Here is a 576,716-nt window from a genome sequence, read left to right as displayed (position 1 = left end):
GCTTGAATAGGAGAATTATCAAGTTAAGAATTATGGAGTCCTTTTACCTTTTTTGATTTGATCAGTATCATAGCAAAATTATTTATTTTTAGCTTTATTTAATTTCCTTGTCATAGGCTAATCTGCGACTAAACAAATGTCCTGTTATTTCTTTTTAAAAAGTGCATATATCTTCATATATCTATATTGTTTCCCATTTCATTTTACTGGGAAAAGGTAGGGTCAATGTGGAAAAATATTCCAGAAACTTTCCATGGTTTCCATGCTTGGACAGTTTTCACGTTTTAAATGACGTTTCTTTTATTGATCAGTTCTTTAAGTTGACAAAACATTGGGGACTATAGTAAACGTGCAGTAAATTATCTGTGGATGTGATCAAGTACTCCTGTTTTTGAGGTTTTTTTTTTTTAACAAGGATGCCTGTATTTAACTTTTATACCCATAGATAGGTTTGAACCTTTTCCAGCGAGGGCCGCATATGGAAAAGTGAACATATCGGTTGGCCATTTTGATGTTTTTTTTTTTTCCATTTTGGCTATTAGAAAATATATGTTAATATGTATATATATATATATATATAAATATATGTTATAGGTGACAAAGTGTATTATTAATTATTAGTGTCAGCAATCTTTTACGCCTTCCATGACACCTTTTTGCTATTTTTTCATTGTTCCTGCTTTAAAACAAACATAAAATTCTTGAATTTATGCAATGTGCAAGGAAAAGAAGACGCAGGCCGCAAATGACCCCCCAGGCCTCACTTTGGACACAATTGTGAGCATTTTCCACATATTTCTACCTCATTCATTGTGGAATATTTCTGATTTAGTACTGTGTCTCACACTTGATACGCTGTGTTTCTAACATTTTGTTTTTCTCATGTAGCGACATGTAAGTCAAAATATTAGAAACAGTACAGTATGATGTAATTTGTTTGTACACCACTGCAAACTACAACCACGTACTACAACATATTGTGAATTGAATACCTCCTCCAAAATAAGGCAGGATTTGATCAACACAGAGGAAGATACATAAGGTATTTGAAAGCATGACTTACAGTATATATGCATACATACTGTATGTACGAGAGCTGCTTTACCCAAGTTTTCGATATTTAAATAATGAGGTTCAGGCAAGCGTGTGAAGGTTATTCAATCTTAATGTCTTCCTATTTCTGACAGCCCCCCCCCCCCCCCCACACTCTGATAAAGGAGCGCATTCACCTTTGATCAGGCCCGCCGACATGTGTCGACAGAAGCTGCTCGCTGGTTAAAATAAATTCTTAATTTGAACTTGGGGTGGGGGGGCGTCAAGGGGGTGGTGGCATCATAGGATCATGATCTCTGGGAAGTGATGGGGAAATAAGGAGGCGCTTGAGCGGGTAATTATGTTTTCCAACGTGTGCACAAAGGCTTGAAAGACCTTATGGAGCTTTGCTTTGTGGAGACCTCGGTGAACTGATTCATGTTGTGTTTTGGGGCATCATTTGAATGAGACAAGACATGTTGTCGTATCTGTTAGCGAGTTAGCCATTAGTTACTATCAACTGTCATTTGTCTGTTTTCACTTGATCGACCATGTGAACAAATAGCAATACATTAAAAAATATTATTATTGCTTTCTCACTGAATGCTGTGAATAGTTGTGTCTTGCTAACAGAGCAGAATAATGCAGGTAGCTCAACTGGATGACTGAATCGACAGTGATTTGTACACCTGTTTGTACACAGGTCATCAACAATGCGCAGAAATTATATTATAAAAAATATTATTTTTTTTCATCACTACTGTTAGGATTTTCTTATTATTCTCACATGCTCCCTCCTTTTTCACCACCTGTCTCAGTGTGGGCCAGCCACTGTGGGTGGCAGGAGCTTGGGGGGAGGGGAGGGGGGTTGGCTGTGTGGGCGCTCCCCTGCTAGGGACCACAGGTCCCTTGTGGAGCTAATGGAGCGCAGAGGAGAATATCAGTTAAAGGCTTATAAATATTTAAGAGCTGAAATATTCAATAATATGAGGTGGGAGGGGGGGGGAGTCCAGGGGAGTCATCAGCAGAGCAGCAAGAGGAAAGTTGTGGCGTGATAAATGTCACCAGATGCCAACGGTGTCTCTATGATGGATAGGCACAAGACTAGGGCATGTTTATGAGAGTTTAACTCATTCATTTGGCACAGTGGGGCGCACTACTTGGCTGCGACCAGCAGAGGTGCTGTCGGGCTACATCCATGAAATAGAGTACAAACTCCTCAGTAGAACCCGTGTGTAGAAACAGGAGCGCAGAACATTCAGATTAGTCAAATACCCATCTTCTCTCACCCTAAATAATAAAATATCATCTTCATGCTATTAGCTTTCTCATGAATAATTTCTCAGTCAGAGCGACGATCGTCTTACTTTGACCTTATCAGAATATGGATGAGCGGTCAATATGGCTTCCCTCTCGTCCTTATCATCTCCAACGGCTGATTGAGCAAATTAACTCGGCAGCATGATATAAAACTCTCCATATAATATGAAGCCACACATCTTATATGGTCCGTGCATGTGATTGCACATGCTGTTATTGATCTGCTGTCCAGTCTTGCAGAGGCTGTGAGGAGATGTCCTGATCTGATAGATTACCGCATAAGGCCCACGGGCACTGGAACCTCCAAGTATTGACGTGGCTCTTTAATCCCAGGGTTGGACGTGACCTTGCAGTGTCAAGTATATACTCCCAACACCCTCCCACTTGTCCTCACCCGCCATGTTGTTGCAGTTTTTTTCCATTTGCTAACACACTCCAATGACTTGCTTAGCACAATATCAAGTGACACACAGAGACCAAACTTCTACACACATTTTCTGCTTCATACACATTTTGAAATGTACAGTTACACTTTTTAAATGCACTGAACATAGTTCTCTATGAGACACAACATCTTTCCAAAAAGTTACACTTTTGTATCATCACAGAGTATTTTCCCAAAGGTTTTGCGGATAATCAAGATGTTTTCTGGCAACATTGTTCCGCAGTGGTTTTCGTCTTGGAAGTGGACATTTTTGCCCAATGTCTTTCTTATGGTGGAGTCATGAACACTGACTATAACTGACTAAATGAGGCCTAAACCTCTTTGGATGAGTCTTTTCTAACCTCTTAGATCGGTCGTCATTGTGCTCTTGGAACCACTGTTCCATGTATTCACCATTTGTGGATAATGGCTCTCATTGTGGTTTGCTGGAGTCCCAAAGCTTAATAAATGGTTTTATAACCTTTTCCAAACTGATAGGTCTTAATTAAGCCCAATTATGTTTTAACAAGGGGGGGGTCATCACTTTTTCACACAGGGCTATGTAGGTTTGGATTTTTTTCCTCCCGTAATAATAAACTGTTTTTGTGTTTAGTTGTTATTTAAATTTGTTTGATGATCTGAAACTAAGTGTGACAAACATAAGAACGAAAATAAGAAATCAGGAAGGAGGCAAGCACTTTTTCACACCAGTGTATGTACCACCTGGATAAAAACCTCAATGCTCAATGAAAAGACCACAGGTGGGAGATGCATGTGATGGGATTGACATGGGTGCCATTCAGGGATTATTTAACTCCATGTCTGGCAAGGGAAGATATTTCCTGTGATGTGATCGAGGCCTTGTGGTCAGACCCAGCTGTGTGGCAGGATGCTGCCCAATTATTATGTTTTCTTTACATATTTTCTGCATTTTTGAACCTATTCTAAACATATTCTAGTTTACTCCAAAATAATTATATCTGTTTTGCATATCTTGCACTTGTTTGGTGAAAACCAAAAATTTCTAAAGCATTTGTGTGGATCTGCAAATATATCTGTCCATGTGAGCGTTTGAAGAATTTTCTGCAATTGGGACTATTTAGTATTATGACGATTCATGCTAAAGATGAGAGTACTTTTCATTATGCACATCAGTGTGTTTGTGGTTATACAACATCTGGTAGATTTTTCAAAGTTGGATTTTTGTGGGACATTTCTTCCATAGAACAACAATATGAACTGAGTCATTTTTTCTTAGTCATCTGGTCCCTTTGTGTTGGTGGGTGGAGGCGGGGCTGCTAGCATACACAGAGTGCAGAAGAGTATAGTCTTGTGAGGAACAATACAAGGTAATGTAGTAAAAATAAATTACTAGATTGCAATATAGTTTTGTTTTTTTTAATATCTCTGTTATTGCCTGAGCATCCATGGATTATCTGTACTGGAGTGTTCTGTAATGTTGGTGGACACCTCTTACACTAGCATTGTCGCTAAGGTTACCACATGATCAGACGCTGATGCTATTTTACAGACGATGTATCACATACACTATATCGTCCATTTGTCAGGACATAGCTGTATTGTCCAAGATATTAATGATTCCAAATGCCACAGGGTAGACTAAATGAAAAAAAAAAACGCCTTGATGGACACAATCCACTTTCTGGTTGCTATTGTCATTCTGTGTCTGCCTAGATGAGGTCTATATTGTGTGGCATTTGGCCCCCAGAGCAACAAAGGCCTGCATCTGTGAGGATTGGGTTGGGATTTTCATTTTCATGAAACACCTTCAGCGCTCTTCTGCATGCTCCCACCGGGGACCACCTGGTTGATATTTTTAGAGGGCATGCTCAGTCTCCAGGAGGGAAGGACAATGGAGGGTGTGATGTGGCATCAATACTGTGCTGCAAGTATGGGGGGCAAAAGAAAGGGGGAGAAAAAAAGCGTGGGTGGCCATTGTTTTATGGACAATATTTTCTCAAGAGACTTCCTAGTTTAAGGAGGAATATTTTGTGGCCCATTCTAATAGACGCCGTGTCTCAATTAATAGCTGGCTGTGTCATCCACTTGAAAGATAAACAGGAAAACAAACAGTAACAGTAACTGTGATTACCTTAGCTCATAGACGTCATTGTTCTCCACTTATTAGCCTAGCAGAACATTTTTGTGAACCAACAGGGCTCAACAATAACGATGTACCGATGGCCCGGGGCAAGTTAAAACAAATTTCGGGCAAGTAAATCCAATCAGTGATATTCCCGTCGGGCAAGTGCACTTAGGCATGCCATACTGCCAAGAGTTTGTTTTTTTTAAAGCGGTTCTTGTTGGGTGTTGGTAAAACACAGACTGCGTAATTCCGGTGGTAATTTGCAAACCAATCCTTGCAAATCTTGAAATGGACCAATCAGAATCGTTTATTTAGACCGCGGTCCGCGTTTTAGCCACACCCGTTCTTGTTCTCGATCAACCAATCAGCGATCGTTTGACTAGGAAAACATCTATCATGGCGTCGCTGCCAACATTGTCTAATTCTTCAACACCAAAAAGTGATGAACCAGTGCCTCCTAAACAAGTATTTTATTAGCGGCAGTAAATCAAAAGATGGCACAGGTGAGTGAATCACATTGCTGTGACAATTTGAAGTGGTCACAATGAAACACCACCGATTAGCTCCAATACCAAGTGCTGATTTTGCACAAGCTACAAAATCTAGCGCTTCCATTTCTCTGTGGATTTTTCTCACCTTTGCTTCACAAATTATTGTTTGACCATTGAGCATTTTTTTCTAGATTAAAAACACTTTACTAGTACACAAATGTGTCTATTCAATAATGTTTCATTGTGGTGCACAACTTATAAAAGGCAAAGTGCCTAGAAGTCTCTTGACAATCCAGATTTCCATGCAATGTCATGATCTATGTAGGAAAACAACCACAAGAAATGATAATAATTTAATAGTTATTTGAGATTCTGATGTGAAGTTCGGTCAAGTAGTTAATACCTTAAGGATTCTCCATGGGCAAGTCATTTTTGTTTTTAATGACCAAAACAGCAGAACCTAAACATAGATGAATCAACACTCTTAACACAGAATACAGTGTAGCCTATACTATATGGGTTAAAGTAGTGGTAGTGTATGTGTGTGGTGTCAGACTTGAGAGTGGGCCTCATGGTTCACAATTTTGGTTTGACTTCATCCCAAGGGTTTTTCATAGTAAACTCACCCAAGTCTTTGCTTTGTGCACTGGGAACAGAAAAGTGCCTTCCCCAAGATTTTGGACCAAGGATACTGTTGTCCAAAGCATCAGGCTGTCCTAAGAAGGTTCAAAATGTCCGCCAGTGAAGTACGCAAGCTCCTTTCCCCCCACAGAGTTTCAGCCAAGGTGGCGATGATTGTAATTGGGGCTTTTTAATCAGCTTCATTGTCAAGTGCATTGCGGGCGGTTGCCGGCCTCACTGCCTGTTCATAACCCGCAGTTCCATGTTCACCTTTGCACGGTGTTGTTGTGCACATCAAGTTGTGATTAAAAGCTTGAAAAAAGAATATTCGTCTGTGGTCTTTTCCCTGGATGCTACTTGCCGTACAAAGCCAACAAGAGACAAAAACTGCAGATGGATTGAAGAATATTGATGTGCGCGACCCGCGGCTGCCTGCGAGCGAGGCTGAATAATTTAGGCAAGTGTGTCGTGACGACAGCGAAACACACACCAATCTCGATTTTTTTTATTTTTTATTTTATTTTTTGTGCGTCTGCCAGACATGCACGGCAGTGGCCTCGGAATGTCTGGTTAATATGTTCTGTCTCCTGACTCAGGCTGTCCACCACGAATGGCTGGTAGAATTGTGTTTTCTTTTTCCTTACGCCGGTCCGGCCAAAGCTGCAGTCCAAGATTTATTAACTACACTTATTCCCATCAGTCTGCTTTCATATACTGAAGTTTTGCTTGGGTGAAGCACGGCAAACACCACGTAAAACCATTTCTAATAACACAGGTGTGTGTGTGTATATCTTTCACCTACACTGGCCCAACACGTTTGCAATGGCATGACTGCTTGGCCCAAATTGAACCTGCATTTTTTATTACAGTTTTTATTATTGTTTTTATTAAATCCAAGCTTTGGAAAGCTAGTTTATTGCCGCCCAGAGGAACATGAGCCTTGTGGTGCCGGGTCACCCTTTCTGACTTTGTCATTTCCTGTGGCTCCAACAGATCCAGAGTGTGCCCCCGAGAGGGCGTCGGAGGATACGGTGAGCGGGCGTCTGAGGAAGAAGAGGCTGCTCTCTCCCGAGGAAGGCGAGGAGGGAGAGGAGGAGGACGAGGAGCCCGCGCTGCACAGCTGCGACAGCTGCCAGCAGGTGTTCGAGTCGCTGAGCGATCTCACCGAACACAAGATTAATCAATGCCAGCTGACAGGTAAACAACACTCAGTCCGCCGAGCCTTCCTTCCACTCTGCCACTCACTTGGTCTCCCACTCCCACACTTGCTCCATGCCAGCCGCCGGAGAATATGATGCGCTATGCGTGTTAGCATACAGCGCCAAGGGGAACGCCACACCAGACTGCCACTTTGGCTTGGCCTTGCTCACATTATTCATGTTTGCTGCACATCAATACCTACAGATGTCATGTACAAATAGACTAAAGAGTGCACAACAGGTACTTAGGATGCTTTCACACGTATTGTTGACCCACTCTAGTCCCGGTCTATATGTTTCTATTTTCCCTCTAGTGTGCTTTCTGTTCAGACGGTAAAAATTCTAAGCATCCTCAAATGCGTCACAGCAGGCAATGTGACCATCTCTCTCTTCTCCGATTGGTTAGAGCAGAAAAGTTGGAAATGGTGTTAATGAAATTGTCATTTAATGTACATAATTTCAGAGATTCTTCTTCACATCGCCAAAAAGATGTGCTGCTTCCGGATGAATGAAAACATGCCTACTGCTTATAAGCTAAAACAAAGATGCATTAGCAAACTAACTGCACCAAACCGCACCCTCAAATTTCAGTTTAGTACTAAGCAAAACTGACCAAATATACACGCATGTTTGTACTTGTGGTCCAGAATGCTTGGATTGTTAATTTAGTCACGCGCTACAAGGTCTCCATACTAACAAGGCCAGAAAATGGCCTGAGAGAGTCATTCCAGCTTTCCCCAATGCTAGCTAGCTCGCTGTGGCTGGAAGTAGAAAAGAAGGGTGCCATTGGCAGTGTATGTCATTGACCTGTTGATGGATGAATGCTGCTATAAATACCCTGACAGGGTGGTAGAGAGAACTAATGATGTGATTTGAAGGTTTTTTGTGTCTGTGACTGTGTCTCCCCCTGACTCGATGTCCTCTTTTGCACATCCGGGGTCTAAAATTCAGGTTTAAAAACCTTTCATTTAATATCATGTTCACTCTTAGTTCAGGGCAATTTGGTGTGGTGTTATTAACAATATGTATTTTATATTTAATTCAGGTGTAAACAAACAATTCCACAATTTCTAGTTTGAATAACCCGACATATCATCCATATAACACAGATCATAAACCAATACCAAAGATATGTGTAAACGCATATGCCATTTTTTCTTTGGCTCTGTGAATTCTGCCTAGCAACAAAGGACTGGGTTATTATACCCCTCATTTATTGAGAGTAATTGGTTCCAGACCCAACCGCGATCAGTGAATTTATAAAGAATATTTTTCATAGAAAACTTGTTTATGACTTTGAAAATACAGTTTCAACCATTATTAGAGACCAGTAGACATGAAATAACAACCCTATAGTCACTTTTGCACTCATATTATTCTTAGTTTACGACACATTGTTCAGGCTACGGGTTCACCACAGGGACACAAAACTAATAATTTAAAACAGACCGTTTTCCAAAGAACTGCTGGAATAGGAGCAGATTCTGGAAGATCTAGAAAGCTTTCTGTGTTGGTTATCATTTGTAGCTGCTCTATAGAAGTCCACAACTCAATACAAAGGTCCCCTTTTAAAAAATATATCATTTTATTTACTGACTGGCTCTCTTAATGTTCGGAACTCCTGTGTCACACGTGTATGTTTATGGTAGGTGTAACTGTGCGAGCATGCATGTTCCTCAGGTTTAGGCGAAATCAAAGCACGGTTCTCTTTTATTGCCATCCAACACAGTATTGTAGAGGTGCTGAACAACTTTTCACACTCCTCCAATTCACATGTATCCAACTCCTCACTTGTCTGTTTGGTTACATCAAGACACAAAGGGCATTATTTAAGAGGCGGTTGGGGGCATGTTAGTAAATTCTCTTTGTAATTAGGCTTATTTTGTGGTGTAATAGTCAGGAAATAGTCGGCAGCGTTATGAGAGTTCGATATTTGATTCACAGACCTTTTATGTTGAGCGCTGTTGGTGCTTTGTGGTCACGACTGACTCAGCCATATATTTCTCCTATAATGAAGCTGGGCTTTTATGAATGTCAATCTTACGGACAAATAACTCTTAATTGCTCAATGCTGGAAAAAAAAAGGGAAAAAAAAACTCGGCGCAGTTTAGATAAGAGCCCCCGTGGAAAGCAAACAAAAGAATCTAATTGCCATTAGGGCATTGTGATTGTGCAGAAACACTCTATTAGTATTCAAACACAGTGGGAGAAAAGAAACTTGGAGATGGCATACTAAGTACTTTGTCTGGATGTTTGTGTGTACACTTGGAAATATGGGAGGAGATTTCCTTTGTGGCATTATGTAGACATCCATGACCAATTAATCTGCCTTACATCCAGCCTCAACTCACAGATGGATGCTTTGTTAGGGAGGCATCTTCCAATCAGGCAGCCGCACCTGCTAAAAAGCTACAAATGGTCTCTTTTTAAGTGACAACTGTTTGTAGCACATTTTTCAGCGGCAATAAAAACCTGTTTTATAGGCAAGTATTTCTCAAAAGCCACAAATGACTGTTATTAGACAGTTTTACAAACAAGTGTTCAGAGTGCCTTGTTGCTTAAGCACAGTAAACATTGGCGTCCGTCCTGATGTTGCAGTAAGTTACATTTTGGATCTATGGTTATCATCACACAGTTTTTGGTGGTGGCATCATAAAAACATTTTTAGAAAATGGCACTATGTGATATGTGTTTTGAAAGACAATTCTTGTAGAGTTACTGGTCAAAAACATGTAGAGAAGTGGACTTCGGTTTAAGTAGACCGTAGCTGTAGCCTCGTTAAAAGTAGCCATATCTGTATGTGGACCACACCCATGATGGACGGTAAGAAAGAAAAAGATGTTGCATGTCACCACGATCAATGGCGACCATTGTCTAGCCCCCCCCCCCCCGATCCCCCACCAAGTCTGACGGAGGTATAACACCTTTCCATGCACTTAAGCCATGACCACTGCAGTGCGCTAAGGGAGCGCATGGGTATGGATTGCCTCGTGTCCCAGATGCAATCGGTGCTATCGATCGCACTAATGCTGGGCTGCGGAGGAAGGCGAGAGCCGGCGAGGGGAGGGCAGGGAGTGAGGAAAGGGAGTAAGAGAGCGAGTGCTGTAGGAATGCATCCCCAGGGAGCTTGCGCTGGGCCAGGGCAGGGCTTCAGGAATGCTCCCCTGGAGATTCCAAGTGAAGGCTATAGGGCAGGGCTGCAAAAATACTCCTCCAGAGAGTTGAGGCCGGCTGGGGTAGGGCTACAGGAATGTTCACCCCCTCCCAGAGCACCCCTTCAGACTCTAGGGCTCCGAGGGGGACTTGTGTGAGGGTGGGGGTTTTGAGAGTCCTTCTGGCTCCAGGATGGCTGCGTATCAGGTTTCCATGTGGGGATCCTGCCGCTGAGGGGAGACTGGAGGCCACTGCTTTTCCACAAGCCTCTCCAAAAAAACACTTCACTTCACTGCTTTGTCAGAGGAGAAACTGCGTTGGTTCGCTTTTCGCTCACTAAAAAGTTTCATTCTAAAGATTGCCTTTAGAAGGCACACACACACTCACACACACAGAGGCTGCTGTATTGGCCATTCTTTCGTTATGTCTCTAGCTCCCTCGAGCAACACCTTTCCTTGTGTCCTTCGCCCCCCGCTCCCTCCCCCCTGTGCCCCGAGAGATCAGTGCCCAGCTATTTTAACCCTCTGCGAGATGACCTTTTTAATAAGTGTCTTTCTCTGTTTTCCTGCTGGCCACTGCACGAGCAAACAGAGCATGTCTTCTGCTTCCCCCAGATAAAGGAATCAATCAGGGAAGGGTGCGACGGAGAGATAACTGGGCCATGTATGGATTTATATTATGTAAATCTCCCCCCCCCCCACTCCCTTTCCCTGTAGACGTTGCACTCGGCTTCAATAAAACACATCTTGGATTTATGAGAGAACGCAATGCTCCAAACAATAATATCTCAGCTGTAATGTGATGGAAATAGTTTCGACAAATTTGTAATATGCAATGGTGGATGCAACGAAGGATCCGATGAGCGTTCCTGAAAGCTGTGATACATATTTTCCTCCTCTCATTGCGAAAAGTGTTTGAATTCATTTACATCAAGTGTTTGGGTCAGCCACATGGAAACATTTAGTAACATCCCCCGACTATGAGCAGGCTGCTGGCTGCCAGGCTGTGTTTTTTAACACTTTCCAACAGGATCCTATTAGCTGTACTCGATGCTAACTTTCTTTCTGCATTGATCCAACATCTACTACACCGGTGCCAAGAAGACGGTGCCAGGACTATATTTGCTTCAAAATGGCTCACATAAAAGGGGAATAGTGACACAAGCTAGACCTGATTAGTCCAACTGAACCCCCGCTGCAGAAATTTCCGCTGTGTTTTGACGGTAGCGTCTTGCAGCATCCTGGTAAAAAAAAAAAAAAAAAAAGCTGCATTATTATTAGGCTTTGATGGGACGAGAGGCGGTCGGGGTGGGTAGAATCCTGACTTCTAGCATGCTGGAGCGCTGTGGTCTTGTCTTGACTGTGCGTGTGGGGTGCATGCCACATGTGAGGCGGAATATGTTGGCAGACAGGAAAAAAAAAAAAAAAAAAGGGAAGAGGAGCTTGAAAGTCAGCGCGGTGGCTTTGGCTCTCAGTGCGCCTGTGCCAGTAACATTAACAGGAGTGTCATTAGGAATTCAAAGCATATGCCCTCATGAGGATGCCCCTCTTTCTCTTTCCCTTGTGCTCCACACTGCACACATTATGCACTGTATAAAGTATTTATTGGGCCTTTGTCAGATGAGGGCTGCGTTTCCTGCAGGAAAACAATCACAATAAGAACGGAGAGCCTGGAGAGTCTCTGCTGTATGCTAGACAAGACGATGGACAGCAAGGCAACCCTTAACTATCGCCATTAGCCATACTTTTATCTGCTTGCTCAATCAGCCATTCGCTTACACACTTGCTCTGTTGTAGCGTCTGTGTGTTTTTATTTTGCATTATTCTCCATCCCCTGCTCTTGACCTATTATTGGTCATTTTCAGTGTTTTGTATTGAGTTGTGGACTCCTATAGAGCAGCTCTACACACGATAACCTGCACAAGAAAGCGTTGTTGCTCTACCAGATTCAGCACTTCTTTCTGCAGTGTGTCCATGGACTTCCTGTTTCTGTTTAATTTGCTCCACAACTGGCCCACTCCGTAAAAGTTTGGATCGCATTGACGTCAGTAGAACTCGGTTTAGAAAAAAAACGACTGCGCAAACCTCAACATCTGGCGCTTTGGCATCGTTTAACACAAGAATACAACATTGCAACAACATGTATCACATAGAAAACCGGAATAAACCATAACGGGTCCCTTTCAAGGCAGGGATAACATGCGCATAATTTCATGAAGTTTCTTGCAGTGGGATTTTATTCGAAAAGTAATGCCCAGTTCTTTAGTATAAAGACTGAAAAACCCATGACGGGATCAGGGGGCAGTTAGAACCTGCCAAAATGTATGGATTTGTTGTACACAGCATGCAATTTGATTCTTGAATATGCGTGTTTGCTACACAGCTCTCCATTTTGTTGCACTTATGCTTCAGTAAAGATAAATAAATACCTATCGATTTCTTAATAGCATCGCAAATCCGGGGTGCAAAAAACATTTTCTCCAGTGGGGGCATCAGAGAAAATCTGAGGACATGTTAATGCCTGTCTGAGAAAATTGTATAAAGTTTATGGTGTAGGGTTTTACAGCGTTAAAACATATAATGATGGTAAACAAGTTCAATTGGCTACTTAGCGGATTTGACTTATTTGACCTATTCTGGGAACCTATCCCCTGCAATAAATGAGGGAACACTATATAGCCCCAGAACACAATATTCTGTGTGCTTTGAAAAATCTGTCAAAATTGAGAAGGATGCTGTTTCAAAAACATTGAATTGAATGAGTTAAAAGTGCTAAAAAAAAAAAAAAAAAAGCCTTCACACATCAATATAAAGCTTGACCCGTTTAAACTTAATATTTTATTTTCTAATATTGATGCAATTGATTCATTGCTGAAGTTGGATCAGCTTTCTCGCCCGCCATGGCCCTTGTCATTGGCTCTGACTTCTCTTTGTTCGTTGGCTCCCCCAGCCTTCGTTTTCAGTGGCACAAGCAGAATAATGGTACATTAAATCTTAATAGGACTGCGTCTGGCTGTCGTTGACTTGCAGAGTGTGTTAAGCCGGAGCGCTTTCCTCCTCCCCTCGGCACACGCTGGTGAAAATGGAAAAAACAATTGCATAAAAGACGCTGCTCTCACCAAGTGTACAAGAGCACAAGTCACTTTTGGCTTTAGCTTTGAGACCGAAAGACTCTCCAGCTTGCGTATGGCTTAAGCCTCGAATAGAGAAACTGAAACGTTAATTGCATTTGCCTTTCCTCCAATAGCCTTGACGTTGGTGCTCACCACCCACATGTTGCATGTTTGTCTCACTAGCATTGGCAATGAATACAACTGGGAAACAACTGCATGAAAAGTTACCATGGCTGGTGAGAAGCCAAAGAAGCAATGCATCTACTATATGTGATGCCAATGGCTGTTTTGTGAGACAGTCAAAAGGTGGTGATTAGCCAGTGATGAGATGACCGGTTCTAGGTGAGGCTGCGGTAGCTAGATAAGCCAGGCATTGGTCTTATCTCCATGAAGGATGCACAACAAGCAGCAGATTTTCATTAACAAGCATCATTAATGCCAGGCAGGTTATGTGTTGGGAGAAGACAGAAAGTGTTTACAAAGCTGATGGGGAAGTACAGAAGGTAGGAGGTAGCCCATGCTGGTGCCAAGTCAGTTTGGCTATCACCTTTTGGGTTTTTTCCAACCCCAAATTCAAATGATCTTTTCTCCTTCTCTCTCTTTCTCTGATAAAGCCAGAATTTTGGCAAATGGCATGAGTAGGATATGTATAGATGTCAAAATATATTTATTTTGTGTTAAAATTGGGGTTGTCAAACGACATCCAACTCACAAGAGACTGGATTTGAACAAAAGTACAATGAAAAAATATGACAAACTTTTTAATCTAACAAAGTCACACAACAATGCAGGTGTGTTTTGAAATGTTTATAGTCCCACAAATTATTATTATTATTATTATTATTATTATTATTATTATTATTATTATTATTATTATTAATAGCAAGGAGACCAGGGTTCAATTCCACCCTCGGCCATCTCTGTGTGGAGTTTGCATGTTCTCCCTGTGCATGCGTGGGTTTTCCCCGGGTACTCCGGTCCAAAAACATGCTAGGTTAATTGGCGACTCCAAATTGTCCATAGGTATGAATGTGAGTGTGAATGGTTGTTTGTCTATATGTGCCCTGTGATTGGCTGGCAACCAGTCCAGGGTGTACCCCGCCTCTCGCCCGAAGATGGCTGGGATAGGCTCCAGCACCCCCGCGACCCTCGTGAGGAAAAGCGGTAGAGAATGAATGAATTATTATTATTATTATTATTATTATTATTATTATTATTATTATTATTATTATTATTATTATTATTATTATTGCCAGCTGTCCGTGATAGTTTCAATTAAATGAAAAAGACAATTTGTTTTAATAATGTCATATGTTTTAATACAAATCTTTGTGTGTGTGTTTTTTTTTGTTGTTGTCAGTATCAACATTTGATATTTTTTAGTCTGAGGTGTCTTTTGAATCAGGTGATCTCCGGTGCTTTAAAGTTGATTCATAGCCAAATGCAATAGAACCGCTTGATGATTTATGGTGCAGCCCAGTCCAAACATCTATGTGGTTTAATCGGACAAAACTTAAATAAAATTGATCAAATGTAGCGTTACTCCAGCTTCAGCTTGGACATCAACAAGTAGCAAGCAGCTGTTTTGGCAGGTACTGTATGTACTGTATTCTTCCAGAAAATATGTATTTAATTTAGCTCTGAATCCACACTGATTCCGTCAATCATAGCCCTTCCTTATGCAGTTAAGAATTGATTAAGCCTTGGTGGAGGTCTTTGAACAGGCCCTTTTGAATCCTGACAAAACTCCCTAACAGTTCATATGAGTTTGCATGGAAATGTACTGCACATTGATCCCAATGGAGTTGTTTTCCCTTTTGATGGTGTATGCCAAACCAAATTGGGAGGAAAGGAAAGAGGGAAATGGAGGGCAGTGGAAAGAGTGACCACTTGGACAGCTTTATATCTCCTTGCGGACTTGGCGTTGTGCAAAGCCAGCTGTGACGACATCCAGCGAAGCCACTGTGGTACTTCTGGAGAACTTTTGGTGCCTATAAGCTATTGTCGACTCAACATTTCCCTTCTACGTCTCCCTGGGGTAGATGTTTTTGTTGGCAGGGGTGTAGTGTTTGGGTGGACCACTCCTGGATTTCAGAATTTGTGAGTTGAGCCACCCACAAGGACAGGGATTCTCAAATATCTCAGTGCTAATTGCCATTTTTAGACTGGAAGGTACATTCATAAATTGACTTTTATGGGCAGGATGGGTGTCGTTTAGAATCTCCAAGGCCTGCAGCTGGACTTTGTCTTAGCTGTGGGAACAGACTCTGTAATGTTTGACTGTAGAAGCCAAACAGCAGTTATCCTCTTAATGTTAAGAGCAGTGCATAGTCGTGGGCACTAAGAATGGAAAGGTCATCTAATCTACTCCCCCTGCAATCTGCCTGGTCTGAGTTGATCGATTGATTAGGAAGCCTCTCTGAGGAGTGGCAGGGACTTGGTAAAGCTACACAAAGTAAGCTTGGCGCATGTGGTTTGGATAAACCCAGACATTAAGACAAAATTGTCAGGTACACTAGTATTTTGATAAAGCAGCAGTTGGCTATAGTTCTTACTCATGTTCAGCGATACAGGAGGCACATATAAAAGAAGCATTTGTCTGCCTATTTACATAAACACATACAGTCAATCAAACGTCAGTCTGAGAAGGAAAAACAATGCAGCACCAACCTCAGAAACCTCATAGTTGACTATGGGCGTGATCGACAGGGATTCTTCAACATGTATTGAAGATATTTTCAATATTTTTTCTTAAATTAGGGCCAGAACTCCTTCTACGTCGATGACAATGCATCTTATTTCCCTTTTTGAAATTTTGCACCAGCCAAAATGCTGTACTGTTAATGGCCGTCCCCGTCCCAGCGCCCTAAACTATATAGGAAAAACATACAAACATAATATAAAAATATATTATCATATATATAATATAATATTATAATAATATTTGCTTTAAATATATATTTTTTACATAATTGGCCTAAATTAACCAATAACTAAATTAATTAAATAAGCAGTTTTTGCGTTGTCCATCATAATGTTATAAAAACTGACATAAAAAATAACATACATTGCTAATGACATAGACAGACCAAAACAGATATGAATGTATGATATCAAACATGATTCAAAAAGCCAATAAAATGAATGTCTGCTTGATGATCAGTTGGCAAATTGACTCCTGCCCATTTAATCTCCTTCCCTTCAGTTTGGGGCCCCTCCTCTTATAATCCACTATTTTATATTATAGACAATTTATAACATTAGACTGGTTTTATATACAATGCATGTGGACAAAAATCAGATCAACTAAGTCTTGCGGGACAGTCAGGACAGGATGTGGCGGAGTAAACAAAGTGATGATCTCAATATTAGGACCTCCACTGAAGCCATCTCACATCTTCTCATCATCAACTTAGTTTGTTGAACATATCCCACAAATAAAGTCAACAGACAAAAACCGCCGTGTGATTGTATTTTAATCCAATTGCCTGATTATTCCAGCCTCCCATTGGCCATTCATTACTCTCACATGGTGCCTGTGTGGGTTGTTATCACCCAATCAGGCTCACGACTGTATTCTGGAGAGCATGCTTTCGTTTGCATCCTTTAAACCCTCCGAGCCTTCCCTCTCTGCGGGGCCTGCCAACGGAATACCTAATTCCAAAGTAAACTGATTGCTCTCTCCAACAAGATTACGCTGTGATGATGTTAGCCAAATGAGCTCGCTATTCGGATGCAAGCAGGGAAGGCAAGGATGCTTACTGCAAGATGACTGATCAGCATGTTAAAGGAAACAAGGTTGTGGGGCGGGGAGGGGATAAAAATCGAAAAGAGTGCAAGAGAGTTGTGTGTATGCGCGTGGGGTTGAGCAGGAATGTAATTTGCTTCTCACCTCAGGCGACTGGGCTCTGAGGCCAGTAAATATGCAAACAAGCTGAGCCTGGCCATCAATATGAAGACCCTGGATGATTACTAATCTCCACTAGTAGTAGTCGGTATGCATCTTAGGCCGACTTATGAGTATATTGCACCTGCACTTTATAAAGTCAAATAGTAGTCATGCGGCATACAAATTGGTGCTGTAGTCACACTAATACTAGTACTAATAACAAAAATATGGATGTTCTCTGCGTGCATTTCAGATGCCGCAACATGGGGCACGCTTGCATGATCTGAAAAAATAGTCTTTCCAAAAATTACCGACCAGCATGACTGCAAGTAATGCGAATCAAAACCAAACTTTATTGCCATTGTTATTATTTTGTGCATTTAAACGACCCATAACATCAAGCATTATAAGCATATGTAATATAAATGATACATATTTTTATTTTGTAAAGCAAAATGTACAGATGTGAAAAAACAACTAAATTGATATTTCATGAAAAAAACATGGTTGCATAAAATATATAAAAAAAAAATTATTTACTTCTTGGTATTTAATTTGAAAAATGAATATAAAATCAATAAATATAATAAAATATAATGTATGAAGGGCTGCACGACGTGGTCAGCGCAGGCCACACAGCTTGTAGACCTGAGTTCGAGTCCACCCTCGGCCATCTCTGTGTGGAGTTTACATGTTCTCCCCGTGCATGCGTGGGTTTTGTCCCGGGTACTCCGGTTTCCTCCCACATTCCAAAAACATGCTAGGCTAATTGGTGACTCCAAATTGTCCATAGGTATGAATGCGAGTGTGAATGGTTGTTTGTCTATATGTGCCCTGTGATTGGCTGGCGACCAGTCCAGGGTGTACCCCGCCTCTTGCCCTAAGACTGCTGGGATAGGCTCCAGCACGCCCGTGACCCTTGTGAGGATACGCGGTAGAAAATGAATGAATGAAAATATTAAAAACACGATTGAAACATACAGTATATTATCCAGATAACAAACCAACTAACATTTTGATTGACACCTTCAGACGTGTCAGCAGTGTCAACATACAATGTTAAACTAAATACAAAGTATAAGAACCACCAAGGTAATATAATAATTGTATTGGTTCTTATTAGATATTGCATGTGTACCCAATGTATTGATATTAATTAATTGAGCATGAGTCAGACAGCGGTGCAGTAACTTTGAATCTGACCCCATCCTTGTCATCACAGAGAACCGGTTGTCACATAGACGCTTTAAACGCGAGGTGGAGCCATTCAGCATCCTATTGTCATTCCTTATTCGTGATCCAGGAAAGAGAAGCCTTTTGGGATGCGGACCAGGCTTGGCGTCCGTCATTAGGTGTGTGTGTGCGTGGCTTAGCCAGACAGCCTGATAAACCAGATGCCTCGAGATTGCCAGGGGTCAACTCCCTGAGAGAACACGCTGTGCATGTCCTTTTTTTTTCTCCCCACCATTTCTCCTTCTTTTTCTTCTTGCACACTTATGTACCATCCCTCCATCTGCCCGTCTTCATTCTCGCTCTTCCTTCACTTGATGCCGCATGCAGTCATCACAAACATCGAAGTCCACGTTGGAGCTTAACAGTCGAAGACCCTGTCAGCTAAAAGGAAGGAGGAAAGACAGATAGGGGAGTTGTCTGTGGCCCTAGGTGGAATGCCTGAGGGTGAACTACGTGTGGAGGATAGTTAGTGCGGGAGTGAATCTTCTCATTTTGGGAGACTTTTAGTGTATTTGCATTATCACCTTGAGGCAACACGATGAAGAAAGAACCTTGACATGGAAATGCAGCCAAGTTACGTCTTTCTTAATGTTTTATTTCTGAGTGTAGCAGGTGGTCTATTCGGGAGTATTATACAGATATTTTCACATTTCATGTTTGCGGCACCCCCTATAGGCTGTGCTCAAAATGCTTTGGAAGACATGGTACCATATCGTTAATACAGACACAAATATATTTTTTACAGACAGTTATATTTGTCAGAAATATAATCGACCAAACAGCAGACGTGTATGACAAATTTGTACCATTTTCCGTGGTTGGTATATACACTCAAGGATGACCAAGATGGTAATGCTAAGTGATCAAGTCATTAGGGATGTGGCCTGTGACAGAAGAACCTCAGGTTTGATTCCTTGAGTTACTCCTGGGTTGCATTTTAACAGTCCTTTCAGGGACGTGATGAAATTGGATTCCATTTCAAAACAACTGTGTGCTATGGGAAGTAATGAAACGGTAAATAGTCTGTTCCAGGGTCAAACAGTGGCCATCATGAAGCCTTTAACTGTTCAGGGAATTTTTAATCATTCTTTTATACATAAAAGTTTAATAATACATTAAATCGGGTGAATTTATTTGCTTTGTTTGTGTCTTTATTTGAGGATTTGGCCATTTTTCTTGCAGGGTTAGTGGATCATGAGGAAGTGGAGTGTACAGGGAGCATGATTAGGATGTGGAAGGTCAGCCAGTGCATCACTTGAGCTAGCTGTCTCTCCGCTCTTTACAATCTAGCAGCTATGGATGTGCGCTGTTGGCTAACTGGGCTCTCTGTCCGACTGAAGCATCCATCTACTGGGCCATCAATCTTCCGTCCCTCAGTTCGCTTCCTCGCCATTTATCCATCCTCACCTGTGGCCAAATGGGCCACGGTGTCTTTTGTGGCCCTGATAATCTCCACCAATTTCCTCTGCCATTTATATCCCAGCCACTTCAAGGTGGAGCCAGTCATCCCAGCAAGACACTTGGTACCAGTCATCCTCCTTTCACCCAACTGATCACTCTTTAGTCTCAGAAGCTTCCGAGCTTGTCTCCATCTTTGTTTTGCATTATCCCATTCTTCCTTCTCTGCATTGTCTCTCCCTCCCTCCGTCTTGACAGGCTCCTCAGTATTCCGCTGCTGTCTTGTGTGGAGTGATTTTGCCCAGACACGTCTGGCTCCGGGTAAAGTGCGGTCCCAAGAGAGCGTGCGCCGCAGCCCCTTAGGTCGCCAGCACCATGAATACATTATGATCCCCCATTTCCATCCTGTTGCCACGGCAGCACTTTTGGAAGCCGCAGGGCGATTAAAAACGAGTGCTGTCGATGGCCTGATAGGAGTTGGGTGATCGAGCCAGCGCCCTGTTTTTAGAGATATTTATCGGTGGACACGCTCACCTCCGTTGTGCAGCTTCCTTCCTACTGCCGAGCATTTCCTGCCTCACTCAGCTAAAGCAAGCATTGTGCACCAAGCAACTCTTACCTTTTTATTGTTTTTCATCCCCTTCTTCAGGGAAGGAGGGAGGGTGGATGATGTATAAAACATGGTGCCTCAGGTAGAGGATGCTGGGTAGGAAGCCATGTCCCCCCCTAAATGGCCGGCCGTGTGCATGCGCCTAACACTTCACTGAGCAATCTGTCAACATGTCAGCAACACATGTTTTGTAAAAAGCCTCTGGTGGGAGCCAGGGGAAGAAGAGGAGGGAGGAGGGGAAAAAGCACTCCTGCCAGACCAGAGAGGAAATGCTTTTTTCTCCTGTGTGCAGTGGATTTTCTATTGCTGGTGTCCGTGGGGACACGCCTCCACCCTCACCATCCACACACACACACACATACATGTTGTCTGTACTTCAGAAATTTGAACTGGGGGGTATCCTCCAGGGGTTTTTTCACAGGAAAGTGGGGGGGAGCGCCCACAAAACCACCATACTTTTTCTTTTTTTTAGCACATATAAAATGGTGAAGGTATATTGTGGCAGGTCCCTAAGCGGTCTTTTCTAATACCTGAGTTTCTGCCAAAGCTGGAAGCTGGAAATTACCAGCGCCCCCGCCCCCCTAGGGAGGGCTTTATCCGCACCAGGAAAGGCGAGCTGATCTCAGTGGGGAGGTGACTTAATGCATGGCTGAAATAAAAGATTTTCCCTTTTTAACTTCCTTCCCCTCACTCCCTTGTAGTGCAGTTTACTCCTCTTGACGGGGTCTAGTTTGATAAACTTTCAGAGGAACCTGCTGGTGCCGACAGCCCGACAAATACCCCCGTGTGTTCCCTTTTGTCGGAGATTCAGCCTTTTTGTTACTGTATGTGTGTGCGCGCAAATGTGATTTCTCCCTCTGTCTCCGCTGCCCTCTCTCTGCATTTTGTCTTCATCCCCGCCCAACCTCTCTCCGCTCCTTGCTAGCTGTCTCCCACTTCAACACACACACATACACACACATACACACACATTGCAAATGTGCACACAAAGTCAAACTCTGTCACATGTGGTTGAGCTTATTGTTTGGTCTGTCTCTTCCCCCCTCGACCAGCCCCCTGATGTATTCCCTTTTGTTTTCTGCATGTTTTGTTGGATTGTGCAGAGATGCAGATAGAATGTAAACAGTTTGTCTCGAGTTAACCCTTTGTGAGACTTCCTTTGAAATACTAATTCATCACAACTAATTGGCAGGCCTGGGTTACTAAACATTCATTCATTTCATTTAAATGTACATTGGGTGGAAGAAACATAAAGCTTACTGAATAGATGCAAAAAGTACACACATTTGAAGAGGCCACATGCAGACAATGTCGCCGATGGCTCATTGACCATCTTAATTACACAGACTCAAATTAGTAGGAATACAGTGGAACCATAGTCATGAATTCTTTCCAGAAAGTGATATGACTCTAAACAAAACCAACGCTAACCAAATGCATTTTTTCCATAAGAAATAATGTACATTCAATTAATGATCCCATTTCTTAATTTTTTTAAATCACTGAAAACTCTTGTGTTCTTATAATGCTCCATCTTGGCAGTCAAATTAATTACATTTACTGTAACACTGTAACAATGGGATCACTGCTTTTTTGGAATTTTTTGGAGTGACATGTGTTCATGTCTCTCATAAGGATTGGGCAAAATTCTAAAAAAGTACAGTTACAGTTTTCCTTTAAAGGGTTTCAGACAGAGTAGGGAAGAGGGACAAAGGAAGAAAACAAATCCTTACCACTTCCACACTTAATGGGAAGATAACTTTTTGTCAATCAACCACAAAACAGGGGTCATTAATTAAATTATATATTTTTGGAAAACGTGAGTGAGTGGTGTTGGAACCACAATGTAGCGAAGGATGACTTATGTAACTCTTTTGTGAACTTTTAAAATATTTTAGTCATTTGTTGCTTAACTCTCATAACATCATAATGGAAAGAACAGAGAAAAATAAATATATTTTTATTAGGGCTGTCAAATGATGGAACACTTTAACACTTAAACACATTAAATTAATAACACGATTAATAATTTTAATCAGATTAATCATGATTAATCGCTGCACGCTGTTATGTCTGAAATACGCCCAATTTAATTGCATTTTATTAACAGAAAGATAAATGATTAAGACTGAAGACTGAAGAATGATTACTTTATTTTTTCAGTTTATTTAGAGCACACATACACTCATATAAAGATGATGTTTTGATGGTTATAATAAAAAAATCATAGTATTTGTCATATGACAGCCATGAAAGACACATATTTTAAAATGCATTTTATAGAATATTAATATTTGTTCATTTATAATTTTTTCTAATTTTATATGACTAAATATATAGTATATTTTTCAGCAGGACCGACTATTTCAGAATATAATATAGTCTCTGAACGTAACGTTGTTATACTGAAGCTAACCAATAATAACTAATAGGCTTCTTGCCATTAATGTGACTTCTCATCTTTCTTTTCGCCATCTTCTTCATCAAAAGGGTTTGCTCTGCAGAATTATGTAGCTGACCGTTTGATTAAGGGAGAACATTTACTTCTCGACCTCTCAATGACCCTTGGCAGGCTACCGCATTATCCAATAATAATCATGTTTTGTTGTCTAACTGAGAAAATATTGTGAGGACAGCTGGCATTGGCTCTAGCCACCTGCATTGCGGTAGAAAATGGCTGGATGGATTAAAATTCATGAGAATGTTTTAGATTTCCAACATTTTTGTTTAACACTGTCATTTCTGTACAATTTTACTTTAAAATATCAGAAGATTCAAACGGTACAAACACTGTGCCTTGAAGGGAACCGCCTCATTGGCAAGCATTTTTTCTTATGGTGTAAGCGTATCACATATGGTTCCTTGTTACTGAGAACCGTAAACCCACATAGGGACTTGAGGCGAAGACCTGTTCATCTGCATTGCAATTTTTGCATTAAGTTTATGGCTCATTTTGCTCTTTTCTGTGCTCCCTCTCTTCAATGATGATAAATCCTCATTTATAAACAAACAAAATCAAACTTCACCTGTATACCAAACACTTCACTCTTCCTCCTCCCCTCCCCTCTCTATTGTTGTTAAATAATTGAATCTTTTTCTTGTTCCAAGTGCAGGCCTTAATAGGGACTAGTAGTTGTAGTTGTGGGGGTAAACAAGGCAGCATAGGCTCAGCAGTGAAACAGAGGGATTTTGGCTGCAAGAGGGCAGAGTCGCTGCCTTCAAAAAGGCTAACATTAATTAGACCCTATAGGATAAAGGTTAGCTGAGGCCGGGTGAGGCTGAAGATGAGGGTGGAGGTTGTGTGTGGTGCATCTTAAGCGAGGCCTCTGAGAAATATACAGTATACAATAACACGTCCGTCTTATTTTTACCATTTGAGCCAATGCCTGTTTGTTTTATTTGATTGCATTAAGAAACTTTAACATACACATACAGTTAAACTCATGATTAATGCATCAATGGATATATTATATAAAAAGTGGCATAGGACTGTTGATGTTCTTGTTTGTTTTCCATACATATGTATGTCCTTTACAAGTTTTGGACCATTCTAAATGATCCTAGCAACTTGTAGCATCATCTGGGTTAGATCGGCAGCTATCTAATATTTTAGTAATCAAGTATTCTACTTGGCGGCATGGCGGTCAAGTGGTTAGCGCGCAGGACCAGGGTTCGATTCCACCCTTGGCCATCTCTGTGTGGAGTTTGCATGTTCTCTCTGTGCATGCGTGGGTTTTCTCCGGGTACTCCGGTTTCCTCCCACATTCCAAAAACATGCTAGGTTAATTGGCGACTCCAAATTGTCCATAGGTATGAATGTGAGTGTGAATGGTTGTTTGTCTATATGTGCCCTGTGATTGGCTGGCGACCAGTCCAGGGTGTACCTCTCGCCTCCCCCGCGACCCTCATGAGGAAAAAGCAGTAGAAAATGAATGAATGAATGAATGAATGAAGTATTCTACTGAAAAGTCCTTTGATTCATCCATCCATCCATTTTCTATACTGCTTATCCTCACGAGGGTCGTGGCTGTGCTGGAGCCTATCCCAGCTGTCTTTGGGCGAGACGCAGGGTACACCCTGGACTGGTTGCCAGCCAATCACAGGGCACATATAGACAAACACCACACTCACATTCTCGATTTTAAATATATGAGAGAAAATAAGACATTTCACTTAATATGACCAATAGTTGCCAGGGTTTGTAATTAGTGCCATATAAAAAAAGCATTGTAATGTAATTGTAATGTAATGCATATGTGCTATAAAACCATAAGTATTGCTTTCATGTATATTTGTGTATATGCACTGGCCATGGTACTAATATCCCCATTGTCTCCCTCCAGACAGTCCCACATGAAAGCCGTGTGCGGAAAAATGCAAATAAAGAAAGGCTGCACATGTATGACCAACTGAGTAAACTGCTAAGAATCCAATGTTGGCTTTAGGACTCTCCCTTGCTGATTCATCACCTTATTTGCACACCAAATTTAATTAAAGGTCACCCTAGTCGCAATATTCTCTTGGTAATTCGTATAACAACTTGAACGGTGATACCACTTTTATTACCTCCTCAATGTGTATTCCAATTATAGCCGTACAGAAGCTATATACATTAGTACCTATATTAGCACGGCACATCCTGTCTGCAGCCACCCGATTAAAAAAGGTAATTATCTGATATGGGTGTTGCTGTCAGTGACAGATGATATTGGGAGGTGATTATACGTTATAGTCAGCCCCCAACCCACCCCATGCAATGGGTCCATCACTGTAAGATGCAGAGTCTGATATGTACTGGATGGAAAGTTCAATCAGAGTTAGATGAGGATAATTTTACAATTTTTGCAAAACGACTGTACTTTCATATCCTTAAAAAGTTTTAATGGCTCGTATTTCATTCCTGATTTTTAATATAGCGGGACTACACGTGAGCTACTGTCAAGAAAGGATGGGACTCGTACAGTTGAACCTCTAAAGTCGTACAGTCATTTGAGGAAAATATGCCTCTAAAGTCACATAAAAGTCACAAAAAAGTCTCAACTGGGGCTGTCCACTTAATCGATGACATCATATAAAAATTGGACTTTTTACTTTTAATGAGGAGCAAGAAATTGAGTCACTAAATAAAAAAAAGTAGCAACATTTTATGAATACAAGCCAGTAAGGTCAGTGAAACGCTAAACTAATATTCATTTATTCATTTTCTAACGCTTATCCTCATGAGGGTCGCAGAGGGTGCTGGAGCCTATCCCAGCGGGGTACACCCTGGACTGGTCACCAGCCAATCACAGGGCACATATAGACAAACAACCATTCATACTCACATTCATACCTATGGACAATTTGGAGTCCAATGGGTTGACAAGCTGGGTACGAATTTTTTCATAGTTCATGAGCTGCCTGGTCCTCATTGACTCAATTGCGCTGACATGCGTGGGCATGTTGTTTCCTCTAAATTTAGTATGTTATACACCGGAATTTACGGTACATAACTGAGAAGTGACTGACTTTTTGCAAGTGAGGTGCTATTAAGATGACCCCACTGACCCCAGCAAGTTAGCAACTTGGCAAAAACAATCCAAATGATTTTTTTTTTCTGTTGAAAAATAGATAAAGAGGAATAAATCAATTTGCAGTGATGGATGAATAAAGTAAAAATGCCCTGCAGTCATTTGTCTGCATGTATTCAGGCCTCGTATTCCCACCCTCTTCTACCAAATGAAGATGCAAGTCAGGACCAGAGAAGAAATTGCTTCACACAGTCAGGCGTGTGCATGCATGAGTGTGCACACATGTTTCAATAGTACTTATTAGTATTACGATATGACATTAAGCAGCTAGGATACAATAGAAGGAGGGAGGGGCAGGGTTACGGGGGAAAAATAAAGCAAACCCTGAAATCTGTCGGCCATTTGTGCACACATACTGTACACACATGTCGGGAGTCTTCTGGCATGCTTTACTGGGCCAAGGAAGTGCTGGTCTAGGGCCTGCTCTGTCCTCCAGGGAGCATCCGCCTCCCCCCAAACCACCGCCCGCCTCCTAGCCCCCTTCCCCCTCCTCTGCAGTCTGTGGACACAGTTTGAAGCGACAAGGTTGCAAAAAAAAAAAAAAAACCAAACCCTCCGAAACAAGAAACAAGCCCATCCATAGGAGTCTACCCCAAGATGAGGAAAATAATCACAGTGGTAATTGTGTCGAGTGAGAGATCTGAAGAATTATTGGAAGAAGCAGACAATCTCACCGCGGCTTTTGTTACTTTGCCGTTTTTTCCGACATTGATCCACCCTTCCATCTGTCTTCTTCTTCTTCTTCTTCTCTCACTCTCTTTCCTGGATTCAAGAGTGGAGAGGAGCCTTCTGGCTTGAACAGAGAGGGGATGAAGATGTTTATTCATCTGGAGGGTATTAGAGCCATGATTAAGGAGAGGAGGGAGCGGTGGGGCTGATGCGACGTCTGAATTGCTTGTTCGTCGGCCGCCGCCGTGATTCGAGCCAGCAAAATAGGGGAATAGAAGCGAAAAAAAAAAAAAAAAAAAACGAAATTTGACGTTCTCAGGAAAAGACAGATTTTTTTTTTATTTTCCTTTTACAATTCAGTCTCCCTGCTTGTCCTCACAGCCAAGCTAATTATTAATAAATACAGCTTCTCTTGAACCTTGGAGAGGTGTCAACACCGCAGTCACCAAGGGTTAAGAAATCTTGACATTTAAGACAGGGATGCATGAAAATACATCGTCTTGCTTGAGTAGATGCTTGTTTTTTTTCTTCTTATTCGTAGCCCCCGCTCTCTCCTCTCTGATGTTTTTGTCTCCCTCCTGGGCTGTCTCCTGTTGTTTTACTACTGACAAGCATGGACGCCTTGGAGGAGATATCAAATGGAGACTCTGTGTATGAATCAGGGAAAACAAAGGTCAAGACACAGCCTTTTTTTGGCTGAATGCTGATGCTAAAGCTTACACTCTGTTTGTCCTCATAAGAAGAAGTTTGATAATAAAATTATCAATAAGACCAGAACTTTAGTCCAGGTTTTTTTTTTTATCAGCAGTGGTGATCGTGAATAATAACTGGCAAGAGGATCAATGTCATCTGTAATATGCATGAGTCCTGGCATGAGCATGGACTTTGTGGATTATTTAATGTATTTTTATTCATTTCTATAATGCAGAGTGGAAATCCTTTATATTTAATCGATAATGCAAGGTGATTGTTACCAATAATAATTGGCAGGAGGACTGTATATCAAGTCGAAATTACTTGTATGCATGTGTTTGTACAAGAACACATGAACACATAGCATAGTCATAGTACTTTGGTGTGATGTAAAAACATTTGTTGGACATTGCTTTCTACACATTAGACTGCAGAAGTGTACAGAGTGATACTTCACACCCTGGTACAATCTTTCAAGGCATTCACCAATCACACAGGCGCCAACCCAGGTCTTACCTTCAAAGTTTAAATATTTTCAGGAAGACTCATTCTGTCCATGACGTTCATGTAGAATAGCTACCCGGGGGAGGAAGAAATGTAGAAAAATGCCAATTTTCAACAGGCTACTCAATCATTTTCTAAAACGTTTTAATGAGTCGACCTTACAATAAGTCAGTTTCTATCTTTTGAGTAAAATTTACCAGAAGAAAGATTAGGAGTACAAACAGCAACGGAATGGATTGCTGGATCCTGCACCTGATCTGCCGCAGTGTTGAAGGAACAGCACATAAACACAACAAACGCCCTTCTGTCCAATCACGCCTCGCCTCGTGCTCCCTTAGAGCCAGTGCAGTGAGGCGGGCGACGGAGGGGCATGCTGGGGGACAGATTGTCATGCTCCTCTCTCCCCCTGTGAGGCTCACTGCGACCACTGGTCGAGCCAAGACCTGCACAACAGCCTTCTTCCTGTTTGCGTCTGGCCTATAGACCTCTTCTTCCTCTCTCTACCCCAACAAATGACATCTTAACAAGATATTTTGGACCATGCTATGCTTATAACTTTGTGGGAACAATTTAGGCAAAGACTATTTTTCTGGTTCATAATTGCTTAGTTGGATGAGTTTGGTGTGGAAGAAGCACATAAAACACCTTTGGGATGAAGTGGAACAGACATGGTGAGGTCAACACACGAAAAAATGCTAACGTTATCATCTCCATACTTGTGCAAATGAAATCAGTATATCAGGGCCACATGTCGGCCGTACGTAATCCATTTTTCATGCAGTCTTGCTATCACAGGCCAAGTAAATGATGACTGGCCGCCCTACTTTTCCTCCTCTGGCCTTACATTTGTCTAACTTTCCCGGGGAGCCACCAGGGTGCTGTGATTTCTGGGACAGTGACCAAGTGTGTCTGTCTGAGCGGGGGGACGTGGGTAATGTGGACAAAGTAGTTGACAGTTTGCCTGTTCCCCCCGTGGATGAGAGGCGGAGCCTGGAGAGTGGGAGTAATGGCGATGCTCGATGCTCATGTCAGGTCAGAGGATGAAACACCAGGAAGTGAATCCTTATTTCATCTCCTGACTTCCTGTCCCTCAGCATGAAGAATGCTTGATCACTACACACACACACACACACACACACACACTCTACTCCCCTCTATTCTTGAAATACTGATTGATCTCTTGCAAAGAGGAAAGGGATCTGATTTGTCAGCAACGTGTGAAGACATATTGTGTTTTCACAGTTGGAAAAAAAGGAGGAAATAAGAATGAGACAAATATATACTGTTAAAATCTAATTATCTTTTAATTCCATTGCCTTTATGTGATGATTTTCTGTCTGAAATGTAACTTTTTCTCATTTCGTTCTTTTTGCACATTGAGCCCTGTGAGTACTTTCATGTTGTGTATTTGTGAAATAAATAACAACACAGGCTACACAGTAGGGGGTTACACATTTTTACCACATTTTCATCCAAATTTTTTCCCAGGTCCATATTATTCACGGTACCTTTTCAAAAATCAACCGATAAATATTCAACAATTTATTTAGAAAGTCTTCAAGAAAGTACATATTAGCAAAACATGTTTTTATTCAGCATTAGGCAAGCATTTACCCTAGCATGCCATATAAGGAAGTCACTAGCTGTGACTTCACAGTGAGCCGGTGTTATAAAACACTCTGAAATCGAGCGTTCGTAGCCATCCCAAACTTCTTTCAGGGCTCACTTCTAAATGCACAAACCTCATTATATGAAACTTTAAAATCATTTAACGTGATAATACAACATTCTAACTACATGTAAAGGTCAGAAAAGTGGAAAAAGCATAAAAGTTCCCCTTTTAAATTATAACACAGGACCTTGTGTGTGTCGCTAATGCTATCAGCTAACAGCAGCATAATCACCAAGCACCATTACATTAACCTATGCCAGCGTTGAGTGGCGGGTAGGCTGTTTAGGTTGTTTAGAAATGATTTAAAGAGACTCTACTTTGAGTCAGAGATAATGCGGAAATTCATTTTGCCGCCTCCTCCATTAGATCTTAAGTGATTGTGTCACAAAGCGTGCTGTACATGATGAGCGCATTGTTCAGACACACATTGCTATTTGGGCATCAGAAAAGGTAAAGTGCTGAGATGACACATGCGTTGTCTCGCGGGGGAACGCTCACTATTTCTTCAGGAATTTAAAAAAAAAAAGAAGAATATGAAGGGAGGTCACGGTGTTACAAGTTGGACAAGTTGTCAGCTTTTTGTTTATTCAATGAGTCCCAAATTCCCCCGTGTGCCAATAAATATACAAACATATCTCTTATGACAAGCAGCACGCACACAAAGACATTTTTTTTACTTTGCTATAAGCGGTACATGGATGATTTGTGGAAGTAGCTTTAATATAATCCTCCTCACTTATAGCTATAAATGTGTTGGCCACCATATGTGTTATATTCCAAAGGGCGACTATGTAATCAGGAAAATTAATGACACACTCTCTTAAAATACACTCATGTATTTTGCTAAGACCCCAATATATTAATAGCAGGCATAAATCAAAACATATCCTCAGGGTTTTGGGAGGCTATGGCATTGAGTACAAAAAAAATGGCAGACTACCTGTTCCCGGAATTTATTTGAACAGGCATATTTACACTGCATGGGAAAGGTTACTAAGAATGAACGGAGCACAAAGACGACTTCAGTCTGCTTCAGGAAATGGGGAATTTTTGGTTATTACTTGTGCAAATAGAGGAGATTTTTATGGAGTTCCTGCAAGTGTGGAGTCTTATTAAGATTTATGAGCGAAACGTTTGTGATTTCTTTACATCTAAGTTGAAAGGTGCCACAGTAGTTTGGTACACATTGGAGTAAAAATGTGGCTTGTTTTCGACTGTATTTGCACTCAAAAGAACCAATAAACCTCCAATTACCCCCAGAACGCAAATGGCGCAGGCGTCAATGCGTCAACAAGTCAACAGTATTTTGATTGCATTGTACAATCACAGGGCGGCACGGCGGTCTATTGGTTAGCGCGCAGACCTCACAGCTAGGAGACCAGGGTTCAATTCCGCCCTCGGCCATCTCTGTGTGGAGTTTGCATGTTCTCCCCGTGCATGCGTGGGTTTTCTCCGGGTACTCCGGTTTCCTCCCACATTCCAAAAACATGCTAGGTTAATTGGCGACTCCAAATTGTCCATAGGTATGAATGTGAGTGTGAATGGTTGTTTGTCTATATGTGCCCTGTGATTGGCTGGCCACCAGTCCAGGGTGTACCCTGCCTCTTGCCCAAAGACAGCTGGGATAAGCTCCAGCACCCCCGCGACCCTTGTGCGGAAAAGTGGTAGAAAATGAATGAATGAATGTACAATCACAGTTTTCCTTAAAAAAAATTCACAATATATATAAACTTTCAGAGGCTCATATTTACAGGTCTACTACCGGTTGGGTTCTGAATTGTATGACGTCAGGGTCGTTTGACTTCAGAGGCGTAATTTTCCTCTAAACTTGATGACCTCATCTGTGTTGGACTTTGGATGCCTATTTTTTCAGAATATTTTGGTTGAATTCAGATTTTTTTTCTCATATTTTTGCCCTCATTTGAATTTTATGACCTCAATGGTCAAAAATTCCAAATGTTACAACCTTCAACTACACTGAGAATTTTTATCTAGCTTTCTAAATTTTGCTAGATTTTGTACATCTTGTGGTGATCTAGTCACATTTTTGTTCCACTATTATACTATTAATACTTTTAATATACTGTTAATACTATTATAATACTATTATTCTTTAACCTCAGACACCCTAAATTAGCTTTCATAACTTATTTCATAACTCTTCTTGGCAAAGGGCCATCATATCCTTACTCTAATATTAGCCCGTTTACTACATTGTTTTTGTTGTTGTTGTTTTGTACTTCTCTTTGCCAGGATTTTTTTTTATTGTATATACAGACCGCACTCTTTGTACTCGGCTGAGGTCTGTGCATCACTGAGTGCCTTTCTAGCTTGTTATGCCGCATTCCCTGTATCATCCCGACCTGCGACTTGGCTTGTTTTGTTCCATATAGGATATGTTTAAAGGAGATGGAGGGAGGTGGTGGGGGGTAGACTCCCAAAGAGGGACAGGCCTTAAGATGGAGGTCTTCCTCCCAGGATGTGACAGGCTGTTGGCTGGAGGATGCTCAGGAAGGCCTTGGCAGACCAACAAAGACAGCCCTTCAGCTGCAGGGTGTAGTTTTTCAGGCCCCAGCATCCCCTTTGGCAGCAGCACAGAGAGCGCTGGCGTGCACAGGCCCCCGGCCCGAGAGACTGGGAAGTAAGGTCCCGTTCTTTTATTTACTCAGGCTGCTGCTGAGGTTTGGGCATTTCTTGTCAGGGTGAAGAAGGAGAAAAAAACAAGTCCGTCTCTCTCTTTTCCTCTTTGCGTCTCCTGAGAAGGATTGTGCTTTCATCCACGGTTGTTCACATACTTGTTTTTGGCCATTGGACTGTTTTCTGTGTATGTGTGGGAGACAACGAGAGAATGAATCTGCACCAAAAAAATAAAACAGTCTCTTGTTTTCATTGCCCCCAACACTAAAAGAACTTTGCTACTGTGTCTTTACAGCAGCAGGACCTCTCGGCCTCCAGGGATATGCCAGTAATCAATCATACACCGTGCTAGTGGTCCATCATATACAGGTTTAATTGCCATGCTGGACAAACCGTCCATTTAGAAAAAAAAATGAAGTAAAAAAAACATGCACATAGGTCCAATTCCTCAGTCTACACCCCAAAAAGTGTTAGACTTTAGAACCATACTTTTCTAATATAATGTTGTTGAATTCCAAAGAATTGTGAGACCTTAAAGATGTTCATCCTTAGAGGTATAATTTGGATCATATTGGTTGAATTGCAAATTGCATGAAAAAAATAAAATATAAAAAAAATAAAGAAAAAAATCGATATTATTTTTGCATAAAGTATGCAACCTAAGATGCTTTCAACTAAGGTACAAGATGTATTTCTGGAAAAATGTCACAGAAAATTTTGGCGTAAGTCCACATTACACAAAAAATTGTACAACCTATGTGGCGATTCATATTTTTTCTTTAAAAACGTTGGTAACATTCTGGGCTGAGGTGGATGAGTAGTTAGCAGACCACACAGCTAGGAGACCCGGGTTCGATTCACTGCTCGGGCATCTCTGTGTGGATTTTGCATGTTCTGTTCGTGCGTGGTACTCCGGTTTCCTCCCACATTCCAAGAACATGCTCGGTTAATTGCCCACTCCAAATTGTCCATAGGTATGAATGTGAGTGTGAATGGTTGTTTGTCTATATGTGCCCTGTGATTGACTGGCAACCAGTCCAGGGTGTACCCCGCCTCTCATGACGATAAGCGGTAGAAAATGGATGGATTTGAATCATAGCATTGAATTATATTCTACTTCTGAAGCATATTTTTCTTCCAGTACATTTACTACAATTCTGAATTGCATGACTTCAAGGGGGTTCGAATTTAGAGGTATATTTTTCCACTTAAAGGTTGGTACATTGTGACTTGTACTACCTTAGCGGCAATCAACTATTTAATAGTAACCATTAGTAACCAACTAGACGCTGCTTTCATAAGCCTTTGCTTTTCATGAAGACAAGATCATTTTGTTTAATGTTCTCCCAAAGATTTATGTTCATGTGTTACTGTAGTAACTGCACTAAATAAATAATTGACAACCGGCAAATACGCAAAGAATGGAAAGACAGCCTGATGGTGTCCCAAGGCAAATTTATCCTCATTTAGGACTGTGGAATTTCATTTAACCTTGTATACTTGCCCATTTGTTTGTGTGTTTGATAGTGTTGTGTCAGCGCCGATATGTTTGACCGTAAGGCATTGGCCGGGGTCATTCTTCATACACCGTCTTCCCTATACCCTGTGAGGCTGTGGAAGAGAGGGCAGATCCGCCCCCTCTTTGGAGGAGGGCATCACACTGAGTCACCCACCCCCCCCTCACTCATGTATGGAAGCTTGTATGGAAACCAAGTGAGGTTTGCTCCATGAGAGAGATGTGTAGAGTGGGCGCCTCGCCAGCGGTAGGAGGTTTTTGGTAGAGTTGCGATGTGGAGGTGGGTTCTCAATGTGCCGCTTTCAGCAGTTTATTTTGCAAGGAGGGGAGGGGAGGTGGACAAGGGAATGGCCTCCTTCAACTGCATCTGTTTCCTGAAGATAGGCCCTGATGGGGGGCAAGTGAGAGAGGGCATGATATCCTGACAAAAGGGCAGCTCTCACCGTAAAAACAACAGCAACGGGAAGAGAGAGGAGAGACTTGGATTTGTCAGCTGAAGAAGACCAAACTTTTCCTTCAACCCCCCCCCCCCACCACCACCACCGTCCTCCACCTCGCCTCATAAATCTTTGCAGTTTCCTCTTGTTTTTCCATTTCTACGTTTTGGCCCTTTGACATAACTTCTTCTGAAAGGGACGGGTGTGGGGATTACAGTGTTTTATTTAGGTAAGGAAGTAGAGTGCACTAAGAATTCGACAGCAGGAAGAAGTGGCCCGCGACCTTTTCAACTTGTGGAAGTGGTGTTGTGTGTTTTCCAGTGGTGTTACTGTACAATGCAACAGTGCACTGGAATGTCAGCACATTTGAGTATCAGGAGACTGTAAGGTATTTGTAACACATATGGGAGCCTTATTGTTGCTTGACTGCTGTTCCCCCGGCGATTCTCTGCACCTGCTTGCCCTTGAATGAGTTAGCCTACGCACACAGGGATTTGGAAGAAGTCATTTTTCCCCTACTCTGTCCACATGGAAAAACGACATTTGCAGGGTGGCTTGCATGCCAAAGCAACAGGTGGCGCTCTAACCCATGAATGAAAAACATACTTTTTTTTTTTTTGCAACATGCTCATTACACTGTAATACAGCCAGATTTTGTAGTTCTATTTAGGGCTGCTGTAATCTCCATTGTGTGCAAGATACTAACTACACTATCAATTTAGAGTTCAATAAGAAATTCTGGGGAAATAAGCCTTGCATCCTGCAAGAATTCATCTCATAGCATCACAGTATTAGTGAGCATGTTTCTTTTTCTTTAGCTTTATTATGCTTTCTTTATTCCAACAATACCTTTAAAATGCCAGTAGTTGACTATTCTCGACTACAAACACGTTCCTATTCCTTCTCTACAGTGTATCTGTCATGCATCTTTTTTGGTGGTGAGCCTTCTTACTTTAGTTAAGTTTTATTTAGTTGTATTATATAGAGGTTAATGTCTCTTTAGACCAGGGGTCTCAAACACACGGCCCGCGGGCCAAATGTGGCCCGCAGGACACTAGTTTGAGGCCCCCGCCTTGATATGAAAGTTTAAAGTTAGTGCGGCCCGCGCAAGTTTGATATGGATGCTGTATGGTATCATGTACCCAGAAAAAAGTATTACGTTTGATTAATGTTCATGTTAAAGGTTCAATAACTGTTAATAGTTAACTATCAGTGTGGAAGTGGTAAGTTTAAGTTTAAAGGAAATAACTTGAAGGCTACCGTTTAGGTCGCTAGCTCTCTAGTTTGCGAGCATGTTAGCATGTGTCTCAAGACCCTGCAGTTGCGCAATATGTTGTAAATAAAAAAAGTATAAATGTGACTATAGTCGTGTTTTGTCATGTCGACAGGGCTCTAATAATGCTTTGTTCATTTTAATCTGAAAAAAATAATTTGTCTATCCACCAACTATATGTGGTTTCTTAAGTTTTTATTATATGCCGTTTATTTATTATTAGTATTATATTTATTTATTTATTACTGATGCCGCTTATACTCACTAGGGGGTACGCTGGAGCCTATCCCAGCTGACTTTGGGTGAGAGGCGGGGTACACCAGCCTGGAAAAATATGTTTTATGTGAAAATTATTTTCAACATTAGAACAACTTAGAAGTCAAACAGCATCATAGAGTGGATTGTGTTTGACTTTGAATGCCCCACTGTGGTGCTATTAGTACTATTAAAGGGACTTCTCTGAGACAGCTTTTGTGTGTGCATGCACTATGGACATGTACGTACGATATGAGACAGCCGTGAGTCACAGCCATGACCACCAGCCCAAATGAAAGTGCCTGACAATTTTACAATTTAATTTCTATTTGTGAAAAATATAGACATTTATTTGTTCAAATGTTCATTTAAACCCCTGTCGGTAACATGCCAGCTGGTGGTGTTATTCAGCCAGTTAAGCAGTCCCTTTGGTGTACTGTCTTTCATTGTCATTAACATACTTTTGTTGTGATGCTGTCAGTAGTAACACAATGACAGTCAAATTTTTTATGTTTATGCATTGTAACTCCTGAATGTTAATTTAACAGCATTTTTTTTCTTTTGCCTTTGTACACATTATTGGTGTATCTCTATCCTGTATTGTGTCTTTAGAAAGTCGATTCCATAGTGACCTCAAATCAACTTTGATTGTGAAAAAGAGGCTGAAATAAAAAAAAAAAATCTGTGTTTGCATCAACACAGTTTCAAGCATTGTGATTTTCCTCATAGCTTTGAATGCTGATAAATGATAATAATGCTCATTCTTTAATGGCATATGTACTGAGCGATGTTCTGAATGCTCAACATTTCATGAAAATGATTTGTCTTACGACAGAGGCTTCCTAAAGGCTGTATCGCTGCGGTCAAAATTGAACGCTTAATCACACACACACACACACACACACACACCATGATTTTTTTTGTCCTTGTACGTTTAGTCTTTCTTTAAAGTCATTTCAAGGGCCCCCTAACACTCCCTCCCCCCACCCCACGCCCCAAATAAGAAAGCTGTTCAGAAATAATAGAAATGTTCTAATTTACCTCATGCCAGGCTTACATCCTCAAGTACACCCACTGTCTTGCTTTGGCTTTAAATGTCAGAGAGATTGTGTTATGACTCACAGTGGGCTAAGCCATTACATGGCCACATACAAGGTTAATTGTAGTCAAAGTATTTCTCCTTATTATCTCATCTCATTGTACTTTAGATTGTGTGTTTTAATGTAACTTTTAAGATAACACACACTGAGCTGCATTTTCAATGTTATTTAAAATGCAAGAAATTTCAAATTCATATGTCACTAACTCATAATTAACGGACTGACCGCAAATGGATTGCTAATATGTCCGTTTTGTTTTTGCCTCTTCTTTTTCACCAGACAGATCCTTCATAAACCTTTTTTTCTGTTTGTTTTCCTTCTTTTTTCTACAGATGGTGCAGACATCGAAGATGACCCATCGTGTTCTTGGCCAGCATCATCTCCCTCCAGCAAGGATCAGACGTCTCCGGGACATTGTGAGGACTATGATTTCGGTGAGGACGAAGGTGGCCCTGGCCTGCCCTACCCGTGTCAGTTCTGTGACAAGACTTTCAGCCGCCTGAGCTTCCTCAAACGTCACGAGCAAAGCCACGGCGACAAACTCCCGTTCAGCTGCACCTTTTGCAGCCGTTTGTTCAAGCACAAGCGCAGTCGCGACCGACACGTCAAGCTGCACACGGGCGATAAGAAGTACCACTGTGGTGAATGTGATTCGGCTTTCTCCCGTAGTGATCACCTCAAAATCCACATGAAAACCCACGCCTCCAACAAACCCCACAAGTGCCCCGTGTGCCGCCGAGGCTTCCTCTCGTCTAGCTCGCTGCACGGCCACATGCAAGTGCACGAAAGGGGCAAAGAGGGTGGCAGCTCAGGCCTCTGTAGAGTCGATGAATGGAAGCTGAAAGAAACCCGTAAATGCAGCCGTTGTGAGGAAGGCTTCGATGTCCCAGAAGATCTCCAGAGGCACATTGCCGAGTGCCACCCTGAGTGCTCCCCATCAGAAGATGGGGGCCTGGGTGCTACACTTCAGTGCATCTACTGCCACGAGCCCTTCAGCGATGACGGAGCCCTGCTGACCCACATCGACCAGGCCCACAGCCGGGACCGCAAGAGCCACTCGTGTGCGATCTGCTCTGAGCACTTTTTGTCTGTCGAAGACCTCTATGCTCACATGGACATCCACCAGCTCCCCGAGTCCAGTAACCATAGTAACAGCCCTTCTTTACTGACCGTGGGCTATACCTCTGTCTCAAGCACCACTCCTGACTCTAACCTCTCTGTCGACAGCTCCACAATGGTGGAAACAGCGCCGCCTGTCCCCAAGACGAGAGGCAGGAGGAAGAGGGCTGCCCAGAACGTATCAGACATAGGAGGTCGCGCTGCCAAACAGCCTAAAGTTTCCTATAGTTGCATTTACTGCAACAAGCAAGTATTCTCCAGTTTGGCTGTGCTTCAAATCCACCTACGGACCATGCATCTGGACAAGCCAGAGCAGGCTCACACGTGCCAATTTTGCTTGGAGGTCCTGCCCTCATTATTAAATCTAAATGAACATCTAAAGCAGGTCCACAATGCTGAAGGCCATGCAGCCCTGTTAGCGAGCTTGCCCGACGCACTCCTTCAGTGCAACTTCTGTCCGGAGATCTTGAGTGATCTCAATGCCCTGCAGGAACATATTCGCTGTTCCCACGGCTTCCCGAGCCCTGTGGCCAAGGAGAGCAACGCCTTCTTTTGCCCGCAGTGCTTCATGGGTTTCTTGACAGAGGCGACCTTGGAAGAGCATGTTCGTCAGACTCACTGCGACAGCGGCAGCCTGCGTTTCGACTCCCCTCTGGCTGTCACTCCCAAGGAGCCTATCGTAGAGGTGTACTCCTGCTCCTACTGCACCAATTCACCAATATTCAACAGTGTTCTGAAGCTCAACAAGCACATCAAGGAGAATCACAAGAACATTCCGCTGGCGCTCAACTACATCAACAATGGGAAGAAGACGTTGCACGCTCTCAGCCCCTCATCACCAATATCGGTGGAACAAGCGTCCATGCTAAAGCAAGGCAACTCGGCCACACGCTCCTCCAGTGAGTTCATATGTAATCAGTGCGGGGCCAAGTACACCAGCTTAGATCTTTTCCAGACTCACCTGAAGACTCACCTGGATGGACTGCAGCCACAACTCACCTGCCCGCAGTGCAACAAAGAGTTCCCAAACCAGGAGTCCCTGCTGAAGCATGTCACCATTCACTTCACCATCACCTCTACGTATTACATCTGTGAGAGCTGTGACAAGCAGTTCACGTCTGTGGATGACCTGCAGAAGCACTTGCTGGACATGCACACCTTTGTGTTCTTTCGCTGCACTCTCTGTCAGGAGGTGTTTGACTCAAAGGTGTCCACCCAGCTCCACTTGGCTGTGAAGCACAGCAACGAGAAGAAAGTGTACCGCTGCACCTCCTGCAATTGGGACTTCAGGCATGAGACGGATCTGCAATTACATGTCAAACACAGCCACCTGGAGAACCAAGGTCGGGCCCATCGTTGCATCTTTTGCGGGGAGTCCTTTGGGACGGAGGTGGAGCTGCAGTGTCACATCACCACCCATAGCAAGAAGTACAACTGTCGCTTCTGCAGCAAGGCCTTCCACGCTATTGTGCTTTTGGAGAAACATCTGAGGGAGAAACACTGCGTGTTTGAGGGAAAGGCACAGAACTGCGGTGCTAACGGATCCACCGTGAGCAGTGCAGACGGCCAGCCGAAAGATGAGGCGGAGTTGCACGGTCTCCTTACCAACAGCCATGGCACAGGGACCACAGTTGGATCTGTCGTGGAGTCTCAGAATAGCCATGACGGAAGTGAGGAGGAGGTGGACACTGCAGAGCCCATGTATGGATGTGACATTTGTGGAGCCTCTTACACGATGGAGTCTCTCCTCACAAACCACCAGCTGAGGGACCACAACATCCGCCCTGGTGAGAGTGCCATGATGAAAAGGAAAGCCGAAATGATCAAAGGAAACCACAAGTGCAATGTATGTTCTCGCACCTTCTTCTCTGAGGCCGGTCTAAGGGAGCATATGCAGACCCACCTTGGGCCGGTCAAGCATTACATGTGCCCCATCTGTGGGGAACGTTTCCCGTCTTTGCTCACACTGACCGAACACAAGGTCACTCATAGCAAAAGTCTCGATACCGGCAGCTGCCGCATTTGCAAGATGCCGCTACAGAGTGAGGAGGACTTCCTGGAGCACTGTCAGATGCACCCTGACCTGAGAAACTCCCTGACAGGCTTCCGGTGCGTGGTGTGCATGCAGACAGTGACCTCCACGTTGGAGCTCAAGATCCACGGTACCTTTCACATGCAAAAAACGGGAACCATGACCTCCAACCAACCTGTGGGCCGCACCAACACCATCTGTCAGAACCAGCAACAACACCATCTCCAAAAACCTTTCAAGTGTGCCTCTTGCTTGAAAGATTTCCGCTCCAAGCAGGACCTGGTGAAACTAGATATCAACGGCCTGCCATATGGACTTTGTGCATCTTGTGTAGCTAACGCTAGTTCCAAGAGCTCCAGCCCAACAATGAACGGAGGAAGACAGCAGCAGCAGGGCGGTGCCACCACTCCAGCGCCCAACACTGCTCAATGGATCCAAGGAGAATGCATTAGCCCTGGGGAGGGGAAAGGCAAAGTGGTCTCCTCTTCGTCATCGTCCTCCTCGACATCCTCAACATCAGCCGCAAAGACACGATGTTCGAGTTGCAATGTGAAATTCGAGTCCGAGGCGGAGTTGCACAACCACGTCCAGACAGTGCACCGCGACCAAGGAGGGGACAGTAACAGCGGACAGATCAAGACCCCACAGATGTCCCCCATGCCTAGATCAAGTCCATCCCAAACTGAAGAGGTAAAATATGCATAGACCTGTGATTTCTGTTCTTCTCAGTTGAGTAATTTAGTTTTCTTTCTTTTTTTTGAAACAGAAGAAGACCTACCAGTGTATCAAATGTCAAATGGTCTTCTACAGTGAATGGGACATCCAAGTTCATGTGGCCAACCATATGCTGGGTAGGACATAACTCCTATTTATATGTGTGCTTGTATAAAAATGAAATACCTTCATTGGGTAACATTCAAAGGTACTTTGATATAAAACATTTAATGGGAGTTTTTTTTTTAACACAATCGGGAACAAGTTTGATGATTAATACCATCAATTTTAAAAAGCTCAAATGAGTGAAAAAAAAGATGGATCACATGGTAATGGAGATTTGTTGACCCTGTCTCATTTAGGCTCACAAGTATCTGGATCACATCACCAACTAGGTGGAATTACTTTAATATTTTAACTGCATCCCCACAGTGTTGTTGTGCATCCATTAGCATCATCTTAATTTCCCAATGCATGTGATTGATGGCATATGTTGTGCTGCACGTTTGTGGAGATTACTGAAATATTTCACTGGCATTTATTCTTAAGTGGGATAAAATCTGAATCTCCACATTTTTTTGTTTGTTTATGGTGCATCCTCACGTCATATGATCACATCACTAATGATTTTAAGGTGTTGTCACATAATGCAGCTGCAAAATACAAAACTGCAGATTCTCTGTCAGTGTAACATCCACATTTTCCCCACAAAAATAATTTGGCTGCCTTTGTTCGTCATCTGTATGCGGGCAGAATCATTTGTAAAGAAGAGACACAATTGGAAAACATTTTTTCCCCCCTGGCCTGCAGTAAGTAGGCATCAGAATTCCGGTCTCACGTTCCTTTATTCATTCATTTATTCAGCTCGTTTGGCGGCTCTTTCATTACACTGCATTATCTGTTGTCTTCAGTGGGAGAGAGACTCATTGATCTGGAACCAAACCGCCTCTCTGTTTGGGACACGCTTCTAGGCGCAGGTGAATTTAAACACGGTGGGCAATTCTATCAGGACCGCTAGGCAATTCTATCAGGGTCCCACTGTTTGTGCATAAACAATCAGAAGCATGTGATTTGTGATTTTGATGCTGCAGTGTATTTGCAAAAGAGGAGAGACGAGCCCAGGGTGTAGGTGTGTGTTTTGTATTCATCTTTGCAATCTGCTCACCCACTATTCTACTGGGGGTGCCTAATACAGTACCATGCCAGCATTAGTCCTTTCTTTTGCAAAAGCAGGCAAGGAGCACACTGGGAGGGTAGAAAACAAACCCCCCTACTGGTTACTTTATGTCTTTCAGTCGCACAAGCACACAGCTCTCCGATAATAGTGGAATTCGAGCAGCTTAAGATAACAGGAGGATAGGTGATTGGGTTATTGTCTGATGTCGTACTCCTCTGATATGCCATCACTTTGTATTCGGCATCATCGTGCGTCCTATCAGACGCCTCACAAGTGTGTCTGCTGGATGTGTTAACTTGGCGATTCGTCAAATGTGGAGAAAACTTTGCATGTGATGACACTTTGTCCTGAAGTGACGGACAGAAAAATCTAATAATAAAGACAGCACTCCAATTAAGAGATCCAATTTAAGCATGATAGGAAAAAATACTCACTTTTGATATTAATTTAATATAGTTATTACAATATAGTTATGAATTTCTTTTATTATTGTTGTTATATTGTGCTGTGTTGTACAATTACACTAATTCATTAAAAACAAATAATAATGCGAAAACCAAGCCACGTTGAATGCATCAGTCAGAATGAGACATATTCAGGAATCAACAATTTGTGTTTGATATTCTGTACATAATACATACAGGCTCTGTTTACAACATTCTGTCTTACAGTGTTTCATGGTTACAAATGCGCTTTTATACTCTAATTAAAAACTTAATTTTGAATGGTAAACACGAGACTCACTCGAGTACCAGTTACAACATGCCCTGGCGTACGTACCATATGCAGCACAACAATGCAGTGTGTGCCTCATGCCCTGGTGGAAGAATACAGTAACAATAACTTAACATATTAACTTAACTTATGAGTGGGGGTGGCATGAGACATCCAACTCATGAGACAAGACAATGCACAAGATTGGGTCCACAAGAAGGAGACAACATTAACATTATTTTGAAGTCCAATGAGAAAATATGACTGGATGAACAAACTTTATATTTAACCAAGTCACAAACAATACAGGTGTGTTTTTAAATGTTTATTGTCCCACAAATTCACATTCAATTATATTATTGTGAACATGTTTTGAGACCAAAACACACTTGATAATTATAATAATTCATTCATTCATTCATTTTCTACCGCTTTTCCTCACGAGGGTTGCGTGGGGTGCTGGAGCCTATCCCAGTTGTCTTTGGGCGAGAGACGGGGTACACCCTGGACTGGTCGCCAGCCAATCACAGGGCACAAATAGACAAACAACCATTCACACTCACATTCATACCTATGGACAATTTGGAGTCGCCAATTAACCTAGCATGTTTTTGGAATGTGGGAGGAAACCGGAGTCATTATAATAATAAATAATAGAGTATATCTTAATAGTGCAATATTTCTTTTAATATGTAATCTTTCACTTTGTAATCTTGCAGACTATTTTCTCGCAAGCAATTTGTACTTTCTGTGAAACATTTTCAGCATTTCTTGAAATGCTCCCTTTTCAATAGGAGTGTCAGCTTGTAGTTGAACAATTCCAGTTCACTGTTTTTGTCTTAACATCTTGGCTTTCTTGCCGGTCAAGGGTTAGATTGCATTGTCAATGTTTTTTACAGCTTTCAGACCTGCACTGCATGGTATCCTTCTCACCTGCGCGGCCGGTACTTCACCTTTGTTGACGGCTTGTGCTTAATTGCAGAATAAATGCATGACGTAAGCAACACGTCCTGTCTTTCACTGTTAATGCGTACCCCTACTCGCTAAATGTAGTGACCATGGCCCTAAATAATTAACACAGATCTCATCTATGTATAAGGTGTTATGAAACAGAATGGGTCACTACTGTATCATTGTTAATGATCATTGTCATCATTGTTAACACCCATTTAACGCTTTATCTTCTAATTCTTTGTCACCGATGCTTTAATTTTTGCTACTAACTTAGAGCATTAGTACCTAACTTTGGTGGTTGTGAGGTTGGTGCTCAGCCAAATGTAAAAAGCGTAAATAGAACGGTTCAGTGATTAAAGATCCAGACAACTCCGAACGTCTATGTGATTTGATCTGACAAAGTAAGTAACTTTGATGAAATGTAGAATTACTACACCTTCTGCTTGACCATAAACATGGCGGCAGCTGTTCAACTCGGATGGAACAAAACAGCCATATGTCTTTTGCTGATGCTGGGAACACCGACGTACATTGGATTTCAAGGTGTGCCTAAAGCACGTAATATGCCACTTCCATATTACGGTATTATTATACATAGTCGGGATGCCATAGTTCACAGTCTGATTGGCTTTGTGCTGCCTTGTTCTCACAAGACTCATTTTCCAAATGGGAAATCACGTCACGTTGACACCAGGTCTTGTGACAATTTTTTGGACTTCATTATGTCTCCAAATCAGTGGTGCGCCAAAGAAAAGAAAAGCCATTACAATGCATCCATCCATTTTCTATGCCACTTTTCCTCAGTAGGGTGGTGGGGTTATGCTGGAGCCTATCCCAGCTGACTTCAGTTCTGAGGCAAGGTACAGCCATCACTATGGAACTGAAAACATGATAAAAAGCTCAGCGAGAGCAGACACGCCCACCGATTTGGCTACTCATTTGGTCCCAACTGATTGACTATCGCGGCCATCATGAGGTATAAAAATCATTGAGTGCTAATGAATGCTAGAGATGTCATGGATTCCATGTGCTGTTACTTGACTTAAATCACAGTCTGGGAACAGACCAAGGACCCGTGTGTAATTGTTGGCATAAGGCTGTCAGGGCAAGAAGCAAGTTTTAGTCAACAGGAGAATGAGGGCAGCCACTGTAAAGTGGAGAATGTGGAGTATATACTGCATAAAAAGTAATACTGCATTTTCTGTATTTGCTTCTGTGCAGTGAAAAACTACTGCAAACTCCAACCACCATAGTAAATCTAATGTTCAATGAATACTTGTCTAACCGTGTCATCCATACTGCATATGGTAGCATTAAACAGTTGGAGACATGTTATGGTTGTATGCAACCATGCAACTTTTTCATTGGGTCTCATTTGATTGTGCGGGTGAACCTAATAGTCAACAAAAGCATTGCTGCATCGGTGCAGCACAAATGTAACTGACTCCATCGCTTAAAACGTAGACTTGTGTTGAATCCAATCCAGTCTGTAATCACTGCAAAAGCAATCTGGGCCAAAAACGCGGGGGAAAAAATAATTTAAAAAAACTAATTTGGAAAAGCTCTAAATACCTTCTCTGGTGGAAAAAAAGGACACTTTCTCTCTTTAATGGCCATCTGCACGGGAGAGGGGAAAATGGGGGGCTGGGGTCATCTCCGCTCAGCTGTCAGCGTTATTAGCGTAGGTAATGGAGCAGACGCTGGATTCATAGGGGTGTTGTTTTCATCCGTGGCCCGCTCCTCTGTGGTGTCACTTCACACTGATAACTCTATATATAGTCATGTGACCCTCACATAACCATAGCGCCAAGTGTATGGAACAACAGAACCCGAGCTTGTGCATATGAGCTGTCTCGGTAATACAATCATCTCCTTAAACCCTGACATCGCATTTTGATGCATTGATATTACACTCGGATGTTGACTGACTTATGAAGTGACCAGCTACTTGACAAAAGCGGTATAAAAACAGCAAAAAGGGCAAAGAATTGGCGGTGCACGGCGGCATCTTAAGATGGAGGTCGCAGCCCGCCTGGGCCCAGATGGATCAGCGCACATTTCCCGTACAGCTGGCCGCTCTGCTTGGGGACCTGGTGGGATACTCCTTTGGAGGAAGAAAAAATGATATCGCCACCATCCAAGGAGCAATTTAATAGCAGGCCAGAAGACAGCTGGCCACTCTTTAGTTTAGAGTTTTTTTGGCATGGCACACTCGCAGAATCGAGGGTGTCCAATTTTTCTCCAGAGACACACACATTTACACAGCTTTCAGCTGCTGCAGGCGCTATATAATCTTTTATATTTATTTATAGTTCACGTTGGATACATTAGCGTATGTCCAGGAGAAAATACACAGAGTTGACCTCACCCTGAATGAAAGATTTTGGGGGAAAAAATTAAGACAAAGTCAAAAACTGGAGAATCTTTTTGGTGAAATAACATCACAGTCAACTTCAGTGGTCATCATTGGCTTACAATGACATCATACCTGTTCTTCTATAGCCTTTTTCCAGCGAGCCTGCATATCACCATTCGTGTATATGAGTGACTGACTCTCTTTAGCGCCACCTGATGTATAACTCAACCCCAAATATTTTTTTCGTTTTTCGAGGGAAAAATATAGTCGTACATTGATGTCAATGTGGTTATTGAAGTCAATCACACAGTCGATACGCCAAGGTTGAATTCCCAAAGGTCTTACAATTTTGGACATGAATGGAAAAATATGCTTGAAAACTTTAAACCATCATTATCACTTGTGACAGCAAAATATCCTGTGAGACTTCACCTTTGTGAGCATCAGAGGTGTCCAAAGTCCGTCCTGGGGTCTGTTTGTGGCCCACAGCAGATTTCACACGAATACTATTCCTACCGCTTATCCTCACGAGGGTCGCAGTAGTGCTGGAGCCTATCCCAGCTGTCTTCGGGCGAGAGGCGGGGTACACCATGGACTGGTCGCCAGCCAATCACAGGGCACATATAGACAAACAACCATTCACACTCACATTCATACCTATGGACAATTTGGAGTCGCCAATTAACCTAGCATGTTTTTGGAATGTGGGAGGAAACCGGAGTACCCAAAGAAAACCCACGCATGCACAGGGAGAACATGCAAACTCCACATAGAGATGACCGAGAGTGGGATTGAACTCAGGTCTCCTAGCTGTGAGGTATGCATGCTAACCACTCGACTGCTGTGCAGCCTCACACAAATACTAATTAATTAATTGTGACTTGTAGTATCTAATTACAGACGTCCCTCACTGCAGTGCGGTTCCAATATCGCTCCCGCACTCTTTTGTGGTTTTTCAAAAATAAATTAATTTGTAAATAATTGATTAACAGATGGATGACCTTAGCACTTCCATTCCATGTGAAAGTGGTAAGTTTTGGGCTTCTTACTTTGGCCTTCTTCTCCACTTCATCTGAAGCACTTTAAGTAACTACATTAGAGATACTAACTAGTTAGCTCGATAGCTTGTAGCCTGTGGTGTAATAATAATATGAGTGTAAAAGTGACTATAGGGGTGCTATTTCATATGTACAGGGCTCTAATGATGTTTAAAAAAAACTAACTATATTTACAAACTCATAGAAGTAATCAGTTTAATCGTACCTAGAAATTGTTGAGAAAAGCCCTCACATTAAGGTATTTGCATTTAAATTTATTAGATTATTGTATGGGGTTAAAACGATTTGTCAACTAATTCGAGTACCATAATTTCAAAAAATATATATTTTTTCTGCCTTAAGGAATAACTTACATCACCGCTTAAATCACCCACACAGAGTAAGATGGCGGAAACAGATGTTTGGTTCAAGGAGCGGGAAGATTGAAGAGGCGAGAGAAAACGACAAGGCACTGAAAGCAGAAGGAGAACGACATTTTTGTGGAAGCACTTCAGACTAAACACTTATCCACTGTAACGCGGCACTTACATACCACCACAGCACATCTTCAATATTGTTCCTCAGACTCCTCGGACGTGCAAAAGGTATGAGACAAGGTCAAATTAGCATAGCGCTAATTGATGAGATTTACATGAATGCACCTTACTAACATATAACATTGGCTGTGTAGAGGGCTAGGTTTCTCTGAATTATGATTATTGTTGATTGTGTGGCTGGTTTATAACGATGGTTTCTGGTCAGCTGGGCTATGTTTCGGGTTCACAAAGGCCCAGCAAACAATGTAATGTAAAATGTAATTTAGTAATGTCAATTAACTAACTATAATGTCTAAGTCTGAAGTCATAATGACTGTTTTTAGTGCATAATCATTCTGAAAATTTGTGTTGAACTCTAAATTGTATGCCTTTTCAGAGGAGGTTCAAGTACACTTTGTTGTGGTGATTTAAGAGGACGTTTGGAGGTCTATCAATGACACAAAAGCCTGCTTGGGTTTTACCAGCATGCCACCATGAAGCCCCACTGCTTCACTTTGACCCCACTGCAAACTATGACATTTGGAGACACACAGGGATGGGGCACTTGTGCTCCATTTGTTGTACTGTTTCAAACACCCCTCTGCGGATTTAAGCGAGTGTCGCCCTCTTAAAAGGTGAAAAAAGCTTTTCTTTTAATTTCTCTTGTCCGTTCCAAATGTCCTGAAGGACAACAAAACAAACCCAAAGTTTTTCTGGCGGGAGGGTGGGGTGGGAGAGGGTGTCACCTTGGGAGTGTTGGGTTGGTGACAGCAATGAGCTCCAAGCCAAAGCAGGGAGGAGCTTTCTTCCCTCACGGAGAGGAGCCTGTGGCCCGGTCAGCTCAGGCAGAGGGTGGGTGCACCGGAGGGGTGGAGAGGGAAAGGCATATTTGCTGTACAGCTGGCCGCTCAGTGTGAAGCAGGCACTGTGGGCTGATACGGAGCTGGAAAGGGGAGAGGACCTCAGCTCTGGCTCCTTTTGCTTGGGTTTTATTAGCTGGAGCTCACTTTGACTGTATTAACCAACCTCCAGCCTCCTGAAACATTGCGTGCTGATGATTCTTAGACAACACTAATTTGGTCCCTGTGCAGGCTGGCCAACGTATTTTGATTTTCACAGCCTTCACTGTGATCACTACTCCATTATGCTTCAAATACTTGAAAATGCTCCAATTTTTATAGTTGGATTAAGAAGCATTTCAACGGTGGACATTTAAAGTGCTTTCAATATTACGTTTTATTTTGCAACAAATAGCTATCTTACTGAATAGTTTGCATGTTAGAACCAAAACAGATGACTGCAAAACCTAATTGAAAAAAATTAAAATATTGACTATGTAGGTGTGACTACTCGCAGAAGATCAAGTTATCTTGGAGCATAATTGTGGTTATAACGCATACACCCATTTTCTATGCCGCTTATCCTCACGAGGGTCACGGGGGTGCTGGAGCCTATCCCAGCTGTCTTTGCGGGAGAGGCGGGGTATACCCTGGACTGGTCGTCAGCCAATCACAGGGCACATATATGTACACAAACAACCATTCACACTCACATTCATACCTATGGACAATTTGGAGTCGCCAATTAACCTAGCATGTTTTTGGAATGTCCAGGGTGTACCCCGGCTCTCTCCTCATGCTTATCTCAGCTGGGATAGGTTCCAGCACCTCCCACAACCCTCGTGAGGATAAGCGGTAGAAAATGAATGGTTTACTGCATTAATGGAAAAGCTATAGGGTGCTGGATGAGTTTAAAAATAATTTAAATTGAACTCAGTCTCTCTTGAATTTAATTTAAATTTCATTAGAAAGGTGTATTAATGCTACAGATGAGTTTGTTAGGCCTGATGATGGTTTAAGTTTTTGTTTTTCCCTACTCATTTCATTATGGGTCCAGTGAATGTCGGAATAAAATACATGCCTCAAGTGTAGCGTGGAGTCAATGTTAGAAATAAAATAAATAAGGAGAATGGTGTTGGACCACTGAGCGGAAGCAAAGGAAGCCGTGCGTGCGACACAGCAAGTGTGATATCTGCCTGCTTTTATTAATTGGTGATTAATAACGCCTCTACATTCGTTACCACAGTCACCTCCCGTGCAGTCAAGTGTGCCGCTGCTAATATGCAATTATGTGCACCTTAGTGCTTGTGACATTACACCGTTAGCTGAATAATGTGGCATCCATGAGGAGAATGGGACGGGGGGGGGGGACGTTGTCAATAGAATTCTCACATTCCTTTTGTGTTACCTACCAAGACAAAAGAAAGTTTCCTACAAATTCTTCAATGCGTGAAAAAGTTTTGCAGCGTTGCAGAGACACTTTATTTGGTGGTTTTGTTGTAAAGCAGAGATAATTGACATCACCGCGGGGATGGTTTCTCACTAGGCCAGACATGCCCAGGTCTGATGTGGTCCTTATCTATTGATTTTTCCCTGACATTTCCGCACACCTCACAGACTGGGCCAACATGTGAGAAAATATCGGATTCTCTCAGTTCATACGGCATGTTTGTACAAACGTGCCGGCTGCTGCTTGCTGCATTGTAATTGGTGACTGGGTGTCGCCATGGTGATTTGGAGGGAACATTCATTCTATTGTGTTTAGGACAAATAATATTTTTTAGTTGTAGCCTAATGAATGGTTCACCTTCCCCAGCCTGCATAACGGTAAGCTCCTCCTGTGCTTATGTTTTATTGATATACAGGAGGGATGTCTTTTTTAGAGTGTTAATGCCAACCCTTGTTCTGAAGTGAAGCCCATAAATACTGCATGATCAGAATTAACCTCTGAATTACTCCGCCTCCCAGCCGGTCTCTGGGGTGTCACCCTTGGATGTGCACCCCTGGTCTGATGGGGTTGCTTAGCAGTCTGCCCAGAGGTGGGGCGGGGGCTTATGGGAGAAGTGCAAACAGACAGTCCTGCCTTAGTAAAGGTCAGTGCTGCAACCTACACCTCTCAAATCCCCAGGCCAGGCCCTGATGGGACCAGGACTCGGAGCATACCTCGGTGATGCTTTTGTGTTAAAGGCACTGCTGTTGAACCGTGGTGCTTTTAGAGGTTGTCGGCACTAATAGCGCTGTGACAGATGTGATTTACTTTGTGCCGTGGCTCTTACTTAAGCTGAGCACAAGAAGGAGTGTTGTTTTTTTTTTTTTTAATTGCAACTCACTAAATTGCATAGGCTTTCACATTATACACTGTAAAGTACAGTATTGTTAGACACTGTTTACGCTGTACATTGTTGTTCATATTTGATGTAATCTATTTATTCTCCACATTATTATTTATTTTTTATTATTACACGGGAGCCAGGCAACGACATTTCGTTGGCAATTTCACTGCTGTGTTATTGTGCAATGACAATAAAGAAAGTCTATGTCGATGTCTACACGGTAAGGACATATGTGGCTCCCTTTATGTGTTGTGCTCAAAATGTTTTGGAGGACATGCAGGCATACATGTAACATCATAGGCAGCCATGTTTTACAACTTATGTTGCTCAAATTTGACAGACACCTTTTAGGTGTTTATACCAAATTTCATGGTGATTCAGCTAAACACCCTAAAATCACGGTGGGTGTTTTGTAGAGCAAATTGAGAAAATCGATGCGATGTGTGGATTTTAATAACAGCTCCGATATGTGCTTTGTCAGAAAGATAATACTACAGGCAACAGTATAGAGGTACATGTATTGCCATATTGCCACCCTTTTCTATCTTGCGGTTAAGGAGTAGTAGAGGATGTTATATTATAAAGTTTTATGGTTGTATTACATAGTTATGAGTAAATAGTTCAAATAACTGTAACTTGTGGAACTTGCTCGAATTTGCTACTGAGGATCAAAGTTTAGGCTTTAGAATGTGAAAGAAGTGTTCACTCTCAATAGAGATTGGTGGTGGTTGTCCAAAAAAAGCTATGACTATTCTCATCTAACTTTTACGTTGCCAATGGCAGACAGGGGAAGAGAATGAGAAGGGGTGGGAGCGTGCAGGGTTCTGAAAGGCCCCCCAGCGTCAAAGCCTTAATAATCATGTGACCAGCGCTGGACTTCATTACCCTCCTGTTCGACAGGCCGAGTGCCAGCCAGGATTGCTGGCTGGCTGTGGCAAGGTCAACGGCGGAGGAAAAACCAGTTAGTGTGTTACTCTGGAGCGGAATGGAGAGGGGGCGGCCATCTGTCAGCTCGGTCTTGCCATACCCGCGGAGCAAATGGACACGGGCGACCAGAGGAGAGGCCACAGACACCCATAGAGCTAAACCTAGTGAGCATAACACTGAGGTGTGGATTCAGCCAAAGAGATGGGCCTTGGTACCACTAAAACACATACATATATACACACAAAGCAGACCGTGGAAGACTCCAAGAAATTTGGCAGCCGCGTTTGCGTGTTTATGCTTGTTTGTTTTCAGTGTCAGCACACTACTGGGCCCTACTGTTTTAAGTCCAGATGGCCAACCATGTGATTAAAAAAAAGTTGATAAAAACTTTAGCGTGGCTTGCCAATAGTAAATGTTTTCATCATCGTGTTCCTTTGTAAGGAGCACATATTGTATTGTACATATTGGCACCAAAAGGTGGTGGTGGGAGGGGGGGGGGGGGGGAGGTGGCAGTGGGTCCACAAACAAACATTTGCTTCCATATCTACTTGAGTGATTCCCCTTGTTGTTGGTAGTGTGTGTGTTACTCTGCGAGGACCTTTATGATGTCCTCTGGCTAAAGTGGAGGAACCCTGTGGAATGTTCCAGAGATCTCTAATAGGTTTCAGGTGCTATGGGCCACCAGCCAGCCACTCACCCCTCCCGACCACCCATTATAACCCCCACCAAAACCTAAAATCTTGAGTGCCTTGTGCCACAGGACATAGGGGCAAAGCTAAGATATGGTTTGGCCTTCTGTCAACTTTTAAAGCAACACTAAGTAGTCATGTGTCATCTTTGAAGCAATATTAATGGTACACTGATTTCTAATTAGGAGACTAGAATAGTGACCCTCAATCACCAATTGTAGAGGTTTTTTGTAGTGTAGTAGTTGTGGACCAGCCAAGATATTTTTCATGCTGTTTTGGCACATCAGTGCTGACATTAGTCTTCACAGTAGTTTGCATCGTATAGTTCCCTTCAATTTGTATTTAAAGCTACCAGGGTTTCCTCTAAATGTAATTTATTATGGCGGCCCGCCACTACAAAATAAAATCTGCCACACCTTCAAAATTTACATGAAATCAATGTTAAGTAATATAGTGTATGGCTGTATATGCTGCACCTGCTATAGAGATGCATATATAGCTTATTATTTACTCACATATTGATCACAATCACTTTGAAAATAATTTAAAATATGTCGAGTGTCGAGTTCACTGTGTCCTTTATTGTTGTAGAAATTAAAAAAAATGTGGAGTCAATTGACAACAGCTTGTCACGTGCAAAGCGTATCTATGCCAGCTCACGTTTCATTCTCATTCGACTTTCTGGTGTCTTCTACCCATTTGAACTGCCTCTAGATCACATTCATGTTAACTTACTTTTTAGAGGGGAATTTACTATAAAAATGTAAACAAATTTTAAAAATAATAAATTTAGGCTTGTGCCAAATGCTACAAAATGCTATACTTTTGCAGTAATAGTCTATTGTACTATTGGACTAAAAATGCATCTGCTGTATGTCATTACCATGGTGACCCCACATTTATACATCATTGCTGGACCAGCCAGGACACCTCACATGCTGTATTAGCATAAGAGCAATACTAACTTTACTTTTGAAAGGTGTTTGAACAGTCGCAGTGATATAATAATGAGAATAGCATCTTTGTTGTTGCCATAGGGAGATGTTATCATGCCCTTTTATAGTTGACAATGTAAGTAGACCGCTCAGGATACCTGTTCGCATGCTGTGTTAGCAGGAACATCAATGCTGACTGAACTATTCAGACGTGTTTGAACAGTGGCAGTGTGATAAGGAACATCACTCTCGTTGCCATGGCAACTTTGCATAAGATGCTTTGGTGACATCATTGGTGGGCCAGCCGGTACAACTCTTATCTTTGCCCAAGCATCAGTGCTCAGAGCTCAGATGTGTGCCGTGCTTGTTTACCGTAAACTTTGGCCTACACCAAAATCATCAGACGTTGTATTTTGTATTTTAAAGCAAGCACGTGAGCTAGCACATGAAGAATTTGTATCTTAAATTATTCATTCATTCATTCATTCATTTTGTACCACTTATCCTCACGAGGGTCACGGGCCTGCTGGAGCCTATCCCAGCTGTCTTCGGGCAAGAGGCGAGGTACACCCTGGACTGGTCGCCAACCAATCACAGGGCACATATAAACAAACAACCATTCACACTCACATTCATACCTATGGACAATTTGGAGTCGCCAATTAACACACTAACTATCATAAATGATCAACCTCTAAATGAACGCTTGGAGAACTTGGGGGAGGGCAGAGCGCTTATCTGCTTACAGACACACCCATATAAGGAAGTCAGCCACTCTGTGACATCACAAAAGGGCAGTTTTACCACACCTTTTGAAACCAAGCATTCTCAGCCATCCGAAACTTCTTTCAGGACTTTCTTCCAAATGTGCAAAACTCATTATCTGAAACTTTGGCATCGTTAAACATGAGAATACAACATTCAGACTACATTTATAGGTCAGAAAAGTGGAGGAAGCATAATAGGTCCCCTTTAAGGCATCCGTTAATGGGGTTGACAAATGCACTTTCATACCCCCACTGGTTGGCTTTTTTTACACATGCACAATTTACTTGTTGATGTTTGTGCATTCTGTATTAACATGTAAAATTAAGAACAATTACAACTTTTGAAAGTACACAAGTTATGATGTGTTGCAGCTCCAGAAAATGTTTCTTGAGTGGGAAAGGGGGTGAAATCCGTCTTTGGTATTAAAGGTTGCCGACACATGCCCAAGCTTTTGCTTCAACCAGAAATAGTTCAAGAAGTTATTCGACTCAAAAGGAATTTTTAGCAAAAGAAGATTTACAATATTGACTCAAATTTAATATGCATTTTGGTGCGAGGCAAAGGCTCTCTTTAAAAGTATGTTTTCGAAAGCTGAAGCTGAGCTGATAGAAATAGCAAAATATAACAATAACCAACATATTCAACTCAGGAGATGGCAGTTTGGTTTGGAATATTTGAGTTAGTAACCCAGGCACAATTGTGCAATGTGGATGCTGAGTTTCACATTGGGAGTGACCAGGATGGATAGGATCAGGAACACGTACATCAGAGGGAGATTACATGTTAGAGGCCTTGGAAATAAAGTCAGAGAGGCCAGACTGAGATGGTTGGGACATGTCCAGAGGAGAGATAGTGAATATATTGGTAGAAGGATGTTGCGTTTAGAGCTGCCAGGTTGGAGGTGCAGGGGAAGACCAAAGAGGAGGTTTATGGATATAGTGAAGGAGGACATAAGGGTAGTTGGTGTGACTATTTTTTAATTTCCTTAGTCACCCATGAAAGCAGACCTATTATCTTTGTGTTTCATCCAAAACAAAACAGTCTTTTATTCAGGATAGTGTTACATTCAAGTCAATATGGCAATTGGATTATATTTCAGAATGGTACTGTTAATAAACAGCGCCATTATGCCATACATAAGTCATGTATATACAGAATGTTAGCCATATAATATTCATGTATTTATTTATTAAAAATATCTTTCTTGTCATACAATCTCCATACCACTTTGTGAAGCCGTGTATTAGCAGTGGTACTCGTACTACAGATTTAAAATCAGTGCTTTAATACATGTTTTTTTTTACACATGATTTCATTCTCACTCATCATTCTTTTGCCTTGTTCCATTTCCACTGAGCCGACGTGGCCTCTTTTGTCTCCACATTTGTCTCGCCGTCTGGAGACACCAACCTTAAGCCACTCACTGACTGATTAATCTTTAACATTTATAATTACTAATTAAGTTAGTAAGAGACTTTTAATGTAGTCTTCCTTGAGTGGGGGTGCAGAGAGGACAACAGATCATTAGCTTCAATAATGAACGCGGATGAGACACATAATGGCCTATGATAGGTGAATGCTGACAGTTACGTTAAATGAGGCGCGTGTATGGTGAAAAAAGGTGGCAAAGTGCTCGAGTGGATCTAGAAATGGCCTTGGAGCATTAGGAAATCCATCTTCGGGTATGTACTAATTAAAACATATATAATCAGGTCCATATTTATATGCAAAGTAATGAACATCTGCAGTGTGTAACTGTCGTCCCCACTTTTAAATACAGATATTATTTATTCATTCACCCAGCTTTTGGTCTCCCTCATGTCTTTGCTATATCTCATTATCACATTATTACATTAGCATCTGCATCATCACTGTGGCTGTAAGTTGCTGCCCATTAAGAGTCATTCCATCTCTTGTTTTGTGTTGTTGTTTTTTTTTTTATCTTAACGGCAATGCTACTTGATGGCACATTTCCGTGAACCGTCCCGCATCAGGGGAGGAAGGTGCTTATGCCATAATGATTATTATCATTAAGAAGATATTAATGTGCTTAGTGTTTGTGACCCAGCTGCTCATCATGCACCCAAGCTCCACACCGCTGAGGGGAAGAGAGCAGCTGCCAAAAAACGGACAGTGTGCGTAGGCCATCACCCACCTGTCCGGAGATTTCAGGGTCACTAAAAGTGGCGCCTGCTGAGGTCCCTGGAAGTGGAAGCCATCGAATCATCAGTATAATTCAGTTTCCTTTGAAAACTTATTTATAGTATGAAAACACTTGAATTATCCACAATATCAGGTACACCATGTGATCCAGTGTGTGGGCTGGGGTTAATGACAGTCGATACTACAACACCAGAGTGGCCACCCCTATCTACCTCGACTCCAGGCTCTGAAAAAGCTGTTCTACTGTATCCTATTAGATTTGACCTAATGATGGTGCCTTATCTTTCAATAGAGCTCTTGCATTGGAGCTTATTCTAATGTTGTAGCTAGTAAATGTACATCTTAGGCTAGTCTGGTGTAAAGGGAAAATCCTATTTCTAATGGTAATATTGGCTCAATTTTGGGCTATTTAGCAAAAGCGGACTAACCCCAGTTTGTTTTGTTATTCATCAAAATACCTTTACTTTCTTCTACTATGTAGTTAAAGAGTGGTGCTCCAAATTCAGCCTGGCTGTGCATCCTCACGTCTTTTCATTTCATTAGGATTCAGGATAAACAAAATCCATGCTTACATTTAATCAAGTGAATCGGTATGCAAGACCCTCATAATCAATCAAAAACCTGATGCAGCCAATATGCTCCACTCTGCAACTAGCAAGCAGTCAATTATGGCCCCTCTGTCTGCTCCTTGGCTATTCTGCACTTGTTTTCATTATGCAAACCACGCTATGAACATCTCACTTCAAGCAACCTCCTGCTATTTGTTTTTTGTACTATTTATTTTATGATGAATGGAGTAGGAGTGAGGCTGATGCTCCAGATATTAAGTATTTATGCGTGTGCTGCAGGATATGTCCATAATGCTACATTCTCATTCCACATCGAATGACATTGATGCAGATGCCCCTTACAAACAATGCAAACTGCTCAATCTATCTGTCATCGCTTTTCCTCCTCCTGTGTGTTCCTATGTGACACAGTCATCATGCACCAAAAGAGAGGGGAGCATACAGGCGCACACAAGGTAACAGCCAGCACGGTGGGGGCCGTGGCAGCAGCAGCTCCCGCACGCGGTCCCACAGTGGCTCCTGGGGCTCGACTGCCAGTTGTTTGCCAGCGTCTCCGTGTGGAATTCATTCAAATTAAAGCGGCGGAATGAGGCCCGAGTCCCAGAATGCCTCGTCCCTCTCCTTCATCAGCATTCCGCCGATGAGAGTAATTAAAGCAGAAATTAATTCTGCTGTAAGCAGAGGAGCCACGGAATAACTGATATTAGAGGCTGAATGATGAATGCTTGGCATCAAGGGAGGTCTCGAGGGGAAGAAGAGGGGGGGATCACAGATCTTTCTTTCTCTTTTTTCTTTCTGTCTTTCTCTTTCCTGCTATTTAGCCATCTTCTTCTCATATTCTACGTTTGCATGATGCATGTCTGCCTGACTGAAGACATTGGCACAAAACCCCCCTCCTCTGTTCACTAACACCGTTTCCCATTCTGTAAGCACTATAGTTCTCTCATGTCCAACCAAGCGACCTGCTCATGTCCTTGGCTGGATTGTAAACACATTGACTCGAAGGATGACAATTGCACATCATACGCACAACTGCCAAGAAAATATATTTATTGTGTGTTAATTATTGTATATTGTGGATTTCCTAATACTCTCCAGTGATGTTGATATTCTTTGTTTCGACACCGCTTGCATCCCCAGATGCTTTTATTTTTGGAATAGCATATCTTTAGCAAGAACAGTCACAAGGCCGACAAGACAAACAAAAACGAACCGGTGACTCACCAAGACTGTTTCCTCTCTTTAAACCAAATAGAACTGAACAAAGGTTAGATCTTTTGGGCGTTATGCTAATGCAATATACAGTGTAGTGTGGAATTTGCTGTGGCGTGTCTTTGCAGTGGAATCTGACTCAGATAAAGGATTGGATGGTAATTTTAATGACCTCTTCCCCTCCCTCTCTTATTCTGCCCTGTGGGTAAAAAAAAAGCCTGAGGAGATGATAAACAATAGATAGATTTGTCTTGTTTGTATTTCACCTGCCTCGCTCCTCTAATGGCACCAGGGATTGGCCTCTATTTCGTAAATAACGCACACCCAAGATCTGCAGGTAGATGTGTTGCATTTTTAATTGGTTTTGTGCTAAAGAATATCTCAATAAGATGTTAATGAATGGAAGCTCAGCCTGAGAGTTGCTGACTGTTATTAAGAATTTAGCAGGCTGGCTTGGAGTCAGAGCAAAATGAATTATTAGGAGCCCTAAAGGGCGCCAATGCAGAGGAGATACTAACTGGAGCCAACAGGAAGCCGAGATGGTGGCGAGACCTACCGCAAACTCACTTGATGAGGTCAGCTAGGGTGCCTGAAAGGAAGGAGGATGAAACTCAAGTCGTTTGCTTCAGAAGTCCTCCCCGAGTCCTCCACCAGATACTGTACACACAACTCGATAGAGTTATATTAAAGTTGTATTCTATACACACAGTACTTTGTATTTACATTATACAATTGTGTATATTAGCACAGTCAGAAGATGGATGGGTGGATGGATGGTAGAGAAACTGGTGGTGGATGGACTGAGAAGATGCTGACAATTGTATGGATGGATGGAAAGGAGAACACATTGACTAGGATGGATTGAAATGCACGGATGAGTAAAGGGATGCATGGACTGAGGTGAGACTGAAATTAATGTAAAGTTAAATGAATTGATAGACAGTATTAATGGGAAAATAAATCCATAGACTATAATTTATGGGTGATTGATTGACTGAGATTAATGTATGGATGGACAGATGAGACTAATAGCAAGACTGATATGTAGACTGATATACATTGTATAGCTAATTGATTGACGGATGACAGGACATGTGGATGGAATGATAGGTACCTGTAAGGATGACTGCTATTCTTTTGCATATGGTGACATGAACATGAACAGTGTTGTGTTCCAAACAGCAATAAGAATCCAAAATGAAAACAACTGCGTAGTGCTGACCTTATAGATGCAATGACACCGGCTTATAGCATGGCCCAATAGTCCAGAACTCCCCAAAGAGGCCTTATAGCAAGTCTGGGAGGAACCAAATGAGAGAGAAATCGATGACTTTCCTCTCTCCACTGTCTCTGTCCTGGCTGAATTACTGAAACAAGATGCTGCACTTAGAGGAGTCTTTGGAGAGACAGAGGGGAGTAGAAGAGAGAGAGAAAGAGAGAACGAGAAAGACAAACACTTTTTGGGACATGGGTGCCATTTAGACCCGGAGAATCCACTAAAAGCAATGAATGATCCTGTTCCTGTCCCGGGTGGGTGGTGGTTATCCTCCTTTGGTTGAGTCAACAGACTCTCAGGTTTGAGGTGAAAGTAAATTTCTAAAAAAAAAAAAACTGGTACACAAGTATAAAAACAGCATTTCTATACATTGCCTCAGTTATATTGCAGACACCCTAATGTCAAATTGTGCTGTTTAACATCCGCACCAGGTTTTATCATCTGAACTATGAAAGATGAAAATGAATCCCGCTCGTTTGGTAGACAGAACAGGGTGCTTAAGGGACGCAATCCCTGTAAGTGCCATTAAGTGGAAATTGCCGTTCACATATTCCAGTGGTTTGATTAATTACGCTCTCTCATGTGCTTTCATAAAGGCCCAATGAAATATGGGGAGCAAATTGCATTGTGTTCCTGTAGCCTGTTATGTAAAAGCAGTTTAATTATTGACACATGTTTTGCCACCTGGCAGGGGAGAGGATGCTTGGACATGAATAGAAATCATGTGCTACATATTATGAGCAGGCAGAGCTAACACGCTTTTGTGTTTCAGTGACTCATCTGTGACCTCTCAGGTTCTCCGGAATCAAAGAACATGTGCGATAAGCTGGTTGGCTCGCCATCATAAGGCAAGCATTTTACTGAGGTGACTGGGCTTTAAAAAGGTGTTTAACATAGCGTGGCGTGGTTCGCTTTTCAGACTCTTTTGATTAATATGTAGTTAAGGAGATATTTTGTCAAGGTTTGCACACAAACTCTCGAGGGAATAGTAAGATCCCTGCCGGCTTTGTGTGATATCCTAAGATAGCGCTTTTGATCAGAGTAGAGGCTGAGATGCTGCTTAGTTACTGATGTGCTGCTACTTTGAACTCAAGGAAGGTGGTATAAGATGACAACAACTGCATTAAACAGAAATGGCTTCATTCCATGGCCTGTTTCTCTGCGCTTATGCTCCCTCTAGTGTCATGGAAACTAAACAACAACAGGATGCACTTTTGCTTTCGACAGCAGTATTTATACCTAAACTCAAAGAAACTGCATAAAAGCAACTAGACACTCCCAAATATGTTTATTCTGAAACATGTGTCTGTACACTACATTTTCAGCAGCGCCCCCTATTGCCATGGCTACTAAATAATCATCCCATCTGCTGTAGCCAGGAGTATTTAGGCCCTAACTCTATTCTGTATTCTGCAGTGTATATGGAGGCATTAGCTCATAAAACCCTCCTACTGTCATATGATCCCGCCGCCATTCCCGGAGCTCAATAAGAACAGCAGGCTTCTGGTACTTAGTCCCAAGCTGTTCCTGTTTGCCCAAAACGACCAGACTTGGCCTCGTGCTCACTACCTGATCTCGTTGACTGTGCTGTGTAAGTTAGGTAGGCAGTCCTTGTCTCCTAATTCCCCCCTTTCTATGGCTCTCCCCCTCTCCCCTTAAAAAATGTGCTTGGACCCAGGCTCAGGCTGCACCTTTTGGGTTCCACTGGGACCATGGGGGCCAGATGGAGGAATTTGATTAACCAGCAGTGGAGGACCAAATGTTCAATTGGATACAGAACCAGTTGGAAAGCGAGAGGGAGCGAGGGATGTGGCAGGGTAGAGGGAGGAATCTAAAATGGCCGGTCATGTGTGCTGGCCAACACTTTCCAAAGGGGAGCCCAAACAGACACGGAGGTGTAGTAATGCACAAGCTCTTTTCCAAGTACCAGCTGGGCCTTTTAGGAGCTTCTATCCCCACAGCAGACACTCGGCAGCCTCCGAGCAGCTTGACTTTACCATATGTGGAACTTTTTTTTTATGCTCCACCTGGTTTCCTCGGGGGAGCTGTGCCGCTGGGATGCCGGAGGCAGGTGAATTGCTCTTAATGCAAGGCACTGAATCACTGGGCCAACAACATGGGGGAAGGGAGGGAGCCTGGGGAGAGAAAATGGATTGGAGGAATGACTGGCATGGACTGGCGCGACCTTGGAGGGAGCCAGTGCCCGTTGTGGAGCGGAGTACATAGATGTGTCATTGTGTGTCTCTGCTAATAATATACACAGTAGTCTGTAGTCATTTATTTCCTCTGTAGCTGTTTCACTGCTCATCTGCTAGTACAGATTACTCAGTATTTGAATAGGTAATAGAGGATGACTTTAGTGTGCTATAAAGCACAATTTGCATTAAGGTAACATTTTCCAGTTGAACTGAATTATTCAGCATAAGTAGACAACTACATTCATTACAAATCTCTGCAAGAGTAAGAGTAACACCATCTCGTGCCACACAGACTAAACAAAGCAGAAGCACCTCATACAAAGAAACTTGCAATAATCTGTGCTTGCTTTTCACACAGAACACCGATACATGGCGGGTACAATGGCCTGCCATTAGGACGCTGTAGCAGTCTTGATACTTGAATCTTACTTGCGTACATCCCGGGCCTTTTTAACCCAGGAAAACTGGTTAGCGCACAGACCACACAGCTAGGAGACCTGGGTTCGATTCCCCCTTCGGGCATCTATGTGTGGCTTTTGCATGTTCTCCCCGTGTGTGTGGGTTTTCTCCGGGTACTGAATGTGATATATGAATGTGAGTGTGAATGGTTATTTGTTTATATGTGATTGGCTGGTGACCAGTCCAGGGTGTACCCCGCCTCTCTCCCGAAGACAGCTGGTATAGGCTCCAGCATGCCCGTGACCCTTGTGAGGATAAGCGGTATAGAAAATGGATGGATGGAAAACCTATGCAATAAGCCATCCAAGACTTTCTAAAGTCATGGTAGGGTCTGGAGCGTGAGAAAGATTTAGCTACTTGTTAAAAGCATAATTTATCAATTTTTAGTTGTGACTACAAGAGAGAGCAGAAAACATAAAGAAATTTGCCCTAGCTTTGTCCCACCTATGTTGCTACATTCACAGGTAGAATAGTGCCTGAAGAACTTGGTCCAACGATGCCATTTATACAGGAATAGTGACCCAAAAAAGGGTGGAAAAAAACTGTAAATCAGCTGTAGTAACAGTAAATGATTTGGTTTCAGAGTCCAGACCATTAGGACAGTTATAGGTCAAATGTGCGGGATATTTTGTCTTTTTGGCCTGAAAACTCCTGCCTCGTCGGGTCTGTTTCACACAGCCAAAGGTCAGGGGTCACCACAGGGGGGCTGACAAGGTCAAAAGGTTTATCACTCTCTGAGGGGTCTTGGAGCCATCACTCAGGCCCCGCAGTACAGTCCACTTTTTTTCCCCCCGCATTTTTTTTTTATTTTTCTAATCCTTCCAAATGGCTCAGGCCGAGTGTCTGACAGCAGCAAGAGAAACAAACTGTGGGGTGTGGAGCTCTAAGCCATCAGCTGGAGATTTCACTTTGAAAAGATTCTGTTCTATTCACTTCCCTTTTTTTCCTCCACCATTTCCGAGGGCCCGCCAGAGTGCAGGCACCCACAGTAGCTGCCCCGCCTGACCTTGCCAGTGGTGGCTGCTTTATTTGTTTGGGCATTTTTGGAAAGGATGGTTCTGACAGGTCGGGCAGGCAGCTGGGCTTGGATGAAGTCATATAGGCAAAGTCAAATTAGGCCATACTAATGTTTTGCACAGTCAGTCATATGAGGGTGGTCATCTTCATCCAGACATGTGGAAAATGGTCCATTTTGGCTCCATGAGGAAACGGGGACCATTCATGCAAAGTCAATTTCATCAAGCAGGCAGAAATTTCTTGATATTCGTGTTTGTACAGCTGTGCCCATCTATTGAATGACACCACATCTTTCCCTCTCCTTCTGCTCCTTCCAAGAACCTCTATATTGGACCTCCAAAAAATATAGAATACTTTGGAACATGAGTGCTTTGTAGTTGGGGGGTTGCGTGGTTTTTATCAGAACAGAACTCTGTTTTGTGTTAATAATCCAGCCATGAATCCACCACTTTCTATAGAATAAGAAAAGGTGCAGCAACACTTTAGGAGTATGTTAAAGACATTTATCATTTTTTAGTTGGCATTGGATTCAACTGGAGCCATAAGAGTAGATCCGGCAGTTTTATACATCTTACTCTTAATGATTTAGCTACATATTAAAGACAACACTCAACAATGTTTAGTTGGTACCGTTGGAGATGAGGTAGCTATCAGAAAATAATGAGAGGCCGTGCTGGCACACAGTAGGTCCGGCATTTACCCACCTTTGCTTTGTACACAGAATACAATATGGCTGTGCTTTGATACTGTTAATGGCATGCCATTATTAGATCATTAGGTGCATGATGAAGTATAATATATTTGTCGACCAACAACAGGAAGTGAGACACCTTACCTCAGAGGGTGGAAAATTGTTGGAATTGACACAAAAAGGCATAAAAATGCAAGCAGTGTCAATAAATAATATACATATGATGAAAGGATGTAAAGGTAATGCTAATGTGCTTCCACACAGGCATGATTCATTGGTAATTGGGGCATAGCTACATAGATTCCATGGGTCAGAGGACGGGCCCCTTATGTAGGGGTGGAGGGAAGGTAGGGACCTCCCCGGGGATGAAGTACTAACTGTCACATTGTAGCACCAAGTGTGACAGACCTGCAGGGAATGGACCTGAGCCTGTCAGCTGATCCAGCAGCAAAGTGATGGTGGCGCCCTCCACTGGGAGTGTATTACTGAAGACTTTTCTGCCTTGCTACTGTTTTATTTTTTTTTTCTGGGGAGGGCAGAATTGTGTGCAGGAGTGAGCGTGAGAGTGTGTCTGTAGGGTGATAGTGAGGGAGGGGGTGTTGAGTGGTATAATTGAGAGCGCAGAGGGAGTTTCTTCACTCCATCTTATGATTTGAAGGTGAAGACAAGCGCCCTCGGGGGCCCCCTGTCAGAGCTTTTGGGCGCACTCGGCGCAGACTTCAATAAAAACACACAAAAAGAATTCCCCCACAAGGGCGCCCGGCTGAATTGCTGACACCGATGTAAAAGATTCGGTTTTTCTGTGAATCATTTAGTACGCAAGCCAGAGCTCCCTCTGTATAACATGACAATAAAGAGAGCCTCCCACCCCGGCTGCCTATTCATTTTCAGACTGAGGGTAAGCTTGTGCCACCTTCCTCCACATCCCTGTTATGGAAATGTCAAATGCAGGCTTCTTTTTTTTTTGCACTGGGATGAAGATGCTGCCAAAGCATCACACCAGAGCATCAGCATCAGTTATTTCTGTGAAAGTAACAGAAATGTTTGTAGGTGTTGTCACAAGCTCACAGGTTCCAGCTGTTTGTGTGCACCAGAGGGACATAACACCTTCTCCCCTACTCTCTCTTTCCACTCCCTACTTGCTATTGTTGTTTTTTTTATTTCACTGCTCAGTTTGTTATCACTTTCATTGCACTTAAGCATCTCAGCATGGCTGTTTTCTGTGGGTTTTGACAGAGGAGCTCGATGTGTTATAGTCTGGAGTTAAAATTAGAGGAGCGTTCTGTCATCTTCTTGAGGCGACGGGGAGTCTGTCACTCACCGCCGTGGTGTGTTTTAATCATCTCTGTCCCACTTGGAGAGGCGCTGACGGTTCGAGTGAGGGTTCCCTCCCCTGGACAATACCAGCGTGCCAGACATCGCATCCGCTCTGATGTCAGACGCAGCCACTGGTTAAGAAATGTGAGACGTTTCTTCCGCGAGTTAATCCTGCAAATGCAATTGGGGAATGGAGCCTGGTGAATTTTCAAGACGTATCACACGAGCGTTTGAAGTGGGTTTTGTGATCTTTTGGAAACACATGACAAGCGCAAGGAGATTGGCAACAAAATAGCGAGGATTTGTCACTTTTGTAAGGGAAGCGTAGCTGATAAAAGTCATCAAAACAGGCGACATCTTAGAGGCTTAATGACTGAGGTCTCCCCCCTTGTGAGCTGTAATAATAGTGCATTGTAATTCTATACCCCTTTTTTAATGATCCTCAAAGGAATTCAATAGACATTTCTTTGTAGAGCAAAGTAGGTTAGATTATATTTTCTATAATGTGACAACTCCACATCTAGTCAGGCTGCAGATTTCTTTAACCCCCGTGCATCTCACTCTCTGTTAACCCGCCCACCTCCAACTCTTGCCTTAGTGCTCTCCCTGCAGACCTCTCCAGCGATACGGCCTCTCATTTTCTGAGAGCATCATCTGACAGTCTTAATGGACAAGTATTTTCTCCACAAGGCCAGGAGAGCTCTTGCTGAAAATACCACTCTGGGCCAGTCTGGGCTAAGTACTGTTTCCTCCTCGTCTCGGGCACACCTAAGATTGTGTTTATGAGAGGGAAATTAAATGGCAGTGAACACAATGAGGAGGAATGGGAGAGGAGTGTTTTTTTTTTTCCATTGACATTTTAATGTTTAAAAAAAATGGATATGAAGACACAGGTTGAGCTCCAAGTTGTATTTATTAATTATTAATTTATTGTGTTTGATGCATTTATGACAGTATTGTGTCATCATTTGTCTATTTTTGGGCGCAGCATGTTCCTGGATATTGATTAGTCACAGGATTGCACGGCATTAGACATACCGCTATTTATGAGTACATACTATAGATACTTAGATACATAGCAGACATAGAAACGTGGTTATAGAAAAGCGCTTATTTTATCTTGTGCAAGATTAAAAATCCTTAAATGGATGCTTTACCCCTAATACACACAAGGTCCTTTCTGCAGTTGAGTAAATGAAACGCCTCTGGCCACGTACGAGGAAATGTAGCATGTCTGTGACACCATTTTAGTCAATTTTATTACTCCTTGTGTGTTCTCCAATTTAATTATCTTCAGAAACTAGATGATGCAATGTCAGCAGACATTGGGTGTGAATTCTCGAAATCCGAATCGAAACTGAAACACCTTCAAAAGGTGCGAAAATATAAATTGAGAATGCACACAGGAGCTGTTGGGAAGCTGAAGCTGGACTGAAATGCTGTGAAAACGTAGAATGAAAGAGTAAATTGGTATGAGCTGAAATTGGGAATTCAACCAACCATCACTGGGTCCTGATCCAAGCACTTACTACGTTGCCACAATTGGGGTAGCAGTAGGGTATGCCAAATAATTTTAGTGCAATGTCCCATCATGCTTTGCAGCACTGCTCTTTAAATAGTTGCTAATATTATGTGTTTAATGTTGTGAATTTGGTTTTCTGTCATTCCATGTACATGAATGCAATTTTTTGTCATTCTGTTTACATAAGTAAATTCACAGTATTTAAATACGATGTGTGTATTTAGCATTTTTTACAGTATTCTTGAATGTGGTTTGCGTTTTACCTCTGGACTTGATCTTAGGACCTCAACATTACAAACCAATCACTCTACAAGCTGAGCTATACACCTTCTAGAACCCTAAGTAGAATTTAAATATGAAAATATGAAAGTACACATATTTGGGAATTTGTCCCGAGTGATCTGTACATTCTGATGTTGGATTTTCATAGAAAATATGAAATTACATTCACACAATGATTACGTATAATCATAGCATTGCTGCTATGATGTCCTAACAACTGCCGCCTTATAGCATTTGTACTTAAGTATTTTTTCTTTGTATCTATGTCCACTAGAGCGACAACACCAGTTAATTGAGCATTAAACAGAAGGAAATTGTTTCTAGCAAGCCCCCAAGTAATTAGTCTGCCTGCCTTCTTTTGTCCATCTACCCACTGTAGTCTGCGAGGGGGTGGGGCAAACTGCACTAAGTCCATCCTTTGAGACGCCATTGAAAATCCAGAGCTCACACTTAAAGCTACAGTTGGTTCAAGTGATATGACATGTATGTACTGTATATAAATCTATATTTTTAATCTATTCATAATACGCACACATGCAAGGAAAACCTATTGCCCATCAGTACCAATATATATGTGTGTGTGTTCACAAGGTTCTGATTTGCCAGAAGCTTTTTGCGAGATTGCGACTTTTATTCCCAGCGTGTGCCCTCGCATTGGATATTGCAGCTTGCAGCCTGCGTGCATGTCCGCTGTATGTAAGACACCTCGTGAGAGGGCTGCCTCGACGCGTGAGTACCTGCTGCGTGTTCCGAGCTCTCTGCACCAGCAGGGTGCGCCATTCCAATTTAGCCATCAGCTGAGGAAGTAGGGGGTAACGACGCGGGGGCTTCATGAGCGAGGCACGAGATTACAAGTCAGGAGACTCCTGTGTGGAGGTGATGAGGACTCAGAGGCTGCAGGGGCCCAGTGTGGGGACTGTGGGACTGTCGGGGGGGAAACGGCAAGGGGTGAAAAAGGGGAGGGGAGGGAAGACAGAGTTGACAACACCGCCTTAAAATCCACGGGTCTCTGTTTTGAAGGGGAGAGCTGCCAAGCTTCACATCTGTTTGACACTAGACTCTGCGGTATGGCAGTTAGGGGTTGTCTGTCCTTATTCCCATCTTTTCCCTCAGTCCAGTTTGGAAAAAGAATCCTGTTGAAAGCTTGAATTTTTTTCAAAACGAAACAAAAACTATGTCTATAAAACATTTTCCAGCAAATCAATCAGGTGACTCAGTTGCTGCTTGTGCATTTCGGAAAATTGATAAGTATGAAATACATAATGTTACCTATCCCATTATTTATGTTTAAATGTTTTTTTTAAGATTTCAGGCAATGAAGAAAAATCAGGACCTATTTTTTTCCAAACCTGCTAAGATAACGTCAGATCCATTTTCCAACCTTGAGCGAGTAAACAATGTACACAATAAAGCTCCACAAAGTATCCTCCAGAAATCATGTTTTTCTGGGAGTAGGTGAGGTCCCAACCATGTCTGTGAAGAGACAAAATTTGAAATCAAAGTACTTTGTCATGGTCGTCAGCCATTGTTTTGTTTACTTTCATTTGTAACATTTTGAAGTTCCACTTTATAATGACTATAAAATGGTCCCCCCCCTTGGGGCCCGTCCCAATTCATAGTCATTCGGTGTGTGTTTGAGCATAAGCCAAGTCCTCCTCCAGAGGCCCCTGAAGACGGGGAGACGGGACATTCCACACGGCATAAGTCATCCTCCCCACCCTGCCATGAGTTAATTATATGCAGGTGTTTCCCTTTCGCAGGTTTTTGCTCCAATAAAAAAATGTCAGGGTAAGTGTATAGCGGGACAGACAGAGAAAAGAACGAAAGGGAGCATGGGGAGAAAGTGGCTGAATGTGCTGTGTGAAGCAAATTATTGCCCCCATGTAGATTCATCAGTTCTCCCTGCTGGATTAAGGAAGGGCCTTTCTAATGAAGTTCGCCCCGTCAAAATGAAGGGACTAATTCTGATTTAGCTGAGGTAATGAACTTCCCCTCTCCAAGTGAGAGCAGCACCATGGGGCGACAAGAGAGTGTGCTAGCTTGGTAGCGGGATTGGAGAATGGCAGCAAGACAAGACAGGAGAGAAACATGGCGCAAGGTAGAGTATAAGGGAAAAAAAATTATGCAAAACGCCTGTCTGGTATTTGCTGAGGTGTATTAAATTTCCAGAGCGGGCGCTTGTGTTATATAAAATTATGCAAATGCCTCGTGGCCCGCTGTGAATGGCAGCTTGCTGGTCCTGAGCATGCGTGGCTGGCCGCTACACGGAGCGCGCTCAGTGGGACTCAGCTTTTCTATTAAGGAAAACCTCTAGACACCTGATGATGAATACTCTGCCGCCAAATGTTCCCCTCTTTTTGTGTGTGTGTGTGTGTGTGTGTGTGTGCCGAAAATATGAGCGCTTTTCTAAATGACTTTGGAGAGCCTGGCATGGCGCTAGGCGGCCTGCATCGAGCAAGGTTGGGGGGGAGGTTGCGGTATTGGTGGTGGGACTGTTCCCTCTGCAGCAGGCTAAGGGAGTCAATTAAGGCAAGCACTGATAATTATAAGCCGGCAGAACGTAGGCGCTGGCTAATTGTACAGAGTTCCATGCGGTGAGCTCAGCCAAGGGGCCTCTCAGCAAATGCTCCCCTTTTGCTGATCCTTTGTGTGGATCACAGAGCCAGTAGAGCCACATACCTCTGCCTGACAATGCTGCATTGAGGTTCACAAGAGGAAAAAAAAAAAGACAGGAATGAGCCACAGTAATTAACTTTTTACATTCAGGCCACTCACTCTTTGGAGACTTGAAAGAGATTCTCTTAGATTCACACCTCAATCTGCAAACAAAAGAACAAGTCTGTTCTTTTGCTTGTTTGGGTTTTGTCTGAACTAAAGAGTGTGACAAACCAATAGACTGTGACTAATGGTGTCATGAGTGGGGTCATTTTGGCATAACCTTGACTGTGCTGCTTTTCTAAATGATCTGTCTTGTTTGTGTTTAGTGTACAGATGCATGGAAGTAGAAGGGGATTTCTGACTAATGGTGTCAGAATTGGGATTATTAATATTTGCATTCTTGGTGTTCAGTGTACAGGTAGTTCATTCATGAATTCATTCAGCAGGTATAAATGTCCTTCTGTTTTTGTCCCCAATGTGAGCCAAGTCCAAAAAGTGTTCCAGTGGGCTAAAACCTTTTGTAACATCCATTCAGGCGTTACGCATGTTTATGTAGACACAGAAAAACTGTCATTTCGACTTGGTCTTGTAGCAGGGGGAGTGCTATGGGCTACTGAACCGAAGTGAGCTGATCCTAGCAGGAGCCTGGCTCTGCTCTGATTAGCACCTCCAACGCGCGCCGCCATGCATCAGAGCTGACATTCTCCCAGAGACGTGTTACCCCGGAATTCTTTGCTCTGGCTGTGCAAGGGTGTCATCCTCCCCTCTGGAGAACACAGTATCAGGCATGCAATGAACCCGGGGCCCTGACATGAGCGCTTTGGTACCTCACTTTGCTTCTACTTCTTGTGCATGCACCCTGAAGATTTCTTATGGCCATTGCGCCACCGACGATGGACGACAGTGGAGCGTTTACTCTTTGTTTTTAATGGCTTTGATATCCTGTTCTATTTGTCATTCACTGATAAAACGGAGGGAAACTTCAAGGTACCACGGTCTAATCTTCTTGGTTCATTCCAATATTTTGCACATGACTCCCTCTGTCCTACCCCGACTGTGCAGGCAGGAAATAGATATTAGCAATGTTCCCCACAGTCACCGGTTCTCCAATCAGCTTTGGTCCCGAGGGGGTCCATCCCTTTGCGCTCCCACCCACCATCTTCCTTCCTCCTATCTGCTGTATTCCCTGAGCCTTAATGGGCCTTGGAGTACTTCAGAAATTAGTTTGTTTCTATGAGTGTTGTTTTCTACCTCAAGAGAGCACATCACACGGTGGTGGAGTCAATTTGTATTCACCCATAATTCCCTGGGCCTTAATCACTCTGATTTTCCCCCCATTATCTGTTAATGGATAGTTCCCGCAGAGAGAAGAGAGAAGTAAACCCACCTACTGTTTACAGGCCTGAAGCTGTCAACTGAGCTACCATTCAATCCCGTAGAGGTTTGCACATAGAGCACAGAACCCAAATCTTCCAGCCTTATTAACCAAGAACTCCTATATCAGGCAGGAAATTATGAGACAGATGGTAGAACGGAAAGTAATCTCTAGCTAAAGGTGGAATTGCTCATAAACAGGATGGCAGGGAAAAGGTTGGGTGTTTTGGAATCGCATTGACCTGTTTTGTTTGATCGAACCACTTTTAATTTCTTGGGTGCTCCCACAACAACACACCTCTGCCTACTAAATAGTCCCAACTTTCCCTCTCCCTTGTTTACTCATTACTTGCAGCAAAGGAGTGCCTTGATTGATGTCCTTAATATCATTTGGCTTAGCTGCTTTGGCCACACGAGCAGACCGAGCGTCAGAGAATCACACGGCAGAGATTAGCATAAATCCATTAAGTTCTTGACTCCTAAAGCCAAATGCTTCAAGCCATTCAGACATTTAAACAGTAAGCTGACACATTGAGATGTCTTTGGGAAAACGACTGGAACTTGGAGAATGAAGAAGAGTAACAAAGAAATGACAAGTAAAATAGTGGTTACTTAATAAAGCAAGTCCAGAGAAGAAAAGAAGAAAAATAAGGAACATCAAGAAAACTTCAGTGTTTTTCTTTTTTTTATTATTTACAGGGACAGTGCAAATTAACTCATTCACTGTCAAAAATTTTCAGAGAAGAGAGCTTTGGTTTTAGGACTACATAAACATTGAAACTATGAAAAGAAACTTTAGACCCTCTTCTTCCATCAGAAAAAAATAGTTTGTTTTTAGCCTTTTGGAGTCTTTATAAATCGGCAGTAGAACATTGGGTGGTTTCAGGGAAAGCACCTGATTTTGACCAAACAAACAGACAGTTTTTTTACACTTGTGTGTGTAAACTATAGACGTGTGTGTGTGTCTACACAAACGACAACAACGGTGTCACCAACGTCACGACATGTCTGGACCATCTCAGTCTGGCCTCTCTGACTTTATTTCCAAGGCCTCTAACATGTAATGTCCCTCTGATATACTCGGTCCTGATCCTATCCATCCTGGTCACTCCCAACGAGAACCTCAGCATCCTCATTTCTGCTACCTCCAGTTCTGCTTCCTGTCTTTTCCTCAGTGGCACTGTCTCTAGTCAATAGACATTCTGTCAATATGCCAGAATTGTAGCATTTGAGTCTTGATTAGCAGTTTTAGCTTTTGGGTTTTGATCATGGTTTTAGGGGTAGATTTATATATTTTTATTTGTTTTTTAGAATCAGTATTTGTTTTAGTTAGGGTTAGTCATAATTTGGCTGTTGGGTTAGGCTTTTGGGTAGGGTGTTACATTTGTCTTAGAGTTTTGGTCAGAGGTTTTAGTGTTAGGGTGTTCAGGTTCGAGTTCCAGTCAGGTAAGGTTGTTAAATTTTGGCTTTGGGTTCGCATTTTAGGGTTAAGGTGTTAGATCTAGTTTTATAAATTAAATAATTTATTAAGAGCTAGGGTATTGGTGTGGAAGTAAATTTGGGATTTAGCAGTTTTAGGGCTAGGTTTAGAAATTTGAATATGGTTAGGGTGTCGGTTTGGGTTAGGTGGTAGAGTTAGGATTTGGGATAAGCTTTAGGATTTAGTGTCCGGGTTAGACTTTCGGTCTTTAAAGTAAAGTTTTTAGTTTCAGGGTTAAGAGTTCTGAGCACATTTATTTTTTCAGTTTTGTTTATGGTGTTAGGTCTAGCAGGTTAGGCTTACCCTTCTTAAAACACAGTACAATTCTACAAGTTTTTCATTAATTTGCGCTACATGTACAAGTGATAATTACGACCTGGATCATCATCACTTACTTTGGTCTTTTTTTTACACACTGTCGGTTGATCCGTTCCCAAGCAAAATAAGACATGTCTATTAAGTTCACAGATTTAACTTCAAGAGTTACACTTCCAGAATTCACAACGCAAACCGTGCCAGCCAGACAGTGGTGAGCTGCAACTCCCCAAACAACCTTCAACAGCACATGAACTTCAGCCTGGATACTAAAAAAAAAATAAACAGCAAGGAGAAATAAGCAATATTATTTCTATTTCCTCTGCCACTCCTCTTGGGAGGGATATTAGGCGTTTGTGTTTTAAGGAGCTGTGAAATACATAAAGAATGAGCCCCAAGAAGGTGAGGCCCTGTGGATATGCAAATGGAGTTACTTGGCTGGTGTCAGAGATGCTTAGAGGGAGCAGGAACAGGAGCAGTCGTCATCTGATGGATTTTCTTAGAGTTGCACAGGGGCAGAGTGGTGGCAGCACACAACACCCCTGAGACTTTGAAACAGATCGGGCGAGGAGGGAGAGTAGAAGATGTTTGATGGACCCCCGTGGACTTGGGTTTGCATACTGAGTCTGCGCAGTGCGAAGAGAGGTGTGGTTTGAGGCATGTGGGGAAGGCACAGGAAGTGATTTCACTCAAGTGAGGAGGCTAAGACTAAATACAAATACAACACTCTTAAGTGCTTTTTATTTAGTCGGATGGAGAAAAAAACAAAAGACAAGGCATGTTATATGTTGATGCCTCGCATGATGCATGACATCATTTCAAATTGCTTATCCTGAAATTTGTGTCAAACTCCAGCCTATAGAGGCTAGTTGTTTTTGGTTTTGGTTTTACATAAGAATAGTTACATAACTTCTTTTAAAAGCTACAGATGAAAGGGCCTTGCGTACTCACGACAAATTTTCCACTGGATTAGTTAACAGCAATGGTTTAACATTTATCTTAAAAAGATGGCACATTCTTGCAACTTCTGCCTCAATGCACCTGCTCACAAACACACAGGTCAGTCAGCAGGTGCAGAGTTTTCTGCATAATGAAGCGGGTCAAGCAGTTCCGAGGGGAGCGCGTTGTGCACTGGGGTCAAGTGAGGGCTGCGCATATGGCGGCAGCATAGATGAGTGAACCCTGCAGTACGCTTGACCTCAGTGTACTCCCCAGCACACACAAGCCAAGTGAATGATGATGAAAGAGGGCGGACGTGCTCGTGCTTACTGACTGGATGAACTCGTGAGCTATTCTCCTCCCCATCACCACCACTCCCCTCTTTGGCTGATGCCGGCTGCTCCACTCAGACCTATATTTAGGCTGCTGAGTAGCTCATCTGTCAAATGCACAGGGCTGCAGGAAACACCACTTTCCCAACCATTTTAAACTGTGATTGGCCTACCTTTTTGCACACAGTCATGCAGAATGGTATCTTGTTAACTTCTCATGTCATTTCAAGCTACGCACGCCATCCTATAATTAAATGAAAACGTTTAGCTCAACTGTTTAGGTTACGGTTTCTATTGCCCTAACATTTTTAGGGCAGTGGGATTACACAAAAGCACATAGCCAGAGGAAAAACCCCATTCAATTTCACTTTTGTTTTCTACCCTTAATTTCTTTTTGGAAAGAACAGGAATCCGCTTTTTCCCCCCACTTTTTGGATGTGTGGCATGATAGTTTAATGGGTTTTTTTAACTTTATTGTTATGGTGTAGAGGCTGCACGGCGGACGAGTGGACCCTAGTTCCATTCCACCGTCGAGCATCTCTGTGTGGACTTTGCATGTTCTCCCCGTGCATGCTTGGGTTTTGTCCGGGTACTCCGGTTTCCTCCCACATTCCAAAAACATGCTAGGTTAATTGGTGACTCCAAATTGTCCATAGGTATGAATGTGAGTGTGAATGGTTGTTTGTCTATGTGTGCTATATGTGCCCTGTGATTGGCTGGCGACCAGTCCAGGGTGTACCCCGCCTTTCCGTTTTTACTAATTATTTTTTTCTTTTTTTTTTATTTTTACTAATTAATACGGGTGTTACAAGATCTTGCAAGAGATCACAAGATTTCTCACTCAGGCACTTGGGCTAAATCAAAACGAACTCCATCATTTTGCCGGCCTTAATATATTGCCATATGCGTGCGTGTCTGCTTTCATTTCCTCATCTCCAAACATCCATTTTTTTAAATAATATTATATTTTTTTTATTTCATTGTACTTTTCTTAAAAATAATGTTAAAATCTCATCTTGTTCTTGTAGACACAGTCTTGTGTATCGTCTCGCCTTGAGACCTTCTTGACACCCCTACTAATTAATACATAATTTAGAACAAAATTCAGTAATTGTACATATAAGTCATTTATGATTTTAATTTTTACTTTTAAATGTTTGAAGGATTTTGTCTCTTTAAGTTCAATTAGATTTTACACCTTCAAACATAAATACTTTATGCCTAATTGAGGTCATGAATAGTAATACATTATTTGGTGAATAAAATTTGAAAAAAAGAATAATTTCTATTCAGATTCGCACCAATTTGTCTTTTTGTCTTCCCTCACAACTTCAAAATAGTTTGGAGCAGGAGAAAACGAAAAAACTTCATTCTGAGTTTAATATGAATAATACTAATTCTTAATGTGAGAATCGCTCTCTGAATGTTTGAACTCCTGTTACCATGCCAGTGTTGTAACAAGCAGAATAATACTGTGTAGAGGAGATAGCAGAGCTTAGACTTGGCTCTCGCTGTCTGTTTTTGTGCTTCCTTAGACAGCAAACATGTCCATACTGAATCAACAGTGCCTCTGCTTGTTGTTGCTAACTAGTGCACTACCCCGCACACATGGGTGTATTTATGTCTGTGGTATGAAGGTGAATGTGTTGATCACCAGACCTTGGATAAACCCTCCAGATGACTCCCTAGTGCATCCATCCTTCTTCTCGCAGGAGCTGACCGGACGTCTGGCACTGCAGGAGTTTAATAGAGAACTGGTCTGGCCACACAGCAGACGATGTAGGCCTTTTATTGACATGCTGGAGATGGGTAGTTCAGTGCAGACGTCTGACTCAGCAAGATTTGTGTGTGTGTGTGTGTGTGTGTGTGTGTGTGTGTGTGTGTGTGTGTGTGTGTGTGTGTGTGTGTGTGTGTGTGCGCGCTTGAAAATGAATGTGCCATGTTCTCAATCTGAATGATTTCAGTCAAGTGGCCAGTTTATGTGCTCCAATGTGGCAAAGCAGAGAGGATAAATTGGTGAATGTGTGCTTTTCTGCGCTAAGATGTGGTTCAACTTGTAAAGGAGGGATGACTTGACTGTAAGTTATTCCATGGGATACATTTTTTAATTTATTTTTCATCGGTGGTCAGAGTAATTCAGCACTTCATCATTGTCTTTTTTGGAAACCACATACAATTGTTGTGCATTAAAGGTGCATTTTTGGTGAATGTTCTTATCCAATAAGACTTACTTACCTAATCACAAATATCTACTTGACAATTTGTGTAAAAAAACAACAATTTTTTTTTTGTTTTGTGAGAATAATCTTGTTGAATTATTGTTGTTTTTGTCTTCCAGAAGAGGGCTTGAACCACGAGTGCAAACTGTGCAGTCAGTCCTTTGACTCTCCAGCCAAGCTTCAATGTCACCTGATTGAACACAGCTTTGAGGGAATGGGCGGAACCTTTAAGTGTCCTGTCTGCTTCACAGGCAAGTGCATTCTACATTTTTACATTTGTTGTTTGTTTGAATTTCAAATGACATTTTACCCCAGGAAATAATGGAAATATATTGTATATAGTGCATTTCAGGATCAAAATTCATACAAGCATAAATTATATTTTATGTAACATAAAGCACAGTTATTTGTCATGTCAGTGCAGAAAGAAGTTATATAATTATCCAGTGTTCCTTCATCAACAAAGAATAATAGGAGTGTAAATGTGACTGTAGGGGTGTTATTTTATGTCTACAGGGCTCTAATAATGGATAAGAACTCTATCCATCTATTTTATATGCCGCTTATCCTCACTAGGGTCGTGGCGAGACGCAGGGTACACCCTGGACTGGTTGCCAGCCAATGGCAGGGCATATATAGACAAGTCAGAGTCGTCAGTTAACCTAACATGCATGTTTTTTGAATGCGGGAGGAAACCGGACAACCCAGAGAAAAAACGCGCATGGGGAGAATATGCAAACTCCACACTGAAATGCCAAGCAGAGAATCGAACCCAAGTCTTTCCGATCTCCTGACGGTGTGCTTTATATGCTAACCACTCATCCCCTGGATAAGACCTGTATTTATTTATTCATTCATTTTCTACTGGGGGTTGCTGGAGCCTATCCCAGCTGTCTTTGGGCGAGAGGCGGGGTACACCCTGGACTGGTGGCCAGCCAATCACAGGGCACATATAGACAAACAACCATTCACACTCACATTTATACCTATGGACAATTTGGAGTGGCCAATTAACCTAGCATGTTTTTGGAATGTGGGAGGAAACCGGAGTACCCGGAGAAAACCCACGCATGCACGGGGAGAACATGCAAACTCCACACAGAGAGGGCCGAGCGTGGAATTGAACCTTGGTCTGCGCGCTAACCACTCGCCTGCCGTGCCGCCCAACCTGTATTTAGAAAATCCTAAAAAGGTTTCTACCTACTGTATCCTACTTTGGAACCAATTAGCTAAACTAAACGAGGGATGACTGCATTAACCAATTTGTATTAACCAATGACTGTATTCACCATCACTCAAATTAAATTCCCCTTTGCTGGAATACAGTATTATGCTGATTATCTGCAAGTACAAGCCACATGTTGGAAGCTGTGGAGTTAGCAAAAGCAAACAATCACTTGGCACTTGCAAAGCAAAGTGTTTTTGAGGTGGTACTTGGGGTAAAAAGTTTGAAAACCTTTGATCAAGTGAACATGTTGACAGCTTAGCAAGTCAGATGCAATTCCATTCGGCGCTAAGCACCTCCAAGCTGTGTGGCCTGTGAGCGTTAAAATGTAAATGGGCTGTAAATGAGTTTGGAAAGGTCAAAGCAGGAAGAGTTTGGTGCATGCAGCTCCTTATTTAGTCCAATATCAAGACCTTCGGAAGTGTCACGAGGTTGAGAGAACGACATCACAAGGCGAGTGGAAGAAGAAGAAGAGGAAGAGGAGGAGGAGGTGGTGTTTGTGGGGGGGTTGGGAGAAGAGGACGTGTGCTAATTGTGGATGGCAGTGGTGCTGATAGCTGTAATGATCTCATCTGTCTCCGCGCATGGAGGTGGAAGGACCACGCTCCTCTTGAGAGGATAGCGCCCTCCTTCAGTGTCAACAGGGTTAACTATCTCCATAATGAAATCTGCAAAGTCGTTAACTTGGGCTCTTCACTAGTTTTCCCCTCCTCAGCTCTTTAGTCTTCTTTGCACTTTGGAGTTCTCAGCTCATTTCCTTCTCTTTGCCTTTCCGGCCAACACACTTGATATATCAATTAACATCATTAGCTCCCATTTTGCCTTTTTTTCCATCATCATCCTTTTTCTTACTTGCATATTTAGCTTTATGTCTCTATTGATACATCCCTACTCCTCCCTCCTTCCCTCGCTCACTAGGATGTCTGGGCGTTTAATATACAGAGCATGCCTCCTTCATCTGAGCCTTCATTTTCCAACATCGGCTTTGACAGACAGATCCTCCACCCCCCCGTCATCACCCCCGCTCTCCCTTCGCGGTCATATTGATCACGAGAGGAAGGGAGGCTGGGAGGTGGAGGGCGGGGTGCAGACACCCTCAGGACAGTGGCCGCAGAGCAGACAGACAGATGGGTAAAAAGGAAGAGCAGACCCTCCCTCTGTTGGCGGTATAGGGGACAGCCAAAATGAAATATATGAGGGCTTGTCTGGCAGATGTCCTTGAATGCATTTCAAGTTTATCCAGCAAGTGGAGAAAGCTAAAGATCACCTCCACAATATTTGGTACACCTGCAAAATCCAATAAAAAAAATATATATATCCACTTACAAATAATAATAATAAAAATAATAATACATGTATACGTTATACACATGCATTTCTGTGTTATATCCATCCATCTGTTTTCTATGCCCTTTAACATCATGAGGGTCGTGGGGGGTGTGCTGGAGCTGATCCCAGCTGAGAGGCGGGGTACACCCTGGACTGTTCGCCAGCCAATCACTGGACACATATAGACAAACAATTATTCATGCTCACATTCATACCTACGGACAATTTGGAGTCGCCAATTATCATTACTCGGCCACCGTGAAATAAAATGTAAAATATAATTACAAAAATTATATTTAAAAAAACTGTAAAATATAATTACCGTATTTTCTGAACTGTAAGTCGTACGTCGCACAAGGCCAAAAATGCATAATTAGGTAAAAAAAAAAAAAACATACATAAGTCGCATTAAAATAAAAAAGCATGACTTATAATCTTGAAAATGCGGTATAATATGCAAGATTTATAAAAATTTTAAATATACTGTGTATATTTGCTATTTTTTAAACAGCATGCCATAGGTCACTAATGTTAGTTAATATTGTCAAAGATTAATCCAGCTGTAGTCCAATCATAAAGAAAAAACTTTGTCGTTGTAGCAATAGCGGCTGAATTCCTAAAAGCTGAGCTGACACTCACTGTTCATGTTTTATTTTGAAATACCTCATGTGACCAAAACCACCCATTGGGGGGGGGGGGTTCTTTGGCTTTGACACTCCTGACTAAAGGGGACAAAAAGAGGACAAATCTCACCCTAAAAGTGACTGGCAGAAAAGTGAGATTAAAAGTAAGTCATATAGACCAGGGGAGACAAAATAGAGGAGAAAAGGAGACACAAACTTGGAGGAGGCTGAGAAGGTTGCAACCGGCAAGTTTGGATGTGAGATGAAAGTGCAGAAGAAGAGGAGGAGGAGGAAGAGAGAGGCAGAGTGGGGAGGGAGAGTAAATGGAGAGAGAAAGAGAGAGAGAGAGGTCCACAAGCCCCTGGATGATGAGAGGGAGGCTGACTCTCCCAGGACACATTTGACAGGTTTCAGAAGTGGGGGAGCCTGCAGCTAGAAGTGTCTGCCTGCACCCTCAGGAGCAGCAGCCAGCCAGCCAGCCAGCCAGGGTGTGCTGTGGAAATTGTGATTGGGAATATGCGCTTAAGACAAACAAAACAGAAGAAAGTGTGCCTGATGAAAGTGGCACATGTGTGTATGTGCGCCTTTTCTCTTTTTTTTTTTTATTCATGTCGCAGCATGAAGTTGGAATTTAAAAAAAAGCGAGATGCTCTGAGATGCTCTGCAAATTTACGGCAATGAGGCAAATATGCTTGTGTTTAATTAGTTTGGGAGTTTATTGGAATTTATTACCAGTTTTCATGGTTTTAATCCCAATAGAGCTGCACCTCCGGCATCAGAATGCAAATGGTAGATTCCTGTGCCTGTGTCAGCCATCATTTAAATGAACCAGGAAGTAGCCAACAAATGGACAAATAAACCAGCTATTATTGCTATTTATGCGCTTGTAAGACAGCTATGACAGTTTTCATATGATACACTTGTCATTGATCTTTGGTGTACACAGTCTCTGTGTTCATACAGTAGTGCACCGCACAAACTAGTCCATTTGCCTAGTAGTCTTCCGTTCCGTGAAATTGAGCCCCCAAACAAAGCACCCGATATGTTGCTGACTTGCTGTCCATGCATTTTTTGTGAAATGTGAGTGGTAAATAACCTGTCATGGTGCCTTAAAAATATGATCAGGAAGGTGACAAACATCAACAATCCATCCATTTTTCATATGTAATTATTTATAATTATTAAAGGGGACTTATTGTGGCACGGTGGTCGAGTGGCTAGTATGTATATTCGCTTGGACATGCCTGCGTGGAGTTTGCATGTTCTTCCCGTGCATGCGTGCGTTTTGTCCGGGTACTCCGGTTTCCTCCCACATTCCAAAAACATGCTAGGTTAATTGGCGACTCCAAATTGTCCATAGGTATGAATGTGAGTGTGAATGGTTGTTTGTCTATATGTGCCCTGTGATTGGCTGACGACCAGCCCAGTGTGTATCCCGCCTCTCGCCCGAAGACAGCTAGGATAGACTCCAGCATACATGACCCCCTGAGGATAAGCAGCATAGAAAATGGATTGAGTTATGTACTCCTATAGAGCAGCGACACACGATAACCTGCACAGAAAGCTTTCTAGATATCCCAGAATCTGCACCTATTCCAGGTATATTTCCTTGGATTTCCAAAATTCCACCCACGGCCCACCTGCGGGCAGGCTCGCTTCGCTGTGATTGGTCCCACTCAGCTTGTAAAGCTAACAGCTTGTACTGCTTGAAAAGTGGAAAAAGCATAAAATGTCTAATTATTTGAGCTGTCAAAAATGACGCGTTAACAGCGATAACTGATTTCATCAATTACATTACATTTTTTTGTTTAATAATTAATGCATGTGCATCATGACAAGCCACTGCTCTCTGTTATGACAACAGAGCACAGTGTATCTCCCCACGAAGTCACACAGAGTCTGTCTCCTCTTTATAACTTTATTCTGAGCCGAACACACGAACAGCAGTGTAATTCAAACACCATTTATGGATCTCAACTCGAAAACAAACGGACACCCAAACATCACAACATCTTTATTATGCATTCATGTGTGGTATAAATCAGATGTCACCAACACGGTGCACCAGGTCTCGCCTTAAGACCACACGGGTCTCCCGTCTGCCTGTTCTAAAAATCGCCCAAATAGCACCAATTACCAGCGAGATGCATCTAATTTTGTTGTTGTTATTCTTGTTTAAATCACAATTAAATGTCAACTGCAAATGACAATATATTTTTAAAATACTTTGTACAAATTTGTACAAAAGACAGTTTTAAAGACAGTCCATTCTCTTTTGCTGCTTTAAGTTAACATGTGATTACATGCAGCTCCGAATTACAACACTAGATGGGCACGTGAATGCACCAGGCCAGCCGCGCAGGTTTGAGTTGTCGTAACATTTAATGTTCAACTCACAGTGCACACCAACCTGGTTATTTCTCATCCTTCAACTCAATACAATAAACCAGTGTTAGGTAAATAGACATATGTTTAACTGTTTAAACATAGAAATATACAGCATATAATCCTGCTCTATAATTTATCTTTCTTTCAATAGTGTCTCATCTGCCTTAAATTTAAGTCTGTCTGTCCCTGATGGGTCTCCCTGTCCTTTCTCTCCTGAGTGAGGCAGCAGCATCAACTGGTTGAAGTGTCCAGGGAGAGAGCTCAGCGAGTGTGACAGGCACATGAGCTGGTTTTTATTTTTTATTTTTTTGCCTAGCAACAAGTGATCATATAAATGTGTGACATAATTAAATTCTGCTGATTTATTTGAGCTTTTAGCAAAAGGTTAATTTATTCAGTTGAGAACATTACCAATGTAGTAAAAGCGGATGCAAAACTCAAAGTAAGAATACTCTAGTTTTCCAAATGTTGGATACTTTTTCACACAACAACACGATACAGTTAGGTTAAATATAATTTCATATAAGTGACTGATCCTACAATTGTGTACAACTAGGTTAAAATGAAAAATCACCGTCCAAAAACTAAAAGTACTTTTTATACGGTGAGTTTGACAGCAAAAAAAGAGTTGTGATTGCTTTATTGTTAGCTGTGTTTTTGTCTGCATATGCCATATAGCAGTAGGTCAGTGCAGCTGCAGGAAGCCCTCATTATGTCTTTGGCTAGAGGAGGAACAAGTCAATACAGCAAAAATAAAAATGGATTCGACACACACAAGAGGGAGGGGGGGGCCTCAAACACTGAAACGTGAGGCCACGTAGCGCATCGGCAATGACAAATTAGCAGTTTGTATGCTGCATCTATACCTGTAGTAATGTAAATCACTGTAAGCAGACAAAGTATGAATATATAATAATATGCTGTGCTCTGGGTCATAATATATAATATAGTACTACATCCAAAGTGTGTGTCCGCCTACTGAGTAAAGAGAGCAAGACAACTTTGTAGATTTAGTGGGCTGTCTACTTGGGCATCAGGGGTGTCAGTGCTGAGGGGGATGAGGGGGCCAAGGTCTCCTCGCTGTGGGGGATATTAAGCCTTCTGATTTGCTCTCAGGGGCCACCCATGGCAGACATCTCCTATTCTATACAGGCCCCAGCTCATCTTTATTTTGGCAGGGTTGATGCTCTCTGCAGGCTGCACTGCACCACAATACTAAGCTGTTTGTGCAAGGAGGGAAAGTTGATTCCACCCCCCACCCCCCCCCCCCCCATCTCCCCTTCTCCTTTTCATTTATTTATTCTTCTAGCCTACATGTGTTTGTATCCGCTTAATCACAATGCAGAGGCTGTTCTGCAGCAAAACACGTCCGAGGCGTTGTGGAGACAATATGTCCAACTTTTTTTTTCTTATTGCTATGACAAACTGGAACAAAACTGGAAACACCAGCGAATGTTCTTCTTGCACAAGAGTTTAACAAGTTTCATCAGGCCAGGGATGATATTTGTCAACTTACGTAAAATGTCATCATAGTCAGTAATATTAAGTAGTACAATTATCCCTCGTTTACTGCAATTAATTGGTCCCAGACTCGGCCGCGATAAGTGAATTCAATATTAATTCATTCATTCATTTTCTACCGCTTATCCTCACATGGGTCGCGGCCGTGCTGGAGCCTATCCCAGCTGTCTTCGGGTGAGAGGCGGGGTACACCCTGGACTGGTGGTCAGCCAATCACAGGACACATATAATAATACATTTTATTTTATTTTTTGTATTGCGCTTTTCAGAGTACTCAAAGACACTTTACAGTAGAGAAAAAAAGAAATAAAAATAGAGTGAAAGATGCATTAAAATACAATATCCATACATTCATTCAGAGCTAAAACAAGGCTAAAAGCGGGGCAGGGCGCAGCAGTCAGGTATAAAAAGTTAGACATTAAACATGGATTTAAATAGGTGGGTTTTGAGTTGTTTTTTGAAGGAGGGAAGGTCGGGGCAAGCACGGAGTGAATGGGGCAAAGAGTTCAGAGGGTGGGGGCAGCAATGGAGAAGGCTCTGTCTCCCGGGGTAGATATAGACATATAAGCAAACAACCATTCACACTCACATTCATGCCTATGGACAATTTGGAGTCACCAATTAATCTAACATGTTTTTGGAATGTGGGTAAAGTAAAACCATAGAAAACCCACGCATGCACAGGGAGAACATGCAAACGCCACACAGAGATGCCCGAGGGTGGAATCGAACTCGGGTCTCCTCGCTGTGAGGCCTGCACGCTAACCAGTAATCAGAGAAAATAGTATCATAATAACATAACATAGACTCATACATTTTCTGGACAGTGGCTGTCGTCTCATCAGTGTAATGTAATGATGGCTTTAAATGTCTTTACACTGGTATTAACCAATAGAGTAGACATAATGAGGGTAAATAAGCCATTTGAGATGTAAATAAAACTCCCGCTTGTGTGTGTCACAGTAAATGTGCTCCCTAGCAGACCTTATAGGTGGGCGGACAGAGGTGTGGAGGACAAGAAGTGCAGCAGGGGTGGAGCTGATCGGCAAAGGGGATTGGCGTTTTAAAACAACTATCGTCCGATATCAATACCGTCTTTTTTTCCTCTGATATCGGCCAATACTGATTGGTGGCCGATCGATCGGAGCGCCTTAGTCTGAGAACATCTGCTGTTACCTGAAACTTTCGTGTGTGCCAATGTACGAGTTTGTCTCAGACGTACACCCCTCATAATTAATCCACCCAGGTGAGCTGGAATTGGGCCTGTTGCAAAGAGTCGCGCCAAAGGGACCGCCATGACTTCAGCCATCGTCTCCGCCTCACCTCGCCCTCCCCAAACCTCTGCGTTTTCCTTCCTCTCCGCGTGGCTCCACAGTGCGTTTATTAGAAGAAAAGTTATTTTGAGCTGTAAGAAATTCAAATGAAGGCTCCCACATGCTAACTTTTTTCCCCTTTGAGATGAGACAGCCATCCTTAAAGCACAGGGGTCCGGGATAACAAACGGCATGTTTGAAGTGTTCCTTGGAGAACGTTGAAACACACCCACGCATTCAAGGCACATCCACTCAAGACCCACACCACCGTTATCCCCCTTGGCTTTGCCAGTGTGGACTGTGGCTTCATTAAAGCACAGACGCACACACACACACATACATACATACATATATATATATATATATATATATATATTTATATTTTTATTTTTATTTTTATAGATATAATATAAAAAATAAATTTTCTATACATATACTGTATACATACATACACACATCTAGTGTGTTGAAGTGGCAGCAGTGTGTTTATATGATGGTGAATGCAGTCTTGAGGCTACATGAATAAGTACTGTGTGCAACACCATGAATATTTATATTGTCAATATAATTAGCCATGTAGACTAATGGAGGCCATGTTTTGCACTTGAAGCCATGCCAATTTTTGTGGTTGTTTATTTTTTTGGGTTTGTTGTTCCCACAGTGGTGCTAAATAAGGAGCATCATTATTCCCAGAACATTATGCAGTCTGTATGCCCATGTCGTGAATTTGACCATTGTAGCTTCACTGATAAGATCTCAGTTGTTTTATATCACATAATGTTGTTCCATTGTGGAGGGAAGCCTCATTTGTTTGGAATTTTTGATTTTTTTTTTTTTTGACATCTGAAATTATGATGCTGCCTTTGTTGCCGTAATAATTTGCACGAGTGAAGGATTCTGACAGTGGCCTTTTTTAAAAATAATATGGGTTAAACAATGATTGCATGCTAATCTTGACACTACTTACTGAACACCTGAAAGGACCGGTGTGTGCATGTCCAAAATGCACGTAAACAGCTACATGAGGGTTGACATTGGTTAGCAACAACACAATCTTGTACTGAGTCTTCTGCCAATATATTAATGGTCCGTACACTTCAAATTAATATAATAGCATTGTTTGTATTGCTGTGATAAACTGGAACATTCATTCATTCATTCATTTTCTACCACGTATCCTCACGAGGGTCGCAGGAGGTGCTAGAGCCTAACCCAGCTGTCTTTGGGCCAGAGGCGGGGTACACCCTGGACTGGTCGCCAGCCAATCACAGGGCACATATAGACAAACAACCATTCACACTCACATTCATTCTATGGACAATTTGGAGTCGCCAATTAACCTAGCATGTTTTTGGAATGTGGGAGGAAACCGGAGTACCCGGAGAAAACCCACACATGCACAGGGAGAACATGCACACTCCACACAGAGATGGCCGAGGGTGGAATTGAACCCTTGTCTCCTAGCTGTAAGGTCTGCACGCTAACCACTCGACCGCCGTGCAGACCTAAACTGGAACAAAACTGGAAAATTGTCTTTTTTTATTTAATCTTGCACAAGATGAAAAAGAAGTTTTGCTTGCAGGCTTACCTGTAAGTTGTGACAAACACGACCGTCATAAATGGCTGAAAGACGCTGTAACCTCAATGTTATAGACATAATGATCCTACAATTGTACATGGTCCACACCGATAAGATACATGGTTAGATATTCTGGGAATCCCATGACAACTGAAATATTTGATTTACCTTGAGTGTTTTTATCCACTGTGGGTGTGTTATTATTGATCGTTGTATTCCGATGGAGTCATATTGACAGGGGCGGTCCAATCTGCCTGTTTATGTTGCGTAGGATATTTGATAATTTCCATTGTGTGTCTCAATATTTATGTTACCTTGACCCACATACAGATTTTAGCAGTCATGAATTATTTGCCCCTTGAACCAGCCTAATGTTTTTTCTTCTTCTGTTTGTGCACATGCAGTGTTTGTGCAGGCCAACAAACTTCAGCAGCACATCTTCTCCGCTCACGGTCAGGAAGATAAGATCTACGACTGCTCACAGTGCCCTCAGAAGTTCTTCTTCCAGACGGAATTACAGGTGAGCTTCAATCCAGGAAGCGACAATTTCGTTCCCTTCAACTCCTCAGAGGAGACATTATTTCAGGCCGTTGGAAAACTCATTTGTGATTCCCAGATATGATTTGATTTGCTTATTAGACCGTCAGAACAGTAAAATATCTGGAATTAGAGGATTAGCGGAATGCTCGTTTTTGAAGAGGTAATTACGCTCAGAGCAGAGGCAAAAAAACACTGAGTCAATATGGCTGCATCTCCCCTCCTAATCACAGAGGAGGCCTCGTGGCTAAATATGAGCTTTGTCCTCAGGGGAGGCCATATCTGCCCTTCAACAAAGTTACTAGTTGGACTTCTGAACTCGCAGTGTTAGAAAGATAATCCATTTTCAAGCAATCTTCCCTCCCTCCCTTCTTGCTCCTCAGGGAGTGTGAAAAAATGAAACAGACCTTATTATTTTATTGGTGTGCAGGGTTTTTTTGTTTTTTTTTGCAGCTCTGTTGTGTTTGGGGGATTCTCCATGGTGCGCATGGCATCATTTTTTTATTACCGTTTGAAGATGAATCATTAAAATCTTAGCGTATAAACCACCTAGTCTAATCACTGGCATTTTCCTTAATTTGCCAGAGAGGGCAAAGAGAAAAGAAGATGTGGTGCTGTTCTCCAAGCCAAAGTGGGATTATAGTATTGCCATAACATGGCTGCTTATTGATCATCATGCATTTCCATAAGGAGGTCCAATTTATAAACCCAGCAGAAGATGTGTGCCGGGGGGAAGGTGAATGTGATTGTTATCCGATGGTCATTTGAATTAAACAAGTGGAGTTCTTGGATTATTTACTGCAATACCGGGGCTACAGGGTCAGCACATTTTCTAAAGTAATAAGTTCCTCTGGTATCTGTAAATAATCTCGAACAGGGGAGGTCAGACATGCGGCTCAATGGCTTAAATATATTCATCCTGGGGCTGACTTTCTTCTGAAACCAAATATATTTATATACAGATGGGTATTTGACAACATTTATTTTGTCAGCTATGTGGGAATTAAAAGGGAACTGCACTTATTTTGGAATCATTCACAATCTTTCCCTGTGCTGTGTACTACCTATTTCGACTATGAAGACCTCCACAAAAAACATCTAACAACGTTGCATCATTTGATATATACGCTGTGATCATGCATTAACACGTACACTGATGATAACGTAATACTTACAGTATCTTGCTGTATTTTGATCATTTAAAACACTACTGAAACTTATTTCCTAGTTCCGTCAACAACAGCAGCCTAGATACAGCGTCAACACTTACAATGTTCGCTCTCATTGGGATGGCTGTGTCTTCCAGCACAAGACGTGTGCTCGAGTCCTCGGGTAAAACAAAATCCTGACAGCAAACAAGCATCTTGTTTAGTCTTTGTTGCAAAATTGAGAGTTCAGTATCAACCTCTTTCATCTGTGACGCTGAGATAGATATAGTTGTTCATGTTAGCTGCTATAATAACAATATTGTCAATAACAATAAGTCAACACTGTTTTTTTGTGAGGGCTTTAGCGTCAAAATGGGTATTTCCCATGACGTTCGTTGTTTGCTAGCTCATATTAACTAATTTTCTTGCAAATGCACAGAAAAGGGAAATAAATAAGTGTTCTTATTTTATATAAGAATTGGGAATGATGGGCAAAATTCCCCAAAAAGTGCAGTTCCCCTTCTGTTTGTATTTGTTAGCGTAAGCCAACCTCTGCAAACAAAATGGTGAACATTTGGCTAAACATGCACTCCTACTTTGTTGCCTGTACTATTATTTTTTTTGACAAATACATCACATGGCGGTTCAATTAACTAATTGAAACTGACTCACCAATGTCATGCAGCCATGAAGTTCATCCCTCCTCCCTCATTTGCTTCAATTATGCACATCCATACCACACATGAAGTATGCTTAAGTGTTGCTAGAAAGCTTCACACAAACAAGTACAAAGAAAGGCTGCCAAAAGACCTTGTAGAGTTGTGCTTTGACATCTATTTCGGCACAGTGATCCGCACGTCCCCCAGGGGCAGTTTTATCTATGATTACGTTGTTTTACACGTTGCACAAGCAGATTAGAGCACAGCATGACAGACCGGTGGCACTATATTATGAAAGGAATGTAATGGTGAGGGGGAGAAAAAAAGGATCATTATAGTTAACCTGTGCACAGGAAGGTCCCTAGTGAGTTCATCATTAACAGCGCGTATAGAAAACACACATACGGTATCTGGTTGATTTGCTATGCAGTGTGCTTGGTGAGTCCTTATCTAAAATGCAACATGCTGCACTTTTGAGTTGTTGTCTAAGTTCCCGTGCACAATCTCCTTGACACGGGGGGGTGCTCCTTTGTCAGTCTGTGTGAAGTTGAATTGTCTTCCAGCAGTGCAAGAAGTGGAAGCTCTGGGTGTCTAGTTCAGACTTTCTCCCTGACTCTTTGGCCCGCTCGCTGGCCGCTCGGGCTCCTCATCTCTCGCCGTAGATGCATGGGTCAAAGGGCGGCACGGGCTGGGGGAAAAAGAGGCGGTTGAGCAGGTAGAGGTAAAGAAGCAGGAAGAATATTTTATTAATTTGCTGCTGAGATCCTGGAAGGAACCAAAAGGCTGTGACAGGTATCCAGTGCAGGGCCTTATAGCCTCCTCCTCCCCACCTTGGAGTGCATCAGTCTAATCAGCCCTCCTAGGACCCCCCGCCCAGCGGTCTCCCTCAGAGTGGTCAGATTGACTGACTCCTGGTCCGCTGTGGCCTGGAATCCACATACCAAAGGAGAATAATCTCCTTCCTTCACAGGCAAAACAATAACAGTCAGATGCATGTACCACCATTGCTTTCATAGCTCTCCAGAGGCCCTCCTCATCCTCATTCTGCGATGCTCATATAAACTCCTCTTCACCCTCACCCCATGAAAATATAGAACTAGATATTTCATGAGGTGCTGATGGGGAGGGCAAACAGGCTCTCTCTGACCCTTAGCTGCCGCAAGACAAATGCTGCAAAAGAATCTCTCACTAACTCTCTTAAAATGTTCTTGGGTGATGGCAAAAGCCACATTGCAATGCAAGACTTGATAACAAACTTCTTGCCTGAGATATAGTGCGTGTCTCCGCATACCCCGCCATGCTGCTAGGCTGGATTAATTAGGCAGATTCATTAACTGATGGGTGCATGGTATTAGACGCAGCTTAAATTTGTCATGAGTACAGACGCTTTGAGAAGAAGAAGAGAAGAAGTTTGGTTTCTGCAGCAATGCGGTTTAGCAGCCAGAGATTGACATTTTTTTGCAGGACACACAGTTCAACATACAACACTTGTGAGTATTAGAAAGGAAACTGGAGGAAGTTTGCTACTTGTGGAGCTCAGACCATTCATTCATTCATTCATTTTCTACCGCTTATCCGAAGGTGCTGGAGCCTATCCCAGCTATCTTCGGGCGAGAGGCGGGGTACATCCTGGACTGGTCGCCAACCAATCACAGGGCACATATAGACAAACAACCATTCACACTCACATTCATACCTATGGACAATTTGGAGTCACCAATTAACCTAGCATGTTCTTGGAATATGGGAGGAAACTGGAGTACCCGGAGAAAACCCACGCACACGTGAGGAGAACATGCAAACTCCACACAGGCATGCCCAAGCGAATCTACATGCTAGCCACTCGGCCTCCGTGCCACAATAAGTCCCCTTTAATAATTATGAATAATTATATATGAAAAATGGATGGATTGTTGATGCAGACTTCCCATTCAATCATGTTTGAGGGAAGGTTGGGGCAAGCACGGAGTGAATGGGGCAAAGAGTTCCAGAGGGTGGGGGCAGCAATGGAGAAGGCTTTGTCACCCCAGGTATATATAGATATAGACATATAGACAAACAACCGTTCACACTCACATTCATACCTATGGATAATTTGGAGTCGCCAATTAACCTAGCATGTTTTTGGAATGTGGGAGGAAACCGGAGTACCCGGAGAAAACCCACACATGCACAGGGAGAACATGCAAACTCCACCCAGAGATGGCCGAGGGTGGAATCGAACTCAGGTCGCTTAGCTGTGAGGCCTGCGCGTTAACCAGTAATCAGAGAAAATATTGCCCTATAGCTAGGGAGCACATTTTCTACCGCTGCTCAGACCAATTTCTAAAAAAATTTCAAACATGAACGTTGAAAATATTTGCATGTCAAAATAAGATAAGACTGGAAATTTCACAGCGGCCTTGCAATGAAATGGCAGACATTTGGCAAATCTTGTTATTTTGCTATTACTTTTAATTTCATATTCCCCTCAAGCTTGGCTGTCTTTTTTTTCCCCCACATCATCCAATTTTATTCCCTGAACCAGCTTGGAAATTGTGTTTTAAGTCGTATTGTGATTGAGGTATGGGTGTTAGGGCGACTGCATGCCTTGTTCCTCCTTGTCTTCCTCCCTTAAGACGCCCACAGGACACCTACCTTAATTGGAGTGCCTTTTAAAAGGATTCCTTCATAGACAATCCAGAAGTATTCGTGGCCTTAATGAGTGCTGCAAAGTGACGACTGCATGCATATCTACATCATGTTCTGTTCAAATGAGATTCTCCCCTCCCTGTGTGATGACCATGATTGCCAAGCTGTGACCCATTCCAGCGTTTTAATTAAGCGTATTTATAGGCTTTGCAGTCACCAGGTCAGTGTAAACAGCCACGTAGTGTCTTGTCCGGCACGGAAAATAAGGAGGGTGAATGAGAGATGGACGGCTAGAGAGAAATAAGGGAGCGTGCGTGTACACGCCATGATTTTTGCATTGATAATGATCTTATAATATACAGTATCTCACTTTTCTGCAGGCATTTTTATTACAGGATATCTTCTCAAGGGACAACAGTACAGAAATGAAACTTGCATATACTTTAGAATTGTCAGTTTACATTGTGTATAGCGGAATAGATTTATTGTCAAGTGAAAATAACTGAGATACTGAGATACTCTACAGCAGAGATTCCCAACGAAGGGTACGTGTACCTCTAGTGGTACACCAGCAAATTGAAAGGGTTACGTGGAAACATTTCATAAGTTCTTTTCAAAATCTTCTTTGAGCTTTTCTTTTCAGGGGTCGCCACAGCAAATCAATCTCCTCCATCCAACCCTGTCTTCTGCATCTGTCTCTCTCACATCAACTACCCTCATGACCCCCTTCACTACATCCATAAACCTCCTCTTTGGTCTTCCTCTACGCCTCCTACCTGGCAGCTCTAAACGCAGCATCCTTCTACCAATATATGCACTATCTCTACTCTGGACATGTCCCAACCATCTGTAATGTCCCTCTGATGTACTCCTTCCTGATCCTATCCATCCTGGTCACTGCCAATGTGAACCTCAGCATCCTCATCTCTCCTTCCTGTCTTTTCCTCGGTGGCACTGTCTCTAGACCAAACAACATTACTGGTCTCACCGCAGTTTTTTATACTTTTACTATTATTTTAGCTTCAACTCTGCTATCACACATCACTCCTGACACTTTTCTCCACCCGTTCCATCGTGCCTGCACACGCTTCTTCACATCCTTTTCACAATCTCCATTGTTCTGAACTAAATGGTAAGTAAATAGTGTAAGTCATTTCATATCAAGCCAGACAATAAAATGGAATATGTGTGCTACAACTAGTTTCTCCAGGGAGACCATAACCAGTCACACAGCTGCAAGAAAATCATAACAGCCACTGCCTGCGAGCAAGTGGATAAAGGACTGAAGCCCTGTTCCTCTGGATTCAGGACAGGAGCCCACTGAAAAACTCTATTTTATGTTTAGATTTTTTTTAGTTAAAAAGAAGAAATGCATATTAAACATAAACAAAACAACTGAAAATAATCCACAAAGAGCATGGTGTGCATGCTTATTCACAAGAATTATCGTGTGCACAGAACATCTGCAATCAATGAGATTGTCCCACCTATTATTAATTATTACCACCACCTTTTACAATAGAAACTCTAAACTCATAAAATTACAATAATGCAGTATGCGATTCTAAAGCAAGGTTATACAGCAGTGCTTCTCAAAAAATGGGGCGAGCCGCCAACCCCCCAGTACTACAATACAGTATTATATCAGTTTCTCAATAGTATTTCAAATCGGGGAGGGGGCGCGTGAAAACATTTCTGTCCCCTGGGGGGGGGGGGGGCATGACAGGAAATAATTGCTAACCACTGGTATACAGTCAGTAAATGTGTTGAAGCATCAATGAATCCAGTGTGATTGCAGGCTATCAGGGGAAAAATAGACCCAACCTGGTTTGAGTGCACACGTTTTTGCCAAAGACAGAAGTGAATTCACAGCAAAATGTTTTTCACATTTCATTGCGTATAAACCTGATATTCTTATTCAGCTTTTGATATTTAATGACAATGGTAACTGTCTCTCAGCATTCATGATGGCCGTTGTCTCCTTTTTTTTTACCACCATCGCCTTGAATGAACTCTGCATGCCTCAGTTTACTCAGTATGAAGCACAGACACCAAAAGTCCCCATGAAGTTGACTGAATTTTAAAACATGCCCCAAAAACACCCCAAACGCCCTGCGTCCCAAACGTGTCACACAAAAGCAAAGCTGGCTGTGTTTGTCCCTAAGCGCCTTTCAAACACCCCATTTCCCTGGAATATCTTGATCTATCCGACTGTGACAGCTCTTCACGCTTTTGAAAGTTGTATATGTATTTTTTTCCCTTTTATATGACAACTTGTTTTCTTCTTCATCACCCCAGGTGATACTGTCACCATTTCAAAATGTCGCAGGGCCCAAAAAAAAGGCAATAAAAGAAGAATGAATGACGAGAAAAACGTGCTTGTGAGGGAGCCATCATTAATATTTAAGTTTATTTATAATTATCTACAACAATGTGCACACATTAGTCGGCATTGCAAATCGGGACATAAACATCCTCAGATGGCGAGTGATGTGTCACCATCGTAGCGTTCTAGTTTTGTAGGTGGATCAGAATTAGACAGCATGACAGACCTCGTGATCCTGGGAGGATATTCTCCCTCTCAGCGTGCTCACAAATGTGTGTGTTTGTCTTTGTGGCGCTCTCTCCCAGGGTGTGATAAGTGCATGCAAACACATTGTCTGGAGGGAGACATGACAAAAACTCCCAGAAGCCTTTGAGCTTGCTTTTTTCTTCTTCTGTTGCACCACAAGGGAAAGTTAAATCCAAACAAAGAGGAGATGCTCGGTGCACTGTGCCCGAATCCATCAGCGTATCTCTTCCTCAAACATGTCGTCTTCACTTTCTCACTTGACTTTTCTAGCAAATGGGAGGAATGAATATTTGTTTGCAGCGCTTCTCAGGAAAATACACATGGTTTAATTTGCTGTCAAGTCTATTAATTTTCAAAGGCAACAATAAACAGCCTAAGATGCACAAGAAAATAACATAATGCAATCCCCTGGTGGCGTACAAATAAGCCCCCTGGTCGCTGTGAACAGTATAGATTCATTACATCAGAGCAATCGGATTGTACAATGACATAATTATAAATACATAGTTGTGAAAATACACAATTGGGGTCTCCTCCTTATATAGGGCTGCCCAAAGTGCTGCTGGGATGGCATATGTCCTTCATAATATAGTGTCTTTTTACTATAGGTGTTTGTGGACCAAAGTTAGATTTTAATAAATTTATGGGAGCGTATACTTATCCACAACAACCAAAATTCTGAAGTACAGCACCATCTGTATTTCCATGCTGATAAACATGACAATTTTTTGCAAAAATACACACACTCGCAAATTTTGTTACATTTTTGAGTACTTTCAATCCCTTTGAGGGCTTTGGTCTTCCTCTACGCCTCCTACCTGGCAGCATCCTTCTACCAATATATTCACTATCTCTCCTCTGGACATGTCCCAACCATCTCAGTCTGGCCTCTCTGACTTTATCTCCAAGGCCTCTAACATGCAATGTCCCTCTGATGTACTCATTCCTGATCCTATCCATCCTGGTCACTCCCAATGAGAATCTCAGCATCCTCATCTCTGCTACCTACTAGTACTCTAATACTATTTAGAGGCTAAAATAATAACAACAATACAGTATTTGTTGTGGTTTATTGGACCACACTCAACCGTGATAAGTGAATTTCCCAAAAAATAGCATTCCTTATTTTTTTATATATATATATATTTTTTTTTTTAATTTATTTGGGCAAATACACGAAACACCACAGTGCATCTCCCACACCAATCAAAATACAACTCTCCATTATTTACATCTGTATTCAGCTATCTGATCACAAGCCCAAAAGGAGTAGGCTGAAGCAAAAGCTTATAAATGCCTACCTCTTTTTGCAAGATATAATCATGTTCATGCCACTGTCTTGTTTTCCTTTGTTATTATTGTCATTGTAATATTATTATTGTTATTATCATTATTATCATTATTGTTATAATCTTTATCATTATTACCATCTTTATAATCATCATTAATATTACCATTTTCATCATTATAGTTAACAATTTTGGATTTTTTTTTAATTATTTAATTTTACAGACTTCATTGCTTCTTGTAGAGTGCAGTATCATTCCATCTGTTATTTTCTGAAATCCGCAGTATTTGTGCTTTTATTGTCAATTTATTAGCCCACTTTTTTGTGACATTTACATATCATTTTCTGGATTGCATGTGTCTAATCTTGTGCATTAAAAAACGAGCTTGAGACAGGTGACCAACCCAAACATCAGTATCTTCTTGTTAAACCCTACCTGAGGTTTTTAGACATAAATAGATATAAATCAAATATGTTTGTAGTTGGGGCCTAGACGACCTCTTTACAACATTCTAATTACAGTTTTTTAACATTATTAGAGCCTGCTAGACATTAAATAACACCCCTGTATTCACCTTGAACGCCAACAGGAGTACTCAATTCCAATACAGAAAACAGTTCAGTTCCCACACTTGTCTTCTTCGATGTTAGTGGCCTCCTGTGGAAAAGGTTTGGCCACCCCAGTGTTACTGAAACAATGTTTTACATTGTTTTACAATGGTTACACTTTGACCTGTCCCCGTGCAGTTACAATTGCCCCTGAAACTCACTTTTTCTATTTCCATTCTTTCAGATGGAAAAAATTCAGAACTAGCATTCGGACCTTAAAGGTTCAACGGTAGTAGGAACCGTGACTCTCTCCCTCGTGAATTCCAATAATATGATAGAAATGTAACTCTTAAATTGTAAAATGTGGTGTCATTTTCAGTCAACACATAGCTTATTCTCTCATTCGCACTCTCATTTGGTGATGAAACATGAGTGCAGACCGTAGAAGGTCAGAAAACAGTCTAGCAGTGGAGCTGTTGTGGAGCAAAAGGGGTGTCAATGTGTGTCCCTGACTGAAGTGGTTAAATGTGAGAGTAATTGTGTTTTGTTTCTGGGACTGACACACGGAACCCCACGGACCCCATCTCCCTCCCAGTGACAGGCAGCTATCCTCCCCCCTCACTCTGTCTAATTAGAGGATGTAGCCCAGGGCTCATGTCCCAGGAAGACCCACCCCCTCTCCCAAGATGGCTCCCCTAAGAAAGCCCTTAATTGGGTTCTTTAGTCATCGTCTTCATTTCGGCTTTGGAAAGGCATCTGTGTGTGTTGCCATCACCTCAGAATACACTTTGTATCGCTCTCTTGTGTTTTTCATTTCTTTTCCTCGCTCTCGCCGGTCCTCTCGCTGATGCTTCCCCCTCGCCCGCCCGTCTCCCACCTTCTCCTCACTTAATGAGGCCCCATAATAACACAGCAGTTGTGCAGTTGTTTTGCTACCTCAGTCAAACAGCGGGATCACCGCGTTGCCCCTCTCCTGCACCATTCACTTGTCTGCTTAGACAGGCTAATGACTATCATTCAGTGCAACAAAACAACCAAAAAAGGCGGTCTGTCATCTCTGGAAACATTCGCTTGTCAAATGCCATTTTGAGCATTACACAGTTGTTATTATACGCAAGTATTCAGTGGGAATATAACAAAAGGAAACCATGGAGATCCATTCTTGTTGTCAGCTGCGCCCCGAGCCGGCTGCTGTTACAGTACCGCCATGACTCCCCGGGCACCTCGCCTCAAACAAGACAGTCTGTTGCCAAGGAAACCAGGCCGTTTGTGACACAACACGAGTGTTTTGGGTGGGTCATCCCTCTCCACGGTTCGATAAATGATGACTGTGGAGAATACCAACTGCTCCAATATTATTAATGAATTTATTTGTTTGATTGTGTTCTTCATTGGCTCGCTTGGCCAGCAGTAAGCCTGGCCTGAGGTCAAAGCAGGGAAGGTTTACTGCAGGGAATGCTCCGAGTCAATACTGGAGCGAGTTCAACACACCATTAAGCTCAAGGCCGGATGCAACACCCTTGTCTTTTTTTCTTCCACGCAGGAGTTGTGATCGCTAAAACACAAGTGGAACTTTTGCAGATAAACCACGATGCGGTTTGGCCATCGCTGAGCTCTTTGATGCACAAAAGAGATAACACTTAAATTAAAAGATAGCTACTTATGGCAATTTTCCTTCAGAAATACAATGTTTGAAGTCAGAGGTCACTGGTGTTGTACCTGAGAGAGGGCCTCATAGCTCACAATGGTAATAGTTTCATGGAGCCTATCCCAGCTGTCTTTGGGCGAGAGGCGGGGTACACCCTGGACTGGTCGCCGGCCAATCACAGGGCACATATAGACAAACAACCATTCACACTCACATTCACACTCACACTCACATTCATACCTATGGACAATTTGGAGTCGCTAATTAACCCGGACTACCTGGAGAAAACCCATGCATGCACGGGGAGAACATGCAAACTCCACACAGAGATGGCCGAGGGTGGAATTGAACCCTGGTCTCCTAGCTGTGAGGTCTGCGTGCTAACCACTCGTCCGCCGTGCCGCCCCCCATAGTGGACATAGTGGACCTGAAACGTAACAAGTCATTGTAGCAGTAGCATAATTATTATTATTTATTGCAGAACTGCACCACACCCGACTGAGATATGTTTCTAATGTTTTGGTTATCTGTTAGATTAGATGCAAAAATGTATAAAACAATACTGATGATGATGTGTCTGTATATTAATACCTCCCTGGGATCAATTATTACATTTTTAAGGTTGTTTTGAATCCAGCTGTAGTATCGCTACTTGTTAAATTGTGGCTAGTGAGTGTAATTATACTGTATTAGCAGCAATATTTTTGGTAATAATGAGCCGCACTGTTAACTTGAGGCTTGTTGCAAACCGCCAGCATAAATCCAGCTTTCTAACCAGTGGCTAAAGCCTGGGTTTAGTGTAACATGCTGGATAACAGCAGTCAGGAGTGCAGACACAGGGCTCTCTGCACGTATTAACATTATACTAATCAAACATTGTTAGAGCCGCAATTAAGCCCAACATCTTCCCTCTCTGTGATGTCGGACAATAAGAGCTTGTGTCTAATGCAGCTCGCTCAGATGAAAGAGAAGAGAGAATATTTCGTCCGGTCTTTCCTCTGCGGCACTGATGCAAGCCGCTCACCTCACTTGCCTCACTGGAGAGAGAAAGCTCTCGATGGAGGCCGCAGCAACGGGCTACCACGTAAAGAGTGATTAGTTCATATATCAACTCCTCTTATGAGTCAGATACTCCTCTTATAACACCACTGCTCTTAGTTTGAAACTTCTCCCTCTGCAAAGCAGCCTTAAATTCCGTAAGACATGTTGCACCTGTTTGCATGCTGCAGGGTGTTCTTCCTCCTCCTCTTCTGCCCTGAAGGGGGTTGCTATGGGGTGATGTAATCAGATGAAAGTGGGGGTTGAGCTGTGGCATCCAGGGAACAGAGGGAAACTGCTTGTGCTGCCCGTCTTTACGTGGTGTAGAAGTAGGTTGATGTAAGATGTTGGATGGAAGGAGCTGTGGTGATTCTGGGATGGATTGTAGCGTTCCATCTCATAGTCACTTGAGCAGCAAAAACCTTTACCCTGATCTATTTTTTTGCCTCAGATCTGCACCAAACTTTTGGCAAGGTTCCCTGGTGGACTTAACATTCTGGTGAGGATCTTTATTGAATTGTGATGTCATCCTTCAGGGACCAGGAAGTAGCTAAAGAGATACATATACAAACAAACTGGATGTGTGTATACCGCATGTAATCTCTCTCTGGAGTCCAGGACTCTGCGTCGGTAGTCTACACAGCACAGCATAATACTGTAGGTGGCATAGCATGATGAAGGTACTTTTCAAGTAAAAACTATTTAAAGTTAAAAATATCAACCCAGTAATATCGCTCGATATATATCACTTTATTTGTCAACCAATTTGCAATAAGGGGAGGAGTGAGACGTCTTCCTTTAAGACTTATCTGATATTTTTCCTTCATGCTGCGTTCCTGCATGACGTGCTGAATGGGCCCAGTTTATAATTGCACTGATTGGATTAGTCCACAGTATTATACTTACCACTTTGATTAATTCTGATACAAATGCGAGTAACTTCCAAATGGTATAGTTACCAGCATTTTTTGTTTAAAGTGCTCTGAAGTGTTAGTGATCATTACCTCTTTTTGCCTCTCGTGCAAAAAAAGTAGAAGATGTATAAATATGTTGTTCTAATTGGGCATTCCTCTCCCCGTGCATGCGTGGGTTTTCTCCGGGTACTCCGGTTTCCTCCCACATTCCAAAAACATGCTAGGTTAATTGGCTGTGATTGGCTGGCGACCAGTCCAGGGTGTACCCCGCCTCTCGCCCAAAGACAGCTGGGATAGGCTCCAGCACCCCCACGACCCTCGTGAGGATAAGCGGTAGAAAATGAATGAATGAATGAATAATCGGGCATTCGTCATGAGAAAAATATGTAAAAATGTTTTCTGTACTGAATGAGTTTTCCACAATAAACAAGGGAATATTGTATTGGATATCCGTCAGAAAACCAGCTTTAATTATGACTATATTCAATTCTATAATAGTGGCATTCTTACAGTATTTTCAAATACATAAAACAACATTTCATATCCCCAAGCATGCTGTAAGGCAGGGGTCTCCAGCCACTGGGCTGCTTTGTCCATTTTTGCTCATTATTTTTTCCCGCTTGTGGCTCCATATCTACGGCTACGGTATGGGCCAAGGGTCAAACAGGACGTGCGCACATTTATCATCCGTTAAAAAATAGTGCTGTATCAAGGTCATTGCGTTCGACAACCGTCATCCTCATTAAAGTAATTTGTGTTATGAAATTTAAAAGTAAACAACATAAGTGACTAAAATCGCTAAATCCTACCCTCCTAAAGGTTAAGGTATTGCTAAAATAACATATATAATAATGGCCCAAAACTGGTGCTTTTACTATACTGAACAATGTGATTTAGCTGTGACTGCTGTGGTTTCGGGACAACTTTGCAGCAGGTTTGTGTGGCCGGCAGGTGGTTGAAAGGTTGGAGGAGGAGATTAACGTTTAGAGAGAATTGGAGAAAAAAGGCCTGAGTTTCTGGGGGGAATAGGATGCCATCGAAGTTGGGCGTTGAGACGAGCGCTAAAAGGCTTAATGGAGGCCATCTAATCCTAAATTGCAGTAATTCTAGTGTGACACCATTAGTGACATCCTGCTTGGACTTTTTGGTCATTTTCTTGTGTTCCACATCTCATTTCTTATTGCATGCTCAACCAGAGTTTAAACTCTCCTTCACTTACAGTACAATAGCAAGTATGTGGCATCCGCAGAGATAAAGGTATCATTTTCTTTCAATCTTTTCAACACCACCTTCATTCCCCTGCTCCCCATTTCCCTTTAGTCTGCATGGTTGCCACCAAAGTCGTTTAACATCGTCCTTGAGAAAGCCCTCAGTGTGAAAACTAGTGGTGTGTTTAAGGAAAAGGTAAGAATAGTGTGTGTGTTGGCTATGTTAGAGCACATACAGTGATGGTGGTGGCGGTAGGAGCTGCTCCCCAGAGGGGTTATTTTCCCCTCTAATAGCTGTTACGAGGCCTACATTATATCCAAGGAGCTACATTCCTTTGGGGTCCGCACACATACACACCAAGGCTGGCACACTCGCACCAAGGTGCACAAATTCTGTTTCTCTTTCTCTGCTGTCTCCACGCACACACACAGAGACGCAGGGTCTTAGCCGCTTTGCTCTCTCCGTGTCAATATCCTGCCATTTGAAGTCACGTACTGCTGGGGCTTCTGGGAGTCGCAGAGGAGTCAGGCTGACGGGTAATGGGCCGCATTCATTAATAAGGTTGCCGTGCTCATGTCCCTCCTCAGCAACGCCGAAGATGTCTTCACCGGGGGAGGGGTAGAAGGGGAGGGAACATCCCGTAGGGAGTCTCCTCCCAGACTCACTTAAAGGAGCTTTATTTCTGCGAGGAGCCTTAAAAAAAAAAAAAAAAAAAAAAACATCCAGGGAGGCAGGATGGGGGTCACTCTCCTGCTCCCCGTCAAACTGCTTATTACCCCACCTGTCGAGGAGTAATCGCCGCGGCTGAAGGGAAAGCTGTTGAGGTGTTTAAACGCTTTATCTGGAGGCAGCTGAAAGGGTAAAAGAGGGAGGGAAGGAATGCAAACGGGGGTTAATAGTCACCCCCAGTGCTGCCCAAAAGGGCTCCAATTGAAGGATGCCCCGGTAAACGTCCTCAAATTAATTTAAAAAAATGACGATAATAGGCTTCTCCATTTGTATGTTTTGCTGTTTTAGGTTAATTTCACTTATTTATGTTTAAACCCTTTCTTGAACGCCTTCAATATATGTGTTGTTTGTTACTTTTGTTGTATTTTCTCTACCTTTTTTTGTCTCTGCGACGCTTGATGAAGCTATATTTTCAATATTATTACTATTTTCAATTGTTGAGCATCAACAGTACACCTGCACAATTACATGACAATGGCAATAGTGATAAAGTATACGCTACATACATACATAAAGTAATGTATGTAGCGTATACGTACATATAGTCATCCCTCACTACATTGTAACCTCAATCTATCATGGTTTTTCAGAAATTTATTTGTGACTAAATCATGACTACAGCTGTTTTTTTGTGCATTCTCGCACGATAAAACGAGTTAATATGAGCTAGCTAAGAAAGGAAGGTCATGGGAAATAACTATTTTGACGCTAAATCCCTCACAAAAACGCAACAAAACAGTGTTCCATTTACATAACTGACTTGTATATTAACCACGCTACAGCAATATTATTATTGTAGCAGCTAACATGAAAAACTATAAATATCTGGCAGACTAACACAAAACCTCGCTAGCCGCTCGTCTCAGCGTCATTCACAGACTGAAAAGTGGATACCTAGTTCTCAATTTCATGACAAAAACTCAACAAGATGCTTGTTTGCCATCAGCATTTTTTTACGTGAGGACTGGAGCACATGTCTTGTGCTGGAAGACACAGCCGTTCCAATGAGAGCGGACATTGTAAGCGTTGTCGCTATGTTGCTGACAGAACTAGCATAAGTATTTGTATCCATGGGAAGACGTTTGGGTAGTGTTTTAGATCATCATAGGCATAGAAGATGGATGGATGGGCCTGGGAAGTGACGTGTGTGATGTCAGCTACGTGCAGTTGACTCCTTTAGCTTAGTGTTAGAGACTATATCTTTGGTTAGCAGTGTGGGGAGAGCGCTGACTGGTGTGAGTTGTGGCCGACAGCAGCACCTGTATTCCTGCATATACGTATGTTCTCTGCTTGTTAGTAAAATGACTGAAGTGCGTCATGACTCTGTCGTTAACCACAACTACTAGTCTATACTTGTCACTAGGTGTCAGTAACATTGATGAGACAATAGCCACCTCAGGAAGTACGCTGTCAATGCTAACATGCCAGTCTTTGTAATGTCTTATTTTTATTATGTCTACTACATTGGGTAATATGAGTGTAAAAGTGAATATAGTAAAAAGGTTTTGTATGATGTATCGATGAAAATATTCAATTTATGAATAACTCCTACTTCATGGAAATTCACTATCACGTTTGTTTATGGTATATATGCAATATTAACAGATATACCACTGGTAGTATTTCTACAACTAAGTAAGTAACAATAACCGCCCTCATGTACTCATGTAGGTAAATAAAGTGACCATTAGATTGCAGTATGGTGCAGTGCTGTTCCACTCCGTTGCAAACTACAAGCACAGGTGCAGGTGTACCTAATAAAGTGTCCAATGAGCTTCCTGTGTGTGTGTGTGTGTGTGTGCTCTAGTGACTGTGTGACAGGTGTGTCGAGTCCATGCCAGTTGACAAAGTCCAAGGCCGTGTTTTAAACAGAGCGCAGCAAGTGGGGCATGTAGTTTGCATTAAAGGGATTAGCAGTCACTTCAAAAGATGACCTGGATTCTGCCCACCAGGGACACCAGTTACACACCCCCTGGTCCACGCTCCCTTTAAAGAACCTGGCACAGCTGCCCCACTACAACCACTTCACAATGATCTGTGTGTGTGTGTGCATAAATGAGGTAGAAACAACCAACAACCAACCTGAGCCCATACGGTCTACATGTCGTACTTTGTATATTTGTAGTATATATACTCCAAGGCAATATTGTGTGTCAGCACCTCATTATGGATGTGTTTCCATGGTCACAGCCTTTGATTGGGATGGAATATTTCTGAGCTTTGGGGGTTGGTAAGGAGGAAAGGGGGTGTTATCTATCATCTATCAGAGGTGCTGCGCATTTTCTGTCAGAACTGGACTTTACCGAGCTTAATCCCACAGCCGCAGAGTATCGATCAGCCAGCGCACACATCTGATTCAGGTGCAACTTAATTGGATTGGAGATAATCATAGCCTGATGGTGATGATGTTGAAATGTCAGGAAGATCAAAACAGAACTTTACCAAGGATGCAAAAACAAAGAGATCAGAACTGGATATAGTATAAGAAGTATAAGACCACCCTTCTTTTACTTTAAGTATAAAAAAAAACAAAATATTCATTTAACCTTGACAAGTTTTGCTGCTTTGAATGAGTCTTTTCCTCTTAGTAGACATTGTTTAGGGTCCTCCTTCCTTTTGGAATAGGTGTCACACACCAAAAAGCCATAATAACCGGTATTGGGCTCAAATTCCTCATGGATAAATATGAAGTGTTTTAATTTTGTAGTAGTCATGCTAACGAGCTGGCGAATAAACAGTCACCTCCTGCGATCCATTAGGAGAGTTAACGAGAATGGGACAAAGTTAGACCTTGCTGAACCGTTCTAATTTGGATCAAGACCAATCAATACTAATAACCATTTTTGTCATTAAAACCCCTGATTACCAAGTTTCAATTAGCATTTTTTATGGAGTTGTCTGTAAAAGTACCCTAAAATTGGAAAGTGACACACTTGTTCCTAATGACAAAACCTTTTTGGCACAAATTTATCAATACTTTAGTGTAACTTTTTCCCATTCAAAGCACACAGTAAAATTTAGCTTATTTTCTGGCACTGAAAAAAAAAGAAAATTATCATAAGAGGAAACCAAACATTCCAAGTTCCAAAAAAAAATGGGAAAGTTCGAAATAAAACACTTTGTGTGTAGTCTTGCTCACAAATGCAACCATACAAAAACACTAATGAAATGTCCTGGTTTTGACAACAAGGGACAGCAGTGTGACCAAACACCGAGCCATCATTAAGCATGTTTCCTTCTGTGTCCTTGCAGAACCACACGTTGACTCAGCACAGCAGCTAACGTGGCAAAGACAAGCGACACAAAGCGGGACGTGATGCCGAGAATACAGCCTGACCGCCAATTACAGACGGCCCCACTCGTTGTCTTGCTTAAAGGATTCAGCTGCACTGCGAGGATCCAGCACCACTGCGAGAAAGAAAATATAAAGAGATGTGAGCAAAAAGGGCCAATAAAAAAGGACATGGACCCTTATTTGCTTTTAAAAAAAAACAAATAAACAAGCTTGTACATAGACTTCATGTGTTGCTTAACTTACAGCTATATTGCTTATACAGTATTTGCCAATGTACAGTTGAAAATGTCTGCAAATAATGACTTAAAAAATCAATCATTGGATTTGTGTAAAGGAGATTTCAAATAGAGGAGTGTTTGCATCAGCAGCGTGTCGCTCCACATCCTGCGCATGGTCAATCATTAGGGTGGACCCTCAAGGATCCAGTCTCCAGAATCTCGGCCAGGAGTGTAAAGATGGAGTGCAAAGCGGGACAGGATGCTGATATATGCAAATGTAGTGACACGCATTTGGAACACACCATCTGACCCAACATGTACATTTCTACTGTTGACGTTTACTGCTCCTCAAAGCCTGGAGATGACTGGAATTGTTTCTTAAAGGTTTTGTTATCTTTACATTTGTTCAGTGGCTGAGTGAAATTCAATTTAAATCCGGGGGGTTATGATACAGTATATATACGGAAATACAGTCCCAGCCTGTATGAGGCATGTATTTTACTTACTTTTCCCGGCTCTCCTGGAGAGTGGCCGAGTGTTGCCCACTTTTTGTCCCCCATTCCTCTCGCTGTTCAAGCTGGAAGCCACTGTGGCATCAAATGTTTAAAAAAAAAAGAAAAGAAAAGAAAAGAAACATTCGGTTGTGTAAATGTTTTGCATTCATTAAACTCGAGATGCACTTTTGTATGAACTTTAATGTTTTGACATTTTGACTTGAGAATCGTTCGTACACAGTTTACAGGAAATCACCATCTCCTGCAGCAAGAGAGACACTTATCTCCAATGTTACTCCAATGTATTGTACAAATATGGAGTTCTGTATTTGGACAGACCTCATTTTTTTGTGTTGCACATGTGATGGAAATATTAAAAAGTATGACGAAAATGCTTCTGTCTTTTGTGTATCAATTTGTTTGTGACTCCAAAAGTGTGGGATGATCTCGTTCAAGGTCAACATATACTCGACAGAAAATCATGTATTTATCATAAAAGATTCCAGAAAGATCCCGCAATTTTTCAGTCATCATTCTCATTTTTGTGCCCTGTATTGAGTGGTGGACTTCTATAGAACAGGTACACACAATAGCCAGTACAGAAAGTGTTCTAGGTCTTCCAGAATCTGCACCTATTCCTTTTTTTTTCCTTCTTTTATTTTAGCTTTCTCGTCCTAGAACATTTTGACATTGTGGGTTTTGTCAGCGAAATTTGAAAATAAAGAGTACAAACACCACTGTAAGCTGACAAGTTAGCAAGCTAGCGAGACACGGCAAAGCAGCAAGAAGGAGATTGACTGACAATGGTGTACAGCCAATCAGGAGCCGAAGACAATGAGCGGTGCAGACAGACGAGCGATTGAAAAGTGAAACACTCAACTCCCCACAATGCAATTCTTTTTAGAGGGCCTGTATGTAAAAAAAAAAAACATGAAACAGCGAATAGAGCGAGTGACACTGTATTTACTTTACAGATGCATGCATGTTTTTGGTCTATGTTGTGCACTAGCAAATAACTACCTATACAATGTGATGTAACATACATTACAAAACACATTTATTACTGCATTTTTGCATTAGCATCAATGCTGGGAACTTTTGCATTAATGTTAAACGTACTAACATTGATCAATTGTTGAACTTCGGACCGCCCCTACAGGCAGTGAAACATAGTCAAATTGTTAAATAAATGAACACAACCCTTGTTTTGCATTGCTTTCTCCGTTTTTTTTTTTTGCACCTATTCCAGCTGTTTTGGAAAAAGAGGGGTTGTCTTATATTTGGATCAATATGGTTTGCCCCTCCCTTTCTTCAGTAGTAATACATAGACTAGAAATACAGTATCTTTCAGTAAAATGCAGTACAGTCAACACAGCAAACTTAATTAACTCAGCATTATTACATTGGCAAAGGCCACATTTCTGACACAGCTCATCTATGTAATATCATAAGTGTATCGTGCATTATTATTATTATTATTATTATTGTTCCCTTGTTAGGTTTGTGTCGGGAAAAGAGTACAGAATTGGGAGAGATGATGGCTTGGTTGTCACACTTAAAACCACGGGCAGCCAGCCATCTTTGTATTGCATGCGGAAGGAGGTCCCATTCATGCAACACACACACACACACACACCTTCACATGTGCAAAATAGCATACATCGTACTAATGTATTGGAGATACAAAGTTGGAATTAAATCATCAAACATATCAGTTCTGCTCCTTGACTGTTGACCTTCCAAAACAAAGGAACGTCCGCATATCTTTTTAGCTTTAAACCTGAGGGTCCATTGATTATTCCTGAAAGACTTTTTCTGACAGTCCGGGTTGTTTCTATATACAGTACATGACCCCCATCAGACTGGACCTATATCAACATAAACACGCCTCTTTTTTTAGTCATTTTACCATTAACTGCTTTCTCTTCTACCGTGGCTCCCTCGTGGCTCTCGCTAACGAACATCCGAGCTTCTTAAGGGAGGTCTGTGTTATTAATGACTCCATTACCCATCACCCCGTGCGGTCCCATTCCACACAGACACACACACACACTCACACACACCCTTGCTCGAGGTCTATTTAGGGAGTCACCAGAGCTGCAGGAGACCGAGAAAAAGATTCTTGTGTTTTTGCGCGATGAAATCCATGCCGCATAACATCTGTCTTGTCTCATGATTCATTGATGAAAAGGACACTTGTGAAGTTTTGGTGGTTCCATCAGTCCTTCTTGCTGAATTGAAGATAAAATGACAAATGAGGGCTTGGATACAATCACTGGACACAACATGAAACAATAAAATAATGCTTTATTTATAGTTTTGTGTTATTTTTATGACAATGACAATTGTGTTGTCAATCTGCTCACTATCATGATTAATATTCAATTACAACTATTTAGTCTTCTCCATTATGGTCCTAATGGCTGTCATTTGCTGATGCAGTTGTTTTGTTAATGTCAATTGTTGTTGCAATTGTTGCTGTTGCTGTTGTTCTGTCTTCTTTTTTCTTCTTTTCTATCCCCTCCTGCTCCAGCCTGGCCTCTCCAAATTTGCATAACAACAAGACATCAAATAAAGTCAAATAAAATCTATATAACAAGAGTATCTTAGACTTTTCCCTGCCAGATAAAATCTGTTTTGCATGTAAGTGTATGTACTGTAGAGCAACAATACTATGGCTGACAGGACTAAAAATAAACACAATAAATACAATAAATAATATGTGCTAAAAGCTTTGGAGTGCATGCTACTACACATAGTATACTAAATGCAGATATTTTATAATCATTTTGCAAATCCTCAGTGACTTTTGGACAGTTTTGCTTGTATTGTTTTTCAACCAATCTTGCTCAAATTTTAAACAGCTGCTTGTCAGTCCCTTAAAGTTGTATGGACCAAATCTTGTGGAGATTCGACTAAACCAGGGGTCGGCAAACTTCAGCATCAAAAGCATACTTTAAAAAGTTTTAATCTTTTGCGAATTTGACTGTTACAGTAACAGAATCCAGGGGAGACTACATGTGTAGGCCTACTTTAAAATTATTAAAATATTGAACTATTTTTTGGAGTCTTTCCTGTGTCTTTCCCATGCAATTTAACATAAAAAAAGTCCATCAGGGTTCACATATCCGCACATCAGTGTGTCTGCTCAATATCGTTTACATCATTAGACTCATTACAGCAATTCAATATGCTTGCACTGAATGAATGGCATCAATTCGCTTTCGATTCTGATGTTTGTTGCTATTCAATCGGTCCTGTCCTTGACTGTCTCCGCAGGGAAGGAGCATTTCTTTCATTTTCTCAATAATTAATGGTAATAATATTTTTTTCATTCTGAGTAAAAATGCAGTGATATTTTTTGGAAGAATTCTTTCATTTATTCTCCATCTGTGATTGGTTTCCACCTTCTTACAAAAAAGCAAAGCACTTGTTTTGTTGAAATGTCTTTCAACATAATGTTTTCTGTTGTTTTCTAATTTTGTCTCCAGCTTCATTGGCAGTAAAGGCAAATAAATATGAAATATATTATTGTATATATTATTGAATGTATTCCTGGTTATGGATGGCACACTGTCGAGGTGTCTTTTTTGTGTCTCACTGACTGAACAAACTGACTCTTTCTCCCTTGTTTTGCTCATCCAATCAGCAATCAGAAAGCAGTGTAGATGCATTCACGGACGAGCAGTGAGTCAGATATTTCAAACACTGTTTGAAAACACACATTTCTTCTACTTCGGTGTAAAAAAAAAAATCACAGAGCTGGGCGTGGGAGCTATGGCATGGAGGCCGAAGAGCCACGGGTTTCCGACCACTGGGTTAAACCCACTGGGTCATTCCGAGTCATTCCGAGTCATGAGAAATGAGGTTTAATAACAACGCCACCATGAGATGTATTTGTCACTAAAATAATAGCACATGGAACACAGTCGAGGTGCGTAATGCCAAATTTTCACCCTTTTGGTGCAGCGGTTAAGGAGTAGGAAAAGTACACAAACCGATTCTTCTCACTTTGATGAAAACCAAAGATGGCGGAGTCCGGCATTAACTGAAAGCAAGCTGTGCCATCCATTTAACAACTTTGCTAGCATCTTCATGTGCCAAGCACTTTTAATAAGCTTCAAGGGCATTCGGTTGGGTCCAGAACTTTGCTTTGCCAAAGACGGACTGGCCCATATCATCCATTACATTAAATTGGGTGGCGGCCTCCAGCTCATATTTATGATTTAATTAAATCCACTTGTGAGGCGTATCAGAACCACGGCGGCCTGTGCCTCTTAATGCCAGCCTAAGCAGGAACACACACACATATAACACACACGCGTACCTACCAGTGTTGTGTTTCTGCCCAAGTGTGAGACTTTGGCATGCAGGAGTGTTCTCGGGGGCTCGTTTAAAGCAATATAATTACTCAGCCCCCAAGTATTCCTCCATCAGAAAGCGGCAGAAAAGGATGGCTCGTTCAGAGATAACTCAGAACCTCTGTGGTGTTGTTGCACCAGCACCAGCAAAACGCTCAGCCAGCCTTTAATGGAAGTGGACACTTTTGTAGAGGCCAGATGTTACACAGGATCACAAATGTGCAGGATTATATTTATATTAGACAGCCTTGCAAAGTCCTGGCCAACAGTACATTGAGACTTTGTTAACCCAAGAAGGCCACTTGGGGGACCCAATGTGCACCAAAATCGGATTATTTCATTGTGTCAATATATTTCTCGGTTTTACGTTCCTATTAGGCTTTCATGAGTCGGATCGTTTTGGCCATAAGGGTAAAAAAATGTAATCTTTTTTTAAATGAACTCCCATTGGTTTAAAAATACTAATAATCATAATCAATGTTGTTTTCAGTTACTGACCGAGTCAAGTCTGTGTTTTTCCCTTTGCCAAAAATCAAACAGTTTGAAGTTAAAGCACAACAGCATAAAAATATATAGAGAATATAGAAAAAAATAATAATAATTTACATGGAGATTTTTACATTTTTATTATAAGAGAGACCACTTTGACACCTAACGGTAACTAATTTTTTTCAATAGTTTTTTTTTTGTTTTAATGAACTCTCATTGGTTAGAAAATGTAAAAAAGGTAACAAAATCAGTGTCATCAATTATTGGTCAATCAAAGCTGCAATAATCTCATCCTAAATATTGACATTTGCACCTTATTTTTGGAAAATATTGCATTTTTAAGCAGCACGGTGAGCGAGTGGTTAGTGCATAGGCCACACAGCTAGAAGACCTGGGTTCAATGCTCGGGCATCTCTGTGTGGAGTTTGCATGTTTCTACCCACATTCCAAAAACATGCTAGGTTAATTGGCGACTCCAAATTGTCCATAGGTATGAATGTGAGTGTGAATGGTTGTTTGTCTATATGTGCCCTGTGATCGGCTGGCAACCAGTCCAGGGTGTACCCCGCCTCTCGGCCGAAGACAGCTGGGATAGGCTCCATCATGCCTGTGACCCTAGTGAGGATAAGCAGTACAGAAAGTGGATTGATTAGGATTTTTCCCATTAAAAAATGTAGAGTTCTTGTGACAAAAAAGGTACATGAATAATAAAAAAACTTTTATATTTATGGTTAGGTCTGACATTTAAAATATTTGATGTGGTCAAAGTGAAAAAAAATGAGAGGGCCTGTTTTGGGACAGAGGGTTAAAAAGTGTAAATTAATTTTTAAGGACCCTCAAGAGTGATCTCAACCTGTGCATTATCCCACATTCCCAGAAATAGGAATATTCTCCCTGCTATGTGGCTCTGCTTTGATGCAAAAATGTACTTTGGTGCAAAGTCCACATTGTTAAGCAGCACATTCCTCCCACTGAAGGAGACCTTCGAGACCTCTTATGGCATTCAATACGTGCGCCCAAGCATGAGATCCAGATCCATTTGGCCGGTGAATCCACTGGGAGTGTCTGTGGGGGTGGGGGGTAACCCAATCTCTCACACCGGAGCTCCACAGACATCTTTTCACTTTGCAAGTGAGCAAAATGGACGCCTGAACCACAGCTTTGGGCACCAGCATTTATAGAATAACTGTTAAGTATATCTAAGATAACTGTATCAGTGCATTTACATCATTATACATAAAAACTTTGAATTGTGACTTTATGATTTATGATTGCCTGATGTTTTTTTTTTGTATTGTTAACAAAACGCAAATTAAAATGTGCAAAACAAACATTAAAACAGCAGCCAGGTAACAGTTGTGTCTTCACTGACGATTGGCATTAAAAAACTACAAATAAACTTGGCTCTCGGTGTGTTCATTTAGAATTGCCCTTTTCCTAAAATAATTTTAATATTTTAAGTCTTGACAGTGTAATAAGAATCATAATAATTCTTTATCCTGCAGTTAGAACACTTGGTGAATTCACGCAACATTTTCCCATCACAAGTTTTTCGGTTGTGTGATTTATGGATGTGTAGAGCTCCACTTTGCTCTCAGTATGACGTGGGAGCTGACTGTACACTGACTGCTTGTGAGTACTTTGGAGTGGGACGGACCAGCAGAGCAGCACCCGCTGCTACTCAGTAAAAGCAGAAATTCAGAACAACATGTGCTTTCACTTTTAAGTCCCTAAATGTCACAAAACTCTCCAAGAAAAAGATGCTTGTCGCATTTAAGAATATGTAAACACAATATGTTACCAAGATAGTTTGTGTGTGTGTGGACACAGAGACGACGCCACACTTCTTGACCAATGACATTTGCCTTTAACAGTTGTTTTATTGTGTAGGAATGTATGTAGCATTTTCATATATGCATTAAACACCAAACAATAAAATATAAACCAGGCTGGGGTAAAAAAAAAACAAAAAAAAAGTTGCCCTGGCTCTGCTGTGATGGTGATGTTAACAAGAGGGGAGGAAAAGGGGAACGGGCGTATCAATAATGCAGAGTAGACTGTACACAGCATCGAGCTCAAATGGTAAACATGCTGCCTGCCAGAGAGGGTTCCGTGCAGAGTTCCAGAACTTTACTTCATGGGATGCTCGCTCAGATATCCCTGTGTCAAAATATGTGTGATCATGCCAAGACACAATGTTTTATAATCTTACCTGACAAGAATTTAATGTACATGGCTAGGAATCAGGCTGCACGGTGGAAAGTGGTTAGCGCACAGGCCACACAGCTAGTTCGATCACCCGCTCCCTGTGTGGGTAGGGGTACTCCTCTACAACATGCTAGTTTAATTGGCGACTCCAAATTGTCCATAGGTATGAATGTGAGTGTGAATGGTTGTTTGTCTATATGTGCCCTGTGATTGGCTGGCAACCAGTATCATAAAGTATCATTTGTGTCACGCCCTCCTGTGGGTTCCCAGGTGACAGCTTGTCTATGTTCCCTGTCTGGGCTTTAGTTTCCTTTTTGGACACTCTTATTTTGTATTGGACTTCCTGTTTTCCCGTGTCTGCTTTGGTTGTCCTTATGTCCCACACCTGTCCCTAATTTGTCCCGTCTATTTAGTTCAGGTGTGTGCTTCTCCCTGCGTGGGATCATTATTGTTTGTCCGTCTGCCTCATGAGTTGCTTTATCCTGCTGCTGCTAATATTGCAAGCAATACATATTATTTACCTGCATTTGGTCCTGCTCTCTGCATCCTGGGGTCGCACCGCAAAGCAATCAAGCCCGACCGTGACAATTTGGCTGTTTTCTGCTTCAATGTTGGCATAAGATCAACGTAATGTATTGTCTGCTCATGTAAAGTCTGATGTAGAACATAATTACAAACATATTTAAACAAAGTTGATAAATCATGTCATTGACCAATTAAAAGGCTTATTTACTGTTACTATGTCTATTATATTGCTAATATGAGTGTTAATGTGACTATAGGGGTGTTATTTCATGTCCAGAGGACTCTACTAATAATAAATTCATTCATTCATTTTCTACCGCTTATTCTCACGAGGGTCACGGGGGTGCTGGAGCCTATCCCAGCTGTCTCCGGGCGAGAGTCGGGGTACACCCTGGACTGGTGGCCAGCCAATCACAGGGCACATATAGAGGGGAGAACATGCAAACTCCACACAGAGATGGCCCAGGGTGGAATTGAACTAGGATCTCCTAGCTGTGATGCCTGTGCGGTAACCACACGAGCACCGTGCAGCCCCGTTAAAATTCATTCATTTTCTACCAATTTTCCTCACGAGGGTGCTGGAGCCTATCCCAGCTGTCTTTGGGCTAGAGGCGGGGTACACCCTGGACTGGTCGCCAGCCAATCACAGGGCACATATAGACAAACAACCATTCACACTCACATTCATACCTATGGACAATTTGGAGTCGCCAATTAACCTAGCATGTTTTTGGAATATGGGAGGAAACCGGAGTACGCAGAGAAACATGAACATGCAAACTCCACACAGGGTGGAATTGAACCCAGGTCTCCTAGCTGTGAGGTCTGCGTGCTAACCACACGACCGCCGTGCAGCCCGACTCTACTAATCTTTTTTTAAGCATATTTAGAAGGTCACAAACGGGTTTGCTAAGCTCCAACTGTGAAAATATTAGATTTATAAATAAGATAGGAACCCTACTTATTAAAAAAAATTAACGTATGACAGTCAGGTCTGATACCAATTAACCACGATAAATGACGGATTGCTATAGACAAAAAATGTTCCATAGCAGAAGAACATACCTGCACTCCACGTCTTGCTTCTTCTGTTTTCACTTTAACCCTCTCCTTTTTGAATTCTAAGCCTCCCAGTCAACCGTCATCACTTTCCCTTCTTCCTCCCACCAGCCTTTCACTCCCAGTGCGTCCCTTGTATTGTAAACAGCTCACAAAAGCAAGACAAGGTCTCTGCTCATGTTCCCCCAGCCTCCCTCTGTTCTCCCAGCTATTTGTTATTGTCTCCCCGCTATCTCACGCATGTGTTTTTGCCTCCATCGCGATTTCTTTACTCCGCGTTAGAAAAAGCAAAAGTTAATTAAATATGGAACGAGACGGAGCAGGCATCTCTTTAAACTATCATGTCATTAAAATGGTGTCCCAAGGAGATCGGCTTAAAAGGAGACATAGAACAATGTCTTCTCAGTCTGATATTTATGGGCCTGGTTATGTAAACACGCTCCCTTTTATTCTCTATGTATATTTCATGTAATTATCACTTTTTGTAGCACTTTCCCCATGAGAGTTTTGCAGAGGGAAGGAGTTACTATGGGAATGTCATTAGAGGAGACGACTGGTACAGTGCTGCAATGGTGCCGTGCTTGGGGGGGAAAAAAAGTCTACATTTTTGTCTTGGTACAAATTTTTATCTATATTTGACTTCATCATTTAAAATCATCACTCTCTTTATGTTGCTGCCTGAAACCCATGACCAATGTTGGTCCTTTTAATTAAGAGAACGCTCAGAGAACACGAGGTACACCCGCACAGTCGAATGAGTAACTATGAGAACATACATACGTATCTGGTCAAAATGCACAGTCTAGGTCGCTATGTAAGACATTGGAACTAAATTCTAGTGTCTGTTTCTATATTAGAGCAAATTATGTTGAAGGTACGGGTGTCGAAACAGGATATTTCTTGTTTAAGACAATAGTTGGATTAGTTTGGAAAACCACATGTTAAGTGCTTTGAGCACACTATTAACCTTGCAACGCAACCTACACTTGGTGTTCCCAGCCTCTCATTTTCTTGGGTGGGTGGGTGGCTGTTTTTTTTCCCCCTTTGGAGTTCAACAGCTACTGCGGTATTACTATACAAGCAGTAGCTGATGTAATTCTACATTTGATCAAACTTACTTAAAATTTGACAGATCAAAATACTATTGCTGCATATATGACTTCTATCAAAATGTGTGATTGGGACATTCAATACTTTTTGGTTCAGCACAAGAATGATGGAAACTGTAGTATTTTTAGCATAAACATAAAACCAATTTACTACAATCTATTTCTACATGTCTTTTGCACAACTGCACTTTAACAAATGGTATACTAACAGCTACAATTGCTTTCATTATCATTATAGTTTTTCCCTCAATTTATGGAAAGAAGTTAGAGAGTTCAAAACATCATGTTTAAGTTATGCATGCAAATATATAAATCATTTACATCTATTTGTCCAGTCCTACAGTTTGTCATTGTAGTTTTCTAAAGGTAATGTTAAAAAATGGTCTAGTTTCATTCTTGTGAACCCAATCCCTGAGCAAGCGATGGAGCCCTTGGTACTGTACCCTCTGCTACTGATGCCGCGTCATCAGTACGTGATTGAGGTCAAAGCATTTTGAATACCTGGAAAGTACTGTTTTGGTAGAATTTGGATCTCCTCCTTTTAACCACATTAGAAATACATTTTCCCAACTTTGTTTTATTGTACAATTAGGTACTATTTTTCATTTTTTGGCATGAAAAAAAAAACGCCATTATAAAAATATGAATGCTCAATTTAGATGACATTTAGACACATCATAGAGATATCCAATTTCCAAAAGCTGTTTCCCGTTGAACGCCCCGACTAGCACTTTAGAGGGTCTGCTGGCTGATACAAGAGCATCTTGCAGAGTCAGCACCATATGAAAGAGGGGAACCTTAGTTTCATGCATGCTGCAGACTAGGAAAAATCGTTGCTGGCTGTACAGTACTTTGCCACCTTGCACTCAAACATGATGTACACCGCACACGGGTGATTCTAAGTGAAGCCACATGCACTTAGATGCACATGGAAGTAGACAAGCGGATACATAAGCTAAAAACTATGTACATGGAACGCACTACAACGTGCTTTTTATTGTTCTTCCAGTCTGCTCTGCTGCAAAGTCAAAAGGCGTCCAAGTAATCTAACTACTTAAGCGACAATAGAAGGTCTGCCATTACCGCTTTACCCACCAGAGGCAGATCCGGCTCTCCAACACAGCTGAACCTGCCATATTGCTATCCGGCCTGACCCCAGCACACAGGCGGTGCAAACCTGAGCCGAGTTGCGAGCATCGACGGCCATAACCACTGAAGAATTGCTTTTAATCAACGTCTGAAATGAGGGTGACTTGAAGCGTCGCCCCATGCTGATTAAATGTAATTGTTTAATTGCCAAGTGCTGGGAACCCATCCTAAGAGGATTCCGACGGAATTATTTAATCTCTAGTCAGGAAGTACACTGCAGGAAAAAAAGGATAGAGAGAAAGAGGAGAAACATCAAGCAGAAATAGTCTTGTTTTTATTTTGGGGTACTCATGAAATATGAAAAGCGCTCTGCATTAAGCAAACGCTACCGTGCACTATTGGACCTTAAGTGATGCTCCAACCTCAAAGAGGTCTGACCTGCAACCCTGCTTGAGTGTTTCAGTCTGTTTGCTTTAGTGCAACATACCACAACACATTGGTCATAGCATTGTTGTGTTCAATGCTCAAAGCTGAATATAACAGACACTTTATATTTTAGGCCACTTTACATTAACTGTGGTGTTAATGATATTAGATAAGGGATGGTCTCAGCGTTAGATCGCTCTAACAAATAGGAAGAGTTTAACAGTTTAGATCAATCTTAGGTTTCCCAAAGTCAGTAAAATTATATTTTTATGAAATCATAACTTTCATCATAACTATTTCACTGTTCTGCCACTAGGTGTGTGTATGTGTACATACATAGCTGTGCATTAATATACGCATGTCGGCTTTAGTGGTTAGTGCACAGACCTCAGAGCTAGGAGACCAGGGTTCAATTCCACCCTCGGCCATAGGTATGAATGTGAGTGTGAATGGTTGTTTGTCTATATGTGCCCTGTGATTGGCTGGCGACTAGTCCAGGGTGTACCCCGCCTCACGCCCGAAGACAGCTGGGATAGGCTCCAGCACCTCCGCAACCCTCTTGAGGAAAAGCGGTAGAAAATGAATGAATGAATGAATAACATACACATTTTCCTACACACAAGTACAAGTGGACAAATCCCATACTTTGCGTGGGAATGTTCTTACGCACACTCTCCGCACACATCTTGGCAGTGGTTTGCTTCACAAGATATAGGCAAGAGGAAAAATGTTTGCTCTTTTCCAAAGTCAAAGCTGATGTGTGCGAGTATCTTATTTAGCCTGAAACACAAAGATAATAGGTCTTCTTTCATGGATGACTGAAGGAAGTAAAAATAGACACATTAATCCATTATAAAAATAGTTTGTTTATTGGATAATCATCAACTCGTCGATTAATCAATTAATTAAGATGAATAAAAGTTATTTACAAAGTGGCTGTTTTTATATACTTAATTGCTAGTACTAGTACTAGCTAGTACTGGGCCATGGCCTAGTGGTTGGGGACCCCTGCTGTGTAGGACAACACATCCTTTGCAAAGGACTTGTCTTGTGTGTATTTAGGTCCCACATTTTTACCAGATTAACAACTTTCATCTTTGTTTTCCACCATGCTCCGTCTCTTGGAGCGTTTCCCTGTCGCAACCTGGTGCTGTGGCACACACATGCCATGACATTTCAATCTATCATCAAAATCAATAGCAGCTATCCTGCTCATATAACTACACACAATGCTAGTGGGCCTCACCATCACACAGTTACACACAAACTAAACCCAGCCTCTCCGTTCTTCTGATAAATGCAGGACTGTCACCTCTAGGGTTTGCAACCACCCACCCCCCACCACTCCCTTGGTCAGAAGTGTGGGTCCGTCCACACCCCCAAGACAGGAAAAGGGGCAGGACATTGGTCTCTGCAGCTGTGCCTGTCCTCTGTGCACCTGACCATGGGCCCAGATGTGCTCATGAGCAGCAATGACAATTTGAACAATGGGAGTCCCCGGTGGGACCCTGGCACCTGCAAATGGAACCCCCGCTATCTAATATGAGAGTGTAATTACCGCTCCACAACACCATCCTGAAATTTATCAAACTGAATAATAATTACAAAACAAAAGTATGTAAGTGCAAAACAGAGTTCAAGTCATTTATTTTAAATCGTGAAAAAATCAATCCATAAAGACGCTACATTTCTCACAAAAAGGAATATATTTTCTCAAGTCAATCATTTTTCTCTAAAACTCCATTACTTTTTACAAGCATGATAACATTTAAAGACTTTATTCATTAAATTACTGTATTATGTAAACAACACAACAGTAAAAGCACATATAAACTATTTTCTTTCCAAGGATTATTAAGATATATTGTCTGTCTGGAGCTTAAAATAACACACAAAGTTGGTGCAGAGACATACTGTTTTGCATTTAAGTATTAATTCAAACACACACACACTGCAGTGAGAGAGCAATTTGGGTCAACGAGAAAAACTTTGAAGCTGTGGCGCTTTGCTCAGAGTAAAAAGCTTCAAAGATGAATGGCGACATCTAGCGGCACGTAGACGAACACACACCCTGATCTCACAGTTGAGTGGTACAGTACTTGTAAACATGTTTTGTTCTTTTTATGCATTTTTTTGTGCAGTACAACAGTTCTGAATTTTATTATTCATTCAGTTTGTATAGTATATTATAGTCCTTTATAAGAGTAATAATGGCAAAGCCGAGAGAGGAAAATACATTTTATGACAATGATAACTTGTATGTATTTTCCATTCACTTGTACTTACTGGCAACATCACAGTGACAGCAACATTGATCCTTCATGCAAGTACAGTCATAGTATACAATCAAGGGTTAGTTTGTCTAAAAGATTACAGTGACAGTTTGCAACAACAAACATTTAACATATTTATGGTGTGTGAAAACACCATTAAAAATATATTTTTAACATTTTCCCTTGTGAGAGCTATGTTTACAAAATGAAAATGGCCGAGAGCTACTCATTTTCATGTAGTTCACACTGAATATGCTTTTTTTTGCCAGAACATTAAGAAAATGTTGATATCTAGAACTCATATTATTAAGTGAAAACCTGGATGAAAAGCAGGCTTGCGGGCACCTCGTGTGGTCGTGGGGGGGCTCTCTGGTGCCCGCACGGACCGTGTTGGTGAGCCCTGATATACAGCATTATAGAACAGAGTTGATGTGTTCTAATACTTCACAGTTTTTAGCATATGGTCAGTGGCTAGCTTGAAGGACAGATAAAGGGGGAGTAGTCGAACGATGCTTCTTTGGGCATAGAATCCTAGCAAAGGCCCTACGGAAGCTGCTGTGACACAGTGGGTAGAGGAAAGGGTTAATGGCAGAGTTGAGCCACAGGAGCCAGAAGGTGACCTCATACCAGTGATGCGGGATGCATCGCCCTCTGCAGGCAGCACGGATGATCATCAGTAGGGTGTACGGTGCCCAGCAGATGGCAAACACACACACAATGATGGCCAGGGACTTTGCAATTTTCTTATCTCTGGACAGACGGTTAGGCTGGGCCACCCTGCTGCTCGATAGATCCACTTTGCCCAAATTGGGAGAGGAAGCTGGGGAATGGATGGAGCCTCGCACACCCAGCTTACCCCCCATCCTCCAAGTGTGGGACAAGGGGATACCTTCCCCCTGAGTGGACATGGGTTCAGCCAGCTGAAGGTTGAGCTGAGCCTCCCGACAGCGGAGCCTCCTTTTGCGTATGTTAAGATAAATGCTGAGGTTGAAGAAAGCCACCGAGATGAATGGAGAGAAGAACTCCAGCATGGAAGCACACAGCAGGAAGTACCAGGAGTGATAGAACTCTGCAAAGCATTCATCCTCTGGCACCCGACTTTGACCCACCACTAGCTCCCAGAAGATGATGGCCGGGCCGTACAGGACAAAGGCTAGGACCCACACAGCAATCATCTTGATGATGGCTGGATGAGACATGCTCTGTCTGGCCCGATAACTCACCTGCAGTAAATAAATGCAAAGCTCACTTTACAACAACAAATCAATTGACGAGCATGTCGAGCTGGAATGGATTACTTTTTGTCAATACATTTTTTCATTGTATCTCTGTGTGGAGTTTGCATGTTCTCCCCGTGCATGTGTGGGTTTTCTCCGGGTACTCCGGTTTCCTCCCACATTCCAAAAGCTAGGCTAGGTTAATTGGCGACTCCAAATTGTCCATAGGTATGAATGTGAGTGTGAATGGTTGTTTGTCTATATGTGCCCTGTGATTGTTTGGCGACCAGTCCAGGGTGAATGAAAATGAATGATTTCTGAATTGTTTGAAAGACTTATAATAAATAATGCCCGTTCAGTAAGGAACATGCATTTCCGGGACAACAATGACAACATTCATATAACATTTGCCGCCCCAGAACAGTAGTTATTAGAGACAATACCACCGAAACCAAGAGTTCTGACATTATCCCAATATAGATTGACCAGACACCACCATGTTGGCGGACTTGCAACGAATCCTGATTGAGGAATGGCATACCATCCCACAGCAGTGTGTGACCTAGATGTAATGGCTGTGTGGTCCTTTCATATGCTACTTTTCTCCCCATTATTATTGATAAGACTTCAATTATCCACTCCAACAATATTGACAAAAAGGTCTGTAGAAACAACACAATAAGTACTAGTAAATCATTCTGCTTAAGGATGAATAAAAACTGTCGAATATAAATGAAACTTTTCCCTGGTAGGACGCGGTTGTCCTAACCATCTCAACCCCACCCTCTGTATCTAATTTGACTTCCATTTTTTCCTTTCAAAGACACACTTTTGTCATGTCACTGCTGATGACATTTTATCTGTCAGTGTTCAGAGAGAAAGGCTTTTAAGAAAAATGCTGTTGGGCCTGCCAGCGGTCCGCTTCTGCCACGATTGATCTATGTTAGCAGGACGATGGCGGCGCCAAGAGGAGGACCTCAATGATCAAAGCTGGCTAATTAAAGAAGAGCATCTCGCACTCCGTCGCTCTCTTTTTATGGTATTTGTTTTCATCACTCTGATGTACAGTGTTTGCTTGTGAAAGGAAAGAGAACGCCGTCTTTGTCTACCATGCCGACCCTCCGTCCCACGTCCTCACACGTGTACAGGATGAGCACTTCAATGGGGATGTGGAGAATTTTTCAAAGGGCATTTTAGCACAGTGTTGTTTTTTTTTCTGTTTTCCAAATCTGGGCAAAGAGTATCATTCGGTTGTGACACAAGGCTGAGCTGGGTCAGCCATGATTAACCTGTCCAGGTGGGATGTTTGGGCGAAACGGTGGCACTGCCACCCCAACCAGTGACCTCGAACACTCAGTAGACAGGAAGGAAGCCACAGATGCATCCCAGGCCATCTCCTGAATACCATTATACCTTAAAAATTGATCATAATCCTTTTTTCAAAATACCCATAGAAAACATGGAAATTTAATTGATCTGTTCAGTTAACTATGCATTGTGTTTTTTAGCGTCATTAACTATTCAAGTATAAAAGGATAATTCAACATTGTAATGGTGGGTGGCAATAAAATTTATACATCCATCAGGGAATTGAATCAATCGTAACTGGACTCTAAGATCACATGTGGGGGGCCAAATCCAACCTGCGGTGCCATTTCATCCGGTCCGCGGAACCGTTCCAAAAATAGCCGTTATTTGGCTTACCTCACACACCTTATCAAACAAAGTGATTACAGCTATCTGAGTAAGTGAGCGATTCCTCTGGTATATTTACTACTCTGGCATTTTGATTTCAGCCCCATCGGACCCAAAGGCTTTGCTCGGATTTGGATGATGTCAGCAGTTCTGGTTCATGATTGGCTCTTAATAAACCAATCACAATCAAGAAATGACATCACACAATCACATCAATCTATCACATCAATGTTGTACAGCAATATTGTACATAGTAGAGAATTCTAGACCATTCTTAATAACGGAGCCAGATTCAAAGAACGTTCAAAATAACTTAACTGTACATTACTAAAAATAACACCTTAAAAAGGCATAACACAGTCAAAAGTGATCACTTTAAACTGGGGAATGCGTAATCTGACTATTCCATAGATACACATCTCACAGAATGTGATGTTTTTGCCCATCCATCTCTTTTCTATGCTGCTTATCTTCACTAGGATCGCGGGTATCCCCACTGTCTTTGGGCGAGAGGTGGGACAGGGCACACACAGCCAAACAACCATTTACACCCGCATCCATACCTATGGACAATTTGGAGTCACCAATTAAACTTACATATTTTAGGAATGTGGGAGGAAACCGGAGTATCCGGAGAAAACCCATGCACGCAGGGGTGTTGATATAAAATAATGTGGCTTTTGCTGGACATTGCGAGAATGATGAGGAGGTGGTCGATCAACAATCACTATATTAAAACTAACAAATACGCCAAATGTCCAGTTCGGCCCTCAACCTAAAGTAGGCTGTCTCTAAAACATTTCAACATTTCTCTCATCCAAGCAGGCGTCATCACTTCATGCTCATGATAGGACATACAGGTTCTCCTCTGAGGGGACATGTAGGACCAAAGTGTTTATCCTCCAATGTGGAGATGATTCAATGCCCTGAGAACAGTTTATACGTCATGTCTGTAAGCCTCCTTAACACCTTGCCGTTTCGACCGCCCACCGGTTTTACGCTGCTAAATATTAGTCCTACATGTATTTTATCTACATATTTACATTGCTAATGTTAGCATGCTATTAGTGCTAAGATGCTAACGTTAGCATGCTAACACCTAGCATCATAGCGGTAAGTGTATATATATATATGTATATCTAATATCTAATATCTAATATCTAATATCTAATATCTAATATCTAATATCTAATATCTAATATCTAATATCTAATATATTAGTCCTGCGTGTATTTTATCTACATATTTACATTGCTAATGTTAGCATGCTAGTTGAGCTAAGAAGCTAACGTTAGCATGCTAACACCTATGTATATGTGTCTACCCATGAAAATAGCAGAAAATGCAAGTATGCTAATATTAGCATGTTAACACCTAGCATGACCAGGTAGGTTTTGGAACGATCTTAATCGGTTGACATTTTGCTTTCCGAAAAATGGGAACATTAAGAAAAGTGGGAAGTCTTGGAATGTGGAAAATGGCATGAATGTCCTTAATAGGATGTAAGTAAACTCTTTATATCAAAGGCAATTTGACTTCTGGAAGAAAAAATGGTGGGAAGGCTAATAGCATGAATGTTGTGACTTTGTTGAATGAGTTATGTTAGAATGAGGTGAATGGGTTGAGAAGTGTAGCAGTAGTAGTAGGTAATAGCAGTTTTACGGAAAAGTGTGAATTTGGGAAAAATATTGAATTTTTTGCCATATAAATATAGGTAGCCTGAATGTCCTGAACGTGTTGGACAGTTTGATGTTGGAATGGCTAGAATCGGTTGAGAAATGTGGCACTAATAGCAGATAATTATTTTTCAGGAAAAGGGAGAATTTGGTGAAAATTTGGAATTTTGAATCACCCCCAAAATTTAATCAGTTCTGACTCTGCAGGGTTTTTTTTATCGCTTTATATGACATACTTTCACATTCTCCCAAAGGCCATCTCCGACCACACCAAAGGACCGCTAAAGGGGGAGGGGAGTTCAGCACTTACTGCTCTGGTGACTGACAAGAAGCGGTCATAGCTGATGAGGACGATGCTGAAGACGGATGCGGAGCAAAGCAGGTAGTCCATGACCAGCCACAGCTTACACAGTCCTCTGCCCAGCGTCCACCTTCCAGTCAGGATGTAGGGGATGTAGACCGGGATACAGAATGCTCCTAAATGCAGTGGTGCAACAGTTGTGTTAGAAAAAATATAAGTTGATTATTAGTTTAAAATTAATTTACAAAGGTATTAATCAAATTAGTCTATTTATCATGTAACCAACAGCTGGTTTAAAGTAGCTAAACAGTTCCAGGATGACTCAGTCAGCATTTTTGAGAATGCATTGTTCAATTTGTAATTTGCACACTATTTGTGGACCCCATAAACACATTTACTTACCCACGAGAAAGTCAGATATAGCCAAATTCAGGAAGTAGTAATTACACTGCCTCCGCAGACTCTTGTCCATTTTAAAGGCAAACATGACCAGTGCGTTCCCCAAAACTGTCACCACCACCAAAGTCACCATCATCACCATTAAAATGGCAAAAACCGGTCTGGAGAACACAAGGCTACTTTGCACTCTGGCTGGGCCATTGTCAAAGTGATACCCGGTGGAGTTGGTCTCAATATGCCCCTCCATGTGGTCCACGCTGGAGTGATGCTCCTTCTTCGTTGTTCTGTCCTCACAACTAATGACAGCGGTGAGACGGCAACAGGTGCCTCCGTGAATGGACGCTTTTTCCACACATTCCCAAAGGAACGTCTCAGTTGTTCCCAACTGAGGAGCACTCGTGAAGCAAAATAGGTTTTACCTTGGTTTTATGTCCAGAGGTGCTCACCGAGTACAGCAAGATTGAGTGGAAACATCAGCTTAGTGTGGGCTGCAAGAGAACAGTAAACTCCGATCTCGTCTCATACCACTAGGCGTTTCAGTTAGGGACCATCAACAAAATACAAGCAAACAAAAATAGTACTATTTCTACTAGCTTTGTGTTGTCTTTTCGGTATAATCATCATTTGAAACATGATGTATTGTTATTGTGTTGTGTGTGTTATACGTGTGAGATTTATTCAGCTAAAATGATTTTCACACATATATTTGGACAGACGTTATGAGGGACTCCCTAATGATATTTCCACTGTCAATTACACTGTGCACCTTTTATTTGGTTTCATTCATTTAAAAAACCAACCTGTTCAATAGGAATTACACATTCTGATGATTTTATTCATTATTTAGTCTGATGATGTTTTTATAAATCGCATTGCTTTGCAATTTATAATAACAGTGTAAAATTTTAACAGGAGGAGACCAGGGTCAATTCCACCCTCGGCCATCTCTGTGTGGAGTTTGCATGTTCTCCCCGTCCATGCGTGGGTTTTTTTCCGGGTACTTTGGTTTCCTCCCACATTCCAAAAACATGCTAGGTTAATTGGTGACTCCAAATTGTCCATAGGTATGAATGTGAATGTTTTTTTGTCTATATGTGCCCTGTGATTGGCTGGCGACCAGTCCAGGGTGTAGCCCGCCTCTCGCCCGGAAACAGCTGGGATAGGCTCCAGCACCCCCGCGACCCTTGTGAGGAAAAGCGGTATAAAATGAATGAATTAATTAATTAATTTTAACGGGGGGCTGCACGGTGTGCGTGTGGTTAGTGCGCAGGCCTCACAGCTAGGAGACCCTAGTTCAATTCCACCCTGGGCCATCTCTGTGTGGAGTTTGCATGTTCTCCCCGTGCATGTGTGGGTTTTCTCCGGGTACTGGCGACCAGTCCAGGGTCCAGTCCAGCAGTCCACCTCTCGTCCGAAGACAGCTGGGATAGGCTCCAGCACCCCCGCAACCCTTGTGAGGGCAAGAAAATGAATGAATGAATTTCAACAGGAATTACTTAAAACTAATTCAAAATGTATTTTTTTAAAATGTTTCATACAATATTGTTTTTTGTATTGAATCCTTATTTAAGATACACAATCTCTTTTTCAAAAGCAAAAAAGGGACAGTAAAAAAAAGTTGAAAAAGCCAGTGGATCATAGCCTGTAACGTCCATGTAAGTTCTGAGATAGAAGGGAACCAACCCAAGTAGAGCTTTGTATAAAGGTCAATGAGTGGATCTCCTGTCAGACAGGGATGACCATTCAGATCGTTTTTACAAAGTGCAATGATAAGTCAAACCTCTACAATATGAATATACATACTGTTTTTCATTAAGTTCAAACGATGATTAAAATATATTCATGATTATTATGACACATCTCTGTGGGGAGTTTGCATGTTCTCCCTGTTCTCCCTTTCCTCCCACATTCCAAAAACATGCCAGGTTAATTGGCGACTCCAAATTGTCCATAGGTATGAATGTGAGTGTGAATGGTTGTTTGTCGTGAGGATAAGCGGCATAGAGAATGGATGGATGGACTATTATGACATAATTATTCAATATACTTTGTTATTCGTTATGTATCTAATTTCCAATCCAATGACTTTGAATTCAACACCGGATTGTACTTATTTGCAAATGTCTTTTGTACTTTTTACAAAACTACTTGCTACTTTACTACTTTGTACATTTAAGTGACTTCATTAGAACACAGTTGGTGAAAATCTGCACTCTTCCCAAGACACATTCTTACATATTTATTATGTACTGTAGCCATGTGAGGCAGCATATTGGGTGATAATACATAGACTGCAAGAAAATAATGACCTTTTTTTTTTTTTGGTCACGCATTAACCTTTTATATGAGCTAATTTTCAGTGATCACTAGACCACACAGGGATTACTATGCATAGTCGAAAGACACCATGGAAACATGAGTTAATTACAGATGTCGCTACAATGATTTTACCCTGCACCTGGTTGCATGGAGATTTTACAGCATCAGTGCATATTATTAGATGGGTTTTGCTCTGAGATAGGGACTCCTAATTTCCTTCTCTGTTTGTCTTGTGAATAACTGAGATGATTCACCCATTGAGAAGTCTCTCACTCATTTTCCCTGATAAAAACCCATTCACAAAGACTTCATATTTGATTCCCAGGCACATTCTCCCTCACACAGAGGTATATAATAGGTATTCCATCACCTGTTTCTGTGCAAGTCTGTTTAGTCTTATTGACATTCTGACTCCATGCTGTCGATCCCTCAGCTGAGGTCCGAAGCAAATGAAAAACACAAGAGTGCGGTGTAGGTGGCTGAAGAAGCCCAGTAAGAATTATTGTTATTTTCTCCCAAATAGGACATCATCTCACAGTGTTGCTCGCATCACAGTTGCAATCACACGAAAAAAAATCTGTTTTGGGTTGTCATGAACGCACCATGGGTGTGGACATGTCGTTTTTGATGAGAGTCAAGGAGGAGTCTCGGTTGTCGTGCTGGTGGTGCAGCGGACAGTAGCCATTATTGCTTGGATTACAAACCTTGTTGTTCAACCACCTTCTTTTGGCTTCAAAGCATCAGTGACGGTGCTACAATATCTATATGACTAACAATCACAATATTTAACTTTACGATACGATTATCGATGCGCTGTCCATGTATTGTTATTTTTCAGCTATAAACTTTTCCCATCTGCTCAGTAAGTTGAGTCACCTCTTTAGGAGGGTGTGTTTATATTTTATTGTTAGTCTATTGCTGCACATTTTGAGTAAAATTTATTGGATTATCTTAGAATTGGGCTTCACGGTGGACGAGTGGTTAGCCACACAGTTAGGAAACCCGAGTTCGATTCCACCCTCAGTTTTCTCCGGGGACTCCGGCTTTCTCCTACATTCCAAAAACATGCTAGGTTAATTGGTGACTCCAAATTGTCCATAGGTATGAATGTGAGTGTGAATGGTTGTTTGTCTATATGTGCCCTGTGATTGGCTGGCGACCACGCCAGGGTGTACCCCGCCTCTTGTCCGAAGACAGCTGGGATAGGCTCCAGCACCCCCGCGACCCTCGTGAGTATAAGCGGTAGAAAATGAATGAATGAAAACCAGTTGCTATTACATACATTCACCAGAAGAGTGCGCTAAACAGGAACCACACTCATGTTGAGTCATATAATTGTGAGCCATAGCATTAGCTGTTATTAGCATTAACTGTTTAATTGTGTTAAATTGAAAACGTTATAATTATGGTGTTTTTACTCACTTTTTTATATTTCACCTTCAAAGCTATGCTTTCTTTCCTACAACATTTCACAACATCATATGCAAATAATATGTAAATTAGACAATGGCACCATAAAGCGACTTCTAGGACAGCCAATTGCTATTTTTCATACTGAAACGTTTGGCACAAGTGGTGCCATGTGTTTCTGGTCGACTTTGCCAAGCTTGAGCGGCAGGGGAAAAAACATCCAGGGGGGGCTTAATATGCCTCTGTGGCTAAGGGTGTGGCGGTGTGCCGTGACTTAAAGACTTACAGGCATGACAGTAAAGCGTACTGGGAGGTGTTTCATCAATAATTCAAACTATTTGCCCTGGCTGGGTGATGGTCTAGATATAAAATGACCTTTCCAACCTAGTTAACCAGAAGAAAAATGCATATAAATATGTATAGAATTTGTTTCAATATATTTTTTTATTTGGACTTTTTAGTATACTTTTAAGTGTCAAATCAGAGCCACTGAACTTGCTTGTTTTTTATTGAGGACCAAGTCCATCATGTCCATTTGCTGTGATTCAAGTTGTGTTTTTTTATTTAAATGTCTTTATATTTGTACTTGGAAAAATTCAGGGATAACCTGAAAAATTCATATAACAAGATTTTTGTACTTGCAAATGACAAAATTGAGGGAAGCTGATATACTTTGAAAAGACTAATGTTCCATATACAAAAAGAGCAACTCACATCAGGAGAATGTTAGTCTATACTGCTATTATATCATCAAGCCAATTGTATTCAGGTTAATAATGGAATAGCCCTCTGTTTCATTGAGACATATAACAAAGACACTGACCCTAATGCTGCACATTCAATAGAAAATGTGAGCCATCCTCGTGTGGGTCTTAAGTTGACACTGGACTGATAATGGAGTTACAAGTACTGAGCACCAAATTGGATATCATGTCTATTTATAGACATGTGATAGAGTCTTAAAACTGCATGTTCAACATGTGCTACGGTTAGCATGTAAAAAATGATAAAACAAGAAGCCAAGGCACTGCAGTTGCATTTGTAAAGACTTGAAGTGACTCATTTGAATATGGAGGACACTCTGAGATAAAGCCCATAGCAGCCCCCCCATCCCCAATACACACATACACACACGAAGAGGTGATTATACCAAGCCCTGCTGCGACTCTCCATTATTCTGCTACTCAAGTGTTTGCATGTGGATGCTGTTGTGGATTAGTCAAGATATCACAGTGTTTCAGCATGCTTACCCGTCCTAACAATGGCCACAATTAAGTGACAGTGTGTAAAGCAGCCCACTGTTTTGCTCATTACATCGTGGTAGCATTTTATCAAAGCCTGAATATACCGAGTGTTCGCATTCAGCATATTGTGCATTAAGTTGGGATCATATAAATTGAGCTTAAATATCAGGGATGCAAAAATAACAAAGTGATGTCATGGCATTGCCACAACCTTCATTCTGTCCAAAAGTTGTGCTTTTTCTTTGGTTTTTACACTACGCTAGTGTCCCAATACTTTGTCCGGTGTGATCATAGACATCACATGTTAAGGTAGAGGGTTTTTACACTTGTGTCACAATTGCGACATCAGCAGTGTAGTGTATCAACGGTGACGTACCCAGACTTGGTCCTGTGAGCCAAGATCTGGTCAGTGATGAGGAACATAATTCCTCCCACATTCCAAAAACATGCTAGGTTAATTGGCGACTCCAAATTGTCCATAGGTATGAATGTGAGTGTGAATGTTTTTTTGTCTGTGAGCCAAGATCTGGTCAGTGATGAGGAACATAATTCAGGTTAGTTGATGGGGCCACTTAAGTAAAGAATGCGGCTTCTCAAAAAAATGTGTTCAAAAGAGTAGAATATTTGCTTTACAAATACTGTATGCCTCCTCGAAAAAATCAGAGTTACTTTCTCTCACACGCACACACGGGATCGCGTCACTGTTGCCAACAGCTGCCAGCTGATTGCAGTGATAAAGTTTGGCTTGTTCCTCCAACCTTGCCATCCCGTTAAAAGTACAGAGAACGTCAACCAAATTTCTTCACTATTTTAATATGTAAGTTCTCACGTTGTAAATTTGGGTTTTTAATAGGGTTTATGATATCACAGTGACTGAACACTGCAAATAATTAAGCAAGTTTTGAGTGCACTTCAACTTCAAATTTGGACTCCCTTGTGGGAGGTTTGGTGAACGTGGCTGTTTTTTCTCTGCCTGACTTTAAATGTAGTCAATTCATATTAGAAGCACACTATTGCCTGTTAATCTACTTCTATTTTCTTTAAGTGTCTTATTTGTCATTTCTCCATCATGATCTATTGTCTTCTCAAACAACTTCCCGAGATTCATCAGACTTGATAGTGATAAAAGGGATGTTTTTGTTTTGACAGTGACAAATGACTGTTGACTCCATAGAGCGACAACACACTTATCACTTCACTTCTTGGACCATCAAAATTCATCACACAGATTGACATGTCAAGCTTTTGGGTGCCTTTGTCATCTTCTGAGCGATTGAAACACCATGACTGTATAACGTCAGTCAATGCTATAGCTTCTTTATTACCTCTGTGTAATATTTTATTTGTAAAGACAACTGTAGGTAGTAGCTAATTAAGTTTCCAGTTTGTAAAGGGAAAAAAAAACTATTCAGCATTGAAAGCCAACTTTTAGACTCATTTTACTTTGCTCCAGGGCCAATCATTTTCCCAAGCAGTGAAATAAATCTCATCCACTCTAGGTGCAAAGGGAATACATTCTACTTCCTACTGCTACCTATCCCAGGCTTGCTCTCTCGCTTCTTGTCCATTCTTAAAATGTGCCTGCAGGGGATTCTATCTCTTGGTTCCTTTTTAGAAGCGGTGCCCTCTCTTTGCCTCCATTATCTTGTCATTTGTGAAGGATTACGCTACGGAGCCCTCATAGTCCACCCCCTTGCTTAAGAAGTGTGACAGCTTACAATAATTGCCATGCTAATTAGCAGGAATTCGTCCAGTGAGCTGCTTTTCCCTTGCCAGACCTGATTTGATTTGATGAATATGCTTTGATCGGTGTCTGCAGAACATGTTGATATTATTGTTGTCATGACTGTCAATGAACTTGAGTTTTCAGAAGTGGAAACCGCCCTTCTCGATTGAGTTATATGCGTTGCAGTGCAAAAATAGACTCATAGCCACATGTGTTCATAGACTGACATTTAAAACTGAGGGTTTTTTTTACACCCTGGGGCACACCCCATTTGACCCCCGTCTGTATAAACAGGACACAGTTAGAGTGCATAGCCAATCTATTTGCAGTCTATTAGAAAATTGACCAATCAAAAATTGTAAGAAGGGTAAATCAAATTAAAAAGTGTATTGGAAGTCTGTTGACAAAAATCTAATTCTGGAATGTAGGCAGTTTAAAGGGATTCAAAACGGATATATTCTATGCCGCTTATCCTCATTAGGGTGGCGGGGGTGTGCTGGAGCCTATCCCAGCTGACCTCAGGCGAGCGGACGAATACACCCAGGACTGATCGCCAGCCAATCGAATCACTGTCTTTTTATGTTCCCGCTCGAACAATGAGGCCCAGCTCACAGTTGCTTTGAATAGCTTCAAAATCTTAAATCTTGTAGTGATAGGGCCTATTCTGTCACAGGTCCAAGATTTTGGAATGGCCTGCCCTTAAACATTAGCTCTGCGCAAACACTTTTATTGAAATCTTACTTTTATGGACACAGGCTGGGAATTTTATTATTTTGTACTATTATGTCGTTATTTTTGTGAATTGTTTTTACTGTATTTAAAGTTCTTCCCTTTATTATTGGGTATGCTTGTGTAGTTTTGTCTTTTATTGGCTGCTATACAGCACTTTTGGCACTGACCTTGACCCTTGACCTAATGAGCTACTTGTCCACGCCCGACTCTGACAGCAGGTGGCTCTAAAAAGCACAATTTTTTGCACTTCATCCACTGTAACTCTGCACTTGTCCAACCTAAGCGATGGTTTTTCAGAGCCTCTCTCAGAAGTGAATCAATCAGGCGAGGGAAATTATCAACTTTTCACATCTTTGGTGACTCTTAATACTGTTATGACATCATTATAAAGTCAATTTTTGAATGTTAGATATCTAAATCTGGCTGCTAAATATTGAAATTGTGAAAAATTAGTTTATGTGACAAAGTAAAATGTACTTAATTTTAAAATATAATTTTGTCATCTAAAAGTTTGTATTTGGGATCCCATAGTCTTTGGGGTCGCAAGTGCTCCAGCTACGCCCCTGTAGCACACACACGGGATCACGTGACTGTTGCCAACAGCTGCCAGCTGATTGAAGCGATAAAGTTTGGCTTGTTCTTCCGACCTTGCCATCCCGTTAAAAGTACAGAGAACGCCAACCGAATTTCCTCGCTATTTTAATATGTAAGTTCTCACGTTGTTAATTTGGGTTTTTAATAGGGTTTATGAGCGCCAACTTGCTTGCAAACGCATGCTAACATGGCCGAGCACGACGCCACCTCGTCTCGTTGAAGCCAAGAGAAATATTTTTTTTTACTCCGTCCGCTCTTTTTGCTTGTTCGATATGTCACTTATATGAACGTTTACCCGGTAATGTCATGATTTTACGCCAGTCGTCCCACTGACTTCGGCCAATGGAGGAGCAGCAGCAGCTCCTCGAGTCGGCTAAAAACGGGAGTCTCTCTCATGTCCAGAGGCTCCTTCAGTCCAGGATTAAACAAAACTCTTCACTGAACATCAACTGTCGCTGTAAGGCAAATTAGATAACTATCTAATTGTCATAACTTGGCTTGCTTGTAAAGTGATGGGAAAACGTTATCATTTTCATGTGGCTCCAAGCAACTTCCAAAGGCACCGCGGGATGGACACCTCTTCACATGGCTTGTTACCATGGGAACACGGATGTTGTGGAGGAGCTGCTAAAGGTGAGGTACCCTACTTTTGATTTTTTTGTGTGCAGTTTATTTCATGCTATTTATTTGCAGGAAGGTGCTAATGTGAATGTGCAAGATAACATGGGTGATACACCACTACACAAAGCATCCTGCACAGGAAGGAAGGTAAACAACAACACAGGCCTTTGGCTTTCTGTTCTTTGCATTCCTCCAATCTTACCGGGTGTCCTTTCAAACCTAATGTCTCTTACCTGTTGCAATAAGGGTTAATTTGTAACTCTGTCAACATAAGGACATTCGTCTTTGTGATTGACCTTTAGGTGTTGCCACAAATTTGTATAGTGTTCTTTGCTTTGCTGATCTGGAGCCCTGGCTGACTTGTTGCATCAGTCAGACCAGTCCAGAGTGTACCCCGCCTCTCTCCCAAAGACAGCTGGGATAGGCTCCAGCACCCTCGTGAGGATAAGCGGTAGAAGATGAATGAATGAATAATTATATCACCCAAGTCTATACTATATGCTGCATGTGTTGCAAAAAATCAGAAGGAAAATGAAAGGCAAATCGGTAATACATTCATGGTTGCTGAACTGCTCTCATGATGCACGCAGAGGTCGGGCCGCTTGCTGACATCACATTGTAATAAGTGTCAGAATTAATTTATGCTTGCTGAGCTGAATGACTTTCTTATGTCTGTACTGTGTCACCCCCCCCCCCACACCCCCCAGGAGATCGTTCTGTTGCTGCTGCGTTATGATGCCTTTGCGAGCGTAATCAATGGAACTGGACAGATCCCAAAGGATGTCACAGATGATGATGAAATAATTACCATGCTGGAGGGTATGCTCTTATCATATCACATGTGAAATAAATGGCTTTTGGCTCAAATATTATTTTTTTTGCACTGCAGCTGCGGAGAGAAGAGAGGCGAGGAGACGGGAGGAGAGACTTCTGGAAGCTGCCAGAGAGGGAGACATCTCCTCTCTGTCCAAGCTGGTTAGAGGCAAAGTGCTTCTGTCAAATTAGGCAGCTGAAAGGATTGTGCTCTGACGTGATGATCACACATATCATGGAGTCAAAGTCGTTCAGATCAGAAAAAAAAATATTCTCAATGAGAATACAAAAAAGTCTTATACAAATGTAGACTTGTCTGATGACATAGAAGTTCAAAGAACTTAAAATTATTACTCTAAATTTCCATTACGTTTGGTGCCACTGTAGTCTCACTGGCCAAAGTATTAGGTACAATTTAATGACTTCCAGGAGCTGGTGATAATGTTCAGTTTGCTTGACATAGTCATAGAGGTAACTGTTTTGTTTGTCATTGTTGGTTTAGCATGCATAGTGGTATAAAGTAGAAGTGTTTGAATATGCCCGGTACTTTCTTAAGCATCATGAAAGGGACACAATATTAGAAATAAACATAATTTAAATTGTTGCCGGACTCAACTTCGTAAAGGCAAGTTCTACTACAACACTGTATCTTAAATAAAGGGTGCAGTGACTATTTTTTGGGTGTGGTAAATACACATTTTGCTTTATGTCCACTTTAGCTCAGTGGAAAGGAGGCTGCGGATGTTCACTGCAAGGATTCGGTGGGGAACACGCCCTTGCACTGTGCTGCCTATAGAGGGCACAAGCAGTGCATAATAAAACTGCTCAAATGTGGCGCCTGCCCGACTATCAGAAATAACAAAGGTACTGCATGGCATGATTGATTGGTTAATTTATTTCGGTAGTGGTGTGGCTAAATTTAAATGACGCTGTGTTACAGAACAGACACCGTTGGACCTGGTACGCAATGATGAACTCAAGCAGATCCTAACTGCCCATCAACACAAGGTGACCACAATGAGTGATTATGACAGTTTTGTGTTATTTCTGGCAGAGAAATCACAGAGAAGTGTTTCAAATTTTGGTATCTCATAGTGCCTTTGTTGCCTGTTCTATGTGTCCTTCACGCTCCCTGTGTGACCAACACCTGTTCCCTTGTTCAGATAAATCCAGCACTGTGGCTAGGCCAATTGACCTGGAGTTAAACTACAAACACAATGCCTGTACAGCCCCTTGTCTGACAAATGTATCTTTTCCACCTTCTAACAAAGGATGCAAGCAGCCGACTGAAGAAGATTGAAGGCCCTCTCTGGAAGGTACCCAGATGTCAAAGTGTGCTCCTTTTCACTCAACATGACGAACAATGTGCCTGCTCAGACCACAGCAAAGATGTTATATATTGTAATGTACCTAAAGCTTTTTCTATAAAGATAAGTACGCTTACATATAATATACAGTGTATAGGTTTGTTAAGTTCATTCGCTTTCCTATCCAATTATGTATTCACAATTCACAGGAAACATTGAAAGTAAGGAATGTCACTGTCCATTGTATTTATTTTTGTATATATATATATCTGCCACAGAATTCACGGTTTCTTGGGTGGCGTCTCAACTGGGTGGTAATTGAGGATGGAACAGTCTCCTGGTACCACAGACAGTGAGATCCTTTTTTTCTGTATACTATGTTCATTAGGGCTGTCAAAAATTATCAAAAATTGTAATCAAATTAATACATTTTCCATTTAATTAATCATGATTAATCACAATTTGCAACTATGTGTGAAATATACCTATTTCTATTGTATTTTATGAACAAAAAGTAATATGATTTAAAAAGATCAATGCTAGGGGACCATTAAATATACATACATATATATGTATGTATTAACAGGTCCAATTGAAGTGAAGATTTAACTCGGGCTGAAAGATAACACCCGAAACTCTATTTGCCTAACGCTAGTCACTTTAAAAGTAGCACATCATTTGAACTTTAACCGTGTTGTTATGAGCCATGAGGAGTTGTGTTCAAAGACACCAAGTAATTTACGTTGAATTCCAGTTTTGAGTTTAGATGTATTTTCTGGGTTTTCCAAGCATACTTAAATGCATCAAATTGTACTTCATCAGTAAAAGTTAATGAGTGATAAGAATATCCACTTATTTGTTCTTAGTCTTTTTGTTTATTTAGACCACATATATGCACATAAATAAGAGATTCTTGAGATTTTTGGCGCATCCATGAATGCCATGTCCATGGCCATCTCGGGACAATTCCGAGGAGTAGTAGTGATGTGTTTTTGAGTTGGAAATACTTATATGGTGTTGCAATTGCACTGCTGTTGATGTGTTCAGGTCAGAATAAAGTTATAAAAGAGCATCAGACACTGTGTGCTTCCATTTGCTGTCATAGCAGGGAGATATTGGCTTGGCTTAATGCATTAATTATGCTAAAATGTTAACGTAATTAATTTAGTTCATGCCGTTAACACATTTTTCGGACAGCCCTAATGTTTATTGTGATTATTGTAATTTTAATTCAACTTTGTATGTAACAGAGCATCCTGGGAGTGTAATGATGCTGTATAGGAACATGCTGTTTTAACAAGAGTGCCATGGAGAACAAGCTTGCAGTTACTTTACACTCGGAAGCCAAAGTCTGGAAGCAATTGCAGGTAAAATGGTACCTTTTCTCTGTCTCTTTCCAGGGCTGAATCAGTTGCCGGAGTAAGAAAACAGGGCTGTAAATCTTTAGCACAAGCTTACTGCATGGTACGTACAGAAGGTTGCATCCTCCTGTATTTTTATTAAATGTAATATGAGCATTTTGATCTATGTTTCTAGGTCAAACCGTGGGATCATTGTTTCTTCATGCTCAGGTGTGCTGATGATTCTGCACTCTGTTTCAAGGTGCCCTCAAAGATGGACTCGGTTGCAACAAGAAAAGTAAATCATCATTCCCCCTTCCTTGTTCAGTAATCTTATCTTGATGCAAGTATAGACTGTGTCAATGCTATAACAAATTGTCCTCTAGATGTGGTTGGATGCTTTTGAGGCACATTCGTCTTACAGCACTCACCACTGCACCCAGCAAGAATTCCTAGAAGATGCGGACCCTGAGGGGGGCGACATTGCAACCAGCGACATAACGCAAGCTCTGCAAGTAAGATTAAAATTAATAGGCTGATGACAGAGCATCAGGTGGTCTGTTCAGTCCTCAGTCTGTCCTTTGTGCTAGGCCGCCAATACATGCCAGCAGAAACTGGAGAATGAGGTGTCCATTTTCCTATCTATGGTGAAGAATGAGAACTGTGGTGAGTGTCCACAATCTGCACTGCTTAACTATGATCAATTAGTTTCATGTTTTAATTAACAGAAGGAAAGTAACTGATAATTATTTCTGATTCTTTCCTTTTTAACAGGCCTGGCTGCACCCCTTCTACTCAAAGCTAAAGAGACCAGCGAGCTCTCCAGTGAAACAAGTGCTGCTCTCCAGCTCTGCCTTCAGCTGTTGTCCAGTCAAGAGGAGGTAGCATAATGTTTCAACTTTTGGGGGGAATTTCCTCCTCCTCCTAGACCAGGGCTTGGCAACTTTTATTAACAAAAGAGCCATCATACCTCCTCTTCCAATAAAGAAAAGAGGAGCTGCAAAACATTGCACAGCTTATAAAATGTCAAAATTGTCTTGTTAGTTCATGTTCCCTTGTTGAGGGCAGAAGAAGAGGATAGCAGTTGTGCAGTGTAGTAATCATTGGGCAAGATCTCTTTTTATGCTTCGCTCTGCATTTAGCTTGTGCATCAGTGCACACTCACACACGACACACTACCACGTGGGCAATAAGCTGTGTTTTAAGTAGAGGAAGGAGCTGAGGGATGTGTTTATACTTGTGGGTTCATTGTTCAATTGTCACTGTCAAACATTGAAAAGAGTGAACTAAGAGGACGCAACGACGACACTCCCATCCAGCATTTGCACAGGTACATGTTCTGTTCTTCAATCAGTTCTCTTCACTTCCAATTTGGCTTATTTATATTTCACATTGTTAAGAGTTGGTCTTAATTGCTGCAAAACTTGCTGCTAAAAGCGCTATGGTTGCAGCACTGCCCATATTCTCTCTTTTTATGAAACCTGCCTTTGATGAATTTGGTCACTCTTTTGGTCAAGCTTCTGAAGCTTATGAAATATGTATCATGTTTGACACTGGATCTCCATGTTTTTTAGAGAAGTATAACGTTTGCATGAGAACTAGTAATGTGCGGATCAATACCAAAATATCGATACTTCTGATACCAGCTCTTCATGCTCTGAAATCAGTTCTCAAATCAAAAATACTTTTGATACTTGAGTCATTTGAGGTAGTGCTTTCTTTTGAAAGATTGGTAATTGTTTAATTTTATTTTAACACGCATCAGGTTACAATAGAATGCATCACATAATCAATTACAATGACTTTTACAATCTGTAACTGTTAATTTGTTCACTTCCTGACTTCCTGGTATGATTAGTTTTTTTCATTAGTTTATTTCTTTACACATACGTAAGTATGAAGTGATGTACCCATACAGTGAAATAACAATAACCATAAAAACCATCAAAATAGTGACATAACAAACACAACATGACTCGTTCAAGACTCTTCATCCTTGTATTCAACTGCTTGTATTGTTTCTTGGATTCGCTCATCCTTGTGCATTGTTTAAGTTCCTTACTCAATCCGTTCCATAGTTTAATATTACTCAGGATTGGATCGGACACCAAATCAGTGGTATCACACATGACTGAGAACCAGATGGACTAAAGTTGCATGTTTACACAGGGACGTGTGCACGGCATTATCATTGCATGAATGGCCACTCCAGCAGCTGCGGCCCTGTCACAGGACTAAGCTGTACATCATCACAGGAAATCCATAAAGAATTTTAAGCATGAAAAATGTATGTTAATGCAATTGGTGTATGCTAAATTAATTACGGACAACCGTAATTGCAAGGAAAATGTCTTCACAAGCCCTTTTCTTGTGTTAAGCTGCTGCGACTAGATATTACTATAAGTGGATTATGTATTCAACATGCTGAGATTGGCTGTATTATATAGCATTAACTGTAATTCCATCTTCCCATTACCCTGCAAGTCCCTTGCATGCTGTCTGTTATACTACAGTATTGTTGTGCTGCTGCATTTTTACTCTCTGCATATAGCCTACTGTGCATCTGGTCTGGTTTCTCTGAGTTTATCACAGCAAAAAAAAAACCATGGCATACACGTAGTCTGACCCACTTGAGCTGCATCTGCAGAAGTTGTCCAAGCCTGTGCATACAGTATTCTAGAGAGGAGAGCAGACCACACAAAAGAGTACATTATGTAAGAGGGGAATATAGCTTTGACTGGTTAAAGCATGCGTTCATGAAGCTTGCTTTGGGCACTGGGAACAGAAATACGCCTTTACTAAACTGTTCCCACAACAGAATTGTTCAAACAGTTTTGGTAAGATGCATTAATATTTAGGAAACTGGGTCTTGCGCACCCAGCTGTTTATTAATCAGTGTAAGAAGTGTATTTTGTGACTTTTATCCATGTTTTATTGTAGTATAGAGTGACCACATGGTTCCCACAGGGCATTGAGACATGGACTGTCCTATGATTTCATTGATTTTCCCTTTTAAAGTAAGACTTAGACAAATCTCACAGTTCAGTACAGAATCCTCATTTGTAGGTTTTAACATTTGGTGTTCAAGTGTGTACGTACTACTTATAGTGCCACACAAATAAGCCATTCTCTCACAGTAACTATCAGCGCAGAGGCAGGAAACCTGCAGCATCATCTTTTTTTCTCACCGCTTCACTGCACACTACAGAGTGGAAGACAGCATATTGCCCTTCAAACCTCTGGAGATCAGAGTGATCACATGTCTGACCTCCACTTAAGTAGCCACCTTGTGGGGTTGTGACCCACTGACTGTCATCTCTTACCCAAGAGAGGTTGCGCCACTCATTTCCCTCTTTTAGGCTCATTTGAGTCTTCTAAAGGAGATATTTGACCTTGGCTGTGTACAATTTGTTTTATTGACTGTATTCTTATTCTTTTTTCACATCTATCAATAGACAGCATACTACTATAGTTTTCAAATCTCTACACTTGGGGTTGTTTGCCAAGGACAAGCAGTCCTCCCGATTCCCCCCCGGCAATGGCACAGCATCAGCGGGGCTTAAAATAGCTCCATTGGTGCTCAGGCAAAAGGGAATGCGGGAAGAGCGAAAAAGCTGGCATTGATTATTCTTGTGCTGTCAAATGATTACAGTTGTTAATCAGATTTATCACACTGTGCAAATTAATCGAGATTAATCACAATGTCACACTGTCTGAAATATGACAGGCCAGGTTTACTATATATCTTTGTTTGTATTAACAGCACCAAAGTAATTAAAAAGTCAAATAGCAGAATATTTGACTGAGGAGTTGTGTTCAAAGACCACCACATCATTTAATTTGATTTCAGGTTTGAGTGAATTTTCTGGGATTTCCAAGCATATAAACTGTGATCACACATTTATCATGCCATTCCAACAAGGCTCAGTTTAACAGGTACTGAGAAAGCAAATTGTTAGTATTAGCAAGGGACTTGTGGCTGTGTGTCAGAAAGATTAGATGTGGTTCAGGAATTTTTACTAGATTGTTAGAAGGGTTCCGACAGAGGAAATACTGTTGGGAGTACCCGGTGGTACATATGTGTTGGGTTCTGTTGTAAGGAAGATGCTGGTTATGCTCTCCTGGGCCAGGGGTTGGCAACCTTTAATGTCAAGATACACTGTATCAGTGTATGATCTTACAAATATACAAATTTGTTTATGGCAAGAAGAGATCAGATGGGCACACTTTTCTGTATTTTAAATCTTTAGTGATTGTCTGGAAGATGTCACAAAGTTCAGCACTGCACTTCAGTGCATCACATGGGAAAAGTAAGAAGCCCTGAACTAGGAAATGCCGGGTTTATTATGTTGTTCTACGGCCCCACCCTTGCAGTGGTGATACCGCTCTCCGACGTAGATCTGTGGTGAGGCTATGTAACTGGTTCAAGCTTGTTTCAGTCTCGGACAGGGGTAGGGAACCTATGGCTCGGGAGCTATAGCTTTTGATGACGACATATGGCACTCAGACATTTATTCACAATAAGATGTGTTTTTGTGTGTTATAGGACACATGGTGGGGCATTTAATATATGCATTATTTTACCATGATTATTCAGTTATAATGCAACAACTTAGCAGACACATTGACAATGGCATTGCGTTTCCAAGGTGTTGTTTCTTTTAGACCCCCAACTTGATCATTCTGGTGGCTTTATTCTTACATCTGCAATATTTATAATTTGTAAAAAAGTCCCTGTGAACATTCAGTAACAACGGATGAATGGAACAAAGCTGCCCAAACGCTGATCTGCTGTATATCTCAAAGGCTTGGCTCAGGTTTCAGTAAAGGGACACACAATACCGGCCTTTAGATATCTGGGTTCCGGGTGTTAGGTTCCAATCAGCGGAAGCCAAATCTGATGCCAGGTTCTCAACAAGGAGATGTTATCAGAGCCATGTTGCACTGAGCAGTGGCCACCAATACCAATCAAAATATGTCAATCAACAATTCTATATATTTGCATACATCAACAAGTCTGACAATGTATGTGCCTAACACTAGTCTCTTTAACTTTAACTGCATTATTCTGAGTTATGAAGCCTTGTGTTCAAAGACACCACATGACTTGGGTTGAATTCACATGTTTTGAGTGTAGATGTATTTTCTGGGTATGTCAGTAGGATTGGAAGAAGCAGAGTCTGAGGACACAAACGCAGAAGGTCACATCACCATAGCAGAGTAAGCAAAAACACTCCCCAGTGGCAAACCTCCGGGAGTGGACGAGTTTCTGAATGCTCTGGATGTTGAGGGACTGTCTTGGCTGACATGTCTCTTCAACGTTGCATGGAAGTTGGGAACGGTACCTATGGATTGGCAGACTGGGATAGTCGTCCCCCTTTTCAGGAAGGGTGACTGTGGGTGTGTTCCAACTACAGTCTATAGTCCAGTCTATTCCAGGGTGCTGGAGAGAAGGGGTGTGGCCGGAGACAGAATAAAGTTAAGAGCAATAGCCATTTTGTCAGAGACATATGACTTGACGTGAAGCGCATACGTTAATGGAGCTGAAACTTTTACAGTAATTAAATTAATTAGTTACTGCTGTTATCGTGCTATTTTTGACAGCCCCAACAATAATGCATGCCTGGGTGTGTTTGTTGTATCCCTCCAGGTTTGGTCCCTGAAGTTGGAGCAGGAAGTGGAGAAGAACAAGGCTCTAACAGAGGCGCTGCAGACCATAGCGACTGAGCACCACAAGCTCAAACAGTCTTTGTGCAGAAGCAGGAGGTCGTCCACTCTCAGCACACTCACGGAAGATGAATTCTATGATGCTTTATCAGGTCAGTAGACCAAGTATCGTCACATTTTCATGACCTGACATGATCAATGTCTGCTCAGATGACATGGCATGACAGGGCTACTTCCTCCTACAAGGTGTTTGTGCACGAGCAACAGTCTGTCACAGGAAAGCCTGCATTATTCATAGAGGGCGCTGACAATTGAACCCTTTTTTTTGCCTATAAGACTCTCTAAACCAGGGGTCTCAAACTTAATTTACTTGGGGGCCACTGGAGCTCGGGTCTGGGTGAGACTGGGCCGCATCAGGTTTTCCCCCGAAAAATAAAAAAAATGTATTAAAAACAAAAAAATTTTAAAAACTTCGATTTGGTTTCAATTTTCTACAATAAAAGCTCTGATAAAACATTCCACTGTTCTCAAATATCTTAATTTTTATTTTTTCTACACAAAATAAGATGAAAAATAAATAAACACATCAAGAATAAAGAAAATCAATCAATCAGTAATAAATAAATATAATAATAATAATAAAACGGCAAATAATAAAAACTTAAGAAACCACATATTGTTGGTGGGTAGACAAATTATTTTTTCAGATTAAAATGAACAAAGCATTATTAGAGCCCTGTAGACATGACAAAACACGACTATAGTCACATTTATACTCTTTTTATTTACAACATATTGCGCAACTGCAGGGTCTTGAGACACATGCTAACTCGCAAACTAGAGAGCTAGCGACCTAAACGGTAGCCTTCAAGTTATTTCCTTTAAACTTAAATAGCCAAAAACTTACCACTTCCACACGGATAGGGAGGATAACTATTAACAGTTATTTAACCTTTAACATGAACTTTAATCAAACGTACTAATTTTTTCTGGGTACATGATACCATACAGCATCCATATCAAACTTGCGCGGGCCGCACTAACATTAAGCTTTCATATCAAGGCGGGGGCCTCAAACTAGTGTCCTGCAGGCCACATTTGGCCTGCGGGCCGTGTGTTTGAGACCCCTGCTCTAAACTGTGCTCAGCATATCCTTTGCATTTCTGTTGAATATCATACAATAACATAGAAGAAATGCTTTTTAATGACAATTAAATGAATGTGAAAAGCTGACACATGCAAGCAGGAGGTTGCCTGTGCAGCATTCTGCCAATATTACCATGATGAATGAGAGCAAAGCATACTGTGTCACAGAAACTGAAGCATCTGTGCAGCTTCTCATTGGAACACAATGCTCAGGTGGGGTTTGGCTAGGCAGTAGGGAGGAGATAGCGGCGGCAGGGAGGTAGTTGAAAACCAACTGGAGTTGCATATTTGTGTTGTGTGAACCGATGAGGCTGCTGCTGCTTGCCGAGAAGCTGCCTTGTATTTGTGGCATGATTCTCCAACATATGCCCATTGTCTTCCTACAGAGTCGGAGTCCGAGTTGTCTGTGAGCGGCTTCTTGTCAGTGGCCAGCAACTCTTGGGAAGAGGACGAGGTGAGCGACGCCCCCCTTCTCAGCAGCCTCTGCCATCCCAGCACGCTCAGGGGGGCTGCCGGAATGTCAGGGGAGGGTAACCAAGGCAACCAGAACAATGCCGCCAAGAAGCACAGGTGGGACATGCTCCAGTTATGATGTCATGCTTGTTTGCGGGTGTGAATGATGACTGCTGATCTCACAACTCTTCTGTTCTGTTCCGTGTTTATAAGATCATTATCGCGGCAGGAGGGAGGAAAGCTGGCAATTCATTTTGATGTTATTTGTTGCCATGATTGTCTGATATCAGAGTAGCACACCTCAATTAACAAGAAGAGAAGGTGTAACAGGATAGCATCTTTCCATTATGCTGTGTTGTTGTCAGCGGGTGTGTTTGTATGAGGGCCCGATCCATAGAGAATATGCCTGTTTTGTTTTAACTCTCCAAAGCCAACTGTGCATGAGGTGATCTGTGCTGGGTGCTTTGTTGCTTGACGATGGGGCAATCTTTCATTTCCACTGTGCCACATTCCAACTTGGCTTCTCTTCCTTGATACAAGAAGTGATCCTTGAATTATTTAGCATGTTCTGGCAGAGACCGAACGGGAACAAAAAAAAACAAAAAACGAGCAGGCTGTGTGTGCATCTGTGCACTAAAAGGATCAAACAAATGTGTCTTGTACCAGGTTATATTGCAAAATCAATGTATGTATGTTCTCTTTATTCAGTCTGCATTTAGCTTTTTGGACGCATTCTATATAGCATATCTGAGCTTCCATTGCATATTTTTACTGTATTTACCACAAAATGAACTTTGTACATGTCGCCTACAATAGGAAAAAGAGGCCACCTTTATAAACAGAAATGCAAAAACATTTAGGGTGGGAGGAAGACTAACTGGGCCACAAGTGAGTGTACTTGCATCGGTGCGCTGTTTCCACTGCTTCAAAGTCATTTGTCATGCCCCCCCCCAAGGGACAGAAATACATTGCCCCTGATCCCATTTTGAAATAATAGAGAAACTGATAATATTTATTCATTCATCTGTAATACACATAATGAACCTGAAACTGTTAAATGTTGGTAGGTTTGCCTTCAAATAAAAGCCCCCCTCCCCCCACGGGACAGTTCCCTGCATCCACCCCCCCTCTTTGAGAAGCAATGCTATAAGCGCAGATGGAGCCCAAGCTCTCGCACTGACTGGCTTGTTTATTTAACACAAATAATAGCTTGTATTTGGGTAGACACCATCTGCCTTCTGCACAAATAATTGTACAATTGCATGTATGAGGACGGGCGGATACAGAACTGGGTCCATTTGTAAACGGCAAAGAGGCTGCTGATGAGCAATTTCTTTCTTCTACTTGACAAATGCAAGCTGTTTTCTATGCAATAGTATACAACACGCTCAAATGCACGTACTGACGCACATGGCCTGACTGAACTTGGCTCATTCGCTTCCAGGTGTAAGGTGACATTGTCTTCTATTGAGCTTTTAAAATGGCAAACGATGCCAATGAGTTGTTTCCTTAGAATACGCTATGTGCCTTGTTGGAGAAAGGTGTAACTAGTGTAACTAGGTCACTGCTCAGATTCAGTTTTCTAATTTTGTACATTCTCAGCAACATTAATTAACATAGCACTGTGAATAGAGCAGTATTTATTCATATTGCAAGACAAGAATAACCAACTCTTTTTCTCACCTCTATTGTTCCATAGAACATCTCTGCCGGCGCCAATGTTCCCCCGAAATGACGTCAGCATCTGGAGCATCTTGAAAAAGTGCATTGGCATGGTAAGTGTAAACAAACACGATCCTTCATATTTGTCTTCCTTTAGCACACAAATGACTGAAGGTTTGAAATGTGTCATGTGCACCAACTATATCTTTTAATCAAAATAACACTAACATAGCCCTTGTCTGGCATTTAATTACATTTATTCATGTAACATAGATCCCCACCTATTTGCATTCACTTTGTTTTGGATGGTTATTTATGTAGCAAGTAGTTTGATGCCTCTACTGTCTACTGCTGCAGCTATGAATCCAGCAGAAGTCACTGTCTCACAAGTCGATTCGCTCAACAGTTTCCAGCAGGAAGATGCTTTGACGGCATGAAGTTGCGTAACTGCACAGTACAGTTATACAAGCCCTGTCATTCACCGGTCAAATGTCTGAAGGGGTATGCAACTGTAAAAAGTTTTAGAACCACTGGTTTAGAGTGCCAAAGATTTGAATGGGTGCGTCCATTAAATGCTGTTTTGTGGGTGTCTTGTAACACAACCCCTACAAATAGCAGGGCTCTGCCGTATTCTCAATGTACACAAACATTGCATTTAATATTTACAGTAAGATTAGTAGATACAATAAGAATTTTTGCATCCCTGTTGTCTCGCAGGAGCTGTCCAAGATTGCCATGCCAGTGATATTTAACGAGCCTCTGAGTTTCCTCCAGCGAATAACTGAGTACATGGCGCACACCTACCTCATCCACCAAGCCAATGCCACCACAGACTCTGTGGAAAGGATGAAGGTGCCCATATTCTTGTATCAAACTTTGATACAATGCATGACGTAGCGGTAATAACGTCATCATCTGCACACGCTGTGCAGTGTGTTGCAGCATTTGCCGTGTCCGCCGTAGCGTCACAGTGGGAAAGGACTGGGAAACCCTTCAACCCTCTACTGGGTGAGACGTACGAGCTCATCAGGTTAGCAGGACTCATTCATGTGTGTTAAATGAACTATGTTAAAAATATGCTAAAACGGAACAATTGCTCTCTCGCCACCAGAGACGATTTGGGCTTCAAGTGGGTGTCGGAGCAAGTGAGCCACCACCCTCCAGTCAGTGCCTTCCATGCCGAGGGCCTCAAGGAGGATTTCGTCTTCCACGGCTCCATCTACCCTAAACTCAAGTTTTGGGGTAAGAGCATAGAAGCGGAGCCCAAAGGAATCATCACACTGGAGCTTCCCAAGTGAGTGTTAACAATTCTTTGTTGTGTTCCTCCTCCGTTGCTACTCGTCACCCCCTTTCTCCTTCCAGATACAATGAAGCCTACACCTGGACTAACCCCACCTGCTGCGTACACAACATCATTGTGGGCCAGCTTTGGATCGAGCAGTACGGCAGCATGGAGGTTGTCAATCACAAGTAATGCTGCTTTTGTGCTGTTCACATGAAGGCATACACCCACACACCATTTGAGGAGAACTGATCTAGAGTCTGATTGTGTGTTAGGACTGGAGAGCGATGCAGCATAACCTTCAAACCCTGTGGTCTCTTTGGCAAAGAGCTCCACAAAGTGGAGGGATACATTGTAGATAAAAGGTATGCCCTGACCGTGTAGGTCTGCTCTATGTATCAGCCTGTGAATGAAAATATATATACGTATATATATATATATTTTAGAAAGGACAAACAGACCCGCCAACATTTATGCATTTTGATCCTTGAATACACTCCATGCTCACTTTGTTGCGTTTCCCTGGCTTTGGATTCAGGGTCACTCGCTGTGCTATCGAACTATGGTGTATAATTAGTTTTATACATATTTTATGTTTTAGACTCATTTACAATTTAAAAAATAGGGTAATACCTTGTGTGGGTTGTTTGAGTAACACTGTAAATACCATATTTATAAGTATCTCTGTTTTATGTAAAATCTGTATAGTAGTATTATTCTTTTGTTTATATGTAAACATTATTTACTATTGTTGTCAAATTCCTAGTATGGTTATATATTTGCAGCAAGAAGAAGCAGTGCGCCATCTACGGCAAGTGGACTGAGTGCTTATACACAGTTGACCCCGCCACATTCGACGGCCACAAAAAGTCAGGCAAAAAAACTTTGGAGGAGAAAAAGGCATTCAAACAGGTAATTGTTTTGGTTTGTTTTGATTTTTTTGCTCATGGCACCACCACATGTATCAAAGTGTGTGGCCTGTGACTTCAGAGTAGCATGGATGAAGAAGCTGAGGAAATGCCTCCACCTGAGGCCGAGACGGTCCAGGTCATTCCGGGAAGTGAGCTCATCTGGAAGATCACGCCTCGGCCTGATAACTCGGCCAAGGTCAGAGTTTGGAATGATCTATTGTCTCTCTCCTCACCCCACTACTGTACTCTCTCTCCTTTGCAGTTTTATGCCTTCTCCACGTTTGCCATGCAGCTGAACGAGCTGGACAAGAGGGTGGATGGCGTGCTGCCGTCCACGGATAGTCGCCTCAGACCTGACATACGTGCTATGGAGAATGGCGATATCGGTACAGTCTATCCACTTCATGTGACATCGGTAAAAAACATGCAAAAAGTATTCTCAATTCAGCATTTTTTTTTAGTCCAACAAACCTCTGGCAAACCGGAGGTGAGGGTAAATATTAATAGTAATATTATATTATATAATTATATAATTATTATATTATATTTATATTATATTATTTAATATTAAATATAAACAGACAGGCTCAAAATACTGTCTAACCCTGGGTCTCAATGAGGCGAGAGAAGTACAATAGAAAAATATTTGTAGCAGCATCTGAGAAACCACTTTGTCTTGGTGCATACAATTATGGTGCATTCAAAGACCCCCAAAGTGGGAATACATGCTCTGGTAAACATAATGAAAAAATGTGACAAACTTGCAAAAGCTGTAAAAAAAAAAAAAAAAAAAGCCTATCATGATCTATCTATCTCTATATCAATATCTATATATCTAGCTGTCTATCTATCTATATATATCTATATCTATCTATATATCTATATCTATATATCTATATCTATCTATCTATCTATATAAACATATTTGTGTGTGTGCATGGAAGATGTAGCCAGTTCGGAGAAGAAGCGACTGGAGGAAAAACAGAGAATGGCCCGCAAGCATCGTAGCAAGTCCACAGATGAATGGAAAACGAGGTAAACGACATCCCTTTCTCCCATTCATGCTGGACTGTTGAAGCAACCTGTGCATTAAATTCTTACTACCGGTTGCGCTGCTGTGCAGCGCCCCCTTCTGGACAGAGTGCACTAATGCAACTGTATTATATTCCTTACTTTCATAGGTGGTTTCAGCAAGGACCCAACCCACACACCAAAGCTCAAGACTGGCTCTGCTTGAAAGGCTACTGGGACAGGAAGTATAGCCAGCTGCCTGACATCTACTAGAACGATGGATACACAGCTAAGACCCATTTCTACTCACTTTTGGAAATGTTTTAGATGTTTGGTGAATGCATAGTTTTACTGTGTGTAGTTAAAAGATTTAGTATTGTAATAAAAGTAGTAAGATAATGAAATTGGCTGGATCAAAATATTTTTCATATGTGTATAGAGTAGAGTGGAGCACATACAGGACTGTGACTCGATGTAGCATATATTTTTTACAACAAGTTCAATATGATTGTATATTCCTAGCAATAGATGCATTCATTTGGGATGCATGCATGTCAATAACTATGCAAGTCTCACCACCACCTCCAACACCCTCTTCATGCGAGTAGCTGGTAGACTCTCTTCCACCCCCACATTATAATTATTTTAGGATCTAGACTTTACAATTCTAAAGTTGTTAAATTAGAATTGGTTTTGCTTGCTTGGATTAAAAACTGCATGATGGATCATCTTTATCTTCAGTGGCTTCTTTAACAACAAGATTTTAGCAGCACAGAATTTCAAACTGATTTATTTCACCGGTGTCTAATAAAACCAAATTCAATATTTTCAACATAGAACATAAAGAGGAATTAGTTTACATCAAAAACGTACCCCTGTGCCTGTGTGAACCATCAAAGGTTGGCACATATACAGTACATAAGAAATACGTGCAAAACATTTTGGGGGGGGAGTCACGTTTAAAAATGTGCAGTGTAATACTCCTACCTGCAGATTAGCAAAGGCAACCACAGAGATGTGCTCCCTTTTGGCTCAGAAAACCAACAGACTTTAAAATGTAACATTTTGGGGGGGTCTATCTACCCCCATTATTGCTGATTGTGTCTGGGCTGAGCTGCAGCTCTCATGGAGGCAAGAGCGGAGTGGATGCGAACATGAAGCCTGTTCTCAAAGTCATAGCCTGCATAGTCCTCCTGCAAAAGAAAACAGTTCTAAACTAGCACTAGCATGTGTGTTAGCCTTCTTGCGTTCAACAACTATACTCTGATACCTTTGCCTGAAGCATCAATGTATGGCCTTTAGCTGCAGACTGGAAAAACAAGTCAAAATATCACCCTTAGAACATACTCGATCATGTGTCTGACATCTCACAGGAATTACCGGTAGATGTTTACTACCTCAGGATCGGCGAGGAGCACACAGGCCAGCTCGTAGCAGGAGTACGGCTGCACGTACGAGTTGCTCAGCAGGCCCACCTCATCGCGTGAAGCCACATGGAAATACTGAAAGAACAGTGTACAATCAGTTAGAGATACTCTCATTTAGCTCCTATCATCATTATTGGCTATCTAGGAAACATGGCATTACCTGAATGGCATCTTGAGTGTTATGGAGGCATTTGCTCACGGCACCCAGAAGCAGGTTTTTCAGCCCCGCACATGAGGCGTCATCAATAGCCCGAAGGACTAAAAACAAAAGGCTCTTACTTTTACTTGTTATTCATGAAAACAATTAAAAATATAACTAGGGGGAGTCTATAAGAGTATGGGGGTACAAAAGAATAGCACCAAAGAGGAAGGGCTAACAAAGAATAGATGGATACCAAAGAGTAAATGGCAAGGAAACTATGAGATCATATCGTAGTGGAGTACTAAATAATTAAAGAATAGTGGGCTATCAAAGATAACACAATGACATAAAACAGTGTAACCATACCAAGTAGAATGCACCATAGACTAGCAGGCTACCAAACCAGTGTTGCCAGCTTAGTGATTTTTTTTTTTTTGGTGCTAAATCTGGCACCATTCCAAACACTTTTGTCATATTTTCTCTAAAGTGACTCATGACTTTTCCTGGCGTTGTGGGAGAGTTTTTAAAAGTGAACACTGTACCTTTACTTTTGCTGAACACTCCCTGCACCTGCCTATAATTGCACTGACCTTTATGTCTCGTGTAAAAAGCCACCTCATCAAACTTGCTTAGAACGTTTACGCCCATTTTTGCTTAGTTCTCATTTTAACCGCATATGTCTTATATTCTGCAGTTTTATGGCACTGATTGCATTGCTTGCTCCACTGTAAATATAATGTATTGTGCTTCTAAATAAAATGTATTATTATCTGTCAGCGTGTCAGAACATGTGATGGGAAAACGTTGTGTGATAAATGAGTAGTTCTAACTGCAGGATAAAATGTGGAGTCCAGATTCCACTTTTGTTGTACTGTCTACACTTTGACAGACGCTGGCCAAGATAAAAATATTTAACTATTGTTTTGATGAAGCGATGTCCAATTTTAAATTAACCAACCAAGTCTATTTATAGTTCTAAATGTAATTAATGTGGTTGTAATCACTTTTTTTGTCTGTCCTATGCGGTTATGATAATGATTTTTTTCATCCATAATATGCTAATTAGTTGATGACATCACCTAATGACTTCCAGGACAGCCAATAGCCACTTTTCATACTGAGGGCTTGGCAACAGTGTCCCAAACGAGGTTGCAACAGTCAATAGGAGCCAACCAAAGCGTAGAGGAGTACCTTGCATCATGGCATGTAGCTTGCTGGTGGAGCAGTTGGAGAGAGCTTTCCATAGATAGAGAATCTCAATGACTGACAGGATACAAAGTTCTTTGGACAGACTGGAGATCCTCAACTTCTCAGCCTGTGAAAACATGAACATGAGCATGAACGTGAACCATAGAGTCAAAGCAGCAGAGCACTAACTGTATCTACTCACTGACCTTCTTCATGGAGAAGAGCTCTATTTGGTTATTCTTGCGTTTGAAAAGGATTTGAACATCCTTAAAGACAGTTAGCGCTCCCTGCAGGTCACCCATGGCTCCCTGGCACACTGCAGCAACAAGACAAACATGAGCACATCTACGGCAAGCAGGAGTCGACACAAAGTATAGACGCATCCTACCTGCGGTCAAATAGGCGTAGTAGCACTGGGACCAGCGGGACTCATTCTTCAGTCGTTCAAAGGCCCTGAAAGCCTCAGAGTAGTTGAGCTGGATCATGTTACACCAACCTGAAGCATCCAGCATGCATATGTAAGCACGGAGGCACGTCATAGATGTCATTTAGCAGGAGAAACCATACCTATTTCATACAAACACACATGCTGGATCTCACGCTGCTCTGAAGCCAACTCCAAGGCGTTGCTGAAGGATGTCAAGGCGCTGCCGATCTGGCTCTACACACAGGAAGTCAGCATTCTACGTGGCTGTGCCCTTCTTGACGCACTTACCTCTAGACGCTGGACTCTGCCTTTGAAAAACATGAAGAGCGATGAGTTGGGGTAGGTAGTCTCTTTCTGCTGAAGAATGGCTTTGGCCTCCACGAGGCCCAAGTGTGTGTCGCTGCCGTCCAGGGCGAAGAAAGGCTGCACTACCGTGTGGTACCACAAGAGGGCCAGGCTGTCACAGGACACAAAACATGTTTAGTATGTCACAAGCCTTTGGTAAGTCTTTTGCAGTTCTATTCTAAAGTTAGGCGCTTACAGTAACAAAGATACACCTGCCAAAATCCATGCAGTAAACATACAATACGTGGACAAAATACATTTAAACAATGATCACCTTGGTGGGGAAAACACAAGAAAAGACGCCGGATGACCTACAATTTATTTTGGATTTAGGTTTCCCATTGCAGATAATGGAAATATATATAAGAAATATTTCAATGTTCCACTACACATCTAACACAAGAAATAGGCCTTTCATTGTTATTACATTATTATTAGAAATAATAATAACATGTGTTCTGGTGTCATGAGCACTTTAAATCGCCCTCGGTGATAATTGCTGATGTCATGTGGAGGCCACTTGCAGCACCGAGGGAAGGTGGAAGTGATAAATACAACACACATGCCCTTCTTCACTTTCATCCCAAGCAATGATGGATCGACCACAAGTTTTTCGGTGTAGCACTATACTGCTTCTTAAAAAAATAAATACCTGCCTCTGACCATTTCATTTTTTTCATTCATTCATTCATTCATTCATTTTCTACTGTTTTTTCCTCACGAAGGTCGCGGGGGTGCTGGAGCCTATCCCAGCTGTCTTCGGGCGAGAGGCGGGGTACACCCTGGACTGGTCGCCAGCCAATCACAGGGCACATATAGACAAACAACCATTCACACTCACATTCATACCTATGGACAATTTGGAGTGGCCAATTAAACTAGTATGTTTTTGGAATGTGGGAGGAAACCGGAGTACCCGGAGAAAACCCACACATGCACGGGGAGAACATACAAACTCCACACAGAGATCGCTAACCACTCGACCACCGTGCCGCCCTATTTCATTTTTTTATGATATAAAAATCTATTTGTATATGAGCAAATTTAACTCAGTCGGTTTCAGTTAGTTTCCAAAGTTAGGTTGTTTCAGTTTTTTTGCTTTTTTTTTAAATATGTATTTTTACTGTACTTGTCATTATTTTCAGGGGTTTATGTTTGCTTGTAGAGTGTTTGCTCTGACATGTTGCCTTTAAAGAATACCTTGCTCCGTTTATGCATCTTCTTCTCCCTAGGTGGTAAACCACTGGTGTTGGTGTTCATTACTGCCACCCCATGGATGTATTTATCCTGAAGCACTGCCACGCATTGTGGTTAATATACACGTTCAAGTGACCATCGATGGTGACTGGTTTTGTGGTTGATCTCTCCAAGCTCACTTCAGCTTTTTGAGAAATGGAACATCACCTCCATTTGAATGCAGGCATCCAGAAAAGTCACAGAATACTCACGTAGCTAAGGGGGCCTTCATGTCCGTACTCTGGCTGGCGTAGGAAAGCGCTGACAGTCCTTGGAGGCGATCGCCAGGGAAGCCCAGCAGGTTGACAATCTTGAGGAGGTGTGGCGGGACCATGGAGATGCACAGGTGAAAGAGGCCATAGCCGAAGCTCACCGAGCCTTTGAGCCGGTCCAGGGCTTCGGTGCTGATGCTGTCGTACCTGTGGGAAGGACTTGGCCCCGGGGAGGATTGTGATGCCGGTGATGGGGAAGGAGGTGCTTGCTGCTGGGAAGCCCTCCTCCTGCCGCACTCCTGCAGCTGTGTGATGTCACCGTAGCATTTGTTGTAAACTTTCCAGGCCTTACGGAGGATCCAACCTGCTTTGATGTATGCTGTGGTGCATTGAAGATATCGCCGTTAGCAACATGAAATGCTCCAGTGTGAACGCACCCTACCTGACAGCTCCTGCTTTGTGAAAGCCAACACTGCCAGGTAAACCTGGCAGTCAGCGATGATGATCTGCCTCTGGAGTCGTTCAAGAGCGACCGCCCCCGACCTCCGAGAGTCCGCCTGCCCACATATGAAGGTACTCGCACAACTTTTCACACCAGAGTGGCCACAACATGGATTTTATCTCAGTAAAGCTACGCTGACTCACCGTGCGCTTGATTTTGCTTTTGAGGGTTTCGATGACGCCGGCGTTTTCATTCTCGCACAGCCTCTCTGTGGCTTTGAGGTCCTCGGAGGCCAGGTGCATCTTCTCCTCTTCAAAAGTCATCATGGCATTCTACAAAAAAAAGAAAACAGTGAATGGAACCTCCAAAACCACTGGAAAACATGCTTTTAAATTCACACAAAACCTGAAAACACGAGACAGCACATTCTGTGCCTTTTTTGTGACATTAAAAAAAGTCATTGCCTTATCGCTTGTGATTTAATTGTACTGTGTTATCGTTGTTTACGTCTATAGTGGTTCATGGTGGGTAGCTTCTTTTTACACTTTTCATCATCACAGGGTTTCATCCTTGTAGATTTTTTTTTTACTTTACAAACAGCAATGGTTAACTTCTTTTTACACATACAGTATGTGACAGTAAATATTCATTCAGATGAGCCCATTGGCCTACAGTTAATTCAGGTTTTATGACCGCTTGCATGTACAGTAAAAACATTTAAACAAAGAATTTGGGTTTGAAATCCAAACAAATTGGAGGTTTGACCTTTGCGGTTCCATTGAATGTTCTAACAATAATAAAATAAACCCAATTAACTGCAAGACTAATAATATTACTAATGATAAATAAGTAGTAATTTGCACGCAACACCCACACACAGAGAAAGTGCATAATCTAATCCTGGATTGATTTGAGGATTAACAAGCCTCCAGAAAAGTAAAGTAGAGCTAAATCTTTTCATAATGTCTCATTGATTGTATAAAGCAACATTTACAACAAAAACTGTGCCATTAGTACAAACTACTCCTACTTCCTATTTTCAGTGTTGAGCAGAGGTGCACTGTGTCACAACAACAACAACTCACCAGAAAACTGACAAAACTGGCCCCGAAGCTCATGAGTGGACTGTGGTTCCTGTGGTGGAAGGACAACGACACGACTGATGAGGGACAACAAGTCGAGCAAGTTACTTATTCAAACCCATCAATGGAGTGAAAACAGAGTGCAGTACTTAGAGCAACCAGCAGAGGCACTGCTGAGTCCATCTCAACTAGATTGACACAACATAAAATACATTATTTTAGCTCTCCATTAATTCCATAATGTCCCTGTGAGAAAATTCGACTCCATTCTTGTGATCGTTAGTGTTTACCAGTCCATGGTGAGACTGTCCATCAACGTGGGTAAAAACAGGACACCCCCTCACTGTGCAATGCAATTAGAGGGAGAGATGACATTCAAGCATCCAGTAGGAGGTCGGATCACATGGGGGTGGGTGTGTGTGTGTGGTGGGGGGGGGGGGGGGCGTCACTGGATGATTTGACAGTTACTAGATAGCATTACATAAAAGCAAAACCCCAACACCTTGCTGTACTGGTTCCTGTTGTAACTTGCTTACTTATCTCGAGGGAGAATGTAAAATTGATTAGCTTATTTCTGTTGACAAGTAAAATGGATTAGAAGTGGATACATAGATAAAAGTGACCATAGATCACACAAGAAACACCAGATGATGTCTTGGTTTAATTGTTTACATTATGAAATCCTAAACAGTGCATCAATTCATGCCTGGAGAACAACCAAACCAATATTATGATGGGATTTTCAGTCACAGGGGTTGTTTGAACACTGGCTCTGTGAACATTAGCTGAAGGCTATTTGTACAATATGAATATTTCTTGTGACCTGACACACCTGCCTGACAAAGATATGGGGGATGGGGGTACCCAAGCACACACCCAAAAACTCATCATTGGAAGCTATCTAAGAGTCATAAGTCATATAACATAATAAGCATAATTTCTATTACAAAAAACTTGTAAGACAGTGATCTGCAGACAGTTGTTACATAGGCTAACACAATAAGACATAACAACTAGGGTCACTTTTGTTACACACCGAGACAGTAACAGGCGGAATAGCATAGGAAGCCATTTGTACCACAACATATTCATGTATTCATGTAACGCAGACAGACACTTGTAACACAACATAAGGACTTATGTACACAATACAGACTCATTGTAACCCAGGCAGATGTGTAACACAGGTGGTCATTTGTAAGGCAGACACCTGCAAGTTAGGTTTAAGGACATGGAGAAACAGACATTTTGGAACGAAGACTATTTTCTATTAGAACAGACTCGTGTAGGAAGACTAAGTTTGGAAGACAAGTGGACTCAAGTTACGGGGTAAATGGAAACAGGCAGGCTTAAACAGTAGCAAAGGAAGTAATTTGTAGCGCAGACAAACGACGGGAGAAAATGTAATAATTAATTTAATACCATTAATGTATATAACTCCGGCATAGACACTTCAGACAAACGTATCTAATTATAAACAGACGCCTTGAATTATTTCATCAGTGACGAGCAAGTACATGTCAGGCAGAGGCGTGATGGATCCCAAGTAGACACTCACCTGTACGCTCTGAACAGCTTGTCGCTCTCCTTGAATCCATTGTTGAGAAGCATATTGATTCCTTTCAGCGCCAGTTCGGCGTCGTTCACAGGCTCATTTTCGTCGTCCTCCACGGTGGCCCGGGCGGCTTCCGTCGGGTCCGCCATTGATGGTGGCCGCTGCCACCACAACCACCAGGCGCAGCAGCAAACACGGGGACGACTAAGTCAGTGTGGCCGAGAAAAGCTGTTGGAGAGCGGGAGGGAGTCAGGCACAGGCTCACACGCCCGCTTGTGCTGTCTGGTGACTATAGACTTAGCCAAAGGCGAAGTCCGGATTTAAGGCGTCCATTTCTGGTTTCTACCGTAAACGACTTGTGAAAAAAGACACAGTTTTTGAAGTCTTAGGTACCACTTATAGACGTAAATATCGCCTTTTGGTGCTCACCGCGATCTATTAGTCACACGGGCGGCCCGCAGCTGGTTTGTGTTCTAGTCAAGGAAGTGTGCTGCATTCAAGTAAAATGGGAATTATTACTATCTCAGTAGTATACCTATAAAATGCTTTGCGCGACTTACACACATAAAATAATGGAATAATGTCCAAGTTTACACTCTATCTATACTGATAGTTGTATTCGGCAGCACAGAACAATAATGTAACAAGAGTATGAGGCAGATGAATAGCATATTTGCTTGTACCAGTTCATATTAGTGGTTATTTAAAGAAGGCAATTAAATGTATCATCCTACACTGAACCCCAGTTGCTCCTGATGCTGCGTCATCAGCAGGTAAATGTGCTAACAGTTTCGAAGCGGTTTCAGTACTGTAAGCGTTATACAAGTGAAGTTATGTCCCATATAACTGAATTAAGAGTACTTCATCTAAGTAATTCATATATTTCAACTACTAATGCAAAGATGTACCTTGGCAGAGATTTATAAAGACATTTAATTGGAGGTATTACAAAATGGTAAACAAAACCAGTGGTCACAAAACAGGAATGCGAGTCATAACAAAAAATTAAAAATCCGATTGTTTTGCATTTTTTTTGTACTCAGAGGTAAACCTTGTTGATATTCTTGGGTTTTAGTCTTCAACTCCACTTAAATCAGGACATGCTGTTTTTTTTTGGCGCAGACAGACACTTCAGAGAAGAATGCATGCAAAAGGAATGCAAAATGGAAAATGTAATCAATACCATGTCTGATGCAGCAGACATAACCAAACATGCTACAAGAAAGAAAAATGAAAATCAAACAAGCACCATCAACAGCAAAAATATAGTATAAATGTTTGGGTCCATCTGTAATAATAATAATCATAACAATTGTTATTTTTCATCTCCATTCAAGCACCAACACATAAAATATCTTTCATGAATGTTCTGAAAGTGCTGTGTTATGTACACTGCCAGCCATCACATATTTAGGAGTTTTGACAAGTTGGTGTTTGTCATGATTCTGAAATAAATACATCCATTCATCTCTCTCTCTCTCTCTCTCTCTCTCTCACACACACACACACACACACACACACACACACACGATATACTATATACAATCTTAGACACACATTCTCTGTCTTGGTAACACATTGCACATCATGGTTGGCTTGGAGGTGGTCCCAAAAAGACACAGTGATGCCTCATGTTGTTCAACCCGGACACTCTTTGAGGTTGACTGGGCCAAACACAGAGGACAACCTGGCGAAAGAGACTGACTCGCCATTGAGAGTCATGTCCTGGATGCACCCCACAAAGGACGAGTTGACGGGCGGCGTCATCAGTGACGAGGATGTGTCAGCTGCAGAGTGTGACAGATGCGTGTGTTGTCATTTGGGCCATCCTTTGCAAAATATCATTTCATGTCACTCTATGACAAGACACTATATGGACGAAACACGGCCATCTTGGAAGCGGAGGAAAATGGGAAATTAACATGGGGAAGGGCTAGGATAAAATAGGAGCGCTGTATCTTCCTACTCTTTTTAGACATGTTCAATTGTGCAAATGTAACCATGAGATGTTCCTTCATGTAACTGGTTATACAAATAAACATACCATACCTTCCCATTTCACTTCTTTTGGGTGTCCCAATACTTTTGTTAAGTCAACTCACCAGGAATGCCCCCCACATAGAGGGGATATTTACTGGTGGTGGTGATGGAGGACGGTGGTCCTATCTTGTATGTGTCCACTGTGTCCACATGCAGTTGAACAACGTGCTTCCTCTTGATGACTGGAGGACATCACACATGTTATATGTATGTTATATGTAAGTTACATGTATGCAAGTATACGCACTGACAATGAATGAGGGCATTTTACCGGATATTTTATGAAACATTCCATCACATAGCGTCGTTTTTGGCTGCACGGACGCCATGAATTCCCCTTTGCCGTTGCTCACTTGTGCTACCACCTAAAAAAAGAAGGTAATAAACACTAGCATCACGGTGTCTTGTGATGTGTTTTAGTTCAGAATAAACTCTAGTGGGCTGCACGGCGGACGAGTGGTTGGTTCCAAAAACATGCATGCTAAGTTAATTGGCGACTCCAAATTGTCCATAGGTATGAATGTGAGTGTGAATGGTTGTTTGTCTATATGTGCCCTGTGATTGGCTGGCAACCAGTCCAGGGTGTACTCTGCCTCTCGCCCGAAGACAGCTGGGATAGGCTCCAGCAAGCCTGTGACCCTTGTGAGGATAAGCAGTAGAAAATGAATGAATGATTAAACTCTAGTGCAGGCATGGGCAAACATTTTCACCCGCCGGCTGTGTTGAGTTAACAAAATCGACTCTATATTTGCTATATGCACACTAGTTTAAGTGTTTGATTCTAACAGTCTACCTGTAATGATTTGTCTTACTTTATCTGTAAAATCGCCATACAATCTGTGATATGTGCTTGTGTCCCTTTTTTCAGGAGCACTTCGAATGTCAGACCACAGAAAGTTGTCTCAGATTGACTCACTCCGACTACTTACAAGTCATGTTGCCAGGTATTTCATTTCAATGAAATACTTTAGAAGCAACTGGTGGGCCGGATTCAAACGTGTGGCCCCTGGGCCATAGTTTGCCCACACCTGCTGTAGTGCAACATCTCACTACTTGGCAGAGACTTCCTTAAAGTCATAGGAGAGTATTGGACCATCAATCAAAAGGTGATGCAAAATGAGCCTCTTGCTAAGGAAGTTAGCATGTTAGCATTGTTTCCTATACACTTCTTACTTGAACTCTTAATACAAACATGAGGCCAACTATGTTTACTTTGGGGAAATGACTGTACTCCAAGAGTGGCAGCTGCAGATGTCTTCCCTAATGATCTGTTGGACCCTAAAAATGATGCACCTCACTCAGAGCGTCAGGCCTCACCTCTCCATTGAGCAGGTAAATGCTGACATAGTGACCCAAGGTGGTCGATCCTGGCTGAGCCCCAAATGAATCACCCACGTGTAACAGGAGTCCGGTGGGCTTCCTTGGTCGGATGTTAAGCAGCAATTCAAAACTGGATCCCACGGCGAAGGAGTCATCTGGAAGCCATAATGGATTTGTTTTTTAATATTATTGTTAAGATCATTACGAAGGACGTTCTACATGGATGCACAGTAGTGCAGCCTCAACATGTTACTCTTCAGACAGCAAAGCAGTTGAGATAAATGAATAAATAGCCCGGTAATGATGAATTTAAAAAATAACATTATTTTATTAGTATTAATATCGTTATTTATAGTACAGTCATCGCTCACTGCATCGTGGTTCAAATATTGCTCCCTCACTTGTGTTTTTTCTAATAATAATTAACGGATAAATAATGATAATGATAATCATTAAGTCTAAGTCTACTATGGTACACATTATGTCATTGTATGGTCACCTCGTACTTTGGTACGAGGTGCATTATAAAAAATAAAAAAAACCTTAACCTTAAACTGTATTATGGAAAGCAGGAAGTGAACAAATATAACAGTTACTGATTGTAAAAGTACCAGATGGAGCGGTAGGATTTAATAAGCTTTAATTCTTCCTACTACTTTTGGACATGTGGAACTGGGAACTGATTATGTGATGCATTCAATTGTAATCTGATGCATGTTCAAATGAAATAACACCATTATCATTACTATAATGATTATATGTAGTATTGGAGCAACTAGGCGTCAGTGATGATACAAAACATTGATGAGACATGACATTTAATGACATTAGCCTCATTGATCAGAGCACCCCTCATGTACAGCATATGTAATATCCTATCTATCATATCTATGGGTCTATACTCAGTGTCGGTGTTGTTGAAGAGTGCTAACTCACTGATGATGGCGTACGCTCCGTTCCCTGAGAAATAAGCCCCTCTCTGGGTCGGGCCCTCAAAACAGGGGCCGGCCCCGTGGTTCGTGGATGGATACAACATGGGCGCTCCATTCATTTTGAAATTGCGGACACAGCCCGACACAGTTTGCTTTGGCAGAGACTTGGCCTAGAAGTTAAAAATGACAAATCTGTGAGTAGAAGAACGTGTGATGACATGAACTGTAGTTAGTTTTACTGTGTGTACCTTTAACTCTTTGTGGAGGTAGTATGGGGCACTGCCCAACAACACAGGTGGCATGAAGTGCTTCATGGAGGCCACATCAGCCACAGTCAACTGACCGTCTTGTGCTCGGATCCCGTCCACCACCAGTCGAAATTTCTTCTTCTCTAAACTGAACATTACCTGCAGGAAACATCAACAGCTGACATCTGGACACTATCTTAGTAGATGTTACTTTTACAATGAGACCATCGTATTGACCTAAATATAAGACCACCCTGAATATCATATATACATTTCAATATCAGTGGAATAACAGATAGTAAATTGCAAAAATATAAAATATAATATTATATCATAACAACCATTGAGACAGGGGTGGCACGGTGGTCGTGTGGTTAGTGCGCAGACCTCACAGCTAGGAGACCAGGGTTCAATTCCACCGTCGTGGAATGCATGCGTGGGTTTTCTCCGGGTACTCCCACATTCCAAAAACATGCTAGGTTAATTGGTGACTCCAGATTGTCCATAGGTATGAATGTGAGTGTGAATGGTTGTTTGTCTATATGTGCCCTGTGATTGGCTGGCGACCAGTCCAGGGTGCACCCCGCCTCTCGTCCGAAGACAGCTGGGATAGGCTCCAGCACCCCCGCAACCCTCGTGAGGAAAAAGCGGTAGAAAATGAATGAATGAATGAATGAACCATTGAGACAGGTCACTGGTGGGTGTGTGAGTGACAGGAAGAAAAGCTCTGACTCACTTTGAGAGAAGCTGTTTGCATGTTTTCTCATATTGGCGTCTTATATTGGGCTGGTATTGCTCAATGTAATTAATTTATTAATTTATGTTTGACATCATGATTGTCGTAGTGTAGAATATGCTTTATCAGCATCATACTAGAAACAGCAGCTAAAGTCGTCTATACAATTTTGGAGAGGATCCGACAAAAAAAAGTGCAGCTGGAATGATTTGGATTCTACTTGCATCAAGGTCAAGTGGTGCAGTGCCCAATCAGATCCAGCAGAGGGAACAGCACGATGAATGCGTCTACTCACCGAGTGCCACTTTCCATCATTGTATTTCTCCCTGTTGAAGATCTCATTGTGTTTGCCCACAGACAGTCTGATCCTGCCTTTTGACAGGTACAAAGCCAGGTGAGAGTGCCCTCCTCTGGTAGCAGCAAAGAACAGCAGGCCCTCTGGAGACCGTGTCCTGACGTCCATGGAGAAGTGGGGCCTGGAGACGGGAGAGAAGATCATGAATCACTTGGGACTTGTTTAGATACTATGACTGTGACGGGACTCACCTGGGCTGAAGCACCTGTAGTGGCAGGCTGTAGCTCAAGCGGCTGACGGGCCCGCCCATGTGATAAGCGTCTTTCACCAAGCCAGGTAGCGCACACGCATTGGACACCCTCTCGTTCAGCCGTTGTATCATGACATCCTTAAAAACAACACAAGCGGAAAACAAATGAAAACAGGCTCTTTAATGAATCCTGGAGCACAGGCCCACTGACATGTCCTGCATATTAGAAGAAAAGTAATCATTAACAATGGTTCTCAAACATACGTATTACATTCAGAATGTTAAGCTTGGCAAGTACCAGCATTTGTCTTCTGTTTTTTAGAACCACCAGATGAATGCTGCGTACCAGAGTGATAGGTGAACCACAGTTTGAGATTCAATGATTTAGACAGCCAACTGTGTGCTGCCAACATGAGGCAGAGGCTGAATCCGAGGGCCACAAATGTGAGCAGAGGCCCCTCAAGGGCCGCTTAAAATAACCTTGGGGCCCTTACACATTAATACACATGAAATGATAGTGGCCTAATGTCATAATAATTTAAATCCAATCCACTTTATTTATATAGCACATTTTATAAACAGAGTTTCCAAAGTGCTGTACAGACTAGTAAAATTAAAAAGTAATAATCCAAAACTGAAAGATCATTTAAGAAATAAAATAGTAAAATTAAAAACAAGAAACAAAGCAATAAAAGTATAAAAAATAAAACCAGTTACAATAAAAACGAAGAACTAAAAGACACAGGACCATACGACTCACTCCGAGTTAAAAGCCAGAGAATAAAAGTGGGTTTTAAGACGAGAGGGGGGCCTTTTTTTTGGGAGGGGGGAGAGTTCCATAGTTTGGGGCCAACCACAGAAAAGGCTCGGTCCCCCGTAAAATAAATAAATAAATAATATTATAAATATAAATAATAATAATGATTTCTCTACAATAATCATTGTAATGTTTTATTTTCTTTTGAATATGCATCACGGTTTTATATACAGTATCAAATTTCACTATTACACTTACATAATTCAACTAGCCTCAAAGGGAGCAGCTCTTATTCAATCCGAGCCTTCTCCATGTCTCAGAAATTAATACCATGATCGTTTGTTCACTTCCTGTGTTCAACATGTACTGTTTACCAGTTTTATTCTTGAGGGAAGATATAAATGTGTAATTTTACAGTTATAGTAAATAATGATTTAATAAGTAATGATCTTATTCAGTAATACATTATAATAGAAATATTTGTTCTGATGATCGAGATGCTATTGGTATATGTGACATGACTTCACACATGAAAACATTTTCTAGAAACACAAACATTTTTATTCTCTATGACACATGTGGTTTCAGTTGTGTTTTACACTTTTATGGGTTAATCTTTTTGCATGGTGTCTTTGACATCACACCACGATGTGATGTCAAGCAGCCATTACGGATTCTATCTGTGAAGTCATGTGATAAGAAGCATTTATTCAGCTCATCCCGTGTTAGGGCAACACACAGTGTAATCGGATACAAAAGAATTCAAGGTGATGGAAGTTTGAGTTCAAGTGTTGTACTTTGTTGTGTTATGGTTTCCTTCATATGACATGGTGGTGATAAAGGTGATGATGTAAGTTAGTGAAAAACAGGAAATGGAGAATAGGGGCAGGGTTCTTGGCGGTGTGTGTTGATGAGACAACATGCTTGTGTACGACTGTTAGCCATGGAAGAAAGAGACCATGAGATGATTTGACTTATTTATGAGTGACTGCAGTTTAGGCAAACAAATACACGTTGACTGCTCCTTTTTGATGATGTTCCATAAATTCATGCAAATAAACACACTGTGCCACATTATTATTTGTAAGACTCTTGTCAGCAGGTCTTTAAGGCTCCCCCTTCTCCTTCATCTCTGGAAATAAGGCAGTAGAAGGAAATTAGTGAAATAAATGCAAGATGTTCTACAAATGCTCATCCCTAGTGAGCACAATGAGCACAATGGAAGATGCACTTACCTGATGGACACCGTACAGAATCAGCCAGTGAGTTAACCATATATTTATTACCTTTCTTCCTTAACTGTAATGGTATTATTATTATTATTGGTATTATTATTATTATTATTATTAACTAATACTAATGTTTTATTCTTTTAAACAAAACAACTTACTACAGCACTTGACCTAAAGAAAAATATTTTATTAAAAATTGTAAACCAAAGTAGAAGTAAAATGTATTACAATCATGACTAAACACTGATAAATTATTTCATTTTATTATTCATTATTAATATTTTATGAACTATGTTTTTTAATTATTATTATTTATTATTATGTATTAATTTTATTACTACTACTTGTATAAATGTATGTATGTTAATGACATACTGTATGTAAACATATATAAAAGTACTGTAATAATTATTAGAGTTATATACATCCTAAATAATTCTTCTGCTCCTCTATTATTATTATTATTATTATTATTATTAACTAATACTAATGTTTTATTCTTTTAAACAAAACAACTTACTACAGCACTTGACTTAAATATATATATATATATTTGATAAAAAATTGTAAACCAAAGTAGAAGTAAAATGTATTACAATCATGACTAAACACTGATAAATTATTTCATTGTATTATTCATTATTAATATTTAATGAACTATGTTTTTTATTATTATTTATTATTATGTATTAATTTTATTACTACTACTTGTATAAATGTACATATATGTTAATGACATACTGTATGTAAACATATATAAAAGTACTGTAACAATTAGAGTAGAGTAGAAAGTAGAGATTAGAGTAGTTATATACATCCTAAATAATTCTTCTGCTCCTCTATTATTATTATTATTATTTAAAAAATAATTTTGTAACTTTTAATAACACTTAACACTAACAAAAAATGGTATTCTAATATATAATCATCATAAATTTATTCATAATCATTTTATTTTAAGCTACAAAAGTGTGTGTGTTTGTTTTATTCATATCTCAGTATAATGTTTTCCTATTGGTCAATAATATGTAAACTAATGATCATCACCCCTCTGTGTGGATCACATGACTCCTGCCTTCTTTAGAGATGTTCTGCACCCATATGGCCATGAGTGTAAATTGTTCATTGCATTTCAAAGTGCACTGACACACTAAGACCTGATGTTCACCTTCTTGGGGGCGCGATCAAGCATCTGTTGGACAGGACTGTCACTGGTGCATACGTCCAGCAGGACGTCTCCAGACGCCTTGAAGTTGGTGAGGTCCTCGGCCTTGTACAGATGGCTGGGCCTGCGAGAAGAACAACACCGTATAAAACCCGGCCATGCATGGTGAGCGCATCTTCACGTTGACAATCACCTTCTGGTGTAGAGGTTGGAGATGCAGCCTTTAAAGTTGTCGAGTGCAAGGACGGTGCTGCCTCCTGTGTTTGGAAGGTTGGGATTGTTGTTCTCTTCTTCTCTACCGATGTCATCATCATCAATGATCAATTCTGTCCTGATGGGAACAATTAGCACACTTTTTCATGGAAAGGATGCGAAACGGACTTTTCTAAGATGTTCTGACAGTAATATGTAAGAGCCTATTCATGAGAACCAAACATGGGAAAAATCTTTCAATTGTTTGCTCCTTTTTCGAGCGAAGATGGTGCTAAAAGGGGCCTTGCATGATTTACTGGGCATATTAGAGTTGCTAACATACTGTACTGTACTGTACTGTATATCTTTGTTTCCACCTTTGACTGTTGGCAATCACCCCATTCTGGCATTCTTGTTCCCTTCATAGCAAGAAGTCAAGCAAGATTTCTAATGGAAGATATTTTGGGTAATTAGGGTCAAAGTTAGTGCGCAGACCTCACAGCTAGGAGACCAGGGTTCAATTCCACCCTCGGCCAGCTCTGTGTGGAGTTTACATGTTCTCCCTGTGCATGCGTGGGTTTTCTCCGGGTACTCCGGTTTCCTCCCACATTCCAAAAACATGCTAGGTTAATTGGCGTCTCCAAATTGTCCATAGGTATGAATGTGAGTGTGAATGGTTGTTTGTCTATATGTGCCCTGTGATTGTGCTGGCGACCAGTCCAGGGTGTACCCCGCCTCTCGTCCGAAGACAGCTGGGATAGGCTCCAGCACCCCCGCGACCCTCGTGAGGAAAAGCGGTAGAAAATGAATGAATGAGGGTCAAAGTTAGAGGGGGAATGTGACCACATTTTCCCTCAATGGAGATGATGACATCAGGTTGGTGTTTTCTTTAGACACTTTAATTTGTCTCAATTGCTTCAAGATGCCATTATTCAACAATGAATTCTAAGGATCGGTTAATTGATTATCATTGCCATTCTTGGTCAAAGGTCATATTCATGCAACATTTGACTATTTTATGCTAATCTATAAAACAATTGTAGAAAGATTTGTAGTGTGCCCATACCTGCCAGCTCTTCTGGTGACAGTCAAATAATGCCACTGGCCATCATCGTATTTTTTGTTAGAAGTCCACATTTTGTTGTTAAAGAACAGAACCACATGGCCCATTTGTAAAGCCAGCTGAAGTGCATTCCCCTAAATAAAGACAAAAACATCAAACGTCAAACATGAACAATGCTGGTCTTTCAGTGGCAGTGATTTGCTTTGAGGGACCCACCAGCTCTTTGTTTAGCAGGAGGACACCCTGGTTGTCGGTGCTCTTGAAGCCCAGCGAGAGTGTCACATCATTGGCCAGGCTGAAGCCCGAGAGGTCGGCAGACAGAGAACTCCCCAAGCTGAACTCTGCTTTCCGTGAGGTCTGAAAGAGAAGATGGCCTGATGAGTAACATGCATGAATGGCAGTGTCATTCGTAATGCTCAGATGTGGTCTCACCAGGAAATCTCTAGGGCAGCCATTGCTGATGCCCACTTGCTCGTCTATCAGTTTGAAGTTTCTGCCCAGCTTCACGTTTTTCAAGCAACCTTTGAATGCTTGAATGGTGATGTTGTTTCTGTCAACACACAGCCAAGTTACTTTATAGCCAGTCTTTAATACGAAAACAGGGAGGAATGAGACCAACATACTTTTCTCTCAAGTCTTGTGGTGCACCACCAATATAATACTCCTGAAAGTCATTGCTGTCGAACTGAGCTTGGGCTGACGCCACCACTTTACTGGCTATGTTCACTGTAAATTTCCCTGCGCTTGTAATAACGATGAGGACATTCACCCAGTCGTTCGCCTGATTAAAAAAAAAATGATTAGAATGATTCTTTAAATTCAGTGCATTAAATGAATAATTAAGGCATGCTCCTACCGGGAATGATTTCAAGGAAGCAGTTGCAGGTTGTTGCAGCAAGTTGCTATGCAGGTAAACGACACCTTTCTCTGCTGTCACCGCAAAGTAATCGTCCTTCGTTGAGGAGGAAACGGGAGATTTAAATGCTTGAAAAACACAAAATTGAAGGTCTCAAGAATGAACTTACCTTGCCGCCGATGTACAAAAGCAGTCCGTTTTCTGAATGTGTTAAGAGAGACATGCCGATGAGGAGGACTGATGGACTCTTGTCAATGTTCACTTTGCCATATCCAGTGCCGTCCAAGTAGTAGGAATCCAAAGGTGCCACATACCTGCACAGGAGGAAATAAATGAACTTCTTTTCTCCCCCAAAATGAACACAAGGATCACATGTGTGCATGGTTCAGACACTTTTGGGTTGATGTGGCATAAACCTTAAATTAGGTGTTGGTCTGATACTTCTGCTACAGTTAGTATTCTAGGTCACAATGGATGAAATGTTGTGTATCAGCAACTGCAGCCAGGAAGCTGCACCCAAACCCTTAAATAAAATAGACAAGTTTGATAGTGGTACCTCTTGCATGGAGGCTGCTTGTTGATGTTTTCTATCTGTATGAAATGATAGAGGCTGACAACCTTGTCGTTTAAAGAGTACAACTCAATGCAACCCTGGTACATGGGATAGTTGAGCAAATTTGGCGGCTGAAGGGAAGAAGCAAAGACAAATTCAAATAAAAAAAAAAAAAACATTGAAATAAATGATATGCTGGCATCTTTGTTTCAAGTGTGTGTTGACATGAGCTCACCGTGAAGTCAGAAGGGTAGCCTCCGATATAGAAAACCACATCATCTGGCGTGAGGTTCAGGAGATTTTTGGAGTCATCTCCTTTATTCTGTTTCGTAATTTCCTTGCCGGGAGTTTCTGATGAGCTGTCTTTTGTGAGGATCATCTCTACGTCTTCATAAATCCTAAATCACAAGAAAAGATGTGTTCAGAACTTCCAACTCAATAACCACTAATAGAAACCAATAGCTGTAGCCACACGGGATCACATTCTCTTAGTACCATCACAGAACCTGTGTTGCTGTTTTTGACTTCCTGTTCGTAGATATCTTAGTATCTTAGTAACTACGTGTAGCTGGCATGGTTGCGTGTATGCTTCGTGCTACTATTACAACATTTTGCTGCGTGTTTCGCAATATGCTTATTAATAAACTGTCCCTGTCCCTGTCCTTTCTCTGCTGTGTGGGGGCAGACTAATAATGCGTTTTATAGGATATTGGTGAAAAAAAATCATAAACAATTCAAACAAGCACTTCAGATGTGCAAATGTGTGCAACCCCCCCCTTCCACACACACATACAACAGTTCAAGCAAATGTACCTCTGTAGGTTGACTTTATCAAAGTTGGCTTTCTCATGTGGAGATGTGGTGATGTAACCTATTTCCATCAAGTTCTCATTTCCATTCAGCTTGTAGACGCCATGTAGCACATTGTCTTTCAGGAACATGCCGATGTAGTCCTTGGAGGACTACAAAAACACGGTGGGAAGAATTCACCCATCATCTATCCAGAAACTCAAAACTTAATCCGTCCAAAAAAGTTTGTTAAACATACATCTTTGTTGCCAAGGTACATGACAAACATGTCTCCCTTGTCTGCAGCTTGCTTGCGTCTGCGACGTCCGTCCCCCCTGCCCTCGGGTCTCTGCAGGGACAACGACAAATCTGTGTGGGCCTTCAGATCCTCCAGATTCTTGGGCGGATGCAGCTGCACGTAGCTGTCGCCTGAGAACGCCATCGGGATGGTGATCTAGAGGGCAATATGGAAAACAGATTAAAATACAAAACAGAGCAGTACAGAAGGTATCTCAAAAGCGGGGCGTCACCCTGTTGGCTGCGTCACGGGCATGTTCGATGAGCTCCTTGATCTTCTTGATGTTCTCTGTGATGTTGCTCAAGGGCGAAGAAGTCAAGCTCTCCACTTCGGAGAGTTTATCATTGAGTGACGGGATGGTGTTCAACAAGTTCTTCACTGAAAGAAGATGATTTTTGTGGTTAACATCCAGCAAATAATTACAGATAAATAAATAAAAATAACATTTCTACCAGATTTGTCCACGTCATCCATTACGTTGCCGATGTTGGAATTTCCGGGCATGATGTTAATCTTTTCCATTTCTTTGCCCATGGCGATGAGTTTGTTCATGGTGTCGGCGGCCGAGTCATTAGCTGATGCTGCTTTCCTCTTTGCTTCATCTATCATATCTCCAATGTCATCTGACAAAGAGCAAGCCAATGAAACATAATGAGTTCCTGCAGACTGAAATGTCTCTTTCAGACACGAGCAGCTCACAATGGACCTTGCTGATACCTCTGTTGATGTTGTTCAGCTGCGTTTTTGCATCGAGAAGATCTCTCTCCAGAGCCTTCTTCTTCTTTTCTGCGTTCTTCAGGCGTTTCTTTATGTCTGGAAGCACGTTGGCAGTATCTAAGCAGAAGGAAAAAAGGTGAAAATAACAAGGCAAGTGAGTGAGTGCTCATATATTACTGCGAGGAATCCAAATAACAGGTGCAATTACTCTGTAGGTCTTGGGCTGCATCTTGTGCATTCTGCACAAGGTCAGCACCAGTCTCTTTCAGGTCGTTCGCTCTTTGGGACAGTTTTTGGTTTTTTACATTCTATAAAGAGACATACAGTATTATGGTGAATAATCAATGTAATTCTTTAACAAATCACTAAGAATTAATGACTTACAGTTAAGGCTTTTTCAGCTGCATCTTTTGCCTCCTTAGCTGCGGCCTCAGCGGCGTTTATGGCGTCTGAGATGTTCTTATAGGCGTCAATGGCATCTTTGGCATTACGTACCTCGGGACGGGCACTAGCGTTCTTCACTGAACTGCAAGACAGGGCAGCTTTCATTATGATGCGGTGGACACTACAACAAACTGCAACATTAATAATAAACGCAACACATACAGTAAGTATGATGATAAGAGTTACTTTATACTACGTATGTAATACGACCATCAACACTTCGATTGCAAAGGAGCCGCATGATAAAAAATGATGTAATTTCTTTGCTGGTGTGCCTAATATGGTAGCCTGTTTCGGGCGCAACAAACCTACTCTTCAAGTTCTTTAGACAGCTTCTGGAGGTTCTTAGCGTGATCCTCGGCATCGTTCACAATGCCTTCTTTAGCCGCTACTTTGGAAATGTCACTGACTTTCTTGGTCAGGTCGGTCTTGCCGCCATCTAGCTGAGCGGCCAACTTTTCATATTCCTATATGGAGGGAAAACGCAGGTGAATAAAAGTTAAATTCTATTTACAACACCAGAAAATTGCCCTGTATGTAGGCTACATACCGTTTTATTGCTGGATAGTGCTTTGACTAAATCGTCTATTTTCTTCAGTTCATCTTTCGCCATTGACATTTGGTCCTCTACGGTCTTCCGTTCTTTTTTTAGGTCATTGATGCGTTTCTGGGGGAACATTACTACATTACACTCACTTTTAGATAGCATTGTATTTTTATAATCACAATCAGAATTGTTTTTATTGCTATTGTAGTAATACTTTTTTATAGAATATATACTATGTGTATGTGTCACAATTCTGCTGATGTGTCTTTACCAGAAGATCCGGTAGAGCCTTAGCGTTGAGTCCATTTTGGGCATTGGCTTTCTTTACTAGGTCTATACCCTCCTTCAGAGACTTGTCCAGATCTTTCAACTTGGCCTCGTAGTCTTTTAATTGGTCCTGCATCTTTGCTGCTGTCAGCTCGTTCTGGTCCGACTGTTTACTGACATTAGCCTTGATGTAGTCCAGGACTGAAAGATGGAAGAGAACATCGGATGATAAATTTAACATGGAAGTCCTTCATAGCAATTAAAACACTTTTAGGATGAACAAGAACACAGCTTGTGATACAAACTTGATACATCAACTTGATAGAATTTAAGGTCATGGTCCATTTTCCATCTGTATGTTCTACCTTTTGACACTACTTTCTCATTCCTTTTAATGGCCGTATAAGCCTTGGTGGAGAGCTATTCTCCCTGAGTGCTGAAATGTGCAAGCAAACTTCAATCCTACGTTTCTTAGCCTCCTCCCTTTCTTTGTCGGCAGCGGTCTTCTCAGGGGTGAAGTTCCTACTTTCCATCTCGTTCACCATGCGCTTAGCGTCCTCCAACATTTTAGCTGCATTCTCATTTGGCTGTGTGCCGCCGCTGGAGCCCCCATCACTCAGCTGGTCTAGCAGAACTGAATAAAACAAGATAAATGTTATTGATTCAATTTGATTGTCCAAAAATGTCCCAGACCACACTGCAAACGCTCCTTTTTGAATGGAAGGAAATGCTTGCATTGATTTACCTTGAATTTTCTTCAGCATGTTTTGAATTTCTTGGTCCAACTCTTGTGCTCGCTTGTGGGTTTTTTCAACATCAACAACAGCTTTGTCAGCATCGACAGCCGTTGTATCTGCCTGATTTGGGGGGAAAACGTATCATTGTATATGGATCTTTTTTTCCCATGTCCCGTGTGATCTACCTTGTCTCTCAGAGCAGCGATGTCATCTGAGAGGGTTTGCATGTCTTCTTCCAGCTGCTTGACCCTGGAATTTTGGCCGTTGACAGACGAGCTGAATTTGTGGACCAGATTCTATGCAAAAATTTCAAATAAATAATCAACATTTTTTCAAATGAATAAAATGTGACAATATATTGTATTATTTTTAAATTGATGTTCCTTTTTTCAGTGCAGGATTGTCAAGACAAGTTGAGGCATAGTGTGGGATAAAATGCACTGTGATTACTTATCAGTGCTCCAATCTGGAATGTTTGCATAAGCGCACCCATCCTGACATTATGTGTCAATACATGTGCATGTGTGTGCTGTATGTGTGTACATAGCATGAATGATGAGTGTGCACAATGTACTCAAAGCATCACTATATACTGAATGTGTCTTGACTTGTTAACCACAATGCTACAGCTAAGGGTCCCCTATTTTGCAAAAGGGACTTTTTAATGTTCCCTAGATACTTTTTTTATGAACACCAAACATTTAAAAAAAAATCTATCATTTCTTTGTTCCACTTTTGCAAGAAGAAGCAGCCACTTTCGAAGTTCTGGGTTCAGGTATGGAAGCAAAAACCTCCCTCCTTGTGGACAAGATACCACCTCTGAACCACCCATCATATGCGGCGTAACAAAGCATGATGTGGCTGTTAAAATTTGAAAAACTCCCGACCAGAATCGCTACACCTGTTGGACCGATTTCGCCGTGCCAGTCATACAGAACGGGACACACCCGATAAGAACAACACCTGGATCAGCTGCCCCACTGTGCGCCCACCCGGTATTGATTGATTGGTGCCATTTCCTTTTTTAATTCTGCACAGACTGATTCCTATGTCTTACTTGTCTATATTTGCTTACTTGTATGCTTGAATGTGGTGAGGAAAAACTAAAAAATCAAGGCCTGCACATGCCGAAGTCAAACCAGCGACCTCTAATTCCACTAATTGAGAGTCGTGCAGCTTTAGCCAGCGATTTAAAAAGTAAAGACTATTGATTAACTGTGTTTTATTTTAAGGTGTCCGTGTCTGTCCTATACCAATCCTTAATGTTATGTTGGTGTATGCGATATATGGCATCAACAGCTCATTAGCATTAAAGCTAAGTAGGGTTTACTAAATCGCATGTTTACACTAAAATTGCATCAAGGCTACATTTTGGACAACTCACTGACTATATAGCATTGTGGGACCACTAATACGTATTTAAAATAGTTGAAAAATCTTTTTAAAAAAACTGCAGTTGGTCTGTGGACTGGTTCTGCTTACCTTGGTGTCGGACATGGCTCGCTCCAGCTTCTTGAGCTGGTCCTGTGAAGAGGCGCTGGCTGAGGCGTTGTCCAGCTGGGCTTTGATCCGTGCCAGCTCGTCATCCATCTTCTCCATGTCTTTCAGTAAAGTCTGGGCACAGTTATCACATTCTGTGGAAAGCAATGGAGGATTTGAAGTAGATATCAAGGATAAAACGTCAGCTTTGCTGTTTAATGTTAAGTTGAATCACCTTGGCAGCGGTCGTCTGTGTTTGTGTCTCCAGGCTCCAGTGTGTTCTTGCAAACTGCAAAGAATTTTGTATGACTAAATTATATGGGAAATACACTTTCACTGCAAACCTGCACAATCTAATGATCTAATACAAAAGTTGTGAAAATATGTATCATAATAATTAATATTCTCATTAATTCATTCATTTTCTACCGCTTTTTCCTCACGAGGGTCGCAGGGGGTGCTGGAGCCTATCCCAGTTGTCTTCGGGCGAGAGGCGGGGTACACCCTGGACTGGTCGCCAGCCAATCACAGGGCACATATAGACAAACAACCATTCACACTCACATTCATACCTATGGACAATTTGGAGTCACCAATTAACCTAGCATTTTTTTGGAATGTGGGAGGAAACCGGAGTACCCGGAGAAAACCCACGCATGCACGGAGAGAACATGCAACCTCCACACAGAGATGGCCGAGGGTGGAATTGAACCCTGGTCTCCTAGCTGTGAGGTCTGCGCGCTAACTACTCGACTGCCGTGCCGCCCTAATTAATATTCTGATTTTAAAATAATTGAATGTTAATATTTTATATTGGATATGTGGATATTCAAAATTCAATATATATCAATATAATTCAATATTCATGGCGGTTTTGGTCGGGAAGCAATTAACTGTGATAAATGATGGATTAATACTGTATGTCTGTAATACAATAAAAAAATCTAAAAATGTAACCTCCAGTGTTGGGATCGCAGGGCCTGCAACTTCCTCCCGGAGCCAAGGGGTCACCATAGAAACCAGGGGCACACCTATGGAGAAAAAGAACAGGTGAGACAGTGGAGGGATTTCAACTAGAAAACATCCATATTGGTCATACTTACTTCTCACATCTTTCTCCAGTGTAGCCTGCACTGCAAATGCACTGGATGTCTCCGTAGATCTCTCTGCAAGCCACTGCAAAACTGGGAATGCAACATGTGTGTTATGTAACTAATGACCAACAGCTAGCTGAGGTGACGTTTTTTATTTTGTATTTTTGTACCTGTTTGTAGATGCACTGAAAGGGCATGGACACACTTTGCACGTCCTCTGAGCCGCGTTACCGTAATATCCTTCTTTGCAGTATTCACATCTGTCTCCTGCTGTGTTGTACTGACAGTTCTAAAAATAAGAGAACATTGTACACAACCATGGAAGTCAACCATCAAGGCTTTTGTTTGCAAAACATGCAAGGGGGCTAAAGATGTATGACGTTTTCGTGCCACGCTATCATAAAGAACGTATTTGATGTGCAAGCTTGTGTCCGTCGCACTACGTGCTGCAAGGGTGGAGATCCAACAAGCACACAGGCCCGGTCTTGCATGTCGATAACATAATGGAGATTGTTGAGATTTTTTTAAATGTGCACAGGCTCATCCTCCCTTCATGGTGAGTAATGACAAGGATACCATTGGGCTTTTAAAGCGAGCACGAGATGGGTGACAAAAGTATATTAAAATAAGGAAAAACTACAAAAAAAGAGTACATATTGAAAAACATTTAAACAATTAAAGTATATTAATGCAGATGCTCTCACCCAAAGTCAGCGGGAAAAGGCTCCAGCATACCCCTGCGACCCTAGTAAGGATAAGCGGCGTAGAAAATAGATGGAATCTAAATGATTCAACCTTCATAGTAAGGCTGTGGGTCGCCTTTGCATTGTGTACATTTATAATATCGACCGATCAGGGAATATACTGTAGATATACATTAGTTTAAAGTATTATTTATATAATAATTTTCTAATTTTTATTGCAAATATTGCTCGCCCTGCAAATAAAAAGCATGTACAGTTTCGCTCTAATTGTTATTATTTTATAGTATGCCATTTGATTTGTCCTATTGTTAAAGAAAATAGGAAATGTCAAAATAGGACAGGACAATAGGATTTGTCCTTTTCTTAAAGAAAATAGGACAAATCCTATTGTATGTATTTCATGTATTTAACTTTTAAATTGCATTAAATTAAAGTGGAAATGTAAATGAGTAAAAGAAAAAAGTCATAAAGTCATAAAAAGTATGATGTATCACATGGAAATGACTTTACTGACACGTACATAAGAACTAAAGCAGAGTCCTCATATCTTACCAAGCACCTTCCGGTCCAGTCCTCACACTCGTCTGCAAGACCGTTACAGTTACAGGGCACACAGCGGCCCAGGTATGGCCCGTTGCCGTCTCGAAAGAACCCAGGAGCACAGTTCTACAAAAAGACAAACATGCAACCGACATATATAAGTTTTAATTTATTGTTAATTGCATTTGTACAGAACTAATGTACACACCTTCAGAAAGGTAATTTTTCTTAATAGCGATAAACGTTAACCAGAGGAAACATTAACTCACTGCCCTTTGCCCTTCTGGAGATAAACAAACACACTTGAGAGAGCTTTACCTGAATCGGAGCCCAGGCCGAGTCGTCATTGACAGAAGGAAACTCAACCACTTGGCCCCCATCACGCCCCGAAGGGTACACAAGCGCACCCCGATCGTTCAAAGATGGATATACTACTCGCTGATCCTCCTGGTGTCTTATCCTTCGCGTCCATCTCTCGTTGTGTCTGCTATAGCGGGGTCGCAACACCCTCTCTTTCTGCATGGGCCTGTTGCCTGCCCAGCACAGTGCCACCAAAGCCCCCCACAGCAGGGCTCTGAAAAGAACCCATTTGCCATGCCCACGATGAGCCATGGAGTGATCTGACATTCCCGATGCCTAGTCTATGCGAAATAACGCTCCACTTTCCCCTGCTTCAGCCTCTTACACATACACACAGACAATGAGGACACGCCCATCTCCAACTCCACTGAGTGTACGCAGGCATACAAGCATGCACATGCAGGTGTTTACATGTGATCTCATTCCTTTCCTCCAGAGCTCATTCGAGAATGTTCACTTTGTCTACCTAAATGCTGCTTCACAACACATTAATAAGTGTTTGTGTGTGTTGATATAAATACTGTATGTTCCATAGGGGAGCTGAGTGGCTAGCCGACAGGAAGTGACATCAAAGCTGAGTTTTTGTTTGGCATGGATTACTGCTTGGGTATTTTTCTGCCTATTATGAGATAATGCATACATGCAATAAAAGCCTGTTGTTCCAGCGATCACGTCTGGTGCTTCTGTGTCTCACCAAACATCACAGTATCTAGTGACCAGTGTAGAATACTGCATATCATTCACAGCATCTAATATACTGTATGTACAGTGGAAGGTGGGTTACAGTCATTAATCCGTAAACGGATGCTGACCAAGTTTTTACAGTTTTACTATTTTTTTTTTATAAAGAAAACTATTTTAAAGGCATATAAATACATATAATGAAAGGGATACATGAACATTTAAGTTTACTTTTAACTTCACTGAAAACGTGATTCTTGACGTCACTGTTCCCAAAGACACAATGTGGCAGCGAGACACCTAACCGGACACCACCTTCCTGTTTTGCCATGAGTTATTTATTGAATTCAGTAGTGTTCCTCACCTCAATACTGTAACCCAAACTGGAGCAAAATAAAGTTCTAAGCGGGGTACACCCTGGACTGGTCGCCAGCCAATCCCAGGGCACATATAGACAAACAACCATTCACACTCACATTCATACCTATGGACAATTTGGAGTCGCCAATTAACCTAGTGTGTTTTTGGAATGTGGGAGGAAACCGGAGTGCCCGGAGAAAACCCACGCATGCACGGGGAGAACATGCAAACTCCACACAGAGATGGCCGAGGGTGGAATTGAACCCTGGAATCCTCGCTGTGAGGTCTGCGCGCTAACCACTCAACCGCCGTGCCACCCGACACACACCATATTGTTCGCTAACTAAAAAACTTTAGTCGGAAATGTTCTATTTTAACAAAAACCTTTTTTGGACACTTACAGAAATTCCACTGCAAGATGCTCAATTTAAAGAAAATAATACATACATTTGCTTCAATATGGACGTTTTTTTTTAACTAATTAAAGGCTGTATTCAACCACAAAACATTATTATTAAATAATATATTTTGGAAAAATCATAACACAGTGAAGGAACAACTATATTTTGAAAATTGTAGTCTGTGGTTTGTAATTATGTTCAGCACAGCCAGGAGTGTCAGACACACAGTCACACCTGAATCACACTGTGCAAACACTCAAGTGGGTGTGTCTGCTGGACTTTCAGACAGTCACTCCCACAGACACACACTTGTACTGTAAGCGACTGAGGGCATACACAATCAGAGTTTATGAGTAACATTGAGGTAAGGTGATGTTTCCCCATGCAAGACCCCACCTGTAGATTCCAAATAAAAAGGATGGCTCATACATGATAACTGAAAACAAACACAAGCTGATGGAATGTGCGTATAAAAAAATGGATTTTAGGAGCAAATACACAGCCTTTTCCTTAGCAGCTGGACCATGAACCCTCACAGCCTGGTCAGGTCTTTATAAGCTGTAACCGTGACAGTAATCCCAGCTTTATTATCACTAATATTATGTCTGCGTGATTGTGCAAATCCTAGCCCAGGGCAACGCAATGTTGGCCGCACAACTCCCCAACTGGTTGTTTTCCAGGAGCATACACATTCCACCCAAGTCTTGTGAGCCGATGAATTTATTCCCTGGAGGAAAAGGGGGCAATGTTGAGTTCAGGCGTGTCTGGGCAAAATGAAAGAACGAAGGGGAGGTTCCGCTCCCCGAAGATGACACCGCACTATTTCACTCAAAGGTTTTCTCTCACTTGGTTTCCCTGAAGGATGTTTTGGAAAAATGGGGCTTTGTGTTCATGAATTTCACAAGAGAACCACACAAGTTCAGGACGGTATTCCTTTGAGGTATTTGGAAAAATACGCCCTCACACTTCACACTTCAAACCACAAGTCAGTCCATATAGTGAGACCTCAGTTCAGCGAGTATCAACGGAATAACTCTGCACCTGCTTTTTCATGCTTTTTTGCCATAGTTATTGATATAAGATATATAAGAGATGTGACTGACTGGCGACCAGTCCAGGGCGTACCCCGCCTCTCGCCTGAAGACAGCTGGGATAGGCTCCAGCACACCCGCAACGCTCATGAGGATAAGCGGTAGAAAATGAATGATGAATGAATATTACGGGAGTAAGTGAGAGTTTATGATACCCAGAGCTTTACTCCAGAACTGGTTATCGATATGTATATCTATATATACTGCCCCAACAATTTTGATACTGTCTTCAGTGAATGTACAACTGCTTCTAGTCACTCACCTCACAGGAGTCTCCTGTGAACTGAGGGGGGCAGGAACAGACCTCTACGTTGTTCCCAGGAGCCCCTGTCCCCGTGTTGGTGGCCTCCTCCATGCCCACCTCGCCGAGACTCAGTCGCTGGCTTTGAGTGAAGTACAAGGCTCTGATCCTGACATGGACCAGAGCAGCCAGGACCATCATGAGCTGTTCTCTGGACACGGGCCTGTTAGAACCAGCATGACGCCAGTTTGCCTGTAACAACAAACCATTGGAGAAAAAACATTGAAAAAAATAGTAGATGTATAGTATAATGTTAATTCAAGTATTGGCTACACACTTGGCTACAGGTTTACCTCCACAAGCTGGACTCTGCCCTGATAGACTCTGTCTGGCAGCTGTATTTCAGGTGCTAAATGGACCAATGTCATGTCCTGACTCTGGAGGTGACAAGATATGGATATACTATATATGCGAATATTATCAATTGAAGAGTGAAGACATTATAAATACATACAGTCAGCAGGACATCAGGTGTTCTGTCCATCAGGGTCATTCCTTCACTGGGAATGCCAAATGATTTTGCTTGGTAGGTAAGGAATCCACCATAAGATGAAACCTGCCAGTAAAAACAGAAACATGTTTTATTGTATCGGTGCCCTTCTCGTAGATGATAGCATACCAGCTTGAAATAACGCAGGCAAGTCATTAAACAAAAAGGCGCAGCGACAAGTTGTATCAACAGGTGTTGCTGTGTGCTAAAAACGTATAAATATATAAAATCAAGCAGTAGGACCACAGTCAAACTTTCTTTAACTCCATTTTGGGTTATTGAGGAAGACTGTTGTTGTCAAGAAATAACTCATGGTAATATAGCGAGGCGGTGTTGAAGAGGAAGTTGTTGATCTTGCTGCCATATTGTGTGTTTCTCATTTTGCATCACAGTTTATTACTTTTCCTTAACAGGCGTGTGTTCAGTCACGCATGCAATTATGCAATGAAGTCCGGTATGGGCCAAAGGATGATGTCCATTTTTTTATCCACCCTGTAGTGTTTCTCACCGTCTTTATCAAAATGTTGGTGCTTGGAACTTTATTTTGCTCCAGTTTGGGTTACAGTATTGAGGTGAGGAACACTACTGAATTCAAATAACTCATGGCAAAACAGGAAGGTGGTGTCCGGTTAGGTGTCTCGCTGCCACATTGTGTCTTTGGGAAAAGTGACGTCAAGAATCACATATTCAATGAAGGTAAAAGTAACCTTAAATGTTCATTTATCCATTGAATTTATCATTTACAATGTAAATCTATAATTGTAAAACTATTGATAAAAACATGATATGCTAACATTTTTGGCTTTCTGGAACTGATTAATTGGATTTACATGAATTGTTTCAGTTAATCTGAGTCTCATTCATCTGACTGTCGAATCTCCTACAATACTTGGAGAAAAATTACAATAGATTTAGATGGATATAAATGTTTCATGTAAAAAAGAAGGTGCAGCAAAAGGGCTAATTAAACATCAGTGTGTTTACTTGATTCTAGTACCAATAAGTACAAGCATGGGCTCACCCTGTTTCCTTGGTATGAGGGTGGTGCCACCCAGTGTAACGCTTGAACTGAAGATGGAAGCTCCTGGACATCTGCTACCACCGTGTTACTGGCCGTGTTCAACACGGACTGTACCTCTCTGTGGTCGGGACTGTCCAACTTCCAGCCACGCATGTCGACAAACTAAAGACAAGACAGGGAACACATAGGCGTTCATTAAAAGACCAAAAAAAGTGCTGCACAATCACAAAACATCAACAATTTGATACAGCAACATCTACAGACCTTCCCCCTGCGTTTGTTGGAGCTTTGACATTGGTCAGTGGCGCCAAAGCAAAAACAGCTGGTACACCCATTCGGGTTGGAGGGGTCGAAGTAGAAAGAGCCGCCCTGACACGTGTTGCACCTGATGCCGGCAACGTTTTTCTACAAGACAAAGAGATGTGAGAAAGTCAAAGCCTAAGTAATATAACCTCTTATGATATATACGTATATGACGCTTGAGAAATGTAGCAATGTGTCATGAAATCCATTCATTCTTTTTGAATAACCCCGTGCATATAGAATATACAATGACTGCTTAAAGTCTGGAGTCCATAAACACTACACACAAGCGTATGGAAATGTGTCAAAACATGCACCTCTACTGTGTTTTACTGTGTTTTTCTGACAAATACAACCACATAGCAGCACTGTTATTAAACCCCATGAATAGAATGGCTTAGAAATATCTCTCACAACTCATTGCGCTTTACAGTAAACCCACTATAACTTTATGAGGAAACCATAATCGCCATCAAGCAAAAAGTCTTTGCAGAGGCACGTACTATTATTGACCAATTGTTATTGTCCAAGTGGCGGCACGGTGGTCTAGTGGTTAGCACACAGACCTTACAGCTAGGAGACCAGGGTTCAATTCCACCCTCAGCCATCTCTGTGTGGAGTTTGCATGTTCTCCCCGTGCATGAGTGGGTTTCCATTCCAAAAAAATGCTATGTTAATTGGCGACTCCAAATTGTCCATGAGTGTGAATGGTTGTTTGTCTATATGTGCCCTGCGATTGGCTGGCGACCAGTCCAGGGTGTACCCTGCCTCTCGCCCGAGGACAGCTGGTATAGGCTCCAGCACCCCCGCGACCCTCATGAGGAAAAAGCAGTAGAAAATGAATGAATGAATGTTATTGACCAATTGTTTTTGACCAATTGTCTAATGATTATAAACCTTTGAGAATATTTGTGTTACATGTATGCTGGTATGTCTTCCAAAGCATTTTGATCACCACCACAAATGTAATTTACTGCCAGGTCAAAACATTGGAACACTACGGGTTTTGCTACTTTTTCCACATGACTGTATGTCCAAGTTTGAAGACAATGGCATAGAAACCATGACCTTATCAAACCAGCATATATCACACTTTGGCAAGATGAAAAAAATTGACATAAATTTTTTACGACCCAAGCATGTACCTTACAGAGACACCTCCCTGTGTCAGGGTGACACACCTCAGGTGTGACACCGCCTTGTTCGCAGTCACAAGGCACACATTCGGGAAAGTGGTGATAACCTGTAGCACATCGATTACACTGCCGTCCACCAATCCTGGGCTTGCATCTACACACAAATACACACATAACATATTGGGTATCATAACAATACCACAAATCAATGAAGTAGGCCCATATTTTTTTTCAAAAATTCCCATACAGTAATAATCAATAATGCAAATAATGTAGTGGGATTCATTATCTGGTCACCTGCACTGTCCAGTCACACGGTCGCAGTTGGACCCTGCACCGACCTGGACGCCATTCTGGGAGCAATCGCAACCCTCGCAGCCCAGCAGAGGATGATAACTAAAAGTCTGGTTCTGACACACTTCACAGGCCGGTATGATTGTCTGAGGTGGGCACACACAGTGACCTGTCACTTCGTCGCACAATCTGCGGCCACACTCGCAAGCTGCAGAGAAATAAAAACAAGTTAAACATTAAACATGTCACATTACAACTGTACATCTGTTAACTGGGTGCAACATTCACTTACGTCTGCAGTAGGGAAAGCCATAGTATCCCGTAGCACACTTAGTACACCTCTGCCCAATGACGTGTGGCCTGCATGGACACTGCCCTCCAGCTGGGTCGCAGGCGCTTCCTGTAGAGCCTGAGCGGTCGCAATTGCAAGGCAGAGCTCCATCATTGTAAAGTGCCACCAAGGAACGTGCAGAGTCTCTGCAGAACTGTGAAGAAGTTCTTGGACTGCGGGGAACAAGAAAGAAAAAAAAAATATATCACCACTAGAGGGCATTAAATACATAAAACGTCTGCTAAGCACCTACTCTATATAGAAGCCTTCTCCTCTGCACTGCTGGATGAAAAGTGCAGATTTATCCAGGGGGTTCTCTTTGAGAAGGTCAGGCGTGTAAAGACTCTCAGGAACCAGAAAGATATGATCCTATGCACAACAGGAAAAGGCAGTTAGACAGAAGAAAGCATATATGTATATGTAATACACTATACACTGACTCTGCATACACTATAGTATATAGTGCTCTTTTTAAAGGGGACCTATTATGCTCATTTTTCGACCCTCGAGTTGTGGACTCTTATAGAGCAGCTACACACAATAACCCGCACAGAAAATTTTTTAGATTTTGCTGAATCTGCACATATTCCAGCTGTATTTCTTTTGATTTTTGCTTCCTGCCAAAACGGTCTGTTTTAATTTATTCCACCCACAGCCCGCCTATGGGCATGCCCACTCTGCTGTGATTGGTCACACGCCCAAAGTGCTTCCTAACTATGAACCATATAGAAGTCCGCCTCTCTCTGACATCACAGTAAAACTGTGCCTTTTCAAACCAAGCATTTTGAGCCATCCCAAACGTCTTTTATGGCTCATTTCCAAATGCACAAACCTCATTATCTGAAACTTTGGCATTGTTTAACACTAGAATACAATATTCTAACAACATTTATAGGTCAGAAAAGTGGAAAAAGCATAAGACGTCCCCTTTAAGTAATGTTAGCCCCTGGTTTGTCATTCAAACAGTCTATCGCAGGTGCAACTATCGGTTAGTGCACAACCATTATTTCCATATCAACAGACTATTTTAGCAACATACATCACTGACCAGAATGAGGGTTTTGCGAGGAGGAATAACTACAGAGATGCTTGGCAGCTGCCAAGTCTGCTGACTAAAGTCAAGGACAATGCGGCCATCAGCAACAAGGACGTCTCTGCAGCCTGACACTGAAGGACAGAACGATGCATTTATGGAACCTGCAAAAATAATGAAATTAATTGATTTGTAAGACCTTTATGGACATGTACATGCAGTCCTCTTGCTATTTTTGTTTCCTAAACAATCATTCTACAATCCAATGGCAACAAATGTATTCTCCACCTACCCTTCCAGCTATGCCCAGCTTCCACTTGGACCTCCACAGGGTAAGAGACATGCTCCAGCTGGTGATAATGCACAAGAAGCACGTATCTTCCAGGGAGGGGCACCTTAGGGGTGAAACTTATCCCTGTCTGCAGGGACATAAAAAGTGGTTAAGGTGACACAACTTTCATTACAACCAATGTGATGATTGATCAATACCTGAGGGTACTTGAGCAGGATGTTGTCACTGTGAGGGTGAAAACCAGAAAACAAGTCTGACTGTCTTCTCTGCCGCCAGTCCGTGCTCTCGCCTTGTTGATGAGCTGTAGTTACTTTCCCATCACGGGCCGCGTGCAAAACCCAGCCTGGCCAAGGACTGTTGAAATGCCTCAGAACACAATACTGACTGGAAGCATGAAAGAATGCAGGTTTAGTTTATTTTAATTTCAGGCACAAAGTATATAAAATAAAACTAAAATAAAACTATTGCTATACAAGACTACAAGAATTTGAACTTTTCACTTTACTGGTAGAGTGAATGACAGGGCTGCATATTGACATTGTCACTGTAATGGATGGCAGTGAATAATGTAATGGGAGTAAAGTTTGACTGTTTGAGTTGAGCCTCAGTTAAAGCTGGATTTGTCAAACTGGATACTATCACACTTGGGAAAACAGATGTTCCCTGTATCTTGCCATCACAAAAGAAATATAGAATCTTAATCTGATGTTAATTTAATGTAAAGTTGTAGTTTGACAGGGAAAATCTGTACAATTAAAACTGTGTTTTAAGACACATTCAATGTGATTACCTGTCTACAGTGAAGCGACCGTGAGTGGAGACGCACAGCACCTTGGCCTCCAAGTACTCCAATGAGAACTCCTTTTCAGGCACGGCGTACACTTTGTGCTGCGATCAAACATAGTAATGTCGACTTAGCAATGCTGTTTAAACAAAGACTACATGTGTCTCACCAGCAGAAAGGAGGCAGTGGACGTCTGCAGAAGAAGTTCTGTTCTGTGACTGAGATGGAACATGGCCACCTGATTCCTGCTGTCCACTGCCACACTCCGACACAAAAAGCTGCAGAGGAGACAGTGACCGTTTTGGTACTTTTTGTGGTCTTGAGGAAGTAAGATATTTGTGCAATACTTACTTGTAGACACAGCTGTAAACATTGGCTCTAGCTCGGATCTGTCCACCCTGCTGGACATTTACGAGAATGTTGACGTTCTGGAGACTGTCCACCTCACTGGCGTACTCCAGGACAAGAGCATGAAGTCCAGGGTGAGGCACACGTAGACTGAGTTGCAGCTGAGACTGCAGCACACACAATGCAGAGCTATTATTTTTCCATCTTAAAAGTGTCATTGGAGAACAACTAAGACACTGAAGGGGTGTGAGTCCATTGCCTACCATTGATGCCAAATTTGATAATAAATAAAACTAGCGTAAGCCACACAGAATGTACACCTCCAACAAAGTTTAAGCTAAACAAAAACTATTGAATTTATGTGTCTGTCTGAACACATTGAAGGAGATGGCAATTTCTGCAATTTCTGCAATCCCTAGCGTGCACTCTGACAAGAATGAGATAGGGGATGTCATTAAAACAAAACATAAGTCAACAAAATTGCACAAATCCAAATGTAAAGATGAAAGAAGTAGATTGGATTGGATCATTTTTTAGTTTTTTTTACTTCACCTGTCTCCCATTCAGAGGGGTCATCTCAGGGTGGTCTGAGGTGGGACGACGCACTCGAACCTGCCTCCTCTTTCGACCACTCCTGCTTGAGAGGATTCCCTGTGAGGCTGAGGCAGAGCTGAACGCATCCATGGCCACATGCTTGTACAACAGACAGCTAGGAGACACAACAGGCAGCTCAACAACAACAAGAACAAAGAAATATGCAGTAAAACCATCCAATACAGAAGTTAAAACATTGAATCACTTCTTGTTCCTCTGTGCTGTGGGTGCATATGTGCAGGGTTCTGTGATGTTTTCTTGAAGCCGAAGCGCTTCATAGTAATCCTGGGGCAGCAGGACCAAATAGTCCTGAGGAGGAAGAAACACTTGGTCAATGTAGCAACAACACTAAATGGACAAAAGTATTGTGATAAACAAAAACTCCCATAGGTACGTATGTATGCAACTCACCAATAGAACCCCCTGAGCTTTTATGTGAATGATCCACTTCCCAGGTGCCAAGTTAAAAGGCTCAGTGAAGCCATTACCAGGCACAGTCAGGAAAGATGGCTGAGGACTCTCTGGAAAAACTACATCCTTACTCTGTTTTGGCCCTGCTGGAGCAAAATTGTGACATTCATGACCCACTCTTGTGACTGTGGGGTGTTTATTAGATAATTTAAAGACCCCATATTATGCAGAATTGACTTTTAAATAACACTAACATTTTAATAACATTTTAGAGTTGGCTTTTGAAGGAAAAAACTGCTTCCTTATGGACACGGTACCACCAAAAGCAGGCTTTGCTACACATCTTAAAACCAACAAGCTCTGCCAACTACCAGTCAGTAAGCTACTGATGTGTGCAAGTTAGATCATTCGTTTTTCCTCAGCAAATGGGCTAAAGTCAAGAAAATCATAACACTTACATTACATGATACTTTTGGGGAATTCTCAACATGCATGAGTAATGGGGTACTCATGGTATGACACGAAAGCTCGTGGGTACACAAGACATACAAATGTTGGGAAAGACTGCTTTAGTAGTACACTCCCAGAGGCTGACTCACCTGCACTGCCTCTGTTATTAGCCGTCTTGATGCTACCAGTCACACTGTTGCGACCCGGGTTAGTGAAACGCAGCACCAAACGGAATAAGTTCTGCCTGGCATCTTTTGGGTCAACATGCACTGTTACTCTGACTTCACTCTGCAGGGAGGGGATGAGAGTGACAAACAGCGGACTTACACAGAGAGGGAGATGGGAGGTGTGTTAACGGCGTTGCATGAGGGGATAAGCACAAGGTGTTTAATCACATGGCAAGGCAGGGGAGGAGAACGCAGTCAAGTGAAGCCCTCCACTTACGGTCAAAGGCGGCTTCATGTGCCACCGTGACCTTTGCTCTCACTCGCGCTACTCCCCCCTTATTTTGTATTGTGGCGTAGCGCAACACAATATGGAAAGTTCCAGGAAAGCCAAGGGAAAGAGTGAGGATCACCTCTGGCTGAAAAGAAACCAGTTACCCACAGAAACCCCAATAAACAAGGTGGAAAAGATTGCTGGTGGTTTGTTATTGAAATAGATTAAGAAAAAAGTGGAAGATAGAAAGCATCGCTTGGATATACAAAGAGTATGGTTAGCAATCACATACATGACATATTTCCTCAAATAGTGGCTTATGTACTCAATTGTAGAGAGCATTAGGTGTTTTGTTAGAAGTAAGACTTCTAAATACATTGTCGTAAAATCTCATTTTAGATTTTCTGGTGGCTGATAAAAATCAAGGATGTAACTGAAAATTTTGAGATTTGTTTCCTTTTTCTTCCCACAAATTAATATATTAATAATAATATTATAATAATATAAAATATACAAATATCTAAAATAATAATATATTAATATAATATACAAAATACGTACATACATGCATTTGCATTATGTGGGTTATTAAAAATACTTCAAAATTGATTTCAAATGTATTGTGAAAGAATGTTTTGTCACAAGTAATTAATTTAGATATTAGATATTACATTATATTACATAACTACTAAAGTAGGTATTTACTTGAGTTTTGGCATCTACTAGAGCAGAGACAGTATTTGAGAAAGTATGTATATTATTGGCTGGCGACCAGTCCAGGGTGTACCCTGCCTCTCGCCCAAAGACAGCTGGGATAGGCTCCAGCACCCCAGTGACCCTCATGAGGATGAGCAGTAAAATATGATTGAATACATGATATGATTACGAAAAAAAACACAGTTCCTGTTTTTGGCGTATTTAACACAAATAACATGTTATATTGATATTGCACACTTACCTGTGCAGGAGTCAGTACGGCATAACCCCTCCAACTGAACTCTGGGAACTCTTGGGGGTCGTAACCGAAGCGCACAGGTCTAGAATTTGGTGTGGTCCCATCCTCCACCTCATACTTGAACTGATGCAGGGTGGGGAAATAGTAGCCTACTGCTGGCCTGAAAGGAAACAAGAGAAAAAAACAGCAATAAGCCTAACTTTTAAGACAATTGCCTAACTTTTGTATATTGAGATATTGGGTTAAAAAAAAGTCCTACTCTGTGCATCTCCGGCCGACTATATTACTGCGACAACTACATTGGCCTGATGTCTCGTCACAGGCTGTGTTGATGACACCACCTATATCACACTCACAACCTATGAGGGAGGGGATGATATGAGAATGACTCTTAATCAAACACAGTGAGTATGTTACCTCAGACTCACCTTGACAGCCAAAGTAGTTCTTTTTCTGCAGCAGGAAGTAGCCATTGTTGCAGGAGGAGCACACACGCCCACCTACATGAGGCTTACAGTGGCACTGGCCACCTCTCTGCACAGATGCAACATTTATACAAATATGGTAAATACACTAACAGCCAAGGTTTTTATTTACTTAAACGGTAAAAAGGATGGTGCATTAATTGGAATTGGAGAGGTGGTGGTATTACTGAAATTTGAACTAATTATATATAACCATTTAATTTTGATCTCAAATAGTTCAAAAAGAGAGATAAAGTGGAAGGAAAAAAATGCAAGTATTTAAGTATTTTGCACAACACAGCAGCAACCAAAAAGCAACGTTGTAATAGCGGTAAGCAGCAAATTAATACCGCTGATGAGTAAAGTACATGAGTCACACCGACATTTGAAAGTGCATGCAGAGATAGATAATGCTGCTGGATGTTGACCATGTACAATACTTCAGATGCAGTTCCTATAACTAGTATAACAGGATGTTGCCTACAGCCACAGCTCTCCCATCACTAATTAGATACATTGTTTAGTAAACCACGCACCCTGTGCATATAGGAGACTCAGCGGTTAACTGAATACAGGCGTTAATTGGAGTATAACAGTATGCACATTTTAAAAGAACATACCGTCGTCCCTCACAATATCATGGTTTGATTATCGCTCTTTTGCTATATCATGGTTTGTCAGACATGATTTCATTAATAAACGATCACTGTTTCGTATCAAAACATTCGTCAAAACATATTGAAATACAAGTGATATGTAGTATTCTGGTCACTAGACAGCAGTAATGACACGAAACATTGAGACATTACCTTACCTTAACAATGCATGAAGTCAGCCATGGCCATGTCTGACATGATAAAATAAAAAAGGTTCTCCTCCCATTCCATGTGGAAGTGGTAAGGTTTCTTAAATTTAGAAGAAATATAATTTGAGGCTAACTGGTTAGCTCACTACCTTGCTAGTTTGTGGCAGTCTCGGGTCCCTGCTGAATGATAGGACAATAAAAGGAGTGTGCAAAGGTGACTTTAGGCATGTAATTTAATTTATACAGGGTAAAAAAACCTATTTAGAAAGTCATAAACAAGTTTTCGATATGAAAATATGCGTTTATTATAATCCTACATCGCTATAAACGAGGGACGACTGTGTATCGACAATAGTACCTGCTCACACTCCCCAACACCACTCAGCGTCCCTTTGACATCGCAACTGCACACTAGAATGAAAGACAGAGAAAGACAAGTAGGTTATGACATATTCTGGTGTATGTACAGTATGTGTGTGTGTGCGCCTAAATTTTCTCTGGTCAAAGGATATGGCCACTTACATGGATGAAGAGGAAAAGTAAAACAATTTTTCAATAGCTTTAAAGGCCAACAAAGTGAAATTTGAAAAAATCCCCATAAATGTCTGGCAACGAGCATTTTAACATTTCATACAAGTGTAAAAATAGAATCAGCACCTATTCAAGCTTTCCTTTGATTTGTGCTTCCTGCCAAAACGGTCTGTTTTAATTTATTCCACCCACAGCCCGCCTCCAGGCATGTCTGCTCTGCTGTGATTGGTCACACGCCCAAAGTGCTTCCTCACTTTGAACCATTTAAGGAAGTCCGCCTCTCTGTGACCTCACAAAGGGTCAATTTTACCATGCCTTTTGAAACCAAGCGTTTTGAGCCATCCCAAACTTCTTTCAGGGCTCACTTCCAAATGCACAAACCTCATTATCTGAAATGTTGGCATTGTTTATGCGAGAATACAACATTATAACCCCATTTCTAGGTAAGAAAAGTGGAAAAATCATAATAGATCCCCTTTAAATATTTGTCATGCAAGCGTGAACATAAGTGAAGCTATTTAAAAACAACAAAACATTTCACTTTTCATAACAAGTCTCTATATGTGACAGCATGCTTGATGGTAGGCCCAGATTTTTCCAGAGTTTTCATCAATTTCTGAATGCGCAACCAAGGACTCCCATCTCATAATGTATTGCTCCCAGGTCCCCTCTGGGAGGCAGAATGAAGGTTTTAGTCTTATTCACAAAAAACAATAAATAGCACAGATTATATCAAATAAATAGACACAACAAACAACAAAGAGGACATAAGGTCAAACGTTACCTTCACAGCCGTGTGTGTTGTCAGCTACCGGGTTCCAGTATAGAGGTTTACACCTGTCACACAAGGCTCCTTCTGAGTTGGGACGGCAGCGGCAGGAGCCCTGAAAGTTCAGTAGTTGTTGTAGTAGTTGTTCAGTAGCAAGGAAATATGTTATACTAAGGCTGCACAGTGGACGAGTGGTTAGCGCGCAGACCATACAGAGTTTGATTCCACCCTCGGCCAATCACTCGGCTGCTGTGCAGCCCGTGAGCAAACCCAAACACAAAAAATCTTACTAAATATTCTGGTACTCGTCTATTAAAATTTGTAACATTTCATAATTTATATGGTTGAAACCTTCTGAAGCATCAATAAATTACATAACAATTGTGGTTTTATGTCTGTTGTACACATCCATAATCTCCAGCTTGAAGCCAAACTGATTGTCAGATGTCATAATAAACGTCCCCAATCCATTCAATGTAGCCCCTTCCAAGATATTTACTGCCGTGTTCCGTGTCTGTAGCTCTACTGCCGCCTTGTGCCTATTTGTTGCAGTGCAACATGGTGCGGCTGAGGCGGAGCCACCTGGGCACACCTGCAGCTAATTACCCTCTGGTCTTCTTAGAAGACGCCCTACTGCTTACAGCCACTAGAGAGCATATTTGTATGAAATCTGGGGTTGGCTATAACATGTTATGATGTACATGTATTCATTTTTTCAAATATTATTTTTAAAATTATTTTTACTGTAAAATATTCATTGCACGGTTAAAAAAATATTTATAGGTAAGTAATAACCTATTGAGTGTTATTGACCTGTCACAATATTTTAGGAACCTTATACAGTTTATGATTGGAATGTAGCTCTCTGGTTATCATGCCAGTCTTGAATGCAGTTATGATACAGATACAGATTAAAAGTTCGGGCATCATTTATCCCCCTGCTTTCATTTCAATCCGGAATGTTATTATTATTAATTAATTATTATTATTAAATAATAATAATAATCATGATCATCATCATAAGTACGTTATTATTATTAAGTAAGTTAAGTGCTCTGAGAACGCAGCATCTTGTCTATGTACTGTTTATAGGACAAAGGTGGGCCGCGGACATTTTTTAGATTTTCAAGTGGGCCCTGAGTTGGTAAAGTTAGGGAACCCCTGATGTACAGTATTAACCAGCATTTGGTTTATCAATTTTGATGATCTTTTTTGGGGAAGGCATACCGTTTGAGGATCCCTGCTCTCAGTTCCGGATAGATTACACTGACCGATGGAGGCTAGAGGCACAAATGATCATAATCACAATACGAAGTAGACTCAGCCAGAAAAGTAATAATGTTACATTTATAAGTTACCTGAGCATGCAGGGAAAGTGAGTCCAGAAGCACAGCGGTCACACTGCTGGCCCACCACCCCAGGAAGACACAGACACTGACCTGATACCGGGTTGCATGCTGTGCTGTACGAGCCTGCCCGGGAACACTGGCAGGCTGGATGAATGAACCATACAAAGGTCATATATTAAAACATACAGTATTAAGAGTGACTCTTAATGCATTAATCACAAGAATTCCCAAGTGTCTATTCTGGAGAGGTTCATGCCCTTAAAAGGGCATGAAGATACGAGATGAATACCACCCAAAATATACAAAAGTAAAACCAGAAGATGTAGTATATGGGACAGTGTGGGAGAATGAAGAAGGATGTGTACTTCACATAGGAGGCCATAAAAAGATGCATGAGAAGTAGAACCCATAAAATCTAGCAGTAAATAACAAACCCCACAGATATAAATAGGAAGAGTCCATTTACGCATTAGATTAAATGTGTCCAATGTAATGGTGGTGATAATAAATGAGAAGCTAATTCAAGGTTGTCTTACACGCAAGTGCAGCCTTTCGTTTGGTCTATTGTACACATATAACCTACTTGAGCCTTTGTTTTGTAACCGCATTGTTACAATAAGAGATTATACTACAAGTCAATTGACACTGGAACTTGGGAAAATGTAGCAAAATGCCAAAAAGACTGTTAGACTGTGCTGCCTAAACTGGTGTATGAATGTGAATGAATGTTTGGTTGGAAAGGCCGTGGGACAGTAATACTCACCAGCACATTCCGGGTAACCGTAGTAACCTGTTGCACATTGGTCACACCCCTTGCCCCCATAATTGGGGATGCAAATACAGTGACCGCTGGGGCTGCAGACACTCTCAGCTACACCAGCTCCATCACAAGGACATGCTGGACATGGGGATAAAAAAAAATGAAATGAAAACTAGACAGCACTCCTGCAAACAGGTAGCCTTGTTTCCCACATTGCCATGGCAACCGATAAACAATCCACTTGATACCATACTCGAGAACTATTCATCGTTCAATATTGACACATGCAATTCCTGTTTATGACTACTACAAAAATACTGTAGGTAAAATAGCTGATAGATGAAGGAATTCTCTTGAATGGAGATGAAGTCATAATGCACGATAAAGCAAACAATAAAAACCATCTGTAAATTCATCATCACTAACACTGATAAGATAGAGCAACACTGTGTACACAGTATACAATACTGTATGTATTTCCTTGTGGAAGCTACCTCTGTTGCTCACAAAAGGGTGAATATTTGCCAAAACATGCACCCCCATTATTTTTTGGAGAAATACACCACAACATGGTGGCGCTGTTGTTAAATCCCAAACTTTGACCACATAAGTTGGATTAACAAAAAATTTGTCAAATTACTCAACACGCTTTACAAAACAGCCACTGCAGCTTTAAGGTCTTAAGTGGAATTACCACTCAAAAATTTGGTCCACACCTTCAGGGGATTGACAAGCTTGGTAAAACACTGGTTGAAAAATATGGCCGCCATCAACCAAAACGTCTTTGCAGGGGCACAAACTGAGAAATTAATTTTCCATAAATCATATACAATTTGTCTAAGGACTATCAAACTTTGAGGAACAACCGACAGGAGGTGCCATATCTCACCATGGCAGCTTGGGAAGGAGTGGTAGCCTGGCCGACAACGGTCACATCGCTGACCCTCCACAGTATGACGACAAAGGCAGTGCCCCAAAGCATCACACACCTTGCTGTCCGTACCTCTGTAGTCACACACACACTCTAAACACACACAAACACAGAAGCAAAATACCTACGATGACTCACAGTTGGCCCTGAACTACTTCTTGTGATGACGATGATGACAAAGCCTTTTTCTGTTGCCCTTTGCTCTTTCAAGTTTCATTGCCATACCTTTCAAACACTTGCATTAACTTTTTAGAGCAAAATATCAGTACAGTACTACAGTAATATCAGTACAGTCACACTCACGCTGACAGCTGACTGAGCCAAAATATCCCACAGGGCAGCCAGTTGGCACTGAAGAGAAAGAAAGAGATGCATTCAATGTTTGATGATCATTACTTGCAGCAGTAGTAGTAGTAGTATTACTTATTATAGTCTCAAATAACAGTTGTTTGTTTCAATTTAACTTACCTACAATCGGTCCTGCAGGGGATTTTGTGGTCGTCTGGTATGCTGGAAAACCTAATTGTAGTAAATGTATGACATAAAGTTAAGGAAAACGCAATTAATAACTTCTATTTTTTTATTATTTGTTTATTCCGCAATAATGTCAAAAATGAAATATAAACACACTGCTATAGGTATAGCTGCACTATTTATCACATTTACTAGTATCACCAAAAGCCTCATTCATATTCATAGTTGAGGTGTTTATTTACTGAAGCAAAGCAAAGAGGACAGGGCTATAACTGGAAGCAGGCAATAAACTCATTATACACTATAAAGCATTATTATTATTAATGATTAGGAGTCTATGTAAATATAGTTCTCTTTGATTGCACAGGTGGTTATTGACCTTTGTAGATCATGCACCCGGTGACCTTTGGAGGCTCGGGAGTTCACTGAATTTGAAATCTCATCATACTATGATCACATGGTGATTTATTAACAACTGCATTGGCCAGTTAGCCTGCATTGGCGCAACCAACATATTTTAAAGTGCACACAGAGGTAGATAAAGCCGGATGCCACCCACATGCCACCCACATTTCCAATGCAGCTAGTGCATCTTCAGGATCATTATTACACAATTATAACATGTTTTCTGACTCAGCAATTATAGAAGTCAGCATGTCGTTAATTGACTAGAGGCATTCATTGGAGCATTTATGGCATTTAGTCTACAGACATAGGTCAAACAATGCAGAAAATAGTGTGTTACTGTGTGATATAAAAAAAGTTAAATACTCAAAGGCCAACATGGGGAGAAAGACCACCCCCCCAAACCCCCACCATAGGTCACATGACAAAATAAACAAAATAACATTTTTACACTTACGAATGCATTGAGGGTAGTAATAGTGTCCTTCAGCACATTGCTCACAGTTGTTGCCTGCATACTGCACTTTGCAGATGCACCTTCCAGAACCCATTTCACAGCCACTCGTGGTGCGCTCATCACATCTGCAGGCTGACAGCACACACACAAACATCTTACATTCTATATATCTTGCTTTTAAATAATAATGTTCATTGTTATTTTATTATAATAACTATACAAGAAATAAAAATAAACAAAATGAATACAGAAAGGGTGGCATGGCGGTCAAGTGGTTAGCACGCAGACCTCACATCTAGGAGACTAGGGTTCAATTCCACCCTCGGGCATCTCTGTGTGGAGTTTGCATGTTCTCCCCGTGCATGCGTGGGTTTTCTCCGGGTACTCCGGTTTCCTCCCACATTCCAAAAACATGCTATGCCATGCATTATCTATATGTGCCCTGTGATTGGCTGGTGACCAGTCCAGGGTGTACCCCGTCTCTCGCCCGAAGACAGCTGGGATAGGCTCCAGCATCCCCCGCGACCCTCGTGAGGAAAAGCGGTAGAAAATGAATGAATACAGAAATAAATAAATAACATCATGTCAAAGCAAATATTTTTGGTTTGGGTTAAATAAAATAAATTTAATTAATGAATCTCCAGTATTAAATGATGTAATATACTTTTTAAATAAAAACACAATTTGTTATTATATTCTACAAATATAAATATTTTTCGGGATTTCTAATAATACGTACAGCTATATTAAGTAAAATATCGCACAGAGCATAACGGCATCACTTATGGAAAATAACATTAATTGAAAGTGGTGCAATTGTCCTGTATTCCTTCATGTTGAATCATGTTTCCTTTATTGTACACTAAGCGGCAGAGAGTGAGAGTTTAGCAACATTGGACACACGTTAATAGTCTTATTCTCCTCCACACACCACACCTGCTGTGTATCATCAGCAGAGCCTTGCGCCCATTGTTCTTTTATCCTAGTATGTCCCACCCAGCCCTCACCATCACCACCTGTCATCTCATTTGTTCTGCAGGGTTTCACATTGTGTTTACCAGTGGCTGGAAGTTGTTTTTTTTTTGCTGATATGTATGCATCATGCAGACCAAAAACATGACTCACGTATGCATCCAGTGGTAGACTCTACGGCCACTCCATAAGGTCTGAAGAAGCCTTCAATGCATCGCTCACAATTAACTCCAGCAGTGTTGTGCTAAAATTAGAAGAATTAACCCAAAATTAACAAAAAAAAATTACTTTGATTGTTAGAACTAAGCATTATTACTCCTACAATTAAGCATTGCAGAAGCGTTGTGCTATAATTAGACAAAGTATGAGATGTGTGTAATCCATTGTGTGCATATTAATATTTCTTAGGGGTACACAATAATTAAGAGAAATTATGACATCATACAGAAAAATCTGATAAATAACCAACAATTTTTTGAAATGCTCCAAAGAGGCGAGATCAGCCGTACTGTGCTGTGGGATGAGTGTGTGAGCAAATCACACCGAAGCAGATAGATTACAACATCCTCCACACCAACATGAGGATGGTATGCAAACTGTAGAGGGTCCAGGAAAGGGGCCACCAGGGGTCTGGGCTGAGCAAGCACGATTCTCTTGAGGACCTTCATGACGTGTGACCTCAGAGCAACTGGTCTGAATTTGTTGAGACCAGATGGGATGGGCTTCTTCTTGAACCCGTGGGCCGACATGGTCCGGAATTGCTGACTTGGCTTGGTTGACTCTTCAGCTGCCTTCCCACTCGGCCATGTGTCAGAGTGACATGGCTAATTTCCTCAGTGGGGGTCACGCAGAACGCCATTCTGTGTGGCTGAAAGGCTGGGATGATGAAGTACTTTTGAAGTACGTTTTCTTGTGGATAGCCCAAGTGAAAACATTTAGGGATGGCTAGGAAGGGACATTTATAACCATCTTCACCACGTGGAGCAAAATTCCAACTAGCCTCCTGGAAAGACTGGCATTAAGCATGCTCTAACCAATTTTTGAGGTGATTAACAAGAATGCCACAGCTAAATCATTTTTTTTTCAAAATTGTATTGTTACTTTAGGGGAGACTTTTAATCAGCTGATGAACGGCCTATTTTGAACTGGTTTTAAAATGTCAAACAATTCAGTGCTGAGCATAGCAGGTGGGGTCACTTGAGGTCAGATTGTCTTATACACAACAGTAGACCTCTTTCTAAACTAAACACACACAAACTAGAATCGGTTTAGACTTGACAAGCGTGCTTCATACCTGGCAGTTGATGCACACCCCTCCTCCGCTGTACCTGCCGAAGATGTCTAAACTTGCTCTCCTCGCTTCCACCTCTGGATCGTAATAACAGTCAGTGGCGTGGGCTAAACACTGGCAGGCTGAGGAGGAAACCCCCCAACACACACACACACACAGTCACAATATATAGGCTCGACAACATTCATGTGAACTCTATTGAAACTTCCTAAGGCGGGTTGTAAGACTGGTTATTAAGTATTACGAGAAACTATAAAATCTAAACTTAACTAAAGAAAAATAGATTATCCTCTTCCTGCCTCGTTAATGATTATGCATACAGACCCTGAAGGTGTTTTAAAAGCCTCTTACCCTTTTCAGTTTACACTTCTTCATTTTTTTTTTACACTTCAACTTCTCCCCGTTTATAATAGACATTGCATTTAACATCACAACCACTGATATCCCCTTTCCACCAGACAGTGTTTGTGAAAATGATGCATTAAATTGCATGTTTGGAACATACACCACTAATTCAATATTGAGATGCAATAGTCTTCCTCTCACATTCCTAACATGCATGTTAGATTAATTGGCGACTCCAAATTGTCCATCGGTATGAAGATGAGTGTGAAGGATTGTTGACTCTCCTGATGTTATTTGAATTTACTTTGTATATAGTTATGATGTGTCATATGTTGCTCATTCCACATCCATTGAAGCCTTACCCCCTTCTGCAGTTTTTTTTTTTTTCCCCAATTGGGATTTTGAATTTTTCCTTGCACGGTTGGGGGCTTCAGATCAGGATGTCAGTGTCAGGATGCTAGCTTGTAAAGCCCTTTGAGGCTCTTTTGTGATTAAGGGCTATATAAATACAAATGACTTGACTTGTTTGCCGATATGTGCTCTGTGATTGGCTGGCGACCAATCTAGAGTGTACCTTGCCGCTTTCCCACAGACAGCTGGGATAGGATCCGGCATACCCCTGCCACGACCCTAGTGAGGATAAGCGGCATAGAAAATGATGGATGGATGTATTTCTAGAGCTGTAATTTACATAAAAGTACAAATAATTTTCAACAGTATTCTTCATACAGTGAAGTTGATCTTACATCACGTGCAGAATAAAGTCGTCAGAGAATAACCCATAATTTTACTACACAATAATTTTTCCTCACAATATTCCATCATTATTTAATAAAATGAGTTTAAATATTAATACAAATATAAATGTCTATACATACCGTGGATAATATTAATAATATTAATAATATATTTGTATATTATTGTTCGTATTAATATACAGATTTTTTTTTGTAATAATAGGTAAAAAAAAATCCTCCCTACTACTTTTGTTTTTTTGACTTTTTTTTCTACTTGTAGTACGCCTTTGTAAGGCAACTCGCATAGTAAGTCAATATACATAATCATTCCATTACATTAAACTAAGTCTATGTTGTTTCAGTACATTTCCCCCTGCACTGATCAGATTACACATCATCCTCGTTTCGTTGCAGTTTTCCTGGCAGCTCAAAGGTCACATTTCAAGAGGCGAGCGTCTTGTCAACAGCCCAGGCAATTAAGTTCCATTTTCCAAAGGCTCTGTTTGGCTGACTAGATGGTTTGCTGATAAACTAGCAAGATGGTGCAGGAGGCCTTGGAGGATAGTAGCGTGCACTCTTCCTCATGCTTGCCATATGAGGAATGTCTGTCTAACGCTCTTACTGAGTGATACCATATCAGGGCATTAATAACAACAGCAGCAAGTGGACACTTCAGTTCTTTCTAAGTGCATTGTGTGTACTTACGCTGACACTCATTAGGGTTGTCAACTGTCGCAGCGTGCCACCGCTTCTGGTTGAAGCCTGGACAGCAGCGGTCACATGACTCTCCGCAGGTGTTGTGTTGGCACTCGCACTGGAGCCTGAAGACAGCACAGTAATAGTTACGGCATTCATCAGTACTTTAAGTACACCTGCACAATCTAATGAAATTTAATACACAAGCTGTATTAAAAATGATGAGTTAATAATAATAATGCACATTTTTCATTGACACAGTCAGGCATGTAATGTATATATTTTGATAGTATCTCTGCAAATGCAGCTACTGTCATTTTGTGGAGTTAATAAAAAAAAAAAAAGCCACAGCCAGCGCTAATTAGAGACCCCGGCGGTTATTTGCCTTTGTAGACCATGCACCCGATGACATTGGGAGGCTTGGCAGTTCATTGAATTTGAAAGCTCATAATATTATGACCACGTGGTGATTTATTAACAAGTGTATCACACAACACAGCAATGATGTAACAGCGGTATAAAGTAAACTGCTTAGCCAGTATTAATACCACTGATGACTTCATTGTAAACAGTGTGGAGAGTGTCACATGCATGAGCTCAAATCCACAGCTGAGTAACACAAACGGAATTTTAAAGTGAATTTAAAAAAAAAAAAGCAGGAAGGGGCAAACACTTTTTACACCACTGTATCTGTTCAACTTGCAAACATGCCTCGGTTTGTCCTTGGAATAGCACTTCCTCAAAACAAAACCTACAGTATATCTATGAATGAATTCTGCTTAGGACATAGAGGTCTACTGTGGTTCAGCAAAGTAGCACATCTTTCCATTACACCGTTTGTTTACAATGTCACAGTTGGTTATCACCGTCCTGTGCTTTTCACCATTGTAATGTCCACGGACAAACATATGAGGTCACCCATCGAAAGCAGGTAGGCTGAATGTTTCCATTGTGCAAAGCTTCTGTTAATGTATAAATGACGGAATATACGCAGGAAACAGATCAACGAACAGCATTTGTCAGTTAACGTTTGACAAACTCAGCTTAAGTTGTGAAAAATACGTATGTTCAGTTTAGAATGATGACTTACTTGTTTGGGTTTTCGGGATCGAGACCGGCACCGCATACCTGAGCATGGCCATGACACACGCAGCGCCCGCCAATACTGATGTCTTTGATACTGTAGTAGTACTAAAAATAAGCACACAAAGACAACAAATCAAAACCAAAGCCTGGCAGCAGGAGCTAATTTCACATGTTAAGTGTCAAGATGAGTTTTATGATGGGGTGACTCACTGCTGTATAAAAACTGATAACATCGTGTACAGCTGTCAACACAGACTCCTTTCGACATGGCAGAATACAGAAAGGTAACTGAGATGATTCATGCAGGTACATTTGAGTTGAAAAAAGCTACTTTTCATGACATAGTATCATAATATAGGTACTTGCGTATTAGATACACACACTGGCTACAATCTTATGCAGGTCTACCCAATATAGTGGCCATAAAGTATTCCGGAAACACTTAAATTAAACACAGGGTGTTTATATAAAGACATTATAGATATCACCTTATTTTTTAAGGTAATAATGATTTGAAGTGCATGAGAAAGTGAAAAGGAAAATGTAACTTTCTTCGACCACATGGTCATATCGAGATATTAAGTAAAGTACATTGCACAACAGCAACAGAAACAATGTTGTAATCAACACCCCCTCTAAGCTCCGCGTGTGTGCAATCACACACTGATCTTGTGTTCTCAGCGCACAGCAAGTTCTTGCAGTGCAACAAAATAAAATCCCACCTGAACTGTAAATAAAATAAACACATTTATTTTATTTATTTTATTTATTTTATTTATTTTATTTATTTTATTTATTTTATTTATTTTATTTATTTTATTTATTTTATTTATTTTATTTATTTTATTTATTTTATTCTGTGCCATTTTTTACAGGGCTTTATGGTCGAAAAAGGTAAGTCCCATTTTGTGCATTGTTAGCTGCCTCTCGCTAGCTGAACGCACAAAAAAGGGAAAGAATTGCGGATCTTCTTCTTTCTTTTAGGCTTTTCCCTTCAGGGGTCGCCACAGGAAATCAATCTCCTCCATCCAACCCTGTCTTCTGTCCTGTCTCTCTCACACCAACTACCCTCATGTCCTCTGCCACTACATCCATAAACCTCCTCTTTGGTCTTCCTCTACGCCTCCTACCTGGCAGCTCTAAACGCAGCATCCTTCTACCAATATATTCACTATCTCTCCTCTGGACATGTCCCAACCATCTCAGTTTGGCCTCTCTGACTTTATCTCCAAGGCCTCTAACATGTAATGTCCGTCTGATGTACTTCTTCCTGATCCGATGCACCCTGGTCACTTCCAATGAGAATCTCAGCATCCTCATCTTTGCTACCTCCAGTTTCATTTACCCCATTGAGGCTAAGAATACGAGTTTTCCTTTAAAGCCACAGACTATAATATTGTGGGACTCCCTATTTAAAATAGTTGACAAATACCCTGTGATTGGCTGGCGACCAGTCTAGGGTGTACCCCGCCTTACGCCCGAAGACAGCTGGGATAGGCTCCAGCACCCCCCCGCGACCCTCGTGAGGAAAAGCGGTAGAAAATGAATGAATGAAAATACTATAATATGGGACTTTTAACGATGAACAAATTGTATTGCAAAGATGTCTCCTAGTATAGTAGGAATGTGTGCCTTTTCCTGCAGCTGTGGCTTGAGAGACTTTTCCATACTTGTGCTGACTATCACTACGGGACAGACTGAAGAGGATAAATGCATGACAGAGGAGCGTTTGTGTGTGTGTCAGCGAAAGGGAAGCTGTTGCAGAGCTGTGAATATGCCTGAGTGCAAGATGCTGCCAACATGACACCACAGTGTGAAGAGCTCTAGTTTTGGCTTCTTTTTTTTGGCCTTACCCTGCGTGTGACGGTGGGATCTCTCTGGGCCTTGCTGATCAAGTGGCCCAGCAAAGTGTTGGTGCGGAGGAAGCGCAGGCGCACGTTTGTGGCCTTGGTGAAGTCCTGCAGCACAAACGAGCGGGTGAAGTCTTTGGATCCTGGCCGTCCGTTAATCAAGGAAACCACAACCTGGACATCACAACATGGCATTTATATTTTATCACTGTGGCGTTGTCCTTGCTGACGTGTAATGATTTTACAGTACCTCTCCATTCTCCAGCGGGACGATTCGAGAATATTCTGTGGTGCAGAGCTGATCGTCATCGTTTACAAGTCGAGCGTTGGGCTCCTTCCCAAATCTTTCAATGCACTCGTGCTTTGAGTCTGCACACGAACAAATGCACGCAAGAAAGAGTTGCAGAAATATTCCAAGTGATAAATAAACCTAGCACTGGTACAATTGGTAAGGAGGTAAGTATTAACATGTAAGAGTGGCGCATCTTGCATTTTCGGTTACTTGATGCTGACCTGATAAATTAACCACATGTTTTGTTTAAAAGATACAACCAAAGCGGTTCCATTTTCAGAGGTGGGAACTTACGTGCAAAATACTGCCAGGGGATGAAGGTCCTCCCGTTGTCAACAGAGCGCTCCAGCACCCACAGGTCGGGCCGTGGTGAATTAGCAAACTTTACGATGATGTAGGCAACATGGAAGAGCTTAAAAAACAGAAGAAAATAATGGTTGTTATATACTGTATTTACTGTATTGGTTACCACATTATTGGTGACATCACTGTGGATTTATGCCCTGACTTCTTGACTTTACTTGCAGTTTTTACAAGTCATCACAAGGACAATGGTCAAAGCATGTCTTTACAGAGTCAATAAAAGCAGCAGGTTAGTGGAAAAAGACCTAATCCTAAACCCACATGATCTGCTCTCTGATGCCTCTATCTGCACCTCTCATCACAAACAAATGGCGGAACATTATGTCTGGGATTGTTTCTGGCAAAGCGAAGATTTCAAAATGCACATTATGTCTGCGGACAGAAAGGATGTGTAATTGATGCTCTTCAATGCTCTCTTTGTTAGTGGAATGTTTTATCAGAGCTTTTCTTGTATAAAATTGGAACCAAAGCGAAGTTTTTTAAAAAAAATTGTTTTTAATAAATGCGTTTTTTTTTGGGGGGGGGGGGGGGGGGTGGAAAACCTGATGCGGCCCAGTCTCACCCAGACCCGAGCTCCAATGGCCCCCAAGTAAATTGAGTTTGAGACCCCTGACTTACAGTATTATTTAACATCACTATTAGCTAGTACTTCTTAAATTACTCTGGAATGAGGTGATTGACAAAACACAACCAGGAATATAATACGCTGCTTTAATAACAGACATGTCTATAGAACATCTCTTTGAGGCATAGAGGACAGGCCCACACTCGTCTAGCATCCATTGGTGCTTTGATGAAAGACCACATCAGGCAAGTTTTTGTCTTTCTTTCAAAAGCATATGGAGAAAAGTAGTAGGATGCCTAGTCATGACACTTCCAGGGAGGCAAAAAAACTTGGAAAGGAATATACAGTGGAACCACGATTAGTGTTGAAATTACATTTCTTTGGTTAGCGCCTGTTTCTGATAGAGTTGGACCTTCTGGAACAAATGAATGACACTAACCAAGGTTCCACTAAATAACAAACATTCAAATCCAAAATAGCATTTCCAACTCTCCCAATAAAAGAGGCCGCTTAGAGAGTATCAACAGCAACGTTTTGAGAGGTGTGCACTCAATTATGTTGGTGACCCCGAGTTCAAGTGGCTTGATGAGCTGTGAGAAAGTTCAAAGGTGGAAGGAGGAACAAACAACAAAATCATTCTATTTCACATGAGGCGGAACCTTTTTGGGAGGTCCTTTAATCAGCTTTGATGGTGTCTCCTAACTAATCAGAGAAAACCCCCACCCACGTGCAACAGGATGGGCAAACAGGAGAGCTAAAAATAGAAACAAAGCTTTTCAGGGGAGCGGCCCTGCCCCGCCATCATTAATAAAAGACTACCAGGAAGTTTAAGAGGCCGCAGCTAGGGAGGAGGGGGGTTCAGAGAGAGACGTGCAGGCTGGCATGAGGAGCCATTTCAAATTCCGGACATAGCGCCACATTCCCGTCTCCCACCTCATGCCCCGAGAAGCAGAAAGTGTGCCGCTGCTGCCACGTTCAGGATCCTGTTGCTGACTCCATAACTCATCCAGTGGTGACAATCTTCTCTGCCACAACAGATTAAGATGTTAACCACAAGCCAGCGTCTCAACGTTTTCCTTTACAGAGCCCCTTTTATGCTGATTTTTGTCCCTTTGTACTGAGTTGTGGACTCCTGTAGAGCAGCTACACACAATAACCCGTATAGAAAGCTTTCTAGATCTTCCAGAATCTGCACCTATTGCAGCAGTATTTCCTTGGATTCCCAAAACTTCTTTTTCAAATTTATTGCACCCATGGCCCACCTCCAGACACGCCCACTATAGATTGTACCAAGGCACACCCATATCAGGAAGTCACCGGCTGGATGGAAGCCACAGTGAGCCGAGCGTTCAGAGCCATCCCAAACTTCTTTCAGGGCTCACTTCCAAAAGCTTCCTGAAATTTTGGCATCGTTTAACACAATAACACAACATTCTAACAATATTTATAGACCAGAAGAGTGGAAAAAGCATAATACGTCGCCTTTAAAGAGCGGTGTTCTGTTTAGGTTCTGCATTATTCAAACACTGCCCACAACTTGTGCGTCCAAGCTCACATAAAAGCTCTTAAATTGCCAGAATGTTTGTGGTGTTGTTGATGCTGGTGACATTGAGAGGAATCTTTCAGGATAAGAACGACCCTGATGGGACTTTGCCTGCTTTCATTTCTGTCTCTCAAACGCAGCACAGCCAGTCTAAACACACACTGAAAATAAACCCAGAGTCCTACATTGTTGTTTGGAGGTGGTCTGATACACTTACAGTGTATACGGACAAAGGTATTCAGGCCACCGAATTAAGTCGTTTCTTATCAGGCTATATGGACAATCCAAGGGGTGTCTCAATTTTTTACATATGTGACACCCTCTATGGTTTGTGTTCAAAATGTCTTGGGAAGGCATGACGTATAGTCCATAGGTTGATAAGTCCTATCCGTGCCACCGCAGAGACCATGTGCCTGATGGCATCCATATTTTTCTACCATCCATCCATCCATTTTCGATGCCACTTCATGCTCACTATGGTTGCATGGGTATGCTGGAGCCTATCCCAGCAGACTTTGGGAAGCAAGTCTAGACTGGTCACCAGCCAATCACAGGGCACATATAGACAACCAACTATTCACACTCACATTCATACCTTACAATACAATTTAGGTCACTGTTTTTGTACAAATCTTACAAATCTCAAATTTCACGGAGATGTGGTTAAACAGCCTAAAGTTATAGTGGTGTTTTGTAGAGCAAATTTAGTAGTGTCACAAATTAATAATAAACCGATTCATGGGATCCAAGTTTAAGGTTTTATAACAATTTTTAAGACAAATAATAGCACAGGCAACCTAGGATGGGGGCAAGTGTTGCCCAATTTTCACCCTTTCGGGAGTAAGTACTACTGTGCCCGATACAGCACAGTCCAATAAATCACTGTAAGGCAACATTTTCTCTTCCCGGCAATGTGTAAATGCTTATGACAAACACTGACGCGCTGTCACAACAATCTCAAGTGGTTGCCCCCCTGACACGTCAGGGTGGTATACTTGTGTGTGTTATCATTTGGGAATAACCCAGCAACGATGGTGTGCTGTGATAAATGTGCACCCTAAGGTGTGAAGTGCTGTGGGTCAGCTGCCTGCCAGCAGGATTTTTTGACCTCCATATTAACACTTTACAACATGTCAGGTCATTTAGAATGAAGCATGACACACTTGCTGGATATTATAGCACTTATAGCAGTGTTGACATGCCTATGCAGGGACTGTTCAACAAATTAAGGGGTTGCAATTAATCAAAAATACTTTTCAAAATAAAAATAGAAATTCATATCATAGCATTGAGCAATACTAGGGGATGACATCAATGCAAACTGATAGGCCGCTTCCAAGATGCCATGCATAATCTGACTGCTAAATCCTGTCCGTACGCATATTACTTATTACCATACTCACCTGAATATAAGACAACTCTGAAAATAAAACAACCCATAAACTATTTTTAAAGACAAAATAAGACTAAATTAATCATTTCATTTTTATATAGTTTTAATATGAGTTGGCAAACTACAATAAAAAAGAATATCACATTTCTTAGCTGCTTGCTCTGAATCGCTTAGAAAGAAGTTCAGACACAGGACAAAACAGCCAAGATTTAGAGGCGGGGTACACCCTGGACTGGTCGCCAGCCAATCACAGGGCACATATCGACAAACAACCATTCACACTCACATTCATACCTATGGACAATTTGGAGTCGCCAATTAACCTAGCATGTTTTTGGAATGTGGGAGGAAACCGGAGTACCCGGAGAAAACCCACGCATGCACGGGGAGAACATGCAAACTCCACACAGAGATGGCTGAGGGTGGAATTGAACCCTAGTCTCCTAGCTGTGAGGTCTGCGCGCTAACCACTCGACCGCCGTGCCGCCCCAGATGTAAACAGAGGTGCGGACCAAATCAACCGCTTCAATTTAATCTTGAAATGAGCTTGGCACACTTTGGTTGTGATTTACCCTCTGGTGGCATATGAACCGAGGTTCGAGTATAAACTGCACAATGGTGTACTGATGGTGTAATTATTAATATCAACAAGGGCCCATTTTGCTCTATGCTGTGTTTTCTTGCACTGTAGTACTCATTGTGTATGCATGTGTTTAGTCTGGGAAAATACCTTTAAGCTATGCAACTAATGTAGCTGCAGCCCAGGAGTCAAAGTTCAACCAAAGGCCACTGCAGAGGCGAGAAGTCTGCTGTGATACATGTATGAGCCATCTGAGAGTCTGATGGAATGCCATTCAAACACGAGGCATCACCTTCTGTCACACAGGATCGGTGGCTTGCAGAAACAATGCATACAGTAAGTGCAACTGTTTGCCTGTGTGCAACAGGTGGACAGCGGAGGGTGCGAAGGGGGAGTCGACTAGTCTGGTGTATTTTTCTCCATGACTCCATGGTGGAATTAGGCAGTTGGCAGTCATAAGCGTGACAAAACAAACAGTAGATACACATCGCTCTTTGATAGTCATCTTGGTGTACAAGTTTGGCTGAAACCGCAATGAAAATATGCTTTTATGCATTAAATATATTCCGCTGTTTTATGCATTTTAAATTATATATTCAAGTCATATTATACATCTAGATTACGAAACATTATGATGAGAAATCCCGCCTTTTCCCAGGCCTGGCCACTCCTGTTAGCAAGCACGAGATGGTTGTTGTAGTAAATACAATATCTGCTGGGCTGGCCTGGCGCCCCAGGAAGCCAGGCTAAAGACGACCACTTACATCACCAGAGCCATAGGGAGGCACCCCGTTTAATGTCCAATCTTGTCTCTGGGGTCGGACTGAGCCAGCTGCATTGTATTAACACAGCCCGCTATAGTTGGAGAGAGACAGCATTGATTGGTGATGTTATTTTTCAAAAAAAGAAGTCAACTTTGTGCTTCAGATACAGACTTTTGGGTCCAATAAATGACTCGAGCGAAGAGAACTGAAGCACACTCATAAGTAACTTTTAACTTCCTCTACCACTTACCCATTATAATCTGTACAATAGCATTCTGCCTGTTTGTGCAGAGTGCAATTCTTGACAATGCTTTCTGTCAGTCACTCCATTGCAACACGGGCAACCATGCGCCTCCACAGACAAAAGAGAGGAAGTAGACAAATCGGTCATATTCTTGCCAAGAAGCAGGACAAAAGCATAGAAGTATGTTCCTCTGTTTGTTTTAAACTGGTTTTCATTGCCCCACTGTGTGTGTTCAAATAATTGACTTGTTCTGGTAGTAAAATACGGCCAGGGTCCATTGAATTACTTCAATCGAATTAGAAAAAACAAAATAGCAGGTGAGGCAGACCCTAACTTGCCATGATGAAAAATACATTTTTAAAAACTAATACAGTAATAACATCAATAACATATATGTATGTATTTTCTGTGTCATTCCAATCATTTTTAACATTTTCTTAAGTAAAAAACGATGAATTTGCAATTTCCTGATCAAACCTAAGATGGGGCGGCACGGCGTTCGAGTGGTTAGCGCGCAGACCTCACAGCTAGGAGACCAGGGTTCAATTCCACCCTCGGCCATCTCTGTGTGGAGTTTGCATGTTCTCCCCGTGCATGCGTGGGTTTTCTCCGGGTACTCCGGTTTCCTCCCACATTCCAAAAACATGCTAGGTTAATTGGTGACTCCAAATTGTCCATAGGTATGAATGTGAGTGTGAATGGTTGTTTGTCTATATGCCCCCTGTGATTGGCAACCAGTCCAGGGTGTACCCCGCCTCTTGCCGAAAACAGCTGGGATAGGCTCCAGCACGCCCCCATAGCCATAAAAACGGTGATAGTTTTGCAGCTGACGTTTTTACACCATGGGACTCAACCTAACTCTGGATGTGCTAAGAGAATTCAGGATGAAATTCACAGTATCCCAGCTAAGATTGCAGCGGTCAATGTGGAATCTCAACAGCGGATTTCAAGACTGCATTCGTACAGGAGCATGCCATCTAGGGAGTCCATCCATCCATCCATTTTCTATATCGCTTATCCTCACGAGGGTCGCTGGCATGTTGGAGCCTATCCCAGCTGTCTTCAGGCAAGAGGCGGATTACACCCTGGACTGGTCTCCAGCCAATCACAGGGCACATACGTATAGACAAACAACCATTCACATCACACTCACATTCATCATCTAGGAAGTAATTAAAAAAGTCATCGTTTCTTAAATAATTACTTCAATTACTATCAATTGAATTGAATTGTTAAAAAGTTCCCTTTTTTTGTGTCACCCTTTATAATACAGTGGCGACTATGATTAGAGCCATATGCAGTTGTGTCCAACCATATACAGCAGCTTTTTTCCAACAAATTAATGTATATAGATATCTAATTTATTATTGTGCTTTATTTATTATTTCCTTAGCGCATGTCATGTTATCTTGGCAACTCTCATCCCTGTGTGGGGCAGCAAGCTGATGTGAGTGAATTGTTCCCTGTGAACTTTGCCTATCTCAAATGTGCAAATGTGGTGGAAAAAAAAAACAAAAAAAAACACTCTGCCTAATTCTGTTAATCCACTTTGTTGCAACTGCTCATGCAAGATGGAAAATATTTTATTTTACTTGTGATATCAATATGTTGTTGAAAAAAGCACATCATAGCATGGACATTAGTTTACCAAAGAAAATAAAGACAAAGTGCTGATGCTCAACATCGAACAACATCAAATGGCAAGATTGTAGCTTGTAAAGCTTCCAATTAATATGTCCCCAACATCATGCATCATTGATTGTCTTTTCGGGGATGCCAAGTTCAAGTTATGTGTTGACTTTTCGGGTTAAACGCTCTCTCACCACCAAATATATCACATGAGTATTTCAGAGAAAAGAAGAAAGGGTCTGGTCATTTTTTAGCAACGCTTTAGCGAGGGAAAAAAAGGAGGGCCTTGAGAGTGCAGAAAGGATGTCACACAATACCGCCTGGAAGGACACAAAAGGGGGCGACGGCAGCAAATACGACATTCACAGCAACTTTGGTGGGAAGTGGACCCCCTGATTGAAGGGATTAGGTTCCGAGGGAATGCTCCAAAAATTGCATTCTTGAAAGCAGATCACTCAGCTGAGCCAAAGCCATTGCCTGTACCTGAACCTGATCGACCTCCCCTTTCAAACAATGGAAAAACAAGCACAATCAACATTGTCGCCTGCTGAGCAACATTTTTTTTTAATGAAAAAAAAGATGTTCTGCCATCCAATTAAAGCAACAAAAACCGCCACATGAAGCATTCAGGAGTACACTCCAAAAAGTAAGCGCACATTTTTGACACACAAGAAAATGTCAACATTACTAAAACTTTATTCATTCATTCATTTTCGACCGCTTTTCCTCACGAGGGTCGCGGGGGGTGCTGGAGCCTATCCCAGCTGTCTTCGGGCGAGAGGCGGGGTACACCCTGGACTGGTCGCCAGCCAATCACAGGGCACATATAGACAAACAACCATTCACACTCATATTCATACCTACTATGGACAATTTGGAGTCACCAATTACCAACCTAGTATGTTTTTGGAATGTGGGAGGAAATCTGAGTACCCGGAGAAAACCTACGCATGCACGGGGAGAACATGCAAACTCCACACAGAGATGGCCAAGGATGGAATTGAACCCTGGTCTCCTAGCTGTGAGGTCTGCGCGCTAACCACTAGACCACCGTGCTGCCCCTAAAACTTTATATTCACTTCAATTTTGCATAATAGTGGACCTTTAACAGGATCACTATTAAGTGTGGCGATAATTAGTAAGCCTCCACTTTCAGATAAACTGTGAGTCATTTACAAGTGCTTAATAATTGACAGTGGCAAAGTAACCTATTTACAAACCCTTGGAAAGGGAATCCTTAGGGTGATGTGGCACTAAAACGACTAATGTCCGACAGTCCCTCGGCAGCAAGGACAGAAGCAGCTCATCAGATGGTCTACAGACAGCAATAAGCCTGCTATGTTTGCCTCACATGCTCAGATCACTCAGGCAGATAAGCACATCCTCTTAAAATACATTCCCCAGAAAAAATGAGTGATACATGGTATCAGTGGAGAACAATGGCTTGACTGCTGCATGGGAATTGTTTTGTGATAGCTAAGTGTTCCCGAAAAAGAAGTCAGTATTTTGGTGCAGACATACAGTGTGTGCATGAGTTTAGGACAGGGCGGCTCATTTACGGTACTTGTGCTTTTCATGTGAGTGGATGGGCAATCACATCATCATTACAGGACAGACTCAGGCTCTTTCAATACTAGTGCAGTCACTCAGACTCCAATATATACCACTGACTGCCTCATAGAAGGCCCTTTGCAACATATTTATCCCCTGGCGGTATTATTGTCTGTTAGTCACCATACGAGGTCTTTGGTGATGTATTTTTTGCCACTTATTCCAAAATCATAGGACTCACAATCCAAGTCTGCAGTGACTTAATGCACATATCACGTATTATCAAGGTACTATTAAGAATGTTTCATTTGTTTTTATACGTTTGTGACAATTAAGAATGCTAAAAACTGAGGCTAATCTTATAGTGATGGGAATGGGAACCGTATCTCAGCTTCCTAAAATGAAGACAGCTCCCAAATTTTGCACATCAGATTTTTTTTGTTGCTTAAATTGATTGAAATTACGTGTGAAAGGAATTCTTCTTTCTCTTTCGGCTTTTCCCTTCAGGGGTCGCCACAGTAAATCAATCGCCTCCTTCCGACCTGTCTTCCGCATCCATCTCTCTAACACCAACTACCCTCATGTCCTCCTTCACTACATCCATAAACCTCCTCTTTGGTCTTCCTCTACGCCTCCTACCTGGCAGCATCCTTCTACCAATATATTCACTATCTCTCCTCTGGACATGTCCCAACCATCTCAGTCTGGCCTCTCAGACTTTATCTCCAAGGCCTCTAACATGTAATGTCCCTCTGATGTACTCCTTCCTGATCCTATCCATCCTGGTCACTCCCAATGAGAATCTCAGCATCCTCATCTCTGCTATCTCCGGTTCTGCTTCCTGTCTTTCCCTCAGTGGCACTGTCTCTAGACCAAACAACATCGCTGGTCAAGAGACAAAAAATAATGACGGCTAATTCACTCCCAAGAATCGACTTTAAGAGCCGTTTTGTTCGCAAACAAGCCATCACTATAAGCTTTAGCATGATGGAAATTGTCTTTTAACAATGAGTTGACAGTGGCGGAGCGACGTGGTGGCCAGTGGTTGCCACCATTGGTCACTCCCCGGCCACCCCAGCAGTGACAGCGCTAGATAAGAAAATTTCAGGTATCATCTATGTACTTATTATTGTCTCAGCTTGCCCACCCCAATGAAAATTTTCTGGCTTTAACATTGACGGTGGTTAACTTATTTGTACACTTGTATGAATGTTAAGCACCGGCAAATGTTGGTTTTACAGTTACAGTACAGATTTATGATAGCAAGTATCCATGAAGTACATTACAGATATCACTGTGTGGGAGTTCAAAGTTTGGACATTTTCTTTGGGTTTTCTCCCCCCTTTGCTTCCTTTCCAACTGGTTCCCGTATAGAATCATATAAATAAAAGAACATCTGACCAAACACGAATAGTTGGAAATATTTTTTTCTATACACTTGGCAGACCATCACATTTTTATTCAGAAGCTGAGCGGAAACGGCTTTCAAGAAAAAGTAGAAACAAATTCTGTCTTTGAACCTCAGCATATGCATCAACAGTGCCATTATCTAATTGATCTCGAGGCAGCTGTATAGAAAAAGCCACCTGCGCTGATCTTGAAAGAAACCACAGAACTTATCCAGCTGCTTCCAGGCTGCCCATATATTCCGCCAATAATACAATTTTGTTTTATAATATATCTATAGAACAACCAGGGATTTCCTGAAAAGTCAAACAGTGGTGCAATCAGGACCTGCCAGATGCCAGAAGACACTCGGTAACAGCATCACTCTGCAAACGCCTTCCTGCACCTTTATGTCTGTCAGGCTTCTTCAGAAGTATTTTTTGAGTATGTTTACTTTTTTACTTGACTTTAACTTTGTTACACGTTTGATAACGCAAAAACATTTTACTTAAGGTTTTACAAGACCAAGCAAATTTGTTCACTTTATATTATTTGCTCTGTATTGTTTTGAAATGGGGCTGCACGGCGAACGAGTGGTTAGCTCACAGACCGAACAGCTAGGAGACCAGGGTTCAATTCCATCCTTGGCCATCTCTGTGTGGAGTTTGCATGTTCTCCCCGTGCATGCGTGGGTTTTCTCTGGGTACTCCGGTTTCCTCCCATATTCCAAAAACATGCTAGGTTAATTGGTGACTCCAAATTGTCTATAGGTATGAATGTGAGTGTGAATGGTTGTTTGTCTATATGTGCCCTGTGATTGGCTCCAGCACCCCCCGCGACCCTTGTGAGGAAAAGCGGTAGAAAATGAATGAATGAATGTTTTGAAATGAGAACAACTTGGAAGTTGTCACATTACAAAATGTGTCCGACTTCAAAATTTTACAGATGGTAAAATAAGTTTGAATGAATTATCCTTAGGGGGGCTGTAACACTGGTGGACAAAGACAGGACCACATAATTTGCTGTGTTAGCGCCAACATTTAACTGATTTTCACCTCTTAATTTATCAAGAGCACATTTTCTGTTTCATTTTTACCACAATTACTAAAAAAAATAAATGACACTTCACAAAGACACCGCTAGAATCTCTATACCTCTGTGTTTTCAGTAGAATAGAGAAGAAATGGAATGTGAGCATTGTTTTTACAACAATGCTGGTAGTAAGTGATATTGTTAAAAAGTAAAATGTGTGTAACAGGTGTGTGAGGTAGTGGTGCTAGTGAGGCGTGACAGTGTAGTCGCAAGTGAAACATCTCGCCATGTCCTTCATAGTGAGCTGTAATGCAATGTAACGCTCCCAAATACACCAAGCATTACCACATAATAAAACCAGTCGTCCACCCCAAAGGCTCTGCACACGTCCAGCCACATGTATGTGGATTATATTTAGCTATGCGGGGGTCTTCGCTCAGCTTAGGGTGTCCAAAAGCATGAAAATAGAAAAGCCTGCAACACACTTTGTGGCACCGTCCGTCAAAGAGAAAAACAACAGTCAGGCCTCTGTGTGAATTCCTCACAGTTGATAATTGGGCATGAGGTGCAAAATTTAACGGGCCGCGAGCCAAAATCCTGCCACGGGTCGAGATGGAAGCATATTTGCCAGCCACGGGGGTGTGAATCTGATTCCTGGCATGCATCCCGCTCCGTATTATTCACATGACGAACCACTGCATGGGCTGACAACGCTCTAAGTCAAAACAAGCACTCAACACCTTTGGCCTACGTGTCAATGAAAACTCTCTGGGTCAAATGAAGCAAAACTTTTCAACACAAAGCAGCAAAATCAGCAGTTATTATGACTATCATGCAAATACATCAATAAGATGTGCTCAACTTACTTGCCCCAGGTCCAGGGTGACGCTGACCTCGTTGTAGCCTAACCCCTTGGACAGTGGAGGACTCTGCCACCAGCGCTCTGTCCCATCAATGGCGTTGGTCACCGGGTGGGCTTTGCTTGGGTCAGCAGCGTTGCAGTAGTCACAAAACTGGCCCTGTGTTGTATAGTAATTTACAAAAGGTCGGTTAGGACACAAAAACAAAACTGAACAATGTCTGTGCATGTGTTTTACTTTTTATTTTGCATTGTATAACGTTGTTGTTATCAAAAGGAGCAGCAACCTCTTAGCAATTATTGAAGATAGATTTGACTTGTAAGAGTGGTTACCTTACTTTTACACTTGTTACTTGGGTCCCGGAACGGAATATATCTATGTTAAACAAATGGGATTGTGTACAACATGTAAAATTGCCTCTTTACAGTTGACGCTTGACCTTTACATTTTGGAGACATGGCTGGAATCATCTTTGGGGTATAATCAGCCCCCATTTAGTTCAGCATTTAACCTAATGGATAGTCGTATCTTGATGGACAGAATTTTAGTTCTCTCAATCTGAAAAACTATACAAAAAGTGTAAATTTAGAGTTGCAAGGATACTGTTACACCCTTGACGCAGCTTTGGAAGATACTTTTAACAACAGTTACAGTATCTCACAAAGGCAAGTATTTCTGAAAGGACAATACCATATAAATTAATATTTGATATACAATACATTTGAGTAGCAACTGTACAGTTTGCAGTTTACTACCCACTGAAAATGACTCTACACAGTCGTTATTGACATACATGCTGACGACACCACAAGTGTGCAGCAATATTGCATATAGTCAAACATGGTGGTGGGAGTGTCTTGGTCTGGGCTGCACGAGTGCTGTCTGTACAGAAGAGCTAAGGTTCACTGAGACATTGAAACATGAATCGGGTGCATTGTGAAGCACGGCATGATCCTATCCCTTGGGAAACTTGACGGTTTTTCAACATAAGGAGCTTGACTCCGCCTCCAAGATGACAAGTACCTTGCTGAGGAGGCTGACCTCGATTGAGCATCTGTGGGGTATCCTCAAGCAGAAGGAAGAAAGTTGGTGGAGCAGTGATAGATGTCTAACAACCAGCAGCTCCACTAGTGATATCATCATCATGGAGGAGCAACAACCCGTGCATTTGGTGAATTTCAAGCCCAAGAGGATTAAGACTGTGCTAAATAACAATAGTGTACTCACTTGTGTTGCTAGTTTTTTAGACAACATGCTTGAGTCAATCCAGTGGCTAGTAAATCTAACCCGCTATACAAGATGTACATTGACTATTCTAAAAGTAAACAAGTAAACAAGTTTAATTTCCATAGAATTGTCCCTTGGAGCTACTGGAACATGGGGGCGGATTCTTTTTGTGCAATATTGTATATGAAATACTGCATCCAGGGGCTAAAGTATCTCACGATCATATCATTACTACACAATGAAACAAAAATATGCATTCAAAACATGAGGTTAGGTCTGAAGAGATTAAGTGTAGTTTGTACCCAGAGGGGCAGAAATGGACTCCTGCTGTTATTCAAAGTTGGCATTAGGGATTGAGAAGTGTGTGTTCCATTGTGGGACTGTATTTCTTCTTAAAGTGATGTAGAGCCCTCCATAGTCTAAAAGAGCTGAAGGCTATTTCCTTCCCCAACAATAGAGCGAAACTTAAGGATATCTGGCAGTTAAATGCTAATTATATAACGGCAGTTTCCCAAATGAGAACTTTAGCAGGGAATCGCTAGGAACGGTACGGTGTTTGACCCCATCATGTCCTTACCCGTATATTTTGAGTAAGAACTCCAGCGGTGGGTCCTCCAACAAGTTTGCAGTACAAATCAGATCTCGGTGTCCCGAAGTCATCCTTCCCGCAGGTGGCTGTTGCAGAAATCCTCGATCCATGTGCCAGGTTGAAGTAGGGTGGACTCAAACTAAAACCACTGAGCCCACTCGTGGTTTCTTGTCCGTTTGTGAACCTGGAGGGAATAGTGGTGACAAAAACAGCGAGAAGAAGATGAGTCCCGGTCAGCCCTCTATCCATGATCCACATTACAGGTCCCTGAGTGCAGGTCTTGGTCATGTGAAGAAGCCCATGAAGAGACGCGTCCTGGTGGGCTGCGCCATTTACGCGCGATAATCCCTCGGTTGGACACTTTCCCTCAAAGTCTAGACTTCAACTTGGCTGAAGGTAAAAGGGGATTGTTACTGAAAAGTGCAAGAGGGTCCTCTCTCACTGACGCTCTCAGGTGTCGACTTCTGACTGGCTGGTTGGAAGCTCGCACAAAGGTCTCCAATCAGGATGTGCATACACTTTTATAATAAAGTAGCTTGTTTTTTTGTTTCATTTTTCTAAATAAGCACAAAACATGACTGCAAATAAAGCTGGTCGTTTAATTATTAGATATTATTGTGGCATTTAGATCCTGCTTTAGAGGACTTGTAAAGGAGATCCTCCAGCAGCAGTGCAGAAATGAATCATTTAGCGACCTCTAGTGGTAGACCTGTGTATCGCGTGTTTTGTTTTTGAGGGGCGTGACTTAAGTTCAGGTTTAAATGTCACTTTTGAAACTAGAGCTGACTTACTGAGTTGCACTTTTCTTTTACCGAGTGTTGCGTTTTGTGTCATAATTGTAAAATAACAATAATCAAACAGTGTGGTGTGAATCTTGTGGTGGAACTTGCAGGACAACAATTAGTGACTCACTCACTGCCATGTTTTCCAGCCTGGGACGTTTGTGTCATACTCAACCAGGAACTTACGTCGTGCTGCTTGACAGTGGCGACGGGCAGGGTTTGAATCTGTTTTATTTCGGGTCCTACTAGACTCCAACATGGAGCCCACCAATCTACAGGTAGGAGGAACTTTCAGTGTTTGACTTTATTCTGTGCAGTCATAGCGGAAGTGGAGGGAACTTTAAAAAAAACAAATTTATAGCAAATGTCTTCCTGTAACATACATATACGTATTCTCACATTTACTAGTTAAATCTATACAAATAACCATGTTGTTGTGTCAAGGACCAAAAGGTCCCTTTTAAATAATGACATTCCGTGTTGACTCGTACATTCTCATGCTTTCACTCATTAAACAATTACAGCCTAGTCGCCATTATTTCGTTGTAGCTAATGTTGGCAGCAGTTGTTTTTATGCACTGTAAATATAGGTGAATCTGCACTGTGGAGGATAAATAATATGATTACATATAATAAATATATATATGTATATATATATATATATATATGTATGTATGTATACATATGTATATAATATATATGTTCCTGAATACAATGTGAGTAAACACTATCATTGTATGAATGAACCAGCTTAGTAATAGTAACAATGCACAATAAAGTATCTCCAGTTTGTTGGCAGTAAGGGAAATCTGTATCCCAAGCATTTTTGTAGTCTTGGTCATAGTTATTGCAAGCAAGAGTATCTCTGTAAAATCCCTTGTTTATTTGTTTATGTTCAGTAAAATACATTTTTTAAAATTAATTTCTACATGAAATTCACTCATATTTGCAATTAGTATGACAATATTAATTTAATTATTGCATTAATACGCTATAAAATAATTATTCAACTTTACTGTTGTCATTTTCATGATGATTGTCCAAGTCAAATTGCATTTGGCCCAAATAGATTAATTAATTATACTATAATATATGACTTAATAGGTTTATTACAATATAATGGTTTCAATACAAGAGCTACTAATTTAAAGTTTATTATTTTGTTTACTGTTTTCTATGTCATACCTTTTGTCCCTTATACAGATAAATGTGTGATTTTAACCAGCCATCAGTGTGTTACATGTCGTGCAAACATGTTGTTTTTCAGAAAGCTATAGCGGTGGCACAGAAGGCAGCACAGGAAGACCAGGCCGGCAACTATGAGGAGGCCATTCGCTCTTACAAACACGCTGTCAAGTACTTTTTACACATTTTAAATCGTGAGTCACTGTGCATGGACATGCATCTCAAAAACTGTCTCAATAAATTATGAGTTTGTTGTACATCTTTGTTGTTCACTGTCCTGGCTGCTCAGCACAATATGACAAATGCATTGTGCATTTTTACACTTTGACAGATAAGAATGTTCAAATGTTACCTTTTATGATGGTGACAGTTTAAAGCTGGGACAGATTAATTTATTTTTATTGTTTCCTATGGGGAAATTGCTTTGAAATACTGTATGACTAAATTAGAGGACAACATTCCGACAGAGACAAATGGATCACACTGATAAATTCCAATGAATGCTATGTCATTCTTTTCTCCAGGTGAGCCCCAGGGTAAAGATGGCAATCAGAAAATCAGAGACAAATGTAAGGAGTACCTGGACCGAGCGGAAGAACTACAGGAGTACCTAGTCTATAAAGAGGTTGATACAGTTCTAGTTCTTGTGCAAATGTGGACATAACTTGATGGTGATTAAGTATGTATAAGTGTGGATTTCTACATTGAAATGTCACACAACACTGTACAGAAATTGATCATGAGCAGGCCATAAAATAAGTGGCATAAGAGTCAGATTGGGGTTTGTAGCCGTTTAAAAACAAGTCCAGTGACGTAAATTGAAGAGAGGCTACGTCGTGACGTCACCACATTCCCTGTGCGCAAGGAGACGCTTTTCAATGCGGAAGTTCCGTCCTGGAAAGAAAGTCGACTACAGGAACGAAAACAAGTCACAGAACAATTCGATTTATCTGTTGACGACTTTAGTTGATATCTCGTTTTTTAAAAGGTAGTTTATAAAGTGATTCTATCGTTTTTGGGGGGAGCGGACAAGTGATCAGCCCTCATGGCGGCCAACAATAATTTACAGGTAAGTGGAGGACCAACCCCGAAGCTGGTTCAACATTTCGGGACAGAAAACACAACAGTATTATTTTACAACACTCACCGAATCATCTGTTGTCTTTTTGATTGTGATATTTATTTAAATCAGGGTGGTACTTGCGTGCTTATCGAAAGAAGGAACGCAGCATTAGCTGCTAATTAGCCTCTTTAGCTCGCTTAGTCGTAGCTAACTTGGACAGTAGTTCGGAAAGTCTTTAAAATATCTTAAAATATGTTTCTACACATCTTTTTCGTCCATATATAAGATGAAGACTAATATTTTACAGCGTCATACCCTCCGTCGTGTTATATTAGCGTGAGCTTTTGTTGACAGCGACGGCTAATGATACTAGCATGTTGTTTCTGCGGTGCTATGAGGTGACTCTAGCCAAAACACGGCAAAGTAAACTTGTTTTAAGTAATTCCCAATATCAAATGAGAAAATGTTATTAACACTCTAAGCCAAATGTAGCCAATAAGAAGTGGAAAGTGCACAGTGTGTCAGGTGCTGGGTGGCACTCCTACCGTGGTGTCGTCACGCAGAACCGTCACAGAGCGACCCCTCTGATTGCATAAGATCGTAACGTAACAATTTACATTTCATTTATTTACAATCAACATTTCTGACAACATTACCTTGCTGTTAGTGTTAAATTTGCACTTTCAACTTAAACATTCAAATTGGTCTTGAAAGTGTCACTCACCCTAGTTTATATGTGACTTCATCTGACATGTTTGACTGTGATTTGTGTCTGTAGAAAGCCATCGATCTCGCCAGCAAGGCGGCTCAAGAGGATAAAGCCCAGAACTATGAGGAGGCCCTGCGAATGTACCAAGCCGCTGTCCAGTACTTCCTCCATGTGGTTAAATGCAAGTCTGAAAATTTGTATTTCATGCACATCGACGGCGAAAAGTAACTTCTGAATTGATTCCCTATGCAGACGAAGCACAAGGTGACAAAGCGAAACAGAGCATTCGAGCCAAATGTGCCGAATATTTGGACAGGGCAGAGAAGCTGAAAGAGTATCTCAAGAAAAAAGAGAAGGCTCCCGCTAAACCCGTCAAAGAGTCACAATCTGATGACAAAGGGTGCGTTTGAGGGTGGGGCATGGTCCTGTCAGGTCAGGCACACGTTTCTTCAATCTATTTAATTCTGTTTGCATTGCTCAGGAATGAAAGCGATGACGGTGATGATCCAGAGAAAAAGAAAATGCAGAATCAATTGTCAGGTTTGTGAATCGCACTCTGCAACACTGGTATACCTTAAGTGGTAGGGGACAATATAAAACATATATTGTTTGAGTAATACACATGCTTTTTTGCAATAAACCTTCAATGTTGTAATACTACACCCATTGCACAACGAAATGGGATGCAGTAACAGAAGCTGTATCAAAAATCCTGCATTAACACAGATGGTAATGCTCATTTTTGATTGGAAAGTCCAACTTAAATGCTCATAGGGGAGCCAACGAGTTGGTTCTCATGCACGAGCATAGGTATGTGTACCCAATCTGTGGTACAGTCAATCTCCTGGCCATTATTAAAACCAGAATGACTCAAAATGCTCCACAACATCACAGACCTATTATTATGGCGGTCAGTCCTCCCGTCAGATAATATTCATCACTGCCACCAGAATGACTTGATATAAGCCACATTTAGGAAAGTTGCAGCACTGTGTTATTAAGTGATTCATCATGTTATATATATATATATATATATATAGCTTTTTTTTTATATACATGACCTTATTGCGTATCTGAGCCTGTTGTTGTGTCTAGTGAGTGTCTGTATTAATCAAATGTGTCAGTGATGTAATAGTAATGCTTTTAACCAGGTGCTATTGTAATGGAGAAGCCAAACATCAAGTGGGATGATGTTGCGGGATTAGAAGGGGCCAAGGAGGCCCTGAAAGAAGCTGTGATCCTTCCAATCAAATTCCCTCACCTATTTACAGGTATACCATGGCATGGAACTAAATCACTAATTGGTCTCAAGTTCAAATGAAACAACTAGTTCGGTTCATTGACAGGAAAGAGAACTCCATGGAGAGGGATCCTACTCTTTGGACCACCAGGAACAGGAAAGTCCTATTTGGCTAAAGCTGTCGCCACAGAAGCAAACAATTCAACCTTCCTGTCTGTCTCCTCGGCTGATCTCGTGTCCAAATGGTTGGGAGAGAGCGAAAAGTGAGTTGCATTTTACTAACAAACCTCAAAGGCTATGACAGTGAAATATGAAACTGTTTTAAGCTGCAGCATACTTCCAGTGGTAAGTTGAATTCATGAAAGCCTTGTTTCTGCATTCCAGGTTGGTCAAGAATCTGTTCGCCCTGGCGAGGGAACACAAGCCTTCCATCATCTTCATTGACGAGATTGACTCTCTGTGTGGCTCCAGAAGTGAGAATGAGAGCGAGGCAGCGCGTCGTATCAAGACAGAGTTTCTGGTGCAGATGCAAGGTCTGTCTGATGGCTGCAAAATTTAAAACACCAACGGGCGCTTACTGGTGCTCTGAATAAACAGTGGGATTGGCCGAATCGCTACCGGGGGGAGGTGTTAGAATGCATGCGATTGGTCTGTGCATTCCTTGTGGACCGACATTTATTGTGAGGACCAACTGTTAAAGTAAGGCTACAGTGAATCACCCAAAAGTTCTGTAGTTTGTGAAAATAATTAAATAATAGGTCTTGGTCGGTATAGACATGTTTACGTATCCCATTTAAAAAGCGAAACAAAAAGTTGGTGCACATCAGTGTACACTTTTAGAAAACTAAAATGACAAAATAGAGGACTGGACCAATAGTTTATAAAACTCAGTCACAAAACAAAGTACAATTTGAAATGTATTCCAACTCTGCATGCATGACCTAAGCATGATGATTTTTCCCACAAATTGAAACAAAAAAAAGAACACGATAATGGTGGTAACTCATTTATCTCATTAATTATGTTACATTTTAAAGTGTAATTAATGCATGCGCACCAGAGCAAGTATGATGGCAGACAGAGTTCTCCACCATGCTTCGGAACACAGTGAAGGTTCCCCACTCAGCCACAGTCTGCACTGTTTTATAACTTCATTCTGACCTGAACACATCAACAGCAGTACAATTCCAACACCATATACTATATTTATCTCTAAGTCACACATCAAAGTAGGTTTGGATTGCAAAGCTAAAGTGAGCGTAAAGCACTTTAATGTGTAGATCCAATCCGACCTCGCGCACTACCACTTCCATATTACGTGTACCGTTTTCCCTTATTTATCGCCGTTAATTTGTTCCATACCTGACAGTGATGAGTCAATTTGCATAAAGGAGTCAATATTAATAAATTGAATATTTTTGTAGTTAGTGCATAGAAAACCTGTTTGACCTTCTAAATATGATTTTTACCTTGGAGCATCGTAGACATGAAATAATAATGCACAGGCTACAAGATTGCTGCAGGGATACAAGAGACAGTCACTGCTTTAAACATAGCATGCTACTGAACTACCTAGTTAGCCTCCAATTCATGTATTCAAAAGTTAAAGTGATTCAAACGGAGTGGGGAAGGAGGACATAGTAAGAAGCCAAACATTTACCACTTCCACACGGAATGAGAGGATAACTTTATTCTTTTTACTCTGTCATGTTGGACATGCCATGAATGACTCTAAGCAGCGTGAAGGTAATGTAATATAATGTCATGTCTCAGCAATGTAACGTTAATGACACCGAGTGACCAGAATACGACATAACAATAACATCCGACCAGTCATCCTCTATGCCGCTTATCGTCATTGACATATAACTTACCTTTCAATATTTTTTTCACTAATAATAGTCTGCAGTCAATCACAAAACAATGGCCGTTAATTAATTTTGAAATAACCACAATGCAAGGGACAACTGTATTATCATTCACATTCGTCTGGCTGCCCTGCTCTTGCAAGACAGCTTTTCTCTAAACAAAGAAATATTGTCACATTTTAATCTCGCAAGAGCTTGACACCCCTATCAGCTACTATCTTGCATGCACCTTGTAATATCATTTTTGCAGGACACTCATTTTATCCTTGTTTTTTTTTTAATTACACCACAACAAAAAATTGGAAAAACATACCGTTTGCCTTGTCTGCCAATGTTTCACTTTGCCTCACAACTCACCACCAAAGTGAAACGTTAACAGTGGAGCCCTATCTGAGCACTGAATCACATGGGGAGAAAAATGCTGCTGCAGCATAACTAGATGCAAACTTAACAGTGTTTAAACTTATGGCCACACCTGATGTCAGAGAAGATGTACATGTTTTATTTCTATGGTAATGATATAGGTTTGGTTTATTTTGGAACATGCTTAGGAAAGTTCAATAAGGAACACCACAATATGGTTAGACTTGTACAATTCAAGGTAAACTCCACATACTGATATGCTAAAATAGATTTGTGTTTTTTTTTGTGTTCTCAATGGGCAAAGGTGGGACTTCCCTAAGGAAAGGTTTATTAAAAGATAATTATCATATTACCATTCAAATGAAATACAATTCCAGGTGACAATATCATTTTTGGTTTTGTACTTTTAGGTGTTGGAAATGATAATGAAGGAGTGCTGGTGCTCGGGGCAACAAATATTCCATGGACCCTAGACTCTGCCATCAGAAGAAGGTACTGACTGTTACTTGCTGCAAGTTGTTGTGTTATTCACTCACCTACATTCATTCACCAACCTCAGATTTGAGAAGAGGATCTACATTCCACTGCCGGAAGAGCATGCACGCTCCTTCATGTTCAAGCTCCACCTGGGTTCCACCCCCAACAGTCTCACCGAATCTGATTTTATCACATTGGGCAAGAAAACAGACGGCTACTCAGGCGCAGATGTCAGTATCATCGTAAGAGACGCTCTAATGCAGCCAGTTAGAAAGGTCCAGGCAGCCACTCACTTTAAAAGGGTATGTTTGTTCTTCATTTTATGTCACAGCTTGAGGCTTTATGTGCTTAGGATTCATTGTTATCTTGTGGTTTCAAAGGTGAATGGGCCGTCGAGATCTGATCCCAAAATGGTTGTACATGACCTCTTGACTCCTTGTTCACCGGGGGACCCCAATGCTATTGAAATGACATGGATGGATGTCCCTGGAGAAAAGCTTATGGAACCTGTAGTTTGCATGGTAAGGAATTGTAATGAGGCCTTAACCCTGTTTTCATTGATGAAATGATGTGTATCAATTCTTCTGTCTTTGCAGTCTGACATGCTGAGATCTCTGTCCAACACCAAGCCAACTGTCAATGAACAAGATCTGGATAAACTGAAAAAATTCACAGAGGACTTTGGACAAGAAGGCTAGTTTCATCATTTTGAACTGGGCCAAACCAAAGCAAAAGAATTGCAATGTTATATTTACTGTTTTTTTTTCCCTGTCTCATCTTAAACTATTCACTATGCCTTGAAGTTCGTAGAGCACGATTTCTACAACTTTTATTCGTACTCGGCCTTCAACATACCGTAAAAGACCTTTAGCATCATAACATCATTAGGAATTTGGAACGATGTTGAACTTATGCACTTCAGGTGGTGATGTCAAAAATACCAAGGCTACACACAGTTCTTGTCACTAGACCAATAAATGTCCCACTTTCTCTATTTTGTATTAATAAGCAACAAGCATTTTATATAATATACTCTATTTTGTGGAACATATTCATAGGCTAGGTGAGTGAAGCAGCATGACTATATACAATTTCTTGTAATGTGCGTATAGTCTCAAGGTGGTAAGTATACTATAGGGATTTAAGACTATAGAAGTACTCTAGATGAGAGCTACATTCGAGACTACCGCTGTTTTAAATTCTTGTCTTGGAGATTCACAACAATTGTGCATCATGTTCATTACAGCTATTAGGAAGGAATCACCAAAGGTGCCAGGCCAGCATAATAATGTTCAACATATTTAAGGACTCCAAAGTGTGTTGCCCAGTTTGTCTTTTTATCACATTCTACTGAACGTTTCATGTTTTTATCAATATGAACCAATGCTGGCTATTAACTGCTAAAAAGCCTTATAGAAAGATGACGTTGTGCATTACCTTAAGTACATCTTCGATTAAAAGTGACATCATACATCCTGTGCCTTCTAGAGAAGCTGCAATGTTTATTTTTATATCACTTTCTCACAATTGCTCCTAGTGCTTTGGCGACAAGTACATTGTCACTACAACTAAAAGATGTGTATTACTTGCACAAATAATGTATGCTCTCGGACAGAATGTACAACTCTTGCTTCTACAGTGTGCATACTTTCTTTGAGTTGTGATGGGGAATTTTTCACTGTAAAGATTATATACAAATGGAAAACAAATTGATTTTTTTTGGTCTTTTTAAGAGGTCAGCTTTGCTTGTTGTACTTCCGTTTTTCGTTTCTGAAATGTAAATAAAAATACATAAGTTTAAAAAAATGCAGGCTTTTTGTTATTTTTTTAATAGTTTGATCACTTCTGCTGTTAAGGCGCGGAGACGCCCAAAGCGGAAGTGGAACTTTTGCTTTGGAGGGATTGTAGTTCAATAACGCTCTAGCTTCTTTAAATGAATAAGGGACTAGCTGTTTTAGAGAACTACATGTACCATGCGCCACTAGGGTACTTCCGCTTTTAGTGGACAATTTGTTTTGGTTAATATGAACTACGCTTTGTCACGCTGACCAAGGTCCACGGTGGTACTTTAGCCTACTGGTTAAACCAGTGAATTTCTGACAAACTTTGCTACAACTCCTCCCCCGAAGTCTGCGTTTCACTCCCCACCTCCTTTTAAGTGCCACCGCCCCTTCTTTTCCTCTATCGATTCCAGAAGCTAGCCTGCTAGTTAGCAAAGAAGCTAGCGCCTGCCAGACATATTACCCATGTCATCAGAAGAAGGCTTGAGCTCAACGATCGCGGATTGGCTTTTTGTTAATTCCTGGTGGCTTCTCTTGCCGTTCGTCATGCTGCTTGTGGTTGCTGCCTTCATTGTTGCATTTGTGCTGCTGTTATACATGATATCGCCCCTTATTAGCCCCAAACCCCTCAAACTGAATGGGGCCCACGTCGTGGTAAGTCATGCAACAGTGTCTGTATTTGAAATGTGTTGTAAACTTGCATGTGACAATTGCTACTAAATAACATTTCAGCATAAAAAGCGAAACAGCCAGAGTGATCACAGCTTTGTTAACTGGCTCTCATGGTCAGGTCGTGACACTTGAGCTAATCCTACAATTTAAAGGGATTATTGGGTGCATATGTTAGCAAGAAGATTTGTCAAATGCATTTAAGCGTACCCCATTCAGTGTAGTTTTACCCACTACTAATGCAGCTTGTTACTCAACTGACCTTTATATTTGACCCCCGCTCAAATGATCCAATTTCCTTGAATTTCCAGGTGACGGGAGGCTCAAGCGGAATTGGGAAATACATAGCTATGGAATGCTACAGACAAGGAGCTTTCATTACGTTGGTGGCACGAGATGAGGTAATTCATCAGTTTTCCTGTGTATGATTTAAAAGATGACTAGCTGTGTTTTTTATGCTGTTATATTTGATGGTGAAGTAATGGTGGTCAGCATACACAGCATTTCCTCATAGGTGTGTTTTCTTAATCGACTGCAGAGTACCACTGTTTTAATCAAATTTTTTTTTACTTTCTTTAGGCAAAGTTGCTTCAAGCCAAAAAAGAAGTGGAGAAATTTGCCATTAATGATAAACAGGTATTGAGATTTTTCACTAGGCACTTGGTATTGATATTTTTGTTAGTAATAAGATGATGGAAATTGCCTCTTTTAACAGGTGGTCCTCTGCATATCCGTGGATGTTTCTAGTGATTACAGTCAAGTGGAAAGTGTTATTAAACAGGTAATGCTACCCTTTCATGTAACCCATTTCTTGGAATAGTTGCTGAAATTGTTCTTTTACGATCGTGCAGGCTCAAGAGAAGCTGGGTCCAGTTGATATGCTTGTAAATTGTGCTGGAACGTCCTTTTCTGGAAAGTTTGAAGAAGTAGAGATCGATCGTTTCAAGGTAGGTAAATTGGAACTGTAAAACTAACTTGTTTTTCATATCTATGATACAACAAAGTTACTGAAATATTAATACATTTTCGATTCCAATCCCAACAGAGGCTGATGGAAGTGAACTACCTGGGTAGCGTCTATCCAACACGTGCTGTCATAACCACCATGAAGGAGAGAAGAATGGGTCGCATCATGTTTGTTTCATCTCAGGCTGGCCAGATAGGACTTTTTGGCTACACGGCTTACTCCCCATCCAAGTTTGCCCTGCGAGGTTTAGCCGAGTCGCTGCAGATGGAGGTAAATGGAGGCCCCACTGCGGCATTCTATGCTCCACTAAGCACAATACGCTGTGCATCATTTCTATATAAACCCACCCACTCTCATTTTCTTCTCTGCACATTGCTCAGTGAACTTTGTTCTTTTTTTAGATAAAGCCCTACAATATCTATGTGACGGTGGCCTATCCACCAGACACAGACACCCCAGGACTGGCAGAGGAAAACAAGACAAAGGTAAACATTGTGCATACACACTGTATTCTATTCAAATCAGGGGTTTTATCATTTAAATCTGTCTTTTGTTTGCAGCCCCTGGAAACCAGATTAATTTCTGAAACCTCAGGAGTATGTCAGCCAGACCAAGTGGCCAAGATAGTCGTTCGGGATGCAGTGGTAAGACATGACACTCAACCATTATTGTGCCTTTCATAACTGAGTTTTTTTTTTACAAAATTACAAAATTCCTGTATATTAATTAGTTAAATATAGAGACTATTTGACAGTGTGTGTTGCCTTCATTGTTTACCCCAGCAGGGGAACTTTAACAGCTCTGTGGGTCCAGATGGGTACATGCTGTCAGCACTCACCTGTGGGATGTCACCTGTCACCTCCATCACAGAGGGTCTCCAGCAGGTACACACAGTTTCAGAATATTTACAGTCATTATGGCCAAATGACTTTCAGGAGTGGCACAGCGTTGCTGAAAGTACAGCTGTAACCGGAGTACTTCTCAAACAGGGAATAACTGGAAATGAAGCAGAAGAGGTCACAAGTTTAGTGCCATTGTAGGAATACTTAACATCTATGTGTGGGTACATGTGGTGCATAAGCAATGGATGGCAGCTGTGGAAAAGTACGTTGGTAATCCTCACTCCCTGACACCATAATAGTTTTGCTGCCTTTTAGCTCGATAAACAACGATGTCAACTCTGATTCTGTGAACCCCGGTTCGAACCCGGATGGCTGGACCAAGAGGGTATAACCGTATACAGTGTCAAACAATTGGAAAGATGGGATATGTCGTAGTCATCTACAACCACACTTTTACAAAGAAGCCATTTTTGTCGCCTGCTTCAATTTCTTTGCTTGCTTGAGTAGTCTGGTTAAAGTTGATTTAAAGGGATAGTTTGGATTTTTTGACATGGAGTTCTATGACACCCCCATAAGCAGTGAAGCCCGTCAACAGCAACTCATTCCCCACTTTGTGTCCTGAGCTGAGTTCTGGTCATATTTCTGGGGAAAGTAGTTTCATCTAGTTGCTGGGGATAGTTAAGTAAAGAGTTTGGCTTCTCAAATGAATATGCGTTCAAAAGCATAATACATTTGCATCACAAATGCCTACTAGAAAAAAAATCTGACCTCATTATTACGCACATTTGCTTTCCCGGTTTCAGTGTATATTGCTGAGATAGTGAACATAAACATGTCTGACTACGAAACAAGTGATGACCACATTCCTTTTAGCACAAAGTTAAAGGGATATCTTTATGAACCGGAATACAAGGATGCTGAACTTCGTTCGGTGCTATAGCGCCATAAAGTTCGGTGACAACAACATGGTGCTAATGGACTGCATAAATTGACTAGTGGTACTGGAACAGTAGAACTCTTCAAAACAAGTCTCATCCTCTGTACCCACATTATAGCCAATGCCAAGCAGCCAAAGTTGTCTAATAGGAATGTCGGTGACAGGAAAAACATAGAATTTACAGGGCAACAGCCCGCATAATTACAAGTATGTACCATTTTTTTTAAACCACTATAGCTCTCGCGTTGCAGCAATCGCGATCAGCACATCTAAACACTGTGAAACACACACAACAATGGACAGGCGGGAGTGCGAAGTGAGGTCTGATATTTTTCTTGTAGGCATTTTTGTGATGCAAATGTATCATGCTTTTGAACGCATATGGTTTTGAGAAGCCAAACTCGTAACTGTTCCCCGCAACTCACTGGAACTACATTCCTCAGCACCGAAATCAGACCAGAACTCGACTCAGGACACGAAGTGGGGAATGAGTCGCTGTTGAATTATGGGGGTGTCATTCAACTTCATGTCAAACAATCCCAACTATCCCTTTAAGAGACTTAGCAGCATGTTCACAGTAGAATTTCCACGGTGCTTTCATGTGAATAAGAAAAGCCACCTTGCACTATAAACAAGATGGATGACAGCGCCAATGTAAACATTGTGTTAAACCTATCCTCGGAAGGCCTCTTAAAAGAAACCCAATTTAAATAAATTAATCTAATTTGTGATCTTGTAGTATTTCCAAGAAGGATTTTTTTTCTTTTTTAATAGTCTGATTTTTGCAACCCCTTCACCTTTGTGCAGATCGTTACCATGGGCCTGTTCCGCACCATCGCACTATTCTACCTGGGAAGCTTTGACAGCATTGTGCGCCGCTGCATGATTCAGAGGGAACAGTCCAAGGCAGCCGACAAGCGAGAGTAACCCACTTCCAACAAGCGTAGGTGGCCAGAAGGCCCAAATAGTAGGACAGCAGCTCCACTATCCATTTTCTTGTGTACCCCCCCTCCCCCTCCAGCAACATTTCTGTTTAACATGCACACGCTTCTGGTCATAGGAGCAGCCTTACTTTAAGCGTTCCACAGGCGTGTTTATTCGTAATGGAGGGATGTTATTGTACACATTAGCAGGCTTCCCCACCTCCACTCACAGTACAAGCAATATCCTGTTGGACTGGTTGTGCCAAATATGGCCTGAAATTCCCTCCCACAGAAGCTGAAGTCAAAACAACACTGGTGAGTAAGTCACCTTTTTGTCCTCATGTTGCATGCATCCAAAAACATACGGACACCATATTATCAATGTATACTTTCACCGAATAAGAAAAGCTTTTTCTAGCAAGCTTTTCCTCCCATTAAGTCTTTGCAGGCAAAGACCACTCCAAATATCTTGGTTTTGCTTCCCTTGTCTGTGTGTGTGTGTGTGTGTGTGCGTGCAGATCCTCTATGGTGTAATTATGTTTTATTATGAATACAAATGTAATTTCAGGAAGAAAGGCGGGACTTTAAAACATGTTTCCACCAGACATTTCATTTCTTAGTGATACAAATCGGAAATGTGGCTTGCGTTTTCACTGTGGATTGTGTTTTGTTTTGTTTTTTTTTAATGTGTACAATAATCAGACTACAGGGTGTCTAGCAACACCCTTTTGATACCCCGTTGGTAGGGTAACTAACAGTGATATGGTTGCAATTATTTGCTTTTTAATTGCAAAACCCACATTCCATAACAAACGTAATAGCTGCTTAGTAGCATACCACTGCTGTTGCTACCCTAACACAAGGGTACCAAAAAGTGGTATGGTTTTTTTAATTGCAAAAATGACACTACAGCACATACTTAACTGCTTGGTGGAAAAAGGACAATTAGGTGTCCCACATGTGTGCTACGACTGAGCCAGCCCTCGGAAAGAGAAAAGCCATTTACTGTCTTTGGACTATTTCTACAACGTCCCACTTTATTTATAACCAGGTACTATCATTTCAAGCCATCCTGTGAATGGAAGCTCTGGTGACTGTTACTGATCACCCCTCGAGTATACTTTTTTTTTTTGCTCATTCTTTCTTCATAAGGAGGTGCAAATGCAGTTTTATGTGTCATTGCACATATTCCGCCACGCAAGTGTGCATCAGCGTTGTCGGTGACCTAAATCAGGGCAGAAAGAAACTCGCTGGTTCGAGTAATGCCTGAGTAGGTCCAGTGAGGGCGCTAGAGATCTGTTTTACAGGGCAGGCAAAAGAGCACACAAAAGGTGCACAAAAAAAGCCTCAATTTCCATGTCCTCTCAAGCACAGGTGACAGAGACATTATTCCCTCTGAAATCCTGTCAAAGCTTTGGAAAATACAGTAGTGTTTACCTAAAAAGTACAATATTAAGTCTTATGAGCAGAGAGAATGTACTTTTCTTACAAATCTGAACATAGGAATATTATTTTGAAGTTTGATATTTGAATGCCAAAATGTGTTAAGACAATTCTTTTTGAGATTTTTGCAGGTCGCCATGTTGGCAACCCGTTCTAAGCCTTAAGACGTGACTACTGATGAAGCGACAGGAGAGTGTAGCCTGACACGAGTGTGTAGTTTACCACTTATATTAATGTAATATGCCAACTTTCCGTCTTGTCTGTGTGACTGGTTTGACTAACGAAAAGGAGACGCCTTAAAAGAATCCAAAAAATGAGAGTGAGAAACCATGACTCACTTTTGATGATGTTCTCATTTGATTTTGGTTTAAAGGCATGCTTAGCTTCTCACACAATGTTGCTTTCAATCTCTTGTCTCCATGTAGCGATACTATAATTAAGACCATGTAGCCTATTATTTTAACACTGTTAAGCTATGCAAAGCAGACCCTGCGCTAACAATGTGTGAGCATTTACAGTCAGGATCAGAGTCTGATAACAGGTTAGTTTGCCACCATTAAATCATCTTTTATTTTGACCCCCTTTCACCTTGTGTGCCATGGAAAGCAAACTGTATGAAACATACTGTATGTCTTGTCTTGTTTCAGACACAAGTTGAATAAACGCGTGTGAGGAATTCTGAACTTCCCATGAAATGACTTTCTCATATATTCCATCACTTTGTTGCTTTTTTCCTCATGAACACTGCACCGCCCCTGAGCCACCCCTAACTACATGTATTTGGCCCATGCATATGCACACCACTTCACAGGGGGACAGCTTGGGGAAAAAACAGGCTTCACTACAGATCATAAAATAAAGCCTGGAAGTCTGCCAACTATCAGTCAGTTTTGTTTGTTGACATACCACTTCTGTAGAGTATGGCATTTTTAAATATTCAGTTTAAGCAGGATGTGCAAGGGACTTTCCACATTTGCATAAATACATTATATCAAGATGAAATATCTCCTACCACAAAGGGTTACTGCTGGAACTCACGATATAACGTGATGTCCCCTTGGAGACAGGATGCCAAGCAGATGAATGGAGAAAGCCTCTTAATTATCCTAATTAAGCCGAGCCTACGTGCAACCATTACACAGATGGCTGCTTACAGGGCTTTCTTTACAAATATGCAATGTGCATTTTTTCCCCTCTCCTGCAGTACCTAATATGCACTTGGAGACTCCAAAGCGCAGCCAAAGACTACACTTTGCGTATATGACGTCAAGAATAGCTCACTAAGCACGGAACAGCCCACTGGTGTAGGAGGAGGGTTCTGTATGAGGCTTCTGGGGAAGTGGACTCAGTCGGGTTTCGTCTGGCTCTCACGCCGACGGTTTGCGGCGCTTACGCGGCCATTCTGGCGCAGACAACTTTGCGCCCCAATTTCCCCTCCTCCCCCCTCTGTGTGCGCGACTCTTCCACGTCTGGGTGATGCGCACTGGGAATAGATCCACACTTCCTCCCAGCCTCTTCCGCATATTGGATTTCCATGCAGGCAGAGGCTAACCAGTGAGCTTTCTGGGAAAGGACGTCAACGTTTTTGGAGACTTTTACAACCTGCTCATACGTGGGATTTAGGCGTTGAGTGGGTTCGGTTTCGATGCAGCCCACTTTTGGACGAGGCCGTGCAAAGCAGTGCACACACGGATACACGATGCATTTGATTTAAGAGCCAATCTGATCTAGTCCAAAGTGCCAAATTAAGCCCAGATGGCGAACGAGTGTAACCGTACCATTGTGGAGAATTACATCTGCCATAAACTCTCCAAACGCGGCTACGAGTGGGGGTTCGGTGCCGCTTCGAATGAAGATGCTGCTTATAACGGGCCACTAGTTGCCCCCTCGCCGACTTTGGTGCACCGGTGCCGCGAAGCCAGCGACGGGCCCGACGGCGACGGCACCCCGCGCCTGTGCAAGCGAAGCCCCGGCTCTGAGCCCGACCAGCTCGCCGCCATCCACAGGGTCCTACGCGAGGCCGGGGACGAACTTGAGAGACTTTATCAGCCGGACTTCACCGAAATGTCGCGGCAGCTCTATCTGTCCTCCACTACGGCCCAGAGGAGGTTCGCCGAGGTGATCGACGAACTGTTCCGGGACGGCGTCAACTGGGGCCGGATCATCGCCTTCTTCGAGTTCGGCGGTACGGTGTGCGTGGAGTGCGCCACCAAGGAGGAGATGACGTCGCAGGTGGACAACATCGCCGAGTGGATGACGGAGTATTTAAATGGACCCCTCAACAGCTGGATACAAGACAACGGGGGCTGGGTAGGTGTGATTCGGTTATAGTTGGGGTAGTTGTTCGGTACCGCTGGGGAACCCTCTACTGCTGCTGTTGTGTGATGAATCCGCAATCTGTGCTTTGTTTGTGTGTGTGTGTTTAGATGTAGCTGTGACCTGATATGCCACATAATATTACATTTGCAGTTCTAGGGCTTCCCAGACGTAAGCTTTAGATGTTCCCATTACACACGAAGGCGCAGGAAGGGCGGCCTTCATCCATACGCTACTGTGATTGGACGTTCACATTGGCTGTCAAAGATATTCCACCAATCAGATGGCGAGCTGTGTCACACCTCCCGACGCCCTAACCTAAGCCCCGCCTCGTTAACAGGGGACAGTCACGCATCTGTCAGAGCTGCACAAAAAATATAATGCGCTTTAAATCATTTGTCACTTTCTTAAATCTAAAAATGCTTAATGTTATATCGACATTTTATATTTGGAAGGCAAAGTCTTTTAAACAGTTCACTGGCTTGTTACTAGGGTGATTGAGAAACGAGTGCTTTTACGTTTACGTCCATATTACCACATCTGTAGTTCTTGGAGATCATTGGCTCTTTTATCATTCCAGTAAGTCTGTCAGACATTAACTAGGTCCTTCCTGTACCACAGTAGTGTTCACTTATGTGGTGCCCTTCACAACTCATAACAAAGTGTCCCCCAAACTATACTGTATACAAACTACTATACCTAGGGGTTCTTCTTTGACCAATGCCCCCTCCATGTTTCATGGAAATCAGTAGGTTTTGCATAATCCTGCTAACTCTCTGTCATAGTATTTTATGTCAAAAGATAATTAAGGTAATTGTTATGGCAAAACAAGCAACACCATATTTGGTTTAAGTTTATGAAATCTTGCCTACAAACAATGCTGTAAAACTATCCACGCTCAAACTGACCTACAAAAACGACGGTGTAATATGCAAGCCAGGCCAATCGTTGGAGATCACATTGCCTTTACCTGCAAAAGCAGGTGTAAGTATAAATACAGCTATGTCCCACCATTACAGTTCTCACTGGGACCAAATCACAAATGCAGACTGAGCACTTAACTGCATGCATGTGTCCTCCATTTTTACAGACATAATGTACTTTTTCTTTTTAGCATTTATAGTCAGAAACTGTATGGCTTTCTTCAAAATGTTTGCATTTTTAGGCTTCAATGATATAATGTAGATTAACATTAACAAAAAACAATTTCCATTTAAAACAGTCAGCCTTAGACCTTTGCACAGTACTGTAACCATTTTTCCATGTACTGCATGGTCCCAGACTATAAGGGGACACCCTGATGACAAGCTCCAGTGGGCTTATCACGTTGGAAAAACTGCCATGTGGCCCTGTTTCTCAAGGGAAGGGATCACAATCTTTTTAAAAATGTCACAGTACATGTTGGAATTTATGTTTCCTTCAAGTAACCGCAGAACCCATACAGCCATACCACCACGCTTCATATAAACAATACAGTTATCTAACTACTGGCTTGTATAGCCTGCTATTAAGACAGTCGTGGCTACCTGATTATTTTCAATGGGCAGCAAATTCAATATGAGCTGTACACTACACAGTTTCATGACTGTAGCACTGTTTGCTGAAATGTAAAAAGATGTACTCACTTTTGAGTACTTGAGGCTGTACTGCATGCTCCCAGTCAGTACGGGTACCACCCTAGTGACAAGCTACTTTGTCATGGGAGCGTGAAGCATGAGGTCAGCAGCAGGGAGGAGGCTAGAGATGTCAGCCTGGAGAAACATAGATAGAATTCATGCATTCAAGCTTCTGGGCATAGGAGCTTTGACATGTTAGCTGCAGGTGCTAACGACGAGTGCATTGGAATAACATAGTCGAGTCCCAACTAGCGACCATCCTTCCCAGTATGGCACACATTAGGCCAATGTGCAGGAGATTAGCATCTTCATTAGCTGTAGTGCTTTTAATGAAACCATAACATTTGTGGCACTCGCTGTTTTTTTTGGCCTGCAGGTATACAATTTTGGAGTGCGAAGGGGGTGTGTGTGCGTGTGGGTCGGGGTCATCAATGATTCATATAGAGGATTCCATCTCACCGTTTAACATTCCCCACGAGTGTGTGTGTTTCTTCGTGAGTTGTGCCACATATCAAAAGGCGGCTAGGTCCTCCAGGAGCGCTAATCCACCACCACCACCGCCGCCACCACCGCTGTGCTCAACACTGCCGTCTTCCGCTCGTCTTAGTCGGAACACTTGAGTGTGCATTCTGGTGCCAGGATGCAGGCTGAGAAATGTCTCTGGAGCCTACGGTGCAATAATGTAGGTCATCTTCCAGTGGCTGGGAGGAGATGATTGGAGAAAGACAAGAGAAGAGAGGGGGGGGGGGACTTTCCATTACAGTATATTAGTCTGGATTATCGGTCTCAGTTTGGGTCACTTTGGGGAGATGATCCATCTAGTAGTGTCATTTTCCCAAACAGCAACATCTTTCAGCTGTTTGACATAGAATACTGCTCATCTTGCTCATTCAACTGGCGGCACACATGCCTCATCTGGCCCGTGAATTACTTGGGACCGTCCCACGAGTTTGATTCAATACTTTTTTTTGCAATAGATCCTGGAAAAACAGCCCAGATCTCCAGTCATATAGAGGATCTTTACCTTGTGTTTTTAGTAGGTGCTTCACAGCCAAGCTTTCCTGTTTTGTAGATGATCTCTGATTAGCGTCTTTGCCTTAGGAGCTGAAAAACAAAAGATATTTCTGTTTAATTTATGACATCATTTTAGTCGCAGTGAGGTGCCCTGTACAAAAACGGGAGTAATACTGAAGGGAGAAGTCATATGCCCCCATTTGGGCCTCTTTTCATGGGATTGCAGTATAATAGTTGTTTTTGTTGTTAAAGTTTGAATAGAGTTTAAGTATCCTCAATGGCCCCGACATTAGATCCAACACAACAAGAACGCTATTGAGAATTGTGCCTTTGCAAAATTAATGCTACATTTGGACTGAAATCCCTACTTTTAAGGGTGAAACTATTAAGAACCCACTTGTGTATGATACTGTGCTGTTTTATACAACTGCAAACCACAACCACAATAGCACCGCTATTCTTGTAAAGGTAGATTTGTCCATACAGTTCTTGTATTGGATCCAATTACATTGTACAGGTGTAACAATGAAGTGGCCAGTGAGTGTGCAGGGTGTTTTTTAAATTCAGAATTTAGTCATAGTTGTACAAATTGTGCTGCTTGCATACAAGCTGACCCCTATTTTAATCTTTAATCAGCTTTCAGTGGACTATATTTGAAAAGTGTACCACATTTGCTCCATTTTGGACTGATTCCATCCATTTAGTTAACTTATTCACCATCTGCAAAGTGATTTGTGTAGATATAATTATGTTCTATAAAAAGGTTCTCTCAGATGTTCAACCAATAGACATTGTTTTGGCTTTTAAAACTAAAAAGGTGGAGACTAATCGACCTATTTGGGACATTGTCACGTGGAAACAGCCATCTGTCAGCTGCTCTCCATGTCCTATTGTTTTGAGGACCACATATAGGAGTCCAAATATACAGTAGTGTTGTTGAGTCAAGACATCCCATTTGAGTCCTATACACTTCTAGTTAAAACGTGTGCCCAATAGAAATGAAACATTTGGTGTGTGGGGAAACACACAGCAAAGATGGGAGCAAGTCAGTGTTTTGCGACTCTCAAGTCAAGACAGGTCGAGTCAAGTCCGAAGACATAGGCTTGAAATTTTCAAGTCCTTACAAGTCTTCTCCCAAATAAATATGTAACAATCTATTCTATTTGACAAATACAATATTTTTTCTTTGCCATGCCACAAAGCCCTGAGCATAAATGTATCATAGCATAACCTCTCCTCACCCAACCTGGCGCCATAGGATTTTTTCCCCCTCTTTCCCAAGCTTAAGGGGTTCATCACCAAGATGGGCGAAACAACGGATCTGCAGAGAATCCTGGGATAATCCGAGTGCATGACGGCGTGGCTGAGAAGGCTGGGAAAGTATGTTGGACTCAATGGGGATTACTTCAAATGGAAAAAGTGGTTTTAAAATATATCTTTTGTGACACAAGTCCTGGATATTTGACACACCTTTTTTTTGCAAATATGTCCCAATTTCTTTCTCATCAGTGGTTCTACAGTACAGACCATTGACAAGGAGTCCAATTTGACTGTACGGTGATGTCTCCCCATTTTTCCCAGAAAGGGAAGGAATGAGTTAATGCACCTGAGCGCCTTTTTTAACGGACTTGGATCAGGTTGCCAAAAGGAATGCAGCAAGCTGCCAGGTGGTCTGTTTCTGCGTGCAGGGGAAGGCAATGCACGTTGATGCCAGTTGACAGGTGAGACTTGGGCATCTGGACAGACAAACCCCGCCCACCACCCGCCCAAAGCCTAGCCTCCCCTCCCCTGAGGAGGTTGAGTGGATTTGGAATTGTGAAGGAAGTCATTAATCTCCATTTAGGTGACATGTTGAGTGGCGCTGAAGTGGGATAACAAAAGGAAGCGCATCTAAAACACCCGCAGGAGAGCAAAAATAAAAACATCACTTATCTCCAATTTATGTCTTCGTCGTGGACCATTTAACTCATAGCCTCATTGATGGAAGCGAAAATGGAGGATGCATAAGGTTATGAGCGCTATCTGTAGGACATGTCTAGTTACTGCACCGCTTGGCGTAAAATATTGTATCTGCACCTTCAGTTTGAGGGTCTTCACTAAATGTTGCTGGTTTCTTTTGTTACCCCTCAACAAACAAAATTATAGTACATCATGCTTTTGCACGCTAAATAAGGTTACCAATATAAGAGAAACGCCACGTCCGGTGTATACCTATTTATTTTGTCATCAGGACTTTTTAAACAACAATTACCACTTTGGAAAGGTCATCAACTGCTCACCAAAATAACCACCATTATCTTTGTAAAGGCCTTTTTTCATACAGCTCTGGCATTGGATTGTGCTAGTGTGACTAATGCTGTGTAGTGACAATGAATAAACCCAGTGTGGTTTGAAGCAGCCCTTCACTGTACCCTTTTAGCTTCACCGGCCCCTTGCCATCTACCACCATGTTGACACCCACAGAAACCTTCTTTCCTTCGAGCTGTACCTCTGCAGACTGCCTTGACATGAAGAGTTCCTTTCAAGGATTGAAGACATGCAAAGTCCCCCAGAGATGCTCCAAGCACAAAGAGGCTTGTTCCTAGCATTCTTGTCTGAGGAATCCAGCAGGAGGAGGAAGAGGAGGAGGGAGGCGGGGTTAACCCTTCAGCCACAGAGGCTGTGGCAGTCCATTTTTGGTCCTGAAATCAGTTAAATAAGTTGGGGATTAGTATCTCTGGTAAGGACATTGAGCCTGACTCACCAATAAGTTTTTTTAAGACTTTTCTTCCTAGGAAATCTCAAGTGGGATTCACCCGCTTAAGATCTTAAACGATTTATGATTGTTTGCAGCTGGAACCTAATCAACAGTGTGCCATTTGTTCCTGAATGGCACACTCCTCCCCCCATTTCCCTATAAGGAAATGAGTAAAGTTGGTGAGAAAAACATGATGTCTAAGGCTAAAATAATACGTCTTTTGAATACAGTTGCTATGTGCATACCACACTCCGGTCTCATGCTCTTATTAAAAAAAAAAAACTCTAGTCAAATATTCTCTATAATAGTCATCCCAGTACTTCCAACAACATCAAATTAAAAGCACTCACCAGCCTGGAGTTTGTTTTCCAGGAAGAAGATGATGACGTTTTTTTTAATGTGTGGGCAACAGCCAGTGTGCCCACGCCGAATAAATACAAACATCATCGCTGAACACACACATAACATCATCCAACCTTACCTCTATGCATTCATACTTGGAATCAGCATTTCTGACAAACATCAGAGAAACATTCACACTACCATGGTGCGTTCAAAGGCCCCTGAACAAAGTGGGAATGCTCAGGGCATTAGAGCCCTGTAGACATGACAAAACACGACTATAGTCACATTTATACTCTTTTTATTTACAACATATTGCGCAACTGCAGGGTCTTGAGACACATGCTAACTCGCAAACTAGAGAGCTAGCGACCTAAACGGTAGCCTTCAAGTTATTTCCTTTAAACTTAAATAGCCAAAAACTTACCACTTCCACACGGATAGGGAGGATAACTATTAACAGTTATTTAACCTTTAACATGAACATTAATCAAACGTAATAATTTTTTTCTGGGTACATGATACCATACAGCATCCATATCAAACTTGCGCCGGCCGCACTAACATTAAATTTTCATATCAAGGCGAGGGCCTCAAACTAGGCCGCGGGTTTCAGACCCCTGCAATAGATAGATCGATAGATATTTTAAACATTACCACATGCAAGCTAGGTTAATTGGCCACTCCAAATGTGAGTGTGGTGTGAATAGTTGTTTGTCTATATGTGCCCTGTGATTGGCTGGCGACCAGTCCAGGGTGTACCCGACCTCTCGCCCAAAAAAGCTGGGCTAGGCTCCAGCACGTGAGGATAAGCAGTAGAAAATGAAGGCGTGAATGTTTTGAAGCAAACTTGTGTGCCAGTCTGATGTCTTTTTGATTTAGACTAGCACCATTAGTCCTGACAGTGCAGTGATTTATTGTGAATGATTAAGTTTTTGTTTCTTCCACTGAAGTCAGTTTATTTGTCTGAGCTGTCTGTCATTTTAAGAATTCAAGGTTTTCTATCTACTGTAATGATGCAACAACTTTACCATTTCTTCTCCGCATACCTCAGCTTTTGTTCTGTTCATGCCGCCCTAAAACATTCCAGACATGCCGAGCGTCTGAGGAGAGCACTTCACATAGATGCACCTGGAAGACGCCTCATTAAAGGCTGCTTGTGATTGTGATTTGTGGTGTTCTGTGTATATGCCTTCAGTAAAATACTGTATATTCCAGGGCGTCCTCTCCTCAGGAGGGCCACAGGAATGTCTGCCGGGGGAAGCAAGACTGTAAATAAATAATAGAGACGAGCTGGGTGTTTCTTTCCTGAGTGGCCAATGAAGGGTGTGGGCCGTTTTTTGGTCTTTTGTCAGATGATCATTCCGGAACAAAAGTAGGCAGGGTGTCTCCGTGTGTATCTCCATTTATTACCCTGTCTAGTTCTCCACCAGCTTCCTGTTTCATGAGGTTACATGTGTCGGAGCTGTTTGAAAGGCAGTGAAAGAACACACACAAACAAGGATGAATAATATATAAAGTTGGACATTAAATGGATGACCCTCAGGTAGCCTCCCCCTCTAAGCTCTGGTGCTTATTTACATGCATTCATGCACCAAATCCATCCAAACAACAGCCTAATACCCTGAGACCTGCCGTTCAGTGTCAGGTAACATCGCTGAAAAATGCAGGGACATGTGAGAGGCCTCTAAATTTAGAGGTGGTGTAGCATCACTTGCTTCCCCATGCGGCCATTTTAATTGTCATGTTACACTTAAATCCGCAGTTTGCTTCTGCACGGTCATTATTTTCTTATCAAACACCACCATAAACTGCGAGGGAAGAAAACAAAACAAAAAAGTCATAATGATCCATTTGAGACGGGGGCAGATGAAAGAGGGGTTTTCCACCTTTTTTCCGTCATGGTGGGAGCAGGATAACGAGGAGCCCGCTGGGATGCCGGCTGACTTTGCCACCGGGCACAAGCGCGCAAGCCGTGCAGCATATCAATATATAGAGCAAGGTTAAATTGTCTTGCCCCTGTAGTTACTTTTTTTTTGAGGGGGGGGGGGGGGGTACCCCCATCTCGACTAGTGCTCGATTAAGTGCTGGTGCAAGAGTGTCCAATGACAATTTGCTAATTTGCAATGAGAATATTTGCTGTGGTTTGATCTCTTGTATGTTTGTTAAACATGCTTTTTTTCATATCCTTCCTAACTGTTCTTAATACACATTGATAATCTAAACTGCACAGACCCTGTTAAACTTTGCAACAGTTTAAACACATACACATATGCATGCATATACACTCACAAGCAAACACAGAAGCGGATGTAGTGGTGCAAATCAATTATTTGCTGTCCACAAACTGGCGCACATGTGCATACACACTCACCGTGTGGCACGTCAGCATGTACACACACACAAGCGGATGTGGCGGTGTGAATCAATAAGGCCGTGTTGTCACAGTATGACATGTGAGCGTGGCGGGGAGCAGATGGCCCCGGGGTGCCTTACACACACACACATGCACGCACACACTGTATCATTACCACCGCTGGGATTACCCGGTGCAACTAGCCATTAATAAACAGTAAGGGGTTATTGTTTTTTTTTCTGCCAAATGTCCTTCCCCCAAAAATTCAGTCACATGATCTCCAGGCAGTAAATAATATCCCTGCAATGTTGTTCTTTCCTGCATCTGGAAATTGGATCTGTCCAGAGGGCAGCAAGTGATATCATCCGTTGTTAGTATGTTTTTTTTGTATTGATTCCTTTCTGGCCACTAGAATGTTGTATTCTCGTGTTAAACGATGCCAAAATTTCATATAATGAGGTTTAAAGTGAGCCCTGAAAGAAGTTTGAGATGGCTCAAAACACTCGGTTTCAAAAAGGCGTGGTAAAACTGCCCCTTTGTGATGTCACAGAGGGACGGAATTGCTTATATGGTTCATAGTTAGGAAGCACGCAGCGGAGTGGGCATGCCCGGAGGCGGGTCATGGGTGGAATGAATTAAAAAAGACCTTTTTGGCAGGAAGCACAAATACAGCTGGAAATACAGCTGGAATAAAATCTGTAAAATGTAAAAAGGTTTTCTGTGCAGGTTATTGTGTGTAGCTGCTCTATAGGTGACCACAGCTCAATACAAGGGGTCGAAAAATGAGCATAGTAGGTCCCCTTTAATTGAACTGTGTATGCAATCCGTTAGGTACACTAATGCACAACCTAATGACATCAAATACTACAGTTGTGGAGCATTACAGGGCGCACAACTACAATCCCTTCCAAATGTTTAGTAACTTATAATTATTTGGAGGTTTGGGCACGGGGATGACAAACGGAACAAAGCAAATAGAATAGCAGATTAATTATTAGATGTAAATAAAATACATAAATACAAAGTTAGGTTACAAAGTTTTTATTTATTTACATCCTAAGAAAGTGAAGTGAAAAATCGACATGAAATGTTTCTCACAAATACACATTTATGTATTATTTTATCCTTCCAAATCAAAATAAATCAAAGGACTGTGTTTTGGCTACGACTGGTGGCCAGCGAGTGTACAGGCGGTGCCTTCTGACAAGCTTCGGAATAATCAGAATAATTTGGAACCCTGAATTCATCATGAACGTTCCAGCCGTGGAAAGGACTTCCCCTACTGACAGGGGGGGGGGGCATGTTCACACCGGCCGAAGGCCGTGTGGTAGTGCATCAATTTCACTCAAGGTGCACACTTTTAATTGCTTGTCGGCCTGTCATTGCAACTTCAAATAATGATGCCTACTTCAAAGAACATGGCAGGAATTGGAAAGGAAAGGACTTGACAAATTATTTTCCCTCAAAGCTGTTTTTACTTCAATTTTTTTCCTTGACAATATACTACGCTTGCCATGTATGTATCTTCTGTCAGAGCCCCTTTTTTTTTTTTTTTTTTTACAACGTCCCAGATTCATTTGTGTCATCTTGCCACTCAGAGGACATGTCGACATGTCTAGACGAGGGCGTAGGAAGCCAGCGAGTCCAGAAACACCTACTTCTAATTAAGTCTACAAATTGACCTATAAAGTGATTCATTTATCTTTCACTTTTTCATGGCACACTGTAAAAAATACCTCAATTTAATCATCAACATAATTTGAAAAGATTCAGCTGGCTTCTCTGATGAATCGTAGTTAATCCTCATTTGCTGCTTTTTAAAATGTCATTTGAGCGCATACATATCCAGAAGGTGAAGAAATGAGGACATATTCCTGGCTTAAACATCCTGGACTTTCTTGCTCATCATGTGAGCACCGGGGTCGAAACAGCAAATAGTCAACATTTTTTCTTGCTGTTCTGAAAAAGGCAGGAGACAAGTTGTCCTGTTTTAAGTCATCTGACTCAACAATCATCTGATTCTCAGCTGATGCTGTCTGATGACTGCAAAGTAATGTACTCGTGTAACCATCCACATGTCACACTCCGTAACCTTTTAGAACAGGACTGTTTTGAATCAGTACACTGTAAAAGGGCAAAAACATAGGGGTCATTACAGATACAGGAAGTGACTAAACAGCTTCGAATACTTGGTACAACATTTATCTAGAAGCGTGGGGTGTGAGACCATGGCTTAGAATTTTGGTTCTAGTTAACCAAAAAGTTGTTAAGAACATCCAAGAATGCCTTGGACTTTGCTTTGCTTTGCCTTAATTAGATGACAAATTAAGACTGTGTTCACAATTTCCAGGTTTGGTTTGGTTAGAAAAACTGATCAAGTGTGAATCTTACACTCTAATTTAGAGTGAACACAGCCAATAACACGGACCAGTGTAAACACAAGCTTAAAAGGCATATGGAAATGCCAAAAATGAGTTAATCTTCTAAGGTTTGGTGCCGTTAAAGTGGACTTTGGTGCAATTGTTCTGATTCTGATTGTTCTGCAGTTCATCTGTCCATCGCGTTATGGTTTTATGCCTACATGTTACTGGGTAAACGTTTGGTAAACTAGGACCAAATGTGTGATTCCGTGCACTTCTGCCTTTGGTCCAAACCAGAGTACCAAATGGCAAGTGTGTATACTGTCTAAGCGTGCTTATATATTGGCAATGTTTACACTGTTTTTTGTTTTCCTAGTAATTTTCCCAGTATGTTTGGTCAGGTGTGAACATGAATTATGGTACGGAATACATAAACTGGTCCTAGATCATCTAAAGAGGTATTATGGTGATGTTTTTTTTTTTTTTAGAGTTTAAAATTATCGTGTATAAACGTAAAGACTAACGGTGCTTTCAAACTCGCAGCATTTATTTTTCTCACTTGGTTCGGTCTGCAAACCTTTTCATCCAGTCCTAGATGGTTGTAAACTAACTCCCAAATGGTGCAAAAATGCATAACCATGACGTACCTACAAGAAGTAAAGAGATTAAAACAGTGACTTATCAGTACACTTGGAATTCGGACTGTCTTATTAGAAACCACACAAAGTTTAACAACAGATCAACTAATTTGCACCAGTAAAAGCAAACTACAAACGGCGAAGGTTTGTGCTGTTCAAACAAACCACATAGAAGTCACTGGAGTACAAAAAAGACATGAATGGCATCAGATATCAGTGATTCATGCCTGAAGAATGTTTAGATGAAGTTACTCGGTTACATCATGCAAATATACTTTTCCCTCAGCCGCCCGCTTCCATTCTCTCTCAGACTGCAGACTGGCTTATCTATAGAAGCTCTCTCTCTGCAGCTCGTATCATGGCCTCAAACCACTTGTTTGTTTCCCCACATCAATGCATTCCTCACATACCTCTCAATGAAAATCAGCTGGTTGCCAGAGAGAGGTTGTTGAACTTTCCCCCAGTATGAGAAGAAGGAGGGGGGGGGGGGGGGGCGGTGGGAGGGAGAGAATGGCAGAAGTTGTCATATTGTTTTCAACCGAGCTGATGAAGTAAGGTTGGATTTTTTTTTTCCATCTGGAGTTCACAAGTTTAAATAAGATGAATAACTTCTCCTTTTGCTTATTTCATAATGGATGGTGAACTTTACGCTAACTTTTCTCAACATGGAGCATCAAGGCTAAACCATGGTCTATGGGGCACAAGTTCTGCCTAGCAACAACCTCATCATAATGACCTGAGTCAATGAGTTTTAGAGTGAATGTACATACGTCTAATACTGTAATGTTGTTTTTTGGAGTGTGCTATACAACTCCCTGGATCCAGTCCAGAATTGATATTTTTGGGCCACCATAGTTTCTCCTTGCTTGGAGTCCAAGATGGCATGTGTAGCATTGCATCAATTCTTCTTCTTCTTCTTCTTTCTCTGTGGACTTTTCCCTTCAGGGGTCGCCACAGGAAATCAATCTCCTCCATCCAACCCTGTCTTTTGTATCTGTCTCTCTCACACCAACTACCCTCATGTCCTCCGCCACTACATCCATAAACCTCCTCTTTGGTCTTCCTCTACGCCTCCTACCTGGCAGCATCCTTCTACCAATATATTCACTATCTCTCCTCTGGACATGTCCCAACCATCTCAGTCTGGCCTCTCTGACTTTATCTCCAAAACCTCTAACATGTAATGTCCCTCTGATGTCCCCTTCCTGATCCTATCCATCCTGGTCACTCCCAATGAGAACCTCAGCATCCTCATTTCTGCTACCTCCAGTTCTGCTTCCTGTCTTTTCCTTAGTGGCACTGTCTCTAGACCAAACAACATCGCTGGTCTCTCCATTACATAAATTATTGTATGATTTCAACTGCGACTGCCATTTATTGTTTTTTTTTTCTTTAAAAAAAAAATTCCTTTGCCAATTTATGTACCCAAAATTGAGTCCAGTTTAAAATTTGGGAGTAACGTGCAGCAAATTTCTAAAGAGTCCTCATAGAGCAGGGGTCGGGAATAGAGCCTAGAAAGCTACAAAATATAAAATGTATGTCCATAAGCCATATTCAGTAAATATTCCCACCTACGCACCTCTGTCAAACGGAAATTCCGTAACTCTGGAAAAAAAACGCATGCATTGAATTTTCCACTACTATATTACATTGACGATCGATTCCTTAAAATGGAAGTTCCCGTACCCGGAACCTGGAAGCCCGCAGTAGCGCAAACTCAAACAATTCCCGCTCAATACTATGGAACTATGTCCGCTTTGCGATATTCCATCATCAGATCCAAAACGGCGACATGTGATTACACTGTAATTGCGAAAGATTGTAAATTTATTCGTTTACATTTACATCCTGTAGCTCTAATCACCGTGGAGTGAAATGCATCTGATTAAGCAAAGCGGGATACAAAGTCAGTTTTTTTTTTATGAACAGTTTTTGGACAATATATTTTTGCATTTTATTGCTTGTGTTTTTACACATGTATTTTGTTAACATACTTGCACGTTCATACAAAACATGTACTGTAGATATTTCCCACATAAGGAAATTCTGTTATAAGGAAAGATTGCACAATGCAAATATGATTCCTTACTGGAGAATACTTATTGTAATCGTTGTTTTTAATTACTGAAAACAACTAAATGCATGTATTTTTAAGCAAGACCAAACATTTTTAGAACATAATAAGCCTCTGAATTTCTTCTTTTTAATAACATTGTTATACTGAAGCTAACCAATAAGAAATAAAATACTTCTTACCAGTAATGTGACTTCTCGTGCTGCATGGTTTTGCACGGTATTCCTCATGTTTCATCTCTCAGCAGAATTAACTGACTATTTGACTAAAGCCTGTTCAGGGCGTACCCTGCCTCTTGCCCAAAGTCGGCTGGGATAGGCCCCAGCATACCCCCGTGACCCTAATGAGGATACGCGGTGTTGAAAATGGATGGTGGACTATTTGACTTAAGGAGGAAATTTTATGACCTGAGTAGGCTGCCGCATTATCCAATAATTATTGGGTTTTGGTGTCTGACTCGGAAAATATTGGAAGGACAGTGGATATTGGCTCTTGCCACTCGTATTGCGGTATAAAACGGATAGATGGATTAAAATCCTTGACAATGGTTGATTAATTATATAGTGAATAATGACTTATTAGGACTATATCAGCCATTTGGAAGCAGATGTTATATCCAAAATAAAAATAACAGGGATGGCAGGAATCCTTTAGCTTTCTGACAATGTGGTCCCAATGGAAACAACACAGTGTACCACATCGGAGTGTGCTGGCTTGGTGGAAACTGGACTAATGAGAGCTCTGCCTACACTGTGGCTTTGTGGGAATTTTTCAGAGCGAGTCGCCTCCTCCGCTGTTCCCACATCAAAGATGCTCCCGAGGGAGCCGAGCCTCAAACAAGCGATTGTCTCGTGTGACATTATCGGACATCTGAGACCTTAGATTGGCACCGCTCTGCTGTGCTTTGCTCGCAGCACCCACGAACAACTTCTACCATTTCTGATCCCATCCTGTACTGGGGCCTCTCTCATTGGTGCAAATCTGAAACCGGCGTAAACGTGCACCACAGTGAGTGAGTGAGCGAGCGAGGAGTCCTCGTCCACTTGGATGAAAGGGGACACCAAATGAGGCACTTTGATGTCACACGACTTTCTCCTCGCCTGACATGTTGAATTCTCCTTCAGTTGTTACACACATGACTTGTTTGGAGAAACTCCCAAATTACAGAGCCAAGTTGGGATTCCATCAAAGGCAAAATGGTTCTTTTGTTAACCTTTCTCCAGGCGAGATCTCAGTGAATGCTTCCAAACAAATAGAAAAATCTCTTAGTTACGGCGTCTAATAAACTGTAGCGCCCCTCCCCACCCGCCCACTTTGTCTCCACGCTATACGACTTGCATGTTTGGCCCGCCTGCAGTCTTTCCCTAGTTACACACTCTGTAATTTAACCACACTTGGCTCTACCACAGTCCAGCTTAAAGCAGACGATGATGTCATCCGTGCTGCGTCTGGCACAGGAAGTGACTTTACACTAAGTCAACTGTTCAGAAAGTTAGGCAATCGCTCCCTGAAAAGGCCCTTTTCAAAACAGAAGGTTTTCGTGTGTTACCGTTGTGTTACTTCAACGACGGGACACTTGAATGCGTCAAGAGGAGAAACCAGAGTGACTTCATTTCTCTCTTTTCAAATTGAGAACAATCAGCTGCCACACACATAAACACACACACAGTAGTTGGTCTATTTCCAGCCTCCGCCTGTCCAGATTGCGGTTGTGTGGTCTTAAAGGGTCTTAAAGGGGTCACTTGGTGTCACTTTTAAGGCTCCGGGCAGCACGCCGCCTGTGTCACAGGAAATGATCTCAGGTTTTGTCATGGGAGCAGTCACTTGTTGAATGTGTTGCTTCCCACGGTTCGCTATCAGGTGAGACTCCAGACTGCAAGTACATTTTTCATGTACTCACGCATGTGTGAGTAGATAAAAGTATGCATCCCGTATCGAGTTGACAAGGGAAGCATGTGTCATGAATAATAGTCTGTAAAATGTGACAACAGCTTATGTGTTGTATGTGATCGCTCACCTTTCAATCTCATGGTCATTTAACTTTCCGGGCATCTTTGGTTCCACACTGGCGGCCGCTAAGCTAGCTCGAACCTCTGGTCTTCAGACTGCAAATTTAACTTTTTTTTTTACCACAGGGACATTTTGTCTTTTAAACATACAAGCAATGCGGTTAGTGTGGAGCTCATATTTGCCCCATAGGGAAACTACAAGTGGCTATGATGTTCTAAGTTACTATATTAAATGACTGACGTATCAAAGTATCAATATTTTCATCTAAGAATCAGTTTTAGAGTCTAAAGATCTGGTATCAGAGGTATCAATATTACTGTGCACCCTCCTTGATTTGAAGTTATGTGAAAGATTAACCTGTTGCGTGATCATTAACGACAGCAGCGCTACAACAGACTCTTCTTTCATTCACTCAAATGACTCATGGTTGTATTCCCGGGTGCTAATCAGAGCATCACACTGCTTCCGTGGAATTTCGAAGCCACAAAAGCACGTCATGGCAGCATCTGATATTCTCCATTAGTGCACTTACCAGCAAAGAAACACTCATACTCGGTTTATTTGGCAGCGAGCAGTCGTGACTAAGCGGAGCTTTTTCGTCATTCGCTCTGCCGGCGTCTTCAGCTGACATTTTAAATGAACAGCCAACTTGTTTTATTAGGTTTGTCAGCGCTGGGCTAAGAGCTGAAGCTGCGTTGTTATTTATAGAGGCGCACCACTCAAGCCGTGATGTCCGACTCGGCTCGGTCACTTCCTCCGGATGGGACTAAAGTGGATGTCCTCGGATGAGACAGATGTCCCCTTATAGTCGCACCAAGGAATCCATTTATAGAACAACGGTACTGTATGTGGTAGAGTGTTCACCTCCATCTACAGTATGTCACCCTGGCTCTGTTTCTTCCTTCTGCCTTATTTTTTTAATGCATTATATTTATAGAAGTATCGGATCGGGATTCGGTCTCGGCCGATACCCAAAATCAAATGACTCTTACTAGGGGATAAAAAAAAACTTGATCTGGACATCCCAAAATTTAATCTTATTTGATCATTATTTTATAGTTGTGTTTCTTCCTTTTCAGGCTGCACGGCGGTCGAGTGGTTAGCGTGCAGACCTCACTGCTTTCCTACCACATTCCAAAAACATGCTAGGTTAATTGGCGACTCCAAATTGTCCATAGGTATGAATGTGAGTGTGAATGGTTGTTTGTCTATATGTGCCCTGTGATTGGCTGGCGTCCAGTCCAGGGTGGACCCCGCCTCTCGCCCGAAGACAGCTGGGATAGGCTCTTTGTGAGGATAAGCGGCATAGAAAAAGAATGTATGAATGAATGAATGTTTTTTCCTTTTCAAAGGAAAAGGTCAAATTGCATGCTAAGTACAACAAATTCATACACGTTGGCAGGTCTGCACTAATAGTCAAAGGCTGGTCTAACCCACTATATGGGAAGGGTATCCCCTTAAACTTAATCCCTTTAATCCTCTTAATGTACCTGATGTTTTTTTTAATCTAAAAAGAAAAAGTTAACCTTGAATTTCCAAAAAAAATTAAAACACAAAATATCTTTAAAAAAATAATTCTTACTTTGTTTGTGCTTCACATCTCCACTGAAATTGCTTGAGTTGACTTTTGCATTCATTCTGCTCCACACACCTACCCCCTTGGCTGATGTTAGAACACTTTAAACCTGTAGGGGAACATATGAGCAAAATTAATATTCATCACTGTTCCTTTAAGGCTGCGATTTCAAGGTCAAAATCACAAGTGGGCCATGTGTGTTTAAACAATGAAAGAGCTGCAGAGGTCCCATTTATTCCTTCTGCATACAGAAGTGAGTGATAGTAAATGATGAGGAGGAGGAGGAGGAGGGAGAGCAAACATAGTCCACATCCATCCCCTAAGACACCCCGCACCCCCACCAATTCCCTAAGCTCCCAAAGGTCACCTTGTAGTCAATTTCATGTAGGATCAAAGCTGTTCAATACAAGTCATTAGGCTGGTTCTAATGAAAGAAAGTCAAAGTTGGATCCATTTAATTCTTATTCCCTAAAGTCTTTAGCGTTTCTAAAATAAAATGTTACACATAGTTACAGTTGCCATTTCTCAGGTAGGACAACAGATGATAATAGAGACACTAGAAAAAAAAAACAACATGTGGGCGATGTCGCCGTGTTCCAGCCGAGCGGATCACTCCCACGGGTGAGGAAGCGTTGTTGTTGTACTTTATGTTTGGTAAACACGCTACAATAAAGCTGATGACGCACATTTGAATATGGATGAGCCTTTGGGCTTGAAACCAACATGGAAAATGAAGTCACTGAGGTTAAACTGGTCCTGTTTTCTGGCCCAGTTGAACCTGTAGCGTCCTCACAAGACTGAACACGATGGAACCTAGTATCATTTACAATCATTTATCTTTATAATGCCACTTTTCTGTTTAGATTTTAGATCAAACGTATAATAATTATAAAAAAACTGAAATGTTTACATTCTGTTTGGTTTCAATTAGGGCTGTCAATCAATTGAACTATTTCATTGTGATCCCATGCATTGTTAACTCATAATTAATCACAGATAGAAAGATGATTTTATCTATAATAAGTAGTGATGTTAATCTCTTTGCATTAAGCGATTGGATACGCACCTATCCCACTTGTCCTACTTTGTTTGACAGTCCTGGAACGCACCATTTTCCTGTTTTTCTTTCACCCCATATTTGGTCCCAAATGCTGATACCATGTGGGAATGCATTAAGGTAAGGTTTGATGACCTCATTGAGTTTTCATACTCATATTTGTGCACCTCTCTAAAAGCAAACTCCAGGCTCATACTGGTGGATGGTGGGTTCTAAGCCTAATGCTAGCGCTACTAATGCTATTTAGATCCATTCTCATTTTCAGTCATGGTCACACTAACACAAGCCCCTAAATAGCTGTCCTCAGCTATGCCTGTCGGTAACCAGCAGCTAGTAACCCAAATTTTAGCTCGTAGTTCAAAGCAAAAAAAAATCAGCCGAGAGATGGCTCAACATGCATCAGATTACAATTGAATGCATCACATAATCAGTTCACAGTTCCACATGTCCAAAAGGAGTAGGAAGAAGCAAAGCTTATTGTATCCTACCCCTCCATCTGGTACTTTTACAATCTGTAACTGAACATTTGTTCACTTCCTGCCTTTCTAGTATATATTTTATTTATTATTTCTTTTTTTTTGGACACATACTGAAGTATGAGGTGATATGACCATATAATGACATAACGGGTACCATAGTAACCGTCAATATTGTGATATATAGTTAAGACTCTTCATCCTTGTATTTAGCTAACATCAACTGCTTGCATTGTTTCTTGATTTGGCTCATCGTTGTGCATTGTTTGAGTTCAGCCTTAGTTTTAATTCCTTTCAATACTCTGACTGACAAGAAATAGCACAGCAAAAACATATCCACTTAGACCTTGGTTTTCATACACCAGTTTTTGTTAAATATTTTTTACATTTTTCCCAGCAAACATTTTCTATTGAGTGTGACTGCGAAATAACCTGCCACGGGGCACAAAGAAAGTTGTGAGTTCCGGAAATTTGATAAAGAAGGAGAGAAACACTATTGAATTTGATCTCACCAGGATGTACAGGGAGTCTGCAGTTCCATCCATTCCGCAATTATAATTATTTGGTTTTCTGTATGTGAAACTATAATAATTATCTGTAAGAAATTAGCGAAATGAATAGTTTCACATTTAATTGAATTCATTTAATTGTATTTTTATTTCATTTACTCTACCTACAAAATTCTACATTCAAAAATCTAAAAAATCTAATTGTAGTTGGCAGTGATGTATAAGTGCATTCCCTCGTACCGAGAGCTAAGAGTTTCTAAAATTAAACAAAACGGTGGCACTGCTGATACAGTATACGAGAATTGGCTCGACTAATGAGCACTGCGACAAACTCCTCTTGTCATCTCATTTTTGGTGAAGTGTTGATGGATCTCACACGAGGGACCCAGATGGAAGTCGACCTTGCTGTTCCACGGAAGGTTACCATACTTTCTTTGCTCCTATTGTGTCTGGAGGGCGTTCATCTCTGTTGTACTTATTCATGGAGATTAGAACTACAAAAATATACCATGAATAACAGAGTTTTTCGCTAATTTTGGAGGTACATTTGGGGGTCGATTCTTCCTTGTGTGCCCCTCTAAAAGGTTTTGTGGAAATCGATTGGTAGGTTTAAGACAACCGTAATCTAAAATTATATCGTGTTTTATGCTACATGATTTTTCTTGTTATTCATAGCTGATTGACAGGCCTAAAAAGGCGTATAGTGTCCATTTGAACTCTCACTTAGATTCCTTGCCCAATGACTCACTATAATTGGATGAAAACAGATCCATTACAAAGGGCATAAATGTCTTGCAAGCATCTTTTCCCACCCCCACTCCCTTCACTCCCTCTTGACTCCTCCAATTTGGGCTTTTTGTTTGACTTTAATTAGGTAAGGAGGAGCTCATTAGGAAATCAAAGCGAGCCGCCGAGCAACGTATGCAATATTTAAAGTTATGCGTGGACGCTTTGGAAATAAACATACAGAGAATCCACATCAGGGTCCTTTAATTACGAGCTGAACCTTAGCCCGTTTCTCTGCAATTACCCAGCAGAATGTTCACACACACAAAAACACACACACACACAAGTCACTGTGTAGTGTGTTTTGTGCGATGACTCATTATCTTCCTGACAAGGCCTCTGGTGGGAGGATATGCCCAGTGGACCTGCAAGAGCCAAAAAAGGTCCGTCTGAGGAGGACCAAGTGTCAACTCTCTAAAGGTCCTAAAATCATGTGAAAAACAAACGTGAGGTGGCCCTGCTGGTGGGAAAAGCAAATGAATGAATGTGCAGAGGTAACCATGACGCTCGGGCAAGCTCATCCTGGTGTGACCTCACTTTGTGGAGGCTTCCAGTCAGAGGGAGAGCAGGCCTGGCAACCCTCAAAGCTTCTGCCGTGACCTTTTAAAAGGCACTGATCCAAAAACGAACTGTTAACCGGATTTTATTTCCAGGTGCACACCTGCTGTCAAAGGCAGATGGTTTGCTGGAGGCTACACATGAATGGAAGGTTTACACACTCTATTGTAGGTGTGATAAATGCTGCTGTTTTTGTCCTTTCCCCCCCTCCAACCCCCAACCCGTGCCCGCCCATCCTCTGATTGTGTGTGCCAGCTGCTTATTAGGATTCTCCTCAAGGCTCACATTTCAATAATGGAGGTCACTTCAAGAGGAAAGGGACAGAAAAAAGTAAGACGTAGGGGGCAGCGGTTTTGGTCCTGTTTGTGGGTTTTCCTTGCCTCCGTCACCAAAGGGCTTGCTTATGTTGGGTTCAGTTAATGTGGTGAGAGCATGATTGTAGATAGCGCCATATACGTTTGAGAGTTTACTTAGCTTAGCTATAGAAATTGACTTTACCTTCGAAGAGCATACATGTAATATAAATATCTTTTAGAATTATAATTTAATAATTTTTATAATATAATTATTTATAATTTTATAATTATCAATGCATTTAGTTGTCGTCGTGTTTTTTTCTAATTTTCACCCTTTTGTGTGAAGTCAATGTATTGCAAGTCTTAAGTCTTAAATTTCAAGTCTCACATTAAGTCTCCTGCGATTGGCTGGCAACCAGTCCAGGGTGTACCCCGCCTCTTGCCCTAAGTCAGCTGGGATAGGCTCAAGCGTACCCCGACGACCCTAATGAGAATAAGCAGTATAGAAAATGGATGGATATCAAATAAAGACATTCATTCATTCATTTTCTGCCGCTTATCCTCACGAGGGTTGCGTGGGAATGCTGGAGCCTATCCCAGCTGTCTTCGGGCGAGAGGCGGGGTACACCCTGGACTGGTCGCCAGCCAATCACAGGGCACATATAGACAAACAACCATTCACACTCACATAGTACATACCTATGGACAATTTGGAGTCGCCAATTAACCTAGCATGTTTTTGGGATGTGGGAAGAAACCGGAGTCCCCGAAGAAAACCCATACATGCACGGGGAGCAAGTAAAGACATGCAAGTCCAAATAAAGTATCTAAGATGGAGTCATGTCCAAAGGTATAGGTAGGCCTGTCACGATAATCAATACATTCATTACTGAAACGTTAAAAAAAACGAAAGTTGATAAATTGTTATGTACAAGTCGTCTCTTTGTACCACAGAGGCTGCATGACAAGACTGTCTGTGTGCAATGTGTCTGTGTACATGGGTTCTATAGTGGAATGAACAGAGAGTGAACCCTCCTGTCAGCCTCTCTGAGGGCTAACAGTTAGCAAGCAAATAACTAATATGAATGAAGGCACAAAAGCCATGGTTTTTAAACCAGATACCGCAGCCCCAGTGTGGCAGTGCAGCAGAGCCTTTATCCCAACAGTCAACACTTACGGTCGGCAAAGTAAATATATAATGAAACAGAGCAAAACGGTGCACACTTACAGATACTAAGTGTCAACATTTTGGTAAATGTTGGACAGACAGTAAGTATTACCGATAGGAGAACGTACATGTTTAACAATACACTATACTGTAACTGCGTTTTCTTTTAACAGACAGGATCTATTTTTATTGTTTGGGGTTACTATTGTGATTTTTATGTATATATATATATTATATTAAGTAGTATTTTCATTGAGAAGAACCACTTCTGGTCACTCATTGTTCGAGATTACAATTGAAAAGCTAACATGCTAACGTTAGCTTACCGTGTTGCTGTGCCTTTCGCTCTGAAGTGGACGTTACAATTTTCAACTCCACAGTCTCCACTTTGGCTCCTCTAGAATGAAATACAGTTTATAGATTTACTGTGTACAAAATAAAAGTGAATGGGAGAGTCTCATTGCTATACATTGTTGTTGTCTGCTAGGCTGTAGTATTATGAGGGATGTGTTCAATGGGGCTTGGTTTTTACAGTCTCTGGTGTGTTCCAAGTGCGGCTTTTTTTTTTTTTTGGCCCTCAGCATGTTCTAAAAATATGTTCCTCTTGGAAAACAAAGTGTTAATAAAAAAAAAAAGTATAGCATGACATCCACGTGACAACACCTCCTCTTCCTGCTCCTCCCATTTCCCAGCTGACTGAGTCTGATGGAGTTATGAGCAGACGTGCCTCTTACCGTAATTGGCTGTCTTTTGTTTCCGATGGGAACATATGATAATGTCTGGGGTCGCGCTAGGGACAGCATGACTGAGTATCCACACTCACATGATGGCTTCATGCCACATTGAGATGTCTTTTTCCAAGCCTAAGTAGGGAAAAAAGAGACAGGGAGCCATGAAGGTCCGTGTTTTGCCAAGTGAAACATTCCCCTCAGCTGGAGGTCTGACTGGAGCAGCTTGTTCTCTAATTAATACCCGGATCCTGGAGAGGAACGTGTGTGTGTGGGTGTGTGTGTGTGTGTGCTCACAATTTTCCAAAATAAAATGCGTCAAAAGATTCCAGTGTTAACCAAGGAAATGCCGTGTGATTTCACAGGCGGCCAGAGTTTTGGCACCCGGGGTCCAAAAAGTGGGAAGAAAGCACTGATCTTTTCTCTTGTGTGTCACGACGCAAAAACCCCTCAACCCCCACACCTCTACCACCAACCACCCACCCACCCACCAGGCCTCAGGAATGCCACAGGACAGGAAGGGAGGGGGAGGGGAAACAGGAAATTCATTTGTCTCCTAAAAGCTCATGTTAATAATAGACGTCGTCTTTTTATAGTCTTTTGTTCCATAAATGCAGCACGATCCTTTTGTTTGGACTGGATCCAGTCCTAGATGTACCCCACCTCTTGCCAAAAGACAGCTGGGATAGGCTCCAGCATTCCCTTGTGACTCTAGTGAGGATAAGCGGCATAGAAAATACATGGATGGTTGTATTAATACTGAGAATCATTCACTTTTACTTAGTTAATTGTGATGAAATCATGAATGTCTGCACCAACATTTATTGCATATCAATGCTGAGAATCATTTCAGAATCAAATGTTGCATTATCGTGTTCAACTGGAATAGGTGCTGATTCTGGAAGATCTAGAAAGCTTTCTGTGGGGGTTATTGTGTGTAGCTGCTCTATAGAAGTCCACAACTCAATACAAAGGGATGAAATGAGAATAATAGGTCGTTTTTAAAATTTGTGCTAAAAATCAAGCATTTACTGGATTTAGAAAGCTCTATGGCAGGGGTCTCGAACTCAATTTATTTGGGGGCCACTGGAGCTCGAGTCTGGGCCGCATCAGGCTTTCTAAAAGAAAAAAAAAATTATTAAAAACAGAAAAATTAATAAACTTGGCTTTGGTTCCGATTTTCTACAAGAAAAGCTCTGCTAAAACATCCCACTGTTTCCACTCAAATATCTTGATTTTTATTTTTCTACGCAAAATAAGATGAAAGATAGAAGATAAACAAATCAAGAATAAAGAATATCAATCAATCAGTAATAAATACATATAATAATAATAATAAAACAGCAAATAATAAAAACTTAAGAAACCACATATAGTTGGTGGGTAGACAAATTATTTTTTTCAGATTAAAATGAACAAAGCATTATTAGAGCCCTGTAGACATGACAAAACACGACTATAGTCACATTTATACTCTTTTTATTTACAACATATTGCGCAACTGCAGGGTCTTGAGACACATGCTAACTCGCAAACTAGAGAGCTAGCGACCTAAACGGTAGCCTTCAAGTTATTTCCTTTAAACTTAAATCGCCAAAAACTTACCACTTCCACACGGATAGGGAGGATAACTATTAACAGTTATTTAACCTTTAACATGAACATTAATCAAACGTAATATTTTCTTCTGGGTACATGATACCATACAGCATCCATATCAAACTTTCATATCAAGGCGGGGGCCTCAAACTAGTGTCCCCCGCGGGCCGCGTGTTTGAGTCCCATGCTCTATGGTGACAATATTTCTCACAGCCACTAGGGGGCATATTTGCACATTTTCCAACAAATTCCATTCTAGTTTAGCCGACGAAAGGGCGGTTTAGCAGCATGACTTCCTGTCCAGCTGTTGCTGCTGTCACTGCTTGTGAACAGATGTGTGTATTTCCTCACCCACACTAAAACACTCCACTGTAACATTCGTATATTTGTGCTCCGGTACCGCGATGCCACAGAAATGCACCATCTGTTATGTTGAGTGTTTTTTTTTTGGGCCATCCCTGTTTGTTGGTGAACGGGTTGTGAAAGGGAACGATTCTCTCTGCTGCCAACGCTCGTACTGGACGGGGTGGGATGTACATGTTAAATTCCAAAAACGGCTGATAATTGCGGATTTGTTTTTCCTCTACACGTTCTCCCTCTGTGTTGTGTGTGTGTGTGTGTGGGGGTGGGTGTTAAGTCTTCTGGGAAAATATTTTGCTGCTGAATGTTTATTCACATGACGGCCATGCACTTTAGCCCACACTGAAGTCTATTCATAACAACTTTGATGGACGGCTGTGTCACTTTGTACACACAATTTATTCCCCAAAATGAATTTATTTGCCATCTCTGTAAAAATAAATGTTGGTATTAGGATATAAAGTTTATCTAGTTTGACATAAATGTATCTAATTAGACTAAATTCATAAGGAGCCTTTCCTTATGAATTTAGTCGCTAATTAGATACAATTATGTCAAACTAGATACACTAGATGCAACATTTTATCGTGCTCAACTCCAAAACTTAAAAGCCAGAGTTTCAGGTAATGATGTTTCCATTGGACGTTAGCCCTGAAAGAAGTTTGGGATGGCGCTAAATGCTGGGTTGTAGGGAGTTTGGAATACAGCTGGAATAGGTGCTGATTCTGGAAGATCTGGAAAGCTTTCTGTGCGGGTTATTGTGTGTGGCTGCTCTATAGAAGTCCACAACTCAATACAGTTTGGATAAACTAGATGCAACATTACATGCCACACAAAATGGCAAACCTAGCTTAGGTACATGGTGCACACCGAAAATAATTGAGAACCACTACCTTGCTGTTAGGTAATTATTAAGATGGATTACACAAAAACTACACTAATGGTTTATGGTATAAATTTGAATGATATATATTAAAATGACAAAAAATGCGTAATACAGTATCTAAAATGACCATTGCATTGTACAGTAAATGTCTTATATTGGATTACAGGCTGTAGGTGGAATCACTAGGTGGACGCTATCTGACTGTGCGTCTCTTCCTGTCTTGCAGGATGCCTTTGTGGAGCTGTATGACCGCCAGAGGGACTCAGTGTTCAGCTGTTCTTGGCCCTCCATCAAGACCGTCTTCGGCCTAGCCGCTCTGGGTGCGGCAAGCCTCACCATCGGCGCGTACCTGACGCAGAAGTGATGCATCCCTTTTTAGCTTGCATTTTTCCCCCCCCACTTTGCTTTAAATGCTCCTCGTCCTTCATTCAGACCACGCCTCTCCATCCCTAAAACAAAGAAACAAGGAGAACAAGGCCACCTGCTTGTTTCCTTGTTGTAGCATGAACATGAACCTTCCTAGTGTTAGCATAGACTGTAGTTGCATGTGTCTTACGGGAGCAGACATGATGGTCCCTCCCACCTCCACAGGAGAAGAAGCGAAGCGGCTTGTCCCTGCTTGTTAGGCTGGAGGACCCCGTTTGAACTGTTGACTCCGGTTACCGTCCCTCTGTAACCCCCCCCCATCCATCCCTACCGCCATCCATCAAAGGACTTCCTGTGAAGAACAGCTGCTCCGAATGAATAATGAACCAGCATGGTGTGTGTTTGTGTGTGTGTACGTGTGTGTTTGACAGTACACTGTATGGACTAAAATATTGGGACACCTGGCTATCACATATCACGTCAAAATACAGAAGAACCTCAAAGATGCCAAACACTATCCCCATAGAGAAGGATGATACAATACATCAAATACATCAATACATAAAATAAAACTAAATCAAACTAAAATAAATAAAAATGACTCACCTTTTGGTGACACTTGATGGAGGTGTAGTGTTGAATAAAGGAAGAAATGTCCAACTGTAAAAAACAAAATAGTTCACCGCTGAAAAATGAAAACCGTATTAAAATGAAACAAAAACAGTAAAAGTACTCACCCTTTGTTGATGCATGATGGCGCTCACACTGCAACATTCCTAGCTTTCAGACTCGTGGAAAAAGAAGCAAAACACGGAAATGTACGCATTGGTGACAAACACGCTTTGATATAAATAGCAGTGTATGTCTGGGTATTTCTGGGACTTTGGTATTTACCATTACATTCTTGAGATATTGTTGCCATATTGTACTGAACGGCCAGGACAGTCCGTCGCAATCATTTGAGTGTATTCTTCTTCTTCTTCTTTCTCTTTGGGCTTTTCCCTTCAGGGTTCGCCACAGCAAATCAATTTGCTCCATCCAACCATGTCTTCTGCATCTGTCTCTCTAACACCAACTACCCTCATGTCCTCCTTCACTACATCCATAAACCTCCTCTTTGGTCTTCTTCTACGCCTCCTACCTGGCAGCATCCTTCTACCAATATATTCACTCTCTCTCTTCTGGACCCAACCATCTCCTCTGCCTCTAACATGTAATGTCTCTCTGATGTACTTCTTCCTGATCCTATCCATCCTGGTCACTCCCAAAGAGAATAACCTCAGCATCCTCATTTCTATCTCATTTGAGTGTATTCTTCACAAATTTGTTGTGCTTTGGAGGTTCCACTGTAGACGATTATAAATTAGGATATAAGCGGTAAGGTCACTGTTGTGATGATCTCATGGGTCATCAACACGATTCTAGCATTTATGGACCGTGCTTGGCTTTGTCTTAATTCAGGCGTCCCAACTTGTGATAAAGAGGTGTGTCTTAATGCTTTTGTCCATACAGTGTACTACCTGAACGATGACAAAGACGGTAAACGAGAGAGCGTTAGAAGTAAGTTGAATAGAGCACAATGGGGCATCTCAAGTAGGGAATTGAACCTTAAAAAGATGCATTCCTGGTCAACATTTAGCATCCAATGTTTTGATTTTCTGGTATGTGTGTGTTGTCCACCCGTTTGCACCAACTGCCTCACCAATAACCTCGCTCACTGAGATCAGGAACGTCACAGAAGCAGTTGAGTTCAAATTACAAAAAAAAAAATATTTTTTTTTAATTAAAAAAAAGTGTTTCCGGTGCGCCGGAACCTGAGAAGAAGTCCATCCGCTCCATTTATCGATTTAATCTTGTTTTATTGATGTTTGTCTTGTGTTACAGTCTGACCCAAAAACTGGAAGTGATTTTTTTGTACATTTTCTCGTTGTTAACAAAACCTTTGCATGAGCGAAAGACACTGATCTTTAACCGATATTTATACATCAGCATAGCATAGGAGATGATACGGAAAGAAGAAGAAAAAAAAAAACATGGACGTATTTATTGAGAGGTACCAGTCTGTTTTTGTTTCTATGGAATAACACTGTAACAATATCATTTCTGGCTGCTATTATAACAAGAAAAACACAATGTTTTGAAAAGCGTGCTGTCAATATTGGCTTGAGGCTGCTATTCATTTAAACTGCCACAGTCTAGTCCTAGATAGCTGCAAACCAAAGTCTTTTTTTTTTCATGTAAATCATGAAAAGTAGCCTAAAAGAGAAAAAGATGTCGCTTCACTTTGTCTATGATATTACTGTACATTAATATAATCAGCTTTGTGCTCCTCTGTGCTGTAACTTGTCCATCATCTCCTGCTGTGTGTGTATATATGTGTGTGTGAGTGTGAGAGTGTGTGTGTGTGTGCGGTCAGGCACAATGCAAAAAGCAAGCCACAGCTAAAACAGCAATACTGATTTTTTTTTTTTTAATGATTTCGATATATTCCTTGTGCATATAAAGAAGAATGTAGGCACTATGGTTGCTGTACTGTTTTACACCTATAATCACAAACCTGTAGCACTTAAAGAGAGGAAAAAAAATAAGTGAAATGTCTTTTTTTTTGTTGTTTACTGCTATAATCCACGATAAGCTAGGCCGGGATCGCATTGTTCCTAATAAAACACATTTGTCAAGTGGCTGCCTTGGTTGTTGTTCATTTCGCTTATTATTATTATTATTATTACATTTCACACAAGACTTCGCTGGCAAGCAGTCGGTGGAAAACCGATGTACTTTGGGTAGTTTAAATGTCACGCAATGTAAAAAGATGTATTGGAATATGGAATTAGACATCAACCAATCTCACAAAAAGTGTTTTCTTAGGATTTTTTGCATGAGAAAGAAGCAAGAAGGAAGCTGATTTAGTTTGAAAACAGTGCCAAAAGTATGCAATCATCAGCCTACATACTACATCACACTTTTTTAATATTCTTAACTGTCAAAAATGTCACAAAACTAAATTAAGGTAAAACTGATGATGGAGACATCGGGTTTGTGTAGAGAGAGAAACATCTTTAAAGCATTGCATGTTAAAATTACTCACCGGGCCGCACGGTGATAGAGTGGTTAGCATGTAGGCCACACAGCAGATCAGGGAGACCTTGGTTCAATTCTCCTCTTGGGCAGTATGGAGTTTGCATGTATGGGTTTTCTCCGGGTCCTCCGGTTTCCTCCCCCACTCCAAAAACATGTTAAGTTAATTCAGTACTTCTCGATTATTTTCTGTCATGCCCTCCCTAAGGGACATGTTTTTATTTTTTTTAAGAAACTGATATTTATTCATTTATCTGTACTGTACAGACTGAACTTAAAAATGAAACCAGGAAAATGCAACAAAATGGAGAGCATACAAGCATATTCAAGTCAAATTGCATGCCGAGTACTGTAAATGTGTACATGTTGGTAGGTCTGCATTGAAATTAAAGCCTCTTGCACTCCATCTGACAATTAAAAACATCATTATTGCTGTCAAAATACTGCTTGGCCATATTGTTCTCAGCAACAATATGTTGCAACAAGTTGTATTTCCTGTTCTATGGTTGTCATCACACATTTACCCTTTACAATCACTGGTAGGAGGCGGCATTACAGTAGATTTCAGTGTCAAAATTTGATTTGTTTCCTATAGGAAAAACAAACAAAAACAAACAAATTCAATTCCGTTTCATAAACTGCAGTATACTGCAGTTTAAGAAACGGAACACTAGTGCTGTATCATACTGTAGTTGGTATCCAACCTGGAAAGAAGGGTGCTGACTGGATTGGTTATTGTTAGGGCTGTCAAAGTTAATGGTTTTTTAAACGCGTCAATGGAAGTTTCCTTTAACTGGCGTATGTTCTGTTTGACCCGACGCAGGGTAGAAATATAAACAAAAATTTGGGTACGAGCTGCTTGTTATTTCCAAAATCACATCTCATCACATAAAATGTGATGCTATTGTGTCTCAAATTATTTACCACAAAGAGATTTACATACCTATTTATAAAAACTTTTTTCAACTGTGATTAAATGTGATTATGAGTTATCTATGGGCATGTGATTAATCATGATTAAATATTTTAATCAATTGAACGCCCTAGTTATTGTTCAATTTAGAGCCATACATACTGCAAATGCATACATACATACATACATACATGGTGATGTACATTAACAGTTAATTCCAGGATGTTCAACTCACTCTCAAGCAGCATTTCTGACTACTTCTTGTCCATCCAGATTTGTTGTCTTTTTAGCCCCCCCCCAGCCAGCAGACATCAAAGCTGTCCCCAACCACTCCACTTGTCAGTCTGCTGCCTTCCATACTAAACAAAATTACAAAAATATATAGTATATACAGCCAAATGCCCCGCGGTCAGGTTTCTGCAACCCCCCCATGCCCCGCCCCTCCCCACGCCTTAGCTCTGATCACACTTGCCTTCAAAGGCGGCAACACTCACTGGTGGAATTTGTGAAAAGCATGATGCAGTAAAACTAATGTTGAAAGAAGAGTGGAGAAAATGAGTGAGAGTGTACATCTGGGTAGCCCCCACCCCCCTGTCCCAGAGGAGGTTCATTTGGGCAATCCCTACTCTCAGGAACCCCCCCACCCCCGCCTCGCTTTACACTCACTCGCCATGCATATAAAATACATGACACGCTCTGAAGAGGAATTTTAAATCAGGCCCTGGATTTTCAAAAGAAAGTCCGGCCTGAGTGTGATGGAAGACGGCGGGCAAAAGGGGAGGATGAGGAGGAGGAGGAGGAGGAGGCCGTCTCCTGCTTGGGGGCTACAAGGTGTAGGAGCAGAGGAGGCCATCCCAGCACTGGGGGGGATTGAGCTGGATCAAAGGAGATTGTCTGGATTAAGTCTGGTCCAGCAGTTCTCCTGTCTCTCATTTGGAAGTCCATCAGATCCACTCATTTAGACATTCCAAAAATCCGACAATTTCCCAAGCAGAGATCAAACATGCATGAAGTGTATCGTGAAATCGCTTATTGAGATGTAAATATTCACTGAGACAGAGAAAGGTTATTACTCCTCTACAATTATGGGATGGCCTGGCCAAACTGGGTGCTATAGCACCCCCGTGTGGACATAGAAAAACTACATCTAGATTACGCTGAAGAGTGGCGAAAACAGACATTTTTCATTGGGTTGGCTAAGGTGAGACCATTATTGACATAGGGGTAGCAATAAGTTGATACCTGAAGGGCCAAATGGTGTGGCTGGGGAGTCTCCAGGGGTGGTCGTGACCCTGTAGCTCCACCATTGGCCATATGCCTCCACACATTCTCATTCATCCAGAGTACTGTAGTCTCAGGACATTCAATGAAATGCAACTGGACTATTTGGTTGTGTTGGTTTAAGGCAGTGGTTCTCAATTCTCCCTTTTAGGTAGTATTGGGAACCGTGTATTTATCTGTACAAACCACTGTATGACCTGCTGGCACTGGCATCATTCAAGCATGGCTAAGACACTACTGTCCATTACTGTATTAACTACGGTAACAAACCTGCAAACCTTGAAGACATTTTATGAGTAACGGCCCCCTACGTACCTCTCATGCTATTGCTAACTTTAAACATTACATATGAACAAAAGTATTGCGACACACCTGTTAATAAGGATTCAATCAAGGGTTGACTTAGACCTCTTCATTACCGTTACATCTATCAATCTTTCCAAGACATTTTTTAACTATTTTATGCATTGGAAGACGTTTCTCTGCAAGGTCCAGGAATGAGTTTGCTGTGGAAGAAACCCATTAAAGACCTTTGGAAAGAACTTGGACCCGTGAGCCATGACCTTGAACATCATGAATCTGGACAAAGAAAATAACCTTTATTAGATTAGGAGCTGACACCACACGGTCAAATACTTGTATTTTGTCAAAAAGTACTACCTGTGGGAGGGTGTGCCCTGCTACTTTTGTTCATGTAATGGTGTCACATTGAGCAAAAACAGTTTGTTTGTTAAAATTAATTGGTTCCAGACCCGACTGTGCTAAGTGAATTTCGGCAAAGTAGCGTTCAATATCAATAAACTGAATATTTTCGTGGTTAACAGCACAGAAATCCTGTTTATGACTTTCTAAATGTTTTTACCATTATTAGAGACTTATGAGATTATTGTTAGATATTATTAGAGTAGGCATGAAATAACACCTCATAGTCACCTTTAGACTCCTACGGTTCTACTATTTATTCTAAACTAAAGAAAGGGTTTAAAGCCAAAAACTTACCAAGGAAAACATATTCACTCCATTGTGACGCTAATGTAATGTCATGTCATTACTGACATCTAGTGGCCAGAATAATATAGTTTATATATTGTATTTCTTTTTGTTTAACCAATATTTTTTTTTTTACCAATTTGAGGTTTTCTATTAATTTCTGAAAACCGCAAATGAGTGAGGAAGTAATATGTAATAACGGTCAAATGTGGAACCTCCACCAAGGTGTTTTATGCCACAAAATCCAAGAACACCGCACAAGTAAAAGGGGAAAAACCAATAGCAAAACTAAAAGTACCGTACAATCAGTGTCTTTTATTTTTCTGCAGGCAGAAAAATAAAACAAAAAGAATCAAAAAGCAAAGAACATTCATACCGCTGTAAAGTGTTTGTCATGCTTTGCACATTTACAGTACATATGGATCCAGCAGCATATTTACAAAAATAACCCATAAAACTGCAATCTCTTTGAACACACGGCATAAAAAATAAAGCTTTCTGTGAAACAAAAATAATTCTATTTACAGTCAAAACAGGGAGATGAGTCGTGTTCAGCAGCAGCCATGTTTTTTCTTTACGGATTATTAAAAAAAAAATGCATCCAAAGGCGACTTGTGAAAAGCGTTTATCTCCAACTTTGTGGACTTTTCTGACACATTCCTGGAACACTAACATTCTCTGGAAATAAACTGTGTGGAATTGAACATTTTAATAACTTTAAAAACTACCATCAACTGCCAACAAAATGGGAGTATTTTTCCGAACTCATCTGGTCCACCTTTCCCTGGCAAGGCGACTAGAATAGTGTTTTATAATAATGTATATATGTACAGCATTCCGAATGCAGCGGTCCGATTAGAGTTCAGCACATACATTCAAGAACCACAGACCTCAATGCACACTCTTTGGTTTCTACATCCGTTTAGCTCACCGCGTCTCCTCTTCAGTTCCTCTCACTCGCTCAGGTTCTCCTCCTTGCAGCCATCTGAGGGCAAAAGAAACAATCGTTTGGCACTACAATACTACAAAAAAGCTTTTTGCTGCAGCTTTCAGTTATCCATGCACCAGCCACTGTATTAGGCACAGTTGCAGAGTAATGAATGTAGGAGCTGTGTAAAGCCAAACACTGTGGCAAAGCAGAGTATAACTTCTTCCTAAAGAAACATTTCAATGTTAAAGCTGTGGGAGAAACAAGGAACAATGGACTCTACTGTGTTCAGTGTAGCAGTTGGTGAGTTACAGTTTCAATTGGTCATTCTACCTATGGAACCTTTGAAAAAAATGGTGGGAATGTTAGCAGCTATAAAAGATGTGTGTTATTATAAACACATAAAATGGACTACATATAAAAATGGGAACCTGTGGGACTTGTATTCTTTGTACAAACAAAAAACAATCAAAATTTTAAGACTGGTTGAAAAATTGCAAGGTTCCCTGGTGTGATACATAGGATGTTTACAGTGATTATGAACAATATTTGAGCAATGTGTCAATTGTTTGAGGAAGAAGAAACATTTGGAGATGATGTTTTTCCCCACCCCCACAGTAAAGATATCGCCATCAGAAAATGTTCATATAACATGCAGAATGATTTGGAGCCTTGTCGCTATGATGGAATAGTGTTTAAGACATTATGTCGTTCTTCACTGTCTTGTGTTTTTTTTCTCCTGTGTACTGGTGGAATAGCATTGGTTTCCAAAATGAGTTTCTCGTACTTTCAAGCCAAAATGATCACTTCAAACGACAGAACTCGAGGTGCGCGTCCATCTGTCTCATTGTCTGCACTTGTTTTGTTCATTGTTGTCATGAACCTTTCTCTTTTGGAAAACAAACTTACAGTCACGCACTAGGTGAACATCCAGCGGCAACACAACATTTTAGCATGGCAGCTATGTGATGAAAAATATACAGGTATTGAAGAAAGTAGATGATTTACCAAAAGAAGTATTTTTGGTATACAATAAAACATATTTAAGCAAAGTTGATTCACGCCATGGCCCCTTTGAGGAGGGTCTAAGTAGAGTGTCAACATGCAAAAAGACGAAATGAGTGAGATAATAAAAATTCTTGTTAATCACCTCATAGGTGGTGAAGATGGCTTCACAGAGGGCATCCAGCGTCTGGAACTGATGTCTGTTTTGTAAACGCCCCTTGCCATTCATCCCAAAATGTTCTCAATCTAATTTTTGATGGGACAGCCAAATGCATCTTCAGGCTTAGGGCCTGTGGCATTTTGTTGGCGTCTACCACTTGACTTTTTTGTTCCATATCCCTCAGGATATCTGAAGAAGTCTTACAGCAATGGCACACAACGAGATGCCTTGCTTATGTAGGTCAACAATCTGACAAGATAAGATAAGATAAGATATGATAAGATAAGACGTGCCTTTATTTGTCCCACTGTTGGGAAATTTGCATTGCACAACAGCAAAGAGCTCACTTTGTAAGTTAAACGGTACAAAATAAACAACATAACCAACCTAAAAAGTATTAATTTTAACCAGGATTATAATCAATTACAGTTTGCAAAGTAATATGAAATGAAATATATGACCAGATGATGTACCAATAGACAAACCTTTTTGCCTTTGCCATCAAGAGATCATATACCTGATAGAAAATGCAAAATTTTTGCTAAGATTTTAGCTTTTAAATTGCTAATTGCTTCTATTTGCATTTTGAAGCTCTACTTTGAACCTCCATAAGATCCAACAGTGCAAAATGAAATTCTTGCAGTCTTTCAACCGGTCTTAATATTTGGTCGAAATGACTAAATCCAGTAGATGTAACACAAAACCAAGGACCATTCACTTGTGACAACGCTAAGAGGTGGATGTTTTGGATTGGACACCCCTGATCTAACCTACAGCTCTACTTCAAAAGAGTTTTTGTTTTTCCAGTTGCCAGGGTCTCCATGCTGACACTATAAACTACACACACGGCAGCCTCCAGCGTCATGCCTCCATACAGCCAGCAGTGAGGAGCACACTGTGGACGCTGCTTCCTACCTGGGATAAAGTGAGAGGACGAGATGGGGCAGGGGAGAGAGCTCGGTGTGGGGATGGAGGGGGGGGGGTGTGTGTCCAAGACTGAGGACTTGTTGGGGTTAGCTATGTTGAGCATCTATACCTGCTGGACTGAGCACCAGGGACTGGAGGATGTCCGACAGGGAAACGATGCCCTCGATGCTGGAGCGCTCGTCCACAACCACCAACCGATGCACCTAAATTGAACACAGGTGATTGGTTACTCAACTGCTAGTATAACACACTGATGTCATTCTTAGTTCAATAAGGTAAAACAGTTGGAAGCAATTCTGGCTGAAGTAAGTAATAAGGTGCTTTAAATGCAGCATTTGTACATATTAATGTTTAAAAAAAGACTTATTTATTTTCTCCTGAGGGGGAAAAAAAATAAATCAAAGGTTATATTTATGTTGCTAATAAAAACTCACTTCAGCTTTAACAATTCTGTCAACAATGGTCTCCATTGTTTCCATCTTATGGCACTTCATGACTCCTTCAAAGTACTGTGAGCGATGTTTGAGGGCCTGAGTCACTGTAATGTCCAGGTTGTTGTACGTCTTCTCAGCTGCCAGGTTCTGCACACAAAACAGCACCTTGTCAAAACGAGAGCTCGGTCTCGCCGCCATGCCGTGCAAGCTTTTCCACTCACAATGACGTCAAACTTGGAGTAGATGTCCACAACCTTGCCTGAAAGTGGGAGTGGGAACAAAGTGGGTTCTGCGGACATTCTGGAACATGTCATTAATGTCATTTAATATTCTGTTTACCTGACTCGTCCACCACAGGCAAGGCAGACACCCTCCTCTCCACAAAGATGTTGAGGGCTTTGATGATGGGCGTGTTGGGGTGGATGAAGGCGATGTCCTGGTACGTGCCGATGCCCAACTCCCCGAGCGTCTGCTTCATGAAGGCTGGCTTTGGCATCTCACACATCTGCACAATTGAGGAGCAAGAATAACATCAGCCACCAGGGGGCAGCAGACGAACAGCTGTGACGGGTAGATGACGTGCACTATGTGGCAGAAAGTATTGGGACAAACCTCACTCGTATTTTACTATGATGAACTAACCTTGTGTCCCAATACTTTCCCATTTATGTAACTCTTTGTGTAATCATCAGTGGTGGTGGTGTTAAACTCACAAAAAGCTGGAGGAACTTGAGGATCCTCTTGTGCGTAAGGATATAAAGTGCGTTCCCTGTGACAGGGTCGATGACCGGCAGGCGGTGAATTTTGTTTTTGATGAGAGTGTACACTGCATCGAATAAGCTGCAACACACCACCAAGACAATATTAATACATCCCAACACAAAATGAAGCGGTCACTCAGCCCGCGTACCTTGCATCAGGCGATATGTTGACGAGAGGCTTGAAAGTTGCTTGAAGATAAACCTCTAGAGAAAAGATACAAAGGTTTAGTAGATGATCATAGATTAAATCCACATAATGAGATCCAATACAAGAGCTGTATTAAAACCCTTCAATTGTTGTTTGCATCACACTGAAAACTTTTTATAGCAGAACTAGAGGAGCTGTAAACTGGAACGTATATACTTGGCTCCGCTGGATGAGAGCAACAGCCGACTCTGAAAGAGTGTAGTCGTTTCCTGAACATTTTCCCCTGTTATGATGGATCGTAGTTTTGTAAAAATACTTAAAAATATAAATATAATTACATTACCCCCTTGCCTCTGTTGCTCCTACCTTTGCTGTTTTTTTTAAAAGTTAATTTTATTTGTGCATTGTGTAGTGAGCCAAGAAAAAAAACAAAAGGCCCCCAACCTGCACTTTGGACAACTCTTGGAGCTTTTTGGTTTGTGTCATAACAAAAGTGAGACACTATCTCTTATTATTTGGCTCAGGTGGTTGTCTCCCAACCTGAAGGTTGAGGGTTTGATCCTCTGTCTTGCCGTGATCATGTCCAAGTATCCTTGGGCAAGATGCTGAACGTCCAGTTGCTCCTGATGCTGCGTCATCAGTAGGTAAATGTCAAATGTCAAAGCGCTTTGAGGGCCTTTGTCGGTGGAAAAGCTAATTCAAGATCATTTGCCATTTTTAAAAGTTACTTTACAGACCACAAAGTTACTGACTTACGCTTGTTGGTTTCATTTTGTGCAGAGGTATGACGTGCATGTGCACCTTATAATGCTCATGCACAGTGAGTCCATGTAAGCGAGCCCTGATTGTGAACATAATGTAAACCTAATTTATGATGTCACTATACTGATTAGCAGAGGCACGATAAAGTGCAACCAAGTCAGCTGTGGTTGCTTTTTTCAGGCTTAGTTGTCAAAACACGCCTCACAACCAGTGAATGTGTTTTTATGTGGACAGACTTTTTGTTTTTTTACTAAACTCATGTTTAGGACACATTTAAAATACCGGAGTGTGGGAGTGGTGGCTTTTTAAAAAGATCCATGTTCAAGTGGGCGTGTTCGGGTTCCGTGGCAGGCAAATTATGGTAATTAAGGAGATTAGGGGGATGTTATTGCAGCGGAACTAATCGATGCATGACAACAGTAAATCTGAAATAGGAGTACAAGGCAACTTCCTGATGTATTTTAAAAATATATTATTAATAATTATCCCCACAAGATGTTGTTTTCACATTTCAGAAATAACTGCCTCTCCAGTTATCGCCTGCTTCCGATTAACTCTCTGCGGTTCAGGTAAGACATCCTGGGCTCACCTCTCCACGTCTCCAGCTTATGTTCTTCCAGCTCATATATTTGCACCTAAAATCACACCAAGAAATCGTCTTCAGTTTACTGACAGCAATCTGAGAAGTGGAGCAGAGATGATGGACCCTACCAATGGCGACTTGTAGTATCTGTGGAGGATGATGATGAAGTCTGTGATTGTCAGCATCCCTGGGAGAAAAAAAACCAAAAAACACTTCATATATTCAACTCAGGGCTGCACGGCGGTCGAGTGGTTAGCGCGCAGACCATGCGCGGGTTTTCTCCGGGTACTCCGGATTCCTCCCACATTCCAAAAACATGCTAGGTTAATTGGTGGCTCCAAATTGTCCATAGGTATGAATGAGAGTGTGAATGGTTGTTTGTCTATATGTGCCATGTGATTGGCTGGCGACCAGTCCAGGGTATAGCCCGCCTCTCGCCCGAAGACAACTGGGATAGGCTCCAGCACCTCCGTGACCCTTGTGAGGATAAGCGGTAGAAAATGAATGAATGAATGAATATTCAACTCGTGTGTCTGTTGAGAGGGCGTGGTCCAAGCAGCACATCTGACTCCCTTTGCTTTATCCCTGCAATGACTTTCCATCCATTATTTATCACAAGCAGTAAACTCAATCCAGGAAGGGAAAAAAGTGCACAACAAAAGCTAATTCACTTGCTTTTGACAACCAGTGATGTTTTTTTTGGCTGTGCATTAAAGCAGGCTGAGCACTACTACTCAATACAGAGGAGCCTTTGCTGGGATAAATGGTTTATTGTGGTTTTAATAACCTTCATGAAATCATGTTCCCCTCGCCATGGCCAGTGGGATAATACACAGTTTCCACTGTGTTCATTCAGCAGTGGCTGCAATGACGTGTACAGTGTGATCATTATTACATGGTAAAGCAGTCTGTCTGAAGGCTAAACTACGAAAGCCATAAATGAAAAAGCTGAAGTGGAGGAGGAAATAGTGAGACATTATTTTTAACTTCACTTGACAGGAGCAAATTCTTACCCACAAAGCTTTGCTTCTCTGTGTCCCACAGTGGAGCTGCTCGTACGCCATTGGCGACCAAAGCAAAAAATGCCTTCTTGACCTGTCAGTGGGGAATAAAAGCATACTTTTTTTTAAAGAACTGGATGACAGGAAGGGGCAAACTGCTCAGCCAGCATTAATAGTGCTGATGAATTTAATTGTAAACAACTGTATGAGAAGCATAACCTTCACACAGCAGAGGAGCGCAAACAACATTTGAAAGTGCATGCAGAGTTGACTATTTATGATAATCTTGTGGAGTTAAAAAAAAAAATATATATATATATACATATATATATATTATCAGGAAGGCGCCTACAGCCACAGATGTTCATGCCATTGTTGCCCAGCAAATATAGGAGACTCAGTGGTTAATTAACAGAGGCGTTATCTGGAGTATTTATGCTAAGTTAATAGAACAGTGTGGCTTAAATAGAAATGCAGCACTGACTGAGACTGAATTTGGCTCCATTTCTCAAGTTTTAATCATGACATTTTCCCCTGCATCTCCATCTCATGATGCACACACAGTAAAGGCTATAATACTTTGAGATTTTAAGATCGCTTTATTTTGTCTAGAAATGACCTCATTCTTTCTTTCTTTTGCCACTTTCACAACACTACCATTCCAAAAATGTGAAACTATTTGAGGTGAAAGCTGACCTCTGGAGTCTCTTTAATCTGGCTTTAGTATTTCCTCTTCTTCTTTCAGATAAGATTGTAGCGTTTGACTCTGTGGATTTAGTAGTTGAAGATATACACTTCAAAAGACCTGGCGAGATTACTGTTTAACAGCTTTATGACGCTTTCATGGCAATTTCAATCATCACCCAAAAACTGCTCTCAGGTCTGTTACTTTTTTCTCCAGTAAATATTAACTTGAAGCATGAAAATCGGTGGCCACAGTATAAAGTCATGTATCAGTATATATATATATATATATATATACAAGAAGAAAGCAATCGAAGATCTTATACATGAAGACAATCACTACTCACTTGGAGAGCTGTGTCGAACACGACCAGTTTGGAGCTTGTTGGGACGATGTCATAGCACTTGTGGGATTTCATAAAGCGCATGTAAATATCACTCTCAGGTTCAGCAGCTGGCGGGGGGAGTAGGAAAACACTTTTGAGCTCAGAGAACACATAATGACCACTTGGAAACAACACGCTGAACAACCATTATGGTTCTGGAGTACTTGCTTCCACTTTGCTGCTCTCTTTGTGATCATTAAACTGTGTAGATGATAAATGGAGGGAAACACGTGGACATTAGGCTACACCTTAAAACAGGGCTCTTCGATTGGCAGCCCGTGGGCCAAATCCGGCCCATGAATGGCTTCAGACCAGCCTGCCAGTTCAGTCCAAAATACATGAGAAGCTAACATTTTTGCAGCTTTTTGCAGAAGTGAGTCTCAATTGGTTTGGCTGTAGAACCCATCATCCCCCCTTAATTACAATTTTTCAACTCAAACTTGGCGGCCATCTTATAGTTTGAGTACATATTCTCTGTACTCATGTTTTTGTCAACTATTAACCTTTTCATCAGTTATTTTTTTATTAATTTATTTTTTGTGCTCTCACAGAGACCTGCGTCCCACTGAAAACGACTCCATGAAACACTTTTGGGTTACACCACACCAGTTGAGAATCACTTTTTACAGATTTTACATTTCATAGTCAGCCTAAACAGCAGATCACTCCCGTCACATAGAGAGAGAATCCATGAGGAACAATTTGTGCAGTAAGTCTATAACAACAGCAGAGCATTCTAGTCATAAAGGACCTTTGACTAGAGTTTTGGAATAGGTCCTGAAAAACAGCAGAGCGCTCCTAACATTAGATGATCTTTGACTCGCATTTTTGCAGTTGATCCTTAAAAAGCAGGACACTCCTGTCACATAAAGGATATTTTACATGTTTTTGAACATGTACAAATGAAACATGAAAAGGGGTAAAACGGTTAAGGTATGGCACAGCCTTGCATTGACGTTATATAGAAATGTATAGCCAAGGGATAGGTCCACCACCCGGAAGTGGCAGTTTCTATGTAGCACAACCGCTAACTGTCGCTGAATTTACGTCAACTTTACATTGCATCACGTTTACACTCACCATCGTCGTCTAGGTCAAGTTTCTCCAGCATACCTTCGAATAAACCGGACACCTAGAACACAAAACAGGTGGGCTTGTAGCGACAAAACCACAAAAGAAGCAGAAGACAGAGCAGCGCGAAACACACGAAAAACTTTGCACTAAATAGACGCGTTTCCCAGCAACCCCCGCGGCGACTCCGAGACGCCCAGACGACGTCTCCACCGGTGTTTTGGACCGAGTGTCTCCGAAGGTCTCCGGGTCCTCTAAATATACACACTGACCGAACCGATTCGCTGTGCAGCACCAACTTCAGCAGCACGTTATTTCCGGAGAGGACACACCCCCTTTACGAGCCACAGTGGAACAGTCCTGGTCCACTTGGTGCACACAGGAGGGGGGGGGCGACTTGAAGCTTAAAACTAAAATAGGCGTCAGCGAACTAGCTTAACGTAGTCAAATGCAATTGTTACAGTCATAATTACAACAACATACCATTGCCATAGCAAAACATAATCCACGGTGAGCAGAGAAGAAGCAGAAAGCTCTCAGCCGTGTGGACACACCCCTCCACTCTGAGCAACCAGTGTGCTTTCGCCATATTAGGAAATCCCTTGTTGCTAAGCAGCAAGAAGCTGGGGATGCCTTGCTACATCATTCCCTGACAACAGTGCTGCATTCCATGAAACTGGGAAGTTGGAACATCCGCTCTCCCCCTAAAAAACAATGGTCGTACTTCCAAAGGGTAAAGTATTGTACTACTTTAATTATGCGTTTGTGACGTCAAACAATGTCCGCGCCTAATAAATAAAGACTATAAAACACCTGCTATTCCGAAATAGGTATACTGTATTTGTGTCAGCTAACTCTTCTACTCCTGAACCGCTACACACAAAGCTGCCAAAACATACTTCCCACTGTGTTGCCTGTGCTATTATTTTTTCTGAAAAATACACCAAATGGTGGTGCTGTTTTATCCCTTAATAAATACTGGAACACTTAAATATGAGCCCTTGTAAGCATGAAATGAGAAATTTCCTACTTCCCAGAACAATTGAATGCAGCATATCAACACTATGATCAGTGCAGTATAAAATATTATTGTACATTATCCCTTCTGGACTTAAACTGTCCATAGGTATGAATGAGAGTGTGAATGGTGGTTGTTTCTGTGTGCCCTGTGATTGGCTGGCCACCAGTCCAGTGTGTATCCTGATTCTCACCGGATGTCTGATGGGATAGGCTCCAGCATACCCTCAGGACACTAGTGAGGACAAGCGGCATAGAAAATGGATGAATAGATAGATTTCCCTTCTGAGTCTTCATTAGCAGCGCGGCCAGTGCAACAACAATACCTGCTCAGGGATGCTCGGCCGCATCGCACTGCAATAGTGACACAGCACTTTTCTGGCAATGCTTCCATAAATCTTGCCCTGCCGCATCCCAGTAAGCATACAGACCCTTCTTGGCTTCATACTAAACTGCAGAGGTTTATGATCCATTACATTGATTGCTTTTTAAATTGGATTTGGCAAAAAAAAATATATAAACAGCTACATCAGTGGATTATTTTGTAGTAGAGGAATATGGAGAAGGCCGTAGGCTCTGACCCTCAATTACTATCACCACCCTCGAGTGTTAATATCAGCGGTACACAACATTAGAGATGAAATATTGATTCGCCCTCCAATGCAGTATCAGTCACAGCAGCCACGTACTAAGTCAGATCATTATTCATTAAATCAGCAGAGTAGCCCGAGCAAATCTGTTGTCCCATCACGACTCAGGCGGGACGGGCGCTCTGGACACTTTTAGTCCACATTAATGCTGTTTGAGATATTGCTTCCATCTTGCAATATTTACACTTGGGCCACACAGTGCATACACAAGCTCTATCAAATACACACATATAATGTAATACATTGTAGTTCAGGGGTGTTCAAAGTGTGGCCTGTCTTTTTTTAATCTTAAAATGAGTCCTCGGCACATTTTAGACAGCACTGTGAACGCACCACCGAAATAGATGACGCGGGTATAACACAAGGTGGCTGGCTGCACTTTACTTGCGCGGCACCCGTATAAACGTTTTGGTTGCTTATCACAATTACTATAGCACCATCCAGTTGTCCTAATTACAACAGCAGTTAATTTCATTGAAAATGCATCTTATTTTTATACTTAATGGGCCAGATTCAACCCAGCGAGTTAGAATGTGGTATTCTCGTGGTAAACGATGCCAAAGTTTCAGTTAACGAGGTTTTCACATTTGAAAGTGAGCCCTCAAATAAACTTCGGGCTGTCCAGTCTCTACTTCCCGATCGGATTTGGATCCAACACATATGGCTGTATGTAAAAAGTGGGCATTTTAAAAATAAAAAAATTGCTATTTATTATCAACCCCTATACCATTTATCAGTTGGGTTGGGCAGCTATCGGCACAACACGAGTCCTCCTGAGCACTACACTAGAGTGAGCATGCCTGGATGTGGGCCGTGGGTAGAATAAATTAAAACAGGCCATTTGAGGGACGCACGAAATCCAAAGAAATACAGCTGGAATAGGTGCGGATTCTGGAAGATCTAGAATGCTTTCTGTACTGGTTATCGTGTGTAGCAGCTCTATAGGAGTCCACAACTCAATACAAACGGCCATAAAATGGCCCCCCAATAGGTCCCCTTTAAGTAGTGTGACAACTTACTTGAATGTGACGTGAGCTGAGCGCCCTAATTGAGGTGAAAAGCATGTTACGAGTCCCGAATCTGAAATCCTTGCAAGACTTAGTAACTTTTTTGCAGTGCGACTCACTTGTTGTGAGGTAGAGTATTGCGGCACAGGGCTTGAAGAAAGTTTCAGGGGTTTCGCCGTGGGAAGGCCGAGGCGCTGTCCTGTGTCTAGAGGAGTGGACACAGACCGGGAGCGGAAACGATCCCCCAGGAGGCGTTCCGGGCTCGGGACGCTCTGTGGGGCTTCCTGGGTGAACACAGGCTGGCTGGGTGCCTGTGTTGGCGTGGTGGGTGGTGTGGCAAGTCCAGAGGCTGCAGACACATGAAAATCAGCTTTAAAAAAATACTCAATGTGCTGCATGTTATACTGTTGTTAGTCAAACACAGGCACTATACTGCTGTTGCAGATACCATCAAGTCAACACATGCTAGAGATGGAATGCACAAGTGAGATAAAGCCTGAGCTCAGCTGCTGACAGACATGGATGAAGTAAGTAAGCCCAGTGACAAAGACAGCAACACAACTGAGCAACTGAGCGTGATTGTAGGGAAATAATTGGGAGGTAACATACCAGAAAAAATAAACTAGCCTCTTAATAGATTTAAAAACATCCACTTTCATCTCAAAAAGCAAAGTATTTAATTGCACAAACAACAATTGTAATTTGTGATTCACTGTAGTGATACGATACAGGATTACGCAGGTTCTTGTTGATGGTTATGCCAACAGTTGCTAGGTATACTTTATAGGGCTAAATCATTACTGCCCCATTGGCCTGCAAGGGAAAAAAGCTCTATGTCAGCCATGTTCACGAGGCTGCTTTAATGTGCAGAAAAAGAAACAACAAACAGCACTGTAAAGCTTGGGTTGTGCTTCTGTGAAGTCACTAGACCATGACAACACGTTCACTACTACATGAAAAAAAAAAACATTTTTGATTTTCTGCTCACCCCAGGTTCACAATATTAAGATGATAACTAAGTAACATTCACTCATTCATTTTCTACAGCTTATCCTCACAAGGGTTGCAAGGGTGCTGGAGCCTATCCCAGCTGTCTTTGGGCGAGAGGCGGGGTACACCCTGGACTGGTCGCCAGCCAATCACAGGGCACATATAGACAAACAACCATTCACACTCACATTCATACCTATGGACAATTTGGAGTCACCAATTAACCTAGCATGTTTTTGGAATGTGGGAGGAAACCACAGGGAGAACACGCAAACTCCACACAGAGATGGCCAAGGGTGGAATTGAACTGGTGTCTCCTAGCTGCGAGGCCTGCACGCTAACCACTGGGGGGGTTCTCCCACATTCCAAAAACATGTTATGTTAATTGTCAGTTGGGATAGGCTCCAGCATACCCCCTCAACCCTAATGAAGTGGTATAGAAGATGGATGAACGTGTATACTGTGCATTTTTATCTGTATTTATAAATCACAACTGACTTCGGGTGGTTGAGATGAGAAATGGGACCACAAATCTGCAGATTACCACTGCCGTGAAAGGCGATGTATGGAGGCGTGCAAGCTAACGGGAGTCATGACTAGCTATAGTGTTAAGAAGACAATGTCGCAGTTTGGTAACACATTGCTTCCACAGTGAAATACGTCAACTAGGGGTGTCAAAAGTGTTGCCTGGGGGCCATTTCCAGACCACAGCTGTTTTGTTTAAATAGGCCAGTGGCAAACCATTTTTTTTTTAACCCCAACAAAAATGGGAAACTAAAACAATAAGGCATAACGACAATGTTGGTGCTAATCAGATTTGTCTTTAAATAAGTATTGCCTTAAAAAAAAAAAAACTATAATTATCTAAGTGTTACCCACATTCAGTATGCGGCCCTCAGTGGAAAAAGTTTGGACAGACGTAAACGGATAAACACAAGTACTGTAGATAAGACAGACGTAGTGAGCTGGCATTGTTCAGCGAGAAGCTAGAACTATTCATGCTGCACTCCAGCTATTAAGGGACTTTAATCAAACAATCATTCACACTGTTCCAACTCTTACTGATGTTCCTTCACTGTCACCTGTAAATTATGCAGGGCTGTCAGATATAACGCAATCATTTATTTCATTTTGTGTTAAAATTGGGCGGTACGGTGGTCGAGTGCTTAGCGCGCAGACCTCACAGCTAGGAGACCAGGGTTCAATTCCACCCTCGGCATCTCTGTGTGGAGTTTGCATGTTCTCGCCGTGCATGCGTGGGTTTTCTCCGGGTACTCTGGTTTCCTCCCACATTCCAAAAACATTCTAGGTTAATTGGCGACTCCAAATTGGCCATAAGTATAAATGTGAGTGTGAATGCTTGTTTGTCTATATGTCTTATTGTGCCCTGTGATTGGCCGCCTCACGCCCAAAAACAGCTGGGATAGGCTCCAGCACCCCCGCGACCCTTGTGAGGAAAGTGGTAGAAAATGAATGAATGAATGTGTTAAAATTGTTGGCAGAATTAACACAAGCATATCATGGCAAGCCGAAGCTCTCTGTTATGACAAGTCACACAAAATCCTGGTTTAATTAGGTCGTAAAGTTTGGCAAAGTTTTGTAATTTGACAGCCCTAAAAATTATTTATTATATTCATTTATTTTTTTTATTCAATAATTGTATACTGTACCACTGTACATACTGTACCAATAATGAATACCGAGGTGCATACTGAACTACAAGGATGCCGTACCGTGACATCACTAGTAAAAAGTACGAGTTATTACACAGTTCACGCTCTGCTATGTTAGCAATTATGACTCAAGTGGTTGTTGATAACTCCATCCACAATAATTAGAGCGGTTACATCACCACGAGCGGTACTGTACTTCAGTCAGCTGTTCGTGACGCAGCTCTGGCTTTCCAAGGTGTCACAAGGTGTCACGGCCGACACATGCTCTCGCTCTTTCTCTCCCACATGAGGCGTCACGATCTTACGCCTTGACATGTGACACTGCCGACATATTTGCGAGGCCAGACAATGAGTGACACGGATAAATGCGTTCCCCATGGTTCATAAGATATCAAATGCAGCCCGCTGAAAAGCGTTAAGGTCGGCTTCTGAATGTGGAGCCAGCTTCTTTAGTAACAAGTATAGCAAGTAGTACAGTACAGTACAATACCGCCCTCATTTATCGTAGTCAATTTGTTCAAGACCTGACTGCAAATAAATGAATTTATGAATTACAGTGGAGGCCCCAAAATCCTACACACCACCTTAATAGGTACCCAATTCCTATATATCAGGGGTCTCAAACTCGCGGCCCGTGGGCCAAATGCGGCCCGCGAGACGCTAGTTTGAGGCCCCCACCTTGATACCAAAGTTTAATGTTGAAATGACAGCTTAAAGCTGTGTGCACACCAGACGCAATTAACATGATTTTGCCCCGCCCATACTGTTACCCTATCCTGTTACCCCGCCCTGTTTTGCTTTGGATTAGCAATGAAGCTAAAGGCTTATGACGCTGGGTACAAATAAATGCAGGAAAAGATTTGGAATAAAACGGAAAATACACGTCAAGATAAAGCATCTCATCAAACATGTTGTTAAAGTTACGACGCTGCTCCCAGATGGAACTGAGTACGATGCTAACTTGCTAATTGGGTCAAATTATTACGTTTCATTAATGTTCATGTTAAAGGTTAAATAACTTAATACTGTACATTTGAATCTGAAAAAAATAATTTCTCTACCAACTGTATGTGGTTTCTTACGTTTTTCTTATTTGCTGTTTTATTATTATTTTACTTATTTATTACTGATTGATTGATTTATTGTCTTTATTCTTAATTTGTTTATTTATTTATTTTTTATCTTATTTTGTGTAGAAAAATAAAAATTAAGATATTTGAGAACAGTGGAATGTTTTATCAGATATTTTGGTGTGGAAAACCGGAACCAAAATACTGAAAAAGTGTAGGGTATATCAGAAGCAAAAGCATTGAAGATAGTTTTTTTTAAATTGATTTCTTTCCAGTTTTTAATAATGCGTTATGGGTTTTTTTTTTTTTAAACCTGATGCGGCCCGGCTTCACCCAGAACCTAGCTCCGGTGGCCCCCAGGTAAATTGAGTTTGAGACCCCTGCTATATAAATATAGGTTGAAGAATACTTGACTAGCAATTCAAAGACCCAAAATAAAAATCCTGGATGTAAACCCTCAAACCAAACGCAATAGGAAACCAGTTAGTTGTGGTGTAATGTGGCTAACAAGCAAACAAACTGATGAAAACATAACTCCTCGTCGAGGTAATGAAATGCAGGTTGAAACAAATGCTTGAGAGATAGCTGAAGGCCTTGTGTGTTGTCGTGCATATCAGTCAGCCCACTCTATCGCTTGACATTTAGTTGGCGTGCATCAGGCCCGCTCCGGCCGTGTGGCCTTCCTATTTTAGCCGTGCTGTTGTGGCACATTCCACAGAAGGAGATAACAGAGGCTGGGTGCTAGCTCTCTCTATCCTCAGTCTGCTACACACCACCACCCAGGAAACAGGAAGCGACTTTAACTGGCGACAAACAAAACTGGCATGGTTCTTTGCAACCTTGGAACCAGGATAACAGAAATATACGGACAGTCAGATTATGAACAATGAAAAACATAACATTCATGTGTCTGTGTATGAACCACCAGTGCCTTTTGATGGTGCATCAACAGATTATGAATAAGATGTTAACTTTTCATGCATGGTGACATTTGCTAACATTGCTAATATTAACTTAGAATATCATCCCCGTTAATTGGACGCCAGACTCTTTTATGACCGCATTTATGAAACATTTTTGGAGTGACCCTTTACATGTGGATAAAATGTCTTTTAATGTTAACATTAAAATGTCTTTTAATATTATTAGAGCTCTCTAGACATGAAATAACACCCTTATTGTCACCTTTAAATTCATATTACCCAATATAATACACATAACTCGAGAAAATATGCAATTTAAGACATATGATTCACACTTGTGTGTATTTCAGTAAATGTTTTGCGGATACGTGGACAGGAAGTGATGTCTGGGATTCAGAGTTGAGTTTTCGCTGGGGTAAATACGGCCACAACAGTAGACATGTTAGGATAATGGTAATGATGATGCCAGCATGCCAGAATGGATTCTGTCAGGCGTTGGAGGGGGTCAATTAGGATGCATAAAGATCCTATTAGTGTGCATGGAAGACAAATGACCTCTAATGGCCCCCACAAACCGAAATGCCCAGTCTGTCACCGCTACAGCTAAGACATGTGTCCAGATCACATGACTGACGCTTTAAGCTGAGGTGTCAGCATGTCATATAGAAGAGGAGAACCATGTACTGTGCTGTATGGCCTATGCTTAACCTCCTCGTAGAGGTCATCAGTTCTTCTAACTTACAAGCGCTAAAGTCAGCATAAAAAATGCTTTTGTCAACAAAATGACAAAAAGCCTGCAAGGTGATCAATGCTGTTGATTGACAAGAGGCTGAGATACAGGGTTCCTTTAGACACTGGGATGCACGCTCGTTCTTCGGTCTTGACAAGAACCCGTGCGAAAAAAAACACCCGAGTGCAATGAATAATGACAAACATCATACTGGTAATTCATCAAGAGCAACAGTGCTTTACCCGAAAGGCACGACGCCTCCGACTGATGCCTCCCCCCAAGTCCATCTTGCTCCTTGCGTTTCTTACTCCTTCTCAGGCTGCCAAACCTCTTCATGGAGCACGGTGGGCTGTGGCTTCCAAACTAAATTTGACCACCGTGACCATCTGCATTACGACAGAAGCGACTCGGCAGTAAAAGGAGAGTCACTCCATATCCCTCATGGACACAAAACAAAGCTGGTTGTCCACTTTTCCTTTAAATGAGATGCAGACACCGTTCCTCAGGGTAAAAATGGCAAATGCTTAAAAGGTTAAGCTTGCAAATACAAATCAGCTGCGTTACCTCCTCAAAGACAAGTGGAGGAGCAGTAAATTCTGCACAGCTCCATTCAAAAGTTCCCCTATTGAGTGATGCATATGGCCTCCGTGTTCCCCGCCCCGCTCCTCCTCTCAGAGCTGTAAATTGTCAGGTGCAGCTGTGGGTGGCGTCTCTTTAATACAGCACGGGTTTCAAAGGAGGCCAGCCTATGTGGAGCAGGCGGGGGAGAATCAGCTGCCATTGGTCAGGTTTGCACTTCACTCCACCCCCCCTCCTACTGCACTACCAACTAGCTCCTGAAGAGTTAACTCCACCAAGGCACGCATGTCTTGTAGCACCCCTATGGGTTGGGGTCAAAATGCTTAGGAAGAGAGGCTAGCATATGTAATACGGATATCCTCCTAACCATTAAATAAATAGTCAATGTTGTGGTGATTAGGATAAACAACCTCAGGTTACAGTAGTTGTTGTTTAGCTTGAGAAATTTCAAGTCAATCTGAATCTACATTTGTGAAAGGGAAGGTGAGGTATTCTGCTCAGTCTCTATAAATGTTTATTTTTGACACCCTCATGAAGCCTGACTGGACATAAGAGCAACAACTCAAGCTTTATCAATGTAGGGCAAATGAGATTATTATGGAGATCGTTACCACAAAATGGTGGATTTTCCCACAAATAAAAGACTCAAGAATCCGCAACGAAGTTGTGAATGTTGAATCGTGAATCCAACATATATCTGAATGAAGATATTTTACAGCCTACTTACTACATTCATTCATTTTCTACCGCTTTTCCTCACGAGGGTCGCAGTGGGTGCTGGAGCCTATCCCAGCTGTCTTCGGGCGAGAGGCGGGGTACACCCTGGACTGGTCGCCAGCCAATCAAAGGGCACATATAGACAAACAACCATTCACACTCACATTCATACCTATGGACAATTTGGAGTCGCCAATTAACCTAGCATGTTTTTGGAATGTGGGAGGAAACCGGAGTACCCGAAGAAAACCCACGCATGCACGGGGAGAACATGCAAACTCCACACAGAGATGGCCGAGGGTGGAATTGAACCCTGATCTCCTAGCTGTGAGGTCTTGCCATAAAATGAAGCCTTATTTTGCAAACCGTTTTATGGAGCAGGCCAACAAAACAAGTATCTGACTGCAAACTTTAGACACCCATATTATGGGAAACAATTAGGACACCCCACGTTCGCCCCGGCATGTCAGACAAACAATCAAGTGTATGGCTGCTGGGACATTTGGTAGTCAGCTGTCAGGACCTTTTTTAGTGGAGGGAGCTGACCTTTTTGGGGGAGGGGGGGTTGGGGCAACCCATGTTCAGTCAGCTGATCAGAAGACCTCCACTCGCATAGCCATCCCCTTTAAACAGATGACATTAGTGATAGCGTGTCCAAGACGGCTCACAACCCTAACCCTTTACATGACCCCTTCATTGTTTAGTTCCCAAAATGCATCCACATGTATTACACTGCCATTTAAAGGGCTGTGGATTTTGCAAGGTTCCCTGTTCCTTTTATTTACTGACAACATACAGCACACTATAGCAACAGTGAGAAGAAAGAACGGGTGAGAGAGAGGCCTAAGCACAGGCACAGCATGGCTGTATGAGGTAGCTACCACGGCTTGGTCACTTCCAGATAAGGCCATGGAAAACCTTAACCGTTGACTTTAGCAGACTGTGAGAGCCTTACAAAGCTCAGAGAGATCATCTTCAGTTACAGTTGTTTTTTTTTTTGCATGTTCACACTTGCATGTTTCAGATCAAACTAATTGAAGTATTAGTTAATGACAACACAAAATAACCCAAAATGATGTTTTTAAATCAAACTGTTTATTATTAAGGGAAAAAAAAAGCCACACCTGTGTGAAGAGGTAATTGACCCCTAAACCTAATAACTGTTTGGGCCACCCTTAGCAGCAACAACCTCAATTAAGCATTTGTGATAACTATAGAGGGATTTTGGACCACTCATCTTTCCAGAAAGATTCTGCAAATATATTTCAATATTGAAAATATACATTTCAATATACGTACAGCTGGATCTCAAACTCTGGCCTTTTTAAGGATCGAGGTCAGGACTTTGACTACACCACTCCAAAGTCTTTAACCCAACCAGTTTTTCTTAAACCATCCAGAGGTGGACTTGGTGTGTTTTTGGGTTCACCGTTCGGCTGCAGAACCGAAGTTCGTTTCAGCTTGAGGTCACGAACAGATGACCTGACAGGATTTTTTGGAAGTCTTCCAGGTCCTGAAGCAGCAAAACAGCCCCAGACCATCACACTACCTCCACCATATTTTACTGTTGGTATGATGATCTTTTTCTGAAATGCGCCATTACTTTTACACCAGTAATGGCACACAAAACTTCCAAAAATGTCTCCCTTTGTCTTGTCAGACCGCAAAATTATTTTCGTAATGGTCAAGATGTTTTCTGGTAGAATTGAGACGATCCTTAATGTTCTTTTTGGTCACCAATATTTTTCATCTTGGACAAATGAGGCCTGCAATTTTTGGATGTTGTTGTGGGATCTTTTGTGACCTCTTGGATGCGTCATCTGTGCGCTCTTGGTGTAATTATGGTTGGCCGACCACTCCTGGAAAGGTTCATCACTGTTCCATGTTTTCGCCATTTGTAGAAAATGGCTCTCATTGTGGATTGCTAGCCTCCCAAAGCTATAGAAATGGTTTTACAAACTTTTCCAGACTCATAGATCTCAATTAATCTCAGTTATGTTTTAACAGGGAAGGGAATCGCTTTCTCACACAGGTAAGTTTGGATTTTTTTGTCCTTTAATAATAAAAAGTCTCATTTAAAAACTGCATTTTGTGATAAGTTGTGTTGTCATTGACTAATTTAATACTAATATAATAATACTAAATACTAATATTAATTTATGTGTCTAATGATCTGAAATATTAAAGTGTGACAAACATGCAAATTATATTTAGTATATTTAGAAGATATAACATTTAAGATGCATATATACACGACATAAGATATACAAGATAAAAAAAAACATAGGCAAGACTCCAGAAAAAGGTCTCGCAAAAATCCTGTAATACTATCCAGAGATGCAAAAAGCTTTAAAATAGAAGGAACTCATTAAGACAGAAATTAGGCTTTGAGCACACCCTTGTGGTGAGTGCAAGAAAAACAGTACTGCAATGAGAGATAAAAAGATGTACAGTATACATTGCATAGTACTTCAAATTACCATGCACACAAAAACCATGTCAATATTGTGTCAATATTATACACTATTGCAAAACGGATCTATTTATTTATCTGTACTATGCAGACTGAACTCAAAACCTCAACAACAAAATGGGACACATTGCATGATGCCGAGTCAAGCTACTAGGATGCTAACATGGACATTTTGCCAAAACTACATGAAGAATACAGTTAGACTGAATTAGTGTATTAACAACACGACAACATACACGCCATATCGTAACAGGAACAGGAAAATGTGCACAAAGGCCAAATTATATCGTAAACTTTCAACGTTAACCAAGGTTCCACTGTATATCCAAGTTTCATTTATATACTACAGTCCCTTGAGAAGATATAAAATCTACTTTCTGTGACAGACAGTAGGTTTCCCAATACTTTAGCCTGACTGGAATCCTGCCGTGAATATGTTTGAGCCCGGTTGCCGTCACTAACAACTCCTGAGGTCTGGCCCCAGTGTAGTGATTCCGTCAGCTCCTGCCAAAGTGACCCACAGCGAGGAAATGGGGTAGGGGTGAAGAATGGGCGCCTGTGTGAGCCAAAAACACATGACTCATCTTTGCGTAGTAGGTCTGTTTCTATGTTTGGGTTATGTAATAGTAATCAGCCAACCTGGTGCATGGAGACACGGGCGCTGACTAATGTGCCTGTTAGCATAGTTAGCCATGAAGCGAGGCCTTGTGTGGCCCCTCCTTACCACACTAGAACATTAATGTGTCTCCATAGCAATAGTGACTTTGGCGGTGCATCCATCAGTGAAATGCCAAACCTGCAGTAATCCAAAAATTGGGACTTGGAAGGAGAGATCCATCAGTTAATAAAAGCCAAATATTTCACTTTCCTTGGGAATTCTGCTGAAAGCTTCTTTTTTTTGGCGCACAAGCAATCGCTTGTCTGGCGCACCTCGTTCAACAAAACAAAGGAATGAATGTTTCATCATGAGGGAAGCACTGCTTTCACTTCCTTGTTTACATATTCTCACCAGTTGGCTACAATGACCTGTTTTTTTACACACTTATTTTTACGCTTGCATCATTTCAAGTTGACTAATTGTTATATTTGTATGTTAAAATGTTATATAAAAAAGAATAATGATTTCCTGATGGGGTCAGTTTGACCCTGGAAAAATTGCTTTCCAACCTTAACGTGTTATTGAATACTAACTAGCAGTAATCGGTGCAAAAGTATCAATATTTTCTTACTTCTGCGGGCCCTGGAGAATATTTTGATGCTTGCAGGGCTGGTGCTGGATGAAGAGCGGAAGATGCCACTGAAGCTGAGGCGGCGGGGGGATTTGGGTGGGGAGTCCTGATAGCAGGGATAAGGAAAGATGTTTCTTGGAGAACCCAAGCTGGACTTGGACTGCACCGGCGCTGACTGCGGACATGGCGGCACGTTCCTCACAGCAGGCTCTCCCCTGGCAGGGCTGGCAGAGCGTATGTAACGTTCTCCCTGTGAGACGATTAAGAAGGATGCAGTTTTATTTTACCGCACCAGCAGGTCCCCTGCTAATGTAATAGCAGAAGCTGATTGCATTTTCTCTCAGTGGAACTTCTCCTTTTTGTCTGACTGATATGCAATGTGGGTGTAAATAATATGTCAAGTACAATCATGCTGGCATGCTATGGGACTATGATTTTTTAATATATTGTTTTTTTATTTAAGGCTAAAACAACATTACCCATAATTAAGTTTTTTTTAAACATGTCAAAGCTTTGTGTTATTATTATTAATATTTTTTCATTTATGCAATCTTATTACATTATGGTCCTTGCATTTTTGTTTAGTTTTATTTCTATTTTTTATTTTTATTTTATCTATATATTGGTATACGGTATGCTGCATTTCCCTAAACTGTGGCCCCTACTCTCTCGATAAGTCACTGGGTACATTGGCCACTCAAGCTGTAAATTAATACCCTGCACAGTATTTAAAGAGGACCTGTTATGGTCATTTTCCACCCCTTTGTATCAAGGTAATTCCTTTAGAGCAGCTCCACACAATAACCTGCACAGAAAACGTTCTAGATCTGCAGAATCTGCGCCTATTGCAACTGTATTTCTTTGGATTTCATGAAAATGGTTTGTTTTAATTTATTCCACCCACGACCTGTGAGTGCAGACATAGTGTGTCCCGACATTAATGCACCCTTCCCGGTGAGAAGGGGCTGTTTTTGGCGGCCAATGCTGTGCTTCTCCCTCCTCCGTGGAAGCAGTACAGCTTTCATTAATGCACCTTTCCCAGCAAGAGCGCACCGCTTCTGGCTTCAGCAACTGTTTGGTGGATATTTCACGTTCATGTTCACAAAAACAGTCCCGTGTGAAATACCGTTGGAAGGATGAAAATATTGTTCTCATGCTGGGAATCAACCAACTACAACCACTTCTACCAGAGCTTGCCTCATAGAAAGAATAACTGTGGGGAGGGCAGTCCTACAGCATATCTGGCCTACGACACATGCTTTGTGACATCACAGGGAGCCAATAAAACTCTATGAAACTGAGCGTTCAGAGCCATCCAGAGCAAATGCACAAACCTCCTTATCTGAAACTTTGGCATCGTTTAACAACAGAATACAACATTACAACATTTACTGGTCAGAAAAATTGAAAGGGCAAAATAGGTGCCCTTTAAGCTAATATTGTTATATTGAGACAATGTTTTGTTTTTTTGCCTCTTCCCTTGCAGTTTTGCTACATTTCTCCTCAACGGCCCTGTGCAATTAGCTACTAAACTTTCACTTGACACTGTTGTAAAGTACCCATAATTCATTCATTCATTTTCTACCGCTTTTTCCTCACGAGGGTCGTGGGGGTGCTGGAGCCTATCCCAGCTGTCTTCGGGCGAGAGGCGGGGTACACCCTGGACTGGTCGCCAGCCAATCACAGGACACATATAGACAAACAACCATTAAATACCCATAATATTGTGTGATATTATTTTTTTAAATACTGGACTTTACAAGTCATGCTATGCTACTGTTTTCACGTATGCAGCTAAAACCAGTTCCACTATCTGATAATCCTTCTCCACTTCCCTCTAAATATGAGCAATATTTTTTTTATATTTCTCTCAATAGCCTCTCCCTGACAGTCAAAGCATCCCTTATTTAAATAAACACTGACAGCATCTTTGACTAGGTCTTTCTGTGTTACTACATGCCTGCTGTATGACAAACGCTCGATTTGCTGCACTGATTCAAAGCAAAGCAGACATACACGCAGCCTCCTCCCTGCTTGGAAACAGAAAATATTTTAACCATTTGGGGCCTTAACATTTCTGGATCTCAAACTCTGGTTGAGCTGATAGACATCTTCAAATACGACCCTTCATTGTCATTGACACTATGCCACAATAATCACCTCCCCTCGAATAGATATTATCTGTTTGTTGAGTAACTGTTTGAGGAAATGCAGTAATAATCACAAGCGCACAAGATATAAACAAGGAATGTTTTGTCTTGTCTTCCTGCGAGGACACTATTTGCTTAAGGCTGCTCCACTCACACACTTATTTCCCCTTTTTAAAACACTCCTGTGACAAATCTCAGCCAGAGAGAGGAAACTCTCTTAGAAATCTTACTCAGGGACATTGGGCAAGAATTCAGGAAAACAGAAGAAACACAGACAGCATCTGTTTTAAAAAAAATACAGACGAATATTTCAGTGATAAACCCAAATGCTGCTGTATGAGGTCAATGAGGATGGTCCAGACTGATAACAACTAAAGCAGATAGTAGGAAGTAGGCTGTGTTCTTTTATAACAATCAATATCCTTTGTGGGCCTGCTATGCATGCATGGCATTAGGTTACTGTCGGTCTGAAGAAGGCCTCCAGAGAGACAAAAAAACCCCCCACAAAACTGTAGACGAGCATGATGTGGAACTAAAGTAACTAAAGTTTCTGGGAAAAATCTATCACAAAAAATGTGAGGATGACGATAGAACAAGAAATGGAACTCATGTACATGGGAAATATTCTGGCTGCTAAGTACAATGTGATTATGTTATTGTCAACAATAGTAAATAAGAGAACGGAATATTACGTGCTTAATGTGAAGTGACTTGGCACCAAGACACACAGAATTTATCCTCATCTTCCGTTTTTGCAATGTGTATGTAGAAGGCTTGAGTCACCCCACATAGCACAATTCACAGTTTTCCAAGTCCCAAAAAAAAATCATTTAATCCAGGGGTCTCAAACATGTGGCCCGCAGGACACTAGTTTGAGGCCCCCGCCTTGATATGAAAGTTTAATGTTAGTTTGATATGGATGCTGTATGGTATCATGTACCCAGAAAAAATTGTTACGCTTGATTAATGTTCATGTTAAAGGTTAAATAACTGTTAATAGTTATCCTCCCTATCCATGTGGAAGTGGTATGTTTTTGGCTATTTAAGTTTAAAGGAAATAACTTGAAGGCTACCGTTTAGGTCGCTAGCTCTCTAGTTTGCGAGTTAGCATGTGTCTCAAGACCCTGCAGCTACTTGCAGTAGCAGTCTATGGGCTGGCTACTGAGCCAGCGCAATATGTTGTAAATAAAAAAAGTATAAATATGACTATAGTTGTGTTTTGTCATGTCTACAGGGCTCTAATAATGCTTTGTTAATTTTAATCTGAAAAAAATAATTTGTCTACCCAACAACTATATGTGGTTTCTTAAGTTTTTATTATTTGCTGTTTTATTATTATTATTATATTTATTTATTACTGATTGATTGATTTTTCTTTATTCTTGATTTGTTTATTTATTTTTCATCTTATTTTGTGCAGAAAAATAAAAATTAAGATATTCGAGAACAGTGGAATGTTTTATCAGAGCTTTTATTGTAGAAAATCGGAACCAAAGCACTGAAAAAGTTTGTATATTTTTCCGTTTTTAATAAATGTGTTGTTGGTTTTTTTTGAAAACCTGATGCGGCCCAGCCTTGCCCAGACCCTAGCTCCAGTGGCCCCCAGGTAAATTGAGTTTGAGACCCCTGATTTAATCCTACCCCTCATCAGTTTCACATCAGTTGTAATACATTTACACACTTTGTATTGAGTTGTGGACTTCATCAGACAACCAGCACAGAAAGCTTTCTAGATCTTTCAGGTTCTGCACCTATTCTAGCTGTATTTCTTTGGATTTTGGGCTTTCCGCAATAAATGTTTGTTTTAATTTATTCCACCCACGCCCAACTGTGGTGTAGCAGTTGATAAACAGTGGTTTAGCATTTTAAAATGTCTGCTTGTAACATACAGCCATATGTGTTGGGTCCCGAATCCCGAATAAGTAGGTTTAGCATTTTAGCGTTAGATTTTCAACATCGGTAACATGTAATGTGGTTATTAAACACTTTTTTGTTTAAAAAAACTTGGGTAGACCCACTGATTGTTGTGGGAAATGGCCGTTCGGAACTCCAGACTCTGTAATTTGCACCACACTCCCTGTATGCACACTCTATAATGCTACACAGACAACCGCTTTTGTTCAAAAACAGACCAGGATGAAATGCCGCTGACAGATTAAAATATTTTTCTTTTGCTGGTAGGGAATCAGGAACCAAAACCACTTGTGTCACATGTTTGCCTCATTAGGAATTCTAAACAAATGTAGCTTTCCCTTACACCTGAAGAAACACTTCCTGGGAGACATTGCTAACACCGTAAATAGAGAAGCAGAGCTTGTGGTAGGGCATAGAGCGTATTTGTTCTACAGAGTTAATGACAGTAATAAATTGATAATAAGTGATAAAATAGTTGACAGAATCATAACTTGACAATGAGTGAGTACAGACTCACCAGAAATGAAGAGTTACTAGTCAGTGTAGTAGTGGTTAGACATAGTATTGATTGTACACAGTGGTTCAGGTCTCTCCTTTGTCGTTAAAATATTTGTACTGTTTCTTGAAATCGCTCATTTTAGCGCAATGTTTGAGTTCCTTACTCAATCCGAGATAAGGACGTAAAAAGGAACAACGGGCAAAGTTAACCTGCCTTCAGCTACCATTTTTGCACTGTGTATGTCACATGCCATCAAAGGGTCATTTTGCACTTGTGTGAATTTTAAAACAATGGTCGTTTGTATGCGCTCTGCAGTAGACTGGCGAGCAGTACAGGGTGTAACCTGCTTCTCGCCCGACATTACATGGACACTTTATTAATCTCCAAGGGAAGTTGTTTCGTAATTAGTGCGTCAAAAAAACACACCAAAAAAGTTTATTGTATTTTACATTTATTGAGACTTACTACTTGTACAACAGTTAACTTATTATTATATTTGTATGACAGTTACACAGGTGATTTAAAACAGGGCCTGGTTTTATGATGGCAAAAGCAACACTGGAGCAGATGATTGTATTCTCCATTGTTTCCTATGGAGAAAATTGTCAACCTTTCTATTCCCTTTATAGATAACCGCCTTCCGTAAACCATGCCAGAATGGTGTCATTGAGCTTCATGCATTCATCACAGACAAATGACTTTGTGGTGGAAGTTCATGAGAGTATAGAAGCACTAGAAATTCTTTACCGTCTTTGGGCTTTTAGTTGAGCAACTCGTTTCCACTTGGGGAGAAGTAAATGCCGCAAAGTCCTGCACAAAAACAAATGATGAAAATGCATGAGGAAACATCACTACTGCTTGCACTGTAACCGTGAAAAGAAAAGCTCTTTTACAGAGATTCATCTCTATATGGGCTTCATATTACACGCAGGGCGGTTGAGAAAAGAGAACATGAAGAAATAGACGTTGCTTCAACATAGCAACGAGTGGCCAACTTTCTGTAAATAACCCATGTGGTCATTCAATCATTCATTTTCTACCGCTTTTTCCTCACAAGGGTCTTGGGGGGTGCTGGAGCCTATCCCAGCTGTCTTCGGGCGAGAGGCAGGGTACACCCTGGACTGGTCGCCAGCCAATCACAGGGCACATATAGACAAACAACCATTCACACTCACATTCATACCTATGGACAATTTGGAGTCATCGCATGATCATATTATCATAAATTTCACCAACAAATACAAATAAATTGCTTTGCGGAAACGGACAGACCAAGCTTGAGAGGATCCGATGTCGATATGAATCACCTGACAAAACTCAATGTCTATATTCACAAGTACACGTTAAACTGAACGTGATTTGTCATTGGTCTGAAAAGGGGAAGTGGTGTAATTGGCTTTCAATGACTTACAGCTCAGGCACATACATATCTCAGAGAAGCTAACTGACAATTAGCAGTCGTGGCTGAGTAGGAGTTATATGGGATATAGTACGTTTGAATGCTAGCGTCTCCATGGCAGCACCTAACGATGACAGTTAGCACCTTTAATGAAGCAAGTCAAGTTATCTATGTCAAGTTAAATGGAAAAACAGGAAGATACCAAAGTACTTCATGTCAAAGATATCAAAGTACTGGACTAAGATGTCATTGTGACTTAAGGAAAACAAAAGATACAACACACAAAGCCTCATACAATCTGATAGACCAAAGCCATCAACAATGGACTACATCACTACCATCATTAAATAGATGTGGACACAAATTCCTTTCTCAATTTTAGCAATAATGCTTTTACAACATGGAGAAACAGTACAGCGGCAATATTACATTTAACAAATGACTAATTTCTCATCTCAACAGCAGAAGCGTTTCCTCCTTTCCCATAGCATACCATAACATGTTTTGATTCCTACTCCTGTATGTTTATTATGTCTAAAAAAATATGAAGGACCTTAAAGTAACAATAGAGCATGATGATCAAGGCACAAGGATTTCTGCCATCAGGAGTGTTTAAAGTCCATAGTGATATAGGATCAGTCCAAAAGTCTAGTCAGGGGAGAAAAACAAATGTCCAGACGCATTAAACACTTAACTCTTAGGTGCCTGTATTTTATGCTCAGCAATATGCATTATTCCATTCATATGAACAAATCTAAAGTTCACTAGGCACACCTGCACATCAATCTAATGACATTTAATTGACACTATTGATTTGTCTTTGGTGGTGCAGGGGTGTACAACTGCACTGCATCAAACTGAGACACGTGACTTAATATCCTGGCTCTTTCATGTCTCACATATGGCAATCAATCAAAATGTTGTCACACAAACATGTCTTTGATTCATTGGGAATTTTTTTCATCGAAAGTTTTCTAGCTTCAACACCATACGAATACAATCTAGTCGGGTAACTGTGCAAATTTCTGGCGTCAGTCAAGCAAAATGTTTATTTTGAAGTCAGCTGTCAATCAAACACAAGTGTAGTGTGCGCTTCACTCTGCAACTTCCGGTCCAAAAGCGCTGCAATGTCGATGTCCAACAGTTAGAAAGCATATTAGTTGTATACTTCATCGACTCACCGGTATGTTAATACGCAGACTTCTTCTCCTCTTGGGCAGCTTCTTGGAGCTTCCCTTGCCAGACTCCATCACCGTGCTTCCCATTTTTCTTCGGCTAAAGGGCTGAATCACGGCTGCAGATTACCAACAACAAACCTCCTCCTCGCTTTAACAGTGACGCCGTGCGGATAACCAGGAAGTAGGCTGGGCCCTCGACGGAGGCAGGGCACCCTTCGACAAATGGCGTTCAACCGCGCGTTTAGCGTCGCTACGGTACTTTCTTCCACCTTTCGGTTTAGTTTCCGCTGAGGGAAAAAAATACGACCCAACGTTAGTCTAAGTATGTTGTAATACAAATTGAATATAACAACAATTATGTGAGGAAATGAGGTTTAAACATTTTCCACGTCATTATGTTAATGTCATCCCGTGGCGAAACAGTAGTTGGTATTCTCAAGGTTGGTTATGCTGGCATAAAATCCGGAAGTTGTCAAAACTGGGCATATTTGTTTTTCATTAACAAAATAAATAATGAAAAGAAATATATTTATTTATTAACTATAGAAAGTGAAAACAGTTTAATGTGTTTAATGGCGAGAAAATATAAACAATATATAATAATTCTAATAATAAATTATCATAATGATATTACAGCTTCAAATCAAATTTCAATATGAATCCAATTTTATATAAAATTTACCTTTCATTAAAATAAATAGCAATAAAATACCTTTAATGGCGAAGATTCGATGGCAGGCAGACTTCTGATCATGCAGAACTCCATCAGAAAAAAAGCTTGACGTGCTGATTTGAAATTTCCAACTTTTTTTCCCCCCTTTGAAATAGTCATCCAATCAAACCATTCTCGCCTGAAATAATTCGATTTGAGGAATTTTAACCTTTCAAAAACGGGTATATTAATATAAAGCTAATGTAAAAAACACACCCTTTGTTTTACACACACCATTCCAACCACTAATTATTTCAGTACAAAAGCACCATTGCATAAACAGTATGTGTAAAATGTTCCTGCATGCTTTGAATGGGTAAATGTTGTGAAGAAACGTGAAAAATAAAACTAGAAGGCCTGTGGTCCACATAGAAATAATAAAAGGATTGCATTAGTTGCATAGTTAGGAAACACTGTATTTTCATTTTACAGTCAAATTGGCTTTAAAAAAAATGGTTTAATTCTCTTCTGGTTTAAAAATATGATTGTATTGGATCAGATCTGGGAAGAATAAACAATCCCTCTATCCATTAATTCAATATAAAGGATTTTTTTATCTTTTGGATATGCAGACATACACAAGCTACACACGCTAACATGTAAAATAGTTTATTTTTGTAAATGTTTCTAAATTCAATTCCACAAACTCCAAACCCCATACTCTGTACACTTCAAAAGGCATTTTCAAAAAACAAACAAAAAAGGGACAGGGTGGGGGAGATGAAAAGAAACAAATGGGACTACTTTACACGACCAAGAAAATGTAGCACAAACACACTGGCAGGATGATGTCATATCATACAAGAGAAGAAAAATATTCAAGAAACAATTTTGTTACAACCATTCATTGAGAAAATATATACAATTGAGTCTTCGGAAAGTTAAAAAAATACATGCCATATACATCACAAGTTCTAAGACTGTCTCCAAAAATTTTTACAGTCGACTTGAAATTGTGCACGCAAAAAACTCTTCCATTTCTACGCATGTGACTTGTGACGTGTCAGTATAAGAAATAGTTCTGATTTAAGACAATGCCTTTCTATCCAAAGAGAGGGAAGCGACGGTTGCAAAAAGTTTCCCCGTGATTCTTTCTGTCGCACAAACACACACACACACACACACTCACACAAACACAAGACAAACACTTGTTTGTCTAACTCATTATTAGACACTTGCACCTTCTTTTAAAAGCAACGTTAAAAACAGGTTAATATACCTTGGTGTTCCTATTTGTGTTAAAAAGTTGTGTTGTTTTTTTGGGGGGGTGGGGGGGGGTTCAAAACCTAATTCACAGTTCTTTACAATCAAACCTGATTAACAGCACATATTTTGACTTTCTATTCTGATTCTGGAACTGATCATTCATTGTTAGTCAACAAAAATAGTTTGTTTTTTTTGAGTGGTTAAAGTGTGTGTAAGTCACAAAAACACTACAGCTACAATACCTTACTTTTACAACAAAAATATTTTGTGAATTATTGTGGTTATATTACAAATTCTGTACAGAATAATCATAATATATACTCTCAAAACAGAAATAACGCTCCATCTTAAATAAATTTCAATGACAAACAAAACAGGAAGAGGAAAACAAATGCAAAAACACCCAACATCAAGAAGGTTAAGGTAGTATTTGGTCGGTTATTCCTATACTTTTCTTTATGTACATTTTATACAAAAAGTAACAGCATGTCTTCTTCTGTCAGCGTTCTAGCCTTCTTCAGCTCATCATTTGGAGAATAAATCCATTCACTCGGTAATAAATACAAAACCTCTCCACACACATCACATGACAATGATAAAACTGACTCATGGAATCAAGTATTTTTTATGTTTTTTGTGTGTCGGTGTGGATTTTTTTTGTTGTTTTTCATTTTTGTTTTTTTAGTGCAAGTTAATATTCCCTTCGCAGTATTCATTGCTGTACATTCCTTATTCAGTGATGTCTACATTTAGTCATACATAGGCATACGTAATGATAGTATGACACACGCACACACACACGCACACGCGCACACACACACACACAAAAAAGGGCCTGCCCTTAGTAAGCAATAAGGCCGCACCCTGCACAGTGCTTTCTCATTCGTTGGTGAATTCCACACCCCGTATTAGCCAAACACACACTGACAGATAGAGCGAGGAGGCGTGGCTTAGGGCAGCCTCACGCGCACATATGGCACAAGTCGCATCCTGCTACTGTGTTCCATTCATGAACCAACGTGAGCCAGCTCTCTGGGGGCTCAGGCCAAAACTTCTTCAGTGTGAAGTCGCTCTTCTGCAGCATCCACAGACTAGAGCACGGAATGCTTTGAGGGTTGTCATCGTCGTCGTCGTCGACATCATCTCTCGTTCAGTTGATCCACTTCCTGCATTCGGGAACTCCACAGTGGCAGGCGACCTTGTGCTGACCGCCACCGATGGGGTCTAACTGGTGGTCGAAACACAGCTGGAGAACAGAAAACGCAAACGTTAGTTCTTGTCTTAGGACAAGAATCGTGCCAGACATAAGCTTAAGTTCAACTCCCCATATGGTCATACAATTTGGAGGTCAACTATAATTTTCAGTAAAAAAAAAAATATGATATGATCAAATATATCGGTAAAAGTTATACAAAACTCCCAAGTTCAAATGTTTACCATGCAATCAGCATCGGAAGTACTAACTCAAGTACTGAGTTTGTATTTTTCTATGACTTTTTGTGATATCACCGTACTGTAGATAGGAGGACTTCCAGCTTAGACATAGAATAGATCTGGCTGCTCAGCACAATATTGTGCAATACAATTACATACTAATACATGACATTAATACATTAACTACTACATAAGGATAAAAAAAATTAAGCAGGCAATCACTGTTCGGTCATTGTCTTTAGAATTGTATAATGAAGAATGTTACGATATTAGTTAAAACTTGGCTGGTGCAAATAAATTATTACGATTTTCTATGGTAAAAAATGTTGTGTAGTGAGATGAAGCAGACTAAAAGGATCTGAAGTGTTGGAAATACAGTGGGATCAAGGATTGCACCAGCAGCCACTCTATATTATGAGCTATGTTTCCCAGTAAAATAAGCAGAATGTTTTCATAATGGAAATTTTCAATGGGGAAAACTGTGGCAGATATTTTAGAGCCAATGTGTCCTAATGAGCTGCATATTTTGAACTTGGACTGGTCTGGATTGCTTGAAATGTGAGAAAACGGAGACAAAAAGTGAGGCGTATGAAGTAGTAGAGGGCTAAAAAAAAGATGCTGTTGAATCATGGAAGTCAACCAGTCAAAGGATGCATTCAGGTCAACTTTGGAGGTTCCACTGTATAGTAAAGCCATAACTTTAAAAACAAGAGATAAAAAGCATGAAGCGTATCTACCTCCTCTCCTTTTTCAACGCGTCGGATGCAGCTGATGATGATTTTGTAACCCCTTTCGAACGTTACCACCTCAGCAACACAGTTTGGGGCACAACAGTGATTGATGTACCTGTTGATCAACAAAAAAAGGAATTAAAAAGGCCAATGCACATATTACATCCGTTTACTCAGACGAAACAGACATACCTGGCATATGCTTCATTTTTTTAACAGGATAGAAATTTCATTCAAAGCATTTTGTAACAGATGTAAGAAAAATCACATGCCAATACACAAAATAGACAACACACACACTGATCATGTACAGTACAAAATACTTTGAACCGGGCTGCCTGAAGCCCTCTGCCCACACAGTCAAGGTCACGGACAAGAGTGCATTGAGACCAACAAAGAAAAACCAGAGGCAAGGAGTTCACTCTCAGCCTGCTTCAACTAATTTTGTACAACTGTGGTCGCGTACCCCTTCAGACATCTGACTATGACTAGAAGTCATGCACCCCCTACTCCTGCACACTTAAACAAAAAACACACAATGAACCATCTCTGATATAGTATTATTAAATATACTTTAATGTCTTATTTTTTAACTGCAAATGTGGGCTCATCATGTAAAACGGAGAGGGTTTTAGAGGGGTAAGATACCTCCTGGCAGTTTTGTCTTCTGTTTGGTGAACTTATTTGTATTGTATTTGTATTGTTCTTTATGCTCTTTATGCTCTTTATGCTCTTTATGCTCTTTTGCGGTGTTTTGCTGTGCAAAACGTAAATATTCAGTACAATTTAAGAAATGTTTTATGTAAACTATGAAAACAAAGGCACATTCATTCATTTTCTACCGCTTTTCCTCACAAGGGTCGTGGGCGGTGCTGGAGCCTATCCCAGCTGTCTTTGGGCTAGAGGCAGGGTACACCCTGGACTGGTCGCCACCCAATCACAGGGCACATATAGACAAACAACCATTACAAAGGCACATAATGTAGAGAAATCAATAAGGAAATTCATTCGATACCAGGCGTATTACTGAGCCAAATTGACTAATGAGCACATATGAGATTATGCACCAAGCAAAAATGGAAAGCAGCACAGAGCTAACATTATTAAAGCTGGCATCTGTGCATTTATGCAGAGTCTGTCTGTGTAGCATCGGACAAAGTCATATACTGTAAGTCTTAATCTGCGTCAGACATGTGTGCTGAACAAAGTGGCCACAATGTCCCAAAAAAAAAAACACATTCGTGAAAGCGGAAATTTACTTCCACGTAGGGGCCAATCGGGGCCTTTCTAACAGTCAAATGCCAGGCTCAGAAAAAGCACTAATTAGTCACAGCACCACATAAGAAGACCAGCTCTCATAAAAAATCTTGAAAGATCTTCTAGATTAAAACACACGTCATCATCAAACATACTTATTTGTTCAGGCGCACACAGAACATTGAACAACTTCATGCTGTCACCTTTTTTCTGCACTGTACTACCTGCTGTTCTCATGAGGCGTTCGAACACATTACACAAATCTTAATCTTAATGTAGTCAAGCCATTTTTATTTTTTTATTTGCGTACCCCACTTTGGGAAGCTAGGATTTAGAGCTTTCTGTATACTAAATGTAGGAGCTTAGTTGTGATGGCTAAAGAGCGAGTAGAAGAATCTCATGGTACCTTGCAAGCCCTCCTGTTTTGGTTGCATCAACTATGTGCTCACTGTCGATGCGGAACATGAACACCGCTCGATTCTAGAAAGGACATGGGGAAAGAAATATCTGTTAATTTTAGATCAAGTGACCAAATGGTGAAAGTGGTTTTGGTTTAAAACAGATGCCCACCTGAGATCTGTAGGCCTTGTCCTTCCTGATGGCAACCTCATTGCGGAGGATGGTTCCAGTGTACTCAATCACCATTGTTTGTTTCTCCATGTCTCGAGCGGCAAACAGCCCCAGGCCCTGTAAAATCATAGATATTAATTGTGTCTAAAGAAACGAAGAATAAAAAGGTAGGAGGCACAAAACATTAACAGTATAATCATTTAAATACAGAGTATTCAAATTGTAGAAGTGGACCTAGTTTCCACATCCGTGAATTGGCTGACATTGTCAACATAACCAAAAATAGCCAAATACACATGGCTGATTATTTACCTTTAGCAGTTTTTTTGTTTTGTTTTGTTGTTTTTTTACATAGTTTTCCCGCGTTTGTGCAAAATTGGTAACTGGTAGATTTTGTTAGCTGTGGAAAGGGGAATGAAATGTCTACTGGGAATTTAGAAAGAACATTTGGTTCTATGCTGAAACAATGAAGGTAAGTGGCAGTTCCTTTCCTCTATTTCCTGTCATGCCCAATAAAAATACTACTAGGAAACTGATATTTATTAATTTATCTGTGCAAACCACTGTACGAGCTGCTGTTACCGGCATTCTGCAAACAATGATGTGATTATAAAAACAGTTTCATAACATGAGCTAAGATAACATCTACTACAAACGCAAAAGGATGGACCAATTATGTCACCGTCAACTTAAGAGGGCACTTTTGAATAACATGGCGGGACAAGACTTGATGAGATGGTTGACTTTAACATTGTCGACAAACAAGGTAGAATTCAACGATTTGCCATCTATCAATTTTCTATACTGCTCATCCTCACTGGGGTCACACATGTGCTGGAGCCTATCCCAGCTGTCTTCGGGTGAGAGGCGAGGTACACCCTAGACTGCTGGCTTGCCAATTGCACGGCACATAGAGACAAACAACCATTCACTTTCACGCCTATGGACAATTCAGAACCTCTAATTAACCTAGCATATGTGAGGAATATCGTAAAAAGAGGTTCCTCCAATACCGGAAAATGAGACCAAAACAGCTCACATTTTCATGTACAAACTCACTTGGATGCGGGAGCGGGCCAGATAGACGTTGGCTCTCCATTCGCTCTTCATCCAACGGTACTGAGAGGATCTTGGGTGCACGACAGGAGGCTTGATGTGGGGGGCGCCGCCTTCTCCCTGAGCCACATTCTGGTTAGACCTGGCACTGCCGCCAGAAACGGCTGGAGCCTGGGGCCTTTTTTTTTTTTTTTAGGAACGGATACAAGTAATTAATGTAAAAATATAAAAATGTATTAAAATATTAATGCTTTCATGACTTGTTACCTAATGACCAGCGAGGTGCGAGTAAAGATGCTTCTAGGCTGGGCCCTGGCACTGCCGGCTGGATTGAACACGAGAGGCAGCTCCACAAGAGGGTTGCGTCCATAACGGAATGAGTACCTCTCACAAGCATCCACTCCAGGGAGCTGAATTTAAGAAATTTGACAAAAACAAAGACAAAAAGACATTTGACATTGTTTTATGATGTGTGTTGCAGTCTGACTAGTACTCAGAGAGCTCCTACAAACCGATTCAGTGATCTTAGCAATGGCGGAGGCTGTGAGCCCAAACAGGTCCTCCCCTTTAAGGTAAATTGGGAAGAGCTTCAGTGTGCCTGATTCAGTTCTTCTTTCAGCAACAGGACCAAGAACCTTATCCCACACTCCTAATTAGAACAGAATCAAGTTAAGAACAAATAATAAAACTATGACTATGACAAATATCTAAGAGCTCAAACCTTTAGCAGATGAGTCAGTCAGGACCAGATCTTGGTAACCCTGTTCAATGACTCTGATGGTAAAATCTGGTTTTCCTTCTTTTTCCTCGACAGCGCAGACATATCGGCAACGGCGATTGCCATGGCGCATGCTCCAGTAAATACGACAAGCCTCATAGCCAACTGGGTAGATGGCAGTTGAGGAGTGAAAGGCTGACATTTGCAGGGGGGTGAGCTGGCCGATGGCATGAAGAACTAGGCTCCCTATTCTGAAGGTGTAGCCTAGTTCTGGCTGCTGCACGGCTGTGGCCATCTGACGCAATTCATCTCTTTGGATGTAAACACGTCGAAAGACGGCAAAGCAGCGTAGCTCGTGCTCTAGCGCTTGTCCAGCTGTGCCTCGAGGCCTGTGTGCGTGACATAGCATGGTCTTGTCCTTGAAGAAGGTGCACTGCGCTTGCAGCGCACAGGTGAAATGGTAGACGTTGGTGCAGCGTAAGCGATGGCAGCCGCTTGTAGCGCCCATCTGCTGGCAGTAGACGCAGCGCACCGTTTGGCCACGACGCAGGGCGAGTTCCACGTTGATGAGGGCGCCTGCTTGCGTCTCGTAAACCTCTGTGGACCACAGGGCACAGTTCAGATGCACCCACGCATCCAGGTCTAGATTTAGCAACCGAGCAGGGCCGTCAGTAATTCCATCTCCGAACTGGTGACAAAAACAACAGCGCCGCTGATCCCGCAGTAATGCAGGGGGCCTTAAGGAGGCACCGAGTTTCTTCAGTAGGTCATCAATCTTATCTTCATCTGGGAGTTGAGAGTTTCCTCTTGGCACAACTACTTGGACAGTCCACTTCCTCCAGCGAAGACCCTTTTGTCTCTTTACTTGGTGCCAGCTTTCGTGGGATCTTGGCCGGGCTTTTAGCTTCACGGTCACTTTGATGGCATCAGACTTGGTCTCCATCCTGGGTGTTTCACCAGCCATAGGGAAGGGGATTGGAGGGGTGGACGGGGGAGAGTGCTTGGGCTCAAGCTGGGCAAGACAATGAACACCCATTGAGGACATGTTGTTGTTGTACTGGTGCTGGGCTTTAGAAAGGCTCTCCGTCTGATCTGAGGCCGGGATAAGGCTCAGTGATTCCTGAGAGAATGAGAATGACAACCATGATGCAATGCATTGTCCCGCACTCACTTTGGCGTTTATGCATTAATGTGCGACAAACCTTTGATTCTGTGGACGATCTGGACCGCATTGATGACGATGAGCAGTAAAGTAGGAAGCAGTTCTTACTGCAGAAGACTAACTCATCTTTGAAACGAACTGCAGGTTCCTATTAAAAATTATACATGCAAATATTTAGAAGCTCAGTGATTAATATATATGAATGCTCAACATGCGTCAAAAGTCTAAGAACGCATACAAGGATATGAAATATATATATGCCATTTAAATCATAGCATTGTTTGTACCATTAAAAAATGATGTCTTAATGACACCTAACAATATTCATGCTAACCTTCATATGAGACGGGAGATCTTTGATGGACTTTAGCACTCCATTACCCAGAACCACTACTTTACAGTTGCGGCACCACTGAGGTTTACATCCAGGGCTGCCAGGAGTTCGCTGGTCAGGTCCTCGAGCTATAGCAGAGCCTGGTGCAAATATTACAAATAGTTCACAAAATAACTTTGATTATACAGCGACAGTATGGTAGTGTATAAATCAGAACTAGTGTATTCATTCAAATGTCACACCAGTCTGTGGCAAAAATGGTATGTTCTGTTTATTCACACATGAAACTGCAGTAATTCACAGTATAAAGCTTTTTATTTCATAATTTTCTCCATAAAAATTAGGAATGATTGCTTTTTGCCTCACCTGGGCTGTTGGGATGGAAACGGAAATGATGCTGTTGCATCATTCCCTGTGGTCCACCAGGCCTGATCATCTGTCCCGGCCGCCCGTGAAGGCCTCCATTGTCTCCTTGTCCTTGGAAATGCATGGGAGGGCGAACGAGCATAGGAATGGGTCCCCGGTCTGGGGTGCTGCTGACCTCATAGCTACTGGGGATCTTGACGCAAAGCAGCTCAGAAATGGCTGCCACCACACCAGTGATGTTCTGAGAAAAGAAAACCGTAGTTTCAGGTGTTCAGTAAGACGCACTGTTGTGCACAAGACAAGTACTAATACAAGTTTAAAATAACAGAAAACAGCTATTTTAGCTTCTTCCCATAATGCATTGTTCCCAGCAGAGCAGTTCATTGGCCAATGGCTGCCATGGGTGCCTGCTGGGCCTCCAGAGGTAGCTCATGAGATGATAGACAATGAGATGTAGAAATTGTACATTTTGGCGTGAAAAAAATATACAGTTCTTTGATCTATTGTGTCCACCGCAGGGCTTGAATGTTCCATGCAAATGGTGTGATGTCATTGCAAGCAAACAAAGCCATTAAATTCATCACAGAGAAGAAAGACAAAGAATGAACAGAAATGGAGGACATCCAACATTTGTGTTTTTTGTCTTTGGCATGTGGTTGTATTTATATTTCTGTTGCTACTTAGAAATGATGATTCTATTTACCTATACCATAAGAGTAGGTATGGTATGGTATTTTGTTAATAACCGTTGACAATGAAAACTGATGCCGACTGACAGAAATGAAAGTCAAAGTTATTGAACTAAATTCAAGTAGTACCTCTGCTGCAGCTGGCCTCAATGTGATGGCTACAGAAACCAGCCCTGGTTTGGCATCATTAGACATGGGTCCAAAAGGGGATCCAAAGAATGTTCCTGAAGATTCAGTCTTTATCTCTTGCAATTTGACCTCTGATGCTGGGAGGCAATATTGTTACAGATTGTTATAGAGAATGAATTAGAACAATTCTTTATTTTTGTCATATTAACAAACACCAACCTTTCCCATCGGGCGCAGGAAGCATGGGGAGAACAGGGGAGAGGCAGGGGGAAGGCGGCTCTTGTTTCACCAGTGACAGGTCTGGATAACGACTGACTTCCATGCCAACAACACTCTCGGGGGATGAGGATGGAACAAAACTGTCAGGTGTGTCCCTTTCTTTGCAAAGCTCCTGTCCTCTGTTACTGTTAGTTGGCAGGGACAAAATAATCATCACACAGCATGGATACATGTATGCAATAGAAGGGTATGAAAATTTGCATATTGGATATTTCAGAATCACATTCCTGATCAAAAAGTTGAAAAAGTGCAAGAATTCACATTTTGGATCAAAAAGGAAAACCGCAACTTTTTGGGTTTTTTTGGAGGGGGGGGGGGGATTTGCCATCCTTAGAAATTATTAAATTAAGTATAGGAGTGAAACAAAAAAATCAAACTGATCAAAGGTTTAAAGCCACAGCTCAAAAAAGCCAACCCTCCCCCCAAAATATAAATAGAAAAAAAAAAAAAATAGAAATGCATTCTTGTTAATGTCCTCGAACATTTGTTTCTGACAATTGATGCCAGTGTTTCCAGGAGGCGAGTGGGAATGTCGCTCCAGTGTGGTGAAGATGGAAGGCATCCACCATCTATTTTTGGAACCTTCCCTTGTCATCCATCCCCAACTGTTGTCAATTGGATTTAGATCAGGAGAACACGCAGGATGGTCAGAAATAATTGTTATTCCTCTTAAAGAAGTCCTGTTGTTCTGTCATTACCACCTTGAAGGCCTTTCGTCACAAGGGATGCTTCCTGCAACATCTCTACCTAGCCTGCTGCTGTGTGACGCGCCCCTGCAGCACTGAAAGCTCCATTGTTCCATTGAAGGAACAAGCACCCCAGATCATGATGGCGCCCCTTTCACTGTGCCGTGTGAAAAACATCTCAGGTGGGATCTCCTTGTTATCCCAGAAACGTTGTACGCCACCAGGACCGTTACGGTGGCATTATTTCTCATCAGAGAATAAAACTTTCCTCCATATTTCAATGTCCCATTTTGATGAAATCCGACCACATTCAAAGGGAGAAAGCTTTTTCGTCTTTGCCATCATGACGGTGTGAATACCTGACTGAAAATGACAATGAAGCCACATTTTTGCCAAGCTTTTAGCTTTTAAAGGCTGTGGTCTTGAACATTTGATCAGCTGGTGAACAGCCTATTTCAGTTTAATGGTTGTTTGCCACTCCGGCTCCCTCCCACATTCCAAAAACATGTATGTTTTAATTGGCGACTCTAAATTGGACCAATCTGGGGTGTATTACACCTCTTGCCCGAAGTCAGTTGAGATCCAGCATACCCCTGCAGCCCTACTGCAGATAAGCCGCATTAAAAATAAAATGTATGGATGGATAGATGGCTGTTTGCAATAAATTGCTTATTCACTCATATTTCTTATTTTTGCATTTTGAAGTTCTAGTGAGAACATCGTTAACCCCAACAGTGCAAAATGTAAATTCTTACAATTTTTCAGCTCGTCTTAAAATCAGGAGTTAATAAGGAGCGTACCTCAGTTCCTCCTGGTTGTTGTGTGGAGGGGTGGGAAGAGAGGCGGGCACATCCACTGTTTTGGGTCCCTGTGCAATGGCCCGGGCTAGTAGATCTTCTTCAGTCCTAAATGGAACATGCAGTGGCTTTGGGACAAGGCCTTTGGACACTGCAAAAAAAGGAGCATGGTGTCATGCTATGATCAGATATAAACTCAGGCACCTAAATGCAGAGTAAGTAAAACTTTGTTTTATGTTTTTTTTACTCATGGCAGCTGCTTTGCTCGCCAGCTCCTCGGTTGTGGCAAAGCCGTTGATCATTTTCTGCCTATTCACGGGTGGTGGTGTAGGAGGCAGTGATGCTGGAGGTGTTGGTGGATTGCTCAGGTTACTCTGCTTTAGGGAAACAGGGCCAAGTCAATGTAAGTTCATGACACAAAAAAATTAAAAATATATATATGTATATATGACAAACATAACCAGATCTCACCTTGTAAGCCAGCTGGGAGTAATAGTCGGACACGCCATCGAGTGAGGCACTGCCAAAAGTACCAGATAGGAGGTTTTCTCCATTGAGCTGGCCGCTACCATAAGGAGCAAAGTGGGCAAAGTTGACACCGATCAAGGGCTCCATGAGGGGGAGTAAAGAGAGTTGCTGTGGAAAAGAGCCAAGGAGAAGAATGAAACAAGTTAATGAAGGCAAGTGAAGTGCTTCTCAACTTCCTGTGTGATACATGTCCTTGCCACTTATTTTGACTATCAACCATCGTTCAATATCATGTTAACCTGTCTTGCCTGTTTGATTTGGGTCATGACGTTGTCAGAGTGGACCAACTGCCTCTCATCCCCTTCCTTCTTCCTTTTCTTGTAACGAGATGGAGGTTTCTCTCCTCCCTTTGGGGTTCTTTTATTCCTGCCTTTCTTCTTTTCCTGTTCATGCAGAAGAGGTCCTTGAAAGTCTGCTGTGCCATCAGAATATGCCTGAGGATAAAACCGTATCAATAAAAACATTAATATTTATTATATTAAAGTACTCACACAGTTCCAAGCTAAGTCAAAGGTATATGTATCCCGTATAATCATATCTATTCTGGCTTTGGTGTAAACTAGAGATGCCCGATATTGTACCCTCATATTATGCAGCAATTCATTACGAATACCAACACCAACCGACTCCAATATTGGCAGTAGATCCTCCCCCACACTAGCAGCAGAAAACGGATGCCGATTTGTGAAAGCGTTTAGAAAGAACTTATACTGTAGTTTATCAAGAAAGAACATTTTTAAAACATTTAATATACAGGGGCTGCACGGCGGACGAGTGGTTAGCACGCAGACCTCACAGCTAGGAGACCAGGGTTCAATTCCACCCTCGGCCATCTCTGTGTGGAGTTTGCATGTTCTCCCCGTGCATGCGTGGGTTTTCTCCGGGTACTCCGGTTTCCTCCCACATTCCAAAAACATGCTAGGTTAATTGGCGACTCCAAATTGTCCATAGGTATGAATGTGAGTGTGAATGGTTGTTTGTCTATATGTGCCCTGTGATTGGCTACCCCGCCTCTCGCCCGAAGACAGCTGGGATAGGCTCCAGCACCCCCGCGACCCTCGGAGGATAAGCGGTAGAGAATGAATGAATTGAATATACATTTCAGAAATATGTTAGTCCATCCGTTTCTTTGTATTATTCAATTATAATATGTTGTATTGTAATGTACTACTGTAACTGCTGTGATGCTATAAAATTGTTTGTTTTTAAAATTGTATTTCATAGTGATGGCCAATATTAAGCATAAAGATATTTTAGACATTTAATCGAGGACTCCTGAGCTTGAGGTTTTCAAATACATTATGACAATAATAAATACATTATATCATCAAGCATTTTAATCGCTTTCTGGTTGATGACTCACAATGCCGACCAGCCCTCAGTGCTCTACAACCCTTTGACACACACTGCTAACACACAGACTGACCCCATTACTGTCCACAGAGCTTTGCCTGAGCAGGGCTTTGCAGTCGGCAGGTTCCTCCTCCTCTGATCGCAGGCTCTCCTCTGACTGCTGCTGGGAGAACCCTGGTGGAGTTGTACTCTTGTTCTTCAGAAGGTGTTTCAGTAGCTCATTGCCAGCTTCACCTTTGTTTGGACTTTGACCCAAGGGGAAAGGAGACACACTCCCCTTGCTGCGTTCCTCCTTCACAGAGCTCATCTCTGAGCCAACAGGCCCTTCTCTTGAGCCATGACACTCACTGATGTCAGTCTGCTCCAGCTTGATATTACTGAGGATCCTGTCATGCTCCTGAGCCTGGGCCCTTGTCGACTCCACGGAAAGACCACTTTGTCCATGATGCCCCCCGGAAAGTTGCCTCTCTAGCTCAGAATGACTCGGAGTAGAACATCCAAGGGGGGATCTTGACAGGTCTTGGTCTGCAAAGAGATGGGGGTTCCTGGTTGGCGTTGAAGAGGTGTCTGACACACATGGCGTAAGTGGGGCAGTGAGGTCTGAGTGAGGAGTTGAGGGTGTCTTGACAGAATCTGTGTCATCATCTTTCTTCTTCTTGCGATTTCTCTTCTTTTTCCCTTTCTCATCTGGGATGATGTTGGAGTACAGCTGAATTAAAGATTGACCTGAGCCAGGAAAGTTGGATGGAAGAGGTGTTGCTGAGTCAACCCCAAAAGGTGGACATTCACCTGGCACCTGAAGCATCATGCCCGGTCCAGTAAACTGTCGATGCCTGGTCTGTCCCTGTGAAAAGTTGGATGCTTGTAGGCTGAGATTATCAGGCCCCAATTCAGGAGGCATCATCCCATTCCCCATCATAGGCCTCCTTTCACCTTGCATAAATGCCCCAGTTGATGAGCCCATGGCCTGCTGCTGAGGGAACATTGGTCCGTGTTGTTGCTGCTGTTGTACAGTAGGTCTCTGGGGCTGCATGAAGTCTTGCGGTAGCTCAGAATTAAAAAATGGCATTTGAGTGAGCGGCGCCATGTTCCCATCTGGCCCCATCATGCCTTGCTGTTCCATTTCCATACGGTGTTTGAGAGCTCTCTGCCGTTCAACCTCCTGCATGAGTTGCACCCGCTGTCTCTCCTGCTGTTCCCTGAGCCTCTCCCGCCTCTCTCGCTCCTGGAAGCCCTCGCTGAATGGATTGTTGTCATCAAACTTCACGCCACCCGCCTGCATTGGTTTGACAGACCCTTGAGCCACTGGTGGCACTTGTGCGTCCACTGGCATTTGGGAATGCTGAAGTACGTTGCCCATCGGCATCTGATGAGGCTGCACCTGGTTTCCCACATGCGCCTGAGGGGGCATTATAGGTGGCATTCCAGGTCCTCCCATTGGCATGGGAGCTGCAGGGTGCCAGCCCGGTGGTGGTGGGTTGGGCATTCTGGGAGGGGCGTTCGGTGGGCCAGGATGAGGTTGCATTTGTATCATGGGGTTCAACTGAGGTTGGACCACTGGTGGCCCACTGGGAACCATGCCAGTAGGACCAGGCATGGGATGCATCCCGGGCATTAAGGGGGTCATGTTGTTTTGTTGCTGTTTCATTCGGTATTCTTCTATGAGTTCAGCATGCTCCTTTTGCTGCTTGCGGATCTAAAACAAAATAAGAGATACATGAGAAAGAAAAAATGGATGGAAGGCTATGGCACTACACAGGTATATGTAATAAAGTTGAAATTAATATGGACAAAAGCTTGGGTTTAATTAATGGAACTGGCAACTGAAGGTTGGCGATCAGCTGGGATAGGCTCCAGCGCCACCGCGAACCTTGCGAGGATAAGCGGCAGAAAATGAATGAATGAATGACAGGGGTGTGGGCCCAGGAGCAAATTCTTGTACAAATAAATTACCAAAAAAGGAAAAATGGATAAAGCAAAAAGGCACAACACCATGTTGGACGCCCCTGCAATACAGCTGTTCTCTCGCTTTTATGAAATGCGAAGCAAATTAATGATCTTTATATATTGCATATGTTACACCTAAGGCTTGTATTTCTAAGCTACAGTTCCTGAAAAGATGCATTTTTATAATTACTGTTACAGTTACATTATATACAAAATGCAGGTTCCAAATTAGGCCCAGTTACTATGTTTAGAGTAATCATTTTAAGGATGAATAAATATCTTACCTGCTCCAGTTCTTTCTGCACTACACCCTGTTGCTCTGTGACGTGTTTGAGCTGCTCAGCATCCTCCTCTGGGAACTCTCTCCCTGCCTTCTTTGCCGTTCTTTGCTTGGCAGACAATGCTTTCTTGGACTTCCTGTGAGCTCCGATCTTCTCCTCCAGAAACTTCTGCTGCATTTGCAGTAATTGCTGAGTCTCCTTCAGCCACTCCTCATACTGTGCCCTTTGAGCATTGTCTGAAAAGAAGGAAGATACATTTCTAAACCTGACAAAACTTCAAGCGATCATGCAAATATTTGTTTTTTTGAGAACTTACTACCAAATCCGGAACCAAAATTGGGAGGATTTGGTCGTATTACTTGTGTCAGTTTGCCACCCTGGTGGATAGAGATAGACAAGTTAATTATGTCATAATTTACCTGACACGTAACAGATTTTTAAACATATTGATAGTTCAATTACCTGTCCTACAACTTGTGGAGGAAGTGGTGTGCTTTCAGGACAAGGTGCTACAGGACCTGATGGAAACCTGTGAGAGAGAAGCACAAAAATGGTATTGGAGTATACTTGTGTGTGTATAAATACTTAGAGTTATTCAAGTAAAAAAAAAACAACTTCTTACCTATTCATAACCATTGGAGACATTCCAATATTGTTCTGAACCATGACTTTATTGATGCCTTTTAGAGCAACCATCTTGGCTTTCATGATTGGGTCAGTGATGGCATCAAAATCTGTGTAAAACAATAATCTTAGGATCACAAGTGGAGACATGTTTTACAGCCCAGTGTATACAGGATGAACCAGGAGAAGGTCTGTCCCAGGGTGGGCCAAAAGTGCAAATCGGAATTTGTGTCTCTGAAGTGTGTCAATGTTCTGGAAAGGTTTGAGGGATGATATAATGTTGGAGGACAATGTGAACATTTACAACGTGGGTGTCAAACTCATGCCATGGAGGGCCGAGACACTACAGGTTACTAAAGCAGGTGATTTTAATGATTAACCCTCCTTTGGTTTGAGGGAAGGAGCTCATCAATTAAATGACCTGCTGGAGAAACTGGTTGGAAAGAAAACCTGCAGCGCTTCGGCCCTCTGTCGACATGTGATTTACAAGATTAAACTGTGTTTTAATAATTGTAATTGTAATAAATACGTGTAAATATATGTGTCATTTTGGCTCATCCCGCATATGTACACAGATACTCAGTATCAGGGTTATTATGTTCTAACATCATTTCATTTTTCCAGTAGATAAACAAATAAGAGCAAGAAATAAGTACAAATAAGTACCGATGTTTGGAAAGAAAGAGTCGTTGGAGCGCTGTCGTATCATAGCTTGCATCTGTCTCTGTTGCTGTTGCTCTTGCCGTTCCTGGTCTAAGAGATCCTGCAAAAGGAGTGGCTGTTCCTCCAGCAGAAGAGGGCGGTGTTGGTTCTGCTGACCCAAAACCTGGTTCAGAACCTGCTGTTCCACCCCTGAGGCAAGCCCTACTTGGTGGTCTGCTCCAAAGGCTGTCATAGAGGTCTCTCCAGCGGCACTGCCGCTGGTCATTGCTTGACTCACTGAAAGGCCGGGGGTATGCTCACTGTCACTGACTTGGTTCTGCTGGGACAGGAGGTTAGTGCCTTGAGTGACAGATTCAACCATATGGTTTAGTGGCTGCTCTTCGGGCTGCTGCTTAATGAGTAAGCTAGAGAGTACAGGGGTAGAGTCAGAGAGGCCTCCTTGCTTGTTTGATTGGTTTGTTCCAGTCACCTCTGGGGATTTCTGACAGTCGTTGACCTCTGTTTTAATTTCCAAAGGAGCAGAGTCCTGACTCTCAGCAGTGTCATCTTTGACTTCTGTTGGTTTTTCAGCTGTAGCATCTGCCTTTACCAGTGTGGTTGCTGAACTGGATGAGGCTTCAGTATTGCTGGAATCCACGTTTTTGTTCATCTCTGTAGTGTCAGCACTATCATCCATAGGATCACTGAGATCCAGTTCTTCATTGAACATGTCTTTTTTGATGTCATCAAGATCTGGATCTGTGTATGCAATGATGTCAAATTTCCCAGATGTCAGAAAGTCATCAAGGTGGAGGTCATTTGTCTCAAGATCCAAGTCTTTGCCATCTTCAGGATCCAAATTCAGGTTTTCTAAGTCAGCATCTACCAAGTCCTTCACCTCTACATCTTCTAGATCTTTCACAGCAGATTCCTCTGCGTCCAGTTTCTCCTCTCCAGTTTCACTTGGGGCCACAGAGACAGTCTCGTTCTGGCCAGCAGGGGGAGCAGGGAGGATGATGGATGTAGACAAGTTTTGTGTCTCATTTGGAGCAGGCTGGCTCATGGATCTCATCAAAGGAGCTTGTTTTAGAGGGATGTTTTCTGACATTAGGGATTGCTGATGAAGACTGCCCATGCTGGCAGAAAGGTGCGCATGGCCACTCTGGCTGGACATTGGGTCAACCATCCTGGGCCCCTGCATTAATGGAAACCTGTTGTCCAGCATGCCTGGAAAACCAGTAGGTCTTGGAGGTTGAATGATGGGATCCATGTTGCATCCTTGCACAGCACCCGGGGGAAATGCCATACGTGGTCTGTTTTCTGCTACTCTGTGTCGCAGCTCAATGAAGGGCTGGCCCATGATGTTATGCTGCTGAACTGGCACACCACGTGGTGGAAAGTGCTGGGGAAGAGCCATCGGATTACCACCAATCGACTTTGCCATTTCGGCAGACATGGAACGTCTCATCTGGGGAGGAACATCCTGCATTGGGTGTTGTCCACGGGGAAACAAATCTTGGGTTGGATGAGGCCCGAGAGCACCAGCTGGAAATGAAAACCTAGACGAAGAGAAGAGCACGTAAAGACAAAAGCAGCATATTCTTAGCTACCTATCAAGGAAATGGAGTGACCACAAACCTTGGTCCCTGGTGTCTCAAATTAGGATCTCCAGGGTGTGGGCCTCGAAGCATTTGTCCTTCATTAGAGAATGGAACACGCTGATCGGCTTGAAAGGGTCCAGGAAACCTCATTGGGCCTCTTACGGGTCCTTGTCCAGGGTAAGGTGGAGGAGGTCGGTTAAACATGTCCCCCTGTTGCCCTGGATCCTCTTGGGGCCAGGGTCTCTGTGCTCCAGGAGCTAGGTTGGCAACAGGCTCCTGAGGGCATCTCTCTTGCCGAATTGCACTCCGCTGTTGCTGCTGCTTCAGGATTAGCTCTCGAATTCTTTGTCGCTACAAACAAAAGTAGAAAAATGTAAATAGACAAATGTTTCATAATTACCAATAAATTACAACATAGACCAAACGAGACAACTAAAATAACCCATGCACAATGTCAATATCAAATGAACATGTGCCCTATAAAAACATAGTAGAGTCAAAATGTTACCATGTATTAAGCGTAAGGTAATTATAATTAGCCAGTATTGATAGCCACTATTTTTTCTTAATTTTATCTATACTTAACTCCCCGAAACCTATGAGGGAATTGAAAATAACACAAGTACCTGTCTGAGTCTTTCCTCATTTTCAGCAAGGACAACACCCTGAGCATCTGAGGATACAGCAGGCATTTGGTCTTGAGGAACGAGTGCATTGTTACCCAGGCTTGACTGATCATTAACTTCCGCTTTCTCCAACTGTGGCCGAGGGGTCATAGGGGCTTGCTCAAATGGGTCATGACCAGGGGTCTGATTGGGTCTTCTGGAGGGTGATCGGGTAAATCCATCTTCTGGTACACAAGGATGTTTAGGTGTTTGTGAGCCAGGATGAGGGAACGTTTCCTGAAGTCTGCCTTGAGTTCCGGAGAAAGGGTCCCGAGTTGCCATCGATCCAGGCCTTAGCCCCTGCCTACTGAGCCCATCAGATCCAGGACGTGGTGTTCCTGGAGCCTGGGTGTAGGGGTCATTCATCATCGTTTGGGGGTTCCCAGGTTGGGAGAATATTTCGCTACTCCCTGGTCTTGATGGTCCAGGTGTACTGGTAAATGTTTCAACAGGTCCTCTTTGGCTACCTGGCGATCTGGAAAAGCGCTCCATCGCAGGGGGCCGTGGAGTACCAGGTGGCAGAGAATATGGGTCCACGGAGTGGGAGGGTGACTGGGCTGGGTGCGTCTGATGTGAGAACTGGTTCATTCCACTGGGTTGAGGGGTGGCAGGAGCATGTGAGTAGGCATCAGAGGATGGGCTAGGGGTGTTTGATGGTTGATTGTAGTTGTCATGTGGACGTGGGGTACCAGGAGGTCTGGCATATGGCTCAAAGAATGGTCGAGGTTGAGCACCACTTTCACAGACAGATCGAGTGTTAGCTGCAGGCTGAGAAAATGGGTCATATGTGAAGTGGTCAGGCCTTGGAGTCGAAGGAGCATGAGCATAAGGATTTCTGGACATTTGCGTCATTTGTCCTTGCTGAGCAAATGAATGAGCTTGAGGATGATGTTGGCTCATACGAGGAGGACTGGTAAAGTTGTCGTTTCCAGATGGTCTTGGGGTATGTGGGGGCTGAGCATATGGGTCAGCCTGTTGATTCTGGGCAAACCTGTCTGTCGGATGCTGACCTCTGTATAAGGGATCCTGAGCCTGTGGCGGGGGCATAGGTGTTTTGAACAGAGGTACTGAGCCAGACTCATTACTTCCAGGAATTGGTGTCAATAAAGGTCTTGAGTAAGGGTCGGACAAAATCATTCTGTTCTGGGCCATGCGTTGGTAGGCCTCGTTTCTTATCATGGGCCTAGAGTATGGATCCCTGCCTGGCGAGCCCATTGGGGGTCTTCCCTGAGCAGCGTGGCTGGTCCTGGGGGGCCCCATGGGCTTCAGAAATGGGTCCATTTCCCCAGTTGGCCTTGGAGTATCAGGAGGTTTGGCATAAGGATCATTGCTCATTGATGTTGGCGAGCCAAAAGTTTCATGGGCAGGGGATGGTCTCCCTCGGTCCTGCTGTTCCATCAAAGAGGTGGGAGATTTACCAGATTCCATTGGCATTCTGCGACACACATTTTGCCCCAGAGTTGGTGGTCTTGGAGTTCCTACCATCTTGCCATATGGGTCCCACGGAGAAGATGGTCTGGAGCCAGAAGAGCCTGGTGAGAAAACCTGTGGGGACTGAGGTTGGGATGACGAGCCAGATGGAGGAGGAGGAGGCGGTCGTAAGAATACATCATCGGAAGGGCCTGATGTTGGTGTCCCTGGTAATTGTGGCCTGGCGAAGTTGTCTTTCACATTGAGTTGCTGCATTGGGGATGTGCTTCCATTGCTCGGCAGGGAGGCCGGGCTCTGGTTGCCACTGTTGTTGCCATCTCCCTCGCCGTGGATGTTGGTGTGCAACTGATGCTGTTGCTGCTGCTGCTGCAGTTGCTCGTTCTTGACTTGCTCCAGTTTCTGAGTAGCTTCAATTTTGGCTTGCTGTTTGCTTTTCTGTCTCATTTGCTGTTGGAAGAACAGAATTAAGTTGCATTAGACAGTATGTTGAAGATGGCAAATGTCATTGGCAAGTCTCATGCAAAAAAAAGTAAACTGGTCCTACTAACCACCAATGTCATCAGGGTTAATGAGGAGGGATAGTGCAGTTGTTTTGGGATGTTTTACTAAACCGCCTCTTAGATGTCTTAATATAAAGTGGACCTGCCGCTGCCCTGACTTAATTGCATACCCTCTTACCTGTCTAAACTTCCACTCTTGTTCATGCTCTGACTCTTTTGGTTTCAAAGGGTCTTTAAACAGCAGTTCTGTGTCTAGTGGTATGTTGGGATCAAACACCTCAGGGGGCTGTGGATGCTGTGGGTGGTGCCTCTTCACTGTCTCATTCGACATCTGGACTTTGTTGATGCGCAGGGCTGCTCGGTTATCTCTTGCCTTTTGCTGAAAGGCAAATAATCAATAGATATTATGAAGAAAATCACATAAACAAACATATTTAGGAAGTATATATTTCAAGATAACTACCAGTAACATTGATAATGAAACTGCATTAGTTTTATTATTGCAATCACAAATGCTAAATGCGTTTACAACTCAGATAAAAAAAAAAATGCAACTGGCCTGTGCAAGACAAAAACACACTTAAAGTTAACTACATTAAGAAGACCACTGTGGACCGTGCAAGGCTGCCAACATTTAATTAGTTTACCCTTGAATGGCCAAATTTCAAGTTGCATTGGCAGGAGGCCTGGTGCATTACAGAAGTGGGCTTTCGGTTGATGTATTTATGCTAGAGCTCACACTTATTTTTTGGTGCGTACAGTATATATTGTAGATAATATGGGTGACAATGTATGTACAATATGAGCTTACCACATATGGGGCCCTGTCTTGTGAACTAGCTTTTCTCCAAAGTTTTGCAATTTGCTTTACTCTGGTAGACCAGTCTGTTGAGGAAAAATCAGAGGAATTGTTAACACAGCTCAATAGTCCTTTATACTTTGGAGAGTGTTTTGTGGAAAAGTACTAACCTGGGTATTCCTCTTTGAGGTTAGGGAAGTTGATGTTGGTATAAAGGACAGGTGCTACTGTGGCAAGCTCCCCGAGCGTCTCCTCCTTCTCCCACTTGAGCGTACTTCGTTGAGCATTTGACATGGCTTCAGTTTCCCCCTCGGGCAGTGATCCAGGGGGTGGGGGTCCAGGGCCATGGGCAGGGGAGGGCCATGGACCAACTGCTTCTCTCGGCATTTGATTAAATTTCCTATCCATGTAAAAAGTAAACTAATGCTGTTTACACAAGCACACAAACTATAATGTACAAAGAGAAATCACAAGGCGGCAGAGTACATTACCTGGGATTGTCACTAAAAGGCACACGGTTGAGGGGGGCAAAATTTTCTGGCATTATGGGCCCTGCTCCGGAATTTGAAGAGAAACGGTGGCTTGGTCCTATGATTCCATTCATCATTGGCATCCTTGGAAACATGCCTGCAAGTCAAAGAGAAGGACGATAAATTCATGTGGTTGAACCATTACAATTTGACAACTAGCAACTGTTACAAATACCTGCGTTGGGATGAGGAATGCTAGTGCCAGGTGTGGTAGGAAGAGGTCCTGGACCGCGAGGGTGAGGCACCTGTGGCGGTGGTGGTTGGCTTGTGCTGGGGCTGAGGACTGCTGTGAAGAGATCCTCTACATCTTTTCCCTCTAGTTCTGCAACATAACGCATAGATCTGTCAGTATATACATTTTACAGAAATCGTCAAAGGGACTATTGACAGGGACATTTACGAACCTGGTATTTTGTAAAGTTTGCTGAGGATTGATTCTGAAAAATAAGTAAAGAAACATTTTTTTTTTTCTGGTGTGACGTTCAACATCCTAAGTCGTAACAGTGTTAACGATGCCACACTCACCATCAGTGACCATCTTGTCCAATTCTGGACTGAGGATGCCATCCAAAGGTTCTTCTGGAAGGCTTCGAGGTGTCCTACGACCAGCCTGAGAATGGGGCGTCACTGAGGAACTGTCTGTCATGGGCCCCATGTCCAGACCAGCTGTGGAAATACAAATGGAAATAGATAAACAATCTTAAAGACCCCCCCAAAATAGTTGTAGAGTTGTAGTATTAGTTTTCTCAACCAGAACAGCATGTTATAAAATTTAAATCATTTTTGGTTTTTTGGGGGAAAAAAAACACATTAAATTGACGCAACTAAAGCTATGAAATCACAGTTAGAACTCTTTAACATTGCAAAATATTAGTAATTGCTCAAAAAATGTATGAAAAATAGGCAACTAGATTAAAATACAGGATGGGTAAAGTGCGGTATAAGTGGTTAAAGAATCGTGCAACGTGCTGCTGTATGCAGTACTTGTGAGTGGAGGCTGCTCTTAGGAGCCGCAGATGAACTAAGGTAAGGTAAGGTAAGGTGAGCAGCAAACACTGCAGTGGTGCTTTTGTACAAGTGATGGGTTTGCAGAAAATAAACATTGTAGCTCTTCAACAACCTAGTGGCCCTTCGGTGAGAAAGTGCTGCTCGTTCAGCTACAATTAATTACATGATATACACACTCCTGATACAAAATGAGTTTAAAATTGCAAGAATTTAGATTTTGCGCTGTTGAATCTTCAGCAAGTTCTAAGTAGAGCTTCAAAACGCAAACAAGAAGAATTTATTGCGAATTTATTGCCTGCACGCTAACCACTCGATCACCGTGCGGCCCAGGTTTTAAGACCATTGCTCCAAAAAACCCGAAACCCCCTAACATGGAAATAAAATGTTAAAATTGCTTTGGGCATGATTGATGCCAGTGTTTCCAGGACGCTCATGGGAATGTTGTTCTAGTTGGTGAAGCTGGTGTCACGGAGGGCATCCACCGCCTGAAACTGGTGTCTATTTTGGTTAACTTGCCTTGCTATCCATCTCCAAATATTCTCAATTGGATTTAAATCAGGGGGACACACAAGATGGCCCAAAAGAATTATGTTATTCCTCTGGAAGAAGTCCTTTGTCAGACAGGCATTGTGAACTGCAGCATTGTCCAATTGAAAACGCCAGTCATTTCCACACAGACGAGGGTCATCTGTCATGAGAGGTGTCCTCTGCAACATCTCCAAATAGCCAGCTGCTTTGTGACGCCCCTGCACAACCTGAAGCTCCATTGTCTCATTGAAGGAAAAAAGCCCACCAAATGATGCTGGCGCCCCCTCCACTGTGCCGTGTGGAAAACGGCTCAGGTGGGATGTCCTTGTCATGCCACTAATGTTGGAAGCCATCAGCACCGTCATTATGTTTTTTTCTCATAAGAAAATAAAACTTTCCTGCACCTTTCAATGTCCTGTGTTTGGTGCTAACATTCAGTCTGATGGTTATTGGACTGCACTCAGCACTCTTCCGGCTCAGGGCTGATGACATTTTTGTTCCATAACCCACAGAAGTTTAGAATGACTGTCTTACTTTTAAATGCTGTGGGCTTAAACTTTTGATCAGATGATGAGCAGCCTATTTCCCTTTAATGCTTGTTTGCATTGCTTACTCAATTTTGTTTTTCATTTTGAAGCTCTACTTCGAACATGTGTCAAACTCAGGCCCGGGAGCCAAATCCGGCACGCTGTGCAATTTCATCGGCCCATGGAACTGTTAGTAGTTGGCCCACCTTGTGGAAGCACTCTAAAAAATACAAATAAAAAAACTGACAACATTGCATCGTTTAATATACATGCTGTGATCATGCATTAACACGTATACCAATGGTAACATAGTTGCAGCAACTTATTTTGATGGTTTAAAACACTACCGAAATTTCTTTCCGAGGGCGCATTGCACACACACTAAGCTTGTTCCGTTAACAACAGCAGCATAGCTACAAGGACAACACTTAGAGTACGATGTCCGCTTTCCTTGGGATGGCTGTGTCTTCCTGCACAAGACAACACAAGTGCTCCAGTCCTCAGCTAAAAAATGTTGACGGCACAAACAAGCATCTTGTTGAGTCTTTGTAGCGAAATCGAGAGCTAGGTATCCACTCGTCTGTCTCTCTTCACGCATCGTGTTAGTCCGCAAGGTAACATTAATTTTGCATGTTATCTGCTACAATTCCCATGACGTGCTCTGGTAACTAGCTCATATTAACTTGTTGTCTCGTGCTAGAATGCACAGAAAAGGAAAATAATTGTGTATTCATGTTTCACATAAGGACTGTGATTGATGGACAACATTCCAAAAAAAGCTCAGTTCCCTTTTAAGATCCAAAAGTGCAAAAAGTAAATTCTTGCAATTTTTCAAACTGTATTAAAAGTTTGATCAGAAGTGTATATTTGTTTGTAATCTAAAGTAATGAAAACTACTTTACTTATGACATAGGGTTATCATGGTATTACTCCTGTGAATTTTAGTCGGCTCAAAATGCTTAACACCACACTCATTTGAGTTAGAGCAAGCCAAGATGGTTACGTGAAGTATGAAGAAAGCTCTTTACAGGCAAAGTGAAACGAAACATACAGTGTTCAAGTGTTAGAAAGAAAGAATACATTGAAGCAAAGGGATTAGTAGGTCACTGCACCCTTACCAAAAGGAGGTGGTGAGCTGTCAACCTGGAAGGGGCAAAAATCAAGACCTACAAGAACCGAAAACCAGAAAATATGAGTGAAGAACTGAAAAAAAAAACTGAAACAACAAAATATGATTTGGACAATGCAAAAGAAAGATAAAAGCAAAGAATGGGCATTTGATTTGGTAAAGCGGACACCTTTTGTTATCTGAGCTTGCTTTATTTAAAAATGACTTTTTGGTATGTGTTATGTTTTTGACCACCAAATGTGAAACTCTATCACTACCCATCTATCTGTCTATCACTGTGAAGAGACAGCATTGTTAACAAAAAAGTAGGCTTCACTAAACATCTTAAAATAAAGCCTTGAGGTATGCTACCTAACAGTGAGTGTGAGGTGTAAGTGTAATAATTTTGTCGTTTGTTAGCGAATAGGCTCACGTAGCATGATGTTGCTGTTATGTACTAAGTGTAATGTTACAACTGTAGTCTACATACTATGCTAGTGTTGCTAACGTTTGTGTCCTCCTATCCCACTCCTTAATGTCAGTTGCTCTACAGGCTTTATATAAAAAGTCCAAGTGCACAATAGCGCTCCTCGGAGCCATACAGGTGTAGACAAACACAGCTAATGAGCATTGAAGCCACAGACCCAAACAACTGTGTTCCCAGTCGGGCTTATTAAAAGTATGTCAACTACATTGAAGAAAAGAATATTGTAAAAGAAATATATATGTATTGTCAAATGGGACCTTTGATAAAAGACACCAACAATTTTTTAAATGTGATTCTAAAATTACGATATCCAGTTGTTTTTGTTTTTTTATGATTTTGAAACAAATATCCCAACAATGTGGGGCAACATGTTACATTGTAGTTTAGTATTGATGTCACTGCAGTGGAACATGATGGCCTGCAGAGTTGCAATATTTGTTTAAATATATAACACACATATGGCGATTTCAATATCACATTTCTATATCTGACAGCAGAAAACGTGAAAATGTGTCTGAACGCTGAGGGTTCCCTTTAAAATTGGGACTAAAAAAAACGGATTAGAGGTTTTTGCTGTTGCAAACCGCCTATGGAATTAGAGACGCACCAGAGTCACCGCTTGGCTTTCCGAGCATTCCCAAGATGTCTGCATCAGTATTCAAAACATCAGCTAGATCAACTAATGGCTCCTCAGATGTCTCTGTAAATGAGGGGGGGGGGGATAATCAATAGAAAGAAGAAAAACAAAAAATAAATGTCACAAATTATAGCTGATGACGATAAATGGAAATGAGTGGAGAACAACCAATAGAATGCAACAATGAAAACAAATTAAACTTATTGGAAACAGGTACTAGCCACTTATGGAAGAGTGGAAGCTGTTGTGTTTACTTGTGTAAGACGTTGCTGTACATGGGGAAGAGATGGCAATCAATTATCAACAACTGAATGAGGGCAATCATGTACAATCTATAAAGCTAATGCATTTCATCAAATAGTAGCAACCAGCTTGTTGTGCAATTTAGACCCATAAAATTCCCTGCCAGTATGTTGCTTGTGGGAATTTGAAACACATTTAGAAAGCAAGGTTAAGTTTACTTTGAAATGGTAGTACAACTAGTGGCACCACTGTAAATAGACTTACAATACCATTGGAACAGAGGTGAGCAGAGTGATTGTGGGAGAAAACTGCAGAATATGTGTGTCCCATCACATGTATTAATTAGCTGCCTATGTTTAGGATGCACAGAAAAGATAAAGTGTTCACATGTTCATGTCTCAGAAGGACTGTGGATGATAGGCGAAAATCCAAATATCATAAAAACCGTGCCATGTTCCTAAAATATTTTTACGTACGTGCGGCAACTGGTCTGTTAGAGTGGGATGCTGCAGAGGCACTGAGTAGAGGGTCTGACGAAGAGTCCAGGAAGCCGGTGGTAAGGCGCTTCCTCTCAACTTGACTTTGCCCTTCTTCTAGTAAGCCCGACTCCACCCCCTGTTGCCTACTCTGCTTGCTTTTGTCCAGGAGGTCCTTTCCAAAAAACGCCTCCTGAGCACGACAAGGCAAAGCACTTTGTTGACAAGCTCCTCAAGATCAGTCATCACCTGACAACATTATAGCAAAGACACCTTCCCCGTAGAGAGCTTTATAAATGCACTCAAGGACCATGAAAACATAAACCAACAGTAATAATGCAGCTGACCTCACTTTTGTCAGCACCTATGTACCCCCACAAACCACTTATTCCCACAAGTCATCTACAATCTGAGACGACATGTAACTGTGGCAGTCCCAGCTGCATTGGGACACATTAAAAGCCCAATGTGTTACTGTTTGAATAATTAATGCAATGTCTTGGATTGAGTTGGACCTTTAGGTTTGACAGAGCACCGCCCTCTTCCGTTGTGGTGTGATATAGAGCGGCACTGACAGCTGCTTGTGGCTTTCTACACATTATATATCTTGTGTTTTGGCCAACACAAGGTGACAGTGAGATACTGTCTTGAGACAAGGAACATTGAAGCCATCTTCATTTAAGTTTTTTTTTTTTTTTTTCCTGGTCACTTCACAATCCAGACAAAGAGCAATTTAAAGAGAATGATATTTTAGCTGCTGTTTCAGCATGTTAAAAAAAAAAACCTTTGCAAAGGGACTATGTTCTTCAAAGTTGTGTATTTTCCCACACAATGCGTTTTGAATTGCCAACCTTGCCCCGGGCAAAACAGAAGTTAATCTTAAGATATGGCAAGGCACGACTTACATTACAATACACAAATTAATCTGCAGAGCATTAACCATACTAATGTAGCTATTATCTAAGGAATAAGCATTGTATTAATATTTACAAATAGTATTTATGGACTGAGACCTGAAGGTAGGTAGGAAAGGCCTCTTCCAGTTTGGTTTTCTTCTTTCGGTAGCGCTTTTTGATTTTTTCCGCAACTTCTGCTCCGGAAGGCGTCTCATCCACAGGAGTGTTTGGCAGCGCATCGGTCCACCCCCCACCTAAAAAGGGAAAAATGCATTGCGGCTGTTAATTGAAAGCACTTTTATACCATATTATGAAAATATGTAAGATTATTATACAAAGCTACACAGACCTTCTTCTTTCCCAAGGTGACACTCTGACACTGAGCCAGATGAGTCCTTTCTGCACAGGGTTCGTTTAGCCTTGCCTGGACCTTGACCTGGGCGGCTTCTCTGGCGCACCATGAACCCACCGATGCCTTGAAAAGATACAGATCATCTTTTTGTTAACATTTGGATAGGGATAGGGAAATACTTTATTGATCTCCACGACAAATTCAATATCTGGCATTGAAGTGTATGGCTGAAGCCGTTGTTGCCAGCTGAGAAACTCTACATAGAGCCCTTGGTCCATCAGAGATGTCAGTACTTTGCTACAGACATTGCATCAGGCTGCCGCATTTTACGCCTCAGAGGAGCTGTCTCCTTCAATCAGGTGCCCTACCCGGCCGGTACGGTTTCCTCTTCCTCTTCTTGCCGCTGTCGACCCCCTTAGAGTCGTCCTCTGCGGGCTCACGTTCTGGGCTGGAGTCAGACTTCCCTTCGCAATCCAGGAGCTCCGTCTCCACTGCACGCAGAGAACACTGATAAAGTGACAGCCCACAAGCAGTGAAAACTAATGACACGCCCACCTCCCTCACAGACAGCAGTGGGGTCAAATCTATTTGAACCCTACTCAGAAGAAAGACATTAGCCTGATTGGAATCAACTTCCATTTCATTTGCTTGTTAAGTCAACTGTGGATGCTTCCTGATTTAATCTTATCGCCCAAGGCAGAATGTGAAGGTATCACATATGGTTTCATAAGTCACATACGTTTAATATGGTTAGGTTTACATAGTTTCTAGTTTCTCAGCATAATCTACTAATTAGTAGACCTTTATCATTTAGAAATTATGTATATAATATATATCGTCTACCTTGACTGTGCAAGCTAGTACTGTTTCGGAATATATACCTCTGTTGTCCTCCATGTCCTCATCACGAGAATGCTCAGAGAGCGGGTCTAAGGGGGCCTGAAGGACCGCAACACTGTTCTGGTTGATTATCTTCAACTTTAGCTTAGGCTTGGGCTTCCTGCGCCGTGATGCAGTGGCAGACAAGCTCTGGAGCTGACAAAGCCCTGACTCAGTCAGACAAACTCCATCCTGGGTGTAAGTCCTCGACAAATCTGAGAAGACCAAACAATAATATAAATGTGTAAAAAAAAAAAAAAAAAAACCCCAAAAAATATATATAATATATATATATATATAATATATATATATATATATATATATATATATATATATATATATATATATATATATATATATATATATATATATATATATATATATATATATATATATATAGAAAGAATAGTGATATTTGTCACTATTACAGTTGGGAATGGAAGTCTGTAGATCAACAGCCTCCTGAATGTCTATTCATGGCTTTTGTATGACTCCTACTAAGCTTACCCATTTCTCTTGCTTTGGTGACAATCTGTGTCATGACTGCTGGCTCAATGGTGTCTCTGGTTTTGGTCACAACTGCAGAACAGTAACATTTAAAAACAGGTACTGTTCAAAAGTCAACCCCCATACAGCGAGACTGCTCATACCTTTAGTGGTCTTGAAATTTTGGCACATTGTGCAATCAAAGCAGTTCTCTGCAGCTTTCTCAATATCGTCCTCTGAATGCAGACCTTGACAGGAAGCATGAAACCACCTGTGGACAGAGAAAGAGGTTTAGAAATTGTCCAGTTTTACTGCGGTTTAAAAAAAAAAAAGCTGCACACCTGTCACATTGTCTGCACTGGACAATGATGGTACCCTCGCTGTAAACAACTTGGCAGCCAGGGCATGCTGAAAGGCTGGCGCAGGGAGCACACTGGGTGTAATTATTTTGCCACTCACACCTCAGACCGGGAGTGGTAGCGCCACACTGCGTACAGGACACACACCTGCAGGGGACAAGGAGGACTGAGGTCATTCTTACCAAGTTCACTTCATAGAGGACAGCCGCGTTTGACATGACTTGCCATTTGCACTTCCAGCTGTCTTTCGGTACATTCTGTAAAGGAGGGTCCAGGCAGTAAGTGTGGTAGCTGATATCACAGTCGTCGCACAACAGTAAGCGGCCGGGGTCGGTGGCCTGGCCACAGGCTTCACACACTGTACACTCCAGACAACGCCAGCCTTTACTGAGCACCACCTTTGTGATCTGAGGACGGAAGTAACAACACATTTGTGGATGCAATCTTACACAGAACATCAAGGTTTATCCTTTTTACACATAAAGATATAATGTGTACAGTGTTGAAATATGTTGAAATAGTCCAACTGTCCAAAGATCTGCCAAAGATCTATCCATCCATTCATTTTCTATGCCACTTATTAGATCTACCTCCTCCTACCTACTAATATCAGGGTACCTCATGATACGATACTATTTGTAATACATGGCTCACGATAATGATATCACAATACTCTATGGAACATAAACACACAAAAAAATCATAGTTTATAGTTTTTGTTTATAATTTGAACAGTACAATCAGCTATAGTACAAAAACAATGTCACTCTTTTAGGGCAACATAACTAAACAGGAAAAAGTATAAATTTGAATAGAAAAATCAACCTCTCTTTTAAACAGACAGGCCTCCATGTTTCTTGAATGAATGTTTTGTGAATAAAATCTAAGTAAAATATTATGATAGCTTATGTCAGCTTGGATAGGCTACTGCTGACTTCATTTTAACTGTATGTATCTTATATTATTCTGCTTTATAGTTTTATGGTATTGACTATGTGGCCTACGTGTGAACCACTTGTCCACCATGCGGCCTCTTGATACATTTCCTCAATCATATTTTTAATTTGCTCAGAGATATTTTCCTTTGTTTCCATCGCTTCCTTCTCTTCATCAAAGCAGCGTTTTCATCCAATAGTGCCTTAACACTATAACATCCCACAGAACCTTGATATCATTGCAAGTGCTCTAATTTCCTCCATAGGGTTTTTAACCTCCTTAAGAACAGCACGCAAAGCAGCATTATCATCTCGCCATCCCTTGATATTACCCGTAGTGTCTTGGTGTCCATGCACAGTGCTCCATTTGTGTATGACTTCATCATGGATCACCATGGGTTTTTCCATTGAGACTGTAATTCTGCACTTGTACATATCCAATCTGTGTTGGATTGCAGGCGTTAAATCTTGCTTGTGCTACAGTTCAGGCTTGTAGCTCTCTCATCTCCCACTTTGAGGTGTGAAATAACATCAAATGATTAGTCTTGAGAAGATGTTCAAATTCTGTAATTGGGCCTACATCCGAGGCACCATCCTCCTCATCCAACAGCCTAACTGGCCTTTTCTGATTTTAGACCCGGATTTCCAAGGCCTGTATCATTTTTGCTTTGGTTGGCACTGTTGCTAGGCAACCACCTCGAACTTCAGCAGCTAGCCGGTTATCTTACACTTGTCACTTGTTTGTTTCAAGTAATCTGTACCCACACTACCTTTGTGATCTACCGGTTAATGTAATGGGAACCGGAGCATACCTTTATGCCTACGCAAAACGGATGGTAGCACTGGCCACATTGAGCACAGGCTAAAAGACGGCCTTCTGCACCAAGGCCAAAACTCCCACACACCACGCACATGTCCTGCAGGAAAGAAATAGTCATTGGTAACCCATGAATGAAGAACTGACCAAGATAACAATACAAAAAAAGCACAGGATAACAATGTAATGTTTAATAATGTAATTGTAGCCTGAATGCATACAGGTAAAGGTATAGGTAAAGGTTATATTGAAAAATGAGCAAGCACCTGCTTGAGTGTGAAACTGTCATTGCTGGAAAATATCACAACTGTATTGTGCATGGCGTTCTCCTCCTCCTCCTTGATGGGGTACGGTGTTTCAATTGTGGTGATCTATTGTGAAAAAAAGAGAAGGCATGATTATTCACAACAGAGTAACAGAGTTATTACCTGGAGATATTGAGGGATATTAAAAAAATATAACTTTTTTGCCTCGGTTGCTACTTAAAACACCTACCCCAGGGTTGATGATGCTGGGACACACTCCACTCTTGCCCCTGGCCCTGCCGCGTCCAGCCCGACCCGACAAACCGGCTCCTCTCGGCCTCCGCCTTCCTGGGAAGCCCGAGCCTCGACCCTGTGGAAGAAAGGTAACGATCAGGAAATGCACGCCATCACATGTGAGAGGTGGATATAGACCCACTGTGGGCGTGGGAACATGTATTTTCAATATACCTGCTGAGTACAACCTGGACTGATCACCAGTCAATCAGACGGCAACCGTGAAGCACACAGTGAGCAGGAATTAAGGCCAGCTGCAAATTTAGGTATGGGAACTACTACACTACCACCATCAATCAAAAAAGTTTGCTAACATTGCTCAAACAGTTAAATATAGGTTTAATTTCCCTTGTGGCTCAATAAAGTCTCTCTACGTCAAATGATGAAATTAGGTTTGTATATAACTGCCAGGTGCTGACTTCAATACAACATACAATCCAAAATAGACATCTCTGAACAGTATGTCTGCCGAGCCGCAATATGAGAGACTGATGTTCTACAGTGTTTGCCGTACCATATTAAAAATGTAGTCGTAATGCAAGTTTCACAATAGCTCTTGCAAATTTCATCGAAATTATGTCAAACCTTTCACTCCACGACCGGCTCTAATCCCAAAACTTGTCCGCTCCACTGAACTTCTGACAGACTTTCAATACTATATATTCAACCCAAATTGGATCCTAGACGAAACAATACATACACTATGATCTAGTGTCCAAAGACAACTGACTAAATCAAAAAACACACACAAATCCCCCTGACAAAAGTAGTTAATGCAAATGCCCCAATGAATGGCTCTACTGAATAAATCAGTGCATGGTCTACGAAAACAAATAAGGGTTTCTAATGAGCGATGTGTCAAAAAAACATCAGCATCAACACAGGTGTGGCTGAAATGCAACCTATTGATCTACCTAAAAATCCAACCAGGCCAGTAGCTGCATTTGAACATCATGAGTAGTTGGCATTTAGCAGGTTGATCTACTGCTGCACGGGCTATAAAATGTTGGTTACACTTCTCAGCTGTTGAAATGGTGCATGTTACACTTGCTTTACTGTTTACAATGAGTCGTCAGCGCTATAACAACATTGGTTCTGTTGCTGCCTCTTGTGCAATATACTTGTTAGTTAATGACCCTTTGGTCAAAGAAAGATTGCCGTTACACTTTCCCTTTCTAAGTACTCCAAATCATTAACGGGGACCTGTTGTGCTTTTTCCACTTTTCTGACCAATAAATGTAGCTAGAATGGTGTATTCTTGTGTTAAACGATGCCAAAGTTTCAGATAATGAGGTTTGTACATTTGGAAGTGAGGCCTGAAAGAAGTTCGGGATGGCTCTGAATGTTCAGTTTGTTTGATGTGAGCCGGACTTCCTTATATGGGTAAATAAATTAAGACAGAACGTTCCAAGGAAATCCAAGGAAAGCTGGAATAGGTGCAAATTCTGGAAGACCTAAGAAGCTTTCTGTGCGGGTGAGCATAATAGGTCCCCTTTAAAGTAAAAAAATGAAGTTTTCACATTTTGCAATAACAGCCTCATTCCAATTATCACCTGCTTTCAATCCACTTTGTAGTTCAGGTAATTAAACTGCCCTCCCCTCCGGCTATGATTACAACATTTATAGTGTTATTAAAATCCTAATAAGACAAATATTTGACCAAAATCTGCCAGGAAACAACTATTATTATCAACATTTGTCTGTAATGTCCATACCGTGGATTTCTAATGGCCACTGCAAATACAAGAACTAATCTATTTATTAGTCAGTATTTGTTTTTCAATTGGCCTCTGAGCTGCTCCGACTCAGCAAAATGTTGAGAATTAATGTAGGAAATCATATCAACTATAGTGACATTCAAGAACACTCAGAGGGTGTATGTCACTACATTAACCAGGGGATCATCTGGTGAGCCATGGTATTTACCACTCTGATGCTCCAGCCGGGGATGCCAGGGTAATGCCTGGTCTTTGGGACATCCCACCCCTCTGGCTGGTCTGGGGACCAGGACAAGGGGGAACTCACACTGCTATGGGGGCTCCATGCACCCTAAGGCAGGGGGAGGGGAGGTGAGAGAGTGAGAGTGAGAGAAAGAGAGAGAGAGGGAGGGAAGGAGGGCGACAAAATGCAGCAAAGTAAAAACAAAGCCAGCAAAAAAATAAAATGTACAAAAGAATGATGTTAGAGTGAGATGTTGTGAGTTTGTAATGTAGCCATATGCCAATTATTATTTATGCAACAATGCAAACATAGATTGTTAACTGTTGTGTTAAAGTGACTCTTGGGTTTCCATGCACGTTGGATTCTTTTTAGTACAGATGTTAAATGCATAGCCAAACTGTGTTAACTGTCATTCATGCAGCTAGGGCATCGAGACAAAAAGCAGCCTTGAAATGATGCAGTTTGACTTTTACAAGCGGAGGAATGGCGTCAGCAGGGGAGCACAGACAAATGTGCTGTCATCTACTGGAAGACCTGAAGTAGACTTCCTCTAGCTTTGTTAACAAAGGTGTTGTTAGGTTGAGTTATCATTTTCAGTGATGGTGCTAGGTACGTGACTCAATGAAATCTGAAAGGACGGAGTCAACTAACGATCCATGCATCCAGGGGATGCCCCATGTAAAACGATACATTGTGAACAACAACTCGTGTTTAAAATCCAACTAACTCGCCAAAAAATGGTTGCTGCATTCTAACACTGGGAGCATTTGAGATGTGTTCCATTGTACAGCTTATCATTATTTGATATTTTTGCAACCTCATTATAAAAAAAGTTTTCACAGTTCGATACTGGGCTCTTTCGTGTCGATGTGTGACAGCCACTCGCATTTTTATTTTTGATAGAGTTTCAGTGACATCACTTGCCGTGATTGATATATTTTTCATTTATGACCATAAAATTGTCAATAACCATAAGTTAAAGACTACATGAATACAGTCACAAGTTAAAACATAAGTAGACCACCCTCATTTCTTCAGTTTCTTGTTCACCTGGTGCAATTAAAGGTACGCGTGTCCGGACAAATACAATGATGACCACAGATAGCTCATAAGAGTTTAATATTTTGGCAGTACAATGCCTTAATGGTTATTTTTGTTGTCATAATGCCTGTCACAATAATGGATACATTGATTTATTGAGTGTATAAAGTGAGTGTATGCACGTCTGCACCATCTGTGCTACACCGGCTGGATGACAAAAGGGTTCACTCTCCATGTGTCTGTGTGCATCGGCTCTATATGAAATGAACACAGAAGAGAGTGAGCATCTTCTCGGTTATTAAGCCTCTTTGTGCCAGTAGCGGGGCTACACGGGTGCTAGCAGTTAGCAAGCAGACACAAATATGAAGTAAGCAACAAAGTTAATATTCTGTAAGCTGAATGACACAGTTCCAGTGTAAATTTGCGGCGCAGCCTTCCTCCCGACAGTCAACACTTACTCAATATTAAACGAAAACAAAACAAAATGGTGCGTGTTCAGTGTCGAGCACTGTGGTCCAGGTTGTGCACAAGAAGTGGTGATGCACAGGGTTGTATTCATTACATGTGTTAATTATAACAATATCATACCATACCACCATCAAATTGAGTTTAACACTACAATTTAGTTTTTCATCGAGAATACACTGAATTTTCCAGTGACCTACATAATTTAGTCCCGGGCACTCACTACATTGAAAACCTATCATCACTGCATTTACAGTATTTATGATGGACTGCATTTTCTTGATCAATTGCTAAAATTAATATCTGACTACTTGACAGCGCCTCTGCTGATTGTAGGCAAGTTCTGCACTCCAGTTTGCCTCAATTACTTCAGGATGCGATTATTCAACAATTCATTTTGATTCTTAAAGAGTAATTAATGGATTATTATGCACATAATATCAATACGATTAAAGCATCATTCATTCCCAAGTCTGTTGTTCGGTTCAGTTTTGAATAGGGGCATTGATATTAGAACTATTTTTTTAAGCAAGCCACTACACTGATGAGGAACGGTTGTACATGGCAATGACAATAGTGGTTGCTGGCGACTACAAACTTTCCATCTCTTAGCATCCAGGTGGTGAGATGATGTAATGTGGACATGAAATGAACAAATTGGTGAAGTTGGGAGGTGGTTGGTAAACAGCTTTGGTCAACGTTTCATCATATAAAAAAGGGACAAAAACTGACAAAGTATCGTTCTTCACCTGTTCTCCATCCATTTTTCTGCAGAATTTTTTCCATAAATGTACTCAAAACCTGGACTGAGAACTATTTGATTTACCATCATACACAACCTCAACAGTAAAGTCAGCCTCAAGACCAGACCAGTGTCACCACCGTCACAGTGCAGTTGAGAAGACACCAACATTTTGAACAGAAGACAATCAGTCAGTGTTGTGTAAAATAAAAACAGATTCCAACCTGTTTGACTCGTGGCCTCCCAGGAGAGAACTTCCTCTTGGTGATGGCTGGCTTTCCCATTCCAATCTTCGGGGTAAGTGGTATAAGGGTAGTGATGGGTATTACAATGCCGTGGTCGCCCAACGTCATAGGTGTTTCTCGGGGAGTTATCCCTCTGAGTACTGGTGAGGAATGGCAAGGAGTTGAAACCATCTCGGCCAACTGCTCTACAGTTGTCTTCAGCGGTTTCTCCTCCACCGACAAGGTGGGAAATGAAAGATGTGGCTTGTTCTCTGATGCATGGTCAGGCTTCACTGAGGACTGATGAAAAGTATCTCCCCTCCTGTCCTGAAGGTCTTTTGGAGTACTTCCCAAAAAAGAAGCCATGGCTACATCCAAACACAAAGGCTGGGACAGTGAGATTTCCATTTGTTGGTCCGAGAGAGGTACTGATACAGTATTTTGTTCTTTGGTGGTTGAGATGATGGCCTTATAATCCTTTGTGCTGGGGGTGACCATACCCTGCTTGGGGGAGGTCTCTGTATTTGCTGGCTTGGTTTGTAAAGTGATTTCCTGTTTTGGTTGTGCCTCAATAGGAAGTTGGGCCTCCTGGCTCAGAACCACTGCATCCACAGGACTGTTAGCCGATATGACATTGATTCTTGCTGCTGGTTTGATTTCTGAAAAACGAAACAGCTGTTATGACAATTGCTTTGGATATCAACGCATCACTTACAAAAACACAAGGTTACACAACAAACCTGCTTGGAATTCTGTGGGTTCGCACACTTCTCTGTCAACGTCTCGTCCCACAGAGACTTCTACACAAAAGAAAAAAAGAGAGATTTACACTAGTGTTTGCTTTGGAGATGCTAGCACTGCCAAGAGTAATGTGTGATTTGTTCATTAATAAATAAGAATGTAGCAGGCACTACTAAAAATTGCCAATTTATGACCGTTAAAATGCAAGACAGTAGTAATTTACTGTATTTTGGCTTAAAGCATCGATTTATGAACCCTAAATCTTATGAATGTAGTAATTTATAGTGTTTTGTTTTAACACTCTGATGATTTTGGCACTATTTATTTTACATGCATGGCTTTACTGATAGATAAGCTTTAGTACGCCAAGTTCCACTGGAGAAAATTAGTTTAGTTTATACCTAATTACATTACCACTAAGCATCACTTTGACATCAAATCGTTTTAAGTCTATAACTAATTGATCTGAACAACTATTTTAATTGCTGAAGTAAATTAAAGTTGTGACAGTGTTATTGAAATGAGTGTGCTGTGGGTTTTGACTTTCTATTGATTTCTTAGATATATAACTGGCAAGGAACGATCATATTACAATCATTCTATGACATGGCTGTGCTCTGCGCCCTCTTACAACCCATCACCCACCCCCACAAAGTTGTAAACCAAGTAGTCTTATTGCTGTTAGGTGGTATAGTTAAATCTCAATTCGATTGTCCATTTAGTTACTTAGTGTCTGTCTTTCAATTATAGGTTTGGTATCTAAAGAATGAAGAGAACTGAAGCAGTCCTGGCTTTCTCACACACACACACACGCACGCACGCACGCACGCACACACACTGCGTAAAATACAAAAACAGTAGACATCGGTTTACTGGGGTCACCCACCATTTCCATTCACAAGTTACCATGTCATACTGACACTAACACACACATATGCACCTGCAGAAGCAGCTCTGCCAAGGAAAGCAGTAACCATGACAACCAGCACATCCCAGGGCCTGTGCTCTGGGGCTCATGACTGTGCAGCTTGCAGGTGCTCATCCGGTGCCCATGCCAGAAAGTCATTTAGGAGATGGCCCCTCCAAGCCTCTTCAGCGTTCAGCTATTGACCAAGCTGAACACACACTCTCATTCATATTAATGCCCCACCCTCCCCCAACCCACGCTACAGTGAATGAGGTGATGTTTAGATAAATACACTGCTTTGATGAAAGCAGCAAAGGCTTCATGGCAGGCTTCCGGTAAAGACATTCAGCTGTGTCTCCTTTTTCTACAATATTAAGGATGCAGAATTACATTGGACAAGCCCTTAAGCATGCTTGATTGGACACGACAATGATGTAACTGACGGTCATAGAGATGTTCAGCGTTGTGGGCAGTTAGCACGCAGTTGTGAATGAGCCAGTGTGACTCCAAGGCAGGTTTGCAGACGGCTATCACCGTCATAATTGTGATACGCCAATTCTCCTCTCCAGCGGAGTCTAGACAGTGTGGGCAGCAGTGCGGCTTCAACTGGCATCCCCGGCGCACTGATTTTATGCTGCTTGTTACTCACATAATCCCATGCTTGGATACTGCCATTCCTCGATGATACAATGGAATTAGGTGTCCAGCGGAGAGCCATTAAGGTTCAGGAGGATTTTAATTGTCTATGTCCCCATCAGGAAAACACAAGAAAGGGGGGGTGGGGTGGAATCGGGCCAGCTAACGATGTCCGATGCACAGGTTGCATCCACCCTTAGCAATCTCTGTGTGGACTTTGCAAGTTCTCCCCGTGCATGCGTGGGTTTTCTCCGGGTACTCCGGTTTCCTCCCACATTCCAAAAACTTGCTGAGTTAATTGGCGTCTCCAAATTGTCCATAGGTATGAATGTGAGTGTAAATGGCTGTTTGTCTATATGTGCCCTGTGATGCCATAGCAGCCAAGTCAATAGCTCGCACACAGCTAGGAGACTGGTGTTTGAGTCCACCCTCGGCCATCTCTGTGTGGAGTTTGCATGTTCCCCTTGTGCATGCAGGGGTTTTCTCCAGGTACTCTGGTCTCCTCCCACATTCCAAAAACATGCTAGGTTAATTGGTGACTCCAAATTGTCCATAGGTATGAATGTGAGTGTGAATGGCTGTTTGTCTATATGTGCCCTGTGATTGGCTGGCGACCAGTCCAGGGTGTACCGCGCCTCTTGCCCAAAGGCAGCTGGGATAAGCTCCCAACAGCCCAATGTAGTAATTGCAAGGCCATACCTCACGACTGCATGGCTTGAGACTAAGAAGATACGGGATGTATGACTATTATGTGTGATTGTCTTGTTACTAAAGGAAAACCCATGAAAAACATTCTGAAAACAGACTGGAATCTCAGGAAGTCTGCTAAATCAGGAATTGGGAACCCACCAAGCTCTTGGGCTGACGTGGAAATCTTTTCTTCCTGGACGGTATCCTTGACAGGCTCTGGATCCGAGTGCAACGGAACAGCAAGTAATTCTGTTTTGGGGTCATTGTGCATTTCAGGAGGCAGCCGACTGCCAGGTTCTAGGTCCGTGTGCTTTTCAGTTAGCTGTGGTCCAGTCTCAGAGTCTGTGTGCGTCGACGTTGGCTGAGGGCTAAGCTCTGGGCCAGTGTCCATATCCTCTGCTTGGAGCGACCGCTCTGCAGCAGGAGACCTGCAGTTGGAACAAACAAAGTCCTCTCTGGGGTGGATTTCTGCTTGGCCTGAGTTGTGACGCTCACACTCGATGTGTAGCCATCTGAAAGGAGTGTAAAGGAATTAAGGGGATACATCAACTGTGCTGTCTGTGTAATCCATAAATATTACAGAAATAGCATGACATAGACAGTACGTAAGATGAGAGTAATGGGGGAGCTTAAACTTACCTCTTGCAAGTGTGGCAGTGGACTAGGTCCTTGTGATGCTCAGGGTCCAGGATGCAGGCACACATAGAACAGCTTAGAGCCGGGTCGTGGTTTTGGACACAGTTCTCACACAGCAGGCTGTTATGGTGCCATAGCCCACTTGTTCGAGTTCCACACTGGATGCACACTCTGCAGTTCTGCAGAACAAAATGACAGTATGTTTTACGATTAGAAGATAAATGCATCTGTTTCTGTTTCAGGACCCAGCAGTACAGAATGTGGTTTCACCTACCTTACATCGCCATCCGTTGGTGGGAAGAGCATCCATGGCAGGTTGCAGACAGAACGTATGGTAGCCTTTGTCACACATGTCGCATACAAGCATTTTAGTGTCCTCTCCTGGGTTCCTGCAAACCATGAAATACCGATTTGAGCACATTCTATCATTCTGATACACTTTATCATCAATGTTACATCATTTTTTGAGAGGTGACATACTTGCATGTCTGGCAGACTTTGCACTCAGGGCACTGCCACCCTGCCCTCCTCAGAGGGGTCACAGCCATATCCAGACACATGCCATGGTAATGTAGTCCACAACTGGTGCAGAACAGTTGGTCCAGTAGATCCCCCGGGCTATCGCACAGCACGCAATTGACATCGTCATCAACTGCAAACAGGAAAACATAAGCGTTACATTGTACAGAACATGGCACTGGTTGCTTGTTTTATCTTGCATTATTTCTTTTAAATGTGTGTGAAATTAAACATGTCTTACATTTATGCACGGCCAAATCAATGTGTTCTGGGCAGAGGAGCGAGAGACTCCTTATATCCTGAAAGGCCCCTGCTGCCCCCGCACAGGGGTAATGGTAGAGTTGAGTACATCCTTCAGCACAGCACTTAATGGATGCTCCAAGGCGCTTACAGTATGCACAGTGCTGCAGAAAGAGAAAGAAAAAGGCATGCCTCTGTTTGGAGCGGGCAAATGTGGGATTTTCTTGATTCTCTTCTTAAATCAAAAATATCTGCAACATGTTTTTCAAGTAAGCATTAAGAGCCTTTTTTCTCTTACTTCCATGAGTGTGTTTGAAAAGCCACTCAGGATTTCAAGTGGAAGATTTGCTGACAGGCTGCACAACCAATAGGCTGCAAAACACAAGCAAGAGTGCTGCGCCTTTGCTAATGCTAGGAGGCGAAGCCGCCATGAGAGCACCGTTGAGTGGCGTGACCTTTTCCCATTTCACAGCTGACAGATCCACAGTACGGAAGCTGACCTTTACCAGCCAGCCTGATCCATCAGCTTTACTGTGCCTCAGTGAGGCCAAGCGGTTCTTCCACATTACATTAAGATGCTGTTAAAACCTATTACAGCAACGATGTGCCCAGTGACTCACCTTTGTGCTCCCTGAGTCAATGGCTCTGTCCACATTAAGCAGAGATTGTCCCTCGCCCTCGCAAACACCTTCGGACCATGAGGCACAACTCTGATGTGCCCAGCATTGCCCTGTCGTTCAAAAACAATAGAAGGATGAATACTCAATCAACATTTGAGTTTATGCAGTAACTACTAGGGCTTAATAATAAAAATCGATTAACAAATGTGCATTCTGTGCAACTGCTACTAGACTGCAACCAGCAGAGACACTGCTTTTGCTAAAGAGGAAGAACATGACAACCGGAAGAACATGACAGCTACATAAACATGACAAGGACTTAAGGTAATATACTGAACTGAATCAAATTTATTTCTACCTGACTCAAAGAGAGACTGGACGTTGAGATCATGTGGAAGGCCGACATGAGAAAGCTCATCCCAAAATCGACTCGCTGGGTCTGGATCTCCCTCTCTGTTTTCAGACCCGCTGGAACAAAAAGATCAAAGACAGAGGGTCAAGTATAGTATTTTTTTTTCTATAATAATACAGACAAGAACAAAAAATAACGTGCAGTTTTTGCTATAATGAAGTGATAGGTCATAAGGATAGCGCGAGCCACTGAAGAAATCTGTGAGAGGCGCAAAGAGGAAGAAGACCATCTTATCCATATGCACAGAGACGCTTGCTGTTGAGTCTCACAAAATCACTATACAAAGGTGACACTGGTCAACAAATGTGAAATTGGTGCATTGGCATTGGCATAAAAACAATGTCCCTAATTATGACGCTGAACTTTTTTTTTCCTGCCATACACACAGCTTCCAAATCAATTCCAATTGTACACAGTGCAACCTTCGCTGCTGCGACCCAAGCAAGGGGCAGGCCTTGGTGACAAGTCACACAGCAACACAACACAATCAATGCTTTGGCTTGGCTAGCTGCCACAACGTATAATGGCTCCCACTACTCCTTACATCATTGGGGCTCAAGCGTTCTATCCAATGAGTACCACAACAAATTAGGCAGTGCTCAGAGAGTCAGAAGGGCCTTTTGTTAGGACAAAAAATAAATAAAATAACATACTTAGTAAATTCCCGCTGTCCTGAGGTGGTCACTCCAGCCATGTTTGGCTCAGTGGTTGTGTCGCCTTCACTGTGATCGTTCGTCGGATCATCTCCATCTTTACGTCTCATGAGCGGCAGTGTGGTGCTGAACGTGTGCAGTTCCCCCTGACCCAACAGGCTTCTACTCCCGCAGTAACAGAAGGCACATAGAAGCTCACTGGAATAGAGAGAAAAAGCAGTTATGATTGTTAACGTTTAGTTAACAACTATTGATGTGTGTGCTGCATGAAAATACATATGCAGAGTAAAACGTAGTCACGTGAAGCTACACTGAGGAAGGACACTATCAGTTAGCTCGTTATAACAAGCAATTTTAAAATACAACTTACAAGTAACAGGCTAATGTAGTCTATCTAATCACTGATGAAATGCAGATTACAGTGAAGTTTGATATCGGTGTTAGAAGGCTCATTATAACTAGAAACAGTCAACAATTCAAAACATGGCATTCACGTGGAGTAGCACAGGATATCTTGAATATCTAGGGCTGTCAAAAATAACACGTTAACGGCGCTGACTAATTTATTTCATTAATTACATTACATTTTTTTTGTGTAATTAAAACAGGCGCATTGGGCAAGCCACCACTCTGTTATGTTATGGCACGGTGTAGCTCCATATTGAGTCATACAGACTCTGTCGCCTCTTTAGAACTTTATATAACTTTGTTTCTAGGGCGGTCCACGACCACTCTTTGTTTTTCGAGGGCTGTGCAACCCTTAGCTCTTACCCCTTGATTTCAGGAGAACTGGGACACCCCGAAAGTCCCGTGAATGTGCAAGACTGGGGGGTAAGGTCTAAGATAAGGTAAGGCAAGGTGTGGAATTGGGTTTGACGCTAAAACTTGACTTGCATCACGTCACATCAGTCGTCGAAACTGAACCTGTTTGTAAACAGAGGATCTGTATTCACAACATTCATTAGAATATTATGAAGACAGGTTAGGGCCACAACAATAATGATGAGAGTCATGACAACATAAACTCCTATTTAGAGCTAAAAAGCACAACTATTCATATAAATATTCATCAAATTTTAAGACCCTAAGACACGCTTTGTTAATAAGATCCCAGCAGGCGCTGCTGTTTTGCTCTCCATCACCAACATCGATAGCACAGACAGGCAAAGACTGATAACAACCTCCAGCGCAGAGGCACCTGGGAGGCAAAGCTGCCAGTCAGCTGATGACTCAGTTACAATTCACCCATGCATATAAACTTAACAAGCAGAATGTATTTCATGTTGTCGCACAATTACACACCAATTCTAGCAACTAAATGCACATTGAAAGTCAAGGGCCTTGTTGCTGCTAACCTGCTTTTGACTCCTTTACTTGCTGGGACAGACGGTCGCACTAAGTTGATGGCTGGAGGGCTCTGGGCCGGAGGAGGAGGACAAGGCGTGTCCACCTCTGGCACATCACTAGTCAGCACTTCCACGGTCTCCCCTGGTTGGATTTCTGTTTCTAATGGTAAGCAGAAATGGAACAGTGTCACTTGCATTGTTAAGAAAGTGCTTTCAATTTTTTAAAAATAACAGTATCTTCTAATTAACGCCCCATCCTATTTGCGGTTTAGGTAATTTTAGGTAAAATTAGGTAATCTGTAATTTCGGTAGTGACCGAAAGGACAAAATTGTGGGTACAAGCGGTGGCTCTCCCTTAGAGATAAGGTGAGAAGCACTGTCATCAGAAAGAACCGGAGTGGAACCGCTACTCCTCCGCATAGAGAGAAACCAAATGAGGTGGCTTGGGCATCTGGTGAGGATGCCACATGGACGCCTCCCTGGGGCAGGTCCAACCGATAGAAGACCTTAGGGAACACCCAGGACACATTGGAGAGACTATGTCTCACAACTGGCCTGGGAGCGCCTTGGGATCCACCGGGAGAAGCTGGATGAAGTGGACGAGGAAAAGGAGGTCTGGGCCTCCCTGCTTGGGCTGCTGCCACTGCGACCTGACCTCGGATAAGCACTAGAAGATGGAGGGATGGATGGACAGTATACTCCAACACCACTGCAAACAATAAATGTGCTGTACACATATCACTTAAGGGACAACGTATCAAGTCAAAAATTTGATTTTGCAAAAGGCCTCGGGGCAGTGTGATGCAACAAGGGCTAAAGCACGCTTACATCTCCAAAAATGAACCCGTTGTTAATGCAAGCAACCCCTCACCCCAGTGTATGTAACATAAAGGGAAGGAGATGAATGGGTGACAAAGATCACATGATGTGATGTACACACATTGAAAAAGCACAAATGAGTCCAGAGAGACGGATGGGATTTTAAAAAGCTTTGGGGGGCATTAGCCTTGGGCTCTTTCCCACTGCACCTCAATGCGAATCTTGAGAGAGAAAGGAGAAAATAAAAGTGCAAAAACCGCAAACAGCTCAAGCTAAACCCTTTCATTTATTGCCCTGAAAAGGAAGGACAAGGTACTCAATATCTCATCCATCCACTTCCTCCACTGAATGATCCTTTGCATCAGGCTCCATACAATGGAGACACAAAAAGAAGACAAGGAAAGGGGCACAATCTCACCTGTGTCCAGAGAGCCAATGGAATCTGTTATCTCTGTTCCATCCATGCTGTCCTCCTCATCCACGATAGCTCTACCTCTGGTGCGACCCCTAAGGCAAGGAGGAGGGAAAAACAAATAAATACAGGCAATGGAAATTAGATGTAGCCACAGCTGTCACTGATTTATTCTGTGAGGCTGGGAACGTGGTGGTAAATACAATAAATATTTATTGGAACCGTCACAGGTTAAAATTTGGCATTATTAAAGGTGGAAATACAGTGAAAACTTGGGCTACGTTTACATTGCAGGGTATGAAAAAAAAAGTGATGTGCATGCGCAAAAGTGCAACGCCACACACATTTGTGTGTGTTTACCAAAGTAAAGATTGCTTCAGTGTGTGCTTTTCCCAACGCATTTATAGCAATTTCAAGGATTTTGTGCAACGGCCGCCTACATTTCCTTAGGAGGTTAAGAAGAAAGAGGGCAACAATTTTGGTTATGCCAGTTTTTGGACAACTTTCTGCGATGTATGCTCTGTATGGGTGGAAGGAGTGGTGGGATATTGCCATGAGTCGCTTCACTGACACTTTTTAAAAATAATTTTTGGTTGACAAGAACTTTTGCCTGAATGGTGAGTACCTTTATCCAAGTCTCCAAGTCTGACGTATAGGTCAGATATATGTGACCTGACTGCAATAGATTAGATACGTATCAGATTTATATCTAAATACGAACGAGAGCTGAGCCACGTTTGAAAAAAACAAAAATGTGCTGTTCACTGTGACATGAAAAATAAATCAGGTACAGGTCACATACTCTATGAGCAAAAAATGGGAAGTGACCTGCAGTGTGAACATAGCCTTGGTGTTCATACACCCTGGATTTTGACAAAATGTATTGCATGGAATCCACACGTTGATAACTCTGGTTGGATGGGTGGAATGGAATGGAATGGAATGGACAGAAGTTACTTTAGAGCTGAGAAACTATAAACAGATAGCAAACAGGGAATTCTTTAATCACTTTTTCTATAGGCCTGTGGTTTATGTGTTCATAAAACACACAGAACAATGAATAGCTCAATTTTTATCTCCTTTCTTCCTCATTTCAAGCATGGTGCACCTCCCGCTAATTTTTACTTTAATAACAAAAACAATTATCATTAAGACTATCATTGAAAGATTGTGTCATGTCATCATTGTCTCATGTCACTTATGAGCCACTACATGGTACTCAAGTGTTGTGTACCTGTCTGAGGCATACCAGAAGTGTCACCACGTCAAATACAATTCCTACTCTTGGTGTCAAAAGAACTACACACACACACACAGCAACACAATAGGTGGCTTAAAACAGATAATACACTACCAACGTATAATGCAGAATATTAACCAACTACTATGTGAGCTCTAATTTTCCAGCCTTTTTCACAAATACTGTACAGCAGAGCACTCTGGGAAACAGGAAGCACTCGCAACATAAGCGACGCAACATAATATTGTACATTATACAAACATTTCAATAAAACCTTCTCACATAGCGCTGCAAATTCACACTGGAACTGTAACATTCCGCTTCCAAAATATTGCCTTTGTGCCTTCATTTCTATCTGCGTGTGGTTGCTAACTGCTAGCACTGTGTAGCCCCGCTACTGGCACAAAGAGGCTTAATAGCCGAGAAGATGCTCACTCTCGTGTGTTCATTTCATAGAGTCAATGCGCTCAGACAGCATGCAGAGTGAAACCTCTTGTTGTCCAACTGGTGTAGCACGGAGAGACTGACAGGTGGTGCAGACACACATACACTGATGTCAATTTATCATGGGATCATAATTACCAACAGTGTCTTTATTTATTTATAATCGATAAATAAATCGATATATCCATTATACCTAAACCACCACCACACAACCGACATTGACAATAGCCTCATCTTAGGAGGATAACTTCAAGGCACGGCTGACATCCATTCCTGTAGCAATTTAGAAACAGAAGTGGAGTAGGAAAAGGTAGACTCTGAGCCGTTGTCACAGACATTTCTAACATGTTTCATGTAGTAAATGTGCTCATAGCTCATCACCGTAATCGACCTGAAATCTATCACTATCGCAATCAGACAATCGCCCAACCCAATGCAACACTACCGATGAACAGCCAAGACGAAAGAAAACACTTCAGTCTTACTAAATGTGCCACGTCGGCAACTTCAGACCTCAACATTTCCAATCATCTGTCTTTGTGCCAGCTCGTACAAATGTGCACACCCCTTTTTTCACATGATCCAGTACATAGACAGAGGACAGCCTTTGTCAGCATTCTTACAGGAGTATCGGCGCTTGTGTAATTTTGGTGGCACGTGGCGACTGAAATTAAACGGCAACATCAACTGTTACCATGCTACGTGAGATGAGCAAACACCGCTGAAATGAGAGAAATTGTGTCTCAGGGATAACTCGGAGCGGGAGGAGAGATGCAGGGATGTGGGCTGGCATCCTTTAGATGCCAAATGAAGGCCTCCTCTAAATATCTCCCATGTCAAGATATAGAATAATACTGAAGCAAAAGTCACGGAGAGAGCAACACGCATACTGTATCTGCAATCATTTACAGCAGGGATTTTCAAACTGTGAGGCAACCCTCCTCTTGGGGCAAACTAAGGACAAAAGAGGGGAAAAATAAGGACAAAAATATTTTCCAAAAATGCTAAGTAAAATTTTGTCATGACGAAGAGGCAAACTGAATTGATTTTAGTTCACACGGTGATTGAGTAAACCGAGTCGGGGGAGAGCAGAAAACAGAAAATATGCTCAGAAAATGTTTTTCGGGGGGTAAGAGGAGTTGTGTTTCTCAGGAGACATCAACTGTGGCGCACCCATCCATCCATCCATTTTCTATACCGCTTATCCTCACTAGGTTCCCGGGCATGCTGGAGCCTATTCTAGCAGTCTTCGGGCGTGAGGCGGGGTTCACACTGGACTGGTCGCCAGCCAATCACAGGGCACATATAGACAAACAACCATTCTCACATTCATACCTACAGAACAGTGAAACTACAAATACAGTAGCTATGGCTGTGCCTGTCCAGTGCAGGCAACATCATCTTGCTCAGTGCTCCATGACTTGACGTCAAACAAGGCACTGGCCCTCCCCCCAGAGCAGATGAACCAATGCCAAACGCAAAGCCTGCCCCACTTATTTATTTGTTATTTCTTATTTATTTATTGGTAATGCACACATAGCAGTCCGTTCCAGTTACTCGTTTATTTGCAGTAGTGTATATGTGATGTTTGTCAGTTGATTGCTTATACTTCTTTACTTCAATTTTGGTGTTAACAGAAATTCTTCTTCGCTATGATTTTTTTAATTAAAATTGTGTTAAAAAAAAATTTATTTTTTGATGAATCTGAAAAATAATCCACCAATTCATTGATTATTAAAATAATCATCAGTTGCAGCTCTAATCATGAATGCCAAAAAAGGAAGATCTCAGAAGAATATGGAATGGCTGTTCTTGGTGTAACATGAATGTAATGTTTTGAGTGTCATCTGCAATATTAAAAAGAGCCATTGTTGTGAAACATAAATATTGTCAAACATTTAAGCTCAGACAAGAAGCGTCTGTAAATTTGATTAAATGCCAGGCTATGGCTGCGGCAGAAAACAAAAACACTTAATGTTCAATAGTAATGAAGTGATCATTCTATCATATAATCTATTGTAAATATTATGACTTCTGAAATAGGTATTTATAGTACATGGTTCCTGAGCCAGAGAGCTGTGCAGAAATCGGCTTCGACTTTTTCATCCATGCACCCTCCACCCATCCCCTCCCCAGTCCCACCACAGCAAGAGAGGAGAAAAAAAAAGAAGGTGAAAATAATGCTGTGGTAAGTAGTCCCAACTAGCTGAGAGCTGCTGGGAAAACATGACAAGGAATTTAAGAATCTGGAATGGAACAGCAAGCAGATGGAGCGTGGGCAAATCTTGTATATTTTAACAACCACATTTAGGAGAAACATTTCTGAAATATCTGTCTTTTCCTTTAGCTGTAGCACAGAGCATATATTTGATACATTACAAAGGGGGAGTAAAAAAATGTCCTAATTTATCTTTGAATTATTAAGTGTAGATTTTTTTCCACCCACAAATATTTAGTTTAATTTTTTTTGTATTTGTATTTCTATTTTATTAATTTGCATTGATTAAAATAACATTTTTGAAAAACAACTGAACACAAAGGCTATGTAAACAGTACACCAGACAATGGCATTGGCCAATAACAACAAAATCTAGGGCTAAATGCAGAATCACGCAGAAATTGATATAATGTGAATGAGAAGCGGTCATCGTGAAGAGGAGGGTTTGTGTGGGTCAACGTCTCCCCAACGGAGTGCTCATTGGTATATCTTCATAAACACTAACCCGCCGCGTGTCGAACTTAACATGCCAAAACAGCCAGATAAGGCGGCAAAACCAACGTTGGAACACATTTCTTACTCTTCAACGAGTGGGAGTGGATGCTGGCTGAGTTAGCTTACTTAGCAGAGCAAGCTAGTGCAGGCAGTGTGATCGAGCATAAGGATGCCTCGCTGATGTTGTATAATGTAATAGCTTAAATTAATAAAGTGATTGGAATTGCATCAGCGACTACATCTTCCTTGAAATACATGGGCATTAGAGCTTGTTGAGGATTTTATAGCAATGTGTGCAGAGGCTGACATCCTATTACAAAAATTAGCGAGGCTACATCTGTTTTTTTACATAGTGGGTGAAATAGTTCAGTCATGTATTGCATCAATAAATGGAAGACTCTTTGCAAAACTCTAAACTCTAAAAAATGAAAACAGAAAAAATGGAATGGAAAATAATCAAAACTCATTTCATAGGGCCTTAACTTAAAGAGAATAGAACCCTGCCTTTGTGTAATTATTTTCCTCACATATTTTGTTCAAAATAACTTTACAAAGTGTTTTGATGGCACTATCTGCAGTGGGGAAGTAGAGTGCTGCAGCCATGAATCCAATGGAGGGCACCGTTTTATTGGTCAATTTTCCAGTAGAAATATATGATAAAATGTTGTACTGCATACTGAATGCCTGTAATTGTTTCTTAATGTGTCGAACTCAATTTAAATTGTGTGTAATATTATGGACTTCAGTGTATCAAAAATAGGTATTTTGTTTTTTTTATATGGGTAATGTATGTCCATTTTTGGATGATTTTCGACCATGTGCGGGTGAGTCTTGGCCCGCAAACCCTGTAAATTACTGGGATCTACTGAATCTCCAAAGAATGAACCATTGCAGAGTAACAAATATATTTGCACATGAAACTCCCCCCAATACCTCACTACACAAGTCCATGTAGTAGCATATATGCTGTTTAAGCACTACTCTTGCACCGCTTTGAGGTTTGAATACAAAATTCACTGACTTACAACCTGTAAGTTTTCTTTCTATTTTATTTGCCTGTTGTTTAGCCAGAAAACTCAGTTGGCCTGAATGAATTGAATTGAAAGCAGTAAAGTGCATAACACTGCCTCATTGAGGCATGTGTTAGACCACCCACATTCCACATGATTGACAAAATCTTTAATCCATAAATTTATCATGCCCATCCCTGATGCCAGTGGTACTGCCTCGCCTTACATAAGGAAGCCAGTAATCCTAAATAGCATTGTGTTGGAGATGATTTGCATCTGTCACAACTAAGAGGTTGAAAATCGATGCATGTAGATAATGATCTGCAAAAGAACGTCAAGCTAAATCAGTGGGGACAGGCATTTGGGCTAAGAAATGACAATCGTACTTTGCTGCTGACCGTTTCATCAACATGAAACAAATGAAGCACACCCTGGGTCATCCTCATAGCATGGCATTAGCACTCGGTCTGGATGGTTGCAGATTAAACAATCCATTGGGAGCACGGTGTAAAAATTGATTGAAAGAGAGATTGAACATCCTAAAGCAATGGTTAAGAACCTAGTGGCCACTGTAGAATGCCTTTTGAGGTAAAAAAAAAAAAAAAAAAAAAGTTGTATTTTTAAATTTTATATGATTAATTTGCATGTGTTATAGCTCATGAGCTTATAGTCATGTGACAGAAAGATCGCGGGTACAAGCGGTCGAAATTTGTTTTCTCCGCAGGGTGGCTGGCCTCTCCCTTAGAGATAAGGTGAGAAGCACTCCTCCACAATGAGAGGAGCCAGATGAGGTGGCTAGGGCATCTGGTTCAGATGCCTCCTGGGCACCTCCCTGGGGAGGAGTCCAACCGGTAGAAGACCTCGGGAAGACCCAGGACACGTTGGTGGGACTATGTCTCCCAACTGGCCTGGGAACGCCTCGGGATCCGCCGGGAGGAGCTGGACGAGTCTGGGCCTCCCTGCTTGGGGTGCTGCCCCCGCGACCCGACCTCGGATAAGCGGTAGAAGATGGATGGATGGATGGATGGTGTTTATTATACCAGTGTGTTTGCCCCAGCAACAACTTCACATTTATCCATAATTAGCAACATTTTGTCTCCAAAGTCATAGAATTACTGTAAACCTGCCACACACTTGATTAGAAATCAAAGCACATACATGTCATACATTCAAGATCCAATTAAAGAAATGGCTGACAATCAGAACTGTCAACACTAACTAGTGACTGGTACTACTGCTGTTGTAGCCTGTCAAGTATGTGTTTGATGATGTTTGATTGTTGGCTTGATTGTTTTGTTGTGATTACCGTATTTTCTGGACTATAAGTCGCACAAGGCCAGAAATGCATAATTAGATAGAAAAAAAACATACATAAGTCACACTGGAGTATAAGTCGTAAGATATGCTAACGCAATGGTTATTCACCTACACGAAAAATAAACATGAACAGAAAAGGTGTCCAGTGTTTATGTAACATAACAGTTTTAAGTACAGTAACTGTTTTGTTTTCCTCATGGCTGTAAGAGTAGCCTCCGCTTTACGCCAGTCCCTAACAAGTTTCTCACATTTTTCTCTCTGCTGCTCGATTAGTTTTCAGCTGCAAATTTCACTACTTGCAGTTAGGAGTCTGCAGAATTAGACATTTTCTTTTGGGGGGCATTTGTGTTGTGGCGCTCTCAGTTGTCTTTGTAAGCCAACGTCTAAATAGTTTAAATAGTGAATTGTTAAGTTGGAGATATCGGTACAAAAGTCTAGAGTGCCCTCTTGTGGCTGTCTGTGAAATATATATATATATATATAGACACACACACACTTTTAGATTGTATTCTGTTTACAAAGCACATCTTAATAAGAAGTAAAGCACATGTACTTCAGTGAACTACTGGGCATCAGTTAGTTAGCTACCTCTAGCTTACGTGCTACCTGTATATTATAAAACTATATATATTTTTTTAATTTTATTTTATTTTTAAGTCGCTCTGGAGTATAAGTAGCAAGAACAGCCAACCTATGAAAACAAGTGCGATTTATAGTCCGGAAAATTGATAGATAGACTTTCTTTATTGTCATTGCACAATAACACAGCAGTGAAATTGCCAATGAAATGTTGTTGCCTATGTCGTTGTATAATAATAAATAATAAATAATTAATAATAATGTGGATAATTAATAGATGACATCAAATATGAACAATGTACAGCGTAAACAGTATTTTTTACAAATATGGTATGTATAGATTAGATTATATATACTGTCAGTAAATGGGATTAGAACGAGGGACTACGAGTAAACGAGGGATAAATGTTTGTTAATATGCATGTATGCAACTAAATTACTAAGTAAATCAATGGGGCTATACATAATAGCTGTTTATTACTGATAATTGGTTCCAGACCCGATCATGATAAGTTAATTTCCACAAAGTAGAATTCCTTCCTTATCAATTAAATATTTTGCCTGCTGTGGGATAATTCAAATCTGCAATAAAAGCCTGCTGTTGGGGTGATCAGGTCTGGCGTTTATGCTTCACCTAGTGACCAGTGTAGAAGACTGCAAATTGACTTGTTGATGGCTTATATTCATATTTGACTTAATTTGGACATTTTTATGGTTGAAAATTCTTTTGAAGCTGTAGTGGTGGGCTGCATGGGAGGGTGGATTGCCACCGCTGTGTCGTGCCACGACCGCATCTGCATTTTTTTTTTTAATGACAAATAGTAACTTCAATGACTTATTTAACTTTAACTTGAACCAAGAACATTGCAAGACTGTAAATTTCATGGCAAAGTTGCTGGGAGCACTGACAACATTTAAATTGTATTCTGTTTACAAAGCACATGTTACTAAGAAGTAAAGCACATGTACTTTGATGAACTACTCCACATCAGTTAGTTAGCTACCTCTAGCTTACGTGCTACCTGCATATTAGAAAACTGTGGTCAATACATGCATAAATAATGAGCTACGTACAGTATGTATGCATTCATACAATATATTACTTAAATTGTGTCGAAGTTTAAAAACCGCCCCCTTATTAAAGGTATTTTATTTTGTAATTGTGCACAGCCACGATCAATTACATGTAGTGGAAACCCTGGAAAGTAACCTCTATAATTAGCAGGGATATACTGTAGTTATTCTGAAGGGACGGTATCATAGAAATTAAACTTAATTACTACTAATACACACAGTTCAGTTTGTCTTATTGGAAAGTCGTAAACAGCTAAAAGTATTTGTTGGTGTGATTTTACCCTGTTCAGTTAGCAACAGCGTCCAATTAATATGAATTAAACTTTAGATGAAGCGGAAACATACTTCTTTCTGTTCTTAGAGGAGGCTGAGAGATGCGCCTGGGGCAGGCAGACAGCAGCACCAGCATCCTTGCGTGGCCTGCCACGTGGTCGCTTGTCGGCATGAGCGGGACTCCCTGTGGATGTGGCCCCTGCACAGCTGGAGGGTGGTAAGGGTCCCTGGTCAGAGGGTTCCACAGTCTTTTCCTCTGATGACATTCTGACACAAACATAAACAAAATATGCTATCATGGTATTGTACTTTGAATACATTTGAGCTGACTGAGGTGAAGAACACTGTTGAATTCAAGAAATAACTCCTGGCAGTGTGTTTGTCTATATGTGGCCTGTGATTGGCTGGTGACCAGTCCAGGGTGTACCCCGCCTCTCGTCTGAAGATAGCTGGGATAGGCTCTAGCACCCCCGCGACCCTCGTGAGGATAAGTGGTACCAAATGAATGAATACCAGTATAAGCAGTCTCAGACACTTTTTTAGTCACACACTAGTCACATATAGCAAAAATATAGCATATAGCATAAAGGGGGCACTCTATGTAAACGGTGAGGTGTTTAATCTCTGCACACTGTCCATGATTGAAATAAGATGCATATGTATATACAGAGTGACACAGCTAACTTGTGTGTTAGCTGTATGTGGAGCCCTGTTAGGATATCAGATTTTGCTACAAAGTATTCTTCAATATTCTACATTATTGCAACAGTTGTTTAGGGAATTCTTTCATTCATTTTCGTCAGGAGAGGTGTCATTCACTTTTGAACCACTAGTGTACCTTTGAGACATTGGCTTGACACAGAATTTGCCTGTATGTGTTTGCAATGTAGTCAGCGACACTGTCTACTGCGTGGACGTGCACCATTTTGCAGTGTTTTCTTTATATATCCCGACCAAACGCCTCAGCAAGCGTCGACTATTGGCCAAACGTGCCGCTGCCCAAGGACTTCCATCGGTACTTTTACCAAGTTGCGGAAACGGTCCGTGTCTGTCGTCAGTGTTAATGTGCTCACACTGTGGTGATGACATTCACCTTAAAATCGCTATTGTGTTGTCATTCATTTTAGCCTATGTTATGCCTATACGTAAGGACAACTAACTACTATTAGTTAGTACTAATTCATTCAGCCACAAAGAGGCTCCCACTCTCTCCGTTCCTTCCACTTATAGAATCAATGCGCACAGACAGTAGAGTCAAGCCTCGTACTCCAGCCAGTGTGTAACAGACAGACAAGCAGACACGCAAACATACATCGTTTGATAAATCAATTTATCTATTATGGCTGCACGGTAGGCAAGTGGTTGGCGCGCAGGCCTCACAGCTAAGAGACCGGAGTTCAATTCCACCCTCAGCCATCTCTGTGTGGAGTTTGCATGTTCTCCCCGTGCATGCATGGGTTTTCTCTGGGCACTCATTCCTACATTCCAAAAACATGTTACGTTAATTGGCGACTCCAAATTGTCCATAGGTATGAATTTGAGTGTGTCTATATGTGCCCTGTGATTGGCTGGCGACTAGTATAGCTGTCTTAGCCTCTCGTCTGAAGACATCTGGGATAGGCTCCAACACCCACCGTAACCCTCGTGAGGATAAGTGGTAGAAAATGAATGAATGAATTTATCCATTATCGTGACAGGCCGATGTGAGGTTCAAAAAACTGACAGAGATGTTCTATGTCATTTAAATATCAGTCAAAATAGCATGGGAAAAAGTGCACAAAGGTATGGTCTACTCACATCTATAGCTGTATTCCTGTTCATATAAGTATCCCTTCAGCTTTGCAGTAAATAGAATGTCGCCATCACTTGTTTCATAGTCAGACATTTTTACTTTCACAATTCCAGCAGTACACACTGAAGCACGTGATGGAAATGTGAGCGACAGTTGACATATGGCGGCAGCGTACAGTGATACCAACGGATACTTTAATAACGTAAAGCGATTGCGAGTTCTGACTTTTTCGTGGAAAATGGTGTTGTGATGCAAATGTATTACTCTAGAACTCATACTGTTTCAAGAAGCAAAACACTTTACTTAATGACCTCACCAACCAGCCAGAACTACTTTCTTCAACACAGAAAACCGACCAGAACTCATGGGACAGAGTCACTGTTGATACACCACACAGCTGATAAGGATGTCATGCTACTTCATGTAAAAAAACTCCAAACTCACTCTTTAAAACTCATGTATGTACTCATAAAAAAAAATAAATACATTAGTGAGTTCATACAAATGTCCCATGAACAGTGCCACGCTACCATAAAATATAACAAAATGTGATATTTTCTAGTAGGTTTTTCTTCATGAACTGAAGCAGAACAAGTTGGGAAATAACAATGAAATAACCTTGCTTGTTGTGTCATGCTTTCGGTACCCCTTTCAAGAGAATGCCCCAAATATATTGCTGTGGTGATATTGAGCGCTACACAACATTATACATTAAATACTGACAATCAATGTTCCCCCTAATTATCAAATCTCTAAGCATACACACTAACGACCTGAGTATTCCTTGGACATCTTTTGAGATTCAGCAGCCGCTTGTCCTCACTTGGGTTACGGGGATATGCTGGACTGAAAGTGGAACATAAGCATTAAAAATAAAATATAAAAATGACTGAATTGTTTCTAAATAATAAAATGCAGCTCTCAGTGCAATCTACTGTTGCTAACCTTTCACTCAAAAAATACTACGGTTCAATTTCAGGTATTGAGTTGCTGACATGTTAAAATTCTCTCTTAAACCGGGCACACCTTCATATCTTCTTCTTTTGTCATTAGCTGAGGATTTGAGCATTGCAAAATGTTTGTCATAAAAAAAATATATGTGAATTATTCTATATTTCAATTTCTTTATGTGCATCTTGCATGAAACTTTAAAATTAAGAAAAAACATCCTCATGTTAAATATTTATTTTAATAAAACAACATGACATGCATATTTAGCTTTCATTTTGTCTAAACTCTAAAATATCAGGACATATATCATATATTGATATTAAACCGAACTTTAGGAGGGTATGGGTTTTGGTCCGTATCACCCAGCCCTACTTGTGGCATAACTGTGTTTGTCCTGATGGGCGACAAAGCAGACTTCTGGTTCCTGCTTCCATGTACGTATTAGCAAGGTGCTAATGAGGACGTTTTGTTATAGGTACCAGAAGGTGTATTAGAACGCAATCGGTGCCGATTACTTCCTCCTTCAGCAAATTTACACGACCCTGCTTCTGTGACGTTGCATGCTTTGGTAGTTATTTTAATGTACAAACATAAATGGTCAATAACTATACTTTGCAATACATTGGGAGTTCTGCATATGAGTAGAACCAAGCTGAATCAACAGTGTTCTGGGCGCATATCGCGTACTGTCAAAAACAATACATTAAGAACACATTTGCATACATAAAGTGTATTTAAAAACAAGACACACGCCATTATTATTATTGTTTTCACATGAATTTATCAATACGGTAACCTGGGTGTATTCTTAAGATGGCCATGCTTATAGTGGAGCTAACATCATCTATCACTGGCTTGTCTCGTCTTTTTGTCATGTGTCTTGATTGGCCTCAATCTGCCTACAGGCTCTTTAGACAGATGGTGGTCCAATAACACAAGCCATACAAGTCATTAGAAGGACAGTACCATTAAAGGGGACCTAATACGCTTTTTCCATTTTTCTGACCTATAAATGTTGTTCGAATGTTGTATTGTAATGTTAAAAGATGTCAAAGTTTCAGATAATGAGGTTTGTGCATTTGGGAGGGGCCCTGAAAGAATTAAAGTCGGTTTCAGAATGCATGGTCAAACTGTTCCTTTGTGACGTCACAAAGGACTTCCTTATATACAAACTCTCTGCCCTCTCCCAAGCTCTCCTTTTCTGTTTAATTCTGTTCTACTCATGATTAGGCAGAAGTTATTGTATTTGGTGATTCCCAGCAAGAGAAAAATATTTTAACCTGTCATTTCACACATTTCACACGAGACTGTTGTGAACATGAACGTGACATATCTGCCAAACTGTTGCTGGAGCCAGAAGCAGCGTGCTCCCACCGGGAAAGGTGCATTAGTTTCGGACACGCTGTGCGTCCACGCGGCTCCCTCACATCCGGCTTCGGGCAGGAGAGGTTTCCACAGGTCTGGATTCTCCTGAGCTCCACTGCACTAGCGGTGCTATGTCACCACTCTGAGTTCATAGATGGTAAGTCAGGGGTCTCCACAGCCATTAGCTCATGAGCTGCCAGTAGCTCCTAAAAACTTTTCAATTAGCTATCCAAAGACTATATTCATTTATCATCAACTCCTATACCCACTATATTAGGAGTATTAGGAGTGGGGTTCATTCATCGTTAGGAAGCACTTTGGGCCTGCCGATCTGGATCTGTTGCACTCGCAAAGTATAGGGGAAGACATATGTGATGCCATTGTTTATCTATACATGGTTTGCACATGCACACACACATCACAGTTCTGCTTGAATTTACTTCTCTGCAGAAAAAAGCACATTTTCAGTGTTTTTTGGTCAAAATCAGGTGTTTTTGCTGAAACCACCCTATGTTCTACTGGCGATTTATGAAGACCCAAAAAGGTTTTTTTCTGATGAAAGTCTAAAGATTCTTTATATAGTTTACATGTTTATGGAGTCCAAAAACTCTATATTCTGTGGGTCTTGAAAGTTCAGCAAAAAATCCCCAAAACTGGCAGTATGGATCTATCTTCCCTGCAAATGGCTGGCAATGAATGAGTTAAAAGACCCAAGTTATGTGTAGTATTCTGGCCACTAGGCATCAGTAACGTTCCATACATGACATTAGATTACCGTCTTACTGCAGTCAGCCATGGCATGTCCATCATGATCAGAGTGAAAAGAAGTTATCCTCCCATTCCACGTGGAAGTGGTAAATATAGGCCTGTCACAATAACAAATTTTGCTGCACGATAATTGTCCTACAAATTTTTGCTGATAAACAATATTATTGTCAACATTTGGATACCATTTTTTCATTAATATAATGATGTATGGAATAATAATGCAAGTCCCCATATCAAAAGCAATAAAGTTTAAATTTCTGAAGAGTATATGTCACAAAAAAAATTGAGAAGTAACCCGGAAATACTGTGAAGTTCACATTGTGTGTCAATGGAGACATCCGTTCATTTGTGTATACACTTCCTTGCTTCACTTGAATATGCTGTTTCCGTTTAATGACGTATAACATTTTGTGGGAGTTTGGTCAAAGTACATGTTTAGGATTTGATAACCTGATGTTTGTTATAACATCGAACACATAATATTATGACTATACAATAAAATGAAGTAACCAAGCGCTGCTTTCAGTTTTTCATGTATCTTTTTAGTCCGGATACGTGCGTAATGGTCAAGACTCTGCGTCATGTCAAATAAATTGAAATAATAATTATTTTAATAATAATAATACATTTAAAACAGTTTCCACAAATGTTTGAAGTCAAGTTCACATTCTCATGCCAAGTTTATTTTTATAAGTCAATAACGTTTACATAGGATGTTGCAAAGCAACTTTCAAGCCCTGTTTTGTACGTAAGCAAGTTTTATCAATGAGGCTCTGCCAACTGTCAATCTGTCAGTCAGCTACAGACATGGGAGCTGTAAGTTTGATGCTTTTGGTGTTCTTCAGAGAATAGACTAACTTATGTACTGTTAAAGTGAGGCTGTAATGTTTGCACACACTCTGATGAGGACAGGTGTAGACATACACAGCTCATTAGCATTACAGCAAGACACACAAAACAGTGTGTTCCCTGTGGGGCTTATGAAAAGCACTTTTAAACTGACTACTTTCCAGCATCAAGTTTAGATTTGATTTTTTAGACAACATTATATAATACGGGACCAAACATATATATGAATATTATACAATAAAATGTTAGGTTATGGGTTGTTTTTGCAGGATTTCAGCCTGATTCACCTCAACGGATGTGGTTTCAGATAAAAACAAAATATACATTCAGTGGTTACAATTATAACTTCTTGCAATACTCCTTTTTCTGAAAACATATTTAATAATATAATATTACAACACTAAACATGTTCACAACCATATAAGCCCTTCTCATATCATTGCAACATTTTTTACCCTATATTGCAATGCTGTGCAGTTTGTGCTAAAAAATGAAGTTCTCTGGAAGGGAATCCATGTAAACTGTCTGTTTTTGTAGGATTTCACCGTGGTTATCCAGACTGTTATGACACTAACGTTACTGATGAAAGCACCCGAGGTGAGTCCACCGGGCAATCACGACCACCACCACCATCATCACCATCACCATGGATGGGATCCAGTGGACACATGCTAACGTTAGCTTTTGTTAACTCAAGCTTGGACACAAAGCACTTGCTCACACACAATACACACACAGCTAACCAATGATAGCTGTTAGCCTGTTGTGTTGAAGTCTTGTGCTCAAAAGTAACAAAGAATGCCTTAATTTGAAATACCGAAATGAAATCATTACTTGGTTATTTGATTTGATGTTTTTTGAGAGACATTAACCCACTGTGTGGAGTTTGGAAGTCTTGCGCTGAGCAAACAGGTCACTGCTTACTGTGCACTTCTGCAACTCGTCGGTGTAGCTCATAAGACATGGAATTGTGTTTACATAAATTACATGGGAGAATGATAGCATACGCAGACAACTTCCAAGGTAGAGAGGAGCATCTGTGCCCAGCACACACACACAGGCTCCGTCTATTGAATGAAAAGCAACTGTGTTGGTGAACTACAATGCCACACAAGTGGAGAGAATGCTTACATAATTGCGTGGCTTCAGCGTGAATTTCACATGAAAAAGACTCTTACGCGTGTGTTAATGTGTTGCTGATGTGGCGTTTGATTACATTTATACAAAGCGTACATGATAGAGTATGAACAAAATAATGTTGGGTTTCGTGTGATAGTCCCTAGTCATGGAGGCGCCGACAATCCCCCTCAACCTCAGCCAGGAGATGCATATTGTGCACAACAAAACAAGTATTACATGCACAGTGATAACTTTGATTGGGCTTACCTTCCAGCCCTAAGAATAATGAATTATCCTCTTCATGTCCAGACCACTGATGGGGATGAAACGTCAAGGGTTTTAATCAACCAGCTAGCTAGCTAGCTTGTAAGCTAATCGAGCTAGCTAGCCTCTCTCCGATGAAAGCGCAGCTCTCAAAAATGCATGATGATATTCCAACGCTGCGAGCTTATTCCCAACTTTGCCCATTTGATGGAGGGAGTAAATCCTGTTGTAAATCCAACAGAAAGAACCCGCTTCCCTTGCATTTGGGAGAAGGAGGAAGAAGGGGGGGATCACTTTCCTTTCTCCAATGACAGCTGTCGTCGCATGAGTTGGGGTAATGTAGCTAGTTGCTGTTAGCCATCCAAGCGAGCTGCATGCAATGTTTCACCATTCACCTCCAAGCAAGTCCAAATTCAAGCAAGTAGTTAAACCTCCATGACAGCGAAGCCCTCTGGAGGAGAGAGACAGAGGGAGAAGGGTGCTGCCGCCGACGGCTTGGTTGGCAACTGGTTCTATTTTCTTCAGCTGCGACAAGCTGCAGGACCCAGTTAGGAGACTCTCGCAGCCACCCTGCCACGCAGTAACAGCCGCCTCGCTGCGCATGGACCGCTAAACGTGACCTCCACGCAGAGTAAAATGTCGAAACGACAGTGAAAATATCGTAAAAATTAAGTTGATGCTTGCGCCTTCGTCCAGTCCATAACTGTGGCCATAGCTAATGATAAGTGGCACCGAAGCACGTCCCTCATCTTGGCTACTCAAAAACTAGATCCACCTTCTCTTGTCATAAGTGAGACCTACACATTTTCCTGATTTGATTTAACATCACTAGATACACATGTCGTGGTTGTAGTAATTCAGTCGATGAGAAATAAAGGCAAGTAACGCACCATAACCATTTTGACAATTTCTTCAAAAATACTCTCTGACCCGGCGGAGCGATATCGGCGTTTAGTAAATAAAATAATGGTGGAGTTGGTGGAAAACATGGCGCGCGGACTTTCGCCTGTCTGGAAGGGAGTAGTTAATTTGGTTGAAATTGTCATCACAACCGTTTTAAATATTCCAACGCTGATACAAACCACCGTTAGCAACAATATCCGGTACAAATTACTGCACCAGGATGGCTGACGTTTATGAGATGCGGTGCTTCCGGGCTCATCCAGATGACTCCCCTTTAACGGACACACGCCACACGCACTATGCACTTACCCATTACACGGAGAGCTAAGCTAGTCAGTTCTTTCTTCCTCTTTTTCCTCATTCAAACTAACACACTGCCTCGTTTTTTTCCTCATATGTTACGTGTTTTTTGCAGAAGTAACCAACAAATACAGTCACACAGGCTGTACAAGAAGGGGTTAAAATTCGGAAAGGCCCTGGGGGGTAGGTTTCTAGTTGATATACATAAAATGCAAAACCCCTTGATGTACATATTTATTTTAAAATGTTCAATATTTCAAACTGGTTTTGTTCGACTGTATCATTTGGAGAAACGGTATGGGGGGATTATTTCTCTAAATGGCAGGCAAAACCTTGGCACCTCCTTACTTAGACCGCGAGCTCCCCCTGCAGGACAGTATGACTAAAACACACAGGCGCTATGCAATTTATATTTGACAAAAAGAAAACAAATGACTTAAAATATAATTAAAAAATGCACTTACACTGGTTAATGATATTGTAATATCAATGTATAATTCATAGATAGAATCCAATGCATATGCCAGCAGAAAGGGGCATTGCAGTAACAATAACAGCATGGCATTTGTTTTGGTTTTCTTCCTTAACTATGTTATGCCATAGTTCTTAACCACGCTGAATTTTATAGTTCATCCAACTTAAACTAGCACAGGAGAAGCAGGTTCTCTATGTCACCACAAGGTGGCAATGTCTAGCCAGTTCTAGCCTTCTGTATTGTTTTTTTTTTTGTTCAAATCCCAAACATCTGATGACGTAACCATGTTGCTCAAAAGCTCTGAAGGCCTGTGGACTCAGGCATCAAAAGCCATAGGGTCCAAATTTCCCATCTTCCAGTATTGTTTAGTGTTATGCAGATTGCAGTGCATGTATTTAACAGGTAAAAGCAGGTTAGTAGTCAGTGCTTCTTGTCCATTATTGCAATCAGGCATTTTACTGGTTTACTCAGGACATTAAACCTATTATTTGGGTAGTTGTGTCATCCAGTTTTGTAGGGACAATACTTAGAGGTCACTTTCTAAATGACCACCAACCTAATTACATTCAAACACACCAAGACTGATTACAAGGTACTGTGTAATAGTTGAAAATCTTCCATTTCCAATGTTGGCTTTGTTTGGGGTAATATAGGGAAAATGTTGCAGGCAGAGGGCAGCATGGCTCTGTTTTAGACAACCATTGGACTCTAGACCAAGCCACCTATAGTAATTTGTGATGCATTTTCATCTGTTGGATCATTGTTCATCTGTTGCCTATGTCCTGCTCCTAAGCAAAGCTTTTACAGAGGCTTATGTAACTATTAGCAGACAGTCCAGTTACAACACAATCATGCCAGTTCAGCAAAAAAATCGAAATTAATTAATTACACGCTGATTAGATACAGGCTTACAGAGCTCTAGCTTACATTGCTACACTTAATTGATGCCCATTGGCTATAAGCATTGAGAATAATGATTTTTTTTTACTGAATCATTGTGACTGATAGATTAAATTGGCTCTTTTGCAAGCTACAGCAAGTGTTCGTTAAGTACGAATCCTAGCAATATTTGTTGTTTTTCCAAAGCCGTTCCATTCTATGATTCATAGTTGTACAAAGTTGGAATAAGATGGCAATAACATGAGTGTCAGGAACCAATCAGCTTTGCAGAATAAAGTACGACAGACAGCTGCCAGGTGAGCAGATGGTTCACATTCATAGAGAAACATGAAACCAGATACCGGTAGCGGCTCTTCTTTGTGTGTATGAGAATAGGTATTGTATGAATTCAGTGCATGATCATTCCCTGGACTAGAGCTAATTATTTTTCGTACTTCAACACAATGCATTCTACAACATTATAAGCTCGGCGAAGACCCAAGAGAATAATCAAATCCCCCAAACTCTTCTGCACAGTGAAGCTCTTTTAATCTTTAATTTAGAAGATATGTAATGGTTAAATATTTCACACTTCACGGGAATGACGTTTGCTTGTGTGAAAAGTTTTAGTGAAAAGCTAAGGAAAGGTCAAGGAAATTCTGGAATGATTCCAATTCAAGTGGGAGTGAGTGAATGAATGAGCTAATTTATCCTTCCTGACAATTTCAGAAATCAGGCTATGTTGGTCATGACAACCTTGGAGTCAGGCGGATAAAAGAAGGAGAAAATACAAGGTCACGCTGTACTTGGAAAATGTAGCCATTTTGCCCAAATGCTATGAAAGGATGTCACTATTGTACTCTACGGAGAAACACCATCATTTTTATGCACTGGATTTGCTTCCTGGAATGGTCCATCAGTGAACTCATCACATTGTAATAGTTTTAGATATTGGGGTTTATGGCTATTTCCTACACAGTACAGGAAGTCAATATATATAGTATAGAACTTCAAAGATGCAATGTAATTTCACAGATGGGAAATCGTGGAACTAAAAATAATCTGTTTCAGTATCAAACTGCCAGCATCCTTGTGTGAAGTGAGTCCCCAGAAGAATACAGAGGAGGTGCAACAGCTTGAAAAAAATAAAGAAAAACATTATTTTCGAATACGCTTAGCTAGTTTTAGATATGTCAAAGCCGAGCTGAAGGGATTTGTAGTTGCGACATTGCCCAAGTAAACAGTTTGGACTGAGCAGAAAATTCCACATTTGCTCCAGAAATATATTTTTTTAAGTGAGAAGGGTAGGTCCAAACTGTCTTATGTTCTCTGAGTAGAGGCTCCCTGTACCACACTTTGAAACCCCTTTTTTAAAGTAAAATTCCTATTGACATGCAGATGTCAAAGTTGGAAATAGAATGGTCAGTCCTAACTTCATGTCAGATAAAGAAGGTGATTCAAAGTTCTACTTTCCTGTAATTCACTTGTCCCTTGCAAAATAAAAACATCCCAAGATTTCTCTTTCAGAAAAAGCAAGCACCAGGTATAATAATACTGTAAATAAATTAATTAATCACACAATAAATGACAATTAATTTGATAATTTTTCCTCTTTTCTTGCCTCCAAACGTGCAGAAACAGGGTTCACTGTGCGCATTGTTTTCACCACCTGGGCATGTGTGTTCCATAAAACAATGGCATGAACGAAGTGAGACCTCTTAAAAGTCATACCATGTCTTTGTGTCTATGAGGGGAGTCGATGCTGCTGACATACACAAGACTGAGGAGGAATGCAAGGTAACATAGTAGAAATTAGTAGGAGTAAAGATGATTATAAAGCCAAATGCCACAGCCCCTGTAAAAAAATACTACAAATTTAGATGCAACGTTTGGTTGACAAAGTAAATACAAGCTGAACAGCGCAAAATGGTGTGTGTGCTAAAAGTGTAGTTTGCTAAGTAGCAAAAGAAATGCTGCTATTTAATACAGTTGAAAAGCCAGCATTTCAGGAAATGCTGCAAACGTTTGAAAGACAGTATGAGCTGGCTGTGAGAAAATACATATCACAAATGGCAATTCCACAACTTTACAGCAGTGGCAGATGACATATTAAAAAGTGAATATTACATTATTATGATACTGAATTAACATTATCTCCTGATGTACTATCCACATATAGACATTTTGGGGCTGCACGGCAGCCGAGTCGTTAGCTCGCAGGCCACACAGCTAGGAGACTGGTGTTCGATTCCACCCTCGGCCATCTCTGTGTGGAGTTTGCATGTTCCCTTTTGCATGCATGTTTTTTTTTTTATCCGGGTACTCCAGTTTCCTCCCACATTCCAAAAACATGCTAGGTTAATTGGCGACTCCAAATTGTCCATAGGTATGAATGTGAGTGTGAATGGATGTTTGTCTATATGTGCCCTGTGATTGGCTGGCAACCAGTCCAGGGTGTACCCCGTTTCTTGCCCGAAGACAGCTGGGATAGGCTCCAGCACCCCCACGACCCTTGTGAGGATAAGCGGTAGAATGAATGAATGAATTCATTCTTTCACTGCATTGCTTGTTTGTTTTAAAAATAGAATGTCACTTTACTGAGAAGACACATTTGGAGTCTGAAGATGACAAGCTAGGGGAATAATTCTAGCCAGTTAGCTCTGGCCAGTGACAGTTCGGCAAAGCATGTAAAAAAGATGTAAACAAGAAAACATCTCAATACAGGGGTTGGCGCCCTATTCATGTCATGTTTGTGTTGTCACGACATGAATTGTTATGTCACTAATTCTCATTAGGGTATGCTGGAGCTTATCCCAGCTGACTGGGCGGGAGGCAGGGTACACTCTGGATTGGTTGCCACCCAAGTTCTTTCAAACATGATGAACAATTCTATTGGCCATGACTGGAGGTGCTAATTAGCATCTATTATATTGGGAAGATAGCCAAGGGAGAGCAAAAGGGATGTAGAAGAGGGGTGGCTACCTGTACAAAAAAAAGAAAAAAAAACAGCACATACATGTTGTGATATTTAAAAGTACAAGGGATAGTGTTTATATGGATAGATGGATGGATGGATGGATGGATAGACGCACACACACAGACATACATATACATATCTTGTCTAGCTTGCTGGAGGAATATTCTAAACAGAATATTCAGGACCTGATCTATTAAAAATTGGTGTGTATAAAAATACACATAAAAGTTGCTAGCACACACAAGGCTGCACACGTCATTGTGGTGAGAAGGAGGCATAGGTGCAATGACAGATGTCATGGAGAATCTTCCATGTACATGTCGACATATTTGGACTGTCAGCAATAATAATAGCACAGAAACATTGTTTAGCAATGCCATTTTTCAACTGCTGGATGAGCCAAGGGCTGATTTGGAGTCAGTCACAAAGGGGCTATGCCATATTTCCCATGGAAGAACTCCTTGCTGTGCTGCCGTTTCCTGCGTCATTGCATCATTCCAGCAACAGCATCTCCCAGAGTAGTTTGTCTTTTGTGTTGTCGGGAATGTTATTCCACACAGGATTACACATTCGGGAGGTAGTAAATGACACAAAGCACTGCTTTTATACAGTTACTGGCATCCCCAAAATAATAGGTGCAAACCACACAAGTATTTATGTCAACTTGTTCTCCCGCTTGCATGGTTTCAAACCTCATTTTTCAGTCTGCACCACTTTTGCTGCTGTTAAAACCTGCATTCATAGTAGATCACCAGGAATACGCCCACTAATAGCATGCTCATTTTTTAGCGCTCATTATTGGTGACCTTCGTAGATTAGACCCTAAGTGGATAGTGATTTACATTTGGACTTGGACCAAACAACATCCAACAACATATGAGGTCCCTATGTTTATTTATGCAATAGCTTCACTACCTTTTCTATAAGGATGTCTGCCTCTGCACACATTGCTACAGTTCTACAAAATCCTCAACTATGATGCCCATTCTAGCATTTTGTCTACACATTCAGACAGGAGGGCGCTGCACGGCGGTTGAGTGGTTAGCGCTCAGACCTCACAGCTCGGAGACCTGGGTTCAATTCCACCCTCGGCCATCTCTGTGTGCAGTTTGAATGTTCTCCCTGTGCATGCGTGGGTTTTCTCCGGGTACTCCAGTTTCCTCCCACATTCCAAAAACATGCTAGGTGAATTGGCGACTCCAAATTGTCCATAGGTATGAATGTGAGTGTGAATGGTTTCACAAAATCTACATAAAATAATCACATTATAGTTGTCACAGTAGTAGTTCACACACTAAAATCAGAGAGGAAAGAACATAGCACATTTTATTTAGGTCAGATGGATTTCACCAACTGGTTAGGAATTTTTTTTTTTTAGGTAGGCAGGCGAAAAAGTGTTAAATCCTGTATCTCAGGGCACCACAAAGCAGCCCTTTTTGCGGCATGACTCGGTTATCTGACTGCACTTAAAGCCATGTGAAAATTATCCAGTCTGCTGCAGCTGTGGAGGAGATGAATTCACGGGTATCAACTTTTTTTTCCCCCCCGGTAAACTCATGTGGATGGGTTGTGGGCTGTAAGACACCAGAACAGATGCCGTGTCTTCCAGCGATATCTGCAAGTAAAGTAAGTATGACACTAAAGATTGAATACCGAGTGAGCCTTAGATTGCAGCCATGTGCCTTACAAATCTTTTTTTTATTATTATTTAAATGATGAGATAAAAAGATGTTGAGTCCGTGAAACTGATGCACGACTTTGCTGCAACCAGCTGTGGAACTCTTAATTCAATCTCAACAGGTTTGCTGCATAAAGAAGACTAACAAGACTTATGAATGAGTTGAGCTTGATCTCTGCTATGGCACAACTCCTTAGTCACGCATTATTCAGTTCAATATGTTGAAACAGGAACTCAGAACATTCAGAGAGTCTCCCTTCTCTATTAACAATCTAGATGTGTAGCAGGTCTGTGCTGACACTGGCTAAAAATAAGCTCTGCGTTGTGTGCTTTGATTGACGAGGTGGAAGGTTGCAATTCTCCTCCCAACCAGAGGGGGCGTTTATTTTCTGTGCACAACATACAAATGTACAGCAACTTCAATACTTTCTTATGGAGCCGTGTCCTTCTCCTCAGCAGTCCAAAAGGCGACTGAATAGACTCTTTATACAAAGTAAATGAAAATAGGGAACCCACATACCTGTGTACAACATACAAAATGTACAGAAATGTCAATACTTTCTTATTGCAAACGTCTTCTACAAAAAGAAATCCACATGAAAAAAAGAGCTCCTCAAAAACTAGCTTAACTAACAGCAGTACATTTCATGAGTTGTCTTTAAATGCTGTACATAATACAAAAAGCACATACTTGGATGAAATGCCAAATTTAGTCATACTTAATACAGTCAACTATTGTTGCCACCGACTAACGTACCTCCTCCCCGGAAGTCTAGAAGCCGACTGAAGAGAAGCGCGCCAGAATGTCAGGAAGTGACATCACAACCATATCAAAGTTCACACAACAAAAGAAGTGAAAATAAAATAACTATATGACTATAAAAAATGCATATAGCGACAAATACATATATGAAATTAATTATTGGTGAAATTGAATTAACAAAATTAACACATCGGTTACAGATGTATGCAAGTGTGAGGTTTTTTTTATCCATTGTATTCATATCTTTATGCCCAGTGATTGGCTAGCGACCAGTCCAGGGTGTACCCCACCTCTTGCCTGAAGCTGGGATAGGCTCCAGCATGCCCGTGACCCTCGTGAGGATAAGCGGTATAGAAAATGGATGGATGTAATTCATATTGTGTTATTTTTTTGAAGGTGAAAAGTACATTGTTTTCACACTTATGTATGAGGCTACAACAAACTAGCATGCCCAGCTTATACTTGAAATTAAATATTCAGGGTTTGTTTCTTTTATTTCTATTCAATGGATTGTTCCTTGACATGAATGTCAATGGTGTTCTTTAAGTGGATGAATATTCTCAGCACAAATAACAAACATATTTTTTTCTTCCAAAAGTTTTGTTTCAAATCTTCCCACTGAAATAACAAATACTGCTGTTTAACACATGAAGAGTGTCCCTGGTGTGTTTCTAGGACGACGGTTTTTATAGAAATAGACGGTTTATTAGATCTCAGAGGAAAATACAGAGTGCTATTATTATTCTTTTAAAGCATCGGATGTAAATTTTTCACCACTTATTTTGACATTGCAAAAATAATTTCTAAACTTCTGTCTTTCTTTTTTTAGCCTGTCTTTCTAATGGATTTGTCAGAATGACTAGACAGACAGAGTGAGTCAAATTGATAAAGCATTACCGGTACTTCATCTTCCCTATTTTTCCATTGTGTCAAATTTTATTGATTGTGGTCTCTGAATTGATGTATTTTTCCTATGCTCTTTTTGTGGTTGGCTGTGGTCATAGCTTGATAGGCCTGGACTGAACTGGATTGGATTTATTGGAGTGATTTTTGCAGAAATGTTAGCATATCATCTGGTTCAGGATAAATATTATTCCCTATTCTTTTTAGCAAATAACATTTCGTATTGTTTCTGAGTGCACCTCTTTCCAGGAGTGATATTTCGTCCTATATACGCTCCCCTGTGCCGTCCTGCATGACGCTTTGCTTCTGTGATTCAGAATACAAAACAGTAAAAAAAAAAAAAAAGTAACTGCTGCTTTATCTTGTCACGCTTCTACATCTGTTTGTAAAAGAAATGATTATGACAAAACTCAGAAATGTTTGTGTTCTTGCAGCCTTCTTCCTAAAGTTAAAACAGTGTCAGAAATAATAGCAAATGGGCAACTTCTGAATCAAATGGGACAGATCAAAAACTGCTACCATACATAATTCATCGTCTACATGCCTATATTTTATCCTATCCTAAACATTACAGTAACATTACTGACACCTAGTGACCAGTGTGGAATACTACATGTCATTTACTATGTCTTCTGAATGCCTTATATTATTTTCACGTAAATAGGTCTAATTTAACCACAAAACAGCATGATATAAAGTAGTATAAAGTATATATATATTAGATATAGTAATATATATATTTAAGTAATATATTTTATCATTATATATATATATTCATTCAGACAAACAACCATTCACACTCACATTCATACATATGGACAATTTGGAGTCACCAATTAACCTAGCATGTTTTTGGAATATGGGAGGAAACCGGAGTACCTGGTACTGAACCTCCTAAATATATATCTATATATATATTTAGATTTCAATTTTTATATATAAATCTATTTGAGTGGTTAGCGCGCAGACCTCACAGCTCGGAGACCAGGGTTCAATTCCACCCTCGGCCATCTCCGTGTGGAGTTTGCATGTTCTCCCCGTGCATGCGTGGGTTTTCTCCGGGTATTCCTCCCACATTCCAAAAACATGCTAAGTTAATTGGGGACTCCAAATTGTCCATAGGTATGAATGTGAGTGTGAATGGTTGTTTGTCTATATGTGCCCTGTGATTGGCTGGCGACCAGTCCAGGGTGTACCCCGCCTCTCGCCCGAAGACAGCTGGGATAGGCTCCAGCACCCCCGCTACCCTCGTGAGGATAAGCGGTAGAAAATGAATGAATGAATGAATCTATTCTCCGTTAGCTTACAGTGTATATCAGGAATGAGAATCTGAAGGTTTGTACTCATTCTTGTTTTTTATAGGCCACCACCACGAAGCCCCCTACATATTAAAACAAGAGCAAAAATAATTCTTTAAGAAGAAGCCTTCCGAGCACCAAATGTGTTTTTAATATTGCTGTTTCTAAGAATGCATTGCTTATTTTTTCCTTGCCTCCTGCTACACATGCATTTTAATAGTCTCTCATTCACAATAACAATAATTTGTTATTTTTCACAGGAAATATGTTCATTAAATTATAGAAAAGAGCTCATTTTAAAAACACTGTAAGCACCATAGTATTTAATTTCATGCAACACTGCTACCATTATGGTTATTGCTGCTAATTAGGCTCTATTTTTTTTGCAGAAAGCAAATAAATCAGTCAAACACGTTTCTGGTTTAAGAAAGTGCAGCTTTCTCTGTGGTCTTTGGTGGTATGCCGGTATTCTTTTTGGCTGGGTGCACACTAATTAGTCCAACTTTTGGGGTTATGAGTGCTTAATAAGGTTTTCATCACTCGTTTTCTTCTTTTGTCAGATTCAAAGTTCCAAATGGATTTCCTCCAAAGCGTACAAAGCCTCGTTTTGAAATAAGCCACTTTTTTTTTGAAAGGGGGACATGCGGCTGTCCTGAATCCATCAGAAGGACAAGGTAATGTAGAGTGCATCTCTCAATAATTAAGCTTGTGCTCATTTAAAAACTGTGTTGCAGGTGTTGCATCCAACAGGGCATGCACTGTCTTCTAAAGTGTCATTCCTTTTCATTCTTATTAGGCCAAAAATAATTCAATAATGAAGGCAGAACTTCCATCCATCGGTTTATCCTCACGAGGGTCGCGGGTATGCTGGAGCCCATCCCAGCAGTCTTCGGGTGAGGAGGCAGGGTGACAGAGTTTTAAATGCATTAGAGTTTGTTAAGGAGATTGGTGAGTGTTCCATGAAGAATGCTGTTACAGTAGTCAATGTGTGATGTGATGAATGAGGGTTTCAGCCGCAGGATAAGAGCGAGAGGAGCGAAGGCGGGTGATGATGTACTTGAGGTGGTGAAAAGCTGTTTTAGTGACTACTTTAATTTGTTCAGAGAAGGTGAGTTTACTGTCAAAATGACTCAAAGCTTCTGGCAAAGGGGAGAATGAGGGTGAGACTCTGAAGTTTTTGGCTGTTGAGGTGAGGGAGTTGGGACCTGGATTTTGTGCAGTTCGATTTCAGGGAATTTGCTTGCCTCGAGAAGCTAATATCAGAAAAACAATGTGAGAGGGTAGAAGGGGTCTGAAGGTACATTAAATTATTCATTAATTCATTCATTTTCTCCCGCTTTTCCTCACGAGGGTCGCGGGGGATGCTGGAGCCTATCCCAGCTGTCTTCGGGCGAGAGGCGGGGTACACCCTGGACTGGTGGCCAGCCAATCACAGGGCACATATAGACAAACAACCATTCACACTCACATTCATACCTATGGACAATTTGGAGTCACCAATTAACCTAGCATGTTTTTGGAATGTGGGAGGAAACCGGAGTACCCGAAGAAAACCCATGCATGCACGGGGAGAACATGCAAACTCCACACAGAGATGCCCGAGGGTGGAATTGAACCCTGGTCTCCTAGCTGTGAGGTCTGCGCGCTAACCACTGGACCGCTGTGCCGCCCGTAGATGAAATTAGTGGATATGTATAGTTGGATGTCATTGGCGTAACAGGAAAATGAGCCCATTCTGATGGATAAACTGACCAATGGGGAGGAGGTAGATAGAGGATGAAGAGAAGGACGGTTTCTTTATAGGATGGGGGTAATGACAACCAGTTTTGGTAATGGAGGGACAGTAGAGGACATAAAAGAGGAGTTTACAATTCTCGTGATAACTGGGGTGGGTAGGCAGTGTTTAACGAGAAAGGGTGGGATGGGGTCTAAAATGCAAATGGTGGATTTCATGGAACTGATGATTTTAGACAGATCGGCAAATTTGGACAGAGGAGAGATAATAAAGGGAACAGAAGGGAGGGAGGAGACATTGGAAGAGGGATAGTGTGGATCGGGAGTTGCAGAGTCAATTTTGGATTGAAAGAGAACATGGAGTCGCATTTGTCAATGCTAAATGAGATTTAGGCTGCACAGTAGCCAAGTGGTTAGCATGTTGGCCATACAGTCGGGAGATTGGGAAGACCTTGGTTCAATTCTGTGCTTGGGCATTGCTGTGTGGAGTTTGCATGTTCTCCCCGTACGTCTGTGGGGTTTTTTCCGGGTATTCCGGTTTCCTCCCACATTCCAAAAACATGCTAGGTTAATTGGTGACTCCAAATTGTCCATAGGTATGAATGTGAGTGTGAATGGTTGTTTGTCTATATGTGCCCTGTGATTGGCTGGCGACCAGTCCAGGGTGTACCCCGCCTCTCGCCCAAAGACAGCTGGGATAGGCTTCAGCACCCCCCGCGACCCTGGTGAGGAAAAGTGGTAGAAAATGAATGAATGAATATTTTTGGGGTTAGTGCAGACCTCACAGCTAGGAAACCAGGGTTCAATTCCACCCTCGGCCATCTCTGTGTGGAGTTTGCATGTTCTCCCCGTGCATGCGTGGGTTTTCTCCGGGTACTCCGGTTTCCTCCCACATTCCAAAAACATGCTAGGTTAATTGGCGACTCCAAATTGTCCATAGGTATGAATGTGAGTGTGAATGGTTGTTTGTCTATATGTGCCCTGTGATTGGCTGGTGACCGGTCCAGGGTGTAACCTGCCTCTCGCCCAAAGACAGCTGGGATAGGCTCCAGCACCCCCGCGACCCTCGTGAGGAAAAGCGGTAGAAAATGAATGAATGAATGAATATTTTTGGGAAGGTTGTCTATGATTGACTGGTGACCAGTCCAGGGTGTACCCCGCCTCTCGCCCGAAGTCAGCTGGGATAGGCGCCAGCACCCCCGCGACCCTCGTGAGGATAAGCGGTAGAAAATGAATGAATGAATATTTTTGGGAAACCTGCAAAAACTGAATTAGAACCGCAAAGTAGCGAGGGGCAACTGTAATCATGTTGATTAATCGCTGATGCCATGCTGTGCATTCTCCATGTTGAAAGTGACAGGATTCTTTTTGAGGGATCGCCTCAAAATTTAATGAGGTAAGGCGATGGTCAAGTTGTCCCCATGGGACATTTTAGCTATCACCTACAAATGTGCTAAAATAGTTACCACCTAAGTGCTTTCTTCGTGGCAGATTATCTTCAGCAGTGTGGCTATTAAGATGCAAAGTGTGTCTGGAGAAAACATCATTTACCTCCAGGCATATGCAACACCCCAGGCTACTGAGTCAGAGGAAATCTCTCCACTGAAGCAGCTGTCATTTTGTATTTGGCTATACTAAACCTCAGTGGACACTTTATTTAGTACACTTGCACAATCCGAGCTGTATTCAACATTCTGCCTTGGCCAAAAGAATCACATGCAGCTGTTGTTGGTTCCAATTCATATTGGAAGTGTGTTGGCCAAAATCTAACCTTTATGCTTGAATTTCGGGAGTTTAAAAGTGCTGTTAGTAAGGCCTATCGCTTTATGTGTATGCAGCTTTAATGCCAATGAGCTATGTTTGTCCACGCCTGTTGTCCAATTTTGACATATACAATACACTGCAACTAGTGACATGCTAGCTACATTGCAGTCACATTTAAATGCCAGGTTGGACTATTTGCTGAAGAAAAAAAAAAATCAAATTTCATGTCACGTGCTCCAAAAGAAAGACTCTCATAAGCTTCAACTCATGCAGAACAAAGCTGCGAGACTGGCACTGAACTGCCCACTCAGACTCTCTCATGGTTACAAGTGGAAATGTATTATTCAAGAATCTCCTTGTTGTTTATACTGTTTGTACCAGTATGAGGTCGAAAATCTTTCATTGTAAAATTCAAATGTATGTTGATGTCAGACACAGCAACTCTGCCAGGCAGCAATCAAATGGTGACATAGTTTTTCCTGTGGCAAGATCATTTCTTGTATATGTAAGTTTTCCTTGTTCCGATTTCAGACAATATTTTTTTTAAATAATATCAGGAAGATACTACACAAGAGCCCAGTTCTGTTTTTCTTCATATGCTGTCTTTATTTATAGTGTTGCTATATGATGTATGGTTTTATAGGTCATTTTACAGTATATGAATTGTTGTTTTTTTATATATGATATTTTTTGTTTTGAGTGTCTTTTGTGTGTGTTTTTGTTGTTTCTGTTATGTTGATGCTATGTGTGATGGATCCAAGGAAGATTCATTCATTCATTTTCTACCGCTTTTTCCTCACGAGGGTCGCGGGTGGTGCTGGAGCCAATCCCAGCTGTCTTCGGGCGAGAGGCGGGGTAGATCCTGGACTGGTCGCCAGCCAATCACAGGGCACATATAGACAAACAACCATTCACACTCACATTCATACCCAACTGTGTTTGAGAAAACCCACGCATGCACGGGGAGAACATGCAAACTCCACACAGAGATGGCCGAGGGTGGAATTGAACCCTGGTCTCCTAGCTGTGAGGTCTGCGCGCTAACCACTCGACCGCCATGCCGCCCAAGGAAGATTAGTTTCTACTAATGTTTGGCGATATGTTTTATGTACTGGTATAGATTTTTTCCAATGATAAGAAAATGACTTATACCGGAATAAATGATAAAACGTAAACAAGCCAAGTTGATGACATGGCGCCGTGGTGGATATACGTATATGGTGAATGAAATTAAATAAATGAAATCCTCAAAAATTGTGAGGAGAAGGAACACCCTTGTAGGAAGTAGGTTTTTCCTTCAAGATGTCATGAAAACACGAAACTTCAAAAGTCAACTTTGCCTTATAAAGACCTTTAATAACTTAATAAAAGTTTGGCACCCAAACTTGTAGATTATGATCCCTTTCGACAAAGTTAGTTCCATAGAAGTTTATGTGGCGTAGTTCATCCAAGGAAGACGGGATTGTTTTCCAAACTTAAAGAAATCATCATAAATCATGTGCCATAAATCACTCTGCTGTCTCCAAGCCAAGTAGAATCCAGCAGCATAGTCTGGGGCAGCTGAGCGCGTTGAGGAAAGTACACTGAAAATACGCGGCGTCTCCCTCCATTTAGCATGATGAATAGTTCTAGCGTCTTTGTCAAAATAACAAAGCACACAGAGACAAAAGGCTGATGATGAATAATTACTTTTTTCAGCTTGGATATGCAGACCTGCGCATGTGTGTGAAGGGTATTTCTGTCATCATGAGCTACTGTAGAACCCCCCCCCACTATCCACCCATGTGAAGCACATAACGGAAGTCGATGCATGAAGGTGGAGGTTGTTTCTTCTTGTTTTAGCACTTATGGTTAAATGGGTTGACAGTTGCTATAGTTGCTATGGCAAAAAATTACCTTAAATGCCACTTAGGCTGGCAGATGGAGCAATTCAACTGTGCAATATGTTCCTCAAATTAATGTCAATCACTCATTAAGCTCTTTGGTGCAAAGGAAAATAAAGTCAACATTTTTGTCCCTGCTTTGTGAATAATTCTGTAGAATATATTTTTTGGAAGATTTTCCTAGTGTCAGACACCGCAGAGGGTACCTATGAGAGCTTGGAGGTTAAAAAAACACACATTATCAACATCCACAAATGACCACTCTGCACTGCCTCTAATGTAACCCAATGGCATAGTTGCATGTCTGCATTATTGGCTATTGCTTTGGACCAACTGTGATGCTCATTTTAATGGTACACAATGGTACCTCCGGAAGCTCATAGTCTGAATACAAACTAACAAATAGACATGTGTGGTGAGAGATGACCACAATGTATGTTGCAGGGCATCTTTTAGCTTTTCTCAAGTGTTATTAATAGCAGCACCGACATTTGTTCCTGTATGAGTTGTTATTGTCGCAGTATCGATTTCAGTGTCGTCTTAAAGGGCTTATATGGCTGAAAGACAATATAAGAGGAAGTCTACGTAACGTTCTTGACCACAACATGAGGACGACCTTGAAAACTGATGCGGTGCATGTGAGTGTAATTTTTAAACTGTGTAGGATTAGCTACTGGAGGAGAATTACTGAGAAAGAGAAAGACAGTATCATGTAAACAAAGTGTTCTCTAAATAACAAATTACTACTAACAACCCATACAATTGCTGTGCTGATTAAGTAGCATTACAGGAAAACACCATTGTCTAATTTGTATTAAACTTTGCAGAAGACGTGTTGAGGAAAAAGCCACTATACCTTTTGCTGATAATTTGCAGGTTTCTCATTGAGGTTCTCATTGGGAGTGACCAGGATGGATAGGATCAGGAAGGAGGGACATTACATGTTAGAGGCCTTGGAGATAAAGTCAGAGAGGCCAGACTGAGATGGTTGGGACATGTCCAGAGTAGAGATAGTGAATATATTGATAGAAGGATGCTGCCAGGTAGGAGGCGTAGAGGAAGACCAAAGAGGAGGTTTATGGATGTAGTGAAGGAGGACATGAGGGTAGTTGGTGTTAGAGAGACAGATGCAGAAGACAGGGTTGGATGGAGGAGATTGATTCGCTGTGGGGACCCAAAAGCCCAAAGAGAAAGAAGAATATGAGCCCAACTGTGTTTGTAACATGTCTTTATTACAAAACCTGCCTGTCAGCCTGCTGTCATCTCCCATCCAGAAGTCATTCTCCCCCAGAAGATTTGCCCCTTATAACATCATCACCAGTTGAGTAACACAGTTACACCACCATGTCTCCCCATTTTTTATTGAACAAGCCTGCAAAATAACCCACCAAAGGGCCCCAAAATGTTGCACGTGTCAACACTTTGATAAAGAAGGCGGGAAACACGATTGAATTCTAGAAAGAAGTTGCAGCAAAACACGAAAGTGGTGTTTGTGTGGGTCTCTCTTCCTCTCCTACCTCGCTGCTCATTGATATTTTCTCAAAAGGCGTCTTCAATAAAGGTAAAAGTGATGTTAAATTTTCATTTATCCATTTAATGTGTCATTTATATGTATTTTGCACTGCATGTAAATCTTGACGTCACATCCGGTTGTTCCCAGTCCCACCTCAGAGAGAAAATCCATCTTTCTTTGTGTTTACTAACCCGTTACTCTCGGCAAGTGAAGCCGAGTATGGACACGCTCCACTTTACATTGAGCAACAACAAGCACAATTTAAGCTAAATATAAATTAAAAACATTGTTGGAACTCAAGAATGGTCTCTTCACAGAAAACTATAAATTTGTCATTTCCATCCATCCACTTTCTATGCCGCTTGTCCTCACTCAACAGCTATAGAGATTTGTGCCATATTTGATCCCTGTGCTTTTAATGAATGAATGAATGAATGGATAGATGGTTTTATGTATTCTTTTGATTCACATTGTACATTGATTATAGATCAAGTAACACTATTAAAATGTAACACTGTCTTCCGGAAACTGTCCTGTTTCCGGATTAATGTGAACATTATCAATCTAAAAAGAACCTGTCACAAAATGGAGCATCTTTGCAAATCCACTAAACTTGAGGTTCACAGACTACATCTCAAAGACTTAAGTCATTTCCTCTTTAAATAAAACTACCCAGGAAAGGTATACAAAACTGTGGTGACACCAGTCATGTTGTTTGGTCTCGAGACAGTGCCACTGAGGAAAAGACGGGAAGCAGAACTGGAGGTAGCAGAGATGAGGATGCTGAGGTTCTCATTGGGAGTGACCGGGATGGATAGGATCAGAAAGGAGGGACATTACATGTTGGAGGCCTTGGAGATAAAGTCAGAGAGGCCAGACTGAGATGGTTGGAACATGTCCTGAGGAGAGATAGTGAATATATTGGTAGAAGGATGCTGCCAGGTAGGAGGTGTAGAGGAAGACCAAAGAGGAGGTTTATGGATGTAATGAAGGAGGTCATGAGGGTAGTTGGTGTGAGAGAGACAGATGTAGAAGACAGGGTTGGATGGAGGAGATTGATTTGCTGTGGCGACCCCTGAAGGGAAACAAAACTACCCAGGAGGCAAGTTCCAACAACTTGAACAACTGATTAACTCAAATAAGAAAAGTACTAAAATTCCGTTTGACACTATAAATTATATTATGTCCCCTGCCACACATCTTGGTCCCATTCTCTATAAGGCAGACAGTAATGATTTTTGGAGATTTTTCATCAATAAGTTCAGGGACAGAAAATATTCCTCCCAATCCGGGTCCTCTTTTAATTCTGTGTCACCTTCAAGCACGCCATTGTGGAACCAAAACTTAAGAAATTAAACTTGGACCAGTCAGAACTTAAGAACTTCATACTAATATCTAACGTTCCCTTCCTGGCCACACTGTTAGAAAAAGTGACTTCCACACAACTTATGTCATTCCTATAATCAAATAACATCTATAGTGTTTTACTTGAAAATGTCAGCAGAGAAAAATGTAAGTAATTAATTTGATTGTATTGTGAAATGTCTGAGAGCCAGATGCAAATGTCAAAAGAGCCATGTCTGTCTCTTGAGCCATAGGCTCCCTACCCCTGTGTTAAAAACAGAAGTGCTCACTATCACACATTTAGACGGATTTGTGAACAATGTTTAAGAGAAATAGTAATATTGTTGATCTGGAATGAATTTTAGATCTTTAATTCCGTCTCATGAAAAATGGGAACAAAAACAAAAATGCTGCGTTTATATTTTTGTTGAGTGTATATATCACCAGAAGTGACGCAGACTGCCTTTAGGTCATGGGATTGAAATTGAGCAATAAAATGTTTTTTGTTTATATTGTTGGGAATCATTGGACTTACACGATTTCTTATTTGTTTTTTGTACAGGTAGGCTTTGAATGCATGAATTAATCATGAAATTCAATCACGTCATGATTTGTCAGTCAAGGTGACATGTTTAGGGTAGTTCAACTTTAGTGGAGGTTCTATAGTTCAATCAAGCAAAACGTGCTAAAATGCTTGTATGGTAATTGTAGTCATACTCTTTCAAAGGTCCGTCCTGAATGCAACTCACATGGACTGCATACATGCGTCAAGGTTCTTTGTCTCATTCTGTAAATGTGGCATATTGCACTATAGATGGTGCATACTTACAGCTCTCACATCTGGCTTCATCATCATTCTGCTTGCCATTTTTTGGGAAAGTGGCTGGCACTCTAAAATGTCTCCCACCAAATAAAGACAGTGCAAATGGATGTGAGTGAGCCATTGCGTGGGTCCCTGTTCCTGCAAGCAGCTGTGTGAAGTAATGCCAGGCAAAGTTATACTGAGGAGTGGGAAAGAATGTTAAGGTCAGCGTCCATATTGACTTGTTTTTTTTCTGCATCTTGTCCTGTCCTTCATTTGGACCCATATTTAAGAGAAAAGCTTTTTAAAGATGATTGCGCTCTTCCCTTTTGTCATGCAGGTCATTATCAACAACCCAACCACATGGAGGCTTGATATTCTCCAAAAAGAACATCTTCAACCATAGACCTGTAGAAATCATGCGAGGTAAATTATGTTTTGATTGTCTTATAGCTGGATTATGCAAAACCTGAATAAGCAATTCCCATGAAACTTTGTAGAGGGGATACAGAAGTTACACTTGAGTCAGGTAGTGTCAGCAGTGACAGCCCAGATTCAGCACATGACTTTCAGTGAAGGCTTTTGGCCTTTTGGCAGTTGGCACCTATTCTGTAATACACATTACTGACACCTACAGGACTGGAGTGGAACAGTAGGGTCTAGCACATTATAACTTAATGAAATCCAAACAAGTCAGTCTGACATGTTTAGGAGAGGATTTTATCTACCAATGCTCTATTGTAATGCAAATTAGTGTGACAAATTGGATTTTCAGCAATTATTAACCTATTTTGTTGCATTTGATGTCGGTGGAATGAATAAGGCCTATGCAAATCCAATAATGTTGCTTTCGGTCTGGCGCCTCACCCCCAAAATTGGTATAGCTTGAAATGTGTCCTCCAATGACTTCACATTATTTTTAAATATGTCATTGACAAATAGAAAAGTATCACCCCCCCCTATGCTATATGTGCAAATAGACTTTCTGGGCTGCATGCTGATTCAGCATCATCGACAGCATGCTTAGACCACAGGGACTGAAAGAAAATCTGTGTTGCGGCCTGGCGTTTACTGCTCGCTATCATATAATATACAGTATATTGATAACTTTGTAACATTGATACATTTGATGTGCTCAGCCTGTTTTCTTCTTAAATGGGAGGTATTTTGATGTCGTGAAAGTGTTATAGTCTCACACTTAGCTGAAAGCATACAGACTGAACACCAAGGGTATATGAGCATTATAAAACACCCTCAAGAGCCATTTCTGTATCATCCCCCTCTCATCTAGTCTCATCTGGCTGTCCTCCTATGTACAGGTTCACAGTATAACTTACTTCTGTGCTCTGAAATAGTTGCTCCTTCCTACAATAATATAACAAGCCTAATTGGACTCACGTGGCTTGAGAGCCCATTGCTTGCTCTTCCATGGACACCAGCATGGAGCTTGGCTGCTGTCCATGGTACTGATGGTGGCGAATGGAAAGCGAGAGTGCTTTCAGGATGCTTACTCTTGGGCCATGCACACATTTTTGTATTTTCATTTTCTCTTGTGCATTGTTTTGGAACCTGGAATGCACAAACACACTAAAAAAAACAGCAAGCAGTACATCGGTAGCCAAATGTAAAGAACTGTTTGGATGCCAGTGTGTACTTTTTCTGAAACCGTACTATAGTTTTGCTGTTTCATCTGCATTGAGTGGGTGGAGTGTGAATTGTGCTGTATTGTCATGTTTTGCCAACAAAGCCCAAAAGGAAGGCATCAAACCTAAATATTGTGTTCTTTCTCTAAAAACCGTAAAAACAATATTGCATACAGCAGCCTCCTTTATGAAGCACGCCTACTAACAGAATCATTACAGGCAATAGAATGCAGAATTATGCCTTTTCAAACACAGTAACACTCTGTTTTGATGATAGAACAACAATTTTATTATATGGACGTAATGTAAATGGGTCAAAAAATGGCCACCCTTAAAGCAGCGCACAAATTTATGGAAAATTTTGATTTTTTTACATGAATTTTATGACATCTCCATCACCAGTGTGGTGCGTCCCATGAGCCAACTTGTGGTTGTTTTTTGTTGTGGAAGAAAGTAGTTCCCGTAGTTGCTGGGGTCTCTTTAAAAGAGTCATACATTGTCAATCTTTGTGTATGTATTCCACAATGTTTACAAACACAGATGAAGACCGCTAGGATGCTAACTGTCCCGCGTCACAGTGGTCTTTATCATCACATTACACATTTATTGTAATTGGAAAAAAAAAAACATAAATAAATATGCAAGCAATACGTGCCACTTTAATACTCACATCTTTGAGTTGAGAAGTGTCACTCTCAGCTTCATCTTTGGAACTACTTCACTCTCAGGGGTGCTGTTGTCAAGAGTGTCTGGCTGTTATGACTGTGAAAAAGGTTGACGCCTTCGGTAGTTTGGATTTGAAAAAAAAAAAACGTTGTTTTCCTCTCAGCTTCTCCTCTTCTCTGATCCACTTGGGTAACTTTGCTTCATTTTTTTCTTAACCGTGCCAACAAGTTTGTTTAGTGTAGTAGTCCATTGCATGAGAAGGAAAGTGGGTACGGTCAAAACGATATATTATGCATTTTGATGTAGTTTTAAGCATGTGAATAAAGACTGAAACAGTAATATGTACTATAAGTCAAATAAAAACTAATGAGTTTTTACGAGACCTTTGAGGGCCCCTGGCAATCTTGGGGCCTTAAAGGGAACTGCACTTTTTGCCCATCATTCCCAATCATTATGTGAAAGATAAACATATATTTATTTCCCTTTTCAGTGCATTCTAGGGTGAGAAAACTAGTTAATAGGTGCTAGCTAACAATGGACGTCATGGGAAATATGTATTTTGACGCTAAAGCCCTAACAAAAAACTCTTTAAAAAATGCCAACAATGTTCCATTTACATAACGGACTTCTATGTTAACCAAGGTACAGCGATATTGCTTCGCTAGCGGTTTAGGTCAGCATCACTCGCAGATGGAAGCGTGGATACCTATAGCTCTCAATTTTGCTACAAAGACTCAACAAGATGCTCGTTTGCTGTCAGCGTTTTTTTACCTGAGAACTGGAACACATGTCTTGTGCTGGAAGACACAGCCATCCCAATGAGAGCAGACATTGTAAGTGTTGTGATGTTTTAAATCATTAAAATACAGCAAGATATTACAAATTATTGCATGTTATCATCAATATACTTGTTCAAGGGGGTTTGCTATGTCGTTGTTACATAATTGCACAGTAAATGCCTATCGATGTCGTTTCTGTTTCTGTGCAGTACATGTATGCACATGGTCTCTCAGGCCTCCCTAGCGGGGGCCCCCCTATAGGCCGGGGCCCCAGGCAAATGCCTAGTTTGCCTGCTGGCTCACTACGCCTCTGTGTATACATGAAATACACAGAAAGCAGAAGAAACGAAGAAACGACTGCTTCTTTTCTCTACCCAGAAGAAGCAGTTACACAAAATACTCCCCACTCACTGTTAGCATCTGCTATGCTAGATTTCTTTGAGATCTGTGGCTCCACTAAGTCCACATATTTACTGTCGCGTTCCGGCTTGAGAGCTTTACGGTTCGACCCCAGGATGCAGAGATGAGTATAAATGTATTTATTGTTGCTATGCAGCAGAACGACGCACTAGCATGTCCAACAGAAAAAAAACGACAATGACCCAACAAAGAAAGGAGCGCGCACCTGAACTAAATCGGCAACACAAATAATGGGAAACAGGTGCGGGAGATAATGGAAAGCCACTGAAAACAGAACAGCGTCACACAGGAAGTTAATACAAAATAAGGGCATGAACTAGGAACTGAGGAAAAAAGGAAAACTAAGAGCTGTCACGAGGGGGTGAAGCCCAATCGTGACATTTACAGTCCGTCCAATTCAACCCCTGCTCGTTACGTCCACGGGTATGAATAATAACGTTACACGGTTTGATCACCATAAAGTTTGAGAAAAGCCCACCACCAATATGCTAAAGAATTCAAACTCAGTAGCACGATGATTACCGTGGTTCCTTCTGACTCGTGGGAGCCACGCGCTCACGTGCAATTTGCTGATAAAGCTCCGCTCGTTTAGCAATTTAGCATATTCTATTCTGGTGCTAACACAAAACCACCACTGGTGTGGATAAGATATATACTCATTATTTAAAACTTGAAAGCTCCGAAGCACAATTCTGACTGGTTGTCATTTATTTTGATGAAACTTCGAGCAGGAAGCCGGTTATGCAAAAAAAAAAAAAAAAAAGAGGTTGCAGCAAGGCTTTTATTTATTTTTTAACCATTTCTCCAAGGCAGCAAGTGGCACGTGTGAGTTTCATTTCATGTAATCCCATTGCCGCAATAGCTGCGTGCATCGGAAAACGCGCATATTGATGTTTCTAAAGGTTAGTGCATGCGTACTGTGCGTTTCAGACAGTGAAGGTTGGTGAGAAGTTGGCTTCAGTTCTTCTGTTGCGGACTAGACGGCAACATGAACTCATCGGCAGGTGCTGGGAACTACCGTAGGGCTTCCACCACAGGGGACAAGGTAATGATATTCATGTTCTTCATCAATGTTCACTGACGTGCAAGGATACATTCATGAGCATCGCTGCTCTCATGCCTTTATGTATGAAAGCAGACAGTGTCCATGTGTTAGGACACTTACATTGATTTCACTAGGAGCTGGTTTTGCGGATTATAGTGTATTTTTAACTGTTTCATATGAATAGTTTTAATAACATCGAGGACTTTAGGGTTAATACATTACAGCATATCATAGCAATCCTCAGACAGAAGCAAATATTCGCTTCTGGAGGGGTTTGGGATGGCATTGGAGGAATATGACTGGATGTTAGTCTTTTTTGATACATTATGCCAGTGGTGTCCAAAATGTGGCACAGGGGCCATTTGTGGAATAACCCTAACGGTACACTGCATGGAGTCATGGCATGTCTGACATTCATTCATTCATTTTCTACCGCTTTTCCTCACGAGGGTCGCGGGGGGTGCTGGAGCCTATCCCAGCTGTCTTCGGGCGTAAGGCGGGGTACACCCTAGACTGGTCGCCAGCCAATCACAGGGCACACATAGACAAACAACCATTCACACTCACATTCATACCTATGGACAATTTGGAGTCGCCAATTAACCTAGCATGTTTTTGGAATGTGGGAGGAAACCGGAGTACCCGGAGAAAACCCACGCATGCACGGGGAGAACATGCAAACTCCACACAGAATGCCCGAGGGTGGGATTGAACCCTGGTCTCCTAGCTGTGAGGTCTGTGCGCTAACCCCTAGACCACCGTGCCGCGGCATGTCTGACATAATAATAATAATAAATTTTATTTGTATAGTGCTTTTCAGAGTACTCAAAGACGCTTTACAGTAGAGAAAAAGAAATAAAAATAGAGTTGACTAAAAACAGAGTAAACGATGCATTAAAATACAATAGCCGTACATTCATTCAGAGCTAAAACAAGGCTAAGAGCGGGGGGGAGGGGGGCAGCAGTCAGGTATAAAAAGTTAGACATTAAAAATGGATTTAAACAGGTGGGTTTTGAGTTGTTTTTTGAAGGTGTGAATGACAGGCAAAAGTTCTCCTCCCATTCTGTGTGGAAGTGGTAAGTTTTTTTTGTATATCTGGTTCAAACCCTTTCTTAAATTTGCAATAAATAAATTGGAGACTAACTCGTTAGCATGGTATGCTTAATATGGTGGCTGTCTCTCTTTTACACCTACGCATAAGAGCTTCGCATTGTGGCAAAAACAAAGAATTGGAAATGTGACTATATGAGTGTGATTTAATTTTATTTTGAACACTTTATTTATCCCCAAGGAGCAATTTAAAAGACACAAAGAGCACCATACAGAAAGAAATACAACATCAAATACAACATCAGACAATAAAAAGACGGAAATTTGCAATCTAAAAATGAAAAATTAAATTAAATTGAACGAAAATAAACATTATTTCATCTCCACAGGGTGTTAATAATGTTAACGTGTTTACAAAGTCATAAACAGGATGCTCTAACGGGACTTCCAGTGAGGTGAGAGAGCACTCGGCGAAACGTGTCTCAGCATTTCTCACCGCTGAGAAAGGCTGGTCATCTCGTTTGATGAATTATTTTATTTTTCAGGTCATTAGCTTAGCCTGACTGTCATGCACATATGGGCAAGTGTTCAGTGCTTCGGCTTTGTTATCTGTCGTTTGACTGATGATCACACTGTAAACCTTGCAAACTCTCCATACTCCGTCGAGTGTTTATTCTTCAAATACCATATTAAATTAAAGCTTATTTAAGTGCAACCCCTCTAAGATTATTTTTCATGGCGTATGTTGGCAGCTCAGTTCCACACACCAACATTGCGCCCTACCTCCTTAGTGTTTAACTGAATGGATGTCTTTCTCACCCATGTAAAAATATCAGCTATTTATTCATCCTTTTCATGTAGCCATGCCCCAGCAATAATACTCCCTCAATGCCATTTCTAAGAAGAACTAACTTGAAAGATCTACAGTTAACTTGAATTACATAGACCGACACGTCAATTCTTGGGTTCAATAAAGGGAGGGGAAAAAATGGTGTTGGCGCATGAATCATTTTTCTTTGTGGCACTAAGAAAGTGTGAATGTCTGTCTTGCCTCCAGAGGGCCCGTCAGCCTGGAGGTCTGTATAAAATGTAGGATAGCTGTTGTTTTGGAATTTTTAGGCATCCCACTTGTAACTATTATACATTAGCACAACCATGTCCTTACTGTACATACTTGTCAGATGTTTGATGTGACACTTGGACCTTTTTATTGGACTCCTGTTGAAATGCACTCATGCATTGTGTTAGTTTGCCCCCTGCTGGAGGCTTAAAAAACAAAGTGATTAGTCAACTGTAAACTGTTCCTCTGCTACTTGTCCTTAATTCGGCAACGTTTCTTTTACCATACCTGGATTACTGAGTTTTAAGCAATCAAATACAAAATTGGAGCTGTGGTTATCACAGCCTCTCGTCCTTCTCTGGGGACAAAAATATTGTCATTTGAGAGCCTGAAAGTGTGCAAGGCTGTTCGCTGTTTTACAGGATTTGTTGCATTTATAAGCTGCTGCTGCTGCTGCCTCTGCTGTGATGGCACCTTTCTTGATGTGTTGCTGTGGAAAAATGTTGTTCATATTGAATGTTACGCCAGTGGATACATCCCTCCTATCATCTAAATGTGCACTTGGTAGAAACCAGGCTGTGGATGTATGCATTTACTGATATTCTGTGCTATTACACTACTCAGGCACATCAGCAGAACCACCACCGAGGTAAATGTTATTCTAGGCCATTTAATTTACTGATAGAAATTTTGATTCACAATGCAGGCAATACTGTATATAGTGGTGTGAAAAAGTGTCCTGATTTCTTATTTTTGCATGTTTGTCAGACTTAAATGTTTCAGATGATCAACCAAATGTCAATATTAGTCAATGACAAATACAAGTGAACACAAACTGTTTCTTCCATAAATAAAACATAAGATTAAGCCATTTCTAAATCTTTACGACTATAGCGATTCACAGTGACAGCAATTATCCAAAAATGGTGACAAAATGCAACAGTAGTGAACCTTCCCAAGTTGGTAAATAAAATGACCCCAAGAGTGCAGCAACAACTCATCCAAGAAGTCACAAAAGACCCCACAACAACATCCAAAGAACTGCTGGCCTCGCCTGTCTCAGTTAAGCTTAGTGTTAACGACTCCACCATGAGAAAGACACTGGGAAAAATGGTTTGTATGGCAGAATTCCAAGATGAAAACCACTGAACATTATGGTTTGTCTCAATTTTGCCAGAAAATGTCTTGGTGATCCCCAAGACCTTTTGGAAAATACTTTTTACTTTGAAAAAAAATGTAACTTTTTGGAAGGAGCATGTCGCAAAAATAGCGCCGCATTTCAAAAAAAGAACATCATACCAACAGTAAAATATGGTGGTGGTAGTGTAATGGTCTGGGGCTGTTTTGCTGCTTCAGTACCTGAAATATTTCCTGTGATGCATGGACAATCATGAGCAATGCATGAACAAATCATTTAAATGTCAGTCGAATCTGGACAAAATCAGATTCGACGATGAAACGCCCTAGTCAAACACAGCCCTAACTATTATTATTGTGAAATGTTTTGCTGTTAATACATTCACTTTCAATGAAAATGTGTGCACAAAATGGATGTCAAATAATCGATTAACCTAGAGCTCCAGGGTAATCTGCCACTTTGGCCCTAACCTCCCACCCAAAACGCTCACTCGGTTCACACGCTCGTTACAACAGGCACCAAATGTTAACAGCCCTGCATTGCATAATTTTGAGGAGTTTTAGGCAGTAACCCGCGTGCGATGTGATCATACACATAACCTGTGTTTGGCCTGCTTGGAAGTGTGTGTCAGGGGTTGAATATTAAGGTGAAGTAGAATTGAACAGAAGAACTTTCACTGACACAATTTGTATGCGGCGAGGGGAGAAATGGAAGAAAAGTCTTTCAAATGCTTTCTGTATTCATCTGGCTAGCCATGTGTTTTTCACCATCGACCCATTGAATCACGCCTGCCTCAAATGTTTGTATTGCTGCTCGCCGCCGTCATTAGCGTTTGCAAAATGGCTTTCAATTTCCTGATGGGCACACACACACACACACACACACACACACACACAATACGATCTCACGTTGATAGCATCTGTTTATTTTTTCCAACGCCTATACTTAGAGTGATAATACAGTTGCCCACAATAGCACATTGTTCAATGAAATGAAATTTGCAGCGATATAGAGACAAAGCGAGGTGTGCCCACTAGCGAGGGACCACATCGCCATTCAATAGCAGTCATTTGTCAGTGCTAACTGCCACGCTGAGGGCCGGGCTCTCCAAGGAGGCTTTGCTGTAGATGAGAAGCATGTTTCTTGTGTCTGCTGGCCACCCCCGAGCACCTCAAGCTCCTCATTGGGGATGCAGGCGCCGTAGCCGAGTTCCCTCCTGGGATGGGGGCTTCGAACATCGCTGCCACCTGTGACACATTACTGCCTGTGGATATTAAAGATAAAGACACATCATATGTCATTACTGCATTTATTCTGGCACTCCCTGCTTATTCTTATTATTATGACAAACGGTGTCTTGGTTGCTCATGCATGCTTTGGTGAGCCATCTCGAGCTCAAATAGGAGCCTGTTAGATGTCTGAGGTGCATCACAAGTGCAACAGTGGAACTTTGGCCTCCTCAGGGAGATGTGCTGGTGGAGACTGCTGGAGTGCAGTTCCACTTTAAGTTTTGATACAAAACAATATCTGCAATGAGTCTATTTTGATGATAATATAGATTATTATCTAGATATCAGTCTACAAAGCAAACATTTACTCACATTCTGCACAATCAGCAGCAACTGACAAATGGAGGAAATTAAAACATGAAGGAGCAGAGCGGCGTTGTACAGGAAAGTAAATAAGTAGCGCAATTCAAGCCTCATTGTGCATCATTAATTTCCCATCAGTGTGATAAAACACCACGACATCTGCTTTGCATGTGCTACATGGCCACAGTGACCTTTTTGCACAAAATACATTCACTATCGGTGAACAAAGCTCATCATCATGGGACTATACAGTATGTCACAGTGGTAAATTGGGACAAAAATGTATGCGGGAGTCCAGCATTCCGAGGTTTGTTTAAAGTCCCGTGGGGAAATGTCACAGCACAAAATCAGCTTGTTAACAGCAGACTGCAGCTGCAAGCGCCACATCTCGTTTAGCGCAAATGACTTTATTATTCCAGCCTTCAGTCGCTAAAAGCCATTACTCTTTGTGCTAGAACCTCATCTCCAGTGTTGCACATGCAAATATGAACTTTGCCACCTCTTTATCCATGATATACGATGACATACCTTGACAAGCACCGCTTATATGCAATAAAGACAGTTGCTCTTAAATTTTACAGCAACTTTAATAGTCTTGTTTTATCGGCAAGGCGTATATTTTAAAAGTACAGCTGTTGTGGCAGGGCTTTACACAAATCAACGTGGAAAATATGAGCTCAAGCCCAGAAGCCATTAAGGATGAACTACAGCGTCTACAGGTGGAGGAATGGAATAGGTTCTTGAATCGCACTCGCTCAGTATCATTTAAATATAATTATTAATATGATTATTTATGGAGGGCTAGCCGTGATGTAGCCAGGAACAATTCCACATGTTTACATTAGTGAAGACTACTCATTGACTACAAAGGAAACTGATTGTTATTCTCATGTTAATTGATGCCCAAGTTTCAGAATGTTTCACAATGAGGTTTGCACATTTGGAAGTGAGTCCTGAAAAACGTTTGGGATGGCTATGAACACTCGGTTTCAGAGATGTTTTCACAGTCAGCCAGGCTTCCTTATATGGGCATGCCTGGGTATAAGCTGTGTTTCTCTGTTTTGTCAAAGATTTCACCGTGGTAGCACAGAACAATGTCTTTCAGCAAATATTTGAGGTAAACCTAACTTGTTTAAAGCGGCAAACATCAGGCAGACGTGTTTGGAATTGCAGATTCCAATTGAAGAGAAAAATATAAGACTGTTTGGTGAGCATAGCCGAAAATGGACGATACAAAGCTGGAGTATCCGCTAAGCTGTTGCTGAAGTCCGATGTCTTTCCAACGTTACTTGGTCATGTTGAAGAGTCAGAAGCTTGTAAGTAAGTAACCAAATGGTTACCATTTGTAACCATTTTATCAGTGTCCAAACTGTGTTTCTTTTGTAAGTAAGTGGTTGTCTGAGTAGCATTATATAATGTGCATACAGGAAGAGGGGTGCAAATCACTAGCTCACTCATTCATTCATTCATTTTCTACCGCTTTTTCCTCACGAGGGTCGCGGGGGTGCTGGAGCCTATCCCAGCTGTCTTCGGGCGAGTGGCGGGGTACACCCTGGACTGGTCGCCAGCCAATCACAGGGCACATATAGACAAACAACCATTCACACTCACATTCATACCTATGGATAATTTGGAGTTGCCAATTAACCTAGCATGTTTTTGGAATGTGGGAGGAAACCGGAGTACCCGGAGAAAACCCACACATGCACGGGGAGAACATGCAAACTCCACACAGAGATCACTAGCTCACTGATGTCTGGAATTGCTAATAGCCTTTTTCCACCACAGTCAGGGGTCTACCCGAGTTTTTTTGAGTCAATGACCACATTTCTTCTACCGATGTTATAGAACACCTAGTTACCACTTTTGGAGTTCAAACCAGTAGCTCTAACCAGTGGCTCATTAGATACCAGTGGCTGCTAACCACTTTTCAAGTAGCTCCCCAAAGGTTGTATTCATTAATTATCAACTCCAATACCGACAAAATTAGAAAGTGGGGTTCGGCATTCATCTGGAAGTCCGCTTGGAAGTGTGACCAATCACAGCGGAGTGTGCATTGCCACAGGCGGAATGAATTAAAACAGACCGTTTTGGAAAATCCAATAAAATACAGATGGAATAGGTGCAGATTCTGGAAGCTCTAGCTGGCTTTCTGTGTGGGTTATTGCTTGTAGCTGCTCTATAGGAGTCCACAACTCAATACACAGTGCTGAATATGAGCCTAATAGGTCCCTTTTAATGAATGACCATCTGGTCACGGAAAGCTGTCTTGCACCCGAAATAATGATTCAAATTTACAGTTAACACTAACTTATAACAAGATTTCAAATATCTTGCTTGTTTCCAGTTAACGCCCCATCCTTTTTTACACCCCTTGCTATGATGACACACAGTCATGGGTAAAAAGAAAAGGCAACAGAATGCTGGATCTTCATTTGTGTCTCTGAGGTGCGATCTCTGTGTAAACAGGGCTGCTGATTCCCACTTTATTTCACTCAATGTGATAAGTTCATGTCAAACTGTTACCATCTTAATGTGTGTGTGTGTGTTTTATGACGTTGGCATCACGGCGGTATAAATTTCACTCACAAATTGATCAAGTTCTTGGTCATTTGTGCACACGCAGCACAAGCGCCCGAGACTTACATACACACTGCAAAACCAAAATGCCTTGCGAGCAATATTGGGTCTGAGATCAATGGCTGTTCAAAGCTCATATATCCACTTTTGGTCTGTAAACGTCTGTGTGTGTTCTACTCCAAGTCTTTAATTTACTTAAGATATTGAACAGTCCGGGCTGAGAAAAGTCTAGTTGAGAGAGTTTGAGCGTGAGGGAGGTGCACAACACAGTAGAGAGAATTGGCGTCTGAAGCATCCAAAGTGAGACGAGAACCCCTCCCTTACACTTCCATCCCACGTTCTATATCACGCCCCTGTGGAGGTATGTTCCCAGTCTTGCTGTGATTGATTCACCCAGTGAGGAAAGAGGGGGGAGGCGCCCTGAATTGGGGCCCTGAGGTCATCCCCTCCCTTGCTGTAGGTGAAAGTAGCTTCTCTGACTCCTCCTGCAACTACGCTAAAGTGTTGAGCACAGTGAAAGGGGAAAGACAAGCAGGGGCGCCATGTCCGTTCTCATTGCCACCCAGCTGATGATAGACACCAGCGCTGCCTCCAGACAGGTAAGGGCCCCCCGTTAAGCTTGCACTACACAGATTTAGGGAGGGGTGTGTGTCTTGGGGGGGTTAGGGTATGTCTGCTGGCTGTGATGGATAGCAAACTGGACAGGCATGGAGCCAGATGGAAGCTGCAATTCTTGATATCGCCTCTCAGGACCAACATTTTCCCCTTTAGTTCCCTTTATGGCACCTCCAATGACTCGTCACATACGCCGCACAGCCGTTGCTTTTAATGTCTCCAATTTCACTGGGATTTCAAATTACGATTTTTGAGTTTATTTTAAAGATTTTGACTGCTTGTTGGCACGCTTAGCTTTTGAATATTTATATTTTTTCTTCAGTGTTGAGGTGAGATTGATGAGCCGTGTTTGAATGCAAATGGACTGCAGGCAAGATTGATAATGGCTGCAAGGTCAGGCATTAGCCACATCTGTTTATTTTTCTTTGCAAATATTGGGATTATAAAGGCAGGTCATGTTTTTCTAACTACAGCTTCTCTCTTAAGAAATGTGCATGATTTTATATTTTTTTATTTAGCTTTAAGGATATGCCTTGACACCATAAGCCAGTGGTGTCCAATGTGCATCCCAGGGGCCATTGTGGCCCCCTGGCTTTTTTTTAGTATCATTCTAGAAATACTATTCAAGGAGAAAACGTACATTCTTTAAAAAGAACAAAAAGACATAATGCCTTCATTTTCAAATGGTACGTATATTCTTTACAGTATGTAGAGGGAGCAAGAATTCATCCATTCTCACGAGGGTCGTGGGGCTATGCTAGAGCCTACCCCAGCTATTATTATTTATTCTAAATTATTAAAATTATTTGTACAAATTACTGTTTACACTGTACATTTTCCATATTTGATGTCATCTATTTATTCTCCACATAATAATAATAATAATAATAATTATTATTATTTATTATTACATGGGAGCCAGGCAACGACATTTCGTTGGCAATTTCACTGCTGTGTTATTGTGCAATGACAATAAAGAAAGTCTATGTCTGTGTCTATGGATGGACTGGTCGCCAGCCAATCACAGGGCACATATAGACAAACAACCATTCACACTCACATTCATACCTATGGACAATTTTGAGTCGTCAATTAACCTAGCATGTTTTTGGAAAGTGGGAGGAAACCGGAGTACCCGGAGACAACCCACACACGCAAACTATACACAGAGATGGCCGGAGATGTGGAGATTCTCCTGACTGTGTGGCCAACATGCTAACCACTGTGCGGCCACGCGAACAAGAATATAATAAATATTTTCCAGGTGCTTTGTGAATGACCCAATGCAGTATGTATTGTATGATTTCCTACTAAATTCCCGGAAACTCCAGGAACACCTGCTTCTTCCAACAGTAAAAAAAAATCACATAATTTAGGTTAATTCAAGACAAAAAAGATGTCTCCTATATACAGTAATTGTAAATAGATGGAAGAAGTCAACCCGAATTTTCCGCCAACAGTGTATTTTACCACTGGTCATTCACTTTTTCTGCCCTATTGTGTTGAAAGTAATGTCCTTTATGGAGTGCGGCAGCTGCATCTTATTTTCCTTGGTTCTGTGGCACAGGAATGCATGATCTTCTATGTTTAGTATGTGTACTATGTATGTGTTTATCTATATACCGAGCTAGCTGCCTATTCTTGAAGTCCAACAAATTACACGTGCAACCTAAGAGAATTATTCATGTCTCATCGGGGATCAGAGTAAACGATCTCCAGTCCATTATATAACTGTCCATCTGATGACACCTCAAAAATGATTTATAATGCTCCCAATCCAGGCAATAGCAAATGTAATCACACACACATGCACACAGAGGCAGTCAGCAGGATGATAGCTCAAAATAAAGAAACGTGTTTTTACGGTTGGCTTAGCATCATATGGAAAATGGTTCAAAAATGCAATTACGGCTCTAACTAAATCCCAATATCAATTTCCTTATTCTGCAGAGTGATGTTCGGAGGAAATTAGATATTACTCTGCTCTCCAAACGTTTGATTGACTGATCTTGTTGTGTTTTTCTCCCATCCAATTAATTTGTGCCATTTGGCTTGTGTGGTGCAGACTGATGGAAACAAGTTGATGCGTTTACAAACATGTTTATGCGACCGTTATAAACGTTTGATGGGATTAATACTGCCTTTCAGTGATTCATGGCTTGACCACATTTTCCTACATATCGTAAAGCTGCAAATGAATGATCAGCATGCATGATGTGACAGAAACTAAAATTGAATGTAACAAGACCATTTGACCTTTTTGATTAATTTGACTTTGGTTCTGTATTGCAATAAGCAAAAGGGCACTTTGGCATTATTCCGTGTCATCATTGAATTTTCACAGTTTTCATTACCAGTGTTTCATAAAAATCTAAAAGTGAGAAAACATATTTTTATACATGAATTATCCCACTTCTGACACCTTTTGTTGGAGAACAGTGTTTCTCAAATAGCAGGGCAGGGTGTAACTGTCAAGGTCTGCATTAAAATGAAAGCCTCTCAGTGGGCATGAGAGGCTTTCATTTTAACGCAGACCTACCAACATGTACAAATTTATAGTACTCTGCATGCAATTTGCCTCTTGACTACGCTTGAGATGAATAATTTGTGACAAATGAAACACTGATGTGTAGTACCGTCATTGAACCTGAGTGTGTTGCATGTCTCAGTTTTTGATTCATTTTAAATTCTCAGTTGTAGTGATGGCTGGACTGTTGTCTAATAAATGTATATTTGTCTGACCTTGGTGTGTGATGTGAGGTGATATATGCAGTGTCCAGTGAGGGGTGTTAAAGCAGCCAGGTTATTGACAATAGCTACCCAGCAGACTGTGAGAGATTGGAAAACATCTATCTGGGCAGCTTGGATGGATGTCAGGAGACTCAGATCTATTTCCCGAAGGGGCGTGCAAACATCAGGAAAGACATTTATGAAGTTGAGAAACAAATGATGACGAGAACCAATGTGAACCGATGTGAGAAAGGTGACATTCGGTGTAACCAAGTCATATGGTGAAATCTATTAACATGGACATGAGATGTTCTACATTTGATTGAATGTTCAAACTTTTGCAATCGATGTCACTTATTTGGCATAAATACAAATGATTCATAAGCCCTGCTATGAATAACTGAGCTGTCATTGTTTACAGTGGAAGCTCTAAAGTTAAATTCTGATGAGGTTGTACTATTGAGAATCCATTCATTCATTTTCTCTACCGCTTGTCCTCATTTGGGGAAGACGTAGGCTGAAGCCTGAATCAGCTGACTTGAGGCGAGCGTGAGGTACACCCTGGACTGGTGGTCAATTGTAGGGCACATATAAACAAACAAGCATTCACACTCATATTCACACCTATGGATAATTTAGTCATTTGTACCCACGATGTCCAGACTGTGTGGCCAACATGCTAACCACTTGTTCACCGTGCGGCTGCAGTTAAACATCCTAGTTTGCATTTTCTTTGGCTTTTTGTGTTTTTTCTGCTGTCACACCAGAAGGGTATTAGTTGTGGAAAAGACAAAAACAATGAGGAGAACCACAAAACTAGATATTTTGACTGTTGGTCCAATAATAAACCAGGAAGAACTAAAGAAGAAGAAATTGTCCTTCCAAGCACAAACATTATCCTGTGCATGTTTGTCACTTGTCATTGTAAGTACATAATGTACTATATAACCCTCGTTATTTTGCGGCCTTACTCTATCATGTTTTTAAAAAATGTATTCAGGAATAAATAATTATGTTTTGTCTTTGACTGTGCCTATTATTAGTCAAAGCATATGCATAGTGAAGTAAATTGTATGTATCTTTTGCATAAATTAAGCATTAAGCAAGTATAAATGGCAAAATGAAGTCAAATACATAGTATACAAGGCATTCAGAAGATGCATTCAAAGACGCTGTGAATGATATGTAATATTCTACAGTAGTCACTAGGTGTCACTAATGCTACTGTAATGTTCAGTGAGAAATACACTCACACCAGACTTAATGGCAGGTTGTTATCTCCAAACAGGCACAATAATCTGTAATAAAACTCTCTACTCGGTTGCGGCTGTTCCCCACGGCAAGCTAAAACTCAACTCTAAACCTCCACCATCTGCCACTCAGCTACCCTAAGTAACACACGATCGACACAAGAGCACAAGTAAATTGGCTTATTTACTCTTCTTAGGTCTACTATGTTGGGTAATATAAGTATCAATGTGACAAAAGGGCTCTAACTATGAACATATGTGATTTAGAAATAAGGAATCCTAATTTACAGAAATTCACTAATCACAGTCTGGCCTGGACTCAATTAACTTCAATTAACGAGGGATAATTGTATTGTGTTTTATATTTGTATTGCAGTTCAGAATGGTACAATGTTACCTATAATGGCAACAGTTTGACCTGAGAACGGATTATTTCTATACCTATTATTTCCTATGGTAAAAAAAATGGTACAAATTGGTAGAACAACAAACAGATGCTGATGCAGCCAGCCATTTTGAATGCTCAATCGTAAATTGGAAATCTAACAGTGGGATTCAACAGCAACAGAAGGCACGTAGCATGCACATTACAATATTGTCCCGCTGTGACGATGACCCAAGTCCCAACAAATATATCCTGTCCCTGGTGATGTGATAGATTCTGAAGGGTTGTTGGGGAAATGGGAGAGATTTAAAGTCATATTCTTCCTTCAGCACAGAGCTGCTCTGTGAGCCATAAAATAATCTCCAATGGAGTGTATGAAGTAAATACACTTGTGGACTCCTGATGACTGAAGCTGCAAGACAAAGCATGGAAAAGTGCAGATGTTCAGGGAGGCAGAGATCATTTTACTAAACGCGAGTATTGAAATGTCTTTATAGTTTTGAGTAGTCAGCGTACAGCTTGAAAATAAGTCAATACGCAGCTGTTACTGTCTAAATATCTCACAGTGAACGTTTCCAAATTATCAATATTTAGCATGTGCACCATTGTTTTTGCTTTAATCCTTTTGAGAAACGGAAGAAATGGAATCGTCTTCCACTCCTCCACGATGATATCACTGTACTTTTCCACTTTCCTCCATTCCACTTGAGGATGCCAAACAGGTTTTCAATTGGGTTCAGGTCTGCAGGAGACATACTTGACCACTTCATCACCTTCACCTTCACCTTTCTTAGCAAGACTCTTGTCCTTTTAGATGTGTGTTTGGGCTCCTGTCATGTTGGGAGATTGTCATGCGGCATAACTTCCTGAGGGAGGGGATCATACTCTGCTTCAGAATGTCACGGTATTGGAATCCATGTTTCTCTTTTGTGAACTCAGCTCCCCAGTGTTTACAGCACTCATGTAACCACAGATATATACCACTACCATGCTTGACTGAAGGCATATTACTCACTTGTGTTGCCAGTCGGTTTGATCCTGGCTTCCTTCATCCAGTCGCTGTCGATGTGACACTTTAGCCACCGTACCTCCAGTGCTGCCCTCACCGGTGTATGAATGCGAATGAATGTTTGGCGGTGGTTGGAGAGGCTGTAGCCGTGAATTGGCAGCCACGTTTTCATCAGACTACCCCAGGGTGCCTGTGTATACAGACGTAGTTTACCACCAGTGTGTGACTCAGTAGTGAATAAATTTCATTGTGATGCACTTTTGGTGTCTTGAAAAACACTCATCTAAAAAATTAAATCCATTATTATTATTATTATTGTTGTTATTATTATCTTTCAGATAATATATAAGGTAGCTGGGATAGGCTCCAGCACCCCCGCAACCCTTGTGAGGAAAAAGCGGTAGAAAATGAATGAATGAATAATATATAAGGTAACACTGGTTGGCGAAATGCGCTCACTTTTGTGAGATACTGTACATTATACAGTATCATAAACAAGTGATGCATTATTTTGGTAACATGTTTTTTTGTGGGTGACGCTTGCATCATACTGAGAGGTGTTTTATAACGTGTTGCACACCTCACGTAAGCTACAAGATTCCCAAAATATTAGAAATAGCTGCTGTTATGAGCCAGACATACTGTTAAATCTGCAAAGGCATAGTTTGATGACTTTTCTGGCGACATCTGGTGTACAGTGTGAGCCAACTTGTCGCCACAGAGAGGCACTCGGACTCCGGGATCATAATCTACCAAATAGTTCTGCGACAATTCCATGTAAATGACAGTAAATCGGTGTTAAGGTTTGTGCGTAAAGAGAAGCACTGCTGCATGGTTGAAGACCACTTCTAATGCAGAGTGCGTGTGTGCGTATAGGCTTCGCGTCCTTCATTGCCTCCATGCGGAGGGTCAGTCCACGTTAACAGCCCTCCTCACACCTTTTTAGGCGTTGCCTCGTCACAAATCACCCGCCATTGTGAAAGAAGGAGATCGTTCGTGTGATGGCAAAGAGGGCGCCTCCGCCTCTTGTCTGCCGCTGAGGTTAGTGGCAGTGAGAGAGAGGAGGAGAGACAACGTGGTGTGCATGCAGAGGAGGACGCGCAGCACACGGACAAAGCTGAAGAGGACATCTGTGCCAATATTACACACATCGATCACTCCAGGCTGCCGGAATCATTGTACGCCGAGTCTCCCCAGAGCGCACCCAAAAAACCACAAGCAGGTGTCTCTTTCTTGAAGCTGTTCCGTGTGCTGACTGACCCCGACCATGGCTTCATTGTATCAGAGATTCACCGGCAAGATCAACACCACCAATTCGTTCCCGCAGCCACCTGAGGCCAGCCGCCTGCTCGGCACGCAGGTTGCGGACGAGGAGAGCAAGAACCCCCAGCTGGTGGATTCAAGGCTGCACGTCCAGTGCCGCAAGAAGAGCATGCGAGAAGATGAAGATGTAAGACTTCTTCTTCTTTCAAATGATCCTTTATTAGCTGAATGCAATGCTCCACAAGTGGAGGCCACTATTGTTGCTTTTAAGTTGTTATATTCATAGCGTTTTAAGTGACAGTGCTTGAGCTGTAAGATAATAATGAAGCTGACGAGAAAGTAACATTTGGGGTGTCTGCCTGCATGGATATATGCTGAAGAGTACCAGATCGTGTTCTGGTGAGCTTTAATACACTGAAAGTCACAACCTGGATGTGTAGTATTTGGAATTAAATACTAAGTACAGCAGCATTTCAGCAACTTATGGTAATTATTTGTTTTTTCCATTCAAACATTGGTTTGGAATTTATGGCTGTGTGGAGGCAGATAGAGTTATCGGACAAATTATGGCAAAAGTGGGAATAGTACCCTCAACCCACAGTTGAACCCAAGTGTATTGGAGTAGTAACCTTTTTTCTTTTTATTGACAGTCAACCATATGGCTAGGCCTATCACGATAATGGACACATTGACTTGTCGAACTATACAAAAAAAAACAAGTCGATAATTATGAGGTGTCTGTGACACACAGGCTGGATGACAAGAGGGTTCACTCTATATCTGTCAATGCGCATTGGTTCTATACTAAGTGGAATGAACGGAGAGAGAGGGCTCTCATCTCTTTCAGCCTCTTTGTGGAGGCGGGGCTACTAGCTACTGTAGTTAGCCAGATCTGTGAGCTCAAAGAGCCAGCATAACATCAATGGCAATGCAAAAGTGATTTTAAGGTGAATGCCGCAGGCACAGCGTGGGGATATTTTGGTTTTAAACAGAATAAACACGGTGAGAGCATTAACACAAATGGCCGACATGGACAGTTTTCTCAACTTGGAAAAAAAAGTATGGAGGATGGAAGTGCCTACATATGGCTAACCTGTTCCTGTACCAGACTGTGTAACGATGTAATGATGCCATACTGTATTACATCCTTTCTGTAGAAGGGTGTATCTTCCAATTATCTCAGTGATTTACCAATCTGCAAACTCCGTCATAATAGGGTCACATGTATCATAAGGATTCCTTCCTTATGAAAGGAATATTTTGGTAGTGGCTGCATAGTGGAAAGTGGTTAGCGTGCAGGCCACACAGCTATCTCTGTGGTGGGTATCTCTGTGTGGAGTTTGCACGTTCTCCCCGTGCATGCGTGGATTTTCACCGGGTACTCCGGTTTCCTCCAACATTCTAAAAACATGCTAGGTTAATTGGTGACTCCAAATTGTCCATAGGTATGAATGTGAGTGTGAATGGTTGTTTGCCTATATGTTAAGTTGTCTCTATACTAAGGAGAAATGACGATGAAAGTGATGTGATTTTATATGCACATCCTGCTTGGTGTGTCATACTAGCATCATGCTTGACTGCATAAAAGGGTAATTCTGTGTCTTCCTTTGTGTAAGCAAGGAAGTGGAGTCTGACTCTTACTGATTTTTTTCCCTCACTTCCATACAGAATCTAAACAAAACTATTAGTGTACTTGAGGATGCATTAAGAGTTTGCATCAAGGTTAGTCGTCAGATATCTCCTAAATGCCTGATTCCCACCAAAAATGACGCAGAGATATTTTGTCTGCATTATTGACGTCTGCCACATTGAGACACAGGCTGAAGAGGGGCTGTCAACAAAAGCTCCCCTCTTTAGCTTTCTGCAGCTCTCACTGTGTTTAATGAGGCACATCATTGCTAAGAAATCCGATTTCTTCTTCCTCGAACAATTGATTTCAGTGTTGCATTTGAGCCTCTGATCTGACGCTCTTTGTTGTTTCTTTTTTTTGTTTGTTTTTTGTTATGCGTTGTAAACCTTGAGGTCACCTTTGTCCCCCTAAATTGAGCAGTGCTGGAGCATGAAATTGCTTGAATCACATCCGTCAACATCCGGTGGTCAAAGTTTGATCTTTTTGGTGGTGTTCTCCATATTGCGAGTTGGAGTTGAGCATGAAAAGGTTATACCAATTGATTCCCATCTGCACATGTTTAAGCCTCACTCTGCCTCATGTACAAGTTCTCTTGTGTTGATTGATTAACTGTAGCTGTGCTCTGGGTGTGTGTGTGTGTGTGTTTGTGTATGCGTGTGGTGGTGATTGACTGAGTCCAGTCACCACTGGAGATATCAGCAGTAGTTCTTTCTACTTCTCACTTCCTTGTACAGCAAATAGAAGCCCACAAGTGATCGATTATTGTGTGTGAAAAGGTAAAACCTGGTGACATTTAATCAGGATTGACCCGTGTGGACATGGCTTTTTTAAATTTATTTTTTAAATCAAAATTTCCTTTGTGTCTCCTTTGGAATGTCTCTGTGTGGAGTTTGCATGTCCTGCGTGGGTTTTCTCCGGGAACTTTGGTTTCCTCCCACATTTCAAAAAATAGTTTAATTGGCAACTCCACATTGTCCATAGGTATGAATGTGAGTGTGAATGATTGTTTGTTTATATGTGCCCTGTGATTGGCTGGTGACCAGTCCAGGGTCTCGAAGACAGCTAGGATAGGCTCCAGCACGCCCGCGTCCCTCGTGAGGATAAGCGGTATAGAAATGAATAGATGGACAGTGTAGGGTGTAACCCACCTCTCACCCAAAAGACAGCTGGGATAGGCTTCAGCATTACCTGCAATCTTTGGACAAGCAGTATAGAAAGTGGATGGATGGATAAAATCTTCTCTTGGCTAGACTTTGAGAACATCATCATGTTGTGTAAATATTGCAAAAGGTAAAAAAAAGAAATCACAACCCCTCCAAGCGGCACATCACCTGCAGAGACAGCTGTCTCTGTCATGTAACTAGATGCATGATGCGACAACACAAGGCAGCTTCCACGGTGACCGCAGCCCTGGATAGGCAGGTGATGATTTCTGAAGTGGAGATAAGGTGGCTGCTCAAGTTCAAAATGAACATTGCCAACTTATACACATGCTGTACCAGAATAACATTACATTGTTTGGGATGTAAATGCAAGGTATTATTATTATCATAAATAGAAAATGTGCAGTGTCATAAATGGCCATTAGTGCATGTGATGTGATGTCAATCATGTTCAATCAGGTTACCAAACCTTTTACAGTGGCATAGGTCTTCAGACATCTGACCAAAAGCCATGTACCCCCTACTCATGCACACCTAAAAAACATATACTTTTTAATCATAATTAACTTGACGTATTGAGAGTAGATCAACTATTTTGGGGTGTTTCCAGACGCACAAAATACAGATGTGTTCTAAACCTTATGCTTCTCAAATATTAAATTCAGTTTTACACATGAAGAAACAATTACATGTATACAGTCTACAGTATTGTACTTACAAAACTTGCAGTTACACAACATCACAGCTCCCTGCTGTAAAATATGGAGTGAATTGACTTGTGAGATTGAGTCATAGTTGCAGCACTTTTTTTTCCCCCTGCAAATTGCGCCATCCGAGCACTTTATATTTAAATGTCTATAAAAAAACATATTATTAACGGATAGAGAACCACATATAGGCATCAATATACTGTATAGCCACATCTAATTGTGTATTTATGTTTATAAAATGAACCTTGGTTTTTGTACGCCTTGGTTTCCATATTTATACATTATATTATATTATATTATATTATATTATATTATATTATATTATATTATATTATATTATATTATATTATATTATATTATATTATATTATATTATATTATATTATATTATATTATATTATTTCCACCCTCATGCGTGGGTTTTCTCCGGGTACTCCGGTTTCCTCCCACATTCCAAAAACATGCTAGGTTAATTGGTGACTCCAAATTGTCCATAGGTATGAATGTGAGTGTGAATGGTTGTTTGTCTATATGTGCCCTGTGATTGGCTGGCGACCAGTCCAGGGTGTACCCCGCTTCTCGCCCAAAGACAGTTGGGATAGGCTCCAGCAACCCCCGCGACCCTCGGGAGGAAAAAGCTGTAGAAAATGAATGAATGAATGAATATTATGTTATATGATATGATATGATATGATATTATATTATATATATTTATATTTTATATTTATTATATATATAACAGAATGAGACCAGTTGAGATCCCCTGCTTTAATACACTTGCTCTTGACTAAAATGCACAAGATAATGAAGATCAGAAGATCTTGGTGGGCTATGTTGTGGTCATCTAGGAGCATGTATTTCTACTATTCTGTGTAAAAGCTGTTTTATGCAGCTCTTATGCTTGTCATTATTTTCTTTTGCTGATTATGTTTACCTATTTCTTTGACCAAATATGGACTTGTATTTATCAGTGAAGTACAGTGACAAACAGGCGTTCATTCCAGGGCGTGATGTGTTATGAAACAGCCAGAATCTGACAGGGCTTCCTACACGTTTCAATGCTGCTTCATTGTGATTAAAAGTGTTCTGAAAACCCATTTGACTTTTAATGATGAATGAGGAAGTGCGTTATTTTCCCAGAAGAAGATTTCACAGCCTTCATCTGGGAGGATAAACACAAGCTCTAAAGACAACAGTTTGAATCCCTCTCATCATCTTTCAGGGGTGTCATCTTATAGCTGGAGGCTAGTCATCAGCTGTCATCTTGTAATGAAGGTGTTTAAATGCTTTCATGCTGCTGCACTTTTTTAATTGTCAGATAATTCTGCCCACGCAATGTGTCGTCCACCCTGGGATGATTTTGGAGTTGAAAAAGGACAAATTGTGCATTAGCGCGTTGTATAATGTTTGACGACTTCCACAAACACTTGCTCTGTTTACTCACATGAATGTTAAGTGGGTCTTACTTATAGATACGTCACTTCGGAGGAGCTTATTTTGGTGCTTTCCAGCAAGTCTTTGGACTTGAGCTGTGCAGTCTGAAAGACTGCAGACATCAGGTGACTTTACTCATTATATCTTAAAGGTTATTGCCATATACATAAAGAGGCAAGGCTCCAATATACTTAGATAATATAATATATTTTTCAAACATTAAACACTATAGAGGAGAGTGGTTAGCGCGCTGGCCACACAGCTAGGAGACCCGAGTTCAATTCCACCCTCTGCCATCTCTGTGTGGAGTTTGCATGTTCTCCCTGTGCATGTGTGGGTTTTCTCCGGGTACTCCGGTTTCCTCCCACATTCGAAAAAAATAGATTAATTGGCGACTCCAAATTGTCCATAGGTATGAATGTGAGTGTGAATGGTTGTTTGTCTATATGTGCCCTGTGATTGGCTGGCGACCAGTCCAAGGTGTACCCCGCCTCTCGCCCAAAGACAGCTGGGATAGGCTCCAGCACCCCCCGCGACCCTTGTGAGGAAAAAGTGGTAGAAAATGAATGAATGAATAAACACTAAAGAGGCGAGTGGTTAGCGCGCAGACCTCACAGCTAGGAGACCCAAGTTCAATTCCACCCTCTGCCATCTCTGTGTGGAGTTTGCATGTTCTTCCCGTGCATGCGTGGGTTTTTCCGGGTACTCCGGTTTCCTCCAACATTCCAAAAACATGCTAGGTTAATTAGCGACTCCAAATTGTGCATAGGTATGAATGTGAGTGTGAATGGTTGTTTGTCTATATGTGCCCTGTGATTGGCTGGCGACCAGTCCAGGGTGTACCCCGCCTCTCGCCCGAAGACAGCTGGGATAGGCTCCAGCACCCCCGCAACCCTCGTGAGGAAAAAGTGGTAGAAAATGAATGAAAAATAGAATCCTACTTGAATTTGACTTATCATGGTCAGGTCTGGAATTAACCTCGATAAACAAGGTATGACTGTACCGCATTTTGTCATACTTCTCAGTGTGAACACACTCATGCACTCAAAAGTGTGAGTACAGAAGTACGTGAACCGAGACACAACAATGGACAGTGAAGCTATCATCACTCCTTTAATTACATTTAAAAGCAAATAATTCAAGATTCATGCGCATAATAGAATGAAAAAAATCTACAGAAGCTACCTAAAAAGAAAATAAATGTAAAAACTGTACTAAGACTATAAAATACACATAAAACCAAATTACACACACCCATATAGCACAGCATAAAAATAATAAAACAAGGTAAAGGGCACACAAGGCACCCAGCACAGAGCCCCGCCCCCACCTCAGGACAGTAGTGCAGCATCCTCAGCAGGACCTCATACTCACTGTTGCCATGGCTGCAAAGGTGGAGAGGGTGAGGCTGGAAACCGGGAACACACACTTACATGGGTGGTTCTGACAGCCATCTGGAGATGATGCAGCTCCCCTTGCGGGCTGACCATCTTCTGCCTGTCTCGCTGAGATGCGTGGAATAGAATTTTTCCAACATTCTGATGATCCTCATGACAGCACTTGCGTGTCATGCATTGTCAGTATTCTCCTCCTCTGTCCCACAGGGGGCGTAGCAACAGGCCCTCCATTTACCCTGGCCAGCACCTTTTTACAACTATGTAAAACACCATTTATTAGAGTTCCTGTCACTCGTCAACAGTCTCCTCATTGTTTACTGTATTATTACACAGCACGACAGTGAATGTTAATCAGGGCTCAAAATAAGGAGCTTTCACCGCCTCTGTGGAGCCAAGTTTTAGCTGCCATCAATGCACTATTTTATCAACTTCACATAGATCAAATCTGTAGTGTTGCTGATGAAATATTCATGGGGTTTGCAAAAAAAAAAAATCATCCCCTCGCTGCTTATCACAGGAGATTAAATCCCTTCCCAGATGTAAATTGACTGGATCTTAGGGTTTTCTTTTTCTTTTGTAGTTGGTCTTTCTACTACTTCCTTGACACCTCGTGTTCATGTCTCTGCTGCTAATTTCACGCTCATCTTTTGAAGGTCTGCCTTTTCGGACGCATTGGATTTTATAGTCGGTTTTTTTTTGTGTGTGCATGCAGAACAGGATAGCTCACAATTTTAAGTGGAACATACGCACAATTAGTGAAATTGAGCAAAATTTGTGAAATTGAGCAAAATTTGCATTTTCCGTCATTTCTATTGCGTCCAAAAAAATATCAATGGGATATGTTGTAATTGTTTCCAACAATATAGTTAGTTTGTAGTTGTCTATGTAGGTGCAAATCAACTTTTTTCCCCCAAAAAATCTCTTTAAAAGATTGAGATGGGGGTCCCGATTTGATATTGATATCAGATATCAGGCCGATATCAACCTATATCTATAATCTCCGAGCACATCTATCCAGCAGCAGTCAAATAGACCAGATAAAAATATTACAAGTAAAGACACCTTGCTCATTCCTTGCAATGCTTTAGTTTTTGCAAATTGCATATTTCCACTATTTTAGAGGTCACAGGTTTAGAGACAGCTACTTCCCCCTGGCCATCAGACTGCTCAATGCCAAATAAGCCCCGCTACCTGCCCACACGGACAACCAAAACTTTAAATTATTGTTATTTATTCTAAATTACTGTTTACGCTGTACATTGTTGTTCATATTTGATGTAATCTATTTATTCTCCACATTATTATGTATTATGTATTATTTATTGTTTATTGTTTATTGTTTATTATTTATTATTTATTATTTATTATTTATTATTTATTATTTATTATTTATTATTTATTATTTATTATTTATTATTTATTATTTATTATTTATTATTTATTATTTATTACACGGGAGCCAGTCAACGACATTTCGTTGGCAATTTCACTGCTGTGTTATTGTCTATGTTTATGTTTATGTCTATGTCTATGTCTATGTCTATGTCTATGTCTATGTCTATGTCTATGTCTATGTCTATGTCTATGTCTATGTCTATTTCCAGACCGGGGATATACTGAACTAGCGAGCTTGTTCCTGTGTGGAGCGCGTCATCATTTGTGGGCCGATATCATTATCGGCAGAAAAAACAATACTGATATGAAATGTTTATGCCAGTAAAGTCCCTAATCAGCTGTATTGGTGCTTGCTTGCTTCGTTAGGATTCACATGTGGCTCTTGGGGGTGCAAAGCATTTTCAGCAAGTAGATGCCAAATGTACTTGAGTGAATTTTTTTTTTGTGAGAAAATGCATTCCCTTTGCTGGCTCTGCTTAAAATTGACTTCTTGTCTATCTTGTTCGCTTGAAGGCGTAAACACTGTGTTTGAAAGAACATTTCTTATCAAAGAGAGCTATCCAGAGAATAATTATTAATAATAAAAGTACAGCTTCAAAGCCAGTGAAGGAATTTTCTGTACAATATTTTTGTCAGTCAGAATTAGAGTAGCAGAAGAGAGCAGCCATTCCTCCTGAGTCCTCTCGCTGTCTTTTTTTTTTGGCCGAGACCAGGCAGGAGTAATCTATGGTGTCACACAGGCACATTCTCTTATCAAGCCCGACATGATACAGCAGCCATGTAGCCGCCTGCCAGACACACAAACATTGGCTCGGTTGTTTCACACGCACCTTTGATGGTCCCTGACATGATTCATCAACTTTGCTGAAATATGTCATATCCATCCATTCACATCCATCCATTTTCTATGCCGCTTAACCTTATATATGTTATTTATTGTTTGGGATTCTGTTCTACATTGTTCGATCTTTGAAAGCAAAGCGTACCTTCCCAAAAATGACATTTATAGTTCATGTTGCCAGCCATAATAACAAGCTGGCAGCTCAGCCTCATTTCCGGGTGTGACATCATCAGGGTAAGATCATCGACTTCATTCAGTATATTTTTTAGCTTAATTGTAGTCATGCCAAAATGTTGTGGTCACAGTATCCGAGTAGATAAGAGAAAGGTTTAAGACAACAATGGATGAATCAAGTGCAGAGAACAAGAGACAGGCTCTTCTCTTCAACTGCTTCAAAGACACGCCGTTACAAGAAGCGTTTGGCTGGAAAGTATGGTATTAATGCACTTTGGAAAAGGATGCTATTTTGCAGGTAGACAAACCACTACGTCTAAGTAGTAAAGAGAGTAAGTCATGTCTTCTAAACACTATTCCATGATAGCGACAAGGCTGCAAAGCATTATACATGTTATATAAAAACATTTTCTGACAGCGATATGTTTGCTGTGGGGACAGTATTGAACATTCATCCTTGACTCCGCCTCGGCTAAACCCCTTCACGGTCATTAAGAAGCCGATTTAAAACAATAATTAAAACAATAACGATAAGCAACTCCAGAGTAATTTACACTTTGAAGGCGACCGATCTTCATCTCCATGTCTTCAGGTTGAAGTCCATGTTCTGCAAGTTCTCTATTTTATCTGCAAATGTGTCTCCTCAAAAACTGTTGGCACATTGCTCAAATATTGGCTATAAAGATCCTCTGTCTTGCACACTGCCATGTTTGTTTACCTGACGGATATTACCTTGATGACGTCACTTCCAGAAATGAGGCTGGGCTGCGAGAGCTATTAATGACTCGCGGGGTTAACTATATATATATTTGCTTTCAAAAATCGAACAATGTAGAACATAATTACAAACAATATTCATTCATTCATTCATTTTTTCCTCACAAGGGTCGCGGGGGTGCTGGAGCCTATCCCAGCCGTCCCAGCGAGAGGCTGGACTGGTCGCCAGGCAATCACAGGGCACATATAGACAAACAACCATTCACACTCACATTCATACCTATGGACAATTTGGAGTGGCCAATTAACCTAGCATGTTTTTGGAATGTGGGAGGAAACCGGAGTACCCGGAGAAAACCCACGCATGCACGGGGAAAACATGCAAACTCCACACAGAGATGGCCGAGGGTGGAATTGAACCCTGGTCTCCTAGCTGTGAGGTCTGCGCGCTAACCACCCGACCGCCGTGCCGCCCTACAAACAATATATGTAACATATTTAATTATTTAATTATGCATGTGTGGAGATTTTCATTTTTTGTCCTCAGGTATCTAAAAGTTTATACAGTGTTTATATTACATTTCAGCAAACATTTTATTCAATCTCAAAGGACAATAGTTTTCGTAACAGTAGTCAGTGTATTCTGACCTCTGAAGGGACCCAGTCCCTAAAACCCGCGTGCATCACGTGCACGTGCATCAGCTCGTCTATCTCCGCAGCAACACAGGTTCAGCGATAAGCGTGCAGGGGTTGCGAGTGAGTGACAAAGTGCAGTGATATGTCTGAGAACACAACAGTCGGGGATATCCCGACCCGAGGCGGCTATTTTTGGAAGATCGGATGATATCAAGCCGATCCGGTTGCCATATCACGTTCGTAGCAAAGGGCTACACACCAACATGCTAGCTAAACCTTGGTTGCCACTCAATTCTCGCCACCCACATGAAGAAGAAAACACAACATTACCATGCAGATATGTCCGCTGTGTACCGTGGTGAAGTTTTCCCTTTGGACGTTGGATATTAGGCTCCGTTGGAGTGGTTTTTCCCACCTCATTGTGGCCGGATGATTGTGTCATTTTGCAGGGGAGCTGAAACCACTGGTTACAATTAATCAATACATTACTAATGTGTTGAAGGGACTAGTTTGTTTAAAAAAAAAATGATACGGTATATTGTAAATCACACCACACATGGATCTATAACCGAGTTAAATGATTAGCCCTACACTATGTGTAATACAGTTCAATGGATATTTATACATTTATTCAATATTCATTATCATCATGACAGGTGAGGTTCTGTCTCACCTGCCTCGCCTGACCGCACGCCACCGAAGAGACCATCACGAAGAAGGTGTACAGGTTCACATGATTCCACCTTATTGCTCCGGGCTTGCTTCCGTCATCTGCTAAATAACCCATGAGGTTTTCATGTTGCATCCTCAGCCAGGCCTTTGCTGAGCATTGTGTAGTTTGTCTTCCTGCAGCCATGAAGGTAAGTTTGCGCCTCTTCTGAAAAGCAGCCAGTCAAAACCAACAAGATAAGACTATTGTTTGTCTTTTTTGTTCCGTCTCAGTTTCCACTCTGCATGCACCTCATCATGCTCACCATCATCATCTCCAGACAGTCCTCATGGCTGAATGAGGAGTGCCTGGATGAGATTCAGAGCTCCAGAGATTTTGAAAAGGGGGGGTGGAAGATTGTTTTTTTTTTCCCTGAGCCGAGAGTCAATGGTTGGCTTGTGATGAAGTTCAGTGTTGAGGCCACATGGAGCAGAACAGATATGTATGGGAGGAGTTGATTTGATTTGGTTGTTTGGTGGAGAAGTGTAGGGGAAGGGTGAGGGCATGCAGTATCGAATGATTGAGCTGGCAGCCTGTCAAATTATTCCCCCAGCCAAAGACGGGAAAGCTCAAGTGTGATGATTGATGTTCCTGCGCTCCCGACATTGATTGGTGCATCATGGGAATATACTGAGACTTTTTGTGGCTGTGCTGGCTTGATGTATTTCTTGTGCTGCTGGCTTTGTGGCTCGAGACAAAACACACACTTTAGTTTTTACATCTTTGAACCGGATGTCTCACACGTGCTCTGGAGGAAGCTTGCTAGATTAGATTTGTTTTATGCTGACCCTTGACTATTCTCTCTTGTTCTGCTCTATGCTAACCCTATTAGCTGCTGGCATTTGTGAAACTGCTCAATTTATAATATAATATCAATTGACTAAAATGATTCAAGGAAATTGGTACAGCGTCTGCACACGTGCGGGCTTTACCATACTTTCTCCATCGGGTAACCCGGCTCTCCCTTACAGATAAGGGGAGACGAACTGTCATCCGGTAGAAACTCGTCGTAAAACTGTTGCTCCTTCACATTGAAAGGAGCCAGATGCGGTGGCTTGGCCGTCTGGTCAGGATGCCTCCTTGGGGAGGTCCTCAGGGCACATCTGACCAGTAGAAGGCTTCAGGGAAAACCCACGACACTGGCCTGGGAACGCCTTGGGATACGCCAGGAGGAGCTGGACGAAGTAGCCGGGGAGAGTAAAGTCTCCTTAGGCTGCTGCCCCCGCGACCGGTCCTCAGATAAGCGTAAGAAGATGAATGGATGGACGAAATGCCGGCACTCGTCCGTCAGCTTGACACCACTACTGAAATCAGTGTGCATAACGCACGTTTCAAACGCGTTGCATACACTCACTCGTCACGGTCCACGTGAACTGCGCATGCTCATTGGACAGCCGAATTGGCCAAGTGCTGAGACTAATGTGCCCCCAACACAGAGTCAGAAGTGGTTGCAGAGGGCACGCGCGTCACACGTCACACGTAACCCGACGCAGCCCCGCACACAACAAAAGTTCCTCCTGCACTAACAGTGCTACATAGTGTTTGCATGCTCCCAAATCCGTACTGACGTGGTACTCATCCCCATATTTTTGCCCAACACTTGCAAGTACAGCATGTTGGGACTGGGGATTTGTAGCTGCTGGTTGACGGTTGATCACTTTGCCAGCCTTAAACTCACCACACCCGAATTTGGATGCATGTTAACGGGGACCCCTTTATTTTAACAATAATAATAATAATAATACATTTTATTTGTATAGCGCTTTTCAAAATACTTAAAGACACTTGGCGTTGAATAAAGCAAGTAAACAGAATAGAAGACACACCAAAATACAACATTCATTGGTTAATACACAGTTAAAACATGAGTAAAAGCCGGGCGGGGCAGTACCCGGAGTACCCGGAGAAAACCCACACATGCACGGGGAGGCCACAAGTAGATAATGACATTTATTTTTAGGCACATTGATTAAAGAGCCCATTGATTGGAACTAACGCTAAAAAACCAGCTACCAGCATGACCAGCATCGACCAGCATATGTTGTGTTTTCGTGCTGGTCTTACTGGTATGACCAGCATACCAGCACGAAAACACAATATATGCACAAAATGTATGCTGGTCTATGCTGTGTTTTCCAGCAGGGTAGAGTGTGTGTAATTGCTATCAGTAATCATGGCGGACTCATAATCATAATTATAGCTGCCACCCCCGCCAACTACCTTTGGACAAATGAGGAACCAGAACCATATCTTTTTGAGCCTGACTTTACAGAAGACCTGTTACAGGTTTTAGTTACTGATAGCTGTACCTTTCAGCACAACACTTGTGGTCCCTGTTGAGCTTGTTAGGTTCTAAATAGTCTAAATCTGGGGTGCTCACACTTTTTCAGCATGCGAGCTACTTTTAAAATGACCGAGTCAAAATGATCTACCCACTACAAAAATGCAAAACATCGATTTATTTTCAAATGTATTGAGAATTATTTGTACGTACAATGTATGTTGATGTACCTTACATAACCAAATGAGCCAATATTGCAAAACACACATAATTAACTATTAACATTTTTTGTAATTACCTCCACATTACTCCACATTTCCCTTCTTTGGTACTGCGATGGTAGAATGGCATATGAGGCAAATGCACTTCGAAAAAGACATTGTGAAAAAAAAGTCCACCTCCCATTCCGTATGGAAGTGATATGTTTTTGCCTTTTTACTTGATCCAGCTCCTTCACTCATTTTAGTGACCATAAACTTTAGCGAGGGCTTGAAATCTGACGCAATTCACCGACTAGCTTAGCACTTTGCATCGCTGTTTACGCATGAGCGGTGACCTAAAGGTCAAAATTCAGTTGTCATCTGACTGGTTGTCCTGTATGTCAATCAAGTAACGAGGATGGATGATAGGCTGACATCGTAAGTTCTGCTGCACTTAGAGACGTTGTTTGATTTGATTGGTCACCCGAAGGGCAACATTCAGTTGTCATCTGAATGGCTGCCCTGTATATCAATCAAGTGACGGCATTGACGTGAGGATGATATTTTTTTTAATGTCACGCCGCGATCGACCAGCGATCGACCAGTACCACCTCCGCGATCGACCGGTAGATCGCGATCGACTTAATGAGCACCCCTGGTCTAAATGCGCAGAACAAACAAACATCTTGCTGAGTCTTTGTAGCAATGTCACCAGGCATCCACTCTTTTGTTTGTTGGTAGCTGGTGGAATCTCAAATATTGACCAATTTTTCAGCATATTGCCACAACCTTCAACAATGCACATTCTAGGCATGATTTATAACCTAGCGTTAGCTTTTCAAAACTAACAACACAGTACCAGCACCATTAGGTAGTGTTGTGTTACTCCAGTAGAAATATAGTACTTTGTGTTAGCGTCTACGTTTATGTAAATGGAACACTGTTTTATTTTGTTTTTGTTAGGGCTTTAGCGTTAAAATAGGTACATCCCAATGACATACATTGTTAGCTAGCTAATACTAACTCATTTTCTATTGTTAGAATGCACAGAAAAGGGAAAGAAATAAGGGTTGTGAATAATGGGCAAAAAAAATGTTGTTTTTTTTTAGGGCCATTCATTTTAATAATTGACAAGTGACAGAAAATTGCCATTAGAGACTCATCCATCAACAATGTCACATTTGAGCCTGATAGAATTGGACCCTTTCCTGGGTATTACATTCACTAAGCAGTTTTAACTGATGGTGGCCTGCATGGGGGGGCCCAGGAGCCTGCAAGGTGTAGGGACAGCACTTTTAAACCCCACCCTTTAGCCAACTGCTCCTGAGAGGAAAGTAACAAGTGAAAAGCAGTGGTGTGTAATGCTGATGTTTGCGGAACGACTAGATGTTAGCTAATGGTGCAGGTAAGTGCTTCATTGCTGATTGTTGTTTGGGGGCAGAGCTCTTTGCCTTTACCCTCCTCCCCTTCGGAGGGTTAGTGTGTCAGAGATGAGTCTGTATTCTTCTTGTGTGGCAGTTTAGGTGTTGATATTCCAGGTGATCTCCTCTATTTAACTTCATGTTTTGGATTTATAGCCACACTGCGACAGGGATTATTCCTACTCAGGGCTAAGGTGTGTCTACTTTACGACCAAGTCGTTATTCAGCATCACTCTGTGTCCACATCGTCAAAATGAACACACGAAAGTTGTCCCGAGTGGAGAAAATCTGGAGGGTGAGTGGTTAAATCTCTTCTAACTTGTTTTCTCTTTCTAATTGGAGCCTTAGAGGGACGCTTTTCAGAAAATGTCACTCTGTTTTTTTATTATTACTATCATTTAGCTTTCAAATTGTGATGGCATAATTAGCACTTCAATTGGCAGCCAACAATGCAAAATGGAGTCTTGGAATCAGTTATTGTAGCTCACACTTTTTTGTCCATTTGTGAACTTAAGCATCAGTCAAACATATTGAGAAGCAACTGTGTGTGATAAATATATATCATTACCGTTTATGCGTTTATGGCAGCCATTTTCCACTCAATTTGTCTGCATTGTGCATGAACAAAAATATGTTGTTCTTTTACCGTATTTGACTTATGCAAAAAAAAACAAAAGATACACTGGGTTCAGAGGAGAAACACCTTAATGCATTTTCCTTTAAGACTGTGGTTAAGCAGTGCCTGCATCATAATGCACAGAGTGCCTCAGCAGTCCCATCATGCTTTGTTAGCTTTTTTAGCAAGATGCATATTTAATGAGTCACCCCACCACACAATGATGCAGCTGAATGGTGCCAACATATACAGTGAACCCATTTTTATGCCCATGTTTTATGTTTAAATTGATACTAACATTTAATCTGACAGTTTACTTGAATTTTTCATGCTGCAAAAGCTTGATTTGTTTTTAATTAGTATTCTTTTTTTAGTTTTTGCAAGCACAACATCCTCCGGCCAAGCTTCTGTGCACATTTAAATCCTCAATTTCTCTCCCATCATTTTCCTGGAAGCTACACAAGGTCTGAGATTGTGGAACATTTGCTCATTTCCTGATTCTCTGCACTCATTATTTTCATGGAAAACATATCCTTCACTGCTGTGAGCATCACACACATGTACATGATGGATGCGGGTGCATAAGAAAACATAGGAAATTGTAGTCATCCCTCGTTTATCGCGGCCTGTGCTAAATACATTTCTGTGAAGTAATATTTCTTATTTGTAATTGGAATATATTTTGCCGTTATAGCATAGAAAACCTATTTACCACTTATTTAGAGCCCTCAGACATGAACTAACACCCCTATAATCAACTTTACAATCATATTACCCGATATAATAGACATTCATTCATTCATTTTCTACTGCTTATCCTCACAAGGGTTGTGGGGGTGCTGGAGCCTATCCCAGCTGTTGGGGCGAGAGGCGGGGTACAATCTGGACTGGTCGCCAGCCAATCACACGGCACATATAGACAAACAAGCATTCACACTCACTACCGTCGTTCATCAGAAAAAAAGTTTGTTTCTACGTTCTTCCGTAAACGGCTTTTTGTGAAAAGACACATTCTAATAAACTTTACATTCTGTTTGAAATTTGAACAACCATATGACTGTTCAGATTTTGAGTTGGACTGTAAGAAGAAGTAGTGAAGCTTTACTGGATCTAGTAGCTGGTCCTTGAAGCATGAAATATGCATTAGCTTTGACATCCAACTTTGACACACCGCTTCCAAAACTGCATCCACATCTCCTGTGAGGCTCTGATGGAGCGCTGACAGTGCACAAGCCAGATAGTGCGGTGGCTATCTGTATTACTGCCACTTCCACTATGTCAACCTCCCCTTCCCCCCACCCTGCTGATAAGAATGTTTATATTTATGTGGAGGAGTATGTTCTCAGATTTGGACACAAGATCACTTTCCAAGATGGCAATACAGTACAATAATATCTTACCAGCAAGTTTTTCTTCAAAAATATATTGATTAATAAGTCATGCTGTGTTGTGGTTGAATATGGCCTAATATTTGTCAAAAATGCTCCCACTCCTGTATCCGACGCATCGACCTCTAAAAAAAAATTGCAAAGACGGGTCAGGGTGGTAAATAAAACCTTGAATCTAGAGAAGGCGGCCTGGGCTTCTGGGGTCCATGCAAAAGGAACCTTAGAAGATCTAAGTGATGTTAGAGGTTCCGCTTTGCTACTAAAATTGAAAATGAACCTTCTGTAGAAATCCGCAAACCCCAGAAACCTCTAAGTGCTTCCTTCATGCGGGAGAAGGCCAATCGACCACCGCCTGGATCTTGCGTTGGTAAGGCAAACAGTCAGTCCCACCCTTGGCCATCTCTGTGTGGAGTTTGCATGTTCTCCCCGTGCATGCGTGGGATTTCTCCGGGTACTCCGGTTTCCTCCCACATTCCAAAAACATGCTAGGTTAATTGGCGACTCCAAATTGTCCATAGGTATGAATGTGAGTGTGAATGGTTGTTTGTCTATATGTGCCCTGTGATTGGCTGGCGACCAGTCCAGGGTGTACCCCGCCTCTCGCCCGAAGACAGTTGGGATAGGCTCCAGCACCCCTGCGACCCTCATGAGGATAAGCGGTAGAAAATGAATGACTGAATCTTTGAGAGCCTGTTGATCCAGCACCAACACATCATTCACCTTGTCATTATGCAGAGGAGCATTTGCAAGCAAATTAATACTGCAATGGTACTGATTCTTGCTAAACACTTGGCATAAGTCATGGTAATAAACAGGTACTCCGACAACTCAATCTTCTTAACCAGAAGTTCTACTTTAGTAGTTTCGGACACAGCCGAACATAAACAATTGGAATGACAAGAACTACTCCAATTAATGAACCTCCTTGTGGTATTTAAGCTCTACACTAACTCTTTCTGATTGACACTATCGTCCACACTTGTGCATATCAATGTGGAAACATGGATGTTCTGACCAGGATGAAGTGGGATCGTCGAAGCTTATGGCAGGCTGGTAGCAACTACGCTGAGCGCAGAAGTCGGCTCCTCTGAACAAAAACCTGCTCAAATATCTGATCCATAACCCCCAAACTGGCCGACAGTGTGGCAATGGCTTATATAATCTCCCGCAAGGTCGCAAATAATTGGCCCTGGTGCGACAGAGCCGACCGGAAGTACTCCAACTCTGCTGTGTCCTGGGCAGATTGTTGTGTCACGAACTGACGTGTACGGCGTTTGGACATCAAGATACGGAGAAGCACGCAAAAAATAGTTTATTACAGGAAGACACCAAGAACACTAAGAACAGAAATACAGAGCGAAGCCACAGAAAGAGGATAGAACAAAATGTCCCAATAGAAAAAATATTGCAGGGAAAAAACACACAACGGGTAAGAACAAAAATCGCTACTGAGTACCAAGCAGTTGAGTAACATGAGCAGAAGCCATGTAAAAAGACCAGAAAGGCACAGTTTGCTTGCAAGGAACTGGGAACAATCTGGCACAGGGCGGGTGCCATCGACCAGCTTAAGATAGCCAGGAGATAATTGGCTGCAAGTGTGCTCGGGCAGCTTCGGCTCTGCAGGAGAGGATGCACTGCAACACATGGTAGACAGGTGGCAGCAGAGCAACAACACAGAACATGACAGTTGCGACCAGGTTATGAGTTTAGCCTAAGTTACCATGGCGATGCAGATACTTTGGCTGAACGAGCAAGCCTTTCTTTTACACTAAACTCGTCTCGCAGAATAGCCCCATGTCCTCTCTGTCTTTCGTCTTTAAAAAACAAGAACTACAGCAACTTATTGTCGCTGTTTATAATTGTTGTTTTCTTGTCCGTCACCTCCTAACCCAAGTGTTGTTATGTTTTGTGTCTTTTTCCATGCTGTTTCTTTTCCCTCAGTTTGTTCCCTGTAAGAAATACCTTACATTTATGTAGTTGTTGTTGTTTATAGTGTTTTTACTTTTGTCTTTTTTCACTACCATTGTAGCTGGTGTTGGTTTTTGCTTTGTTCTGTTTTTTTCCCTCCTATATTTTTATACTATTCAGTGTTGCTGACACTGTTCCACTGTTCTATTTTCTCTTTGTCTCTCCCCTCACAAAATGTGTACTGTCCAGTGGCGGTATTTTGCAGCCTGGCCATTAAAATCAACTCATTAAAATCCACTCCTTAGGGAGAGCACAGGTGCAAAAAAAGATAATTCTTACTGTAGCTTGAATGAGGAAAATATCGTTTGGTACCATAACTTTAACTAGCTTTAGATATCTAGGAATGCAACATCAAGAAAAAAAAATCCTTCAGACTGCAGGGCTTTGACTGGCGTGTGTGTATGTATGTGCGTGTATGTATGTGTGTGTATATATGTGTGCTAAACGCTTATAATGAGAGCTAGCAGGAGCAATTAAAGCCGCGCTAGATTGGAGGCTTTCTGTTCGCCGTGGGTGTCCTTGGAGACATGGAGTAGCTTTGACGATGAAAACCTTTTCGATCCCTTGTGAATGAAACGCATTCATTCACTTCCTTTCTCATTTGCTTTTAATCACTCCCCCTTGCATTGTCTCCTTGGTCCCTCGTGCTTTAAGAAGAATAGAATAGTACTGAATTATTAATTATACTCATCATTGAATATAATTAATGTTCACATCCTTTCAGCTCACTCCAGTACACTTTGGTTCTTGCTATTAATTCCGTGTTCAATAGTGCGTCTTTGCAGAGCTGCCAAAATACGGTATTTAAATATATTTGGGGTGCATTTTAGGGCCCTCTCGAGCAGCTGGGTTGATGTGCAGTAAATGCATCCTAACTCTTGGCTTGTCTATCTTTTAATACGTGCACCAGATGTCAGAGTGCTACTCATAATGAACAACTTTATTGCCTCCTCATTGACTTTATTTTCCTTCTGTTGTACTTCATTGTCTGATTCGTGTCCAGCCAATACTGCACTCTAACTTGGCTTTAATGGTGCCTTTGCAAATTATCTCTAATGGAATGAACTTATGGCAGATATTTTCTTAGAACTGTGACTAAGGTCAGAGTCAGAATTTTGCAGACGAAGCACGATTTGAAGTCCAAAATCACCATCAATGTCCTGTGACTTGTATATATACCACACTTCATGTTATGGAAAGAACATGGAACTACATTTCTCAACTGTGTGTATAAATGTGATATTGAGTATTATGTGCCCCAAATATCATAATTTATATTGGAAAGTGGTCCGCCTGGTCCAGCTGGGGCGTCTTTTCCAGTTGATTTGGGGTAATAAATATTAAATAATTAATGTTAATAAATATAATAATAATAATAAAACAGCAAATAATAAAAACTTAAGAAACCACATATAGTTGGTGGATAGACAAATTATTTTTTTCAGATTAAAATTAACAAAGCATTATTAGAGCCCTGTAGACATGACAAAACACGACTACAGTCACATTTATGCTCTTTTTATTTACAACATATTGCGCAACTGCAGGGTCTTCAGACACATGCTAACTCGCAAACTAGAGAGCTAGCGACCTAAACGGTAGCCTCCAAGTTATTTCCTTTGAACTTAAAAGGCCAAAAACTTACCACTTCCACACGGATAGGGAGGATAACTATTAACAGTTATTTAACCTTAAACATGAACATTAATCAAACGTAATAATTTTTTCTGGGTACATGATACCATACAGCATCCATATCAAACTTGCGCGGGCCGCACTAACATTAAACTTTCATATCAAGGAGGGGGCCTAAACTAGCGTCCTGCGGGCCACATTTGGCCCACGGGCCGTGTGTTTGAGACCCTTGCACTAAACCTTTCCATCCATGGTAAAACTGTGTGCAGCACTTCTTCCGGAGCCCCAGTTGTCTCAAAGTAGTTGTTGGTGGCAGTCCTCACAAAGTCCATGTTGGTGAATGCGAGTGTGTACAACATTACCCAGAAGGCTTAGTACTCCAGCGGAAAACCAGAAGTGTGTCTGTATGATGTTGAAACTACGAGCAAGTAAGGGTTCCTAGTTAATAAAGTAACAAAACATAACAATGACTGATTGATTAGTGGGTGCAAACACATAACACACTCTCTATTCTGTTGTTGTTGACGTAAGTAATGATATTCGCTGTGCACTCTGGGAAATCAATGAAAAATTGATTGTGAAAACCAGTGACAAATTTTTTTACTACTGTCACTGAAAAATGATACATAAAAAGGAGAATTTAATAATTGAGTTGAATCATTTTCATTGCCAATATGTCAATATATTTATCTACAATGCATTTATTTTCAATGCTAAAAACATTTGACATTGCTTTAGCCAAATATCTCTGTCTAAGTTGTCAAAGATTTCTGTGGTTGTGTTCAACCCCATAAAAGCATCAATATGTGCATTCGTAATCAAACATGACAGATTATGGCTTCTTTGTGTTGTTTTCCTGATTGGTCGTGATTGAGTGGGAGAGCTCTAAACAAACTGTTCTAGTCTTTCTTGGCCTCCCTTGTCTCTCTCTCTCTCTCTCTCTCTCTCTCTCTCTCTCTCTCTCTCTCTCTCTCTCTCTCTCTCTCTCCCATCACTCTTTCTTGACAAAAGTCTGCAGCTGCATGGGATGAAGCAATAGAGAGCTGTCAGCCCTGAGGTGAACACTAGGAGGAGCTAGCATGCAGTGTGTCTCCACATACACTACTAACTCTTGATGACTATGTTTATTATTGTGGTAGTAGTTTGCACTGCACCACATCATACTTAAAGATTTAAATATGAATACAAATATTTAGTTTTTCTTATTTGATTACCATGAGGGAGAGAAGCAGCTTTCAGTTATACATTTATGATGTGTCAATCAAAACTGCGGGGAATCGAACCCTGATCTCCTGACTTTGTGGCCTACATGCTAACCACATGTCCACCCTGTTTAATGGATAGGAATCATTACTTACTGTTCTGCGCTCTTATTTTGGTGTAATTGCTTTCCCTTTGCTTATGTGCATCATGGCTGCTTTATTTCAGATTTTTCCTCCAAGTGCCCTTGATGCCCTTGATCAGTTTATTTCTGCACAGATCAATTAGATGATTACCCGACTAAGTATTTGCATGAGCGATGAATGTTTTCATGTAATTAGCACATTCACTGGAAATCATCATCTGCTGCATTTGAGCAAATACAGCGTTATCATCTAGCAGCAGGCCTCTTTTTAATGAATGAATATTCATGACCTGTATGGAGTAAGTTAGCATTTCTTCTGCACTTAGGGCTGCACAAATGGTAGGGATGCAATGAATACTTTCCTTTCTGTGTTAAAGAGATCACTAATGACACTAATAGGTGTTCTTGTAACGAGGAAATCTTTTCCATCCTGCCTGCTGTCTCTTGTATGGAACACGGTATTGTTCAGCTCATTTCTCTGCAGATGATTGGTTCAAAAGGCCAGAGGCTGTGCAGAGCCTGTGCATGACTTCTGAGAAAAATACGCTGTCTCTGGCTCATATTCCTCTGTGTGTGTGTGTGTGTGTGTGTGCAGTGCAAATAGGCCGACAAGCTGTGCTAACAAGAGTGTATGTGCACAGAGATGTGACACACTCACACACGGCTAACAATGTTTTGTTAGGAGCAGCAACTATTTCTGCTCTATGTGGGAGGACGCTATCACTGCAGCCTCTCAAGAGCCAGGCCAGCAGCAGCAGCAGCGGCAGCAACATCAGCAGCAGCGGTAGCCCTCTTTGTTTTACAAGCACATAATGCATCCACTATCTTTTTTTTTTTTTTACTGATAATATGCAAATGTTCCCTAGCCAACTCCCTGTGCTGCCTTTTACCGCCATTCGGGAATGAGGTTTAAATTTGGCAAGAAAGAGCGAGTTCTCTAGTGAATAGAACAGTGCTGATACCTGGAAGTGTTTTGTTTTGGTTGCATTGATTCTCATCTCCATTTGCGTCGTAATGGGCTGGGAGCCTGTGGTGATTTGATCCATGCTGACAGCTCATTTATATCCCCATCACATGGAGCCTGTAGACCTAAACAGACGTGACAAATTAATAGATCACAATAAATAGATGGTATTGAGAGTAAGGGGTGGGATTGGCACTGTAGGGGTTTTTTTTCAGTTATGCTTCAGAACAGTGTAACCCAGGGGCCACCTTCGACCCGTAACTTGTTTTTTTATTGGACCATGGAATATTCTAAAAATAACACTCATTCATTATTAACGAGATACAATATATATTATTAGATATCACACTAATTGGCTTCATCACCTATAACACAAAGCTAAGATGTTGATATTTTGTTCAGATGGCTTAGCATATATTGACACACACTGGCATACAAAATGTATCAAAGTAGCCTCCACATTCGTTAACTAATGAGGAACTAATTGAGTATTGGGTAGGTTAGGGTTAGAGTGGTCTTCTTCCAACCTGAATTTTGTGGGTTCGAACCGTCCGTCCCGCCTATGTGTCCTTAGGCAAGATACAGAACCCCCAACTTGGTCCTGATGACTGTGAAATGTGCTAACAGTGTCAGAGCACCATTTACTATACTATAAAACGATGAAAAACCCACCTCTTTAAATCTGTTTTTAATGTCTAACTTTTTATATCTGACTGCTGTGCCCCGCCCCGCTTTTTCTCATGTTTTAACTGTGTATTAACAAATGAATGTTGTATTTTGGTGTGTCTTCTACTCAGTTTACTTGCTTTTATTCAACTCCATTCTTCTGTAAAGTGTCTTTGAGTATTTTGAAAAGCGCTATACAAATAAAATGTATTATTATTATTATTATTTTGTGTACCTTATTAATCAATAGTGTGGAATTGATGTGGGAGTGCACTACTTGGCTGCAACCAGCAGGGGTGCTGTTGAATCAATCTCAATTAGGTTGCTGTGTGGAAAAAAAAGAACTACAACATGTCGTTAGCTGAAATTAGATGTTTTCCCATGAAGTATTAAGACTGGAATTGTGATTGTTTTAGTTTCATGGCTTTAGTTTTTAAATGAAATAAGACAGTGACAAGACTTAGTCACACAAAAGAGTGCTGATACGGCATGCAGGATTTAGTCACTGCACAGAAACGTAATCCACACATTTTTTGTTTGTTGTTAAACCTGATTGCACCTGATTGGGTCGGGAGAAGCAAATGTTATATAATCCTACCCCCTCTTTGGTTCACGTCAATTGCCATACAGCTGATCACTGATTTGCCAATATTAAAATACATAGGAAAATAACAAGGCGGTATAACAATATGGTACAATAGGAATCAAGGTTTAGAATCACTGTAAATAAATAAATACATAACATGTTAATGACTTCTCCATTGTGCGGCCTAGACTTGGGGTTCTTGTCTATAATTTCAAGAAGTTTAGGATCTTCTTTACGTAATGTGTGTTTCCTCTTACAGGCATTTTGTGGATTATTTCTGTAATCCTTCCCTCTGCATCATTCTTTGTTTGTGAGTTGTGTCTCTTTTATATGCTGCCTTAGTGATATGATCTTTAGTATTTTTCAAGGTCCTTCATGTCTTTGACAACAAGCACTCTGGCATTTTTGTAGTCGACACTTCAACTGTCTTGAATCTATTAGAGATGTCAGTGTTGCTTTCGGTCACGTTTGGTGCCTTTTAGTTTCTTTCCCTGTTTCAGCAGTGCGGTTTGGAATTTCACTTAATGGTGATGATGGTTTGTGTTTCTGTTTCTGCAATAATTACATCCACCTTCTTTGAATGTAAAACGTTGACAATCTGCATTCTGAAGCAAGAGGTTCTTCAAGAGGTAGAGTCAAAATGGGAAATTTGTTGTCTTGCTGGAAATGACATAATTACGATCACGCCAGTTGAATACTTTGAATTGGGACACATTTTACTCAAAGCACTCACTGAAAATCACAAGTATTTTTAAGTAATCAGACTAAAGTATAAGTCAAGTGCCAAGTCATTGATGCAAAGTCCAAGTCAAGTCTTTTATGATATTGTTGAGTCCAGGGTTGTGTACAGTGAACCCTCTAAAGTCGAACACATCAGGATTTGACCAAAATGTTCGGACACCTCACTTCGAAGGGCATGTTGCACAGCCTTCAGTGATTTGATGCTATAGCCAAATAAAAATGCAAATACAAACATAAACAAGATGGCCACAGCACTCCGTCACAGAAGAGTGGCATTACCACGAGCATCTTCATGACCTACACATGAATGGACAGGCGACAGTGTGCAGGGTTACGGCAGGAAAAAAAAAATAACGGGAAGTGTTTTGTGGGGTCAGCTTTACTTAGAAAGCATTTTTGTGATGCAAATGTATTATTCTTTTGAACGCATATTGTTTATTGTCATATTTAAATTGCCCATGGCCCCCAATGGGGGCGACTGTTGGTTGACTACACTGCTAATGGGGATGCCATATGACTTCATGTCAAAAAATCCAAACTATCCCCTTAAAGAGGACCTATTACGCTCACTTTTGGCCCTTTGTATTGAGATGTGGACTACTATAGTGCAGCTACACACAATAACACACACAGAAAGCTTTCTAGATCTTCCAGAATCTGCACCTCCAGATTTCTTAAACGGTCTGTTTTAATTTATTCCACCGACACTCACATATACTCACTGGTCACATATATATTTAAAGACAACATACAGTATCTTAGCTTTTGGTTGTTGATGACAAAATAAAGTAGTAATAATGTGATAGTTTTTTTCATGTTTTTTTTCACCCTAATTTTCAATCATAAGCCGGACTCTGAAAACACATGTTCTTTACGCCTTCATTATTTGTTTTTTCGCTCGTTCATTTCCTACCGCTTTTTCCTCACGAGGGTCGCGGGGGGTGCTGGAGCCTATCCCAGCTGTCTTCGGGCGAGAGGCGGGGTACACCCTCAGGGTACACAGGGCACATATAGACAAACAACCATTCACACTCACATTCATACCTATGGACAATTTGGAGTCGCTAATTAACCTAGCATGTTTTTGGAATGTGGGAGGAAACCGGAGTACCCGGGGAAAACCCATGCATGCACAGGGAGAACATGCAAACTCCACACAGAGATGGCCGAGGGTGGAATTGAACCCTGGTCTCCTTGCTGTGAGGTCTGCGCGCTAACCACTCGACCGCCGTGCCGCCTTCATTATTTGTCAGAGTTGTTTTTTGTTGTTGTTGCAGAGTTGTTTATTGTTTTTGCATTTTGATAAACATAACATAAACATTTTGTACTGTTAAAGGACCTATTCTGCTTTTTTCCACTTTTCTGACCTAGTAATGTAGTTAGAATGTTATATTCTCGTGTTAAACGATACCAAAGTTTCAGATAATGAGGTTTGTGCATTTGGAAGTGAGCTGCTCAATAGGAGTCCACAAGTCAATACAAAGGGCTGAAAAATCAGCATAACAGCTCCCCTTTAATTAGGGTGTTTTAATGACAGCATTTTCAGCTTGGACTAGGATAGTTTCTGTGCTTCCGCTGTTCTTCTTATGCTTACAGGTGAAGGGTTGTACAGGTGAACACTAATTATCCTTCACTAAATGCTCTTTTTTCCCCCACCTTTAAAAACAGTGGAGCAAATCGACACTCCTGTGCGGCCTATTTAGTCTGTATTTATGTAGCCTCCTGTAACATTTGCTCCCTCATCCATTAGTGCTTCAGGTTGTGTTCATTGAAACACATGAAAGACATCAGGTGTGTGTTGGCTCAGACGAGAGGAGCCCACTCACTGAGCTGCAGAAGTAAAGTGAACCTCCCACATAGCAGTGCGTCAGCCGCTGTCTGCACCCACGGTCGTCATTATTTTAGCAAATCACCAGATATCCTTGAACACAGCTGCTCGCTCTCTCTCGCTCTCCTCTTCCTCCTGCCTCTTGCTCTCCTCTCTCTCTCTCTTTCTCTTTCTCACTAGCCATCATTATTCTGCACCTGTCAGCAGCGGACGCCGCACGCTCATCCATCCATTCTTTCCTTTTTTTTTTACTTACCCTCATGACTTCTGCAAAAGACGGCAATGGGCCGGGGAAAGGGGCACAGCAGCCAGACCAGGTAGGACTGTCCTGCGTGCACTGTCATCACTCTCTTTTAGTGACATCAACGGCAGATGTTTCTTAGCACATCAGCAAATATTTGATACTTGTAAGGCAAAATGTCAAAGAACAACTTCTGAACTTGTGTCTAAATATTTGATGAACTTATTGTAACCTCAGCCTGAGCCGGGTTCCTGTTTTCCTGGACAAATGGAACATGAGATTTCATGGAGCTAATCAGATTTTGGATAAAAAGGTGACATTGAGGTAACATTTTGGAAATAAATGATGGAGGTGTGTTAAATGATGTGTAAATGTTACTGTGGATGAGGTCAAGAGGGAACTTTGGGACTCTGTGTAATGATGTGTAGACACACACACACACACAGACACACACATACTTTCACTGCAATATAGTTCTGGGTATGTTTTCTAAACAGCGTCATCATTGTTGTGGTTGTGGGCGTGTGTTTGTTGCTGCCGTAACTTCAACATGTTTCTGTTGTGATTGTCAAATAAACCTTCTGGAATGAATCTCGGTACCTATGTTGCTACACTACGTAGGTTTTAATGCTACTACTGATATGTTTCATTGTCAGCTGCCAGCTGTGAGGGAATAAAAGCAGATAACAAGCACCTTGTAACTGCGTGTACTTATGTTATACATCAATGCAGCAACTGATGTTTCAGGGCTGATGGTGGAGCGTTTTGTGGGAGTCGAGTTGCGTTACCAAATTATACATGTGCGTATCATCAAGTCGGGTCTCAGATCAGGACTCTAAAACTTGTGGTATGATAATTTTTTGTTATGAAGATACTGCAATTATGCTATATTAGACAAATGGTTAATGACTTATGGGCAAATAGTTGCTAAGTCTGTCCCCCTGCAAAGTCGTTTTGATTGATGGTGGCCATATTTTTCAAACCATCCATCACTTATCCTCGGGCGAGAGGCGGGGTACACCCTGGACTGGTCGCCAGCCAATCACAGGGCACATATAGACAAACAACCATTCACACTCACATTCATACCTATGGACAATTTGGAGTCGCCAATTAACCTAGCATGTTTTTGGAATGTGGGAGGAAACCGGAGTACCCACACACGGGGAGATTCAAACTTGCAAACTCCACACAGAGATGCCTGTGGGGGAAATCGAACCAAGTTTTCCTTGCTGCTCGTCCACCATGCAGTCCCTATTTTTCAAACCATCTTGGTCAAATTTCTAAAAAATGTTGCTTCTTCCTACTTCTTCCTACTTCCTACTTCCTATTGATGCCCGTGGGGGGAATCAAACCCAGGTCTCCTAGCTGCTTGTCCACCATGCAGCCCCTATTTTTCAAACCATCTTGCTCAAATTTCTAAAAAATGTTGCTTCTGTACTTCTGTACTTCTGTGCTTCTGTACTGTACTAAGCGATGTACTCAGGTGTGACATATACATGTTCAAAACAAATAAAACCATAACCATAGCCAGATTTTACAAACATATACTTATCAGTCGCCAAAAGGTGTACTAAATTTTTGTGGTGATTGTGTGAAATACCTTTAAGTTACAGTGAGTGTGAGCCAATCCATTTGTCAATAATTACACAAATAGTGTACAGGGCTTCAGGAGTAGTTTTAACTTACATCACACTTGCATCATACTTGAATATTTGCCATAATGTGTTTTTTTTATTGTTTTTTAATGCGTCCCATAAGTCAACAGCAGCACCTTGAATCTGTCACTATACATAATCCTCCTAAAAATGAGCTATACAGTGTGAGACTTGCAAATGGAAGCTCTCAGAGGGTGACAAAGCATTGATCGGCATTGGTGTAACATCCTTCAGCCTGCCTTCACTTCTTTTCACCATCAACAGTTTGCAGCCCTGCCATCGGCAGTGAAATGATTTCCAGCATCCTTGCTGCTTCAACACTGACCTTGCTCTCTGTCACTAATACAGACACGGGCGCATGTGCACTTAAGCGATGCAGCGATATCATAGCGCATGAAGTGCAGCTAAGAGGCACACCACTCTCTGAAATATTTGACATACAAGCCAATAACTAGACGATTCAAGCTAAGCGTGAAGAAGGCAGATGTCTTCATTAGCGGGAGCAGAGAGGACGCATCTGTGCTTTTTTTCCTCCGATACTTGATCACTAGCTCTCTTGTTTTGAGCTGCAAAGTGCGCTCGTGCTGATTGTGACACTTTGAAAGCAACCGGGAGCAAGATTCAAGTATGCTGATGCTCCTCTGCTCAACATGCACTGTGTATTTCTTCAAAGTAGTCCACTTTAGGGCAATCACAGATTAGTAGTGAGCATGTACACTTGTAACCTTTGACCCCTTGGCTGAGCGCTTATGTAAGTGACATGTGACCACTCGATAAGAGCAGGAACATCTGCCGATCACTGAATCCATCCTTTGTTCTCAGCTTACTACAGCTGAGTCACCGATATAGCCATATTGTCCAGCACCGATACGGATGCCAACAGATGCCGATATCATATAGGCAGCATCTCTTCCCTCAAACTAATGTCAGGTCACAGTTCATGTCATTTGAAGACATTATGCTTCTTTTACTGTGGTGCCGCTGGATGCATGACACAAATACTGTGCAAAATAAGACAAATACTGCAGTTAGCAATGTAAGTTACAGAAGTTACATAAAAATGTCAACAAAAATAACTTGTTCTGATGGTATCATCAAATAAGAATGAAGTCATACATAAGAATCCAATTAAATAATGCTGGCAATGATACAATTTGGAAAGTTGCACATTTATATGTGGCACAAACATCAGTATAAGAATGAAGTAAAGTACAAAGTATGAAAGTGTAAGAAAGTATGAAAGGGGGTATGAAAGACAATCAGTGAAACTGGAAACTCTCTTTTATGACTTATCATTTTGCTGTACACAGTACAGAAATAGTACGATGCCCAAGACTGATGACTCTACTACTTCCGTAGTACACCATAGGAACAGGAACATGATAGAATACAGCGGGCACACTGCTCAGTGATTAATGGCTTGAAAAGACAGTAAAAAAGAACGGTTTTCTAATTTTTCAAGTTTCCCAAAAACAAAGAGAGCATTTTGAGTAAAACAGCAAAAAGCTGGGTTACTTCCTGCTGAACCAATCTCACTTAAACCAGAGGCTTTTGTTACTCTTCTCCTCATGATTAAAAGATGCAGCTCAACTTTGCTCCCATGAAGAAAAGCATTTTGTTTGGATCAGTTCTTTGAGATATCAAATGCTGTTTCATGTCACACTGGGGAGGACATCATGTTATTCATTTTTTATCAATGAAAAGAAATATGGCCACGCAAAGCTGTGAAATTTAGTGTTAGTGTTTTGTACCTTTTTGTCTTTTCGTTTACCACAACGCCACTTTGCTGTAGTTTTTTTGTTAGGGTCATATGAAAAAAAATGTGTTTTTCTTTCTTTTTTTTTTTTTTTTAATACAACATGGATTTTCTCAATAGGGTTGCCTTTTTTATGTACACACAGCTGGATATCACTGTGCTTTTATGGTCTCTGAGCCTATTGTTCATTTTCATAATAGCTAATACACTTTCTGTCTGCTTTCATAGCCAAGCAAAGATGATTACCCGTACTCTTTTTACATTTCAAAATGACCTACTGATTACAAACAGAGAGAATATACAAGAAAAATCTAATTACTAAACTACTAAATATTAATAATGGGCTACACGGTGGACGAGTGGGTAGCTTATTCCCAGGGTAGCTTATACACACGAGTTTGCATGTTCTCCTTGTGTGTGGTACTCCGGGTACTCCCGTGTGTGGTACTTCCAAAATGCCCTGTGATTTCCTGGCGACCAGTCCAGGGTGTACCTCGCCTCTCGCCCGAAAACAGCTGGGATAGGCTCCAGCACCCCCGCAACCCTCGTGAGGAAAAGGGGTAGAAAATTAATGAATGAATGTGAGTGTGAATGGTTTGTCTATATGTGCCCTGTGATTGGCTGGCGACCAGTCCAGGGTATACCTCGCCTCTTGCCCGAAAACAGCTGGGATAGGCTCCCGCACCCACGCGACCCTCGTGAGGAAAAGCGGTAGAAAATGAATGAATGAATGTGAGTGTGAATGGTTGTTTGTCTATATGTGCCCTGTGATTGGCTGGCGACCAGTCCACGGTGTACCTCGCCTCTCGCCCGAAAACAGCTGGGATAAGCTCCAGCACCCACGCGACCCTCGTGAGGAAAAGCGGTAGAAAATGAATGAATGTGAGTGTGAATGGTTGTTTGTCTATATGTGCCCTGTGATTGGCTGGCGACCAGTCCAGGGTGTACCTCGCCTCTCGCCCGAAAACAGCTGGGATAGGCTCCAGCACCCCCGCAACCGTTGTGAGGATACGCGGTAGAAAATGAATGAATGAATATATTGTTGGGCCCTGTGAGGGGATCCATAAATGCGATATGGCCCTCATTGAAAACGAGTTTGACACAGTACAGTGCTGCAGTACAGCAATATGTATTTTATATTTCATACAGAGCCGAGGTTTGTCAGAAAAATGTATGTGAGTTTTTATTCATGTTCCTGTTTTTATTCATGCCTCCCCACTTATACGTACATAAAGCATGTAAAAATGACACTCTAGCATGCCGACTTCTCCGTATATAATGAACCGGGTACCAGGAGTACAGTGTGCTGTGACAGAAAAGTGTAGCTGACAGATAGAGTTTAAGTGTCCAAATGATGGATGGGACCTGACGTTAAATAATTAATTCCCAAGTGAAATCAGATAATGCGATAACTTGTAGTGGTATGAATCATTCACCGCTATTTTGACTTGTCTGATTCTCCCTTCCTTCACCAGCGCTACTGTCATCACTGCAGCCCAACAAACAAAACAAGCATGGAAGTAGATGTTTGCACCAACAACACCTCCACTGACGTCCTGTGGAAGTACGTGCCAGGTCTCATATACTGTAGCAGTATCTCTACCTTCACTTGACTGGCAGCATAACTGCCAAATCAATGTTTCAGCTTGGAGTCTTTTTGCTCCACATTGATTTCAGCTGCCGTCGCTGTGGTGAGCAGGCTACAGGCTGTTCCGTCACAAAGCATATCAACAACGGATGTAGAAATTGGAGTTAGTGCTTTATTCTGGTTCAATGAGAAATGTAGTGATGTCTGGTATCGGGAATATAGCACAATTTGTGCTTCTTCTGAAGGCAGAAATAGTCACTTTTGACAATAGCTCTCATTTTTAGGCAAAGATCCTCTATAAGCGAAGAGTACTACTACTACTACTGTTCTACTCACAAACTATTTTTTGAGAGGCGCTGGCTGAGATGAAATATTAGTTATATTATTTTTGATGAAATGATGGACAATTTTAAATTATCAAACCAAATATCAAGTTTATTTGTACTTCTAAACTGAATTAAGTTGTTTTTTTTGTCTCTCCTACAAGGTTATGGTTTCCTACAGCATCATATGCGAATGATATGCAAATTAAACTATGATATAATTTAGCAACCAGTTCAGGGTGTACCCCACCTCCCGCCTGAAGTCAGCTGGGATAGGTTCAAGCATACCTCCGCGACCCTATTGAGAATAAGTGGCATTGTAAAAGGATGGATAGTTGGCAACAGTGCCAGTAATGTTTACCTATTAGCTTGTAGCACGTAAGAAAGTTGTTACTTATTTGACCAGTCGCCTTAAACCAGTAGCAGTTAGCTACATGGTGCACTACAGTACATGATGCACCATGCTGGGATGCACCAGGTGGTGCCAGCCCCGATTTACGCTAGTTCCCTGTCCCCCAACATAAATAACACAACTATAACACCATTAACTATTTACAATTTTTGAATTTGAATTCAAATTTGAATTTGAATTTGTGTTTGTGTGCACGAGCACAAGCACATGCATGCGTTAAATTTTTTCTCCTTTTCACTTCCTGGTTGCTACAGAGCATGTATGTCTATGGGAAATACAGTACATGCCACCTTGTGGTTGTTTTTTTCGACTTAAATCTACACCAAACATGCTCGCTTCTATTGTGGAGTTGCATCATCACCTACATAACACATAAACATGTAAACAAAGACGTGTAAATACGTCTCTGGCAGCGAATGAGTTAATGTTCCAGGGCATATATAAAGTAGAACAATGTTTTTCCTGTAATTTTGCCGACTTTTCAACGTGGGATCAACAATTAAGTGTGCAGCATGTTGTTTTCCTTGGCTCGCCTGGGGCATCTTTAGCGACGGCGTTTGCCGAGGTGGGCCAGCTGGATAGACGAGAGGACGGCTCGGCTGAAGCCAGTTGGCATGAATAGTTAATCCCTCTCATGAATGGCCATGATTTATTGATGCTGCGCCAGAGGAAAAGTTTACCCTTGTGTCCGAAGGCCATTGCTTCACCTCGTGTTGTGCTGGAGGTGCATATCCTGTTTCCAGTGTCCAGTGTCTTTTACGGGATTAAAGTTTAAGGCCACAAGCTGAGACACGTGTCACATTGGTTTGCTAACGTGCATAATTACCCCTTGGAGTTTTAAATATTATCATGAAGAATAATCCTTACTGTACGGTACTGTAAATGCTGCGGATGTGCCTATCTGGGTTCCCTTGGTAACCAGGTGCTGCTGACTAGATCAGGAAAGATCCATTTCACACTTGAGCAGCGAGCAGAGGCAGAGAGATGGTTAGACAAAGCGAAAGTGGGAGGCAGAGCGGATTAGGGAGAGTGGAACGAAGCTTGACCGTAAAAAAGGGGCTTCACTCTCATAACGTGTCTAAAAAAAGGAATGGAAAATTGTAGCAAATGGATTTTAAAATGGCTAACACTGCACTCTTTGCGTGTTGGTGAAGACATCACATAAATAATCGCTCTTAGGTATGGAGTATGGATGCTTGTCAAGTAACCCGAAAAGGTCGAGATTCTTTCTAGTCGTCAGTGAGGTCAGCATGCTGAGAGAACTCCATTGGTCATTCTTAGTTGTTTTTTTTTTGCAGATGTGTCTTTATTATGTTGATTTTTGGAGTAGGAGGTTCAAAATATGATCAATAAATACATGTCATTGGGTGTATTACTAACTAAAACTGTTGATAAAAAGGCCCTGAAAGGTAGTTGCCTATTTAGCTTAGCTTGTTACCATGTTCATATAACGGATGTCAACTGGTGCAACGATGCAACATTGGTAAATCCTTGACACCTTAAGAGTTGCACGACTCTCATTCTAATGCAGGGCTGGTTTAGCCGGTTTAGACTAACTAATTGGTACTACCGTTTTGTTTCATCTGTTTGTTATTATAAATAACCCAAAAAGGTCGAGATTCTTTCTCGTCGTCAGTGAGGTCAGCATGCTGAGAGAACTCCATTGGTCGTTCTTAGTTGTTTTTTTGTTTTTTTTTGCAGATGTTTCTTTATTATGCTGATTTTTGGAGTTCTCTTTTGTGGAATAGGAGGTTCAAAATATGATCAATAAATACATGTCACTGAGGGTATTACTAACTAAAACTGTTGGTAAAAACGCACTGAAAGGTAGTTCCCTATTTAGCTTAGCTTGTTACCATCGTTAACATTGGTAAATCCTTGACACCTTAAGAGTTGCACGAATCTTAGCCGAGTTAGACTAACAATTGGTACTACCGTTTCATCTGTTTGTTATTATAAATAACCCGAAAAGGTCGAGATTCTTTCTAGTCGTCAGTGAGGTCAGCATGCTGAGAGAACTCCATTGGTCGTTCTTAGTTGTTTTTTTGCAGATGTTTCTTTATTATGCTGATTTTTGGAGTTCCCTTTTGTGGAGATCATTGAGTGTATTACTAACTAAAACTGTTGGTAAAAAAGCACTGAAAGGTAGTTCCCTATTTAGCTTAGCTTGTTACCATTGTTGACATTGGTAAATCCTTGACACCTTAAGAGTTGCACGACTCTCATTTTAATTCAGGGCTGGCTTAGTCGGGTTAGACTAACAACTGGTACTACCGTTTCATCTGTTTGTTATTGCTATTCATACTGTGGTTAGCTTTTTAACACTCAGTTCCCAGTCCCATCTATCCTATTTTATATCTATTTTAACCCAACCAGTCGAGACAGATGGCCTCCCCACAGAGCCTTGCCAAGGTTTCTTCCCCAGAGTGAGTTTTTCCTTGCCTCCATCGCCATCCATTGCTTGCTCATGTGGGGTTCCTGTTGGTTTTTCATTCATGAACGTGACCTCCATGTGTAAAGTGCCGTGAGATAACTATTGTTGTGATTTGGTGTTATGTAAATAAAAGGATTGACTATTGTTTCGAATTGTTTTTGTTACTTATAGCTAGCGTGTTAGCGCTCTACCATTTGTACACGTTCTGTATCAGCCTGCAGGGCCCGTGATGATGCGTGTAAATCTTTTTAAAACAGGGGCTGTCTTGAAAAATTCCACCTCCTTCCTTCTGATCAGGCGAGCAGTACGATTTAGTCACGGGGGGGAGGAGATGCGACCGGAACGGAATATTTACTCACACGCCTCACAGGCTCCAGAGAGACACTTTAATAACACAGTGATGGTGCACACATCCAGCTGTCACTGTGTTCTACGTACAAGCTCACCTCCACATCTCAGCTGGGAAACCATGCGTTTAAACGGTCTCACGACTGTCCCAACGTCTCCTATTGGTGTCTTTAAGCTAACTGCAAAGGTGAATATGATATTAAGTGCAGTGTGCAAATGTGCGACTGGAAAATCATTACCTTCTCTACAATAAGTCATCTTATTGATGGGCCTGTTGTTTTCTGTGTGTGCTCGCTGCTTCGTCTATTGATTTGCAACACAGGGCAGACGGAACACACACACACACACACACACACACAACATGATCCAAGTGTTCAAATATATCATCATTATTGTTTTTAAACTGGATTATGTGTTATTTTTATTTCTTAATATACATTTAGCTACTGTATTTTTATTATCATACTGATTATTTTACCCAAATCACTGCTCTGTATTAAATATAAAATACTGGTATAGTATTGGGCTCCACCCTCGGCCATCTCTGTGTGGAGTTTGCATGTTCTCCCCGTGCATGCGTGGGTTTTCTCCGGGTACTCCGGTTTCCTCCCACATTCCAAAAACATGCTAGGTTAATTGGCGACTCCAAATTGTCCATAGGTATGAATGTGAGTGTGAATGGTTGTTTGTCTATATGTGCCCTGTGATTGGCTGGCGACCAGTCCAGGGTGTACCCCGCCTCTCACCTGAATACAGCTGGGATAGGCTCCAGCACCGGTAGAAAATGAATGGTATAGTATTGTATTGTATAGCATAGTATTGTATATATTTTATTAACATTTTATTATATATGTGTGTGTGTAGTCATGTATAACCACAAGTAGAGAGCAAAGGACTGCACGTATTATATAAAGTTAGTCGCCGTTTGAAGTTATTTCCAGCAAAACTTCTGCTGCATGTGTGTGTGTGTGTGTGTGTGTGTATTTGCAGAGCCATTTAATGACATTGTATGGCTTGAGTGTAGATAAGAAGACTTTCAAATGAGTGTGCAGGAGAGGTGGCCAGCCTGCTGCACCTCCTCACTTAAGTTCCATATACAGTTCTGTATGTATGGCCAATTAGCCACCCACTGTCTCCTGGCCTGCGTGAGGAGGAACAGCTCGACATTCTGCCTCTTGGGGCTACGCTGCTCCTCTCCTCATATGTGCACAGTGGGGGTCATCTTGAGGAAACAGCGATGCCCGCATCAGAGAGATCATTCTGCTTAGTTTCTTAGAATCTATATGGTACAGAAGCTGCTTTCAGACGTTTGTAGGTCCATAATGTGATTATTTTGTTATGTGGTGTCCCTCATCAGGACCTTGTGGGCAGCGCTCCGCCACAGAGGAACTGGAAAGGAATTGCCATCGCCCTGCTGGTCATCCTCGTCATCTGCTCCCTGATTGTCACCTCTGTCATCCTGCTCACCCCTCGTATGTACACACACACACACACACACACACACACACACACACACACACGAGGCAACACAATCCTCTTGACTGATTTTGTGACTAGAAGATTGGGTACAGTCTGGATTTTAAGGATTTAAGGATTTTAATGTGTATTTAAATTTTTAAAGAAAAAAGCTGTGCTGATGAATGATAGAAGCTGACAATGCTTGTTCATGGGGTCGGTCATAAGGGGGAGGAGCCATGCCAGCGGAGACAACTAGCACTGGGATAGGGATGGAATATTGTGGAGGAATTGTCGCTTTCTATGCCAATGATAGTCTTTGTATAAGTCCTTGCTTAAGTGGTTTAAAAATATGGTCGTCTGTAACTGCATCAGCATTAAAGAGCTTTGAATACGTCTCCATCACCTCCACTTCTTCTTCTTCTTCCTCATATCTATTGGAGGACGTTAACAACTGACAGATGTAGAGGCTGACAGAGGCTGTATTTTCATTTAGGCTAAGAGTAATATCTCTGGTGTCTTCGCTTCATAAAAACTGAAACCATCCGTCAAAGTGGCGAATGGAACTTGATGAAGTTGAACACTTTAAGTATATTGGTTGCCACCATTACAGCGGAAGTCTGTCATAGAGATGGAAACAGTTCTGAGACAACAAACCGGGATTATCCTTTGTTCTGTAGTCTTTTCCACCGTTGTGAAAGTTGGACTGTCATCATGTATTGAGAGTTCCATATATAGAACATAGAACCAACGAATCCATCAAAAATTAGACAACCGCAGCCACTGGATCTTCAAATTGTGATCGTAGCAAATGTTCCTGGTTTGGCCATGTCACATGATCAACCCCAAGCCTCGCACAAACCATCCTTCAAGGAAGGAATTGGAGAACTAACATCTAGACATGGACAAACCTGCCATTCTAGCACCAATCTGGACGCCACCAAAGACCGACAGAGGTGGAAGGAGTTGGTGTATGATTCCCCAAAATACCCTAACATGTGGATGCTTCCTTTGGACACTGTTTGGATTTTTAGTAAAAAAAACAAGGCTATTTTTGTCATTTTCATCCAAAACCAGAGTGAAAAACAAGGTTCCACTGTATACTGCAAGTATTAAAAATACACAAGACCAGGATGACTAGTATTTGTGTTTTGTGTTACATTTTTTTGTCATATGGATGCAGCTTTTATCCTTTTTAGTTTTGCGGTTTTGTTCAACACGTTTACTGTTGATCTGGCCATTGTCACACCGCTGTGCACGTACATGTGAATGTTTTTTTTATAGCCATTTTTTAAATACATGAGCTGTCGCAGCTGGTTTTCCCGAATAGAAGTACTCCCGCCGTGTTCACTCTCAGATGCAAACGCCAGCCTGTTTGTGTTCTTCTGCTCCACTTGTCTTTGTGTGGCGGCCACGTTGAGGAAGTACGTTGCAAGAAGATGAATAGAACAATAGGAGAGGTCTCTCTCTTGTTGGCGTCCTTGTTCCAAATTGCGCTCTTATAACGGGGAGCAATTGTTGGAGATGTAATCTGCATAGAAGAAGAGCGTGTCGTGGTGGGATGGAGCCCCTCTGAGTGACACAATGATGAAAAAGTCAACATCAAAAGTTACCCTGACTTTATTCTCCAACTTGTTAAGTCTCTTGAAATGCTAATAAAATTTCACAAGAGCGCCTTGAAGCTTTTTTCCCCCCAGATTGACGTGCGTGGCAGCACACCATCCACGCTTTCTAGATGATCTGCAGCATGTCGAATTAGATTTGTCTTTTCATCTTAGTGCGATGTGTGCTTGACAGGTGAAGATGACAGTCTGGCCCTCAAGAAAAAAGTCACTTTGGATGACGTTTTTGGTCCCGACCTTCACGTGCACGACCCTGGTGCTGTGTGGCTCAGCGGTGAGTTCAGCTTTTCGTGTCAGAAGAAAAGATATCCAGAAACATTACGACAGTTAGAACTGCTATTATGGTTTTTAAAGGTAGATATTCTCTATTAGACAATTGCTCAACAAGTCTGGGAAGGGTTCCAAATGAATCCAAATGATGCAAAATGTATATCTTTACTGTCTGTTGAATTGTGTCACCACCCAAATCCAGATATTTCGACAACAGTTAGCATAACTTAGCATGACACAAAGCTCAAGTGCATGAAAATACATAATAATAAATTAATACGTCCATTTTCTGTATCGCTCATCCTCACAAGGGTCGCAGGGGTGCTGGAGCCTATCCCAGCTGTCTTTGGGCCAGAGGCGGGGTACACCCCTGGCCAGCCAATCACAGGGCACATATAGACAAACAACCATTCACACTCACATTCATACCTATGGACAATTTGGAGTCGCCAATTAACTTACCATGTTTTTGGAATGTGGGAGGAAACCGGAGTACCCGGAGAAAACCCACACATGCACGGGGAGAACATCCCACACAGAGATCCCTAAGGGGAATCGAACGGGCAGGGAATCGGTCTCCTATTGGTGTGGCCTAATCACTCGGCCATCCTTGCAGCCCCATAAAAAAAAAATATTCAAGTATGATTAATTCATTCATTTTCTACCGCTTTTCCTCACAAGGGTCGTGGGGGTGCTGGAGCCTATCCCAGCTGTCTTCGGGCCAGAGGCGGGGTACACCCCTGGCCAGCCAATCACAGGGCACATATAGACAAACAACCATTCACACTCACATTCATACCTATGGACAATTTGGAGTCGCCAATTAACTTACCATGTTTTTGGAATGTGGGAGGAAACCGGAGTACCCGGAGAAAACCCACGCATGCACGGGGAGAACATCCCACACAGAGATGCCCAAGGGGAATCGAACGGACAGGGAATCGGTCTCCTATTGGTGTGGCCTAACCACTCGTCCATCCTTACAGCCCCATAATAATAAATATTCAAGTATGATTAATTTTAATTTCATTTCATACATTATTATATGTATTCTAGTAGCTATAATTGCATTAGTTGTAAAAAGATTTCCTTCATAAACCCCATAGGCCAACACAAAAATGTACCCAGTCTTTAAAGTTAATTAGGGTTGAAGCACTTGTTCTCTCTTAATGACCAATAAAAACTCTCATGCTTGAAAACATTTTATTTTTTTTTAGACGCTTAGGTACAACTGTTCATGCTGGATTCTACACCTTTAGAGAAATATGTAAATTGCTTCCATAATATTTAGAAAATATTTATTTATTTTATGTGGGCAATACTTTATGACTGAATAAGCTATTTACAAAATCTAATACTGTACTATTGCATATTACATAGCTTTACTATGATCACATCTTATATAAGGGAATCAAATCCGCTACATGTTAAGCACAAGAAGTGAACAAACAGTTTCTTCTGCCTCCTTTTCAGACATTTTGAATGCAAGTGCAAACATGTGATGTACTTTCATGTAACCCCCGAGCCACACTTTGGACACGGTTGTAAATCTACACAAATGTTACGGCAGATAAAGATAATAGTTTTAAAATGGGGTGGTTTAAATTCAATCCGGTGCATTATCTCCCCCAGCAACAACGCTCCTGAAGCGTAAATGTAGTCCCTCCACGTGTGACCACTGTGACCTCACACGTGTCCTCTCTAGTTGCCTTCTTCCACCAATTAGTGACGTATTAAGCTGTAATAAGCTAAGCTCGCCCGTCATTCACCAAGGTGATGAAAATGTTCTGAGCACCTGACGAAATCAGCATCTGGCCTCTTTAAGTGAATATAATCAAGTCCCAATTGGGCCTAATGACCTTCTCATAAGCACCCCGCAGGGACGTCCACATACCTCTGTAGTCCTCATCAATATTTCGTGGGCACGTCATTGATCCCCCAGTGAGCCGCCTCTTGCCTCACTAGTCTTTGGACTCACCTCTGACTGGTTCGCTCCTGTGCAAAGACAAAAGTGTTTAACCTTCACAACAAAGACGGTGCTGGCCGTTGCTTTTGAAACAAGAGAACAATATGATGTCGGTCCAAGTATGACTCTATCAATAGGCAACATCTGCGACTTAATCATATTTAATGTATGCAAATCTACTAATGAAATCAGGAGGTTGGCAAGTGGAACAATCAGCACTACTCTGTTTGACTTCCAGCATGTGTATAGGATTAATTACTTTAAAAACACTAAGTAGGGCATTTAAAGTGCTCATGACACCAATAAAACTTGGACAAAATAACAAAGTGAAATTACCGACTTAGTAAAACATTTTTTTCATATTGTTGTCATACATAAATAAATAAAATAACTTGTGAGGATAAGCGGTATAGAAAATATCAGCCGATACTGATACCCATATGTGTAACATGACATAACTCCTGTGGTGGAATGAAGACATACAGTATATGTGTCATATACAGCATTTTTCAGGAACAGTTTTCATGATTGGAAAAAAATCTGATACATATATCAACCGATATTGCATTTTTATGTTGATATCAGGCATCCTTAATAAACATAATTGTAAGTAAATGTATTCTGACCTGAACTCAACACCATATACCGTATGTATCTTCAACTCACTAACTCTATTCCCTTGTCCTTGGAATGACACTTCCTGATTGTAACTAGAAGACAGTTGCATTCACTGACACGCCGAAAATCACAAAAGCATCTTTTTATTATGCATGTATGTGTTGTCTACATAAAGAGAAAGACAAAGAAAAACAGTAAGTGGAAATTCTCATCTCTTAGAGCGGACGTACAATTTGCTGCATTTAACCCCTGAGGGTCCCTTTAATTATATAATTATATATATATGTATTAATTAATATACAAATCTATATAGTACAGTACAGATAAATGAATGAATAATACATATTATCAGTTTGTCTACTATTTCAAATTCTACATATCACAATTTGAATGCATATTAATGCCTTATGTTTGTATTTTCATTTATTTCAACATTTTTCATTCATTCATTTTGTACCGCTTATCCTCAAGAGGGTTGCAGGCATACTGAAGCCTATCAGCCAATCACAGGGCACATATAGACAAACAACCATTCACACTCACATTCATACCTATGGACAATTTGGAGTCGCCAATTAACCTAGCATGTTTTTGGAATGTGGGAGGAAACCGGAGTACCCGGAGAAAACCCACGCATGCACGGGAAGAACATGCAAACTCCACACAGAGATGGCCGGGGGTGGAATCGAACTCGGGTCTCCTGCGTGATAACCACTTGGCCACTGTGCAGCCAATTTCACAATTTTTATGCTTGAAAATGCTTATTTTAAGCACAACAGAGAAAGCAGAGATTGGAACCCAGGTCTTCCCAAACTTCTGACTTTGTGGCCAATATGCAAACCACTCCTCCACCGTGCTGCCCTGTGTGCATCAAATTTCCTCATGTAACTGCCGTTACTCTAATACAGGGGTGCTCACACTTTTTCAGCATGCGAGCTACTTTTAAAATGAGCGAGTCAAAATGATCTACCCACTACAAAAATGCAAAACATCTATTTATTTTCAAATGTATTGAGGATTATTTGTACGTACAATGTATGTTGATGTACCTTACATAACCAAATGAGCCAATATTGCAAAACACACATAATTAACTATTAACATTTTTTGTAATTACCTGAGTTTACTTTGATGACTTGCACTGAATTGAACCAGCCAGGGATGCATAGTCCGGACAGTAGCTGCTGATAGCCAGCCTCAAGCACACTTCCAAATGTTTATCAGTCATGGATAATATCCGTATCATAATATCCGTATAATATTCCATATCCGTATGGAAGTCATATGTTTTTTGCCTTTTTACTTGGTCCAGTTTTTGCCTTTTTACTTGGTCCAGCTCCTTCACTCATTTTAGTGACCATAAACTTTAGCGAGGGCTTAAAATCTCGCAATTCGCCGACTAGCTTAGCACTTTGCATCGTTGTTTACGCATGAGCGGTGACCTAAAGGTCAAAATTCCGTTGTCATCTTACTGGTTGTCCTGTATGTCAATCAAGTAACGAGGATGGATGATAGGCTGACATCGTAAGTTCTGCTGCACTTAGAGACGTTGTTTGATTTGATTGGTCGCCCGAAGGGCAACATTTAGTTGTCATCTGAATGGCTGCCCTGTATGTCAATCAAGTGACGGCATTGATGCTGGGATGATATTTTTGTAATGTCACGCCGCGATCGACCAGCGATCGACCAGTACCACCTCCGCGATCGACCGGTAGATCGCGATCGACTTAATGAGCACCCCTGCTCTAATAGAAGACGTAGAGTGGTTTGTTACTTGCTACTTGAACAAATTACAGTACATGCTGTATTTGTACAACTGAAATGTACTTATTAATATATTTTATGTTCAAAATGCATCCGTGCAAATAACGGCCTCCTTTCTATTATAAACACCGTACCTCTAATAAACACTTCATTGACAGCATGTACGTATGATTTACAATTTATGCTGCACTGAAGTCAAGTATTTTTAACGCTACTGTAGAGGAATACAAATTGAATGTACACTATAAAAATGTGTTTTTTTTCCTTCCTCTATGTCTCCCATGCAGGTCATGAGCTTCTGTATCGTACGAGGGAGGGCGATGTTGTGAAGATTAATATGGACACAGGGGAGACAACTGTTGTTGTGCCAAACCAGATGTTTGTGAGTCCACCCTATAAACGTCTTTACTGTCGTCAAGGTCTTGCTTCTTTTTTCCAAAGTGTGTTTTTTTGATGCCATCCAGGAAAGATCCAAAGCCACGAGGTACAAAGTGTCACCTGACCTGCAACTTGTGCTCTTTGCCTTTGACGTGAAACTGGTGAGAAGAGACTCAATTAGCATCCTGATGCTGCACTTTTTCTGAGCTTTGATGCTGATGTTGTTCATCTCTGCAGATGTACCAGCACTCCTTTGTGGCCAAGTACATTATTTACAGCCTCGTTACACAGTAAGACTTTTTTTAACGGTCGCCAGTACAGACATTTGACCTGACAATGTTGTTCTCTCTCTAACTTTGTCTGCTCAGGGGATATACGGCGAAGGCAGTTTAGTGGGTTAGCAAGCTGTGTTGTGTTGGCGAGTTCAACGCTCTCTTTTAAAGCAGCTGGAAAAAAATCCCTGACGATATTATTTATCTATTTTCAGATGACTGAATACGCTAGATATGCTCACACGAGCAACTGGAATACATTTGAATATGAAATGTTAATATTTAGGCCTTTTGACGACGTAAACATCACCAGTGTCCTTGCGTGAGTACTCACGACAACAGTGACATCTAGTGTCACAATGAGATATAGCAAGAGCTCCTTGTTTTTTAAATGGATAAATGGATGGTGGGCGGCACGGCGGTTGAGTGTTTAGCGCGCAGACGTCACAGCTAGGAGACCAGGGTTCAATTCCACCCTCTGCCATCTCTGTGTGGAGTTTGCATGTTCTCCTTGTGCATGCGCGGGTTTTCTCCGGGTACTCCGGTTTCCTCCCACATTCCAAAAACATGCTAGGTTAATTGGCGACTCCAAATTGTCCATAGGTATGAATGTGAGTGTGAATGGTTGTTTGTCTATATGTGCCCTGTGATTGGCTGGCCACCAGTCCAGGGTGTACCCCGCCTCTGCTGGGATAGGCTCCAGCACCCCCCGCGACCCTCGTGAGTAAAAGCGGTAGAAAATGAATGAATGAATGAGTGAATATTTAGGCCATTTGCCAACGTAAACATCACCAGTATCCTTGCGTGAGTACTCACAACAACAGTGACATCTAGCGTCACAATGAGATATAGCAAGAGCTCCTTATTTTTTAAATGGATAAATGGGTGGTATAGTTAGTATCATAAATCAGTGTTAACTTACGCATTACATTGACAGCGTTATACTATCAGCGACCCTTCCATGCTCAATTGGTGGCGTCAGTGTTACTCATAATCTTGTGGGAACTCCTGAAACGCTCCATAATAATTACATACTCATTTTATAGTCTTCACTTTTCAGCCAAATTAGAATAATATGACATCAAACGCCCCCTTTCATTGGCACAAAGTCAAAAACCGTGCGAAACAACAGGACCGATTAGGTGTGATGGTGGATGTTAGGTTTTTGGTCGAGTTGCATCTTGAGCACAAAGTCTGGCTTTGTGGAGCCACTTTTGCTGTAGACCCCCCTCGGTCACATTTCTGTTGTTTTAATTCAGTAAACTTGCATTCAGCTCACGGGATGAAGCCAGTGTTGTTGCTCTACACTGCTGATGGGGACGTCATCCAACTTCATGTCAAAAAGTCTGAACTAGCCACAATTCTTGCAGTTTCTTGACCTGTCAATGGTGTGTCCTTGACTCATGCAGCTATAGAAAGTATTTATTGTTGTGTTTACCCTCCACACAGGGAAACATGGCCACTCAGTCCTCCTGAAGTGCATGAAGCCGTCCTACAGTTTGCTGGATGGGGACCTAAAGGCCAGCAGCTGGTAAGGACACACACACACACACACACACACACACTGTAGTTGGACAGACAGGTTGCTTTCCACAATTTGGACTGAGGAGGGCGCGCATGGACTGGTGGCAGATGCAGTGATTTGGACTGTTGCCACGGGAACCAAGACACATGGCACTGTTTGAAGTGTGTGTGTGTGTGTGTGTGTGAGTGTGAATGTGTGAGTCATCAAACACTGTGGACACAGAATGCTGAGTTTGGTGCAATTGGACAAATCAGTGCCTTTAATTTTTTTCTTTTTTTTTTTACTTTGCATGCATAGTTTTGCACTTCCATGCAGTTATTCATCTGTTGCTCATGGATGCTCAAGTCCTTTGCCCCGTAACAACATCTTGTGCGGCAATATGTTTGTACAGAGGCATCACAAATAGAAATATTAGCTCAGACGTTAGTGCTAACAGAAAACTACAGCACTGCTAGTCCCCTCATTACAAGCTAGTCTATCATCACTTTAAAGCTGTTATAGATTTCTTCATTTATTCCATTTGGTCCCATTTAGTCTTCCATAAAAGCACTCATTTGTTGTGTTGCTTTAATCAAGGCTCTAGTAGAACTTGCCAACTGTAGAACGGACACGTCGCTCATGAGGATGAACTCAATCTTAACTGGGCAACATTTTTTGTCCTTCCTTTCCAAGTAAAAAGTGATTTCACATTGAATTGATGAGAACTGGAGCCATTAATCATTGCACGTTCCACCAGCATGTAAATGTGATCGTGTGTGAAGTCATGCATCAGGTGTTCAGAGATGAAGCCGCCCTCATTAAAGAACAAGCTATTAGTCCGCTGTGACAGACAAGTCAATCGGGGACACACACATGAAAGAAAGCTCATATTGATGTCCCAAATTAAATAATTTTTTTGAACAAAATTGGCCGAAAACGACTTCTTTTGTGTCTTTTACTTCTCCAGTCTTCATTTTCACTGATAAAATCTCATCAAGACGTAGATCAAGATCAAGCTCTCCTTTAAATCCAATGTCCAGACCATTAGGTACACCAGCGCAGAAAACGTACTTGCGATTGTGATGATATAGACCACCATTGTATTGCTTCCTTTTTGCTCAGATCTTCATCTTTGAGAACAACATCTACTACAGAGCAACAGTGGAGAGTCGCACCATCCGCCTGGTTTCCACCGGCAAAGAGGGCGTGGTCTTCAATGGCCTACCTGATTGGCTCTATGAAGGTACCACTCACCGCGCAATCTCACAGGATTTCATGAGGACTCATGAGGATCTCCTTTTGCTTACTTTAATAGCTGACTAGTTGAAAGATGACGCCTGTATCCATACACTGGCCACTTCATTGGGTACAATACAATTAATAGATGGACAGGAAGTCCTTAGTTTACAATGTACCGTATCCTGTTGCAAGAGGCATTCCCATCAATTACTTAAAATATCAATTTCAACGGGCTGCACGGTGGAGAGTGGTTAGCATACAGGCCTCACAGGTAGGAGACCTGAGTTCAATTCTACCCTCGGCCATCTCTGTGTGGAGTTTGCATGTTCTCCGGGTACTCCGGTTTCCTCCCACATTCCAAAAACATGCTAGGTTAATTGGTGACTCCAAATTGTCCATAGGTATGAATGTGAGTGTGAATGGTTGTTTGTCTATATGTGCCCTGTGATTGGCTGGCGGCCAGTCCAGGGTGTACCCCGCCTCTTGCCCAAAGACAGCTGGGATAGGCTCCAGCACCCCCGTGACCCTCATGAGGAAAAGCGGTAGAAAATGAATGAATGGTTCATGAATGCGAGAGAACTAGTTAGTCAAATTATTAAAATTTGTAATCAGATTAATCACGGTTTTCAAATTAATTAATCATGATTAATCGCGATGTCTCACTGTCTGAAATATGCCCATTCTTAACGTATACAACCGTATTTTTTAAATTTCTATCAAATTAAGAGATGGCACACATGTCTGAAAATCTATTTACCTCACAATGCTTTATTTAACTCTCCCCTGAAGTAAGCTGGGATAGGCTCCAGCATACCACCAGTGACGAACAGACTAGATACGCGTTTGTTTTAGAGTTTAGATACTTAGAATAAAGTTATAAAGAGGAGACAGACTCTGCCGAGAGCTACACTGTGCCGCCATCTATCGTCATAACAGAGCGGTGGCTTGCCGTGATGCGCTTGTCTTAATAACGCTAAAAAAATTACATAATTAATTAAATAAATTAGTTACTGCCGTTAACCCCTTATTTTTGACAACCCCCCCCCCAAAAATATATTTTTATTTATTTATTTATTTATTTATTTTTCAAATTGATTATTATTTTATTACTTGTATTTTTCTTGTGTTTTTAAAAATGTTCACATAATTTTTATGACAGTATGAAGAAAATGTATTCTTTTATTACACCTACTCATCACAACAATATATAGAAATTAATACATCAAAAAGCAAATGCTGTTTAACCATGTTTATATACTGTATGTTCTCCACTGCATCACCCTGAGAGCCGTTTCAAATATTTTATACCTCTCATTGAACTAGATTAGGTAGCCAATACCGCTCCAAATTACAACCACTATAATAAACATATTTAACAGTTCTTGCATTGGCTCTCATTAAGATTATACAGGTATGTGTCCCTAATGGGGTGTAAATGGTGCATTATATCGGACATTTTGGATCCTCTTTATGTTTTATCACATCAGGCTGCATGGAACATCTTAAAGTTATACTAATATTTGCTGTCTTTTAGCTTTGCTGTGGTAGTTTTTATTGGGACGTTAAAGTGTTTTCACTCAAAGTGCTGCAATAACCAACTTTCCAATAACAAACACTAGTTTTTGCCACTTAAACAGAACTCAACATCAATGTTGAATTTAATAGAGTGGAGCTGAATAGGCCATTTGAATCCATTAAGGCCAATCATTATAAGACTTTCTTTTTTGATGTGAAAAAGACATTCCAATTATAAAAAACACTTCAGTGTGTCTTTGTTTGCTGATGGATTTTCTGTCTTTTAGCCTCGCGCTGTCATTTATCATAAAGCTTGTAGGTTTATTTCAAAAGTTAATTGGGATTTCTGGTGTCAGAATTGCTGTTATTAATTCAGGATTTATCCCCAGAGCGCTTTTAATAATAATAATAACTGTCTGTAGCGAATGTATAATGTAATTACAAAATGCCAGTTATGACGGGGGAGAATTTGTGAACTGCTCAGGGTTTGGCTGTAATCGTTGTCCTTATTAATGGGATTATTTCTTTGTGGCGGCCCGCAGAAAGACGTAATCCATTTTCATTACCATGCAAAGATTTGTTTTGTCGCATTCTGCCGGCTGTCTTGTAAGGATTTATCACCCGAAAACACAAATCACACACGCGTTCTTTCACACAGAGAGTGAAGGTTAGCTTGCATTGTGCCTCTGTGGCCTTCTCATGCAAGATGGTTGGAATTAAATGTAATTTATGTGCACTTTATTTTCAATGACAAGTTTAGATGTCAACCAAGGCCATACAAGAGCTTTGCCAGATACTGTGGGCCTCAAAGAGGATACAACAGACTGTTGCACTGCAACTCACACCTCAAGTAGTCATTTACAGTGTATAAAACATTTTATACAATAGGAATAAATACATACCACTTACTTTTGTCCTTTAAAATGTTGTGAATATCAACATGTGTATGGAGTAGAGTTAGGTGGAAAACTGCTTTCCATAAAGCTGTTCTGCCCCCTGCTGGATGAACACACAACAATTTTTTGTCAGTCATTTAGACGTATTTTACAAAAAAACATTAATAATAAGTCAGTAGAGTAATGTAGAATTAAAATTATTAATGCAATTTTAAACAGTTGTATTTTTACTATTAGCATTTAATTTTATACATTTATTTAAGTATTTATTTTATTTTATTTAAGTATTAGTATTTTTTATTTTTCATAGTATTTTATTGATTTAAGTATTTATTAATAATAAATATATTAAATATAAATATATATATTGTTATTATATAAGTATTTTTACACATATTTTTATGATTCACTTTATTTTATATGTTTTATTTATACAAAATTTATATTTTCTACATTTTTTCATGTTTTAAATAATTTTCTATATATACAAGTACATAATTTATTTCTAAATCTAAATGTATTTCTCACACCTCTGTTTACAACCGCCTATAATGTCATTATATATAAAAGTGCAAGTGTAAATATGCCTTTACTATACTATTCTATTGACTGCTGTAATTGTGTCCACTTAAATAATAACACGTTTAATTAATTATTATATTGAGCCGAATATACGCCGACTATATTTTGTCCTCATATAAAAAAAGTCTGAAAAAGACTGACTGATTCCAACTGAACCAACTTTTCACCAAGCAAATCAAAGCTTTTCTTCCTGTCACTCGCAAACACCAGTGCCCCACAGAGGTGCCACTCAAAAATCTCACATATATTGAAATAATTATGTCTTGAAAAATATTTGTGCAAAAACGGGTATTGAAAAAGCCTCAGCCTCACCTGCCTCCTCTGAGTGCACATAACTGGTGTCATTCTAATGTTGTTGCTGTTTTGACAGAGGAAATCCTGCAGAGCTACGAGGCCCACTGGTGGTCTCCCGATGGGCTGCGTCTGGCCTACATGACCATCAACGACACGCTGGTACCAAAGATGGAAGTCCCCTTTTTCACAGGAACGCCGTACCCCAACACGTTGGAATACCATTACCCAAAGGTAAGATAATAGGCATCCATGTTTTTGGAGCACAACAGCATTTGACGTCACAACTGAAACCTAAACTGACATATTTGGTTCCCTCTTTGCCTCTGCAGGCTGGGGAGGAAAACCCTGTAGTACACCTGTCTGTGGTGAGCCTTAATGGTCCTCTGCACACTGTGGTCATGAAGAAACCTGATGACCCCCGCATTGGGTGAGAGCCTGTCTACAAGGGTAATTCATCTCAACACGGGTGGTCCAGCTTGTCCCTGATGGTGATTTGTTTTTGGTGCTGTTTTTCCAGGAGGGAATATTACATCACTATGGTGAAGTGGGCCACCAGCACCAAATTGGCTGTCAACTGGCTGAACAGAGCCCAGAACAACTCTATACTGACGCTGTGTGAGGCAACCACAGGAGTCTGCATCAAGGTTGAACATTCTACTTTGCCTATCATTATTATATTAGTATATTAGTATTATTACTTTTTCAAATATAACAACTACAACGGTTACCTCGCCTCTCGCTCAAAGACAGCTGGGATAGGCTCCAGCATACCCCCCCCCCCCACCCTTGTGAGGATAAGCGGCATTGAAAATGGATGGATGTAAAATTAATCTAATGATACAGATTTTATACTGACTAAAATCTAATGAAAAATGCCAATACCTGTGAGATATTCACTGTGAAATTTAGAACCCCCCTCCCAAAAAAAAAAAAAAAATCATAATAAATTAACATCTGCACCAAAATATAATGCTGTCTCTTCACATAATAAGTTCAAAGTAGTTCTAGCCTATTCCTGCTAACTGGCAATGGCCATGAAGAGTAGAAATGTGTTGCTGCCACCATGTGGTCAAAAGTGTAATAGCGCGTTTGACATGTCAAGCTAATTTCTGTCCTCCCAACTAACGGGGGGATCGCCATTAATCCATTCCAGAAGGTCTGACTCAAACCAAACGGACTCTAACCAAAGCATATTTTCCCATAGAAAATAATATAAATCCAATTCATCCGGTCCAGACACCCAAAAATGTTAACACATACACATTTTATACACTAATTATAGTTTTACATGCAGAAAATGATGCAAAAATTATTTAAACTGACAACTGAATGGACAACTAAACATTTACCATCACTTTATTTTGATGCAAAAAAATTAGCCAAAAAATGTGGGTGTTGCAAAAAATGCATTAACTGGGGTGAACGTTAACCGAGGTAACCACTGCTTACATGCATGGTACTGTGGTATTGCTAATGCTGCGTTTTAATTGCATTTTATAACTATTTAATTGGGCGGCATGGCTGTCGAGTGGTCAGCGCGCAGACCTCACAGCAGGGTTCAATTCCACCCTCGGCCATCTCTGTGTGGAGTTTGCATGTTCTCCCCGTCTATTGTCCATAGACTGTCCCAAAGACAGCTGGGATAGGCTCCAGCACCCCCATTCATTCATTTTCTACCGCTTTTTCCTCACAAGGGTCGCGGGGGTGCTCGAGCCTATCCCAGCTGTCTTTGGGTGAGAGGCGGGGTACACCCTGGACTGGTCGCCAGCCAATCACAGGGCACATATAGACAAACAACCATTCACACTCACATTCATACCTATGGACAATTTGGAGTCACCAATTAACCTAGCATGTTTTTGGAATGTGGGAGGAAACCGGAGTACCCGGAGAAAACCCACGCACAGAGATGGCCGAGGGTGGAATTGGTCTCCTAGCTGTGAGGTCTGCGCGCTAACCACTCGACCGCCGTGCCGCCCCATTTCTAATTTCTAATTTTTTTCCAAATTTTGCCTTATAGAAACATGAAGATGAGAGCACCGGTTGGTTGCATAGACAGGTAGTTGAGGTCCCCTAAAAATTGTGATTGGCTGTATATGACTTATAAATAGGAGTATAACGTGTATGTGTTTTTCCTTAATACTGTACGTATAGAATGAAGCGCCGCTCTTTTCCCATGACGGACACAAGTTCTTCTTTACCAGAGCAATTCCTCAGGGTGGCAGAGGAAAGTTTTTCCACGTTTCTATGTCCACCTCTATGGTACGGTCTTATTAATTATTTTCATATTTAAAGACTCATGAAGGAGATTTGGTGCTGACTTTTACGGTGTTATGTCCCCAGCCTAACTCAAGCATCGACATACTTCAGTCCCTGACCTCAGGAGACTGGGACGTCACCAAGATCTTAGCCTACAATCATCAGAGGAACCTAATGTCAGTTTGCAGATTTAACCATGTGTCAATATTCAGGGGACTGAAATGTTTTTTTTTTATTTCCAGATACTTCTTAAGCACAGAAGATGACCCCAAGCGGAGACACTTGTACAGGTTAGGCTCTCTCACACATAGAGCTTCTCACTGCTGTGTTTTTGCTAGTAACACCCATGTGATCGCGTCCTACAGCACAGACACCATCCCTCCATTCAACCGCTGCTGCCTGTCCTGCCAGTTCAAGTGCGGCTACGTGGATGTGTCCTTCAGCCACAGCATGCACTACTTCCTACTCAGCTGTAAAGGTCAGCAGCGTCTGATAAGCTTCACGGCTCCATGTTACAATTAATGCTGCGCTATGTTAAAAAAAAAAATCACGGAACTCTTCTTAACAGGACCTGACATTCCCAGTGTGGCCATCTACAGAACTGAGGACAAACAGAGTGAGCCATTTTACCTTTGCAATGTCTTCTTACAGGAAAAACTGCTATCCACAGCCTCTGTTGTGTACTTCTGTGCAGAGTTGTTTGACCTGGAGACAAACGAGAGAGTCAACAACACGTACTACAACATGCAGATGCCCAAAGTGGAGTACGAAACCATCACCATAGACGACTCCAGTATGTTTTGAATGAATGAATGTGTTGGATGCTAATTAGGTATAAAAATGAACTCTTTGTGTGTGTGTGTGTGCTGTAGCACTCACAATGCAGATTCTGAAGCCGGCGGTTTTTGTGGACACGGCCCATTACCCATTACTCCTGCTGGTGTGAGTATGACCGGACCACTGTTGTCCACTCATGTACCAACATGAGTTCTAGGTAGTTGTCTAATGCATCAAAGCAACTTCCCGCTCTTATGAAACAGCGATGGGACGCCCGGTGGCCAGATGGTGACGGAGCAGTTCCAGGTGGACTGGGCCAGCGTCCTGGTCAGCAGCTTCAACACCATCGTCATCCGCTTCGATGGCCACGGCAGCGGCTTCCAGGGTACCAACCTCCTCCACAAAGTGAGAAGGAGGCTGGGTAAGCTGGAGGAGCGGGACCAGCTGGAGGCGCTCAGGTTCATAGCCAAACAGCCGTACATTGATAAGACTCGAATGGGGGTCTACGGGAAGGTAATGCTCAGAGGGATGCTATGATTTGTTGCTACATATAAATACATAAAGCTACATACATTAAGCTTTGTTTTATTTATGTGTGCAGGCCTATGGAGGCTATTTAGCCACGCTGCTGCTCAGCTCAATGGAGTTTAATCAACTTAAATGCGGAACTGCTGTCTCACCAATCACAGATTTTGAACTTTATGGTATGACTTTCAATTTATATTTTATTCTTTTACAAGAACTGAATTTCTTTGTTAATAAGGCATCTAATTTTAAGATTGGTGATTAGGGATGGGAGTTAAAGATACATTTAGGATTAAGTGTAAGTGCTAAAATGGATGTTTACTGGTTCACATGTCAAAGCAGTGGTTCCCAAACTGGGGTACCACAAAGTGCCATGGGGATATGTAAATAAAAAAAAAAAAAGAAAAACGTTCAGCGCCTAACACTTAAAATTACGAGTGTGCCTGAATGCCTTAAAGTGTGAGGAGACACCAGCAGGAAGAAGACAGCGTGGTTGTTCCTTGCTCTGTGTGCATCATATCAACAAATAAGTACGTCTTAATGATTACTTTGTTTATTAAGAGTATTTCATCTTGAAGATTTCATTTATATTGGCATTCCAATTGATCCCCGCACGGCCTTAACGGTGAAAACGTGTTCCTGGGAGTGGAGATTGACCCGAAAATGAGGCTGTATGCTTGTATATATTTTTGTCTTAAGTATTAAGAAGGGAATTGTGGTTCTTTTAAGGTTGGGACACCATGGAAAGATTCCAGTCAGATAATGGACACTTCATACTCAATAAGCAGGACTGCTGTCAGTACTGCACTTCTAAATCACCGCACACACACCCAAAATACGTGACATTTACAAAACCAGCATGTGTTGCTCATAGAACAATAAAACAGTTACTAAATGTTTGACTTATAACAGACATTAATGTTACTCAAACCTTTGGACAGATACTGTTTTCCCCTTCAATTTGCTATGAAATGAATATGCAAACTGAAACCATAGCCATCCTGAGTGGACAAAAAAGTGAAGCTTGAATTAAGTCCATTCAAATTATATCAATTGTAGGATGATACTTTATCTATTTATCAGTGCTCATGTCAAACTTTATTCTAATGTCATCATGCAAAATACACATTTTTTTTAAAAAACCCGGAATTACAATAAAATTAATGACCCGGGGCCTCAATAAATATCAAGTTAATTGACATATTAAGGTGTATGTTTTTTTAAGCGTGCATTAGTAGGGGGTACATGGCTTCTGGTCAGATGTCTGAAGGGGTACATGACTGTAAAAAGTTTGGGAACCACTGCACTAAAGTGATGGGGTTGGGTTTAAGATTAAGCTTAAGAAATACGGTGAATGTTTGTGTTAATGTTAGGGTCATTTAAAAAATACATTACTGAATAAACAAATTGCTTTAAAAAAATAATAATTTAACAAAAAAAATCCAGGAAGTGCTTCATTAAGATAATTCTGGATTTCTATAATTTGTTTTTGTCTTTTCCAAACCACAGTATCGGCCTTCTCAGAACGATACCTGGGCTCAAAGACAGATTCCAGAGCGTATACGGTATCATTCTTATGTATATCATTAGGTCAAACAGACAAACTATAATGTATATGTACATGACGACCTGGCCTCTTCTTTGTGACCCTCAGATGGCCAATTTGGCCCTGAGAGCAGGTCAGCTGGTGCAGAAGCAGTACTTGATCATCCACCCGACGGCAGATGGTATCTAATGGGTCTTTTTACTCACCTCTACAAAGACTTATAGCTTCATTTAACCGCTCTCTTCGCCTCTTTCCCTGTAGAAAAAGTTCACTTTCAGCACACAGCCAAGTTTATAAACCATTTAATCAGCGAGAAGGCCAATTACACTCTGCAGGTAGGTGAGATGTCTGCACCAGCGTGCTTTTTGATGAGGCATAAAATGATAAAATGGACCTTCTCAGTCAATTCGTACACTCACTGATATTTGATTTTGATCACATGACATGCTCTGTGTGTACAAGATCAGAAGTTATATCGAATCCTTCCTACTTTGCGTCCATGATCAGATCTACCCAGATGAGGGCCACTTCCTGCACAGTGATGACACCCAACAGCACCTAAGCCGTTCACTGGTCAATTTCTTCGCGGAGTGCTTCCGGCTACCAGAAGTGTTGAAGGAGGATCTGCAAGAGTCGGATGAGGACGACAGCTAGACCTGCGATGGGCGGCTACTACTAATACACACAGCACAATATGCAACACACAAACAAACAAAGTGACCCATTTCAGCGTACTCTGAAGTGCCGAACTTGCATGTCATGATGGACGTCAGCTTATGTAACTCACTTCCTCTCATGTCCTACCTTGCTCCAGAGGGGAAGTGACTGGATCACTGGACATGTTGTTGATGGCATCCCCCTACAGGGCGCCCTCTGGTGGACACCTAGGACATCCATGGGCAGCCATTAAATACACTCAACTTGGCGTTTGATTAGGTACAATTTCATCAGGTCCCACACAAAAAAAAAAGATAACAATGCTCAGTTTTGATTGATTATTGTGGTTGCTGCCATGCTTCTCGTGTTTTGGTCCTCTCGTGGAGCTGAATAAGGCAACCGTTTAGATTTTATATGTAATATTTTCCACTTTATTTCCTTAACTTTTAATCATATGATTCAAGCATAAAAAATATCATGATGACAGTGTCAATCAAAACTGTGCATTATTGTCTTTGTAAAAGGCACAATATTTTAGTACGGATTAGACTATTTGTAAGTGTACCTAAAATTGTGGCCAGTGAGTCTAACATGTACTAGTTATCCTGTAATATTACCTTAAAAGCACCAGAGACGGAGTCTGTTTTTCCACCAACTGGCGTATTTTGGACGAATAAACCAGACTGATATGAGGCAAGGAATTTCCAGCACAAAGTATCGTCCACTCGTGACGTGGAGAGACTGAAGTGCCAGTTTCTGCTGACACTTGCCAATGATAACTTGGTCGTTGTGTTCGTTTTGGTGTTTATCCCCCCCTTTTCCACTTAATATTGTTGTGTCTTTTGAGCGGCTGCTTTGAAAAATGGAAGGTTGTAATCAAACAATCACTTTTAGTGTTTTTATTTTTAGTCACCGTGCCTTAAAAAGTGGGTGGGGGTTCAATGTTAGGAGCCCACGTGAGACCGGAAGTGAAGAAATATGAGCCTCCATACATTTGTGAGCAAAACCGTTTCGTTAGGGGGGATAAAATGACAAAGTGTCGACATAAATCAAATTTGTGCGTGGATATGTGTGTTATTGACTCATAAATGTAGTTTTACATCAACACTATTGAGTGTTTCTCATGCATTTCCCTGTTTGCTAAATGGCTTCCCTCCCCGAACAATTTGCATAGCTACCGTCAGTGGTTTGTAGTCAAAAGGATGTACAAAGTGTATAAAATATGACACTGTTTGAGTCTTTATGTTGTATGTGTAACTTGTACATAAAGCATTTTGAAACGTACGTTTGGTCGTTCTCTTCCGTCGGTGAACTCAAATTTGTGAATGAACGCTCGCGCACTCCAGTGGCGAGCAATGGCACTGCAAACGCAATACACACTGGTAATGTAAAGGAATCGCCAATCCAAGTTTGGTATATATTCCGTTTCTAGGGCAATAATTGCTATATTTACCACTCAAAATAGCTGAATAAAACAAATTATTACAGTGTTGCGATGTAGTTAACTGCAAACACAAAAACACATTACAGATTGTCCTCCATAATTTCAGTGTGTGGGGAGGGGTTGAATAAAAAAAAAGCTGTTTCCATTGACAAAATTTATTTCCAGTGTTTCCGGAGTCCATGCATTCCTCTCCCAAACCAAGAGGAACACAGTGTTTGTACAAACAATCCACCCTCCTCGTACCAAACTGTCCATACACACACACACACACACACACAAATCGCATCATCATCTCACAATACTGTACTGAATCCTGCAATGTGTGATGGAAATGAACACTAAAGCAGCGAAAACATGGTGTTCGTATATACATTTAAGTTATTTTCTTTCTTATACAATGAACATTTTAAATTCAAGTTCTGTTAAAATGTTAAAAAAAAAAGAAAGAAAAGCACAAAACAATGGAAACAATAGTAGAAAATGTGTTAAGACCAGAGTAGAATGCCTCAGGAATGGAAGCTCTGCATTTTCCTTAGAGAACCTGTAGAATGACTGAGCGTCAACAATAAAAAAAGGCCATTCACAGTAGACAATATGGCACCCTAAACATTTCATTGTCAGGCACTTCCTATTGTGAAGAGGAAAAACTGCATTTTATGTGTGATTTCATTACCCATTTTCTTCTATTTTTAATACATCTTTTTAATATTGTTCACTGCTCTTTGCGAACCATAAAGTTAGCGTGGATAACAGGCGTATTTAAGCATCTTCACGTCAGCTTCGTACCTTTGGAGAAGCCTCTGACAACAGAGAGCTTGTCGGCAGTCCTTGTACGTGTTGTACCATAAAATGTGATTCAAGTACACAGAGAGCAGATACTGTATATACACTTCAGCGTGAACACAAGCGTCTAAAGCTTTTAGTCGTGTTACTGCGAATGCATCTGTACATTCTTCATTTGGTTACTCATTCACAAACATTCTAACTTTTATCAACACAAAAATATCTCTTCAAAAACTAGAAATCTCTTCTATTCGTTCTAAAAAGCTACTCCTTAAAATCCACCAGGCTAAGTCTTCATTCGGCATCACTGTGCTTTACTGCCTCGTAAGGTCCTTCAGTGTGATGAGAATCTATAGTCACAAGGGCCTGTGTCTGTTAGCATTAAAAAATAGAATGTATTGTTCCACGCCTTAAACACAAGCACATCTTCCATGGGGAGTTATTCTCTTTTCACATGCACACACACACGCCACAATATTTCGACAAAACATGCTCATTCACGAACATCACACTTACTTGAAGACACACACATACACATACACACTCACAGGTACTGATAGAAGCGCGAGTGGACCACCTGGGAACTTGCCAGTTTGTGCGGATGCGCCGTGGCTGACAGGCTCAGACTTTTACCCTGCGGCAGGTCGCCGTTCATGGCCTCAGCAGCACGGTGCGACAGTTCCGAGGAGGACGAGGCTCCAAGAAGGTTGCCGCTGCACAGCCCCTCCTGCTGCTCACCGAGGTCCAGGCTCACCTCGGGATTGCTAGTGCGGTGGCGCTCGCGCGCAATCCAGTCGCCGATGGAGAAGTCTTGCGAGCTGCATTTGGGCTTCAGCCGGTCCACGGCCGACAGCTCAGAGCGAGAGCCCGAGCAGAGGCCGACTTGCTGTGGCCAGTCGCCCAAAACGGACAGCTCGGCAAAGTCCCGCTGTCCCCCCATGGTGTGCCTGCGTCTGATGTTCTTCTTCTTACTGCGAGCCTCGGGGATGCGCTGGCTGCCCACACCGAACATGTCGTCCACAGACATGCGCAGACGCACCTTCAGCCGGTCTGTGATCTTCAGTTTCCACGCTGGCTCCGACTTGTCCGACGAGCTGAGGCTGCTGCCGGTAGAGCGACCTTTGCCCGATCCCAAAACCTGGGATAATCTGTTGGACTCTTTGTCGCTGCGAGATCCGTCCAGTGAGGACTCGCTGTCGGTCTTCTGTCGAGCGGCTTTCTTTCTTGACAGTGTGTCGCAGTCGATGAGTCTGTGGGACGCCAAAGGTCGTGGGGTCTCCTGTGAGTCTCGCCGCTCGGACACTGTGGCGTCTTTGCCTACAGCAAAGACAGACATGTCGCTCTCGCTGTCCGTCTCCATTGGCCTGCCCTCGCTGATTAGCTCACTCCTCTCGTCATCTGCGTCGTCCCCTCCCCTGCTCTCCGCCACAGACTGTACTTCCGGGCTGAGCGTGTTGATCTCACCGCCAGTCATGAAGGTCATGGAGGACGTGGTGGAGTAGTCAGAGGTGATGGAGCACACCTCCGCTCCTGGCCCACTGGCGCCTGCTTCCTGCCCCGGCCCAGCCGTTCTGTAGCGCCTTGCCTTGGGCACCGAGGCTTGAGAGCTCGTGCTGTTCATGGTGCCGAGGTCGGACACGGTGTCCTCGAAGTTGGAGGGAGGGTCTAACAGCAACGACTGATGGACTGCCACCGTGTGGTAGTTGAGATGAGGAGACCGGGAGGGCGAGGCGTACGGGGACGTGGTGTGACACAAGGAGTGAGGCAGATCATCCCCGTCCGTTTTGTCAAGCTGTTCTTCTGAGCTGTTCCTCTGCTGCTCTCTCTCATTTGCACCATCCTCCTCTTCCTCCTCAGTGCGACTCTCTGGAGACCACGGGGGCTCCTGTTGCTGACCCTCCCCTGTGATGTCCTTCTTGGGGAAGCCGGCGTCCAGGTCGTCATCCGAACTGCTGGGCTGAGTTTTGTCTTTTGGCTTCTTGCGCTTGCGGCTGACAAAGAAGGAGGAGCGCAGCATCTCTTTGCTACATTGGTCCTTCCCTGACCCCCACAGGCTCTGTGCGAAAAGACAAACAGCGCATGTCATGTGACCGAACAAGGATGGGAATGGACGACTTGTGAAGCAGAAAACAAAGAGGACATCACCTTTGATTTGGAGGAGTCAAGACATGCTGGATCTGTATCAACAAGAAGACAATCGTTAGTAGTCTTCCAACTGTGGCGTCATGAAAGCATTCAACCACGTACAAAGAGGAGGAGACTGATGGTTTGCTGATACTGGCATATGAGCTGCAAGGAGAGCAGCTGGATGAAAGCACGCGACACACGACGGGACAAGGAAGCACATTAGCTAAGCAGCATGTGTACATGGGGAAGAGGCGGCAGAAGAAGCAGCCTGAAATGGCGCATGAGCGAAGAGAGAGAGAGAGAGAGAGAGGTGGTTTCGACAACAAAGACAAGCGGCTCATGCTCGGGTAACGATAGTGGAGGCAACGACGGCACATCACGGACACAAACGTCAGTCGCGGAGCATCACGTGTTGCCACCGACCCGCTGTAGGCTCTCTTTCCCAACTCAGAGGGGAGGCCGTGATGAGCTCACGCTGACTTAGAAGACACTTTGTAGAGGGGCCTGAGCTGAACACATCAGTGAGTGTGTGTCGCTAGCAGTCAAAGTTACACTAGCTCCTAACTGGAACTCTAACCTGTTACTTCCAGACAACAATAATAGGCTAACGCCAAGAAGAGTAAAACAAGTAAAGGAACTACACAAGCCAAAATCACAGTACTCCAAAAGCCACCAACACTTCAAGTACTTTGGAACCTCCAAAGGCAAACACCACAAAAGTCGTACAATTTGGAGCGCAACCAAAATGTTCTGACTCAAAAGGCAAAGAAAATTTTAAGTTCAAACTATCTGTCTATTGTGTGTGACATCAGTACCTTTTGTGTGAGCATGTAAAGCAGAGGTGTCCAAACATGAAGGATCTGCTGAGCCACTTTGATACATTGTGTCTAATGTAGGTCAAATAAGATATTTGAACAAAAAATACACATTTTAGCTTTGTGTCATAGTTGATAATAAATTACTGGAATATGAAATAAATGCATCTTATTAATAGTATATACTTTATTTATTTTACAATATTACAAGGGTCAATAAAAATGAAAATGGCCTGTGGGCTGCACTTTGGACACACCCGATCGATAGCACTGACTCCAAAACTGTTTTGGCTTTTTTTCCTATGCTACCACAGAAGGGTACAAGTGCTGACAATAAGGGAAATTGTGATATAACCATACATTTACATATTGAAAGAGAAAACTTTGTGTTGTTACTATTATCTATTAGTATCAACATTTCACCTTTGTACCTTTACTTTGTGCCTTTTTGCTCTATATTCCGCTATTCTTGCGTTTTGTTTTTTCTATTTATTTTTACACTGTCAATACACCGCCAATAAAAAGAATGAGCCACAGGCTATGAATGGCCGGCAGAAACTCCACTGGCACAGACCATAAAACGGAACATGTTGCGACATTGGAACACATGTAACTGCTAAAATATCACACGTCCCCGTTCCATCTCCATTGTGCATCTCTCCAGCATCTTCTAAAGGACAAGGATCAAACCCACAGTTTGGGAGACAACCACTCTACCAGCTGAGCCACGCCGATGGTGACAAATTAAAATCACTTTACATTAGTTCCTATGGGACAATGTGGATAAGATAAGATATGCTTTTGTTTGTTCCGCAAGGGGACATTTCAGAATTAAAAATATAATAGAACTTAAATAGAACTTAACCACTGTACCACTGTACCACTGCAGATGGACCTGTGGTATGGTTGAGCAAATAGAGGTTTGAAAATGCTATGAATCAGAGGGAAAGGGGAAGAACACAATCATCAATAACTAATAATGTCAACATTATTTCTATGTCATGCATTATCCTTCATTAAATTCTCCTTTGTCTGCTTCACTAGTTTCAGGGTCACCAGAGAAGTGAAAAGGGAAGTATGGGAGAGCAGCCAAGTATAGACGTCTCTAGTTGAAACCCGAGTCACATTCTTGTCCTGTCCTGAGTTCCTCAAATGCTTCCCATGCTCCAGAAAATGTTCCTGAGGTGAAATATGGACTATTGATGGTCTATTTACAGTTCAGACAAAGCAAGTGAAGGTAGAGCGATGGAGTCTGATTACAGAGTGAGCATCAGTGAGCCTAATGCTGCCAACTAAAGATCGCATCAACAAAAGAAAATACCAATAAAAAAACAACTACCAGTCCAATCCACAACTACACTGATATCGACAAGTCAACTGAATGTGGGTGCATGTGTAGGTATTGTTTGTTTGTAATTCAGTCCCAGCTCAGTCCCACCACGAGGTCCCCGCCCTCAAGACATCATGACAGATTTATGCCACATGACCGGAGAGAACCTGAGGTTGACCATACCATGCTACTTGTCCTTGCGATCAGCTTTAGAGACAACAAGAGACAGCAAAAGGGCTTTGAGAGAAAGTACACTGACACTGCTGTGTATCCCCTCAATGCAGGGTATTGCTTAAAATGTGAGACGTGCACACCACAAGGAAAAATGACAAACATCGACTTCTCTTTCTTTCTTTTTTATCTCTTTTCCTCCTTTTCGCCCGAATTTAAAAGAGCTGCGGGTTTCTGCAGACTAGGCAGCTACACTGGGCACAACACTCGTCCTTCTTCCTACAGTCCCAGCTGTCCACCACTGACAAAACAGAGTCCATCAGTGACATCATCGAGTGATAGACGCCGCCCACTTGGCCTGTGTCAAGATTGGGTAATGTGTGAGTGCTGGACAAAAGGGATAAGGGAGAGAAACAACACACTACACACAGCAGGGTTAAAAACTTTCATCCACTGATTCTTTTTTTGAATGATTGTTTTGTTTAATTTTCTTTGGGAAAGAACATGCTAGCTATGTGAACCAGGAGGAAGGGAAGAAAAGAACTGAAAGAAAAGGAGTCGTCGGTTCAACACAGGTAAAGCACAGGGAAAGGGAAAAAATGGCTGACTTGAAAGAAAAGAAGTGAACTAAAACAAAAGTTAGACAATTTGAGCTATAACCACTCAAACCAAAACAGACTTCAAAACGAAAACAGAATAAAATATAAGCTTCAATTTTCCCAATGGTCAAACCACAAATCAACCAGAAGCATTGATAATACTTATCTCAACAACAACAGGCAGAAAGTTAGTTTATACATAAGGTATGTGCTTAAAAAGTAGTGTGGCAATGAACTTTGCTGTAGTGATGAGAGTACAAGACGCCGACATCCAGGTGACTTACCTGAGACTTCACACGGCGATGCCGCCGTCCGTCCAATGTTGGACAGCAGGTGGTCAATGTTGGGCACAGGCTGAGATTGTACCGTGCTCTCCTCCTCAGCCGTCGTCTGCAGTGAGGAATATGGAAACAATATGAGGCCACAGGCATATCAGCATAAGTATGAAGAAGTACAAATCCACGTACAACAGGATCTTCATCGGCATCGTCTGTAAAGAACCAGTCATATTGCTGGATTAGGTTCTCCACTATCTTGCACTGGTCCGGCATGTGATTGACCATGTTTGTCATGTTGTCCTCAGAGGTTCGGACCAGCGTTGGGCCAAAAACAATGGCCAGGTTTCGGGGTTCCATCTCAGGAGATTAAGTTGAAACAAATGAGATGGCTTCCACAGGGTAACAGGACAACAGCAGCAAACATCAAAACTTCATGCCACACCTTATTTTTCTCACAGTTGTCAGAAACCTTCTTGAGGTGAGCGCAAAGGAATTTTAGAGTTTCATAGTGGTGATCGGGCAATTCGTGGATCTGTGAGAAAGAGGACAGTTTCAGTGTTCCAAGTGCTCTTCATTTAACAAAAGCGGCATGCAAATAGGTGCCAAGATTTCTTACCAGCCTCTTTAGCTCCTTTAGTCTCTCCACAGAGTCCTCTGTTCTGTTGGCTTCGATAAAGTCAGCATACTTTTCTGTTGGAGGGAGCCAAAAAAAAGTCTTAGAACTCATGCAACAACAGAAGATCATCAAACAACATTTTCAAGTGTCTGTCACCGTATTTAAAAAGAGTCTCACCATTTGTAAACAGCGGGTCTGGAAGTTTTCTGAAAAAAGACTTTAGTAAACTACTGATGACATTGAGGTCCCGCCATTTCTGTGGACAAGTGAAAAGTATTGAAACTCAGACTTGAAGTAACTCATGGGATTAATGTTGCAGCCACTCACATCTTCTTGGACGTCAATGTCAACCATGCCTTTGGTGTTAAGTTCCTCTTGCATGTTGGAGATGGCAGCATTGTTCCCAGGAACTCTGTAGATCCCTGTGTACTCCAGGCCTCTGTCCTCTACCACTTTACAAAACACCTCCACGATCAGAGGAACAAACTATGGCGACACAACAGGACATTATTGTGACATCAATGAAAGTCAAGCTAAAAATCCCAGATGGTGAAGAAGCACAGACTCACCCTGTTGCTCTGTGCGGGTGGACAGTCATCCAGCCGCACCCCAAAGGTGACGCCAGCTGGTGTCTTCTTTTCAAACGGCTTCCTCATGATACCCGGAATGCCAATTTTCCACGCACCTCTGTCCCTTGGTGGACTGGCCTCATCTGACACACATTACTTAAGTTGTCACATCTGCTAATGGGATGGGGCTACAAGTGGAAGTGCAGCTTTTACCTCTCAGCGCCCTGCGCTCTTCTGATTTCGGCGAATGAGGGCTGTGGCTCTTGCTATCTGTCTTCCCTCCTAAAAAGGCTTGTTTGATGCTAAGGGACTGACGGGAAGTTTTGGGCGATGGCTCAGACCTGCTGCTGGGTGCACTGATGTGGGGGGAGGAAAGGCAAAATATGAGACTGGTGGAGCTTGGTGGGGTAAAATGGATGTCCTCTATGTAGTGGCAGACCTCATCATGTTGTATTCTTTAATCTTTCGACTGATCAAATCCTGGCTTGTGACGGCAGCATTCTGAAAAGACATACAGACAGCACACATACACTTTTATTGACGTCTTATTGAGGGAAAGCGGTCTGCATTCCACACACTCACTTCTTCATCTGGATTACTGTTTTCCTGAATGACCCTAATCCAGGTCAACATGTCTTCCCTCCCTTCGGCCTGGAACAAGTACTCGCAATCCGACGTGGTCAGACGCAGCACATTCTTGCGCCGTGTGTCACTATAGGAGATGTCAATCAGGCAGGCCTTGACGCTTATTCGTAGCGGCTCCTCGTCAGGCTGCGTGGTCACGTGATACAGTGCATCCTTCCTGTCTTTGAAGAGGGTCAGCGTGTGACCTTGTAGCACGGCATACATCTGCTTCCATGATCTCATTCCTCCGCCTACACGCTACAGAGCAGGAGACAACACACACATGTTAACTACTAGGGCTGCACAAAACCGCCAGGAAAAAATACATTCCCAATTGTAATTCACATTTTTGCCGAATCATGCAGCTCTAATAGCCCATCAAAATGGAAAACCTTTTTACTGTAACTTCCGACATACCTTATTTTTATCCATACAAAGTTGCCTAAAGCTCAGTAACCCTTCCTTGGAAGAATCAGCAAAGATATCAGAGGAGGAATCCCTTCCAGATCCAGAGTCCCCGGAAGATTTATGTCCATCTAGTGCCTGTCATGAAAACATGTAGTATAAGTGCTTAAAAACACAACATTTGTTGATTCTGATTATTTTGTTCTATAACTAACTCACCTTCCTCAAACCTCTGAGACTGGGCATATGTCTACTCGAGGATCGTCTAAAATAGGACCACAAGGAAGAGCAATTGAAGGATTAAAAATTAGGGATGTCTGATATTGGTATCCGAGACTCAAACTACTCTGGGCTCCACATAGCAACAAGCTCAGTATGTCCACAGAATGATTTACAAGTTTGGCCTTCACATTGTAAATATGTAATTTACATTTACTTTGTGTACTCTGTAGTGTACTCTTTGCATTTAATGCAACATGGTTGTAGCTCCTTCTATAGCAGGAGTCCGCAAAAAATGCAATTCTGATAACAAAATCATAAAGCGATGTTCGGCAGATGACTGGAAGTCTGCGCGAGCCCTTAGGAGTGTGATAAATCACAGCGGAGTGGACATGCCTGGAGGCCGGCCATGGATTGTTTTGGCAGAAAGAAGGAAATCCAACTTGAATAGGTGCAGATTCTGAAAGATCTCGAAAGCTTTCTGTACAGGTTATTATGTATAGCTGCTCTACAGGAGTCCACAACGCAATACAAAGGGCCAAAAATGAGCATAATATCTCCTCTGTATAGGAGGCATCTCATCATGAAGTGATACAGTATATGTATATTGTGTTGAAAAAGTATGTCAAATATATTTGTATAAATTAAGGTGATTTTATGGTTCCTTTTTATATCAGCAAATAGCAGGGGTGCAGCCAGAGATTCTGGGGCCCATGGAAAAAAAGTATATTCCCCCTTTATAAAATTGCTAATTGTATTAGTAACTGCCCGTTTTTTATGCCCCTTGGCAGTTAAGGGACCTTGGAATGAGACAACTAAAACTCAAAACCAAAGTCATGCGGGACATGACAAAGCACTGATAAAATGCTAGGGGGCAGTAAGGCATCTTCCTTCAATACTTGTAATTTAATATCATACCTCTGGAAGAATCATTCGGTAAAATGTTTTGGCACATTTTCTATAACGTGTATAGCATATTGCAGTATTTGTCTTATTTTGCCGTGTTCATTTGTGAAACACATCCACATGCAAAACAGGGATGAAGTGCAGGACAATATCAAACATCAATAAAAAAGCCAATATCGAGCATCTCTATTAAAAAGCAGAGGGTAAACATTTTGCAAAGCAACAAAACAAAAAAGGACTAATGCTTTGTATTTACCCTCTGCTCTCTTCCTCGTAATTGTCTAGACCTTCATCATATGACTTGGAGCGCTCTTTTTGGCTCGCTGTTTCAGATTCCAGTAATGCACTTCTCAGGGACTCTGGAAAAGGAAAGAACATGTTAAGATTAGTGACAATGTGAGGAATCGTCTTAGTCAATAACCAAGCCAACAACAGTGTTATCAGGTTAAGGAAGTAGTTCTCAATTATTTTCTATCATGCTGCCCGCCCTGCATGGAATATATTTTTTTAATCCAGTATTTATTTATTTATCTATACATACCACTGTATAAGCTGCTGGCACCAGTATGGTTCAAACAATAACATAATAACAAAAAGTACATGTACACGTACATGTATATGCTCAACCCCCCTCCCCCAACTACCACTATCTGAAAAGCACTGGACTAAGGGCATTATGCCTTGTGAAGGCTTTACTGAAACCCTAAAACCTTTTTACCTTGATCATGTGACAGCTGTCGGCGAATGGGAGGACAGGGCGAGTCAGGACTGGAAGGACCTGTAGCTATGGATGGTGGAACAGATATCACGGCGGAGGGTGGGATCGGAACAGCATTCTGGTCAACACTGGGGCTGACTGGCTCATCTTTAAACCACAGAAAATATAATGAGCATAAGATTAAAATCCAAAAGTTTGTGTTTGATCAAAAAAAGCACTCAGCATAAAGTGCCAGTGTAATTAATTGAATACCCATACACATGAATAGTTCTTTACTCACTAATGTCCACCTCCTTCTCTAGCTCACTAGGTCTGAAACAGCTCATATTATAAAGCTTCTCTACAGGGGCATTTTGAGCTAAATTTAAAGCCGCTGTCCCAGTTCTAGCGTGTACAAAACTTTAAAACAGGCCAAAAGCTACAAAGAATGTCAGCATCAAAATAAGGTCTCTGACGGATCAATTTATTCAAATCTTTGGTAGCTGCAAGTCATATTAATAATAATACGCCATACAATAACTGAGGGGCTTAACATTTAAAAAAAATACTTCTATTCATTAAAAACATGTAGTGTTTGTGTGTCTTCGCTACACAAAATGATGTGGGCTGATCCATGTTACTGCTGGCCTTTCAAACAGACCATTGATGGTGGCGCTGCAGTCAACTCAATCAAGATACTGTTCTCCTGAGCCGTAGCAGCAGTCCCAGGTGGTCTTGGTGAATTAGCACTGTCACAGCTTGTTTGTGTGCAACTGGCCTGTCATGCCAACTCCACAAAGCAACAATGCAGTGTGTTTATACAGTACACCTCACTGTCACATTGCTTTCAATTTAATATTGCCGCTTGGTGCAAAAATTCAAGACACAAAGATGCAATTTTAAAACTAAGCAACCAGATATTAAAAAAAGGAACCACCTGAGAGTTTTAAAATAGGTTTCCAGCATAGCCAACACGTTAATACCAAAATAATTTGATGGTTAAAAACATACCGGTGACAGTGGTGTGATATGGCATACACTTACAACCAGCCTTCGGGTCTATGCTGGGGGTGTCCAAAGTGTAGCACAGGGGGCATATTTGCCATGGCATTTTTATTGACCAACAGATAATAAAAACAACAAAAGGTTGATGCTAATAAGGTTTGAGGTTTCAGTATGCAGCCCTCAATGAAAGAGGTTTGGACTGCCCTGGTCTATGGTATCACAAAAAGACATCCAGATTGAGATTTTTTTTTTAAATGCACCTACAGAATACAGTATATGAAACACAGCCAGGCAATTGCAATCCATTCCAATTAATAATACATTTTCCTGTATAGCCCTACCACTAAGACACTCTAAATGCCACCAAACCTGAATCATTTAAACATTCTAGAATGATAACAATATTTGCAAACATCTGAGCAGGATGAAATGTACACACTAAAATAAGATGAGCAATTATGCAACTATGTGGTTTGGAAATCCACAAGGATTCATCTATTTTGAACCGATTCCTACAAGCCTTGCTGCTCTGCCTCATCTTACTACTGCTGTTGCCATGCCAACAAAGAGATTGCAACTCATTTCATGTAGGCTTACCGATGAATGGAATGGAGTCCAACGACTCATCCAGGTTGCTGGAGCAGGAGGTATAACGTTCCCCAAGACGACGTATATGCATCTCTCGACGCGTGTCGTTGGGAAGCCAGCATGCCACCACATCAGCTGTGGAATCTGCTCCATCGTCATCATTTACAGCCAGAATGTAGGAGGGGTGGCGCAACGGGCTGGGGTTCTTTCCAGAGGGGGGCTTAGGTCTTAAAACGACCCCAGACTCTGAGAGGCTCCGTCCATTCACCTGGCTTTGAGATTCTTGATGGGCTGGTTTGAGGATGCTAGACTTTTGAGGCATCTGTTTCGGGGTAGAGCATGAAGAAGACCTTTTTCCTACCAAAGCTACGTCCCTGTCGGCCTCGACAGGTTGTATGCTTTCAGCTCGCACCCTGTTCTGACTTTGATGGGGCGTGTTGCCAGCATGGTTGGCTTTGACTAAAGCTCTTTGGTCACCAAGACTATGTTCAGCAATTGTTCTTTTTACAAAATGTGTCTGTCTGTCAGAGAGAACAGGTGAGGAGTGCCTCTGGAGAGAATCTGGTCCTGTATACATAGGATTGTGTGGCCCCCTTGGGCCACTCTTGTATCCAACAGAAGGCCTGGGCGGCATGGCACGTCTGGGCATAGACTGTCTGCTCGGCCTTGTACCAGGATCTTCTCTTCGATATCCTCCTCTCCTCTCAAAGGGCTGAGCAAGCTCTGTTGGGTCAACATAGTCTATGGAGTGCGACCGTAGTTTGTGGATAAGGCCATCTTGAGACACGCTCCTTGGCGGCCAGTTCCTGGCATGGCTCATCCTCTCGGAACTGATCATGCGGTCCTGGGAGGCACTGCGTGGAGCAATTTGAAAGTGAGGTGGAGGTCCATGGTAAGATCGTTCATGGGAAGTACTCCTCCTACGCATCCCCTTCGAGCCCCAGTCGACCCGGGGAATGTGATGAGTTTCAAAATGATTTTGATTGGCAGATCGCAGGCTGTCTAGCCTCTCCTGGATAGTGCGACTACCATGAGAATGGATTCCTTTGTTGTCAATGTATTCCCTGTACGTTTGGTAAGTGCGCCAATCAATATTTTGATGGTTGCCAGGGTAGTGAGGTGTGGGCCCTCTATATGGAACTAGTCCTGGACCACTGGGATAGACATCAGACTTTCGAGGGTGAGGATACTGGGCTAATGATGCAGGCCTCCCTCTAACAAAAGCAGGATCCATGTAATCTATTCTATGTGCTGGACCCATACGTCCCATATGGTCTGGTGGAACCACCACAGTCCTTACACTGTCGTTGCGCATACACACTGCCATCTGACTTTTTGGATATGACTTAGGAGGGGGTGAAGGGGGCACAGTGATCTCCTTGCGGTACACATGGTCAGAAGGTGCTGCAGACCCCCTGATGCAAACAGAGTCTGTCGCCCGGGCCATGTCCATAGGCTTACAGTCTACTCTGGGATAGCATACAGGGGGTGGCTCAGGAATGTGAGAGGCATTTCCACTGTAGCTGCTGTGGCCACGGAGGTAGGCATCCTGGGAGTAGGCCTAGAGACAGAGCAATAAACCTGTTTTAAAATAGACAAGAGTTGAAGGTGTGTAACAAATCAACGGCGAACCAATAGATGCTTGCAGCAGTCCAGTGCAACATTATAAATGCTACTTCGAGTGTGCCTGTGTGTGTGGGCAGGACATGTTGCAGTGCGAGCGTGTGGAGGTGTTGGCAGTTCACAAGTGTCAGTAGTCTTCATCTGCTCCTTCTATTGAGTTTGGAATATTTTAGGAAACAATTCTAGTCTTATACTGATAGTTTTACAACTCATTGTTTTTACTTCAGAATTGTTACATCTTCACAGTGACCAAACATGTGGACCTAAATAGGCCGGTGTGTCTCTACTCATATCAGACTGACAGATGCCTCAGTCAGACAGGAGGTCCCCTCCCTCAATGTAAGAGCTATATTTAGCCTGCCTGATTATGCCCCAAGGCCTACACGACTGTGGAGAGTAATCGTTTGTTTTGAGTCAATTAATAAAATGTTTGCATATTAAATATCTACAGCTAAAGATCAGTCCACTTTTAAACCAAGATTAACCCGTTTATGCGCACTCTTGACACACTGTTCAAGAAAGAAGCAAACAGATGTGTTTCGGTATGAGGACTTTGATCCAGTTCACAACAAAAACTTACATAATACTGTGTGGGCCACAGTGCTTGGGCTCTCTCCCTCCCCTTCACAAGTATGCATGAGCGTGCAAGTGAGTTCAGAGGTCACAGGCATTTATCACACTAATTACATCTGACATAGAGAATGAAGACGAGGCGCGGTATCACGAAGATGCAACCTGGAGTTGTCACTCTAACAGGTACAAAGGCACAGTCAAGCGGCCATTTCTGTGGTACATCTGAATCGCCAGCTGTCCAGTGGAGAATCAATTGCAATAACGTGTGGCTGAAGAGCACAGCCTGTAACGCCAACACGCTCACCATATGCACAATGAGATGGGATGCACAATATGTTAATTTTAAATGGCTAACTAGTCAGCAGTGTGCTTACCACATTAGTTGTTTCCGGACAAAAAGGCTGCCGTTTGAGCGTGTGAAAATGAGAGCATTAAGAAATGAAGACAGAGAGGGTGGAAGAGAAAAAGACACAAGCAGAGTGAAATAAACAGGCTGTCAGGAAATGATCAAGTTCAAAGAGAAGAGAACATCAAAAAGCTCGAGCAATGCATGAACTTCGTCATGCTAAAAATATTCCTGAGTCGCAGCAATACACCGGGAAGAAGCAACGTACATGATGCGGAGCATTGCCACGTTACGACCTGCCTGTGACAGATCGTCCTGGGCGAGGCAGCAGGAGCAAAAGCGTTCCTGTCATGTTGCTGCTAAGCTTCCATGGTTGTATCCATCCTCAGCCACAATATTACGCTAACTGAATGAGGTGCCGCCAGTCTCCCTCTCCCTCCCTCTTCTACTGCTCACATGACAGAAGCAGCAGCTGCTGATTATACATTCCGCTCGGATGGTGGAGCCCCCCCTGCCCTCCTCCTCTCTGCGTTTCCTCGAGCATCAACCTGTTCATAACATTGAGCAGTCAGCTGATTTTATCCACTCGTCTCCGCTTATCATCCATTCTGTCCTTTTGTTTCCACCTCTCTTGGCATTTCCTCCTCTTCTCTGGAATACAACTCCCTCTGTTTTCGTCTCCCAGAATGTAGCCTCTCCCTGTCTCCTTGCTAAGCAACTGCTGCCTGTCTCCAAGCAGTTTGTGTGTACCGCCTCCGACGGTGTAATGTCAGCCTGCTAGCTTGCATCTGTGCAAACGTTGCTTTAATTAATCTTAAAACAACAATCTTAAAATCTTAGTCTTTCTGCTTTCACAGTTTTGTTCCACATTTATCGTGTGGCTGCAGGTGTCCTGATGTGTAATAGTGAGACCAGCAGCATAACAGAGGCATGAGTATAATGGCAACAGAGGAAATACAGTAGGGGGAGGAGTAATATTCAAATAGTTCAAAGGTTGATATAATGAATGTGAACCAGGCTACATCTGATGTTATTTCAGGCAGTTATGACAGATTTTTTGATCTGTTAACAGCTCTGGACACAATGATATATTAAATTATGAAAAAAGATATGACACAGCTACAGACAGTACACTGGGGAGATTTCAGGTTAACAGGTATTGGGTTTCATTACATAAACAGGCTGTCAGATATGCTTGGGAAACGATTCTTTAACGTGCGCACACAGCACTTAGAGTTGAGTGCAGTTTCACTTTGCTTTTAATGTGCAGAGTGCATATTGTGGCCATCCATGTGATCAATTGTGGCACAAAATGTTTTTCCTAAATTTACTCACCTCGTGTAATTTTGGGGGGAAATGCAAAAGTGAAAATAAAATAGTTAAGTTTGAATGTAAGAAAACATTACAAAAACACAAAAAGGAACTGAAACAAATGGACGCATTGGATGCACACACACACGAACACACGCGCACACACACTGTTGCTCCCTCCAGCCTTGTGTCACTATGGAATGTCCCCACAGAGATTGCAATAGAAATCTCCAGTATTCTATGACCTACACACAAGGTTACAGTGGAGCTAGTCCTGATATTTGTTTGCCCTGAAATTGAACTGTATGTAAAGTAGAGGGATGATCCAATCCAGTATCTGTCTCCAGCACAATTTCCATTTCCAATGACATTAACAAATGGCAAAGATTTCTGATCCAAGAGCCATAACTGTGAGAAAATGCACTTTTTGGGAAATTTGCCCATCATCCACAATCCTTATGTGAAACATAAACACATATATATTTATTTCCCTTTTTTGTGTGTTCTAAAGAGACAAAATGAGTTAGCACGAGGGAGCCAACAATGCACGTTGTGGGACACACCTATTTCGACTATAAAGCCTTCTAAAAAACCTCTAACAATGGTTTATCATTTTATATACATACTGTGATCATGCATTAACAGGTACAATCAGAGTAACACGTAATACTTACAGTACTTTGCCTTATATTGATCATTTTAAACATTACCAGAGCTTCTTCCCTAGATGCATTGATTTCACATAGTCCAGAGGAACTAACACTATTTCTGTTAGCAGCAGCACAAAAGCAGTGAGTCTATTTGCTAATACTAATCATGGCAGACTTTGTGAAAGCCACCGCCACAGATTACTATTTTTGGTCAAATGAATAACCAGAACCTTATCTTTTCAGCCTGAATATATGGGGATGAGCTACAGGTTATCAGGTTAAAACGCCGCCTTACCCCCCTTGGCGCGAGTGCATGGATAACAGTGTAATGACAAGAGTCACAATGTCCGCTCTCATTGCGATGCAGACTGATGGGATGGCTGCATCTTTCAGCACAAAACTTGTGCTCGTAGGCACACACTTGACATGTTCACGGCCGAACAAAACAGTTGTAACACAAAACTTCTGGGTCACTACACTGTATTTATTGCCCATGAAGAGAAGTTTATTACAGCGTCATAATAAATCAACAACATTGCTAATTTAGCAAACCGGAAGTTTTGAGAGCTGTTAATGAGTTCTGTGTTGTCCAGCTGTCCAGCACAGCTGTGTTGTGCGGGTGGGGCCCTGCATGTGTGAAGACAGTTACTTTTCCTGATATTCTTCTGACTACGTTTGCTCACATTCTTTTCACGTGGTCGGATATTAAAGTAATCAGAGCTCTGGTATTGGAGTTGGATCGTATTGGCAGATTTTAGGGATAAACCGGATACTTATTTTTGCCAAGTACTTATCCGTAATTGCTCTGCGATTGGCCAGTCACACACAGCAACTGCCCCTCCGTAGACAGACTCGCTACAGCCAGCCAGAGGAGCCATGCCTATGGTGTCACACCACTCTCCTCACGCTCACAACGTCTGAATTTACTGGTCTCTGTACACGCATGCTCACGACGGCTCCCTATGCACATGTGCCCACTTAGGGTGCCTCTCACTCTTGTTGCCGTTTCTTCATCTTGCTTGCCTGTAATTTGGCTGGTGACAAAGTCAGTTGGAAAACTTTGCTCGTAGTAACTGAACGTGGTGCTTTTGAACAAGGCTGGGATCACCAACCTCACACAGATCATTCAAAATAATTAAATAATAAAGTCTTCTAGATCACTTACTCACATACACAGTACACGTATAGCAGAATATTGAACACAAATTTTGCAACTTCTGAGTGGAAAAATGTGGATCAGTGCACACCGATTAATGTAAAATTACCAATTATCAGTCAAGATCAGGTAGTTTCTTGAGTACATTCAGACTATGTATTTGACAAACTGCATGCAGCATTGTCAACTTCAAAAGCTGTTCTGGCCTGATTCGAAGCCCTAGATATGGAGCTCTGATGGGATTGAGATGCCTGCAAAAATGGAACAAATGAAACCTGTGACACAGATGGTATAAAAAAAGACACTTACCAGCTGTAGTATATCCTCATCTTTTGGCATTACACAGAGTTCAAGAAATTCACCACTGTGAATAATAGGAAAGGAATAGAAATAGGAAATATGAAACAGCAAGACAATAACCAACATTACTCATAATGGCTTAACGAATTGTCTCACCTGTTTTGGATCAATGTTATAACCTCACAGTAGGCTTTCCCAATGATGCTCTCTCCATTCACCTTCACAATGCGATCACCTAAAAGACATTAAAAGCAAATGTAGTATGGAAACCTTCCCTTACTGCCCTCCACCATAAAATAATATCTGAACTCCTACCTGTACAGAGGCCAGCTCCGTGTGCAGGGCCACCTTCCTTGACTTGCTTCACAAAAATAGTGTCCATCGGCTCCAGCCTATTCCGCTGTCTCCCTAACAAGAGAGTGAAAGTATGCCGTCATAGTTTTATCTAATACACTCATCTAGTGGGTTTTCCATAACCGCTGAGGCTGAACCTGAAACAGCAACTTGAAAATCTGGCAGTGAGCAGCAAACACAATGGCTGCGTGTGAGAATAAAAAGTGGGTTTAATCACAAGATTCTGAGGCATGTGAATCACTGGGGACAGCAGAGCAGGCAGCGCCAAGGCCAGTGCTTGGCCACACTGAACACGTGGCAGGTTTGAATACAAATCACAGGAGGAGAAATAAAATTTAAAAACAAGGATATTGTGTGGGCTTAGCAAGGTGGATAAAAAACAGCTAAAAGTAAGGAAAACTCATTTTCTTGTGCTGTCTCTGTTTCCTAGCAGCTACACAAAACAGACAGGAGGAAGAAAAGAAAGAAAGATGAGTATGAGAGAAAGGGAGCAGGAGAAGGTGGAGTGATAGTGGGCTCAGCTGCAATACTCCCACTCTTTCCTTTCACTCTAAGGGTCTCCACAGTCAAAGAGTTGTCCGTAGTTAACATTCTGGTAGTGAGTCAGCAGACCATGGAACACTAACTAACTGAAATGGGAGGCAGTATGAGAAAAGGAATGCTAGTTAATAATAATAAAAAAAGAGTAACAACTTACATTCATTGAGAAAATAAATATTCAAGCAACCATGTGCATTTCCTAAAATGGGGAAGAGAAATGTGTGCCAACAGATACCCTCTCTTCCAATTAAGCTCACTCATGCACAGGCTCATCTTTGGGAACCACATTATGTAATAGTGCAACCAGACATGCTCCCTCTAGTGGAATATTATAGGACTACAGTATCATAAAGACAGAGCCCTTCCATTTAGAGGAACATTCATCATTTAACCAGTGTCAGGACAGCAGGTTAATGAGGGTTTCTGTAAGCAGTGCACTATAATTACCTTCATTCTGTTAGCCAACTGTGGAAACAGCCTGCATGTGCATCCACCCAAAATGCACATGAACAATACCACTGCCAACAACGGGCCGCAAAACCGCAGAAGACAATAACAAACAATAAAAATATTCACCTTGACATAAACAAATGCGATGATTGTATTTCACCACAGCCTCAGTCGGTGCAAAAGTGAGACGAGACAAGGGCACATTAGATGACAACTGAACCCAAACTTGAACCCGGAGCTGCAACAGAGGAGCTTTGTCTAGAAAAGCTGCAGACTCTAATATAATAAGGTCATTGATGGTGGTGTTGAAGTGTGCAGTGTAAAGAGGAGCATTGCCATTCACACAATTGTGCAATGTTTGTGTACATAAAGTGGCCTTACAGTGATATGAGTGGAATATTCTGCGGCTATAAATCACTGTATGTTATGATAGTTGTGATCGCATTATATAACCCTAAAATTACCATGACTCTGGATTATTATACTTGAAGGTCATGTTATTCCCAAGTGTAGTTGTAGTGATGGCAAAATGTGCTGGTACTGTATGTCACTATGTTACATGTCTCTTCTCTAAATTGTGCTCTAAGGACTAAAAGTCCAATAACGAGAAAATGTCACAACTGGGGAAAGGTTAAAAACAAAACACGTACAGTAGCAGGTCTTGAGGAATGTTGAGAGAGTAGATCACAGAGTTATGATGGGTGTGACAACTAAAATTAATTGTATCAGATTTCATTTCCTCAACATGTGGATGATAAATTCTAGTAGGACGTGCCTTCAAATACAGCTCCCTTTTGAGGAACACTAAGGTTTCTCTGAATATGAGGAAAGCTCATTATAAATCAAATTTAACTCAGTATTAGGATTTTGACGTGGGGCTTTGTTGCTTCAAAACAGAGCAGTTGCTATTCAGTGGCAGCTTCAAACACAAATGGCCCGAAAGAAGAAAGAGAAACAACAAAGTGAAACAATATGACGAGGTGGGTCAATGCAGGACAGTAGCAGGTGGTGCTGACCAAACCGTTCGTGCCAGCTCAAAGGTCAGTGACATGGGAAGCAACATTGTTCTCGTGACACAAGGAAGCTAAAAGAACCAGCGAGTGGATGGATTCAGCGTCATTAAAAGGCGTTGCTGAGGTGCACATGGATTTATTGTTTTGCTTACCTCTACAGCAGACATCTTCCTCCTAAAAGAAACAAAAAAAACGAAATCACTCAGGCATCATAGATTATGTTTATATGTAAATTTAATTAAATTCTGTCATCTTTATAGTGAGATATTTACCAAGAAGTAGTGCATAGATGACTCCGGTGGGTACACAATAAAGTGCCGAAGGGTGAAGCCAAACCCATGAGAAGTGCGGCGCAAAAGCACAGTTTTAGGCCTTGGCCATGAGAATGACTCCTCTTCTCTGGCCTTAAAACCTCTCCACTCAGGAGAGTCATTCTATCAAGACAGAAAAGAAAATAATGTGAATCACGTGGTACTTCCTTACCTATTTACTGTTCCAAACATCATCATTGATCATGTTAAAGACAGTAGATGAACAGTGATAGCTGAGACATGGAGAAGGGGTAGGATTAAATAAGCTCTGCTTCTTTTCAAGTTCATCTTCTATTGTGCAAATGTAAACAATGACATCCTGCAATACCCAATTACCATTACTAATAGTCAAAAAGTAGCCTGCAATGAAAACCTAAGAACAGAAGCAGAACTATTTCTTTTATATTTTTTCTTTGTCCATCGCATGTAATGCAATATGCAATAACTCTGGCAACTTGTTTGGCAGACAAAAAGCCCTGCACGGTGTCGAACTGTTAGCCTGACCAGGCAAAATTGTCTGTATATTTGTCACTCTGGAGCATGGACAGGCTCTCATTCCTTACACAGTTTTAATCACACCAAAATAAATCCTTTCACAGTAAAGATTATCAAATATTTGTTTTAAAAAAGTGAGAAGGTAAATGTAAGAAGGTACCTTGAGAAAACGTTAGTCTATATAAACCACTGTCGCTTCTGTCTTCTCTATTGTTTACAGTTAACGACTGTCGGTGTCCTATATTCACAGCTGGAGAGCATGCCAGCTTTCAGGGCTTTGGACTGTGTTTACTGACTATGTTTATAACCTCACACCTTAGTGGTATCGTGTGTGCAGTAACACTCCCTCTTTGCGCACTTCCACCCCTGTATCATATTCCATGGTGCAATACTACCTTCAGGGAACACCTGTTCCTTCATTTCCACACTAAAGCCCTGACCACAAGGGAACATGAGCTGAAAAAAATGCATCCACACAATGATCAGTAAATAAATAGTCATGTCCACATGGGAACAGCTCACAGGGTGAAAACAATGAAATAAGAAGGCACATCTAAATGTGGCTCAGTAAACGGACAGAAACACATTTTTTTAGTAAAAAAAAAAAGAACGCATGCGCACGAGGTTGATCGTATTCCACTTGTCTGGCTCGCGGAAGTGAAATTACTTCTGTGAGTCACTTTGTATTATAAAACAAAAAATAGGAGTATATTGAGTGGGAGTCCCGAAAGTCAAGCCAGTCAAAATATTGACATTTTCGTCAGCAGTACATAAGCAGTCACTTCTGGTCATGTGACAGCGGCATCATCGTTCTAAGAAAGTCGTATTTCACAGCAAGGCGTCGTCATCAGATCTTTAAAAATATACTGTTTCAAGGCATCCAGAACAGCGTTACCGTGTGGATGGAAGGCTGAAATGACAAAATACTTGACTCTTGAAAATGTTCCTGTGGAGACAGACCCTAAAAGAGGTTTTTGCCCATTGTACCTCAAAGCAGCCATATCCCCTCCCCCTTCAAATGTAGACTCTCTCTGTTGTGTAAAGAATTTGATGAGCTTGCGTTTATGGCCTCTCTGCCTGAGCAGATATGAAGGGCTTAAAAGTGAACTGAATCACCTCAAAGGTTAACACAGACAGTCTGATGATCACCAAAGAATTGTTGTGAGGTTTGAGTGTTATGGATTGATGCCACAGAAACACTTTAACTCTGCAAATAGATCCGACTGTTTGGAGCAGCCCTCTCTTACTTGACACAGCTGTTACAGGGGAGAAGTAAATGTGCGGAGCTAAGTTCCGAAAAACAAACATAACAAAATGTTTGTTCACAGCACCTTGAAAAAGAGCCGAGTAATTGTTGCAAGTGTCAGTGGATAAGGACAGAGACAAGGGATGTTCCGATCGGGGTTTTATGTTGCCGCTATCAATGAAACCGTGAAATCGGATTTGGTACAGATACCAATACCAATCACATAGATGCAGTGTAAATGTTTCAATGTACTACTGGCTATATTAGGGGTAGTCATTTTTGTAACATTTATTGTCGTAGCTTTTTTTCAAGGTAAACTAGCAATTAGCAAAATTCTGGTACCCACAACACACGTTTTGTATTTCACAATGCATTTATTTCTAGTGTTATTACATTATTAACTGAAAACCAGAATGAAAAGCAGGCTTGCCCGACTCTGTTGGGCACCTCCAGCCGCATCCACTGCCTTCTGAACCGTAGATGCAGCTGACTGCCTCTTCTGTGCCCATTGGAGGAGGCAAAATGCCGGCACTCGTCTATCAGCTTGGCACCGCTGCAACGCATGTTGTGTACAGGTGTTTGAAGCATGACACGAACACTCACTCGTCACGGTCCACGCAAGCTGTTCGCACTCATTGAACAGCCGAACTGGGGAAGTGCCGAGACTAACTTGCACCCACCACAGAGTCAGAAGTGGTTGCAGAAGGCACACACGTCACACTTCATCCATAGCCTGACGCAGCCCCGCACACAACGAAGGTTCCTCCTGCACTAAGAGTGCTACATAGTGTCTGTAAGCTCCCAAATCCGTACTGAGGTGGTACTCATGCCCGAATTTTGGCCCACACTTGCAAGTAATGCAGGTTGGGAACAGGGCTTTATCAAAAATGAGCATAATATGTCCCCTTTCAGTAGTTTATTGAACTTCCTCATTACTGGCTATGGAAAGTACCATATTGGCATAAGAACGAGAGTTCAGAACATTCAATTTGATGTTTGTTTTGCTACTTTCTGTTCCAACTGTTAATGTTTGTTAAAATATTTTGTTATGCCTAGATTCCCCTTCCCCTGCGTTTTCTTTTTCAAATGATTTAAGTTAGTATTTAAAAACAACAATCAAGGAATTGATTCCCCCATTGTTGATTAACGAAATTTAGTAAATGCCCATTCCTAAAAGCAGCACACATCACTAGACAAAACAGTGACCAACTTATCTGATGAGTGTAAAATGGGTTCAAACACGGTGCTAGGGCCTTACTTCTCCACTACTACAGCTGGCTGGGAAGCACCGATACAGAAGCAGCTGACGCCTGGCTGTTTTTGATGTAACTTGAACAACCGGTTTTGCCGTTTTGTTTGCAGTTTACACAACTTGTTTTATGCATAGAGTTAAAGTTAAAGTCTGCACCGTTTGAGCACTGGAATGTTTTGTTCCACAGCAACATACTGTAATCCAGACAGACAGAGAACCATTTCTGGTAATATGACAATGGATCAACTGCATGGTTGAGATGCCGGCAAACAGGATCTGATTCTGCAGGAAGCGCATGTGGCCATTCCCAGCCCTTCTAATCTTCAGATGTGGACGGGAGGCCTCCATGCCAAGCGGTGTTATCATTGCCACATGTATAGTTAATACTGTTGTGAAATTCCAGCTCAATGAATTCCAGACCTAAATTTCTCTAGTTCCCTGGGAGCCACTCTTCCCCACCCTTCACAGCTCAATTTCATCACAAGGGATCAGGGCCACAAAGAGGAAACGGGTCACATTATAGCACACATCCACCACAACCTGCGTATCTCTCTACTCGTTTATGAATCATAAGAATGCTGGTATTTGCACTGGGTGAGGCAGCCTGGAATCAACTCTTGGAATCAAAGCGTCATCAGGTCTGTCTCACAGAGCATTTCAGTAACAAAATCCTTGTTTAACCTAATCAGTGCCCTGACCCAGACGTCACAAACAACCTAGTCTTGCCTGTGCCATAAAACCCGTTGTTTACACTGGCTGACACGCTCCTACATTTACAATGGTTGCACTGTTTCTATTTGGGGCCACGTACATTGTCAAGCTGTTGTACACACTCCAAAAGCTATAGCCAAATTCTCCTCTGCCCTATGTACTCTGTACAGTGAAAAGAGCAATCACAATAATTACACGACGTGTCTTTATTTGAGCAAGCATATTGCGGGTCTTTGCTTTCTAGATTATTTTAAATTATTTCCATTGATTTCCTTTGTGAATTATTATATCTGATGTCACTAAATGACATTCCACCATAAATGCTGAAAAGGAGTCAAGTACACTATCCTAAAATATTTGGGAACCAGGTTCTCTGTGGACTGCTAAATTCTACACCACCTCTCATGCAAAGCGAACACTTTGCTATGAAAACACCCAGGTAATGACACAGGGGCTGCCGGTAAGAAAAACAAAACAAAATAAATAACGAAAAAATGCAGCACATTACTACTTAATACAAGGGACTAAACTACATGTTATGTAACAATGTAGCTTCTTTCAAATCATGCAATATATAACATTACAACTAAGTAGATTACTTGGAATATTTAAAAAATGACTTTTATGAAGACATTAAGTAAATGTATGCGCTCCAGTCAAGTGGGGACATTGTGTATATCTGCTTATAACTTTATTTCACTTTAAAATGCTGTATAATAGTCTTAGATACTTGGATAATGTGAATTAACAGTTGCATCTATCTTTGTTTATGTCACAGAGATGCAACTTACACAACCTTAAAATGCGGTAATAAGCTCTATTGCAAGCTCACAGAATATTCTCCTAGAGGGGCCCTTATAGTGTGGCACTAAAGTGTAGTGTTATATTGTTTTTCAAAGCCACAGCTTACGATGGCCTGCAGCCGAGTGAGTGAGGCAGAAAGAGCGACACCTTGTTGTTCTGTCTCTGTGTGTGCAAGGGACAGAATCTCAGTACAGCAAAAAAAATGTTCATATATTGGTCACATATTCACCAATATTGATTAATCTGCCCGCCGATAAATTGGTCTGGGTCTGTTTAGGAATATCTTTACTGTCAAGGCCAGTGGCTGACATTGTGCATGCCACACACTTTACGAACATTAGTACATATGGGATGGTAGAATCCTTTGGGGTGCTATTCAGTCACAACAACAACATTAACCATAATAAGCCGCTTCAAACAACAGTAAGTACAGTAAGACTTTGAAACATGCTTCAGCATTTTTTGTGCAAATAGGTTGTTAACTAATATGTACAAATATGTGCAACAGAAATGTCATTAAATGAATACTCATTTTCCAATAGAAATAGATACAACATGATGGACAGCTGAATCATACATACCCTATCTTTGTCTTTTCCCCCTGAGACATCGCAGACACGACCATAAAGCAACAGGAAGCAACAGGCTTCTTCTATCCAATTGTGGCTCAATTTTCCCTTCCGATTGCCATCACTTTGCCATGAGATTCGCATGCAGAGGTTTCTGTATAAGGCAGGCGGCCCAAATGAGATGAACACTGACCTTTTATGAGGCCAAGACTGAGGAGACTGGGGGAAGAGCGGTTTGTTCATAGCTCCCTGCAGCACTAAATATGGATCACGCTTCATCATCGAAAGCAATCATCTGTTTCACTCCACTCTCATTTCCCTCTCTCATGACAAGCCAATGTGCATGTAACGTACATCATGAAATAAGGCTCCTTGCGAAACAGCAAACCAGAATTAATCATTTAACAGACTGGACCCGCAACTAATGGAAAAAAAAAATTCTGATAAAAGCATATTGATCTTTGGCATGCTCTACAGTACAGTATATACAGTATGACAAGAGGAAGAGGGATCCAAGGCTGAATTTACACTACATCGCACAATCCCAATTTTTGTATGCAAATAGTATTTTTTTATACTACTATTGTTTAGTTTCATATTGTCTAGTGTTGACAAATGTATTGTTAAAGTAGAGGCAAGCCAGTTATGAATGTTATGAATGTTATGAATGGGTCTACTGTGCAAGACAAACTAAACAAATAAATGCATTATACAGTAATGAAAAATGAATTAGTAAATCATGTAGAGAATTCCAATAATGGTAAAAATCATGTTATGAATGTCAGAAACTGGTTTTTTATGCTATAACTACAAAATTATGCAATTTACTAACATTGAACATTCCTACTTGGCGGAAATTCACTGATCGCGGTTGGGTCTGGAACCAATTAGCCAAGATAAAAAAGGGATTACTGTATAACCTATTTTTCAATCTATGTTTCTAGATACTCCAAGGCCCAGAGGCCGCAGGTACTTTCTGTGCTATTTCTGAAGTCTTTTCATTTGTTGTGTGCTTCCGCCTCAACATTAGCACATGAATTGGTTGCTGGTGCAGTCTCATTAAGAGGGATTTCCACAACTGAAGCTTTACACTCACATCACATCTAAAATCAAGCTAAGGCTTTTTATGCTCAAGCCAGATTGTTTATTCAAAGCAACAAAAAACAACACATAGTAGCAAACTAATATTTACAGTGTTTACATGGTCAGTGTCAAAATTATTACAAGCTAGTAACACCATTCACTTAACTCATGCAGGCAGTTCAGGGGATATACAGTAGCTGGTTGTTGATAATAAAGATAAGCGGATAACCTGGGTCTTTTTCTTGGTTTTGCTGCGACCATAGAAATTTTGCATGAGCGCCGTCATGTTAGTCGGTACATCCAGTATGTGATCCTTATATACTTTTTCAGTGCCATGACAAAACGTGATCGTAACAATATTAAAAGAAAATCTAATAAGGGGCAAGCATGTCATCAGCAAATTGCTTTAATAGATAATTGATTACTGGGGTCTTTCTATCCCACATGGATCCTAGGATCATATAAAGTTTCCACTATTCAGCTACTACCAGCTATTCACCATTCTAAAGTTCATCATCAATTTTATAATAAGATATCTGATGTCTTTGAACGCAACACCTCATTGCTCATAATAACACGGTTTAACTAGTGATTCAAATGTTCTGCTACGACAAGAGAGACTAGTTTTAGACAAATGGATTTTTAGACTTGGTGGTATCTTTTAGCTTGATTAATATTCAGTTCATTTGAGCAAATGCGAAGCTGGACTATCCACCAAACTGAAGTCCGATACCTTTCCTACATTTGGTTGTGTTGAAGAGTCAGAAGAACAAGCTGTAAATAACAATTTATCAGTGTCCTGTGTTTATTTTGTGTAAGTACTCAGACTAAAGCGGAGCAAGCGGCAGGAGTGTGACCAATCACAGCGGAGTGGGCTCACAGACCATTCGGGCGGGAGGCAGGAAACCCAAAGAAACACTGCAGACAGAGGTGCAGACTCTGGAAGATCTTGAAAGCTTTCTGTGTGGGCTATTGTGTGTAGGTACTCTATAGGAGACCCATAAATGAGTATAATTGGTCCCCTTTAATCATTTTATTACTGTATTTAATATGGCTTTCATGTGTTCTGTGTACAGTGTGGTTGACTGACGTGTCTATTTAGATTTACATTAAGTTCCGACTTACACTTAACTTACATCACAGTCAAAAAACTTTCATAAACGTAGCCACATACCTCACAGTAGGACAACCTCGCTTGTTGTCGCTCCTCATCTTCACAAGAGTGAGTCCAATGTGATGCCATTGTTCAATTTGACTTAAAATCCTCTCAGCAAACACCTGCAATTTGTGGTCCACGCATTACACCTTCATCTTGGCTGGATTTTCTAATCCATCTGAAAAAAAAGGACAAACAAACTGTAGTATATGTGCATTCTAATAAATGGCACTGTAAAGCAAAATAACACACTACATTTGTGCACATTATGGTAGGCCATGTGCTGTTGATACTGTGCCGCAATTTAAATACAGTAGAACCTCCATATTCAACAAACAATATGTATTTCCGTACCCCTTTTCAGTTATCTTAAGGCCCAACAAACTAGTCACGTGCCAACTTGACGAGTCAAGTTCTTAATATTCCTGAATCGTCCCACTGGGACTGCACTGCTTTAGAAGCTTCATCTACTCACGCATGTGTGGTCATGTATGCCCGTTGACAAGGCACGCACTAATCCCTTATTACCGTGGGAATGAAAAATAGTTTGTAAAATGTGGATTCAACTGACAATAGCTAGTCACAGTCTAAGCCTAAACTAATCGATGCAGGATGTGTGATCCCTCACGTTTCAATCGCATTCGATCGACATTTCTACCGTCTTTGTTTACACATTTTGCCTGGCTCTCACTTTCTACTGTCTCTCTGGTGGCAACTAGCCAGAGTTATCTGCCTAGGCTCTAGTCCACAAACCAAATTTAGATCCGCAGTATACAACTCTTCAATTTAGACATTATGCCTGTGTTTAATGACAAATGACCACAAAATACCACACACTCCTTTATGTTTGCAGAATATGGCAACCGAATCATTTAATTTGCAGATTTTATTTTGTTATTCTTCAATATATTTTGTTGCTGACAAACTTCTTCTCCACACTTGAACCCAGTAGTTTCAGTAACACGCAAATGAGGTAGTTTGCCAACCAACATTAACTCCTAAAGAAGAAAGGAAAGGAGAAACACCAAAGATGAAGGTGGGCCAATGTGTGTGAAAAGAGGGCGGCATTAGAATTAATAGTACTCATCATGAGTGAAAATGAGAGGAGATGTGAATGTTTACTTTGAAAGTAGTTGATTTCTGTGTGTGCCCCCTTAAATGTTCTGCTTTCACTTCTAAAATTTTAAGTTACCACTGTGCTCTGATTAAGAGAAGTGGATTCTGACTCAGATTCAGACAGGCAGTCGAAACGAAGTCTAGTCACTTCTTTCATTTTTTGTTGCAATGGATGAGAGCACTGATATTACAGATGTTGCTCAGCCGGCCATATTTATTTATTCACCACAGAGGGTGAGCTATGATACCAATTGTGAAATTGGCCTTATTAGCCCGCAGGACACTATATTAATAAAATCCAGTCCTAAAAAACAACTAAAAAAGGAAAAAATACAGGGAAAAGAAAAGTCAAGGGAAAAACACTGAACTGCTAATGCTAATAACACAATACTAGATCTATAAATAATAAAACCATTTTGAGCCTTTTTTACAAACACAAAATATATACTGTATATGCTGTAGGGTTTTGTTATCGTTTTTAAGATAATGATGATCAATGAAGCCGAGTCATCGAACAATTGAACAGTCATTCAGTCTTTCATTTTCTACCGCTTATCCTCACGAGGGTCGCGGGGGTGCTGGAGCTTATCCCAGCTGTCTTCGGGCAAGAGGCGGGGTACACCCTGGACTGGTCGCCAGCCAATCACAGGGCACATATATACAAACAACCATTCACACTCACATTCATACCTATGGACAATTTGGAGTTACCAATTAACCTAGCATGTTTTTGGAATGTGGGAGGAAACCCACGCATGCATGGGGAGAACATGCAAACTCCACACAGAGATGGCCGAAAGGGAATCAAACTCGGATCTTCTCAGTTAATAAATATAATTAATACAAATATGATGAATAGAATAGGACTTAATTGATATTGAAAACTTGGCTAAACAAAGATTTGTCAAAAAAAAAATAGTCGTCGTGTTATGTCTAGAGTCTCCTGATATTCAGGGCTGTCTTATATTCTCAATACTGTAATTCGACTTCCAGTTCAATGAGATGCTTCTACGGTTGACTATATTTTGAAAATGTTATCAAGTTATAATAAGTGGAGGCGTGTTAAGGGACAAGAAACCACATGGACAAACCACCGGGACTTGTTGTCCGCAGCAACGTGGACACTAGTCGACGCTGCATCATCCATGACCAGCAACAAGTGAGCCAAGGGCGAAATACATTGAGGTTATTCACGTCTTAGATGTAATACATATGCTTTTACAAGTTATACTGAAAGAGTAATGACACAGAATTCATGATCTAATGATGGCTATTGTTTTGTTCTCCGACTCTCCGACTGTTGTTGTCACAGAACAAGTCATTTAAAATATCACTTACTTCGTTTGTCTAAGCGTGAATAACCACACAGACTACTCAACAAGTGAGCGATAAGATGGTATCTTGTGAGCAAGACTGGTTAAAGTCGTAAACAAAGGTACCAACAAAATTAACTCGTAGGCTAGTTAGCAGCCATGCTAACGGCTGGAGTTGAAACAAAGTTACCTGAGTAGCTCTGGTGGGGCGTCGTTCCAGACGAGCAACAACAGCGGTCGTCGATAAAAGCGAATAAAACCGGAGCAAAAGGGCTCGGATGTGGGTTGACATAATGTAATTTAATTTGAGTACAAACGGCAGTCCGCACAAGGGAGGCGCATGGTGTAGTTCTGTGGCTGCCGGAGTTTTTTTTTTTTTGGCTTCGAGCGTTCCCAACTCCCTGGGAGTCCACCTTCGGTCAACAGGACACGCTCAACCAATCACAGACGGTCTTGCATTTGATCTGACCAATCAGGGCCGACTTTACACAGAGTCACCATGGCACTTCCAAAAGCTTGTGTTGCGAGTTAATTTCAGAGAGGGTTAATCGAACATGATCAGTGTTTATCATGTGCATATAATTCTATTTACAGTTGCATTTGAACAAGGAAGCTGGACAAAGTGACCAAGTACCGGTTGGCATGTTGATGTCAGTGCATGAGGAATGCAATAATCTGTGCAGGCCATTTAAATGCACTCTTCTCTGTGAAGCTGGCTGACTCTGAGGGGCTTGCTGTGCTCCAGTCCTCGAGGGCCCCCACCGACAAATGTCCCCCTTTATCCTCAGTCGAACAGAAGGGGCCACCTGTTTCTTTTGGCCATGGTTGGCTTTTGTTGCAGCAGCAGCAGCAGAGGTCAGCTCAGGCAGGGTACTTTCACAAAACTGGCTTGGCACTGTCTATATGTACATAAAACTCTCACAGTACTCAATTATTGTCAAAAGTACAGTTATAACATAATTCAAGTAAAAGTATATGCCTCAAAATTTAATGTATTTAAAATGTTCCTTCTATTATGTACAAACTACTGATGTACAAGAAGAGAAAACATACTAAAGAACTTAGAACGTCTTTAAAAAGTAAATTCTCAAGATCTTGTGTCACAATATCTCGTAGGCACTAGATCCAGGATGATACTAAGTTAATTCATCACACAATAAATGGAAATCAACTGGATAATTTTGTCGGACTCAATGTACAGTCATGTGCATGCATCTATGGTTTTCCTCATCTCTTCCCAGACAGGAAGAGAGTTCACTCTGTGCATCGGCATCAACACCTTAGCAGGTGTGTTCCATAGAACAAGGGCATGAAGAGAGCGAGCCCTTTTGTCTGTCATACAGTCTTTGTCTTAGTGCGTGGAGGCAGATATGCAGAAGTGTAACGTAATAGTTAGTTATGATATAGTCATATATTTTTTATTGTACATTCCTTAAAGGTAATGTTAAAATCTCTGAACTGAGTGTCTGTTGACAGCCCTAACAATTATACATAAAACTACTCAATTATGCAAGTAAATGTCATTTGCTACTTCCCATCTTTGACAACTGTGTTACAACTAGATAACCATCATGCCTAAAAAAAAAGCACATTAAGATTACAGAGTAGTACATGATTTATATAGCTAACCATCTATCTTGACTGGCAGCTGTAAATGCACTATCCATTGATATGGCATAGTTTGCATAAGTAATGTTAAATTCTACTATTACAGTACAGTTTACGCAAGTACAATACACGGTATGACATCCAGGCAAAAAGAAAACATATTCAAAATAAATACCCTCTGAACATGTTAAATACCTTAACCAAAGTACCTTTTTTATGTGTTAGTTATTCTTGCACTTTATTTTTCATACAAGAGGAATAGTTAGTTTACAACATGAAGCATTAGAAACACATGGAGCAAATATGTTGTCCAAATTTAAATATATGGTATTAAGCATCGTTGGCATGCCTTGATACTCTAAATACAAAAAATCTATTCTACTTTCATGAGTAAAAACAAATGACATAATGTATTTATACTGTATGTTCTATAATGTATTTTATGTGGATGTTATTGTCATGGTGTCAATCCAGCGTAATCCCTGTAAACGTAGAGTGAAAACCAATTTTGTTGGAATAGCACTCAGTGTTCCCAGCTTGAGAGTCATATGTCAAGTGTATACAAAGACCACACCAGTTCAACACAAATGACTCTTTTGTGCCTTTTAGATCATTTGTGGGGCACCTATTTTTGTTTTCCTAGTCAGGAGAGGTGACCTGACTTCCTTTACAATATAACTGAAAATAATCAAGAGATAAAATCCACTTCTAACAGCAACATCAGGAGTGTTGTGAGGCACAATCTGAACACAAGTTGCTCAAGTAAGTTTACTGCTGATCCGATTAATGGCTTTAATGCAAAATGCATACTCTATACTGTATATCGAAAAATCTGCACTGTGCTCCCAAGAACTAAGTGAAACATTTAATACAGTAGGTGCTAATGATAATGTTAGACGACTCATTTCATGACAGAGTACTAGTGTTTTACAACTTGAAACGTCATTCAGTTTCATATTTAGGGAGGATTCATTTCCATCAATGCAGGTTATGACAACCAGTCACTTGCATTGCATTAGGTAAAACAATATCAGGCAAAAAGGAAGAGAATTCCAGCATTTCCCATGCAGGTTTTGTACAGTATATGCAGTGTGAAATTTGGGTGGAAAAACAGGCCGCCATCAATTAAAATGTCTTTGCATGGGACTTCATGGCTAATTGCCTAAAAATCGTTGAGTATGTGTCTAATGATTGTAACAGCTTGAGAAAATGTGTACTACCATGTATTTCTTCCAAAGCAATTTGTCCACAACCCAAAGTCACGGTACAGTATCTCATACAGTTGCTAACTTCTTTTTACACTTGTGTGACAAGTAAGAATGTTTCAAAATGAGACGTGTGAGGCATTTTGTTGCTGTCAGTCGTGATTAAAGGCCTGACAGTTAAGCGTGATAAAAATGTTACATTGAAAATTCCCTGTTCAGTTAATAAAGGATTTGGACCCTGGAAAAAGATTATTTATATTCACATGATTTCCTATGGCATATATTATTTCCAACCTTGATATTCGACCTTAGAGGTTCCATGAGGAATGAGGAATTCCACCACAGCTGTACAACACATTACAGGGCAGTGGAGCTTCACATATGGAATGTTGAACAGTGACGTCAGAGAACAACTGTCTCCACAGCAGCGGTAAGTGGGCTAAAATGTGTGAGATGACGACTCCTTCCGTCATATCTTATATTTCATCTTGCCGCTTTCGCTGATCACGCAGATATGCTGGAGGGAAACGACAAATCAGGGGTCAAAGAAAAGATAATGAGGGAGTTGAAAAACAAAGCAAAGCCTCTCACTTACGTTAAGGTCCCTAAAATACTCATTATAGTCCAAAGCGTATCCAACCACAAAGCGATTGGGTATCTCAAAGCCAATGTCTGCAATAAAAGATGACCATAAATCATGAGTATACTGAATCAAGCATAAAAATGGTGGAATAAAATGCTTTAGTAAAAGTTAATGAGGCACATTAACATACAAGTGGTCATATACATACAGTGAGGGAGTTGTGCGGTGTTGTGAGGCACCCTCTTCACCAGCAATCTGAGGAACATACAAACAACCAACCAAAATTAAGATTTGTGCGGTTTACTTAGTGTTCATGCTGGTATTTATATCATGGGCCTTCAGGCTGCGCAATAAAGAACATATGCCAGGGGTGTCAAAGCGCGGCCACTAGGTGTCAGTAATGTTACATTGATGAGACATGACGTTATACTACATTACCTTTACACTGCCTGGAGTCAGCCATGCCATGGTCTTGATATCAAGATGATAGAGTGAAAAAAGGTTCTCCCATTCTGTGTGGAAGTGGTATTTTTTTTTTGATTTGACTCTAATAATGATAAAAAAAACTGATTTCAAAAGTCCATCCATCCATCCATATTCTATGCCGTTTATCCTCACAAGGGTCGCTGGTATGCTGGAGCCTATCCCAGCTGTCTTTGGGCGAGAGGCTGGGTACACCCCGAACTGGTCGCCAGCCAATCGCAGGGCACTATTTAGAAAGTCCTAAACAAGTTTTCTATGCTCTATGAAAATATTCAGTTTATTAATATTAAATCCTACTTCGTGGAAATACACTTATCATTGTCCCGTCTGGAACCAAGTAAGCATGATAAATGAGGTATAACTGTATGCAGAGCCACTTTAATGTTTGTTTTTTCAACAAGCTACAACTACTTCTATGTACATATGGTAAGAAGTTATCTAAACTTAAAGAAAAAAATAGGTGTATTAGTACTAGTACTCGTGTTATTGCTATAAACAGCTAAAGTTTTTCTCATTACATTACACTGTTGTGATTTTCTTTTGTTTCTTAGTATTCTTAATGATTGAATTGTATTTTTACAATATGTCGCAAGCACATTGGACACCCATATCTCAAGCAGTCTCTGTCCACCTGTTCATCAGGTTTTGGTTGATTGTGTTCCCACTTGACCAAACGAACCCTACTTGCAGAACAAATGCACCACAGTTCCCTTTAACCAAACCAATCATGTCAAGTGTGAACGCACCATGGCAGCGGATTTTGGCTACAGTCATACAGCACGTCAATTTAGATTTTTTTTACCTTCTTAATTCCCTAAGCAGAATCATTTAGTTAAGATAATATTGACTACCGTTACACAAAATCTTTGAAATTCCCACAAATGCCTTAAGGAGAATACAGTGTGCATACACTGCAGTAATCTTGATTTCCGGAAATGTGTTTGATAATGTGCTTCTTGGCATGCATGTTACTTCCCGGATGATTTGCGTCCATATTAACAAGTCACATTTTCTTGGCAATGTCAACGATGACATAAAGAGTGTGAACGTAACCATTGAGTGATTCACAAAGTGGACCAAGTTTTTGTTTAGGCTTTCCACAAAGTCATAACTCACCCGGCAACTTTGATCATTTTGGGCTTGAAGGCCTCAACGTGCTTCAGGAGAGCCTTCAGGGTCTTACCGGTGCCAATAATGCCCTGAGTCGCCCAGGCAGGCAAGACAGGAAAACAGGATTGAGAAAGCACAAGATTACCCACATGGAATTTCCAGACAAAGAGCTGATTAATTTCACAGTGTAAGAAGTGGGAGAAATTAGTCAGCTGTGTTTCTATTACGTGACCTATTAGAACTGGAGGAGCCTTTAAAATTAAATCTAGCTTCTGAAGAAAAACACAACTGACTTCTTGTACTAGAAAGTAGTGGTAACTTGAGTAAATTACACAGAAACAAATGGAATGACAGCAGCAAACTGTACACCTGATACTGTATCCTTCACCTTTATTTCTTCTTCGAATAGTGTCCATAAAATGCTATTGATAAAACAAAAAATATATATTTCTAAATGTATGTATACTTTACAAATAAATATCCAATAAGCCAAATAGTGAGTTAAAGTGGTTTGACTTGATTAGTATCTTTTAGCAGGAAATAATAGAGGGAAGTGAACAGGAAAAAGGATACATTTTCACATTTTTTTTTTTTACATTTTGACAAAATGCCTAGAATGATCTACACCCTTTCTCAATGAGGAATATTGAGAAATTCAATGTGCAATTTAATTCAATTTACAAAATATGGCCTATACAAACAAACTTTTTTATTTAAATGATTTACCAAACAATGCAGGTGCATTATTGTCCCACAAATTGACACTAAACAATATTATTGCCCACATTTTTTGCAATCAAATAACCCTCAGTTATTATATATATTATTATTGTTATATTGTGTATATATAATAATAATTACATATTACTGTAATGCAATATTTCCTTTAATATGTAATCTTTTACTCTGTAAAGTTGCAAAATTGGCGTTTGTGACACATACTGTATTTTCTCACAGGCAATTCATCTGTCAATATTAAAGACAAATCTTAGTGTTTTTATTTGATGTTAGTATCAACATTTTGGCTTTTTCTAGTTACATTACGCCTTTATACCTTGTTTTTTCCACTTTGCTTCGTTTTGCTATGGTTTCACCAGGAAGTCGAGTGTGTCCAAACACCTTTTTGGGTTTGTCAAGCTGCATTATCGAGGAGCTTATGCAGCTTTTAGACCGACATCAAACCAGCAGCGCATGGTAGTGTACTGCTTTATGTACAATTGGAGGTGCTGTGCGGCAAATGATAAAGTTGACGCCCAGCCAATTATAACTAGCACAAATGCAACCGCTTGGTGATTAAGGGTGCAGACAAGTCCGAACATCTATGTGGGTTGATCTGAATAATCTTAAGTAACTTTGATCAAATACAGATTTACTACAGATTCTGCTTGGACAATAAACACGTTGACATGGAAAAAACATGTCACTCACTGATGATGACGCTGGGAAGACCGAGGTAGTTTGAATTGCAAGGGCACTGAATGTACACTTACAATGATTCCTTGCACACGTCCACTTCCATATTACACTGTACTAGCATTCATAGAATGTATGTAATGACATAGTTCACAGTCTGATTGGCTTCTGGCTAACCTGTTTGCCACAGTCCTACCAGTTATGCTACATATTCAGGGGGATATGGATCCTACTGACTACTCGACTATTCTTGGTGGGTATTTATGTTTTTATTTTGTATTTTTTAGTAGGAATTTTACAAGCAAAGGGAGCCTGGTTCTGTTTTGGCTCTTTGTCCATTGACAGTTGTGCTCTGGGTGGACAAAGAACACTCTGTTACTGTAGTTTTACTAAAAATAAGAGCTGTCCACCACAGTTTGTCCCATTGGCGGTGAGGAGAAAGATCTAATCCCAATACAGACTGAAAGACCAAAAAAAATGACTTGAGTAGTTCCAGTATGAATGAACATCTATGATTCTCATTTTCCTCTAAATGCACTGCACCAACCGTAATTAAAAAGAGGAACCCTTGAGCTAGTTTGTCTTGACCTGGAACTTAGTCACAGTAGGAAAAATAGAGAAGGAAAAACATGGTTGACTCACCTCCACAATCAGTACGTTCTAATGGGGGCGGGTGGAGACAAGCAGGGAAAGAAAACAATTAGAGACAGATCACTAACTGCAAATATTGTACTCAATCATGCACATATTGAATAGTTAACAGGAACTAATTATACAATGAGCCAAGCAGTATGGGAAAACAAAAGGAAACATTATTCTATATAACATTATTTCTGGACTTAAGTGAATGTTTTGGACTAATTTCCTTACTGTGTGTAATTTTGGATGTGTTAATGCTAACTTCCCTGTCAGTTAACGTTTGGATTGGGCAGAGGTTGTTTAGTTGTAAAAAAAAAACTCTTTCCAGCAACAAGCTTTTCCCAAAATAGACAGGTATCTGGTCACCCCTAAAATGTCATCAGTTCTTCCATATCCCAAGTTTTATCCAGTTATGTTATTTGGAACACAAAAAGATAGCTGACAAAAACATTGGCTGGACACTGGGCCATTATTAAAAGATGAATGAAAAGATGGTCTAAACAAATATTAAATAGCTGAAATGTCTAATCAACCCAGGAATACTATTGATATGGGTCAGATAGTTAGGACAATGTAAGAGCTCATACTGTAAAAGGCCAGCTGTTTTGAGTTTACGCTACTTTTTAAACAAAAGATGCACCCAAGCATGCAGCCATTATTTATGTCAGCCACATTTACAGCAAATTACAAAGAGGGCAACTGTCTGGAACTGGATTAAGATCAAATCCCACACACTTCAGCAGTCATTTCACCAACATTATGTCATCTTCCGTCTTCTTCCCACATGTTTTGTCTCACTTCTTCCAGGTCAATACTGTTGCATTTTAAAAAGGAAAACTAAACATAGGTCTTACAGTACATTAGAAAATGGAGCTGGGGGTGGGGGTGGGGGGGATTTCATAAGCACGCTCAAAATACAAAACATTCAAAAGTGAGCAATGCAGGTTATGACTCAAACATGCAACCTCATCACCAATTCATGTTCCAGGCATTTAAGCCACGCCCGGTTGTCTATAGGGCGTACTGCGTGTTTGGATCAGCTGATGTGTATTACCTTGGAATACTCTCTTTAACCTTTGACTCCTGCTGTCGGCAGCCACACACACAAACACTCACACACACACATGCATACGCAAGCACATAAAGACTATGCAGATAAAATTAAATGTGTCTCAGTGTTGTGTTCTTACATGCCACATGAGAATTAAACTGAATTGCTCATGAAAACATGAATTAATGTCCAGAGTCTACGCCTCACCTCTAAAAATAAATCTATATTTAATTTTCCTCTACATTTCTCCACCCCTTACTTTTAAGAGTGTTACTTATTCCTTTTTATTTTGGAGTAATCCTGCTAGCAAATTATCAGCAATGTTTTTTGCACAACAGTTGTGAAGTTTCTAATAGGTTTATATATATGTATATACCTGGCACAGTTAGTGTATATATTATGTCTGTGATTTGTCTTTGATGGTCATTGCTCAACATTACAAATAAATATTGTACCTCCTGCATACTTAGCGCCAGGAAGAAAGTCTTTTTTTTCCCACTGACCAAAGATTCTCTAGAAAACAGAAGTGGTCTGTAACTCCTTCAGAAATACTAATCAAAGATCCTCTATATTGGCGCTCTGCTGTTTTTAAAGCCCAAGTTTTGTACTGAACATTGCGGGTCAGTGTGATGGTATTCATGGGTCAGATTTGGCTTGCAGACCGCAAGTTGCATCATGAATTAGTTCCAGAAGGTCTGACTCTACCCAAAATGTATAATAACCGAATCAAAATTTGTAAATCCAATCAATCTATTCCAGAAAGCCAAATATGTTAACGCAAATCATGTTTTTACATTTCTACAATTAAAGTTTTACATGCATAGAACTATTCAAAATGCATATAAATATGAAAGGGATAAATGAACATTTAAGGTTACTTTTACCTACATGGACGATATGACACAATATGGCATCGAGATCAACACAGACACCACCTACCTGTGTTATCATGAGGTATTTCTTCAAGTCAATAGTAAGGAAAATTGCAAGTGCCAACATTAAATGAAGAAAAACACAATTGAATTCAAGAAATAAGTCATGACAAAACACAAAGGCGGTGTCTGTGTTCATCTCACTGCCACACCTTTGGGAACAATCACATTTTGGAATCCTTTTTTTATGTTAACCAAAAAACACGGCAACGGCCCAGGCATGCTCACTGGGGTTCCACTACACTATATGTGATAATTATCATGAAAAATTGTATTATTAAAAACTGGCTCAAAGACCATGACTAACATTTTTCACATTTTTGATCAATTCGCCCAATAAATAAATATTTCAATGCTACTAGATACTTTCAATTCTTTAACACCACATGAGGGAGCCCAGACATGCATATTTTCCTTATCTAAGTCGTCCTTGCACAAAACAGCCAGAAGTCACACACAGACACACACACACACAATTCAATATGGTATGCATTCTGACAAGCTTCTAGCAAAACAAAACACTGTGATACCCTCCCTTTTACTGTTTTGCCTCCACTGAAAAACATAGAAGAATTGATTTAATTTACCCAAGGAGAGAGGAAAAACAGCTATAGTATTATGTCACTTTTATTATCAAGACAAGTCTGTTATCAACAATAAATGGTTCCTGCAGAGAGGAAATGCTGCCCTCTTGAGGCAGGTAGCTGTTATTACATGATATTTTGTATTTTAAGAATATTCATGCATTACCTTTCCTTGTAAAAATGACAGGTCCTCGGCTCCAAGTATGTGAAGATCTTCTGTCGACTGGTCATTCTGAAGAAAAAGCCGGGAAATATTCAGATGTTGTCATCGCTCATTTAACAACACTACACAAAGAGAAGTACACAAAGACACTACTGTTGCACTCGGCCATGAAATGCCCACCACGGGACAACATGAAATGCTACATTATACGCTATTTTTTTTAAAAAGGCTCACCAGGTAGCTTTTGAGACGAATAAAGTGGACCCTCATGGGGATAGTGTGGTCTGAGCTGCAGCTCAGTACCTTGATCTTGTCTACCAGGTCTGCACAGAACTGGTAGCCCCCTTTTAGCACACACAGGACCACGATGTCATGGTCCCCAAGGTCATCCATGATGTCTCGAGCGAGACGTTCCGTTCTAGGAAAACAAAAAGCACAGGGTTTACACGCTGGAGCAATTGTCAAACAATGTAAAAAACAAGGCGTCAATCTATTCTTTGTATTGTTTATTATGCAAAATCTTCTATGTCGGGGTGTCCAAAGTGTGGTCTTGGGGCTGTGTTTTATTGGCCCTCAGCGATTAAAAAGAAAATGTAAAAAAAACAGCAAAAATGGGGGGAAAAGAGCAATCATTTTACAAGAGGAAAGATGATAATATATAATATTAAAATAAGAGTCATAGTATAAAAAACAGAATAATGCTGCAATTAAAATTTTTTTTTAAATTATGTTCGGGAAAAGTGATTAAAAATGTCCATCCATCCATTTTCTATGCCACTTCTCTTGAATAGGGTCGCAGGGGGTATGCTGGAGCCTATCCCAGCTGACCTCGGGCAAGTGGCAAGGTACACCCTGGACCGGTCACCAGCCAATCACAGGCTGTCAAATATTAACTTTCTTCATTATTTATTATATATTTCTTATAGGAGTTAGATAATTAATTCATATTGATATAAAAAACTATTGTTATACTGCCTTATTTTCTCATGTTATTTCAGAATCTGTAAAGTGAACATGCTGAAGTGAAAATTTATTAATGCAAATGAGATTTACTTCTTCTTACTCCTTTTTGGAGATGTGGAATTGTGAATTGTACTATGTAATGTCTTCCAATGTATGCATGTTCAACATCAATTAAACCAGTACTATTTTGACTTGGAACTTGCTGAAAAAGCGTGTGCATCACTGACATACATGTACAATGTACACAAATACCTATATTTATAACTATACAAAATAGATATATTCTCTATATTTAATGTAGATCTTTGGGACTTGGGACCACAGCCTTTAGAAGACTAAATATTAGCAAAAATGTGGATTCAAAGTCTGTTATGAATTCACACCGTCATGATAGCAAAAGCAAAAAAATGTGTTCTCTCTTTGAATGCAGTGGAATTGTTGAGCTGCATGAGAAAGACCTCTGGAAGCGCGTCATTGCTGCTGAGGTTGGACTCAGTAAGACATTTTATCATTTCAAACTTCTTCAAACATCCTGAGAGTTACATATAAAATGTCACTGTCCCTGAGCCGGAGGATCCAATTGGCTGTCCATCAAAACACGGAAAGATCTTCGACCCTATTGAATGTTGTGACTGGTGCCAAGTTCAGTCCACAACGAATAACCCTCAAACACCAAACATGGGACGTTGACCTGAAGTGGTCCTGATAGCTTCCAAGGAAATCCCACCTGAGATATTTCCACACAGCATAGTGATCTGGGGTGCATTTTTCCTTCAATAGAACAATACAGCTTCCAGTTGTGCGGGGGTGTCAAACGGCAGATGGCTATGTGAAGATGATGCAGGGGGCATCCCTCATGACCGAAGGCCCTCGTCTATGTGGTAATGACTGGCTTTTCCAACAGGACAATCACTGTGTGGGACCATCCTGTGTTTTCTTGGGTCTGCCACTTGACCTTTTTGTTATACAACCCTTTAAGATCCTTTAAGAATCTATAAGAATGAGGTTTCACTACATCTATCCTCAGCAGCAATGGTGCTCAACAATCTGACTGCGTAGCAAGAAAACAACCCGTAGCGCATTGTTGAATACCTGACAGAAAATGGCATTAAGATTGTAAGTTTCTCATGTTGCAGCGGTCTTCTCCGTGCATGTAAACACGGGAACACACACACAATAATGGTCAAGCGTAGCATGCAGTGATACGAACACAGAAAATAACATAGACGGTTTTGTGAAACGCTCAAGTTAAGAGCAACTATCCGGAGCTACTTAATGAAAACCTGCCAGAACTCGGCTCAAGGGACGAGAGATTCACTACACTGCTGATGGGGATTGTCATACAACTTCATGTCAAAAAATACAAACTATCCCTTTAAGTATTTCCTCAAGAAGATATCTGACCAGCATTTTGGACTATTTGAATATTGCAAAAACGCTGGTCGTCTGTTTGTGTTTTGGTGTTTTTTTTACTCATTCAATACCAAATATGTACAGTATTTATACATTTTGATAAACCACAACACCTAATCCCAAAGACGTATTTCATACGTCTTTTTGTACAAGAGGAAAAAAAGAGGTGATGACACAACTGCACACTAAAAGAGGTCACTGTTAGATCAGTTTGAAGCCATAAAAACAGCCACAACGGGCAGAATTGTAATGTGTTCAGACAGGGAGTTTAGTTTGTGGCGTTGTATTTGTAAAACAACACTTTTTTTGTTTGTTTATGTTGTGGTATAGTTGTTTAGAGCGTGAAGGCCAGACCTGGGTTCGATTCCCAGGTTTGCATGTTCTCCCCGTGCCGTGTGTGCATGGGTTTTAAGCAGTACAGAAACTAGATGGATATACGGCTAAACTTCTAAGTGAAAGTTATGCTTGAAATGTATCTTTTCCCAAAAAGCTGCTTTTCTTGTTTGGAACTGATATTTTCCCGAAACTTACCTATGCTCTACTGCTGATTACTAAAGAACGGGAAAAGATGGAAACAAAAGAGGAGAGTCTAATCTTTCTTTTGATAAGTTCCATGTTTATCTAGCCATAGAACACAATGTTCTGTCAATGTCTTTTGAAATGACTGAAGTTCTGGACCAAGATTTGAACTGTATTTATGGGCCAGGTTGGTATTATTCCTGGGTCAGATTTAGCTTGAGGGCAGCCAGTTGAATGTCCCTGATTGGTTTACCATGTACATTTGTCAGCATGCATGGACCCACTGTACAGTGTACAGTGCATGTGACTGTACACTCAGTGAACATGATGCTACATTTCCACCAGTACAATGCTAAGCGGTAAGTATTATGCATTAATGTAATAGAGCAGTTACTTTTGAAGTTTTTCTTTTGTTTGTTTTGGTAAGTTGATGAAAAGTGTTCATGTACCTGTCCATGATGACTCCATGTGGAACGACGACACATTCCAGATCCCCTGCGTAGTGAGCGGGATAGCTGAAGAGTTCTAAACTGTAACCTGGCCAGTCATCGTCGATCTAAAAGCAAAACAAACACTTATATAGCCATTGTTGCAAGTTGTAAAACTTCTTAGCGTGCTTGCCGAGCCATAAAGCTTGCAGCCTGAGACACAAACCGCCAAGCAATTACATGTGGGGGAAATACAGTCGAAACGACTTCCATTCTACTTTTACTTATTACCACAATCCCGCCGCTTCCTCCCTCGGTTTGGAGCGCGGTGTCTGCCATGTTGTCTTCCCCCCTACGGTGCCACCACTCCACAAAGTGGTCATGCAAGCTTTAGTGGAGAATGTAGCACACTGAGGAGAGAGGAGGAGCGTAAAGGGGATTGAAGGAATGCTGGCTCGTTTGATTGACTCCCATAACACTCACAGCAGCTACGTACAGGAGGTGTAATACCGCCTAACGGCCGCGAGAGGGACACTTAGCCTTCGACTGCAAATAAACAACTAATGTGAGGTTATTCGTGACATATATTTAAACAATCGAAGGCGGGGTTGGCTTCATTGAGGGCCACGTCGCAGTAACAGCTGCCCTCATAGGCCCATTTGTAACTATAAATGTATTAATATAACCACGTGATATTATGACTTACTGACACATTACTGATGAAGTGAGAATGTCAAGGTAACAAGCAGACACTCAATTATTTATTTTTCGTAAGAAAAAAGATAATATTTCAGATAATATTAAGGTCGAGAAGAGCCTGCAGGAAATACAATCTGTCTGTGAAAAGGAGAGAACACTACTTTAGAGGGGAAAGGGTGAAGTGTATGATTGACACATTATTTACAGGATTTCGTCGGCCACATGTAATGAAACCTCGGCTTTGACGTTACTGGCCTACGGCTTTACATTAATAGGGACCTATTATGCTCATTTTGGGCCCTTTGTATTGTGTTGTGGACTCCTATAGTGTAGCTACACATAACCAGCACAGAGCCTTCTAGAGCTTCCAGAATCTGCACCTATTCCAGCTGTATTTTCTTTGATTTCCAAAACACTCCGGGCAGGCCATATGACAATATATTAATCAAAATGTCACCTCCATCTTTCTGTTGATTTATGAGGATAATCCACATAGTTTTTGTGTTTGCTGTATATATTTTTGCTCATCTGTGTATTTTATATGTATACATATATGTATATGTGTACTTTCCATATTTATTCTTCTATTGTATTAATTTAATATTTCATTTGTATAATTATTGCTTAGTTTAAAAAAATATATAAAATTACTATTTAATATTACAGTAATAAGAAATGTTTGATTTAGCATAACTGTTGTTAAAACCACTATACTGAAAACACTGAGTACACCCGCACAGTCTAAAGAAAAATTTTATTAAATTTTTTTGTTATGAAAATAATAAAAAAGATAGTATATTGTATATTCTTTTTTTAATTTGTTTTTATGAGAAGGACAAAACATTTAAAAAGCAGAATTTGTAACAAAGCTTGTACACCCACTTTTGTATCATGCACTTATGAGCTAAGCAAATATTTAATATTTAAATGACCAATAAATGCATAATATAGCTAATAAATTATTCCACTTTTTTTAAATTTTAATTATATAAATATCAGGTAACAGTGATAAACCAAAAGAGTTGCTGACTTATATATAACCTATTCGTGTGTTTTGGCTTAGTAAATCCTATACATCACGCTGTTGTAACATTGCCACCTTGTGGACAGAAAAGGAATACTCGGCTTATGTGGTGCCTGTTTTGTACCTCATTTGGATTTACTGACAGCCAACGAGAGAGAGAGAGAGAGAGAGAGAGAGAGAGAGAGAGAGATGATGTGAATGAGTACCACCCAGGGGATCATCAGTGGCACTCATTTCGCCATCATCACCATCAACATCACCATGCTGGAATCTGCTGGATGCTGTTGAGATGCAGAGACAAGGTGTCTGCTCTTCCTCCTCCTCCTCCTCCTCATCCATGGCGGCAGCTGTAATTATATGACATGCAAGGATGGCAGGTGTCAACATTAGATTTCCATCTGATGTGTTTATAGTGCCATCTCCCGGAGGGATGAGGAGGTGTTAAAGCTAAAGTGACAAAATCCATCAAGGAGGTAGAATTTTTATCCGGCGTGCCAAGTTTGATCACAATTTTAACCTTTAACTACAATACAAACTTAAGCGTTCATCCCTGCATCGAAACTACACCACAACGGCACAACCGATTCACCCGTCATTTTGTATATCAACAGATTGGGAACCAAACAATAATTCATTAAATGTAGGTTATTTTTGCCATGACAGTCCACTGGTATCAGCAGGCCAGTTAGTGCAGTGATGAGTCATATTCAGGAGATGGAGCTACAGGACTGGAATGAAACAATATGGCCTATCATTTCATAGGAAATAACACGATAATAATAAAAATATGACACGTTTTAATAATTGGAATATTTTTGTCGTGAAGGCACAGAAAGCCTGTTTACAATTTTCTAAATACATTTTTAACATTATTAGAGCCCTCTAAACATGAAATAACACCCCTATTGTCACCTTTACTTTTGTATTACCCAATATAGTAGATATCATCGGAAAAAATAAGACATAATTAGACGATAACAGACTCACATTAGCAGTTGTTTTTTCCTGTGGTGACTATTGTCTCATCAGTGCAATGTAATGATTTTAAATGACTTTACACTCATATTACCCAAAATAGACAAAATAACAGCAAATAAAACTTGTGCTAAAGTAGTGTTTCACACTCACATTCATACCTACGGAGAATTTGGAGTTGCTAATTAACCTAGCATGTTTTTGGAATGTGGGAGGAAACTGGGGTACCCGGAGAAAACCCATGCACACACGGGAACAACTGCGTGCTAACCACTCGGCGACCATGCATCAGTATGAATTCATTCATTCATTTTCTACCGCAAGGGTCGCGGGGGTGCTGGAGCCTATCCCAGCTTCAGGCAAGAGGTGGAGTACACCCTGGACTGGTGGCCAGCCAATCACAGGGCACATATAGACAAACAACCATTCACACTCACATTCATACCTATGGACAATTTGGAGTCGCCAATTAACCTAGCATGTTTTTGGAATGTGGGAGGAAACCGGAGTACCCGGAGAAAACCCACACATGGAGAGAACATGCAAACTCCACACAGAGATGGCCAAGGGTGGAATTGAACTCGGATCTCCTAGCTGTGAGACCTGCATGCTAACCACTTAGTAATTATTTTGTAATAAGAACATGAAAAAACTTGTTTGTGACTTTTTAAATACACATTTCAACATTATTAGAGCCATGTGGACATGAAATAGCACTCCTATAGTCACCTTTATACTCATACAAGGACACAAGAGACAGCCATGGCTTTTAACATTACCAAGCGAGCGAGCTAACTAGTTAGCCTCCAATTTATATTTACTGTATTCTAAACTGATTAAAGGGTTTAAGATGCATTGGAAAGAAAAAAAATCCTACCACTTCCACACTGAACGGGAGGAGAACTTCTTTCACTCTATCATGTCGGACATGCCATGGCTGACAACATGCAATGTGAAAGTAATCTAATGTAGAATACTACATAATATACATATACTTTTGTCTTTCTGTAATTTTTCCCTAATAATACTCCATAGTCAACCACGTAATAGTGATCATTCATGAAATAATGAATTTAGAATTATTAATAATTCAGAGTGAGGGAGCGGCAATTGAACCACGATATTAGTAGTAGTACAGTAGTATAATATATGCGGTGTATGATGTTATTTCACAGTGTAAAAGTATATGAAGGTGTTTAGTTAGTGATGGATGTTACTGTGACACAAACGCCGAAGTGTGTGTTTGTGGTGAGCGATGGCGCACGCAGGTCAGAAGTCGTTTTGGGACGAGGCCTTGTCACATTGTTTTTGATGGCCATGCCGCGGCGGTGTGAGCAGACCTCCTCCTATCCCCCCCGAGGGCGCAGTCCAGCAGTCTGGCTCTGGCATTTCACACTCACTCAGCAGTCAAGGCCTGTGAGCGTCTGCAGACTTCAGCGGCGACTGCTACCTTCTCCCCTCACCGCTTTCGCCGGCCCAATTATGAATATTCACTTGCGCTGAAAGTAATTCTGTCCGACACGCCAGCGACTGTCCTGCCGGATAATGTCAGAGCTCTTGTTGGGTGGGAGTATTTTAGGGGACAATCTGGCAAGGACGTGGACATTATTGTGGTGTGCTCATGTTACGATGCTTTCATTTCATTGTGTTTGTCAGCAGGGTTATATGCTAAAACTACCCAACGACCCGACTTCCGTATCGATGATTGTTTGGCCTCGATGGAGGTCCTGCACTCTAGAATGAAGTCATTTCGGAGACAATCTGGTAATTGTTACTATACTTAACTTTTATTAGGTTCACAGAGGAGTTTATCGTATGTCTTCATTTGGTGTTTCCCAAGACAAAAATCTATCAGGGAATAATTTCTTTGATCTTAAGGAAAGATGAAATTAATTGCTATCTATGCAGGTTCTTCTTTCAAATTAGGATTATTGAACCTTGGTGGAGGTCTGCACGCCACTAAGTACTGCTCTAGTTATTAAAATAATGATGAACAAGTTCTCGAGTCAACTAAGTGCTATTGTAGTTTTTAAAATATCTAATTGTTGTCTATAAAACTGTTAAAAAAAATGGAACAATACAATTAAATATATGTATTTAAAAGATAAATTAAAAATATAAATAAAAATTATAACTTAAGTCATAACTTATTTACTTTTCTCTTATCTTTTTGGACTTGAATTTTGGATACAATAGAGAAATATGCCATCATTTAAAAGATAGGTAATTGTATTTGCATTAAAAATATTATTTTTTGTACCCTGCCTCTCACCCAAAATCAGCTGGGATAGGCTCCAGCATATCCTAGTGAGGATAAGCGCCATAGAAAATGGATGGATGGATTTTGTTTCAGCAAAAAAATTGGAAAAAAATAATGTAATTCCGTGTATTGGATATCAGTGTTAACTTTGTCATGTTCTTAAAGGGACCTATTATGCTTTTTCCACTTTTCTGACCAATAAATGTAGTTAGAATGTTGTATTCTCGTGTTAAAACGACGGCAATGTTTCAGATAATGAGGTTTGTGCATTTTGAAGTGAGCCCTGAAAGAAGTTTGGATTGGCTCAAAACGCTCGGTTTCAAAAGGCGTGGTAAAACCGTTCCTTTGTGATGTCACAGAGGGGTGGACTTCCTTATATGGTTCATAGTTAGGAAGCACTTTGGGCGTGTGAGGAAGGAAATACAGTTGTAATAGGTGCAGATCCTGCAAAATCTGAAAGGTTTCCAGTGTGGGTTATTGTGTATAACTGCTCTATAAGAGTCCATAACTCAATACAAAGGATGGGAAAATGTGCATAATAGGTCCCCTTTAAAAGTAAAACATAGAAAGCCACTACCATATATGCTAACTGAAATGCAAAAAGAAATGCCATGGAGCCAGACAGGAGTAATTGTAATGAAACTTCCCAAATATGACCTTGGCTTATTTTAGAGTTATCCTTCTAAGGCAGCACAATAATATGACATGCCGTGTATGACAGCGTGCTGTTGTATCACATGTTATTTTTTTTACGTGTGGAGGACAAAGCAAGTTTTGAACAACGGTTAAGAGCTAATTATGAGTGTAGGTGAAGCAAAAAAAGGAATATCCTAGAAAAAGCATATAGTAATAATAATAAACAATAATAAATACCACAAAACGGGTCACACAACATAAAAAACACGGCCTAGAAAGAAGGTTACAAAGTTAGAAAACACATAACACAGAATCGGACGTATAATGCCTTTTTTCAGTGCTGTTCCAACGTCAAGAAATCAGTCTGATAGAAGCAGGCCATCAAATGTACATAGAGATGTACGTATTTTGGTGCGAGGCTTACTAAAAGAAGAAGTGGAAAAGAAGAGATTGTACCGTTTACCGTATGTATGTATGCATGTATGTATGTTTTTGTCTTTTTCACAACACAGCGCTTTGGGCAAATTGGTTCTTTCACGGCGAGCATGTCTGCATGGAGCTGTGTTGTGGATGTGTACAAAGCCATTAGCATAATGACTTCCCCGTTTAAATAGATTGTGGCTCGTGTCGTCAAACGCAAACCCAGTTAGAGATGTCCTTGACGAACTTTCTTTTCTGTCGTTTGGACTGAAACGTCACAGCCTTGAGGGGGTTAAAAAGGTTAGAAATATTTCACAAACAGGATGGAGTTACTGTGATGAGGGTACCATATGTTACTCTTTTGGTTACATCAGCATTTTTTGCATCATCAGAAACCTGTTTAATCGTGTTCCTAGAATCAATTTCAATTATAAAAATATAATAATGCGACCAATTTATCAATATGTTAGTATAGACATTTCTCAGAGAGAAAGTCACATAAAAAATAGTGATAGTAACACAAAAAAAGGTAATTTCACGAGAATAAAGTTACATTACAGGACAAAAGTATTAATATAATAGACTTAAGTTGCAATATTTAGAGGGAAATTACATTTTTAGATGAAAAAAAACAAAAAAGTCATAATTTTATGAAGCATAAAGTCACAATTTCACAAAAAGCGGTAATACTATGACATTATGACAAGTCATAATTTACAAAAAGTAGTAATCTAGTTCTAATATTATAAAGTATACTATATTATTACAATTTTTTTTTAATTTTTATGACTTTTTTTAAAATGTGAAACATCATAATTTTATCTTAAAATTGTAATTTTACCTCAAAAGTGGTCATTTTATGCAGGTAAAGTTGCAATTTTACAAAAATGAAGTTGCTTTAACAAGTAATTTTACAAAAAAAACAGGGGTCATTTTATCAAAGTAAAGTCATGAAATTATGAGAAAGAAGTCTGAATCTTATGATGAAAAAGTAATGTTTTAATAGTAATTTAAAAAATGTACTTTTATGTCAAACAGGCATAATGTTACATGAAAAAAAATTCGACCATGACAAGAAAAAAAAGCTGTAATTTTAGGTGAATAAACGTATGAGTAAATATGAAATAAAGGTATGAGTAAAGTCATAATATTATGAGAAAAATCCAGACTTGTGAGGTAACTATTAATCGTACAGTTATTTTTATCTCTTCCAGTGCTGACGTCGTACTCCTTCATACTGTCCAAAGAGGATTGTAGAGGAGCCATTTCAATTGGATTTTTCCGAAATGTTGTACTTGGTCACTACAATATGGAGACATACAGAAGGGATACAGCTGCCCAGTGGTTTTGTATACATGGAGACTATTTCCTATGAAAAGTATGTTGAGTGGATTATCTCATGGATTTCTTCATCCCGACCATAAAAGCAAAGAGAAGAACTGTAGCTCCTACCTGGATGGAGGGTGTCCTCCACCTTCATGAATGACGTCAGGCTTGTCCCATAATGTGATGACAAGTATTTCTTTATTGTTTTACAGATAGCATACTTCACAGGGGTTACCTTAGAGGTCAAAATGTCCCGACACAACTGGGTTAAAAGACGCCGGAGACACAGGGAAGGATGGACATTTTTTTTTTATCAAGCACACATTGTAAACAACTGAGCAATATTAGTCTAAAATGGCGTACCATAGGATAGAATAGGTGAGAGACAACAAAATGTAGAATAAGTAAGAAGATGTGCCTCTTGCTCCAAAGACGACTTTCATTTTTTACAAAACAAATCCCGGTCACTGATGTTGTTCTACTTTTGAGTGGCTGAGAGGTAGAACGACCATTAAAACTTTGATTTATTTATTGGAACATTTGTCACTGGAAGTGGAAACATGTGACCATAATAATAATAATAATAATAATAATAATAATAATAATAATAAGTAAGCCCAGCCCTCGGAATAGAACTCTGTACAAACCTCTCGACTGATTCTTTACAATTTCATTGTTTGTATCCCAAATGTCCAAAGGTTACAAGCAGAGGAAATACTATTTGCTTTTTGTCAATTCGGCTTTTTCAACAGTACCTCTGCGCACAGCGGCATTGTGAACTCCTTTGTTTAATACTGTAAAGGTCAGTTCTGGTTTTCCATACAGGTTGACGGCGCACAGGTGGATGTATTCAGTTGGAGGTATCCGAATGAACGCTTCCGGGTCCTTCTGTGGGTGATGTCACTGATGAAGGGGTCGGAGCATCTTGCCAGCCGCCATTTGTCTGGAAAACAAAACACACAGAAAGATATTGTCAGTTTTGCACTACTTCGTCCATGGTAGAATGTTGTGTGGTTTATCGCCTTGTTCACGTCATTTCATAAGCCAGGGAAAAAAAGAGCCAAGCTTACAAATTTCAAATCCTCCTCGAAATGTGGTCGATTTTTTTTTAAACTTGTTCATTAGTATCATGAAAAATTACTAAAAGAGTAATGTCAAAAAGATAGAGTTATTATTAAAAAATATTACAGTATTAGTAGAAGTACTATTTGAGGAAAAATGAGTGGAAAGTCATGAGAAAAATTGGAATTAATAATGATATAATAAAAACAATTCGTAATTTTACAATAATTAAGTGATATGAAAAAATGACAGGCTTTGCTCATAGATAAACAATATCGTAAGAAAAAAGTTGGAATCATGAAGAAACATGTTACAAAGTAATTTAAATATAAAAAAAGAGAAAATATGTTATGGTATTTTGTAAAATAAAATGTGACAAAACAAGAGCAAGTAGTTGTAATTAAATAAATGTCTTAAAAAAACAAATAAAAAATTACAAAGATGAAAAGAAGAACATTTTTGGGAAAAAAGTATAATATAACAAGAAACAAGTCAGGAAAAAAGCTGTGGTGTTACAACTGCTGTAATAGCAATATTACAAAAGAGTTTCAAATTTATGAGTAAAGTCATAATATGAGAAAAGAAATTGGAATGATAAAAAAAATTATAAAAAGATTATTTTATTTTTAATTTTTACAAGAATTAAGTTGTTTTATTAGCATTGGATATACAGTATTTCGTAATATTGCAATTTTTTTTTAACAAGACTACAATCACAGTATGAAAAAGGTTTTGTTATACTGTAATGATATAATCAGAACCATCAGTCCGATTAGTCTACATGTGGCGGTGATTAATCTAAAAATCGAAACACATGACCACAACGTGACCCTGTAGTCCTCCTGTGAGGATGTTTACATTCCTTGTGTTGAAAGGTGAAAGGGCAAATGGAGAAAGACCCAGGTCTGATTTACGGGAAATTTCAGTTTCAAAGACGACCTAATGGAAGTCTGCATAAAATCAAAGTTGTGTGTACATATTGCAATGATGAATTGCCTTTTCATCAAAGCACGAGTCAGAAGTACCACCTTGCTTTATCACATTGCCCACTAAATAAAGACACGGTATAGCTGTATAGTTTAGAAATGCTGCTTTGTTAAACATTTCTTCATTCAAACAGCATACTCCAAACTAAATTCAAGCCAATCATAGTAATTCCGTAGATAAAATCGACTTCATTAAGTCCAGGGTAAATGTGTGATTAATCATGATTAATCACAAAGTAGACATGTGATTAACTTGATTACATTTCACAAGACAGCACTACATTTTATACAGCATGTATGCACATACAGGAATTGGACCTGTAACCATTGGGTTGGGAACCACGTACCATGTCTCTTCTGTAGAATTGAAAGATCGAATGATTCAGTCACACAGCAAATTGTGTGAATTCAGCAGGAATATATATCAGTAAATATGAAATATAAAATAAATATAATAAAAACCAACACATAACATCATGAGCGTCTTAGGAATGAACACAAAGACAATCTGGCATTAAGACAATGTAAAATATGATGACAAAAATAGAATATATGCATCGAGGAGTGCTCCTTCATTAAAATATCACTGTCACTGGACATCATTTGAGAATGTAAAAAGCAGCAAAATGCTTAGCATTCATATACTTCCAAATAAAAGAATACATTATTGTCTCAAAGGTTGGCCAAGTTCCATTAGGGACATAAATTGCAATTTCAACGCTATTAAGCCAGAACGTGCTTTTCGGCAGCCGCTTATTTGCCAAAGCCTGTTATTTAGAGCAAAGAGCGTCTGTCATGTCATTCCTAAGCCAGTGGAGGAGGAGGGGAGTAGGTGGGGGGGGGGACAAAACATTTCAAGCTTTCTTGGGAGTGGCGACGCCCACCAGCAATTTGCGGGGGAAGGATTGTCATGTATGAAGGAGAAGAGGTGAAGAACTGACGAGGGAGCAAAACATCATCAACGTCAAATTGAAATAAAATGCACATTATTTATTTACTTTTTTTTCCAAGATTATATGTATTTTTTTTACATTAAAAAATCCTGATAATGTTGAGGGAGTCATGATCATTAGTATTATAAAGTACTATAAAATACTATATATTAGTATTATAAAACAACTGAATTAATTATATTAACATGAAATAAAATGAAACATAAATATAGGAAATGATCATTCACATGCAAAGGATTCAAATGCAGCTTGTTTACGACTGTATATATTTGATTATTATCTGTAAATAAATAAAATATCTCCAGCAGATGCATGTTTTCTTTGGGCTCACAGAGCATCAAATGAGCAAGGACATGATATGTCATCTCCAACTATCATCCTTGTTTGGATTTTTTAAACTACCTTCAGGCTTTTTTTTTCCCCCAAAAGGTTGTATACTACGCTGTATAGCTCTTTCAGACAAATAACACACTTTGTTCTGTATGAACTGTAGCTTTTCATCCACATTTCAACACATTGCCGAAGCCACAGCCACTTAGTTTGAGGTTGAACATATTTTGATCTAAAAATGTCTACTTTTATTGGTATGATTTGTAAATAATAATGTGCGTGTGTGTGTGTGTGTGTATATGTGTTTGGGTGGGTGGGGGGGTAAAAGCAGAGGGACTCCTGTTGCACATGGCACTGATCTCCATGCATGCATGTTGTTATTATAGCGCGCGAGGGCTTGTTGCAGCCTTGTCAGTGTGGCTGTTTGTGTAGATGAATGATCGGGCCAATGTGCTTGGACTGTTAGCCCAAAGCCCCGCTCCCTCTGTCCCTGCGACTGTCGTATTGATTCTGTTCAAGCCCGCGCAGCCTGTCGCTATGGATATACATGTTAACACACCGCCTCCAGTGTCGCCTGCACCGCCATACCCAGCCCAGCCCGGCCCAGTAAAACGAGACCTAGAAACAGGCACCGTGACTTATTTGGTACTTACAGTAAGAACTACAATAAACACAAATACAAACCTACATACGTATGCACAGATTGCTTCAGAAGTTGTGTAAAGTAGTCAAAAATAAGACTATTCAATCTATACAATCATTTGTAGGGATCTAGATGATCCTTGGCAAGGACTTTTGCAGAAGGTGCTCAAAAACAGCAGTCGTCCTTGCCTTGACTGATGGAGAATCTTTGACCAGATTTTTTGCAACAACAAAAAGCAGCGCGCTCCAGTTTTATACTGTAGAACAAGGGTCTCAAACACGCAGCCCATGGGCCAAATGTGGCCCGCAAGACACTAGTTTGAGGCCCCCGCCTTGATATGAAAGTTTAATGTTAGTGCGGCCGGCGCAAGTTTGATATGGATGCTGTATGGTATCATGTACCCAGAAAAAATTATTACGTTTGATTAATGTTCATGTTAAAGGTTAAATAACTGTTAATAGTTATCCTCCCTATCCATGTGGAAGTGGTAAGTTTTTGGCTTTTTTAAGTTTAAAGGAAATAACTTGGAGGCTACCGTTTAGGTCGCTAGCTCTCTAGTTTGCGAGTTAGCATGTGTCTCAAGACCCTGCAGTTGCGCAATATGTTGTAAATAAAAAATGTGACTATAGTCGTGTTTTGTCATGTCTACAGGGCTCTAATAATGCTTTGTTTGCGGAATGTGGGAGGAAACCGGAGTACCCGGAGAAAACCCACGCATGCGCGAGGAGAACATGCAAACTCCACACAGAGATGGCCGAGGGTGGAATTGAACCCTGGTCTCCTAGCTGTGAGGTCTGCACGCTAACCACTAGACCGCCGTGCCGCCCCGAAACAAACAAATAATATTATTTTCATCATTGCATGGTTATATTTCTGCATTTGAGAACACAGGGTAGACTTTTCAACCCTCCATACTCTCCACAAACAAACCCAATAGAGATAATCACCAAATGTGAAGCCACTTTTGGAGGTGAAGGTTATGTTTGGAGGTGGTGACTATGCCGCACAAGGCAGAAGAGCATTGTTGTCATAGGATGACACCTGTGTCCTTGTTCCTGTCCACTGCAGGTGCCGTGCTAACGCTAATATCCCCCGACAGACTCGGAGCGTGTCCAGCCAACTCAGGCCGGTAGGTGCCTCATTGCCTGCCAGCCAGGGCACGGCCGGAGAGACAAAAGTGGGAGGGGGAGTCAGTTGGGGGTCGACTGGCTGGACAACAGCTCAACTGAGACAAAATACGGTGGCACGCAATCGTCACAATGCAGGCGTACTTACGTTGATGCCCTGTGGACTGTACATCTGGCTGGCGGCGAGGCTGTCACTGTATCCGCCGGTCTGGCTGATAACATGGCGAAGGGTATCCACCTGGAACAATGGAAGTGTGTGTGTGTAGTGGGGGGGTGGGAGTGGGGGGGGAGAAAAAGCTCAGGTCAGACAAAAGGTCTGGATAACAAAGACAGTCCGTGCATGAGAAAAGGTCAGTGTGATAGGAAAAGGGTACAGTAAACAGGAAAATGCTACAAACATAATCAGTGATTTGGCCGTGTGTACAAGCTTGATAACAAGTAAAAGGACATGATAATAGAATATTTGGATGAATCCATCGTCTACCTTTAAATAACACACGAGCGTATCCACCTGAATATAACACAGCATTAATATAAGATGACACTGCTTTTTCGCTTTTAATATGCTTCCCATATTTTTCTCTTGCTGGCTGGGAATTAGGAACTCCAACCATTTCTGCCTGATGCTTGCCTCTTTCCCTCACCCAAACAAACATGTCCTGGAAGCGATTGCTCCGTGCTAACACGGTGAAAAATCTTCGACAAAAGAGTGCAGCCGAGTGGCTCTAAGTGACGTCACAAAAAGTTGGTGTTAAGATGGTAAAAACTAGCACCCAAATTCACTTCTAAATGCGCAAACCTCATTATCTCATGCTTTGGTATCTTTCACACGATAATACAACATAGTAACAACATACATATATAGGTCAGAAAAGTGGAAAAAAAGCACAATTGGTCCCGTTTAACTGCATTAAGTCAGCCATGGATGAATAGTCCTGGATGACATAGTGGAAAAAAAGGCCCCCCCATTCCATGTTGCTGTGGTATCTTTTTGGCTTCTTACTTTGTCCTTCCTTCCCAACTCAATTTCTAAACCCAAGTTTAGAATAAATACAACGCTGCAGTTTTGTTAAAGAGTTAGCCATCCATTGTGTCACTTGAGATCCCGTATCCTGCACATAAGCGGTGCAGTGTGGTGTAAACAAAGGTAGCAGTACGTCTATATATGGCAGATTAACGTTAGACTGGCTGTCCTGCATCACAGAGACGATGAATAATAGCTTCATGCCAATCTTTTTGAAAGGCATCCGATCAACCTACATTATGTCCTAGATGCTACAGCAAAGGACTTTCCAAATGCTAACGGTGTGTTATTATTGCTTATGTCTACTTTATTAAGTAATAAGAGTATAAAGGTGACTAGTCATTTATTCATTTTCTATCGCTTATCCTCATGAGGGTCGAGGACGTGCTGGAGCCTATCCCAGTTGTCTTTGGGCGAAATGCGGGGCATGTATTTGGAATGTGGGAGGAAACCCGAGTACCTGGACAAAACCCAGAGAGATGCCCGAGGAGGGAATCGAATATGGGTCTCCTAGCTGTGTGGCCTGTGCACTAACCACTCATCCACTGTGCAACCCTATAAAGGTGACTAGTCACAAACAATCTTTTGAAGGTCATAAAGAGGTTTTATACCTTCTAGCGACAAAACTATTTCTGTTATTAATATTCAGTCATACTTTTCTGAAAAATACCTTTTCAAAAAACTATTACACATTATTATTAGTATAATTATTAGTGTTAATAGCTGATCACAACATGTATATGAAACGACGGAACATTGTTAGAGGTTTTTTTTAGAGGGATTCATAGTCAAAATAGGTGTATCCCAATGACAGCATTGTTAGCTAGCTCAAATTAAGTCGTTATCTCGTGTTATAATGCACAGAAAATGGAAAGAAATATGTGTTCATGTTACACATAATGATTGGGAATGATGGGCAAAATACCCCAAAAAGTGTAGGCCCTTTGTTGCCAGGTCACTCTTTGTGTGGATGACAGGAAGAAATCCTCCGATTTGCTCACTTAATATCGAGTGAACAAATAATGAGTGATGACACCCCCCTTCAGCAACAAGCTTGGTAGCTCAGGATGTCCTTGGTGTGAAATTATTTCCAAGTTTCATTTTTTGTTGAGACAAAATGTTTAAAATACATATGATACTTTATCGATCCAGTGGCATCACTGTAAACAAAAGCATTCAGTACGTGAAGTGACATTACGTAGAGGGAATAGCTGATGCCTATATCGGTATCAGTTGGAACTATATTGGAACTCGGTAAGAAATCCAATATCAAGCATCTCTACATCTCTCTGTAGTTGTGAAAGTTGCACTGGAAAACTGCCATTTTCGTGTTCTGCAAGGTACTTTGCAGCTTTTGGCAGAGCTGTCAGCCAGGTTATGCTTGAAAAAGCACACCTGCCATTTGGGTTTCACTACAAATTACTCTACTCAAGGCTCATTTAGTCACACTTTTTTTTTTAATCTTCCTACCTTTCGCAGAATGGCATGGAGCAGTTCTGACATGGTCGTAAAAATAATCCATTAGAAGAAATGTGAGGTTCCAACCCCGAAGACCACTTTACCTCCTTTAAGAGTTGTCTCATTTGCATATTCATGAATGACCTCAAGCGTTTCTAGTAGCTGTTCTAAATAGAGAAGGGGTGCGTGTGTTGGATGAGTTGAGGAATGATGCCAAAAGCGCTGAGAGAATCACCACGGGTGGTGTTTCCTCAACTGGCGGTGACGACCTGTAACACTCCAAGAACGGTGGTCATCTCCATCCACTGGGGCAAGGTCGGAGAGGCGCCGTGCACCAGTGGCTATGTGAAGCCGTGTCATGGGGTGCTGACGAGTGTTGCGACACTTCCAAAAACTGTCCTCCGTCGTTTTCTCAACTGTGCCTTGACAATGGCTGCTACATTAACAAAAGCTTGAGGCTTAATGTGACCTCTGGGTCGTAGTGGAGGTCAAGATATTGTGTTGTTCTCCATGAAAGTTTGTGAAAGGAAAAGAACAGATTAAGTTGTTGTGGATTTAGGAATTTTTCTTGATATATATATATATTTATAAATTCATTTATTTTGAAAAAAACATGATAGACAACTCTAATGCATGATTTGTTCGGTCTTTGTGGAGTTCTGCGCTTTTTACATGACATTTTGCATGTGGTCTTGTAAACTTATCCCACAGAGAGGTGCCTACCTGGGATTGTATGTTGGCCCCAACCTGCCCCCCTTGGTACGAGTCCCCATTGAGGGACTGAACACTCATGAACAAGTCTCCGGAGTTTGACATGTTAAAGGAGCCAGCAGAACCTGAGAGTACACAGAAGAGGCAGACAGAGGAGGACAAAAGGCAGAAGAAGAAGAGGGACAGAGAAAAAGAGTTAAAAAAAAAAGAGATCATGCATGAGCAAAAGTGTGTTAAGTGGGTTAGTTTCAGAGGGCAGGTCCACATTACAATATCTCTGAAGCATAAGTCAAGAGACAGATAATCATCTTAAAATGGTTTAAGTCTAGTTAAAAGTAGCCTCATGGATTCTATCACTGTTTGTCATCCACGCGGCTACTATTTCATTAAGCGAGCAATAATTGATCTGCAGGAAGACCCAAAGAATCACGTCGGGCCTTTAATGGACCCCAGCTCCCCAGATGTAAAGAGACCATCATGGCATAACTTGATTTCAACACCCGGTCCTAATCCAATACAGTTGCCAAAGTCTCGAAATGACAAAAGACTCCGCTTGCCCTTTCAGCAGCTTAATGGCATGCACAAGGTCAACCGGACAAGAGGCAGGAAAAATTAAGAGCAAAAGGGTCAATAAGAGAGAGAGAGAGAGAAAATGAGTGTCAGATGGCAGGCGGAAAAAAAAAAGGAAAGGCAGGGAGGCCATACGCTCCGACAAGAAAAACACAAGCATTGCTTTAAGAGCTGAAGCAAACATTTGTACTGTTGGGATGTGAGTTCACACTTATTTACTTCAGAAAATGTAAGCTGGTAAATATAGCAGAATATAACAATAATACATATATGTATATATACTGTATATATAATTTAGCAAGTGGGTGCATGTTGGCATGTTCTTTACTGCTCATAACCAGACTACTGAACCACAAATGTGAACGCCACCAAAAAACACACATCTTTACTGACTCCTCAAAGTAGCCACAGTGATTGTTCACCTGCCGAATTGGGAGTGGACGGGGAGTTGGCCTGACTGCCGTGTGCAGACACACTGGTGGCATTGACAGCCGTCCTTGCCGCGTACATGTTGGCCTCCTCCTGGAACTTGCCAATGTTTTTCTTGTAGCGGATTCTCTTGTTGCCAAACCAGTTTGAGACCTTAACGAAAAAAAACACAGAGGTCGGGTTACAATGGAGATTTGGAGAAGCAATACCAGTTCCCAAAAAAAATAAACAGTCTGAAAAACCAGGTGGTCTTATATTTGGGGTGCTGTGAGATTTCCACATGCAAGCCAACAGGTGGCGTCAAATGACCTCTTCTCCCCAAGCTATAAGAGATTTTCTTCCTGTCACTCACTTAGCAAACAACAGAGGAATGAATGAAGCAGTCATCAAACTAATATTTGAAGAGCTAAGAAATGGGATTGATCAACATAATAAATATGATTTATATAACTATTTATTACTTTTTTTTTTCAACAAGTATATGTATAATGTTACTGTATCTAATAGTGTAATGATATGATATAATAGTTTGCTGTCAGTGGTTACCTGTGACACTGTGATGCTACATTTCTTGGCCAGCTCTTCTTTGGCCTCCTCGCTCGGATAAGGGTTACTGAGATGGGAGTAAAAGTACTCGTTTAGAATCTCTGTCGCCTGTTTGTTGAAGTTCCTCCTCTTTCGCCTGGAGCAGGGAAAACAAATGAATTAATATTCTTTATTTGGTCAATACGGTCAATTATTTATAATAGTGGAAATAAATATTTGTGGATTTGTCCCAGGGCTTCCCCTTCAGTTATGAAGTGTAATTTATAGTAAAAAAAAAAACAAAACAACAACAGCTTTTAGCGTATAAGGTGGATACCATGGACACATGACATTTCAATTATTAAAATAAAAGATGAGGGGTTACCATAGTAACATTAGAGATGCTATTCTGAAAGCCAGTATGCTGTGTACAAGACTTTGGCTATTCATTAGTTATTTCATTATATAAGAATTTGAAAATAAAAACCACTATACAATGGTACCTCGGTTAACATCCGCCCTGGTTAGCACATTTTTCAGTTAACATCCAAAATATTTGCTGATATTTTTGCCTTGGCTTGCATATATACTCGCTTGGTTAGCATGCAATTTGGGCACGAAACATGCACAACTGTTGCTAATTGTGCTTGGTTTGTTTACGCAGCCATCTGAGATTGTGATCCAAAACTAAATCTTGGGATACATATAATGCAATGAAGTGACCAAAATAATGGGCCCTTGCATTGATGACCACTCTCGTACATTGAGTACAGTACAGTGAGTGCGACAAACTAAATAAGCCGCTATGAATCCAAAGAAACTTACGAGTGACAGCAACATTCTAAAGAGAGTGGATACCACTCCTGAATTCAAGTAAGAAGAATAACTTTGAGGGTGGCGTCCATATTGCAGCTCTCGGCAGGATGTACTAGAAGCCCTTATCAGCAACAAGTACCATCCTGAAGAATAACAACGTAATGAAGTGAGCTAATGTTGCCAAAGGAGTAACAGTGTTAACAAAAGAGAGACCACAAACCATGGAAGAAGGCGTTCGGAAGTTGCTGTTGTGGATCAACGGCTCACGGGAGCTAGCCAGAGCTAACTTGTTGTCTGCGCGAGACTGCTGGATCTAACACAGAAATCGCCTGCAACGAGTGAGTCTGTTGATGAATTTAAAGCAAGCAGAGGCTGCTTAGAAAATTTTAAACAAGAACAGGCATATGCATTGTCAGGCATGCCGACTTACACACGTGCCGTTGTCATTTGTAATTATTTTAACATCATTTTCAGCATGAGAAATAAAGTATGGTCTGTGTTAACATTTTTGGAATTGATTCGTTGGATTTTCTATGGGAAAATTTTATTTGGTTTATTTTGGTTTCAGTCGGACCTTCTGCAACGGATTAATAATGTTAACCAAGGCACCACTGTAAATGAACAGAAATAAAACAAATAAGATAAAACCAAGTACATGTATTTTACCTAAAATATATGAGTAAACTATGATTTACTATAATGAATTCATTATTGATAAAAAATGACAGAGGTAAATTTTTTATACAATGTACTTCCATGTCCTCCTAAGGGCTAAGATCCAATTACTTTTAGTGTTCCAGATGAGAGCTAAACACACTATTCATTGTCTGACTGAACAAATTACATTGTAAAATGAGATTTTAGTAAAAACAGACCCCTCAGCAGCAAACTACATGAAACCAAACAGAAAGGGCACACGGCCAAAGCAGACCTGGCGTCGAGGAAACGTGAGCGCAGGATCATGACAGCCTCACAGGTGCTCTGCTTCAGCTGCATCTGGATGGAGCTGAACTTGCGGTGGATGATGCTGACCATGCGCTCAATCTCTTTGGGAGAGATGGGTCGTGTTCGAGACTGCTCCCTCAGCAGGTTCATCACATGGGTGGTGAACTCATTGCACGCCTGGAGGAACGAGATAGGAAAAACTTCAGAACAAAAGCAGGAAATTGGATTCTGAAGGGTCATCAACCAGGTCATGCCTCAAACAACAGGTGACCAATACTAAATAAACATACAAAAACAACCCTTATTTCCAAAATTCATACGTATTTACAAAACATTTGCTGAAGTTATTTGCATAATTATTATTTTTAAAGTCTCTTTTTCATCATTGCACCGCCCATGGACAGATACCATAGCCTGGTGGTTGGGGATCCCACGCGACAGCAGGGACAAATTAAAAACAATGAACATTATGAACCTTATCAACCTGAAATTGAAGACAGGTGCTACACTCAGCTGCACAGAAGTCAAGCAGGGCGTAAAATACAGTACGAAGGAAACACACAAAAAGTAAGTACACAGAACAGGAAGTGACAATTCCTGTCCTGCGGAGCATAACCATAAATCCATCACTACTGAAAGATAAATGCATTATTCAATTAGAAAGTCTGGAAAATGACGGAAAAGGCTCACAACAAAAGTGGCCTTTGTCCAGGTCGGCACCAAAATGTAAAATGTTCTTCCACTTCTAAAAATTATAGTAGCTTTTACATGTTCTTACTAAATATACAGCAATTAAAACCAAAAGATCTTTGATCATCATATAGTATGGTAATGGGCGGCACGGCGGTCAAGTGGTTAGCGCGCAGACGTCACAGCTAGGAGACCAGGGTTCAATTCCACCCTCGGCCATCTCTGTGTGGAGTTTGCATGTTCTCCCCGTGCATGTGTGGGTTTTCTCCGGGTACTCCGGTTTCCTCCCACATTCCAAAAACATGCTAGGTTAATTGGTGACTCCAAATTGTCCATAGGTATGAATGTGAGTGTGAATGGTTGTTTGTCTATATGTGCCCTGTGATTGGCTGGCAACCAGTCCAGGGTGTACCCAGCCTCTCGCCCGAAGACAGCTGGGATAGGCTCCAGCACCCCCCACGACCTTCGTGAGGAAAAAGCGGTAGAAAATGAATGAATGAATGAATGAATGAGTATGGTAATGTTACATCAACATGTGATCACTCGCACAGTTCAATGTCCAAAAAGGAGTAGAGAGAATAAGAGTTTATTAATTCATGCTATTCTATTCAATCAGTATCCAAAACATGATGCATAACGGCACACAAACGTGGCGTTGGGAGTCATACGTTGTGAATAGAGCTTGTGAATATGAAAACAACGTCTTTGTGACAAGTGAGGAGGAATGTAAAGCGACAGCAGGCTTTCAGCGCCGTTCACGTTCAAGAGGTTTTAAAGTGAGTCTCTCCATTCTCCGTCGAGCTCCTTCGCCTTCCCTTCCTGTCTGAATCAGTCACTGCTTAAGACTGCAAGGTGTCTGCTGCTTGTCAACACCGGGGTTACGTCAGTCAAAGTGACGCACCGAAGCAGCCGTTTTGCTTGCACGCGCGCACACACGCACGTACGCGTCAGACACGGCTCAGTCATATGTGTGAGTGGGCGCGGTGGAAAGTAGGTAGCGTGGTGACATACACAAAGGCTCAGGTGTATATTGAGTGTGACAGTCGACGATGACTTGCCGTCCTCCAGAGAAGATGATAAAGCCGCAACAGCGCTTTGACTTTCTCTGGGAAATGACGAGACATTGGAAGCCTTTGGAGAAGAACGGCCGTGTGACTGATGTAATGGCTGCTTGCGGAAAAAACCCCAACAAAAACGTCCCTGAAAATGTTGGCTTGTTGCAAAGTGGCCTTTAAAACACCAGTGGAAGTTATTGATTGGACCATGGGAGAATAAAGAGAATAGAAAATATATATATATATATTTTTTTTTTACCACAACCTATACGGGTGGACAGCTACTTGCAATAGCGTTAGGTTATTGCAATAACGCCTCTTCTGTTGAATCTCATTAGATTGTAGAGGTGTGTACATAAAGAGATTCAGTTCGCTGACTCTCCTCTCTGATAGAAGAGGTCGAGGGGGCGGCTAACCTTTGACCTCCACCTCTACACAATCAAACCTTGGCAGCTGCTTTGACCCATTGTATTGAAAATCAAAGCTACACAATTGGTTTCATTTTCAAGAGGATGAGGAGCAGGAGAGTATGATTAAATAATAATAATAATAATAATAATAATAATAATAATAATAATAATAATAATAATAATAATAATAAATGGGAGCTTTTGTGCTGTCTGGATTAACCCATTATACTTGAACACAACTGTCGAGTCTACGACTAATGGCTAGATATTATTTAACAAATTATTTAATCGACTATTAATAAATGCTGTTCCATATGTTTTATGTTATTTTAACTGATTAGGAGTATAAAAATAATTGTCCTGCACTCCTGTTTCCATGCAAGTGTTGTATTGTGCAGAATAATTGCAACAATATAGAGAAAAAATGTGCAGACATTTTTGCACGTGGCTGTAAATGACATTGGTGGTGTCCCGTGTTGGCTGTGGTCAAAACGCTTTATAATCCATACTAGCATACATGCTACGGATATCCTCAAAATGTTCTAATCTTTACATACTATCAATGACGATTGGCGAGGTACAACCTGAACTGGTCACCAGCCAATTGCAGCGAGGATATACACAAAATTCCCACTTTAGAGCTGCCAATGAACCTAACATGCATATTTTTGGAATATGGGAGAAAACCCACACGTGTTGAGAACATGCAAACCCCACACACAGATATCCAGCGGAGATTTTAATCCAGATCTACTAGATATACTAACTGTATGGTCAACATGCTAACCACCAGGCAACTGTGCGGGTGTCCCACAAAAATAAATTACGTACTTAGCATGCAATTTGTGACCAAAAACGGTGTGCATTGGCACGAAATGACCATGCACCCGCTCGACTGTCAACTATTGTGTATGTCTTACACACAAAAAATAGTATGCGCCAAGCACATTGTTCCCGAATATGTATGCATTGTCACCACCGCTTCTCACATCCGTGAAGCAGTCATGGCATTATTTGGTCCCACTGTGACGCCACACGCAACAGAAGCATCACCCCCAGCTTTATTAATTCCTCTATTTGCAATTTGCTAGGGAGCTATAAGATGTTGAAGTACAGAGAAGAAGCTCATGCAATAAAGAAAGGTAAATCCATAGTTTCGCGCGGCTGCAGGTAGAGAATGTACAAAGAGCAGGAAAGAAGATGGAATTGCTGACTAGAAGACATCGCTTTGGGCATTACGATGTGATATTAACAGAAAATCACAAGGAAGACACGAGATGCTAGAGAAATTGAAAATTCCCCTTGGAAAGTGAACCTATCCACACAGTTTACACAAACTTCCCAACTGTTAACAACCAATGCACTCATTGGCATGGAAAAGTGCAGGCCGCTGCAGGGACAAAGCGAGTGCAAACGAGGCTTAACACACGCACACACAGGAAAACATGCGTTTTCCACACAGACTCAAACACCACACAGAGATGTTCCAACGCATCTCCTGTCTGTAGGGCCGACATGGTAACCACTAGGCTACTGTGCAGGCCCCTTCGTCGCAAACGAGAGTTCCTGTCCCGGTTGCAGCCAAGCGGTTCATCCCAAACTGCCAACAATCATTGACATATATTTAAAATTTGAGGTATAAAATGTCCAGATGATGATTAGGCTTATTCACATTCAATCTCATTGCCATCCTTCAAGTGTGGCCAGAAGAACAGTCCAGCTGGAATTTTACCAAAACAATTAAGGTAATGAAATAATAAAATGAGCTGGTGTGATCATTTTATGCAGCTGTGATGTTGCCTGGTGTCTCTTTTCCACTGCCTGTCAGAGCTGGCATTTTTGTGTCTTCAGTGCTGTTCTGTTTAAACGGCAACAGCACAGAATGGGAGGTCATAGTCAACTTGGAAATCTTCTACTGTAGGCTCACTTCTCCCGTCCTGTTGTATTAGAAGCAATTGGTGTGTATCTAATTATCTGATAGGATGATGTCGAGTTGCTGCAGCAATATTGCACTATGAAGGGTTCTGTGCAAAAGGCACAGTGATGCTGTGTTATCTTTGGTTGCAGGCATTTGCGTCTTACCTGCTCATACTTCTCCAGCTCTGTGTGGTAAATCTGTCGGATCTGTGAAAGCTTGGCCCGGTAGTCAGAGTGTTCCGCCGAGTTGTCGGCGCCGATGCCGCCGGTGGCCGCAGCAGCCGCGGCTGCAGCTGCCGACCCGCCCCCTTTCTCCGGCCCGGCGACCCCCTCGGCCAGCAGCATGTTGTCCAGGCGCATCAGCTGGGGATCGGGAGGTTCCTCCTCCTGGGCGCCACGAATACTCAGCACTGCGTTGAAAAGAGAAGAAAATGATGACACGGACATGACAAATTCTCACTTGATTTAAAGAGAGGACATTTTACAGCGACTTAGGGAGAGTCTTAACCATCTCCTGCGTCAGTCTACTGAGCGAGCCTCCTTAAAAAATGGCCGTCATTTAAATGGATCAAATCAGAGCCATAAAAAACGGAGCTTCAGACAAGCCAGCAGCTCGGAAAAACCATAAAATGATCATTTCATCGATTCTGATGATCATTTTATGTTGAAAAAAATGAACAAAGAGTTCATCTTTCATTGCTCTCCTTATGCTCAGACTATGTTTAGTCTCTGGCTGACGGCTTTATTATCTTGCCAGTGGGGATATTTAAAAGGCACAACACTAATCAAACATATTTTATTTTTATATTAATGCAAAGACACACTGCTCAAGCTTCATATTAAAAAAAAAAAACGCCTAATAAAAAAAACATGACCCCGATGATGTTGTCAAGGAAGCTCCCTTTACTTCATTTCCAAGCCTCCACACGCACTGCAACATAACACCGTGTTGTCATCCAAATTCAGGCCCTCGGTCTGACGTCTGCTCACACTCTGGCCGAGGTGAGAGCGTGTTTGAACCTGTCGTCACGCGCCTACAGCCTTCAGCTAACACTCAGCTGGCGTGATGAGGAGAGCCAAGTAGGAACGTGACAAAGAAGAAAGAGCCCGCTGAGATGGACATGCACGCCGTGTGTCAAACAATGAACACTGCCAGGCATCCGTGTACACAAGAAGAAAAAAGACACAAGAATAACTTCCCGGAGCTTGGAGCTAAAATATGCAATTTTACCGTATTAACTATACTTCAGGTACATCAGCACAATACAAATATATTCTTATATGTAGTGCAGTTGAATACACATTTAGAGTTATCCCATAAGGCTAATTTGGGATCAGCAGCAATATGAAAACAAAGCTTGTCCAAAGTGTGGCACAGGTGGTTTTAAATAAAAAAAATTAAAAATAGCATCATGAGATGACAAAGGGCCACGCTGGAAAAAAAAATATAAAGATGGAAGAAAAAAAGTTTGACTGTTATACTAATAAATAGATAATACAATAATCTATTTGCTTTGTCAGCAATAATGCCAAGCTAAAAAGTAGGAAGATTTTCCATCAAATTTATTTTTAACCACATATCTACATTTGATTGATGTTAACATCTAAAGAAAATATGAATATGAATAATATTCCTCAATTTTTTTGTATATTGCCCTAACCTATTAGGGCCAGGCTGCGTAAGTGGTCGTAAAATAAGTCGGTCCGCATCAAGAACCCCAACTAACAAATGCTTGCAGGAATCTGTAATAAAGAAACTCTTCCGGTATCAACTATTCGACATGCTTACATGAGTAATAGTGGCCACATTATTATTATTATTATTATTATTACATAGCACAAATTGCACAACCATTGCACACCAGTTTAACTATATACCCTGTCTGTACAAAATAACACCTTAAACGGGCATAAGGCATTCAAAGGTGATAATTTTAACTACAGCAAAGCATGCTGGGAAGCGTATAATCCGCCCATTCCAGAGCTGCAAACTCTTCTGGGTTACACATCTTGATTTTGATGTTTTTATGTTAATATAGGCCGCAACCTAAAGTTGGCTTTGCATACAGCATATCTGATTTTTGTCAATAAAATTCACATATTATTTGAGATATTTAGGAAAATGTCAAATTAAAGCAAAGTAAAACAAAATGCATTCGCACCTTTATCCTGATTTGCACTGAAATGTAATTCCATTGATTGTTGACCCATGACGTACTTTTGTGGAAATTGGTTAAGTAGTGATTGCCTAATCCTACTAACTAAACAGGAAACCACAAATAAGTACGCATAACTATAAATAATAACGAGGCAAGATGTAAACAGTTGATATAGTGCAGTACTGTTCCACTGCCAATAATAATAAAAATAAAGAAATCAAAATTTAGCATTATTGTCTATCTTTAATTTTAGCACTGAATGTCTTCTTTTGTCTGTGGGGTGTTTATCTTTGTGACTGACACTGTCCTGCCTCTTCCCGCCACCAGAAGGCTCCCTCAGTAAAGCAGCAGCGCAGGCTTCCTTCCCTGTGAAGGTGGCGAGAAGAAAAAAGGCGGACAGGTGCAGCCCTCCATTACATCCGCTGTCTTCAAGGACAAAGACAAAGCTTGTGCCGCTTCTGTGCCTTCGTCCCAGACTGTGTGAGCAGGACAATGTAATAATAGCAAGCACATCCTGTATGTCTCCTCCATGATGACTGAAGAAGACGACGAGTGTAAATGACAGTGCATTGTTCCCCCCACAGTGGACACTCACAGCGGCGGCTCTTTTGTAATGAGGATGTAAGCTGGAGTCGCCCTGTGACCTTTGTGGCAAGCAGGGGGTCCAGATGGATGCCGGGTCTGCTTGTCTACACCCTCTTTTCCTTCTTTTTTTGTCCTTCCTTCTCTTTTTTCTCCTGGAGCAATATCATCATCCATTCCCATCAGCTCCAACACGTGAGCAAGCTCGGCTCAAGAAGCAAATGTCAATGGCCATCAGACGGCTGGAAAAGGTCACGAGTTCACACGGGGGGGAGACACACGCATGCGTAAAAAGGCCGGGTGTGTGAGGGCGTGCGTGTGTGCGTGTGTGCCTTGGCAGATATTTTTCCATGTGAATCACACCAGCAGGAAACGCTCGCCAATTGGATGCTGACAAAATAGTGGCACATCCCAACCAGAGGGGGGAAATCTAATGAGCCTAAGAGTGATTTATTAATTCCCTTCCTCCAACTCCCAGAGTGCACGGCTAAAAGCATGAAATGGATTAAATAAATACAATTAATAAGGGGAATCAAACAATGCACTGTGCCGTGGTATAATTACCCTCGCCACAGCCATCAGCTTTATTTATTTCTCTTGGCTAATAGCAACGGAATCGATGCGGCCTTAATGCCAGTCAGAGTGCGCCTTGTGAACTCTGCAGCCCGCGACTATACATTAACATAATCACCTGACAGAAGCACAAGTGGCCCCTATTACAATACATCACATGCACGCGCTTGCATAATAGCGCAGAGAGGCTTTTATTGTGGGGTCCATGCTGCTGCGCCGTCCCTTTATTTCATCGGCAGTCACAGATTAGTATCTATAAAAGGAAGATGGCCATCATCTCATCTTGATCATTACCGACAGACTTAATTGAACAATGAGAGGACACAATTTCTCCCTCCTCCTTGCCTCCTCTCCTCCTCTATGCAATGTGGAGCAGTACACCCCCCCCCCCCCCCCCCCAAAAAAAGAAAACATTAAAAATGAATAAGCGCCATAAACAATTCTCCAGCCGTATCCGGAATAATGAATGGAATTCTAAGAATAAGCCTTTGTTTTGCTTATTGACACAACTAATTTCTGCTGCTTTGCTCCCTTAAGAGCTGGCTGGCATCCACCGCCGCACTGCCTGCTGTGTGCAGACAACAGGAGCGTAAATAAACAGGGCGATTAAGCCACCCACTCATACAGGGAAGAATCAAGGTGCACACATGCACACACATACACACGCACACTAGAAATACAGGCAAGCAGAAACACACAAAACACTGGCCGCCAGCCCTTGAGCGTTCGCCTCCACACCCCCCTCCTGCGAGTGCTTTTAAATGAAAACATGTTTAATTAATGATATTGAAGCATTGTGCCACATTTAGGAAGATGTAGAGTCAAACAAGGCAGCGGCCATGATGAACCCAAGGCGCCTCTTGACTGGCAGCAACGCCAGCAACGCTGGACTGGATCCATTTCCCATCAATACAGTAATGCAATATACTCTGCAGCCAGCGAGCAAGAGTGTGTGTGTGCACGTTAGCATCCTTCCTTGCCGAACTCCTGTTGTGGTCACATGACCTGGCAGAGGCGCAGGCAGTGGCTGTGCTTTCTATTGATTGTGTGGGCACACGTCATCTAGGGTTTCAGCAGTTAATAAATCAGGCCTGCTCCTGACACAGCCTGCGTTTGTGAGAGTGTGTGTGTGTGCGAGTGTGTGGGCCTGTCACAGACCAGTCAGCAGGAGTGAAAGCGACAGCCACATGATAATGTAACATCACCACCATTCATCCCTGCCACGCAGCATTCTGAGACAAAACAACAACCTAGCAACCTGGAGAAGGAAGAAGGAGAAAAAAAAAAAAAAGACGTAGCGTGATTTACAGCAGACATGACAAGTATCACTAATACAAGTCCTCGCCTGCATGCTCCACCGGGGAGTTCAGCATCCGCTCATCTGCATTTGATACGAGCCCGCGTCATGCCTCAAAGTGACCCACGTTGGGACCCAGCTACACACAGATAAGGCGTGCTATTGTCAATACTTCCACAGTAAAATGATGCTGTGATGTGTGCACAAGACACTGAAGTCGACACAATTTTTATTTGGTACACCTGTACATTATGAGGATAATAATATGTCAATATGTTTATTATTGGGGTTGTAGTTTGAATAAGGAGAGGTGTTTCAAATACTTTTCCCGCAAAACATGAACTATAAAAAAATCTAGTTATATTCATTAAAATGCATTGTTTTCATCATTACATATCCATAATGCCAATCAGTTACAAATAGAATCCAGTTAGATTGTGTGTGTATACCTAAGGAAGTATATGTGAGTCAAACATTTACTCAAAAATGCAATATTGTGTTGATAACTTACATTTTTTGCATGCTGATATGTATTTAAAAAATCATCTTTGATAATGTTATATCATATATATAATGTTATATAGTATATGAGTATTTACGACTGAACACATATACATTTTTTTCTTTGTACTCTACAAAGAACAACATTAACATGATTTTGTCGAAATAATTTAAACAATTTAAGAGTTAAATCTAAATATTTAATCAATTCATAATTTTTTGACATTATTATTATCGGGATGTTCTCAACTCCTTTTTCCATGCACGTTTTGTACTGAGCAGATTAATTCTGTATGTTAGTGGTAGCACACTCCATTTGGAATCAGTTTCCTATGCTGTCCACATAACAGGCGTAAAAGTAAACGTATCAGATTTCCCGAAATGACTGCAGTCATTTAAAATGTTAAAATGATTGACTTTAATTGAGTATTTACGACTGAACACATATTATACATTTTTTTCTTTGTACTCTACAAAGAACAACATTAACGTAATTTTGTCTAAATAGTTTTATTTAGTTTTATTTAAACAGTTTTTCTAAACAATTTAAGAGTTCAATGTAAATATTTAATCAATTCATAATTTTTCGACATTATTTTTATTGGGATGTTCTCAACTCCTTTTTCCATGCACATTTTGTACTGAGCAGATTAATTCTGTATGTTAGTGGTAGCGCACTCCATTTGGAATCAGTTGCCTATGCCGTCCACATAACAGGCGTAGACGTAAACGTATCAGATTTCCCGAAATGACTGCAGTCCAAACAAAACCGTATTTTGTATAATTCATTCAGTTTGAACAATGCGTGGAAAAGAGCCGTTTCACAATGTGTTGAGATTCAATACTTTCTCATCATAAGAAGCAGCCTTGCCCCCCCTCCTCCTGGCTGACCCACATACTGGAGGTAAACCCCAGTGCATAGCAACACAGTTAAGAAGAACACTAAATGAATATGTGCAACATTACACCCAATTTGCGGTTTATGCGTTTCTACTGCCTTTAATTGAAGCTTTAATAAAGAGCCATTATGAAAGTAGCCACCATAAGTCACAATAAAAGCTCATGGCATGAAAACTACACTCAATATTGGGGAAATGGAAGGGGAGTAAAGACGGAGATGTAGATTTGTGGCGTGTCAATGGACTCTTGGGAAAGTCTCTGTGGAACCAAAATGTTCCCTCCATCACCAGGTAATGGAAAACTGTACAGGCTCAGTACACAAGGGCACAGTCATAAAGTCGCTCTAAAACAGCTTTATGTTTTATCAGCCATCTCAAGTATCATGTGCAGAAAGGGAGCGTTGTATCTGACACTGGGTGGCGCGGGGGGTGGGGGGTGTGGGGGATACCAAGGACGAGGAAAAACGCCAACGAAATGCTTTAGGGACAAGGAGGGGCGGCGTGGGGGGGGATGAGGAGATGGTTCAGGCAAGGAAGGAGAGAGAGCGATGGAGGGAGAATGAAAGGCGAAAAATAGAAATGGAATAGGAAAGCGAGGTGTCAATTAAAAAAATGAACCCCAGTGCATTTGGGAGGTGACAGCTGGTGGGAGACGAGCTGACAGGCGTCACATTAGGCGGATTTGGTGGCCGCTCCCCTCATCCCCTCCTTTTTTATCCCCCCCACACTCCTCACCCCACCTCCACTGCCTCTCCCTGGCTTTCTCCACTGATGATGGGTACTTTCTCATGCGGCGGCGGCGGCGGCGGTGGCGGCTGCGAGCGAGGCAAGAACTCAGCTTGGTGTTTTTCAGAACAAGTTCCCCCTGCAGCTACTCCTAATAACTGTAATTATCGTCATCATCCCGGGCCTAAGCAGGCCAGTTTGAGGCCCGAGGGGCTGGCCTGATAATGAGGAAGCCAGCGCCAGAGGAGAAGACCGTTGCCACCATAGCACAGAAAACCTTCATTAAACTAATTCATTATTACAGTAGGAAATACATTAGCCCCTTGGGTGCCAGTCTTTCTGATGGTGTCCTGAAATATATATCTTTAGTGGTGGCATCCAAATCTGCTTGTGCTATATAGGAACTCCTCCCGGCCACTCATGGAGTCAAAGACCAGGCATGGACACCAATTTGACTAACTTTCCAATAAAGCAGTGGATCAGAATGACTGAGCTAACTGTGCTTGCATAACATAACTAATGTTAACTAATTAAATTAAATAATAGAGGAGAAGTACCTTATAGCTAATTATACACCTTGGTGGGTTTTCATTCATTCATTCATTCATTTTCTACCGCTTTTCCTCACGAGGGTCGCGGGGGTGCTGCTGGGCGAGAGGCGGGGTACACCCTGGACTGGTCTGGACTGGTCGCCAGCCAGCCATCACAGGGCACATATAGGGCACATATAGACAAACAACCATTCACACTCACATTCATATTGGACAATTAACCTAGCATGTTTTTGGAATGTGGGAGGAATGTGGGAGAAAACCCACGCATGCACGGGGAGAACATGCAAACTCCACACAGAGATGCCCGAGGGTGGGATTGAACCCTGGTCTCCTAGCTGTGAGGGCTGTGCGCTAACCACTCGACCGCCGTGCCGCCCCTTGGTGGGTTTTTTTGCATTGCATTGCATTGCAAAAAAACCCATTGCATTGCATTTGTACTGTTTTTAACGTCAATCTGCGACAAGCCCTGCCCTCCTAAATTCCCACTTGCGTCTCATTGGCCATCTACCAGAAAGCCTGCCAAAGGGAATTGTCTCCATACATCATGGTGCTGCGCCAAGAGCTGATGATCATATAAAGAAATATGACGGAATGATGTCAGCTTGACACGGAAAACAATCATAAAAAAATGGAACTAAAGTGTTCATAGCAATCTGAGGACACGGAGGACTAAAACTCTTTTAAAACTTCATCCTTCTGTCTCAAACTTTTGCCTAGCCGCGCTACCTAAAACATTTCATTTAAGCCAACAGGATGAGTTTTGTATTTGCCCATAAATAACGCCTAATCAAACGGCAACCATGCGATTGTTGACAGATGGCAAGGATGTGAGGAGTTGGAAGTCAGTGACAGCAGCGGCTCTGCCCTACAAGGCGTCCCTGCACACCAGGACAAGATGCGGAACATGACGCCCGGTAACACAAACCTCGTCGCGCCTGTGCCACGTGTGTGTTCCTGCGCATGGCACATTTCATAAGGCTCCGCTCTTTGACTGGTGATGAGTTTATGCGAAGGTAATTAACAGTAATTAATCCTTAATTACAGCAATTAGCAGAGTCGCAGTAAATTAAGCCACATCTGGAGGCATGGCACTGAGCAGGGGTGGGCGCTTTCTGACAATGGGAGGGGGGCAGAGACAGAGAGAGAGAGGGAGAGAGGGAGAGAGAGGCTGATGTTCTGGTCTGCCTCGTGGGTCCGGGTCACCACCTGTGTGACACCGAGGGCCTCCTCGGCCACGGGGGACGTGACGGAGCCTGAAGGTTGGTTTCTGAACATCTGAGGCAGAAGGGCTTCCTAAAGCGACCATGCAAGGATGCCCGCCATATGGCCGCCGCTAGACGACATGGCTACTGGTTCTGCTTGGCTTTGCTCAGCTACACTCGACAACGTGCGAACACGCGTTAGCCAACGATGCTAGAAAGAAAAAACCTGGCTGGCTTTCAGTTTGCCTTGCTGGAAGCAGCACATTGTAAACATCACTCACTGGGGGAAAGGACAGAGAACAGAAACTGATGTCAGATCCAGGAAATGTCTCAGCCAAAGACGAGAGACACAATTGTCTGTATCTGTATGCTTCCGAGTTTGGGGAACCCACTTTTATGTTTCCAGCCCACAAATTTAGGCCCATTAAGGCATGCTTTGATGAGTTTGGTGGAAAAAACCTTTGGGATGAATGGCACAGTGATTGGGAACCCTAATGACTCTCAGGTCCAACATCAGTGAACTTTCACCTCAAAAATATTCTTCTGGATGAATGGGGACATGGAGTGCACTACTGGTCTGCAACCATAAGAGGCGCTATTGCTTCAGTGTTCATTCATTCATTCATTTTCTACCGCTTTTTTCCTCACAAGGGTCGCGGGGGTGCTGGAGCCTATCCCAGCTGTCTTCGGGCGAGAGGCGGGGTACACCCTGGACTGGTCGCCAGCCAGCCAATCACAGGGCATGTATGTATAGACAAACAACCATTCACACTCACATTCACACCTATGGACAATTTGGAGTCGCCAATTAACCTAGCATGTTTTTGGAATGTGGAAGGAAACCGGAGTACCCCGAGAAAACCCACGCATGCACGGGGAGAACATGCAAACTCCACACAGAGATGGCTGAGGGTGGAATTGAACCCTAGTCTCCTAGCTGTGAGGTCTGCGCGCTAACCACTCGTTTCAGGAAAATGAATTGTAACATGACTTTGTTTGGGTAAGCTAAAGCGGCGTGTACATTTGCAAACATGGTCCCGGAATTTACCATGGCAAAGCTTGTTATTTATTCATGACATGACACTGCATTCTGTTAATACATAGATTACACACTTGGCACACAATTTATGATCGAAAATGGTGCACGTTGGCACGAAATGTATTGTTTACGCTTAGTTGATGACTACAGTATACATGACGGCATTGCTCCTGCATGGGTAGGCATTGTCACCGCCACTTCTCGCATCTGTGAAACTGTCATGGCATTATTTGGTCCCGTTGTGTCCTGCTGCGTCCCGTGTGATGCCACACACCAGAAGGCATCGCCCCAGCCTCATTAATTTCGCTTTTTGCAAGAGACCTACAAGGTACTGAATTCCAGAGAAGAAGCTCATGCGATAAAGAAAGCTCCTATAATATATATTGTGTCTATATTACGTCACCCCTGCTGAGTGTGCAAAGAGCAGGAAGGAGGCAATAAACTAGAAAAAAGAGAGTCAAGGACGGTGTGGGAGGCAGAATTGCTCCCACACCGTCATTGTTTTGGGCATTATGATCACTAACAGAAGATCCAAGAGGCTACAGCTGAGGTCTGGAACCTCTTTGGTTAAGAGAACCCTAAAAGCAACATATTTTAAAATGTGTTTCTGTGACAGTCATATATTTTTTAACAGGGAATAAAACTAAATGAGTGTATTTTGAAAGAAATGAACTGTTTTTCGCCACTTTTATTGTCTATTTGTAATGTGAGATTTCTGAGATTTAATGTGAGATTTTTTCCATCTATTATGATCCCCAGAAATTTAATTTTCTTTACCCTTTCAATGTCAACTCTATTTGTATTTGCTCGTTTGAATGTGTCCTTTCTGCTATTACCAAATAACATTATTTTAGTTTTACTTAGGTAATAATAATAATGTATTTCGAGTATTTCCAGTTCATCTGAGACTTTTTTATAATGTGCAAAAATACTTTTAGTCCATTTTCTATACCGCTTATCCTCATGAAGGTCTCAGGCATGCTTGAGCCTATCCCAGTAAGAGGTGAGGTACACCTTAGACTGGTTGCCAGCCAATCAGACAATCAACCATTCACTCACATACACTCGCATTCACAACTATGGACAATTTAGAGTCGCCAATTAACCTAGCATGTTTTTGGATTGTGGGAGGAAACCGGAGTACTCGGAGAAAACCCACGCATGCACGGGGAGAACGTGCAAACTCCACACAAAGATGAACGAGTGGGGAATCGACACCGGGTGTCTTAGCTGTAATCACTCGCTACCGTGCAGATCCGTTAAGTCTTCTGTCCAAAAGTCATTGCTATCAAGATTTCTATACACAAACCAGAAAGCGGCGCCAAAGTGAGTCAGAGCTTTATTTCCAGTCGCTCACGCAAATTCTTAAGTTATGATTTTTTTTTTTAATTGGACAACAATATTATCATCCATTTTTTCTGTACAAGTAATGGTCAAACATCCCAATACTTAACTCCATAGAGTCCAGAAGTCAGGTCACATTGTTCATGGGGCGCCATGTTCCACTATTTAAAAAAGATTGAGTCATTATTTACATGACCCCGTGATGCATTTCATTTCCACCAGGAGCAATAAATTCCATGATGACAATGCTCCTTTCTATGAGGCACAAGTGGTCGCTGAGTGCTTTGAATGGCACCATAATGATGTTAGCCTCATGCCCGGTCCTCCTTGGTAAACAGATATGATCCCATTGCCTCCTTCTAAATATAGACACGGTGCTAACTGAGCCTTTATGTGTACATCTGTTATTCCAAGCAAGTGTTCCTCCAGATAACACTTGATAGGATCAATTCACTTCCATTATAAAAGCCTCACTTTAATGGCAAAACAGTTCTGCTTGTCTCATATCTAAGTTGTCATAAAAGACAAAGAAGAGGCCCCGGAGCTTCACACAAGTTCACATCACACAACCACAAAGCAACAAGGGACATTTGTGCTGTCCCATGACATGCCACAAAGCTACTGTAAGTACTTTGTCAATGTGGCTCTGCATGAACAGCTGCTTGCGTTGTTCAATAAACTTGCGTGACTTTAAAAAAAAAAAGTGGAAATTCCCTGTCCACAAAAAAAAATCCCAAAATGTTTGTAATTCACTGTCAGAGCATATGACAATATTTTTTATTTTAGTGATTGTGGTGGTTCAAAACAGTGTACAGAGTTTGCCAGTAACTGTGCCCACAATGCTAATGCTAGTGTTGGTGTGTGAATGGCCTATGGTAGCTTTAAATGTATTTATAATAAAAAATAAATCCCAACATATATATATATATATAGTTTGATATTATTACCAGATTTTTTATTTTATTTATTTTAATTTTTTTTATTTATTTGTATTACTATTACATGTCTATATACAGTATCCAGAACATTTAGGATGTGTATCATAAAAATACATATGTAAATACATATGTACAAGAAATACAAGGTAGGCAGTCTGAATATAATACTATACAATACAACACAATACAAAAATTAATGCTTTGACTATAATAAAACAGGTCCTGAAATTTTACCGGAGTCAAAAGAAATGCATTTCCTATTGTCATTCATTCATTCATAATATATATATGATAAAAAATAAAGTATTAATTACAGAAGCGACTAATACATTGCATGACTTTCATAGTTACTACTGTAGTCTTACAGCAGCCATCAGAATAAAAAGTGATCCAAATTAAGCCCAAAGTCCAGAGATATAATCCAACATGTGAAGTGATACCAAATGTTTGTATAAATATTTCAACACATGAAGGATTTTCTCCTGCAGTAAGACACATGCATGCACGTATGCGGACGCACACACACACACACACACACACACACACACACACACACACACACACACACACACACACGCACACACACACACACAAACTGTCAGTGGCTACATTTGTCACAGAGCGTCCAATCAAGGCAGAAGAGGGTCTGAGCTTCTTTGCTCTGCTGCGTGTGCACTTTGTTTGGACGCTGTCACAACTACACAAATCCCACCGAGGTCTGCTGCCCTGCCAGGCCTGGCGCTGGCGAGCAGGAGTGATGCTAAGTGCCCCTCGCTGTCAGCGGAGCAAAACAATATGAGGGATCACATTCCATTAGTGAGACGCCAAGCTACGATCTAGTGACTTTGAGATAGTAAAATACCAAGATGGGTGCTATTTTCAATGGATGTTCCCTCACTATCCAAACACACATACATATTTGTCTATTCATTCATTCAGTCGTCCACCACACATCTATTAGTGCTGATAAACATTATGTCAATGAAAATGTGATTAATCGTGATTAATCAACTACAAAGGTGTTAATTAATTAGATTAACTCGTGTAATCATTTTGATAATTAGTGTTTACACACCAATGGGAGTGGGAGAGGTCAAGCTAGGACAAAGATTCCAGCCTCTTAACAATGCCAATGCCAATGCATGCAAGCCGGGAGTGCCTGAGTGTGTTTACAGCAGAAGTAGTGGTCCGAGCAGTCTAAGTGACCACTCCACCCGCGGAAAAAGCCTAGTCATTAATCATGGGCCTGTGGGATCGTCCCACTGTAGCAGAATACTGGGTCACAGGGAGCTCCTGCTGTCAGTTAGCAGTGAAATGTGTGTGTGAGTCGGAGTGGAGTGGGACTAGAGCGGGGGAGTGCATTTTTTTTTGGGGGGGGTGGGAATGTGTCATTTAGCCTGCAGCTACCAAGAGCATATAGCACAGAGGAATTAATGCATTAATGCAAACACCAGCGTGCAAGTGCTAGACGACATTTCCATGAAAAGCATATCCGCTCATCCGTCGGGGATGAAAGCGGCCTTTTTTTTTGCCCTAAAAAGAGGAGGCTTGATTTTAAAAAATAAAGACAACGCTGCTTTATGGGAAGGCAGCAAACCGCTTGACTAATCAGACAGCCCTGTGGCATCCGTCGCACATGACAGAATATCCTTTTCTAATATGACAAATGTGTGTCTGCTCAATGCACATTCAAGCCGCGTTGGACCCATTTTGTCAAACAGATACAGCAGGTTAATGTGTGTAAAATCTACCAATATATTGATTTAATAACAATAACAACCTGACCAGTCCCAATGAGGAAAACAAAGATCCCACAAGTCACCTTGTTAAGCTACTAGGTGCCATTAGGGTGTAACGGTTCGCCATCATCACACTTCAGTACGTACAGTACCTTGATTTTAAGGTCACGTTTACAAGTAAAACGTACAGCATTCATATGCCACTGTTGGAAAGTCCACAATTTATGATCGTATGCTTTACTGATAACGTTTTTGTCAAATTGTGATATTTCTCACTTTGTTCAACAGTCCTTGAAAGCACCATAATTGTGTGCTGTGAGACCCAGAAGTGAAACTTATCCAATAAGCCCTCTTTTAACCTGGTTAACTGGTTCCAGACTCCAGACCGTGGATTAGAACCTGGTTCCAGACCGTGATTAGTTAATTTTCGGGATGTAGGATTCCTTATTTAGAAATGAAATATTTTCATATTTCGAGCATTCTCACGTGTGTTACAGCGAATGTGTTCCGTACGTGTGAAAGACAGGAAGAGGAGACGTAAGGGGTTCAAATTTGAGTTTTCTCTAACAGTAGACAGTGTTATTATTATGATGTTATTAGTATAGCTCTTGTGTGATAATTAAAACCTGAAATAAAAGCCAGTTGTTCTGGCCATCAAGTCTGATGCTTGTGTGCCTCACCGATGATTACAGTGACCAGTATAGAATGCTTTATATACTATGTATTACAATATATGCTTGAAAATGCTTAACTTAGGCAAGAAATATGTCAAATTTGCTTCAATATCCCTGTTTGACTAGAAGGCCATATTTAGCAGGCCACAAGATAGCATGATTTATTAATGTATTTTTACAAAAACGTGATAGTGTGAATGTGGCGAGGTCTCCGTCACCGAGACAGCTCGCCCTTTTGAAAGGCGCTATGTTTTAACCACGTAAGGACATGTCCTCAGTGCAAGATGGCGGTACTATATGGTATGTTGGGCTACAAAAGCATGAATTTCAACAGTTTATATTCTTGTCAAGGCGGAATTGTTGATACGGCTCTTGGATAAATGCATCTGATGTTGTGTTCAGTCAGTGTTTACTGTTTCTAAATGACTGAATGGTGACACAACCATTCATACATTCACTCCAATAGGTACCATAATTATTAAGCAGATATAAAATTATTGTTTACATGCATACATGTGCCTTCAGGTGGTGACCACAGCATATGAAGAGGGTTGGTGCGGTGGGAAGTCTCATTCAACATCATTCAACACTCACTAAGGCTGTTACCATGGAAACAATACGGAAAGCAGCATCAAGTTGTTGTTTTTTTAACAATTCATCTGGACCAGTTTATAGAAGAGGGAATATATTATATGGAATCTTTTTAATTTTCCCCACGAGCCGTCTGTCCCAATGATGTCAAGAGTACTAAAATAATGTATTATCTGATTCATTGTGCATCAATTTAGCGATTAAAATTTAATGTCAAGGTTACTGCAATTTCAGAGGTTGTATTCATCGATGTTTCATTGTTCGTCTGTTAATAAGATTACGCAAAAAGTACATGTCTCCAAGAAGCCAAGGTTAAACTGATTGACTTTTTTGTACCATTTTCCTTCACTTCTCAGAGAATAACACATGAATCATACTGACAAAAACGGGGCATATGCTGAAGGAACTGTAGGAATGGAATGGCCTTGATTGTCATTATACAAGATGTACAACGATGGACTGCCTTCTGATCATGTTCAAATGTTGTGTGTTTGTAACAGTAATTTGGAAGATCATGCTATCAAATGAAGTTTCTCCAAAATTTGACTGAGGGCGTATAATAAATCGACTCAAAATAACAGTATCCTAAATATACACTATCCTAAATGGATCGAGAAAGACAGGAAGCAGAACTGGAGGTAGCAGAGATTCGGATGCTGAGGTTCACATTGGGAGTGACCAGGATGGATAGGATCAGGAAGGAGTACATCAGAGGGACATTACATGATAGAGGCCTTGGAGATAAAGTCATAGAGGCCAGACTGAGATGGTTGGGACATGTCCAGAGGAGAGATAGTGAATATATTGGTAGAAGGATGCTGCCAGGTAGGAGGCATAGAGGAAGACCAAAGAGGAGGTTTATGGACGTAGTGAAGGAAGACATGAGGGTAGTTGGTGTGAGAGAGACAGATACAGAAGACAGGGTTGGATGGAGGCGGTTGATTTGTTGTGGCGACCCCTGAATAGGAAAAGCCCAAAGAGAAAGAAGAAGATGATCCTAAATGGATGGAGAATACCGAGCATGCATTTTAAGGTTTATTCTGTGGCATACTTCTACATCATTTCTTAAATTATTTCCATCCATATAAGAATAAAATGAGACGATAGCCACAAGAACATGCAGAGCGAAGATAATGGAGAAGGATGCAGTTTTTCTTCCAGCCCCCATTGTGTGGGTCAGCTTCCTCCACACCTGCACCGCCCCCAGCTGGACACCCCACCCCACCCCCGCCTCCTCCTGCTTTCGGCCGCACCGTGCTATTTATAGTTTCCTGTTTCATTTCCACACCTGCAGGGAGGCACACTTGTCACAGTTGGGCCCACAGAGCCTCTGTGGAATTACTGCATGGAAAATGCACCTTGCTGATGCAGGGAGTTGTCACTCTCTCCCCGCGGACGCGTCTGATACCGTGTTGTTGTGGATTTGCAATGCAGTATGCGGGGCACAGATAACACGCAAATAAAAGGAAGGAATCAGTGCAAATAAGATTCGGGAGTGCATAGATTACATTCTTGCTCGCTCTCACAATACACTCCTTCCTGTATGAATCTGATTAGCAAGAACAATCAAGGTAATGCTAAGCAAGCACAACAACACCTAAAAAGTAGTTTTTTTTTAACTGTGGTGTTATTTTTTCCTGTCATCCTTTTCTCTCAGGATGTAGTGGGCTGAGGATCCAGTCAGCGGATTACATTATCAGTCTGACCTAGTTGCCAGCTATCTCCTGAGACCTGAGGAGCCAGGCTTTTTCTGCACAGCCTTCCGCTGCTACAACACGCACACTGTGTAACTTTAATTTATCAGGGGGAAGAGGAGGGAGAAATGTGACAGGTTGACAGTTCTCTTTGCCTGCCACTCGCAGCAGCACTGCCTCTCTCTGCGGCGTGCCAGTTAAGGGTCCTCGCCGGAGAACAGTGCATTACCGCCAGTGACTTTTATCTGCCGCTCTGCAAACTCATCGGCAAGGTTGGAGGCCTCTTATTAGCGTCTGCGTTCATGGGGAAGCGTGCCAAGTCTCAGGAGATGGGCAAAGGAGACGGAGTTCACTCTTTATCAGGGTTAAATACCTCAAATTGTGCAAATTCAACAAACAATGCAAAGGTGATACAAACGTTCATATTTTGTATCTGCTATTCAACATCAAACAAAGTTGAATGTGTTGATTTTTAGCGAAATATAAACAAGAAAAGACAGCTAATTTGGGCACTGAAAAGAAACCATTTTTGAGTGGGTATTCTGCAAAGAACAAAGGACTAATAGTCGAAGCCGAATTGAAATCATCACCCACTCAGCCGTGTAAAAGGCGGCGTGCTGAAGCGACATGCTGAGAACACAAGAACACACAGCTGAGCTTGCAACATGATCAAGAATTTGGTCCCCCCCCTCAAAAAAAGGAGCAAAACAAAGATGGCAAATAATTCATTGGGAACACCAAAGGTAATAATGGGCAATTAGCAGTGGCTTATGACTGCTCCGAGACCCGTTTCCAATAGTTTACCCCTGTGAGCATGTTGAGACCCAAAAGCACTAGTCCTGTTCTATGCCACTGCACCACTGCACCACAATAAAAACATATTGGTCATTTAATACATTATTCTTTAGTCTATATGAAGGGTGCCTATTACGTCGAACCCGATGAAGGTAGTGTGGTTCGATTGCATATGTCACCCAAGTCATAAACGCAACTCTGTAGATGTCATAAAGCATCAGTCAGCTGACAAAAAGTCCCCACCATGATTTGCTGTTGCTCCTCTGCGGCAAAGATTAAGTGGTGAACAGAAGTTTCACGGAAATGCAAGTTTCATCATTATTATTCCAGTTACAGAAAAAATAACTCAGTACTAAGATGCCTATCTATACATATTCCTATACTCCTATCTTATCTTTCCTGTATTATGGCTAGATAATTTTGACTTGTAACTTGCATGCCAATAAAAGTGTACAATAAACATTAATACTCATTCATTCATTCATTCATTTTCTACCGCTTTTCCTCACGAGGGTCGCAGGGGGTGCTGGAGCCTATCCCAGCTGTCTTTGGGCGAGAGGCGGGGTAGACCCTGGACTGGTCACCAGCCAATCACAGGGCACATATAGACAAACAACCAACCATTCACACTCACATTCATACCTATGGACAATTTGGAGTCACCAATTAACCTAGCATGTTTTTGGAATGTGGGAGGAAACCGGAGTACCCGGAGAAAATCCAGGGAGAACATGCAAACTCCACAAAGAGAGATGGCCGAGGGTGGAATTGAACCCTGGTCTCCTAGCTGTGAGGTCTGCGCGCTAACCACTCGACTGCCGTGCCGCCCATTAATACTCATATACTGATAAAAATACTAAATGTACTAAATACTAAACCTTCTGTGGGATTATTATAGGACAGGGGTGGGCAAACCTTTTGACGTGTCGGCAGCATTGAGTTAACCAAATTGGCCGGGGGGGGGGGGGGGGGGGGGGGCAATATATTTGGTACATTCACACTATTTTCCCCTTAGAAATCTAACAGTCCTTCTCCCCGTGCATGCGTGGGTTTTCTCAGAGGACTCCGGTTTCCTCCCACATTCCAAAAACATGCTAGGTTAATTGGTGACTCCAAATTATCCATAGGTATGAATGTGAGTGTGAATGGTTGTTTGTCTATATGTGCCCTGTGATTGGCTGGCGACCAGTCCAGGGTGTACCCCGCCTTTCGCTGGAAGACAGCTGGGATAGGCTCCAGCATACCTGTGACCCTTGTGAGGATAATCAGTAGAAAATTGATGGATGAATGAACTTTGGAAGCAATTGGTGGGCTGGATGTGGTCCCCGGACCATAGTTTGACCACCCCTGTTATAGGAGATAGATATTTGTGTACATAAAGTGAGTAATATGTCAGTGAAAATAGCAATGTCACATCCAGTAGGTAGCGACCAACACTACTTTTGCAATCGCCATAATGGGCACCCCCGCTATAGCATACTGCTATACTGTATACGTATATATATTCATACCATGTATTCACATAAAAAATATTATTTTCCAAGTTGAAGTTGCTGAAACCTAACCATTACTAATACCTCTCTGGCAGTGTCACTTATTATAATTAAAAGGGATTCAGCTCATGTATTGGATTGCACCCTGTGTACCTAATAAAGTGTCCCGAGGAGTGAGTCAGTGCAACCACAGACACAACCCGCACTTACATGTGAAAGCAAACGTGGCCGAAAACAGCCAAACCAAACTTCTAATTTTACACTCCACATCCATGTCAACAGCCCTCAACACTTGAGGCTTTTTTAACGACTTTTTCTCCCAGCTGAGGAGAAAATAGCCAATCTGGTCGTGTGTGAACATTTTAGGGGGTGGAGTTGAGCAGAGATGTGCTGCTGCCAGATTAGACTCCAGCCTGTGCCAAGGTTATAAACAGGCTGTTATCAGGCTTCCAAACAGAATAATCCTCCCTGTATCAGCGCCCAAACATATGGGGCCGCACAAAGCACCAGCAGCCCCCTGACAGAAACCCCCTTTTAATTACAGAGGAGGGGGGCAGGACCTTTTCTCCCCATCCCTCTTTTTAGAGCACAGCTTCATTTTGTCTTGCTGTCTGGCAAATATGTTCTCTTTAGACGGAAGCTAATGTGTCGCTTCAAAAATAAAGCCAATCCTAAGTGTTACATATGATAGTTAGACTTCTAATGAGCTGGAATAATCCAATGGATTGATTTGAAGATCTTAAATTAGCAATCAAAATGATTGATTTTATTATTCCACATGAAATGGCCATGATTTGTAATGCTAAATGTTAAAGGATTATTTTTATGTTTTGGACATTGTTGTCTCAAGCTTCATTTCTTAAGGGAGTTTTTCCTTGCCTCTGTTGCTTGTTCTTGTTGCTTTTCTTTTATGTATAAAAGTGAGTACACCCCTCACATTTCTACAACAACGCCTATAAGTTCAAATAGTCAGTGAACGGCTAGGAAAGCTGTATAGATTTACGATTTAGACGACACACTGGATCCGGAAACATTCTTGATTCAGCATTCATTGCCCTCATTCACTATATGTTGGGGATTATTTAATATGGGTAATATGTAGCGCATACACTGATACCACTGTATCAGTGTATTATTGGTTACAATACCACTGTTTAAAAAAAACAACAACATTTTTCTATGTTTATGTCTTTATGTTTCACTTATAATAGTTTTCATCAAGCGTTGAGATTTTGCACACTGTTCGTCGGTCCTCGAACGCACCACAGTTGTATGGAAACACCAGCTTCGACAGTCATTTAGGCCTCAAAACTTAGTAAACACAAGTTAATACATTTTTTAATGGTCGTTAATGGAATTACAATGTAGATGCATCTTAGAGAAGCGACTTCTCCAGCTTCTAGCGTTAGCATGATGACTTGTGGCTAGTGAACAAATGTAATGGTGGTCCAGAAACATAACCACCATAAAAAGCGAGCATCCACTGCAATGGTTGTAATTTTCAGTGGAGAGTAAATGTATAGGCTACTGCTGTATAAGCTGAACACTAACTACTCTAAAGTATATCTAAGTTTAATTTCTTTAGAAGACATATTCAGTTCGTATACGTGTATTAACTCGTCACACTCCATCATTTCTATTGTGAATTGGTGCTTTATAACTAAAATTGACTCGACAATATTGTGTAATATTTTCCATGTGAATAAGTACGTTTAAAATATATGCTGTAAAGAGAGAAGACACCTTTATATTTTATATACTTCTACTGATTTCCATCTGAAGTCCCATTCAATAAAGTTTAAATGTCACCGTGGCATGATAATGGGTAATCATATAAACGCTGGCTTGAAAAAAGCTATGCAAAAAAAAAAAATGACAACATCCCCCTTCCACCCGTGCAATAAAGTTTTATTTGGCTGAATCGGCCAATAAAAGCTGGCTTTGAGGCTTGTCAATGGGGAGTAATTGGTTTGTTTTACAGGAGCGATCGTATATCTCTGATGTTTTTTTTTTTTTTTCACGTGTTGACAGGGAGGAGAGTCCTCACGTGAGGTCGCTAAGTGAAACATCTGGAGAGCAAATGCGGGTTTGAGATTTTGGCAAGAGGAGGATGATGAAGATACACAGAACAATTCACACACCCACAGACAGACAGAGAGAGCTCGCACGACTCAATGAAGTCCAATCCTCTCTGTCACGCCGCAGTGGAGCGTCAGCGTGATGGACCGACGACTCTAAGTGCTGCCATATAAAAGCCATTGTGTAGGTTCCCACCCTCTATTAATGTACACAGAAATGTAGATTCCCAAACATAGAGACATGATTTTATTTTGAAGCCAGGAAGGAGGGGATTTCAGCATAAACAATCCACTATTCTAATCCACAGAATTGTCCTATTATGTTTGCCTTTGAAACCGATTCATTTACTGTTCCACTTATCCCTGGTGGAAGTGAACTGAAACAGCAAAAAGTACAAATAAAATGTGCACTTTTGTGCAGATCGTGGCCAAAATCTATGTGTTCTTCATAGAAATCTGCTGTGTATTTTGGCCTACGACCGAAAATGAACAAAAATGTTGATCAACTTAATACCGATCACCTTCGTGATGAGTGGAAGCAACAGAACATTCAACTCATTTGGCACAGGTGAGTTGTTTCCTTTCTCAGTCTCAAAACAAACAACCCAAATGTTGAATCTGTACTGGTTGGTTACGACCCCAAAATGGGTTGTGGATGCGTTTTGGGTGTGCCATGGAGAGCTAGTAAAGAGTCTTTTTTGTGCTGTTTTTACATTCATTTCAGTTGTCATATGTAATATGTAATAATAAAATAAGATCTACGACTAGATGTCTGTCACATTTTAGGTCTTTACAAACATTAATGCTGTAGTTCAATCTTAAAACCCACAACACATATGACGCTGCACACACCTTGCAAAACAAACAAATTGCTGATTGGAGGTTTCTTATTTTGCCATAGACTTTGATTTTTCAACTCGCTTTTAAACTATCTGAAGTCAAATTGTCTTTTGATGAATTTTCAAGCAGAAAAGCAATGAGCGTTGTGGTGCAAAATGTATGACTGTGATCTTTGTAATTAACGTACCATTGATCAACAGAGGCAACTGTCGCCTTTTTTTGGGAAACTCAACGAGGAAAGAGTCAAGGAGGTTTTGTTGTTTGTGACATCAGACCCCGCCGTGCCTCTTTGATTGGCTCCCACAGCTGCTTCTCGAGGCATTCGCCGAGGAAATATTTGAGTGCATTGGCGAGCCAGCATGTCGGCGTTGATCCATCGCGTTGAGAAAGGCCCAAAAATAATAATCAAACACTCTCGCCTCTGCGGAGCAAAGCTGCCAGCGCCGCGAAAAACCGACAGACACATCCACCCCCCCACCCCATCGCTCTGACAGCAGACACAGGCACACGGTGGAGGTAAACGGACGGCGCTCGGCGGGCCCTAACGACCAGCACCTCCCTTTCTCCCAATTCACCCTCTGTTTCAGCGGGCTGAGAAAAGCCATTAGCTCCCGCCACATTACCCTGCCATTTCTCACATGGTGGATGGCTCCTCTCTCCCATGAGCACCTTGCTCCAGTCACGGCGGCTGGTGCTCGCCTCTTTACCACCTCCTCCTCAAACCCCTACCCCCACCCCCACACACCTTGGAGATCCCCTGCTCCATACATCACATTTAACACTTTGACACTAACAGTCTATAATGTTTCTATTCTACAAAATCACTCTGCCAACTCTGGGATAGCAGAGCAGAGTGTGAGGGAAATAAATATCACTCAGAGCCGCTGGCAGTAAATTCTGAAAAGAAAGGAGAAAGTGACAAAAAAATACACTCTTATGCACGGCCGGCCTTGTAGGCGGGGCTTTAACAAATCTATAGAGTGACAGCAACAGTTCCACGCGTTCACGCCTCAAAAAAGAAGCCGTTAAAAGCATATTTTCAGAGCGACTCGGACACCCCTCACCGAGCACTTTATGGCAGTATAAAAGAAACATTTCGCCACCTTAAATTATTAAAATCAAAAAGTGGCATGAATAAATAAAAAGCAGCCTGAATAAGTGATGCCAGAAGACAGATTTGAGGCGTGACCTTTTTGAGAGTGCCTCTGCAGACAAAAAGAGAGACGCACAAAAAAAGAAGACACTGTTGATTACATGGAATGGTGTAAATTGATGTGAGAATGGGTATCTTTTAGCTGGAAATGATTCAACACAGAAATGTTGCCTTATGAGATATTTGGAAAAATACAGTTGTTGCTATTTTAATTTATTTGGATATTTTGACAGTCATATTTTTATTTAAGTTGATTACAATGGTCTAAATCAAAGGGTTATCAAAGTGTGCCATAGTGACAATAGAAGAGAGAATAATATAAGATTTTACTGAACATATTTTGTGATGTTTTCTGAACACCCTAGACCAGGGGTCTCAAACTCACGGCCCGTGGGGACGCTAGTTTGAGGCCCCCGCCTTGATATGAAAGTTTAATTTGTTTCATTTGTTGAATTTGTTTTTTGATTTGCTTATTTATTTTTCCATCTTATTTTGTGTCGAAAAACAAATTATATTAAAAATAAAAAATTAACTAACATTTATTTAATAATTTAATAATAAATAAAAAATTATTTATAATAATTTATTATAATTTAATGTTTTATCAGAGCTTTTGCAAAGAACCAAAGCACTGAAAAAGTGGAGGGTATAGCAGAAGCATTGAAGACTATTATATTATATATATTTATTAATATTTAATATAATTTATTAATATTTTATTATTTTATATATATATATATATATATATATATATATATATATATATATTTTTTTTTTTTTTTTTAGCCTCACCCAGACCCTAGCTCCAGTGGCCCCCAGGTAAATTGAGTTTGAGACCCCTGCCCTAGACTGTTTACTCACCCGCATAAATCATTTAATTAGTTAGCAGATCCAAAAATATGTTTTTCTACTTTTTTCTCAAGCTGCTGCACCACCCTTAATGATATGTACTGTACTGTACTTAGTGTGTCCTGTGTGGGTATGCCTCTGCACCCAGCACACATTCAATGGGGAACAGGAATGGCCTTTTTATATAGCCGTATATCATCTACTCCGTAAATAAATACAGTGAAGCCCAGCCTTTGGTTAGCGATAGCCAAGGAGAAGCAAGAGCTTGAAAACCCTCGTCAGTCGTTACAGTCTCCAGTATGGGAACACTTGGTCTTCCCGGTAAAATAAAGATGAACGGATTAAGACAAAAACAGTGTGCTGCCATTGTTCAGTAGAGATGGAAAATGGGGCTACAAGCTGGAACTACTTCAGCCAAGAAGGAACTTTCATTTATGAATATAAAATAATAATCCAGACAGTTGAAGCCGCGTTATTTCACTTTGTGTCACCTAGGTTAGCGTCCTTCCCGATTAGCATAATTTTCAGTTAACATCAAAAATGTCTGCATCATTTTTGCCTCAACTTGTGCACATTCTGCGGTTAGCGTACAATATGGCACTAGTCTTGTTGTATAATGAATATACTGCGTGAGTCCAACGGTGTTTTTATTTTTTACATCACAAAACGTCCTTCCTTGTTAGCTAGCTAAACAAAATGGCAGGAAACTGAATTATCGTCGCCTCTCTGATGTCATCAGCAGTTGACTCCCAAAGTTATAGTTTGACATGCATAAAACAATTGTAAATACACGTAAATGACAAATGAAATAAATAAACAAACATTTAAGGGCACTTTAACCTTCATTGAAGATGTGACTGTTCCCAAAGACACAATGTGGCAGAAGTAACAATGTGCTAAAAGTAACCTTAAATGTTCATTTATACCTTTCTATTTAAATGCATTTTAAATTATTTTCTGTATGTAAAACTAAGATTGTAAAACAAACAAACATGTTGTGCTAACATAAAAAAAAGTTTGATTTGGTTAACGTCTGTTTCAGTTACAATCGGACCTGATGGATCACCTGTATGATTTCCATGCATCCATTTTCCATGCAGGGAGGGTTGCTGGAGCCTATCCCAGTTGACTTTGGCCCCTATAGACACACAACCATTCACACGTTTTCGGAATGTGGGAGAAAACCGGGGTACCCGAAGAAAACCCCTGCACTCATGGGGAGAACATGCAAACTCAAAAAAGGTTTTCCTGATCTCCTGACTGTGTGGCCTACATGCTAACCATGCATAAAAAAAATTCTGAAAAAAATATTGAAAATGGATGGATGAATGGATTTTCAGAAAACCCACACTGTAGCAAAAGTGGACCAAACTATGACCTTACAAGTGAGGTACGTAGAACTGTGAACAATTGGCCAATGCATTAAATAATTGTGACTGATTTCATTTTCCATCCAAACAAACACATGCTCTACAGTATTAGCATGAATGTACCGTCAGCATGTTGGTCTCTGAGAGGTCATTCATTTCAACACTTCACTTTGTCGCAATCTTTCATATAATCATGTCAACCTGCAACAATGGGCTTATTTTTCAATCTAACGTGCGAATACGCTCGACCATTTGGGAAGAGAAAGAAAAAAAATATAACAAACTGCTCCAGTTTCTGGTGCGCGCCACTCAAAATGTAACACACATTTCAAGTTGAATAATTAATTGCGCGTTAAGCTATCCCGACGTGAAGCTCGAGCTTGGCTCAGGAGCTGAGCATTTTTTTGCCCCCAGGCTAGAAGATCTCTCCAACGTTGAGGACAGAGTGTGTAATCTTCAACCAATCTAACGAAACAAAGTAAAAGATAACGCCACATTTCATCACGTCGCAGGCAGACTGGATAGACAGACAGAGCAACTCCTCCTGCTTTGCCCTTGAGGTGGCAACAATCCATAATAGGAGGAAATTATTCTCTTTATGTAGCTGAGCTATCGTGAAGGTTTGACCTGACTCTCAGCACCATTGATTTACCAGCAGATAGTCCACTTGACACTCTATATGTCTGCAGACATATTAACAGACTGGCCACTACAATTTAGATGGAAAATGGCCTCCTTTTTTTCCTGTAATTGACTCTTACATTGACAAGATAATTAAACCTATGTATGAAACCCAACACAAGAACCGACTCAAAAAGGTAGTAATGATCACTTTCGATTGTTATTTAAATGTATACAGTGAAAGTTAGCAGATTTCCCAGTTAGCATTTTTGGTTAACAGGGAAAAAATATATTATAATATATTTATATTCTCCTGGCATTATTGTCACAATAAATGCCATACTTATTTTACTTTACCAACATTATAAAAGAATATTAAAAAAAGGTTCCAGTGCAGTTCTAAAATGGAAAATTACCAGTCAATTTCAATTGAAAAACATGACAAAAAAAAAACGTTCTCATAATTTTCAAATAATGTAAATAAGTAGATCTTTTTGAGTAGGTAGTAGCCTTGTGAGAAGTCACCGGTTGAATGGGCATGCCTCTGTTTGAGGGAAAGCCTCTTTAGGCAAGCATTATGCAATAGCGGTTGGAAAAATATTGGGCTGTTTGTGAACATGAGCGAAGCTGGACTATCTGCCAAACTGTTGTTGAAACCCGATGCCTCTCCAACGTTACTTGGTCATGTTGAAGAGTCAGATGTGCACGCTATAAGTAACAATTTTATTTATCAGCGTACTAACTGTGTTTATTTTGTTTTTGTTTATTTTTTGATTGTGCAGGAAGTGTTTTACCTTCATGCATGCAAATTACAAGCACACCAATGTCTGGATTTGCTAATAGCCTTTTCCACCACAATCGGTGTGTCTACCAGAGTTTTTTTAAACACGAGTAGTCCAGCAAAAATCATGAAATGACTACCAATGTTGTGCCAAGATCGTTTTCACTCAGTAAATGAGGAAATACTTTACCCCTCTTTGGGTTTATACACAGTAACTCGGGAATTATTATAAATTCCAATACCGACGAAATTAGAAAGTGGGGTTCGGCAGTAGTCCAGAAGTCCTCTGGTCGAGAAGATTTACAAAGTTTTCTGTGTAGGTTATTGCGTCTAGCTGCTCTATAGGAGTCTACAACTAAAAGGGCCCAAAAAGAACATAACAGGTCCCCTTTAAGTTTTTGCAACCCACAATAATATGAAAGCATATTGTTAAATTGTGACAAAGCTCAGCTTCATTGTCTTGATTTTTGGCCCGTATCTCATTAGTTTGTGCACCCAAACTTTGTGAATATTACTGACACAAATGTTATTACAAGACCACATATGTGCACCCCTTCATTTTAATACCTGTCAAAATGACTTTTTTTGGGTTTAATATAAAGGCCGCCTTTGCTTCTGGCTTGTCCTTGGCCCATTCCTTTGCAGCTAGATTGTCTTTATTATTTAATTAAGCCACTACAGCCGCACATTAATAATTGAGTGTGAGTTGAGACCCGGGGCAGCCGCAGGCTTCGGCGCATTGGGCTTCCTGGTGAGGAGTGTATTAAAAATGTGTGTGTTTATGTCCCCGGGGCGTCTGTCCTGGCTGCATAAAATTGAATTGGTTATATCTAATATATCATCCCCTAAGGGTGGGGGTGAGGAGGGGGTGGGAGGGATGGTCGCATCCTGCCAGCAGGGAATGAGCGCCGTCTTAGGAGATTCGAGGACAAGGGAGGTGGATGGGGAGGAGTGAGGGGGACTGGAGAAGCATGAGGCCGTGACGTTAATGTCTCTCAGAATCAAATCGATGGCTGTCCGAATTCTCGACGTGCATGGCCTTAAGCTAGGAGCGCGAGACGAGCTAACCCGGCACCGGATTAAGCCCACTCGTTACTGCCGTCTTTGTTCAATTGGGGGCGCCTGCTGATGCGTGCATCGGCGAGGATGGGCACACGGATTACAACCAGACACCCCCCACCCTTTACACACACAAAAAAAAATCATATACGTAGATATTCAGAGGATGAATGCTGGTGACAATGTGAGAAACATCACCCTGGCTGCAAATACACCCAGTGTGTATGTGTGTGGGTTTTTGTCTGTGTCTTATCTGCTTCGCCCACCATCCCCCACGCCTCACCTCCACATCCAACCAGCTCCATGCTGCACCTTTAAGGCCCCCAGACTCAGACTCCGGGAATGAGCGCTTCAACACCACAGCCACCATCCCCCATTAAGGTCAGGGCCTAAATTATTGATCGGCCACCTCTATCAGCATAACGGTCACGTAGCCGCTATCACAATCTAACCCTGCCGCCCTCGGCCAGCTCGCTGCAGCTCCCTCAATTAGAGCCAGAGTCTCATTACAGAGAGAGACAGCCGGAGTGAGAGAGAGCAAGGTGGAGGAGAACGAGAAAGAGAGATGAGAGGGATGAGAGAGAGAGTGAGGTCCATTTCTGATGGTGGAGGGAAAGAGTGGGTGGTTGGGGGGGGGGGGGCAGCAGGCAATCTCTACAACCCACCCGCTCCCTCCTCCTCCTCCACCTCCCCTTGAAGTCTCCCATCATCTCCCTCAGACAAGACCCAAAGATGACAGGTCTTATCCTCACCAAAATGCGGGCGATAAGGCAGCTGTAAAAGAATAATAAAAGAATAATGCACGGAGGATGAAAGAGGAAGGCAGACGGGAAGCGAACGCAGAGAAAAAGAGGCAGGCCAATGCCATAAATAAAGATGCTGCACACTTGGGCTGGATCTTCTAATGAATTCGGAAGGTCCTGGATCAATAACATCAGCGCGCTGACGACACTTCGCAAATGCCAACGCAGCGCTCGGGTTGAAGTTTAGCTCAAGGAAGGAAAAAGAAGAACAAAAATACATTTACTGCATGTTTCTGATTAATATAACAGCAACAATGATTGTTAAAAAATAATCAATTGTATAGTTAATCATGAGAGGCAAAATGGAGTGCACTACTTGGCTGCAACCAGCAGGGGCGCTGTGGATTCATGCTCAACTCATTTAAGACCAACATGATCTATGGCAGGGGTCTCAAACACGCGGCCCGCGGGCCACACTAGTTTGAGGCCCCCCGCCTTGATATGAAAGTTTAATGTTAGTGCAGCCCGCGCAAGTTTGATATGGATGCTGTATGGTATCATGTACCCAGAAAAAATTATTACGTTTGATTAATGTTCATGTTAAAGGTTAAATAACTGTTCATAGTTATCCTCCCTATCCGTGTGGAAGTGGTAAGTTTTTGGCTATTTAAGTTTAAAGGAAATAACTTGAAGGCTATCGTTTAGGTCGCTAGCTCACTAGTTTGCGAGTTAGCATGTGTCTCAAGACCCTGCAGTTGCGCAATATGTTGTAAATAAAAAGAGTATAAATGTGACTATAGTCGTGTTTTGTCATGTCTACAGGGCTCTAATAATGCTTTGTTAATTTTAATCTGAAAAAAATAATTTGTCTATCCACCAACTATATGTGGTTTCTTGAGTTTTTATTATTTGCCGTTTTATTATTATTATGATTATTATATTTATTTATTACTGATTGATTGATTTGTTTATTTATTTTTCATCTTCTTTTGTGCAGAAAAATAAAAATTTAGATATTTGAGAACAGTGGAATGTTTTATCAGAGCTTTTATTGTAGAAAATCGGAACCAAAGCACTGAAAAAGTTTGTATATTTTTCTGTTTTTCATAAATGCGTTTGTTTTTTTGGGGGGGGGAAACCTGATGCGGCCCAGCCTTGCCCAGACCCTAGCTCCAGTGGCCCCCAGGTAAATTGAGTTTGAGACCCCTGATCTATGGGAAGTTAAGTGACTTTTTAATAATGTGTCAAGAGAGCCTGTTAATATGCACCAAACATGAGAAAAATCTATCATCCACATCATGATCCACCCTTATCTAGGTACGCTACACACACACAAAAAAAATCAGGCTTCACTACACAACTTAAAATGAACTATTTGATACACACACAGCAGCTGTAGGTTTGAGTGGTCATGTTAGCACTGTAGCTCACATACTGTAGCTGACGTTTGTGTCCTGTCCCACTCCTCAATCATGAATTGTTCCTCTATTACGTTATGTAAGTGCAGAGTTACAGTGTATATGTAAAAAGTGCATAAAGTACACACTAAGGCTTCTTGGAGCCACACACACAGTGCCTGTGACAGGCAGGGACAAACAGCTTGTTATCATTAAAGCTACAGAAAACACAAAACTTGTTCCCAGTAGGGCTTACTCAAAGCACTTTTAAACTCGATTTAGGTCAACATACTTCCAATACACTATTGTGAGACCTCTAAGACTTACTGTATACAGAATTGTTGGAAAATAATACAGCAACAGACCTCTAATCTGTATTCATAAAGATATACATGTCTAGCATTGAAAGCATTGAGGGAAAAAATCACATCCAATTAAAAATAGCAATTAATTGACCATTAATTTTCCCCACAGTTGACAAAGAAAATGCAGTCAAAAGCTAGGGCTGGGCGATATATTGATATTCTATAAATAGCCATATTTATTTTAAGCACAATATAAAAAACAAACATTGTTCATATGGATATAGACTAGATGTGCGCTGTTCTCTTGACACAGAGGTCTGTCTCGCTCTGCTGTGTGTGTCAGCGCTCCTGAGTGAGGCTGCCGCCCCGGCCCCCTCCTTGCTCCGTGCTAAATCTGGCGACATTTCAAACTCTCTTGTTAAAGTCTTGCTACTTTTTCTGGCGTCATTTGAGAGTTTTCTGGTATTCGGGAACATAAAAGTACATACTACATAGTGGAGATCCACGCACCCTATAAAGGTACCTATTATGCTAATTTTTCTACCCTTTGTATTGAGTTGTAGACTCCTATAGAGTAGCTACACACAATAACCTGCACAGAAAATGTTTTAGATTTTCTAGAATCTGCACCTATTCCAGCTGTATTTCCTTTGATTTGTGCTTCCTGCCAAAACTCTGTTTTAATTGATTCCACCCACAGCCTGCCTACGGGAATGCTCACTCCACTGTGTTTGGTCACACACCAAAGTGCTTCCTAATTATGAACCATATAAGGAAGTCTGCTCCTTTGTGACATCACAAAGAAACGGCTTTACCACGCCTTTTGAAACCGAGCATTTTGAGCCATCCCAAACTTCTTTCAGGGCTCACATTGAAATGCAAAAACCTTATTATCTGAAACTTTGGCATCGTTTATATGAGAATACAATATTCTAACTACATTTATAGGTCAGAAAAATGGAAAAGCATAATAGGTCCTCTTTAAGCCAGATGCCACCGGGGTGGATCGCAAGCGTAAATGTTCCTTAATCTTCATTCACTTACTACTCATCAAGTGTCACAAGGTGACGCAAGAACGATGTGTGATAAATAAACTAGTCCTACTACAAGGTCAAAGGTAGATGCTGGAGGAGAGTATGGATGGATTTGTCTTTCCTATGAGATTCTGCTTTCTCTAAAATAAGTAATACCATTCAAAGTATTTTTGAGTTGTTGTTGATATTTTAAAATATCCTCTTAAACGGGGCACCATATTTAGTTCTTTTGCACATAGAAAAATGTTAGAAAAAACACTGACTTTTATTTTAGCGGCTATATTCCTATACAATTTTGTACATTTTAATGAAACAACTTTGTCTAAATTCACTTTGTGGAAAAAATATTGGGATATATATTGTATATCGATAACATATTACCCAGCCCTATCAAAAGCCTATGTACAGTTACTATGAATATGTAAGACTGTGTGTGTATGTGTGTTTGTGCAGCAAAGAGCATCAGGAAGCAGGAAGCAGCTTTGACGTTTGCTAATGGGGACGATTTCCACCTAGAAGATTCTGTGATAGAGGCACCGCGCTATAATCTGTTATTAGCCAAGCTGTTGACAAATGGTTTCTTTGTCTCTTCAGATTTATTTCATTTTCACGCCTGCCGTGGAGCGAGGAAAAACACACACTGTCACCAGAGGAAACTTGACGTGAGGGTCAAACTGCCTGTGAAAACGATTATCTATAGATTTGAAAATTTAACTCACTGTATGAGTAATGATATTTTTTTAACGGAACAGACTGTGTCCTTGCCCTAAAACAAAAAACATATTGTGTGTGTGCAAGCAGCTGGATTCCCCCCCCACCTTTCCTCTTCTTCTTTGCAAAACCACGATGCCTTGCGAAGACCCCCTGGGAAGGTCTCTGGCATCTCAAGGAATTTGACACCAGCGTGTGTGTGTTTATGTGTGTGTGAGTGCGTGTGCATGTGTGTGAGCCGTGTTTGTATGCAGCACAGATAGCAAGTGAAAGAGCAGCGAGTGCAAGAGCTTCCTTGGAGTGCACGGCATGCTTTGCAGCCTCAGCGTTCAAAGACTAAAGCCTGGCCTCGACACCAAACGCAACCTGCCAGGCCAAATGAAATTGCCATTATTTTTAATTAATCCCTAATTAAAATATATTACTCCACAGATTCTGCAAATCTCTCTTAGTATGCAAATGTGGCCGATTGGAGGATATTTACATATCATTAATTGAGGCGGGCGCATTCTCTTAGCCTAATGAGCTGTGGCTGGGTTCTGCCAAGGAAAACTAAACGAGAGTGAGTAAGCACAGCCACAGGGGGGCTGGGTGTTACAGTGTTGAGTCAGGACTATCAAAAGCATTCTCAAAGGGGGACAGAAGGGAAAAAATCCACCCTGGAACACTTTAACGTGGTTAAGAGGCGCTGCCGGTGCTCATTTAGGCAACCAGCATCGCTCCGGTTGCAGAGAGATGCGCGGCCACAAGGAGAGGAAGTGACAGCGGGGCGAGGGAGGATATGTTATCACTGTCACCGTCGCTATTAATATGGCCGACGCCGCCACCGTGCAACAAGACGATCCTCTGTTGACTATCGTGGGGGCTTATGCGAGGGGAAAGCTGCTGCTCAGCCTGTAAAAGACGTTGATATTGTTTTTATTTGAGCAAACACGCCTCATAAAGTCTTTTACAAGGTCAAATTCAAGCACTCTTTCACAGCCATTTTCTTTATCACTCATCCTGTTCCAGGGTCACATGGAGGCTGGAGCCTAATGACTGTATACATACTTGCAGTCACCACATCGCATCATAAAAGTCATTATGGACACTTTGTTTAATAGCAGAGAGAGAATGAATTAAGTATGTTCTTCACATTTTTAGTGTATCATGACATTCTGGAGATTCATGCTTTGAACTGGACATGGAACAGTTATTATTACCCAAGAGACAGCAGACTCCATAATTTCAATGTTTTGGAGGGAAAATGCAATTTCCAACCAAAAATGTTGAATTCAACCTAAAATTCTAACTAAATTAAGATTGAAAGAGTGGAGTCAGAATCCAAAAATAAAAATAAAATAAAACAAAAATTTGATTAAAAGGCTCATCCTCAAGGTTGATTTTTTTTCAGCATTTTTGTTAGATTTTATGAGTATGTATACACATTTCACATGATGTATTAAAGCTAAAACTGAATGCATTGTACTGAATGTCAGTCATTCAGTAAATGACCCCTGAAAATTGTCTGAATATGGCATAATGACAGACGAAAAAATAAATTGATCTTCCATACTATGTCTTCAGTTCAACAATGACACAAAAAGTCTGCGTGTTGAACAACGCTTGGCTGTAGTGCAACTGTAGTGTAGTCCATGTTTTACAACAAAGTCCAACTAAAACGTATTTATGGGTTACACCACACTCTCAGATACTTCATTTGGTGCACCCGCACAATTACATGAGTTTAAATACAAAAAATCTGATATTACTGCACCACATCATGTCCAGATTTCTAATATTGTGTTTAGCTACTCGAGAGAGCCAAAATAGCAAATAAACACAATGATGAAAACGTGAAAAACAACAAAATACTATATTTAAGAAGCACACAAAGTCACATACTGTACGACAATTATGTTCCGCTTCCAAGGGATTTTTAATTCTTAATCCTTACTTTTGTGTGATTTTTGGTTGCACCGTGAGTGGGGTAGGCGTCAGGTCGTCTGTTGGTTTGTGACGTGTGATCGACTAAATAGTCACATTTTGCCACTAAATGTGGAGTCAATTGATGATAGCGTGACACATCGAAGCCTATCGATGACAGCATGTGTGATCACTCACGTTTCGATCACATTCGACAGACTTTTCTACCATCTTTGTTTACATATTTTGCCTGGCTTCTTTGTCTCTCTGGCGGCAGCTAGCTAGCTAAAGTATGCCTAGCCTCTGGTACTCCAACTCAATGTGGTTCGTTGGGAGCTCGTTTTGAGCTACAAGTGGCTGTCATGTTTATAGATTACATGCTATAAATTTAAATTTATACTGTTTTATATGAACAGGACAGGACAGGACAGATTTGTATAAAAACGACATTTAAATTGTTATTTTATTCTGTTAATTGTGTTATGTTCACCAAAAAAAATATTATTGAACAATTAATTTTCCGTACAGGCTGCACGGTGTTCGAGTGGTTAGAGCGCAGACCTCACAGCTAGGAGACGAGGGTTCAAATCCACCCTCGGCCATCTCTGTGTGGAGTTTGCATGTTCTCCCCGTGCATGCATGGGTTTTCTCCGGGTACTCCGGTTTCCTCCCACATTCCAAAAACATGCTAGGTTAATTGGTGACTCCAAATTGTCCATAGGTATGAATTTGAGTGTGAATGGTTGTTTGACTATATGTGCCCTGTGATTGGCTGGCGACTAGTCTAGGGTGTACCCCGCCTCTCGCCCGAAGACAGCTGGGATAGGCTCCAGCACCTACGCGACCGTGAGGAAAAGCGGTAGAAAATGAATGAATTAATAATTTCCCATACATTAGTGTTACTCTAAAACAGGCATCAAATTAGGTAGTTTGCCAAAAGAGCAAGAAACGAGACAAACACCAAAGGTGAAGAATGTGTGTGAAAAAAGGGAGGTATTGGAGTTTATAGAATTCATCAATAATACAGTGGAAATGAAAGGAAATTTGAATGTTTAGTTTACTTCGGTGTGCGTCTCTAAATTTTCTGGTTGCACTTCTAAAATGTTAACTTGGGGGCCACTGCGCTCATAATTAAAAAAGGGTCGTTTGGAGCCCTGTATCTATACTGTATTTCATACAACTGAGTATTATTATCTCCATAAAGGAAGGTGTTTGGATTGGCTCTCCAAAAGAGCACATCACATGTTTTTAACATATTAAAAGGTTTTCTTCGACAAATTGGCCTACAACAATTAATAAAGTCATACGTGATGACAAATGGATTCACAACAGTATATCAAAGCTTCTGATGCAATAATATTACTGTAACACATGACTACATTAAAACCGCAATTGGACCATGGATTTGTTTACCACATGCATTTTTAGTGCATTAACTGTTACAATAACTGTCAGTTAATATGAACACGTGAAGCGGACCCAGATTACGTTTTGCATATAACATGAATATCATGTTGTATGAAGAAGGGGAGGAAGAGGAGAGTCAGGGTGAGGTGCACCTTTCCAGTCTCCTTGTTCTGCCCGTTTCCAGCTGCTTTAATTTGACACCTTGAGCATTGGAGGGGGTAGGGTTAACTAGGTGGGGGAGCACAGAGACACAGCGGAATTCATTAAGGATGGCGAGCCTTCTCTCCCCTCAGCGCTAATGACATCAGAGGTTAGCGGGGAGCAGGCTAGAGATTGGAGAAGGAGAGGGGAGTGGATGCACGGAATTATAATCACAGAGTGTATTTTCAATGGCAATTAAAAAGGATGCTGCTCACACATCAGCTGCTCGGAGGGACGATGTTGCCAAGTTGTTAGTGTATTTCCGAGCAGCCTTTTAACATTCACATCGAATAAGAGGCTGCAAAAAAAAAATGGGCCCTTTTTTGCCTTTGACAGCCTTAATGCACTATGATGACATACCAACAAGCGATTGCAAGGAGCAAAAAACATTTATGCTACACTTTGCAGGTTGGATGGAGCGCAATCAGACCTATTTTCAACATTGTGATTGCACCATAATCTTCAGCTGAGGAATCAGGCTAATGGCGGTCTCAAACGCAGCCATCTCCGGGGACCTTTCAGACAGATAAAGTGCTGGTTGAAAGTTATTGAAATGGCCAGCGGCACCTGCAATGAAAAGCCTTTCAAGAACTTCCCCTCCTACCCTTTTGCAGCAGGAGCAACAGTGTTGAGAGTAAGATGAGCTGTTTTAGCATTGCTGTCGTTTAACAACTCACAGTCTGATCTCGACTTTAAAGCTTGAAGACAAATGATGAAGTTTTCGAAAGTTTCCCGGAAAACAGCATTCAGGGACCGTTTTCATGCTTATTTCCATATATCTACCTGTGACATTTTTCATGACGTACTCCCTGGCAAACTACCTGAGTCATAAATCCAATTGAAGCCTATTAGAGGAGAACTTTTAAAGCTATCCTTCATTAATGTTAATGGGGTTTTTTAGTGGAGGCCAGTAGTGGTTAGGGCTACATGGCTGCTTTCCCAAGCTTGTTTAACAGGCTCCAGACAGAGACGGATGCTCCTGCTAGTCTGATAGGCTCCCGGTGCCATCTATCACCCAAAGGACCCACCCACGGAGTTGGCGTTCCATAACAAAGGGCAAGCAGGAACGCGGGTGATTGACAGCTTTATGTGTGCGGTGGCAAGTCAGACAGCCGAGTGCAGACGTGGGATCTGTTTCTAGCCTTGGTGCTGGAAATGAGTTGTGAGGAGGAGAAAAAAAATAATGAGGAATCAATCAATATGCCTGAACATGAAAGAATCCAAAAAAACAAAACCCTAATGCTGCTGAGTAGGTCCAAAACTAATCAGGCAAACGAAGCTACCCGAGAGCAACATAAAGCGTAAATGAAGAGCTGTGTTGAGGCATAAACAGATATTATCATAAAGATTATTACCCCCGCACCTCCAGACTTACTAATTAGCACAATAAACAACCATATTCCTAAATGTACACACACACACACACATACACGACATGTAAATACAGATACAGCATATGTACAAAAAAAAGAGCAGTGAGTAAATCCCAGCTCATCCATCAAAAATAGAAGCCATGTGCACACATAAAGCGCTGCCACAGATGTAATCACTTTACGCTCGCTCGTATATATTCTTGAAATGCAGACGGTGGGGGGGCCCAGGCGTGTAGGACGTTTCAGGAGAGACACACTAAATTTGGACAGTAAGTAGTATCACCCCATCGGCGCGGTACACCGCACATTCGCAACGCCCCATTTAACTGCACACGGCGCTTCCCTCCGCCGCCCTCATTTGCATACTTCGGCAGGGCCCTGACGGATGAAGACGGATGGGCCTAAATCAGCCTGAGTGAAACAACTGTTTTATCAAGGTTAAACTATCCAAGAAGCTCTTAACCTCAGCGCCTTTATCATGTGACAGCTCGCCCCAATATCAATCTATCAATATGATATTATTGGTGGGGATGGCGTAGCCGAGCAGAGGGGAGGGCTGGTGAGCCTCTTTATAAACTCAAGTAATGGCAGCATAAAGGAATTTTATGCCTTTAAGGGAGGGGGGGTCGGACTGCTAAACACGGTGCTGAAGGACCGTGTCCAATAAAATGGGCTACAAGGTGGCGCCGTTTGGAAGATGAATAAAACGTAATAGGAGACGAGACTTGGCCGAGGCGTAAAAAGAGAGTCATGGGGTTGCATTTCTGATTGGGATGAGAAGGGAAAAATAGCAACAAGTGCTGCTAGCCTCCATTTTCATGATGAACTTAAAAATACAGTATGTGGATATCGACATTTGCTTCAAAACATTCATTCATTCATTCATTTTCTACCGCGGGCATTCTGGAGCTGTTGAATTTGGGCGAGAGGCGGGGTACACCCTGCACTGGTCGCCAGCCAATCACAGGGCACATATAGACAAACAACCATTCACACTCACATTCATACCTATGGACAATTTGTCACGAATTAAACTAGCATGTTTTTGGAATGCGGGAGGAAACCGGAGTACCCAGAGAAAACCCACGGGGGGAACATGCATACTCCACATAGAGATATAGGGGGAATCGAATACGGGTCTCATAGCTGTGTGGCCGGCGCGCTAACCCCTCGGTCACCTTGCAGCAGCCTCAAAACAACTAGTACATAAATTTCACCACGACGGTCTGGTACCAGCGACAGCATTACTGCAGACACTACTCCTAAATTGTCATTAATATTGTTTGTTATCATTACCATTATCTATTAATTGCTAACAGGAATGTATAGTGTAGTATCTTAAACAATTGGAGCCTGTCCATATGGATATGTTGTGCTTGTCTACAACCATGCATTTCAAGGTTTCTTATGTTATCCGTCATTTATTAAAGAAGTTGCTCAAATGGGAAGTTGAACAACATTCATTCTATGACACCTCCTCCACCCAGCGTTAATCTGCTAATTACAACACTGGTATCGGAAACAGGAGTTCATTCAAGAGATTCATTTATATTTTCATTCATCCATTTTCTACCGCTTTTCCTCACAAGGGTTGCGGGGGGTGCTGGAGGCTATCCCAGCTGTCTTTGGGCGAGAGGCGGGGTACACCCTGGACTGGTCGCCAGCCAATCACAGGGCACATATAGACAAACAACCATTCACACTCTCATTCATGCTTATGGACAATTTGGAGTATGTTTTTGGAATGTGGGAGGAAACCGGAGTACCCGGAGAAAACCCACGAATGCACGGGGAGAACATGCAAACACCACACAGAGATGGGCGAGGGTGGAATTGAACCCTCGTCTCCTAGCTGTGAGGTCTGCGCGCTAACCACTCGACCGCCGTGCCACCTCATTTATATTTACTATATTAAAATTACAGCAACCAATTAACTGAGTGTTCACATTTTCAGTATTTATCAAGGAAGTTTTGTCAAACAACTATTCCCACATAGTTGGACCAGCCAGGACACCTTTCGTGTTGTCTTAGTGCTATAGCATGAGTGCTAACTTTAGCATTCAGACTTCTGTGCACATTTTTCCGAACATACATCCCAATGTATGTTATCATATGCACAGGCTCCGCAATTTGGGGGAAATTTGTTGGCCGTGTAAGTATGTTGTACTTACAGTACAGCAATATGGCAAGCTATACTGCCTTCCTACAGCATTTGTGGCTATCATGACCGGGAGAACCAGAGTATACAGCAGGAAGAGCCGTCCGTCATGGCTGGGTAAGATACACAATATAAGCAGTCACTGTGTGTCCACAGCGGTGGGTATAACCATTATTTTATAACGGTCACACACACACCTCCTCTGGCTTGCCCTTGCAACCTGGCTGCATGCAAGGTTTTCCTGTGTGCACGCAAAAAAATCATTTTCATCCCAATTTTTGAATTTTACATGCTGCCCGCAGGTTTGAAAATCCATGTGGGCCAGTTACATGTTTTTTTTTTACAATTTTGACCATCTTTGCACCCAGCCAGCACATCCACCAGGATGTACTGCCGCCACCCCCAACGTGTCCTTCAAGACATGCCCTTTTATTTTGGGTGTATAGTCATCATACTCCATAAAAAGTAACAACAACCGGGGAAAAAAAAACGACTTCGTGTTGCTTTGAGAAGGAGGCTTTCTGCTTCACTTTTAGGATGGTTGACTGAGCAGGAAGATTTGCTAACATGCATAAAATATGTATACCGCATGACAAAGATCCTCACCACAAAAATGCACACAGTTTAAAAACAACATCGGTTTTCTTCGCTCATGTTTCAGACTTTAACTAAGAATTATTGTAATTTCTTTGTAATTACATGATATGGTGTATTGTAAACTACCTCTCAAAAGTCTGCATCCCTGGAGGGTTCGCTCTTTGTGTGCTAATGGAGGAGTCTGCTTGAATGTCTATGAGCTGCTGATGATTCCCAAGTAAGAAAATGAGTGCAATTAAGATCTTTTCAGAAGAAGTTAACTGTCCAGAACTAACACAGCTCAAGGCAAGACGGAGAACACAGGAGGACAAAGTCACTCTTTTTGGGGGGGGGGGTCGAGACAAAGAAGAGCATCAATGCATTATTAGGAATTATGTACTGAGAGAAACACATTATTATTATTGAGAGACTGTTTCCAAAAGGAGATGTTGAACGTTTTTGTAGCAAAGTGCTGCAAACAAATCAAGTAATGAGGCATCTGCAGTATGACAGGCAAGCTATAGATATTCTGTTATGTAAAATGATGACATGAAAAAGACAAAAAGTCAATACGATTCAGGATGATTTAAACCCAGAAAACGTGAAAGACACCACAGTCTTTGATAGTTAGAAGTTGGACCAAATAAGCCACCAAAGTCAAAAAAATCATCTGGTAAGGATCTAAAATATTAACTCCATGCATGTGATTTGCTTGTTCTTTTTCTTTTTGGTGAGGTTTCCTCAGAAGCTTAACAGTGATAGCAAAGATAAAACGTGATTATTACCATACAACATGAAAGGCCGCTTATTCCGACGTACAAAATTGTTGCACATGTCAATAATACGTTCATTCAGCTAAATTTAGCCATAAGCGCTAACCATTAACTGGCTTAAAGACGTAAAGCTTTATTTGAACTCTAACACGTGTGTGGCAATTATTGCAAAATGTATACCTATACGTATATATTGCTAGATGTATTAATGATACAGTGGTACAGTTTAACTCTGGTAGAGACTATTTCCATTATTTTCTATGAAAAAAATGGATTGTCCAAATGGTCGTAAAACCAAACATATCAGAGATTTGGGTCGGAAGGTTCCACTGTAAATTAACTGGAGCAGAAACAGCTGCAAGCAAACCTACCCTCAAAGAACAACTGCAATTGTCAACAAAATAAACATCTTCTCCTTTTATTTCTGAACGGCAAACAAAACATTATGAAGACTGACAATCCCTAAGAAACACTAATACAAAGAAAGTTCCCAAATTGGACTTTTTGAAGGAACAGTAAGTGAATTGATCAGTGAAAACTATCCTTAGTCACAATTTCTTTGTTCAAAGCCCGTCAAACCTTATCATGTATGCCTTAAGTGTTAGTGTTCATAAAATGACTTACACTTGAGTTTCCTTATAATACAAATAAAGAGTTTCACGCTGGTATGGGACCAAAAGCGGTGCCGTAAAGAGCATATGCATAAAAGTAGAGACTGGATTTAGCTTGATTGGGCTTTTGTGACATATTATATGGCATAATTCAGATATTCCCCACTAAAATGCCATTGAATGGGTTGAATACATTGGTTATTTTTATATTCTGTGATATTTATCATCTTAGATTTCACAAAAAGCAGAGAAACAGTCCTTTAAAGGTATTATGCCTTAGTATATCGCTGTAATTTCTGTATGCATTTTGCTGTCATTCTAACATTCCATGCAGCGTTCGCATTTGAGCTTCCAAATGGACCGAGATCCATCTTTCAAGTGGTCTGGGTTCACTTATATGGAGCATACAAGAGTTCAGATGACCTGACAAAACAAACTGTACAAGCAGAGCATATGCACCAGTGTTCCTTAGAACCGAAGCAAACATAACAAGTGTGAACGCTCCCTTAAAGCCCCTTCCATGCCTGCCTGAAATGACCTTTGTGGCCCGAGCTCTGACCTCTGCACCTCATGCTCCTGCCCCCGCGGTGCTAAATGCTACCTGTGGTGTCACACCTGCCTCTGTGGGAAGCCATCCACAAACGCAGGTTCCAATCCCAAGAGAGCGCCAGCCTCCCTTCCAGGCGGAAACAGCAGGTGCCATGCTGCAGATTGCCAGCATGAGGCTGTTTGATTTTGCAGCCACAAAACAAGTGTGTCTAAATTTAACATCCCTCTGTGCTAAAGTATTTGTGTCTTTCTCTACAGTTCACCAATTCTTCCCTCCTTTTTTTCTCTCTCGTTCTTTGAGCAACGGCACCGAGGTTACCCGGTCTCATCTGTGGCCTCCTTTGTCTCTCACGGCAACGGAAAGGTTTATTAACATAAATTAGAATAGCTCGCAGAGAGAGTAGCTTGTCGCTATGCGTTACCCACGGCAACCTCTCTACTCTCAATCCACCTGAATGTGTGTGTGTGTGTGTGTGTGTGTAAATGTGTGTGTGCAAAAGAGAGCGAGAGCGAGCGAGCAAGTGAGGAAGCACACTCCCCCTGCATCTAAATGTGCAAGTACTCTGAAACGATGGAAACACATCCACACCCATCTCTCCCTTCCCCTGATTAAAATAAATGGCGCTATCTGCACTGCGTGACTCACTACACTGTGGCATTACTAGCAGTAATTGAAACATCCAATCACGACGGAGCCATCAGCCCCCACTGCTTTCCTACCCAGCACCCCCCCCCCCCTTCACATCTCACTTGGTGGCACCTGAGCGAGCGTTTGCATGGGAAGTAATATGGGATATGGATACGGGAGAGACATGCAGTATATTTGTCTTCATGTGCAAGTGTCTGATGGCATGTGCAATGTATATACACTGTGTTTAAATGTGTGTGTGTGTGTGTGAGGTGGATATGGAGGCAGAGTGGCGCAGCCTCATTGATTGGTGTTGATTCCATCTGGGCGGCAAGCGGCGACTGACAGTGGATGTGAGCCCATGCGGAAGGCAACCATTAATCTTAGTCCTGTTTAAGCAGCATGTATTAATTTATGTCATTTTTACTAAACCAGTCAGGAGAAGAGTGCTTGCCATCTTATGTTTGACTCCTCATCTAAAGCCAGAGCAGTAGTGTTGTTGCGTGTGTGTGTGTGTGTGTGTGTGTGTGTGTGTGTGCTTTGAGAAGGGGGGTTGCTTTGCACAAACCCAGCATGTTGTCCACACGCCACTTACATCTCTGTGGCAGGGTGCCAGAGGAATGAGACCCCACACCTTGAATTAAAGGTTAATAAATGGCAGGGCAATCACCTCCATCAAAGACAATTGAATAAAAATGTATGACACAACATTAGGTATACCTGCATGCTATGAAGTGTCGTTTTAATATGCCGTTATAAGTCAAGTCATTTAAAAACGCCTTATATCTATAAAGCCATACAGTAAATGAGGCACCTGCAAGGCATCATGGGAGAGGGGAAATGGTAGCAAATCGTTGGACATGTTGTGATTTACAGCATTGACAGACCTGGTGTGTATGTGCAGTACTGTGGTAAAATTATACCATGAGAGGTATGCTGACAGGAGTCACACTGGTTGCTGTCTACTGTAACATGAACACAGCTATCTGGATGTAAACAGGTCACAGAATGAATCACTGAATATTGTTTGAATAGTTCTAATTGGATCGTTATCTACAGCAAGAAGTTCATGCTTTTGCTTGAACTGTCAGCAAGTTTTGGAAATATTATTACATTGTTACATCCTAGCTGTGTGGCCTGTGTGCTAAACACTCCACTTTTGGGAACTCCCCATAACATTAATATAATTACATAATCATTACGTACTAATTTTTTGAACGTGCACGTAGCACGAAGCCCAAAACCGGACTTTGCAAAGTTAGCTGATAACCACCGTCGACGGACTGTGGATGTTAGGTTTTTTCGAGTTGCATCTTGAGCAAAAAGCGTGGCTTTGTGGAGTCACTTTTGCCGTATACCCACAAAGTCTTGCTATCATATCAGGCTGCATGCCACATAATGGACATATAATAAGAGTTGTGCAACCACGTGCAGTGCATTTCAACACAATATAATATTGTATGGTCTCGGTCACAAAATTCATTCATTCATTCATTCATTTTCAAATCAACTTAAATCAAATCAACTTTATTTGTATAGCAATTTTCCTGCAAAGACATGCAACACAAAGTGCTTTACAGAATTAAAACAATTACCACAATTAAAAGGAAACAAAAAAATTCTACTGCTTATCCTCATGCTGGAGCCTATCCCAGCTGTCCTCAGGTGAGAGGCGGGTACACCCTGGACTGGTTGCCAGCCAATCACAGAGCAGTATATAGACAAACAACCATTAACACCACACTCACATTAATATTCATGTAGCATATTGAGGTGTATTTTTAGTTACCATTTATCTGGTTTAGCGACCACTTTGTAACATGCATTTGAGCCTCCTACAAGACTGGAGTTATACATGCAGTATTCTCTTTCAAATTCGCAAAAAGGGCTAATTTGACTAAACAGTATAATTCCGAGGAGCACATCAGTGATAAGTGTCTCAACGTCTGATGGCCCAACGGTCCAATGCTATGTGCAAATTCCACAGGAGCCCTTGAAAATCCAATCAAATCCAAACGACGCCAATAACAAAAAAAACGACGGCAAATACAGTAATGTCAGCCATGCTTTCTGGAAGACACTAAAAGCAGCTCCAGAGACAAGCATCTGATAAAAATAGAGAAACTCCACTCCGCCATCCAGCAAATTTCCTCTCTAAAGCAATTTTATATTCGATAAGTGGAGAGGCATTCTTAGCGTAATGGATCAGAATATGATCTCTGTCAGACGACTAAGAAGAACACAGCACCAGCATGCAGATCGGCCAGGACTGCTGCATCAGATAACAACGGAGAGAAGAAGTACAGGAAACGATAGATGGAGAAGTGATGCACTGAAAAAAATTACATCCTCAAAAAAAAACAAAAAAAAAAACAGAGCGACAAACAAACACCTTGCCATACGTTGACAGCCAGAAGATGACCATCCCTCAGCCAGATCTGTTATCATGGCTAATTACTACTCCCACCTCACATATACATGGCCATAATTAGCCTCTTAAAACATGATTAACATGTCTCAATTAAGCCAGTCAACATTTGCATAATATATTAGCCGGCCTAATTGAGAGTGGATACACGTCAGAGGGGAGAAAAGACACGTGTGCTAAGCGGTGCTGCATGTACAAGAACATAAACAAGAAAGGGTAAACGGGAACCCATATGATATAAGTCACTTGAAAAGCAAACTGACAGTCAGCGCGTCCCCGCTTGGGACCGTCACAGGTTTATTCTTATTCACTTAGATTCATATTTCTGGTGAACGCTCCCTATAAACTCGCAAATCAAAGCGCAGCAGCATTTTCTCAGGAAAACTTCACTGCCACGTTTGAAGTTATTTATATGAAGTTATTTATGAGAGAACAGACAGGGTCCTGTTCGGCCTTATTTCCGTGGAAACTAAAACATGGACGGATGAGGAGTTGGGGGGGGGGGGGGGGGGGGGGGATAAACTGCTGCTTCTGCACTTCCAAGCCGGGGACAGATATACAGTCTCGCAGATCGCACAGGGACACCAAGGACATAGCCATTAGTTTCAGGAAAGCGCCACATTGGAGACTAATGCCTCCATCTGTCAGTGGAGATGAGCAGAGGGTAACAAAGAGAGGCAACACTAACCTCCGAACTCATCATGGACAGCCGTGTCAATTAAATACTGAAAAACAGTAGCGGAGGCAGCCATAGTGACCGCTCGGTCCCCCGCCTCAACTAGTAACCTAGTAACTCCATCACCGTTACAAATAGTGGTGTTTTTTTTTTGGGAGGGGATGAACGTTTTTCTCCATTCCTTCCAAATTATCAGTGTTTTAAGAACATTTCAGTCCAATGGAATGCATTGGCAGGCTGTTATGTGCATGCCAAAGCAACAGGTAGATATATAACCATATATAACAGGGGTCTCAAACTCAATTTACCTGGGGGCCACTGGAGCTAGGGTCTAACGCATTTATTAAAAACAGAAAAATATACAAACTTTTTCAGTGCTTTGGTTCCGATTTTCTACAATAAAAGCTCTGATAAAACATTCCACTGTTCTCAAATATCTTATTTTTTATTTTTCTGCACAAAATAAGATGATAAATAAAATAAACAAGAAAAATAAATAAACAAATCAAGAATAAAGAAAATCAATCAGTCATAAATAAATATAATAATAAATAAAACGGCAAATAATAAAAACTTAAGAAACCACATATAGTTGGTGGGTAGACAAATTATTTTTTTCAGATTAAAATGAACAAAGCATTATTACAGCCCTGTAGACATGACAAAACACGACTATAGTCACATTTATACTTTTTTTATTTACAACATATTGCGCAACTGCAGGGTCTTGAGACACATGCTAACTCGCAAACTGGAGAGCTAGCGACCTAAACGGTAGCCTTCAAGTTATTTCCTTTAAACTTAAATAGCCAAAAACTTACCACTTCCACACGGATAGGGAGGATAACTATTAACAGTTATTTAACCTTTAACATGAACATTTATCAAACGTAATAATTTTTTCTGGGTACATGATACCATACAGCATCCATATCAAACTTGCGCGGGCCGCACTAACATTAAACTTTCATATCGAGGCGGTGGCCTCAAACTAGTGTCCTGCGGGCCACATTTGGCCCGCGGGCCGCGTGTTTGAGACCCCTGATATATAACCATTCTAAACAATGAGACATCTGAAGAAAGCTGTTTCCAGAAAAGGCACAACTGAAAAATTCCAACTAAAAGTGGAAACATTTTTCCAAAACCAAATCTGCGTCAAGATGTAGTAGCTTTTTCCTTTACTCACGTTCCACACCTCTACAAACCCTTGAAATGTATTTCTGTCTGACCCTGCTTACAAACTAATCAACCCACAAACAGCAATTTACACTGCGTAAAAAGGGAAAATGGATATGCAGAGGTGGTGTTACTAAATGATAACAGTGGTTTAAAAGACAAAATTCAATATGAAAAATACCTGTTTTTACCAACTGAGCTGCAGGTTATACATTTTATTTTTCCAAATATAGTTTTTAAATGGGTTTACTGTGTACTTCTCAGTCACCACAGTGTAGTCATGGCTCTATGCCAACTACAGCTGGGAATCAGCTATGGTCTTGATTCTCAATTAATCTGTACCCATTAATCTTGCCATTCTCATTCTTGTTATTGTGTCTAGGTCATCACAACAACACCCAATAAGCCTATTGGACGACATCACCAGGGCAATTTCTGCTGCATTTTAATGGAGAAGGACATCATCAAACTACACTGAGGGCACAACTCAGCACATTTTGCTTGCCTTTGCTTTGCACCCAAATTTTAAAAACTGCTTCGTCCAGCACCAAGCGTGAAAGTGACCATATCAACTGAAAGGCGTGTTCGTGTCTAATTAGCGGCGAGGGGGCGCAGTTAGCGAGATGGACTGATTCAGCAGGTCTCCCGGATTTGATAGGTTCAAGCAGCGTAATGCATTATCCGTCTGATCACATTAGTCGTGCAGGAGCTCCCCTTCTGACCTGCATGGGGGTAATGTGAGGCTGCTGACACCAAAGCGGCCCGATGAAACAGTCCTTCGATAGAAAGACAAAGAAACAAAGAGAGAGGGAGACAGTCGGTTTGAAATCTGACACCCAGAAACACCAACTTGGCGTCTAGCTTGTCTTCCTTTAACCTGTACGTGGCAGCTTCCCCTGCTTGGATCTACACCAGCAAGCCGCTTCACAGGATGTGAGGCAAGAACAGGAAAGCAAAGACTTCAGTGCTCTCAGAAACTGTTAAAACAATGATGATCTTTTGAAAAAGAGAGGAGGTTGCGGGGGGGAGCCTTCAAGTGGTGACACAAGGCTCACGTGGCTGTTTTCCTCCCTTTTTTTTTTTTTTTGCATGAAGCAGAGCTTGTTACAGCTTGCTAAATACTCCCGACATGACACCAGCCCCGACCCTGGCACAAACATACGCCGGATGGGGAGGGGCGGGGTCATCAGTTAAGGCCTGCTTTGCCCCACCATAGGCATGTGCTCCCGCCTTGTTTGTCAGCTGCTCGCCAGTGGACACCTCAACGATGCAATGTCTCATATTGCTGCTGTCAACACTCACACAGTCTGAAAGAAGACGCATTTGGAAATGTCCAACACGATTTTATAAAAAGGATATATTGTGGACCCCCACATATTTGTGATTTGCGGATTCGTAATTGGCAGTGGATGACAATTTACAAACATATTAAGAATGAAATGTACAGCATACTGTACAACAGAACCATGAGCCTCTACATGATTTCTTACAATCTGGCCTCAAAATGTGCAGCGAGGTTAACACAAGTTAATACATGATCGTAAGTCATTAGTGGAATTACAACAAGCAAGTGGTGTGGATTATGTAGTCACAGCTTTGACCTGTGGCGCAGTGAAGTCACATACCACCAGAAGCCACAGTAGACAGGAAGTGCGGATGTAGTTCTAGCCTGATGACCAGGCTAAAGGCTGGACCGTGACTCAGATTCCATCTGTTCTATTGATCGACTTTCATTATCATTAGATACTGGTGATTACCTATATCATTATAAATTGTAAATATCTTTAATAAGTGTGTGAGGAATATTATAGGGATTAAACCTGAGTCGTGGTTACCCCGCTACTAGCCATGGGCTGGTGACCGGTTTCAAAGTATACCGCCGTATGAAAAAAATGGGTTTGAAAATAACTAAAATGTTCCATCATGCCATTCCTACTGTATGAGAGAACGTTGAGGTCAGGTCGTGTGCAGTATCGCGACCCCTCCCAGCTTTGCAGGCTGTATGAAGGCTGAAGGAGGCGCGTCCCCCAAAATCGGATCAGATCGGAAGCCTAAAAATGTGGATTGGGCCATCTCTATTGATTATTGTTTAATTCAGTTATTCTTAAATGTATTCCAAGTACAGCCTAGTGAGGATAAGCGGCATAGAAAATGGATGGGATGGATTTTAAGTACAGATGTTCCACTTCCATCCTAGTTAATTTTATGTTCAACAAATGTTTTTTTTTCTCTTCTTTACAAATTCACATTTCAAAACAATGCATTTTTCAACTTATATTAAAATACCGAACCGTGAAACTGTGATATTTATGCTAAGGTTATCTATCATACAGTCAAATCAAATCATTTGTTTGTTACATCTTTTTAAAACTACATGAATTATTTTCGACTGGAGCTAGAAAGTAGAAAAACTCCTGCATCAGCACGTTTAACAAGCGCTGCATCAAAACGTCTTCCTTTGCCCATGTGCCCCCCCTCTGTCAAAATATTTTTGAATCCTGCTAACTAATGAACCTACAAACATCATCCCATAAGACTACCCATATAATTATCATATGGCAGTAATGTGATTACTGAGGGTAGCTTGGTGTAAATAAATTCCCCAAATTAGATTTTCTATGCCGCTTATCCTCATTAGGATCGCGGGTATGCTGCAGCCCATCGCAGCCGACTCCAGGCAAGAGGCGAGGTACACCTTGGACTGGTTACAGGGCACATAGAGACACATTCTCATATTCACATTCATACCGATGGACAATTTGGAGTCACCTATTAACGGAGCATGTTTTTGGAATGTGGGAGGAAGCTGGAGTACCCAGAGAAAACCCATGCATGCACCGGGAGAACACGCAAACTCCACACAGCGATACCAAAGCGGAGATTCAAACACAGATCATCCCGATCTCCTGATTATGTGGCCATCATGCTAACCACTCATCCACTGTGCAGCCCCACAAACAAAACATGGAAATAAAACATGAGGAAGAGTAGGCTGGATGATGGGCATACATGATGGGCATATTGTGATGTCCTGAGATATCAAACGTTTTATACAATATTTTTTCATTGGCTGTTTAGCTTCATACTTTTAACAGGACGATCAGCAGACAATAACTTCCTGTATCTTCCCTTGAAATTAAATGTATGACATAATTCGTATGACATCAAATATGGAACTGAGACAAAAACTTTGTTGCCCCAATCTGAAATTTGAGTTTTGGAAACTCCCCATCCTGACTAAATCGTCTATATGATATAAAACACATTTCATATAAAGATAATGCCGATTTTGCTGGACAGTTCTGTCAATAGAGTTCCTCCCATAGAGAAAAAGCATGGCGGATGCCTACATAAAAAGGATACAGACCTGACAAATTACAAGCTACTGCCATATACTGCACTCAGCACATTTGGCTGCAAATGCCATGCTGGATCGGATTTTGAAGAAGAGGGTCACCATTAAGTCCTACGGAAGAATTTTGTAACTTTGGAGGGGAAAAAAAACAGCCAAGGGGTTCATTTCCATACTTGGTGGTGTAATGTGCAGAAAATGGGGAACCTCTCCTTTGTTGCCCAGAGTGGTGGGAAGGGAAGGGAAGGGAAGAGAAGGGAAGAGAAGGGGAGGCACAGGGAGCAGCCAGGAAAAGGTCCAAGTCACTTTGTTCTTCTTTTTGGAAAGCGAACTCCAGTTGAACCCAGGGAGACGCCAGACAGTTTACAAAGAGCCAGGCATTACTGTCTCACTTTTCCGAGCCTTTCAAATTAGAAAGAGGGCCCCAACCTACTATGGATTCCTCCTTGCAAGAGAGAGAGAGAGAGCACTCTTTAACCTTTATAAATCTGAAGAAAATCCTCCAGTGTCTTTTGGTTCCCTTCTCCCCTTGCTGCCAAACTCTGACTCATAGGAATAAAACGTCCATGTTGAATTAAGTGTTTATTTTCAGCTGTCTGCGCGGCGGCGAACTCAACAACAGAAGGCGCGCACAAAGACGAGGGTGTCTTAAAAACCTCTGACAGCTTTTTCGCGGCGCGAGCTCAAAGACGAGGTCAAACTGCAGACTTTGTTTTATTTTCCAGCCTCGGAAAGCCATTTCTCAAACGAGCCGCTGCTCGGCCATATCCCTCCCGAGATTAATCACAGGCTTTCATCATGTGAGTCGCTCCGGTTTAATTTGCTGCTAAGTGAGTAATAATTCACACATTCCTTTTCATGACTTTGACCCTTGTTGCAAACATAAACAGAAAATCCCCCAGCCCCCCCCCCCCACCCCACCCCACCCACCTCTCCCCGACTAGCCTCTGCATGTAAAACAGCTCACTTAGCAAACACAGTCAAACTCGGCCGAGGGGAGCTGACAGAGGGTGAGAAAGCCCAGCCCAGAAAGAGGCAAGCGGTCGCCATGAAAACACTCCTGTGTATTGTGTGCCACTCCGCTGGAGACGCACCACGACTCACATGCATGGCGTGTGATGTTTGTCAGGGGACGCCAAGACACAGCACGTACAGACACAATGCACTTCATTCTACAGGTTGTGTGACTTATCGTTATGCAATATGATAGATACAACATCAACAGATCAATTGACACATCTGATCAGGCTAGACAGACAGATGGATAGATAGACAGACAGACAGATATACAGATAGATAGAAAGCAAACAAAACTGACCTGTCTTCTCCTTTATTTCACACAAGACATTGAAGAGAGCAGGTTTCATTCTGTGGCAGTTCAATGCATGTTTCCTAAAAAGAGAGGACACTTTTCTGATTAATACGCACACATAGTAAAGTAAAGTAAATATTACTTTGGAATAAAATACAAGCCCCTTATCTCCATGAAAGATTAAGACAAGACTAGATCATAACATTAAAGAAGAAAAAAATAGCATACAACGCCTAAAACTGGAACACATTAAAGGACGACAATGTAATATTTATTACATTTAATCCATATACATCATACAGTAAATGCACACCACTTCAAATTTCAAATAAATATGACTCAAACCACTACTGGAAACTATGCAGGAGCATGTGCAACATCATCAATGTGGTAAACATTAAAGAGCAACTATGTGCTATTTTTCTATTTAATCCACAGTGACGTATTTCCTAGTACACAGACAGTTGCACAATGCCTCAGACATGCACTTTGCGTGTACATTTTTGCATGTACCACGCCTGGGAACTATCCAGGATGATGTGCAACACATGCAGCAATGTTAAATGTGGAAAACAATGAAGCGTAACAATATATTTATATCCATAGTTACCATACACTAAATACACTATGTAACACAACACTAATTAAAATACATTTTTTAAGTACCAATAGTGGCCGGAAAGTATGCAAGGATGTGCAACATCAATTTTTGAAAATACAAAGAACTGCAGTATAATACTTTACACTGAATAAACAAATTATTGGGTGTTTTACCGTATACGGTAAATCCAAATGCATCACTACAAACACTCATCGGTGGTATTTTTTTTTAATACAAGTGATGTGCAACATGTCAATTTATCTTCAAGGGGGACTGATTAGTGACAAACCTTAAAAAGCAAAAACATTGGTTAAAAAGACTAGTATAAAGTATTCTATATAGTTAAGACACAATGCAACCTAAGCATGAGGATATGCAACAGCTATTAAAAACACATTAAATAGCAATTCCAATTTTCTATTTACTGTTTTTGCAAGTTTTTCCCCCACCACAGTCAGCACACAACACAATACCTCCAATGCGTTTTGCATTTATATTGTTTGAAATCTGAAATGACATTACTGGAAACTATGCAGGAGATGATCTGCAACATGTCATTATGATGATAAGCCTGTTTGAGTGAAAGTAGAACGGAGCTGGAAAAATATCAAATTAGTCATATTGGAGGGGGGGAAGTTTTAATTAATTAAACGATTAATTGTGAAACGTCCCAGCAATATGGTGTGGGCGTAATTGTCTTTATCCGAGGAGCATGCAGTCTTCAATGCAAGCGTCCATCATGAATGCCGTGTGTTGGGATGTTTTATTATTGTTGTTACGTTAAAAAAAAAAAAAAACACGTGCTGTGAGTGCATCCTCACCTCGCCTGTGCTTCGTCCAAGCTTTGGTCGGTGATGGTCATGATTTGCTGTAATATGTCTCCGATGTCCTGCTTCCTTCCCTCGCCGTCCGTTCCCGCCGTGCCATCCGGCAAATGCTGCGCCAGGCCGGGGTGTCCGGCCATGCCTACCCCGTGAGAGTGCATCAAGCGAGGCTGCTCGTCCATCATCGATCCGGCTATCTTTCTGCCTCACCTCCAACTTTTCACCTTTTTTATGTGTGGAATAAAAAGGCAATGCAAGAGAGATGGGAGATGGTGGTGGAAAAGAAAGGAAATATTCCTTGCAGAAATTCCTCTGGATTCCTTTCGCCGCGCCTCCTCGGTGAGCTTTTCTAGATTTGGGAGGAGGGAGACTGACTAAGACTGACTAAGCCTCTCTCTCTCACCCTCTCTCTCTCTCTCGCTCTCTCTTTCTCTCTGTGTCTCTCTCTTTCGTTTTCTCTTTCTTTCTCTTCCTCTCGCTGCTTTAGCTGAAATCCGATCTGAATCTCTGCTTTTGGATTTGGCCACTGCTGCAGAGCTACTGAGAGACAACATTAGATGATCCTAAAGGCATTAAAAGTGTCGCGCATCCCAAAACACACAACATGTGTTTTTCCTGGGAAGGATTTTGAGCATAAAGTGTGTTGTTTCTTCATGTGGGTTAACTGTATCGGCGGATCGGTACAAATATCGATTGTATCGTTACCGATGGTTGTATCAGCATCGGATCGATATTGGTGTGATGAGCTATGTCAGTGATTCATTCATTCATTCATTTTCTACCGCTTTTTCCTCACGAGGGTCGCGGGGGGTGCTGGAGCCTATCCCAGCTGTCTTCGGGCGAGAGGCGGGGTACACCCTGGACTGGTCTATGTCAGTGATTTTTATGGTTATTTTCATGTGTTTTGTTGTGTTGTTCAAATATATTATATATTGTTATATTATTTACAAACTCAAGGAGTACGCCCTTGGAGACAAGCAGGCTTTGGGGGCAAAAAGCCAAAAGACTTGAACCAGATACAATAGTAGTTTTTTCTTCTTACTTCATCTGACAGTGGTACCTTGGTATTTGACATTAATTAAAAGTTTTGATGAAAAACACAACGTACACAAACTGAGGTAATTTTCCCATAGGAAATAACCCAGTTAATCTGTTCCAGACACCCAAAAATATGAACAAAAAATGCAATTTGTAGAGATTAATTACAGTTAACAATGCAAAACAATTAGAGGTAAAAGACGAATGGGTGGGACTTACTGTTGATGCAGACTTCCCTTACATCATGGCACGAACGCGTGCATAGTGCATGCACATGAAGAAAAGCAGTCTCAGAGAAGCCACTGTCAATTTGGAGTCAGTGTGTGGTTATGATGGACCATGCATTCAATATGAGCAAAAGTTAGTCACTAAACTTTACCGAATTGCTATCATTAGCTGACAACAAACATAACTAATGTGTACGTGTGGGTTAAATGGGTGGTTTCACAATGCTTGCAGACAATGCACACAGCACCTTTAACTGTAGAGGTGGGCGGATTGATTCAAATATTGATAGTACAGATAACAAGGAGTATTTGTATCTTATCGATACAAACATGGGATCGATATTTTTATGTTGTGTTCTACGTTTATTTTCAGAAACAGCAGTATTTTTTGTTGTGCTCTTCAAATTGTCACATTGTTGATACTGATATTTATTCATTCATTCATGGAAGGCTGGAGCCTATCCCAGCTGTCTGGACTTGTCACCAGCCAATCACAGGGCACATATAGACAAACAACCATTCACACTCACATTCACACCTATGGACAATTTGGAGTAGCCAATTAACCTAGCATGTTTTTGGAATGTGGGAGGAAACCGGAGTACCTGGAGAAAACCCACGCATGCACGGGGAGAACATGCAAACTCCACACAGAAATGCCCAAGTAGAGATTCAAACCCAGGGCTTCCCGATTTCCTAACTGTGTGGCTTACATGCTAACTACGTGGGCACCATGGGGTCGAAATCATTTATTCATTCATTCATTTTCTACCGCTTTTCCTCACGAGGGTCGCGGGGGTGCTGGAGCCTATCCCAGCTGTCTTTGGGCGAGAGGCGGGGTACACCCTGGTATCGGTATTGGCAAAACCAATCCCGTATTAACTGGATTAATACCAAAAACGGTAATATCATTTACCTCTTGTGTTAACTAGCTCCTAATGAGAGAGTACATAGAGAGCCTTCATTGGATAAGGAGCGCTCAAGTCCCACCTCGCTCCTCTCTGGAGACGTCAATCACCCATCCCGGGGAAGGTGGGACACTGTAATAAACATAAAGAGATGTGACCATGCCGTGATGGATAGAGAGTGAATATGGAGCCTAATAAATAACGCTGAGTGGCAGTGACCCAACAGGACAGCACGGAGGTGCTTTGGAAAAAGACACTCTGTCACCCTGCACCATATTTTAACCCCCCCTTGAATATTTACATCCCTGTAATCAGTCAAAGGCAGGATAAATCAAAAAGAATTCAGTGTAGCAGGTTGAGGGAGCTTTACAAGTGTTGCCACACACACAAAGGTAACCATGATGAACGGCCCTCCATGACACTCTCCTGTGTTTTTAATTGCTCCATGTCTTATTAAGGTCACTTTACGACCAAGGAAAGTCTCAATTTTCATAATGCTATCAAACACTCTTAGCTGACATGCAAGTGCAGAAACGATGCTGTAATAAGCAGGCCAGGTCAGTAGTTGGTAAGGCAGGGGTGTCCAAACTTTTTCAAGCTAAGTCTGCATACACAAAAACTGAAGGATATATGGGCCACTTTGGTACATTAAAGATGCTAAACATAATCCCATGTACAGTGTTCCCTATTGCATTTCACCTTTTCAAGACAATTTTTATCGTTTTTTTTGGGCGGGTATGAACGCTGTAACAGGTCAAGCCTTTAAGTGTTTCTCTCTCTCTCCTCCTCCTCCATCCGTTTCCATTGTCTTGTACGTCCCGATTGGCTGTAGATCATTGTCAATCAGTCTCTTTCCCTGCCGTGTCATTGCTGGCTTGCAGTCTTTGTATGTTTCCAAATTTCTCCCAGACAAAACCCACTAGGTCGGCAAAATGTTCTGCGCCAAAAAGTTAACCATTACACAAAAGGTTGGACTTCTGGATGTGCTGAAGGAATGGAGAATTTTCGCAACTGTTGAACGTCATTCCAGAATAAATGAGTCTTTGGTTCGAGCAGGACTGCAACAAGAGGAGTAGTGCAGCAATATGTTTTACCAAGGATACAAAAACACTACAGTACAGTGGAACGGCTCCAGGATGAAACGGCACAGTCAGATGAGTGAAATACGTGTGAGTCAGTTCATTTCTTGTGTCCAACCTCATAGGTTGATCATTAAAATTCAATCAAAGGTATTAACTTTTTTTGGGAGTGTTTAAACAACAAAGATATGTGAGGAGGCATGTCTGTCTGATAAAAGTGTACAAAGTGTATTGCGAGTGGTTTTGTGGCCTGAAAAAATATATAATAATGTAAAAAAAGTTGCAGATTTCACTTATTGCGGGTCATTTCGGGGACCTGTCCCCCGACAAGGGAACACTATAGTTCAATATTTACTGTACTAAGCAATCTGAACAGGTGACAACCTAAATTTGTGTAATATCTAAAAAGACATTTGCGGTTTAATAATGCTGAGTGACTTATGGACAAATAGTTGTTGTTTAGCCTTCTGGCGTTCATGATTTTCAGCCAGTCTTTCTCAAATTTTACAGGAATGTGGTTGTCAGTCCCCTTATGGTATGTACCAAATTCGGTCTTGACTCAGCCAAACAACTAAAAACGGTGGAATCTTTGAGTAATTCAAGTCAGTCCAAATTATAAGGTTTAGTCATGCCTCCACTTTGTGGTGTATTTGTCAGAAATATGATAATTTTTATAATATTTTTCTGGCTTTTGTGTGTAGCTTTAGGAGAACAGAGTTAGCTTACACAAAACAACTAGCACACCCATCCACCAAATGTCAAGTAAGCGTGAATATACTTTGAATATATTTGAGATTCCCCCCACCCCACCTTTTTGGAAACAAAACCACAATAATATTAATATGCAGCTTACATGACATTACAATTCTTTAATCATCCCACCCCCCCCCAGTAAAGTCATATTCAAGTTCTAAATCCCATCATGCTGCAGCACTGTGGCTCTGCTCCTTAGTGGTGTCTCTGCTATATCCAAATGCCGGCTATCGTTCTTTTACTGGCTGGACAGAAATCGATCAGTCCGTTTTCTCATTACGTGCTGAATAGGGAGGTAGGGCAGTAATTGTCACAAGGGGCAGGGGGAGGTTGAGGGTAGTGGCGGTGATAATGTCTGACACTCGGGTGCTGCAAGACTGCACAGCGCAGCCCTGAAATGAACGTGTGCAGTCCAGAAGCCATCGGGGCTTTATTCCATTGCCTATTTAATAGGGTCATAAAGTGATGGAGGCTTATCTAAGTCTTACAAGGGGAATGGTGCTTCAATGGCGCTGAAGTCAAATGTGCTGCACAGAACACGCAGGATTGCAGGGAGGCTTTTGGTTAAAGTCAACTTTGAAGAGAAAAAAATAACCTTGTTTGTGGCTCTGATTGCTTGTGTATTCACTGAAGCACCAGTGTAGCTTTAATGAAAAAGGAATAAATTCTGACACTGAATATTCCCCCTCCATTAAAACCAAATGTGTTGTTGCAGCATTAATAATACCACTCAAAAAAAAAAGAAGAAGAAATAGGTTTTTATTAGAATTGCAAATGAATGTTGATGTAAAAATATTCACAGATGTTTTTCTCCCAGAGATGCTGTTGTTTTTGTCAGATGGAAAAGAGTAATGCTAAGTATGCTGGTATTCCCATGTCGGTATTCCCAAATGAGACTAGTTGAATCTGCTGAGTTTGTTTATAAAATAGTGAGGCACTTTAGATTATAATGCATGCAAGACTTGGAAATGACTAACTTTGCCTTAAAGGGGAACTGCACCTTTTTTAGAATATTGCCCATCATTCACAATCCTTACGTGAAACATGAACTCATATTTCTTTCCGTTTTCTGTGCATTCTAGCGAGAGAAAACAAGTTAATATGAGCTAGCTAACAATTAACGTCACAAGGAATGTCACACAAAAAAACAGCAACAGTTTACCATTTACATAACAGACTTCTATATTAACAAATTTACAATAATGTTGTTATTACAGCAGTTAATATAAAACACAATATTTATCTGACGGACTAACACGACACCTCGCTAGTCACTTGTCTCAGCATCACTCATTGTGGATACTCGCTCAATTTTGCTACAAAGACTCAACAAGATGCTTTGTTTGTCAGCATCTTCTACCTGAGGACTGGAGCACACGTCTTGTGCTGGAAGACACAGCCATCCCAAAGAGAGCGGGCATCGTAAGTGTCGCTGAATCTGTGCTGCTGTTGTCGACAGAATTAGCGTAATGTTTCAAATAATGAGGTTTGCGCATTTGGAAGCGAGTCCTGAAATAAGTTTGAGATGGTTCAAAATGCTCGGTTTCAGATGGCTGTTAGAAAGTGGGGTTTGTTCCTAGTTAGGAAGCTTTTTGGGCATGTGACCAATCACAGGGGAGTGGGTGTGCCCAGAGGCAAGCCGTGGGTGGGATAAATTAAAACAGACCATCTTGGCGGGAAGCACAAATCAAAGGAAATACAGATGAATAGGTGCAGATTCTGGAAGATCTAGAAAGTTTTCTGTGCTGGTTATTGTGTGTAGCTGCTCTATAGGAGTCCACAACTCAATATAAGGGGTTGAAAAATGAGCATAATAGGACCCCTTTAAAATAAAGAGTGTGTTTTTGCAGTATGTCAGTAGAGAACCCTTTGACTAATGTTTTTGAATTGCATTCTTAGAAAAATCAGAAAGCTACTGTAGCAAAAAAATAAAAAGCAATAAAATAGCAATTCTGCAGTATAATCCTAAAACGAGCAGAGTGCTCCTGTCATAGACAGTATAGAGGATCTGTGATTAACATATTTTCCAGTATGTCCTAAAAACAGCACTGTGCTCTTGTCACATAGAGGATCTTTGAGTAGGTTTTGCAGCAAGCCATGGTAACTAAGCCAGCACATTCAGTAATAAACCCTGCTTGCTGACTGCACAGTACACATCCTCCTTTCCGGAGTAGGGTCAAACTACTACTCACTGAGAGATGTGTGGGTCACAGCGAGGTAAGTTAGGTCTGAGCCACAAGCACACAGAAGGGGAATGCAGCAACCATGCCACGCATCTCTCCAGGAAGTAACCTTGATGAAAAATTCAGTTGTTTGCAGCTCTCGGCATCCCTCAGGCATGAAAAGCAGAGAGGAGACCCGCTTCAAGAGGAAAGGAAAGGCTTGGTCTCGGCTTGGAAGTACTCACCGGCCCACTGCAGAAGACACACGCACACAAGCATACACGCACGCAAGCACACACACACACACACACACACACACACACACACACACACAGAGGCCAGCATTAGAGATGGCTACGAATTAAACTTTAATCACGCTTCAAATAGATTAAGCGGCAGAAGCACAGTCAGCACTTCCAAGGCCTTGCTCTGCCTTGGTTGACCATTCTCTTTTGAGCTTCTGCTCAGTGAAATACCTTATCTTTCCACCTCAGTGTGCCTGCAAAGAGCTAACTAATACGGTAGAACACTTTTTATCAAGGTGCTTTTAGCCTTATATTAGCATAACTGGTTTAATAGAAGAGCATCTATGTAGCTCTCCACAGCTGATTGCATAACTGGGCCAAAAACGGCAACAGACAAGAGACATGGACACCAAACACACTGCGCTGGCTTTCTTGATAAAGTATTCAAAGAAAACTCATGCAATGACGCATGTGTGCACAGATTGTCGTCTATAAGCAAAACATATATCATAATTTGCATAATTTTGTCTGTAGGTAAGTTAATCGCACTTAATCGCAGACAGAAATAACTTTTTTACACTATAATAAGTAGGGATGTAAATATATTTGTGGTAACAATTTGACATGCAACTACGATAACTACATCAAATATTATGTAAAGGGATATAACTTTTGGAAATATGGGCCATTATTTTATTTAAAAAATAATATACATTTAAAAATCACACAGTTTTTGC

General features: G+C 41.4%; 14 protein-coding genes and 2 long non-coding RNA genes across 47 annotated transcripts in view; 6 read left to right on the top strand and 10 right to left on the bottom strand.

The window, feature by feature from the left end:
* LOC131126386 (zinc finger protein 521) overlaps positions 1-105,111 on the top strand; it is a 120,093-nt gene extending 14,982 nt beyond the window's left edge. For 5 of the 8 annotated variants that reach the window (XM_058068853.1, XM_058068852.1, XM_058068847.1 and 2 more), the window contains exons 3-9: positions 6,989-7,192; positions 37,248-40,756; positions 40,833-40,917; positions 41,143-41,175; positions 76,188-76,319; positions 86,451-86,566; positions 104,221-105,111. In XM_058068853.1, coding sequence (XP_057924836.1) covers positions 37,604-40,756; positions 40,833-40,917; positions 41,143-41,175; positions 76,188-76,319; positions 86,451-86,566; positions 104,221-104,250 — 3,549 coding nt within the window. In that variant the 5' untranslated portion in view covers positions 6,989-7,192; positions 37,248-37,603 and the 3' untranslated portion in view covers positions 104,251-105,111. The remainder of the gene's footprint in view (positions 1-6,988; positions 7,193-37,247; positions 40,757-40,832; positions 40,918-41,142; positions 41,176-76,187; positions 76,320-86,450; positions 86,567-104,220) is intronic. The other 3 variants (XM_058068848.1, XM_058068850.1, XM_058068849.1) reach the window with 3 other exon arrangements.
* Positions 105,112-118,077: 12,966 nt separating this feature from the next.
* Positions 118,078-124,223, bottom strand: LOC131125768 (histamine H3 receptor-like). The gene is made up of 3 exons (XM_058067626.1): positions 123,806-124,223; positions 123,413-123,579; positions 118,078-119,737 (listed from the first exon to the last, which is right to left on the bottom strand). Exons 1-3 carry the CDS (start codon positions 124,047-124,049, stop codon positions 118,979-118,981), a joined length of 1,170 nt encoding a protein of 389 aa, XP_057923609.1. The 5' UTR covers positions 124,050-124,223; the 3' UTR covers positions 118,078-118,978.
* LOC131125766 (oxysterol-binding protein-related protein 1-like) lies at positions 123,357-150,359 on the top strand. 5 transcript variants are annotated; one of them, XM_058067623.1, is made up of 27 exons: positions 131,839-132,284; positions 132,375-132,460; positions 132,521-132,595; positions 133,156-133,267; positions 133,338-133,423; positions 133,981-134,125; positions 134,202-134,269; positions 134,533-134,577; positions 134,847-134,920; positions 135,969-136,032; positions 136,105-136,206; positions 136,295-136,423; positions 136,499-136,574; positions 136,683-136,789; positions 141,559-141,727; positions 143,108-143,291; positions 144,874-144,949; positions 145,554-145,688; positions 145,769-145,866; positions 145,948-146,130; positions 146,199-146,306; positions 146,394-146,483; positions 146,904-147,030; positions 147,109-147,225; positions 147,322-147,415; positions 147,974-148,064; positions 148,211-150,358. In XM_058067623.1, the coding sequence occupies exons 1-27, from the start codon at positions 132,170-132,172 to the stop codon at positions 148,311-148,313; spliced, it is 2,859 nt and encodes a 952-aa protein (XP_057923606.1). In that variant the 5' UTR covers positions 131,839-132,169; the 3' UTR covers positions 148,314-150,358. The 5 variants fall into 5 exon arrangements, with proteins under 5 accessions (XP_057923607.1, XP_057923606.1, XP_057923605.1 ...); XM_058067622.1 differs by having other exon boundaries at positions 147,292-147,415; positions 148,211-150,353; XM_058067621.1 differs by having other exon boundaries at positions 131,840-131,939; positions 132,149-132,284; positions 147,109-147,415.
* LOC131125767 (tetratricopeptide repeat protein 39C-like) lies at positions 148,815-156,591 on the bottom strand. The gene is made up of 14 exons (XM_058067625.1): positions 156,100-156,591; positions 154,545-154,593; positions 153,663-153,791; positions 153,460-153,574; positions 153,018-153,396; positions 151,513-151,681; positions 151,365-151,458; positions 151,186-151,293; positions 151,004-151,113; positions 150,801-150,924; positions 149,628-149,725; positions 149,438-149,542; positions 149,311-149,349; positions 148,815-149,233 (listed from the first exon to the last, which is right to left on the bottom strand). The coding sequence occupies exons 1-14, from the start codon at positions 156,243-156,245 to the stop codon at positions 149,129-149,131; spliced, it is 1,770 nt and encodes a 589-aa protein (XP_057923608.1). The 5' UTR covers positions 156,246-156,591; the 3' UTR covers positions 148,815-149,128.
* A 435-nt stretch (positions 156,592-157,026) lies between these two features.
* On the bottom strand, positions 157,027-215,962 carry LOC131126501 (laminin subunit alpha-3-like). 3 transcript variants are annotated; one of them, XM_058069119.1, is made up of 77 exons: positions 215,354-215,962; positions 213,556-213,708; positions 201,934-202,051; positions 201,598-201,716; positions 201,351-201,521; positions 199,502-199,602; positions 198,421-198,536; positions 196,637-196,755; positions 195,496-195,586; positions 194,371-194,502; positions 193,503-193,553; positions 193,338-193,385; positions 192,993-193,127; positions 192,107-192,241; positions 191,353-191,487; positions 191,222-191,274; positions 190,010-190,109; positions 189,053-189,105; positions 187,854-187,959; positions 187,685-187,784; positions 187,429-187,585; positions 186,182-186,320; positions 185,583-185,728; positions 185,377-185,480; positions 185,130-185,286; positions 184,581-184,744; positions 184,399-184,507; positions 184,236-184,333; positions 183,643-183,829; positions 183,446-183,572; positions 183,169-183,317; positions 182,374-182,489; positions 182,082-182,293; positions 181,793-181,997; positions 181,505-181,649; positions 180,321-180,461; positions 180,057-180,218; positions 179,000-179,101; positions 178,839-178,922; positions 178,507-178,737; positions 175,364-175,477; positions 174,278-174,396; positions 174,117-174,197; positions 173,971-174,044; positions 173,249-173,302; positions 173,017-173,168; positions 171,720-171,830; positions 171,543-171,654; positions 171,264-171,431; positions 170,802-170,998; positions 170,534-170,650; positions 170,296-170,450; positions 169,924-170,065; positions 169,748-169,847; positions 169,540-169,656; positions 169,275-169,445; positions 169,055-169,200; positions 168,784-168,978; positions 168,549-168,697; positions 167,971-168,133; positions 167,739-167,866; positions 167,352-167,496; positions 167,183-167,278; positions 166,950-167,107; positions 166,759-166,876; positions 166,543-166,683; positions 166,330-166,460; positions 165,265-165,402; positions 165,075-165,195; positions 161,919-162,055; positions 161,668-161,848; positions 160,637-160,795; positions 160,393-160,558; positions 159,454-159,611; positions 158,408-158,501; positions 158,199-158,318; positions 157,027-157,883 (listed from the first exon to the last, which is right to left on the bottom strand). In XM_058069119.1, the coding sequence occupies exons 1-77, from the start codon at positions 215,651-215,653 to the stop codon at positions 157,735-157,737; spliced, it is 10,248 nt and encodes a 3,415-aa protein (XP_057925102.1). In that variant the 5' UTR covers positions 215,654-215,962; the 3' UTR covers positions 157,027-157,734. The 3 variants fall into 3 exon arrangements, with proteins under 3 accessions (XP_057925102.1, XP_057925103.1, XP_057925104.1); XM_058069120.1 differs by having other exon boundaries at positions 185,583-185,725; XM_058069121.1 differs by lacking the exons at positions 157,027-157,883; positions 158,199-158,318; positions 158,408-158,501; ... (3 more) ...; positions 161,668-161,848; positions 161,919-162,055 and adding an exon at positions 162,908-163,806 and having other exon boundaries at positions 215,354-215,956.
* Positions 215,963-216,198: 236 nt separating this feature from the next.
* On the top strand, positions 216,199-224,846 carry vps4b (vacuolar protein sorting 4 homolog B). Of its 2 annotated transcripts, XM_058069122.1 has the most exons (13): positions 216,199-216,425; positions 217,415-217,526; positions 217,857-217,957; positions 219,174-219,285; positions 219,357-219,504; positions 219,586-219,644; positions 220,256-220,375; positions 220,451-220,607; positions 220,729-220,877; positions 222,986-223,067; positions 223,135-223,354; positions 223,433-223,573; positions 223,649-224,846. In XM_058069122.1, the coding sequence occupies exons 1-13, from the start codon at positions 216,405-216,407 to the stop codon at positions 223,748-223,750; spliced, it is 1,524 nt and encodes a 507-aa protein (XP_057925105.1). In that variant the 5' UTR covers positions 216,199-216,404; the 3' UTR covers positions 223,751-224,846. The 2 variants fall into 2 exon arrangements, with proteins under 2 accessions (XP_057925105.1, XP_057925106.1); XM_058069123.1 differs by lacking the exons at positions 216,199-216,425; positions 217,415-217,526; positions 217,857-217,957 and adding an exon at positions 218,169-218,401 and having other exon boundaries at positions 223,649-224,843.
* A 181-nt stretch (positions 224,847-225,027) lies between these two features.
* Positions 225,028-231,321, top strand: kdsr (3-ketodihydrosphingosine reductase). Its single transcript, XM_058069124.1, has 10 exons — positions 225,028-225,487; positions 225,814-225,903; positions 226,082-226,138; positions 226,218-226,283; positions 226,354-226,449; positions 226,548-226,739; positions 226,871-226,954; positions 227,030-227,113; positions 227,252-227,353; positions 229,056-231,321. Exons 1-10 carry the CDS (start codon positions 225,299-225,301, stop codon positions 229,173-229,175), a joined length of 1,080 nt encoding a protein of 359 aa, XP_057925107.1. The 5' UTR covers positions 225,028-225,298; the 3' UTR covers positions 229,176-231,321.
* LOC131126505 (uncharacterized) lies at positions 227,316-238,293 on the bottom strand. Of its 2 annotated transcripts, none has more exons than XR_009129173.1 (5): positions 238,049-238,293; positions 235,571-235,650; positions 235,006-235,247; positions 234,556-234,681; positions 227,316-227,465 (listed from the first exon to the last, which is right to left on the bottom strand). It is a non-coding gene; the product is annotated as an uncharacterized LOC131126505 (long non-coding RNA). The 2 variants fall into 2 exon arrangements; XR_009129174.1 differs by having other exon boundaries at positions 235,006-235,213.
* bcl2b (BCL2 apoptosis regulator b) lies at positions 231,919-261,125 on the top strand. Its single transcript, XM_058069126.1, has 2 exons — positions 231,919-232,924; positions 258,303-261,125. The coding sequence occupies exons 1-2, from the start codon at positions 232,370-232,372 to the stop codon at positions 258,438-258,440; spliced, it is 693 nt and encodes a 230-aa protein (XP_057925109.1). The 5' UTR covers positions 231,919-232,369; the 3' UTR covers positions 258,441-261,125.
* A 3,874-nt stretch (positions 261,126-264,999) lies between these two features.
* Positions 265,000-293,962, bottom strand: LOC131125569 (5'-AMP-activated protein kinase subunit gamma-2-like). Of its 5 annotated transcripts, XM_058067228.1 has the most exons (16): positions 293,756-293,962; positions 291,923-291,985; positions 286,613-286,862; positions 276,348-276,577; positions 273,564-273,615; positions 272,445-272,551; positions 271,426-271,507; positions 270,541-270,599; positions 270,419-270,464; positions 269,069-269,123; positions 268,872-268,998; positions 268,498-268,663; positions 268,380-268,417; positions 268,159-268,305; positions 267,834-267,927; positions 265,000-265,689 (listed from the first exon to the last, which is right to left on the bottom strand). In XM_058067228.1, the coding sequence occupies exons 1-16, from the start codon at positions 293,837-293,839 to the stop codon at positions 265,658-265,660; spliced, it is 1,632 nt and encodes a 543-aa protein (XP_057923211.1). In that variant the 5' UTR covers positions 293,840-293,962; the 3' UTR covers positions 265,000-265,657. The 5 variants fall into 5 exon arrangements, with proteins under 5 accessions (XP_057923211.1, XP_057923213.1, XP_057923212.1 ...); XM_058067230.1 differs by lacking the exon at positions 286,613-286,862 and having other exon boundaries at positions 293,756-293,825; XM_058067229.1 differs by lacking the exons at positions 286,613-286,862; positions 291,923-291,985; positions 293,756-293,962 and adding an exon at positions 281,857-282,274.
* A 1,101-nt stretch (positions 293,963-295,063) lies between these two features.
* Positions 295,064-356,842, bottom strand: kmt2cb (lysine (K)-specific methyltransferase 2Cb). Of its 6 annotated transcripts, none has more exons than XM_058066379.1 (61): positions 355,862-356,841; positions 348,823-349,017; positions 340,107-340,195; positions 338,879-339,029; positions 337,524-337,721; positions 336,817-336,926; positions 336,459-336,568; positions 335,840-336,002; positions 335,560-335,731; positions 335,354-335,468; positions 335,083-335,258; positions 334,603-334,955; positions 332,210-332,269; positions 331,470-332,128; positions 328,983-329,105; positions 327,013-327,132; positions 326,784-326,888; positions 326,513-326,617; positions 324,991-325,172; positions 324,748-324,912; positions 324,571-324,677; positions 324,428-324,499; positions 323,923-324,135; positions 323,410-323,532; positions 323,039-323,164; positions 322,807-322,943; positions 321,794-321,986; positions 321,045-321,137; positions 319,961-320,008; positions 317,305-317,445; positions 317,184-317,216; positions 316,955-317,101; positions 316,741-316,876; positions 316,420-316,649; positions 316,262-316,335; positions 315,629-315,829; positions 313,481-315,397; positions 312,892-313,205; positions 311,278-312,812; positions 310,610-310,721; positions 310,450-310,516; positions 310,304-310,364; positions 309,991-310,223; positions 307,833-309,455; positions 306,655-306,840; positions 306,350-306,514; positions 306,126-306,255; positions 305,882-306,029; positions 304,336-304,520; positions 304,117-304,253; positions 303,299-303,539; positions 302,933-303,072; positions 302,639-302,746; positions 301,440-302,556; positions 301,231-301,367; positions 300,986-301,128; positions 300,722-300,896; positions 299,663-299,779; positions 299,499-299,572; positions 297,842-297,950; positions 295,064-296,916 (listed from the first exon to the last, which is right to left on the bottom strand). In XM_058066379.1, exons 2-61 carry the CDS (start codon positions 349,014-349,016, stop codon positions 296,821-296,823), a joined length of 14,694 nt encoding a protein of 4,897 aa, XP_057922362.1. In that variant the 5' UTR covers position 349,017; positions 355,862-356,841; the 3' UTR covers positions 295,064-296,820. The 6 variants fall into 6 exon arrangements, with proteins under 6 accessions (XP_057922362.1, XP_057922363.1, XP_057922365.1 ...); XM_058066380.1 differs by having other exon boundaries at positions 306,126-306,252; XM_058066382.1 differs by having other exon boundaries at positions 315,728-315,829.
* Positions 356,843-362,732: 5,890 nt separating this feature from the next.
* Positions 362,733-363,864, bottom strand: LOC131126459 (uncharacterized). Its single transcript, XR_009129158.1, has 3 exons — positions 363,828-363,864; positions 363,497-363,590; positions 362,733-363,007 (listed from the first exon to the last, which is right to left on the bottom strand). It is a non-coding gene; the product is annotated as an uncharacterized LOC131126459 (long non-coding RNA).
* Positions 363,865-378,877: 15,013 nt separating this feature from the next.
* LOC131125180 (dipeptidyl aminopeptidase-like protein 6) lies at positions 378,878-450,665 on the top strand. 5 transcript variants are annotated; one of them, XM_058066455.1, is made up of 26 exons: positions 379,544-379,627; positions 393,984-394,487; positions 430,862-430,976; positions 432,757-432,855; positions 437,487-437,581; positions 437,664-437,738; positions 437,815-437,867; positions 439,299-439,380; positions 440,476-440,596; positions 443,956-444,110; positions 444,209-444,306; positions 444,397-444,523; positions 445,900-445,938; positions 446,034-446,141; positions 446,223-446,314; positions 446,381-446,428; positions 446,504-446,616; positions 446,707-446,754; positions 446,833-446,931; positions 447,011-447,080; positions 447,179-447,428; positions 447,517-447,619; positions 448,950-449,005; positions 449,095-449,167; positions 449,248-449,321; positions 449,494-450,665. In XM_058066455.1, exons 2-26 carry the CDS (start codon positions 394,305-394,307, stop codon positions 449,638-449,640), a joined length of 2,523 nt encoding a protein of 840 aa, XP_057922438.1. In that variant the 5' UTR covers positions 379,544-379,627; positions 393,984-394,304; the 3' UTR covers positions 449,641-450,665. The 5 variants fall into 5 exon arrangements, with proteins under 5 accessions (XP_057922440.1, XP_057922439.1, XP_057922438.1 ...); XM_058066457.1 differs by lacking the exon at positions 393,984-394,487 and adding an exon at positions 378,878-379,005 and having other exon boundaries at positions 379,513-379,627; positions 446,707-446,931; XM_058066456.1 differs by lacking the exon at positions 393,984-394,487 and adding an exon at positions 379,032-379,407 and having other exon boundaries at positions 379,513-379,627; positions 446,707-446,931.
* A 567-nt stretch (positions 450,666-451,232) lies between these two features.
* On the bottom strand, positions 451,233-481,608 carry arhgap21b (Rho GTPase activating protein 21b). 3 transcript variants are annotated; one of them, XM_058066452.1, is made up of 25 exons: positions 481,382-481,608; positions 478,781-478,940; positions 471,408-471,569; positions 471,288-471,309; positions 469,094-469,186; positions 468,935-469,013; positions 468,788-468,842; positions 465,390-465,416; positions 462,829-464,380; positions 461,248-461,394; positions 460,786-460,888; positions 459,624-459,669; positions 459,417-459,542; positions 458,958-459,257; positions 458,815-458,876; positions 458,589-458,731; positions 458,376-458,518; positions 458,134-458,292; positions 457,984-458,062; positions 457,807-457,880; positions 457,633-457,722; positions 457,380-457,547; positions 457,197-457,302; positions 454,016-454,047; positions 451,233-453,926 (listed from the first exon to the last, which is right to left on the bottom strand). In XM_058066452.1, exons 2-25 carry the CDS (start codon positions 478,847-478,849, stop codon positions 452,415-452,417), a joined length of 5,349 nt encoding a protein of 1,782 aa, XP_057922435.1. In that variant the 5' UTR covers positions 478,850-478,940; positions 481,382-481,608; the 3' UTR covers positions 451,233-452,414. The 3 variants fall into 3 exon arrangements, with proteins under 3 accessions (XP_057922435.1, XP_057922436.1, XP_057922437.1); XM_058066453.1 differs by lacking the exon at positions 465,390-465,416 and having other exon boundaries at positions 481,382-481,607; XM_058066454.1 differs by lacking the exons at positions 468,788-468,842; positions 468,935-469,013; positions 469,094-469,186; ... (2 more) ...; positions 478,781-478,940; positions 481,382-481,608 and adding an exon at positions 465,630-466,077.
* Positions 481,609-482,538: 930 nt separating this feature from the next.
* prtfdc1b (phosphoribosyl transferase domain containing 1b) lies at positions 482,539-494,777 on the bottom strand. Its single transcript, XM_058068794.1, has 9 exons — positions 494,577-494,777; positions 494,307-494,413; positions 491,197-491,380; positions 490,966-491,031; positions 488,236-488,253; positions 486,187-486,269; positions 484,796-484,842; positions 484,600-484,676; positions 482,539-484,521 (listed from the first exon to the last, which is right to left on the bottom strand). Exons 1-9 carry the CDS (start codon positions 494,622-494,624, stop codon positions 484,474-484,476), a joined length of 678 nt encoding a protein of 225 aa, XP_057924777.1. The 5' UTR covers positions 494,625-494,777; the 3' UTR covers positions 482,539-484,473.
* Positions 494,778-501,804: 7,027 nt separating this feature from the next.
* Positions 501,805-570,201, bottom strand: LOC131125285 (pre-B-cell leukemia transcription factor 1). 2 transcript variants are annotated; one of them, XM_058066689.1, is made up of 9 exons: positions 569,565-570,196; positions 568,149-568,222; positions 517,442-517,686; positions 513,191-513,381; positions 511,465-511,600; positions 510,912-511,071; positions 509,932-510,044; positions 506,875-506,964; positions 501,805-502,568 (listed from the first exon to the last, which is right to left on the bottom strand). In XM_058066689.1, the coding sequence occupies exons 1-9, from the start codon at positions 569,750-569,752 to the stop codon at positions 502,476-502,478; spliced, it is 1,290 nt and encodes a 429-aa protein (XP_057922672.1). In that variant the 5' UTR covers positions 569,753-570,196; the 3' UTR covers positions 501,805-502,475. The 2 variants fall into 2 exon arrangements, with proteins under 2 accessions (XP_057922672.1, XP_057922673.1); XM_058066690.1 differs by lacking the exon at positions 509,932-510,044 and having other exon boundaries at positions 569,565-570,201.
* Between the last annotated feature and the right edge of the window lie 6,515 nt (positions 570,202-576,716).

This window comes from Doryrhamphus excisus, chromosome 3 (assembly GCF_030265055.1).
Source record: "Doryrhamphus excisus isolate RoL2022-K1 chromosome 3, RoL_Dexc_1.0, whole genome shotgun sequence".
NCBI lineage: Eukaryota > Metazoa > Chordata > Actinopteri > Syngnathiformes > Syngnathidae > Doryrhamphus > Doryrhamphus excisus.
This window is presented reverse-complemented; position numbering and strand designations above follow the sequence as displayed.

Excerpts from the sequence above, each read along its gene's own strand:
- LOC131125767 (XM_058067625.1), bottom strand. The coding sequence starts at position 156,245 with ATGGCGGACCCGACGGAAGCCGCCCGGGCCACCGTGGAGGACGACGAA. Across the intron at positions 153,397-153,459 it reads CACAAAGCAGGAGCTGTCAG|CATACATCAAAGCAGGTTGG; the intron begins GTAGGGTGCGTT and ends AATGCACCACAG. Across the intron at positions 150,925-151,003 it reads AGCTCTTCTCCATGAAGAAG|GCTGAGAAGTTGAGGATCTC; the intron begins GTCAGTGAGTAG and ends ATGTTTTCACAG.
- LOC131125569 (XM_058067228.1), bottom strand. The coding sequence starts at position 293,839 with ATGGGAAGCACGGTGATGGAGTCTGGCAAGGGAAGCTCCAAGAAGCTG. Across the intron at positions 286,863-291,922 it reads CAACTAAAAGCCCAAAGACG|GGAGAACGTTACATACGCTC; the intron begins GTAAAGAATTTC and ends ATCGTCTCACAG. Across the intron at positions 273,616-276,347 it reads AATACTCTACCTCACAACAA|GTGTCCGGTTTATTCGAAGG; the intron begins GTGAGTCGCACT and ends TTTGTGTTCTAG.
- prtfdc1b (XM_058068794.1), bottom strand. The coding sequence starts at position 494,624 with ATGGCAGACACCGCGCTCCAAACCGAGGGAGGAAGCGGCGGGATTGTG. Across the intron at positions 491,032-491,196 it reads TTCGTCTCAAAAGCTACCTG|AATGACCAGTCGACAGAAGA; the intron begins GTGAGCCTTTTT and ends CTTTTTCTTCAG. Across the intron at positions 484,677-484,795 it reads CACCGCACAACTCCCTCACT|ACATTGGCTTTGAGATACCC; the intron begins GTATGTATATGA and ends CTTTTATTGCAG.
- kdsr (XM_058069124.1), top strand. The coding sequence starts at position 225,299 with ATGTCATCAGAAGAAGGCTTGAGCTCAACGATCGCGGATTGGCTTTTT. Across the intron at positions 226,955-227,029 it reads CAGAGGAAAACAAGACAAAG|CCCCTGGAAACCAGATTAAT; the intron begins GTAAACATTGTG and ends TTTTGTTTGCAG. Across the intron at positions 227,114-227,251 it reads TAGTCGTTCGGGATGCAGTG|CAGGGGAACTTTAACAGCTC; the intron begins GTAAGACATGAC and ends TGTTTACCCCAG.
- LOC131125768 (XM_058067626.1), bottom strand. The coding sequence starts at position 124,049 with ATGGAGGGGCATATTGAGACCAACTCCACCGGGTATCACTTTGACAAT. Across the intron at positions 123,580-123,805 it reads TATATCTGACTTTCTCGTGG|GAGCATTCTGTATCCCGGTC; the intron begins GTAAGTAAATGT and ends CACTGCATTTAG. Across the intron at positions 119,738-123,412 it reads TCTTGTCAGTCACCAGAGCA|GTGAGTTATCGGGCCAGACA; the intron begins GTAAGTGCTGAA and ends TATTTACTGCAG.
- kmt2cb (XM_058066379.1), bottom strand. The coding sequence starts at position 349,016 with ATGTCATCAGAGGAAAAGACTGTGGAACCCTCTGACCAGGGACCCTTA. Across the intron at positions 334,956-335,082 it reads CACTGCCACACTTGCAAGAG|ATGGCTACACATCGAGTGTG; the intron begins GTAAGTTTAAGC and ends CACTCCTTTCAG. Across the intron at positions 332,270-334,602 it reads CACGTCAGCCCAAGAGCTTG|AAGTCTCTGTGGGACGAGAC; the intron begins GTGGGTTCCCAA and ends TCTTTTGTGTAG.
- bcl2b (XM_058069126.1), top strand. The coding sequence starts at position 232,370 with ATGGCGAACGAGTGTAACCGTACCATTGTGGAGAATTACATCTGCCAT. Across the intron at positions 232,925-258,302 it reads TACAAGACAACGGGGGCTGG|GATGCCTTTGTGGAGCTGTA; the intron begins GTAGGTGTGATT and ends CCTGTCTTGCAG.
- vps4b (XM_058069122.1), top strand. The coding sequence starts at position 216,405 with ATGGAGCCCACCAATCTACAG. Across the intron at positions 216,426-217,414 it reads TGGAGCCCACCAATCTACAG|AAAGCTATAGCGGTGGCACA; the intron begins GTAGGAGGAACT and ends GTTGTTTTTCAG. Across the intron at positions 220,376-220,450 it reads ATTCCCTCACCTATTTACAG|GAAAGAGAACTCCATGGAGA; the intron begins GTATACCATGGC and ends GTTCATTGACAG.
- LOC131125180 (XM_058066455.1), top strand. The coding sequence starts at position 394,305 with ATGGCTTCATTGTATCAGAGATTCACCGGCAAGATCAACACCACCAAT. Across the intron at positions 437,739-437,814 it reads TTGCCTTTGACGTGAAACTG|ATGTACCAGCACTCCTTTGT; the intron begins GTGAGAAGAGAC and ends TCATCTCTGCAG. Across the intron at positions 446,315-446,380 it reads AATCATCAGAGGAACCTAAT|ATACTTCTTAAGCACAGAAG; the intron begins GTCAGTTTGCAG and ends TTTTATTTCCAG.
- arhgap21b (XM_058066452.1), bottom strand. The coding sequence starts at position 478,849 with ATGGCATCACATTGGACTCACTCTTGTGAAGATGAGGAGCGACAACAA. Across the intron at positions 464,381-465,389 it reads GTCCGGAAACAACTAATGTG|GCCTACTCCCAGGATGCCTA; the intron begins GTAAGCACACTG and ends CTCTGTCTCTAG. Across the intron at positions 458,293-458,375 it reads CACCCGCACAGAGCAACAGG|TTTGTTCCTCTGATCGTGGA; the intron begins GTGAGTCTGTGC and ends GTGTCGCCATAG.
- LOC131126501 (XM_058069119.1), bottom strand. The coding sequence starts at position 215,653 with ATGACCAAGACCTGCACTCAGGGACCTGTAATGTGGATCATGGATAGA. Across the intron at positions 213,709-215,353 it reads TTCTTACTCAAAATATACGG|GGCCAGTTTTGTGACTACTG; the intron begins GTAAGGACATGA and ends TATACAACACAG. Across the intron at positions 160,796-161,667 it reads ATGATGGAAAGTGGCACTCG|GTAATGTTCAGTTTAGAGAA; the intron begins GTGAGTAGACGC and ends TGTTTCCTGCAG.
- LOC131125766 (XM_058067620.1), top strand. The coding sequence starts at position 132,170 with ATGGAGGAGCAGCAGCAGCTCCTCGAGTCGGCTAAAAACGGGAGTCTC. Across the intron at positions 134,270-134,532 it reads TAACTGCCCATCAACACAAG|GATGCAAGCAGCCGACTGAA; the intron begins GTGACCACAATG and ends CTTCTAACAAAG. Across the intron at positions 145,867-145,947 it reads GAGACGTACGAGCTCATCAG|AGACGATTTGGGCTTCAAGT; the intron begins GTTAGCAGGACT and ends TCTCGCCACCAG.
- LOC131125285 (XM_058066689.1), bottom strand. The coding sequence starts at position 569,752 with ATGATGGACGAGCAGCCTCGCTTGATGCACTCTCACGGGGTAGGCATG. Across the intron at positions 511,601-513,190 it reads TCACGTTTCCTCGACGCCAG|GCGAAAGAGGAGGAACTTCA; the intron begins GTCTGCTTTGGC and ends TCCCTGCTCCAG. Across the intron at positions 511,072-511,464 it reads GTAGCATCACAGTGTCACAG|GTCTCAAACTGGTTTGGCAA; the intron begins GTAACCACTGAC and ends TTTTTCGTTAAG.